General features: G+C 40.8%; 46 protein-coding genes, 8 long non-coding RNA genes and 2 pseudogenes across 97 annotated transcripts; 22 read left to right on the top strand and 34 right to left on the bottom strand.

Annotated features, from left to right (window-relative positions):
- Nucleotides 1–10,072: 10,072 nt before the first annotated feature.
- On the bottom strand, nucleotides 10,073–12,025 carry LOC135351862 (uncharacterized). The gene has a single exon (XM_064550967.1). The coding sequence runs from the start codon at nucleotides 11,778–11,780 to the stop codon at nucleotides 10,278–10,280; it is 1,503 nt and encodes a 500-aa protein (XP_064407037.1). The 5' UTR covers nucleotides 11,781–12,025; the 3' UTR covers nucleotides 10,073–10,277.
- A 1-nt stretch (nucleotide 12,026) lies between these two features.
- Nucleotides 12,027–12,461, bottom strand: LOC135351415 (uncharacterized). Its single transcript, XM_064550400.1, has one exon. The coding sequence runs from the start codon at nucleotides 12,459–12,461 to the stop codon at nucleotides 12,027–12,029; it is 435 nt and encodes a 144-aa protein (XP_064406470.1).
- On the bottom strand, nucleotides 12,442–15,112 carry LOC135351861 (uncharacterized). Its single transcript, XM_064550966.1, has one exon. The coding sequence runs from the start codon at nucleotides 14,169–14,171 to the stop codon at nucleotides 12,591–12,593; it is 1,581 nt and encodes a 526-aa protein (XP_064407036.1). The 5' UTR covers nucleotides 14,172–15,112; the 3' UTR covers nucleotides 12,442–12,590.
- A 20,866-nt stretch (nucleotides 15,113–35,978) lies between these two features.
- On the bottom strand, nucleotides 35,979–39,184 carry LOC135351373 (uncharacterized). The gene is made up of 2 exons (XR_010399446.1): nucleotides 36,728–39,184; nucleotides 35,979–36,672 (listed from the first exon to the last, which is right to left on the bottom strand). It is a non-coding gene; the product is annotated as an uncharacterized LOC135351373 (long non-coding RNA).
- A 2,100-nt stretch (nucleotides 39,185–41,284) lies between these two features.
- On the top strand, nucleotides 41,285–42,069 carry LOC135351371 (uncharacterized). The gene is made up of 2 exons (XR_010399444.1): nucleotides 41,285–41,960; nucleotides 42,035–42,069. It is a non-coding gene; the product is annotated as an uncharacterized LOC135351371 (long non-coding RNA).
- An 80-nt stretch (nucleotides 42,070–42,149) lies between these two features.
- LOC135351372 (uncharacterized) lies at nucleotides 42,150–45,827 on the bottom strand. The gene is made up of 7 exons (XR_010399445.1): nucleotides 44,705–45,827; nucleotides 44,231–44,634; nucleotides 43,918–44,164; nucleotides 43,736–43,874; nucleotides 43,375–43,682; nucleotides 42,802–43,317; nucleotides 42,150–42,547 (listed from the first exon to the last, which is right to left on the bottom strand). It is a non-coding gene; the product is annotated as an uncharacterized LOC135351372 (long non-coding RNA).
- Nucleotides 45,828–46,593: 766 nt separating this feature from the next.
- Nucleotides 46,594–48,785, top strand: LOC135351370 (uncharacterized). The gene is made up of 2 exons (XR_010399443.1): nucleotides 46,594–48,017; nucleotides 48,114–48,785. It is a non-coding gene; the product is annotated as an uncharacterized LOC135351370 (long non-coding RNA).
- Nucleotides 48,786–49,875: 1,090 nt separating this feature from the next.
- LOC135351414 (uncharacterized) lies at nucleotides 49,876–52,406 on the bottom strand. The gene has a single exon (XM_064550399.1). It carries the CDS (start codon nucleotides 51,706–51,708, stop codon nucleotides 49,876–49,878), a length of 1,833 nt encoding a protein of 610 aa, XP_064406469.1. The 5' UTR covers nucleotides 51,709–52,406.
- Nucleotides 52,407–56,180: 3,774 nt separating this feature from the next.
- LOC135351365 (uncharacterized protein K02A2.6-like) lies at nucleotides 56,181–59,089 on the bottom strand. Its single transcript, XM_064550355.1, has one exon. The coding sequence runs from the start codon at nucleotides 58,960–58,962 to the stop codon at nucleotides 56,326–56,328; it is 2,637 nt and encodes an 878-aa protein (XP_064406425.1). The 5' UTR covers nucleotides 58,963–59,089; the 3' UTR covers nucleotides 56,181–56,325.
- On the bottom strand, nucleotides 59,019–60,486 carry LOC135351366 (uncharacterized). The gene has a single exon (XM_064550356.1). The coding sequence runs from the start codon at nucleotides 60,284–60,286 to the stop codon at nucleotides 59,102–59,104; it is 1,185 nt and encodes a 394-aa protein (XP_064406426.1). The 5' UTR covers nucleotides 60,287–60,486; the 3' UTR covers nucleotides 59,019–59,101.
- A 1,117-nt stretch (nucleotides 60,487–61,603) lies between these two features.
- Nucleotides 61,604–62,492, top strand: LOC135351364 (uncharacterized). Its single transcript, XR_010399442.1, has 2 exons — nucleotides 61,604–61,994; nucleotides 62,128–62,492. It is a non-coding gene; the product is annotated as an uncharacterized LOC135351364 (long non-coding RNA).
- Nucleotides 62,493–63,783: 1,291 nt separating this feature from the next.
- On the bottom strand, nucleotides 63,784–65,206 carry LOC135351362 (uncharacterized). The gene is made up of 2 exons (XM_064550351.1): nucleotides 64,429–65,206; nucleotides 63,784–64,329 (listed from the first exon to the last, which is right to left on the bottom strand). Exons 1-2 carry the CDS (start codon nucleotides 65,204–65,206, stop codon nucleotides 63,911–63,913), a joined length of 1,197 nt encoding a protein of 398 aa, XP_064406421.1. The 3' UTR covers nucleotides 63,784–63,910.
- A 120-nt stretch (nucleotides 65,207–65,326) lies between these two features.
- LOC135351363 (uncharacterized) lies at nucleotides 65,327–67,068 on the top strand. Of its 2 annotated transcripts, none has more exons than XM_064550354.1 (5): nucleotides 65,327–65,521; nucleotides 65,645–65,970; nucleotides 66,030–66,177; nucleotides 66,225–66,429; nucleotides 66,544–67,068. In XM_064550354.1, exons 1-5 carry the CDS (start codon nucleotides 65,327–65,329, stop codon nucleotides 66,798–66,800), a joined length of 1,131 nt encoding a protein of 376 aa, XP_064406424.1. In that variant the 3' UTR covers nucleotides 66,801–67,068. The 2 variants fall into 2 exon arrangements, with proteins under 2 accessions (XP_064406424.1, XP_064406422.1); XM_064550352.1 differs by having other exon boundaries at nucleotides 66,487–67,068.
- A 1,387-nt stretch (nucleotides 67,069–68,455) lies between these two features.
- On the bottom strand, nucleotides 68,456–69,031 carry LOC135351413 (uncharacterized). Its single transcript, XM_064550397.1, has one exon. It carries the CDS (start codon nucleotides 69,029–69,031, stop codon nucleotides 68,456–68,458), a length of 576 nt encoding a protein of 191 aa, XP_064406467.1.
- A 1,730-nt stretch (nucleotides 69,032–70,761) lies between these two features.
- Nucleotides 70,762–76,090, bottom strand: LOC135350844 (uncharacterized). Its single transcript, XR_010399300.1, has 3 exons — nucleotides 72,012–76,090; nucleotides 71,801–71,923; nucleotides 70,762–71,752 (listed from the first exon to the last, which is right to left on the bottom strand). It is a non-coding gene; the product is annotated as an uncharacterized LOC135350844 (long non-coding RNA).
- Nucleotides 76,091–86,197: 10,107 nt separating this feature from the next.
- LOC135351412 (52 kDa repressor of the inhibitor of the protein kinase-like) lies at nucleotides 86,198–87,879 on the bottom strand. The gene is made up of 3 exons (XM_064550396.1): nucleotides 87,321–87,879; nucleotides 86,796–87,194; nucleotides 86,198–86,424 (listed from the first exon to the last, which is right to left on the bottom strand). The coding sequence occupies exons 1-3, from the start codon at nucleotides 87,877–87,879 to the stop codon at nucleotides 86,198–86,200; spliced, it is 1,185 nt and encodes a 394-aa protein (XP_064406466.1).
- Nucleotides 87,880–99,706: 11,827 nt separating this feature from the next.
- Nucleotides 99,707–102,336, top strand: LOC135350892 (uncharacterized). The gene is made up of 3 exons (XR_010399322.1): nucleotides 99,707–100,924; nucleotides 100,979–101,202; nucleotides 101,463–102,336. It is a non-coding gene; the product is annotated as an uncharacterized LOC135350892 (long non-coding RNA).
- Nucleotides 102,337–104,206: 1,870 nt separating this feature from the next.
- Nucleotides 104,207–104,848, top strand: LOC135351411 (uncharacterized). The gene has a single exon (XM_064550395.1). It carries the CDS (start codon nucleotides 104,207–104,209, stop codon nucleotides 104,846–104,848), a length of 642 nt encoding a protein of 213 aa, XP_064406465.1.
- Nucleotides 104,849–132,772: 27,924 nt separating this feature from the next.
- Nucleotides 132,773–146,272, top strand: LOC135350956 (U4/U6 small nuclear ribonucleoprotein Prp31-like). 3 transcript variants are annotated; one of them, XM_064549845.1, is made up of 17 exons: nucleotides 132,773–132,970; nucleotides 135,094–135,195; nucleotides 138,554–138,611; nucleotides 138,669–138,752; nucleotides 138,835–138,932; nucleotides 138,993–139,093; nucleotides 142,663–142,714; nucleotides 142,763–142,880; nucleotides 142,934–142,986; nucleotides 143,065–143,169; nucleotides 143,217–143,316; nucleotides 143,388–143,505; nucleotides 143,560–143,632; nucleotides 143,702–143,833; nucleotides 145,879–145,974; nucleotides 146,027–146,074; nucleotides 146,127–146,272. In XM_064549845.1, exons 1-17 carry the CDS (start codon nucleotides 132,893–132,895, stop codon nucleotides 146,184–146,186), a joined length of 1,476 nt encoding a protein of 491 aa, XP_064405915.1. In that variant the 5' UTR covers nucleotides 132,773–132,892; the 3' UTR covers nucleotides 146,187–146,272. The 3 variants fall into 3 exon arrangements, with proteins under 3 accessions (XP_064405915.1, XP_064405916.1, XP_064405917.1); XM_064549846.1 differs by lacking the exons at nucleotides 132,773–132,970; nucleotides 135,094–135,195 and adding an exon at nucleotides 138,085–138,228; XM_064549847.1 differs by lacking the exons at nucleotides 132,773–132,970; nucleotides 135,094–135,195 and adding an exon at nucleotides 138,115–138,207.
- On the bottom strand, nucleotides 139,313–140,436 carry LOC135350962 (uncharacterized; annotated as a pseudogene).
- A 9,018-nt stretch (nucleotides 146,273–155,290) lies between the features above and the next one.
- On the top strand, nucleotides 155,291–174,089 carry LOC135350953 (vacuolar protein sorting-associated protein 16 homolog). 2 transcript variants are annotated; one of them, XM_064549839.1, is made up of 25 exons: nucleotides 155,291–155,451; nucleotides 155,537–155,619; nucleotides 155,664–155,758; nucleotides 155,884–156,012; nucleotides 156,295–156,454; nucleotides 156,590–156,705; nucleotides 156,757–156,879; nucleotides 156,976–157,031; nucleotides 157,113–157,187; nucleotides 157,506–157,600; nucleotides 157,672–157,748; nucleotides 157,809–157,937; nucleotides 158,153–158,292; nucleotides 158,698–158,733; nucleotides 158,829–158,937; nucleotides 159,456–159,593; nucleotides 163,668–163,776; nucleotides 163,935–164,041; nucleotides 164,087–164,191; nucleotides 164,244–164,321; nucleotides 164,374–164,475; nucleotides 173,355–173,422; nucleotides 173,471–173,567; nucleotides 173,616–173,719; nucleotides 173,785–174,089. In XM_064549839.1, exons 1-25 carry the CDS (start codon nucleotides 155,372–155,374, stop codon nucleotides 173,921–173,923), a joined length of 2,550 nt encoding a protein of 849 aa, XP_064405909.1. In that variant the 5' UTR covers nucleotides 155,291–155,371; the 3' UTR covers nucleotides 173,924–174,089. The 2 variants fall into 2 exon arrangements, with proteins under 2 accessions (XP_064405909.1, XP_064405910.1); XM_064549840.1 differs by lacking the exons at nucleotides 173,355–173,422; nucleotides 173,471–173,567; nucleotides 173,616–173,719; nucleotides 173,785–174,089 and adding an exon at nucleotides 170,082–170,129.
- Nucleotides 174,090–177,235: 3,146 nt separating this feature from the next.
- Nucleotides 177,236–179,309, top strand: LOC135350963 (uncharacterized). 3 transcript variants are annotated; one of them, XR_010399343.1, is made up of 5 exons: nucleotides 177,236–178,127; nucleotides 178,188–178,272; nucleotides 178,338–178,407; nucleotides 178,475–178,537; nucleotides 178,595–179,309. It is a non-coding gene; the product is annotated as an uncharacterized LOC135350963 (long non-coding RNA). The 3 variants fall into 3 exon arrangements; XR_010399342.1 differs by having other exon boundaries at nucleotides 177,236–177,744; nucleotides 177,936–178,127; nucleotides 178,188–178,407; nucleotides 178,595–179,308; XR_010399341.1 differs by having other exon boundaries at nucleotides 178,188–178,407; nucleotides 178,595–179,308.
- Nucleotides 179,310–180,891: 1,582 nt separating this feature from the next.
- LOC135350954 (uncharacterized) lies at nucleotides 180,892–191,972 on the bottom strand. Of its 4 annotated transcripts, none has more exons than XM_064549842.1 (11): nucleotides 191,840–191,972; nucleotides 191,617–191,737; nucleotides 188,589–188,737; nucleotides 187,497–188,516; nucleotides 187,358–187,444; nucleotides 187,162–187,244; nucleotides 186,784–186,876; nucleotides 186,465–186,605; nucleotides 181,384–181,492; nucleotides 181,118–181,268; nucleotides 180,892–181,052 (listed from the first exon to the last, which is right to left on the bottom strand). In XM_064549842.1, exons 2-11 carry the CDS (start codon nucleotides 191,671–191,673, stop codon nucleotides 181,041–181,043), a joined length of 1,902 nt encoding a protein of 633 aa, XP_064405912.1. In that variant the 5' UTR covers nucleotides 191,674–191,737; nucleotides 191,840–191,972; the 3' UTR covers nucleotides 180,892–181,040. The 4 variants fall into 4 exon arrangements, with proteins under 4 accessions (XP_064405912.1, XP_064405913.1, XP_064405914.1 ...); XM_064549843.1 differs by having other exon boundaries at nucleotides 191,851–191,908; XM_064549844.1 differs by having other exon boundaries at nucleotides 181,114–181,268; nucleotides 191,617–191,844.
- Nucleotides 191,973–193,156: 1,184 nt separating this feature from the next.
- On the top strand, nucleotides 193,157–200,976 carry LOC135350957 (deacetylase Oant_2987-like). Its single transcript, XM_064549848.1, has 6 exons — nucleotides 193,157–193,622; nucleotides 195,620–195,733; nucleotides 195,826–195,979; nucleotides 196,034–196,116; nucleotides 198,759–199,007; nucleotides 200,476–200,976. Exons 1-6 carry the CDS (start codon nucleotides 193,310–193,312, stop codon nucleotides 200,856–200,858), a joined length of 1,296 nt encoding a protein of 431 aa, XP_064405918.1. The 5' UTR covers nucleotides 193,157–193,309; the 3' UTR covers nucleotides 200,859–200,976.
- A 121-nt stretch (nucleotides 200,977–201,097) lies between these two features.
- LOC135350958 (uncharacterized) lies at nucleotides 201,098–209,840 on the bottom strand. The gene is made up of 10 exons (XM_064549849.1): nucleotides 209,697–209,840; nucleotides 205,619–205,800; nucleotides 205,007–205,122; nucleotides 204,888–204,933; nucleotides 202,942–203,080; nucleotides 202,719–202,880; nucleotides 201,883–201,984; nucleotides 201,574–201,655; nucleotides 201,408–201,525; nucleotides 201,098–201,351 (listed from the first exon to the last, which is right to left on the bottom strand). Exons 1-10 carry the CDS (start codon nucleotides 209,791–209,793, stop codon nucleotides 201,217–201,219), a joined length of 1,179 nt encoding a protein of 392 aa, XP_064405919.1. The 5' UTR covers nucleotides 209,794–209,840; the 3' UTR covers nucleotides 201,098–201,216.
- On the top strand, nucleotides 209,837–221,216 carry LOC135350961 (inhibitor of growth protein 3-like). The gene is made up of 11 exons (XM_064549853.1): nucleotides 209,837–209,991; nucleotides 212,427–212,498; nucleotides 212,548–212,651; nucleotides 213,873–213,938; nucleotides 214,137–214,233; nucleotides 214,591–214,644; nucleotides 215,405–215,525; nucleotides 218,733–218,894; nucleotides 219,095–219,206; nucleotides 220,876–220,914; nucleotides 220,972–221,216. Exons 1-11 carry the CDS (start codon nucleotides 209,964–209,966, stop codon nucleotides 221,083–221,085), a joined length of 969 nt encoding a protein of 322 aa, XP_064405923.1. The 5' UTR covers nucleotides 209,837–209,963; the 3' UTR covers nucleotides 221,086–221,216.
- LOC135350959 (uncharacterized) lies at nucleotides 215,960–217,845 on the bottom strand. Of its 3 annotated transcripts, none has more exons than XM_064549851.1 (4): nucleotides 217,593–217,845; nucleotides 217,143–217,544; nucleotides 216,523–216,831; nucleotides 215,960–216,308 (listed from the first exon to the last, which is right to left on the bottom strand). In XM_064549851.1, the coding sequence occupies exons 1-4, from the start codon at nucleotides 217,654–217,656 to the stop codon at nucleotides 216,133–216,135; spliced, it is 951 nt and encodes a 316-aa protein (XP_064405921.1). In that variant the 5' UTR covers nucleotides 217,657–217,845; the 3' UTR covers nucleotides 215,960–216,132. The 3 variants fall into 3 exon arrangements, with proteins under 3 accessions (XP_064405921.1, XP_064405922.1, XP_064405920.1); XM_064549852.1 differs by having other exon boundaries at nucleotides 217,041–217,544; nucleotides 217,605–217,840; XM_064549850.1 differs by having other exon boundaries at nucleotides 217,041–217,544; nucleotides 217,593–217,834.
- A 226-nt stretch (nucleotides 221,217–221,442) lies between the features above and the next one.
- LOC135350948 (uncharacterized) lies at nucleotides 221,443–254,257 on the top strand. 22 transcript variants are annotated; one of them, XM_064549817.1, is made up of 84 exons: nucleotides 221,444–221,610; nucleotides 221,668–221,742; nucleotides 222,707–222,868; nucleotides 223,979–224,149; nucleotides 224,251–224,424; nucleotides 224,566–224,895; nucleotides 226,162–226,332; nucleotides 226,393–226,566; nucleotides 226,731–227,057; nucleotides 227,441–227,611; nucleotides 227,663–227,836; nucleotides 227,994–228,320; nucleotides 228,705–228,875; nucleotides 228,927–229,100; nucleotides 229,256–229,582; nucleotides 229,976–230,146; nucleotides 230,207–230,380; nucleotides 230,465–230,791; nucleotides 231,937–232,107; nucleotides 232,156–232,329; nucleotides 232,587–232,913; nucleotides 234,234–234,404; nucleotides 234,460–234,633; nucleotides 234,782–235,108; nucleotides 235,411–235,581; nucleotides 235,632–235,805; nucleotides 236,035–236,361; nucleotides 237,739–237,909; nucleotides 237,957–238,130; nucleotides 238,295–238,621; nucleotides 239,557–239,727; nucleotides 239,775–239,948; nucleotides 240,084–240,410; nucleotides 240,731–240,901; nucleotides 240,952–241,125; nucleotides 241,284–241,448; nucleotides 241,498–241,659; nucleotides 241,745–241,909; nucleotides 242,084–242,209; nucleotides 242,265–242,390; nucleotides 242,444–242,569; nucleotides 242,625–242,750; nucleotides 243,556–243,681; nucleotides 243,735–243,860; nucleotides 243,912–244,037; nucleotides 244,180–244,305; nucleotides 244,365–244,490; nucleotides 244,642–244,767; nucleotides 244,826–244,951; nucleotides 245,003–245,128; nucleotides 245,293–245,418; nucleotides 245,480–245,605; nucleotides 245,759–245,884; nucleotides 245,942–246,067; nucleotides 246,123–246,248; nucleotides 246,358–246,483; nucleotides 246,545–246,670; nucleotides 246,816–246,941; nucleotides 247,002–247,127; nucleotides 247,179–247,304; nucleotides 247,422–247,547; nucleotides 247,601–247,726; nucleotides 247,879–248,004; nucleotides 248,065–248,190; nucleotides 248,242–248,367; nucleotides 248,485–248,610; nucleotides 248,664–248,789; nucleotides 248,942–249,067; nucleotides 249,124–249,249; nucleotides 249,301–249,426; nucleotides 249,572–249,697; nucleotides 249,758–249,883; nucleotides 250,043–250,168; nucleotides 250,226–250,351; nucleotides 250,403–250,528; nucleotides 251,037–251,162; nucleotides 251,218–251,343; nucleotides 251,482–251,607; nucleotides 251,666–251,794; nucleotides 253,199–253,290; nucleotides 253,343–253,446; nucleotides 253,499–253,622; nucleotides 253,701–253,867; nucleotides 253,929–254,257. In XM_064549817.1, the coding sequence occupies exons 2-83, from the start codon at nucleotides 221,682–221,684 to the stop codon at nucleotides 253,776–253,778; spliced, it is 13,350 nt and encodes a 4,449-aa protein (XP_064405887.1). In that variant the 5' UTR covers nucleotides 221,444–221,610; nucleotides 221,668–221,681; the 3' UTR covers nucleotides 253,779–253,867; nucleotides 253,929–254,257. The 22 variants fall into 22 exon arrangements, with proteins under 22 accessions (XP_064405890.1, XP_064405893.1, XP_064405892.1 ...); XM_064549816.1 differs by having other exon boundaries at nucleotides 221,664–221,742; XM_064549818.1 differs by lacking the exon at nucleotides 242,444–242,569 and having other exon boundaries at nucleotides 221,664–221,742.
- Nucleotides 254,258–256,482: 2,225 nt separating this feature from the next.
- LOC135350951 (E3 ubiquitin-protein ligase SHPRH-like) lies at nucleotides 256,483–271,477 on the bottom strand. 2 transcript variants are annotated; one of them, XM_064549838.1, is made up of 27 exons: nucleotides 271,222–271,477; nucleotides 267,891–268,553; nucleotides 266,963–267,272; nucleotides 265,578–266,199; nucleotides 265,320–265,424; nucleotides 265,066–265,260; nucleotides 264,424–264,547; nucleotides 264,100–264,263; nucleotides 263,749–263,919; nucleotides 263,389–263,483; nucleotides 262,580–262,706; nucleotides 262,225–262,404; nucleotides 261,912–262,019; nucleotides 261,504–261,836; nucleotides 261,306–261,436; nucleotides 260,650–260,707; nucleotides 260,073–260,212; nucleotides 259,727–259,905; nucleotides 259,406–259,479; nucleotides 259,166–259,309; nucleotides 258,957–259,058; nucleotides 258,584–258,637; nucleotides 258,156–258,443; nucleotides 257,987–258,073; nucleotides 257,746–257,924; nucleotides 257,453–257,539; nucleotides 256,483–256,699 (listed from the first exon to the last, which is right to left on the bottom strand). In XM_064549838.1, exons 1-27 carry the CDS (start codon nucleotides 271,436–271,438, stop codon nucleotides 256,636–256,638), a joined length of 5,001 nt encoding a protein of 1,666 aa, XP_064405908.1. In that variant the 5' UTR covers nucleotides 271,439–271,477; the 3' UTR covers nucleotides 256,483–256,635. The 2 variants fall into 2 exon arrangements, 1 of the variants encoding a protein (XP_064405908.1); XR_010399338.1 differs by lacking the exons at nucleotides 256,483–256,699; nucleotides 257,453–257,539; nucleotides 257,746–257,924; ... (1 more) ...; nucleotides 258,156–258,443; nucleotides 258,584–258,637 and having other exon boundaries at nucleotides 259,406–259,555.
- Nucleotides 271,478–272,904: 1,427 nt separating this feature from the next.
- Nucleotides 272,905–281,541, bottom strand: LOC135350932 (uncharacterized). The gene is made up of 25 exons (XM_064549798.1): nucleotides 281,377–281,541; nucleotides 280,725–281,265; nucleotides 280,398–280,672; nucleotides 280,102–280,253; nucleotides 279,589–280,020; nucleotides 279,297–279,539; nucleotides 278,070–278,213; nucleotides 277,936–278,008; nucleotides 277,615–277,779; nucleotides 277,362–277,460; nucleotides 277,202–277,284; nucleotides 277,063–277,143; nucleotides 276,858–276,996; nucleotides 276,615–276,776; nucleotides 276,337–276,553; nucleotides 276,110–276,267; nucleotides 275,075–275,200; nucleotides 274,750–274,910; nucleotides 274,301–274,444; nucleotides 274,116–274,248; nucleotides 273,917–274,057; nucleotides 273,736–273,861; nucleotides 273,449–273,525; nucleotides 273,308–273,398; nucleotides 272,905–273,255 (listed from the first exon to the last, which is right to left on the bottom strand). Exons 1-25 carry the CDS (start codon nucleotides 281,449–281,451, stop codon nucleotides 273,061–273,063), a joined length of 4,233 nt encoding a protein of 1,410 aa, XP_064405868.1. The 5' UTR covers nucleotides 281,452–281,541; the 3' UTR covers nucleotides 272,905–273,060.
- Nucleotides 281,542–284,827: 3,286 nt separating this feature from the next.
- On the bottom strand, nucleotides 284,828–297,075 carry LOC135350933 (pre-mRNA-splicing factor ATP-dependent RNA helicase DHX16-like). Its single transcript, XM_064549799.1, has 29 exons — nucleotides 296,494–297,075; nucleotides 295,886–295,997; nucleotides 295,665–295,721; nucleotides 295,340–295,455; nucleotides 295,205–295,277; nucleotides 295,088–295,138; nucleotides 294,983–295,024; nucleotides 294,828–294,923; nucleotides 294,687–294,767; nucleotides 294,393–294,440; nucleotides 294,041–294,106; nucleotides 293,836–293,904; nucleotides 293,180–293,290; nucleotides 292,945–293,060; nucleotides 292,626–292,836; nucleotides 292,293–292,373; nucleotides 291,718–291,768; nucleotides 291,404–291,523; nucleotides 290,916–291,056; nucleotides 290,169–290,282; nucleotides 289,694–289,861; nucleotides 288,202–288,269; nucleotides 288,067–288,142; nucleotides 287,928–288,014; nucleotides 286,951–287,006; nucleotides 286,774–286,876; nucleotides 286,533–286,610; nucleotides 285,104–285,202; nucleotides 284,828–285,018 (listed from the first exon to the last, which is right to left on the bottom strand). Exons 1-29 carry the CDS (start codon nucleotides 296,970–296,972, stop codon nucleotides 284,881–284,883), a joined length of 3,108 nt encoding a protein of 1,035 aa, XP_064405869.1. The 5' UTR covers nucleotides 296,973–297,075; the 3' UTR covers nucleotides 284,828–284,880.
- A 343-nt stretch (nucleotides 297,076–297,418) lies between these two features.
- Nucleotides 297,419–303,181, bottom strand: LOC135350936 (gamma-aminobutyric acid type B receptor subunit 2-like). Its single transcript, XM_064549802.1, has 16 exons — nucleotides 302,885–303,181; nucleotides 302,316–302,453; nucleotides 300,971–301,141; nucleotides 300,795–300,902; nucleotides 300,675–300,740; nucleotides 300,475–300,627; nucleotides 299,972–300,038; nucleotides 299,803–299,921; nucleotides 299,612–299,693; nucleotides 299,443–299,556; nucleotides 299,244–299,388; nucleotides 298,951–299,188; nucleotides 298,511–298,660; nucleotides 298,077–298,400; nucleotides 297,879–298,025; nucleotides 297,419–297,742 (listed from the first exon to the last, which is right to left on the bottom strand). The coding sequence occupies exons 1-16, from the start codon at nucleotides 303,116–303,118 to the stop codon at nucleotides 297,698–297,700; spliced, it is 2,301 nt and encodes a 766-aa protein (XP_064405872.1). The 5' UTR covers nucleotides 303,119–303,181; the 3' UTR covers nucleotides 297,419–297,697.
- Nucleotides 303,182–304,095: 914 nt separating this feature from the next.
- Nucleotides 304,096–321,139, bottom strand: LOC135350937 (SUN domain-containing protein 1-like). Its single transcript, XM_064549803.1, has 23 exons — nucleotides 320,982–321,139; nucleotides 320,598–320,881; nucleotides 319,634–319,771; nucleotides 318,329–318,440; nucleotides 318,241–318,268; nucleotides 318,048–318,117; nucleotides 317,680–317,852; nucleotides 317,447–317,548; nucleotides 316,242–316,367; nucleotides 314,811–314,912; nucleotides 314,535–314,603; nucleotides 312,137–312,180; nucleotides 311,995–312,076; nucleotides 308,238–308,291; nucleotides 308,113–308,145; nucleotides 307,910–307,981; nucleotides 307,817–307,859; nucleotides 307,701–307,729; nucleotides 307,398–307,598; nucleotides 306,629–306,691; nucleotides 306,445–306,549; nucleotides 306,298–306,390; nucleotides 304,096–304,401 (listed from the first exon to the last, which is right to left on the bottom strand). Exons 1-23 carry the CDS (start codon nucleotides 321,008–321,010, stop codon nucleotides 304,294–304,296), a joined length of 2,160 nt encoding a protein of 719 aa, XP_064405873.1. The 5' UTR covers nucleotides 321,011–321,139; the 3' UTR covers nucleotides 304,096–304,293.
- A 76-nt stretch (nucleotides 321,140–321,215) lies between these two features.
- On the top strand, nucleotides 321,216–325,467 carry LOC135350945 (growth factor receptor-bound protein 2-like). Its single transcript, XM_064549813.1, has 6 exons — nucleotides 321,216–321,494; nucleotides 321,616–321,703; nucleotides 323,611–323,708; nucleotides 323,913–324,035; nucleotides 324,280–324,442; nucleotides 324,923–325,467. Exons 2-6 carry the CDS (start codon nucleotides 321,626–321,628, stop codon nucleotides 325,091–325,093), a joined length of 633 nt encoding a protein of 210 aa, XP_064405883.1. The 5' UTR covers nucleotides 321,216–321,494; nucleotides 321,616–321,625; the 3' UTR covers nucleotides 325,094–325,467.
- Nucleotides 325,468–326,618: 1,151 nt separating this feature from the next.
- On the bottom strand, nucleotides 326,619–331,630 carry LOC135350941 (serine hydrolase-like protein). Of its 2 annotated transcripts, none has more exons than XM_064549809.1 (13): nucleotides 331,463–331,630; nucleotides 331,114–331,162; nucleotides 330,975–331,055; nucleotides 329,961–330,014; nucleotides 329,715–329,828; nucleotides 329,616–329,657; nucleotides 329,481–329,500; nucleotides 329,362–329,436; nucleotides 329,209–329,312; nucleotides 328,191–328,320; nucleotides 327,939–328,015; nucleotides 327,807–327,873; nucleotides 326,619–326,803 (listed from the first exon to the last, which is right to left on the bottom strand). In XM_064549809.1, exons 1-13 carry the CDS (start codon nucleotides 331,496–331,498, stop codon nucleotides 326,690–326,692), a joined length of 963 nt encoding a protein of 320 aa, XP_064405879.1. In that variant the 5' UTR covers nucleotides 331,499–331,630; the 3' UTR covers nucleotides 326,619–326,689. The 2 variants fall into 2 exon arrangements, with proteins under 2 accessions (XP_064405879.1, XP_064405880.1); XM_064549810.1 differs by having other exon boundaries at nucleotides 331,114–331,197; nucleotides 331,463–331,613.
- Nucleotides 331,631–331,644: 14 nt separating this feature from the next.
- On the top strand, nucleotides 331,645–332,675 carry LOC135350944 (tripartite motif-containing protein 3-like). Its single transcript, XM_064549812.1, has one exon. The coding sequence runs from the start codon at nucleotides 331,766–331,768 to the stop codon at nucleotides 332,615–332,617; it is 852 nt and encodes a 283-aa protein (XP_064405882.1). The 5' UTR covers nucleotides 331,645–331,765; the 3' UTR covers nucleotides 332,618–332,675.
- Nucleotides 332,676–332,712: 37 nt separating this feature from the next.
- LOC135350946 (5-demethoxyubiquinone hydroxylase, mitochondrial-like) lies at nucleotides 332,713–340,132 on the top strand. The gene is made up of 6 exons (XM_064549814.1): nucleotides 332,713–333,044; nucleotides 335,190–335,304; nucleotides 336,086–336,170; nucleotides 338,824–338,875; nucleotides 338,932–338,985; nucleotides 339,908–340,132. Exons 1-6 carry the CDS (start codon nucleotides 332,799–332,801, stop codon nucleotides 339,983–339,985), a joined length of 630 nt encoding a protein of 209 aa, XP_064405884.1. The 5' UTR covers nucleotides 332,713–332,798; the 3' UTR covers nucleotides 339,986–340,132.
- Nucleotides 340,133–340,254: 122 nt separating this feature from the next.
- On the top strand, nucleotides 340,255–347,924 carry LOC135350940 (S-adenosylmethionine-dependent nucleotide dehydratase RSAD2-like). 3 transcript variants are annotated; one of them, XM_064549807.1, is made up of 5 exons: nucleotides 340,255–340,782; nucleotides 342,243–342,404; nucleotides 342,615–342,844; nucleotides 344,169–344,351; nucleotides 346,540–347,924. In XM_064549807.1, exons 1-5 carry the CDS (start codon nucleotides 340,458–340,460, stop codon nucleotides 346,702–346,704), a joined length of 1,065 nt encoding a protein of 354 aa, XP_064405877.1. In that variant the 5' UTR covers nucleotides 340,255–340,457; the 3' UTR covers nucleotides 346,705–347,924. The 3 variants fall into 3 exon arrangements, with proteins under 3 accessions (XP_064405877.1, XP_064405876.1, XP_064405878.1); XM_064549806.1 differs by having other exon boundaries at nucleotides 340,266–340,806; XM_064549808.1 differs by lacking the exon at nucleotides 340,255–340,782 and adding an exon at nucleotides 340,848–342,039.
- On the bottom strand, nucleotides 347,756–349,526 carry LOC135350942 (ectonucleotide pyrophosphatase/phosphodiesterase family member 3-like). Its single transcript, XM_064549811.1, has 5 exons — nucleotides 349,357–349,526; nucleotides 348,950–349,194; nucleotides 348,654–348,809; nucleotides 348,372–348,488; nucleotides 347,756–348,223 (listed from the first exon to the last, which is right to left on the bottom strand). The coding sequence occupies exons 1-5, from the start codon at nucleotides 349,484–349,486 to the stop codon at nucleotides 347,927–347,929; spliced, it is 945 nt and encodes a 314-aa protein (XP_064405881.1). The 5' UTR covers nucleotides 349,487–349,526; the 3' UTR covers nucleotides 347,756–347,926.
- A 32-nt stretch (nucleotides 349,527–349,558) lies between these two features.
- On the bottom strand, nucleotides 349,559–353,259 carry LOC135350935 (uncharacterized protein CG5098-like). Its single transcript, XM_064549801.1, has 7 exons — nucleotides 351,535–353,259; nucleotides 351,318–351,482; nucleotides 351,178–351,261; nucleotides 351,054–351,107; nucleotides 349,964–350,989; nucleotides 349,767–349,860; nucleotides 349,559–349,709 (listed from the first exon to the last, which is right to left on the bottom strand). Exons 1-7 carry the CDS (start codon nucleotides 353,122–353,124, stop codon nucleotides 349,651–349,653), a joined length of 3,072 nt encoding a protein of 1,023 aa, XP_064405871.1. The 5' UTR covers nucleotides 353,125–353,259; the 3' UTR covers nucleotides 349,559–349,650.
- Nucleotides 353,260–353,297: 38 nt separating this feature from the next.
- LOC135350947 (cytoplasmic phosphatidylinositol transfer protein 1-like) lies at nucleotides 353,298–359,603 on the top strand. Its single transcript, XM_064549815.1, has 10 exons — nucleotides 353,298–353,440; nucleotides 354,209–354,360; nucleotides 354,445–354,533; nucleotides 355,177–355,184; nucleotides 356,313–356,384; nucleotides 356,453–356,551; nucleotides 356,790–356,849; nucleotides 358,367–358,462; nucleotides 358,704–358,767; nucleotides 359,333–359,603. The coding sequence occupies exons 1-10, from the start codon at nucleotides 353,393–353,395 to the stop codon at nucleotides 359,428–359,430; spliced, it is 786 nt and encodes a 261-aa protein (XP_064405885.1). The 5' UTR covers nucleotides 353,298–353,392; the 3' UTR covers nucleotides 359,431–359,603.
- Nucleotides 359,604–359,951: 348 nt separating this feature from the next.
- LOC135350931 (NFX1-type zinc finger-containing protein 1-like) lies at nucleotides 359,952–371,744 on the bottom strand. 2 transcript variants are annotated; one of them, XM_064549796.1, is made up of 3 exons: nucleotides 371,585–371,742; nucleotides 370,957–371,115; nucleotides 359,952–367,051 (listed from the first exon to the last, which is right to left on the bottom strand). In XM_064549796.1, exons 2-3 carry the CDS (start codon nucleotides 370,997–370,999, stop codon nucleotides 361,632–361,634), a joined length of 5,463 nt encoding a protein of 1,820 aa, XP_064405866.1. In that variant the 5' UTR covers nucleotides 371,000–371,115; nucleotides 371,585–371,742; the 3' UTR covers nucleotides 359,952–361,631. The 2 variants fall into 2 exon arrangements, with proteins under 2 accessions (XP_064405866.1, XP_064405867.1); XM_064549797.1 differs by lacking the exon at nucleotides 370,957–371,115 and having other exon boundaries at nucleotides 371,585–371,744.
- A 515-nt stretch (nucleotides 371,745–372,259) lies between these two features.
- Nucleotides 372,260–379,483, bottom strand: LOC135350939 (26S proteasome non-ATPase regulatory subunit 12-like). Its single transcript, XM_064549805.1, has 11 exons — nucleotides 379,281–379,483; nucleotides 378,996–379,055; nucleotides 377,254–377,382; nucleotides 376,904–377,011; nucleotides 376,413–376,517; nucleotides 375,926–376,081; nucleotides 375,635–375,769; nucleotides 375,248–375,360; nucleotides 373,502–373,679; nucleotides 373,244–373,321; nucleotides 372,260–372,565 (listed from the first exon to the last, which is right to left on the bottom strand). Exons 1-11 carry the CDS (start codon nucleotides 379,365–379,367, stop codon nucleotides 372,353–372,355), a joined length of 1,362 nt encoding a protein of 453 aa, XP_064405875.1. The 5' UTR covers nucleotides 379,368–379,483; the 3' UTR covers nucleotides 372,260–372,352.
- Nucleotides 379,484–379,571: 88 nt separating this feature from the next.
- LOC135350938 (alcohol dehydrogenase [acceptor]-like) lies at nucleotides 379,572–381,510 on the bottom strand. Its single transcript, XM_064549804.1, has one exon. The coding sequence runs from the start codon at nucleotides 381,456–381,458 to the stop codon at nucleotides 379,644–379,646; it is 1,815 nt and encodes a 604-aa protein (XP_064405874.1). The 5' UTR covers nucleotides 381,459–381,510; the 3' UTR covers nucleotides 379,572–379,643.
- Nucleotides 381,511–381,647: 137 nt separating this feature from the next.
- Nucleotides 381,648–394,925, top strand: LOC135350915 (myosin-10-like). Of its 4 annotated transcripts, XM_064549779.1 has the most exons (26): nucleotides 381,648–381,951; nucleotides 382,004–382,138; nucleotides 382,365–382,979; nucleotides 383,068–383,198; nucleotides 386,134–386,202; nucleotides 386,532–386,597; nucleotides 386,919–387,080; nucleotides 387,515–387,724; nucleotides 388,140–388,193; nucleotides 388,349–388,411; nucleotides 388,610–388,699; nucleotides 389,350–389,451; nucleotides 389,664–389,785; nucleotides 389,942–390,008; nucleotides 390,201–390,359; nucleotides 390,483–390,572; nucleotides 390,853–390,945; nucleotides 391,204–391,401; nucleotides 391,776–391,905; nucleotides 392,181–392,400; nucleotides 392,560–392,682; nucleotides 392,836–392,908; nucleotides 393,029–393,135; nucleotides 393,808–393,995; nucleotides 394,275–394,404; nucleotides 394,665–394,925. In XM_064549779.1, exons 4-26 carry the CDS (start codon nucleotides 383,103–383,105, stop codon nucleotides 394,681–394,683), a joined length of 2,631 nt encoding a protein of 876 aa, XP_064405849.1. In that variant the 5' UTR covers nucleotides 381,648–381,951; nucleotides 382,004–382,138; nucleotides 382,365–382,979; nucleotides 383,068–383,102; the 3' UTR covers nucleotides 394,684–394,925. The 4 variants fall into 4 exon arrangements, with proteins under 4 accessions (XP_064405849.1, XP_064405848.1, XP_064405850.1 ...); XM_064549778.1 differs by having other exon boundaries at nucleotides 381,648–382,138; XM_064549780.1 differs by having other exon boundaries at nucleotides 381,649–382,138; nucleotides 392,836–392,887.
- LOC135350920 (alcohol dehydrogenase [acceptor]-like) lies at nucleotides 383,884–385,806 on the bottom strand (annotated as a pseudogene).
- A 586-nt stretch (nucleotides 394,926–395,511) lies between the features above and the next one.
- On the top strand, nucleotides 395,512–407,279 carry LOC135350919 (mitochondrial sodium/calcium exchanger protein-like). The gene is made up of 15 exons (XM_064549784.1): nucleotides 395,512–396,808; nucleotides 396,879–396,941; nucleotides 397,058–397,154; nucleotides 397,212–397,275; nucleotides 397,388–397,473; nucleotides 397,560–397,639; nucleotides 397,694–397,774; nucleotides 397,868–397,985; nucleotides 404,717–404,820; nucleotides 404,881–404,973; nucleotides 405,163–405,310; nucleotides 405,638–405,817; nucleotides 406,057–406,214; nucleotides 406,405–406,556; nucleotides 406,914–407,279. Exons 1-15 carry the CDS (start codon nucleotides 396,374–396,376, stop codon nucleotides 407,002–407,004), a joined length of 1,950 nt encoding a protein of 649 aa, XP_064405854.1. The 5' UTR covers nucleotides 395,512–396,373; the 3' UTR covers nucleotides 407,005–407,279.
- On the bottom strand, nucleotides 399,815–400,776 carry LOC135350927 (uncharacterized). The gene has a single exon (XM_064549792.1). The coding sequence runs from the start codon at nucleotides 400,627–400,629 to the stop codon at nucleotides 399,907–399,909; it is 723 nt and encodes a 240-aa protein (XP_064405862.1). The 5' UTR covers nucleotides 400,630–400,776; the 3' UTR covers nucleotides 399,815–399,906.
- Nucleotides 401,223–402,481, bottom strand: LOC135350929 (uncharacterized). The gene has a single exon (XM_064549793.1). It carries the CDS (start codon nucleotides 402,439–402,441, stop codon nucleotides 401,767–401,769), a length of 675 nt encoding a protein of 224 aa, XP_064405863.1. The 5' UTR covers nucleotides 402,442–402,481; the 3' UTR covers nucleotides 401,223–401,766.
- On the bottom strand, nucleotides 402,572–403,998 carry LOC135350925 (uncharacterized). Its single transcript, XM_064549790.1, has one exon. It carries the CDS (start codon nucleotides 403,930–403,932, stop codon nucleotides 402,796–402,798), a length of 1,137 nt encoding a protein of 378 aa, XP_064405860.1. The 5' UTR covers nucleotides 403,933–403,998; the 3' UTR covers nucleotides 402,572–402,795.
- A 354-nt stretch (nucleotides 407,280–407,633) lies between the features above and the next one.
- LOC135350912 (3'-5' exoribonuclease HELZ2-like) lies at nucleotides 407,634–417,873 on the bottom strand. Its single transcript, XM_064549773.1, has 16 exons — nucleotides 417,376–417,873; nucleotides 416,915–417,316; nucleotides 416,515–416,852; nucleotides 416,294–416,457; nucleotides 415,240–416,161; nucleotides 414,738–415,157; nucleotides 414,552–414,678; nucleotides 410,915–414,398; nucleotides 410,763–410,857; nucleotides 410,538–410,714; nucleotides 410,313–410,468; nucleotides 409,642–410,252; nucleotides 409,346–409,591; nucleotides 408,861–409,017; nucleotides 408,611–408,811; nucleotides 407,634–407,930 (listed from the first exon to the last, which is right to left on the bottom strand). Exons 2-16 carry the CDS (start codon nucleotides 417,249–417,251, stop codon nucleotides 407,845–407,847), a joined length of 7,521 nt encoding a protein of 2,506 aa, XP_064405843.1. The 5' UTR covers nucleotides 417,252–417,316; nucleotides 417,376–417,873; the 3' UTR covers nucleotides 407,634–407,844.
- A 158-nt stretch (nucleotides 417,874–418,031) lies between these two features.
- LOC135350924 (uncharacterized) lies at nucleotides 418,032–422,650 on the top strand. Of its 2 annotated transcripts, XM_064549789.1 has the most exons (6): nucleotides 418,033–418,590; nucleotides 419,177–419,728; nucleotides 419,761–419,850; nucleotides 419,917–420,426; nucleotides 420,478–420,711; nucleotides 422,202–422,650. In XM_064549789.1, exons 1-3 carry the CDS (start codon nucleotides 418,149–418,151, stop codon nucleotides 419,775–419,777), a joined length of 1,011 nt encoding a protein of 336 aa, XP_064405859.1. In that variant the 5' UTR covers nucleotides 418,033–418,148; the 3' UTR covers nucleotides 419,778–419,850; nucleotides 419,917–420,426; nucleotides 420,478–420,711; nucleotides 422,202–422,650. The 2 variants fall into 2 exon arrangements, with proteins under 2 accessions (XP_064405858.1, XP_064405859.1); XM_064549788.1 differs by having other exon boundaries at nucleotides 418,032–418,590; nucleotides 419,177–419,850.
- A 324-nt stretch (nucleotides 422,651–422,974) lies between these two features.
- Nucleotides 422,975–424,966, bottom strand: LOC135351409 (uncharacterized). Its single transcript, XM_064550394.1, has 2 exons — nucleotides 424,474–424,966; nucleotides 422,975–422,985 (listed from the first exon to the last, which is right to left on the bottom strand). The coding sequence occupies exons 1-2, from the start codon at nucleotides 424,964–424,966 to the stop codon at nucleotides 422,975–422,977; spliced, it is 504 nt and encodes a 167-aa protein (XP_064406464.1).
- A 185-nt stretch (nucleotides 424,967–425,151) lies between these two features.
- Nucleotides 425,152–431,193, top strand: LOC135350921 (delta-like protein 1). Of its 2 annotated transcripts, none has more exons than XM_064549786.1 (8): nucleotides 425,152–425,322; nucleotides 425,429–425,779; nucleotides 425,975–426,323; nucleotides 426,476–426,553; nucleotides 426,766–426,935; nucleotides 427,094–427,151; nucleotides 427,208–427,348; nucleotides 431,056–431,193. In XM_064549786.1, exons 1-8 carry the CDS (start codon nucleotides 425,242–425,244, stop codon nucleotides 431,136–431,138), a joined length of 1,311 nt encoding a protein of 436 aa, XP_064405856.1. In that variant the 5' UTR covers nucleotides 425,152–425,241; the 3' UTR covers nucleotides 431,139–431,193. The 2 variants fall into 2 exon arrangements, with proteins under 2 accessions (XP_064405856.1, XP_064405855.1); XM_064549785.1 differs by lacking the exon at nucleotides 431,056–431,193 and adding an exon at nucleotides 427,736–428,226 and having other exon boundaries at nucleotides 425,153–425,322.
- Nucleotides 428,325–435,445, bottom strand: LOC135350917 (mitogen-activated protein kinase kinase kinase 9-like). Its single transcript, XM_064549782.1, has 6 exons — nucleotides 434,330–435,445; nucleotides 433,485–433,568; nucleotides 432,616–432,687; nucleotides 431,948–431,995; nucleotides 429,768–429,897; nucleotides 428,325–429,533 (listed from the first exon to the last, which is right to left on the bottom strand). Exons 1-6 carry the CDS (start codon nucleotides 435,260–435,262, stop codon nucleotides 428,413–428,415), a joined length of 2,388 nt encoding a protein of 795 aa, XP_064405852.1. The 5' UTR covers nucleotides 435,263–435,445; the 3' UTR covers nucleotides 428,325–428,412.
- A 23-nt stretch (nucleotides 435,446–435,468) lies between these two features.
- Nucleotides 435,469–438,739, top strand: LOC135350930 (transmembrane protein 220-like). Of its 2 annotated transcripts, none has more exons than XM_064549794.1 (6): nucleotides 435,469–435,627; nucleotides 435,685–435,714; nucleotides 436,722–436,782; nucleotides 437,318–437,450; nucleotides 437,527–437,580; nucleotides 438,484–438,739. In XM_064549794.1, the coding sequence occupies exons 1-6, from the start codon at nucleotides 435,568–435,570 to the stop codon at nucleotides 438,611–438,613; spliced, it is 468 nt and encodes a 155-aa protein (XP_064405864.1). In that variant the 5' UTR covers nucleotides 435,469–435,567; the 3' UTR covers nucleotides 438,614–438,739. The 2 variants fall into 2 exon arrangements, with proteins under 2 accessions (XP_064405864.1, XP_064405865.1); XM_064549795.1 differs by lacking the exon at nucleotides 438,484–438,739 and adding an exon at nucleotides 438,011–438,477.
- Nucleotides 438,740–438,998: the final 259 nt, after the last annotated feature.

Raw genomic sequence — 438,998 nt, 5'->3', positions numbered from 1 at the left:
CCACACACGGCATGCACACCCCACCCCCCACACACACTGCACACCCACACACACAGGGCGTGCACACCCCCCCACACACGGCTTCCACACATACACACTCTGTATGTGCACACCCCCCTCCACACATACACACACACACGGCGATCACCCCCTCCCACACACACAACACACACACACACACACCATACACTTGTGTCCTACGGAATAACTCTAATGGTTAGCAAGTGCTACCACCGATAACGGTGTGTGCACACCCATCCACAACAAGGAAAAATGGTGCAACATGTGTTGCCATAGCAACCATGGTTATTACGCCCACCCATTTTTATCATTTTAAATGCCCGGCCAGCGGTGAGATAAAATCCTGATCAGCCCATCTATCATGGCTTGACTAAGCACTATATTATTATAACGATGCTTTCCATTACCACCCAATACATCGTGGGTATCGTTTGGTTGTTTTGATAAAGTGTACCATCGCCTCTGGTATACATTGTATAACCATCAGCCCTATTGTCACCAGGTATCTCTTTAGAACTCTCTGGTGATGACAGTGCGAGTAGGATACCTCCCAAAGGGCTTTATGCCAGACGCTGGTGAACTGTCTGGGACTGAGGACATGCATGACATGGACCTAGTGCTATGGACTAGGACGGTGAAAGACCAGGAGAGGGCTCACTGTGTGAGTAGTATAGTATAGCTAGAATATCAGTAGTGTAAGTATAGTATAGCTAAAATAGAATTAGCAGTAATGAACAGTCTTTATGTGAGCTTGTAAATTTCATAGATCGTTCACCGAGCCGACCGTCTGATGGAAGTGTGTCACTGTCCAACGATGACGGAGATGAACTTCCTGATGACAAAAGTGTGTCATCGGGTGATGGACTGTCCGGCGACGATGAAAGTTTGTTGATGTCTGACAGTGAAGGTACCATACTGCGAGATACCTGGTATCACACTCACACTAGCTGTGAGACATCGCCATTGCTGTCCTATCCTGACTCTGCGCACTTAAGGCCACATTCCAATGCCAAAATTTACACTATGTTCATACTATGTTCATACTGCTGTTATGTTCATACTATCCAAAATGAAGTTTTTAAACTAATTAGCCCATGGCCACTTTCAGAAAGAGAACTGCAAATATGGCATATGTACAAAGTCAATTTTTTTACTTAAACAAGTAGCGATAGAGTATGTATCACAGGGAAAAAACATGTGTTTCCAAAATATTTACTGCCAGGAAATGTTATTGGAAATGCCTATTCAAGTTTAATTCAGAATTTGTATTCAATAAATATGACGATGCATTGTTTCCAGTATAGTTGGAATCCTGACATTTCTTGCAACGTTTTATTGTAGTTTTGTGGTACATAAACATGTTGTTTCAGTTGATATTTCTTATATGAAGAATTCTGGTATGTAGTGTAAAGTTTAGTTTAATGCTCCATAAACTTGTTGTTTCAGAGCCATTTCTTGCAACGGAATTGTGGTATATTATTGCAGAAATGTGTTATTTCAGCACTGTTTCTTATAGGCGATTGACTTCACTCGGTACAAGTGGTTGCACAACATAATTATTCACTGGTGATATCGATCACATAATAGAAAGGTTTGTGAAGGTATTATGTAACTATATAACTATATATTATGCTTGCTACGTCGTGTGTCTTCAGCTCATTGAATGATTGTTGGAGGTATAATTATAAGCTTTTGGTCACTTACAATCACAACTGTATAATTATAATATACATGCAGTTAATTTCAATAAAATATACAGCAAGTTCATCGTGGTCCAAGCTTTCTTCTACAACAAAATAATATAATACTTAGTAAGTGAATGACGAAAGGAGGAAAAGAAAATCTAAGGATTAGTGGACGGATAGTGGAACTATCCAGGCATTATACATTATACAGCACGCACACAAGCCTTTCAACAAGTAACTGACATGTGGGTACATAAGCTAGAGTAAAGTATCAATCACCGGACGTCATCATATGTCGGACACCGATATCATCAAAACTACAAAAGATACAGACACGATTCAAAGACCATTTTAAAGCTAATGTATTATACTATCTATTCCCCAAATTGTGTAGTTATACTGTGAAAATTGTTTGTTTTACAGCGGTGGTAGCGATTGTTACGTAAGTTCGGACAGTGCTGATATTCTCACCAGTAAGGACTCCTGCGAAAATGTAAGAACTGAGCACTATAGCGGAACTCTTTAGCTAGCTGCAGACCAAAAATGAAGCTCAAACTCCTATCAGGCTCTGCACTACACTCAGTTGAACTGGTAAGGTATCTCGATCAATAAATCGCTGCGGTTATGATCAATACAGTGCTGCTGGGCTCAAAATGATTATCAGACTTTGCATATTATACAACTTGCTGACTCTATTAACCCTTTCCCGGTCTTGGACGACATATGTCGTCCAGCGGACTGAGATGTTTAAAAATTTGCTGTGCGGGCTGTGTTGGAGCTATGCGCGGTACCAGCACATGCGCATTGAGCTGCTCTTTCACGTGGTATTTTCAACATCTTGCTTCGAGGTACGCTTCGTGCAGTACCGTCGAAAGAAAAGTGACCGTTTGATGATGAACAACCTCAGTGGGGTTCTAGAGCTGCTAGACAGTGAGGATATCGATGCCTTGTAGAGTGAGATGTAGAGTGAAAGGACAGTGACTGGGATCGTAGCTAGGTAGGAAGCTGCTAAAAAATAAAGAGCCTGAAGGATTTCAGAGTAGCATTTGTACAACATACTAGTTAGTACGGATATCATGAGCCACCATTGAACGTGAAGAACGTTTCCCGGGAAAAGGGCGTCTGCTGATACGACCTCGCAGAGAAGTTTCAGCAGATCCTGATCGACCGTGAGAACATTGAAAACACTTACTTAGTGTCTATAGTTACTTTGTGCCTTCGTATAATATTGTTTGTGTACATAATTGTGCTAATTAGTTGGGGGTGGTCAGTTGCTAGATAACGATGATGATGTCATGGTACCCCCGGGGTCTGGGCTACCTGTAGGAAATAGTTACGAGTGGTTTCAATGTACGAGTGGTTTCAATGTATGGTTCATAAGATATGGATTTTTAAAGAAAAACATGTATTTATTCTGTATTATATTCTGTATTATATATTCTTGTTTTAATTAAAGGGTTATATAAAACAAAACGTATACAACAAAACGTATACATCAATCATGATAAACAATGTTCAATGTTCTTTGTTTTACGTTTTACTCTGATAACCACACTGTAAAAACAAAACATATATTTTCAGATATCATACTGGAAATGTTGCTGAGAATAAACAATTGCACACATTGACAGGAATAACTTTTTTACCTCATCCACACTTTTTTTGGCTCGCATGACTTTGTATAATACGAAGTCTCTATAGTTACATAATTTGTATTGTGAACAGAGCAGAGTGCATAATAAAAATTAGTGTCTTAGTGTCTTTTTGTATACCCTGAAAAATGAAAATGTTCTGGCCACACACCTTTGATGCCGTGGACAGCGGAGGTATAGTCTCGTTAGAATATAAATGAAAACACAACACTGTGACTGGGAATTAAACTATAACCTTTGACTCCCAGAGTGCCCTCTTCTGAGTGTCATTTTGAACCCTGAAAAATTTATTCCACATAATTATAAGCACGTTCAATAATAACTTTGATGCCTTGGACAATGGAGGTAGTCTCGTCAGAAGTAGCTAGAATAGATTATTAAAACACAACACCTCTGGATACTTAAGGCCTGGGTCAGGACTGACAACATTAATTTTATTCATTGCCACCATTTAATGTAGATTCATAATGTTTATTAATGTTATTCATTGCAAGTGAAGTCACGTGTCCAAGGTACTTGCTGCTGGAACTATTCTCCAATATCTTTAGCCTCGATCCCAGGCCGCACTTCCCGCTAGGGAAGTTGGGCCTGGTATCAACTGCTTGCGCATGCGCTAATATCCCCCCCGGTATCTGGGGGCTTTGGATAACATCGTTTATGCTCAGTAAAACTATGACATCACAACGAAAGGAAGTGGATTGAAGGAAGTAGATAGAAAGTTGGATTGAAGGTTTCTAGCCCATTGGATAGCATTCTCTGATAGCTACCCTTAGCCTGCTATGTTAACAAAAGACTCACAGCCTGCAACAGTGTGGATGACGATCGTCTGAAAGGAGTGACGGCTGATAAGAGCCTATATGGACAGGCCACGCCCATTTAACACTAACTTTGGTGAAAGTCTACTATACTTATACTACTGCTACTGATTCTATCAGAAGAAAATAGCAGTACAACAAACCTACACAGCTCTGTTTCTAGCTAGCTAGCCAGCTATATAGCTCTGTGTATGACTTTTAGGATATTTTCTCTGATGTATCCAGTATTATAGGAATATTTACGGGGGGAAAATCCAATATTATAGTATTATAAAAATATTTACGGGAAAAAAATCCAATAATTTGGCGCATGCGCAAGCAGTCGATAGCAGGCCTTCTTTCAAAGGCCGGTGAAGGAGGCTACAATATCTTTAGCAACAAATGTGGTTGGCTTACACGAGGTAAGAGTACTTGTTTAGGCAGGTTGTCATTCTAGCTGGGGAAATTAATATGTGTGCTGGCTTCTATAGCCACTCTAGAGGTAGGCTATGCTGTGTATCTCAAGAATGCAGTAACTTCTACTCTTCCCCAGCTAGATTAGCTCATCTAGCCTTGTTTTTGAATTCATGTCCACATTTGTAGTTCTTCTTACAAAACTGCCATGACGTCATCACCATTTATGGGACTAATTAGCATAATTGAATTAAGCTATAGTTTTTTGGAAAAGAAAACATTGAGCTTCAATTTGCATCATTTTGATGCAGCATACACGTATATTGCAAACATAGTGTAAATTTTGGTATTTAAGGCTAGACCCGGGCCTTAACTACCCAGAGACTGCATGTGACTGGAAACCTTTGACTTCCAGAGTGCCTTCAGCCTTGGGTTCTGGTTCGCTCCCTCTTTTGAGTGTCCTTTTTGACTTGTATGACTTTCATACCACATATATACGTATGGGCATGTTTAATATCTTTGATACCTTTTGCAGACGTAGATCTGCATGAACCATTGGTGGTAGTCTCGTCAGAAGTACTGTGACTGAGCAACATAAACAAACATTTGACGCCTATACAGCCTCTCTTCATCTTGGGTTCTGAAAAATTTAAGACTTTTGTGCCACGTGTATTAACCGATTACACTTCAGAATGCTCCGTCTCACATATCAATGTGGTATTGGTCTCCAATTCCGCTCAATCAGCTTTTTTGTAGATTACACATTCGTTTAAATAGATATAGTTGCGCTAAATAGAAAGTACGTCCTGCCCACGTTGTCCACGTGGTACTCACACTATAAAAGTCGCGCATCCCTCATAATCATCGGCCTTTTTTCAAGCTCGATCATTTCAAGTTTTAAGTTTCATCCTTCAAGTATCCTAACAAGAGAAGAGGCAGCAGAGCTCTTCCGTTCCGTCGGCATAGACCAGCAACAGATCGACGCCATACTCGATCATCCTATGGAGCAGAGCCCCAAGACTGCTGGCACAGTGGAGCAGAGCTCCAAGAACGCACAGAGTCCTTGAGATGGTGACGGGCCTGAGCCAGAGGCTTACTCGCCTGGAGAACACTGGACCCTCTACCGAGGAATCACAGTCTTCTCCACCAGCCCTCCCCATCGTGAGTGGAACCTCATGGGCAGATCGCCCAAATGATTCATCAGAGATGAATTACCAGGATGAGTCCTACCGTTACAACGGATACTGGGACGAACCAGAACCACCTGCAGCTCTAATGGACGTGTCAGAGAACACTGCTGCACTTCTGAAGGTTTTCGGAAAAGTAATTTCCAACCAGGAGAGGCAGAGCCTCAGGAAACCCTTCCCTGCTCCCAGAGTGGACCATACAAAGTGCCCTAAGCTGGACAGAGTCCTGAAGGGAAACATCTCCAAGGAAACTAAGGACAGAGATAATATGCTGGCAAAGGCACAGACCCTATTCCTCGATGCAGTAGCCCCACTCTCAAACCTCCTCGAGAGCGTTAATACCGGGAATTTGACACCTGAGGCGTCAGCTAATGCTGTGAAAACAGCTCTCGGACAATGCAGGAAAGGGTAGCCTCAACAAAGATGCCAGCTCCCTGGCTGAGGACAATGAGATATTTACAGAGGCAACTCCAATGCTATTTGGAGAAGGGTTTGAGCAGAAGCTCAAGAACCATGTGGAGGCAGTAAGATGCCTCAGAAAATCCTCCACAAACTCTGGCGGCAGCAGCAGCCAATTTTTTTGAGGGAGCCGCTGCCACGGGAACTACCAACGTGGGGGCGGCCAGAACAGAAGGTTTATCAATGCACGTAAAAAGAATTTGTTATCCCAAATGTGGAACATGGGCATGGCAATAGAACTTGCCGCATGACATGCCATAAAGAATTGGCGGGCAATTACCCAGGACAGCTGGGTTCTGGGAGCAGTAGCGGGTTTCAAAATCTCCTTCGTGGGACAACCCTATCAAACACAACCCCCGACAACGTCGGCGCAAACCATGGCAGACCAAGCTACAGTCAATGATAGAAAGAAAAACAGGCAATTCAAACATCAACCCCCAGAGCTCCAACTCAGTCTACCCCTACTCAGGTGCATTAAGGACTGGGACCTTCAATTATTGCTGAATTTGCAAATTATAAGCCCCGCCCACACGGTCCCCATGGTTCCGCCCACGCATTCATTACTTCAACGTACCACTCCCTTTTCATTTTGCAGTAATTCAGCTAGTTTAGAGAAGTGATTTAGTCGGCGTTTAAAACACCCTCTAGTAAAGCTTGCGAGGCAATAGATGACTTCCATAAGCCTTCCTTAGCTGATTTATCCTTGTACTTTGTCAAAAAATTGTTGACCGTGTCCCTGGGAAGCCTACTATCCAAGATGAGACTGCTACATCAAACAACTTTCTGTTATTTCTCCCTTGCAAAGACCAGGAGGGCTAAGCGCTAGAGTGAGTTGTTAGCTTAGATAGAACTAAGTATAATGAGCAGCAGCAATAGCTAGTAGCCTTAGTGTTTAAACGCCGATTTTTCAATAGAAAAGTGAAATAGTGCTTCGACAAAACGGACCACCCCCACTGATCAATTAGTGGGCGGGGCTTCATTTTAATATTTTCCTAGAGAATGGAAGCCAGTGTTTCATTTCATCATAAAAGTTTTACACAGATTAATATACACAGTAAACAGCAGCAGGTTGAAGTGCCTCTTATAAATGTCTTTTTTATGTTGGTCCCAGTCCTTAATGCACCTGAGTAGCGAAGCTCAAGAAGATCCGATCAGAGGCCAGAGGTCTGTCGGGTCTTCAGCATACTACTGCAAGAAAACTATCTCAGTTCCTAGGGAAACTGACAGCAGCCACCAAGGCAATTCCCCTGGCCCAACTATTTTACAGGGGACTCCAAAGAGCCCTCAATGCGAGTCTAGAAGACTCTCACCAGGACTACAATGCCACCCTCACAATCTCGGAGGAGATTCAGTTAGAACTGATATGGTGGGAACACCACCTCCAGGAGTGAAATGGCAAGTCAATGATGACCCATCGCCCCTCACTGACCATAGAGTCAGACCCGTCAAAGAAAGGGTGGGGGGCAGTTTGTTCGGGACAGAGAACGGGGGGGCCATTGTCAACGAAAGAACGGTCATGGCACCTAGAGGCGTGGGCAGTGTTCCTAGCGGTCAAGTCCTTTGCCAGGGACAGGCAGGGAATCACTATCCTACTGAAGATAGACAACATGACATCAGTCGCCTACATCAACAATCTGGGGGGGACAGTGTCCCCCAATATGAACAGGATAGTCAAAGAACTATGGCTGTGGTGTCTCCAGAGGGACATTCACCTCCAAGCGGAGCATCTAGCGGGTGTGCTAAACACAATAGCGGACGAGGAATCCAGAGTGATGAAAGACAGGTTCGACTGGATGCTAGACCAGAGAGTCTCCAAACTATCCAAGCACGAACGGGTCCACTGTCCATCGATCTATTTGCATCGAGACTGACAACACAGTTGCAGAACTTCTTCAGTTGGAGACCGGACCCAGAGGCAATAGCCTGCGATGCATTTTTTCAGATTTGGAGTACCATTCAGGGCCACTTATATGCCAACCCTCCATGGCCACTGATAGGGAAGGCACTGAGCAAAGCGATACAGTGTCGCTGATAATTGTGACCCCTGTCTGGAAAGCAGAACCATGGTACCCAGTACTTCTATCCCACTTCTATCCCACCTGATAGACTTCCCATATCTAATCAGTCGGAGCCAGGACCCAACATCCCCACAAACGATACCGAAGGTAGAACCTCAACTAGCTGTGTGGTCTATCTCAGGAAACGATTTTCTGACCAACAAATTTCTAAAGAGGGTCTGCTGCTGGCATCTTGGAGACAAAAGTCAGCCAAGTCTTACGACTCACTACTCTGCGCACTTAAGGCCTGGGTCCAGATTTCAACACCAAAATTTACACTATGTTTATACTGCTGTATTATTTGCAATATACAGTGTATGCTGCATCAAAATGATCCAAAATGAAGCTCAATGTTTTCTTTTTCCAAAAAACTAATTAGCTTAATTCAATTATGCTAATTAGTCCCATAAATGGTGATGACGTCATGCCACTTTCAGAAAGAGAACTGCAAATACGGCGTTGAAGATGCCAAGATTAAGCTTCAAAAACAAGGCTAGATGAACATCTCATAGCTAGGTACTAGTATCCTTGATGGGAAGAGTAAGAGTTATTGTATTCTTGAGATACACAAAATAGCCCACCTCTAGGGTTGTAATATTTCGGAGAGAGAGCTATTCCATGCACTGAGGTGCTACTGCTGACTAGGATTATATTAGATAGTTCAAACGTTAACACTTATTTCGATTTTCACAGTGAGATACTTCTCAACGCACATGACATTACGTAATGACAGTAAACTATAAATAGATAGCCAATGAAATTGTCCAACACACTCCCCACTTTGACACGCTACGTGGTCAACTAAAATGTGTAAAGGCTAACAATTAAAACGTTTTGTGTTCACATGTTCATATTCATTATTTGTCAAATTCCATTATCAGTGTCGAATTCCATATCAGAGGCTGCCTGTGCTAGAATACGGTCACGAGCCAATGCAGCAGCAGACCTCTTTGGTCTCAGCGAAACGTTAGTTGATTGGTCGGGATTCTTGCTGTCGTCAGTGGGTTCCAATGCAGGATCGTCCGACACAGGATCAGCTGGTGGGGCCGCCTCAAGTGGGTACAAATGCTGGATGGGCCTGTTCATTACTGATGTGCGTCCCTTGTTACTGATTCTAACACTAGCTGCCCTGATTTGGCCATCGGCTCCAACTAGTAGTCGTTCAATTCTTCCGAGCTTCCAAAAGCTACAGGGTTGGGCATCTGAGTAAACAACAACAACGTCACCTTCAGTGATTTGTGGTTCTCCATTACTGCGATAGTGACGGTGCGCTTCACGCAATTCCACCAAATATTCTTTTCTCCATCTTTTCCAAAAGGCATCCAATGGGCATCCAATGAGTGATTAAGATGTTTCAATCGAGCATTTAGTTGGTAACTGTCTACTTCGCAATCAGTATCCTCGTCACAAAATAGGTGGTCCGGAAAGCTCATAAGTCGTCGGCCAACAAGCAGGTGTGAAGGTGTGAGAGGTTCATCCAAATCATCTGCAGAAATGTAGGTGAGTGGTCTAGAGTTTAGCACCATCTCAATCTCTACCAAGGCAGTCAGCAATTCGTCATACGAAAACTTGGCTTGACCTAAAGCCTTCCTCAAGCAACGTTAAGTCGATCTGACAAGTTGTTCAAACAAGCCTCCCCACCATGGGGCCCTTGGGACATTGAATCTCCATTCACAACCAGTTCCTTCCAGATAGTTCTGTACTTCTGGGCTGGATACGACCCTCTTGATGGTCTTGGCTGCTGCTACAAAAGTCTGCTGCTACAAAAGTTTTGCCATTATCAGATATCATCATTGCAGGTAAGCCTCTCCTCGCGCTAAACATTTTGAAACTTCGTATGAATGTGGGTGCCGACATGTCACTCACAAGGTCCAGGTGGATAGCTCTGGTAACACAACAAGTGTATAATACTATCCAAACCTTCGTTTGCACTCCACCAGGATGCTTGACGTACAATGGTCCAGCAAAATCAACACCAGTGCTCGTAAAGGGTGGTGCTTCTTGAACTCTAAAAGTAGGCAGTGGGGGGGGGTGGGGGGGGTGGTGGTACTCGGCAGGACATTCCTTCGTGTCGTCTGCAGGTGTTGCAACTGTGAAGAACTTGCTTGACTACACTTCTTCCCTTTATCACCCAGAATCGTGACCTGAGTTCGGTGAGGGTCTCCTTTACACCGTTGTGTAGCACTCGACTATGAGATTGACGGATATACATTGTTGTCAGAGGATGGTCACTCGGCAAAATAATAGGGTGCTTGGTCGAGTATGGTAAAGTTGCATTGGCAATTCTCCCTCGACTTCTCAAAACTCCATGTTCATCTTCGAAAAGGAACAACTGCTTCTCCCACATTAAGAAATTCTTGTGATCTCTCAGCAACAGTTGTGCTTCCTTTATTAGGAGTACTTCGGCAATCATTCTTTCATTTTTACAAACTGTGGTAGGAGATATGAGTCTCTTCATATAGGAAGAAAACTTCAATACGTAGGTGAGAACATTGACAAGTTTGTTGATATCGCTAAAATTATTGACCTGAATGAGGTTCGTAACAGAAGACTCCTCGATTGTCAAAAGACCATGTACGGCTCGTTTCTCGCTTGCCGGGAGCTCTTCGAGGCATTCCGAGGGAAGGTCGTCATCGGTTGCTTTGTCAGAATACCTAAATGGCATGCTAGGACCATCTCGCCACAATTTGTTCACCAATAATTCGAGAGGTGTAGTTCCCCTTGAGGGCACATCAGCAGGATTTTCAACGCCTGGTATGTGATTCCAACACTCAACTGGGAACAGGTTTCGAATTTCTGACACTCTGTTTTGCACGAACGGCTTCCATGACTTTCCTATATTTCTTATCCAGCATAGAGCGACTTGGGAGTCAATGAAGCAGTGAAAAGAGGATATCTCAATCTCTGGGTTCAAACTCAATTTTGTCGTGTTCATTAATCTTGCGAGCAATACTGCTGAGAGAAGCTCAAGTCTAGGTACAGTTTGTTTCTTCAACGGTGCCACTCTCGTTTTGGCAACCACAAACCGCATGTGAGTCTTGTCTTTGGTCTCAATCAACAAATAGATAACTGCAGCGTACGCTGACAGTGAGGCATCACAGTAGCCGCAAAGCTGATAGGAAAGCACTTCACCTTGCACAGCTTCCAGGTAGCATCTAGGAATTGTCAAAGGCTGCGCATCTTCCAAAGCCAACACGAGTTTGCTCCACTGCGTTATCGAGGCCTCCGGTATTTTCTCGTCCCAGCCAATCTTGGCCTTGCATAAAGACTGCATGAACACCTTGTATCTCACTACAATTGGGGCCAAGAATCCTAATGGGTCATACACCCTCCCGATAAGGCTGATGACGTTCCTTTTGGTGGGCTCCAGTCTTCGGGCTTGTTCAGCCAAATCGGCTAATGAGAAGATAATCTGATCTGAGGTGATATTCCACTTCAATCCAAGAATTCTTTGCTCAGCATTGCAAAGTTCTCCATTGCCACTCAGTGTGGACTGTGAATATGTTTCCATTGGCTTAGGCTCATCTTGATGCTGTGCCGACTCCTCGAGGTCCACCTTAGCTTGCAATCTCGTTGCATTAGTGTAAAACTTTCGCAAGTTGAATGCACCCGTCTTCAGCAAGGTTTTAGCTTCACTGTACAACTGATAAGCTTGCTCTTCCGATTGTGAACCTGTTACAATATCATCGACATAGATCGACCGTATCACCTTGGAAACAATTTCACGGTGTGTGTCCGCGTGTATTTCAAGATGGTGTCAGATGGTGGCGTTCAACAAGAAGGGGCTGGCATTCACCCCAAATACCACTCTAGCGAACCGATACACAACAATTCTCGGCTCGTCCTTAACTGCATCGTCCACCCACAAGAACCGCAAGAAATCTCGATCCTTAGCTGCCACAGATATCATAAGAAACGCCTTTTCGATATCGGCTGTTACAGCAACTCGATGGGTTCTAAACCGACAAAGAATGTCAAGGATTTTTTGATCGAATTTCGGTCCTTGGTCCAGACAGTCGTTGAGAGAGGGCCCACTCGTTTTGGCCGAGGCATCGTAGACCACTCGCACTTTCGTGGTCGTTTTATCCTTTCGGATTACTGGATGATGAGGTAAATAGTGTACATCGGGCCTGTTTGCCAAATCCTCTACTAATTCAACGATCCCCTGCTCAAACTGCGTCTTGATCACCATGTCATACTCGCGTAGTACATCTGGGTCGTGTCGGAGGCGTCGAAGCAACCCCTTCAATCTCTTCAAACTAAGCGCGTAGTTGTTGGGAAGGTCCAGTCTCGGTGCCTTCCATGGAAGTTGAACTTCGTACTATTGTGTCACGAAGTTTATCGTACAGTGATCGATCTGTGTTTGGGATTCCAGTTCCCAAAACGATCTCATCGTGTCATTCAGCATCTTTTCCTCAAATCCTTCACAAGTGATGTGCAGCGAATGTGTTATTAAACCGTGAGAATCCATACTCGGAGTGGAAATAGGACCAGAGAGAACCCATCCGAGTCTCGTTTCGATGGCAACTGGCCCGTTTGTTCCTCTCTGCAGTGCTCCGGTTACGAGGTCCCAATAGTGATCAGACCCAACTAGCATATCCACATGGATTGTCTCAGCGTCTTCCGGATCGTCAGCAAACTCTAATCCACTCAAGTGTGGATATGTCCTTCTATAGTCAACGAGGGGATGAGGCTTTAATGGCTCACAGATCGTAGGTACAGTGAACAGTGAGAGACTTTGCGTCTCCCCATTCTTCAGCTTGAGCCCTAGTTTTACATATTCACAGACACTGTCACCATTCTGGGCGGACCCAAATGTCATGATAGTCATACGTTGTTCTCCTGCAGCGGTCAACTCGAGTCGGCTCCTCGCACTGTTTGTAATGTATGATCTCTGGCTGCCAGTATCCATCACCATTCGAACACTCAAAGAGGTTGACGGACAGTCTGGATTGTATGCAGTGGCTCTTGCTGTTCGAAGAAGTACAGGTGTACTAGAATACGTCCATAATAATCCCGTTTTTGGTAGCTGGAAAGGGGGGGCTTCAGGGTCGAGCCCTCCTGTACGAGGTGATTCCTGTTGTTTGTTTTCTGGTGCCTTTCGCCTAGGTTGGCCTGAACATATCGCGACATGATGCCTTCCTTTGTAACTACGACACTTGATTCGGCTGCGGCAGTTCCGGGACACATGCCCCTTTCCAAGACATATGTAGCATCTACCAGTTCTTCTGATAACCTCGCGACGAGACTCAATGCTTGCAACCGTTCGACAATCTTGCGAAGCATGCTCTCGTTCACAAAAGCAGCATTTGAGTGTGGTGGTCTCGGTAAATAGTGCCGCTCCAGTCGGGTGTTCCTTTGGTCGACGGGTTTCAGTTCCCCGTGTGGGTTCAGAATTCGCCCGTGTTGTCGACTGTTCTCGAGCCTGAACCTCCTCTTCAATTACACCCAATAGCTCTGTAAAATCCCAACTTTCACTGTCTCCAAACTTTCGACTAGCGATTAATCTCAATTCGGACGGTAGCTTACTCATTAAAACAGATGATAACAACGATCCATACGACTCGGCACTGACCCCTAACGATTTGAGGCTTCGTACGTTCGATTCGATCACATCGTATAATTGTCTGATCCCTTTGGTATCATTCTGGGAGGCCACCCCATCGACATGTAGCAATTGCTCCATGTGTTTATTTATGATAAGTTGTTTATTACCAAATCGCTTTTGCAATAGATCGATCACTTCGTCATAATTAGCATCTGTGAGGGTCAAACCAGATATTGCCTCGAGGGCCGTATTAGACACCATAGACCTCAAATAATTAAACTTATCAACCTTTGAAAGCTCGGGGTTCTCATGAATTGCACACTTATACGATACGAGTCCCAAAAGGGAGTCCATTGAGTTAAAATCCCATTGAAAGGCTTAATCAATAATTTAGGTAGTCTGACCTTACTGCTGGCATAGCCCATTGCAGGTGTAGTCCTTGCAGGGACCCGAGATGTCACTGGAGCCTCAATCTCGATCAGGCTGGCGTAGACACGCTCCTTGTAGTTGTCAGCTCGCCCAATCTCATCCTCCAGTTCATCATCTCCCACAAGCGTCACAAGCGTCAGAATCTCAGCATCCAGTAGCTTAATCTCCTCCAGCTTCTCCTTGAGGCTCATGCTTAACTGGTTCAACACAGCTCGTTGTGGTTCATCTCCAGAGCTCAGCATCTCCTCTACTCTCGTCATTATCCTAGTGGCGGACGCCTTGTGGCCGCCTCTCACTCTCCTCTTCCGCGTGTTAGTTCTTCCGCCATTGGAGGTCACGTTCTTCAATTTTGGAAGTTTCTCTAAACGGCTCTTCACAGCTTAGTAGCTCGATCCGGCTCGAAGGACCATGTAATATGAGCTATTCCATGCACTGAGGTGCTACTGCTGACTAGGATTATATTAGATAGTTCAAACGTTAACACTTATTTCGATTTTCACAGTGAGATACTTCTCAACGCACATGGCATACGTAACATTACGTACTGACAGTAAACTATAAATAGATAGCCAATGAAATTGTCCAACAAGGGTGGCTGTCAGAGCTAAAGAAGCTAGCATAGCTAAGAAAGTTTTGGACATTTTTACTTCCCATCAAGGAAACATAATCATAACAACATACTCTATCTTTTGAGGGCCTAAACAGCTACTCTTACCTTGTTTAAGTCCGCCGTATTTGTTGCCAAAGATAATCTATAATAGTTCTAGCAGCTAGCTAAGCAAATACATTGACCTTATGACGTCATGTGCAATGAATAACATTAATAAACATTATGAATCTCATTAACACTACATAATCTACACCATCTACATAAAATGTAGGCGATGAATAAAATTAATCTTATCAGTGCCTGACCCAGGCCTTAACTGCACAGAGTATTCAACAAGTGGGTTTGCTGGTGTAACCAAAGGTCTACTGATCCCATTTCAGGACCTATAAGCGAAGTGGCAAACTTCCTAGCAGATCTTTTCCAGAAAGGATACGAGTACCGATCCCTCAATGCATATTGCTCGGCAATCTCTTCAGTCCATACAGAAATAGAGGGATGCAGCGTGGGCCAACACCCTTTGATTAGTCGTATCCTGAAAGGAGCGTTTAACTCACGTCCCCCAAAACCTCGCTATGAAACCATATGGGATGTAGCCCAGGTGTTGAGATGGAGATGGATGGAGAATCTGGGTCCCAATGATTCTTTGTCCATAGCGGACCTATCTGAAAGGTTACCATGCTACTATGTCCAATGCGCTCTAGTGACCTGGCGCAACTGGACCTTTGTTTTCGTCGCTATCTCCCAGAGGGAGTGTGTTTTCAATCAAGTGGCCTTGCGAAGCAAGACAGACCAGGAAAAGTAAGAACAGAGTTCTTCTTCCCAAAATTCGACCAGAAATCCATTGTATGTCCGGTAACAACCCTTAAAGCTGCTACAAGTGGGGTCAGGACGTCCGACGGCGAGCAAAAACTCCTTTTAGCCGTAGTAAAACCACATAAGCCGATTGCTCCATCTTCAGTCGCTCGATGGCTCAAGATGGCCCTGCAAAAATCAGGGGTGAATATCTCTATATTTAAAGGGCATTCGACAAGAGCAGCATCTGCCACAGCGGCAGTATCTGCGGGTATCACTGTAGCAGAGATTCTACAAGCTGCAGACTGCAGACTGGAGCTCAGAGGGTATTTTCCAGAAGTTCTATTACAAACCTTCCAGAGATGTAAGTTTTGGCACTGCGGTGCTCTCTACAGAATAGGGTATGAGCTACAAAGAACCACATTGAGACGGAGCATTCTGAAGTATAATTACAGAATGGCTCAGCCCATGAAGTGGGCGCCAGCTATTCTGGATTATATGAGGAATGTGAAGTCGAGCATATCAATCACCCACCCAACGCCACCCTATGATTATATAAGTATTATTTACTGATTCAGTCCGTATCCTAGGTGATGTCCAGTAATTATATTATATAATTACTTCCCCCAGGCACTATTCTTATAATCTACTTCCTCAGCAGATTTGAATTGATATGATGCATCTTGACAAAATTTGGTACATTGCACACAATAAAATTCAAAAATGTTGTGTAAGCTTGACAGTATTGAACTGAACTAGCTGAAGCCTGTAGTCAAATTCTTGCTCTGTGCTTTCTCAGTAGTCAAGGCTGTGGCTCAGAAGTAGAAGTAGACTGTGGTGTTGTTGACAATAACAGACTAGTTCAGAGCTACAGTACAGGTAGCTAGCTAGCTAGCTAGCTACATGTACAAACCTCGCAGCTGCATTTAGTGGTGGGCGGGTCTGGTCAAAGTTTATGCATGGCTTCCAGCTAGCTGAACTTAGCTAGCTCATGTAGCTCCACAGTAGTACTGCTAGTTCTATGCCTGTAACTGTTCTAACTGCATAATTCTGAGGCTGTGAGAGCAAGTTTGACTGTCTCCACTGATGTTCAAATGACTGTTTTGCTGTTTTTGCAGTAAATAAATCAGTTGACTGGTTGCCTAGTAATTATGGTTTATAAACAACCTCAGCCTCGGGCTGTGCCCTCGGCATTGGTTGTTTATAAGCCATAATTACTAGTCAACCAGTCAATAACTATAACTTAATTGCCGAGGCTTTCAAAAGGCCGATGATTATGAGGGATGCGCGACTTTTATAGTGTGAATACCACGTGGACAACGTGGGCAGGATGCACTTTCATATTTGGCTTTCCTTTCACTGATGAGCACGCTGGCCATGTGCTCATTTCCGAATTCCACAAAATTCCCTTTCGACCTTGCTTTGTGTGTGCAAGCTTCCCTTTGTAATTAATGACATGGTTCTATCACTTTCACCTGCTGATAATTTGGCAGCTTCTGTTAACTGCATGCAGAAACACCATTTCGACAAGTAGCTAAAGTCTTGAAGTATTGTGCGGCATCCTCGCTATCATCCTCACACCCTGAGCTATCTGAAATGTCTGATTCAAGAAATGCTGAGCTATCAAGTGTGGTATCAAGTGATGTATCCAGGGATGCTGTTCTATCAAGTGATGTATCTAGTAATGAGGTGTCTTGAGAGGAGCTAGCCAGAGATTGTCTTCTCTTCTTGGCACCAGCTCTCTTGCTTTTCCTAGGCATGCTGTTCACAGACAAAAGAATCTTGAAATTTCACTACCAAAAAATTTATTTGTTACCGTGGCGACGACGTCACCGCGCGTAATTGATGATGTCATCGGCCACAAAAAAATGTAAATTTTTGTGGGCGACTCTAAAACCAAATTTGAAATCTGCCTCAAATTGTACAGATACAATTTTGGAGAAAGTTAAGTGCATCAATTATAACTTTGTACCGTCTGTATCCTCCAACCGTCCACGACCTCTTCCTTCACCTCAGAGCTGGTGAGCGGAGGCTGGTCGGTGCCCCAGAATCCTATCATAAAACTTGCATGTTTTATTGTTACCGTCCTTTTGTTACCGTCCTTTACTTTTTGTAGTTTGTTTTTAAGTTTAGTTTGTTTTTAAGTTCTTAATTTTTACCCTACATTGAATCCAGCCCTACATTCCCCAGATAGCTATTACTGTTTTTATCTCAAGCCTCTGTTCCTCTCTTATACAACTATACAACTTCTTATACCACAAATGAATGCTGTTTACACTACCGCATTGATCCGGCTTCAAACCACATCAGGTAGGCGGTTTACGTACGCCGGTTTCGCTTTACAATGCGCATTAGATGCTGCGTGTAAACAGGGCTTTAGTTTGGTTACTGCCCCGTTTTTGTTACCCTGGCTTCTGAAAACCCTCAGGGTACATCTATGTGAGTGGCCTGAACCCTTTGTCTTGTTCCTGGTTTGGTTTTGGGACACCCTAGGGTTAGAATGTCCTTTTTAAAAACCATCAGGGTGAAGTGATCTGAAGCTTCTTGCTTTGGATTTGGGTCCCTTTTTTGTTAAAGCACTTAAAAACCATTACATGGAGTTTTGTCACAAGTCTGTAAGTCGACGCAACCCTGGCTGTTGACAACCATCAGGGAATGCTCTTTCAGCAGTTTTTGGTTTAAAGGAACTCTGACCGTTAGACCCCAGGAGTCGTTTGAACTTTGTACCTTGTCTGTACGTGGCTTAGTTTAGAATTGGGACATTCGGTCCCTTTCGTGTTTGAAGCGACCATGACATCCTTTGACCTTTGGAGGTTGACCTAGTGAGTATTCTGCTTCGCCACGATGTATGGTGTCTCCATGCTCAGGTATATATTAAGGACTGGGACCTTCAATTATTGCTGAATCAGCTAAAACGCAGCCACGCCCACGATTTTTAATATGTTTTGTGTGTAAAAATTTTGTGCAGCTACTGATCTTTTTTAGTTCTAAAAACGGTGTTCTAAACCTTCCTTTTAGCTCTTAATTCTTAGTGTAGTAGGTAGTTCAAAGGCTTAAGCAGACATATCTGCTGGGAGAGAGCCACTTCTTTGGCCAAAGGTGAGATTTTGCACAAAACTTAGTCTTACAGCTGACAATAAGTGACATTTTTATTTTTATAGGCTAATAACTTACTCTAAATAGAACATGATGCTCTCTCCCAGCAGATATGTCTGCTTAAGCCTTTGAACTACCTACTACACTAAGAATTAAGAGCTAAAAGGAAGGTTTAGAACACCGTTTTTAGAACTAAAAAAGATCAGTAGCTGCAAAAAATTTTTACACACAAAACATATTAAAAATCGTGGGCGTGGCTGCGTTTTAGCTGATTCAGCAATAATTGAAGGTCCCAGTCCTTAATATACCTGAGTGCACTTAAGGCCTGGGCCTTGTACTGATAGCATTAATTTTATTCATTACCCTAGATTGTGTAGATTATGTAGTGTTAATGAGATTCATAATCTTTATCAGTGCATGTGACGTCATGAGTCAATGTGTTTGCCTAGCTAGCTGCTGGAACTATTATACAATATCTTTAGCAACAAAAGCGGCTGGGTTAAGCAAGGCCCTCAAAAGATCCAAGTGGGGAGTCAATATGTGCAAAATTGTCTTAGCTATACTGGCCACCCTAGAGGTAGGCTATGTTGTGTATCTCAAGAATACAGTAACTGCTACTCTCCCCAACTGCTACTCTCCTGATACAGTACCTAGCGTTCATCTAGCCTTGCTTGATCTTAGCATCTTCATAGCCGCTTTTTGTGGCATGACGTCATCACCATTAATTTTATGGGGCTAATTAGCATAATTGAATTAAGCTAATTATTTTTTTGGAAAAAGAAAACATTGAACTTTATGTTGAATCATCTTGATGTAGCATAAATAGTATGTTGCAAACATTGTGTTAAATTCAGACTTTGACCCGGGCCTTAAGGTGCATTTATGTCCTTTTTACTTTTTAGGGACATCTTTCGTGTTTGAAGGGACCATGACGTCCTTTGACCTTAGGGGGTTGACCCGATGTATGGTGTGCCTTTTTAAGGGACACTAAACCCTACCGCAGAAAAGAAACTTTTTTGTTGGTGGTTCCTTTTCAGTCTGGTTGAGTGAGGTATAGACGGACACTGCCTGCTCCGTTGTTGCCAGGTGTTGGTAGCTTCCCCTGGCAACATCCACTGAGTGTGTCATGAATTTGGCCACTTGCCTTTCCTCCACTTCACTGCACACTCTGCCCACTTGTGTTGCTATTGCCTTCCTATTCAGGGTGGGTGTAATCTGCAGCAGTTTGTTGCAAGTGAGAGCAGATTAAAACAAGTACTAGTTCAACTCTTAAATCAAACTTCTTTCCAAAGGAGTCCCCCAGCTTTGTCAGTTCTTCTGCCATGTGTGTAACCTTCCCCCCAGAGGCAGTGGTAAATACCAAGTTCGTATCCTCCCCTTGTGGTGAATGCTCCATGATGATCTCGTATACCTTTGCAGGCATCACAATCCTAGCAGATCCATGGGCTGTTGCCGTTTTGTGCCCCCACACCGACACCACCTGAAACTTGTTCTTCTCCTCTGCACTTCTCAATTCCCCCATTGTCATGTTTGTCACTGCGCCCTGGCGCTGGAAATTTGTGTATACCAAGTAGCATATTAGGAACCTGGGTTGTTATGGTTGGATAGATGCATAATTATTAACATGTAGAAGGCTTACCATCTGAGCATGACTTCGTCTCCTCCCTTCAAAACTTCCTCCAGGGTGCCCTCAGCCTGGAGGAAGTTGATGAGGTCGTCTGGGGCGGTTAGATGTTTTGACACGTACTCCTTCTTCTTGGAGGAAAGAAGGAGCAGCTGCTTTCGCAGCCCCTTCTTCAGGCCGTTCGTCTTAGTCTGGGACACATGGGCTCTTCCAATCAGTGTCTCCTCTGCTTTGGAGAGGTCATTTGGCAAGCTGCAAATGAGATATCATTGTTTGTACACAACATGTAGCTACACTCACCGGTGAATCAAGAATGTCTGGGCTTGAGATGTGATGTTGAGTTTTGACACCTGGCCACTGGGCCCAATCCCCAACTTAGCCAACATCTTAACAAAGTTTTCTATTTGCACCATGTTGACGATTTCGTTCGGATCCACAACCTCTGAGTTGGCAAAGTGCAGGTACTTGCCGAGATCCACAGCGGCCTCTGTCTGCACCTTGATGCTCTTCGAGCCACCTGACAGACTCCCAAGATAGCTGCATGGATAAAGAAAGGCCTGATATGAAAAGAACAGACAAGAAGTCAAGCATATATACCTTGAAAACTGCAGTATGAAGGGATGGTCCTTCGGGTGGCTCTTCAAGCACATGGTAGAGCCAAACCTTTGTCTACCTACTGGTTTTCTGAAAGCTTAGAAAGAGATCTTTCAAATGGAACGATCAAAATTGATATTCGTACTGTGTTGATCTGGTACGCTGCACTGCTCTCACTGCTCTCACTGGGTTCACTGCTCTCACTGGGCTCTCTGTGAAAAGTAAGGTAGTGTAAGTATGCACAACTTGAAATACAGCAGTAATGCTCTTACATCTGCAAACTTTTAAAGGTAGGTGTCTAACTCTAACTCTTGTTCAATAGTTAGTGTCATTTTCCAGGATTCACATGCAAAGTGCCAGGGTGTGGAATGACCATTATGAAGCCCTGGAATCATTTGTATCAGGGCTAACCAATATGGCCAGGAAAGAGTATCTGATGCGCAGTTTGTCTGGAGTTTTGGGCACGACTTGGGCTTGAGTTTCTTGGATAGGGCTGGCTGGCTTCTTGGAGATGGCTGGGTTCAGGGTTAGGAGGTGGGCTGGCTTGAGTTGCTGGGCTGGCTTGAGTTGGTTCTTGGATAGGGATGGCTGGGCTGGCTTGAGTTGGTTCAGTGGTTTTCTTGGGTGTTGAGGGCAAGAAGTTGTAGACTTGCTTGGGATCTAGAGGTGCCCATTTGTCCAGAGGTAACTTGTCATCTCTGACAAGCTGGAAGTCCGCAGGGTAGCCCTTGATGCTTAGACTAGCACAGATGTCCTTCGCACAATCTCCCTCATCGAAGGAGATGTCGAGAGTTTTGTTGAGAATTCGGATCTTTATGCTGCTGGACATACTTGCTGGGTAGAACTTGCTGGTTTGTAGACTGAAAAGTGCACTGCCCTACCTGGCTTTTATACACCCAGACCCTCAGGTGCTACGAAGAATGTTACTGGCTAATTGTGACAGGAAAACTGTGAAAAAACATGCACTATCAGCTGCAGGACAGCTAGCTATACACTACCTGCTAATTGTGACCTTCATAGTGTGATAACATCAAATGAACTGAAATGAATTCAGAAAATTATATGGTTGTACGGGAGTCAGCACTAACATCATCTCAAAAAAGTGAGAGGAATTCACCTGCTGGATCTTATGACGTGTTCATACTATATGCAAAAATTAAGTCTCATTACGCATAGGTGACTTTGTTATTGGTGCACAAACAGGTCGAAATGGAACGCAAACTTCTCTGCGCAGTTAAGGCCTGGGTCAGGCACTGATAAGATTAATTGCCAACATGCCAACATTTTATGTAGATCATGTAATGTAGATCATGTAGTGTTAATGAGATTCATAATGCTTATTAATGTTATTCATTGCATGTGGTTATTCATAATGTATTTGCTTAGCTAGATTATCTTTGGCAACAAATACGGCGGACTTAAACAAGGTTAGCCTCCTTCTCAAGGCCTAAACAATTAGGCCTGCTACTGACTGCTTGCGCATGCGCAAAATTATTGGATAATATTCCCGTAATGTTTCCCATTAAACTGAATTTTTACCCGAATTATATCCTGAATAACATATACAGACAAAGAATACTGTTCATAAAGTCAGACACAGAGCTATATAGCTAGCTAGTTAGAGACAGAGCTGTATTGGTTACAGCAGCAATTTCTTTCTGATAGAGTCGACTTTCACCAAGGTTAATGTCAGATGGGCGTGGCCTATCATATAGGCTATTGTCAGCCTTCCCCTCCGTTCAGAGGATTGTTATCCACACTGTTGCAGGCTGTGAGTCCTTTGTTAACATAGTAGGCTAAGGGTAGCTATTAGAATGCTATCACACGGGCTACAATCACACTTCTATCCACTTTCTTCAATCCACTTCCGTTCGTTGTGACGTCATTGTTTTACTGAGCAAAATACAATGGTATCCGAATTACCCACTTTCTGGGTAATAGGTGGCGCATGCGCAAACAGTCGATACCAGGCCCTCTCTTAGCGGCCTGGAATCGAGGCTAAAACAAGGTAAGAGTAGCTGTTTGCCCTCAAAAGATAGAGTATGTTGTTATGATTATGTTTCCTTGTAAAAATGTCCAAAACTTTCTTAGCTATGCTAGCCATTTGTGTAGGATACTATGAGATGTTCATCTAGCCTTCTTTTTGAAGCTTGATCTTGGCGCGCACTTCTCTTTCTGAAAGTGGCATGACGTCATCACCATTTATGGGACTAATTAGCATAATTGAATTAAGCTAATTAGTTTTTTGGAATTCATTTTGGATCACTTTGATGCAGCATGTATATTGCAAATAATACAGTATGAACATAGTGTTGAACATAGTTTAGGCCAATGTTAATCAATGTCTGGTTATCAAATTTCACTGCCTCAACTCATTATTATGACATCACTCCATTATTTTCATTAGCCACACCTACTTGTGGGTGTATCATGTGATAGATCACAAGACAACACACATGGCAGTTAGATTGCAATTTATAGAAAAAAAGCTAATGGGTCTGCTAAATTACTCTTTGTATTGTGCCGCATCAAAAAAGATAGCTGAATGTTCCCTTCCATCTCTCACCTTCGTTTTACAATCGACATGTAGTAGGCTGTGACTACTTTGATCCACTATAATATTATGTGTTGAAACAAGCAAAGAAACCTTGGATCTGGTGGACAATGTAGTTTCTATGTTTGGGAGGCATGTCAAGTACACTGTGGAGCTCCCACAAGCAACACAAACACAGGTGCGCTACCAAAATTTAACAATTCAATGAACACTGTTGACGTACTTTCTCTCTAGGTGAATGTAAGGGATGTAGCCCAGAGGGAGCTGAGTAGCCAGAATTGTATGCCAGACCTGATCGCCGAACCAAAAACCTCAGATGTCTTAAGAGGAAAAGAATGCAAGTGGACAGCTGGTACTAGGCACCTTGCTTATCAAGGCTTCCCTTTTCCCAGTTTTTCCAAGCAATTTGTGAATTACAATCGACCAGAATTATCGAAACATCGAAAAAGACAAGGACAAAATATGTCACAGAGTGAACTCAGTAGCCACCTTTTTGACTGCCTGCAGGCACACTACTGGAACCTTGGTCTACATTCAATCTATTCACAAGTATTCTGAATACTTGCAAAGAAGCTCCAAGAAAAGTTGCCTCAACCAGTCACGACTTTCACCTGTTAGGAAAGTAGCAGAAAACATATCCTTTCAGTTTATACCACAATGCAGTAATCCTGAGCCACTTCTCAATGAACTTTGTGAAGAATGTGATGACTACGAATACCTGCCGGTAGAAACTTCTTGCCAACAACATCAAGCGGGAAGTACAACTACCTTAAAACATTGAAAGACCATGGACTACCTTTTCTTGCTGCGCTTGTGACCTACGCTCATGGCAATAACTTAGGTACACACAAAACAATTTAGACAAAAAAAACATAATATCTGTGTTGGGACATGTCATCTGGGACTGTCAGCTTGTTGCGGAGGCTCTTCGTCAGAAGCTGTGAGTAATTTCTTTAGCCTACATGTATGCTAATGTGTGTTTGCATGGTTTTTCATTGCTTGTTCTTAAGAGCTACAACTAGGTGATGCATCTGCTGCTTCAACTCTTGATGAAAAGGACAGAGTGCAGTTATTTCTCGACATGGAGGACCGACATGGAGGACCCTGATGTTATTGAGGGCACTTTGGGCACTTTGGGATGAAACTGAGAAGTATCTCCGCAAAGATGTTGGCTTGGCTGCAGAATAACGAAGGCACTCTGATGTCACTCACAAAGAAGCGTACAATTGCTTCCACATATTATCTCAGTTACAGGGTTTTGCAGAATCTTTGCAACAGTGTTGTGAAAGCCTATGTACACTGTGGTTACTAATGAGTAACCATAATTAGATTTTACTATGGTAATAGCCTCGATTACAGGCCTCGAGGGCGGCTTGAAAACGAATCCCGTAGACCTGAGTGGGAAATTCAAAATGTCTTGCGAGCCAAAGCGAACTAAGGCTTACTCAGCTGACCTCAGATGGCGGATTGTTTACCAAGTAGAAGGGTTGAAAAAGTCATGTCGAACTGTAGCACAAAATCTCTGTGTTGACTTATCTACAGTGAGCAGAACTGTATCTTTGTTCAATACTTCTGGCAATGTTGAAAAGAAAATATATCCTCCAAACACTGGAACAGCTAGTTTAACAGAGATAGACAAAATCATCATCTTGGAAACAATTGCTGAGACTCCAGCAGTGTTTCTATGTGAGATACAGCAGACTCTAATTGGAACCAATGTGGACACCAGCACAATTTGGAAGAGCTTGAACATCACACGGCAAAAGATGGTACTCGTAGCAAAGCAGAGGAGTGAATTACTGAGGGCAGAGTACCTCCTTGACATGCAAGTTTTTCGTGGCCACCCTCAAATGTTTGTTTTTGTAGATGAAACTGGAGCAGACAGAAGGAACTGCTTGCTTGAGGAGATATGGATACAGCATAAGGGGCAGACCTGCTGTATCAACTAAGCTACTTGTGCGCGGGCAAAGAGTTTCTGCTATTGCAGCTATATCTATGGAAGGCCTTCTGGACTGTTACACATATACTACTTCTGTGTCAGCACTATGTTCGCCAATCTTTGCTCCAACAATTAAAGCCATTTAATGGCAGCAATCCTCATAGTGTTATAGTGTTGTATTAGATAATGCTTCGATACATCATAAGAGTAATCTTGCAGTGGAGGGACGTAGAGGGACGTCATCATATCGTCCTTTGCTGATAAGTTTGGCCCACAATCTCAGCTTTGTGTCTGAGACAACAGCCTGGCCTGGCCATCAGTTTTTCTCTTTTTGGAAGGTGGCTCACCTCCAGTATTACCGCTCTCACGAATTCCATCACACCACAGAGTGATATCTGAGCCATTATCGTACATGACACTTAAATCCTTTTTTTCTACGATCCATCGTTTGGTATTACTTTTTACAAAGTAGCCCATCTGACAATCAGCAGTGAAAGAAATTTCCTGGGGGAAGGCTTCTTGTAGCTTCTTGTAGCTTCTCTTTCAACAAAGCTGGAGATGTGAAGGTTTCAGAGATACCATGCCACATTCTAACTACGAAGTCACTCTTCTTTATGGGATTAATTATTTTCTCAAGATAACTGTAACTGCTTGAACCTTCCTCTAGCTCTTTGTCTGACATGAGAGTGAAACGCGGGCTGTTTGTGCCTTGAAAGTGCTGGATTTGTTGTAGGTAGTTTGTGGGAGCTGTAGGCCTAGTTTGCTGATACAGGAGAGGAGAGGGCCAAGGCATGCCAGTCTGCCAGTCTTCCAGGCGTCCATCTTGCTATAACTAGCTTTAGCTTTAGATCTCTGTAGCACAGTATTCTAATTAATGCACAAACGCGTGATTGTAATTAGGTACAAATGTGGTTGATGCCTTATTTGGAAGTCAATAAACAAGCTGTTGCAAAGATTCTGCAAAACCCTGTAGCAAGCCAGGAACCAAAGTCTAGTTGTTTTCCTGAGGAAGAGAGGCAAAGAAGACTGACAATAGCTCAAGACCATCTGGAACAAGTCTCTGTGATGTTGCCGTTGAGTCAGCAAGAAGGAACGATGTGAAGCCAAGAATAGCTCACTATTGCCTCAAGGCTCCTCGAAAATGCGGTGTGTGTAATATGTGAAGCCAAGAATAGCTCACTATTGCCTCAAGGCTCCTCGAAAATGCGGTGTGCGGTGTGTGTAATGATGGTACAGGAAAGCAAATCAACTACTTGTGCGTTATCAGTCTCGTGCATCACTAGCATGGAGCAGCAGGATACTTGGGTTCACCAACTTTGATTCGGTGTTTATGATGCATCACCTCCGTAACAAACAGCATCTGATATCGAAACACAGCAGCGGCATCTTCATACGATTTTCGGAACTGACGGGCTTGGACCACATTGAAGTGTCCAGTGTAGTGAAATTTTGATTTAGCATGAGCACTTTTGGGCCAAAATTGGAGACTTAACCTTAACCATGATCTTGAGGGAATTTTAGTGCCTGCAAAATATTATCACAATGTAAAATGCACGTGCACGTGCACGCCATACCTGGAGCGGAGACTTGCTCCCTCGCAGCCTTTCGTGAGATCCTTGTCCCTGTGTCCTGCCACACGGCTGTAGACCACGAGCACCAGCACCATGAGCACGTGCGTAGTTTTTGATGAAACTCTCGAGGAAGTTGCTTAACGTTGCCATGCATTCGTGTGCCACTAACCTGGTTCGGACAGGAATGCTATTAAAAAACTTCTATATCTTCTTGTTACTGACGCGAATTTGTGAGAGTGTATAAGTGAGAGTGTATAAGCAAATCAAGTTCTACAGATCGTAATAGTTTCACTGCCCAGAGAAGAGTGACACCCGCAACCAATGGTGCTATGTTCAAGTTCCACAAAGCTGCTATCATAGTCTGTGCTTTAGGCTAGTGTATGAATGTACCCTAGCAGGATTTGTAACCTGGAGTATCCTGGAGTATCCGAGAGTTTTGCAAGTTGCTTGTCGCGGTTCTGTAGCGGTTCTGTAGTGTGTCTATTCAGCAAAAAAAAAAATTAATTTGCTAGCTCAGCTGTTAGTGTATATATTAGTGTATATATTATTGACTTGCTATACCTCCGTATGGGAGCTGGTAGAGACATAAAGAAAGTTATGAGTAATGACTAACAGTGCAAAACACAGTATTCCACGCACCTTGGGGCACACCTACTGGTTACACCTACTGCTCATTAATGGTTCATAATGACATGTTTGTGAGAAGCAGGCTGCGGAAGTGGGCATGGTATCGACTGCTTACGCATGCGCCCCCGGTATCTGGGGAGCTTTGGATAACATCTATGACATCACAAAAGGAAGTGGATTGAAGGAATCACAGCCTGCAACAGTGTGGATGACATATGACATATGGACAGGCCACGCCGATTTAACATGTTATACTACTGCTACTGATATACTACTGCATTTTACTCTGTGTATGACTTTTTCTCTGTATGCACAAGCACTCGATAGCAGGCCTTCTTTTCTATGAAGGGAGGCTAGCTATAGACATACAGGTGTCGATGTGTCAATTGTGTATTGCTAGTCTAGCCTGAGAGGTCAGACTTTAATATAGATTGCAGAGAGGCTGGCTATATAACATACTTGTGTAATAATAATTATTACCGTGTTGACTCTTGTTCTGGCTTACGGGTCAACACCAACCTGAGCCCGCTTTTTAATTACTACAGTAATTTTGCGTAATGAGTGACGTAATGAGTGACCCATAACTATTGCGGCTTTTATTTTTGTGCCGAAGTATACAGTAGTTAGGTTACTCATCTGTACTACATTGCCAGTGTTAGATAGAAGAGTTAAGTAAATTGCTGAGGATCAGATCTACGTATTAAATTTCTCGTTATAGCAAGAAAGAGAGAAAAGAGAGGAGAGGGCAGTACACGTAGCTAGCAGAGTTCAAACGTTAATCATCTGCCATCCGCCAACTCTGCTCCCTCTCTTCTAGATCTTCCCTTGGTTATAGTGTCATTGTCAATGAACTGATGAATTATAGATTACTGCCACACTCCATCTCATGTACCACTACAACTCCTCCTGAGTCAACATTTTATTCAGTTCTGTATAGCCACACAGCTCAGTCATACATACTTCAGTGCTCTAGTTGTACCATAGCCATGATTATGTATTTTATACTAGTACCTAGTACCTTCTTCGAAAGTGGCATGACGTCATCACAGGGACTATGGGACTAATTAGTCGTAATTAGCATAATTTAATAAGAAAAAGAAAAGTATGAACAGCAGCATGAACATAGTGTAAATTTTGTAAATTTTGTTGGTATTGAAATCTGGACGGATCCGGGCAGAGACATGGCCGCTAGCCTTGATCCCGCTAGCCTTGATCTGAATAGAATCAGACATTGTAGTTTAACATTTTTTGGTTTTCTGTGTTGACAGTTGCGTAGACGCGAGTGACGATGAGGACGGAGGAGGAGGAAACAAGCTGGTGGATGGTATGGCTCCAACTCCAAAACGAAGGAGCGATTCCCCGTTGTTTTAATTAATTAAAACAGAATAATAAATAAATAAAAATTTTCTTTTTTTTTTTAACCTACATTGATCTTGACACCATCTTCGTTACCTTAGCAACTGACCACCCCTACTAATTAGCATTGTTTACAAACATTCACAACTATATACACAAATAAAATTGTATGAAGGCACAGAGTAGAGTGGCTAAAGACAATGTTCTCACGGTGACGTGGTTCAATCTCGTACCGGGAAATGTTTTCTTCACCTACATTTCTTCACCTACACACAGGTTACAAGTTCAATGGTGGCTCATGATGTCCACTGCTGTACTCACTGCTGTACCTAAATACAGCTACTCTAGACTTACCAGATTGTTCCATCGCAAGAGCTTCTTCCTCAGCTGTATAGTCTAGCAGTCACAGTCCTCTCACTCAACAAGGCATCGATATTCTCACTGTCTAGCTACTTCAGAATCTCACTGAGATTGTACTACGAAGATCTTGAAACATTATCAAACATTACTGTACAAAGCGTACCTCGAGGCAGCATATTAAAGATACAACGCGCTGGTACCTACAGCGTGTGCATAGCTCCAACACAGTGGGCACAATGAATTTTTGAAATTGACTATGACCACTAGAGTGGCCGTTACGGTTAACAGACCCTATATAATTATATCAACAATGGGCGTTGGTGTGGGTTTACATTTCAATGTCATGACGTGCATGTTATCGCTCACCACCTGAACTATCTTCTAACAACAATGTTCTGGCACGTTCTTTCGGTGGTGACAATTGCTGCATGCATGCATGCAATTTACCTGTTTTCCAACGTCTCTTTAAAACTTAAAACACAAGTTTTTAACCCTTTAACCGCCACGGGCCGCCCGCAATAGTGACTTTTTTTGCGAAATTCTAATTCTGCGATACTTAGGAAGTAGCTCAAACTACCTGTATAGAGGAAGAGCTCACGTGCAATTTAGTTCCAAGCCACGTTGCTATGTTAAAATGTCATTAGCATCTTACCGCACGAAGTTTATAGCTATGGCTAGGTTGTTTACTTATGCTTGAACAGCTTGAGGACAGCAATGGCGATGGTGATGACAAAGGAGAGGGGATAGTAGGATACCTCCCAAAGGCTACCAGCTTTATGTCTGGGACTGAGGACATGCATGACATGGACCTAGACGCTAGCGCTATGGACCAGGACGGTGAAAGACCGGCTCACTGTGTGACTCTGGCAAGTAGTATAGTATAGCTAGAATATCAGTAGTGTAAGTATAGTATAGCTAAATTAGCAGTAATGAACAGTCTGCTTGTAAATTTCATAGATCGTTCACCGATATAGTAATACATGTAGGTATTGTACTTCAAATTGATATAATTATCTTGGCACTGTTACATTCATATGATGTGAAAATCAAGCTTAGTCAAGCCTTTATACCATAATATGATAGACTGATCCATAAAAAAAAAATTTTGTCTCACCGCTGGCCGAGCATTTAAAATGATAAAAACGGGTGAGCGTAATAACCTAGACTGGCGGCGACAGCCCCTCGTGTACCGCGAGGGACTGGCAAACTGTCTATCAGTCACTCGTCTCAGCTGCAACGAGCATTGCAGCCTATCAGATTGCTCAACGTCATATTAGCCCTGTAATTGTAACCGCACTTACACTTCAGGGGATTCAGTGCATTCCATAGTAGCTGAATCTCATAGCAAAATTTAACCACATTATCTATAACGATATTCATGTTTAGTAGTGTCATACGATCTATTACACTTCCGCTGAGACGAGTGACTGATAGGCAGTTTGCCAGTCGCTCGCGCTACACGCTCGGGCGGCTGTCACCGCCAGTCTAGTAATAACCGTGGTTGTTATGGCAACACTCCTTGTTGTATGGGCATTCTATTGGTATATGGTTGCTAGGCTCTGGAAACCCGATAGTAGACATTTCACTTCATCAAAGCTAACGTTATAGCATGACATTTTTTCAAACATCATTTTATTTTGTCTTACCTGAGGACACGACTATAACTTGTATAGTTTTCCTTTGAGTGTGCTAGCACACTCAGGTCGGGATCCATGGATATAATTGGAGTTGGAGTATAATTGCACCTGCGGCCAGATGCCAAAGCTATAAGTTATTTTGCTGCATGCAAACTCAGGTAATGATCGATCATGAGATGCCATGGAGTTTCGCTGCTTTGACTGGTGATTTAACCGTAGCCAGGCTGTCATATTCTTCGAAGAGTCTTTTCCGGGATGCCATGGTTATTCTTCAGTCTTTAGGCAGGGATGGAAGCAGATAGAGGAGTTCACTCACTTGTCAAGATGGCTTGGCTTTACACGTGGCTTGGCTTTACACGTGGGAAGTACACGTGGGAAGTGCGCATGCGTGAAATGACCTTTACTGCAAACAATAATTATCATCATGAAAATGTCAAAAGTAATAGTGGTTGATTGCAATGTGTTTAGTCTCTCTTGTTCTTGTAGGCGAATGGTGAAGTTTTTACCACTAGATATAGCTTTCAGTCTTTGAAATAGCATTGGATGAATACGTGAAATTGCTACAAATGTGCAACCGGCAGCAAGCTCAGATTTCCCGATGCCTTTTGCAGTGTTTGGCCTTGGCATTTGTGTATAGTGATTGCATATCGAAGTTGTAGTAAAAGGGGGAGGGGTTGCTCTGTTGCCTAGCGCCTGAGTCTTATAGCAACAGTTGCGATGCGCGTCTTTCGGTAATTGGAAGGCAGCAAGAGCACCATGGAACCAAGAGCACCATGGAACCTTCGACGAGACAGGAGGAAAGCAAGGTTGGGTAGGTTTGGTTGCTTGCTAATACGTAGTGTGTTAGTGTGTTTGTGTGTCTTGATTTTCCAAAATAATGCTAATAATGCTAGTTTTGCTTACCTTTTCAGAAGAGCACATAGCCAAAGCCAAACTTGTTGCTTTCATTCAATTTTGTTCCACTTTCAATATTGTAATCAATTCATTTCAATCAGAGCTTCCCGCGAGGCGCCTGCGTATATGTATACGTATGCCCTAGTTATACTTTTTCCAATAGGACCTGAGCAATGTACCAGCACCGACAATGTACTTCCATGGCCTCGTTCGCCAAGCTCATGGTACAAGATACATTGGACATCAGGTGCTTATTATTAATTATTATAATGAGACAACCAGGATAATGAGACAACCAGGTTTGTTATTACAGGCAACTTTCTTTCTTCGAAGGAGATTAGCACAGAAAACTGATACATAATCCATCTTGATACATAATCCATCTTGACTCTGGGATTTTATATGACGCTTACTGTTGGTCATAAAAAGTTAGATAATATTTGGTCCCCAGGAAGTAGAAGCCAAAAGCTCCACTGTAACCTACCCGTCGTACAGATACCATTGTCTCTGCAGGGACAGACCCGCTGGGTGTATCACAGCTCTTTCTCGTCAAAGATGACACCAAGAGTGTCTGATTGTTCCTTAACTCTGATTGTTCCTTAACATACAACGTCATCCTAAGGTGGTCGTATTTCTTGAAACTGGTGGCGACGATGACTTCACCTACTACCAGTTGCACTTCATTACAGAGCACTGGCGAGGAGAGGTGCGACGGTACAGGCGCTTAAACAACACTTAAACAACAAGCAGTCTGGAGTCGACTCCAGAAGGAGTGTTCGCTCAGTAGCATGGATACCAGAGATTTAGCAAAGAATTGCCTATGCATTGATATGCGCACATACCTCTTTTCACTAAATTGGGCTGCTTAGACAAAGCGCTAACGCGTTGGATTTATTTTACAGAGAGGTAGTAGATAATAAATCTGGTCTTTTTCCCAGAGCCTGTCACATATGTTAGTAAACAAGGGAGTTTTCAAGCTGAACTTAGTTGCTGCTAGGAAGTGTGCTGTATTTGGCCATTCGGGGCCAACACAACTATCAGCCAGCTTCACAAATATGTTTTTACTGAGAAAGAATCCATTCTTGTTGAACACAATTACCAAGCAGTACTCAACCTGGCATAAACATGAACTGGTTGAAAACTTCTGGTTTAGGTAACCAAAGATAATTGTATTTTTGTATTTTAAAATTTCAATTAGCAATTGATTTTCCATACATGAAAGATTGCCACCTGGAGGTAGTACATATAGAACATGTCTTATTTCTGTGATTATAATTCTTACCAGCCCAGAATCAACAAGCCATTTTTCAGGGCAAGGACTTTGTCCCGGTTTCTTGATTTTGAGGTGTATCATTAAACTACATGTAGAACAAAATAGTAATTTATACTCATCACTCAGCTGGCTGCAACGGTTTTGATAAGATACTATAATTATAGTACTTACTCGAAGAACTTACTCTTGAGCAAGACACAGACACAGACACATTTCGTTTAGCTTTGGCCTCACTTAATTATTGGGATATATTGTGGATTTCTTGTATACGTGAGTATATCTTTTGTATGGTTACATATAAAGTTTAACTTTGTAGTCTAAGGAACATGTTGAATGTGTTTTTAAAGTCATGTGACTTTCAGGGGTGGAGCTACAGTGAAATATACAACTTTACAATTTCTGGAATACATACAAGTGCAGCCACACCCAACTTTTTTTATGAAGAAAGTGCATTTATGAAGTGCAACTCACTACCATATTTATGGCGCCCGGATATGATGCGGAAAATTGAAATACGCATATTTAATTAGCACCTGTAAATGATACGCATCGGCACCACAAACACAATTTTGGGGGTGTGGCTACATTTGTTTAATCCTCCTTTTTTATCTTCCTGTAACGCTAATCACACTGTAACGCCATCGCTGAAGGTCACATGACCTCCAAACATTTTAAGCGTGTACAAAACTACTATGCAACATCAGACATGGCAGGTGAGTTTTTCTGCAGAGTTTTTCTGCACTGTTTTCTTAGAGATCCGCTGAACTGCATCTGTACAGTACATGGCATGTGATTAAATAAATACTTCGTTTAACTTGATCCTTGGAGATGACGCTGACAAGGAACTAAATAAAGTATGGTTAAATAGAACCAAGAGTTTATGATGCGGAGAGTAACGTGACTTCCTGTATCTGTCACAAGCTTGGAATTTGCACACTGACCAATCCTATCAAGAAAGTAGATTAGTTAATAGATTACATCACCCACGCTTGGATTGGTCAGTGTGCGGATTGGTCAGTGTGCAAATTCCAAGCTTGTGACAGATACAGGAAATCACGTTACTCTCCACATACATCTGATATACAGTATGCCTACGTTCGCACTCTTGATAGAACAGCACTCTTGATAGAACACTAAAAAATCCTAGCGGCTGCGACCAAGTTCTGTAGATGATGTAAATTGAATAAATTAATTACAGTGAGCTTACAGTGAGCTGTCTGGTGACCCTGGTTTTCTGCCGGTTTTCTTCCAGATGAAAGAATAGTCCTATTCGTTTGCTTTCGCCCACTAATTACTTCCTGTCTAGCATGATCAATGTAAAATCAATGCGTTTTTGCAGCCTCTGCTAAGTAAACGAAATATTGAAATCTCAGCTACAAAGTGGTGAAAGAAATGCTGCAGGAGCTAGAAGATATCAAGTGGAAGCACTAGTCAAAGTAAGATTTTTTTATGGAGCTATTCTGGGTTCTGCAGGGCCAACTGCAGAAAAAGTGCAATAAAGGGTGGTTTGGTAACTATGTTTGCAGTATCCACGCTGGGACGTGGAAAACGACTCCTATAAAAATGACTGACCGGGGCAAAGCGACAAAAATTGTCTCCGGAGCGTACATACTGTACATACTAAACACTGATGATGACAATATCAATTTATTCGAAACTACTCCTGAAAGAACTTACTGAAAGAACTTACTGAAGACCAAAAGAAAAAGAAAAACTGGCTGACCGTGATGACGAATGTGGACTCTATGATTGTTCACCGATTACCGTGGCGTTCAGAATATGTGTTTAAGGTTACGGTATACAGTTCCCACCCACGCTCAAATTTGCGTGGCTCTCATCTGGCAATGGTCACTTGTCATCACTTGTCGTCAATTCTAAGCATCAGGAAACCCCTCCTTACCGTATAGTCTGCTGTTTGTATAATAAGGCGACTCGAAGAGTTTTTCCCAAGAGAGTAAGTTGAAACAAAGTTACGGCCATTTCTAGCTGCTAATATGGCGACTGTAGAGGGATATATTTTTTGCTGTAAGGTCTCTATGAACAAGATCTCTTCGACTCGCCCTCCAGTAAGTCTTTAGGCATCGAATACTGGTCACCTAGAAGCTATGCAGCCAACAAAATTTGACGACAAAATACTCAGTTTTTTCCAGCTGACCTCAGACCACTTCATTGGATTACAAGACTTTTAGCTACAATAATAGCTAGCATTGTTTCATGTTCTCTTGTACACAAAAATATGGCAGGCAACTAGTATGTCAGTGAGGTTTCAGCAGGTTTCGTTGAAATTTAAATTTTGGTGTAGTGCCAGTTACCTGAAATATCTGACAGTCGCTGCAGTTATCCTCAAGATCGCTGACATAGTTTCCCAGACCGTGATTCTTGAATGCCGCACACAATCTCGACAACAGTTACAACAGTTCTATCACTTTAGTTTGCATTAAACCCACCAAATTAGTTATCTCCGCCCCCAATGAAGTTGCTATGGAGATGTCAACGGCTGGAAGTATGTGTGGCCTTTAAAAGGCTGCACTCTGGTCAAAAAGCTGCTTAGCAACTATTGTAGAGCTTGTAGAGCTTATGTCGAAGTACCTGTGTACGCAAATGGCTTGCTGCTTAAATGGTCTACCAACTTGTTTTAAACTTTTTTTTTTTTTTTTGTAAGTGTCCTTGTACAAATCCGTACAAATCCATACTTTAGCTAACAGTGGACAGGTAGGTTGAACGACTTTCTTTAGAACAACCAACCAAGCGGCAATCGCACAGTACGTTGAATGCAACACTCATAGCAGGCTAAAGGAAACATAATCATGACGACGACATACACAGGAATTCTTACTAAAATCTGTAAACAATATGGAAATTCGTATGGATTTAAGTTAAAGAGAATCATCAATTAATTATAAAGCATCCAGAAACTTAGCATATTTCTCAACAAAGGAATCATTATTGGAAATATCATAATTAATACACTGGAAATGCAAATAGAAATCTAATGGAAACACTGTAATGGAAACACTCATGGAACCCAACTATGAATGGGCATATTTATTTACTAAGGAATCCTTATTGGAAATATCTGTGCTGGAAATGAAAAATAATCATTAAATGTGGTTTTCTTCATTGGAAAGTTATTCAGAATGAGTTTAATAAATCATCACAGTATAATTGAGATGAGTTTTCTTCGGGTTCGTTTTCAGTTGAGTTCAAATCCCCAAAAATCACTTGGAAAGTTGATAGGCTTTGGTCTGCTTGACGTGTCACCCGCAAGTGTCTGTTGGGTGGATTGCCTTGATGGTTTTCTCTTAGCTTTAGTTCTGTAGTTTTTTAAAGAAACGATTGATCTTTTCACATCGCCATGGAAGTGGTTTAACTTTAAGAACAGTCCCACCAGAGCTTTCCACGGTACTTTCTTCACTTGACACAAAGTCATTCACAAGGATTTTACTCTTTTGTTCTTCGGAAACTGATGTTGCTGAGAAGCCTTCCTCAATTCCAATTTCTGCAGGGGGAAAGATACGATGTCGTATAGCTCACTAATTATTATTATAACCTACCCTTTTGACTCTATTAAGACGCCTTTGATTGGCTCCTTTCTCCTTAAGACTCTTCCTTAAGAGAGTCTTTATCAAGTTTTGATTGGTGTTACAGTGGCGTGTACAATGGGGGGCTTGAGCACCCCCCTGTCCTCCCAGACAACCATGAAACTAATCGTATCACTCAGTAGCTAGCTAGCTAACTGTGCAGCTCTATCTCATTGACACAACGATTACAAAACGATTACAAGTCATCACATGTGCAATCAGTATTGCCATTCCAATGTTGTTAATTGCATGCATAATAGATCCTCTGCACTATCCCAGTCACCTCTTGCTCCACTGAGAGATACTGAGAAGCAATGACTAACACTAGAATGACTGGACATCCCCATTGTGATTGACCAGTTTGCTAGGATGTACCCCAGAAGAATAGTGCATGGAGATGACTGACTCATAATTATGTCTTATTATCACGCTATGCATGTATTAGATCCCATTTGAGTGTATTTAGCAGGGAAGTATGAGCTATAGTACCGGTACTATAGATTACTCAAACTACAACATTATACATTATAATTATTTTATTGTCATTTACAAGAAGATACACAGAAAAATTATTGTAGCTAGGAAGAGAGAAGCTCTAGAGGAGAATAGTAGGAGCCGCTCTTTTCTTGGGCAGTGTGCTGTACTTTTTTGCTGCAAGGCTGCATGGGGGAGGACCTGGATGTATGAAAGATACGCCGCAATAAATGCGGGGGCGTAAAATCGCGCGCGCGGCTCCATTTTTTTTTCTGTACTTTTGAGCACCCTCCTGCTTCAATCTCTCCTGCTTCAATCTCTAGAAACGCCCCTGGGTGTACAACAGTACTAAAAGTTTGAACGAATTCACCACAAAAAACATTACCAACGCAACAAAGCATTGTGGATGCTGATGTGCGGTGCCAGAGCTACATAACATTAAGCTACTTATATTGCAGGCATAATCACAGGGAGTGGGTAATGTGAATGATTATTATTAAAAACGATCGATGCCAAATAGTCCAAGTCTAAAATTTTCAGTAGAGATTGTATTTAGCAGAAGTTTTACATTATTTTGCAGAAGTTTTACTTCCACAGTCTACACAGACAGCTCGCTTGCGCATGCACACCGAGGCGACTTACCAATAATTTGCCTCAATACTCTTCACCTCTTGAATCACCCTCTTCACTACATTCTGATTTTCTGCATCTTAATATTCTACACTTACGTGAGGACAAATCCTTCAAAATTGTTTTCATTATCTTCCAATAGACATCTTCCAATAGGGTTTTGTATACGTCCCGCACACAACCCTACAAGATTCAATGTGATCGTTGTCATTATGGCTGAGTATATACATGTAAAGCTTTGACAGGAACAACTTTCTTTCTCTTTTTAAAGGAGCTACTGGTGATATCGATTGACTCAATAGATTCAAGTCATTGCTCCATCGACTGAGCTACTGGTGATATCGATTGACTCAATAGATTCAAGTCGTTGCTCCATCGACTTCAAAGTGTTTCCAAACTCTTCTAAGCGGGCATTAGTTTTCTGCAGTTCACTCAAGAGCTATTACTCACATCTGCCAGGCTCTCTTGCCGATGGTGGGCACCTGACGAATGCTCTGACAATGGTCGCCTTGTTGGTGTAAGGACTTGGAGGATTGTTCACTCCTACTAAACACTCCTACTAAACAAATCCCCACTCATATTCAGCTGACTCATGGCGAGGCAGAACAGCTACAGTCAGACTCCAGGCAGACTAGCTAGCTAGCTAATAATTAAGCAGAGCCGCCAAAAACAATTCGTTTTATTGGAGAAATATATTGTAATTTAGCTGGGGTTTATTTAGAAAAACCTCAGCTATAATAATAAACAAACAACATGGATCAGAAGAGTTTCTTCTACAACGATAGTACGAAAGTCTGGGCTGTTGATATGAGTGATTTTAGTGAAAATGTGATATGTTCTGATGATTTGTGGGAAAAAGGCCATATTGGAGCAGATATTGGTATTGAGCAATGGCAGTGTATAATCTCATAATAATTTTTCTTAGCTTATAGTCATCTACAGTCTTTCTACTGATGCTCTGAATCCAACGCGTTCCACCGAAGCGCTTTGTCTAAGCAGCCACCATTACCTTACTTTTCCCAATTTAGCAATCTTTAAGTGGGCGTTTCTCAATACCGCTATTTCAGAATTGAGTTTCCAACGCGCATAACTCAGGTATGAAAAAAGGTATGTGCAAACTAAGCATATCAATGCATAGGCAATTCTTTGCTCTATCATCTGGTATTTAAATCTCAACAATTGTAGTCTGCTCCAAAGCCTGTCACATTTATCAGAAAGTGACTGGGAACTATTTGATTTATCACCCAAAGGCATTGCTGACCCCACTCCACTCCACGTGAAATACAGAGTGAAGCCGCCGAAGGTGAGTATTTGTACAACAAATGTGTAGTGTGAAATCTGGGAAGAGGATGATTCAGAAATTGATGAAGATATTGATACGCTACCTCCACAAGAAGTGAAAGTCGTTGGAAAAAATTCAAAGGAAGCCGAGCATGTTGCAAAAAACTTGCCGCTAACAAGCTTTCTCTCAGATATCTGGTAGAAATGACGATTTCAAGAAGTTTAGTGTTTGTAATGGTTGTCATAGCTCAATCGGTGAATGAATGTGGTAGTAGACGAGACGTCAAGACATGCACCTATAAGCAGAGAATTGTGTCAGAACAGGAAGTAACCGGCTATATCCTTTTTCTATGTACTGTTGTTCAAGTATTATTTCATTGCTCCAAGCATTTGTCATGAGACCTGATTTTGTTCGGTTGTGTGAATCAACCAGCTTTTTACGACGGAGCAAAGAATTTCGTACATACTCGGGACTGATTTTTTGTCATCCCCAAATAATTATGCATTTCTTCTTAATGTAGATTCCGTTTCAGCATATAACGTACTCTGTCGGTGTGTTGTCATCCCTAGGGCAGTTCGATTTAAGCGAGAAAATGTGTTGCTATTACCTGGCCCTCCTTTGAATATAAACTCCTATCTTGCTCCGATTGTACGATTGTATCTGAACTCAAAACTTTATGGGATGGTGTATTGTTTCATGTACCTGGAGAGACTAGCGATAGAGGTGCTCTTATTGGAGTAGCTTGTGATCTTCCAGCTTGTCGGAAGGTTTGTGGATTTTTGGGACACTGTGCCAATTTAGGTTGTTCGAGCTTGGTCGAATTTAGTGAAGGCTTAATAAGCAAACATGGAAACTGCGAAATGAGTCAGGAGTCAGGACATCGTGCCGATGTGAAAAAGATAGCAAAGTCAAAGCAGGATGTCGATATTCTCTATTTTGATCCTGTACGTATGCACCTAATAGATCCTATGCATAACTTGTACCTTGGAACTGCTAAACACCTGGCATTGGATATATTGATAGGACGAGGAATACTGACCAAGAGTGATGTGACGATGATTGAACAGAGACTGAAACAACAGAGACTGAAACAGGTTCCAACTGGCCTAGGCAGAATCCCTACCAAGACCAAGATTGATATTGGAACTTTTACTGAATGAATTGGACAAAGTATTTTTCTATCTATTGCTTACGGAATGAATGCTGGAGACATTTTGTATTAGCAAGCTGTGTAAAGTACACCCCACACATGATGACCTTCGTATAGCTGATGCTCTCCTTTTGCGATGTGCCAGCTTACACCTAATATTCATTTGCATCTCCACCTTACTTCTTCATCAACGATTTTGGACCGTTTCGTTCGTACTGGTTGTATCCTTTTGAGCGATACAATGAAGTGCTGGGTAGACTAGACAACCCAACAACAATAGATCAATTGAACTGCAATTAATGCGAATGAAGGCCTTTAACTCTCTCGTGTGATCAAGATATTACAAGTTCAAAGACCTTTGTAGAAGTCGGTTGCAAATCCATTATTTTGTCCTTATCATCAGATCTTCTCCTTGTCCTAAAAAATTTGTACCAAAACCTATATCCAGAACACTCTGACCTGCTTTTAAGTGACTTCTACCACTTATAGAAAATTCTCATGGAATGGTCACAGACTTAAGTCCTGTAATCATCATTTCTCTCAAAATCCGTATGTACTAGCAGGTCCAGTTTTCACCTTTTCTACAAATAATGCTCCCCCAAGTATTTATGAAGGAGATCCCCGATTATGGAATTTTTTCTTACCCACTCAATAACTCTTCAATAACTCTACCTGGAAACAATTTGAAGTCACACTTTGAAGTCACACGTGTTTGCATGTGTAAATTGGCCGATGATCCACCCTGATTGTTTCATAGTCGGAAAACCAGTTGAACTTTGGCTTCCTTCTAATGTGAATTCAATTATCCCTGTAGAGAACATTTCAAGTATTGTAATAGTTTCTACTGATCACCTTAGAAACACTGAGAATGTACTGTTTTCTATTCCAATTCTGAATTGATTACATGTATTATTTAATCATTACAAATGGTAATAGTCATAATTATTAGTCACGTACATATACAGGACTGCATTGACAGCTAGAGCACAAATAAATGACTGCTTGTGAATTACTAGTCTGCATCGCTTTCTTAAGAATTATACCACTTCTACTACGTTGATCATCTTTCCAAAATGTTCTTACACTGACAACTTTTCTTCTTGCCTCATTCTTTACTGCCTTCAAGTTTGTCTCAAGTTCTTTTACTTAGTTTGTGTTCTCTCAGTTGGTATTGTTGCAAAGATACTTCATATTTCTTAATACGCTTTCTCTGTTCAACAGCATCAGTTTCCACAGAAGAAACGTCAACACGTGCACTCTTTTCTTCTGAGAGTCACAATCAGAAGTTGCTAAGGAATGACACGCACCGTTGATCTAGATAACACAGTCATGATACTATACTAATCACCGCTGTTTCACAACAATGAAAATTCACCACTTAGTTTATCAGGATGTAGTACATGATTATGACATCATTCCAAAAACCACAAGCCAGTGGAAATGGGTCTGGTCTTAGGAGTATCCCCATGGGAAGGGGAGTTCCTAAGTATGTGTAAATTCTGTACTTCCCGTTTCATAAAAATCACGCGAACACAGCTTTAGTTGTAGCTGCTTGTACAAGTACATGTTGTGGCCAACATGAATGGTGTCTGCAGCAAAGAAGCGCTTCTGTCCACAAACGCGTTTTCCAAGACTAGTAACAAGCAGTATACTATAAAGGAAGCTTTCAGGTAAGTATTGATACTGTGTAAAATATCATGCATGTAAAATTATCATGCATGCTAAAGAAGGTTCCTCTTCACAGAAGGTCGGCACGTTATGGTAGACGGTGCAACATGGTGCAACATGGATAAAGTGTGTCCTCATCATACATCTCAGCCTATCGACTCCATTTGCAATGTTCCGATACGATCCCTTGAGATTATTAAAGTAAAGTAAAGTAAAGTAGGCTTGAATCACTCTGCCCCTTGCTCGCCCATCTGTCCTAATCCTACCTTCCACTCGTTGAGCCAGTCAACTACGTGCTTCTCCAGCATATGCATTTTTGGTATCACGACTCTCGGTAGTACGTCATGAATGATTTGATGTGCAATCTTTGGATGGAATTACAAGGTAATTTGTGGCATTTCTTTAGACAAATAATTTACCTATACCTAGGGAAGCATATACACTCACTGTAGATGTTGTGACACTTGCTAAAAAGATCAAATACAACCGAAAATGTCCTCTGGATCTTCTCTGCCTTCTCCATAATAGCAGGTTGGTAGTTACCTGCTGCCAGCACCACTGCGTTACAAAGCTCCACTATGTTCTTTGGCTGTAAAAACTCTTTGGCTGTAAAAACAACCCATCACAATAATTATAAATACTTGGTAATTAAATTAGCGTTCGGTCGACATGATTCCCAACAAATGTTCCACTATAGTACCTGCAGTGTCTATGGCTTTAACAAAGGGGCTCGCTTGAAACCCGCACTCGTAAGTGCGTCTAGTTTGGCCCACTCAGTGTCCTGAAAATTGTGTGTATATGATACATACACACTATAGTGTAGTAATTACATGTAGCACTTACCAGTTTGTTCACATGCAGGGCTTTCTCCTCGAGCTCGGAGCGGAGGGCTTGCAGCTCAGGATCCTCACCTTCCTCACCCTGTCCGAACACTGCCCACAAGATCATTCAGGTGAGCTCATTTGCCCTACACAAGTTTCTGTAGGGATGTCTAGCTCGGGTTCTGGCTTCATCCATGTATGACGGACCGCCCTTCTCACGACTGTCAACTTCTAACTGATGACACTGATCCTCCATTAATTGGAACAGACGGTCCCAAACCAATATGCAGACCTGGAGGGCAGACCTGCATTTCAGAAAAAGGTGGGTGTTAAGGTGGGTGTTAAATAAAATATATTTTCTACTTGACTGCTTAAAAAACGGTTCCCTGACGCAAGTAGCTCTTCACTTTGTCCCTCCTGCTTTGTCCCTCCTGCTGCCATAAATCTTTGGTTGTCCCGCACGATGCTGTCAGTACTTCTACTCTCCACTGTTCTGTTGTGGGTGGTGTCCTCAGCTGATCCGAAATTATCAGGCACCCTATCACAATTATGCGAAATATGATATGCGAAGTATGAAATATTTGTGTACATTTACCTGAAGCACCTGACAGAAACTAGTACACCCTGATACTCTTTCCTCTATAATTGTAATAATTATGTTATAGGTAGTATGTCTGGTGTGCATGCTGTCGACCTCGTCCTGGAACCTCTGTAACGCTATTCTGAGGACACACAAAACGCACAGGTATTGACAGGGGAGTTGGGGTGATCGACGTTGTAGATTTGAAAATTCATCTTAAAACTCCCTCCTCCCTTGAACTCCCTCCTCCCTTGTCGCCTCCCAGCTTGACCCATATCTCACTCTCTGGGATCCTGCCATTGTGCCACGTCAGTCGGTGCACTCTAAATAGATGAAAAGTGTTACACAGTATCTGTATGGTTACATGAAATTACACCTCCTCTCAGCGTCATCGTACTCCCACAGATTTGGAGTGTAGCACATAGGTATTTCTACCGTGTGTCTACCATCTCTGAGTGGGAAGGTGAAAGGAACCAGCTCAGACTTGAGGTGAATTGCCTTCTGCTCGCATCTTCCTGTATAGAGCTTGAGGTAAGATAATTATTGTACATGTATTACTTATTCGTAGCTTGTAAAACGGAATCATCAAGACCGATTGAATTCCCAAGCTAAGCAGTCCGTAGTTTTCTTGAGCTCCTCAACCAACTTCTCCCAGTCCACCTCATTGCTCAACTGCAGTACATCCTCACCACCGCTCACCCTCTTGCGTACTTCCAACAGCTCAGTACTACGCCGTTTGAGAGTGGTTTGGCTGGGCACTGCCACCGGATACTCAAGGTGAGCTTACTTGCACAAAAGTCAGTGGCTGTAAAAAATACATGTATTACATGGTACGAATTAGATTATAATCCCTTGGTAATATTTCCCTCACCGTTCCTCCTGTCTTCACTTTCAGCTACTGCGTTTGATCAGCCTCGATTGTAGTTTCTCCTCGAACGGTGACAGTTCTTCAAAAGTTCAAAAGGTCAGATGGGTAGAGTTCTATTGGTACAGGGTTAAAGTGCGAAAATTGCTTGAGGTAAGAGAGATGTTATAATTATTGTACATGTATTACTTCTTCATGATTCGTAGCTTGTAAAACGGAATCATCAAGACCGATTGAATTCCCAGTCCGTCAACCAACTTCTCCCGGTCTTCCTTTCGTGCTGTACATCGCTCACGCTTTTGCGTACTTCCAACAGCTCAGTACTACTCAGTACTACGCCGTTTGAGAGTGGTTTGGCTGGCACTGCCACTGGATACTCGAGGTGAGCTTACTTGTACAAAAGTCAGTGGCTGTAAAAAATACATGTATTACATGGTACGAATTAGATTATAATCCTTTGGTAATAATTATTTCCCTCACCTTCCTCTGTGCATACTGCGTTTGATCAGCCTCGATTGTAGTTTCTCCTCGAACGGTGACAGTTGTTCAAAAGGTCAGATGGGTCGAGTTCTATTGGTACAGGGTTGAAGTGCTCTGTGCTATCAACGTGCTATCAACGTGGGCCTTGTGATGTTTTAGGTACCCTCGTTTTGCACACTCACTGCACGTAACCTCAATGGTTTCTAATGCCCTGAGAGTAATCTTGGACGGAGGTTGGATTGTGTCCAAATCGCTGAGGTGCTCTGTATGGCAGCAAGGACACGATGTGCTCTGCAACCGTGTACCCTTGCAACCGTGTACACAAGCAATCGGCACAGACGAGTGTATCACACTCTATCTAGAATCTCTAAACACAGGGGGCATTTGAAAAACTGTTTTCTTCTGACAAAAACTGAGGGGAGCTATTGCTGTTTGATGGCTGACAGAAAGGACTGGTCTACCAGGTTTGTATACTGGGTCTCCCACCAACACTGTGAACGCTATCACTCGAGCATACTAAGCAATTTTCAGTGTGTGCCGACCATGTTGCAATGACTTTCCTGGGGTTGTATTCCGTTTTGTCTTTTTCTGCTGCTTTGGTATGATACATCAAGGGTGGCAATATGAATTTCATCCTGGTCTTCATTGACATCGATCCCAAAAACCTCTAAGAGATCGACTCTCTTCTTGTTTTTAAAATGAGATCCGCACACCCGGCAGTGCTGGGAGAGTACAGCAATGTGCTCCTCACTCATTCCTGAATGTTGTTTCTGCATGTATGTATACTAATTATTATGTAGTCGTAGTTATAATTATTTTGTCAAGTTTCAAACCTAATTTTATTTTTGCACAAAAATCAGCCCATTACCTTTTATTGTGCAGTAGTACTAGAACACTTCCTCTTTCACTATTCTTGTTAGTGGTTAGAGAGTTGTAAAAACATCCACTTATCTCCAGACAGTAGTACACTAATTGAGTGCAGTGTAGTTTCTTGGTGCGCACGCGCAGCAAAAAGCTTGTTGCTATGCGCATTTGGTGTCATTCAGACAGTCAACAAGCTTTCATGTGACTTCAATGAATAACAAATGAGTTGCTATGGGTATAAGTATGACATACCACAGGAAAGACATACCACAGGAAATACAATTGTTCAAAAACCACACCCATTTTTTCAATTTTTCATTGAATAGCAGAATGTTCTAATTACAAACTAAGTGGAGCCTTGAAACAGCGGTGTAATACTATCATCTAGCTAGCTACAGTATAGAACTAGAGCCTCCTTTGCAGGCCTTTTTCCTTTTAGAGAAAGCCAGGCCGAGCACAACTGGCAGCTCACCAGGTTGACGTAAGCCATTTGGCATGATCAAGGAAGACTTTTTTCTTTCTCTCCTTTTGCTCTTTTGTCTTGACCTTAGCTTTCTCTTAGTAAGAGAGGTTCTTCCCATTGCATGCTAGCATCACAAAATTAAATTGTGTCAGTGGTGCTTCAAATAGAGGTGCTTCAAATAGAATAAACTACCTCACGTGATCTGGACATGTGCTCTTCTGGAAAGAAAATATCTGCTCACCTTGGGCCTGCCTAGGAAGCTAAGAAGCTAAGATAAGTTAAGTGTGTATACTGTGTGTCTGCATACAAAATAGAACCTCTTCACCTTGTGTACTAATTAATATGCGCCCCATTAATTGTATGTTAAAGTACACCGTAATGTATACCTAAGCTACATGTCAGTTCCTGTCCCTGCATGTTATTGTAGTGCCTTCAGTCACCCACATGTCTGTTTCTTGCTCATCTGTGTGTGTGTGCTATAATTAGGCTTATGTAATTAGGCTTATGTACCCACATGTCAGTTACTTGCTGAAAGGCTAGTTGACTTCGTCTGTCCGTGTGCTTTTTCCCTGTGTATTAATATAGTAGCTTATGTACCCACATGTCAGTTACTTGCTAGTTGACTTCGTCTGTGGGTGTGGGAACTGTTCGTGTGTGTGTTTGTACCCACATGTCAGTTACTTGCTGAAAGGCTAGTCTGTGGGAACTGTCCGTGTGTGTGCTTTTACCTGTGTATTATTATAGTGGCTTATAGTGGCTTATGTACCCTAGTGGCTTATGTACCCACATGTCAGTTACTTGCTGAAAGGCTAGTTGACTTCGTCTGTGGGAACTGTCCGTTTGCGTACTTTTCCCTGTGTATTATAGTAGCTACCCACATGTCAGTTACTTGCTGAAAGGCTAGTTGACTTTGTCTGTCCGTGTGTGTGTGCTTTTCCCTGTGTATTATTATAGTGGCCATCTTGCTAGTTGACTTCGTCTGTGGGAACTGTTCGTGTGTGCTTTTTCCTGTGTGTATCCTGTGTGTACCCACATGTCAGTTACCGTATAGCGCGAAATTTTCGAGGCACTTATATTTCGTGGATTGGCCTCTAAAAACACCATTTCGTTGCACAATGTTCGCGGAATGACTGCTTACCGGAAGCCACGCCTTGCATGATAGCAGGTAATTCTAATTAAAGAACACTTTTTGTGGATTCTAACCCACGAAATCCGCGAAAATTAAGCCCCTCGAAAATTTCGCGCTATACGTAGTTGAGGTACTAGGTTCGTCTGTGGGAACTGTCCGTGTGTGTGCTTTTCCCTGTATGTACCCACATGTCAGTTACTTGCTGAAAGGCTACTTGACTTCATCTGTGGGACTGTGTATTGTGTATTATTATAGTAGGGACGTCATCATATGCCGGACACCGATATCCTCAAAACTACAAAAGATACAGACACGATTCAAAGACCATTTTAAAGCTAATGTCTTATGCTATCTATTCTCCAAATTGTTTGTTTTATAGCTGAAAGTTTTATAGCTGAACTGTCCGGTGGTAGCGATTGTCGGACAAAAACAACGTAAGTGCTGATATTCTCACCAGTAAGGACTCCAGCGGAACAGGTATCTCGATCAATAAATCGGACATTGCGGTTATGATCAATTAACCGTACAAAGGCCACTTTTGAACCATTTCTCTTTGGTAAGTTACTTGTATATCTAGTATTCATGGTGCGGTTGCCTATGAGCATACAGGTAGTATTGATCTAGTTTAGATCATGTACTCACTTGACAAGGTAGAATCCACAACTTGCTGGCGCTCATGCATCATTATTTTATAGAGTATACAAAACATTTTAATAATAATCAGGACACAATGTTCCGGACACAATGTAAAACAATAGCAAAATCGGCTCGGATGATCGACTTGCACTTTCGAATATCTGGAGCAAGGTCACGTGATCACCGTTCCAACTCTACCAAGCACACGGAATTTTCAGCAGGTAAACCATTGTTACAGTACGTACTCTGGGTTGTAGTTTTTTGCCCAGTCCCATTCCGTGCCCATTCCGTGTTGTGTTTTATATGTATCCATGCAGCTAGTAGCTGTTGACGATCGAGATTAAATCTACCTCCGATGTTGCTACGTCATCACAGGTATCTTAATCCGAAATTAATTTGTATTATCGTGTACATTATTATGTGGCATAAACGTCTTACAAGAAGACGATAAGAAGAAGGTGTAAAGCAATGCTCAAGGTCAAAGGTTTGTTTAATGACTACCCTTATAATTATACAAGTACTATGTCTGCAAAGGGCATGCAACTACAATCTATCGTATTATAAATAGGCGGATGCTTATGTCTAAAAATAGTTATTGCACGTGCACTTTGCACTTTGCACTAGACTATAGCCTTGTTTTACTCCAGCGCCCAAGACGGTAGAAGTCAAAGGTTATAGTTCATTGCCCATACAGTCCCATTTCGTGTTAATTGTGTTTATGTATCCAATTTTCCAGCTACTCTTGACGAGACTAGATCTACTTCCGATGATGTTATGTCTGTTAAGAGCATCACAGGTATCAGTAACGTATAACCGATTATACGCCGCAGACGCATGTCGCTATCACGCCATAGACGTATTTTTGCGGCAGCTGCAGTTGAACGTCTTCTTTTTGCAAGATCGAGGAGCAAGATCGAGGAGGACGACCTACTGCTTGCTAGAGCACTGCAAACGGCCGAGCGCTAGCATTGCATGGGGGTCACATAAAATAAAATACATGAAAATTAACTTGAAGAATGACCAAGAGACAGCACTTCACTGTGGAGGACACAGGGCTAAAAGAGTTCATTTACAGTAGTATACAACGTTGTACCTATTGTAGATGAACTAAAATTCAATGTACACTCGCAAGTACAAACATAGTTTACAAACAGTAAACTACCACTTCTGGCCCTGTGGGGGGTACTTGGCGATATCTTGTCCGATGATGAGGAGTGTAATATTTCGGAGAGAGAGCTATTCCATGCACTGAGGTGCTACTGCTGACTAGGATTATATTAGATAGTTCAAACGTTAACACTTATTTCGATTTTCACAGTGAGATACTTCTCAACGCACATGGCATACATAACATTACGTAATGTTATGTATGCCATGTGCGTTGAGAAGTATCTCACTACAATTGGGGCCAAGAATCCTAATGGGTCATACACCCTCCCGATAAGGCTGATGACGTTCCTTTTGGTGGGCTCCAGTCTTCGGGCTTGTTCAGCCAAATCGGCTAATGAGAAGATAATCTGATCTGAGGTGATATTCCACTTCAATCCAAGAATTCTTTGCTCAGCATCGCAAAGTTCTCCATTGCCACTCAGTGTGGACTGTGAATATGTTTCCATTGGCTTAGGCTCATCTTGATGCTGTGCCGACTCCTCGAGGTCCACCTTAGCTTGCAATCTCGTTGCATTAGTGTAAAACTTTCGCAAGTTGAATGCACCCGTCTTCAGCAAGGTTTTAGCTTCACTGTACAACTGATAAGCTTGCTCTTCCGATTGTGAACCTGTTACAATATCATCGACATAGATCGACCGTATCACCTTGGAAACAATTTCACGGTGTGTGTCCGCGTGTATTTCAAGATGGTGTCGGATGGTGGCGTTCAACAAGAAGGGGCTGGCATTCACCCCAAATACCACTCTAGCGAACCGATACACAACAATTCTCGGCTCGTCCTTAACTGCATCGTCCACCCACAAGAACCGCAAGAAATCTCGATCCTTAGCTGCCACAGATATCATAAGAAACGCCTTTTCGATATCGGCTGTTACAGCAACTCGATGGGTTCTAAACCGACAAAGAATGTCAAGGATTTTTTGATCGAATTTCGGTCCTTGTCGTTTTGGCCGAGGCATCGTAGACCACTCGCACTTTCGTGGTCGTTTTATCCTTTCGGATTACTGGATGATGAGGTAAATAGTGTACATCGGGCCTGTTTGCCAAATCCTCTACTAATTCAACGATCCCCTGCTCAAACTGCGTCTTGATCACCATGTCATACTCGCGTAGTACATCTGGGTCGTGTCGGAGGCGTCGAAGCAACCCCTTCAATCTCTTCAAACTAAGCGCGTAGTTGTTGGGAAGGTCCAGTCTCGGTGCCTTCCATGGAAGTTGAACTTCGTACCTTCCTTCACGAAACTCTATTGTGTCACGAAGTTTATCGTACAGTGATCGATCTGTGTTTGGGATTCCAAAGGATTCCAGTTCCCAAAACGATCTCATCGTGTCATTCAGCATCTTTTCCTCAAATCCTTCACAAGTGATGTGCAGCGAATGTGTTATTAAACCGTGAGAATCCATACTCGGAGTGGAAATAGGACCAGAGAGAACCCATCCGAGTCTCGTTTCGATGGCAACTGGCCCGTTTGTTCCTCTCTGCAGTGCTCCGGTTACGAGGTCCCAATAGTGATCAGACCCAACTAGCATATCCACATGGATTGTCTCAGCGTCTTCCGGATCGTCAGCAAACTCTAATCCACTCAAGTGTGGATATGTCCTTCTATAGTCAACGAGGGGATGAGGCTTTAACGGCTCACAGATCGTAGGTACAGTGAACAGTGAGAGATTTTGCGTCTCCCCATTCTTCAGCTTGAGCCCTAGTTTTACATATTCACAGACACTGTCACCATTCTGGGCGGACCCAAATGTCATGATAGTCATACGTTGTTCTCCTGCAGCGGTCAACTCGAGTCGGCTCCTCGCACTGTTTGTAATGTATGATCTCTGGCTGCCAGTATCCATCACCATTCGAACACTCAAAGAGGTTGACGGACAGTCTGGATTGTATGCAGTGGCTCTTGCTGTTTGAAGAAGTACAGGTTTACTAGAATACGTCCATAATAATCCCGTTTTTGGTAGCTGGAAAGGGGGGGCTTCAGGGTCGAGCCCTCCTGTACGAGGTGATTCCTGTTGTTTGTTTTCTGGTGCCTTTCGCCTAGGTTGGCCTGAACATATCGCGACATGATGCCTTCCTTTGTAACTACGACACTTGATTCGGCTGCGGCAGTTCCGGGACACATGCCCCTTTCCAAGACATATGTAGCATCTACCAGTTCTTCTGATAACCTCGCGACGAGACTCAATGCTTGCAACCGTTCGACAATCTTGCGAAGCATGCTCTCGTTCACAAAAGCAGCATTTGAGTGTGGTGGTCTCGGTAAATAGTGCCGCTCCAGTCGGGTGTTCCTTTGGTCGACGGGTTTCAGTTCCCCGTGTGGGTTCAGAATTCGCCCGTGTTGTCGACCGTTCTCGAGCCTGAACCTCCTCTTCAATTACACCCAATAGCTCTGTAAAATCCCAACTTTCACTGTCTCCAAACTTTCGACTAGCGATTAATCTCAATTCGGACGGTAGCTTACTCATTAAAACAGATGATAACAACGATCCATACGACTCGGCACTGACCCCTAACGATTTGAGGCTTCGTACGTTCGATTCAATCACATCGTATAATTGTCTGATCCCTTTGGTATCATTCTGGGAGGCCACCCCATCGACATGTAGCAATTGCTCCATGTGTTTATTTATGATAAGTTGTTTATTACCAAATCGCTTTTGCAATAGATCGATCGCTTCGTCATAATTAGCATCTGTGAGGGTCAAACCAGATATTGCCTCGAGGGCCGTATTAGACACCATAGACCTCAAATAATTAAACTTATCAACCTTTGAAAGCTCGGGGTTCTCATGAATTGCACACTTATACGAGTCCCAAAAGGGAGTCCATTGAGTTAAAATCCCATTGAAAGGCTTAATCAATAATTTAGGTAGTCTGACCTTACTGCTGGCATAGCCATTGCGGGTGTAGTCCTTGCAGGGACCCGAGATGTCACTGGAGCCTCAATCTCGATCAGGCTGGCGTAGACACGCTCCTTGTAGTTGTCAGCTCGCCCAATCTCATCCTCCAGTTCATCATCTCCCACAAGCGTCAGAATCTCAGCATCCAGTAGCTTAATCTCCTCCAGCTTCTCCTTGAGGCTCATGCTTAACTGGTTCAACACAGCTCGTTGTGGTTCACAGCATCTCCTCTACTCTCGTCATTATCCTAGTGGCGGACGCCTTGTGGCCGCCTCTCACTCTCCTCTTCCGCGTTAGTTCTTCCGCCATTGGAGGTCACGTTCTTCAATTATGGAAGTTTCTCTAAACGGCTCTTCACAGCGTAGTAGCTCTATCCGGCTCGAAGGACCATGTAATATTTCGGAGAGAGAGCTATTCCATGCACTGAGGTGCTACTGCTGACTAGGATTATATTAGATAGTTCAAACGTTAACACTTATTTCGATTTTCACAGTGAGATACTTCTCAACGCACATGGCATACATAACATTACGTAATGACAGTAAACTATTTATAGCCAATGAAATTGTCCAACAAGGAGGACCCAGAAGAACCAATGCAGGAAGGTAGCGATTATGAATTTTCAGACCTTGAGTCGGACGACGACGAATATGGTAAATACATAATTGATACAATCATATGAACACTGTTCTTATTATTTAGATGATATGAGTGACTCAGGCCTAGACCCACCACCCCAACCCCCCTCTCAACCACCCTCGTGAAGAAATTGACAAGCGGGTTGAATCAAACTGCTCGAGGAGGACGTTATCTATGGTTGTGGGACTGCTTGCAGAGACAGGAAAGGTTTTCCTCCTGCATTGAAGAAAGCTGCCCTACTAAAACAGAGGTACAAAATAATTACACACACACCCACGCAACACTCATACACACACACTCACCCACGCAACACCCTACACACACCCACGCAACACTCATACACGCAACACTCACACACACACCCATGCAACATGCACACTCACACAACCACTAATAATGCTACGTTACCTTTAACACAGTCCAGAAGGGCCCCGTGACAGCAACCGCTAACAGGATCCTCTCCACGACAACACAGCTATAGGAGTCACAGCTATAGGAGTCAGAATTAATGTGCCATGCCCAGAGGCCATTATGTCGTACAACCAGCACATGGGTGGAGTTGACAGGGGTGACCAGCTCAGGGGCTACTGTGTTTTATAAGTACATTTTTTTCTTTTTGTTTGATGTAGCCATTATGGTTATAAAACACTAACCCGAAATTGAAGAACATCAAGGAGTTCCGCCTTCAATTGGCCCAGAATCTCATCGGATCATACTGCAGTCGGCGTCGGGCAGGTCGTTATATGGTGGTGCGATTGTTCCTCTCCAACTCCAACACTTCCCCGTAAAAGATTCGAGTGGTCCATGTCCGTCGATACATAAGGAGAGGAAGATGTGCGCACTGTGATCACAGCGGACACCGAACTGACACGACACGGTTTTGCCAAGAATGTGGAGTGTGGCTCTGCCATAATGGCAACCCAACGAAAGACTGCTTTTTCCTACAGAGAACAGTAGTCGTACTTACTTGTGTACCCGTATTTATTTGCTATCACTATGTTGCTAGGGTATAAACTCATCTAAGTACGTAATAGGTGACATAATTATTGGCTAGGCTCAGTAGAGTCACGTCAACATACAGGCTCACCTTGTGCTGCCGCTGCATAATTATCATTATAGTAGTAGAGCCTTCTCATCATTATAAATTCTAGATCCAACTAATATCTACCATGTACAGTAAGTACCAAACTTATAACTTCTAGTGAATCTAAAAAGACTCTTAGCAAAGTACTGTACACAACTATCAATGGCTTATTACTATAATTATGCGTACTTTATAGGCATAATCAAAGTGATACAGGGCCTCTAAACATTCAGTAGAGTTAACATATAAATTTGGGAAGTTGCTGCACAGCGTTGTCTATAGTGCTACTGACTCTTGGCTCACCTTCCTGTCATTGCCACTGTTCAAACTCTACAGCTACGTCCTATATACTTACTACAATGAGTATTAGACTGTATAAAGCTTCTAGCGAATCTAAAGAGCCATGTAACAAAGCAGTATTATACGCAACTACTACTTACCGCTTGACAGAAGCAGATCACAGCCAATCCTTCGAGATAGTAAGCGATTCAGGCATCATCTTGTAGATCTTTGACTGGTATATCTTCCTAGCCTAACTTGTACTATCAAAAGTCGAAGCGCTTTCGAGTTACCTACGGACTAATAAATTTTGTGCATTTTTTGTGGCTGTGGGGGTGTCCCCACAACGTTACGTCATGGCGTATAATGGCTCAGCCCACGAAGTGGGCGCCAGCTATTCTGGATTATATGAGGAATGTGAAGTCGAAGTCGAGCATATCAATGTGGTATTGGCCTCCAATTCCGTTTTTTTGTAGATTACACATTCGTTTAAATAGATATAGTTGCGCATGACTTCTGTCGTTGGGTTAACTCCACCCTTCTGACATTAGAACCGGGGTTTCCTCGGAAGGTGTCTGTGTCAACATCCCGCAGATGGCTTTGTGCAAGGAAAGGTGACGGTCATGAGTTGTTGAAGCTCGCACTTCTTTCTTCTTTCTTACGAAAAATGGTTAAACTAGGATTCTTACATCTCTACCTCGGCAATACCCTTGAACCACCGGATGCTGCTAGGCGCAATAAAACAGTTTTTTTCTTTCGTGATGAAAGTACTTTTAATTCCAACGATGACCAAAATTTGAGAGAAGATCATGAAAAAGAAAAGCAGAGGAGCTGGTATTATGGTATCAGACTTCGCTTTCTTGCCTTGAACGATGGTAAGTACGAAGACGCAAAAAAAAACAACCCCAACATTAAAAAATATGCGACAGAATTCCTAGAGGGCTATTGGACAATGAAAAAGTTTATAGCACAAATCGAGAGAATCTTTTCATCTGGGCCCATACTCTTTTCAATAGGATTCAGCTCGGGGTGAAACTTGGGGAGGAATTTCTAAGTAGAAACTTTTCGATTTCGGATTTTTCAAATTTGAAATCTTGATGCTGAGAGTCGTTGCTTCATCCATTCTTCATTTTTCCCAGTGGAAATTCCACGCTCCTCTAGCACCATCTTCATTCCTTTTGCAACCCTCACACTTTTGCCTTTTGCAACGTTTCGTTAGCATGAAATCGCACCACTTAGTTTTGACAGGAAGTGGCTACAGGAAGTGGCTACAGATGTAACATTTTTCAATTCTTAGGCCACGCCTTTCACAGGAAGAAAGTCATGCTATTTCAAGCCATACTTACGCCTGGGGGGCTTTCCAAAAACGCAATTCAAGGGCAAACAAAAAAATTGTTCCAGCCACAGCCAAGTTGTAGCTTGTTCAGCTACACAACCCCCACCCTCCAGTGTAACAATTCTTAGTGAAAAAGAATAATTTTTTATTTTTTTAAAAGGAGATATGTACATTTGTAAAAGCAATAACTTTTATCACTGATATAGAATCTGAATCAAGTAGTAGCTGCTTAGCTTGTGTTTGTATCAGGTGTGTGTATACGTACACGTACGTAAGTGTATAGATCTATGTGTGCGTATCGTCAGTTCTTAATTTTCTTCCTTGGTTCAAGAGCCAGATTGGTAGGAGCCACGTGAATGAAGTGCTCTTTCATTATGCAGCCAAGTTGCTCAACTCCATCTGCGTACACTCGTAAACCACCGGTGGGTGGATTCTGCACCTTGCTCTCCCAAAGCCATCTACGCAGCGGTATGTTTCTCTAGTATGTGCAGTTTGGGAAAGCCGTGGGAAACTGTGTCTTGTAGAAGGACACAAAGGACACAAAGGCTCTGATATCTTGCTCTGTAGGAAAGTAGAGTTATAGAAGTAGAGTACACTCAGTGTAAATACTTACCTAAAATATCAATTTCACTTTCAGAAATTATGTTGCCCCTCGGTCGCATTTTTCAAAGAGATGGAAAGCAACCAAAAAATAATTTCCTCGTAATTCCTTCTGGTAATTCCTTCTGCTAATCCAATTATGTTAATTCTGAGCATGGACGGTAACTGAGTTACACAAATCCTAGGGTTCTGTGAACATGATTCCCTACAAATGTGCCACTGTAGTATGCCTGTCTGTGGACATTAAAAGAGGCCAGAGTCGTGTCTAGTGTCTTGACAAAAGGACCGTCTTGAGTTTTAAAGCCCCCGGCAACAGAAATCTCCAATCTGTTAATCTCGTAATTGCGCATACATGTTGTAATAGCTAGCTTTAGCTTACTTAAAAATAATCAAGAACACGAGGAGGTTACATAACTCAAGATAACGAGCGGCGCACGCTCAGAACACAGGAAACAATAAACATGACATAATGGATAAATAATAATAATAATACATAGTTCATAGTTCACAGTTCTAGTCCTTACATTCCCTCACCCTTAGGTTTAGACACTGTAACGATCTGGCGGACTTCGAATACGACTAGACGTACGTATCGGTGGGGAATCCTGCGGTTCGGTTTCGGCCTGTCTCTCGGTATCGGTATCCAGTGCCTCGGTATCAGTGTCCAGTGTCTCGGTATCGGTGTTTCCCAATTGTACAGGGGGAATTGTACAGGGGGAATTGTTTGATCGTTTTGGTCCTCCTCCACCGACTCTGGAGCTGCACGATCATGAACAGCATCCACATGTCTTCTGACAATTCTTCCATCATTAAGTTCAACATGATACGACAGTGGACCTCGAACATCCACAATCTTTCCAGGCAACCATTTCTTTGCATTTGGAAAATCCTTGACGTACACTTTCTCATCAATTTTGAAAGATCGTAATTTTGTCTTGGAATCGTGGTTCCTTTTCTGCACTTCAATTTTTGATTGGACCTTTTCCGTCAAATTCGGTTTGAGGAGGTCTAACTTAGATCTAGGTCGTCTTCCCAATAGAAGTTCTGCCGGGGGTACCCCAGTGGTGGAATGAGGTGTTAACCTATACCAGAGTAAAAACTGGGAGAGTTTCTCGGCAATTGTCCCATTTGACCGTCGTTTCATGTTCTCTTTGAAACTTTGAACTGCTCTCTCAGCGAGGCCGTTAGTGGAGGGATGGTACGGGGATGAGCAAATATGTTTGATTCCATTACTTTTCATAAATGCTTGAAATTCAGTGCTAGTGAACTGTGTTCCATTGTCGGTAACAAATATCCGAGGCAAACCGTGAGTTGCGAAGATAGTACGGAGCTTCTCGATGGTCGTGAATGATGTGGCTGTAGACATGGGCACAACTTCAAGCCACTTTGAGTAGGCATCTATCACCACCAGAAACATCTGACCCAAGAATGGTCCCGCAAAGTCAGCATGTAAACGTTCCCAGGCAAGGGTTGGAAACTCCCATGGGTGAAGTGGAGCTTGGGCTGGGGAATGCCGTGTTCGTTGGCACTGATCACACTCTTTGACAGTGTTTTCCAGATCTCCATCTACCCCTGGCCACCACACGAACGATCGGGCCAAGGCTTTCATGCGAGTTTCTCCGGGGTGTCCTTCGTGTAGCAAATCCATGACTGCCGTACGTCCTCTTGGGGGAATCACGATTCGGTTTCCTCTCAAGAGACAACCCTGTTCCACCGACAGTTCTGACCAGACCTTGTGGTAGGGCTTTGCAATCTCTTCTCTTGGGCGTTCACCGGACACAATGGAATCCCGAATTTTGGCTAAGGTGGGGTCTTGGGACGTCCACTGTTTGATGTGAGAGGAGGTAATTGGTGACGCATCCAAAGTTTCCAAAATGTTAACTGTTTCTGGAGTGGGTGGAACTGAGGATGGTGCTGCTGCACTCGGTAAACGGCTTAGCATATCGGCATTGGCATGCTCTCGTCCCGGTTTGTAGGATATCGAGTAGTCATAACCTCCTAACAACAGTGCCCAGCGTTGAATACGTGCTGATGCCATCTGTGGGATTGCGGAGGTCTCCTTGAAAATATGTTGTAGTGGTTTGTGGTCTGATGTGATGGTAAATCGCCTGCCGTACAAATATTGATGAAATTTCTTCACTGCGAACACAATTGCTAATCCCTCCTTTTCTAACTGCGAATAGTTTCTTTCGGCCGCCCCAAGTGAGCGGGATGCAAAAGCGATTGGTTTCTCTTGGCTGTTGGAGTATTTATGTGACAGGACTGCCCCTATTCCGTAGGGGGAAGCATCACATGCAAGGACAAGCTCTTCCGAAGGGTCATAGTGTGCCAGTACACGATCGGATGTGAGAAGATTCTTAACTTTTTCGAAAGCCTTGCTGTGGCTAGGGCCCCAGGACCACTTGGTGTTTTTCTGCAGCAGATGATAGAGGGGTGCCAAAACCGTGGATAGGTCTGGAAGGAACTTGTGGTAGTAGTTTACAGCCCCCAGGAACGAACGAAGCTGAGTAATATCCTGAGGTTCAGGTGCCTTGTGGATAGCCTCGACCTTCTCCGTGGTGGGTTGGATGCCTTCTGCAGAGATACGATGTCCGAGGAATTCGACTGAGGGGAGCAAAAAGGAACACTTGTCTTGCTTCAGTTTCACTCCCGCTTCCTCTAACCGGGTGAGGACAGCGTCCAGGTTTTGAAGGTGTTCAGGAATTGTCTTTCCTGTGACAAGAATATCGTCCAGATAGATCAACACTCCCGGAATACCTTGCAGGAGGTTTTCCATAATCCGCTGAAAAAGGGATGGTGCAGAGGCCACTCCAAAAGGCAGTCGATTCACCTGATAGAGCCCTTTGTGAGTGTTAATCGTGACCATTCGTTTTGCCTCATCGTCCAGGGCAACTTGTTGATAGGCCTGTTTGAGGTCAAGTTTAGAGAAAGCTGTTCCACCGGCCAGGGACGCCAGCAAGTCCTCTACTCGAGGTAGGGGGAAAGTCTCCGTGATTGTTTCCCTGTTGACTGTGATTTTGTAATCGCCGCATAATCGAATGGAACCATCTTTCTTGCGTATCGGTACGACAGGTGTGCCCCAGGGCGAAAACTTCACAGGTTCTAGTATGCCCAAGGCAACCTGACGATCAATTTCTCTGGCTACTGGCTCTCTCATCGCGTACGGTACTTGACGAGCCCGATAGAAGCGAGGTTTGCTTCCTTCCTTGGGGTAGAGCTGAGCTGTGGCACCCTTAATGAGCCCTAATTCTTCAGAAAACAGAGCAGAGTGAGCGTGCACCAATGTTTCCAACTCACTAGTCTTTTGTGTTACTTGGTTGAGCGTGGCCCAGTCCAGCCGTAAATATTGTAACCAGTCTCTTCCAAGCAGTGTTTGGCCTTGTCCATCCACTATGATGAGACACTTCTGCTTCTTGCCCACCGTATTTAACCTTCACATCAATTGCCCCTTTTACCACTATCTTTTCGCCAGTGTACGTACGCAACTTGGCTTGAGTTGGCTTGATTTCTGGAGTAAGGGCTTCTGGCCAGGTAGAGGATAATGTTGAGTAGCTCATGATGGACAGGGTGGCTCCAGTATCCACTTCCATCTTAACAGGAATCCCTTCAATCTCGATAGTGACCATTAGGGGGTCACCCAGGGGTGTACGTGTCGTAATACGATCGATCAGGTTTGAGTACTCCGGAAAATCTTCTTCCTCTTCTTGCTGTCCCGCTGCAGTGTGAATCTGTCGAGACGATGGCTTACTGTTCTTCAGCTTCTGGCGGCAAACTGCAGCAATATGGCCTTTCTTGTGACAGTACCTACATTCTGCGTCTTTGAACCTGCAACTACTATGGGAATGTTCTCCTCCACATCTGTAGCAAGGTTGTGCTTCTCCTCTCTCGGTATAGGTAGGAGCCGAGGTTTTTCGGAATGGACGGAGTTGATGTACCGCAGTGGCATCTGGTATTGTTAAATCCTTAACTTCCTTTTCTGAGGCTTCTAAACTGAGCAAGAGTTTATATGCTTTGTCGTAAGTCAAGCCTTCTTCTGCCAAGAGCCTTTGTTGCCATTTCCCGTTAGCAATGCCACATACTAGGCGGTCCCTTATCATCTCATTGAGCCTGGCTGCGTCACCAAAGTTGCAGCTCTCCGCCAAACGTTTGAGTTGTGTAACATAAGTTGCTATTGTCTCTTGGGGCTGCCTAACTCGAGTGTTGAAACGAAAACGTTGCACTATTTCTGAGGGTTGAGGTTGCAAATGGGTGGACATGGCAGTACAAATGTCCCTGAACGTCACTTCAGCTGGTGTACGCGGGGAGAGAACATCCTTAATGCGTCGGTAAGTTACATCACCACAGGAGCTAAGTAGGATGGCCCTCATCTTGCCATTGTCGTCCACATCGTTCGCTGTAAAATACAGCTCGGCCCTTTCGACGTACGACTTCCAGTCGCCCAAAGCGAGGTCGAAGGGTCCCAGAGTGCCATGTGTAGCCATGGCAGGTAGAATGGGTAGGTCGGATCCTCGTCGCCAATGTAATTGCTAGCTTTAGCTTACTTAAAAATAATCAAGAACACGAGGAGGTTACATAACTCAAGATAACGAGCGGCGCACGCTCAGAACACAGGAAACAATAAACATGACATAATGGATAAATAATAATAATAATACATAGTTCATAGTTCACAGTTCTAGTCCTTACACATGTCATATAGCTTACAAGTTTAGAAGCCTTATTAGATCCAACAATTGGGGATCGTTAGTAAAACGGCAACAAGGTGGTCCGATTTCTCGTTGAGCCTGGTCATGTATCGTTTATAATTAAGTTTGTATTACGGTAATTACCGTATTACCGTAATTACTCACGTATCTAGTTCAAGTTTGAGTTGTTTCAAGTTTGAGTTGTTTCACTCTGGCTGATGTGCATAGCTGGCTCCACCCTCAAGAGCACTGTCCCTGACCCTAAGATCAAGCTGGTGATCAAGCTGGTGACACTCATTTTCCAATAAGGTAAAGAGACAAAAGAAGATGCTAAGTGCTCTACTACTGTAAGTATAATATAATTATTGTACCTGGTCTATGGGCATTGTTGAACATCTTGGCTTTTTTTAGGTGAGCACCATTCGACACAAATCTGGTGTAGTCACTGCAAATACTCTGTGTCGTTCTGAGAGAGTGGATTGGGAGACAGTCTTGTGTCGTCAGGCACCAGAGACAGCCAGAGACAGCAATGTCTTAATTCCTACAAAAAGGTTTTTCCTTTCTATGATACATTCCTTTCTATGATACAACATAACAATGTGTTTACCTGAGTTTACAGTGCAACAACCAAAGAGAGTAGATTTTTTTTTTCTTTTTTTTTTCACATTTTGTGGCATATCTTCTGAAGTAAAAGTGATATGATCTATTTGAGTGCAGGTACTGAAAGTTCAATTATTGGCGCTTCCATTGGACCACCACCTGTTACATCATATGACATCATCACTATAAAATGGCTGTCTGAAAATGTGTACCTCCGAAAATCGCTTAGGAATAGAAGTAGCTTATTTGTTTGAGTTAAGATCTGAAATTTATTGTGTATGTACCTGACTATATTGCTCATATTTTGAGCTTCAACGGAAGTCTGGGCTGCTAGTAAGTTCTGAGAAATGCTGAATTTTGTTGTTTTTTGGTGCCAAATATGTTAGGAATACAACTTTCGATTTTATGCTAGTTAAGGTCTGATTTTTGAGGAGCATGTACTACAATAGCACAAGTCTCATCTTTGCTCGAGCGGCCCTTCTTGTCAAAAACGGTGATTTTGGCTGATTTTCCTGCTTTTTTGGCTTTTTTGTGACGTATGAAATGTTTATTCCAACTTCTGACATCACGATCTTTCTGTCATTATTGCTGCCTCCACAGGTTCACGTGATATAGCCCGCTAAATTATACAGCTGCATTAAGATAGCGATGGAGGATATTTGTGATGTAGCGTTTTTCACTTGCGAGGTGAAGGGAGTGAGTTCTATGAGCAACAAGGTCGAAGGCTAGGCAATGCTGATGTCCTCTTTGAGCCTGAACCAACGAACCAGCAAGATCGTAATGCTGTGCTGTGTTTCACCCGAATCAGTGGTTTCAGTGGTTCCAGAGTCGTTCTCGGGCATGTTGCTGCTGAGGCTGCTAGGTGGCTCTCTCCACTGCTTCTCGGACCTTTCTCTGCAGCTGGGTGAGCTTCTATAAAATAGATCGCGATGTTCAACGTACAATGCACCAAGTGGTTACATTATAATATTATATGTATTTATATGTATTGAGTGTAAATACTACAGCACAACATCATTCCATCTATTCTTTGTCAGGATGGTGCTATTCGACGAACACTCCACTAGTTCTACTAGTCGGAGTTGGCGGTACAGGGCTATCACAGTATCCGTCTCCATCGTTGGCCCACTCAGTAAGGAGTTTAAGGTCCGAGATGCCTTGGTGGGAGCTGCCAGTGACCTCGACGGCCTCATCTTGGGGAACGACGATGGCCTTGGAGACAGGAGACTAGAGCGGAGGTCCTAAATCCGCTACCCCGGCTTTTTTAAAAGCCACCAAGTTTCCAAATGAGTTGCCTTGTACTATACACACAGTACTACTGTTATCATAATTCAAAGGTGTTGCTTACCTAAGTACATGTGTACATGCAATTACACTATTATTATTGCACACTAACATACACTAACATACACCATACACTAACATACACACAAAAATATAGACTCGTTTCCAGTGAACTCTTTTGCCAGGTGGTGGTTTTTAGAAAAACCAGTGTGTTCAAGTTATTAACTCACAGTCCCTCTAGCCGCAGCTGGGACGTTTCACCTGAGACACACATTGCACAAATCAAACATACATACATGTATAGCAGTAAAAGTACATGATTGTGAATGACAAAGTTAAAATGATTGTGCTTTCATAAATAATTTATGATAATATGGTGATGGCGCAAGGATATCATGTTAAAAGTGTGTTACGAAGATGGTATTAGAGAGATTCGCAGTGGAAACTCTTCCATACGATGGTATTGGAGAGATTCACAGTGGAAACTCTTCCATAAGATGGTATTAGAGAGATTCGCAGTGGAAACTCTTCCATACGATGGTATTAGAGAGATTCGCAGTGGAAACTCTTCCATAAGATGGTATTAGAGAGATTCGCAGTGGAAACTCTTCCATACGATGGTATTAGAGAGATTCGCAGTGGAAACTCTTCCATAAGATGGTATTAGAGAGATTCGCAGTGAAAACTCTTCCAAAATTTAATTATGTTAAACGTTACTAAATTAAGATGGTATTAAGAGAGATTCGCTATGGAAACTCTTCGATGTGACTTATATAGCTTAACAAATGAATCGACATTACTACAATCACAGCCGCTATTATACCCCCTCAAATATGACCTACATTTATCAAAAAATTTACGTATTAATTCTTTTTGACATGTTGGATCAGTGTATTAAAGCGGCCATTCTAGAATGTCTGTGTTTTTTGCCAAAAAGTCAGGAAATTAGGGAGTGCTTGCATTTACCAATTTCTGGATTCTTAAATCTTTAAATTTCCATTAATGCGAGTTTCCAGAACTCAACGTTTCCTGGTATTTTGAAAACACGAGGGGGAGAAATTTTAACATTACAACCCCTGTGGCAGTTATAAGTTTGTGCAATAGGTGAATAATTGTATACCAGTCATATCTCCTGTTTGGAACATTTCTAAGATAATGTGCTGATACCATTGTGTATATTTCCATAGCAACATAGGGTGGTGGGTTTGTGGTAGAACAGCAAAAAAAATTGGTAATCAGTTATAGGGAGAGAAAAGACCATGCAACGGTTTCCAGCCAGGTCTGGGACTTTGTCACAATGTCTATAAGAGTTTGGCTATCTTATAATTATGCAAGGTTCAATCTTGCTTACATATCTACACATCCCCCGCAGTGCTCAAAATTGTTAGCCCGTTTCAGTTGAAAGGCTGTGAAGTTCACATAATAATAATAATAACAAGAATAAGAATAAGAATAAGAATAAATGCATGAAACAAGAGTATACATATACTCTTGATGAAAACACAACAGGGATACAAGTTCACCAATAAATGTTCATTAGTCAGAGCTTGACAATGGAGAAGGCGTATGCTTTCGAAGAAATTCTTGGAAGCTTCTTACAAGGGGTAACTTTGGGCAGTCCTTGAGAGTCAAAGAGGCACGACAATGTGGGCAGGTTGACTGGGCCTCCAGCCATTGTGCCACACACACCTCACACCCCAAAATAACATTACAACAGGGAGACACCACAGCTGGGAATGATGTCTGAGACTTGCATACGAGGCATTCGAATACAGTTTTATCCATAGTGCCTAGGGAAGATGGTGCCAATGGTAGAGACATTTTTTTTGCTCTGTGCTGTGGGGCAAAATCAAAATCACTATCAGAGCTCGAGTCCAAGGAAATAACCCTTCCTTTCTTTACTTCAGATTTTCTAACGGCTCGAATACGTTTGGAGGTTTTCCAAAACCTTGATCCTGGATAGAGAAAGTAAGCACTAGTAATGGCATAATCAGTAACTGCTGAATTAACAAGTTATTAAAGAGTCAGCACAATGAATACATCGAGCTTCTTACCTCGAGTAGTAGAAGTATTCGGTATCTTCAGGTAGTCTATGTCCATAAGTACGCATTCTTCACCATTGAATAGCTCGTCACTAACCATCTTCGACACATTTGGAACGCTGGCAATTTCCTCAGAAAGGTCGATGGGGACATTGCTCACTTTCTTCCATTGTTTATCAGCTTCATTCCATTTGCACACCTCAATATACTTTCTCCATTCGGGACGGCTGCTAGAACTTGAAGACATTGTGGAAGGGCCTGCACCATCAACACTCGGTTCAGCTCGAGCTCGAACTCCAGGTGGCTTCTGTCCTGAGGCAGAGCTTGCACCTAGCAAGGCTGACGTGAACTTTGGACTCCATTTTGGCGGTCGTCCTCTTTTTCGTGATGTTGCTTGTGATGTTGCTTGTGAAGGAGGCTGGTAAGAGAAAGAGGCTACTTGCTGGTCTTGAGGCAAACCATCTGCCTTGAGCGAATCCCCGTTCACAACCCACTTTGATAGGTCATCTACATCAAGAAACTTTCCCTCATGGTCTGGTGTTTCCACAAACCCATCGTCAGAAATCAAAATAATGGAATCGGGGAACAGTCCAAACACTTTACCAATAACTTGAGTAGTTAGCTGTGATGGTTTGAGCTTCACGGTTTTGCCATCTTTCTCTATGGTATACAGGCTGTAGTTGTACAAGTTGCTTACACTCGAACTCATGTTCCTAGGCCCTTCTTTCACGGTATCAGCGCAGCATAGAGCTAAATAGAGAGGACACTTGCAATTTTGTGCCCAGGCCATGTGCTTTTGACCGTATGTTGATCTACATGTAGATTTATCTATTTAAAAAGCAATCGCAAAATATTTATTAGGCTAGGGTGCGGCTAATTCGAATCCAGGCGTGTATCGAGGCTAAGAAGGATGGATGTGGATGAAGTGTTTGAAATGGTTACAAGTGGTATGACCCACGAAGATATAAGTAATACACTCAAGACCCGCTTTCCAGGAATAAGAGGCTTCTCTGCAAGAAGTGTTCGGCGATTCTGCTCTGAAAATGGCATTCATAAACCAGATTCTGCTCAAGTAGATGCTGTAGTCGAATGTGCTGTTACTGAAGTAAGCTAAACGTAGTATAGGGCTTAATACTAAGAATATTACCGTAGCACCGGAGAATACAGTCCATGTGCGTAATTAGCTAAGTACCACAAAAAACATTTCTAAATTAATTATGACTTGCAGGTTGGACATGTGTATGGCCGGAGAATGTTAAAGGGTGTGCTTGAGTCTAAAGGTATTAAGGTATCTGAGAAAAGAGTTTCAGAGTCCTTACAGAGAGTGGCCCCTTTGCAATATGATCAGCGGCGGAATGACACCTTAGACCGTACTAATCCACTGCAATACTCGGCTCTCCACTTTGGGCATAAACTTCATATTGACCAAAATGAAAAGATCACAATGTTTGGTGCTACCCACATAGTTGCAAGGGATGGATATTCAGGCAAGATAATTGCTTACTGTACAATGCCAGTCAAGAACAATTTGGCTATATACGACAGTATTTTGAGGTATTGTTCAACTCATTGAATAATAGTTGCATCAGTAACACGTATAATTTCCATATCAGGTCATCTACTAAAACGTATGGTCTTTGGAAGCAAATTCGAGTCGACCATGGAAGAGAATTTTATCTTCTTTTGTATGTACAAGAAGCACTTCGTTGTCGTGTTGGCCCTCGGGATATTCTTCCTTACGTTCAATCTCCTTCAACAGAAGTAAGGGTACTGATATTGCTTACATGCATTAACTTTTCTCTCTACAGAACCACACTGTTGAACGCATTTGGGTTGAAGTAAATTCTCGTATTAACTACCCCCTAAAGCGACACTTGATATCAATGGAAGCTACTAATCTGATTAACATGAGTGATGAAACTACAAAATTTTGTGTTTCGTTTGTTACGTGCAATGTTGCTTATCATGGATTATCATTGTTTGTTGCAGCTTGGAATCATCATTCTATACCAGGTAAATGTAATGACATTATTATTGATGACACATGCGCTATTATAATATGTGATACAGGTCGAGGAGTACCCAATCATTTGCAGGTGCAGCGTTATGAAACTATACCCATTCCAGATGGGGAAGTACCGGGTACTGATGAAGCTGCAGATGCATACCGTTCTCAAGGTGGTCAGCTAAGAGAGTTTGGACTTTTTGGTTGCGATCCACTCAAGGATCGACAGGATCTAATTATGAAAAGGGAGCAATATTTCCTCTCTCGCTGTCGTTTTGGGGACATCTTTAGTAATGTGGTATCAGGAAATGGACAAGCATATTCATATGCAATTGCTGAGTTCATTAGAATAACGAACTCTCTAGAAGCTTATCTATAGTCTAAGAGCCATTTTACTTGCTCATAATCATTATAGAGTGTTTAACATTAACTGAGTACTACAAGTTAACTGCCAGGGGTTGTAATATTAAAATATCTCCCCCTCGTGTTTTCAAAATACCAGGAAACGTTGGGTTCTGGAAACTCGCATTAATGGAAATTTAAAGATTTAAGAATCCAGAAATTGGTAAATGCAAGCACTCCCTAATTTCCTGACTTTTTGGCAAAAAACACAGACATTCTAGAATGGCCGCTTTAATACACTGATCATGTTGCCAATAACTGAGGCACAACTTTTCTTGGTCGTATTATGGAACCATTAACATACTGTCTACTGTACTTCTTTGCATGACACCAGCATTGCTCAATGGCATTCAATTCACAATGAAATTTTGGAAAAAACAAACATATGTGGAACCTGCTTTCCACCAGTTCTTCAACAAGTGTTTTGATACTTTGAAAGTCTTCGTGACTTCCCGACACCTCCCTCATTTTTAAGGCATTCATCCCCAAAGTGTCTATCCCCCTCTCCTGTAAAACTAATTTCATACCCTTAGGACTACCACTATCATTAACCAATTTTTGAACCTTCCCATCAAACACCGTATCTTTCATGACAGGTTGCTTTCCACCAGGACCCACATTCATTTTTTTTACATTAAGAGATTCATCACTACATTTACGATGAGACGGAGCATTATCAAATATAAACAGAGCTTGTTTACCAGGGTTTTTACTGTTAAATATATCAATAGCTTTATTTACCTGTATTAAAAATCTATTGCTTTCAAAGTATCCCTCACTTTGAGTCTCTAGTAGCAAACATGCTTCAACACCATCATGCTGTAAAAAATCTGCACTTGCCTCCTCTATGAAATCGGACACCATTATAGACTGCCCCAAACTTTTTTGTTTTAGTATAGTAATAGAATCATCACCCTAGTAATAATCTTGGTCTGCATTAGCAAAAAATGTGGACTCATCATGGTGGATGGCAACAAGGGGCAACTCTCCCGGAAGTAAAATGGGAGTCACCGTATATACATCTACGATCTAATTCAGTTAATTTATCAAGAAATTGTTTTCTATATGCTACTACGTCATCCCTTTCATGCCCATCAAAATAGACACCTTTTTGATGGTTCACCTGTTTAAATCCCAATACATGCAACCATTTACGAGCTGTTTCTTTACTTACAATACATTCATGTTCATTATCTATCCACGAACGGAACATTTCTACAGTTAAATTAGGCATGCCTTTTCTACATGCGTTTTCTTTTACAAATTTTCTAGCGCTAGTACAAAAATTATCATTCTTTATCAAGCTATACGGCTTTTTAACACTTTTACCTCGGCAAGATGCTAGTATAGTATCAATGGCATCGTCATCAATAGCAGAAGGTTGTACATGAACCAATGACAGATAATAATGAGCTGCCCACCTACGTACCGTTTCAGCATTAGCACCACTTACATCAGCTGCCCTTTTGGACGCATCAACTATACCATCTCCCCATACATTTATAGCTACACTGAAAACTTTAAGTGCAGTGGCCTTGTTTAGCTCAGGGCTGATGTTGGTTGCGCTCGAAGTAGTTGTCTATGGAATTGCTTCCTATTTCAAAAACATCAGGGCAGTGCTTGAGCAGCTGCTTAAGGGTACTGACAGGCTGACTCGGTCTCAGGCGCTAGTTTTACTTTGGCCCACCTTGTTCCACCACCAGAAGCACTGTCTCCTCTTGGCTTCTGTTTGATTTCAGCTGCCTCCTTCAGAACTGCCTCCTTCAGAATATGTAGGGCCTGTCTCTTGCTGTGCCTTGGTTGTTCCTCCGGGATATTCTCCTGCCCATTGGTTCTGTCAGCCAACACTGTTGTTATTCCTCTCCTTCTCTTATGGGGTCCAGTTACAGAGGTGACTGCTGCAGGTTGTTGCTGGTTAGAACAGGTTAGTTGAGGCTGGTTTGGTTGAGTGAGAGGCTGAGGCTGGTCTGGTTGAGTGAGAGGCTGAGGCTGGTCTGGTTGAGTGAGAGGCTGAGGCTGGTCTGGTTGAGTGAGAGGCTGAGGCTGAGGCTGGTCTGGTTGAGTGAGAGGCTGAGGCTGGTTTGGTTGAGTGAGAGGATGGTTGGGTTGAGTTTGGTTCTGAAAAGAACCGTTTTGAGTAGCTCCTGGAAAATCCATTGATAGTTGAAGTTGATCGCTGTAAATCGCTTTGAAATCTTTGAAGGACATTGAAATCTGCAGCTGCAAGCTCAGCGCGGGAAATTTATGGGGTCGAAGTACATCCATGCGTCACAGGGTGTGGCAATTTACAGTGATACGTCACAAAAAGCTGAAAAATCAGCCAAAATCACCGTTTTTGACAAGAAGGGCCGCTCGAGCAAAGATGAGACTTGTCTAGCTCCTGTAAGTTAGTACAGATGAATTCTATGCTATTGTAGTACATGCTCCTCAAAAATCAGACCTTAACTAGCATAAAATCGAAAGTTGTATTCCTAACATATTTGCCACCAAAAAACAACAAAATTCAGTATTCCTCAGAACTTACTAGCAGCCCAGACTTCCGTTGAAGCTCAAAAGATGAGCAATATAGTCAGGTACATACACAATAAATTTCAGATCTTAACTCAAACAAATAAGCTACTTCTATTCCTAAGCGATTTTCGGAGGTACACATTTTCAGACAGCCATTTTATAGTGATGATGTCATATGATGTAACAGGTGGTGGTCCAATGGAAGCGCCAATAGTTGAACTTTCAGTACCTGCACTCAAATAGATCATATCACTTTTACTTCAGAAGATATGCCACAAAATGTGAAAAATGAGTACCCAAAAAAAAAATCTACTCTCTTTGGTTGTTGCACTGTACCTGAAGGCACTTAACTGTAGATTACCACATGCTGCCTACTGAAGTGTGTACCTAGCACACTGTCGTTCTCTATGGTCGCTTTTTTGCTTACTTGCCTAATGGTATTCGTAGTCCTTAATTCATAACACTGGTGGCTCCTCCACACTGGTGGCTCCTCCACATTCAAGGTTCATTTTTATTCAAGGTTCGTGTGGTTTATTGCAGCCTTTTCCTCACTGTACTGTACCCCCAGTCATTAATGATATCATAGTGCTCTCCTGTAATACTCCTCCCACACTGTGTGAGCGGCCTTCGATGTGGACGAGCCTTTTTTCCTATGCTGTACTGCGATATTCATAGCACTATTATGTGTTCGGAGTGCTCCCATAATGGTATTCATAGTTTCTTGTGGTTAATTAGACTCCTCCCACGTTGTTTGAAGTGGACGATGTTTTGATGTTTTAAACAAGCCTTTTCCTCTGCTGTACTGTTTTACTTACTGTACTGTACTGCCCCCCCCTCACCCCAGCACTATTCATAGCACTATTATGCGCTCCCATAATGGTATTCATAGTTGTCTTGTGGTTAATTAGGACACCACTTTGATGTGGACGAGCCTTTTCCTCTACATCCTCTGCTGTACTGTACTATCTCCCCCCAAGCACTTAATGATATTCTTATGTGTTCGGAGCGCTCCCATAATGGTATTCATAGTTGTCTTGTGGTTAATTAGGCACCGCTTTGATGTGGACGAGCCTTTTCCTCTGCTGTACTGTGCCCCCCCCCCCCAGATATTCATTGGTTGGAGCGCTCCCATAATGGTATTCATAGTTGTCGTGTCGTGTGGTTAATTAGGCTGCTGTACTGTACCCCCGGCACTTAATAGCTGTGTTCGCAGCGCTCCTATAATGATATTCTGTGGTGTATTAGGCTCCTCCCGTTTCTGTGTGTGTGTGCTATTATGTGCTATTATGTGGTCGGAGCGCTCCCATAATGGTATTCATACATAAAAAAGGGGGTTAACACCAAAAAATAGGGTGTCAATGAATTGTGCCATACTGACACCCTATCCTATCAAGGGGTGTCAAGTTATTGACACCCTCTGTCAAGGCATTGTGGTGCTGCCATAACACTATAGTATACTTTCTACCATGTCAAATTGACAAATAGTAACTGTTGCGTATAATTTCACGGTATAAATGATTTCAAAGGTCATGTGAACAACAAAATGAATCACAAATCACAAATCACAAAAAAATATGCAGTTTGTTGTTGCTCGTGGAAATTAACTAACAGAATGAGACGTAACTCAGTAGAAGCAAAGCAGACGTGGATATATGATGCAGTTTGATCTGTATAATTCATGAGTGTTGAAATGTAGTTACTCTATAGCTAATTGTACGCACTTAGTACATAATACCTGCTGATTCACTTTCGATAGCAGCATATTCCGACAACAGCTACTTTAGAGCTCTTTTCTCCTCAATGTGAGAATACTTCAGTTATTAAACTCATCCATTTCTGCTGAAAGTCATCCTCAACAGCTCCAGTGATTTGGCAAAACTAGAACATGTCACACACAATCACAATCATCTTACAATTCTTGGTTCGCCCAAACAGGGAAATTTTTCCAAGATCTGCTTTACGGTTGGTCCTTCCGTCTTGATCCACTCCCTAGCTCCATGAGAGTGATCATACTTGGAAGAGACCACTTTGGTATGACCGCTTCAAGAATGAAATGTGACGTTAGCCATTGATGACAAAGTGGTTTCTGCCTTCCTTGTAGCAGGAGGGACAGGAGGAACAGTGATATCAGCTCTATCTGGCCGATTTTTCGAAGTTGACGCAAAAACGGTTCATCACAAGCCATTATCCACTTTGTCCCGCAGAATTGTATGCTTCTCGACTAGTCTCTGACATACCGTGCTGGGAGTGGGCTGTGCACGAGTACAAGAGTCGATAAAGAAGTAGTAATCTCCACGCGTGCTTTGCTTTCTTTGTAAGATACCCTGTCTCGAGGACTTTGTTAGTAGAAGTAGAGAAGCAAACAGGAATAACTAATCCATCTCTGATTCTTTATTATCGGGCTTCTTGTCAATTGGTCTGCACAAATAAGAACTGAAAAGTCGGAGAAATCAAGCAAACACTCACGCGTCACATCCCTAAATGAATGAAATAGTAATTATACACGGGATGGCAGCCTTCACAGACAGTCCAAGTCCAAAAGAAGTGCTTGACGAAGATAAGTCATCCAGAGAGTCATCATCATCATCACTACACACGGATATACAACAATAGAAGTACATGATTCTACTTATATCTTATATACAACAACTATTAAACAAGGATACCTACTACTTACAATTCACTATTGACACTTCCATGGTACCTTGAGGTTACACTACGTTTTGGAGTAGAAGTGCAAGATGGTACAGGAGAATGTACAGGAGAATTTGAACAGCTGAACAAGAAAATGTACACCTGATAAATTGTTATAGATATAACTTTACATACTTACATTTTTTACATACTTACATTTGAAGTTATTCTCCTGATTTTTAAGCGATCACCCAGTAGTAGTGGTGCTACTTATTCCTCACTCAATTCGTACTCCTCTAGCTTGTCTAGTACATCCTTTGAGATGTTAGGTATCTCTTGCTGAAGGTAGGCGCACACCTGGCTTGACTCCAAACGCTTTGCCATTTTTAATATAGACCCATGTGGCCGATCATGTGATTATCACCTAATTAGGATTTAGGGTAGCACTAAATAGAGTTACCAAGAAGCACTTTTCCTGTACACACAGATACCTAGTACCTATGTACCCTCTCTGACGTTTTGGCTGGATCTTGTTATCGCACAATATGCTCATATTGTTCAGGAGATTTTTCTGCACCTTCAGAGAAGCTTCTTCTCACTACTCATGTGATCCTGGATTTACTATTAAATGCACTCTCAACGACTGCACAAGGAATTTTACTAGTATTTTACTGTCTTTTTTGAAATTGAACTAATGGAACTAATGGATACTAACACTAACACTATCATGCATATACTGTCTCGTTCTCTTCACTGTCTCGTTCTCTTCATCTTCCCGTCAACATTATCTTGTTCGGCAAAAGGACCTGAGCCCAAATATTTCTACTACTTTACCGGTTCTGTATCCTTAGGAGTAAATCTGACATTGAATCTTGACAGTTTGTGCTGGTGTACAATTATTGTAGTGTCACCATGACACCACTAGAGCACCTGCAATTTTTGACACCTGGTGTTAGCATCATTCTCGGTCATTTCCAATTGTCTTCTGACCTGAGTGAGATACTGGAAAGGGCGCTCGTCGAGATATCCTACATACTATCCTACATACAAACGAGTAAAGCATAATTATTTCAATTATGTGACAGGGAACAACCCTTATGGAGCAAACTAATTAATTGTATTTTATTGCTTAATTAAATAAAGCAGTTCAAATTGATTACAATATCACTCACTTTGCACCTTCCTAAATATTTTCGAGGGAATTATATAGGCTCCTTACATGCAATTAAAGTAATTGTGATCCTACAACAAACTGGGAGTTCATAAAAAGATTTAACTTTAGGCACAGAATTACAATGCATATCAACACACAAAAGCTTGGGAAGTAGACAGCACACTCATAAACAGTACACTCATAAGCCCCCTGAAAAGGTCAGAACATTATTATGCAATCAACCTCTGTACTCTGTACATGTGAGCCAATTGAATTGTAACAAGCAACGAAGCAAGCAGGAACTTCACACAAGCCTAGGCATAACTTTTGGCATTTAGCATGGTATAAAGTACCATTTTATACATGGGTGATTTCTTGCAATTTACAGAGTACCTCTGACGGGCCACAGGGGGCACACCACAGGGGGCACACACACACACACACACACACACACAAGCGCGCGCGTGTGCACATACACCCGCACGGCAGACACAGATACACACACCGCGCGGGCACACATACAGACACGCACGCACATAAAGATACACCCCGCACACACATTACTGTAAGCAATCTGTTGGCCCAATCTGTTGGCCCAAACTTTGATTCACTGATAACAGAATACATTGTGGATGAGAACACGAAGAATATCAGTTAAGCATCGCTATAATCATATGCACACAAAGCTTACCTCTGAATTAAAATCTCGCCCTGGTTGACGTCCTGACAGAGTAACTAGCTAGCTTGAAGAGAACTGTTACTGGGTGCATCTTTCTTTGAAAAGAATAATAATTGAATAGTACACAACAGGCTCTAAACTAACTCAGTTTACTTTACACACTATCTAGGGAAGAGATACCTCGCTCTGGCCTTGGCTGGATGACTTTTCCGTTGGAAACCAGGAGATCCTGACTACTGTAGACTACGAAGTTGAATAAAGAAAACTGTCACTGTTTGCGAAAATAATAACAGCTAGACAAAACTGGTACCCCCTACCGAGATCCTTGAAGCTCCTTGTTGTCAGCTGTGATAGTGCCTCGAAGCGCCATCTCAGTACCACGACCTAATGTCATGTACACACTACGTACCTTTTCTAAATCAAGCACAGCATCCACGATAATTTATGTTTAACCCTTTCCATTAAAAAAAGAAAATACAAATTGCAGAGTTTGCTGTTTGTGAAGAGTTTGCTGGAGAAGTGTTTGCTGCAGACTAGGGACATTCGCATAGTCTTGCACTTATCTACATTTAGACCACAGATCTCTTTGTACCTCTTCTGCTTTGGTGTCAGCATTGGTGTCAGCACATAGATGAATAGTAGCTCTGGGCCTGGGTCAGGCACTGATAATATTAATTTTATTCATTGCCAGATGTTAATGAGATTCATAATGTTTCCTGATAAAAACTACTTGACAGCACCTATTGTGACAAACCATATGGAAGGCTAGGAGCTGATAATGAAAATTAGTTCCGTGGTGGGCGGTACTATGATAACCGCGGCTATCCCTATCCAAACCCAACACCTTGCCGGACAATTATAATTACCAAACTCAGCATATTACCAAACTCAGCATAACACCTGGGTGAAATTCTACGCCCCCTTTTGATGTGCCACGCCACTAATTAATCACGTTCTCCTTACAGGAGAGAATATAAATTAGTAAAACCAGTAGGTTTTACATAGGATTGGCAGTGGGTTTGCCCGTGTTTAGCAATATTTCAATTATTTTGACTCATGTTCAAACTGTTCTATCTCTGCAGGGAAAGGCCACATCAAGAAACTGGCTGAACAGATAGTTTATTTAGCCTTTTCTCTCTTTGTATCTCTCCTTTCATAATCCATAAACATTTTAATGAATGAATATTTTCATTTTAAAAATTGCACTATTTCGACGTTTCACCGCTCTTTGTCTGACTGACTAAGTAAGTAAGTGAGTAAGTAAGTAAGTAAGTAAGTAAGTTTCTTGCCCAGCATTTACTCCAAGTACAGCCATCTCCAGGACATTCTGCACAGGGTTTCCAAACGACTACAACCTGGATTACAAAGCGCTTCTTCAGATTTGCGATTGCTTCCACGAGGCAGATGACCTCTCAGTCTCTATTTCTCTTACCTAGACAATTCCGCCATCTTTAATGACTCAGCAATTGTGTTGTGGCCAATAATAGATAGGCGTGGCTAATAAACCGTGCGCCTAAAATCAGTGCAGCAGTGCTTTTCCAGAGCCTGAGGTGTTCCTTTTCTTCACACTGTTCAGCTCTAGCTCCCTTTCTCTGACAGGCATGCTATATGCACTGGCTAGATATCATGCTCTTAAAATGGCTGTCATTTAATACTGATTCGCAAATTCAACATAATTATCAAGCAATAAATTATTACTCTAATTATTAGTCCAGAGATATTCGAGAAGATATCTGATTAGTCCTGTCTTCTCTTCTTGTACTGCCTCTTGACGTTCCACTTATGCATGTCATGATACGTAAACTGTACTGAAAAAGAAAGGGAATCCGACTAGAAAAACATTTGCAATGTGAAAAATTGCTAGGATTGGCCAGGGGAACCACAAAAAAGCGTGGGAACAAGAAATCAGACGAGAGCATAACTCCAATCCGTTACAACGTCATGAACATGTACAATACATAGTATATTAAATAATAGACTGTGTTCCAGATCCACCTATCAGCTTCCATCCACCACATCATTCACCAGTACGGTCCGTGCATGTTACTACGCATGGATGGACTGTGTGTACCTGTGCTCAACACTGCATGTATTAGGAACATCAATTCATCACAAATCATCATGATTATGTGCCCCACATTCTAAAATGGATGTATAATAAATATATATAGGGATTGGTCATCACTCCACCAGTAAAAATTGCGTGGCATATTGGCTGGGAAAACTACCAGTATACATGTGATTGACGTTGTAACGGATTGGAGTTATGCTCTCGTCTGATTTCTTGTTCCCACGCTTTTTTGTGGTTCCCCTGGCCAATCCTAGCAATTTTTCACATTGCAAATGTTTTTCTAGTCGGATTGATTATAGCAATTATACATGTAAGTATGCAGTGACATTCAATATGCACTCTCCCTTACCTGAAACTTTCCTCTTAAACTAGGAGTCAGTACATTCTTTATTTACAAGCCAGATAATGCCGCAAGGGTTGTAAACGATCTTGTTTACTCCATGTTTACACTCTAGTTTGATTACGTGTTGCGTATAATGTATATTCCGAGATATTATTATTTGGAAACCCTCTAGGTGTTTACAAGACTATCCAAGACTATCCAATTACTAATTATTATTGAAAATTAAAACGAAACATCATCACAAAAGCACTTCAAAGTTTTGTGTACAGTGCATCTGCAAGTGAAAAAAACTGTTAACGAGTCCACAGAATTATGTGATTTACCTGTTGTTTTCACAATCCACTGTGCAGCTGTCCTTCCGTTTTCTTGGCCACTAACACACATTCTTTTTTGTTTTTCTCTGAATATTTTAAGTCAAGTGTGTCCTTCATTCAAGTGTGTCCTTCATCTTGGTTCATCTTGGTGAAGAAGTGACGCATGCATGTTCACACGTTAATACACGTTAATACATTAAAACAACAAGAGTAAGGGACTTGCCGCTTCTATTAGAGTGGTGCGAAGAAATACGGACCAATTACATACCTTCAGAACACCACATGAACTTGTGCACGATAATGTTGTTTCCGACACCTGCACCAGCTCTTCAGGTTTTACAACCAGAGAACGACTTTCAAATTTCTGCAAATCCATGTAATTGCTGCACAAATACCCTCTTACCCTCTTCCGCCTAGCTCGATACTTTCTTGAAACAGCCTGTGTATTTCTACAATATCGTCCTCTTCCATTTTCCACTGTCGGCAGCTAAAACTAACCGGATTGATTATTTCTACCTTTAACCTCTTCTTCGGTGTGTTTAGTATTTAGAATTACAGGATTCAAAAACTTCACGTATAATCTTTCTTTTGAGGGAAGAATTGAACTCTGATGTCAACTTCTTCTCAATTTTAGTTTGTTGTGCCTCCATTTTATTTTAGTTTGTTTAAAAGGATTGCAAAAGATGTTGCGAGTAAATTTGGGGGTTGTATTCGCTCCTGACGTAACATTCTAGATCGAGGGGTGCTCGTGTATTGGCGGTTAGGCTCCATCCTGACGTAACATTCTGTATTGGCGGTTAGGGGTTAGGCTCTCTATCTTCGTCACTAGACCCATACATACAAGATTGAGGGCCACCATATAGGCTTTCTCTTGGTTGGTACAATGGAGTTGCAGGCCCACATCTTCAGCTGCCCTTGGAGTATAAATCCAACACAGTATTGCTTCAATACTGACAGCCTCTGACTGACAGCTGCTTGTAGCTTTCAGCCAATCCGCGAGTCACAAGACGTATAGCCTCGAATCCAAGCAGCTAAGCTGGAGGAGGCCCCACCAAATATTTTGGGCCCCGCCCAACTCCCCGCCCAACTCAAGAGACAGTCACACACACGCAACAGGACAGCAGATCACCATCCCCAGAGATTTTACACTATAGCTTATAGCTTATATTCGTTTTCGTTTTGCCTGACACCGCCTGGGTTGATATTGTACGTGTACGTATAATACGTACGTACCTTCATGTATACTCACTACGCGCGTATATATTACTCCAGTTTGAGTTTAATGATGAAGATGAAATATCTCGGTCAACTTTGGAACATGATATAGACGATTTAAAAGGCGACACTTTCAAATAATTACGTTTTGCGAAAGTAGAGTTTTAATGAAAGAGTTTTAATGAAAATGAATTTATATGGGCGAAATGTCCAGTGTCGCATATTTAGAGGGTCGCCTTAAATCGAGGTCCTACATTTACAAGTAAATTCAATGTGCTATTACATTGCATACACTGAGTTGGAACGTGAAGATGATCCGTCTAACGTTTGTTCCGGTATAGAATTGGAAATGAATAGGATTGGAAAATGAAACTCCAAAAGAGGAAGAATCGTACAGACGACAGGGCCTAGGAAACCACCCCTTAACGCCGAGTTTATTTTTATCGGATAACAATCTACAATCTAAGCGATACCAAGATCGACCTCCTAGCTATTTTCTATCCGGAGATATGTTCGAGGGAACGCTACGAAGGTATTGCAACACCCTCTTGAGTAAACGCTCAAACGTCATGAATAATTGAAGTTCGCACTTCCGCATACTCATAAAGCTTCGTAAAATTCGTAAAAGAGAAGACAAGTTGTTAGATAAAGGCTAGGCGTTCTAGGACTCTCTAGCTAGCTAGTATAGCTATGTAGCTGGTATCCGTCTTATAAAAGATCCCTCACTTGTATGGAGCCTACAGAAAGTGTCCTTAAAGGAAGCCTAAGTGATCTATTATTCACTTAGTATTCGTCCGTGTCGGCTTGATCCAACTTATTAGTAGCCTTATAAGAAGCTTTCCTCGTACTGGTATCACTGTCATTAGTAACAGGCCTTATGGGATGGGTGATCACATCATGGGCCCAGGAAACTGCGTGGAATTGTCGTATAACATTTATGTTGATGGTTATTGATGGTTCCCCCAGGCGGTGGTAAGTGTCAGAGGCCTGAGAAACGCTAGTCTATTGGCTAGAATGTAAGTGACATTCATATTGTGTCTATCTTAACTTACTACTTATCTGTAGGTTGTTATGGAGTGACAAGTGGCACGGGATACGTACATCTAAAGAAACAAGAGTGGATCTATGCCAAGCTAGCTAGCTAGCTAGATAGCTGCTCTTTCTAGTTAAGCTATAATATACCCGGCTCCTCTTGATGATTGTAAGTACTGGGCTGATGAAATAGTCCTGTACAAGTTGTCATCTTTTATTTGTTAAAAATAATTAACAATATGGAAATTCCTTCACGTAGACAGTAAATTTCAAAAGCCAGAAGCCATACACAGGTCCGTCATCAAGCAACACCTCCTTGGGTGATAACATCGTTACCATACATCCGTCATCCGTTCAACTCTACGACAAAATTGTAAAAGTAGTACGTCAGCAAGATTGACATCAAAAAAGTTTTTGTTTACTGGTTGGTGCTGCACTGGTTGGCCCTGCCGCAGCGCATGACGCGACAGCTAGAGTGGTGTACAGCCTTATCAATGGATTGGATCTGACACTGTATAACAAGGGTGTTGGTGCTGCTCGTTATACACGAAAGAATTTCCCCCGTGACTTAGTGGTCCCTACACTATGACTATCGATCCCAGTTCTTAACATCACCGTAGTCGTCCCATTTATTTCATGACGACGGCCCGACTGTAGCCCAAGTGAAGTAGTCTTGGTTACATGCCTATGCCGACGTGTATGGATGGTGTTGGGTAGGCGCTCCAAGAAGTGGTGGAAGCGTGTGTTTTCGTACCTGCTAGAGACCAGCATCCTCAATGCTTACCACCTATGGAAATTTGCACGAAAGCATTGGTCACGCGAGTCATAGGTAACGCGAGTCATAGGTAACTACCGCAAGAGAGCCAACAGAGGTAGACGAAGGAGGGACTCGATACTACCAGCACAATGATGCTGTCAGGTGTAAAAAGAAGCTCACCAGGGAGGCACGAGACGCGTGTAATGTCCGGCTGCAGACAGCGCAACTGCTGGAAGATATATCAGTTTCGTTTTCTTTTTTCAGTTTGTTTTACTGCTAAAAAAACTAACGCCGGTTATTTTCAGTTTGAGTGGAGAGCACGACTGCTCACTAGGGGATACCACTAAAACTAACGCTCCGGTTATTTTCAGTTTGATTTTCAGTTTGTTTGAAAGTGGAGAGCACGACTGCTCACTAGGGGTGATTGCCGACACCACTATAAAAAAAAGAACGTTCTGGTTATTTTCAGTTTGATTTTCAGTTTGTATGTTTTGTATGTGAGTGGAGAGCACGACTCACTATACTCAAGCTTTCAGTTTTGATTTGTAAGTGGAGAGCACGACTCTATAAAAAAAACGAGCTACCTCCTGGGTGGCTTGGAAAGCATCACACACACTTCCCATTACATCTATGCTACTTTAGTTGGTAGTTCATACTTGATAGTTCATTGGCAGTTGGTAGTTGGTTGGCAGCTGGTAGTTCGCAGCAGTTGGCAGTTGGCAGTTGGAAGTTGGCAGTTGGTATTTCGCAGTTGGCAGTTGAGAGTTGGCAGTTCACAGTCGGTAAAATCTATGTTGCCTTAAAATAGAAAACATTTGGGACTGCGAGACTACTGCATGTGGCAGTGTTTCAAGTGTATTAAAGTCAATGTAGGGCCTGGTAGTAAAGTGTGGAGTCTGGAGTCGTTCCAAAGACAAATCATTGGGGAGCGTATCACGATGACTTTTCCTAATTTTGTGGGTGTTCCGTTGAGCTCCCGTTCAATGATGGGAAACACAGGAATTGGGGTAGATATTATACATAATTCTACGTATGTTTCCACGCATGGCGGACAAACTTGTGAATTATGTTGGCGCAGCAGTAAAACCCAGCAGTAAAAACCCAGCAGTAAAACCCTTGCTGTCTCAACTCCTACATGTTATAGTTGTGACACATGCACTAGTGCCACATGGGATATATTTGCGCAGGCCTCGAGGGCAAAGGCACCAATGTGCGCACGAGTGAGCTGTGTAACAACTGATTTGTTGCATTCCTTGTGCATTCCTTTCCGTGTTTTATAGGACAACTAGTTTCAACAACTAGTTTCAACTACTTGTGGTGGCTGTGGAATGCACCCAGACGACTGTTGCTGTTTGCATTTAGAGCAAGGAATGACGGGAATTTTCTGTATGACATGCTAATGTGGTATGTATACGAATGTCAATAACGTGGTGTGTGTTACATCGTGGTGTGTGTTACATTTCAGTACATGCATGTGCATTTTGGGTATGACCGTTGCCGGTAAAATGCACCTAGGACGTAAAAACAAGGTAAAAACAAGGTACATTATATAGGGCATGTATATGCAGACTGCCTGCCTGTGCAATCAATACAAACAATTTTACATCAAGTGTATTGATTGCACAGGCAGTCTGCAAGCTTCACCAAGAGTAAAAACCTGTTTTCTCTCAGGGTACATCTCTAGTTGTGGTAGCTTCTCTACTTCTTCAGTTAATTTTCTCACCAATGCTAGATTATTTTATTCAATAGCAAGCTTTTTGGCAACTTCTATCACAGTTGCTTTGCTGTGTTCATGTTTCTTTGCTTTTCTTCATTTTGTGCAAGAGCTAGCCTAGTGTGCTGTAATTAACCACACTGTTTTGATTCCACTTGAGAGGTGGGCACATGTAGTATGACATGGCATGACACAGTGGGATAATTGTATAGGCTGTATAGTAGTTGTGTACCAATTAGTGCACACCAGTTTATTTGCTGTGTTCGAGTTCTGAGCGGAGGGCTTGCAGCTGTCTCTTCATTTTGGCATTTTGGCCAAGGAGAGCCATATACATAAAATAATATACATAATTATAATAATAATTAATAGTAACCATCCTTGACATCTCGTCCATGACACGAACAAGTCAATCTGATGGCTTCCATGACCAGGAGGGAAACCTACATGTTTAAGAATAAGGTGTGTGTGTGATTAATTATGTCTTGGTTCAAAGGGATGCACTTGGTTCCGTTGTTAAAGTTTTTAACATTTTTCAGACTCTCGTCTCTCAGGATGGGCTGGAGGGTTCTTTATCAGAAAAACCACAAGCCGATCTTTAGCTACAATAATGCTTAATGCCTACTGACAGTGTATGTTGCATCATAATCTCCACTAAGAAATACTCGGATTGTCTTTCCCCTATACACATCACAAATACAGATCATGTCTTGCTGTCTTGAAATCTCTGTAGTCCAATCTTGGGGGTGATCAACGTTGCATAATCCCCCTCCCTTGTCCCCTCCAAGCTTACTCATTTTTGGTCGGTGCACTCTAAATAAAATTTAATTCAACTGTACGTATGTACTTGTATTGTACCGTATCGAGCATGCTTTCAATTTTCTACTTGGCGTGTAGCATACTCCAACTTGAGGTTTTCAACGCCTCAGATCTCAATCTTTTTCTCCGAAGCGATTTTTATGTTTGGTACCAACATGCTAGGGGTCCGTAATTTATAGTGTGGTATCGTTAGGACACCCCAAGCTCTCCGTCACTGAGAATTTAACATGGAAGCAATCTGATGTCGTTTCTCAATAAGTTTTGTCCCGGTCTTCCAAGTGTCACCTCGTTGCTCATCTGCACTACTTCCTGGCCGCCACTTCCTGATGTCACCACTGCGGCGTCTTAGAGTGCGTTGACTGGCTGTTCCACTAGACACCTATACTGTCCACCTGTCTTTACTTCCAAAGTGTGAGTTGCTGCAGCCTCGCCGCATCCTCTAGTCTGCTCAGTAGGGGCATGGCTAAAGTTAGCGCATGCTCTCAATGTGAGACTTGTGGTACGATAGCAGATAGCACGTAACCTAGTGCCTTGTAATTTCTGAAGGAGGATGGATTGAGTCGAGATCGTTGAGATGATTTTCGTAGCATGAAGCATGAGGTGGTTTGAGAAACGTTTCGTCAATTCAATTGGTCTGTCGACAATCTCCATGCAAACTGGGCAGTCAAAAATCGTGAGATTGCTGTTTCTTGTTGACAGAACGAAAGCGGAGCAGTTGACGTCACATGTTGGACTTGTTTTTTCGGCCTTCCCCCAACACTGTGAGTGCTGATATTGTCGCTAAATCGTCATCGACCAAACACATCGTTCTAGAGAGTCCGATCCCCAACGCCTTTCCTCTTTGTGGAAATTTGTGAACGGATTTCCACAGTGCTTAGGAATGCTCTTGACTCATTCCTGAAGGGGTTATGCTTATTACTTGATTTATAATGTGTGCGTGTGCATTAAATATGTACCCCTTATTTTGTCAGATTTCAGACCTAATTATACAGCTACCAAAAAGTAGTCAATTACCTGTTGCTGTTGTATGACTCTCAGAAGCACTTCAAAGGAAACACTTGTGTGGTCTAGCTAGATCTATGTTGCAAGCCTAGCATGCAATATAGTGTCTATCATGTGTTTGTGTTTTGTATCCAGGGCCTCCGTGTTACGCCTGTCCGTTCTACATCCTGTGGATACGAAGTGGCAGGCTTTTGTAATTCCCGCAGCATTGTAATTCCGCAGCATTGTAGCATTTTCTGTGTTCACGGATGGTATCCTAGGGTCCGAACTTATACCAGGTGGTGACCACTGTTTTGTTTGAAGCAACCTATCCCAATCCCACACTGAAGGATTTACACGGCAAAAATAACTATGCAAGCAATTGTTTGTCTGTCAAACGCATTACTCTTTGGAAGAAAAAACCTAGGGACAGGTTTAAATTTCTAGAAAAGCACCCAATACAGGTGAAAACGTGATGACTAAGCGGCAGAAGGGATCGCAGTATTTCCACAGTACAGAGCCGTACAGAGCCTGACACAGACAACACACTCATCAGTCTCAACTCTTATGGATACAGACAGCACAGTCATCATGATGTCTCAACTCTTATGGATACAGACAGCACAGTCATCAGTCTCAACCTTCTTTGAAACTTCGCAAGGTGCTAAACTATACCTGTCGTTAGCCTGATTGCTCGTTGTTGTTTTTCAAATCCAATATAGTTTCGATCTGAGTTCAAGAGGGGTGTGAGTGTTCAATCACTAACACTCAAGGAGAAATGGCGCTAGAGATGGCACAAGAAAAAAATTGAAAGACATCGAGTCAAAGCAATTTTAAGAATATTTTCTAATATTTTCTCTCGCGGTGTCGAATGTAAGCGGCAGATTAATTTTATTCATTGCCAACATTTAGATCTTAATGTTTCTTAATGTTATTCATTGCAAGTGAGGTCACGACACACTCGTTCCACTGCCCACACTCATTCCACTGCTCCCACACTAGTTACATTCGCTAGTTACATTCGTTATTCGTTTCAGCATTGAATTAGCAGGGGGAAGAGAAGAGAGGGGGTCGCTGAAACTCCTGTAGTGACGTGCTCCCGTCGTATCGACTCTTCCGAATCTGCCATGAACATGCTATTATTGGACTAAACCAGACTAGGTGTGAACGAATATTAATTGTGTACATGTTGTTTTTAAGTCTCATTATTTTGCACTAAACATGAAATATTACTACGAAAACCAACCCAGTGGGCATGGTAGAGGGTGGGCGACGATCCGTACCCATTTGTCGTACCCATTGTTGTAAAGATTAGGTCAAGTTGTTTACAACAACAGGGAGCGTGCTATCAACATTGGATTCTGTGGCAGATTGGATAGCATCATGAACACTACAAAAAAAAAAGAAATTTCAAGACTGTGGCCAAGCACTGAAATGTACACGAAATGAGGTCACGAAATGAGGTACCTTTAGCTATCGTGTATAACGCTGAAATGTTATATGCATGGAGAATTTCAGAACACATGAAATGTCATAGATATCGAGATATCGTGTATAACGCTGAAAATTTCAGAACACATGAGCAACGTTAAGTTCGATGTATAATAAATTATCATCATAGCAGAGAGGTCAAAAAATTATTGTTATGCAATAGAACCAATTATTTTAATAATTACATGGCTGTATTACATGTGGCTAATAGATTTTCTTCGGTGTCTGACAATTTATGATAGTGAACACACTGACGCAGGTCTAGTGACAGAAAAGAAAAGAATGACTTTCGAATAGGTCTGGTTTTCCATACATACGCCATAGAATTTGCGCTCGAAGTAAAGGATTTTCAGGAATGGTCTTAGCAGCACAGATGATGTATGACCAGAATATGATTCGGCCATTACAACTGACATTTTTTTAGGGTGGAACTTTTCACTTTGATCCATTGATAAGTACAAATTTGTATCTATAGTGCAATTGATCAAAATTTTAACAGTAACCTTTTCAACATATCCTGTTCATCTTCTGAAAACTTATGCCTTGTACAAACCGAAGGGAGCACCATTGATTACTACATGTATGCTGTGACATTCGCAACAGTGTACCTTTGCTTACCTTTGCTTCAGGGAGCAAAGGTCCCCACAATCATCTTGAAATTCGGCAGGAGGTTGAAATGCATACGCTGTATTGTCTTGCATCATAATTTGAGCAACACACTTCTAAGCTGGAGAAGAAGGGTTTGTGGGGGGGGGGAATTTAGGTAAAGCTGCCAGAAGATACAGCAGATTTAGATCTCCATTGACGTTCGCCTGGATGAGCCACAAAGGCATCCCACACAATTCAGCCATTCCTGTAAAAATGCTTTTTTTTAACAAAAAAAGTCGGCAAAGAAGTAAGATCCCTATATGATTGGGAGGCTGCTTGATATGTTCGCCGCCACCTTCGAAGCCAAAAAATGTAGTGAGAATGGGAAGGCCACCAACAATCTCATATCAAGCCGCTAAGCCGCTATTGCCATAGCCACCAATACCAAGATATACCGCCAGAATTTCAGTGCCCAATATGCTCTAACCTATTGCGGCAACCTATCGAGTTGACAACTTGTCGTACTTACGTCTGTGCGTCATGCTGCTGTGAGCAGTCCAAGTCGTTGTCGTGCCACCTACTGCAATACCATTAAGAGACCCCCTGACATCATAGACATCATTTTGACATCGACATCTTACAAAAATCTCCGCTAACACCAATAGAAAAGGAGATACAGTTATCTTTACTGCGACGTAGCCCGTCCAGCAGTGTGTCTCCCCTACTAGTGTGTCTCCCCTACTAGTGAAAACAGGAGGACAGGTAAGTACTACAATCCTATATATATACAGAATTTATGTAAATTACAGCCAATCCAGGGGCGTAGCCAGACTTTTGAGACAGGGGTTTCCAAAAAAACAACTTGCGGCGCATAGCGCCGCAAAATTTTTTGAGACCACGCCCACTTCCCCGGTGCCACACCCTCTACATTGAGCCACACCTACTAAATGTAATACAGTTTATATGTATGTACGTAGTACGTATGGCTATGGCTATGATTATGATACAGCAAACAGAAAAAGAAAAAGGTGTAAGACAGTAAATTAATAATAATGTCTTAGTTAAAGTGTAATGGTTAATCTTCATCAGCTTCATCAAATTCACTAAGTATGTCCATGAGTTCCATTCTACGGGAATGTTTTCTTGCAAACATGTTGACTATTTCATCCAGGTTCAGCTTCATTCCATACTGTGTGTGTAGTAATGCTAGTCCACTGAGTCTTTCTTGTCCCATTGTAGAGCGGAGATAAGTCTTAAGACGACGTAGCACACTGACACTTCGCTCACACTCGCAACTTGTGACTGGAATTGTGCAAATAAGACGCAGAATGGTGTTAATATTGGGCCACATGTTGAATCTAGCCATGAATAGGGTTTTTGATGGTAAGTCAGGCATGTTAGGGTTAGATGACTGTGGCATCCACTTATGCTTCCACAGATCAAGTTCAGCTTCAAGAGACGAGGGAGAAGGGAGGTCTTCAGCATAGCTGGCTAGAAGCTCGTCATGAGTGCAAATTGGAATGGAGGAATCACAGAGGAATCACAGAGGAATCACAGAGAACAGTTGGAACCAATTTCATTCCTATGAGAGCTTTTTCCTGAATTTCAGAAAATCTGTAGTCTAAATGAGAAAGCAGCAAGCAGCTCGTCAAGAAAGGGAATGGAAACAATACGGCGGTAGTACACCTCGGGAGTTTCGCCAGGTGTGTTGCTTCTGGAGGTTTGTACTGAGCAGCGCCTAGGCAGTTGTGGCTGAGATGCATTCACCTTTTCCCCGAGAGTAATTGCTGTTTCATGCCAGGTCCTATGCTTGCTAACCATGTTTTTTCGCACATCTTGAAGAGTAGCAATCACAGTTTTGACATCAGAATATGCTTGGCAAATATCATTAGCTCTCTTCTGTAGGGACACTGTGAGGCCCTTTGTGTACTGGAGGCATTCTTTTGCAACCACAAAAGAGATAATGAACTGGTATCTTGTGATGCAAATTAGAAGACTCTCTGCTGCACGACAAGACTCACTATTCCAGCCACTCGAACTGCCACTGCTAATGATTGAAAATGTTTCAACAACTGCAGGAAAAAGATCAAAAAACACCTCCAGGGCATTTACACGGGCAACCCATCTTGTTTTGCACAAGCTTACCAATTTTTGTGCTCTGGAACTGTCAACTAGAGTAATCTGTTTTTCTAACTCACTCTGTCGTTTGGGTGAATTTGAGAAAAACAAGCAAATCTCTACCATTGTGCCCATCATGTTTTTAACTAGTTGAACTTTACAAGCACCCACAACACAAAGATTCAGAACATGGGCTGCGCAGTGCACATACACAGCCTTTGGACAGGTATCCTGAACAACCTTAGCAGCCCCTTTGTATTTACCAGCCATGTTTCCTGCTCCATCATAACATTGACCGCGGAGGCAGCTAATATCAAGACCGTACCTTTTCAAAGCCTCAAGTATTTTCTCTGCAATGGCTTGTCCAGTAGTGCCAGTATCGCAAACAACAAACTCGACAAACACCTCACGAATAGTGTTTACTTTATCAACAAAGCGTAGCACAAGAGGTAGTTGTTCCTTGTTTGAACAATCAGCTGCTTCATCAGCACAAACAGAAAAGAATGTTGCATCTTTAATCTCACTGAGGATTTGCTGCTGTATCCACTCTCCAGCACATGAGATGAGCTCATTCTGAATTTGTGGCGAATTGTACCGTGCATTTTGGGGGGCTGTCTGGAAGTGTTGTTCCAAGATCATGTCTCCTGCATCTTTTCAGAAGTCAAGTAAAGCAAGAAAATTTCCTGGATTTGTGTCGCTATGTTCACGATGGCCTCGAAGAGAAATCATCTGTTTGCCACAAAAGACGATCGTTTTCAAAATAGATCTGATAATGGATCGATTTTTGGCAATAGTGACAGAAGACTGTATTAGTAGCTGTTGTGAAACAGATAGAACACCTTTTTCCATGTGATTTAGAAAATCAACTACACATTTTGTGGCAGTTTTGTGTGTTGTTTGTCTCTCATGCTCTTTAAGTGTAACCTTTGCTCGTGTGAAATTTGTCATTGCAGATGTAACTAACTGACCGAGTGGTAGAGTGCGCCTAGCAAACAGCATACAATGTACACAGTAACCACCATTTCTAGCTTCTGAGTAACATAGCCAGGAGAACTGCTTCAGCCATGAGTGCTGAAATGACCTCTTCTTACTGTACTCTTCCTTCTGAGGGAATACTTTGGTACTCTTAGGCCTGAACGCATTTTTCAGAAGCCATAGCTTCTCCTCTTGTGGAATACTAGAGATCTGAGCTAGGCTGTACGTGCCAAGGTCATTCCTCACCACTGATGGATCTGGATCTACACGCTCGGTGTCAGACTCACTGGTGTCAGACTTACTGCAGTCGAAGGATGGATGACTGGGAGTAGAAGCTGATGAAGCAGGAGAAGCAGAACAGAGAGACACTAAAAGGATTAAAGTATTGCTAGTCTAGCCTGAGCACAATTAAATACCTTGAGAGGTTTCCTGTGGCTGGGATTGTGGTAGATCTGTACTCTCTGAATCAAGTTGTGCTAGAGATATACTAGAGCAGGATTGAGTAGTCTTGGTCTTCTTTGTTTGAGGTGCATCTAAGCCTAAGGAAGACACTGGGACAAAGCCAAAGGATGACAAACGCTTCATGATAGCAGACTCAGAGTGTTGCAGACTGATTGCAAGCCACGTGAATATTGCAGAAAAGATGGGCAGGGCTGCTTAATTTTTCTATGAGAGCCCTGCCCACTTTTCTCACTGGGGGGGTTTCTGGGCTGGGGGGGTTTCTGGGCAACCAGGAAACAATGGTAGCTACGCCCCTGCAATCACCTTGGTACCTGTCACCACACCTCGTATTCCGAGTGGGAAGGCAAGTGCCTCCCGTAGGAACCAGCAGCACCGGTTGCTGCTGAGTGGTGGTGACCATGTGAGTCAGCTAGCTAGTTAAATTCAGCACACTGGTAAGGAGGACTCACTGTTCAAAGACGATGCCATACGAGTGACAATATCTCCTCAACAGAGTTTGGCCATGAAGGCAGACCTCCAGATACATGTCCTGTATATGTGTACCTTTGCGTTGTACGTAGGTGGTACAAGGAACTGGGTGTGGCCATAGCATCAGAGGGCAAGATGAGAGCAGAAGCCAAGGAGTACATCAGCGGGGACAATCTTCGTGCAGAGCTTACTCCCTTCACATTCTCCAAAGATAAACATCTTGAAGTTCGAAATGTACCGATAGCATATCTTGTAGAGCTATGGAAAAAAATCGAGGGTATGGGTACATTCTAATTAGTATAAATGATGTAGTTTTATTCAGTACAGTAGTGTTCACCGCCTAACTTGGCACGTACCTGATAGTGAGAAGATAGGAGATGAACTCAAATTTGTAATGTGCACAATCCCAACTCTCCAAACAACACCTGTGTTTTTTGTGCCCCGGACAGCTTGAGTGTAGCTCTGGGACGATATAGAGAGCAGATCAACGGGATGAAACACAAGTACTTTTGAGTTTCGTTACCTTTCTATAGGCGTTTCAAGTAGTATCTATGTTGGTAGCCATAGAATATTTTCGAAGAGGAAGCAGCAAGCACTTCTTCACAAGTGGACACAAGCTCTACAATAGTCTACATGCTTGCTAAGCATCTTGGTTGACCAGAGTGCAGCTTTTAAAGGCCACACATACTGGCAGCAGCAAGGTCGATGGTTAGTTTGTGCACAGCCCACAACTTTATTGTGGGCGGAGATAATTTGGTGGGTTGGCAAACTAAAGTGATTGAACTGTTCCAGATTGTGTCGAGATTGTGTGCGCTGAACGGGAAAGGGAAAGGGATAAAGATACACACACTCAACCAATCTGTTGGCCTGGTGTCCATTCTAATACATTGTGGATGAGACCAATAGATAGCTAGCTTCTGTATTTTAAACTCGGGCTTCAATTTATTTGTTTCAGTGTGGCAAAAAAAGATAGTAACCGTAACAGTGCTACCTTGTAGTTCTATCTGAACAGTCCTATCTGAACAGTCGAATAGTCAGCCAAGGACAGAGCGAGAGGTAAGCTTTGTGTGCGTATGATTATTAGCTAGCTGATAATACTATACGCTTACCTGTAAAGGCTTCAGCAGTACTGTAGAAACACTGTACACTACACTCTAAAAACAGGCTCTAAACTAACTCAGCTTCTACACAAGTACACACTCATATCTAAGCAAGTATTAAATCAGCTTATGAAGGCTTGCTCTGGCTGGTTGACTGTTTCTTTGGAAACCAGGAGATACTTTGCTACGAAGTTGAATAAAGAAAACTGTCACTGCTTCCAAGTTATGCATCTTTCTTTGCTAGAGGCGATTGCTAGAGGCGAATGCTGAAAAAGAGAAAATAATTGAATAGTCTATTTCACACACTCAGAGGTAGGTGGACAAACCTCTGGACAAGCATATTAAATCAGCTGCTGAACTAGGAAAATGAAGATCGCTATTCAGCCTTGGCTGGTGTAATCCTCCGTTCGAAACTGGCAGACGAAACTAGACTAGTTTGCAACCTGCACCTATCAATTCAGTCCCTGCTATGTCGGGCAATATCAATTGCCCCACCCCGGTTTAAATCAAATCCCCACTTAATTCTCCTCACCCCGGGATTTGACTACATGCGTGCATGTGCATGTGCTATACTTTTCCGGATGTTACTGTTGAGGAAGTCAAACTATCCCGCATGTACTCCCAATAAAACCCCCGGTAGTGGGGACCGGTAGTGGGGACTGACATCTTTGCTAGGGGTAGGGGCTGATAATATAAGTAAGACTTTCATCACACAATATTTATTTCACACATTAATGGTTTAGGTATCGGTAGTATCTCAAGAATACTACTCAGGCACCGTTGTGTTTCGCATGATGTCAGAAAACAATGAGCTTCATTTTGAATCATTAATTTTTGATGCAGCAAAAAATACAGCAAAAAATACAGCTGGACCCGGGCGCAGAGACAGTTAGTTAGTTTGATGTATCTGATATGTGATATGTCATGTGCCCATGCATGTATACTCCGCGAAAGATGTTTTCCAGTACAAATGCCACCTGTCTATCCCTATCCCAAGGAGAGGTTTATCTGTTGACAAGAGCCTTACCAACATGATACAAAATCTAAGAGGCAGTGTACCAGCAAAGCCCAGGAGTCCATTGGCCAACAGACAATCAGACAATGATGAATGCTCCAAGAGGGGATGTCAAATATACCAGGCCTAAAAGTAATTAATAATGACTTATCTACAAATACACTGAAGTCTATCGATGCTGCACATTTTTAATGACGGGCTTGTATATACACAAAGGGGCTTGTATACAAAAGGCATTTGCTGCTGCTAAATTCACCAACTTCTGTCCGGAAGTCATTGGCAATGGTAGCGTTTAGTGATTTTTTGTGTTTAGTGATTTTTTCGCAGGTCTTTCATGTTGTATTGAGAATGTAGAAGACGCTGAACTTGAGCAGGTACTGTCCTCAAACATGGGGTGGGTTACGTCATAATCAAGAAAAAATGGCTACCAAAAGGGCCTGTGGTCGATGATACTCAACACAATTTTCTTTTCGCCAATTCGTGTGTACTTAGATGGACATGATCGGGAAGATGTAATTGAGGACATTTTATTGTGAGTTGATGGACACACTTGGACAGTTTCTTAAGAAATGGTAAAAGTACACCCATGTAAAAGTACACCAGAATCTTCATTTCATTGGGGACAGGTGTGAGGTGGATGGATACTTGGCGAGGGTATATCTTGAGCACCAGTCGGAAGGCACCAGTCGGAAGGATACTGGGAAAATGAACTAAATATAAAACAACTAAATATAAAACAAGTTAATAAAAGAAATACACCGATAAGATAGCATATTCGATAACGCACTATCACATATGAAGAAGCCGGCCTCAATGCAGACGCTATCTCAATGCAGATGCTATCTCAATGCAGACGCTATATATGAACGTTAAACTGGGGGGGGGAACACCACATTTAATGGAGAGGCTCAGGTGATGGCCCAAGGTCATACTTGAAGATCACTGTCTGCATTAACCCTTTCCCACGGCAGCGGTAATGATAATTTTACGTTGTGGGCTGTGTTGGAGCTATGCGCATTGCGCAATGAAAATGGGCTCGTCACGACACGAGGTCACGACACGAAATGAACTATAACAAACATACTTATAGTATTTACTTATAGTATTTACCCACAACTCATTATGATCAGAATAAAATTGATCAAACAAAACACACACCCACCCACACTTCCACACTTGTTTAACAGGTACAAAAATCCATCAATTACCTACAGCTGAGAAAATTGATACGCTCTCTATGACACACCGCTGAAAGTTTATACAGTATTGGATAGACACAACAAAGGTCAGGCCTCGAGGTACGCTTTGTGCAGTACTGTCGAAAGAAAAGTGACCGTTTGATAATTGATTGTCTGTGGGCAGTGATATCTCATAAACAGAGCTTTAGTTGGTCTGCCATTTTCATGTCTTTGTCTTTGTTTTTGTTGATGCACATTTCATCTCAATACCGAAGAAGGTTCAAACACAACTTCTTTCACTTTCATTCCAACGAACACACGGCCATCATACCATGATTCTTCAGGGAACGACGGAACGACACCGACACCGACACCGAGGGAATTATTCCAAACTTCGTAAAATCATGATCTGCGACTTCAAAACTCTCGTTACGCCCCACAATAAACAATAACACGACAGCCGCTGTGGCGTGTGATGACCAATCGCAATTTATCTGTAGAACTCTCATTCATGATGGGCACACACAATTTTCCCCTGACCGAAGAATAAGTATCGTCGCTCGACAGTATCAACCATCTGGGAGGTCGCAGAAGTAGTTAATTCGTCAGCAACAGATTCCAAAAACGGTGAATTACAGACACCATAATTTTAAAATCGTTGGAGACGTACAGCTGAAGGCGTATTCAAACAGTGAAACAACTTCATTCAATGTTCAACTTCGTTCAACTTCATTCAATGTTCATTCATTCAATGTTCATCTTAGTTTAGACGCCACCCTTGGTAGTTCTTTACATACCACCTCCTTCTTTATGTGACACATAGCAACACAAACTCACATCCAGGTTCAGGGGCACCCTTGGTAGTTTGTCACATGACCTATGTGACACATAGCATGACACATAGCAACATACGGACATACTTTACTCAAGGACAGAATCAGAACATCTCTGACAACAAACTTCCTCATTTTCATTTTCAGCAGGTAGAACTCATTAAAGTCGTTTACTAACTCAACCACAATGTTTAATGGTAACTGGTTAATTTAATGGCTCACTTGAATTGAAAACGATTTATTGTAATAAAAATGTCAGCAATCCCAGCGTTTTAAAACGAACTTAATAGGTACAATTCACAACAACCATGAAATTGTATTATGAATGGCAGCTAATTGTTCTTACAGCTGATTAATTGTTCTTATACTTAATTAAGTTATCTCGTATAGTATATTTTGCTTGCTCCTGTGGTCGAGCAGAAACTGTTGACATGTCAGCAGGCTGGGTGTTGAGTACAGAAAGATTGTCTCCGTCTCTTCATTCGTGTACGTTGTTTTCTTCTCTTCTTCTTCTCTTCTGAATTGTCTTGGATGTGGTGCCTTCTTCACAGGTGGTGAGTCAGAGTCAGAGTCAGAGTCTTCTGACTCTTTGTAGCTTGTCTTTGGAATCACAAAGTCGTTTTTTATCTTGCATACATGTATCCTGTTATTACTGACAAGGTGTTAATTGAGTTGGTTCAGTAGCCACATAATCAAATATCCATCCGCCCACCCCTTGTTTAGCATAAATGTAGCTCTCAAAACATATGGGCGGTGACATCATATGGGCGGTTACGGTTACATACACATTATTGAAGCCGTGCATAAATTATTACAGATACCTATTCAACTTACAAGAGTGCACAAATTTTGCCACTGTACAAAGGTAGTAACAAAAAAAAGTTTGAGTTATGATCTCGCATGGAAAACACAATGTATGAAGGGTTCAAGGTGATCCGATAGACTAACAGACATTAAATTCACAATACTTAATTAAGGTTCTACAGACATAGCTAACCTTAAATTGGGAATGGAGCAGAGACGTGAGATGAGCAGAGACGTGATCCGAGTAGCATCAGTAACCTTTGTATGAACACGCTCTGGTGCTAGGCTATTGCAATATACATGGTCTATAAGAGTACCGTGCACTAGCTGAGCACTAGCTGAGAATAACCATGACGAAGCGTGAATTAGTGTACATTAAAGCTTTTTAGATGGGGATACATGTAGCCTAATAACTGGAGATCGGTACACAAGAGTGGCTGAAGCAGCATTTCTATTGCAACACCATCTACGTTACAATCTAAGTTACAAGCATAAGAGTTCAGTATTTCTATATTTTCAGGCAAACTAATCAATTTCTATCACCAGAAACACTTAAATAATTGAATCTGCAGCTAGACAGTCACATGCAGATGGAATGAACTGCCTCTTTTTTTTATTGCCCACTTAACAGATTCTAGTAGTATAAAAGTATATAGGCCAGGTACACTCACGTAGAATTGGCAAATTGATAATTATTTTTATACCAAATTTGCTCAGAATTTATCTCCGGGAATGTAGAATGCCAAAATTTAAAAATTTCCGGGGGACTTTGTCACTGGCCTTTGGTCACCTCAGCATCCGAGTCTGGAATGTAACTAAGTATGTGTGTGTGTGTGTGTGTGGTGTGTGCATTAAGGCACGCCAACATCACATACATTGAAAAGTGTGCGATATAAATTATTATTAATTTGACACTTTGTTTTTTACATAAAAATTTAAGTTTCCTTAAAAATCATGTGATTATCATGTGACCAATTAACAAAATAAGAACATAATACTGATGCAGATCTATACAAACAACAAGCTACGTCCCTGATTTCTCCTCTTAACTTTCTTGCTTCTGTCTTGCGCAGCAGGAAACAAGTTCTCTACTATTCTCTACTATCTTAGTTAAGGCCAGCTTACCGTCTACATGTACCCGTGTTATTTTTCGTCCATGTCCATCGTCATCTGATGACTTAGGATTGTTGGCCGTCATTTGCAAAATAGTTGCACAACATGTGTGCTCAATTAAGGAGTTCCCTATAATATGTGACAGGCTCTGGGAAAAAGGCCATATTGGAGCAGATATTGGTATTGAGCAATAGCCAGATTTATAGACTACAGTGTATAATCTATCTCTACTACCTCTCTGTAAAATCTGATGCTCTGAATCCAACGCGTTCCACCGAAGCGCTTTGTCTAAGGCGCTTTGTCTAAGCAGCCACCATTACCTTACTTTTCCCAATTTAGCAATCTTTAAGTGGGCGTTTCTCAATACCGCTATTTCAAAACTTTGAGTTTCTAACGCGCAGGTATGAAAAGAGGTATGTGCAAACTAAGCATATCAATGCATAGGCAATTCTTTGCTCAACAATTGTAGCCTGCTCCAATATGGCTAATTATGCTTGTTGTAATTAGAATGCGTTATTAAATTAATAATAATACAATTGCAAGTAATGAGATGTGACCAGACCAGTGACCAGACCACAAGAATAATATATAAGTGACATGATGAGGGCAGTTAAACTTTCCGAAACCGGTCGAATTTTGAATACCAAAGCAGAGGTGCTCTTCAAGTGAAGTGGAAGATAGATGATAGATGACATTGCAACATGTGTTGGCAGTGGGAAAATCATAGGTTGTGAAATCTAGGCACAAATCCCAACGGTGGGTACTCCTAGTGAAAATTTGAACCACAGATCCATTTGCATCTGCAAATAATAGAGTATGTTATTTTTAGTTGAAAGTTGTTTTAAGAAGTTACCTTGAGGAAATCGTCCTTCCAGATGCAGAAAATGTTGCTGGAAACATGTCATAGACTGCGTCAGCTGAGGGCGTTCTTCATAAACAAAGAGTTCGATGGTTTGTTCATTCCTAGGTCAAATTGGAACTCATATTCATTTGTGCTGCTTGTAATTCAGACTGTGATGATTCATCATCTGTAAACACAGGCGTATAATCATTACATAACTGTACATTTATCTGATGAATCATGGTTGTATGGTTGTACCTTTTTGATTTTTCCCCTTTCTTCACTTACCAAGGAGAGCAAAAAAGTACGTCCTTGATGAAGAAAAATTCTGGCCCCCAGCATCGATATCAGGCCAACACAATTTGTGGTTGCTTGGTCACATCAAGTTTTTATTCCATCAAGTTTATTCCTTAGCTTATGAAGGGTATCTAATGCAATTTGCGCAATCAAAGTAAGACTAGACAGCAGGCGAAATGAAAAGATGTCGAGAACAATGACAAACTGAACCAAATTCACAGACCTCCAACACAGCCTCCTATATCAGAAATTCCGCCCTATCCTATGAAATTTCTAATTTCCAACTTATATGAAATTTAGTAGACATTAGACATATCATGTGCGAATCCTACATGAAGAAATTCTACATTTGGTCCAGTGCACGCCACACGGGCAAACACCCACGCACACACACACACGCACACACAGACACAGGGGCATACACATACACACTGGCATACACATACACATACACACACGGGCCCACGCACACACACACACCTACACACACAAACACACTACTATATATAGTGTTTTGTCCGCACGCACAGAGGGCGTACATACACACACACACACACAGGGGCAAACTCAGGTGCATTAAGGACTGGGACCAACATAAAAAAGACATTTATAAGAGGCACTTCAACCTGCTGCTGTTTACTGTGTATATTAATCTGTGTAAAACTTTTATGATGAAATGAAACACTGGCTTCCATTCTCTAGGAAAATATTAAAATGAAGCCCCGCCCACTAATTGATCAGTGGGGGTGGTCCGTTTTGTCGAAGCACTATTTCACTTTTCTATTGAAAAATCGGCGTTTAAACACTAAGTCTACTAGCTATTGCTGCTGCTCATTATACTTAGTTCTATCTAAGCTAACAACTCACTCTAGCGCTTAGCCCTCCTGGTCTTTGCAAGGGAGAAATAACAGAAAGTTGTTTGATGTAGCAGTCTCATCTTGGATAGTAGGCTTCCCAGGGACACGGTCAACAATTTTTTGACAAAGTACAAGGATAAATCAGCTAAGGAAGGCTTATGGAAGTCATCTATTGCCTCGCAAGCTTTACTAGAGGGTGTTTTAAACGCCGACTACGTCACTTCTCTAAACTAGCTGAATTACTGCAAAATGAAAAGGGAGTGGTACGTTGAAGTAATGAACGCGTGGGCGGAACCATGGCAACCGTGTGGGCAGGGCTTATAATTTGCAAATTCAGCAATAATTGAAGGTCCCAGTCCTTAATGCACCTGAGAACACACCCACAAACACACTACTATATATCCGCACACGCACATACACACACACACGCACACACAACACGCACACACACATAATAGTATCACGCATAATAGTGTCAGATACTACTACCACCACAAAACCTGGCCCCCCTCAAGGTCAGATTTAGTTACAACACAGCCAAGTTGAAGTATTACAGCAGACCGAATGCTTACATTAATTGTTATAGTATATTATGTATAATTATAATTATTGTTGCATAGCAATCAAGAATGCTCAGAAAATGCACGGAAAAGCTCTGATAAAAGTTGTCAGTTGTTCTCTGCAGGATGGACGGGGGAGCTACAGATCAAAACGTCACTGTCAATATCAATGGTTTCCTTGTCGACTGTTCTTCCTGGAATCAATCTGTCCCAGAGTACTCGCTTTAACGACATCCAGCCAGCAACGTTTACGTGATGATGATCAGTAGCGAGTATGCATGCACCTTATAAATCTGTTAATGAAAACATCATGCGAGCTCTGATTGGTGAGGTAGTAAAGGAGTAAAGGTCCCTAGGAATGAAAATTGTTATATTTCGTATATAGGTTTACGGTGAATTCAACGGTATACCAGACCTATCTCTGTGTTTCTCATTCGTTCGTGCAAAGAAAGTATGCCCGACTGTCCGAAAAAGCACAATGCCTGGCTATGCTAACTCCAAAAACGGTAACAATAAAATGTATAAAAATAATGATTACATGAACTCCAATCAGCTGTGAAAAACCTGTGACTCCTGTGTGAAGTTTGGCTACTCAAGACAGTGCAATGCCGGTGTGATTTTTAGGCTCCGTCTCTACGGTCCTGCCACGCCTGGAAATCTGGTAATAATCGGTAATAATAATTATACGGACCTAATAATTATCATTATACTATTTTAGCAGCACAGTTGGAATACTCTCACATTATTCGACGCATGCGCACATCAACATGCAGCTGTACCTCCACACCGTTAGCCCTATTAACGGTGAGGCACCTCTTATTGTTGATAGGTCCTACTATTCAATAAAGATATAAATATTTTCGTGGGTATAAATTTTCGTGGTAGAGGCTCAATCCGCGAACATCGAAATATTATACCCTCGAAATACGGTATAGCGTAGCCAAACATTTTGCGACGCGCTTACGTGTGCCCAAATTATGAAAGGGAGAGGGATTACAAACGGAGCACATGCGCACAATCACTTGTAGAAGGCCTTATTTTGAGTGAGTTACCAGCTTGCTGCATAAGCATTACATAAGGGCTATAAAATCTGATTGGTCTGTAATCGTACGCGTCTTGCACTCTGGAAACTGTTTGACAATTTCACAACCCATCAGCTGGTAATGGGTAACGAGCGCGCTTGGAAGCTTCTCACGAGAAACCAGAGGACTGGGATCTCTCCAGTCTTCTATGACTGTGTTCTTACACTGTACAGTCTAGCTGCAACCCAATTAAGGGCTTTGTGGTGGTAGTCTTAGGTGGTAGCTGATTTTACCGCTTTCGAGATGTCTGATACAAACACCTTTTTTATGACTTAACTAAATTCTATTCTTAACTAAATTCGTCTGTTAGTGGGTTAATCATTCTGTATTCTGTGCCCCCTAGTCGCCAGTGTCCTCTCTCAAGGTCAAGGTAATGCGCTATGAGGAGCTAGGTTGTTCTCAGCTATGCCCAGAGAAAGCTTGACGACATCCTGCCCACTGCCTCAGAGTTGTTTGTGTGTGTGTGTGTGTGTGTGTGTGTGTGTAGTGGAGCCCATAGCAACGTACAGTGGCGGATGCAGAATTTCTGAAAGGGGGGGTCAAGGAAAAGTAGTGAGCGAGCAGAATTTTTGTCACAGAATTTTTGTCACTCACGCCCCCTCACGCCCCCTCAACAGCATAGCATTCGGGTTCAGGGACAACCTTTAACTTGAATCTCCGCATTGAAAGCCTAGGATAGAGCAAACTAATATGTTCAGTACACTACAAAGTAAAATATTTAGAGCTAAGGATTTTAGATTTTGGTTTTCTTTCATAAGTAACTTCAATATCTCCTCTAACTAAAAAAAAAATTTTTTATCCGAAATTTTTTTTGTATAGGGGCAGTAGGGGGCAGCCATTGAATTTTTTCATGCTGTTTTTGTATGCGGATAGAACTTCGAACATAAGTTTCTCAAAGCGGTAGGTCAATACTGTCCCCCTTTCACCCGAAAATATTTTGGGGGTAGGAAGGTGCATGGGGTAGGAAGGTGTGAAGCTTAAGCACATTGAAGCTTAAGCACTGCTTTATTTAATTAACCCTTTCCCCGCTGAAGCCGTCTTTTTCCGGCCGCACTTGTCCATGCTAGCGCTGTAGGTACCAGCACATGCTGCTCTTTCACATGGTATCTTTAATATCTTGCCTCGAGGTACGCTTCGCACGAAAGAAAAGTGACCGCATGTGACTAATTGATAATGGCTTAGTGCAACCTCAGTGAGGTTCTAGGGCAGCTAGACAGTGAGGAGAACAATGCCTTGTTGAGTGAGAGGACAGTGACTGGGATCATAGCTAGATAAGAAACTACCTCAAGCTAGAAAATATAGAGCCTGAAGAACCTAAGCTCTTGGGATCGACTAAGTTCCTGGGTCTAGAGTAGCTTTTTGATAGCTTCAGTATAACTGTATTTAGGCAGTGGACATCATGAGCCACCATTGAACTTGTAGAAGAAAACATTTCCCGGGAAAATGGCGTCTGCCGATGTGACCTCACAGACAAGTTTCTGCTTGAACCATGTCTCCTTGAAAACACGGCCTTCATACAATATTGTTTGTGTACATAATTGTAAATGTTTGTAAACAATCGCTAATTAGGGGGGTGGTCAGTTGCTAGGTAACGATGATGGTGTCAAGATACCTCTGGGGTCTGCGCTACCTATAGGAAATATTTACAAGTCATTTCAATGTATGGTTCATGATATTATATGAATTTTTAAAGAAAAACTGTATTTATTCTGTATTTTCTTTTTTTAATTAAAACGGGGAAAGGGTTAAGCAATAAAGCAATAAAATACAATTAATTAGTTTGCTCCATAAGGGTAGGCCCTGTCACTATTATTGGCTTCAGTTTCGCAATATAAAAGTTTGATAACATTCTGTTGAATGTGGAACTCCATCATTTCTAATCGCAAAAAAAGAGAAGCAAGCATAACAGAACTAGGGATTTCCCTCCCTGACCATCTTCCTAGCGGACATTTTGAGTTTGTTCCTCTTTTAACAAATCCCCGTTGTATATGGGTCTAGTGAAGTACATATCTGGAGACAGAGATCATCCAACTGTGCGAAGGAGTCCCATTCAAATCCGAATCTGGTATGAAAGAGAAGACCCAGTACACATTTTGAAGGTATGTAAAATTGTAAAATTTATCATCCTGTAAAATTATATCGGTATTATGTAGCGGATGTATTATGTAGCGGATGGCTGGACTCTTATCCTGCATTAGTAGGAATGAACGAATGTTTTCCTTGCCCCTTGCGGATTTTATGGATGGAAAAGGCTTGGAAAAGGCTGCAGGCGGAATACATTTCGTGCTGTGAATCCTTGGCGATGGTTGGCGAAGAGCTCCTCAATTACATTTTGGATGACTTGATGCCATGGCACTATGACTATGGAAGTAAATAGGTAAGACATATGTCACAGGGGCGGATCCAGGGGTATGGAATAGGGGGCTCATATTCCCCCCCTCTTAAGAAATTACTTATGATGTAGCTACTATCATGACCACACCCATTGAGAATTATTGATGAGTCAGCAGGAAAGTTTGACCTTTTTATTTTAGTCATCACTGTGCATGTGTGTGTTTAGATATGTTTACCCTGTCAGTCAGTACTGTGTGTGGATTTACCAGACAATGGCACTCGTTGCTGATATTGAAACTACAGAGTTCAGGCTATTGACAGCCATCGGAGAATCCACGAGCAAGTACCACAGATGACGTGGAACAGCGTGGCAAGAGATGTTGTTGGAAAAAACTTTACACTGAAGCAAGTTCAATTGGCCTGGAGGAAGATATGCTTGCTTGGAATTTGAGAAAAGGGTTACTATTTCACCTCGAGTCATGAGGTTTTATGGACCAAGTTTTGAAGATAAACCGAATAAACCGAAGAAAGCAAAAGTCCGAGTCAAGTGTTGTATTCAAGCGATCATTAAATATCAGAGCAGTCTCCTGCTGTTAATCCAGCGTCAGGTACAGTAATAGCATCTCCATAACTCGTGTTTCAATTAATGTTGACAGTGAAATTTCTAGCCAAAAAAGTATAAAAGTATAATTAAATTTTTAATTATGAAAAAGTGTGTTTAACTTTCCTTAACCCTTTCCCGGCTTTAGCTGACGGCAGCGGTAGTGATAATTTTCAAAAAATCTGGGCGCTGTGTTGGAGCTATGCCCACGCAGCTCTTTCACGTGGTATCTGTTTAATATCTTGCCTCGAGGTACGCAATACTGTCGAAAGAAAAGTGACCGTTTGATAATGGCTACAAGATCTTTGTAGTACAACCTTCTAGGGCAGCTAGACAGTGAGAATGGCTAGACAGTGAGAACAACGATGCTTATGGCTGTAGTACTCTTATGGCTGTAGTACTTCAGAGGTATGCGTATGATTATAGCGATGCTGCTTGTACATGGTGCTCTTAGCTACGTAGTGTACTGGCTCCAGCAGTGTGTTGAAGTGAATACAGAAGCCGGGGTGATTTGCTTAGCTATCTGCTGGTCTCATCCACAATGTATTCTCTGTGATGAATGCAGCTGTGATGGACGGTGGGAGTTGGACGGTGGGAGTCGATGGAGTGTGTGTGTGTGTGTGTGTGCGTGCGCGCAGTGTATCTTTATGTGCGTGCCAGTCACTGAGTGTAAAAAGAGCTGCCGTAGGCGCGACCTTTGACCCCTCATTCAAACCTTAGTAACGAGCTCTTTTTTTCTCTTGCACAAAAGCGCACACACTGTGAACACTCAAACATATTGAACACTCACAAAGGGAAGCACAGAAACAAAATAAACTATTATCATAAACGGCTGATAATAAACGGCTGACAAGTACTTCATGTAGTGTCACCTCGTCAGACAACTCGACTGTATGTGAAAACAAATATACACAGGGAATTGTGGGAATTACAATTATAACAACGAGTGTGCGCTTGCTAATGCCTCTCGCCGCTTTCGCTCTAGTGTTATAGTATAGTTTCTATAATGACATGCATCTTTATTACTCAGTGCTAGGCTTGTGTCGATGTGCTTGAAAAGTATGCCAGACATGCAGCTAGCGCTATGGACCAGGACGGGCTCACTGTGTGACTCTGTACAGTCTAGAGAGTAGATTACCATGAGTAGTTGTACTTAAATGGTGTTGATACCCGTGTGTAGATGAATGACTGAACTACAACATATCCAAAAATGATAAGGTGGTGGGTTTGTGGTGATTAATAGAACAGCAAATTGTTATAGTGTTAGAGTAATAAAACAGTATCTTGTACAGTTAAGGTATCCTGGCCATCCGTGTTACAAATGTTCACAGTGTCATGATTTACTGGTTTTCAATAACTTTTGAAAAATTAATAGCTTAGCAGTAAGTTTTATTCAATTGCTGAGATAACACTGAAAAGCTACTGTAGTTCAGTCACAGTCATTCATCTACACACGGGTCCAATCAAAAGATATTTACATTTAAGTACAACTACTCACAGCTGATATCGAGACTTACCCCTCATCTGTCAATGACCTTTCTCTATACAACAAGAAAAACACAGAAGTTATATAATTATGACAAGGTTACATGATGATGCAGGATTAATATGCAGAGACCGTCAGTCACCCGTGAGGAAGTGATAAGTATAATTATAGAATAAACATAATTATAGAACATACAGGAGCAGCTCGAGACCAGAGGACCAGAGGAAGGATGTATGATTATAGATTACACATAGTGAAGAGGCTGCTGGTGCAGTGGTAGATGAGGTTAGATTTAAGGCCATGAATACACTTAACAACCTTAACAATAGGGTGCGAGTACTTTTTCACTCCTATAGTATACTTCCTCAAAAACCTGCTCAAGTGAACCTAGAAGACATCATCACCAGATACGGAAACCATTTCCCAAATCAGCAGCCTCCTTTGTGGCGAATTCACAATCACCAAATGCACCTAATTGTTCGATATGTAAGACTCAGAAACATCCCTTGTATGCTTGTCCGCAGTTCAAGTTGCTCCCTCACGACAAGATGTTGTCCACTGTCCGCTCAAGCAATGTATGTCTTAATTGTCTCAAACCAGGCAAAGAATTGCGGAAGCAACAATCGTTGCAGGAAATGCCAGAAGCCACATCACACGTTGCTTCACCGTGAGTCTGCAGAAAACAAAGAACAGTCAGAGCCTCCCTCTACCGAATCTTCTGCTCTAGCAGTAGCACCAATGGTCTCAAGTTATGCTCAGTCTGGTTATGCTCAGTCTGGCTCTGGAACTACACTACTCATGACTTGTCAAATGTTTGTAAACGCACCCGATGGCACTTGTGTCCGAGCACGCAGCCTACTTGACTCAGGCTCTTCTACTTCATTCATATCCGAGTGATTGGCTCAATCTCTCCAACTACCATTGTCAACTCAGAACATTCGCATCTCTGGCATCACTGGTATGTCTCGCGGATCTCCCTTGTCAATCTCATCTCTGTGCCCACCCGTTGAAAGGCTTCAAATATCTGCAATTATTGTCCCACGTGTCACTTGTGATCTACCCACTCAACCTGCTCAACCTGTGCACTTAAATGCCAAATGGAGTCACCTCAACCTTGCAGATCCCGACTTCGGCCAACCTAACAAAATTGACATACTCCTGGGAGTAGACGTCTACGCTGATGTGCTGTTGCAAGGCCGGCGGAATGGACCCCCTGGTACGCCTACTGCCTTTGAAACTAAGTTTGGATGGGTACTCACTGGCAAAACAGACAATGTTGCAGCTAACCATGCAATCACACTCTCTGGTGACGACATTCTCCGCGAAATTGAAGAATGCCCAAGAGATGTCTCAAATCACTCACCAGAAGACTCACCAGAAGAACGCTCTGTTGTTCGTCATTTTGCTGAAACCCACAAGAAAAGTGAAGATGGTAGATTTGTCGTACCACTTCCAAAAAACCCTCGGACAAAACCTCTTGGAGAGTCAAGATCATCTGCTGTACGCCGATTCCTCTCTCTCGAGCGATCTCTCCACTCAAAGGATCAATTTGATGAATTTGCTACTGTCATGGATCTCAAACATGGATCTCAAACACGCTGAATGTGTACCAGAAGCAGACATGCACAAACCCTCTCAAGAAACGTTCTATTTGCCCATGCATGCTGTGAGAAAAGAAGAAAGTACGACAACGAAACTCCGAGTTGTATTTGACGCCTCTGCCAAATCAGACCTACCATTCACCCCCCTCTTATTGATGTTCTCCTTCGATTCCGTACACATCGAATTGCTCTCACCACAGACGTTAGCAAAATGTATCGGGCTATCGAACTAACCACTGCCGATCGCGATCTCCATCGCTTTGTGTGGCGGAACAACCCAAAGGACCCTCTGCTTGACTTCAGGATGACTCGCATCACCTTCGGAGTATCTGCTTCCTCATTTGCAGCTAACATGGCTGTCAAGCAAAATGCTATCGACCACGCTATGGAATACCCACTTGCAGCCAAGAGCATGTTGATGATGGACTCACAGGAGCTGATACTGTTCAAGAAGCTATTGAGCTTCAACGGCAACTCCAGGACTTATTCTCTGCAGGAGGATTTCTCCTAAGAAAGTGGAACTCTAGCGATCTACAAGCTATCCAGCACTTGCCAGCAAACCTCAAAGACCCCAAGTCTATTCAAGAAATGCCCTCGACGGAAGAATACACAAAGACACTTGGAATTCAGTGGAATGCTCCCAAGGATTCAAACTGTCTGTACCTTCTCCCACACCACTGGAAACTCTAACGAAACGTGGTATTGTCTCAGATGTTGCCAAGACTTTTGATGCCCTAGGTTGGTTTCTCCCTCTACTATCAAGCCAAGATTCTCATGCAGCAGCTATGGGAGCTAAAGGTTGACTGGGATGACTCTGTGCCTGAACATGTCCATGATGCCTGGCTACAATGGAGAACAGAACTGCACCTACTCTCACAGATACCCATTCCCCGATGCTACTTTGACAAGAAGTCCAAACCCTTCTCAACAGAAATCCATGGTTTCTCGGACGCTTCTGAACTTGCTTATGCAGCTGTAGTCTATCTACGCATCACAGACACCGTACCCACATTGCTTTGGTGATGTCTAAGAGCAAGGTGGCACCCATCAAGCGGCTAACTATCCCTCGCCTAGAGTTCTGTGGAGCTCAACTACTGGCTCGACTATATCAGACAAGTACTCAATATTCCCCTCTCACTCACACATGCCTGGACCGACAGCACAATTGTACTAAATTGGCTGGATGGAAGTCCTAGACGCTACAAGACATATGTTGGAAACAGAATCTCAACCATAGTCGATCTCATCCCTCCTGACAAGAGGACTCTACCCCTCAGAACTCCTTGATCACTCTCTCTGGTGGAACGGACCCACTTGGCTTAAAGAACCACCAACTAATTGGCCTGAAATCCCTCCAAACAAATCTGAAATTGATGAAAAAGAAGTGTCACTACTTGTACTCACTCACCCATCATCCCTATGGATCAATTTTCAAGTTATGACTACTTGAAACGTGTTACTGCTTGGACCCTTCGTTTCAATCGAAATTCTCAAACCAAGAATATAGCAGAACGGATCAAGACTCATCTCACAACCACTGAATTGCAAGCAGCAGAAAATTACTGGTTATTCAAGCAACTCACTTCACAGCTGACCTGGATTCACTCCAAAGAAAACAAACTTTCTCCAACTCCAGTTCACTATTGTCTCTGCAACCATTTATTGATGATTCTGATATTCTCAGAGTAGGTGGTAGAAAACAACTTTCTCAAACCTCCAACTATCAATCTCGACTCGACACCCAGCCATTTTACATGGAAAACATCCTCTCACCCACTTGATGATACGACATGAACACCAGCGACTACTACATGCAGGTCCTACTCTACTCTCTGCCTCCCTATCCAGACATTATCACATTGTTGGTGGACGTAAGGTAGTCAGATCAGTTGCTAGGAAATGCATTATTTGCCGCAGGTACACAGCAAGACCCAAACCTCAGATGCTCCCTATCGAAAGGATCACACCTGGCTCAGTCTTGACTATGCTGGTCCTTTGATGATCAAATATGGACACGTTCGTAAACCCACAGTAGTCAAAGCCTACATCTGTGTGTTTGTTTCTCCAACAGTGAAGGCAGTCCATCTTGAATTAGTAACTGACCTCACCTCAGACGCATTTATTGCGTGTCTGAAACGCTTCATCTCTCGACGCGGCCTCCCCTCGCTCATTTGGAGTGATAACGGCACAAACTTCGTTGGAGCTGCTCGAGAACTCAAGAATCTCTACCAATTCCTACAAATGCAATCCACTCCAGAAAATGTCAGTCACTACCTCAGTGATAAGAAGATTAACTGGAAGTTCATTCCCCAGCACCACCTCACTTTGGCGGCATCTGGGAAGCAGCAGTCAAATCTACAAAGACTGACGAATTCTAGGTGATGTAAAATTGACGTATGAAGAACTTTCCACCCTCTTGACCCAAATTGAAGCTTGCCTCAATAGTCGACCTCTCATTCCACTCCCTAATAATGATGATGGAATTGAAGCTCTCACACCTGGTCATTTCCTCACCGGGAAGCCACTGACAGCTCTCCCAGAAGTCACCCACACAGGTCCCTCCTCAAGCGTTGGCAGCTGTGCAAGTCTCTACTCATACACTTCTGGAAGCAATGGTCCTTAGAATACATCTCCCAACTTGGACGCTTTAACAAATGGCGGCACCCCACTCGAAACATTCAACCTGGTGATTTAGTTGTAATCCATGAAGATTCTCGAAATTCACCCAGGAAAAGACAATTTAGTACGCGTGGCAACGATTAGAACCACTAACGGAACCTATACTCGGCCAATAACCAAACTCGCAGTAATCCTGCCGAATGATGAACAATTTGACAATTGAATACTTTAAATCTTCTCACCTCTTTTGTTTTGTAAGACCATCCGGTCTTGGCTGGCGGTATGTTCACGCTTAATGTACCTTACTTTAAATTAACATTTATTAGAACCTTATTAGTTCTAATAAATGTTAATTTAAAGTAAGGTACATTGAGCGTGACACCTTATGTTATGTAATATTTACTACTACCTTAACCATGATTGATGTTGATATCATACTCTTCTCTAACAATTCTCATTGTTAGTGCTCCACTTCCTCCCTTTGTTGTTGTGCGAGCCTCTGGGGCCCTGCTCCACGTATTTAAGGGTTTGTTTACCTTTTTTGTCGTTTTACTCTCACCTTACCTGTATTGTCAGTTGATGTTTTGCTCCTCGATCTAAGAATTTGGTTAAGCTACACTGTGAAGTCAATTTGTCTATAACTAGTTGTTATTGCCTATACCTGTCTCTAGCTAATTTGTCTAGCCTGTCCCAAGATAAAGAGCTCAACATTATTTTATAAGAATAAAAAGAAAACTATTCTAGACTATGATTTCAAACAAAGATACTAAAAAAACTACTTCTCAGATAGAATTTAGTCACTGGTCCCTTATGGAGTGGAAGTTAGACCGACTGTACAGACTGTGCGACACAAGGGACTGGTGGTGGAGAAGCTATCGAAACCGCAAATACTTCTTCAGGGAATGCATACCGTTTAGTTTATACAAACAAATACCAGACAGTTACGATGAGCACGATGATGATGCGGACGATGAAGACATTAGTTAGACGTTAGTTACACAGCATTGCTAAACATCGTATCAATACAGGATAGCCACTTTCTCCGAACCACCAGACTGTCGAACAAACTGGGGAACTCGATCAAAACCACCTGGAGGTTAGTCACACTCGTACACATGCTAACTAACTATACACATGTAGCAGTCAGGGTGAGGGCGGACCACCGAAAGTGCCCTCTGCACCAGCAAACCGCACATTAAGACTATGCACCCTAAGTACTCAAGGGAAAGGTTGGACCTGCAAGCTGTGAGAGCAAAGGCAGGAGTGCCGCAGTTGAACGTCGCCCGACCAGACGGTGGAGGTGCCTGACTCAGAGCTAGCGCCATGAGAGGTCTGTGACTCAGCTATAAGTTTTCCGTTACTCTGCCTTGCTTTGAGCTCTTCAAGAAATGGCTGCAGAGCGTGGCCAACGAAATTAATGGTCGTGGACATGAGCAAGTTCCTAAAGTTTTGCACTGGGCCTGGAATTTGCTGCTGGCCTACATGACGGAAGTGGGCATGGTTCTAAGCCAATGGAGGGCCACCTGTAGGAAGGACAAGGCCGGTGATGGGGTCGAGATGAAGGACGTTCTCATAGAGTGCCCCAAGATGTGGGAGATGTTCACACACGAATATTGTGCACCACCTTCATGGCAATCACACTGTGTTACAGGGTCAGTACTTTTCCTCACCTTAACCTCACCTTAACCCGTACAGATCGTTGCAGAGGCTGGGGGCAGTCGCCAACATGACGAGTGGGAAACGTACACCAACACTGATGGTGAGTTGTTGACTGTGTCGCCAGGGTGAAGGTGTACGTTCGCTCAATACGCCCACAGCAGATACAAGACCACGTCGTTCTGGCCGGAAAAAAATACAGTCAGAAGGCAAGGTCTGTCTTCCATCACACGTGGCAGCCACAGCGGCGTTCGTCAAGAGGACAGCGCCTTGGCAGCCTGTCACACAGTATGCAAACCGACTCGACGTACTATCAAACGATATCTAACTGCCCTCATGAAGTCAAGTCTGAGGAGTGCACCAAGTCTGCAAAATCACAACCACCACCTCCTCGAAAAAAGCGTCCTCAGAGAAGGGATCCCCCATGCTGTCTACATCTGAGTCTGAAGGGTCCTGGTTTTCTTGGTCTTTATCATAATATCGACGCTCTTGAATAATATAAAGAATGCACTGTGATCGCCACCCAGTCTTGTCTGGTGGGTTGCCTCCTCCCTGTACATTTGTCCATGGGCTGGATGATCGATGTACAGCCTCCAGGAATGATGATGACATCATATCATCTCCTCTTAGCAAGCGCTTGCAGCTGTCGATGCGTCGCTTAGCCTAACACACATTGCAACCAGTGGTGACTCGTGTCATCCAGCCATTTGCTGTGGCCCTCACCTGCATGATAATAAAATGAAATAATGAAATGCACCGTAAATTTTTAAAGCATTGTATACAGGTATAGTAACTCGGAATTGCAGTTACCAAAACATTGCTTGGGATGATCAGCTTCTTAAGAGTAGCGAGACTTTCAAACTTGTAGAGCACAGTCAAGCTGGTACTTTCTGGGACACATTGGTGCCACGTCTGTAGCCAACGTTGTACCTCCAGCCTGATGTACCCTTGAATCCTTGTAGTCTCAAACCCCCGGAAATTTCAGAGCGAAGTACTATATATTTGAAACAGCAAGCTCCAGAAATTCAAAACACCGAGCTCTTGGCATAGTCTTGCCTGATCGTCCCATTCACGGATTCGTTTACGATCAAACATGAGTTCGAAGCGTACACTTTGAAGTCGTCCACAGCTTGAGAGATTTGTTTGAAGATAGATGCTAGTTGTAGATACACTTACACAGGACATTTTATAGCAGGCACTACCCTACTGCATTGGTCAGCTCACACACCAACCTACCCGATACTGAGTCGCTCTGTACTGCAGGAGTTCTACTGCAGGAGTTCTTTGTCGGGATAGGGATAGTGTATTACGCTCAATAAACATTTCTTAACTTAAAGCCACAGCTTAGGTTTTCTGTCACTCTCACTATTTTGTTATAATAATTTTACCGCGGTAGCCTCGAAACCAGGCCAAGAGGACAGCAGCACATAAAAATGCTGATAAGATACCCATGTCATACTGTATAGCGTATAAATTTTTGCGTACTTTTCGTGGAGCATGTATGCAAATTTGTTTTGTTAAGAACATTTTACACTCAAAAAATAACCGCTAGTTGCTTTGCTTTAATATAAATGTGCTCGTGAATTAATACACTTAACCTCCCAGTCACGGGTAAACATAAACAATAAAAAACCGTACTAAATTAAAGTACTTTAAAGTGATATACTCTGAATATACTCTGAATACGAGCACTGGCATTCTGAGAGGCCTTTCCTCACTCGTGCACGTCACATCATGGACTTATACCTACAGCAGCCATCTATTAATTATTCATGTACACATTGACATCACTATCTATCATCGAGACATCAACATGGATCATAACATTGTGATTGATCATACATCATCGACTCTGGAGGTTACATTATGATTCATCGATTCAATCATCGCTGATTTCCGAGGCACAAGGTATCACATCTCGCATGGTCCTATCAAACCCTGACTACCAACGAAATGCCCAAGGAATCTTCTTCTGTCACAGGAAAGTGAAGCAAAGCAATTCTTATTTCTACGTCATGCACGTGAGAACTGACCATATATATTGCCCCTGAACGGTTGAAAGAAAAAATAAGCTCCGACCTCCATTTCATACCATTCTTGATCGTCACAATTCACACAACGATTGGTCGATTGGACTAGCTAGCCATATTAATGTGAGGGCAACTTTTAGTACCATGTTCAACATGGCTTCGGAAAACAACATAATATCACTATTTCACCTGACGCAGGAACAAAAAACTACTTCACCCATAGCTTTATACAAAGACGCGGGAACAATAACCCCCAGTCCGATGTAACCTTGAACTCTACACCACACCCATTTTGCTTTGGAGTGACTAAGCTTGGACTAAGCCAAAAAAAGTATGCGTGTTACACGATCCAAAGGTATTATGTTCTTGTGGTATTATGTTCTTGTGTCATTATCGACACTAGTGGAGTGGAATTGATGGTACAATCCAGTACATTAATTGTATAGTTGTGGATAGCTGTATATAGAAATTCTCAGAACAGTTACAGTATAGTGGTTGTATAGCTATGTTCGAACCCACCCTCTCCCACCAGCTCGAACCCACCCTCACTGTAAGTTAATGGATAAGTTAATGGATCATTGTTCTGTACGCAGTGTTATGTTATGGTAAGACAAAGATGGCCCGGGTCAGGGGGCCGTAGATAGCCCCATTCTTGCCCCCGGTGCAGTAGGGGCCCGACAACTGGCCCAACAACTACCTCGACTCTATGGATGGGTGGCCGCTGCCACGTCCTCTACCTCTGCCTCCTCTAGCTCCACCACGAGGACCAGCAGGGGGCCACTGTGAGGTAGGAGTAGACGTGTGGCGGGGTGGCAAGCTTGCGTAGTGGGGGTGTACGAATGGGTGAGGAGCCAGCAGACGACCTATGAGTGGATTGGGAGGAGCCAGCAGCCGACCCGGGGGTGGAGTGGGAGGAGCCAGCAGGGAGAGACAAGTCCATGGAGTCATCAGACTGATACAGCTCGTGAGACATGGGGTGGGGGAGGGGCTGTGTAGACGGTCATCACCTTCATCGCCTACAGCAGCACCTACACAAAGGTAACTAACTACATAAAACAGCTTGCTTGCTAGACTGTTTGCTTACCAGCTCCAGGAACATCGTCCATCTCCATCACTTCTTCCTCAGGCTTCTGGTTGGACCTACATCTCGCTGTCTTCTGATTCATCAAGGATCTCGCTGTCTAGCTGCTCTAGTACCTCGATCTTGAAGCCTCGATCTTGAAGCCATCGTCTATCTTTGCTTCGACGATATTGAAAAAAGTACGGTACTTAGAAATATATAATAAAAATACCACGTGGAAGAGCTGCTCAATAGCATGTGCAGGTACTTACAGCATTTTTAAAAAATCTCGGTAGTGCTGCCGTCATATGACGGCTAAAGCCGGGAAAGGGTTAATGTGGAGAACCAGCCGTGTAGAAGTAGAGATATAGAGAAATTATTTAAGAATTACTAGAGAGAGAGAAATGGCTACTTTCAGTAGTACAACCGCTGCGTGCATGCTCTGAGATTTAGGTTGCTGTGCAGAGGAACAACAAAAGCATTTTTTTTTCACAAACGTTATTGAACTGAAAGAAGTAATGGTGTGACTTCGTAATATGTGACAGGCTCTGGGAAAACAGACCAATTGGCGCAAGCTATAATTTTGCGATCTATATACCAGATGATAGAGCAAAGAATTGCCTACGCATTGATATGCTTAGTTTGCACATACCTCGTTCCATGCCTGGGTTATGCGCGTTGGAAACTCAAAGTTGTAAAACAGCAGTATTGAGAAACGCCCACTCAAAGATTGGGTAATGGTGGCTGCTTAGACAAAGCGCTTTGATGGAAAGAGTCGGATTCAGAGCATCAGATTTTGCAGAGAGGTAGTAGAAAGACTGTAGATAACTATTAGCCAAGAAAAATAGCCAAGAAAAAACATTTTGAGATTATACTATAAATCTGGCTATTGCTATACCAATATCTGCTCCAATTGGTCTGTTTTCCCAGAGCCTGTCACATATAATTATACCTACCCAAAAAGGAGGACATTCGTACTCCTATACATAATTATGTCTAAGTTTGCATGATTCATAATTTTTCTTGTATGAGATGTACTGTACTCAGTATACTTCTTTAGGTTTGTTGGCTTCTGTTATAGCAATTCAATATAATAGACCAGTTGCATAAGGAATTTAATTAACCGTGACGAATTAACCGTGACGTCACGATTGGACTGCTCCGGAAAGACAAGGTAAAAATTGCACTGCATGCGCTTTGATCAGAGCTCATTGCAGTAATAATTTCCACGGAGTTTGAACCAGCCGTGTAGAAGTAGAGATAAATTAATATTAAAAAGTGAAGACTCTAAAGATCCCCAGATCTCTGATAAAGAGAAGAGAAGAGATTGGTTGGCACACAAAGACTACACACTTGGTAAAAACTGCTAAAAAGGACCCAAGTAACGATAGGTCTAATGAAAGACGAATTGTGTTTGGTATGTCTACCCCTGGTATGAGTATGAGCAAGTCGAACAACTGCAAAGTAATGTCGTAATTATGTACGGTAGTGTGTTTGTTTCTATAGGCTTCTAGTCATGTTTACTTGGATTTTAATTCGTGGATTTGCAAAATAATGCTCGAGTTATGCCTAGTTTTGCTTTGCCATTGCAGCAGCAAAACTTGTTCACTGAGTGTTACTACTGCACTAGAACGCTAGCTGCAAGAGTGACTCAATTTTAGACTTGAACTTTTGGCATCGATCGTTTTTAACAACAATCATGATCGATCATTACCCACTATTTGGTTGATTTGCATGCAGCAAAATAAAAAATGTTCATCATGATATTAATAATCAATGATGTGTGTATAAAAGTAGTAGTTTTATGTTATGTAGCTTTGGCACCTCCACCGAGGCTGCGGTGCTTTTTGAGAGACTAGTGTGGTGGGTGTGAATTTCTTAAGAATTTCTTAAGAAAGAACTCTGCAGAGAAAAAATTTTACATCGATAAAATTCGCTTCTACACAGGATTTATATCTTACGAAGTGCTTCTTAATTTTTTTGAGTTTCTTGGACCGTATTGGGGTGCTATTGTTTCTGACACTAGTAAAACTACGGCAGAATCTAAAGACCAAAGATTCGTTTTGGTGTTACCCAGGTATACCACATGGATTTCATTTACCACCTAGAACAGGTCGGAACGCTTCCACCATCCTTTCCACCATCCTTTAAGGAGAAATATCCAAATACGTATGCGATGGATCTGATTTCTTTATTGAAACTACCTCTACTTACAGTCGTCATCCTGGAGTGATTACAAACACCATAACACAACGAAGTTGCATGAACACCAAATGGAGCGGTGTGTTTCATTTCTATTTCTGATTTCAATTAACAAAAGTGTCAGGATTCCTCAGGTAGATTCCTCAGGTATCCAGATAATGGCAGATAAAGGGCAGATAAAGGGTTTACCATCAAGGACATTAGACCCATTCTTAAAAGATGGGAAGATGTCACCTTCAAATGTTGCGTCTCTAAGAATCCATGTTGAAAGGCAGGCTAAAAAAGTATGCTATTTGCAAGCAAACGATACCTAGTCACGTCTTGTTAACCAGATTGTTTGTGTTTGTGCTTACTTGAGTAATTTTGAACCACCATTAGTTTCTAGCTGTATAGAGGCAGATCTAGAATCTGATTCATGCGTAGAAGACACACTGCTCTGATGATTTAAGATTTAAGTAAGTACCAAAGTACCGATACTGAATAGATAATTATCTTATACATTTTTATTGACTAAATCAACGCATGAACGCATGAACTGGGCTATTATTCCAACTTCGGTAATAGTTTATCGATCCAAAATCTTACATGCAATGGCAATTGTGATCCTACAACAAACTGGGAGTTCATAAAAAGATTCAACTTTGGGCACAGAATTACAATGCATATCACAGCAAACACACAAGCCAACTAAGCCAACTAATGACAAATTATGACCTAATCCTAGCTATGAAGAAAATGTCCTTACACAAGTAAACAGTACAAGCCCAAGCCCGCTTTCCGGTCAGAACATTATTATGCAGTGAGCTGATTGAGTAGTGAGCCTAATTGAATTGTAACCTTGAGAAACTTCAAGAATTAACTTTTGGCAGCACTGATAATGTAAATTGTTAGCACCGTATAAAGCACACACAGGGGGCACACACCACACACACCACACACACACGCACGCACACACACACGGGCACCAATAGCACACACACACACACAGATACACACAAGCGCGCGCGTGTGCACGTGTAGCCACACACACGCGGGCACACACACACATACACTCGCGTGGGAACACATATACTGGCACACACACACACACACACACAACATAAAGATACACACACAAGCGCACACGCACACACACACACACACATGTACTCACACCATCTCAACCAATCTGTTGGCCCAAACTTTCCGGTGTCTAGGCCACCAGATCAATGGCAAATCAATGATATGATAACCCTTTTACATTGCAACACTGCTGAGCGTACATATATAGGCTTCTGTATTTTAAACTCAGGCTTCAACACGCAGTGTGTTGAAGCCCGAGTTAAGCTTGTATAGAATTGGCAAGAATCAACTACATGCATGAACCATGTAGGACATCATTTTTAATAGCTGCCCACTTTTCTCACTGGGGGGGTTTCTGGGCAACCAGGAAACAATGGTACTATACTGTAGCGACTGCTGTGTTAACAGAGGTCAAACTATGATCAAATATGCAACACCAAGACTTCAACATAATTTTTCAACCTCCAAAAGTAGGCTTGATCGAATAAAATTATGCTTGATCAGAGGCTGCCCTTGTATAAATGCCCGCACTCAAATAGTAGCCTCTAAAATTAATCCTCATCTTCAGTGCGATAAAAGCCGCTCTCAAATAGTAGCCTCTTAGTGCAGACTTTCACATGGCAAACTTTGACTTATACAAGGAACTGGTACGCACAATAATTATCACAATTAATACATGCTTATTGTTGACGAGAGTCTTGACTGATGTTCTGTTCCACAAGTGCAGTAGAGGCTTTGCTACTACAACCAGTACACCTTGAAGAAATTTTAGAGGCTGGTTGGTAAGCTGTTCGTTTCTTGGTAGCGAAGTGCATTATCGTACGCACCACAGGCAGAACCCTGATTGAATAAATCCTCCGAAAATAGGCAGTCCTGGTCTGTCCACCTTGTCTGCTCTGTGGTAAGGAGATGCAAGAACACCAGATGTAGCATGCACTTATAGGAAAATATAGCTCTACCACTCCATGGGCTTTGTGAAGCCATGGGCTTTGTGAAGACAACGTCGTGGAGTTTTTATATTTAATGCTCCTAACTTACGGCTACAATGTATACTTAACGTACAGAACAATAAAGTATTGTGGCTGGTCGATCTGTGCCTGTAGATACCAGCATGTCTGCATCTGACCTTTTTTACCGGTATTTTACGAATGAAGTGTGGCGACATGAAACTAACCGCCAGATGCAGACAAAACCTTAGCCAGCACAGTAGGCCATGGACCATTGAGGACATGAAAGCCTTCATTGGAATGCTTAGGGATTGTAAACTACCTCAGTTAGACCTGTACTGGACTACTAAGCACCCGCGTTGGTTTTGTGTCGCGCATAAGATTAGATCATCAGGTACCTAGAGGGCAGCCGGGGCACGACAAGCTTTTCAAAGCTCGTGAGCTGCTTGATCTAATTTCTGCCCAATTTGAATCCCAGCCACAGCTAGATGAAGCAATGATAAAGTTCAAAGGTAGACAAGAATAAACCAACTAAGTTAAAGTGAGGCAAAGAATAAGTGTCGCGCACAGAATATATGGTAACCCAGTTCTTGTACTGATCAGCGGTTTGAATTTTGCGTGGAATTCGCCCAGTAACTGATGGACTGTCTATCGTATTTTGTATCTTTTCACGAACTACTTTTTTAGAAAGATCAAGGACATTGCTCGAACTCCACACTGGGATCTATCACCAACATCCAGTAAAATGCTGTACCTACACTCATCGTCTTAGTTTTTGCTTTTTATAAGTTTACTCGGTGATCAGACTTAGTTCTCAATTTCCAGTTGTTTCTATCGAATCCAACTGAACCAGGAAACATTTTTAGCACCAGCGGAGTGCCCCAATAATCCACAAGAGCTACACCAAAAAGAATACATTTTACAGCCATCATAACACCAGTATTGTACACTGCAGCATTTCTTTGACAAACGGTCTAAGGTATTCTCTTCGTGGCCCAGGAATAATCCCTAACAGAATAACATTCTCCATCGCTCTTGATAGTTCATAACAGTCAGATATATAGCTCCAACAGAAGATTGGTATATGGCAACATGGCTGGCCATTTTGATGTTGAAAGTCCTTCCACAGTTGTCCATCGTAAATGTGCTGTCAATATTTGTTCTAGAGCGCCAATGGTCACACAAATTAGGACGGAAACCCAAGTAGCAGAAAACCTTGAACGGATACAGTTTGTCTTTATTACCCAACAATTTAACTGTTTTCAAGAGGCAGTCAGAACGACAATTTGGATGGGTGTGATAAGAACAAAGCTTACTAAGCTTACTAGTGACATGGTGTTACTAGTGACATGGTGCTCCACACAAGACTCCATTGTATGAACACTGTAGCAACACTTTCGGCAGACTTGTAAATTCCTCCGTTAGTTTGAAGAAATTCCGTAGATGATGCAGGCTTTTCGGGAACATTGTTACCATGCCTCCAACAAACTCATAGCGACCAAGAAGGCGTAGAGAAATTTTAGCAGCGAGTTTAGTGCTACATCGGGAAGCTAAACATTCTTAAAGGAACCAGGTTAGTAGGGCTCAAGAATAGGCAACAAACCATCATCATCGTTCTCACTATCATTGTCCTCCCACACTTCATCTTCATCACTGTCATTTTCTGAAAAATAGAAGCATACGTAATCATCACTTTTGCCGAAACTAAGTGACACCTCAATATTATTTTAGCGCCAGCACCATTCTTACCTTCTGACTGGAATCAAGATTAGAATTGAGATTAGAATTGGTTGACTCATCTTCTTTAAATTCAAATCCTATAGTGATATTAAACATACATGTATGAACGACGACAAGTGTGTGGACCTTGGCTAAGTCCAGTTTCATCGTTCTAAGCGGGTTGTCGTCACCTTCATCCAATTCTTCGAAATCCACAGCATCGAAACAATCATCTGTTAATCAGTACATGATGAATAGGGCTTTTTATTGGGTAATGTTATATATAACTATATATAATATATAACTTATAGTGTCCTATGAATATTACTTTGAGAAAAGGTTTTACTAGATGACATCTTTGCCTGTTCTTTTCAGGGACTCTTCCTTTTGTCTTATAGAATCGATACGCTGCTTCTGTAAGCATATTAATTGCAGTTATTACAGATAATTATCAAATGTAGGCTTGTTGCTCTCACCTATTATTGTTTCCTGTAAACATATATCAAAATACAGCTGAAACACGTTGTCGGGTATCGTTACAGTAGGTCCCGTAGGTGATTGGAACGGTTCAATGTTCAGTTGATGGAGTTCGTCTTTCCAAGTGAGTTCCTCTGAGTCTCGAACTTCCTTGACAAGCCTTCGAATCACTGATTGATTTTCATCTGACTTTATCGATACACTGCAGGTATACTAATCAAAAATGCACAAGTTTATACGTTCATGGCTTACCCTGACTCAATTAACAAACCAAGAGTAAGTGGTAACATACAATTGTCCTACCCATGTGATATTACAGAATACGGTCGGTGTGCATGCGCAAGCGAGTAGTGTGTCTGTGTGTAGACGATCAATGGCTTCGAGTATAACGTTTTCTTGGCTGCTTCGCTAGGTCTAGTTTTGTTAGCTCTGCACTAGAACGCTAGCTATTGGTAGCTGCAAGAGCTGACAATGTCCATCATTTCCCACTCTATTCAGACTATTGCACCTCGTGCAAATGTTAGATGTTAGCTAGCTAAGCTAGCTATAGTCTTTGCACCTTGCTTTCATTTATAAAGCACCACCCTCAACAATTTTATTGAATAATAAGACCAATCAGAAAGCTGTAAGAACGCAGTCCGGTAGAATTCTGCAATCTGATATTGCTCGACGTGCTGTACTGCTATAATACAGCAGTACAATACAGCAGTACAACTCATTTAAATAGTACAGAAACGTAAACTGAAGTTTGATGCAACTTGTCCTGCAGTCTCCAAGCTTTGAGGCATCACATGCGTCTGGTGCTGTGATTCTAATGTAATGTAATTATGCTAGAATTGAGCATCTTGAGACTCAAGAAAATTGAGAGAAAATTGTGAGAAACTTTCCGAGAAAAATTATTCCAAAAAAGAGTATTTCCGTCTCGCAGACAAAGAGTACAATTTTATACTGGGCTCATGTCCTTTTTTAAATTTCTTGGCCCATAGTAGAGTAAGAGTAAGAGACGGAAAAAACTTGACCCAATCAACCAGTCAATGAACGAAACCTAGCGTTTAGGTTTGGTATCCACTGTCCACTGTGTATAACTTGGGTCTATAATTATTCTTACCTTAGGCAATATACATGGGTGAGCTCAACATCCACGTAAACATCGGACACAAAATTGACTGCTCCATTAGGTGTACAAGCCACAAGCTGTATTGTGGTGTTTGTAACTAGACCATGTTGAAGATTGGTATTGAAGGTCATCTCCAAAAATACTTCACTGATATATAGGTCTCTGAATGTTGGCTTTTACTTGTTCCACATCGGGGAGATTAACCCCCTATATAGGTCTTGCTTTTACTTGTTCCACATCGGGGAGATTAACTCCCATTTATGGAGGTTTTACTTGGAAGGCTCGCTTCGAATTCATGTTTGAAAGGTAGAATTAAAATTAAAAACTTTGCGAAACGGACTATACCAATCACCTTAAGCCCGCCAACCAGATTGCTTGGTTGGTTAATTTTCAACATCCCACCGGGAAGTCACTATGCTACCAACTACGCTACCAACTACCAGCCCTGCTATCTAAAGGAATCACATTGGTACTATCACCATGCTCACTGATATTGAAAGTGACCAAAATAAATGATTAATTTTTTTATAATGAACTTTCTGACCAAACAAATCACAGGGCTAACTTATAAATTTCGCGGATTTTATTTTTGTTCCAGCCTTTTGGCGCCACATCAACATGCACCGTTAGCCTCGAATCCATAATACTGAACACGCCTACTATTATAAATTTTCGCGGTACAGGCTCATTCCGCGAAAACCGCGAAAATTTATACCCTCGAAATATACGGTCAAAGACAGTGATCAATAAGTTTAGAGTAATAGTTGAACAGACATTCCCTTTCTAAATTCTCTCTTGTCCTCTTCGCCGTAGGTGTCCTGTCCGGTTTGGCGTTTTGTGTTCTCAGCTCCACCCTGCTGTTTTCACCCTGGTACGGTTGTGACTCTCAAGGTACTCCAACACACCATCATAATTATACAGGAAGACGGGAAGGCCTGCGCTTGCAGCAGACCTAGTATGGCAAGATGTATGTGCTTGTTCCTGAACCGCATGACATTGTGCGAGCTTAACGTGTACACCAGCAAGTGGAGAGGGCAAGTCAGTGCCTCTCTTCTTGTGTAGTCTTTACACCTTCTTGTCTGGGCATAAATTTTATTACCACCAGCAAGTGGAGAGGGCAAGTCAGTGCCTCTCTTGTTGTGTAGTCTTTACACCTTACTTGTCTGGGCAGCTGAGCAGCTGCATACTCATTCCCATTTGTGAACACCCTGCATGTACCATGTTTAGCAAGCGCTCAGAAAATTCGAATATTAGAGAAGTTGTTTCGCGCCCTTTGGCAGAAAGCTCCCACATGGTGTCTTTTACTACAGTGTTTACTTCCGGGAAATCATCTTTGTGCACGCACACACACACAGCACACGCACACAACACAGGGGCACACACACACACGGGGCACACACACATACGCACGCACACACACACAGACACACACACAGACACACACACACACACGCACACGCAGACATACACATACACACTGGCATACACATACACACACACCACTGTGGAATTTCCTTATTGTTCACAGTGTAGGATTGATGTAGGATTGATGTAGTGGACTTATAGTTGACTTTACATGCTAAAACACGACATGTCCTTACAATTTCATACAGGATGAAATGTTCAAATTTCCTTCCACGTTTCAATCATGTGTCCTTCATAGACACTCATTAGCTGAGTGATATTTCACATTTCCTTCAACATTTCAGTAAGCTTTCCTATAATAGGTCCTACACATTTTGACATAAAGATAGTTACCTAATAGTTTTATTATAAACATTTCTTGCATGATTGAAACAACAACTTAAAAGTCTAAAAGTCAATACATGAACAAACAGTTAGCAACGACTCTTCATGTTAACCTATTTATGAAACTATTGAGACAGTCCGATTCTTGATAAACTGAATGGGTACAGTGCTATGAATGCCTTCAGCTTCGAACAAATCAGGACACCAAACAGTAAGTGGTTTGCCCAACTTAAACATGACACGATGGAACTTGAACCACGATAATGAAACTAAAAGGTGGGTTTTCTCTTCAATTGGAAGAATGATGGAGTTAATTCTAGCAGCACGTAGTATTTCAGATTGATTAACCAGGTGTTGTTCAACATCATCGACATCTAACAGAGAAGGTTGTCCAAACAAATCAGTTTTCCATAAAGCAAGCACTATTGAAGAAGAACTCGATCGACTTTTAGAGCAACCTAATTGTTTGCTTTTCATATTTACAGACGAGTACTTCCAGCCAGCACTAGGTACTTCTACTGAGGATGTAGACAATTTTGCATACAGGATTTGCAAATAGCCATTTAAAGAACTATTTATTATGTGTTTCGAGCGAAAAGAAGACAAAACAACATCATGTGGAACAGTCCATTGTGAACTAAATGCGCTGTTATCACCTCTCCCGTCTGAAGAGACTTGTACTAAAGTATCCGCTAGAGACCCAACAAAATCAGATTGATTAGACCGTAGCTTTGCTAATTCTGGAGCAAATGATTCACTGAACTCACTCGGACACTGGGCACAAAGCACACTATTATCATGAAGGAAGCGCTGAACTTCAATGGAGCGATTATTATTAGGAATGCTTCCAAGGAGTCGTTCAAATGCATACAGCCAGAAACCATGCAGTGGTCCATAGTCTTGAATACATGATTTCAAATGCATATGCAAGTGCAGTGTTTTCCATAGAGACGTTCCGTTCGTTTGCAGAACTGTAAGAGGAGACTATGACCGAGCTGTAGTTGATGTAAAGATAGCTCCTTGCAACAAAGATTTCTGCAAGCTAGCACAAAGTGGCGCCAGCATTCAAGATGTTCTTTATCTAGAATATCATGAAGAACAAGTAAAGAATAGTATAGTACCCAGTTCTTCCATTGATCAGCAGTAAAAGCTGAAAATCCAGATCGAATCTTGTGTGGTACTCGGCCAATTCCTGTAGGTATTACAGCAGCATTGATACGTTGTTGAATTGTGTTGAACATGGTGTCCGCTATTAATCCGTTTTCAATGAATACCGTCTTCAGATAGTTAGTTCCTAAAAATAAGTTGTGCATTGGATCTATGATGAGCATTCTAGGGGCATCAAAATATGGCAACCTCAAACAACACTGAATAGCGACATCCAAACTGTGATTCCCTACTGTGATTCCCTACTTTGTTGTTCGGCTAAAGTAGCGAAATTTTGCAAGCTTTTGCTCGATACGCATTTGAACTATCAAGTAGCAACTGCGAACTACCAACTACGCATTTGAACTATCAAGTAGCAACTGCGAACTGCGAACTACCAACTACGCGTTTGAACTATCAAGTACGAACTACCAACTAGAGTAGCGCTCAGGGCCACCGTAGTATATTGTAGAGGTTCTGCTCCTTTTGGAAACTTTCTGGCAGTAGAACCAGCTCTATATAGTGGATACGGAAATAATAATTTAATTGCAGATAAGCACTCAGGTCTACACTGTCTGCTGTAATTTGAGACACTCGACTAGGTCGAACGTGAGGTCTTGTAAGGCGAGTCTGTAGTTCTGCTGTAGTTCTTCTGTAATTATCTGAGGATAAAAATTAATTGGTTGCCCTTGCTCTTCTAGTTTGGATAGTGTGATTGTGCCAGGGCAATCTATATAGCTTCTTCTTCTTTATTATGACTTGGACTAAAACATTCCTTCTGATAACATGAAGGGATCTGTAGGATTTTTCAATTTTGCCATGTCAGAAGTATTGCTGTGAGTTGTCCAGGATCTGGGATAGGTTCCTTCTTTGCCCAGGTCCTTTTGACAAGGGCTATTATCAGTACTCCAGCCTTTCATACTTCATCTTGTAGAGCTACATACTGTTCTGTAGCTTCACACACCTTTGCCTCTAGTTCCTGGTAAATACGCTCCAAGTACTGTGTCAGGAGGACAGATATAATATGTATTAGTTATTGCCCAGCCAGAGTGCAACATGCCATATATTGCACTGGAGCAATTAAATGCCTGAGGGCCGCAGGCCCCGAGGGCATTATGTCATCCAGTGCAATATACCGTAAACGTTGAAATTTTCGACGGGTGTTTAATTTCGTTTTTTTCGTCCATTTTTTTCGTCCTTGGTTTTTTCGTCCTTGGACTCAATGCACGAAATTAAATATATACGTGGGTGTACGTGTACGTGGTAGCCACACCTACGTTAATATAACGGACGAAAATTTATGCGCACGAAATTTAAGAATTGTGGGCCTAGTGCAGAAAGTGCGAAATTTTGATGCGTCGAAAATTTCAACGTTTACGGTATGGCATGTTGCACGAGGGCGCCTGCAATAACTAACTTGTTGCCCAATGACGTTAAACTCGTCTGACTGGTCATATAAACGACATGTGTTTTGAAGGAATTTAGTGTATTCATTAGTTTTGCTGAATTCATTTTTTTAGGTTTTCTTCCCACTAGTAGTTGTAAAGGTAGTAGCCTATAAAAGGGACCAACTGAGTATTGGGTGGGATGGTGCGGCATAAGTCCCAAATGGATATCTCTTAAAGAAATCTACTGCATTTACACACAGTGCAAGTGCATATAATCCATTAAATTGTTACTTTAAAAATATTCACTACTCCAGTGCATTATGCCATATAATGCAGTGCAATATATGGTAGCCACAAACATGTCTTTGCACTGAAAATTGTGTGCTTTATACTTTATAATTATTATGAATTCACAAAATTTTGCCTCCTTTGGCAGCCAGCCGCTTGGGGATAACGCCGCCATGTTTTGTCCTGAAATTTGGCTGAGAAAGTAAGCACGAAGTTGCAAATAATTATGGCGATAGCTATGCACAACATCGATTGTCTTACAGGAAGATCCAACATTGCAGAGCTGCATCAAAGCATTTAACTCTTATAGGTATAAGCATGAGTAACTCGAGGCTAGAGTAACTTGAAAGGTAAATCTTCCTTCACTTTGAATTCTTGCTACTTTGATACAGAGTCTTTGCATGCATGCAGTCTCTTTGATGCTTTGTCAACTAATAGAGCTAACCTTACCATATTATTATATCTCTTTGACTTCGTTCTATCAAAGATATAGGAAGGGAAGGATTGGCAACGGTAGAAAATTTGAAGCTATCCGTGACACGCTACGTCATTGGAATGCATCACTTTGCCTCTACTTTTGTTGCCTCCAAACTATGGCAATAAAAATAACAGAGAGAACAAGTCATTATTAACTCTGAAAGAAGTCATTGATGACAGATGCAAGTCATCCCAAGAATCTGCCTCATGTTAAATACTGAGAGGGATTCTCAAAGTCAACAAGAAAGAGAGAAGCTCAGAAACAACACTTTAATACTTAGACAATACTGCTTGTGTTCATGTCCATTCTCACATTTGATACAAGCTCTGGGCTTGTATGCACAAGAACTAGATTAGTAAAACCAGTAGGTTTTACATAGGATTGGCAGTGGGTTTGCCCGTGTTTAGCAATATTTCAATTATTTTGACTCATGTTCAAACTGTTCTATCTCTGCAGGGAAAGGCCACATCAAGGAACTGGCTATACAGATAGTTTATTTAGCCTTTTCTCTCTTTGTATCTCTCATTTCATAATCCATGAACATTTTAATAAATGAATATTGTCATTTTAAAAATTGCACTATTTCGACATTTCACCGCTCTTTGTCTGACTGACTAAGTAAGTAAGTAAGTAAGTAAGTGAGTAAGTAAGTTTCTTGCCCAGCATTTGCTCCAAGTACAGCCATCTCCAGGACATTCTGCACAGGGTTTCCAAACGACTACAACCTGGATTACAAAGCGCTTCTTCAGATTTGCGATTGCTTCCACGAGGCAGATGACCTCTCAGTCTCTATTTCTCTTACCTCTATTTCTCTTACCTAGACAATTCCGCCATCTTTAATGACTCACAGCAATTGCGTTGTGGCCAATTAATAATAGATAGGCGTGGCTAATAAACCCTGCGCCTAACTTGAATCAGTGCAGCAGTGCTTTTCCAGAGCCTGAGGTGTTGCTTTTAATTAATCACACTGTTCAGCTCTAGCTCCCTTTGTCTGACAGGCATGATATATGCACTGGCTAGATATTATGCTCTTAAAATGGCTATCATTTAATACTGATACAAATTCAACATATCAAGCAATAATTATTACTCTAATTATTAGTCCAGAGATATTTGAGAAGATATCTGATTAGTCCTGTCTTCTCTTCTCTTGAACTTCTGTACTGCCTCTTGACATTCCACTTATGCATGTCATGATACGTAAACTGTACTGAAAAAGAAAGGGAATCCGACTAGAAAAACATTATTTGCAATGTGAAAAATTGCTAGGATTGGCCAGGGGAACCACAAAAAAGCGTGGAAACAAGAAATCAGACGAGAGCATAACTCCAATCCGTTACAACGTCATGAACATGTACAATACATAGTATATTAAATAATAGACTGTGTTCCAGATCCACCACATCATTTCATGCAGGTCACCAGTACGGTCCGTGCATGCATGTTATACTACGCATGGATGGACTGTGTGTATACCTGTGCTCAACACTGCATGTATTAGGAACATCAATTCATCACAAATCATCATGATCATGTGCCCACACATTCCAAAATGGATAAATATATAGGGATTGGTCATCACTCCACCAGTAAAAATTGCGTGGCATATTGGCTGGGTGGCTGGGAAAACATGGGAAAACTACCAATGTTTCCATTCTTGTTTCCACGCTTTTTTGTGGTTCCCCTGGCCAATCCTAGCAATTTTTCACATTGCAAATGTTTTTCTAGTCGGATAATATAGATAGAGTGATAGTACTGTAGCCATTATCTGTAACCAAATTTTAATAAATTATCAACATTTCACAAGTCATATAAAGTTAAACTGAACTGCTACTGCTGCTACTGCATGAGGTAGAGCTGGTGCTATACAACTGTACAGGTCTTTTGCATGTAACAAAGTCTTTCATTTCGTTTTTTAATATGTAGCCCAAAATAGTCAATCAATTCTTCCTTCTTCAGCTTCATAAATTTCTTCCAGCATACTGATAGTACGATGAAGATCTAATAGTATGACTGTGTATGTGGGGAGGGGGGGGGCATATGAATGAGTTAGTAAAACACTGTGGCACTGACCTGGAGCTTTCTATCCCAGTTCTGTTTCTTACTATATAAGCCGATAATCAGGCCTTACACCTCCAGTCATATTTTCTGCAACTGACAAAAATTTAAAGCACAAAACCTGTGCCAGTTGATGGACCTGACATTGATAAACACTCTCATGAAGTCAGTATAATTTTAAAAGCATGTGTGTTTCTTAAAAAGGGAGCATAAAACGTCAGATGAAATAAGCCATACGCAACACTACAACACATTCTAAATAGTATGAATAGGCGATTTTTGCCTTTCAGTAGATCAACCTACATACATACAACCAGTAATATGGATGAGTACTGTTTCTTAAAAAGGGATCAAACCTTGAGTTTTTCTGTAGTAAAAAGTCTTTGTTTCACAAACTGGCAAGATAATCTAACTCTAAATAAAGCACAACATCAGTGTAACACCATGAGAGGTCATGAGGCACTAAAGGAAGCACTAAAGGAAGACCACAACAGACTTTTTCTGCTTTTCGCGGCAGGAAAACAGGCGAGTCACGGATGGTTTCATTACAAAACTGCAGAAACACATGTAAAATGATCACGTGAACACTTCCGCTTCCCTCTTTGGTTCTATATCTAGCCTCGACTCAAGGCCGCTTGAAAAAGGCGGCCTGGTATACCTTGTATGCGCATGCGCTAAATAATTGACAACAATTTCATCATACAAATTGTAAAAAAACGGACAAAGTTACAAAAGGGAATAATACGTATGACAATGTGACCACAATGGCAGCTTTCAGAGACACTAATCAAAGTAGAATAATTATGCTGCAGCAGTGTTGCTTCTTCTAGCTCTGTTTATCAAAGAGACAGTTCAAGAAAGCCTCCCAGACAGCTAGAGCTGCCAGCTAGGAAGAGTGGTGGACTCTTTAATACATCAGTAGATCTTGAGTGAATAACTTCCTGAGTGTCGAGTTAAAGCTTATGAAAAGCTTTCAGGAGTAATCATTAGCTTCTTTATCTTCAGCAATGACTTCTTGTCGAACATAAAGGCAACATTTAGTAGCAGAAGACTTGCCTGGTCTATATTACCACAGCCTCATCAGGGGACCCACAGGAACACATCATGCCTTTCCTATAACATCTGTAGCCTTACAGTGTAGGGTGTCGTTAAGTAGAGACTTGGCTTGATACAATAAAGGGTGTAAGAACTCGGTCATCTTTGCACAATATTCTATGTAACGGACTGTAAAATCAGAATATGAATAGTATACGGTTTATTTTACTGACAGTATCCACAAATACACGGATTACCCCCTTTTGGGGTAATATACACGCATGCGCATACAAGGTATACCAGGCCGCCTTTTTCAAGCGGCCTTGAGTCGAGGCTAGTTCTATCGTGCAGAAAAGGATAGCAGAAGAGGGGGCCTAGAATTTTAACAGATTGGACCTCCTGGGGGGCCTAAACTGTTAACATTCTAGGCCCAGGGGGCCCAAAATTTTCAAATTCTAGGGCCTGGGGGGGCCTAAAATTTTATGACACCGGTGTCATATGACTCCCCTAAATAATGACTCCCGGTCACTCCTACCTAGGCACACACACACACACACACACACACGCACACACACACCAGTGACTCCCGGTCACTCACGCCTAGGAATAAATGACTCCCCCGGTCACTGACTCCTAGTCACGAATGATCCCCCCCTGGAAAAAATGACTCCCCCGAAATTTATATACGAACACTGATCCATAGAGCTAAAGAGACTTCAGGGGCTATACTAAGTACATGCATCCTCAAAACCTGTCACAGTGTGACTATACAATCAAGCTCAAGACTGTTATATCAGGACTGCATGCATGCATGCTATCTGTGAGAGACCTGTTTAATACATAGTACGACTATATTACAGCTGTTCCTTATATACTGTAAACTGGTTCAGTCTAGCTATTAGTACCTATAGTACTTATACTACATTGTACACTCTGTTCACATTTTCACACGTCTCACGGTCACTGTAAAGCAAAACTTATAATACAACAACATCCATCAAAATAACAAATAGATCTACAGTGCATGAAAAACAAACAAAACAACAGTGCAAATTAACAGTGTATAAACAAAAACAGCTAGTGGAAGATAACGAAATGCTAAAAAAATTCTATCTAGATCTACAAGTAGGACAAAACCAATCTCCAAGAGGAGATACTTTAATACGAACACATTTATAATGATACCACACATTACACGTATCGCACTGGACCATTTCATCATAACAGTCAGGACGGAGACAAGGGCAGTATATCGTAAATACTATGCTGGAAAATCTTTCTGGTCTCTTGCCGCTACTAATATCTTTTGACTTTGGAAATCTTCTGAGTTTCTCATTTTCAAAGCAACGCACAAGATGTGGCCTCATTTTGTCTTCATTTAGGGTGATGGTATCCAGATTGTCTCCTTGCAATGCGTGGTATGCAGCGGCAATTGCAAACAAACCACAGTTGTTACTGCCACTGCTCTGCTGTTGAATGGAGGCCACAGATAGTAACAGCCCATTGTGCGCTATTAAAGGCTTATATATCTGTGTAATTTGCAGCTCAGCACTTGGCTCCAGGTCTTTCCCATATTGGAAGCAGCTATCAAAGAGGAAAAGTTCCCCCTTGATGAGTGCTGTCGCAATCCAGTGATGCCTCTCTGTTACAAAGAATATCTGCACGGCTGTATAGGATATATATATGATATAATTATATTATAATTATACGGCCAAGGATGAGGATGAGGTATAATTATACCAATACAATAATAATACTACTATTAATTTAAGTAGAAATTATACCTGTGGCTTCACTACTAGTGACTGCAGGAAAGGACATCTTCTGAACCAGAAGAGTAGAATAGCAGCCTTCAATATTTGGAAATTGCATTCTCATCAGTTTGTGCGCAGCATACATATGACGGTCAGAAAGCATCCCGCTCTCAGCAAAAACTATATCCTTGTCTCCCGTCCTCAGGTCCAAATCCTTCACCCAGTAGCTTGAATTCTGTCGAATGTGCACACAATAATTATAATGAACGGTTTATAGTGTGCATGCACATAATTATTAATAATAATTGCAATTAACGATAGCTCCTGTTAACAAATATATAACTATATTATACCTTTCTTGTTACAGACTGAGTAGTCCTTTGCTTCTTCAAAGGTGGCTCCATAGAGGATGCAGTCTTAACCTGAGAGAAGGGGGCGTCTCGCTTGCGAGAGGAGTGAGCATCTGGCTTGTGAGAGGAGGGGACGTCTGGCTTGTGAGAGGAGGGAGCGGCTGGCTTGTGAGAGGAGGGGACGTCTGGCTTGTGAGAGGAGGGAGCGGCTGGCTTGTGAGAGGAGGGGGCGTCTGGCTTGTGAGAGGAGGGAGCGGCTGGCTTGTGAGAGGAGGGAGCGTCTGGCTTGTGAGAGGAGGGAGCGGCTGGCTTGTGAGAGGAGGGGGCGTCTGGCTTGTGAGAAGAGGGAAAATCACAATTTTTATCCCACAGCTTCTAAAAATGGAGTGCATAATTATAAAGAAACATTAAATTAATATCGTAAAGAGAAATGTAATGTAATTATAATTAGCTTCAAAATCTAGATACACATGCATTATACCTTGCTTGGGTCTTTCACAGGAGTACTCATCAAAGAAGGATTAAACTGATCGAGAGATTCATCGTGATGGTTGTCTGATAATTCGGAAGGATCCGAGAGAGAACTATGTTGATCCAAGAGAGGTTTTTCGGAGTCTGAGCCATGGTAATGCTTTAACCGCTGTTGGTTAACAGCCTTTTTTAAGGTCTTTCCAGTCTTAGGGTTGGCAATCTTAAAGACTCCCTTGTCCAAACACTCCACCACCGTGTATGGGCCTAACCACCGAGGCTTCAGCTTGTCTCCCTTCTTACATTCCCTGGCTGAATTCCTCAGCCAGACCAAACTCCCAGTCTTAAACACCTAGAAAAATGACATGGCTATGACATTAAACGAGTAATGAAAATAGCCATGGTACGCTCATACAATGATATAGCCTGCTCACCCTCTTGTCTGCATGCTTCCGATCATAGTACATCTTGTCCTTTTCTTGGGCATTGTCAATGTTCTTCTTGGCTTTGCTGTGGATATCATCCTTTAACTTTGTAACAGCTCGAGCATGGGTCATAATGGCACTAATGTCCCAGCTCTGCTCAAGTTCACCCTCGCTGCCTAACTCCAGTTGAATAGGGAGTACAGGTTTCCTGCATGTGGAATGTTATAATAATAATGCATGCATGCCAGATTATCATGTAATTATTATAATAATGAACAACTCACCGACAGAACATCAACTCGAAAGGTGAATACTTCGTTGCCTTTTGCTTACTCGTCCTGTAAGCAAAGAGAATAGCGGGCAAGTGGTAGTCCCAGTCGGTCTGTGAGTCATTCACATATTTGAGTAGTGCTGTTTGAAGTGTTTGATTGAAACGTTCAGTTAGCCCGTTGGTTTGTGGGTGGTAAGCTGAAGTGACCCTGTGCTCTGTTCCAGTGAATCGAAAAAGCTCTGTGTTGACCTGATTAACAAACTCACGGCCTTGGTCCGATATCAGCACCTCACAAAACCCAAACCTGCGTGCATGTATAACCATAATCATTAAATACGTGTTATTATAATTATGTGTAGAGATGCATGTGATTACAATTTCACACACATGCATAGCTTACCGACAAAACAAGTTGTACAGGAACATTGCCACTCCAAATGCAGTTTTGTCAGGGAGTGGGGCTGCTTCAGCCCATTTGCTAAAATAATCGACCAATGTTACCACATATTTGCTGCCATTGGGTGTAATCGGCAAAGGTCCTATCAAGTCTATGCCAACCTATAAAGTGAATTACATAATTATAATTAATATATGATTGTGCTCAAAACAAATAATTATTATGCAATGCCATAAAAATTATAGTATATACATACCTGATACCAGACTTTGGGTTGTACAGATATCGGATGGAGTTTGGCATTTGCCTTTACAAATGCTGGGTTCATTCTCTGGCACTGGCTGCAGTTCTTTACATACTCTCGGATCTCCTCCACCATCGACTTCCAGTAGAATCTAGAACATATCTTGTCTATAGTTCTATCTCTTCCAAAGTGGCCACCAGCTGTTCCTGCATGCATGCGTATAATAGATTACAAGCATACATACATGCTCTATTACCTACTATTATCATTTTACCAAAGCCATAATAATTATTATACCTGCATGGCAATCTTCGAGGATTCTTGATTTCTCCTCATCGCTGCGCACACATATCCTCCAGTCAGCTGCATCAGCAGCTTTGGTGTGCTTCTTGTAATAGAGGCTACCATTTTCAAACTTAAAGTTCTGCCTGCATTTTCTTCTAAAGTTTGCCTTCTCTGTTTTGCTGTTAATAGTAGGAGGGTATTCTCCTTTTCGTAAATAGTTTTCAATCTCTTGTAAATTCTCCATTTCTTGCTGCCTTCTTCAAATGACATGACTGTGAACGATCACTGGTTTTATACTATAGATCTAGCTGTCACTTGCTGTCAACTACAGGATAGAACAATTAACCTTGCAACTTTGCTCTTCACACATTTATAGGTCTACATTCCAGCTGTCACTTGCTGTCTACTACAGGATGAACACTTGCTTCATTGCTACCTTGCATGCTACTACTAACCTTGCTCTTCATCCTGCATGGCTCTTCATTCTCTACTATATGTCTATGAGGAGTGCATGAATGTACTCTTGCTATTATAATTATACTTACATTGATGGCAACATTGGCGGGAACAAACATGCGCATAAGGGAGTCATTTATTCCTGGGGGAGTCACCCACACCTTAGGCAGGAATGACCGGGGAGTCACTCCCACCGGGCTCTGACACCGGAGTGCAGTGAATGTTTGACCTTTTGACTCCGCCCAACTAGACAGATAACGTTGGTTGGACTCCGCCCAACTCCCTCTGAAGTGGACAAGATCAAGAAGTGCCGGCACATGTCTAGTCTGCTTTGGCTCATCAGACGCGATTCGATTGACAAATAATGTCACTTGCAGAAGAATTGCTAGCTGATCTGGATGAGGCAGGTGATGACACAATTGAAGATGAAGAGGATCCAAAGGTAAGTAGCCCCTTCTTTCTTTAGCCTCGAGACCAGCTAGCCGTTCGTTATCTGAAAGAACGCCTGGTCAAGTTCCAATGTACAACTCGTCTAGCTGAGTCAGCGTTTTACAGCATTATAATGATATTCATGGGTAATACACCTTGTGTGGGCAATTATCGGTCCAGGAAATTCTTGGACCAATTTAATAGACAAGTTGTACATTGGAACTTGACCAGGCGTTCTTTCAGACAACGAACGGCCTGGTCTCGAGGCTATTCTTTCTTTTAGGAAATGGACTGGCCAGGTTAGGCCACTGCAACTTTTTGACTTTAGTTTCCTGTTAGAAAATTTTGAAATTTTGATGAGGACTAGCTGTCTATTATTTTTACCATTATCCATTATTATGTCAATTACAAAAGTTTACCAATAAACGTTTAATCAGTTATGTTAGGCACGAGTAATTACTATAAGGCCACTGCAACTTTAACTTTAGTTTCCCCTCCTACTCCCTCAGCTCATTAGCTCACCTCATGGATTTGTCTATTATTCCATTATTGATCTTTATTATGACATTATTGCATTACGTAATACATTACGTAATGCAAAAAACGGGCTTTCTTGCTATTATAAATGCTGCAACCCTCCAATTATGCGACACCCTCGAACTTATGCAATTTTGACCTATAAAGTAGTGACAGTTGCATTGACAATTTTTTAATCGCGTATTAAATTAGAGCCACACCCTAGCATTGATTTTAGAAAATACACGTTTTTCAGCGGCTAGAAATCGAGGCAAGTAGACTGAGTAAGAGCTACCTCCATTTAAATGCGATCCTCTAATTGACACCAACGTCTTCAACATAATTTTTCAACCTCTAAAAGAAGTGACCTCCGGCTTCGTAAGATAAAGTGCCGCCTTAATTAGAAGTCTTACGGTGATAGAAAGCGCCAAGTCCAAGTCCACAAAATCATTTTTATTTAACTTCAATTGAGCGCCAAATAAAAATTTTTTGCTGGCACTTGGGTAATTTTGTTACAGTAACGTGGCCTTAAGTCGAGGCTACTTAATTGCTACTTGTACAACTGATCTATGATAGCTTGGTGAAAACACTCTGAGTGTTGGCTCCTCTGTCAAACCTTGGATAGGGGTTGGTAGATTATGTTCGAGATAATTATATCACGAGATATTACCTATTATTCTATTCTTTTATGCTCAAATTAGCAGCCTAAAAAGTTTCATTATTCCCACTCCAAAGCACAACATAGAACCCATGTCGTTGCACAAGTAACATATAAAACATCAAACTGTATAACTGCCACATGACGCTATCTTAGCCTCGTTTCTATCCTAGCCTCGTTCCCAGGCCTTGCTGTTGTCATAGATGCAGTATTAACTTAGAAGGTAGCCGAAATGAGGCAGCAAAGAATGAAATGGGCGTACAGTTAAAATCTTGATCCACAAGGATTTTTATAAATGTGGGCGATATGTACCCCACAATCGTGACGTAAGGTATTCTACCACCAAGCTACTTAGTCTCATGAGTCAGCCGCTCCTTAGAAGTACCGTCTGAGCACTTTAGTCCATGGAATGTTAATTGTCATTACGTCAGTGTCAAAACCAAAAGAATTTACCAACGCATGTAAAAGGTCGACCACGAACGCTTGATATAGCAGCTATGAAGTTTTGTTTAGTTAATTTGCTCCAAGAACGTTGCTAAATGAACACGAAAAAGTTTGCACAGCACTAGTGCAGTCAATATAGCTCCTTGACTGGCTAACAGTAGCCACAGTTAGGCTGGCTTAGCGCTAACTATAAATGCGTCCATACTGTATGATGCGCTTCTTGTCATTCTTATCTACGCGAACGTTTTAACACCATTGAACGGTATGGAACAGAAACTTTTATTTGAGGGCTACGTACTTTACATGCAATAGTCGATTGTTCCTCACAAACATCACTGATTCTCCGTATAGGCAGCACCTTTTTATAATCGTTTCGCGATGAGAGGCCATGAGCCAAAGTTTAATTCTTTCTGACCCTTATTGTGAAGTTATAATTATGTAAATTATTCATTGTCAGGTGGTTTTTTGCGGTGTAAGTGGCTTTACTGCATACATGTGATTGCATTTTTCTCGTATAGGGTGATACTGAAATTGTAGAGTCAATAGAAGCATCACTGGATCTTTTGAAAGATGAGAATGACTCCATCTCTGCAGTAGCACAATTATCAGGAAGTGAAAAGGTGTGTCTTTTTGTGGGGATGAAAGTACATAGGTGATGCGCAAGCGAGGTATACGGTGTGTGTGTGTTGTGTGTGTGTGTGTGTCTGTGTGTGTGTATACTGCTACAGTCAAGGATCAATGAAGTGCAAGGAAGAGTTTCTATAGGCTTCTAGTCATATTTTCTTGAATTTTAATTTGTGGATTTGCAAAATAACACTTGATTCTCGAGTTATGTCTACTTGAACAAATGTTGCAAGCGTGCGCTTGCTAATGCCTCTCGCCATGTTTTTGCTTTTGCTCAAAGTATTAAGTGTTATAGAAGAGGTAAATAATTTGCAATGTGATTTCAAATTGACGAAATAAGTGTTATTGAAAGAAAAGTGAAGTGTTATTGAAACACAGTAACGAGTAATACAAATCGAAAATAATGTACTCATCAAAATTAATCGATAATAGAGCACATTGCAGAAAATAGTATCTCTAACAAGCAGTCTAAAAAGAGTTTAGTGCTGATCACATGATCTCCAGCCAATCAGCTTATCTGAAAGCAGTCAGGTGACCATGGATTAAATAACTTTAATCTACACTTAAGTGTGCTCTAAGTTGGTTAAGTGTGCTTTAAGTTGGTTTGTTAATGCACACTTTTTATCAAACAACCATAATACAAGCAGATTGAATCTGAATGTCATCATAATATAATAATAATACAAGCAGATTGAAGCAAAGCTGAAAAGTATTAGAAAGTTGAATGTTATTGTTTCGACTTGTTTCATGTGTACCAAATTGCTGACTTGATCATAGCATCGTTTTTTCGTCTGAAGAAATAGGCTCAGCTTGCTTCGAAGATGTACATACCTGTACCTAAGCCAGATCCATATAATCGTTTCATCAAAGGTGCTTCGAATATCATAGCTTTCCAAAAGAGCAAACCAGACACTCATTGCCATATAGTTTGCGCACAAAGTTTCCCATCCAGTAAGCCAGATCAGCTGGAGGCATATCCAGTAGTATAGTGGGATCGGGACTGTTGGTCAGCATGAGAAATAAGTCGAGAACATGCCCAGTCAGTCCAGATAGCTTTAGATAGTATCTCCTTCTCCTTTGCATCAGTTACTGGATCTACAAACCTACTAAAACTTGCTATTACGTCTAGCTAGCTAGCTAGCCACCAGCAACTGATTTAAAATGTAGCTAGATTTAGCTGCCGCGAGGCTAGAGCTCACGTGACATAGCTGCCACGAGGCTAGAGCTCACGTGACAGCACTAAATCCTTTAGAACACACCTAGCCAAGTCACGTGTTTTAATCTGGTGCACTCGGATGGCCTCTCGGTTACGTAATGCTCTCGGCTGCGCCTCGAGCACCACGTTAACCTCGAGGCCATCCTCGGCACACAGATTAAAACACTTAATCTTGGCTAGGTGTGTTCTAAATAATACTTAATCACAGAATTCAATCACAGAAAGTATAGTACCTTATTGTCAAACGGGTACTAATTTTAGCGAATTTTAGTAATTAACGCTAAATTAAGTACGCGCTAATAATAAAACGCAAATAAAAAATTATGAATCTTAAAAAAATATATATATATTTCTAATGTACTTTTGTATAATGTAATGTACTTTTGAGAGTATCCTAAGCAAGCTAGCCCTTTTTTCATCTGTATCTAACTCCAAACTTTCCATTCAACCTTGAAACTCATACTTGTACATCATAATCATAACAAATCCGCAAAATTAGTACCATAAAAACAGAGAATAATCTGAAAACGCTAAAATTACTACCCGTCTATAATAGAAACATTAAGGTATCTATAACAAGCAGTCTAAAAAGAGTTATCAGGTTTGTGACTTACCAGGACCTCACAACAAAGAAGAAAATTGATTTTGCCAGGATCTGGGGTTCAAAATGGATTCTCTTACACGTATTGAGCGCGCATGCCCATTACATCCAGGAATAAGGGTGTTTGCAAGTTCATAAACATTAATAATGGCTACTATATAATAGCTAGCTTCTTTGGCAGCTCTTTCTGACTCTTGTAGTTAACAAAAACTAGCGCTTTAGTGCAAGGTTAACTCATAATTATGTTGAATAGAAAGTTTGTGCGAACAGATGATGCTATGAAAGATTCTGAAGAGACTGCAACAGCCTTCAATGTGAATCAAACTAGCCATAACTCGAGAAAGAAGCTTTAGTTAATTGCTAATCCACGAACCAAAATCCAAGAGAACGTGGCCAGAAGTCTATAGAAGCTGTTACTTTTCGTCGCATTGCAACCGTTGATCAGTTACAGCTGGAATACACACACAAACACACACAGTCAGCTTTACTGTATCCCTCTCGCGGCTACACCTTGAGGCATACTGAAAGCACTGCATGTGCTGATGCCTCGGGAGGTGCCAAAGCTCTGCATGTGCTGATGCCGCGGTAGACGTGCCAAAGCTACATAACATTATAGCTTTTATATACACATTATATCATGATAACATTTTTGTTTTGCTGCATGCAGGCAGAATCTAAAATTACAAGGGAACTCAAATACCGTACATGTACCCTCGCGAAAATATGCCCATCCCCTCTTTTGCTTCGAACTTCTTGCTCAAGGGTATTTTGACTCGATTATACGCCCACCCATAATGAAGACTTTGAGCATGCGCAGTAGCTAAATGCCACATGTTGACTATTAATTTTAGTGAAAAAAGCAAGTTTTTAATTATTTGCTATAGTTAGACTATACTCCTTGCTGGACCAAGATCAGCATAATTATAACTTTCTCTGTGTGGATCTGTTTGCCCTTGAAGATGTATATGCAGAGAACAACTATAGTCCTATACTGTAAAGGTTCTAATTATAGCACACACACAAAATTAACTGGAAATGGTGCTTCTTTGAAGATGTAAAAGAATTGTGGATCTAGAATGATTCTTCAATTAGGGTGATTCTTACCAAAAGAGCGAATTTAGAAAGTTGAATATGCGTGGCTTAACAAAGCTCAAACTCAACTGGCCTCTCAGTCTCAAGATCTACTTAGCTGTGTGTGATCTTACCTTCCTGGTATAGTAGTATAAAGGCTAATGAGCGAAGTATATAGCAATGGCATATTGCATTTGCAATCTGAATAAATTATTTACTATGATTGGCCGGGAAAGTACCAAAGAGTGTGGAAACAAACACGTGTTTCTCTGCTGTATGCTAAGTCCCGCTGCAACGTCATGAATATGCATGTACAGATAGTTTTGCATTCGCTGAAGTGCCATTTGTTAATGACATTGTATTAAATTGACATACGGCTGCTTGTTTCCACGCTTTTTGTTGCTTTTCCAATGTTAGCAGGCTTTTCTATGTATTTACTACAGTTATCGTATTATCTACCACCCAGTTAATGAATATGATGGGAAATATTGATTGTTTTCTGGAGAATCCAAGGCAGAGCAATGGTGAGCCAGTTTACGCTTTTGTATTCATCTACATGTATTACGGATTTCATTTTACAGTGGTGGGACCTGTGGAAGCTGATCCTGAGTATCAGTTGATAGTTGATTCCAACAACATGGCAGTTGAGATTGATAATGAGACCAGTAAGCCATATGTTTTGTGATTAGAGATCCAAGACTACATGTATCTCTGTAATCAAAGAATAACTAGTTTTTATTGATATAGCTACTATTCACAAGTTCATAAAAGATAAATACTCCAAGAGATTTCCTGAGCTGGAATCACTTGTTCATACTCCATTGGAGTATATACAAACAGTTAAGGTATTGATGATTGAGCTAAGTTTTGTAGCTCAACTTTACTTTTGGTGTTCAATCATGTAGCTGTTACAGAACGAGTTAGAAGTAACGAGAGCTGACCTGAGTGAAGTACTTCCAGCTGCAACAATTATGGTAGTGTCTGTGACAGCTTCCACCACTCAAGGGTATGTATTCTGTAGTAATGTACATGAACGCATGTACGTCACATTAATTGGGGCGAGTGAAGCGAGTCCCTTCCTTGTGATAAACGTTACAATTAATTTTTTGTCTGTCTGTCTGTCTGTCATGGACCGGCACGATATTTGTTTTTTGTAATCGTGACCCTTTACAAATAAAATACAACACACATGTAATGGTAGAAATTTGTAATGTAGAAATAAATGAAAAGTTTAAAAAGTTTATTCTTCGCCGCTGCTGGGCTGGGGAACATTGCCCTCAGAGCAGGCTATGTTTATGTCCATGTGGTCTTTGATTGGGTGGTTCTTTGAGGATCGACTTCCTGAAATATTTGTTGCATCAACATCTATTGTCTGGTCTTGGGACAACATGATCTCTACAAGTGGTGCGGTCATCTTTTCTGAGGCCTGGAAGTTAATGTTTGACATATCTGTGGGATTTATTAGGCCCATACCTCCGAGTCTCACCGGCAGGGCTAGTAGATATCTGATTGGTTTTGAACATGGAGGGCGGCCCGTTAGCGAAGGGATGAATATTTGATGGATTGCATCTTCGAGTGGTTGGAACAGATGTTTGATGTCAGGGATTGTTCTTTGTACATATGTCCATCTACTTGAGAGGCCGTGAGTAAAACCCGCGTAGGCTGCATGCGGCTGTGTTGTTGCAATCTTTGCCAATTGGATGACTTCCGGTCCACGTTTTTACTTTTTCTCGCACATAGAGCTCCTTGAATTCACTACTCCCAATGGCAGCACCCAGGTGGCGTTTTCCTTCTGTTGTCATGTTTACATTTGTGCCTGCAAATGCTTTCTTCGCTTTTTCAAGCTGGTTATCTTTCACAACAAGGTTGCTGGCGTTAGGATGGTATCCGAAGCCTTTTCCGTGTTCTAGTAAGTTGTTCCACAATATCCGTAGTTTGCTGCAGGAGCCTATTCCAGTGGCATCGTCGGCGTACCAAGCCTGCTTCACTGTGCGAGTACTTGACTGTAGATGGTCTATTAGTGGCCTAACTGCAAGGGCGTACATCGCCATGGCGAGAGGGTCTCCTTGCGTTGTACCCTCGGACGAAGATATCTCTCCACTTCCAGGTATCACGCATCTTATGGGGGGGGGGCTGGTATGTGTTGTGCAAAATGAAAGACAGCGATGGGCAGATGACACTGATGTTATGTAGTGCCGTTTGTCTGTTGATAGTATTGAATGCGTTTGTTGCGTCTACCAGTAGGGCCCCTCTGTGTTGTCTTCTTTAAATGCGAGACGCATGGCGTGGATGGTAGCCTCACAGCCACTTTCTTGGCCTCCACAGGCTTGAAGCGGTCCGGAGGCGGCCATAATGTCAGGGTGTAGAAGTGTGAGTATTGCTTTACCAACCTTTACCGACTTTTACGTCAAATGCTGCGCATGGGCACAACTCAGGAACGAAGGCTCAGACAAGACACAGAGACTCTTGAGGCCACAGGCAGCAGGTCAAAGCAGCTCAGATGGGGACCTTCTGAGCTGAGATCACACAGGCACGCCTGCAGGAGGTCACTTGCCATGTTGCATCAAGGATAGGTCACTTCAAGTCTTGTGTTTTGTGAAACCTCTGCTAGCTCAACAGGACAACACAGAGACCAAACACTACTGCAGGTCAGAGCAGCTCAGATGGAGATTTCTGAAGTAGCACAGGCACCTTTAGACAACACAGCACTACGGCAGACCAGCTCAGATGGAAACTTCTGAGGCCACACAGGCACGCTTACAACAGGTCAGGGTAGCTTACACCAAGGATTGTTCACACTGACAGTATACTATAGCCTTGTAATTTGTTGGAAACTTCTGAGGCTACACAGGCACGCTTACAACAGGTCAGAGTAGCTTACTTACCAAGGATTGTTCACAGTATTACTATAGCCTTGTAATTTGGGTCCAGCAAAAAGTGATAATATCTCCTTGCTCCTCATGTTAGTTTGTACAGCCAGCTCTTTGCTGAACGTTCACTCATAGATATGTTTCACCTTCATGTGTACACCACAGTCAAAGACCACAACAATCCTACACTACTCAGGATAATAATTGTTACAGGTGTACAGCTGGCACAGGGAAGTTGTATCTAATCCCGTGCATCAGACTACTCGGTTATTTGTTGTGTTATACCTGTGCTCTCAGAATCATAGATCTATATAACACAGATACACAATTTGCCGTTGTCAGAACATGCGCATATTATAGCTACAGCTGTAGCTGTTCTCAGCATGCACATATTTATAGTGTGCTGAGTCTGCAGTACTATTGGTCAAAAGTACAATGACTTATCGGTTCACAGTGAAAAACTTTACGGGAAATTTTGTTATTTCTGTATATTTTATGTATCTCACAGTTACTTTAGCTTCACACGTAAGTATTGCTGTCCTAGTTGCTGCTCATGCTGCAGACACAAAATCATTTAAAGTGGAAAGTTGTGAGTCTGGTCTAGCCACCACTCAAGTAATCCTGGGCAGAACCCTGGAACCATTACTATAATTACTATAGCTATATATAGCACTAAAGTACTAACCCTCGGCTGTTGACATAAATAAATAGATGACATAAATAAATAGATCTGATGGTTATAAAATAAAAAAAGCTAGGACCGGTAAAGGATCACTTCTGCTGCAAATAATTATGTAAATGTACATCGAGTAAAGGTCGCGTGTAGAGCTAGCCAATGTGCTCTTCTTAGCTTCTTAGCTTTTGTTCGCTTTTAGAAGCTTTAACATCGAAATCTGCCATTGTTAAAACTAATAACTTGTTGTGTGAAGGTTATCCATGCTGTAACCGCAGTGCTATATGCATCCAGGTAAGCAGACTCACAAATTACAAACAGACAAACAGACAAACAACCAAAGGGCTACTTATACCCGCTGGCGGCCTCATGTATAACTGTAGTGCATGTCAGTGGTGGCGAGTAGTGTTGTCAGAGGTACTGTATCCAGTGGGGGAAATTTCTGCCAGCCAATCCCAATCCAATATTACCAGTCTTACTATTTAGTTTGTTCATAGATAGAGTAGAGAGGTATTGGAAACGGAAGTGATTCATGTGATGTTTTACAATGAAGTCTACATCCGTGTATCTCTTTATAACTATTGTGTCCAATGCATACATCTCAGAGCTACCCCCATTATACTGAATCACATGCCCTCTGATAGTAGGTATCAATTGGAAACGAAAAAATAAAATCTCAATTGTCATGAAGTATAGCTAGAGGTACACAGAGCGCTTTTTCATGCTTGTGTTCCTATATTACTTTAATATAGCTATAAGGCTGTGTAACTAAATAGTGTCCTGTGTCCCAAATGACCTCAAGTATGAGATGAAAGTTGATGTTTAGCAGCAGAACTGCTCGTGGACCTTACAGAGAGCAAACAATTCTCATGAATTATTGATGTTTAGCCCTCGTGTTAAAAGTAAGCCTCGATTAAAACCGCAGAGATACACGGATGGTACTTTGAGGGTACTTCCGTTTCCAATCCCTCTCTACTCATCTATGGTTTGTTCAAACAGCATCCAACTTATTTTCTGATTGCACACTCACAGACACCGATTAGAAGAAGGCGAGTTACAAAAGATTCTTGAAGCTTGTGAAATGGTAAAGGTGTGGCTATTATCAGCATGGTGTGAATGGTTTGTTCCTCAGGCTCTTGAAATCAACTCATATAAGATTAAGATCCTTGCATACGTTGAGTCTCGAATGTCTTTGGTGGCTCCTAATTTGTCTCGAATAGTTGGACCCACAGTTGCAGCAAAGTTAATGGGTTAGTATAATTATTGTATTAATATCATTGATATACATGTACGTACTTGATAGGTATTGCTGGTGGCCTTACATCCTTGTCCAAGATGCCGGCATGCAACATCCTTGTGAGTGTTTTGAAGAGCATGCAAACGTGTACAACTATCTGATTGCAGTTTTTTGAAACCACTTTTGAATATAATTAGGTAGTTGGTGCCCAAAAGAAAACTTTGGCTGGATTCTCAACGGCTAGTGTTCTTCCTCATACTGGTGTGATTTACTACTCGGAGATGGTACAAAATATGCCACAAGTAAGTTGATAACGTTGAAGTATTAATTGTAATAATATTTTTTGAAGGATGCTCGAAGGAAAGCAGCTAGACTACTAGCAGCTAAGTCGACACTAGCTGCAAGGGTAGATAGTTTTCATGAAAGTCCAGATGGAAGTATTGGCGAAAGTAAGTTTTGCCCAGTAAATCAATTAGATATGTGCATGGCTACTTTTTATATGATGTTTCTGCGAATATAGGGCTTGCTACAGAAGTAAGAATGAAGTTTAATAAAATTTTGGAGCCTCCACATGTTAAAGCACCCAAACCCCTCCCTAAACCAGATGACCTCCCTAGAAAGAAACGGGGAGGGCGACGGTGAGTTGATTTAAATCTGTTTTACTTTAGCCATGCATTTAATTGTAATGACAGTGTGAGAAAACAAAAAGAAAGGTATGCCCAGTCAGAAATGAGAAAGCAAGCTAACAGAATGACGTTCGGAGAGGTGCGGCTAACTCAAGTGTTGTGAAAATCACTTGTTCCTTTAATGTGTACTTCTATCATGTGGATTCAGATTCAAGAAGATGCCTACCAGGAAGACTTGGGCTTCACTACGGGGCAACTAGGAAAAGGTGGTGGGACTGGGCCAGTGAGAGGTCCCACAGTGGACAAAAAGACACAAGTCTCCATTTCCAAGAGACTCCAGGTAGGTGAATGTATGCTGTGCTGCATGGTTTCAGACTAACCTGTAACACGTTGATTTGTAGTTATTTGGTGTATAAATGTATCAATGTAGAACTATGTACAATGCACATTGTATATGCAATCCAGTGTAAGCGTTGACTTGTAGGAGCCTCGTTTCTTGCCTGAGAAGAGCCTGGTATGCAAGTAGTTAATCCATTTTGTTTGGCTAGCTGCACAAAACTCGCCCTGAAATGCGGCCTCATATAATGTAGGTCTACAGTAGGCTCCTCGGTATGTACATTGGCGTAGGCAGGGGAGGTGCTTTGGGTGCTTGAGCACCCCCCCTACCTGACTCTACTTCAAAGCTTACTTGAAGATCCAGTTGAGCTCAGCATTCCAGATTTAGCTTGTTAGCTGCATACTGAACTATATTCTAGCTATTCACCTAAGAGAGTAGTTTTTAGTTAGCGTTATGAAAGAAATAAACATTAATTTTTTATTGATTTGCGTGCTGGTTTTGCAAACTGCATGGAAGGTCACAGAGGGTTCAGGTAGCTCCTCTCCTGAGCGCTTGCTAACAATCACTCATGCATCATTCAATAGCTAAAACTTCAATTTTGCAATGCAGTCTTGCATAAATAGATCAAACACATGTCAGTCAGTACAGAATGCAGTTGCAACTAAAGTGATCATTTTCATGCACATTTGATAGTAAAATGGGCGTGGCAACAGCACTTCCGTCCCCCATTGAGTTATTGGAAACTAATTGCAATGTCAGCACATTCCATTGAGTTAAGTAAAAAGGTCTATTAGAGGGATTGGAAACGGATATGGATGACGTCACAATTTACTGCAATTTTCCAGGTGCGGTTAAGCATTTTTCTCCTTTAATTAGTTGGAACGATAGCGTTTACTTAGCTGCTCGAAAAACTCTGCTATAAGAGACGACCATTTAGGCCGGATGCTTTGTGCTGATATTGGGGGGTAAGCCGCCTCTTACAGCTGTATTTGTCTTGATTTCATGTGATTTTATAGTCTTAGTGTTAGCTAGCCTCGATTCCAGGCCAATTAAAGTATGGCCTGGTACCTATTGCATGGTGATAGTGCACATGCGTTAGTTTATTCTCCAGAATCTGGGAAATCCCCTTTTTTCTTCTCCCATCTATTTTCTATCTTTGTACATCAGCTTAGCTCTCTATTGTGTTGTTCCAGAAGGCTTTCACACTAGTCTGAAGCCAGAAGAGGCTCTCATCTACCTCTATGATGGTTGTAGGGTCAGGATGTCTTACCGAAGTGTATGGTGCCTCAAACTGCTACTTGCGAAGACGACCAGGACTATCCTAGACGTAGATGAGAGCATCTTCTGTCTTAAAACTAGTGTTCAAGCCTTCTAGATCAACGCAATAGACGGCATAAGCCACAGCTTCACAGAACTTAGTCATAGAGATAAAGTATTACGGAAAGTAAACGGACTAACTTCCGGTATAATTTACTAAGGTTTTAGTACAATTACCCATATTCTGGATAATTTGAAGCGCATGCGCACTACCACCCCTGCAATAGGTACCAGGCCAGGGGCGTAGCCAAGATTTGAGAGAGGGGGGTGCTGGATGAATGGATTGTTCGAATTACCAGTGCGCTCCCCCTGCTTTTAGGGTACTGGTGGTTAAGCCACATCTTCAACTCACCCTTAAGTACGGCCACTCGCTATTCCGTTAACCGGCCAGTGCTGGCTACCCCAAACAAGGTTTTCAATGTAATTTTATACATAATTATATTACGGCCGGATATGACGGTTTGGATTACACTTAAATAGAGAACATTCATTATCCTGCAAAAGTAGTCATTAGATTCGAGGTAAGGTCGTTTTAAGCCGCGGCTATTTCGTGAGCTACAGCCACCTCTATTCCGGCCAAGCTGCATGGTCACCCTTGGTGACCGGATTAACGAGAGTCTACTGTAGTTACGTATTACACATGATGATGTCATTATTACACAAAAAAGTCAGCATAATAATTGCCTACCCCTATTACTATCTACTACTTTTACCTGCTGTCTGTGTTGCAGAGACAAATACAGAAGGCACAAGTGTTTGGAGGAAAATCATCTGTAAGGGGTACTACTTCTGGAACAGCTTCTAGCGTTGCGTTTACTCCTTTGCAAGTTAGTAGTCTCTTGTGTAACGTGACATAGTTAGTATAACATTCTTTACTAGGGGCTAGAAATTGTTAACCCGATGGCAGCTGAAAAACGACTTCAAGAGGTAAATGCCCTTGTTACATGACTGTTGTGTCTATTTCTTTCTTCCCCTATAGGCTAACCAGAAGTACTTTTCATCCGCAGCGGGATTTCGAAGCCAAAAGCCAACCATCTAACTAAACTATTGTACAATAATTATTGTGTTGTTTATGTTTAACGTGACCAACAATTAATAAGAAGCAGAAGTGGGCATGGGATTGTGTATTATAGGCAACTCAACCAAAGGTCATACAGTCGACTACAGAGCAGGTTGGTCATATTTCAACAGAGGAATGTGCGTGCACGGAGAAAAAAGAAAAGATATATACGGAAACCTACAGCTAAAGCCAGAAGGCTAGAAAGCGAGTAGCATAGTCATACCATAGATAGAGTACGTTGGAAGTAAGCCTCGATTAAAACCGCAAAATTATTGGCCGTAAACTAGTACTGAAAGCATACTGAACTGAACTGACTAACCAAGGAGCAGTCAAACACTCGAATTACGTGCTGCAAATGCAACCGTACGGGACGCTGTCTGAACTGTGTGTGTGTCAAGAGACTCTTGGGTAATTAAGGCCCGGGTCTAGCCTTTAAATACCAAAATTTACACTATGCTGTATTATTTGCAATATACAGTGTATGATGATTCAAAATGAAGCTCAATGTTTAATTAGCTTAATTCAATTATGCTAATTTGTTCCATAAATGGTGATGGCGTCATGGCAGTTTTGTAAGAAGAACTACAAAACCTAATGCGTACACGAAGAAGCTAAGATCAAGCTTCAAAAACAAGGCTAGATGAACATCTCATAGCTAAGTACTAGGATCCAGCTGTGCATTCTTGAGATACACAACATAGCCTACCTCTAGAGTGGCTAAAGAAGCCAGCATAGCTAAGGCATATATTAATTTCCCCAGCTGGAAACATAATCATGACAACCTACTCTATCTTTTAAGGGCCTAAACAAGTACTCTTACTGGAGTTTGCATAATCTTTGCAACACATGAATAAAAGTATTGAGCACTGTGGTTCCTTATATGGAAATGCTCACACATTTAAGTAGTAAAACAGACCACAGTGTGTACACAAAATCCATATAAGGAACGCGTAACGCTCTACGCTTTTACTGGTGTGTTGCAAAGATTCGTGTAAGCCCTTGTTGCTAAAGATATTGGAGAATAGTTTCAGCAGCTACCTAAGCAAGTACCTTGGACATGTGACTTCACTTGCAATGAATAACATTAATAAACATTATGAATCTCATTAACACTACATCATCTACATTAGCAATGAATGGTTATCAGTGCCTGACCCAGGCCTCAAGTACCCAGAGCATGTCAAAACTGTTTTCCACATGTACAGTGACTGGGAAACTGTGCTAATCCCGCTGCCCTTACCACCGACAGCTTCGAATGACATACCTGTGCAACCTCTCATTGTGCCAAACATTACTCCGTCTCAATCAGCCAACCTCCCACTAAGCCTCCCAGAATCTCCTTCACACTCCCCTGCCCAGGCCGGGGGATGCAATTTTGCGGAAACGGTACTCCCTCAATTTATCCCCCCCCCGTGTTTACTTGGGGGCTGTCTGACCTTTGTCTGACCTTCTGCATTCACCGAAGCAGTACATTGGAGGACGGACGAACGTTTTCAAGGTCCCCCATGGAAATGTCCTTTGTCGATCTCCTTTGCACTCATGCAAGCCTTTTCGTAAATCAACAAAAAGATCATACCTCTTGCCTCACTAGGCGCTTGGACACCTGGCGAGAGGGATACCTAAATGAAGAAGGAAGAACAATACAACACCGTATCCGCATCACACCACCACTCAAGAAAGAGCAACTCTCCCTCATTCCTTTGCTAACCTGATGCTCGTCTACTATCTGAGCAGGGAACTCTCCAGCTGGATGAAATTGTCACAATTCAGAAAAAGGTGAACTCTCATTGATAAACACTCTCCAGGCCTTACCCCGATGTAATCATGTTCATCCAGTTCTTTTCAAATCACTAGATGCCACATCTGCCGCCTTGAATACCAGTGGCGCTGCTGGGAGACGTCTATGCACCTCCTTTAAGTCTGCTTCTGCAGACCTCTGCCTCATTAACACTCCGTCTGAGTTGTTCCTTGATGGGGACACTCTCATCAGTAAGGAAGGAACCACTCAAGGAGACCCATTGGTGATGCCGGTTCCCTTGATCAAGAAAATGTAAATCAAGTCTGGTATGCAGATGATGCTTCAGGGCTGGGACTATGGTGGGATCAAATTAATATCATAGTCCCCAACCCGAGCAAAACCTGGCTTCTCTCGAAGGTGAATTGTCTTGATTCTACGTGAACGTCACCTCAGAAGGCAGACCCTACCTTGGAGCAGCCCTTGGTACTAAAGAGTCAGGGCTGGGCTGACGAACTCGAGCCACGGAATGAGCAGCAAATGGTCATTTCTCACTCGTACAATGCCGAATCTCGGCCATTGCCTAAGCCCCCCAAACGACATCGAGCGTAACCTCCTGGTTCTGCCTGCCAGACTTGGTGGCATCGCATTGGCCGTCTCCACTGACACTGAGTTTCTCTCCTCCACCAAAATAACCGCGCCCCTGACCGAGGCAATACTACGGCAAGACCCTCACTACTCAGCAGAGATAATAGACCCACGAGGTGCACACTCAGAGAAGAGAACATTCCAAACAGTCACCTGAGTGAATCCCTAACACACTCGCAAAAGCGCTTTATGACCCTTGCCCAAGAGAAAGGGGTGGCTCACTTCGCTGCCCATAGAGCTTTGCGCTGCACAAGGGAGCATTCTCTAGTTCTTGGGTACAACTGGCAGCCCATCTGCACCCCGCTATCGTGTGGTTGTGGATCTCTGTAGACTCTCCTGCCCTAAGGGTGGTTTCCCGGCATAATAAAATCAGGGATGACTGCTAACCTAGCAACGTCAGTATTGAACATCAGTATTGAACGTCTGCAACCTATCACTGGAGAAGCGCTTCTACATCTAACTCTCAGCCAGGTGCAAGACTGGACGTCGCTGCAAATGTATTCAACCCTTGATGCAACAAGACAAGAAAGTCCCGATATTGCTGAAAAACGTTGATATCAAAGTTAACAAATACACAAAGAAGCTTGAAGTTGTAGTTCAACGCTACAGTCAAGTTACTACCTCGTCGAAACAGTTCCATATCACCGACATTGACGCCATTGGAGCAAAAACAATTTTACTAAAGGAGCTATCAACTATCAAAGAATTTGACAAATCAATGTCAAAGTCAAGATTACTACTCCTCAGGTTCTCACTAGAAGCAATAGGTTCATTGGAAATAGGTGAGAGCTATTACATAACTAAGCTAACTGTCAGAGGCGAGTATTCTGTTTCCATGCCAGCAAAATTAATGGTTCGTCCGTAACTAAACTTGACGATGTTGATGAATGTCTAACCGAATCTAATGAACTTTCACTCATGGGTGCTACCGTCATTGCTGTCAAGAAGTTCGAAAAGTTCAATGCTTGCACTTACTGTAAAGGTAAGTTAAAGATGACATCGTCGAATGCTCAAAATGTAGTGCTCGTTGCCCTTTTAATCAGATGGCTAAACTGGAGCCAGATAACCACGTTTGTTACGGTTGTTGTTTACAACGATTTAATCAAAGCCATTGTCGAACAAGATCAGCACTACTACTTCCCTCCTGAAACCAGGATCAAGCTACAACTATTAACATTTAACAATTCCTTTTTCCATGTGCTGTTTCAACAATTATTACAATTAGCCTCGATCCCAAGACAATTAAATTGGCCTTGGATTCGAGGCTAATTGGATTTGAGGCTAATAGTGCGTAGCGAGGTTGCACTCCAGTGTATCCCTAGTATTATTCATGGTTGATGACCACAGTGTGGTTACAATAATGTGAAAACCACAGCTCACTATTAAGAGAGAAGCGACAGCAAGAAGGAGAGAGATCCAGACTGACATGGATTCAGTTCTCAGAGCAAAAGATGCAAATCCAATCGTTTTAGGACATCCTTGAAGCTAAATATCTACAACTCAGCTCTTGCTTTTGTGCAACTACCCATGAAACTTCTCTGGGATAGTCTTAAGCAATAATGGCTAGGTCAGTTGCATCTAGCTGGAAACTGTAGCAAGTTCACAACATAGCCTACCTCTAGTTTGGGGATGGTATGGTGTGGTACGAAGGGGTGTACATGGAGCATCCGATAAATCTCCGTTAGAAGTGTTGAAGTAAAATTACTTCCTTGGTCAGTCAGTATTTCCTCTGGTATTCCAACTCGTGAGATATAGCCTCAGGGTATCGGGTCGCGTAATCAAGAATATAGCGTTTGCGTGGACCAACAATGTCCATCGCTCCTGAATAGTGGATGAGCGGTGCTCGTTTGGTTCTGCTTTGTGTAGATTTTTGGCATGTAAGACATCCTTTGCAGTAAAAAATCGTTGCAGAATTGTCTTCTCTTTGCCCATGTGGTCTACGCTGTGGGCCAATTTCAGTACTTCTTCTCGGCAATGCTACCAGTTGCTCCAGTTGCTCCACTTCCACTCCGTCTGCCCCTTGTTTGGGGGGTAGGCCATCATTTTGAAAGAACCCTACCCCTGCTGTTGATGGGCTGCCTTCGACACTGTTTTAAGGTTTGCTGAATTTAGAGAGTGAAATGTCCAATGGGTGCAATTCCGACTGCATATTTTTGCATTTTTCGAAAGGGCGTTTCTCCTTTCTTGTGAGCGTCTCTCTGTTTCGACTTGGGACAAACAGTTCATCCTCCAAATCATCCTCCAAATCTTGAAAGGGCACGTCACTTAGGCCAATAATTTCCAATGACTCGCTCTCGCTGTCTACAGTTTCCAACTTTTGACTCACTCTCGCTGTCTACAGTTTCCTTGACTGGCAATTGCATCTCAACTTCTTCAAGTGTTTTTGAATGGGCGCCCGACTCTTTTTCTTTTTGGGCAGTCATTTCCTCTTCTTCTCGCTGTTCTCGCTGTTCTCGTCACCACGGCCAATCCCTGCACTTTCTTCGGGGCCTTTCAAATGAGAGTTCTTGAGCATTATGTGATATTATCCCTCCAGTTTTTACGACACTAGGTTTGGCTTGGACTTCTGTTTTCTTATCTTGGTAATCTATTCGCCCCTACATTCTATGTCTTTCTTGACTCCACTGTTTTGGGGTTTGGTTTCCCCGGTGTTTTGTTTCTACAGTCTTTCGACAAATGTCCTTGCTTCCCACATGTATGGCAAAATTTTAGACCAGCTTGTGGTCTATTCGACTCCATTCGTCTTCCGAGTGATTAGTCGTCAGCAAGTCGTGCCAGGTTGTCTTGTCCCGTACCTCCAACGGTAACATATCGATCACTTGTTCCATTACAATTAAATTTCGAACTTCGTCTACGGTTTCAGCCATTTGCTCGCCAGGTCATTGAGCCAGTTCTCGACTGCTCTCGCCCGTTTTTCGTGTTGCGGTTCGGAATCGATGTCGATAATTTTCTTTCGTGATATCGTATCGTATCAAAATCGTTTTTTTCACTGTTTCGTAGTCGTCTGTAGGCATTGCAGCATAGGCCTGTCCAGTCAGGTGCGTTCATATGAGGTATGCCTCTCTGTATTCATGTGAGCAGTCCTTGAAACAGTTCAATCTGTCTTTGACTCTCAATTTCTCGCCTTTCGTCTGTATCACGGATTTGTTCCTCGGCACGCTCCTCCGCAACTTCTTCATCGTGTCTTCTGCGGTCTTCCATCAACAATTGTAGCATCTCTGCCATTGGGTCTGGCCTGATCATCTCCTGATGTCATATCTTCTAGTTTATTTGCTTGCTGTCCACCGGCTTTGTTCAGTCAGTTTCACTGGAGCTTCTTGATAGGCTAGACTAGCAACAGCCTTAAGTGTCTATCGGTCTCATGATCATTTTAATAAAATCAGAAAAAAACACATACTTATCTGAGATCCACAGTCTAAAAATAGAGTCTATAAATATAGATCAGTGGAGTAGGAACAGTTCAAAAGTTGGGGGGCCACTTGGGTGGTCCGCGCCGGAATTTTTTAGACAGGAAGCCATACCTCCTCATTATGACATCATAATTAGCTACGGCCTAGCTACAAGCTTATTAGCTCTGATAATTATACAGCATTCATAAAAATTCCTCACAAAAATATAATCATTTAGAAACGTCAGCTATTCTTCGTTCATTTCTGCTTACAAATTCTTTAGCTATCGATCTAATTCATCTGTCTGTTGACGATGTACATGAAGTAACATGCAATGGTTCAGTCTATGCTGAGTTATTGAGTTCCTTAAATACGTCTTGATCCGTTTAAGGGCTGAGAAACTTCTTTCAGCAGATGCAGTAGTAACTGGAATGGTGTAATATATCCTGAGAACTTTATGTACTTCTGACAAGAAATTTTTTACTCCAGGCTGGTCATTCAGGATGTCACAAATAGTTCGAATTCTTGTTACTTCCTTAATTTTAGTTGGAGAACCTTTCATTGCGTCAGGTAGCAACTGAAGTTGTAAAGAAAGCTTCTCCATGTCGATGTCTTTATCATAAATCTCCTTAAATGTGTTAGGGAACGAATATGACTTGCCATTTGCACTGTTAATCAACATTTTTTCTATGTTTCTCACAAAAAGAAAGCTCTCCCTTAACGCAATCAATAGCCTGATAGTATTCTTTTCTGTACAGATCTTCAATAGTAGGAAAAACAGGCACCATCATCAATTCTTCTAGGGATTTGTCTCTTTCTGGGTAAAACCGGAGGATCACACTTATCGGCTGCTTCGTTGCGAACCATTTCAAAAAATTTAAGAAACAGTTCATCAGTACGGATTCTTTGAAGGGCTTTGATACAAACTTCAACAGCAAAGAAACCATCATTAGCAGGTGTGTTGATACTTTGAAGGGTCATGCTGAATATTAGAATAGACAATTTTAGCCCAAAGTAGTATCCATTAGAGCCAAAACCCCACTGGCACGTCTTGAACAGTCATCTGACCCATGTGATGATTGTTCCATCGTTAACTGCAATGTTTTATAGTTTGTCACAATAGCTTGCATTGCTCCAGTACGTACTGTCCATCGAGTTGGACACAAGGAACGGATCGAGGAATGTGGGGAAACTTGCTGAGTTTGTATGTTCTCAAAAACAACTTGGGGAAATTTTGATGAGCTGTATTGCTACACGATCGAGTACAAGCCAGGACCAGACCATGCCAATGCTGATGTCTTCAGTCGTCTCCGCCTCCCAGAATGTGCTACCGACCCCTGGAGAGAATATCCTGGCTATCAGCATGCTGGAATCCCTACCAGTCACGGCAAAAGAAATCACATCCTGGACAGAGAAGGATCCGGTCCTCTCTTGAGTTCGCCGTATGCTTGCTTCTGGCTGGAAAGACGACACTGACGCAGAACTCAAACCCTACCAGCAACGACACACTCAACTTAGCCTCCACGATGGCTGTGTCATGTGGGGAAGTTATCCCACCTCCAGGAAGGGAGAGAGGAACTTCATGAAGGACACCCGGGCATCTCGAAAATGAAGAGTTTCGCCCGATGTTTTGTATGGTGGCCCGGAATGGACAAAGCACTCGAAGAGAAAGTCAAGCTGTGTGAGGCCTGCCAGCGAACCAGGAAACTCCCTCCAGTGGCACCGATTCAACCCCCCTGGACTAGGCTGCACATCGACTACGCTGGCCCTCTTCTCGGACACGTTGTAGTAGATGCCCACTCGAAGTGTATGGAGGTGAAAGCTGTACGGCATGCTACTACCCTCCGCGACTCACGGCATACCTGAATTGCTCGTGTCAGACAACGGATCAGTATTCACCAGTGCTGAATTCAAGGACTTTGTAAAAACACAAGGAATTCGACACACTTCCTCAGCACCATACCACCCCTCAACAAATGGATTGGCCGTCCAAACCTTCAAGGCTTACACGAAGAAAGCCCCACTCAGAGACAACCTATCTCAGTTTCTGTTTCAGTACAGAATGACGCCGCACTCCATCTCCCCATCTGAGCTACTACTGAATCGCCGACCTCGCTCTAAGCTTGACCTAGCTATCCCGAACCTGGCTCAGAAAGTTCGCGCAAAAGATTGGTCATGATCAGCATGCTGTGGCTCGGAAATTCGAAATCCTGGTGCTCTGCCACCACACAGAACTTATGTTCCTCTGGTACACGGTGTGACACTCTCTACCTCTATCTACTTGTGTGCCTGGCATGGTTCAGACATCAGATCTACCTACGTAACGGACTTACATATACTGTCCTACACTCCCACAGTCTCAAACAATTTACCTATGCGTGGCAATACCTTCACCGATTTCACAATCCAGTGGGCAAGTGATAGTCAATGGACTGGACCAAAGATATAGGAAGGGAAGGATTGGCAACGGTAGAAAATTTGAAGCTATCCGTGACACGCTACGTCATTGGAATGCATCACTTTGCCTCTACTTTTGTTGCCTCCAAACTATGGCAATAAAAATAACAGAGAGAACAAGTCATTATTAACTCTGAAAGAAGTCAACATCTACATGTAAGTAACGGCAAAGAAACTTCCAAAACTGTTTGTCAAACCAAGCAAATTCTAATCTGCCAGTCCTGTCGTAAAGCTGCAGGAAGTAATGACATTAGTACACTGTACAGTACTGGTATCATATCCAATCTCGCTACAGGGTGAAGAAAGCAATTCCCGTTACCATTCTCACAAGCAATGCCTAGTGAAAGCTGATGCTACCTTTAATGAAGAAAGCTCACTGTGCCATCTGAAGCGATGGTAAAATTTAATGCTGACAACCTGTACTGTGTGGAGGTGCCACTATAATATATTTGAGAACTAAATACTTAGTCACCTACTAGCTTCTTGGCTGATATCAGTCATTACTTTTGTGCATCTATATAATAATTATTATTATAACAATGTCATAATTATTGTGATGAAAATTAATGCCATGGCGATGATTATAACCATAAATATATTATACTATTTCTTATTTCTTCATTTCCTCATTTCCTATTTCTTATTTCCTCATTTCCTCATTTCTTTATTTCTCATTTCCTCATTTCTCATTCCCTGCTTTATCACAACCCGTAAAAGTTGCAAATTTACTGCACAAAACATAAGCTCACGTGATGATTCATTAGTGACCTTTTGACCCTGTCCACTCCTAAGCCAATCCCACACTCAAAACGGCAGACATACCTAATCACGCCCCTTTTTATATGTAAACACACCTTTTTTCCATTTTTTGCTGGAAGTTGATTTTGGAAAATAACAAGTAGCCGTCAAGTTAAGTATAGCGCTATATATATAGCATGGACAAAGGTGCAACAGTGGCTGAAATTCAGAGTTCTGCTACGGTTGACTGGACACCACTGGGCGACATTTATGTAAAGTAAGTTATGAGGTCCACAGGGCCAGGGATTCTGGAAACTGAGACCATCATGCCGTTTTAAATACATGTATGTATCTTAACCCAGGAAATACCTGAACTACAACTTGGACTGGCAAGTAAATTTAGCAGAGAATCATGTTTCAATTTCTCCTTATGGAGGTCCAATAGGTAAAATAGCCATGGGTGTGATCGTAAACATGCTGTTCTTTTAGCCATTTTTCCCAGAGTGGTTTCGAAAAAACAGGGGGTGTCCAAGCCGGTTATTACCATCTATACTCAAGCTGGGAAGGTTATCTCAACTATACCGGTATGTGGAATCAAGATGTGGTATTAGTGTGTTTCTCTGTAATGTTCAGTGTGACTACACTTTATCTTAATTGTAGCACATAATTATTAGAACCCATTTGGGATAATCAGTCTTTTTTTACATAGTGGGGTGGTGGAAACATTATTGGGCTCGGATGGACGAGTTCTGAACATGTTGTGTGCATACTAGAAGATGGAAACATGGTAGTTTACAACATATACGGGAAGCACCTATATGCTCGGATTCTTGCACGGGTAAGTGATCAACAATACACGCATGTCATAAGCAGAAGTCTTGGCCATAATTGTAGTGGCCATGCAAGGCTCTGCTTCCTTTGTTCGAGACCAATGTAGTGAACGATTTATTTTACATGGCTATGTAGGGCTCTGATCATTAATTTGTCAAGCCTTTACAACTGAATTTGAGCATTTACATTATATACATTTGTGTGTAATAATTACTATCTTTAGGTGAGCTCATACCCTCTGCGACGAGAGATATATAAAAATATTATAATTATGTGTAAATGACTGTAGGAGATTCGTGATGACCGTGTACTGGAGTGCAAGTTCTTCCATACCTTGGAGGGGAGTGCAGGATTTGCTGTGATGACCAACAAGTATCAATTTTTTCTTGTGGCAGATTCTGATCGCTCAAAAGATGACATTCGTGTCAAGAAACTAGCCGATATTCCTTGTAGGTGTACCTATAGTGTTGTATACTGTAGAATACAGAGTCATCACAGCTGTATACCAAGCATTCACATTAGCCTGATTAGGAGGCAAGTATGTCCTAACCCGTATTTTTTGGCTCTTTGGTACAATAATGTAGCATCCACAAGCAAGCCCAACTGTTGGGCTGTCCTTCCTGTGGGCAACCAAGTGTCTGTGACCGTAGCCATTCATGATCGACTGTTTGTACTTGATCCCTATGAGGCAGTGTTGCAGGTATTAATCGACTGTATGTAGTGATATCCATACACTATAATTATGTGCCAGACAATAAACTGTAAGAAGGGTGGTTCTCTATGCTGGGTTGAGTTGGCAGTGTCTCCAAACGGCAAAGCAGTGGCTCTAGTTGATCAGGACGGATATCTGTGGGGTGGCTCCTCCGATTTTAAAGTATGCTGTTAGCTGTAGTAATTCAATCACTGTTCTTTTATATTACATGTTACTGATGTATGTGTCTAACGGAGGACTTTCTTTGGTTGTACGTAGGTGTGTGAGACGGAATTTGACCTTCAGTCGAGGTCGAGAGTTCTTCAGCTGCAATGGTAATTACTTAAATGGAACAATAATGCAAGTGCAAGAGTACATCACTGCACTGTGTCCTACACTGTAAAACTTTTCTGTAGGGGTGGAAAAGATTTCTTTGTGCTTGTTATGGATCAGTTGATGTTTGTGAAAGGATTTGACAAACACTGGTGCAAGTATCCTAATTATGATGCTGTGAACGCAGTACGTATTTTTACTAACTATGTCCTAATATATAATGACACACTGATGCTGTGAACGCAGTACGTATTTTTACTAACTATGTCCTAATATATAATGACACACGTAAATCAAACTGTACACTGACAGCTGCATCTTTTATTTTATAGAACTATAAAATAATGATGCAGCTTATAACTTTAAGGCACAAAATAATTTGAACATTTGACTTAATGTTCATTTGTTTATAATTATACAAGTCGTACATGTACATTCAAGTGTTTGCAACGTGTGTGTCCTTCACTATTATGTAGATACCACCTCCAGGAGCCTTGTTTTCTCCTTTCAGAGATCGATGGCGTGAGGATTCTAACCAATTCAGCCTGTGAATTCATGCATCGAGTTACATGTAAGGTTGTAAAACAGCTAGAGCCTTAATTATTTATCAGCACCATTTTTACTGTGAATATAATTATATAGCTCCATCTTTGGCTGTACTGCGCATTGGCTCGATGGAGGTAGGTGCACTTCTCAATGATGCCTACAAAGAATATGAGGTAATTTTCTCTGTACATGTAGATTGGTTCTCTACATTGTGTACACTGTGGGTATATTAGGGAGATGAGAGTCACAAGGCAGATGAGTATATTAGATTCGTCAAGGACCGTCTACCGGAGGCTGTGATGCAGTGTATCAAAGCTGCTGGAGAGGAGTTCCAGCCGCCTATTCAACAAAGTCTCCTCAAGGTTGCAGGAGGGCCTCTTTGTGTCATGTAACCCCTAGAGATATTGACTTATTAATGTTACGGTCGTTTTACGTGTACGTACATGTATATGGTCATGCACACCCAGTGATGGTTTTAGCCCTGTCCTTTTTTTATAACTTCACCAACCACGTACAATCTACAGAATTGTTAATTTAAAGGTGCCTCTAATCTGTTCTCATAACATTTTTATTTTAGAGCTCGAACTTTGGAAAAGGTTTCCTCGGTCCAGACATCCCCAGTGATGTTGTGAATGAGTTTGTTGAAATGTGCCATCAGCTCAGGGTCTTGAACAGTGTTAGACAATCAAGCATTGGGATCCCTATCACCTTCAGACAGTATCCTTCATTATTAATTTTTCATACAGTAATTGTACACGTATGTACGTCAGTGCCACATATACATGTGTATACCGTATAGCGGGTATATTTCGAGGGTATGCATTTTTGCGGAAATCCTTTTAGAAAGGTTTTTTGCAGATTTAATGTTCGTGGAGTAGCAGCCTTTTTGCAGCATGCATGCATGCGATATTAAATTTACGGTTATAAATGTTCGTGTATCCTCGAATACAGTAGATGTATGGTACATTTCGTGAGTTTTCGGGGATTCACTACCAAGTGGAACAATGAACCCAAATTTCACGACATAGATTTAGGTCAAACGGCGTAAAAAGTATCTGGCTCGGAAATTTGGCGATTATACGGTATAATTTTATGTTATGGCCCCTTAAACCTAATGTGTAGATACTATCGACTGTCCACTGGGGTTCTCATTGACAGGTTGGTGCCATCGATTTATGCTGATTGAATTATATTTTTGTTTCAGTATATATGTATGGTTTCAGTTACAGCTGTATACATGTACATGCCATTAGATTGATCAACCGAGGTTTGTATCCACTGGCAATGGAAATATGCAAGTACCTCAAAATTCCTCCTGCAAATGGAGAGGTGAAGATACTCAAAGAGTGGGCTTTGCGAAAGGTGAGAACACTGTGGTATTATAATTATACAGTGCCAGAGGTCCAACATGCATGCACGAATCGCTACAAGTTCAGTATACTGGCCTCTGCATGTTTTCAACATGACCAGAAATGCTTTTGCTGGAAATGCACTGAAGTTGTAGTGATTCGTGCATGCATGTCGGACCTACTCTGATACAGTGCTTATAATTTGTATGCAAGTCATTTGCATCATGATGTGTCTTACTTAGCCTCGTCCCCATGGCTACTTCTGCTACTGATCAATAGAGCTCTGCATGGTCACCAAGAATTTCTTTTTTCTTAAGGCCGGTGGCTGCATGGCCTGTGTAGGAGGCTGAACACCCAAGCTAGGGACAACCACCATTTAGTACAAATATTTAGCCATGGCTGAAGTAAGACTGCAGAAAAGAATTTTATCAGGACCAAAGAGTTGTCTTGCCTGTTCTCAATTCATTCTGTCTGATATTTGTCTATTGATCTCCTCATAATAATTAGGTGTACATACATGTACATGTATAGATTCAAGATGTCTCCTTATCTGATGATGAAGTTGCCAGGCAGATTATTGACAAGTTCAATGGAAGCAAAGTGGTAGTGTCATTTGCTGAGATTGCCAGAGCCTCCAAGGCTGGTGGAAGGAAACCTCTCGCTGCTATGGTGCGTGTGAATTGCCGTATTTAATAGCCACACCATGTCCATGTCAAAATGTGTAGCATAAGCATATCAGTACCTAACCTAACCTCGCATGCTTCAGTTGTGAAGAAGTTCAATACAGTAGACTCTCGCTATTTCGGCTCTCTGAATTACGGCCACCTCGATATACCTGCCATTTGGTTTGGCACGGAATCCTAGCTACATGTTTACTTCACAAAACTCACCCTGAAATACCACTCACTATTCCGTATACTGGCCAGTGCTGGCTGCCCTAAAGTTTTCAATGTAATTTTATACGTTTATTACGGCCGGATATGACGTTTTGGGTGGGGTTTGGCAAATAAAATTAGATTACAAAATAATTCATTTGTCGAGGTAAGGTCGTTTTTAAACTGCGGCTATTTCCTGAAATACAGCCACCTCGCTATGCTGCACTGTCCCAAGGGTTACCGGATTAACAAGAATTTGCTGTATTCTTAGCTATGAAACCTATCGTAACCTTTGAAGTGAATGTGATATTTATGCCTCGGTGCGCATGCGCAAGCGAGGTATACGGTAGTGTGTTTGTGTGTGTGTGTGTAGACTGCTACAGCTGCTCAAGGATGAATCAAGTGCAAGTAAGAGTTTCTATAGGCTTCTAGTCATGTTTACTTGGATTTTAATTCGTGGATTTGCAAAATAATGCTTCGTTCTCGAGTTATGCCTAGTTTTGCTTACTTGGAATGCCATTGCAGCCTTTTCAGAAGAGCACGTAGCCAAACTTGTTTACCGAGTAGTTAGCACTAGAACGCTAGCTGCAAGAGTGAGAAGAGAGCTGCAAGGCTCTGCTATTATGCAGCCATTAATTTTAGACTTGAACTTTTGGCATCGATCGTTTTTAACAACAATCATGGTCGATCATTACCCACTCAGAGTTTTTGCATGCAGCAAAATTAATAATGTGCTATTAGTAGCTTTATGTTATGTAGCTTTGGCATCTCCACCGAGGCATCAGCACCTTTGGTGCTTTCATTTTGTACTGTCTTCAGAAAAATGGGCATTCCCATAGGTTTGTAGTCTACATCAACGTACATGTACAATGTTGTATATGCACTGCTGTCTTTTACAATGTGTGTTGTTTTTATGCCTCGAAGCGTAGCCGCACGAGGGATACGGTAAAGCTGACTGTGTGTGTGTGTGTGTGTGTGTGTGTGTGTCAACGGTTGCAATGCGACGAAAACTAACAGCTTCTATAGGCTTCTAGCAACGTTCTCTTGGATTTCGATTCGTGGATTAGCAAACCAAATCTTCTTTCTCGAGTTATGGCTAGTTTGACTCACATTGAAGGCTGTTGCAGTCTCTTCAGAATCTTTCCTAGCATCATCTGTTCGCACAAACTTTCTATTCAACACATGAGTTAGCGTTGCACTAAAGCGCTAGCTTTTTGTTAGCTACAAGAGTCAGAAAAGATCTGTTAAAACAGCTAGCAATGAAAGCACCGCAGGTGCTGATGCCTCGGTGGAGATGCCAAAGCTACACAACATAAAGCTAGCCTACTAGTACACATGATAAACAATTTAATTTTACTGCATGCAAAAACTCAGAGAGTGGGTAACGATCGACCATTATTGTTGTTAAAACGATTGATGCCAAAAGTTCAAGTCTAATGGCTGCATTAGCAGAGCCTTGCAGCTCTCTTCTCACTCTTGCAGCTACCAATAGCTAGCGTTCTAGTGCAGAGCTAACTACTAAGTAGAGTAGCAACACTCGGTAAACAACTTTGGCTACGTGCTCTTCTGAAAAGGCTGCAATGGCATTCCAAGTAAGCAGGGAGGCCTACATTATCATTATTTTGATGATGTCATATATCCTGTTTTTAATAGTCATGCAGTAATTAATGCAATGTCCAAAGGACGTAGGGCAGGTCTCATTAGGTCACTAATGAGGGTATATTAATTGCATTTTTGCACATTACATCAGTGTTTGCTCACATGCGAAGCCTCGGAAGACACCGGCCAGTAGGCACACTTAATTGCACCCCTCAAAACTGACTTTAAGCAAAGGACTAGTGTTTGGCCCCACTGTTTGTGCTGCAGCCGAATTAATCTCTAGCCAGCTCTGTTGGCTGTTCATTTCTAATTCACTTGTGATCACTTCTAAGCCATGTTCTATAGCCACATGGCTGTCGCACGTGAGCAAACTATCATAAAAGAATCAAACCCTTGTACGATACCCTTATTAACGACCTGTCCTACCTCCTCTGTGCAGTGTCAGCAAAAAAAGAACTTTGACCTCAAATATTGGCTGACAACAGCTATTTAGGGAGGGAGGCTGATCTGAATTAGCCTCTACACAGGCTCTCCTTTTTCTGTTCTTTATCACAATCGTTCAATAAGATAAAATACTGTATTAATCGTTCAATGAGATAAAATACGGTATTAATTGGAGGAATAAAGAAAGAAATAGACGTAAAGTTAGGAAAAAGGAGAGCCTGTATCGGGAAGTCGCGTGAGGGTAGAAGGGTGGTAGAAGGGTGAAAATGAGCGTGGGCATGCTGAGCTAGAGATGTTGGACTGCCCACGCAGAGATCTATGACTAATAAAACTTTGCCTGCAGCAAGCTGGACATGGACTTGGAACTGGAAGTTTGCAAGCACTAGAGCTAGCTATACCTTAGGCTTAGCTAGATGATCTACTAGTCTAGATTGTGTGTTCAGATTCTATCCTATTCTATCAGACTACTATCACCTTTTCTTGTGCCTTTCTACATGCTATAGTCTATACAGGTTAGATCAAGAATAGCTTAGTCATCATTATCATATAGCAGGTAGCTACTGCCACCAGAGCTGGCCACGCTGGTTCTCTGATCTGACTTGCAGCACAGCTTGGTGGTTGTCTCAGTACAGTCTTATTAAAACTCTGAATGCGTGGGAGAATACCTTACGTCACGATTGTGGGCTACATATCGCCCACGTTCATAAAAATCCTTGTGGATCACGCGATTTCCCAAACCAGGCCTTACTTTTTCTTAACTGTACGCCCATTTCTTTCTTTGCTGCCTCACTATGTCTCTCTATGATTTATGGATGAACAGTGACAACAGCAAGAAAAAGTAAGGCCTGGGAACGAGGCTAGATCTGAATCAAGTTTGCAACTTAGACACTGGAGGCCACTCCCTTTTAGCCTTTACATTAGGAGGCATGAGAATGGTATATTAGGGGGGCTCTGAATGTCTTGCAGCACTTGGTCATAATTCATGAAACATTGTTTCCCCCGTGTTGTATAAGCTGTAAATGCTCTTACACTTAATCTTGCAATGTGACGAAAACTAACAGCTTGGATTTTAATTGTGGATTAGCAAACTAAACTCTTTCTCGCTAGTTTGACTCACAGTGAAGGCTGTTGCAGTCTCTTCAGAATCTTTCATAGCATCATCTGTTCACATAAACTTTCTATTCAACTTATGAGTTAGCCTTGCACTAAAGCGCTAGCTGCAGCTACAAAAGAGCTGCAAAGCTGCATGTCTACGCGGCAGAGGAGGCTAGACCTAATTAGCTAATTAAAATCACAAATTGGATTTATCCAAACTTATCTTGCAAACTACTTCAAGCTATAGTTTTAGTGTCTGTAATTATTTTTCGGGGGGGGGGGGTCATATTTTATTTTTTTCAATTTTGCTCAGAAGCAGCAAAAGTTTTGCTCTTGTACTAGTCTCAATATCATGAGTGGCGTGTCACCGCACAGCTGGCTTTGAGACTGTATCTCTGCTTCTATTGGCAAAAATATAATTTTACCACCCCCCCCCCCTGCAAAATACCGTTTTAAACTTGTTACAGATTCTAAAAACTAGGCTTGAAGTAGTCTGCAAGAGAAGTTTGGAGAAATCCAATTAGTAACCTTAATTAGCTACGGTCAGTGGTTCCAGCCTCCTCTGTCTACGCGGTACGGTGACTGTACTGTCAGAAGCATCCCTTGCGAACTCTGCAGATCCACCCCTTTTTTTTGGACAAGAAATGTTAAACTTCATAGAAGCTTTGGCTCCTCCACCGAGGAGGGGCATCAGCCTCTGTGGTGCTTTCAGTATTTGTCTATCATTCAGTTACTGGACCATGAAGTTCATGCCCGGGATCAAGTCCCGATGTTAATGGAAATGGACAAAGTGGATATAGCACTGGACAAGGCTGTGGAGAGTGGAGACCCACAACTCAGTACGTTCACTACTGTATGGACCGCCCACAGACACATGATTGGGAGGCGTGGCCTTAATTATATGTCTACTAATTAACGGATGTTAGCCAAATATTATGCCTGCTTAATGTATAAAACGGTTATCCGATTAACTGAGAATATATTTATTTTGCTCAAGTGTTCAAGGTTCTGGATGAGCTCAAGTACAAGCGCTACCACTCGCAAATGGATAAGTACCTCCAGTTGTTTCATCATCGACCGGTTGCTGCTGCTTTGTATAGAAAGGTGATTTCCGTTAATTCAAGTTGCTTTATATAAATGAATCAACAGCTCTGCAAAGAAGTCGACCAGGAGCAGTTGCTGAACTTACATCGTCAAGAGAGTGACTTTTTGGAGGCTGGATGTTTGCAATTTGCACAGAGTTTCAGGCAAAAGGTTCTTGAGTGCATGCATGTTCTTTCACATGTTTTCAACTACTTACGGTTAGGATCCAGAGCAGCAGCGAAGTTCTCTAGAAGGAGCTGTTAAGGAGTACAAAGATGGCCAGCACATGTTTCATTTAAGGGTATTTTATTTGTACATGTCTACCATGCAATACTAATTTCATATCCATGCAGGTAGCTGAAGAACAGGGAAAACTCAGTAAGGAACAGGCAGAGATAAGTAGGAAGTGTGGAATTAGGGTGACCGGAGAGTCTCTCTATGTGACCATCTATGAGGTAAGATCTTAGATAGAGAGTGGACAGAGATAAATTCAATCAACTTTGCCTTCCCCTTGATGTTTCTAGAAATTGTAGTGCTACCGTAAATTCCGTATAGCCGGGGAGCAAAACATTCGTGGTTGAGCAATATTTAGTCACAACCACGGTGTGGAGGATAAAATTATGTGGATGCATATCCTCCTCGTAGATGTGGCTTATACCACGTGACCGACCGCAGCACGATTTGATGCATACTGCAGCACTATGCTGGATTTTACAGCGATAGTTAAGCAACAAGTCGTATTCTATAGATGCTTAGGAGCTTCCTAGGTCCAAGCGTTGTGCATTCGACGTCCCTTGCTGCGGCTAAAATGTATCAAAACCATTCCCATGGACCCATGGAGGCTTAGCCCTCTTCTTGTTGAGTCTTAGTACCTTTAAAAAAAACTATGCATGCCAGGAGGCTGTATGTTATTTTTGTGCTTCATCAGGAGTGCATAAAGGGGAGTAAGCACCTACTATACACACCATATAAATTCGTTGTTGTCTTTGTAGTAATGTAAACTGTGTGAGGCTTAGCCCTCTTCTTGTTGAGTCTTAGTACCTTAAAAAAAAAAAGTTGGAAACTATGCATGCCAGGGAGGGGGCTGTATGTTATTTTTGTGCTTCATCAGGAGTGCATAAAGGGGAGTAAGCACCTACTACCGTATAGCGTGTAATTTTCGTGGGGCAAAATATTCGTGGTTGGAGGTCTGACCACGAATATTTTACCCACGAATGAAGCGACCTTGCCTACCTTTACCTGTAGTGCAAGGCTCCAACCACGAAAATATTACCCACGAAGTGTCTCAATATTGCTGAACCACGAATATTTTGTCCCCCAAAAATTACCCGCTATACGGTATACACACCATATAAATTCGTTGTTGTCTTTGTAGTAATGTAAACTGTGTGGTTTGACATGACCATGTATGGCTAAGGCAGACAGGGTACAATCAGAAATTCTACCCCACGTGCTTGCACAATGCATGTATTTGAGTGCGGTTGTTCAGCCACTTGAGATGTGGCGTTTTACACACAAGTATGACAAGCTAGAGTGAAGAGGAAATGTTACATTATTATTTTGTTGATAGCAATTGTTGACAGAATTGAATTCCAGGGCTGCATCCAGGATTTTGGATCAGGGGGGGGGGCAAATTGGGCAATTTAAAAATGTAGGAGGGGCGAAGTCATCAGTACGGAAGCCCGTAGGGGCCATTCAGTTCCACTCTAAGATTCCAATCTAGAATGCACTTCCACTCTGAAATTCCATTCTGGAGTGCACTTCCATTCTAAAATTCCACTCTGGAATGCACTTCCACTCTGCAATTCCACTCTAGAATGCACTTCCATTCTGAAATTCCATTCTAGAATGCATTTCCATTCTGAAATTCCATTGTGTTATTGTCTCCATCCAGTGTGAAAAATGGCTATAGTGAAGTTAATATTTTGAGAGTGCATGCATGGGTATTCTTACAAGCTAATCCGGCCTGTGTTATTTATTTTGTTAATCCCCAACAGCTACTGCTTGTAATAATTATTCTGAAAAATAGTTAGGACACAATCAAACAACCACTGTTATACGTGACAGCATTGGGGACATGAATGCTAATGATCTGTCTCCAACACATGCACACATTGATATAAATGTTACAATAAACGCTAAATTTCTAGCTGTAGTTTTAATATTCATAGCTGCCAGTTCTGTTACTAAGTGCCTGAACACGTATACGCGTACAGACCAGATGATGTCAATTTGACCTTTGCGGTCTTATACCTCCAGGCTCCACTCTGGTTGAACATCAAAGAGGGCAGAGCTGGTGGGCGGGACTTTATCCTGCATTGAGGACACTATACTCCCATGCACACTCCTTTAAGGATATACAACGCTGAATTTCAGTAGCCCTTAATTGCTACAGAATAGTAATTTAAATAATATAACTATACTTGCATGTGGGAGGTCATAAAAAACATGCACCATGCATTCTCAACTGCAGAGTCCCTAATAAATACTATACACACACACAGTAATATATACCATACTCACAAACGATTTATCAGAGCAGTTTAGTCACTGGTAGACACGATCTTGGTACAAGATGAGGCCGACGCGTGATATCATGTGATTGGCACAATGGAAGTGCACTCCAGAATGGAAGTTCAGAGTGGAATTTTAGAATGGAAGTGCATTCCAGAGTGGAATTTCAGAGTGGAAGTGCATTCTAGAGTGGAATCTTAGAGTGGAACTGAATGGCCCCTACGGGCTTCCGTACATCAGAATTATAGCAGTACAAATGAATCTGCCAGATCCTAGCCCCTCGCCCCCCCCCCCCCTCAATGCAGCCCTGAATTCTAAAGTCATTATACATGTAGGATCTGGCTTGATGAATAATCTTCAACGATAGAAGAACGTAGCGGGAGTAAACCTTAATTTCACATGCAGTCTGTAATATATAACTGAGAAGAAAAAATGTGTGTTACATGCATCAATTGTTATCAGACTTTTGTTACATGCTTCTATTAAATGGGTATCATTGTCGTGTTGTGTGGCTTACCATGGACTACACAAGAAAAAGAAGTAATCTTCTGCCAGGGATCTGGATTCTCTCACACGTGGGAGATGAGCGCGCATGCGCATTACATCCACAGGAATAAGGAGTGTGTCTACAAAGAGATCAAGTTCACAAATGGCTACTACTATAGCTAGCTGCTTTAACAGCTCTTTTCTGACTCTTGTAGCTAACAAAAAGCTAGCGCTTTAGTGCAAGGCTAACTTATAGAAACTTTGTGCGAACAGATGATGCTATGAAAGAGACTGCAACGTACAGCCTTAAATGTGAGTCAAACTAGCCATAACTCGAGAAAGAAGCTTTAGTTTGCTAATCCACGAATCAAAATCCAAGAGAATGTGGCTAGAAGGCTGTTAGTGTTCGTCACATTGCAACCGTTCAGCAGTTACAGCTGGAACAGACACACCCGCCCGCCCGCTTGATCTAATAATAGTGAGTATCATTTAGTACAATTAATAATGTTAGCAGATATAATGGCAAAGTTAGCAGGACGACAGAATCCGCGTAGTAGACACTCCTATGCTCCTAGCAGTGATCTTGAGCAGCTAGAACAGGGATACAAAAGAAAGGGGATTGGAAACGACCGCCCACGCCCTATGTAAAAGGACTGACATCCAGTGAAGCACTCCGTGTAATTAATTGCACTCGCAAATAATTACATGGAGGACTGCGCTACGGTTTTGTATCCCTGGTTTCTAGCTCTCCTATCCACTAGAGATCACTCAGGGCCTGGGAGATACTTGAGAGAAGTAAGCTTATACCACTGACAAGCTCTAAGTCCGTTGTCTTTACTCTGTTTCCAATTTTTTTGAGTTTAGCTTGAATTACTCTATTTCAACTTTTCTCTGTCCCTCCTGTGAAGCCAAAACAGCAAAGGACATTGCTCGACTTGGTTATTATGTATCTAAGTGCTACATAGAATGGCTTCATGCTATAAATAAGCTGTACTGTTCATAAACGTTTGCAGTATAGTCCTTCAAACTGCTTTAGTATACTTTTAGACACACCACGGGCCTGTCCCTCCTATGACTTCATAGTAAAGGCTATTTCTTCTTGCATAGCATTTACTTGTCTAGTAATAGTGGCTGCATGGCTTAGTCGACTTTTTAGAGCTAACTTCTCTTTACTTTTTAACATTAAAATGATCAATTTCACTGTTTCTATGTACAGCACATTGTAGAGCAGTCAAGACAGGTAATGAGCATGCTGACTATAAATATAATCCTTTGTAGTTTTAGCCACGCCCTATAACGTGGAGTGTTTCACGCAAAAATTGTCGTTTCCAATCCCCTTTCTTTTGTATCCCTGGCTAGAATGAGCTGGAAGTCCGTCCAGTTGAAACGCAGTAGTCATTTTATCGCTCGAATAGACACTTTTAATAGATAGATTAGCTACTTGACTATATGCAGGGTTGCACAAAAGTTAAAACAGGCTACTGAAAGCTTTTCCTTGGAGTCAGCCATTTTAAGTTCAGGAGTACATGAAGGGGAGTGCCCATACAAACGTGTTGTTTCACTTATATGCATCGATCATGACATATATCAGACAAGAGCATAGCTCCAATCCGTTACAACGTCATGAACATGAAGTTCATGTGCAAGAATTATTTGGATATGTTGTAGCTTATAATTATTACCCAAGGCGCGCGTGGGCGGCCGCAGGTATAGTAGTCGGTTGGTTTGTTTATGTGTGACATGTGAATCTACTCACCTGGATGCCTTAGCACTGCGTTTACAGCATGTATAGCCTCCAAACAGCAAGTTATTAAATGTGGCAGATTGCGATATTAAAGCTTCGTTGTTGTATAAATGCGATAAGAAGCTTGGCAGCTAGCTAGCTAGCTACACACGGCCTTTATTCGAGGTACTCCTCATATTTACAGCTGAAGTGATCCCGTACCATGCAGGAACAATGGAGAACAATAGAAAGCTAGAATTAATTGTGGCTGGATGTTGTGTCTGTTAGCTGACTCTGGGATCCTACTCCAGGAGCCATGCATACTTCTCTGGATTGGCTATGTCCTGTCTCACAATGAGGTGGATGTGTGGGCAATGACTGGAGAGCATGCTGATGTGAGACTCCATTACAGTCTGTATCAGAGTATAAGAGACAAGCTCCCAGAGTGCACTGTCCTACATGCCAGTGTCTGAGACTCCAGGCTTCTTTGCTGCATGTGATCCTAGTCCATGCACAGTGCATGTAATAGTTTAGCCTCGATCCCAGGCCGCACTTCCCGCTAGAGAAGTTGGGCCTGGTATCGACTGCTTGCGCTAATATCCCCCCGGTATCTGGGGGCTTTGGATAACATCGTTTATGCTCAGTAAAACGAAGTGGATTGAAGGAAGTAGATAGAAAGTTCGATTGAAGGTTTCTAGCCCATCGGATAGCATTCCCTGATAGCTACCCTTAGAGACTGCAACAGTGTGGATGACGATCGTCTGAAAAGAGTGACGGCTGATAAGAGCCTATATGGACAGGCCACGCCCATTTAACACTAACTTTGGTGAAAGTCTACTATACTACTGCTACTGATTCTATCAGAAGAAAATAGCAGTACAACAAACCTACACAGCTCTGTTTCTAGCTAGCTAGCTATATAGCTCTGTGTATGACTTTTAGGATATTTTCTCTGATGTAATCCAGTATTATAGGAATATTTACGGGAAAAAATCCAATATTATAGTATTATAGAAATATTTACGGGGAAAAAATCCAATAATTTGGCACATGCGCAAGCAGTCGATAGCAGGCCTTCTTTCCAAGGCCGGTGAAGGAGGCTAGTAATAGTTGTACCATGGATATCAAGGGTGTATTGGATTCGTACTACCGAGGGCAGTTTCATGTATTCCCCCGAGGGAATACATACAACTGCACGAGGTAGTACAATAACATTTCACACAGATATCCACATACAGGAGAACACACTATAGAAGCAACCCATTTACAACTGAGTAGTAGTAAACACTCTTTTGTGTGAGTGTGCTTGCACTTGACAAACCACATTTACAACTGCAGACAACCCAGTTCCAATGTGGTCGGTAGTTTTAGTGAATCTGATTGGATACTGAAGAATTGATCTTCACAATGTGATCCAAGTGCAGTCTGCCCTAAGACCCCAAATGTTGTAAGACAGGAAGTGCTATAAGTTGCCTCATGAATATATTAATGAGAACAGTTTTTCTTTGTTTCTGATAAAAGTAAAGGTTTTTAGAGCTATCTAAGTTGAAATATGTAATAAGAAGACAGTTTAACATACGATAAACACTTTAAAATATGAATTTGGGTCAAACTGGCATTAAGTTGTGAAAACGATTGCGGAAAGTTCGAGAGTTTGAGCAAGCTGTTCACCATCAACGTAGCAAGCTAAAAATTGGTTGATCAAATCAAAAGGATCTAAATTACAACATATTCAAGGTAAATGCCATACAAATGAATGGTGTTTGCAAAGCAGTTACACAAACTTTGAAATAAATACACAACTTGGCAATAGCATAGAACACTTCATGAATGACTTCAAGCCTTCTAGCTTGCTGCTAAGCATGCACATGCATCAGATGCACTAGTTGATCCTTTAGGCAGTCTCTGGTTCCATTCACATCTGGAGATATGCAGCCATGAGTTTCACCAACCACAGAGATTATTCAGAATGAGCTAACTTTGAGAGTGTGCGCAAGCTGTTCACACTATCTCAATCCAGTCCAAACTTGCTGAGTCAATACATTCCATATTGAACTAATTTATCTCCTAGTAACAAGTTCTAGTTCAGTAAATGGTCTGTGTTATGAGCTTTGGAAATTCAGAAAAAATCACCCTTCACTACAATCTGACAGAGTTGTAGGGTGCATCATTATGAATCTCATTATATAATTATGAATTTCATTAAAACAATGTTTTTGTGATGTCATCCTTATGAATACCATTAAAATACTTGTGGTATGTATTTCCTGTCTTGTCTTGCAAATACTGAAAACTTGGGGGTCTTAGGGCAGACTGGTGTGTCACAGTAGTGTTCTATAAAAGAGTGGCTCCGGGCTTTAGGCTGACCACAGCCAATGTACCGGGATTTGTACCCTGGAGTATCCTGAGAATTTCAATGGATATTCCTTAGTGTCGGAGCACATCATGGTACGAATATCTATGTACAACTAAAACTCTGTTCTCAAATGTTTCAGTTCCCTAGTCTGTAGTGCTGTGCTGACAGCTCAGTCATACAACTACCTAGTTCTTCTGGTTTCTTTATAATCATGTCACCAGCCGAGGGTTTGCACTTCAGTGCTCTAGTTCATTCACCTACACAATGGTATTGGCACATTTTTTGCCTTATGCGCAAGCGAGGTATACGGCAGTGTATTTGTGTGTGTGTCCTGTGTGTCTGCTGCTCAAGGTTCGATGTAGTGCAAGTAGGAGTTTCTATAGGCTTCAAGTCCAGTTTTTTTTATTCGTAGATTTGAAGAATAATGATACCTTTGCAGCCTTTCAGAAGAGTGCGAAGCAAAACTTGTCCATGCCATGAAGTGTTGCTACTCTACCGAGTATAGTTAGCTCTGCACTATAATGCTAGCTATTGGTAGCTGCAAGAGTGAGAAGAGCTGCAAAGGCTCAGCAGCCATTAATTTTAGACTTCTGGCATAAACAATCATGATCGATCAATTTACCTCTCTGTGCATGCAGCAAAATTAATGCAAACATGTTAGAATTGTAGGTACACAGGGAAGGCTAACCTTACATTAAAGGCTTTTCAGAAGAGTGCGTAGCAAAACTTGTCCATAGACTATTGCTACTCAACGGTGTGGTAAGAGTCGGACATCGAAGACACAAGTCGTCTGCTCTGCTGAGTGGTTTTGCCCTATCATCTTGGGTACATGTACCTCAATCCTTTTTTTGATAAGTACAGAGGTCAGTTTGCCATGTTTACCAAACTCTTGCACTTGTATTAGTCCTGTTTGCTCTATATTTGCTCTATACCTGCTACTTCAAAGGGAGGTGCAGCAACAACTCAAACTTTGCTGCTTCTAGTATGACTATGCTACTCACTTTCTAGTGTCACTGAGTATTTACTAGTATAGAGTGCTACGATCAGTTGCAGTCTTTCTAAGCTAGGGTGGTAGTACGTTTCCGTATATCTTCATTCTCCGCGCATGCACATTGTGACGCATATCCAACCTCCTCTGTTTTCTTACTGAGCTCACACTGAAGAGGCTGGAACTACTTGACCTTAGCTCATTAAGGTCTCTCTTAAGGTCTCTCTTACAGTCAATTTCTAGCCTAGTTTTTGTGTCCGTAAACTTAATACTATTTATGCCTCGGTGCGCATGTGGCAGCCATTATCAGCAGCCATTTAATAATTTTAGACTTGAACTTTGGCATCGATGATTTTTAACAACAATCATGGTTGTCGATCATTGCCCACTCTTTGAGTTTGCATGCAGCATGCAAATTAAACAATGTTCATCACGTGTATAAAATTAAGCTTTATGTTATGTAGCTTTGGCATCTCCACTGAGGCATCAGCACCTGCGGTGCTTTCATTTAAGGACAGTCAAATATTGTTTTGCCAATTTTGCTCAGAAGCAGAGATACAAGTCAGTGCTGTTGTGATATCTTGCCCTCACCACCCCAACTAGAACACACCATTAACTAAACAAAGAACTTAGTTTTTTGTATACTAAGATCAAAGGAAGACTATGCTAACAAAAACAAATACCGTATAGCGGGTAATATTCGTGGTTTTCGTGGTTGGAGGTCTGACCACAAATTTTACTCGCGACCTTGCCTACCTTTACCTACAATCCAAGCAGCAACCACGAAAATACCCACGAAATGTCTCAATATTGCTGAACCACGAAAATTACCTGCTATACGGTAGCATTGCTAGAAGCTTATAGAATCACTTAGCTGTACTCCATTGCAATCATAGAGAAGTTGTAGCTATTATAAAATTCTATGGCTTAAAAACATTATTTGACCATAGATAGAAGAGAAAGGGATTGGCAACGGGGGAAGTTCACGTGATGCTTTTACATTGAATGTACACAGATGGGCCTGAAACCATCCCACTAGTAACCAAAGTGTTGTACCAGAGCATAGATGTGGTTACTACAGTTGTGTCTATGGTTAACCGAGCACAGAAACAGATCGCCGTATGCCCTGAGGCAAAAATTAATCATCACTGAAATGTTCTGTACAACTGTTTCTATAACATAGGCCACCTAGATTATGTGACGTAATGATATCATGACAGATTTACTGTGTGCACGCACGTACATTACATATAATCCTCAATTACAGTGTATCAAGAACAGGCAACCAAGAATTGCTGAGCAACTTCGCAAAGAATTCAAAATGTCCGACCAGCTGTAAGGCTTTTTTGTGTATGGAAAAAACAGATTATGGATCCTGCACAGGTATTGGTGGGCTAAAGTTAGAGGACTGGCTGTTATCGGAGAATATGATGAGCTTGAGAAATTTTCTAAGCAAAAGAAGTCACCTATAAGCTATGAGGTGAGCCATAGAACATAATCACCTCAATCAGTGTTGACTGTGTTACAGCCATTTGCCGAGGCATGCCTGAAACATGGAAACCGTAGAGAGGCTAGCAAATATGTTGGTCGTATTGCTCCTGAGAACCGTTTTGACATGTACATGAAGATTGAGTAAGTTTTACAAGCAAGCTGTGATTATTATATTAATGTTATTATTTTGGTGTAACATTCTCCAGAGACCTCCAGAAGGCTGCTGATACCGCTTTTCAAAACAAAAGGATTGACCAACTGGAGAATGTACTTATCAAGGCAGCCAGGCAGCATGAACTAGTGGAACACATTAAAAATCTGAAAGTCAGATTGGGTTACAAATAGAAAGTGATAACCTTTTATATTTGAAAACACTGTGTGTGTGTGATTATTATAGTGTAAGGTTAATAAAAATGAATGTTGGGGGGGGGGCAGTTTCCCCTCTGGCATTCTAGATGATTAAAACAAGGACATGCAAAATTACTGTGAAAAAATTATTGATCTACACATGTGCTTTTAGTTATTTATTAATGCTGTTAACACCAGTTAAACTGGTGAACTATAATTATAGTCGCAAGAGTGTTGCAATAACTAGAGTGTCATACCGGGAGCGCAGATATTATTAACATTTTAACAGTACCGAGTCTAAGTTGGTGTCACATGCCCCCTGGACTCTGTCGCACTAGAGGTCGAGGGTGATGTGACTGTGGTTAGATTTTGGTGGAGTCCTGAGAGGGGCCCCCCGTGGTTATAACATTAAGCACACAGTGTTTGGGGGACCCTATTCGTATATAATTATTGGATGGTATGTACCAAAATGAATTTACATAAGGAGCTAGATCTCGTAACGAACACAACAACTTAATTCATAATTATAGAGAATGAGTTAATATTCTGAGCAACTTCCCGCCAGCGGTGAGGCTGTGGACATGACTCGTGCATGCGAAAGTGGCCACTTCACTCCGGTGTTTCTCTGGAAAGCGTTGAACCATTAAAGCAGTCATGGGGGAAATTTTTTCCACCCAGACCGATCGAGATGCCTGAGATGGGTAGTCTTAAGGGGGGCAGGGCGCCCAGTCGGTTTGAGGTCGTCGGTGCCGAAAGTGTGCAGGTATAGGACAGCCGGGGGTTGAATTTTTGCAGCAGCTGCCAGCAAGTATAGTCCCGAGGGGGGTCCCCGGTTGGGGGTGAAGAGGAGGAGCGCCTCCGTGTAGGGGAAAGTAAGAATCAGTAGATGTGATGTCGTAGAAATTATTAAGAACTCTGATGCACAAAATACACACAGGCTATTTATACAACAACAAAAAAAACCACAGGAGAAGTTTCTAGAACGCTACTAAATAAGGACTATATACAACTGACACAGAGGGTGACAGTTACTGTTTACGATAAATCATAAGCTATCTAAGATAGTTCTTAGTCCATAATTATTGTGGTAACATAATACATCAGGTTACCACATTCGCTTATAAGTTTAACCATACATAAGTCGTTCAACCGGTCACCGGGTCTCGTTGTGGGTACGTTTTCCTTGTACATGTGCATAGGAGGTGAGTTATTAGGAGGTGCCTCAGGTATACTTCTGGAGCTAGTGTCTATTTCACTTGTGAAAAACTCTTAGTGAGTTTAACCTTAAACATCGCTGGTCCTAATACACGAACAATTTCTCCAGACATCCATTTCCTAGCTAGCACCTTCTTCAAATATTCTAAGTTTAGAATATGCTTGTCATTTTGCTGGAGTTGTTTGTTTTGGACAGTGATCTCAATTTCAGGTTTCAGCAAATTTCGTACTGTTTGCTATAGAAATGAAAGATTCTAAAGAGACTGCAACAGCCTTCAATGTGAGTCAAACTAGCCATAACTCGAGAAAGAAGCTTTAGTTTGCTAATCCACGAATTAAAATCCAAGAGAACGTGGCTAGAAGCCTATAGAAGCTGTTAGTTTTCGTCGCATTGCAACCGTTGAGCAGTTACAGCTGGAACAGACACACACACACAGACACACACACAGTCAGCTTTACCGTATCCCTCGTGCGGCTACGCCTCTAGGCATAATAATTCACTAGGAGTAGAGCCTGTATTTGCATGAGAAGTAGCCCGGTATTTTCCTAAGAAGGTATTGAGTCTGCGCGGCCTGCAAACAACTCACCCTAACTTTCAAAATACACCATCCAAACTATAAAGTACCACGGAAAGCTTATGTTGTTATGTATGCTCACTTGATTGGCTTGAACGCTGAAAAAATGATCTTGAGGTCCAAAATAAAGCTTAGCAAATGATCTCCTGACTAATAATGAAAATCGTAAGTAGGATTGTACCAACCGATGCATTCCCATTAGCTATCTCAGAATCTCGAGCAGACTTGCCAGACAGACTCTTATTCTCTACCTACATTGGTGCATGTGATGCGTTTCTAATCTACTACATGGGTTGTTCCAGCTATATTTATAGTAGTACAGCCCTGAACAAAACACTTTGCTCCATATAAGCGTGTTGCAATTTCCTCAATTGTTGGTAGGGCGTAATGTTCTCTTTGTACTTCAATCCGTATGTGGTACTCTCCTTCCTTAAACACTTGGGGGTACAGTTCGATCAGTTCCGTTTGTGTAACAGGTTGTTTTCCGGTGTTTACTGCATATACAGAGGCTCCACCCGTATTTGGTTTGTTCAATGAATCATTGTCTAGGTACGTAACCACGTTCATACCTATGCACGCTTTCTGTTGCATCTGAATTCCGTCTACTAGCTTACAGTCTATACGGTGCTTCGCTTCTCCCCTTCGAACACTAAGGATTATCTTTCCAACCACTGGGAGAGTCGAACCGCCATAGGCTATACTATCTTGCCTGTGGTTTTTGTGATGTTCTTTAGGTATGGGTCTTTTGCGACTTACTTGTACACGTCCACTGGTATATATTACATTGCACTAGGCTCCTATGTCAGCTTGAAACCGCCATGAAGTTTACACTCTCGTCGGGATCATGTGCTAGAGCACTTGTGTGGTAAACTTTGTCTTCACTGTATTGTTCTTCCACTTGTCTGATAGAGCGACACTTCATTTGGCTTGTGGCATTTGTTACAGGTCTTACCAAATGCTATATAGGTCTTTTGTACGGAATGAGTGTTTTCGTCCACACATCCACCTCCGTTGTTTTTCTGACTGAGTGTATTGCTATCTCTTGAGGTTCTACTAGCTTCAGTTGTTGTGATGTACTTTTGGCTGCTCGGCAAATTTCATCAGTTTTTTGTAAAGTGAGATTCAACTCTCGTAGTAGTCTCTCACGCACCTTGGCATCTCGTATGCCAAAGACCAAACGATCTCTCAGTATTTCGTTTGGTGTTATTGTACACTCAGCTGACAAACCTCCTCAATACTGTCCGGTAGTGATCGTATGCTTCTGTGGCTTCTTGTGTTCTGCGGTTAAACTTATATCGCTCGATTGGTATGGTTCGCAGTACGCCTGGAATTTTTCTAACACTCAGTTTATGAGCGTTGAATCACCATCAGTGTCCCAGGTGAACATCGAGTAGATCTCTCGTGCTTCCTCGCCAATCACTGTCAACAGTGTAGCCACCTGGACTGACTCATATTTGGTGTTCAATGTCGTGGCTATAGAGTAGTTGCTCCAGGCTGCCTTGAATCTTCTCCACCGCTCTCTGGCTTGTGCATCGTGTATTTCCAACGCTGTGGGTGGTGGTAGCATGTAACCACCAGCAGCCATTGTCTTTCTTAGTATTCGGTGTCTACGGCTTATAGCTGTAGTCTACACTGTTTCTTGGACCTCCTTGTATCCCACCGCTGCCACTATGTAACGTTAGTATGCTATATCATGAAGAGGAAGAGGGATTGGTAACGGAAGCAGTTCACGTGATCATTTTACATTGAATCTGCAGTAAAACCTCGAAAACTATCCGCGTTACGCCCTTTAAACTAGGCTATTTTGCCGGGTAACTCGCTCAAAATAAGAAAGTTGTGTTTTCTCGAGACATAACACGCCCAGTCTGTGAGACCACACCCAGTAAAAAGGGACATTCCAGTAAAGTTTTAGGCGAACAGCCGCTATAAGAAAAGGTTGCACAGCACTATAGTGCAGTCAACTCAACTTAGGCTAACATATTCACTTATCCGGCCTGCTTCTGGAACCAAGGTGTCCGGATAATCGAGGTTCTACTGTAGCTTATTTCTTTGAGTTAAGATCTGAAATTTGTTGTGCATGTACCTGCATGACTATGCTCGAAATACTGCATTTTGTCGTTTTTTTATGGCTAGGAATACAACTTTCGATTTTATGCTAGTTAAGGTCTGATTTTTGAGGAGCATGTACTACGTGCAATAGTATACTTTTCATCTTACAGAAGCTAGACAAAGTCTCTTCTTTGCTAGAGCATGTTTGAAAAGTACACTCTCAGTCATTCTATTGTGGACTTCTCGAGACCAGGCCGATTATCGAGGCTACGGTTGCATGCTCAGCTGCTATTTACATCTCTCTCTCCATGAGAATCCGCAGCTCTGTGTGCAGATTATAGACGATTCCTAAAGAGATTAAGGTGAGTTTAACCAGCATAATAATTATTATTATTAAGTCATGAAAATTTGTATATATGCAGGCTGAACAGCAAAGTGATGACAAAGTTCTCCCAAAATCAGCTCCAAACTGCCCACTCTTAATGCCGAGAGTGAGCTTATGGTTGAGTGAGTCTGATGCAGTACCAGCGTAATAATTTATAGTTGAAAGTTGCATAATTATAATTATATAGATCTATGCATCACAGGACGGATGAAGCGAGGGACAAGGCTCCAAGTCCAAACTGTCCACTCTTAATGAGAGTGAGTTTATGGTGGTATGCAGTACCCGTAATAATTGTTCTCATGAAAGTTTGTATATGCATCACAGGATGGACGAAGCGAGGGACAAGGCTCCTCTTCTCATCTTAATGGTAGTGAGCTTATTGTGCCGGTGAGTCTGACCTGCAGTATACCAGTGTACATGAAAAATTGTAATTATGCATCACAGGATGGACAAAGCGAGGGACAAAGCTCTCCCAAACCAAATGACTGTGCACTGTTTGCAGCTGCATATTGTATATACCAGCATTGCACATGGACTAGATCCATGTTCCGACCAGCAGAAAATGAGGGACCACTTGTACAAGTGTTTCACTACAAAAACAATGGATCTCTTTACTGTCTTCCAAACAAAAAGACCAGGACCTGCACGCACTTTGAAAATCCCTGTCTATTGCTACTGTCGATGTGCAGATGACGGCCAAGGAATGGTAGGCTGTGACAGATGTGAAGATTGGTAGATGCATCAACACCGCCAAAGTAAAAAAGAAAGGATTATGATATTGCACCAAGTGTCGATAAAGTAGTTAGAATCAATGACTTTATAGTCAACAAGTATAGTCTTTATAATTATTTTATATTGATCATAATAAGTGCTCATACTAGATGTCTATAGTCTAGCCTGCCTATGGCTATGGATCTAGTACATGTTCTAGCTTTGTGGATCAGGGCAAGTCAGGCGCCGCCGCCTTCTACCGTTGCCCGGAAGGAGGGCGGCGGCAATCGACTAGATCAGGGCGTGGCCCACAACCTTCTGAAAGGCCACGCCCAGGACTAGCCAAAAGTCTTGTAGGAATCTTTCTGGAATCTTGGAATCTTGGAATCTTGAATGGAATCTTGAAATCTTCTAGAAATCTTGAATGGAATCTCAGGAATCTTGGAATCTTGAATGGAATCTCGTTAGAATCTTTAAGATTCCAGAATCTCGTACAGAATTTTGGCCCGTTGCGGACCCCTCGCATATTTTAGTCTTGTCGATTCTGATTGATAAACTGAATTCTAACAGGTTATGGGCCCAGCTCTAAAGCTTATAGAAGCGGCACCTGTAGACAAAGGTGCCTTGGCGAAGTTTGTGGGGAGAAAGAACAAAGCCCTTGCAACAATTGTATTGTCAATGGACCCGGGTTTGTTATATTATGTGGTTGGTGCTGATCCAACGGATCCCATTGTCGTATGGAAGAACTTCCTTAAGAAAAATTTATACATTTATATTGGCATCCGGTCCCAGTGACGTTTTTCAAGTGACTGACATATGTCAGACCATAGCATAAAGTGGTCAGTCATGAAGTTGAAATGTGCAGTCCTTCTCACTCTAAAAGTAGCCTCAGTAGCTTGTCTCTCACTTTTCTTGCTGGAGCTATAGCTAGCTATCATAGCATATGCATGCATTGTCTCATGAATCAGCCGCACTTGGAAAGTCCGTCTGAGCACTTTGGTCATAACTTTTTTGGCCAGGTCAGAATTCCGACCTGACCAATCAGATCGAAGATTGACAAAATTAAAGGAAATAAAGAATGACAAGAAGCGTATGCATTCTATACAGTAGGACGCATTTATAGCTAGCCGCTAATCAGCCTAACTGTGGCTACTAACTGTGGCTACTGTTAGCCTAAGTTGAGTTGACTGCACCATAGTGCTGTGCAACCTTTTCTTGTTCTTTTAGCAACGTTCTTGGAGCAAGCCAAACAAAAATTCATAGCAAACGTTCGCGGTTGACCTTTTGCATGCGTTAAATTCTTTTGGTTTTGACACTGACGTAATGGCAATTAACATTCCATTGTGGAATGACCTCTATACTAAAGTGCTCAGACGGACTTTCCAAGTGCGGCTGATTCATGAGACTAATGCATGCACTGCAAAAAATGACTATTTCACATGATATTCTCCGTTTTTATCTTATTAAACATGACATTTTCCGTTTTTTATCTTATTGAACATAATATTTTCCGTTTTTTAGAAATAAGCCACGTGATAATTCTGTGACCGAACATTGGAGTCTCTGGTCTGTCATCAAGCTATACTGATCAGTTTTTGACCGATGTTCGACCGTTATAATCCTCACTGGGTCCGCATGCGTAGTGACTGGTATAAAGATCCAATCCTGTACCGTTATACGATTGTGGGCTACATATTGCCCACGTTCATAAAAATATAAAATTCAGGCCAAACACACTACCATAATACCTCACTGGTGCATGCACACCAAGACATAATTATGAGCTGAAATTGCACCAGATTCAATCCAAGGCCCTTAAATATTAACATTTTTTTCCGGGGGAGCATGTGCTCCCGGGCCCCTTAGTTTGACAGGCTTTGCCCCCTGACCCAAAATCCTGGATGGCGGCCCTGCCTATATATAACCTGTTAGTTTTTGTCGCAGTGTATTACAGCAGAAATACATACACACGGCTTATAAATAGTGTTTTTACAAGATAAAACATCGTCCTCGTGCAGACAACGCATAGCCCAAGGTAATTACATTAATGATCATTTATACAAAATCACTGATGGTATATAAAAGCATATTAATGTCATTATCTCCTAAGCATCAGCACACGGTGAACATCTTATTGGTAAAAATAATCTTGACCAAACAGTTAGTTAACTGGGTGGGATTATTCATTATCCTATAACAATGACGAAGCAGTACATTATAGGTGAATAACATAAGTATAATGGTAGGCTTACTTGCATTTAATTTAGACATTTCCGCCTTGGTACTCTTCATGAAATTGCCATCTTTATTAACACGGATATGTAAACTTTTATTTTTTTCTTCTTTCTTCTTGCGGTACGCTTCAGCAATGGCCATAGCACTACCTTTAGCTGGACTATCAAACCGCCTGTATAGTGCAATATAATTATTGTCCTTAGCTCAACTGCGATTCAAGCCAAATCACGTGAGGCAAAAAAAGTAATTATACAGTCTGTGTAAGGATTACGGTGTGAGTTATTTACCTTAGTGTAGAATTGTCTCGTCGATGAGGAGGTCCAAGTCTATTAGCTAATGATGGTCTCAAGTCAGGTGTTTCCCGATCCTGATATCGAGCGCTTCTCTTCTTCTCTTCTGTGTATGGAGATTGTATAATACAAATGCACTGCTATGACATAGCCTGTACAATTACAACATACGCATACCATAAATTTAGATCTAGTCTTTACAGGTAAGCCCCCTCCGTCTACGATGTCTCCACACTTGATTCTAGCGTACTATCTATGATGCTACACTTTTGTGTGTGAGTCTGCAATGCGTAGACATACTGTAGCTTTTTGCTCTGCCAGGCTAGTGACTGCCCACGTTCATTTTTTCAATTGTCTATCACTTGTCTACCGCCACGCAACTTAGCAAGGCAGGCTCTCCTTTTCTTTGTCTCTTCCTTCTTTGTTCCTCCAATTCGTCCCGTATTTTAATTATTGTGACAAAGAATAAAGGAGAGCCTGCGAAGGAGGCTACAAACTAGTAGTCATTTTAAACTTCCAAAAACAAATCTAGCTCTGTATTCATAGCTCTTATACGTGTATGATGCTTCTTACCATTCTGGAGGTCGGGTCAAAGCGATTTTTTTCTTTCCAGGCCAATAAACGCTCACAAAGAAATAATGTGTGGACTAACTCACTTGATATATAGCTCATGAAATTAATGAGCAAACGGTTTACCACAATCTTGTAGTCATTTCATGGCTCAAATAGACATTTTTACTAGATAGCTTAGGTACAGTCTGCTATAGCTTCACTATAATATGTAGGGCAGCTCGAAGAGACATTTTTAAAAAAGGCTACTGAATGCTCACAGGTCAGACAGGCCTGCTTACCTTCTGCGCAAGCGCAGACAACCATATGGCACTGCTATCTATCAATAAAGTGGGTGGATCAAGGCGTGGTTTTATCTATTTGATTAATCAAGGTGTCCGGATAATCGAGGTTCTACTGTACTTTAGAATAAACTCGGAGCATGACTAACAATGTCATCCTGTTTCAAGTCCACACAGCAACTGCAGACCTGTCTACTGAGTTCTCTTTCAAGCAGCAACATTGAAAACATCCCCAACAACTGACATATGGTCCAAATTACTTGAAATAGGCTTGAAGGAAAGAAGTAAACTCAGACTGCTGTGGAGCAGCAGGTAGTATGCCAGCAGGTAGCATGCCATTCTTGTATCAATAACTACACCCTTCGTCCTTGCACTGAATGTACCTTTCGTGCAAGGCTGTTGTCCGTTGTCCGGAGTTTAGAGGTGTCCGCTATTCGGGGTTGCAAGTACACTAGTTAGATAGTAAAAGCAGTTGGTACAAGGCGTACTGTCCGCTATAACAGAGGGGTACACTATTTAGAGTCCGTTATGAGGTTCCACTGTACACAGATTGATATGGAGCCTCAATTATCCGAATCTCAATCATCCAAATTCTTCATTATCCGGATGAAAGACTCGACCGAATTTAATGACCATACCAAACGCCTAATCGCACATGCGCGTGCGCATTAAGTGTCAACGTGGTTGAAAGCTTTTGTGTTGCTGATTAGAAAAAGCAGCTAACGCTTCAGCTTAGCCTAATAGTATAGCTTGCTACCTTGTTCTGTCCACTGATGCATTATGTCCAAGACTAGTACATTCATAAGAGCTCATGCTGATTTTGCATGCAGAGGCTATTTGAATTATTGATGGGCGTGGCTCATTTACAGTCATTCTGGTATCAGAATATTTCAGCCATCCGGATGAGGTGCGGATACCAGGTGTTCGAATAATTGAAGCTCAACCGTACACAGTAAACAGCAGCAGCAGGTTAAAGTGTCTCTTATAAATTTCCCAATCCTTAGTATCCTTAGTTCACCTGAGACTGAAGTGCAAGTAAGCGCTTCTGGGCAATTCTGTGGTGACGGACGTACAATTCAGAGATTGTTTCGTACTGAAACACCATCATACTTCAGTATAAGCGAAAAGTTTAAAATATAGGTGTCAGTAGAATCACTCAGTAAATTCAACTGCACAAATTTTTTTGCATTTTCAATTTTCTGGTGCGTTGTAGGTGAATTTTAAGTACTGTGACGGACGTATTCAGAGAAATTGAAATTATGTATGTAGAACTGTTCACTCACAAAAGTCTGTGAAGTATGCTAGTTAATTTGCTTGTAACTAGCCTTAGGATAATGAAAACATGTTTATGCTGATAAATTATGGGTGAGGATAAAAGTACACTCTTACCATTTCATTCCCCAGGTACATTCTTGGGGAATGAAATGGTAAGAGTAAGGCCCTACACTCTTTGTTCCCCATATCATATAGGAACCAAATAGTGTACCCCTACACTCTTTGCTCCCCATGTACTTGGGGAATGAAATGGTAAGAGTGTAGAATTGTACCATCCCATAAATTATTTGGAAAACAAAAACAAATCATGGCTAGCGTCTTCTTTAAATGGGCTACTTTTCCTCGTGACGGACGTATACACACATTTTGTGACGGACGTACTCATCTGATTTCGTTACACAAATCAATTACAAAACTTGCATCAATAGCAAGTATCGTATTCACCCGAATTACCGGAACACAAAAAAATAATGACGGCTTGCAGTGTCCCTTGGAACAGAGCAAGAAAAATGTCGAAGTGTCCCTTGTATTAGGGTGTCCCGTAGTAATTAGAACAAATATTTCCCCATTTAAGGTACGTACACGGCCTCGATTCCAGGCCGAGGCTAGCTCTGCAGCTAAAATGTCTTTCGTGCAGTTTAGAAGCTGTGTACGCGGGTTCCATGTCTACAAAGTGGTGTCTTCAACCGTCAGTGACATATTACGGTGCCAGAGAGTAGAATCCAGAGAGTTTCTAAGAGTTTTGAGTCTCTATCGAGCTGACGTTAGGGGCATGCTCTTTTTTGTTCTAATTAGATCGGGACGTCTACATTTCCTGTTGTTCCTTAATATAGAGTGAAAAAATTACGTAAGTCCAAAGCGTCCCTTAGAATAGAATGTCTCGGAAATTCGGGTGAATACGGTACAAACAATATAATCACTATAATACACAATAATTATCATCAAAACCAAACTGTCTGTGACTACCAGCTGCTTTCAGTAGATTGATAATAAATTATTATATGTCCTTATAATAATTATTATTATCGTATAAATTTATGTTTACTTTTAAAGCCTGAAGTGTGCTAGTTAATTTGCTTCAAACTAGTTTCAGGATAATGAAAGCATATGGTGCTTTCAACTTATTCTAGAAAAAAAACAAATTATATGGCTAGCGTTTTCTTTAAATTGGCTACTTTTCCTCGTGACGGACGTATACAGATTTGTGACGAATGTACTTATCTGAATTTCATAACACTAAAAAACCATATCACAATAGCAAGTACACACTTTTTCTTTTGGTATGCATTTCTTTGCAACTAGACACAGCTAAAACTTGCTTTACAACAAAAACTGAGCTTGTATACTTGCAGCTTACTTGCACGAGAATTGTTTGTGATGCTAGCTAGCATACGCAGCTGGGTAAAAATATAAGCGACACACCAAAGCACAAGCTTATATTAAAATAATGTACATAACCAAACAATGTCTTAGAAGTTATTTAGCAAGAAATATTCCCTTGTTTATCTTTAAGAGTGCATTTAAAAGCAGAAAGTATTGACTGTGACCGGACGTACGTACAGTGTTGGTATACGTCCGTCATAACGTTTCCGCCAAACCGATGGGAGTGGCTTCAAAGTTAATGTTGGAATAAATACCTACTATAAAGGTAAAAGATAAAACAAAACAACAGTTTCACAATTTCTATAAATCAATCAAACTCTCCTTAATTGTTAATTTCTGTGATGGACGTATATACAAGAACATTAAACATACACCGGGAATCGAAAAGTACCAGCTGGAAAAAAATATTCCGCTGATTCCTTTAATATGCATAAAAATGATCCAATAAAACTAATTTTAATTGGAAAGGAAGCTACAGAATAGACTATTTTCATCAATCAACAAATCACCCTTGTAATTTTAATCACAAACCACGCTGTAGCCTAGACAACGAAAAACTATTTACATATTGAAAAACTACATGCATTCAGCTTCGAAATGATGTATTTTTATTGACGTACTAAGATTTTTAAATTCTGACCTAATGGTTCGCTTTACACGGAATTGCGCCCTTCTATAGGCATCTAATTGGATTTCATTTTATGAATTTGCAAAAATAATAATAATGCTTCGTTGAGTTATACAAAGTTTTGCTTACTTGAATGCCATTTAGTGTGTAGCAAAATGTTCCATAAATATAATGATTCTACTCTACTTAGTAGTTAGCTCTGCACTGGAAGGATAGCTGAGCAGAGTTACAAAGCTGCCAAAAAATGTTATGGACTTTAAACTTTGGCATCCTTTTTAGCAACAATCATCGTCAATCATTTCCCAATTTTTGCACCATGCAAATGTAAACAAGTATTCAATTTGTGCATGTGTATTTAATTCAATATAGCTACATTAGTATAGTAGCTTCATGACATAAGCTTTGGCGCCTCCACTGAGGCATCAGCAGTGCCTCGATCCCAGGCCCTTTAGTGAAAAGAGGGCCTGGTATCCACTGTTTGTGGGTGGGTGGTAAATTTGTTAGTCGAACTCTTGTATTAACTTTTTTGTACTATGGTCACCCACGTCGTTGATTGAACTATTAGTGGTCAAGAGAGAGAAATCGCTATCACAACTCTAAGCTCAGACGAGAAGCACTGATCCTACTGAAATGGCATCAAACAAGAAAGGCAGCATCTGGAAGCAAGTAGACTTGCCAGAGCCGGTCGGTACTGACAAAAAAACACCAACCACTCTACCACAGCACAAAAGAAGGCTTTTCAACACTGAAGAAACCGTGACAGAAGAGAAGTAGAAGCCATCACAACAGAACTAGTCACTAGTCTAGGCCATACGCCTAGATACTGTTATAACATTTAATGTTATAACAATATCTGTGTTATTTTATTAAATATCAGTAAAATATAAAGGTATACTGACTTTGTATGACACACATTCTAAGTACACACAACGTACAAGTACCTATTTTCTGCTTGCTCAAGTACAACCTCTGCTTGACTGGTATTTTTCCACGACTTGACCATTTATCATTTCCCGAAGACCTTTCTGGACTCACTCTAAGAGGAGAACTAATGGGTCGGGCATCGTCACCAGCACTGGATACTGCAAAGAAGGAAAAATACACCCTCCATAATAATTATGTTAATGATACAATAATACAAGAGCTGTAGAGGTACACTAGCCTCCTTCAAACCAATTAACAAGTAAAGGAAGTGGGCGTGGGGGCAAGATACCGGTACTGATGATATCCCAGGCAGTGTAATACATGTAATTATTATACCTCTAGAAACATCAGACTCATGTCCCTGCTCATTTTCTACGACATCTTCAGAGGATTTGTGTGATTTGTTGTTGGCAAAACTCTCTTCTCCCACTACAGCAAGAATAACACACAGCAATGCTATACATGTTTGTTCGCCTAGAACTACACTCACTTTCATATTGAACAAACTAATGGACTTCAGGACAGCACTGCATTTGAGCAGCAACATTTAATTCTAGAGCCTTGCAATAACTATACATCGTATAATCGGTTGGGTGTCTAGGAACTTTGCTACATATACGTACATGTAACTATAATAAGTCAACTCTGGACAGACTATAGAAACAACGACCTCAAATCGCTGTGTGATTATCACGTAACACTAATTACCAATACCATCAACAACTTCTTCTGGAGGATGGATGTCTAGGTTATCCATTTCCTCATTGTAGTCCAACTCCTCCACAAACCCATCATCCCTATAACAATACAATAAAATAAGACTGTTGCACAAAAAATGTATCAAAACCCTGGAAATGTAATGCCATGGTGGTTAACTAGAGCAAGTAACTATACAGGAGAACTGCCTTACTTCCACAAAACACTGTGCCCAGGTGCCTGCACAGCTTCAGAGTCAAGTCCAATTGTAGGTTCAATGCTTTCTTCGTCCGGGTCTTCCCTAAAGGAATGTACATGTGTAAATAACTATCTTACAAAACTAGAACACTTACTCTATGTGCTTGGGATTGGAATCTTCAATAACTGTACCAGCATCTGGTAGCTTCTTCCCGATTTCCTTAGTACTGTCTTCTTTCTGTTTTCTGTGCTTGTTAGCAGGACCTGTTCGAACGCTCGCCTTTTCCTCATCTGGATAGGTGCTATCCTCAACAACAATGTACCTATCCTTGGGCTGACGACTGTGTTCAGCATTATCTCTAAATTTTTCTGAATGCCTTCTACTTTTCACATTCAAGACTGTTCCTTGACTTCGCATTTTTGACTGCCGAAAAGATGATGTATGGTCTTTCTCGTGGTTTAGAGGTTTGCTGCGATATTTTGGTGGTATAGGCGATGGTGCAACTTGACCACGTTTGTTGTAGAGATACCGCTCTTCATCACAATGAACTACTCGCCTAGGTGGCCTGTCACGTTTAAGACGACTGTGTGCTGGTGGAGAGTGGTAGTGATAAGAGGGAGAATTGTGTGTGAACTTGGGCTCATGGTAATGTGTAGGGTGATGTCTAGAAGATGAGCGTGGGGCATCCATTGATGGTCGGGCACGATGAGATTTATCATTAGAACAGATCCTAGGAGCAGATTTGTGAGCCACATGTCCACGACTCCGCAACGTATCCATGATAGGTACATTATTCTTACTACCTCGCCTGTGACCTTGCGTGTCTTGACGCATCACACGATGGTGGACAGCAGGAGGTGGAGATACATCCTCAGCATATCGTGGTTGCTTACGATGATTGTATTCCAGTACCCTGTCATCAGACAATAATGGTATTCGTCTATGAGGGGTCTTCCTTTTACCCTTGCGTGAAAGAGCAACAGTATCATTTCTTGGAGAGGTAGAGCGAGAGGAGCCACTGAAAGAGCTAGAATGATTGTTGGAAGAGCAATCCGAAGAGCTGCTGCTGCTGCTACGTGATCGACTGTGTGACGAAGAACTATACGACGTGTATGAGTGTGAAGGAGTTGAGCGAGATGGACTTGATGTGCCTGACCTACATCTTCGTTGAGGTCTGAAATTCGAAGACATAACATTATAATTGCTTTACAACAAAATTCAAAGAAATTAATTACTAAGAGCTTACTTATCTCGGATGCCAGTCTTAGGAGGGTGAAAACCAAATCCACCAACAACATCACGCGACACATCCATATCCGGCATTAATTTTCTTCTACTTTTAGCAGGTTTTCTATCAGATCGTTGAAAGAATTCATCCATCGCATACTTTGAGCCCTGCAAAAATTACAACACTGCTAAAAAATTTTACACTGCTGTATTAGCCTTATACTGTATCCTCGCGAAAATACGCCCACCCTTTTCTGCAAGAACTTCAGGTATGAGAGGGGGGGGACTGGGCGTACTTTCACAAATGGCGAGTCTTTACTGCCCACCAAATAAACTCTCCTTCGTTGATAGCATGCAATTACATACAAAATAGCCAGGGCAAGGTAACCTCAATAATAGGGTGATGGAAAGCGTTCTGAGTTTCTGAGATTCGTTGTAGAACCATTCAGACCCTACGTATACACATGGGTCAAGTTCACAAAAGAATGGCTACTAGTACAGTATAGCTATCTTCAAGCTCTTTCCTGGCTCTTGTAGCTAACAAACAGCTAGCGCTTTAGTGCAAAGCTAACTCATTAAGTTGAATAGAAAGTTTGTGCGAACAGATGATGCTATGAAAGATTCTGAAGAGACTGCAACAGCCTTCACTGTGAGTCAAACTAGCCATAACTTGAGAAAGAAGCTACAAATCCACAAATCAAAATCCAAGAGCTAGAAACCTATAGTTTTCGTCGCATTGCAACCATTGAGTAGTTACAGCTGGAACAGACACACACGCAGTTAGCCGTATCCCTCGTGTGGCTAAGCCTTGAGGCATAATAATTCATTGACAAGTGGTACCGGTACCAGATATCAGCAATAAAAGCAAGCAAGAGCTTATCAAAGAAGCACTGTAGACTGTTTGACATTTAGAACTGTGACTGTTTAGATGGGTGTGGCCCGTCTCCAGGCCACGCCCATATATTGAATACTTGTAACATTAAGAAGGGGGGGGGGGGGGGGTCAAAGTAGTTTAGAAGTTCCCTCTAAGTTCATATCTTGTCATAAATATTTGACACAAACGTGTGATGCAGACATTATAAATGCAATCACTCACGAATTTTGATGCTGTAAATTATTTAAAACCGGGGACTCAATTTCCTCTAATATTGTTTTTTGGCAGCAATATTACCTTAAGGTGACATATTTTTTCGGTGGTAAATGTCTGCTATTTCTAAGAATTTGTACACGCAGATAATTGGAAAATGCAATGAATCTCCGCTTGCGAGCAATTAGAAACGCTATGAATAACATAAATTTCACAACTGAGCAGAATTTAGCAGAATTTTGTACCAGCCAGTGGCGTGGATTTTGGAAAGGGCAGGGCTCAAATTGGTTGCTGCATTTCATTGAATTTTATCTAAAAAAAAAGGTTGTCACTTTTCCTCAGTGCTCAGTAAGCATGCGCATCAGATGGCCCTGCCCACATTGCACATCCATCTAGTAATTATGCATGCAATACTGCAGAATAGATCGACAGATCACAGTTGATTCAAGCTAAGTTGGAGTATATGAAGCACAAAAGGGGGGGGGCTCTAGCCCCGTCAGCCCCCCTCTGCCTACGCCACTGCCAGCAAAATGAGCTAAACAGTGAAATTGCAGACAAATCTACCTGTGAAAATATGTCACCTAAAGGTATCCTACGTGTCATCATGATACATTACAGTAGTGTACCGTCTTTCTTCTAATTACAGCACCACTAAAAATTAATCATGATTTTCCAGTGGCGCACAAATAGAACAAGAAAAAACTATAAGGCCACAACAAGAGGTAGTTCTGTTTCTGGTCCATCCGCCGCTCAATATTTCACTGGGATGTTTTTTCAGCAACACACCTAATGCGCATGTGCAAACCACACCCACTCACTTTAGGTTCAGTGGGTGTTGCAATAATTTATTACATGTACAGCACCTACAACACTTCAATATTCAGTAAGCTGTCTTGTATTAATTTATATACTATGTTGTGTTTTGCCATAAAAGATGTTATTACGCTAACATGTGGTCTCATTTTGCTTTTTTGTTTTGATACAGAGCATGTACAATGGCTCAAGCTAGTGCAATGACAGTATATAGGTGTTTGATATAGAGACAATTCTCAGTTCAATGTTTTGGTTGCCAAAAGCCTAAAATACCTCTACCTGTATGTTTTTTAGATGTTATTTTTGTGTTGTAAACATTCTGACCAGAAACAGAACTACCTCTTGTTGTGGCCTAATTCCAGTTTGGTGCATATATTAGAGTGGCACTTAGCAATAGAACCATAGATTGAAGAGTTAGAGAGATAGGAAACGGTTTGTATCTCGAGTAACATCCGCGCTACGCTGCGGTTTAATCGAGGCCATCACAACAATATCTATTTCTACACTCAGTGCATAATAAACTACAAGTAACTGTGCTTAGTCCGTGCAACTCACTTATATTTCAAGGTCTATACCTATTGTAGTAGTCATAACCAGCACGCTTACACGTTACATGTTCCAATAGCTCTAAAACAGCCTTGGGAACATATAACTTTATTGGAAAGTCTCTTTTTACTGGGTGTAGTCAGTCATTAGCAAGTACTACACGTGGCTCATGGACTAGGCGTGTTATAAGTTGCTGAAAGAGATGATGTCTCGAGGAAACACAGCTTTGGGAGTTACCCGGCAAAAATGTGCTTAATAGCCTCGTTCATGCCCAGGGCGTAGCGCGGATAATTTTCGAGGCTCCACTGCAGATTCAATGTAAAATCATCACGTGCACCACTCCGTTTCCTATCCCTCTAACTCTTCAATCTATGATAGAACGTAGAGTACTAGTAGCTGTTTCCATGAGGCTATGAGTTGTATGTAGAGCCTCGATTAAAGCGCCAGCAACAAAATTTTACTTGGCGTTCAATTAAAAATTATTTGTGAACTTGGCCCTTCTATCAGATGAGTGGCGCTGTAATTAGAACACAGTAAACATGACTCAACTAACATCAGCTAGTCGCGATCGCGAAACTACATCATTTCAGTACAACATTACCTTTGAGGAGATCGAGCAGAGGGCTTCTCTTCTTAAAAGTGCGATTTCTTCCTCCATGTATTTTAAAGACTGTCAGTCTGCTCAGTCTGCACTTCCCATCTGTCCTCTGACGTACGTCTCACTGAAGGGATGTGCTGAAATTCAAGGTAACTTCTAGGCCTCTAATATCAAACTTAAAGCTAACATCACAAAATCAACATCACAAAATCAATTTATACTTAACCTGTCTTGTACCTTGTACTCACAGAGCTGGGCCAGCTAGAGCAGAGTAATTATATCACGTGTAGCTCACACTGTGTCTCTGCTGCCTGGTCTCAAGCATTAGCCGCCCTTAAGGGCGGCTGATTTATGAGGCTACAAGCAATTACATGTACATGTACACATTATTTTATTAATTCACTCTAGGTGATTTCCAGTGAATATGAGCCATATTTTACTTCTCCCAGGGAAGTATGGAATATGGCTCATATTTTTGGAATCATCTTGACAATTTGTACACAGTAAAACAGCACGCAAAAAGTTTTAGTTAGACTATGTTTTGTGCTATTGTCATATTGACCTGAGCTAGCTAGCAGTCTAAGCTACTTATTACATGTTCACGAGGCTTATAATGCTACAAGTTTCCCTACATACAAATTGTGATGCCTAAATCACCAGGTAAGCAAACTGAGCAGTGACAGACACACGGTACGGACAGTCACACACAGACAGACTGACGGACTACTGTCAAATCAATTCATCACAAATCATCATGATTTATGCCCGCACATTCCAATGAATGACATCTTTGCAAAATCTGCCAAATTTTAAGCCTTAGGCCAATGTTAATCAATGTCTTGTTTCTGGTTACCTCCCTCCTCAAATTTCACTGCCTCATCAAAAAACTCATTATTATGACATCACTCCATTATTTTCATTAGCCACACCTACTTGTGGGTGTGTCACATGATAGATTGCAGCATAGATTAGGTAAGATTTTCCTTTTTCATATTTGTGTATATCCAGTGTGGTTATTTAATTAACAGGAAATGGGGTTTTACAGGAAGTGATGTCACAATAATGAATAATGATGAATAATGATAATCTCCCTCCCTCACTAGTGGTAAGGTGATTTCCAAACCAGAAAAACAAGACATTGACGAACACTGGCCTTAGACTTAGTTTTGAAACATTGCAGTTTGTGTCCAGGGTGGGGCCACGCCCAACTAAAGAGGAGTACAGTGCATGTGCTATGCACAGTGTTGGTAGACTTGTGCAATTATTAGTGGGCGGGTCTGGTCAAAGTTTATGGCTTCCAGTAGAACCTACAGTAGCTGCATGCTTGGAGTAGCTAGCTCTCATACTTGACAGCTGTAACTGTTCTAACTGCATATTCTGAGGCACAAGTGGCTGTGAAGAGCAAGCTTGACTGTCTCCATTAGTGTTCAAATGTCTGTTTTGCTGTTTTTGCCAAATCAGTTGTTGACTGGTACATGGTTGCCTAGTAATTATAATCATAGATTGAAGAGTCAATCTATGTTATAATAATTATAACCCACCTCAGCCTCGGGCTCCGCCCTCGGCATTGGTTGGTTATAAGCTAGTCAACCAGTCAATAACTATAACAAATTGCAGCGAAGGAGGCTAGGACGCCTAGGATCAGAGTCAGTCACTCAGAGAGCTAAGTATATCACAGCTTGGATCAAGATCATAGATGGCTTCCACCATATCCACTCTTATAAAAAACGGGACAGTGTATGATCCCATGACAAGCATTTTCAACATGCAAAAGGATGTTTTCTTACACCAAGGGAAAATAGCCTTGCTGGGAGACAAACTTGATCAGGATCAACTACTCCACCTCACTTCGACATGGTCCGAGTTTGATGCAAATGGGTGTTTAGTATGCCCTGGGCTGATTGATCTGCATGTGCATTGTTTTCCCACAAGGACCAGCCTTGGAGTAGATCCTGATGTTCACTGTCTACCCAGGGGTGTTACAACTGTGATTGACGCTGGTAGTGCAGGTACTATTAAACTATTTCCTTATCACATTAATTTTTAGTCTCATGACGCATTCAGTCTCATGAATCAGACTGTCCTTCCTTGAGGGGAGGTGGTCTGAGCACTCTTGTCTTGAGGTCAGTCATTTATGATTTATATCCAAAAGTGTTGAGCAATGTGCAGTTCTTTTACTAAAATATCATCAGACTAGAATAATCAATCTGATTGGAATTCCACATGTGAAACAACTGTATATATCAAGAGTGCTCAGATGGTCTAGGGCGGCTGATTCATGAGACTCAGTTCACATTGGCTGGGTAAACTGTTGGTCTATGCCCTAATTTACTAGAGGGTACGTGAATATTTATTGCTGATTGTACCTCGCATTGGTGCAGGATAAAAAAATGTCATACACAGAGACAAGAGTTCATTCCTCTTGTCAGGGAATAGTTTCAATAATCCACACAATATTTTGTTTTGAATATAGATAATTGTTGCCTTTTGACCTCTGAGATCAAAGGAATAGCAGTTCCAGTATACATTGTATGGCATTTGCACTAGGTAAAGGTGACCTTTCAGTGAAGTGCCCACCCCCACCCTAACTATAGTGCACACGTACTGCAGTTATGCATGGTTCCTGTGGGAAATTTACCAGACAGCATATGCATGGTTTCGATGCAGTTACTATTTCAAGTAATTCCAGCCACTAAAAACAGAACAAAAACAACAAAATTACCATTTTTTTCCCGTATCTACGCATTCTATGCAGGTTTCTATATGCAGAAAATAGTTTTCATACATGGCAATTCGTGCCACAAGCAGTTTATTGGCCCTTGTAGTAGATAATGATCTCGGGCCTTTACATAGCCATGTAATAACTATTACTTAAAATATCGTGTGTATTTCTATACTACTAGGTTTTGCAATTTTATTGTTGCGAATTGATCAACCCTCGCAAAGTTCGCATAATAATTATTATTAATTTTTTGATGCAAAACATTCTAGTACGGTACGTATTTAAGACTAGAGCTTCATGTTTGGTGCCTCCACTGAGGTATCAGCACTTGCGGTGATTTCATTATAATTTGAGAACCGACAGGGATGTATCCCTGTTCTATCAGTAAATTAAAGGTGTATATGTCACTGGGCCTGTAATTATGCCTCGAGGCGTAGCCGCACGAGGGATACGGTAAAGCTGACTGTGTGTGTGTCTGTCTGTCTGTGTGTGTGTGTGTGTATTCCAGCTATAACTGCTCAACGGTTACAATGCGACGAAAACTATCAGCTTCTATAGGCTTCTAGCCACGTTCTCTTGGATTTTGATTCGTGGATTAGCAAACTAAAGCTTCTTTCTCGAGTTATGGCTAGTTTGACTCACATTGAAGGCTGTTGCAGTCTCTTCAGAATCTTTCATAGCATCATCTGTCCGCACAAACTTTCTATTCAACAAATGAGTTAGCCTTGCACTAAAGCGCTAGCTTTTTGTTAGCTACAATACTCAGAAAATATCTGTTAAAACAGCTAGCTAGCAGTATAGCCATTTGTGAAATTGATCTCTTTGGACACACCCTTTAATTATTCCTATGGATGTAATGCGCATGCGCGCTCATTCCCCATGTGTGAGAAAATAATATCCAAGATCCAGATCCAGATCCTCCTGGCAGAATCATTTTTTTGTCTTGAGGGCCTGGTAAACCACAAAACACTACCATATAACAATATAGATAACAATATGCATGTACACAGGTCTTTTCTTCTTAGATATTATATACACTGAACTACAGATCCTGGAAGAATCAATTTTCTTCTTTCTTGAGGTCCTGGTAAGCTACATAATACAATAAATAACAACAATAGATGCATGTAAATAAGTCATTTCTTCTCAGTGACTTTATATAGATAAGCTAACTTTAATATAAAATTCATTATAGAAACTAATAACACTCTAATACTTTAGAGCGAAAGCAAAAACATGGCGAGAGGCATTAGCACAGCGCCAGCTTGAACACTAGTTTTACAGGTATCAACGACTTCAAAGAATTTAAGAGTTACACTGCCACTAAGAAGACACGTATTCTGGCTCTACTTCACGTATCCAGACCTGGTTTAACAAGAGCCGGATGTGCTACTGATGGTAAGACAGTAAGACAGTGCATGGAGCTGCCATGCATGGAGCTAGTATACTATACTAGCAGTTGTACTTCTATACTTATTCACTGATTGTAGACTTAAGTGTTGGAGAACTCGAGTGTATCGATGATGTTGACATTGACGGGTGTGTGGAGTGTGTGGCAGCCAATCCTACACTGATTGTTGGTACGAAGCTGAGGCTTTCAGCACAAATTGCTAAAGCTGGAGAGAATGAATTAGAAGCACTCAGGTGATGACTGATGAATAGACTGTTAAACATGTAGCAAGATATTCTCTATTATAGACGTGCTTTGAAAATCCGCCGGAGGGTAGGTCTCCCTTTGATGGTGCATCACAGCTTTTCTACCATCCCTCTAACACCAACAGGTAATGAATACAATTTCTAAATTAATTTTACCAAGAGTGCATAGGAAGAGAAGAGTGTCGAACTACCGACACCTCTACACAAACACTGTGCACAGATTGAGTCACGTGACATCCTGTCAATTGTACGTGAGCAACTCGCATACAATTGATGATGTTTGCGCATAATTACAAAACGCACAGAATTTGTTAATAATGAGTATTGAGTACAGGTAAAGAGGATCAACCCGACTATTGTCTCTATTTAATTGATTTTTGTGAAGAGATCGTCTCCTATCAGTGTGCAGTGAGTAGCTCCGTGAGCACTGAACGCAAACGACTAGCTAGAATCAAATGTCATTGTTCAATTACCACACCCCTAAAACGTCACGGTTAGTAGTAAGTACTTCATCACGTGCGAGTCATGTTACTTTGTGCACAATGTGTAGAAGTATGGTAGTTCGACACTCTTCTCTTCTTATGCACTCTTGGGGAGATGGCCATTGGGCGCTTATTCGAAACGGGCATTTATTGTTATGTCTACTCTAAACTCTCTTGCACAGCATGTGCTCTTTTTGGCTGCTGCCACAGCTCTCAGCTTAAATCTTAAGTCGTAGGAGTGGTGTGTTTCTCCCTCTCTGTGCCATCATAAATAGTATCTATTATTCTATGCTGCCATGCTTGCAACTGGTTCCACGTGCTAATTCAGCTCCACCCACAGTGCCAAGCCCCATACATGGGCGATTATTTAAGATGGGCGTTTATTTACAAAGACAGAGCTTCATGGGCGTTTAATCAAGTAAATACGGTACGCACATTTTAACTTGAAGTCACTACGAGTGGTACAAGGTTAAATTGAAAGCATGCATGGCTTGCGAGACTAACCAATAGCTAGCGTTTTAATGTAAAACTAACTACCAAGAGAATAGACTAGCAACACTCCATAACAAATGTTGCTATATAATTGTATCGCACTCTGCAATACAGGTAAGCAATCGAGCAAGAATGAAGCGTTATTTGCATATCCACACATTGAATCCAATAAAACATGACTACATGTAGGAGCCTATAGAAGTTCTTACTTGCACTAGCATTATTAATTTTTGCATTATTTTGTAAATCCACAGAGTTGGATAGCGCAGCTTGCAGCACTCGTTATAATAATTATATAGGCTTTCATCCAGATTTCGGATGATTGGGGTTCGAATAATCGAGGCTCATCTGCCTACGCGACTGTTAATAGTGGCACATAATTATAGATTATTATAATTATGCTAAATCCTGTCTTATATGTTTGATTGCGGACAAAAGTTCAACATCATCTACTTTAGTAGCCTTGATCCCAGGCCGCACAAGAAAACAGCAATACATCAGTTCCACACCTAGCAACACTTTGACATGCAGTGGAGATCGACATAGCAATAGACTATACACTCTTACTTGCTAAGGTGAAGTAGAAAGTGTGATGTCACATAACGTCACATGCTCCTTTGCTCGAGAAATAAGTTCTGCCCTATTATCTCGAGCAAAGGAGCAACATGACATCACACTTTCTACTTCACCTTAAGTTACAAATCACTCATAACCACATTATCGTTTCGTACGGCCAGTGGAGGATCTAGGATTCTTGAAAAGGGGTTCCAGGGCTCTGAGCGGGTCAAGGACTGCCTAAAAAAAAGGTCGTCACTTCTTCGAAGCAGTGAGCATGCGCATTAACACACCGAATTTTGTTCTAAAAAAAGGTCATCACTTTTCATAAGCAATTTGCATGCACTACGCTGGAGAGTTTTTTAGCCTTCATAGTCACTGAAACTGCACAGACAAAGCTTCGCAGGGACTAAAGGTAAGTGAGAAGTGCATGTGAAAGCTAGTAAGAAAGGAACAACTTACTAATTAGTTGCTTGAGCCTCCCACTCATTTATTTCTCAAAAAGGGGTTCAATTGAACCCAAAGAACCCCTTCTGGATCCGCCACTGGTACCTATGTACACCGTCATACTGCTAACACCGAGCAGAGCAGAACTTCACACTGCAAACTTAAAAGAAAAAATAGTGACAGAGGTAGCCAGTTAATCCTTAGTGACTTCAAACGGTTGTCTGGCCACTGGCGACTGTACAGGGACAAGAAAGTAGAGTAGTAGAGTGCGATTGTTGGATGTCTTGATGCTCTCCCACGTACTTGTAAAACAGTTTTCTTAAACATCCAACAATATTAAAGAAAGATCGATCTTCAACTTCATTCAAACAAATATGGCTGTAACTATGGCAAGTTCAAATCTCTCTTAAAAAAGTTAGCTAACTTTCAGCATCCATTTTTTTTACTTCAATGTTAGTCTATAGTCACGTGAGTTCCTTTCATTAGTATATTCGTGTTCGCGTGTACGTCGCGGAATTCGTGTGAACGTTTCATTAGTGCGTCCGAGTTCATGTGTACGTTAAGAGTTAAGAGGTACGTGTGCTGCTCGATAATTTTTTTACACTTGGCTTGCCATATACTGCCTGACATCACATAAAAAAAGTTGTTTCCAGCCAAAATAATTATTGGTGAGCTAGCTCATTGAAACAAATAATTATTGTTGTATTTATCCACATCACTTTTTTGTTTCTACAATTCACAACTGATTTCACTGGCTTATATAATTATATGTATGAATTTGTTTATTTCAGAGGAATCAGATTTAGGTGTGCCAGGGAGTCTGTTTAGTGGAGACATACGTACACACATGTACCATGGATTCAATACAAACATTGTGGACCCCACTACTGGATGTCTTGACCCAAGTATACTTGATGGAAAGCAAAGAGGAGTGCACTCAGACCTTGGTCATGGACAAGGTGGATTCAGTTGGACTGTTGCTGAAATATCAGCTAAAGAAAATGTTTGGCCAGATGCTATAAGCACTGACCTTCATACTGGTGCGTACAAATGCAATTAACAATTTGTATGACCATGCAGGATGTGCTCTGGTCATACCGGAGCACATCCTAGTAATCCTAGCCAAATTACACACATCAATAAATAAACATTTTTGGCTCATGCAAACTATACTTATGTATTATACTTTTGGCTGGTTTTTCAAAACAAAATCGGTGTCGCTAAAGGGACCAAGTTTGGCGTTATATTAAAATGAAAGTATAATTAATTTTACGCTGGCACTAGAGGTTTCGGTCAACAATTAATTTGCTCATTATAATTATAGTCAAGCTAGAAGTCAAGCTCAAATTAATGCAGTAGTCCCCTTTCACTGGATATACCGTATAAGCGAGTAATTTTCATTGGTGCATGCACATTTTCGTACCCATTTAAATATTTCAAATATTCGTACAGCTCAGGATGTGACGTTGAATCTATTGCGGTAGAATAATTTCTTTCGTATGATGCTCTTCAATACGAAAATTTCAATCATACGAAAATAACCCCCTATACGGTTGCTTAGGTACAGTCTACTGAGGCAGTAAAAGACATTCAGTTAAAAGGCGTGGATCATTTGAACCGTAGGCCATACAATTATGTATAGCCCACAATTGTGATCGGAGGATCGATATTATTTCCCCCGCGTACTAAGAGACTATAACAATGAAAGCACCGCAGGTGCTGATGCCTCAGTAGAGATGCCAAAGCTACATAACATGAAGCTACTAATAGCTTTTATACACATCAAACAATTTCCATGCAAAAACTCAGAGTGGGTAATGATCGATTATGATTGTTGTTAATTAAAAACGATCGATGCCAAAAGTTCAAGTCTAAAATTAATGGCTGCATTATAGCAGCCTTGCAGCTCTCTTTTCACTCTTGCAGCTAGCATTCTAGTGCAGAGCTAACTACTAAGTAGAGTAGCAACACTCGGTAAGCAAGTTTGGCTACGTGCTCTTCTGAAAAGGCTGCAATGGCATTCCAAGTAAGCAAAACTAGGCATAACTCGAGACGAAGCATTATTTTGCAATTAAAATCCAAGTAAACAGAAGCCTATAAAAATTCTTACTTGCACTTGATTCATCCTTGAGCAGCTGTAGCAGTCTACACAGACACACAAACACATGCACTACTGTATCAGAGGAGGTACGACATCTGCGTGTACGTGTCTTTGACACACACATTCCGAACTTTGACCTAAGGAATGTGTGTCTAAAACGTTTCCTTTGACACGCGGATGTCGTACCTCCTCTGCTATCGTATACCTCGCTTGCGCATGTGCACCGAGGCATACTTACACATATATATATATACGCATATATACACTTGTCATGACTTGTACTAGCATATATACTAGACCAGTGAATGTCAGATAGTGGCTCTTGATCCCCTATCAATTTTTACTTGCAACTGTTTTATGTACATTGCTCGAGACCTTAGCTAACTATTAATTGTCTTTCCGTATAGGAAATGTGAATGGGCCTGCGTATGATTTACCTACTGTAATGACGAAGTTACTTCACGTTGGTATGCCGCTATCTGCTGTCATTGAGGCTGTTACTAGCAAACCTGCTACCATCATTGGCTGTGGAAACAAAATAGGCTCTCTGGCTCCTGGTGTATGTGCTGATGTGACAGTGTTGAGACTGGAAGACTGGGACGAGCTTCTGGAAGACACTCAAGGTCAGATGAGAAAGGTAAAACAGCGATTTGCTCCAGTAGCTGTCTGGAAGAGTGGGGAGCGAGTGGAAATCAATGACAAAGTCTGTCCAAACAAGGATCCTCAATATATGCTTGATGTAACGAAAGAATGGAAGGACCTTGTTGTCCATGATATACATCAAGAATAGTCACAGTTTGATAATGACATTACTATGTACTTATGTCATTAGTATAGATACTCTCGATTATACAGATTATGTATAGTGCGAAATGTTCGAGGGGCTTATAATTTTCGATGTTTTCGTGGATTAGTAATTCTTTAATTATCTGCTACGGGAGATTAAAGGCGTGGCTTCCGGTAAGCAGTCAACCCACAAATATTATGCAACGAAATGCACCCTAAAATTTCGCTGTATACGGTAGTTGATTTCATAAAAAGCAAAGCAACGTGCAAATGATACTTATAAAAGAGAACATTAAATATTTTGCTCTTACAATCATATAGTGTGTCAAGTATAATCAACATACACAGGCCAAGGCCTTTCACTAAGATGGGTAGTGAGGTGATTGAGGTGTACTCTGATTGTCTGATACGTGTACAAATTTCTGGTGTCTGGGGTCATGCAGAGGTACAGGGAATGGTGTATGCTCCCCAGGCAGGTGACCCACCGACTGGCTCCCCTATAGCAAAGGAAATTGCACTCATCGTAACCCAGAGTTTATAGTGTATATCTTACAGCAGCATAGAATGGACGGCCTTTCATTGAGATCTCATGGGGTGCTGGCTGATTATATGGTGGAATTTCATGCTGGACAAATGATCCTCCTAGTGGAAACTGCATCTGTACATGTTGGCTATGAAAAAAATTAGTACAAGGTATTGTGTAGTTATGTTCTGGTTACCTTGGACCTGAGGGACTATGGATATTAGTCACTGAGTTGAATGGAGGATTAGACGTAAACTGAAAAGCACCAACACCCATGCCTGAAGGGCATGAACATGCATACATTAGTGCAATGCATACATTAGTGCAACAAAAGGCTTACCAACTACTTATAATAAAAATTATTATTTATGGCATTTAAACATGTGGTAGAATTGGCAGCAGCTCTAAAAATAGAAACCGTATACATGTACATGTATTTTGCTGAGTCTGAGAATAGGCTGACAGTTTCAGGCCATAACATCAGCTCCATATCCATTGAATATACCTTGAAACTGTGTTTGCATCTCAAGTGGGTTGGGGTGTACAAATACGCCTGCTTGTGTGCTGTGTACCAATAGTGGAGACTCCATTGCACTGGGGTGAGGACCTGCACATGTGTACGCAAATAACAATTAATACAGGTCATAATGACTATTGTAATACTTGACACTGCATGAGTATTACTGAACTAGAGCCCTAACTCTGCGTAGTTGTATAGCATAATTATGTCTAAATGTGATGTAGTACGGTATACAGTGCTACTATAGAACATTACTTAAACCACCACATACCCACCACCTTTGGTTTCCATGGAAACAATTTTGGGTATATTTTAGAGTATTCTTTTATCTACACAAGATATTCACATTTATGTACCAATACAGTAACAACAAATTTGTGTGTTTTTTTTACTCTGGGCAATCGCTTAGCTTTTTGGTGTTTTCCCCGGACAATCCTAGCAATTTTTCACATTACAAACGTAAAGATTTAGGTACAGTAGACTACAAGGTGCATGCTTAGTGAGTACTGCAGTCGACGACAAGGATTTGAGTTTCACAAATAAAATTCATCACAGTAGCTTAATGGCGCTTACTTGTACATGCATAATTTTATACTGTTTTAAAGCTCATTTTGATATGTAACACTATTATGTGTGTTCTTTGTTGTAGGACCACTAAAATAATCTTGAAGCGGTCACTGAATCCTCCGATACCGGTATAACAAATCTGCCCTGTTCATAATTATAATTATTACAACCTAGGAGGTGAGCAGACTTACATAGGAGACAAACAAACATACTGTAACCCGTGGCCGCCCACGCATCTCAGTAATTATACCTACCTTGCATGTGTACATCTGAAGGAACATTGTAAGGTGGCCCCACTCGTTGCTCTAAAAATGGAGGTCTATTGACTGAGAGGACAGAAGAACTTCTGGAAACGTACAGAGACTTGCCTCCTTGAGGGAACACTTCAGCATTACCGTGAAATGAACCACCGCTACCTGCAGGAGTTGATATAGTCGAGAAAGGAACACTTCAATAGCCACGTCACAACTTCATTACTTTGTCTCGAGAAGTGGGTAGGAGAGGAGCCTTCTGGTGTAGGAAGGAGTGGCCCTCTCTGCTGTCTCTTTAGAGGTGAAACTCCAGGGTAAGACATTGACAAAATGCTTGTATACGGTCGCTTCAAACCAACACCACCCTATGAGTGTGTTAACAGTTTCAGTGTCTGTGTGTCTGTGTAGACTGCTACAGCTGCTCAAGGATGTGTAGATCGAGGCACACAAGCAGGTGTGCCACATTAATTATTAGTGTAGTTTTACTTTAATTAGTATAGGTATAATTATTAGTAACTTAAATGTGTACTAGCTGATACCATTGTGTATAGGTGAATGAATATAAGCTCCAACGTTATCCAAAACTATTCCCTACTATTTTTTTATGGTGGGCAATCGGTTAGGTGAAAGTGGGGGTGATGTGGAAGCTCTGAGCGATCATCAAATTACTAGAATCAACACAAACTAGTAGTCATTTTAAACTTCCAAAAACACTTCTAGCTCTGTGTTCTTGCTCTTATATAATGCTTCTTACCATTCTGGAGGGCTGGTCAAAGTTGTTTTTTTTTCTTTCCAGGCCAAGAAACGCTCACAAAGTAATAATGCTGTGGACTAACTCTACTTAAAATGGCGGTCAGAGCCAAGGAAAACAGCCTCTTGTGAGCTTTCAGTAGCCTTTTTATTATCTCTTTGACACGCCCTGCATATAGTGAAGCTACAGTAGACTGTACCTATAAAGCTATCCAGTAAAATGTCTATTCGAGCCATGAAATGACTACAGCGTTTCAGCTGGACTTCCAGCTCATTCTAGCTGCTCACGATCACTAGATATAGCTCATGCATAATTAATGAGCAAACGGTTTACAGTAACCTTAAAAACAAAAAGTTAGAGACAATTATAATTATTACTTGTGTAATTTTTGGACGTTAAACCGTTAGATACTCAAATTTGAGTACTGCGGAGGATGTGTATATACGTACATTATGTATAAGCTACACGAACCTTTTATAAGATAGACAAACCATCTATAGATCCTGTGAGAAAGTCCCAGGCCTTAGACAACAACTGTTGGCTTTTTTCCTCCCTAACCGATTTCCCACCTAACAATTATTATGCCTCGGTGCGCATGCGCAAGCGAGGTATCGGTAGTGTGTTTGTGTGTCTGTGTGTGTGTGTGTGTGTGTGTAAACTATTTCAGCTGCTCAAGGATCAATGAAGTGCAAGTAAGAGTTTCTATAGGCTTCTAGTCATATTTTCTTGGCATGCTATTTGTGGATTTGCAAAATAAAGCTTCGTTCTCGAGTTATACCTAGTTTTGCTTACATGGAATACCATTGCAGCCTTTTCAGAAGAGTCCGCAGCAAAACTTGTTCACCGAGTGTTGCTACTCTACTTAGTAGTTAGCTCTGCACTAGAACGCTAGCTATTGGTAGCTGCAAGAGTGAGAAGAGAGCTGCAAGGCTCTGCTGACTTGCAGCCAGACTTGAATTTTGGCATCGATCGTTTTTAACAACAATCATGGTCGATTATTACCCACTATTTGAGTTTCCCTACGATTGCATGCAGCAAAATTATAATCAATGAATGTGTGTATAAAAGCTAGCTAGTAGTTTTATGTTATGTAGCTATGACACCTCCACCGAGACATCAGCACCTGCGGTGCTTTCATCTTTTCTGTTCTCTGATTGAAGAAATACTTAGTTTAGTTTTTGTTCGAGAGCTATTAATCACCACAAACTCACCACCATAATCATGTTTCCATGGAAGATATGTTGTAGCTTTATTCATTCACCTACACACTTCATTCATCTACACACTTACATGTAGACATGTTGCAATCTGAACATAATTATTTATAAGAACAACTACTCACAAAGTTGTGGTATTCTACTCTTTAGTCTTTAGACTAGAGGCACTGTGCGTTATACTATACTAGGTGTTTATTCACTCACTTGTTGTCTAGGATCATACATGTCTGCAGATGTTTTTTCAATCTCACTGTAAAAAACATAATTATTAACAACATAATTATACATGTACATGTAGTGTACGTGTACTGACTGATTCTTACAGTCGTTGTTCTTCTTGTTTTTTCTCATCTTCATCATATAGCACTACCTTAAGCTGCTGAAACAGACTGTGCTTTTCTTTCTTGAGAGATTCCAGACGATCTTGGAGAATTTTAATCTACAAATTACATGCAAGCAATTAGTTCCAACATCGATAATTAAATTTTGGGTAAACTGTCAAATTAAGCATTATTAATATAGGTGCAACACTCGTATAACCAATTAATGCTGCATCCACAACATACTGACACGACCACCTGCATGATTTCAGCGCTAGACAACTACAATTAAAATGTACACAGCAATACACATTATAATTATATACACGACTGACTCTCCACGTTTAGCACGCATTCATGCACTCCACTGCTTTAGTACACGGAAGTTTAGCGTCTCTGGTAGGCATCGTATGAATATTTCGTGGACCGCAATACAATCAACATATTTAGCACGCATTCATGCGCTCTGCTTCAGTACACGAAATGGTCGTGTGTAAGGCAGTGTTAATCTATATAGTGTTTCCAATCCCGGGGAGGATATGATTATCTATATGGACACATGTACTGCAACTCTCTGCATTCTAACAATATCGGTATAAAATTAATACAGCTCACCTGCTCAGCAATATCAACAGGCGATTCATTCTGAGACTCTTTCTGCTTTTGTGCTTTTTTCTTCAACTCCTGAGTTGACTCACAAAGTGATTTGACATTGTCCTCACAAACACATTCAGGATCTTTACTATAACGTTGTTTGCTTTCAGGACTAGATCTACTCTGTTCACCGAGGAGTTGCTCTGTGGATAAACATATAATATTATTATGGCCACGTACTTTAGATGTGGATATTCACTATGAGACTGATGCTGTACTGTGTATGTAGACTCTACAGCTATTTTGAACTGCCAAACTCGTATTGACAGAGGCTAAAATTTTACTTTCTACATGTGCTATGCTAGCTACAAGTAAATACGAGTGCTGCAAGCTGCGCTGTGCTAATGCCTCTCGCCATATTTTGTTTCGCTCAAAAATTTTATAGAAGAGGTATTTAGTTTGCTTTGTATAATATAATGTTACGTTATTATCAAGGGCGTATAAAAGAAGAGAGGGCCGGCATGCAACTCACTATCTAGTACACGTAGCTGCAGAATTCAAATGTGGGCGGATGAATAATTATGTTGAAGTACTAAAAATAGAAATTTATTATTATTTTTAGCACTTCGTGCACGTTCATCTGCCCACATTTGAATTCTGCTCTTTTGCTGTTGCATGCCCTCTCTTCGTTTATACGCCTTTGTTAAAGATTTATAGAAGTGTGTAGATCTACAATGTATTATAAATAAGTAAAGCATTTTGCATTTCTAATACAATGGAACCTCCATTAACAACCACCTCCGAAGAGCAACTACACGCTATATAATGGCCAAGAGCTCAGGTTCGGATTGAAACTACAATGACTTCAATGTAAAGCAACCTCTCAGGAGCGACGACCACCTCTCTACTCCGTATAACGAGCAGCTTTCTAGTCCCCAATCAGAGGAAAATAACCTCCCAGAACGGACAGCCACACCCAGAATTAACAAAAAAATTATTGTTGAGATAGCACAATCGTGAAAACCTAGCTGTAGCTTGTCTCTACAGCCGAGCTAAAGAAGCAGTTAGCAAAGCTCCAAGATTCATTTGCAGCAAGAAATTACTCATACAGCATACATAGCTGGCAATCGGAACCTCCCAAGGAAGATCACCTCTCTATAACGGCCAAAAGAACGGCCAAAAGGCTGTTCTCCAATGTGTCCGTTTTATAGAGGTTCCACTGTAATTGGGTGGATCGGCAATAAGGTCAAAGTTCACAAGGGCTGCTTCTGACTACCGTATAGCGGGTAATTTTCGGGGGACAAAATATTCGTGGTTCAGCAATATTGAGACATTTGTGGATGATATGTTCGTGCACTGCAGGTAAAGATAGGCAAGGTCGCTTCATTTGTGGGTAAAATATTCGTGGTTAGACCTTCAACCACGAAAACCACTTGCCCACACGAAAATTACTCGCTATACGGTACTTATTACTAGTACTACTAGCAGCTAGCCTCTACACAGGCTCTCGTTTTCTTTTCTGTTCTCAGTCTTTATCACACTCGTTCAACAAGATAAAATACTGTATTAATTGTTCAATGAGATAAAATACGGTATTAATTGGAGGAATAAAGAAAGAAATAGACATAAGAAGGAGAAGAGCCTGTATCGGGAAGTCGCGTGAGGGTAGAAGGGTGAAAATGAGCGTGGGCATGCAGTGCTAGAGATGTTGGACTGCCCACCTAGAGATCAATGACTAATAAAACTTTGCCTGCAGCAAGCTGGACATGGACTTGGAACTGAAAGTTTGCAAGCACTAGCTAAGCCATAGAGCTTAGCTAGATCTACTACGGTAGTCTAAATTGTGTGTTTAGATTCTATCAGACTATCACCACCTATCTTTCCTAAATGCTAGATCTAAACTAATAGTCATCATTATCATCTAGGCCCTAGCAGGTACATGTAGCTACTGCCACCAGAGCTGGCCATGCTGGTTCCCTGACTTGTCTCAGTGGTCTTATTCTGAATGCGTGGGAGAATACCTTACATCATAATTGTGGGCTACATATCGCCCACGTTCATAAAAATCCCTGTGGATCACGCGATTTCCCAAACTAGGCCTTAACTGTACGCCCATTTCTTTCTTTGCTGCCTTCACTTTGTCTACCTTAAGGTGAAATATTTTCACAGGTTGATTTGTTTGCGTTTTTACAGTTTTGTACATTTTGCTGGTATAATTTTTGCGAAATGTCGATCTGGACACATTTGACAAGAGGGCGGCCAATTATTTGCGAGTACTAATTTTTGCGATTTTACTCTCATTCGCAGAAATAGCAGAAATTAAATTAATACACGCAAAAATATATCACCTTAAGGTATTCTTTTTTTGTTACCTTCTATTTATGGATGAACAATGACAACAGCAAGAAAAAGTAAGGCCTAACTGGGAACGAGGCTAACTAGCAGCTAGCTAAGCAAACACATTAATTGACTCATTCACTTGCAAGTTGCAATGTATAACATTATGAATCTCATTAACATTACATAATCTACCTCAAATGTTGGCAATGAATAAAATTAATTTTCAATAGTGTAAAAGGGGGGTGTACAGTATCCTCAAAAGTGCAAATATTGATTTGAGCAATATTCCAGTGCAGTAGTTAAGTACCGTATATCTTCTAATTATCGGACACTTATAATTACCACGGACACTCTTTTGGGCAATTTTCGTTGTTCTAATACAACGGACACTCCAGTGCTTTAATATTACATTTGTTCTAAATATCCGGACAATACCATGAAAAGTTGAGTGTTACATTCATAGACGGCAAGTAAAACTTAGAAGATAGCTTTGAGTAGCTAGTTTTAGATACAGTGCCTTCAGCTTTGAGAGTAAATCTAACCACAGAGTGAGTAGTTGTAGATTGGAACATTTCTAAGAAATTGTCCATTGTGTAGGTGAATAAATAAGCTACAACCTTATTTCAAAATATTTCCCCAAAATTTGTTGTAGTGGGAAATCATTTTAGGTAAAAATGGGAGTGATCGTAAAATATATGTGTAACATGAAATATCTTCGAAACTAAAGTATTTCTGGACAACTTTTTTGTATCAAAAGATAGAAAATTATTAATGTGCAAAAACAATTAGACCTTAGCCGACAAATTTGCTTGAGTTCCATCGCTAAGCAAAAAGGCACCTAAAATATCCCATAATTGAGTATTAATCAGTACGTGTACTTATGTAAACTATACGTAACCATGCATATGTTAGCTAAACTATTCAGGAATGTTGTGCCAAAGTTCCATACCTTAGCCGAAAACAATTGGTCTTTTCCATCGCTAAGCGATTGTCCACTATAGAAAAATGTTGGTGTTTTATAAACCACCACATACCCACCACCTTTGGTTGCCATGGAAATATTTTTGGATATGTTTTAGATAATTTGTTCACCAACACAATAGTAGATCTATCATCATATTTTCTTAGACAATCTCAAAATATTTACATTTATGTACTAACACGTACCAAATTGCGTTTATTTACTCTATAGACTAATTATTAAAGGCACTGTAGCTATTATAGTGCAACTATTTAGTCCAAAAATGTTAATAAAACTGCGGAGAACTTCATCATACACGATTTACCGAGCCGTCACTGTTGCACAGCGAACAGTAGACTGGTCAGTAGAGACTCGTGTTGCACAGTCGGCATATCAGCAAGTGGCTGTGGTTTTCATAACGTCAGTCTACTGCACGTGATACCGTAGTTGATATAATTACAGCGCCAGTAAAAAATAATTATTTTTGCGAGACTATGTACATAAAACAAATGAATTTATATGGTGGTATAATTATGGCCAACAATTTCGAATTTCGTTTAATTAGACTGGCGCTGTAATTACATCAACTACGGTACTTAGAGTTTTCTAGTGCTATTCAGCATCAATGATCTTGTGGTAACCGCATGCGATCTAGCCACTTGAGTTGCCACAAACATCGTGACAATCGTTGCACGAGTCCCTACACGGAGTTTTACCAGTCTACTGTTCGCCGTGCAACAGTGGCGGTTTGCGAGTCGATCTATCCTCGGCCTCAGCTAGCCTGGAACCAGGAAATACCTGATTTCCTTTTCCGAAGAATGTAAGGACGTAGGAACGTCAGCTGATAGTCACTGAGCGGCGGTTTCTTTCTCAGTTCAGTCATCACTGGCACCATGATCGATCTCTAGCTCTAGCTCTGTCGGATGATTACTAAAAAAATAATGATGAACTTAGTGTGCTCTAATTTAAATAAAGTGAGCGCTTTTAAGAAAATAATGTATCATCGATCGAGTTTTTAGCCTTCACCTGGTACCTGCTTGGTTTTCACTGCTCCTGACTGCTGAAATGCACTATCTTGAAGATTACTTAGAGAGTGAGTATCTTTCTATTTATTTTGTGTGGGTTATCGTCAGTACAGTAGGGGGGCCGGGTGTACAGTAAGTCTACATGACTGTACGTACTACGCACATTAAATTTTGTTTTGCACTGTGTAATTCATGATTCATAATTAGGCCAAGTACATACTTCACGGATGCAAGCGGTATATTAAGTCTCACACCAGCCCCGATTATAAATTGAGTCTGGAGAACAATATAAACTTGACTTGGACTTTTGGCATCAATCGTTTTTAATTAACAATCATGGTCAATCATTACCCACTCTTTGAGTTTCTCTGTGATTGGATTACCTGCATGCAACAAAATTAATATTAGTGTGTGTACGTGTATAAAAGCTTACTACTTGCATGGTCCACAGTGGCGCTAAAATGCGGTAATTAATTTTTAATGATGCCTTAAATAAAGTGAATACTGGCCACATACCGTATGGTGAGTTTATTATGGTGACGAATTAATCGTCGATTTGGCAAATTAAGGTAAGGTCGCTAAAATTGTCGCTAAAATTAAAAGTGTCGTACCATCCCTTAATGAGATCAATAATGCCAAGTGATTGTCAGATCGCCAATAACAGTTCAATTGCCTCATTCGCCAAAAATACCCAGAAATGTCTCCCGTATATTATTTGTGATGATATATGCCCCCCGTTTTGCAACTCTTGCTTCAAAATCATGGGGGGGCTTGAATTATCCCTTTAACTGTTCACGCACAACATGCGTGATACATGTACATACATGTATTATTATATTACAGTTACGAAAAATTCTCAGCAAGCACATATTCAGTGAGGATAAACTCAACTTGTCTCAATAGTAATTAAAACGCTAGTAAAAACATCTTCAAAGGGAAGACAAAACATTAGTTTCGAGAAGCTGCATGCATGATCAGTATTTTCTGCAAACTAACGAGCTGTGCTATGTATAGCTGTACGTAGCAAATGTTTGTTTATTTGATGCAGTCTCTTTCGTAATGTTTATAGAACTGGATCACTAACTGTACCATAGATATCTAGCTAGCTTGTAGCTAATCTTAAGCTTAGATATGCTCGAGCTATTGGACCTGCCATACATATGGGCAGGAGTGCATGCACTCCTGATATGGGGTATGGACCGGCAATACATTCCTGCTCTTACAACGGGCTGTATTTTCGGGTGAGTAAAGTTAATAATTATTATTATTATCAATTGACATATTATAGGAGAACCTCGTTAATCCGAATAGAGCCAGACCAGACCCCATCCGAACACATGAAGTTTCCAGATTAACGGATGTTATTAATTGATTATGAATATCATTAAAGAAGACACTTGTGTACATGTATTACCGTATAGCGCGAAATTTTCGAGGCACTTATATTTCGCGGAATGGCCTCTAAAAGCATTTCGTTGCACAATGTTCGTGGAATGACTGCTTACCAGAAGCCACGCCTTTAATCTTTTGCACATTATAACAGATAATTCTAATTAAAGAACAATTTTCGTGGACTTAATTTTCGTGTAGGATTGCTAACCCACGAAATCAGCGAAAATTAAGCCCCTCGAAAATTTTGCGCTATATTTCTGTGGCAGAAGGGAAGCTGCTAGCTAGAATAGTCTTTTTATTTCAACTTTCTCTCCAATAGTGAGTCTTGTGAGCGTTTTCTTTGCAGTGGCCATTGTATTGAACGAGGTATTGAGCAGTTTATTAATAAAATTATTGCTGACTCAGTAAAGCAAGTTAGAGTGCGCATGCGCAGTAGTCTATTCTACTGATAGCCCCTCCTCTTTTTCAGTTTGCCATTTTGTCCGGATTTGCGAGGTTTCTGACTGAAGGTGTCCGGATTTGTGAGGTTCCACTGTAATTGCAGTATACAAAACTTAAACTAACGGCTTTTAGCCACATTCTCTTGGATTTAGATTTGTGGATTTGCAAGCGCTTCTTTAGTTCGTTTTTTGTATTATATACAGTAGCACCTCGATTAACCGGAACCATTATCCGGCTTGGTTGAAAATGGGTGTATCCCTTAATGAGCATGCACACTTAACAGCTGTTACCATGGACACTGGGGCATGTTTATCGTCTGCGCATGTGCAGACACCTACGTGCACTAAATATGCACCAGGGTGTCTGGTAATCAAAGTTCTACTGTACATGTTATTGTACATGTACTTTTTATGGCACTGTTACAGTAATAAAGAGAAGAGGGCATGCAACTCGCAATGTATACTGTGTATGCATCATAATTATTACTGATGAGTCAGCAGGATATGTTATATTTAGCCAACCGCCCACTAAGGAATCGAAAGAAACAGAGTGCACGTGCAATAAATTCCCGTATTTGTAGTACGATAGATTGTAGTTGCATGCCCTCTTCTCTTTATACGCTCTTGCTTTTACATTATGCATGTGCATTACATGTGTACTAATGTCATAGTTATCGAGTTTCTCCCTGCTGAACTAAAGTCACGGCTTATGCAAATTAAGGATCTGGACGAGTGTGTTCAAGGTACAGTATTAGTGCCTGTGTGTTCAATAGTCAATTCATCGAAATACAGGTCAGTTGGAGAATCTTAGGGACAAAAATAAAACGTTTTTTTCCCTCTGCCGAAAGAGCAATAAACCTGATTTGCGTGACCAGCAGTATAACAATATCTGTCAGGTTTGTGGATAAAAACAAGTTTTTACCATGCAGGCCCGTATACATAGATAATTCCTAACCGTATATCATGTTAGGTTTTTTCGATCGCAAATTGTGAGTTCACCTAGATGATACAATAATGCATCATTGTCTTAATAGCGACATTTATTTAGGGTGGTGCATGCATGATTGAGGTGACACATACTCTAGGGAATATATTGGTTTGGTTTTATTATACATAACATAAAAAAAAAAGTATACTCCTACGTAATTATTAAGTTGATTATAGATAACATATAATTATAATGACTTGTTGTCCACTACATCAGAATTTATGGCAGTAAACCTCCGAAGACGAGGGCAAAGTCCCAAGGCCAAGGATGGTTACGTCGCCATTAATTCAAATGTAGTACGTACGTGGACAATAAGTGTTATGCACTGTATACCCACTGGAATGAAAAATGCTTGTCAAGCTAACAGTCTCAACAACCATTGATCAGAAAAAGAAAACGGACAAAAAGCTGTCCGTATATAGCTTGTAGCCAGTGCTAAGCTTCTAGCTCCACGCACTAACTTGTCCATGTCCAAGCAGTGAGCCCCCCCCCCCCCCCCCCCTTCTCCAGCCTTCCTGGTGTTCAGTGAGCCCCACCCATCTGTCCTGCCCTTACCAACAATTGCCTATATAGCTTCTGTGTAGATCTAGTATAAAATCAGTCCTCCCTCAAGGCAAGGGAGTTTATGAGAAATGTGCACATACATGTAGCTTGTAGCCAGTGCTAAGCTTCTAGCTCCACGCACTAACTTGTCCATGTCCAAGCAGTGAGCCCCACCCTTTCTCCAGCCTTCCTGGTGTTTAGTGAGCCCCACCCACCTGTCTTGCCAACAGGTGTCTAAATAGCTTCTTTTCCCGTGTCGATCTAGTATGTAATCAGTGCGCCCTCAAGGCAAGGGAGTTTATGCCCCAGCCAGTTGCTACGATACAGAGCCCAAGTGGGGTATATAACTAATTTTAAAAGATCAAAATTGTCTCACCACTATTTTTGTTTCGGGGTAATGGAGCAATATTTGGAGAGAATGCTCATTTGGTATTTACGGATTTAGAAGCCCTCAGGCACATGTACATGTATAATACACTTGCTACGCTCGAGGTACTAAAGCAGTGCCTTTGAGCTTCAAAATCCCACCAAAAGAGTGTCTGACTAGTATGTCTATACTACTGTACTGTGTTATGTGGATCTTTAGGAGTATGAGAAGAGTTTGGAAGACTCGGCAGAGAAGGTTAAGATAGCCAACCAGCTCTATGATATGGTAAGAAGGAAATCAATGTATTGTTTGAAATGGTACATACGCATTGTTAAAAATGGCAACACCATGTATACAATCAGTGTATGCATGTATCAGGAGCACATAAATGTCTCTCCTGATACAATCAATGTACATAATTGCATGGTACGTATTACTTCCTGAGTATAACGTAAGTATAATTATCCATACGCGCATCATCAGATTGACCGGCACATGAAGAGGTTGGATCAAGATCTGAGCAGATTTACAATAGAGCTTGAGGCTGACACAGGCGGTATCACTGAGATTCTTGAACAGAGTGTGTTGATGAAGACCTACGTTAACCATCACGCATTAGTTTGCGCCGTGTACTATGTTTACAGGGTTTCATACAGGATTTTTAGCTAGGAGGGGGAAACGTTTAATTGAGGGGGGTCTGGGATTTGGGTTTTTTGCGTGCTTCAAACCATACATTTTACTAGTCTATAGTTTTATTGATGAGATTGTAGACATTTTTAAGGAGAAAAGTCATACATTTTTATTATGATTAATTTCAGATTTCTAGGGGGGGGGGAATTTTGGCTGGGGGTGGGAAATCCCAGGGCGCCCCCCCTCTGTATCTAGCATGTTTGTACCATTTACTATTATTAAACTCGTTATATAAATGTCTTTGCAGAGTCGTATCTTTTGGACAGACCTCCCACCCCTGAGAAGCCGTCTAGTGGCCAAAGTACGTACATTTATGTTGAGTATAATTATTATGATAGTGTACGTATAATACGTACATAATACGTACATAATTGTAATTATGTACAATTTTTTATATGTTTGATTGTACTGTTTCAAAAATTCCAAAAGTGGCTGATGGCATAATTACATGTATTGTACTGTCGTCTGGGTGTGATGTACACATGGTCCCATTCTGCAAGTGTGATTTTGCGTGTTAATAATTAACTGTTAGTGAGCTGCATGCCATAATTATTGTGTGTGTAAGTGTGCATGCATAAAGAAAAACTGTTCTGTGTAGTTATACTAACCAACGTACCTTTCTGTTTGACGTGTTTTTGTGGGTATACAGCAAGTATAGTGCCAGGTTGCATATTTTTTTTGCTGATTGACCTGAAACCTCGAAAATTATGGTCGCAAATTAAATTTTTGCTCACTCCACTATATAGTGTAAAGGGCTATCCTCAAACATAATAATAATTCGCAACATTCACAACATTTTTATTCTATAAGCAATCTGCGAAATCAAAGTATTTTATGGTTCGAACATTTGGGGCTATACATTCGGTATATAAATTTCCTGCAGCATTTACTGTGCATGCAAATTATTCCTAGTACCCAGTACATGTACATATATTCGCATCATATACTATTATTTTAACGATTAAGGTACGCGTGGAAACATGAAGTAATCAATTGCCTAAAACAGTTCATGCAGGTATAATTATAGTTTTATCGTTAGTATAATTATCTCTCCTTGACAGAGCGCTCCCGAAACATAGCCCACCTTGATGACCACCTTTCTAACGGAGAGTTTGATGACTTCACATTAACATCGTCGATTCGAGCTTCTCCTGCACCTGTTGGGAGGACTAAGTATCCAAGGTGAGAATAATACCTGGTGTTCACGCTCAATGTACCTTACTTTTAATCAACATTTATTAGAACCTTATTAACACCTTACGTTATGTAATATTTACTACTACCTTAACCATGATTTGATGTTGATGTTGATATCATACTCTTCTCTAACAATTCTCATTGTTAGTGCTCCACTTCCTCCCTTTGTTGTTGTGCGAGCCTCTGGGGCCCTGCTCCACGTATTTAAGCCTTTTTTGCCTCACTTCACTTTAACTTCGTTTTACTCTCGTTTTACCCTGTATTGTCAGTTGATGTTTTGCTTCTCGATCTAAGAATTTGGTTAAGCTACACTGTGAAGTCAATTTGTCTATAACTAGTTGTTGTTGCCTATAGCTAGGAGCCTGTCTCTAGCTAATTTGTCTAGCCTGTCTAGAATCCCTCTACACCAAGATAAGAGCTCAACACCTGGAGCTGCATATGTACTACACGTAAGTATACGTGTATGAAGTAAAATGGTCAATATATAAAACTCATGTATAATTTATGGTATATCGTTTAGATTGTGATATAAAACATCAAGAAAGAGATAATAGAGAATAATCATACAGTTCTCATACGCTCTTGTCACATCTTAGCCAATAGATGTAAGTTGTGATCTCTCAGGGGACAGTAGGATAGGTGTCTCGTATTCGTGTGCTGATGATCTTGGAATCTGCTCGTGTATTAGGTTACTCCATAGTGGTACAGTAACTGCTATGATCATCATGTCCGTGTGCTTCCGAAACGGGGGTGGGGGGATTATCACAGCTGTAAATATATCAATGATACTTTAAATGAGGGGGGGGGGGCATACATGCACTTGGTGTTTGAGTCGATAATAGCAGATTGATCTTTGGTACAATATAGATGTTGGCACTTGTCATAATAATTAGTATTGTTGCATTGTCATACTTTTTGGCCTAGTGCTAGGTGTAATGCATAATTATATGTACGTGTATCATACATGTATAATTATACATACCTCGTCTGCATTCATAATCCTCCTCAATGTAAGCGTCTGTGCTTTCTTTTCTATTGTTCTCAGTAGCCATGCATGCTCTGAACAGTACGGCTGTTGTCAGTAATAGGCATGTCACTCCCAGTACTGCAGCTAACACTGAGGAAATGATGACAAATAGGTCGTTGTTTTCATCTTCTGTTGTGGGGTTTGAATAGTCTGTAGTTGTGTGATAACCAGTTGGTTTGTCTGTGTCTTTCGTTATTGATGTATTATCACTGTCTGATGTTGCTGTTTTTGTTGTTGGTGGATTTATTGTGGAATCAGACGCTTCTGTTGGAGGAATGAATAGTAGTTATACATAAACCGTGTATAACGTGTGCTATATAAACTGCAATATAGATGGTATAATTATACTGATATAATATGTCACTATTATTTGAGTGGGTGCAATGAAAGTTGGTACATGTAGTTCTGGGAAAACATGTTGCGGATAATTGTTGCACTAGACGTTATGTCTAGAGAGTATTATTTTTGCTTACTTATTTCACCATGTATGATGGGTGCTGCATTGAGCAACTCTACGGGTAGTGTACTGTGGTCAATTGATTTAATAGGAGCTGAAAGCTGTCGATAGATCACACCTATTCCTGGAGTATTGGCCTGGTACTGAATGGAGAAGTCATCACCAATGCTCGCATTGTTTTCCAAATAGAACCCTAGTATATCTCCTTCTTGCACTCCTATCAGGTCCTTTTTACTTGGAATCAAAGAGAACAAGTTGTGAGTACCCTGTGGTTTTATGTTAAAGGAATTTTCCCCAACAATACGGTATGAGCCTGCTTCTTGCACTGGTCTCCACACCTGTAAGTGTACACTGTGTTGTCCTCCACGCACAGTTGCCACTCTCCACTGGACCAGGGTGCCGTTGCAGGTAATCTGGTAGGCTGGGACTAATGCCTGAATTCCTATCAGTAGCATAGGGCTGTTTAATCCTTGATCTTTGAAACCAGGCAACTGAGATATGCAGTGGATGTCTTGTGTTCCTGAATTAACATGTAAAGCGCAGCAATCAAATAATTATTGATACTTACTATGTGACTCACATTGTGAGTATGCGACCAATGATAGTAATACTGCAATGAAGTGGTGCGCCATCTTAGTTTTTGTCTTGGGCTTTAGTTTTAGATAGCTGTTGTCTGCCAGTATTGTCAAAGCTAGTGTATGTGTTGGGTGTGTCTTGGCATGAAAGGATTATAATACATGTTCAGTGTCTTGTATCTGCTATATATCCATTTTAAGTTTGCCTAGGTAACACATATTTTAAATATTTGTGGCAACTGTTTTTGGCTTTTGGCTGCGTCTATATCAGAGGAGGTAAGCCATGGTCAATAGGGTCACTTTTAATGAACATTATTGTCCTGGGTTCTTGACCTTTGCTTGGATATAGCAGCTATACCGCTTCTGTTGTTCTTGATCGTTTATTTGCCTGCTTGGAAAGCTTTCTATACTTACATACTGGTGCAGCAAACCAGTACATCAAAATGTATATACCCTCTAGCTACAGAAGGCTAATTATCTATAATTATCTTGTGGTTTCGAAGAATGCAATGAAAGGTCAAAAATTGCAATTAAATCTGGAATTTTTTCTCTCAAGCTGGTTCGTCTGGGGCGCGATAGCTCTGTTGTGATTATAACTAGTGGTGTGTATATACCCGGGGGCACGTTTTACATGATAAGAAGCCCACGTAGTGTTTTAATTTGATATTGGCGTATTTGCTTTTGCCGTATGTATGCTGTGTCCCCTTGAATAGCATCAACATTACGTATTTACACCTTTTTAGCTTAATTTGTGATGTAGTAAAACCATGATGCAGACGACACCCGTTTAGTCCCTCTAGTACCATATAGCGCCAAATTTTTGAGGCACGTATATTTCGTGGAATGGCCTCTAAAAGCATTTCGTTGCACTATAGTCGTGGAATGACTGCATGCTTACCGGAAGCCACGCCTTTAATCTTTGCACGTTATAGCAGATAATTCTAATTAAAGAACAATTTTTGTGGACTTAATCTTCGTGTAGGATTGCTAACCCACGAAATCAGTGAAAATTAAGCCCCTCGAAAAGTTCGCTCTATATGTACGGTATGTGTTTATGTTCATCGTACATGTACATGTAGGGCTGTTACTAGAAGAATTTCACTCTAATTGCCAATTTGGGCATACTTTTGCAGACGAGAGCATCGTACATCAGCTTCGTTCTCACTTCACACCGACTTGGACTCAGACATCCTTGACCTTGATGACCAGCTGTCACCACCGTCCAGCTTCTACGCAGGTACAGGAGGGAAGCCCCCTCTCTCCTTCAGCCTCTCTGATCCTAAACCACCAAAGAGGTAAGTTCTGCCACTATTTTTTGTAGCTACAAATCAGCCTCTGTATCTTATTTGCGGATTGTAACGTACTGACTGCTTCGTGGATGGATGGATGTACATGTAGGCAGAGTCTTTTCAACTTTACCGCTGCTAATTGTTTACACAATTTTAAACCTTTTTTTAACATTAATTCATATACTTGTACACCTATACTATTTCAGGGGATCCTTTTCGCAGACAACGTCAATTTTTTCAGATGTTGACGGTGAGCCTGGAGGTGACTGGATTGGATTTGTGGACCCAAATGAGCCAAGATATTGTCTCTGTAACCAGGTAACCCCAACATAAATTTTGCTTTGTGTCAATGCTTTAAGCTTTATAGCATTGTTTCTCTGTCATAGAAACGAGATAATTTTACCACTCGACCATGGCAATTATTTAACCCCACTTTCTGTGCATACAGACTAAATCACTAGTCTTGTTTCTCATGCCTTTTTTCTTGTGGATATGCTTACTTTTACAGCATACATAAAAAAGTCAAAGCTCAAAAATGTGCATCATCGTGCATAAAAAAAATGGCAGGAAAGGTTGGTCAGTTGTTCAAAGCCCATCGTAATAAAAAGGGGAGTGAGCGCATCGTAATAAAAAAAGAGAGTAAGTGGGGGACAAAAACTAAGCGGATGGACTCTGAGAAACAAATGACACAATTCTATTCTATTGCCATTCTACTGCTATTCTACGATTTAGTTTGTGTGGCCAAATGTAGTGTTTCAATAGCCTCGTCCCCTGGCTTTACTTTTTCTTGTTCTTGTCTGTTCTCTCAATATAAATGAGCTAAAGATGATGGGAGGCACTAAAGAAGGACATGATGGACGTGAAAGAAAAAGTAAAGCCTGGTATGCGAAGTCGCGTGATCCACATACATTTTTATGAAACGTGGGCGATATATAGCCCACAATCGTGACATAGAGTATTCGCCCACGCATTAATTAAAACACTAAGAAAATCTGTGCCAAGGCCAGGATCTAGGAGCAGACTGAGAGACCTAGCTCAGTGCAGAACCAGCATGCCCAGCTCTGATAGCAAGTAGCTTAGTATAATTATAGCTACCAAGATGAATTGATAATGATGACTAAGCTATTAGTCTAGCAGATCTAGCTCAGCATGGCACAACAAAACTGAATCTGAATAGTAGAATCTAGCTAGATCTAGACAATCTAGTAGGTATAGCTAGCAAGCTTGTATAACACATTAAACTGCTCCAATTCCAAATCTATGGTCATGCATGTCCACCAGTCCTGCACAAGTTTATTAGTCATAGAGATCGAGGTGTGGGGGCAGTCCAATATCTCAACGTCTACCTGCCCACGCTCAATTTCACCCTTCTACCACCCTTCTACCGTCACGCGACTTTGCATACCAGGCTCTCCTTTTTATTCTTTATTCCTCCAATTAATACCGTATATTTTAACGATTGTGACAAAGAACAGAAAAAAGGAGAGCCTGGGAATGAGGCTAGTGTTTCAATGAGAATAGTACGTGTTTCAATAAGAATACCGTATATACTCGATTAGGGGCCGCTCTTGTATAAAGGCAAATAATAGCCTCCCTTGCTAGCAAAATGAAACGTTTAGTAGCCGCGATCAAATAGTAGCCTCAGTGAACTTTGACTCTAGCATTTCTGCACGTGGCAGCCAAAACATAATACTAGCAGCTAGCTATATGTACGTAGCTACTAGGTACAGGTAACAGCTTGTTAGTGCTTCACAAAGACTTTCTCATGGCAGAGTTCAAGTTTATGCAGGTGAAAATGATAAATTAAAGGTTGTTGATCTTGAACAGTGGCCTCTCTCAAATTGTAGCCTCCTCTTCCAGTAAAATAAAACGTAGCCGTGGCTCCTGATCAAGCATATACGGTACATTGATCATCACCAACAATTTATGCATACAACATTGTACATGTATATACCATTCTCCTACTTTCATTCCCATGTATACGTAGGTGTCATATGGTGAAATGGTTGGATGTGACAACCCGGAGGTAAATTATTATACTATACATGATGGTATGTTTATTTATTCATTTTACTGATTACAGTGCTCTATAGAATGGTTCCATTATGGCTGCGTTGGGATTACAGAGCCACCTAAAGGAAAGTGGTACTGTCCTCAGTGCTCAAGCATTAAGAAGAAAGGCGGTAGACGATTGTAACCCTGGCCATTATTGTTGGTATTACTCTATGGCTGTTTTAGTAATTTGTGCACCCTGAACTTTTTATTAGTGTTGCAAATTCTTTTAGTGCTGCCAAAATTATTCACAACCAATGATTGATTGTCACATGACTGGTGTACAAAACTCCCCCTTCTGTATGCAGAGTTGAAATCTGGATGAAGCACAACCATGAATATGATTCAGATTGTGTTATTGCGTTATTGTCCCATCCATTGTGTTATTGCGTTATTGTCCCATCCATGGTGGGTCTGGGTTGAGTGATGGACTAGATTTATATGATTTACTGGTGCTACATGTATGCGCTGATTATGCAATTAGAATATTCATAGCCAATAATACATTCGATATTCATAAAGGAGACATCTTTTCTTTATAATAGTCACTCCTTGGTCAGCCAGTTGGGGTAAAATAGAATTGCTCAACAGTTTCATCCATATCCGAGTACACCTATCTAGTTTCATTCATAGACTGCTAATAAAAGCTAGTTTAAAACCTGACAACAAGGTAGGTCTATTAAATATGTGTGCTGTGTATTTGTATTGACTGTTTCTGTTTAGACAGGTTTATTGGCAACAATGTACTTGATTGTGCTCAGTTGGGCTCTGTTGGCTCTTGATGTAGCAATTCAAGCCAATGGTAAGCAATTTACAAGGTACATGTGTAGATCTACTGAGCACAGCATGCAGCTCATATTCGTGGGCGGGTCTGTCAGGTTTATGGCTTCTACTATAATCCTGGGTAACTTCTGAGGCAAAAGGGGCTGTGAGAGCAAGCTTGACTGTCTCGATCCATGGATGTTCAAATGAAAGTTTTGCTTTTTGAGAGTAGATCTAAGTAACAATGCGTTAGGCTTAAAAACAAAAACAAAAAATCCAATGCACATGCTAGTATTATTATGCTGCATGGGTACTGGTTGGTTATAAGCCTTACTAGTCAACCAGTCAGCACTGTAGTTGATGACTGGAACATTTTTAGAACCTCAAAAATTGCATTCAATCTTAGCTGGCGCTTAGCACTTGTCAAACAATGCCCTGCATGTCGGGGATGGGGATCAATCCCCATAACTTACCCTACAAGTTCAGTGCATTTGGCCTGGACGTTATCACGAAACCGCAGTGACATCAATGCACTGAACTTGTAGTGATTTGTGCACGCATGTCGACCTCCTCTGATACTCTTGGGTATGACACGAGTACCTATATATTAAGCTTGGTCACGTGCAAAATTCAACGTTAATTAAAGTCATTGTTGCAGCGACTAATTAACTCGCTTAATCGAGACTTGTGTCTGACCTCCTCTGCCCTTGGGCATGTTATTTGGTCTAATCCCCTAGCTGGTAGTCCCTAGTACACAGGGGGGGGGGGTATGTGGACATCAGATTAGACATCTAGGTTAGTTGTAGGGAAGTCTAATCTCCACCTATCCCGGGTATGGAGGGGTGGGGCATTAGTTTGCAAGCTAGTGTGTTATGGCAGAGGTGTTATGGTAGTGTATTTAGTATGCATGCATGCATGCAGGTGGATATCTACTGTTTGTCATGATTCTTCCCCCTTCTACTGCTGCTAAAAAAATATTGCCTTATAAAATTCCTGTTTTATAGGTCAGTGCACTGAGAATGATGTCAGATTGGTGGGTGCTAGTCTTCCTAACGAAGGAAGAGTGGAGATCTGTATCAACAATGCTTGGGGCACCATCTGTGATGATAGATGGGATGCTAATGAGGCAACTGTCGTGTGCAGGCAACTAGGATACTTATCAACAGGTATACAGCATATAGACCTAGCTAGCCTTATGCATCTACTATCGAATTTCGTCCGACGTCAATAATCGTCAGCTAAAACTGCGTATAACTCACTTCCAGTCGGAGATGTGATCACTAGTTTTGTCCAATAATTTGATTTTCAGCGACTATTTCCGTTTTTTCCAGAACTACACAGCTAGAGTTATTACTGACACATACTGGGCTCAATCTAGATAGAGTACAGTACATGGTGGAGCAATAAACCTTGCAAAGCTGAGCTAGAGTAATTGTGCCTGGAGGAAAGTGAAGTGCTGAGTCAGCAATGAGCCCCACCCACCCCAGAAAGCTATGGTGGGTAATTTTAATATTTGTGGTTCAGCAATATTAATTTTAAACATTAATTTTTGTGGTTAATTTGTGGTTGCTGATTGAACTGCAGGTAAAGGTACATAGTCAAGGTCGCTTCAGTCGTGGGTAAAATATTTTATTTTTTGCTTATTATATTGTTTAGACAATAGATAAAACCAATATAAGTGAATAAAGTAACTAAACCATGAATATTTTGTCCCCCAAAAATTACTGGCTATAAAGTTTACTAACTCTGCAATTACCTGTACAGTACTCTATCTAAATTGAGCCCAGTATGTGTCAGTTAACTCTAGCTATAGTAGCTGGCAAAAACGGCCAATAAATAGAGATTACACTCGCCGAAAAAATGGAATTATTGGACAGTACATGGTAGTGATCACAGCTCCGACTGGAAGCGACTTGGGTCAGATGGCATATACGGCACCGGATGTAATTTTGAAGGGGGAGGGGTTCGGGTTAGCTTAGGGAAAATAACAAAAATTAGGGCGTGTCCACATCCGGTGCCGTATATGCCACCTGATCCAGCGACTTGGCCCATCCAAATTTTCGCTGGTTAGTAGTCCCATAGCCACCCCATGTGCTACCACTCCCATGCATGCGGCCTATTGGTGTGTGCAGTTAGTTGGAACTTTGTTCGTGCATTAGATCTATACGCACTTTCAGCTGACGATTATTGACATCTGACGAAAGTCGCTAGTCTATCTATTTTATAATTATGTCAGTATAATAGCTGATAAAATAATTGTTCTCTTTCGTATCTAGATTCCTTAGCTCTGGGATCTGCTCACTTTGGACGAGGAACTGGAATTATTGTTCTGGACGATGTTGGCTGCTCAGGAGCTGAGGATAGGCTGATTGATTGTGCCAAGGCTTCAACTGTTACATGTGGCAATGGTCACTTGGAAGATGCTGGTGTACGATGCCAAACTGGAGGTGAGAGCTATAGTGAATCCTGTGAATGGCTGCAAATGGAATGTTTTACAGTGATATGGTACACTTGTAGAATGAAAGACAATTAATTGCTTCTAACCCAGATATTGGCACCGTGTGCAACTATGGAGAGGTTCGGCTTGTTGGTGGGTCAAATCAATACGAAGGTGGAGTGGAGGTGTGTATCAATGATCAGTGGGGAACTGTGTGCGACAACTCGTGGGGCACAACTGATGCCACATTGGTCTGCAAGCAGCTAGGATATGCTTATACTTCAAGTAAGTGCATGTACTGCACATAATTATACAGCTAATCATGTACATATACTAAACATTGCCTGTCACTTTTAATGTCCAACACTGTTAGAGTAGTGTAAACCTTAATTGATTTCAATAGAATTTTTTAACTGAATTTTGCAGCCGGAATACCGTACAGCAATGCCTTTTTCGGCTCTGGAACTGGTCCAATATACTTGGATGATGTGCAGTGTTCCTCTAGCAGCAATCAACTGTTGGAGTGTCCTAGTAGTCCTATTCTTACTAACAACTGTGCCCACAGCGATGATGCTGGAGTAGGATGTGAAGCTCCATGCTCAACTGGAGACATTCGACTGGCTGGAGGCAACATTCCAAATGAAGGCAGGATAGAGATCTGTATGATGAACAATGAATGGGGCACTGTCTGTGATGACTCCTGGGGCTCTGCTGATGCTACGGTTGTGTGTCGACAGCTAGGATATTCCACAACAGGTAATTTTCTCGTTTTCATGATTGCTGGTTATGAATGCAAACTTGCGATTGTGTCAGTTCTAGCTAGGCCCTAGTCTCATGAATCAGCCAGCCTTGGAGAGTCCAGTCCGTCTGAGCACTTTAGTCTGAATTTTTTTGGCCAGGTCGGAATTCCGACCTGACCAATCAGATCAAGGATTGACAAAATTAAAGGAAATAAAGAATGACAAGAAGCGTATGCGTTCTCTACAGTAGGACGCATTTATAGCTAGCGCTAGTCAGCCTGACTGTGGCTACTATTAGCCAGTCAACGAGCTATAGTAAGTTGAGTGCTGTGCAATCTTTTTCTAGCAACGTTGTTGGAGCAAGTCAAACAAAAATTCATAGCTGCTAGTCAAGCGTTCGTGGTTAACCTTTTGCATGCGTTGGACGTAATTGAATTCTTCTGGTTTTAACACTGACGTAATGACAATTAACATTCCATTGTGGAATGACCTCTAGGTCAGCAACCACCAACCTATTCAATCAGAAAAAGTGTACTTATAAAACATACACAAAGGTTAGACTAAAGTGCTCAGACTGACTCTCCCAAGGCAGGCTGATTCATGAGACTAGCTAGGCCCTTGGTATAAACCATTATCTGTATACCCTAATTTATCGGACACTTCTAATTACCCCGGACACTCTTTTGGGCAATTTTCGTTACAACAGACACTCCAGTACTTTAATATTACTAAATATTCCGACAATACGTTGAAAAATTGAGTTACATTCATAGACGGCAAGTAATACTTAGAGTGCTGCAGTTAGATAGCTTTGAGTAGCTAGTGCAACTATTCAGCCGCACACTGTTCTATTAAACTTAGCTAGCTCGCATGCAGCTCTTGCTTGTTCTAATTATTCCGGACACTTCGCATGCTCTATAAAAATCTGTTCCAATTTTACCCGGACAATTTCCATATTTTTGCTGTCCGATAAATTAGAAAATAATTATACGGTATAGATCTTATTTCTTATTTCTGCATTGTTTTATACATGTGTAACTTAAAATGTGTGTACGCGATTTATTTTCTACGTATAAACATTGTACTTACACTCTATTAGGCACCAATAAACGTAAGTACAAAATGATTGTCGCATAAATATGGCTAATAATTATCTCGTTTAATAGGAGATAATTGTAATTATGCGTACATGCCTCAGGGTATAATACAGGCCTAGCTACCATTATTACCAATCCACTGAGTTGGTACACATGCATAATGCAATCTACTTCCTTGTTTACAGATGCTGTGGCGTTCTCTGCAGCACACTTTGGTGCTGGAATAGGAAGTACTTTCCTTGATAGAGTTAGCTGTGGTGGGGGAGAAGACAGTCTTATTAACTGCCATCGAGCTTCATCAGTTATCTGTTCCAATGGTCATAATGAAGACGCTGGAGTGAGGTGTCAGGTTGAAGGTTTGTTGTTACATGTACATGTACATTACATAATAATTATGATAAAAAACCGTTGAACAGCTACGGGTAGTGTGTGCAGCTACGGAGATGTTCGTCTTGTTGATGGGTCAAACCAGTATGAGGGAAGAGTGGAGGTGTGTATCAATGATCAGTGGGGAACTGTTTGTGATGACTCATGGGGCACAGCTGATGCCACATCGGTCTGCAAGCAGCTGGGATATGCTTATACCTCAAGTAAGTGCGTGTACTCCACATGGTTTTCCTCAGAAAAACTATGTATAGGTTAATCATGTACAAATCATACTAACATTGCCTGTTTCACTTTTAATGTCTAACACTGTTACAGTATAAGCGTAAACCTTAGAAAGCTTGATTCCATTAAAAAATTAATTCTGCAGCCGGAATACCATACAGCAATGCCTTTTTCGGCTCTGGAACTGGTCCAATATACTTGGATGATGTGCAGTGCCTCTCTAGCAGCAATCAACTCCTGGAGTGTCCCAGTAGTCCTATTCTTACTAACAACTGTGCCCATAGCGATGATGCTGGAGTAGGATGTGAAGCTCCATGCTCAACTGGAGACATTCGACTGGCTGGAGGCAACATTCCTAATGAAGGCAGGATAGAGATCTGCATGAGTAATGAATGGGGCACTGTTTGTGATGACTCTTGGGGCTCTGCTGATGCTACGGTTGTGTGTCGACAGCTAGGATATTCCACAACAAGTAATTTTCGCATTTTTGTGATTGGTGGTTATGAATGCAAACTTGCAGCTGTGTTCAGTTCTACCTAGGCGATTGGTATAAACCATTATCCATAACATTTACTCTACATAAATGTTATTTCTCCATGTGTTTATACATGTGTGACTAAAAATTTGTGTACGGACAATTTGCTTATAAACATTGTACTTACACTCTAGGCCCCATAATGTATCATCAAATTAAAGTACAAATGATTGCCGCATAAATATTGCTAATAATTCTCTATCGTTTAATAGGAGATAATTATTATGTGTACATGACATGTGTATGTTGGCCTCAGTATAGGCCTAGCTCCCATTGTTACCAATCTATTGGGTCGGTACACATACGTAATCTTCTTCCAGATGCTGTGGCGTTCTCTGCAGCACACTTTGGTGCAGGAATAGGGAGTACTTTCCTTGATGGAGTTAGCTGTGGTGGGAATGAAGACAGTCTTATTGACTGCACTCGAGCTTCATCAGTTATCTGTTCCAATGGTCACAATGAAGACGCTGGAGTGAGATGTCAGGTTGAAGGTTTGTTGTTACGTGTACATGTACATTACATGATAAAAAACCGTTGAACAGCTACGGGCGGTGTGTGCAGCTACGGAGATGTTCGTCTTGTTGATGGGTCAAACCAGTATGAGGGAAGAGTGGAGGTGTGTATCAATGATCAGTGGGGAACTGTTTGTGATGATTCATGGGGCACAGCTGATGCCACATCGGTCTGCAAGCAGCTGGGATATGCTTATACCTCAAGTAAGTGTGTGTACTCCACATGGTTTTCCTCAAAAAAATTATGTATAGGTTAATCATGTACAAGTCATACTAACATTGCCTGTTTCACTTTTAATGTTGGTCTAACACTGTTACAGTATAAGCGTAAACCTTAGAAAGCTTGAAATTAATTCTGCAGCCGGAATACCATACAGCAATGCCTTTTTCGGCTCTGGAACTGGTCCAATATACTTGGATGATGTGCAGTGCCTCTCTAGCAGCAATCAACTCCTGGAGTGTCCCAGTAGTCCTATTCTTACTAACAACTGTGCCCATAGCGATGATGCTGGAGTAGGATGTGAAGCTCCATGCCTAACTGGAGACATTCGACTGGCTGGAGGCAACATTCCTAATGAAGGCAGGATAGAGATCTGCATGAGTAATGAATGGGGCACTGTTTGTGATGACTCTTGGGGCTCTGCTGATGCTACAGTTGTGTGTCGACAGCTAGGATATTCCACAACAAGTAATTCGCATTTTTGTGATTGGTGGTTATGAATGCAAACTTGCAGTTGTGTTCAGTTCTACCTAGGCGTTTGGTATAAACCATTATCCATAACATTTACTCTACATAAATGTTATTTCTCCATGTGTTTATACATGTGTGACTTAAAATTTGTGTACGGACAATTTGCTTATAAACATTGTACCTTACACTCTAGGCCCCATATGTATCATCAAATTAAAGTACAAATGATTGCCGCATAAATATTGCTAATAATTCTCTATCGTTTAATAGGAGATAATTATTATGTGTACATGTACATGTGTATGTTGGCCTCAGGGTATAGGCCTAGCTCCCATTGTTACCAATCCATTGGGTCGGTACACATACGTAATCTTCTTCCAGATGCTGTGGCGTTCTCTGCAGCACACTTTGGTGCAGGAATAGGGAGTACTTTCCTTGATGGAGTTAGCTGTGGTGGGAATGAAGAAAGTCTTACTGACTGCACTCGAGCTGCATCTGTTATCTGTTCCAATGGTCACAATGAAGACGCTGGAGTGAGGTGTCAGGTTGAAGGTTTGTTGTTACATGTACATGTACATTACATGATAAAAAACCATTGAACAGCTACGGGCGGTGTGTGCAGCTACGGAGATGTTCGTCTTGTTGATGGGTCAAACCAGTATGAGGGAAGAGTGGAGGTGTGTATCAATGATCAGTGGGGAACTGTTTGTGATGACTCGTGGGGCACAGCTGATGCCACATCGGTCTGCAAGCAGCTGGGATATGCTTATACCTCAAGTAAGTGCGTGTACTCCACGTGGTTTTCCTCAGAAAAATTACGTATAGGTTAATCATGTACAAGTCATACTAACATTGCCTGTTTCACTTTTTAATGTCTAACACTGTTACAGTATAAGCGTAAACCTGGTTCCATTAAAAAATTAATTCTGCAGCCGGAATACCATACAGCAATGCCTTTTTCGGCTCTGGAACTGGTCCAATATACTTGGATGATGTGCAGTGCCTCTCTAGCAGCAATCAACTCCTGGAGTGTCCCAGTAGTCCTATTCTTACTAACAACTGTGCCCATAGCGATGATGCTGGAGTAGGATGTGAAGCTCCATGTTCAACTGGAGACATTCGACTGGCTGGAGGCAACATTCCTAATGAAGGCAGGATAGAGATCTGCATGAGTAATGAATGGGGCACTGTTTGTGATGACTCTTGGGGCTCTGCTGATGCTACGGTTGTGTGTCGACAGCTAGGATATTCCACAACAAGTAATTTTCGCATTTTTGTGATTGGTGGTTATGAATGCAAACTTGCAGTTGTGTTCAGTTCTACCTAGGCGTTTGGTATAAACCATTATCCATAACATTTACTCTACATAAATGTTATTTCTCCATGTGTTTATACATGTGTGACTTAAAATTTGTGTACGGACAATTTGCTTATAAACATTGTACTTACACTCTAGGCTCCATAATGTATCATCAAAATTAATTAAAGTACAAATGATTGCCGCATATAAATATTGCTAATAATTCTCTATGGTTTAATAGGAGATAATTATTATATGTACATGTACATGTGTATGTTGGCCTCAGGGTATAGGCCTAGCTCCCATTGTTACCAATCCATTGGGTCGGTACACATACGTAATCTTCTTCCAGATGCTGTGGCGTTCTCTGCAGCACACTTTGGTGCAGGAATAGGGAGTACTTTCCTTGATGGAGTTAGCTGTGGTGGGAATGAAGAAAGTCTTATTGACTGCACTCGAGCTTCATCAGTTATCTGTTCCAATGGTCATAATGAAGACGCTGGAGTGAGGTGTCAGGTTGAAGGTTTGTTGTTACATGTACATGTACATTACATAATAATTATAATAAAAAACCGTTGAACAGCTACGGGCAGTGTGTGCAGCTACGGAGATGTTCGTCTTGTTGATGGGTCAAACCAGTATGAGGGAAGAGTGGAGGTGTGTATCAATGATCAGTGGGGAACTGTTTGTGATGACTCATGGGGCACAGCTGATGCCACATCGGTCTGCAAGCAGCTGGGATATGCTTATACTTCAAGTAAGTGCATGTACTGCACCTCCATACTAACATTGCCTGTTTCACTCTTGATTCCAAGATAGATAATTTTACTGAATTCTGCAGCCGGAATACCGTACGGCAATGCCTTTTTCGGCTCTGGAACTGGCCCAATATTCTTGGATGATGTGCAGTGCTTCTCTAGCAGCAATCAACTCCTGGAGTGTCCCAGTAGTCCTATTCTTACTAACAACTGTGCTCACAGTGATGATGCTGGAGTAGGATGTGAAGCTCCATGTTCAACTGGAGACATTCGACTGGCTGGAGGCAACATTCCTAATGAAGGCAGGATAGAGATCTGCATGAGTAATGAATGGGGCACAGTTTGCGATGACTCTTGGAGTTCTGTTGATGCTGCTGTTGTGTGTCGACAGCTAGGATATTCCACAACAGGTACAAACGTAGGCTATGGATGCACAGTATTGTGTCAATGCGCTCGCTTCCATGGTATAAATCATTGCTCATTATACGTTATACATTTAGGTAGTATGTGTGTCTTTTAGTTACCTTAAGGTGACATATTTTCACAGGTACTGTATTACATGTACTAGAATGTTTTGCGATCATCAAACATTTGCGAACTTTGTGATGGTTGATCAATTCACAACAATAAAATCCACAAAACCTAAATTATTGCTAGTAAATACACACGATCCTTGCCAGAACGCAATAATTAGGTCGCAAAGGGTCAAATTTTTTGCGGCTCATTCACAGAAATAGCAGAAATTAATCCTGCGAAAATATGGCTCATTCTACTGGCATTAAATTCTGCTCAAGTTGTGAAATTAATTGTTCATAGCGTTTCTAAGTACTCGCAAGTGGATTCATTGCGTTTTCCAATTATCTGCTACACATTTTTGCGATTTTACAGGGGTGAACCTTCCTCCCCAAAATGTTTGTAGAATAATGACATCATCACATTATTACTATCTGTAATATGTGACAGGCTCTGGGAAAAAGGCCATATTGGAGCAGATATTGGCATTGAGCAATGGCCAGATTTATAGACTACAGTGTATAATCTCATAATAATTTTTTTTGGCTTATAGTTATCTACAGTCTTTCTACTACCTCTCTGTAAAATCTGATGCTCTGAATCCAACGCGTTCCACCGAAGCACTTTGTCTAAGCATCCACCATTACCTTACTTTTCCCAATTTAGCAATCTTTAAGTTCGCGTTTCTCAATACCGCTATTTCAGAACTTTGAGTTTCCAACTCGCATAACTCAGGCATGAAAAGAGGTATGTGCAAACTAAGCATATCAATGCATAGGCAATTCTTTGCTCTATCATCTGGTATTTAAATCTCAACAATTGTAGCCTGCTCCAATATGGCCTTTTTCCCAGAGCCTGTCACATATGTAACTAGATCTACACTAGCATGTAATAGGGGTGTGGTAAACAAATATGGGAGTGGCCAAACATTTTGCGGCGTGTGCAAACCTTCCCCCAAAACTTAGCGTTGTTTTGCTAATGTCTGTATGTAAAGAATTCGTCTGCACAAATGCTACTTGCAGTGTATTTTCTTCTTTTACAGATGCTGTGGCGTTCTCTGCAGCACACTTTGGTGCTGGAATAGGGAGTACTTTCCTTGATGGAGTTAGCTGTGGGGGGAATGAAGACAGTCTTATTGACTGCACTCGAGCTTCATCAGTTATCTGTTCCAATGGTCACAATGAGGACGCTGGAGTAAGGTGTCAGATTGAAGGTTTGCTATTGTATTGCCAAATTATTAATAAAAAAGATGTTTGAACAGCAATGGGCAGTGTATGCAACTATGGAGATGTTCGTCTTGTTGATGGGTCAAACCAGTATGAGGGAAGAGTAGAGGTGTGCATCAATGATCAGTGGGGAACTGTCTGTGATGACTCGTGGGGCACAGCTGATGCCACATTGGTCTGCAAGCAGCTGGGATATGCTTATGCTTCAAGTAAGTGCAAGTGTACAGTGAATACTACTGCACAGCTAGGTCATGGTTTATAGGCAAATTAGTCAAGCAAATTTACGTGACATGTGCACTAAACATTGTACTACGGTTAATTGGATTGCACTCAGACTCTTTATGTCCCAAGTACAGTAATACGTAGTTAGTAGTACGTGCATGTACATGTAGGTATGGTACTAATATTTGAAAAGAATACTCTCTATTCTATAGTCCATGAAAGAATTTGACTATGAATTCTGTAGCCGGAACGCCGTACAGTAATGCCTTTTTCGGCTCTGGAACTGGTCCTATATACATGGATGATGTTCAGTGTTCCTTTAGCAGCAGTCAACTCTTGGAGTGTCCTAGTAGTCCTATCCTTACGAACAACTGTGACCACAGCGATGATGCTGGAGTAGGATGTGAAGCTCCATGCTCAACTGGAGACATTCGACTGGCTGGAGGCAACATTCCAAATGAAGGCAGGATAGAGATCTGTATGAACAATGAATGGGGCACTGTCTGTGATGACTCCTGGGGCTCTGCTGATGCAATGGTTGTGTGTCGACAGCTCGGATATTCCACGACAGGTAATTAACCCGAGGCGCGTAGGTGGCTCATGTTATTAGTTTGCCAGTGCATGTTAATAGTGGCACATTGTCATAAAGGCACCTTTGTTGTTCTCCAGAGCAGCCGAATGTTATCAAATTTGGTTGTCAGCTATATATATGAATGTGTTCTTGAGGGAGCTAACTAAGTCTTTAGTTCACTAACAACCATGGTCTTATTTGTATGTAAGCAAACCTTTTATAGTGCAGTATACGTACTGCTTTGTTTGCAGCTAAAATGCTACGTAGCTTTTAGTGTTGGAAGTGATTCGGGGAGGATATTACGAGACACCCTAGCAAACAAATACAGTACGTCTTTCTTCTAATTACAGCACCAACTCTATAGAATCGCCAAATCCAATTCCAATTGATAGTCTGGAATTTTTTTTCTGGCCCTTGCGTAAATTGAAGAAATTATAACGCGGTCTCTTAAATCGAGGCTATACGTACAGCTGATCTATAATAGCCTCGTGGAAACAGCTGCTAGTACTCTACGTTCTATTGCTAAGCGCTACTCTAGTAGAGCGCCAAACTTCATAATTATTGCAGTCACATGACTGGATTTGATGCATGGATGTCATTGGCAGTTGTACTGAAGACTTGTTTTTTGGGCTGTTGGCTATTTAACTGTGGTGATACTCCCAATTGTCCTATTACACGAGTAATAAAATGCATATAATGGGGGTGTAGGGTATAACAACGTTGGCGTGGCCTCAACAATTTGCGGCGCACTATCGCGCGTCTTCCCTAAACTTTTGAAACCCTGCATGCCTTATACTCCTCCTGTTTCTGTGTAGCCTGATTCTGAACTTTCACTCCTAGATATGTACCTAAGCTATCATCTTTGAAACTAAATTCTACATGTAGCTTCATGAAGTGCTCTAAGCAATAGTCTTCGAAATTCTACATGCAGCTTCGTGTTTAGAGCAGTTTTATGACTTAATAGGACAATTGGGAGTATCACCACAGTTAAATAGCCAACAGCCCAAAAAACAAGTCTTCAGTACAACTGCATGGGCCACAACAGCTCAAATAATGATTATAGATACAAACAATTGCTTATCAATTCCAATACCAATTGTATGCTTAGGACGCACATCGACATCATACATGCAATACGTGGTGTAATAATAATTATTATATGCTTCTGCACTCTTTCCATCTACCACAAACATTCTAAGTCTGTATTATTACGTTGAAGGATTCCGTTTTTTCTTTATAATGGCCTTATAGGGGATACGCAGATTTACCAATCCACTGAGTTGGTACACATAATTATGCTATCGGCTTCCTTGTTTGCAGATGCTGTGGCATTCTCTGCAGCACACTTTGGTGCAGGAATAGGGAGTACTTTCCTTGATGGAGTTAGCTGTGGTGGGAATGAAAACAGTCTTACTGACTGCACTCGAGCTTCATCAGTTATCTGTTCCAATGGTCACAATGAGGACGCAGGAGTAAGGTGTCAGATTGAAGGTTTGTTATTACGTTGTAAAACTACTATGATAATAAATAAATAAACGTTTAACAGCTACAGGCAGTGTGTGCAACTACGGAGATGTTCGTCTTGTTGGTGAGTCAAATCAGTATCAGGGAAGAGTGGAGGTGTGTATCAATAATCAGTGGGGAACTGTATGTGACGACTCATGGGGCACAGCTGATGCCACATTGGTCTGCAAGCAGCTGGGATTTGCTTATACTTCAAGTAAGTGCATGTACTGCACATGCATGCAAGTTAATCATGTATACTAACATAATTATTGCAGCTGTTTCACTTTTAATGTCCAACATTACAGTATTAAGTGTAAACTTAGAAAACTTGATTCTAATAGAATTTTTACTGAATTCTGCAGCTGGAATACCGTACAGCAATGCCTTTTTCGGCTCTGGAACTGGTCCAATATACTTGGATGATGTGCAGTGCTTCTCTAGCAGCAATCAACTCTTGGAGTGTCCTAGTAGTCCTATCCTTACTAACAACTGTGACCACAGCGATGATGCTGGAGTAGGATGTGAAGCTCCATGCTCAACTGGAGATATTCGACTGGCTGGAGGCAACATTCCAAATGAAGGCAGGATAGAGATCTGTATGAGTAATGAATGGGGCACAGTTTGTGATGACTCCTGGGGCTCTGCTGATGCTATGGTTGTGTGTCGACAGCTAGGATATTCCACAACAGGTAATTTTTATGAACGTTAGGCTATGGATGGACAGTTGCAATTGTGTTATGTATTTTATCAAGGCACTCGCTTCCGTGGTATAAATAATTGCTCATTATATACATCTAGTGTGTGTGTCTTTTAGTTATACAATAATTACAATAATGTCACTCACTGTATTTAAATTATATTGTCATCAATCCAAACGCAACAGGTTTACTACGTTACGTACATGTAAGCGTTCTTTTGCTAAATATTGGTCTGTGTGTCAAGAACTCAATTTGCACAAATGCTACTTGCAGTGGATTTTCTTCTTTTGCAGATGCTGTGGCGTTCTCTACAGCACACTTTGGTGCTGGAATAGGGAGTACTTTCCTTGATGGAGTTAGCTGTGGGGGGAATGAAGACAGTCTTATTGACTGCACTCGAGCTCTATCAGTTATCTGTTCCAATGGTCACAATGAGGACGCTGGAGTGAGGTGTCAGATTGAAGGTTTGCTATTGTATTGCCAAACTGTTATGATAAAAAAGATGTTTGAACAGCAATGGGCAGTGTATGCAACTATGGAGATGTTCGTCTTGTTGATGGGTCAAACCAGTATGAGGGAAGAGTGGAGGTGTGTATCAATGATCAGTGGGGAACTGTTTGTGATGACTCATGGGGCACAACTGATGCCACATTGGTCTGCAAGCAGCTGGGATATGCTTATGCTTCAAGTAAGTGCAAGTGACAGTGAATACCACTGCACTGCATAGGTAGATCTCATGGGGTTTATACAAATTAGTCGATGTACATTAATAGATTACACTCAGACTCTTGATGTCACAAAATAATACAGTAATAATTTGTGCATGTAAATGTAAGTAAATATAAGGTACATTGTACTAACATTAGAAAAGATTACTCTCTAATCTATATGAAAGAATTCACCTACGAATTTTATAGCCGGAAAACCGTACAGCAATGCCTTTTTCGGCTCTGGAACTGGTCCCATATACATGGATGATGTTCAATGTTCCTCTAGCAGCACTCAACTCTTGGAGTGTCCTAGTAGTCCTATCCTTACGAACAACTGTGACCACAGCGATGATGCTGGAGTAGGATGTGAAGCTCCATGCTCAACTGGAGACATTCGACTGGCTGGAGGCAACATTCCAAATGAAGGCAGGATAGAGATCTGTATGAACAATGAATGGGGCACTGTCTGTGATGACTCCTGGGGCTCTGCTGATGCTACGGTTGTGTGTCGACAGCTCGGATATTCCTCAATAGGTAATTAACCCCAGGCACGTAGGCGGCTCATGTTATCAGTCTGCATGTTAATAATATATATGGGCTTCTTTGTTGAGCATAACAATTGTTCAGAGAAGCATCATGACATCAAAACCAAATTTGGTTGTTAGCTATGAATTTGTTTTTGAGGGAGCGAACTAGTTTTTTACTTCACTAACAACCATGGTCTTAGGCTTTGTATTAAGCAAACCTTTTATAGTGCAGTACGTGCAAGGGTTTTATGTAGGTTAAAATTTTAGGGGGGAAGGTTTTAGCGCGCGTAAGCACGCAAAATGTTTGGCCACTCCCACATTTGTTGCCCACACTCCCTATTACATACTAGTGCATCATAGTAGATCTAGTTACATATTGCACATCATAGACAGTACTAGCTATGTGATGATGTCATTATTCTACAAATTTTGGGGGGAGAAGCTTCACTCCTGCCCCCCCCCCCCCAATAGATAAAACCCTGCATACTGCTTTGTTTGCAGCTAAACTGCTACGTAGTTTTTAGTGTTGGAAGTGATTCAAGTGTTATGAGACCGGGGAGGATATTACGAGACACCATAGCAAACAAATACATGTAACAGTACCATCTTTCTTGTAATAAGAAGCACCAAATCCACAAAATAATACTCCTATTGATTCCAAGTAAATTCTGGAATTATTTTTTCTGGCGCTTACGTAAATTGTAACGCGGCCTTAAATCGAGGCTGTACGTACAGCTGATCTATGATAACCTATTTGATGGATGTCATTGGCTGTACATGTGGTCAATAAAATTGAGGGTGTAATCAACAAAGTTGGCGTGGTCTCAACAATTTTGCGGCGCACTACCGCGCGTCTCCCCCAAACTTTTGAAACCCTACATGCCTTATACTCCTCCTGTTTCTGTGTAGCCTGATGCTGATCTTTCACTCCACTTCATGAAAAGTTATGTCATCGCAAAGTTGGCGATGACATAACTTTTCAGAAGTGCTCTAAGCAATAGTCTTTGAAATTCTACATGTAGCTTCTTGTTTAGAGCAGTTTACCAATCTTGCAACGACTCCATAGGACAATTTAGGGTTGCATCAAAAGGCTAGATCTGCTATCCTGCATGCACGAGAATTTCTGGGCCCCAAAACAGGCTGGAACTATCACCACAGTATAACAGCCAAAAGCCTGAAAAACAAGTCTTCAGTACAACTGCATGGGCCACAACAGCGCAATTTATAGATATCAACAATTTATTGCTTATCAATTATGGACTCCAATACCAATTGTATTATGCTTAGGACACACATCTGATCGACATCATGCAATACGCGGTACGCGGCTATATATGCAGCTTACCAGTTAATACTCATACGCAATCTGCTTCCTTGTTTGCAGATGCTGTGGCGTTCTCTGCGGCACACTTTGGTGCTGGAATAGGGAGTATTTTCCTTGATGGAGTTAGCTGTGGTGGGAATGAAAACAGTCTTACTGACTGCACTCGAGCTCTATCAGTTATCTGTTCCAATGGTCACAATGAGGACGCTGGAGTGAGGTGTCAGATTGAAGGTTTGGTATTACATTGCAAAATTATGATGATAAAAAAAGTTTAACAGCTACGGGCAGTGTGTGCAGCTACGGAAATATTCGTCTTGTTGATGGGTCAAACCAGTATGAGGGAAGAGTGGAAGTGTGTATTAATGATCAATGGGGAACTGTATGCGATGACTCGTGGGGCACAGCTGATGCCACATTAGTCTGCAAGCAGCTGGGATATGCTTATACCTCAAGTAAGTGCACGTACTGCACATAGTTTTCCTCAGAAAATTATACAGGTTAATCATGTACATGTATACTAACATAATTATTATTATCTGTTTCACTACAACATTACAGTATTAAGTGTAAACCTTAGAGAGCTTCATTCCAATAAAATTGTTACTGAATTCTGCAGCCGGAATACCGTACAGCAATGCCTTGTTCGGCTCTGGAACTGGTCCAATATACTTGGATGATGTGCACTGCTTCTCTAGCAGCAATCAACTCCTGGAGTGTCCCAGTAGTCCTATCCTTACCAATAACTGTGCCCATAGCGATGATGCTGGAGTAGGATGTGAAGCTCCATGCTCAACTGGAGACATTCGACTGGCTGGAGGCAACATTCCAAATGAAGGCAGGATAGAGATCTGTATGAGTAATGAATGGGGCACTGTTTGTGATGACTCCTGGAGCTCTGCTGATGCTATGGTTGTGTGTCGACAGCTAGGATATTCCACAACAAGTAAATTTTCACATTTTTGTGATTGGTTATGAATGCAAACTTGCAGTTGTATCCATAACATTTACTGTACATAAATGTTTTCATGTGTTTTGTACATGTGTGACTTAAAATGTGTGTACGGAAGATTTACCTATAAATATTGTACTACACTCTAGGCCCCATAAAGTATCATCAAATTAATGATTGCTGCATAAATATCGCTAATAATTCTCTATCGTTTAATAGGAGATAATTATTATGTGTACATGTATGTTAGCCTCAGGGTATAAAATTAATGTAGGCCTAGCTATGTATAGGATATATCACACCTAAGAGGAGGATATGCACCTATACATGTATATCTTTTGCTACCATGGTTACTCCGAGGCGTAGCCGAGGGGTATATAACCATGGTAGTGGAGGATATTACGGGTGCATATCCTCCAAGTAGGTGTGGCATATCTGACTTATACCACCTGACTGCAGCACTATAAAAGGACCTCCCACTAGCAACAATTCAATCCACTGCAAAATACTATGTCAGATTTTACAGCCGTCAAAGAGCTAGTTGAGCAACGCGTTGACTCCTACAGATGCTCAAGAGTTTCCTTGGTCCAAACTCCTTACTGGAGTTGCAAGCTCTTCTTGGATAAAATGTATCTAAACCACGCCCATGGACCCATGGAAGCTTAAGAGTGCAGCTTCCGTGTTTCTGCCGTCGCTTTGAGTGTTAGTACCGTCAAGCATGACTCTTTTTTCGCTTTCTTGAACAAATGAAAAACTAAAAAACATCTTGCTGTGCATGCCTAGTTATGGGGCTGTATGCTAATACTCTATATATCCTACAGCTGTTGACCAATGAGATCAATTAGTGGTGACGTAAGTGTGGTATAAATACCATTGTTACCAATCCACTGAGGTGGTACACATAATTATGTAATCGTCTTCCTTTGCAGATGCTGTGGCGTTCTCTGCAGCACACTTTGGTGCTGGAATAGGGAGTACTTTCCTTGATGGAGTTAGCTGTGGTGGGGAAGAAAACAGTCTTATTGACTGCACTCGAGCTGCATCTGTTATCTGTTCCAATGGTCACAATGAGGACGCTGGAGTGAGGTGTCAAATTGAAGGTTTGTTCATACATTGCAAATTATTGTGATAAAAAACCGTTTAACAGCTACGGGCAGTGTGTGCAGCTACGGAGATGTTCGTCTTGTTGATGGGTCAAACCAGTATGAGGGAAGAGTGGAGGTGTGTATCAATGATCAATGGGGAACTGTATGTGATGACTCGTGGGGCACAGCTGATGCCACATTGGTCTGCAAGCAGCTGGGATATGCTTATACTTCAAGTAAGTGCATGTACTCCACATGGTTTTTCAGAAAAATTAAGTACAGGTTAATCACTAACATTGCTTGTTTCACTTTTAATGTCCAACATTACAGTAAGTAGAAAGCTTGTACAATTTATTTACTGAATTCTGCAGCCGGAGTACCATATAGTAATGCCTTTTTCGGCTCTGGAACTGGTCAAATATACTTGGATGATGTTCAGTGTTCCTCTAGCAGCAGTCAACTCTTGGAGTGTCCTAGTAGTCCTATTCTTACTAACAACTGTGCACACAACGATGATGCTGGAGTAGGATGTGAAGCTCCATGCTCAACTGGAGACATTCGACTGGCTGGAGGCAACATTCCAAATGAAGGCAGGATAGAGATCTGTATGAACAATGAATGGGGCACTGTCTGTGATGACTCCTGGGGCTCTGCTGATGCTACGGTTGTGTGTCGACAGCTAGGATATACTGCAACAGGTAATTTTTATGACAGTTGCAATTGTGTTTTATATTTTACCAAGGCGCTTCGATGGTATAAACCATTGCTCATTATACATAATATTATTGTGTGTGTGGTTTTAGTTGTAATACAATTTGTGTACACTAATCACCCACTGCATGTATATTATTGTCATCAATAAAAACACAACAGGTTTATATATTATGTAGTTGCTTATAAATACAACTATTAATCTCTAGAGTGAAAGCATTTTGTGTTGTTTTGCTAAATAAGTATATGTATGTCGAGAATTACTCTATACACAAATGCTACTTGCAGTGAATTTTCTTGTTTGCAGATGCTGTGGCATTCTCTGCAGCACACTTTGGTGCTGGAATAGGGAGTACTTTCCTTGATGGAGTTAGCTGTGGTGGGGAAGAAAACAGTCTTATTGACTGCACTCGAGCTGCATCTGTTATCTGTTCCAATGGTCACAATGAGGACGCCGGAGTGAGGTGTCAGATTGAAGGTTTGTTATTATAATTATTGCAAAATTATTATGATATAAAAGTTTAACAGATACGGGCAGTGTGTGCAGCTACGGAGATATTCGTCTTGTTGATGGGTCAAACCAGTATCAGGGAAGAGTGGAGGTGTGTATCAATGATCAGTGGGGAACTGTATGCGATGACTCGTGGGGCACAACTGATGCCACATTGGTCTGCAAGCAGCTGGGATATGCTTATACTTCCAGTAAGCCATCATAACTACATCGATTATTATTCTAGGAAAATTATAAGTATGTATTATCAGATGTGCCTTCCATTATATACATACGTAATTGCACATGTACAGATAGTATTTATTACATTAAAACTGAGATAAAATGAGTTTGCTTATGGATTTTGCAGCCGGAACACCGTACAGCAATGCCTTTTTCGGCTCGGGAACTGGTCCCATATACATGGATGATGTGCAGTGCTCCTCTAGCAGTAGTCAGCTCTTGGAATGTTCTAGCAGACCAATTCTGGACCATAATTGTGACCACAGTGATGATGCTGGAGTTGGATGTGAAGGTTTGTATTCATAGCAGGTATAGTCATAAATTACGTTAGTATGTTTCAGCTCCTTGCTTGACTGGAGATATTCGATTGAATGGAGCAAGTGTACCAAATGAAGGCAGAATAGAAATCTGCATAAACAATGAATGGGGCACTGTCTGTGACGACTCATGGGACTCTGCTGATGTAACTGTTGTATGCAGACAATTGGGGTATTCTGATTCAGGTATTTATATCAATTCTAGATCGTAGCTATTCCGAAGGTCCTTTTAGTTATTTGCATATCAATTCTAAGTACTATAATTATTCAGGTGCTGTTGCATTCAGTTCTGCGCACTTTGGTGCTGGGACAGGAAGCATTTTCCTTGATGGTGTGAGCTGTGCTGGTACAGAGAGTAGATTGGTAGACTGTCCTAAAAACTCCATTGTGATTTGCTTCAATCAGCACTCAGAAGACGCTGGAGTCCGTTGTCAAGGTGAGTTCTGCGATTAGCAGTTATCCTCCTTAGACAACAGTACAAATGCGGGTGGTTATCGTCCCCGGCCCTAACTAAGCATGTAAACTGGTTTGAATCCACTTTACTGTAAGGACTTCTGACGTGTACAGACTTCTGAAGTGGCAGTACATTTATTTGCTATTTCATTTACAGTTGTGGACCCATGCTTATCCAATCCATGTGATGCAAATGCCGATTGCATAAAAGAAAGTTCCTTGAGTCCAGTGTTCATGTGTGTATGTCGATCTGGATTCACTGGAACTGGATTTGAGTGTTCAAGTACGTACGTTTGTGAGGTATAATTTACGTTGGCTTAACCATCTTGATCGTGCAGTTCCAGATCCTTGTTTAAGTGGTCCATGTGATGTGAATGCTGTTTGTCATCAAGGTGATCCTCTGAACAGTGAATTCACTTGTACTTGCAACTCTCCATTTCAAGGAGATGGATTTACCTGCACATGTAAGTGTCGATGATTAAATTAATATGTCAATCATCGTCTTCCTGTGCCACAGATCCAGATCCCTGTATCTCTAATCCTTGTGATGTCAATGCTGTCTGTACTAGAAGCAGTGCGAATAATCAAGACTTCATGTGTGAATGCAACTCCCCATTTCAAGGAGACGGATTGACTTGTATATGTGAGCATTGCTACAAATATATATTGTGTCAGTACGATTTGTTGATGTGCCACAGATCCAGATCCCTGTTTCTCTGATCCCTGCGATGCCAATGCGGACTGCACCCGACACGGTGTTACCAACGGAGAATTTGCTTGTACTTGTAGGACTGGGTACACTGGAAGTGGATTCTCATGCAGCGGTATGTAATTAGCCTCGAGGCGTAGCTGCACGAGGGATGAGGTAAAGCTGACTTGTGTTTGCTTGTGTGTATTCCAGCTGTAACTGCTCAACAGAAACTAACAGCTTCTATAGGCTTCTAGCAACGTTCTCGTTCGTGGATTTGCAAACTAAAGCTGTGTTCTTCAGTCACGGCTCATTTTACTTATAGTGAAGGCTGTTGCAGTCTCTTCAGAATTTTTCGTAGCATCATCTGTTTGCACAAAATTTCTTCAATTTATGAGTTAGCCTTGCATGCGCGCTGGTTTTTTGTTAGCTACAAGAGTCTGCAAAGCTGTACTGCCAGCCGGCCAGAGAGCAGCAGCCATTGCGAACTTTAACCTATTGCAGATACAACCCTTTTTCTGTCCCACGTGTGAGATCCTGAGACAAAACACAATTAAGCTACGAAACACTACAATGCTACCAAGAGTTCATAATAGACTGCTACCATGTGTATAATTATTCATCAGGAATGCAAAATACTAAACTTCTACATTGTAGGTCTACAATAAAGCAGTTTATCCTAAATTGAAGATCATGCATTCAACCCATCAGATAGGCTTCTAAGCTTCTCTCCTATAATGATTGTGTGGAATTGAATTCATTGTCAACAGCAATCAGATAATAACGTAACATTATTATACAAAGCAAACTATAATTACCTATTCTATAACACTCTAATAGTCTAATAGTTTTGAGCAAAAGCAAAACATGGCGAGAGGCATTAGCACAGCGCAGCTTGCAACACTTGTTGAATTGAAACTACCACTCATATTCCAACACAGTACTTGATCCTTGTCAGAGCAGTCCCTGTGATCCCAATGCTGATTGTACAAGGGATGGACTTCTCGTGAACACATTTAATTGCTTGTGTATTGCTCCATTCCAAGGAGATGGATTCAACTGTACATGTAAGGGTTGATGATTAAATTAATATGTCAATCATCATCTTCCTGGGCCACAGATCCAAACCCCTGTCTCTCTGATCCCTGTGATGTCAATGCGGACTGCACCAGAGACGGTGTGACCAACGGAGAATTTGCTTGTGCTTGTAGGACTGGGTTCACTGGAAGTGGATTATCATGCAGCGGTACATAATTAATTTCAATGACAACTACGTACCACTGATATTCCAACACAGTACCTGATCCTTGTCTGAGCAGTCCCTGTGATCCCAATGCTGAGTGTACAAGGGATGGACTTCTCGTGAACACATTCAATTGCTTATGTAGTGCTCCATATGAAGGAGATGGATTCACTTGTACTTGTAAGTGTAGTTCAACCTATACTCAATTGCGCATGTGGCTATTAGGATGTACATGTAATGCAGTCGTAATGTTTGAAAAATATAGCTTTTTAGTTCATCCAAAAAATGTGAATTTTACTATTATTTTTCTGCCCTTGCGCAGATCGCAACCCTTGTCTCTCTAATCCTTGTGATGTCAATGCTGACTGTACCAGACTCAGTTTGTCCAATGGGGACTTTACTTGTATTTGTAGGCCTGAATACACAGGAGATGGATTCTCATGCAGTGGTATGTTGATTAATGCATAATTGAAAACACCACAGTCCACTAATCTGTAATTGACGCAGTACCTGATCCCTGCCTGAGTAGTCCTTGTGACCCCAACGCTGACTGTGCAAGAGATGGACTGCTCATGACCACGTTCAATTGTTCCTGCATTTATCCATATGAAGGAGATGGATTCAGTTGCATCTGTAAGTTAATTGGGACATTGACTCGTAAAGCAATCCCCATGAGCAATGCCTATGAATTATAAACTTTAAAGGTACGTTCGTGGCAGCTAACACACATGATTGTATAATGAATTATGGTAGATAGATTTTCATTATTATATTGGGTGTACAGATCCAGATCCCTGTCTCTCTAATCCCTGTGATGTCAATGCTGTCTGTACTAGAAGCAGTGCGAACAATCAAGACTTCGTGTGTGAATGCACCTCCCCATTTCAAGGAGACGGATTGACTTGTATATGTGAGCATTGTTTAAATGTATAATTATTGTGTCAGTGCGATTTGTTGATGTGCCTCAGATCCAAACCCCTGTCTATCTGATCCTTGCGATGTCAATGCGGACTGCACCCGAAACGGTGTAACCAACGGGGAATTTGTTTGTATATGTAGGACTGGGTTCATTGGAAGTGGATTCTCATGCAGCGGTACGTAATTGTAATAGTTGAATTGAAACTACCACTGATATTCCAACACAGTACCTGATCCTTGTCAGAGCAGTCCCTGTGATCCCAATGCTGAGTGTACAAGGGATGGGCTTCTCGTGAACACATTCAATTGCTTGTGTAGTGCTCCATATGAAGGAGATGGATTCAATTGTACTTGTAAGTGCCTATACATATCTGCGCATGATGTGGCTGTATTTGCTATGGGGTTGTGTGCATGTGCTTGTAGTGCAGTCAGTTGCCCACTGAGTTGACAATGTTTGAAGAATGTAGCTTTTTAGTTCATCTGAAAGATGTGCATTTATTATTTTCTGCACTCACAGATCGCAACCCCTGTCTGTCTAATCCTTGTGATGTCAATGCTGACTGTACCAGACTCAGTTTGTCAAATGGGAACTTTACTTGTATTTGTAGGCCTGAATACACCGGAGATGGATTCTCATGCAGTGGTATGTTGATTAATGCGTATAATTGAGAACCCCACAGTCCACTGATCTGTAATTGATGCAGTGCCTGATCCCTGCCTGAGTAGTCCTTGTGACCCCAATGCTGACTGTGCAAGAGATGGACTGCTCATGAACATGTTTAATTGTTCCTGCATTGATCCATATGAAGGAGATGGATTCAGTTGCATCTGTAAGTTAATTGGGACATTGACTCGTAAAGCAATCCCCAATGAGCAATGCCTATATGAATAAAGGTACATACGTGTGCAAATTGGAAGCTAGCACACATGATTGTATAATGAATTATGGCACATTTAGTTTCATCATCGTATTGGGTGTACAGATCCAGATCCCTGCCTCTCTAATCCCTGTGATGTTAATGCTGTCTGTACTAGAAGCAGTGCGAACAATCAAGACTTCGTGTGTGAATGCAACTCCCCATTTCAAGGAGACGGATTGACTTGTATATGTGAGCATTGCTACAAATATACATTATGTCGGTAAACTATTTGTTGATGTGCCACAGATCCAGATCCCTGTTTCTCTGATCCCTGCGATGTCAATGCGGAGTGCACCCGAGATGGTGTAACCAACGGGGAATTTGCTTGTACTTGTAGAACTGGGTTCACTGGAAGTGGATTCTCATGCAGCGGTACGTATGTAACTGTATCAGTTGAATTGAAACTACCACTGATATTCCAACACAGTGCCTGATCCTTGTCTGAGCAGTCCCTGTGATCCCAATGCTGAGTGTACAAGGGATGGACTTCTCGTGAACACATTCAATTGCTTGTGTTGTGCTCCATATGAAGGAGATGGATTCAGTTGTACTTGTAAGTGTAGTTCAAACTATACTCAGACTTCTAGTGCAGTCATGCATTGCCGCCCGCTGAGTAGCTTTTTAGTTCATCCGACATTATACTTTTTTCTGCCCTCTCGTAGATCGCAACCCTTGTCTCTCTAATCCTTGTGATGTCAATGCTGACTGTACCAGACTCAGTTTGTCCAATGGGGACTTTACTTGTATTTGTAGGCCTGAATACACAGGAGATGGATTCTCATGCAGTGGTATGTTGATTAATGCGTATAATTGAAAACACCACAGTCTACTGATCTCTAATTGACATAGTACCTGATCCCTGCCTGAGTAGTCCTTGTGACCCCAATGCTGACTGTGCAAGAGATGGACTGCTCATGACCATGTTCAATTGTTCCTGCATTTATCCATATGAAGGAGATGGATTCAGTTGCATCTGTAAGTTAATTGGTACATGGACTCGTAAAGCGATCCCCATGAGCAATGCCTATGAATTATAAACTTTAAAGGTACGTACGTGGCACACATGATTGTATAATGAATTATGGTAGATCGATTTTTCATTATCGTATTGGGTGTACAGATCCAGATCCCTGTCTCTCTGATCCCTGTGATGTCAATGCTGTCTGTACTAGAAGCAGTGCGAACAATCAAGACTTCGTGTGTGAATGCAACTCCCCATTTCAAGAAGACGGATTGACTTGTATATGTGAGCAGTGCTACAAGTAATATAATTATTGTGTCGATACGATATGTTGATGTGCCACAGATCCAAACCCCTGTCTTTCTGATCCCTGCGATGCCAATGCGGACTGCACCCGAAACAGTGTAACCAACGGGGAATTTGCATGTACTTGTAGAACTGGATTCACTGGAAGTGGATTATCATGCAGCGGTGCGTAATTGTATTAGTTGAATTAAAACTACCACTGATATTCAAACACAGTACCTGATCCTTGTCAGAGCAGTCCCTGTGATCCCAATGCTGAGTGTACAAGGGATGGACTTCTCGTGAATACATTCAATTGCTTGTGTAGTGCTCCATATGAAGGAGATGGATTCAGTTGTACTTGTAAGTGTAGTTCAAACTATACTCAGACTTCTATATATAGTGCAGTCAGTTGCCGCCCGCTGAGTAACTTTTAGTTCATCCGAAAGATGTACATTTTACTATTTTCTGCCCTCACAGATCGCAACCCTTGTCTCTCTAATCCTTGTGATGTCAATGCTGACTGTACTAGACTCAGTTTGTCCAATGGGGACTTTACTTGTATTTGTAGGCCTGAATACACCGGAGATGGATTCTCATGCAGTGGTATGTGCGTCTAATTGAAAACCCCACACTCCACTGATCTGTAATTGACGCAGTGCCTGATCCCTGCCTGAGTAGTCCTTGTGACCCCAATGCTGACTGTGCAAGAGATGGACTGCTCATGACCACGTTCAATTGTTCCTGCATTTATCCATATGAAGGAGATGGATTCAGTTGCATCTGTAAGTTAATTGGGACATTGACTCGTAAAGCAATCCCCATGAGCAATGCCTATGAATTATAAACTTTAAAGGTACGTACGTGGCAGCTAACACACATGATTGTATAATGAATTATGGTAGAAAGATTTTTCATTATCGTATTGGGTGTAAAGATCCAGATCCCTGTCTCTCTGATCCCTGTGATGTCAATGCTGTCTGTACTAGAAGCAGTGCGAACAATCAAGACTTCGTGTGTGAATGCAACTCCCCATTTCAAGAAGACGGATTGACTTGTATATGTGAGCAGTGCTACAAATAATATAATTATTGTGTCGATACGATATGTTGATGTGCCACAGATCCAAACCCCTGTCTTTCTGATCCCTGCGATGCCAATGCGGACTGCACCCGAAACAGTGTAACCAACGGGGAATTTGCTTGTACTTGTAGAACTGGATTCACTGGAAGTGGATTATCATGCAGCGGTGCGTAATTGTATTAGTTGAATTAAAACTACCACTGATATTCAAACACAGTACCTGATCCTTGTCAGAGCAGTCCCTGTGATCCCAATGCTGAGTGTACAAGGGATGGACTTCTCGTGAATACATTCAATTGCTTGTGTAGTGCTCCATATGAAGGAGATGGATTCAGTTGTACTTGTAAGTGTAGTTCAAACTATACTCAGACTTCTATATATAGTGCAGTCAGTTGCCGCCCGCTGAGTAACTTTTAGTTCATCCGAAAGATGTGCATTTTACTATTTTCTGCCCTCACAGATCGCAACCCTTGTCTCTCTAATCCTTGTGATGTCAATGCTGACTGTACTAGACTCAGTTTGTCCAATGGGGACTTTACTTGTATTTGTAGGCCTGAATACACCGGAGATGGATTCTCATGCAGTGGTATGTGCGTCTAATTGAAAACCCCACACTCCACTGATCTGTAATTGACGCAGTGCCTGATCCCTGCCTGAGTAGTCCTTGTGACCCCAATGCTGACTGTGCAAGAGATGGACTGCTCATGACCACATTCAATTGTTCCTGCATTTATCCATATGAAGGAGATGGATTCAGTTGCATCTGTAAGTTAATTGGGACATTGACTCGTAAAGCAATCCCCATGAGCAATGCCTATGAATTATAAACTTTAAAGGTACGTACGTGGCAGCTAACACACATGATTGTATAATGAATTATGGTAGATAGATTTTTCATTATCGTATTGGGTGTAAAGATCCAGATCCCTGTCTCTCTGATCCCTGTGATGTCAATGCTGTCTGTACTAGAAGCAGTGCGAACAATCAAGACTTCGTGTGTGAATGCAACTCTCCATTTCAAGGAGGCGGATTGACTTGCACATGTGAGCATTGCAATAGTATAATTATTGTGTCAGTACGATTTGTTGATATGCCACAGATCCAAACCCCTGTCTATCTGATCCCTGCGATGTCAATGCAGACTGCACCCGAAACGGTGTAACCAACGGGGAATTTGTTTGTACCTGTAGGACTGGTTTCACTGGAAGTGGATTCTCATGCAGCGGTACGTAATTGTATCAGTTGAATTGAAACTACCACTGATATTCCAACACAGTACCTGATCCTTGTCAGAGCAGTCCCTGTGATCCCAATGCTGAGTGTACAAGGGATGGGCTTCTCGTGAACACGTTCAATTGCTTGTGTAATGCTCCATATGAAGGAGATGGATTCAGTTGTACTTGTAAGTGTAGTTCAAACTAAACTCAATTACATATCTGTGCATGTGGCGCGGTTGTGTACACTTGTAGTGCAGTCAGTTGCCCGTTGAGTTGACAATGTTTGAATTCCAAAAGATGTGCATTTTACTGTTTTTTGCCCTCGTGTAGATCGCAACCCCTGTCTCTCTAGCCCTTGTGATATCAATGCTGACTGTACCAGACTCAGTTTGTCCAATGGGGACTTTACTTGTATTTGTAGGCCTGAATACACAGGAAATGGATTCTCATGCAGTGGTATGTTGATTAATGCGTATAATTGAATACCCACAGTCCACTGATATGTAATTGACGCAGTGCCTGATCCCTGCCTGAGTAGTCCTTGTGACCCCAATGCTGACTGTGCAAGAGATGGACTGCTCATGACCACGTTCAATTGTTCCTGCATTGATCCATATGAAGGAGATGGATTCAGTTGCATCTGTAAGTTAATTGGGACATTGACTCGTAAAGAGATCCCCATGAGCAATGCCTATATGAATAAAAGTACATACGTCTGCAAATTGGCAGCTAGCACACATGATTGTATAATGAATTATGGTACATGTAGATAGATTTTACATCATCGTATTGGGTGTACAGATCCAGATCCCTGTCTCTCTAATCCCTGTGATGTCAATGCTGTCTGTACTAGAAGCAGTGCGAACAATCAAGACTTCGTGTGTGAATGCAACTCCCCATTTCAAGGAGACGGATTGACTTGTATATGTGAGTATTGCTACAAATATATATTGTGTCGGTAAACTATTTTTTGATGTGCCACAGATCCAGATCCCTGTTTCTCTGATCCCTGCGATGTCAATGCGGACTGCACCCGAGACGGTGTAACCAACGGGGAATTTGCTTGTACTTGTAGAACTGGGTTCACTGGAAGTGGATTCTCATGCAGCGGTACGTAATTGTATCAGTTGAATTGAAACTACCACTGATATTCCAACACAGTACCTGATCCTTGTCTGAGCAGTCCCTGTGATCCCAATGCTGAGTGTACAAGGGATGGGCTTCTCGTGAACACATTCAATTGCTTATGTAGTGCTCCATATGAAGGAGATGGATTCAGTTGTACTTGTAAGTGCCTGTACCTAATTACATATCTGCGCATGTGGCTATACTAGGGTGACACAAGGTGTCATGGGGTGAGCGTGTTAGCACTTGCTTGTCTTTCTTGGTCACTCTGTCTTCGAAGCCTTTGGGATATATCCAGCCTTTGTTGTTTGTGTTTGGCTAGCCTGACTTCTTTCTCTTCAGCTGTTTCTTGGGCTCTTGCTTGTCTCTCTCGATCCCTCCTTATTCGAAGTCTTTCTTGTTTGCGTTCGTTGTCAGGAATACACAAAATTGGTAAGGACCGCGTGTGTAAAAACCAGCTATCAGGCCGTACCACCGTACCATTACATACATACAGAGAAATTTCCTACCATCGTCACTAAGTTAGGGCTCGCTACGCTCGCCCCAATTAGCTACATGGTTGTATGCACGTGCTTGTAGTGCAGTCAGTTGCCCACTGAGTTGACCATGTTTGAAAATGTAGCTTTATAGTTCATCCGAAAGATGTGCATTTATTTTTCTGCCCTCACAGATCGCAACCCCTGTCTCTCTAATCCTTGTGATGTCAATGCTGGCTGTACCAGACTCAGTTTGTCCAATGGGAACTTTACTTGTATTTGTAGGCCTGAATACACCGGAGATGGATTCTCATGCAGTGGTATGTTGATCAGTTAATGCAAGCATCACAGTCCACTAATCTGTAATTGACACAGTACCTGATCCCTGCCTGAGTAGTCCTTGTGACCCCAATGCTGACTGTGCAAGAGATGGACTGCTCATGACCACGTTCAATTGTTCCTGCTTTGATCCATATGAAGGAGATGGATTCAGTTGCATCTGTAAGTTCCAATGTGCAATGCCTATGAATTAGAACTTTAAAGGTACGTACGTACTTATACAAATTGGCAGCTTAACACATTTAATTTGTATAAAGAATTATGGTAGGTAGATTTTCAAATATCGTATTGGGTGTACAGATCCAAATCCCTGTCTCTCTAATCCCTGTGATGTCAATGCTGTCTGTACTAGAAGCAGTGCGAACAATCAAGACTTCGTGTGTGAATGCAACTCCCCATTTCAAGGCGACGGATTGACTTGTATATGTGAGGATTGTTACAAATATAAATTATGTCCGGTAAATGATTCGTTGATGTGCCATAGATGCAAATCCAAATCCCTGTCTCTCTGATCCCTGTGATATAAATGCGAACTGCACAGACAGTGTGACCAATGGGGAATTTGCTTGTACTTGTATGACTGGATTTACTGGAAATGGATTTTCATGCAGCGGTATGTTGATTGACTTTAGTAAAACCATGCACTACTGATCTATTTTCAAACACATTGCCTGATAAAGTGCAAAGGGAGCTAGATCTAGTACACTTTCGCTATTTCATTCCCCAAGTATAAATTCATCCATAGGGGAAAGGGTCACACATAGGCAACATTTCCTTACAAAGGTGCTCCCCATTACACAAAAATAGATAAAGAGTAACAGTCTAAAAATTGTAAGCAACTACTAAAAGTACTACCGTATAGCCGGTAATTTTCAGGGGGCAAAACATTGGTTGAGCAATAATTATTTATTTATTCAACTTTGTGGATAATGTTTTCGTTGTTGCTGCTTGCACTTGCAGGTAAAGGTGATATAATTATAGGCAGCATCTTGGAAATATTGACAATGTAATAGGCAAATTTAATTGCAAAACACTATTGCTCATGCGCAGAGTGGCTCTAAATTAGACAAGGTCGCTCGTAAAATATTCGTGGTCAGAGCCTCCAACCATGAAAACCACGAATAATTATTTTGTCCCCCGGAAATTACCTGCTATAATTATACGGTATATGAACAACTCTAGGCAATTGTAGCGGGTAACGAGTTCCATATAGAAAAATACTATACAAAAAAGGAAAATCTGTAGTAGCGTATTTACAAAATAAGGAACGACCCTGAGAACGAGCATCGTAGGAGTAAAAATCCGAAAATTGAAGGTAATCTATTTTTATACGTCTGTTAACAGTAAGGTAGCCAGTTGAGATTTTGTCTACACTCATCGTATGGTTCCTACTGTATTCTATTCCATTTGGCCGCTATCCACCTTGCTGCCCTTTTCATACATTTTCTAGTTTACTGACGTTGCACAATTTGTGCGGAGACCAAATGCAGACTGGAGAACTAAACTAAAGCATACTCAGTGTATAATTATGCTTCATCTTAGAAGAATACTATGGTGGAGGTTCCTCCTTTATAATAGGTTCGAGGGTTTGGATGCCTTCATTGCAGTGTAGTTCACATGTTTAATTATTATTTTTCGTACTTATTATATAATTACTCCCAGATATTTAAATGATGGCAACTCACTCCAATGCAGTGCCATCCACGTGCTGCTAGTTATGTGTTTCCAAGAAATGGATAATTATAATAATTATGCTGCTCAAGCTATAGCACTTGTATTGATTGTAGTTGTTAAACATTAATGTTCGTCTATCATGAATCTAAAATTTCTTTGTACGATGTTATAGGTACTAGGATTTATAAGTCATGCAAGAAAGAACCAAAAAGCACAGAAACAAGTGGCCTTGTGTGTACCATGCTTTGTTAATGTAACATCAGATAATCATGCATGTGCTCACTGTTTTTTAGTTTACAGAATAATGATTGTTAATTTTTTCACTGCAAATTCTTCTTTGTAGATGTAGTACAACAACCAACATGTATCCCAGGCAACCGCAAAGCCAATGAAGATACAATTGTTGCTGTCATTGGTGATTATCAATTGCCTGCTGTAAGCTTAAAACTAATATTATTATAGTCTGTAATAACTATTATGTTTTCAGCAACTGACTGAAGAGCTACAAGGACAGTTTAAAGAAACACTTGAAAACATTTTGAATGCTTACTGTTCTGCTTTCCAAGCTGCATGTATCTTTGATCAACTAAGGTAGGTTTATTTATTAAGGTTGTATGTATACTTTGTCACTGCATGCATGTAGCTATGTGAGGCCATGTGTGACTATTGTGAATGTTGAGAAGAGTAGTGGTGGACTTGCTGTCATTTTTTACGCTTCTGTTGGTGAACAGAGGCTAAGTGAAGAAGCAGTAACTACTGGTATACAGGTAACTCAACAATATAAATTGTATGTATTGCTAATAATTATTTCTCACACATCCATTGTGTACTACTGTATCCATCAGGCTGGAATAGACAGTGGCAATACTCAAGCAGCAGGTTTTGAGCAGGTAACTCTGATAACAGTTGACGACTACATGTAGCAGACCTCACTACCAGTGGTGATAGGAGCTGCTGTTGGAGCTGTACTTGGTGCTGCTATATTGTTAGTAATCCTGATCGTGATAATAATGTAAGGAGATGTTGTTTTAGCATGCTTACTGCACTTATACATGTAATTGTCTTCATCTCAGACTTTTGAAGAAGAGGAAAGGCAAAACATACGAATTTTATACTAACGATAATGCTTTTGAAAGGTCACTTCATCAAGAAAATCCAGCTTTTTCTGCTAGTGAAAATAACTACACGCTTCCATTGAAAAAAGATCAAACTGATTAAATTGATACCATTTTTTTAAATTAATAGACATAGTTAATGTTTAAACTGCGGACTGAATATACATGACTGTTTGTTTCCCCTTATATTTATTGTGGCCACTTTTGGGCCTGACAATCGACTTTATGGTGTTCTTATTGCTACTTATCACATGGGCATTATGATGAATGTATACAGCGTCAACATGTTCACCAGCCATCAGCCATCAGCAATTATTAAACAGTTGGACTCCCCGGGCCCCTTGTTCGTTCCAGTTTTAAGTTAGCTGCCTGCTAAGACATCTCGAACTTTGATCTGGCGTCATCACATGTAGCCGGTACCTCTCCCCCCAGCCAGAAGCAAAGAGCCCACACGCACCGAGAAAACTCTCCACCAAACAGCCTGACACTACAGTTGCAGAAAGGGTGGGCTTACCTCCGATCCAATTGTGGAATGATAATAATAAAAGGGGGAGTAAAGAACAGTGTTGTCAATTGCATAGACAAATTAACTACGGCACTAAAGTGCAAACCCTCGGCTGGTGACATGATAATAAAGAAACCAGAAGAGTGATAATGCAGTGGATGTAGCATGATGACTAGCACAGCAACTCAAGAGCAATAAAACTAAACCAGACTGGGAAACATTGAGTGGTACATGTCACATTAGACATGCACTGTGGACTGGGATTACAGCAAAGAAGCCTGGAGTCTTAGGCTTAGAGAGGTATGGCTCCTGCCAGGCTGCTGGAGTATAGGATCCAGAGTCAACCTTAACCAACACCAGTCACAATTTTACTTCAATTGTTCCTGGTACGGATCACTTCAGCTGCAACTACGTAATCAAGGCCACGTGTAGCTAGCTAGCTGCCAACATAGATTGATTTTTTTTTTTTTCATAAACAGTAGTAGATCTACAGTACACATCAGGTAAAAAAGCTATAGTACAAAAAATATAAATAAACATGTAAGGATAGAATTAGTTACAACGAGTTAAAGGCGAGCTTCTTGCATGGATGACAGAATTGTGGACTGGGTGGCCACGTGATGATCGGGCCCTGTATTGACGAGCGTAGCAGTGAGAAGGCTAATTTGCATCTTAGCCAGCGTAGTGTGTTGTTATAGGTCTGATCCCATTTGGCGGAAAGCATGGAGGCTAAGTCTCTTATAGAATGTAGTGGCCTCCCTATATATAGTCTCTTATAGAATGTAGTGGCCTCCCTAGCTATGGCTAAACCTCCAGTAGCGGAGAGAACTAGCGGGGAAAAGGTGGCATGTTAAATTTCCCTTATCCTTTGTTCATAAGCTCTCTTCTTAATCTGTTCGCGCTTACGATAGATGGTTTGGGGATCTGTGTGTCTGTTGGAAGGGGCGTGGGACTCTAACGTCAAAGTATGTTCTCTCAAATGTGCCTCCCCAAACACCATTAGCAGCGATGTCCAGTCTTGCTCCTGCTTGGACATTGGCACTCGCTCCTCTCAGGACCTCTCCTGTCATGGGCTGAAGTTCTGGTTTGGTGCAAACATTGTTGCAGACCTCGGTGAGCATGTGTGCTGTTAAATCTCTGATTTCGTTGTGTCTAATCGAAGGGTACCCCCCCTTAGCACAGGATAGTGCATGCTCCACAGTGAATGTTGATCCACATGTGCATTTCGATGGTAAGTTCAGGGGGGTCCAGCCATACCGCAGCGCCAGTGCGTCTTGGAACACTTGCTTGTGCAGGGTAAATCCGTGTTCTTAGATTGAACATAGATTGAATAGGGAGAGGGATTGGAAACGGAAGTTATATCCGCGTTACGCCGGGGTTTAATCGAGGTTGTGTATCTAACGTTGGTAAAATCTTGTCTGCTAGATTATACTACATTTGTACTAAAACTTGCGCTCTTGACACCATATGGGACACAGTACACCGATGAGTTGCACAGTCTTAGCTACATAAAGATCTCATTGCATGTTTTGTACCTCTAGCTCTCTTCACAAAAGTTTTTTTTTTCCAACTGATGCTCACCATTAGTGGGCGAATGACGTTTTAGGGGGGCTCTGAATATCTTGTAGTGATCATAATTCATGAAACATTGTTTCCCGCGTGTTGAGCAACCGTAACATGGATTGACATCAAAGGCTCTTTGGTGCCATGCTGCAAATTCAATGTAAAATGTCACGTGATACTACTTCCGTTTCCAATCCCTCTCCCTATTCAATCTATGCTGCCAACGTGCAAGTTCAAGCTTCTTCTCGACAAAGAAGCTTTAACATCAAAATCTGCCACTATTTAAACCAAGATATTGTTCTGTGAAGGTATACATGCTGTAAACGCAGCGCTGTGGTACCCAGGTGAGTAGATATACCTGTGACAAACAAACAAACAGACCAATGGACACTACTATACCCGTGGCCGCCCACACGCGCCTCGGGTAATAAGGGACAAAATGAACTCGGAATCATGAATGATATGATACTATAAGTGACAAAATGAACTGAAGCAGAGAGATGATGCACTCTATACTAACGGTAGTGCATTCAGGAAGGATAAATGATTGATACTAATTATAGTAACGACTCCTGATCCACCTCATAAATGACATAATTATAGCTCGATCATATCTCTGATGTCGGACAGTGTCAGCGCCAGCTCACTCTCCTTCTCTCGTCTGTTGAAACAATAAGAAACTAATAATCGCTAAAACCTTGGCGGTTGTATATTATGACCTCTTACAAGTATATTATGATTTTGATTCTAGTAGATCTATGTATGCACATGAAAACCTATAGAGGGAAATGAAACTTGAACTATACAGAGCAAAATCAGATTAAAAACATTGTGACAAGGCTTTGAAAACGACATAATAGGGCATCTTTCTGCATGGGAGTTCTGCATGGACCATTTGTAGGATCTGCTGTACACCACACGTGTAATGGGGTGCCTCAAACTAAGCCAACATGCAAGAGAAGCTAATCTGCCACGTATTAAACTAATAACTTGTTGTGTGGAGGCCATGCTGTAAACTGTAAACGCATGCAGTGCTATGCATGGCAGCCAGGTGAGCAAACCCAAACAGACAAACCAATGGACTATACAATAACCTGTCGCCTACGTGCCTCGGGTTAATAATTCATAAACATGGCAATGTACACAAAGTCATGACTATCATCACTACAACTACTAAAGTATACTAGGACACTGAGGCTCATACACTGCTTATTATACATAATTATATGCAGGTGCACTTCCATAAAAAGTGTAACAAAGGCGAGTGCCAGAAATGAACGGTCTTAGCTCTAATTATGCACTCGCCTCCAAGCTACAATTTGAATGTGGCCATTAATTTTCTCCATTCGATTTCTGCGCCGCCCCAAAAAATTCTGCTGCTTTTAATAGTCTTTTTACATATATACACACTCACCGACACTTGTCTGGCTGAGATTTAAGGAGAACATGAATCTTTTCCTCCACAGTCTTGCTCACCAGGAAACGATGGACTTTCGTTGGTCTGGAGATGATAAACAACGGGCACAGGCACATCATGACATGATACAATAATTATAATGTGGAACAAAATAATTATACACTCAGTTCTACCACACATTGATTCACACATCACACAGTGCTTGTATCCATCACAATAATTATAAGTGCATGATATACATTCCGAGTTTAAGAATGCAATGTCAAATTTAAAATGTACACTGTTCCAACCTGGTTTGCCCCATGCGATGTATGCGCCCAATGGCCTGTAGCTCAACCCCCAATTTGAGAAGTGGCTCAACAAGGAGGACATGGGAGGCTTCCACAATATTTAGACCTTTTGACCCTGAGTGGAACGGCAATAGGAGGACGTTGGTGTCAGGAGAGCTTTTGAAATGGGCAAGATTCTCCTGGGGGCAATAGCGTTTAAGTACATTTTGAAGTGTGAGGTGTTGGGCATGCACTAGCAAACCTGGAAAGTTTTCTTGGTTTTCAAGAATCGGTAGTCTATGTTGTTAACTCCAAGGGCAGCAGCAATAATGTCAAGTACATCCAGCCACTATAACAGATATACATGAAACAATTTAATGTACAGATCGAGTGGTATTGTGGAGATAAAACACCCCCTTCCCTATACTTACAGTTGAGAACACAAGACACTTTGATCTAGGTTCACTCTGTTGAATATGAAGCAGCGTACGAACAACTGCTGCAACCTTGGTAGAGTGACAGCCCTGTATTGGAATATCCTCTCGATAACCTTCCTCCAATCCTTCTCGCACATAGTTTACATTTGAAATGCGAGACGATTCTCTACAGAGAGGGCACTTAACAGTCACACATGGTTGGTAATGGGAGTGAGGCTGCTGTTGAATGAGAGATGACGTACAGTCCACACATAGAGGGTGTCCACAAGAAAAGACGGCCCACTGTATGTGAAGGGACTGGGGTTACCATAAGTATACACACATGTACATATAAGACACGCTAGAATGCTGTAATAAGAAAACTAATTTAAACAAAAACTTTGTGCGTAGATATGTATGTAGTGACATGTTGGCTGACTCACCTCCGTGTGGAGGGCTTGGGAGCACACTGGGCATGTTTCCTCAACACATTTTTTCTGTACAGGAAAACAATCAGTTGTATTTGCGAGAACATGTACCTAATTTTTGCAAAGCTCACATTTGGTTGAACAGTATCGTTTACGGTTAAAGATTATGAAGATACATGTCAGTCCATTAATCAAAACCTAAAAAAATGTGACTAGGAGCCTAGAGAAGCTTTAGTTGTACTAGCACGTACTCCAACCGTTGAGCACTTTACAACACACATGCACCCGACAAACACACACAACACACACACAAGAACAGCTTTATACCATCATACCTCTGCGTCTACTAGGAACTACGCATAGGAACTAGATTCAGTTGTAATGTTACCTTTGCAAGGTTTTTGAGATATAGAACTTGGCCGACACACTTTTTAAGGTCACGCTCAGCTACATCCTTCTCAGAGTCAAACTGATACATTTTTTGTAATACCTAAGGTGGTACAGGTACAAAGCTTGCATTAGTAGGTAGTAGGTGAAAACAAAATCTCCATCAATTCCTTGAACTACGTAGGTCTCTTCTTAATCAATCATTGTCACCTGATTTGGATGTATAGCAAAGGAAATCTCTCTACCACTGTAGACTTCCTCCCGTGCCATTTTACGCAGTCTGGTAGAGGCCATGTCCAACTCATCATGGACTCTCAATCTCCGGTCCAAGGTAAGCCAAAGACTGCGAATGGCCTGTATAACAATTATGGTTAAGCGGAACAGATAATCTGATGGCATGCCAGCTAATGCAATCATAATTTAATAAAAGTCTAGAAATCATTCACTCACAGTGTATTCTTTCTTTAATTCTTCCATGTAGCTCAGGTAAGCTTGCCCAGATTGCTGAAGTTTCTTGGGAAATCCTTAGAGAAAAAGAACTAATAATTTCAATCTCGTATGCTTCGGTGTGGGTGAAAAGAATGTCGAATTCCCATTTTCCTATCACAGAAAAAATACCCCCTAACATATACCAAGGCCAATTTTGCCGTGTGATTTGTTTGGTTGACCAATGTTGTGGTGAATACACAGTACGTATTATACATCAATAATAATAATAATTGTACATGTACAATAGCGACGTATAGTTCCAAGTTTCTGTTAGATCATCACCTTTTTGCCTATTCGAGTAGGACCATAATGTCTTAATGATTTTTTCCATCAGACTGGGCTTGCGGGACCCTCCACCATGTTCATGGGACGTTTGCTCAGCCCACTTATCATGTTCATAATCGGAAAACAGCTGTCTCTCATAGGAAATGGTTTTAGATTCAGTCACACATAGCAGACAGCTGCTCAAACATAGTTATGTAACGACAATGTAAAACACAATAATAGATAGGCTGTAGATTTGCTAACTAGTGTTATGTTTACACTAGTTAGCAAATCTACAACAGCCTAGTGCAAAAAAACCTACAAAGGGCCTATCTAGCCCTATTAAACAACAATTCGAGCTTACAGTTGCTTTTCAACCTCATCCCGGTTCGAGTCAGAATCTGGCTCTGGTCGGAGGTGACAGGAAGAGGCGTGGTCAATCAGCCGGGAGATAGGGCTGGTACAGAGATCGTCAAGGAGGGAGATCACACATTGACGAGTAGACTGCAAGGTAAAGCAAAACTATAATGCTCAATGGAATTGCTTTGTTATGACTTTAGAACATGAGCAAGACTTCGACAACTGAATACGAAACTGGCAATTAATGTATTTATTATAGCGTCTTTTTCAAATCAGCGCCCGTGGCGTACTGAGAAAACAAAATTTGGCGCTTAGAGTTAGAACGTGAAGCCGTTCCAAGGCTGTAAAGTTGTATTAGAAAAGAAATTGCCTCAATTTCAGGCAATTTCTTTTTAATTACCAAAGTGCAAAAATTTACATACAGTCAATTGGAGCAAAGGACTTGGCGTTTTTATTACATGTAGGATACAGTAAAGGACGGTACGCACAGAATTAGTCCAGTATACTAAAACTTAGCTGTATATAGATAGCACTTAATTCCTGTGACCAGAACATTAATTTTACATTTGCTCTTCATTTACCTGAGTCTTATCTGCATGGTCAGTAATATAGTAACTGATGCCACTGAGGTCAGAGAACCTGGTGAAGGAAAACAATTTTAAGTACGTAACTGTTTCACCCACTTTATGTCGACTTTAAAAGAGCAGAAAGTAGGTAGCACAGAATTATGTACTTCCTGCTCTAATACTGTCAACATAAAATGGGTGGGGGAAACAATTAAGAAACATTTCAGACCGTCACTGTCCGTATGAGTCACTGTATCAATTGTTACGCTGGATTGTAGAACAAAGCTGGGATCAAGTGACCGCCACTATTATTGAACTACAGTTGAGCCTCGGTTATCCGAATCCCGGTTATCCGAATCCTCGATTATCCGAATGCTAGAGCATAGTGCAATCTGAGCATGCGCAGTAGGAAATTGCCCACGTGGCTGGCAAAAAGCCAGCTTTTGATTATCCGAATATTTCACTTACCCGAATGGGCCCGGGGACAAAGGTGTTCGGATAACCGAGGCTCAACTGTATAATGCTCAAAGAATACTCGAAAACACTGCCTTGTTGCATAATTACTTTCACAAAAATATTTAGAAAGTTGCTGCTATAATTATTTAAATTCACTCAGTGAATCGATTTTAAGTTCAAGTGTGTATGTCTATACTAACGATTAAAATATTTACCGTGGAATAGATTTTGCAAGTACTTTTGCTCCCTGCTCACACTCTATCTTCACAGCTGCGACCAACTCCTCATCAAGACCATGCCCACACAGCCACTTACACACACTCACCCACCATGGCTGAGATGGAGTCTAATTGTGAATAATTATGTGTTAAGGTGAGCCACATTGAGAAACGTAACCTGTATGTGAAACTTACAATTCGAGGTCTGGGTTTCTTCACTTCTGGTTGAGTCTTCTTGTTTTTAACAGGGCTACTCTCAATAGCCAGGTCATCAGATAGGTCGATTGATTCTGATTGTTCACCTTGGGATTGTTTGCCTAATGCCTCCGTTTCAGACAGCTCTGTTGGCTTCACAACCTGGTCATTTTCACAAGCTGTAGTGTCAGTGTCAGTTTCCTTCTGGGAAATATTTTTGTCTCCTACACTCTCTTTTCCCTCAGCAGTGGACTGACCATCTGAGGCCATGGCAACCTCTTCTAGAAGTTCGGCAGGTATCTCCTCGAGGAAGCCAGCTTGCATCCAGTTGCACTAGAGAGAGACAAACATGATTATGTGACTAAAATATTGTTGACTTATGCTTGTCATTTCAATTGCAAGACTCACCTCGCTTTGAGCCAAGTCAATGTTATTCTTGGTAACAAACAGTCCCTCTGCTGCAACCTTCACCTGACTTTCCACCTTCTCCGTGTACTGTGATCTCAGAGCAACCGCCTAAATACACACACAAAACATACATGTACATAAGAGTAAGACTAAGGTGGTTGTTTTTCAAATGAGGAAGGCAATAGCTAGAAGAAAGTTAATACGAAGACAAAGCGTGCTGACATACATGTAGTTCCAGTGGGCCCACCCATAATTAAAAGTGCCATTGACCAATACGTATATCACACTGTTAGCAAGAACACTGAGACCACACCTCTTCCATTAGTGTACTGTCCCTGAGGGAATGTTCATATCCCACTAATCCACGCTGCAATAGCTCCGCAAGATTTTCCATTGTGTGTATGCGTTGGAGCTTGTCACAGTCTATGTCATGACTCTGGTGCTCCTGCCATGCTGTCATTGCCCTTCTGTAGCAGGTTGATGCTGTAAACAACTGTATGGGTAAAGGCATATGGATTTACAGACGTGTCAACATGCACTGAAATGAATCACTGAAATAATTATGGTCCAGAGTTTAGACACGTGAGCTTGGGACTCACACAGGCATTCAACAATGTATGTGCATATATGCTCTGAATTAAGTATATTACATACATATTCCTGCTTACATCATTTTGAATGATGAAAATGCCAGCCAGGCCGTTGAGTGCAGCTACCATTGCCCTGAGGGCCTCCCTTGCCTCCACTTTGGCTTGGGATGTCAGCTTCTCAAGAAGTCGTGGCATGGTAATGTAGCTACATGGGGCAAGCAACAACTATAATATAATTATAACCAGAGAGATCTCTCAGTCAAGCTTTGACAACTATCAATTAAATAATTAAAAAAAGGTGCTAAGCACGTAGATCCTTACTTCACGGAATCAAGCACCGCCTCAATACAAGTGGTGTCTACAGCATGCATGCGCAAAGCTCACAATGGTTGCTGATTCTGGTATTGAACGAAGCTCTGTAGCTCTTTTCTCACTCTTGTACATGATACGAAATATATACAGCTCTAGTGGGAGACCAACTCAAAATTTATCCACATAGAATGCTACGCACAATTCTGGAAAGAGATTCGTAACACTAGCTATATCTCGAGAAAAAAATACACGCATCAAATTCAAAGAAAACGTCGCTAAAAAATAGAAGCTTCTAGAAATTAAAACATAATTATTATAGACACACAGACAGACCCACCACTAGCAGTATACCTTGCTGCGCATGCGCAACTGAGACATAATTACAGCTGGAACACACACACACACAAACATACAATCAGCTTTATCATAATACTTATGCAGCTATACGCCCCCCTCCCCCGAGGCATAATTAAGAATTAACGGTGTCAGCTCTGGAAACAAAGATTACTCTATGTACATGTAGTTAAAGTACACATGTAATCTCTCTACACGCGCATACTCAGACTGCTACCTACTTCTTGTTTCCCATGCTGACCGGTAGGTAGGAGCCACTGCGAACCAGTTGGGGGTGGCAACAGGCTTGCCTCAGAGTATGTAGGGGAGTCATCAGCTGGAGCGAAACAGAGATGACTATTGGATAAGATACATATGGCATGTATACCTGATAGTTGGGACATAGTCATGACACATCTGACATAGTCTAATGCATCAAAAATAATATCAGGTAGAGTAAAAAACTATTATAAGGGTGTTTTAGTAACCAAAATAATTATTTAAAGCGCCCAAAACATCTCCCAAATTACAACAGAATGCCCCTGGATCACCATACGTTTCAACTCCCCCAGCTAAAAATCCTGTATTAATAAATCCTGCACCTTGTGGAAGGTGGCCTGTTCAAGGCTGGAGAGGGTACAACCAGGGGCCAGCCCGCGTATCACATTTTCTAGGTCAGTGTGACACTTTCCTTGTTGTCTCTGGTAGAAATAAGCCTCTACTGAGCTGAACTGTAGCCAGTGAACCTCCTCTGAATGGCCTGGCAGGCACAACTGTGATACATGCATGACGTGAGCTGAACTTGTTGGTATAGAATTATGTATATACACTACTTCATATCCTATTGCATCCTGGCGTATAGGTAGATTAATAGAAGAGGGCTTTTGGCGTTAATTATTATCTATAAAGTACACACGTAGGTTGATTCAAAATGATCCAAGACCCATATTCACCTCACTAGCTACATCAGCCTTTGAGTTTCTCCACATGACCTCAGCGAAGAGTTCTACCATGGGACAACTGTTGCCATTGAGGTAGGGTTCCCATAAGAGTCGTGAGAACCAAGTAGAGTGCAGGTACGGGTCTACCTTGAGGAACAGCAGGAGGCCATACAGGTCTGGAAGAAGACAAACATAGCGATGCATCTAAACATGGTTCCGACAACAACAAAGCTTACAAGAGGGTTACAACGTACAGTACATGAAATTACATATAAATAGCAGCTCAAACACGTACATATAATATTATGAGTACTACCTACATGCAGTCATACTAACCGAGCAGCTGCCTCTGCACAGGTGTGCCTGTCACACACCACCTGTTGACTGCACTCAGTTTCTTGGTCATTTCTGCAGCCCTCACGTTGGTGGATTCCACCATCTGGGCTTCATCCAGAGTAACCTGTGAGATACATATATGTACTATACCTGCCAGCGTAAAAGTATGGTGCTTCTAAGGTGTGGCAATTAACAATAAAATAATATTTACCCCTCCTGGGCTACAATTCTATTTCCTTTAACCAGAACAGACAATATTAGGTGGTAGTACGGCAGTGAGTGTGTTTACGAGAAAGTAAAGTCATGAAGCTTGAAGCTTGCTAACTATTATAGCTAGTTGAAACTCAGGGCTCTTCAGTTAAGCACATGCGCACTACATGTACATACACATGGAGCCACACCACGGGTTTTGTTTCAATGCTGGCATACGAATGCTTCTTTGCTGACACGACAGTTATCCATGTCCCAGTAACTTATATAATATACACAGCACTTGTTTATTAAGGGTAATGCTATACACAATCCCAACTTATGCCTTACTACTTCAGAGCAGCTTAATTAGATGCAAGGGTGTATAGTAAATGCAGATTAACAGCAAAGTATTTTGCAGACTGTGCATGAATGTATGTCTTTTCTGCTCACCCTCCACCATAGCAAAGCCGGTAGGGGGCTAGGTGAGTAGTAGTAACGCTTCCTCTTTCGAAGGTTCTTAGACATCTCATGGCTCACAGCATAATAAAACTCGTTGCACAGGGTCTCGTACGATACTATGACAATATCATAGCGAGCAAGCTCAAGGGGAGACACACATCTGCCTCGAGAGATGCCTTGGTACATCTATTTAATTAATGCACAATTAACAACAGGGCCGGAAACCAAACATGTGCGATACTCACATAGGCAGAGATAACTCCTGGCTGTGTGTGCTTGGTTATTTCATCCATCCATTGTTGAACTATGGCCTGAGGTGAGATAATCAGAGTCGCTCCACACGGCAGGGGCTGGGTAAAGGCATTGATACATTAATCATAAACACACAATTAATATAAATTCTGAAACTACATGCACTCGATATACACCTTATAAGATGGACTGAATGAGTCATGTAAATGAGGTATGCTACATAGAACTATACATGTATTGCTGCAACTAACATTTTCCAGTAGACACCGCACGCAGTAAAAATGTTCTCCATGTCTTTGGGAAGAGTAATCGACACAGATAGTATGGAACCAGACGAGGCACAACTCACATTGCACAAATTCACCCTCATAACCATGGTCACTGATGGCTCCACAAAGACACTGAATGACATCTGAAGGACTATCAGTATCTTTAATGCAGACAGCCGGCCTTTTCTCGTGTGGTCGATGAGAATCTACAACATGAGGTAGAGGGGCACCATCATCTAATTTGACGCCAGTTTGCATTCTGGCGATGTCACTAGGGCTTGATTGTGCTTCAAACACTTTTTGGCCTTCATGCGCAGCCAACTCTGTCAAAAGCTCCTTGTGTTGAAGATTTGTACAACTTCTTTTACTGTCTGTGCCTTGAATGTCTGCAGAAAGCAATTTCGTTTTTTCCTCAACTGCAGCACTCTGTTCAACATTTTCAGAAGTAGAAGAGTTCGAGCAAGAGCTGTTCTTTGATTTTTCACCTGGCCATGGGTGAGCCAGAATGAGAGCCAAAATCTCAACAGTCTTTCCAAGACCCATCTCGTCTGCCAGAATGCCTCCCTTTGGCGAGGGAGCAACTGGGAATCGCTGCCTTGAGAATCTAACAACATGATGACGTGAAGTGCTTTTGTAATTTGAAATTATTATGACATCACTACTAGAGTAATGCACACAAATGCGATACTAATTAGGTGCAATTGCGAGCCATCCTGAGTATAGTATGGCTAACCCTAACCCCCTAACACATTGTGCAACAGTTTACACCTATAACTTTACCTTACATCTACTCCAGCCTCAACATTATGTAGCTGCATGCAGAGGAATAAATAATAGTCGGTCATCGGTCAATTTCCGAGCAATTAGCCTATTTGACCGACCATTTAGCTACTTGCTTGGTCATAGTGTCCTAGCATGCGAAGATTGAAGGCCAAAGGCCATAGTATGATGCGCATGCGCACTAAATTAATGATCTCATATCAGCCATGTGTATTTGTTCATTGCACAAGAGCAGGCTTATATAATTTTATAGCTATGTAACAGAGTGACGAGACGACTAGGTAAGCTACTATTAATTAAGCATTACTTTACCCTACCTAAACTGTGTTTATAGAGATTACTAAGGACATTGCATCCGTGGGTAATTTAGTGTCCGACCAATATCATCTGATGGCAGAACAAAACGTATTATGCTAGGACAACTTGTCAAGACAATCAAGATGTGTTATTTATACCTCTGGCATGTAAGATACAACTATAGTCCTCAACAACGTAGAGCCATTACCATATGCATGCCAGGTGGAATATACAACTGCCAACTGTATAGAATACTAGTGAACAAAAATGTAATGCTTCTGCTGACTCACTTTCCAGAAAAGGAGTTGAAATATACTTCCTCGTCTGATGTAGGCAACCTCCACCACAGCTTGTGAACACCCTCACCATCACAACCACCAGACTCCTCACTCCTGTCACAAGCTCCACCAGGCTTACACTCCTCCTCCTTCCCTATCATCCAATTCACAGCCTTGCATTGGTAACTGCGGAGAGTAGCGGACAGACCAAAAGGGGAGATCATTGCAATGGAACTTTTAACCGGAGACTTGTTACTCTGTTTGGTTTGCACCTCCTTGTAGAAGTTATTAATAGCGTCAGATACACTGACATAGACTGAGCCTGTACAAAAGTTGGAAGGGCAAAATAGTATATTTTATTATAAACTGCAGCTCTATACACAACGATTCAAGAGGAGTGTTATAAAAATTAATGTGAAAACCGCAGTATGTATAAGGATAGGAGCCTGCAACAATAATTACTCCTCGCAAGCAAGTCATGCAATTTTGAGTCTATAACAATTAACAATGTCGCAGTTAAGCTGGAGAGAATTCAGCTGAGTTGTGGCAAGGAATTGAGATTGGCATAGCTTCAGGGATGTAGGTCATCCGCTAGGACTATTTTATTATAGGAACCCAGTTGAGTCAGCAACGAAGACTGGAGTGTTCGCACCAAATTGGTAATGGGGGTCCACGTGGTCTAGTGCACATGTGTACTGAAGTGCCTCAAATTAAAGCCTCGCATATCTCTACAGTTGTCAGTGCACAAGCTTGTTAGCTTTTGTTTAACAAAATATTTTCACTTGTTACACTCACACACACATACACAAAATACAAAAGCTGAGGCCATACATGCATGTAAACACCGTGCAGAATACACGACAGACAGACAAACAGACCTGGTAGACTACTATAACCCACGGCGGCCTACGCACCTTGAGTTGCAACAATTATAACTCACCAACATTTCTAGTATCACAGGTGTCCAAACAGCCTGGATGTAGTGTTTTAACCAATTCTCTGACATCATGGATTTGACTATAGCACTTGACTACTTCAGATGAATCAGCAACTGTACAGAGCGACTCCATCGCCCACACCTCAATAACGAGCTCATTAACAAGAGGAGTATCACCAATTGGTGCTGCCATCAATCGCATCTTCTTCCCAGAGAGCAAGCCACACACATTTATTTTCAGTGGCGGATTAATTTCACTCACACACACATACACAAACTGTGTGCCATCAGCAATTTTGAGCAAAGGGGGTGCAGCTGCAAAGAACTCAAGTGACAACTTGAGAGAAATTCCACATTCCAAAAACAGTTTGTTAAGAGGTATGTCACCATTAAGTGATACACACACCTTGCCTATGGATATGCAATTTGATATTAATTGGTGTGTATCTCGAGAAAGAAATGCTTCTTGTCCAGGTGTATAGGAATGAAGGATGGGAACGGAACATTTTGGGGGATGATCTGGAATCTGTACGACTGGAAACGACAGGAGTGTATTTTCTGAGATAGTAGGGGAGGCCAAAACAGATGGAGAATTTCTCAGCTTCGGCTTGTATGTCACTGCGACAACCGCTCTCTTACTCTTTCTTTTACGTTTTCTTGTTGCTACTGCAAAACGAAATTTTAAGTCAGATCAGGGTTATGACTGTAGCACATGCATGAAGATTATATCAGTGCACATCGAAGGTTGTCACGAGACCTTATTAAGTCTCTTTCTTTCCACACATAATTTATAATAATGTACCATTGGAGAGCTAGCTAGCTGTCATACGAGATCCCAGAACAGATAGCCTACCTCGGGCTCAGTATGAACCCGAGCTGTGTACAGTACACCTACATTGTATAAGCTATTTATAAGCTGCATGAAAGGGACTGGCCAGGTGACTATCAATGACTCGACCCCAACGTAATGTAATTATAGTGATGTCACTGCCTTGCATAAATACTGTAGTTACACATGACCACTGAACTGATAAAAGGAAATCAGAAATCACACCCTTAGTTGATAGTCACCTGGCCAGTCCCCTTTCCCGCAGGCTGTAAAGAGGTGGTGTCTCTAATCTAGTGGAGAGGAAGTGGGCGTGGACATGGGACCCCGTGGGCCTTGGCGGAGTTTGCTCAATTGGTTATCTATTTTCTGTTATTCTTCTTTTTCCTCTACAATTATACGTATTATTCATGCTGCTACTATAATGACAGCACCGCGGGTGGTGATGCCTCGGTGGAGGTGCAAAGCTACGTACATAACATAAAACATAGATATTCGAGAAGAGGGGTGGGAAACGGATTACGAAAATGTCAATCCGTGTTACGCCTCAACAAAACCCAGCAAATGCGCGGGAAGTCCATAGAAACCCTTTACTCCGCTGATTCTAGTGTATATTTGTTGGATCACTAGACACTAATAGAGCAGCCCAGATACAAATTATTAAGTTTCACCTGTTTTGAGGTGCTTTCTTGCACTTTTTGTACCTGCTGCCATTTGAAAAGTTCATTCTACAACTAGTATATAAGTAGGTACTAGTTTTCTTAATGTATAATGTGAAGAAAGTATGATTGGATTGTTGCATGTAAATCATGTATGAAGACTATGTCTGTTTTTAACCCGAGGTTGTAGTTAATATGAGACTACCTTTGCTGTGTATACACATTCTGTAGGTTTACAATGTAATGACATTATTATTATTATTAAGACATAGAAATGCATGTTTAATACGTAATTCACATTTCGAAATGTGTCGTACATGTGGTATCAATGATACATGTATGATATAATTATAATTATGTCACCCTATACTAATTTTTTTGGTAGACTACCTCGAAGTTACTGTTACACTATAGAAAGGACGAAGGACAAGGAATGGTGAAAGCGTCAAGTTAAATCCAGACCAAAACGAATAACAAATCAACTCCCACCATTGTTATATATTTATCGTTAATTAAATTTTAGTCCCACCAACCAGTTCTCATAGACTTAGTAGATTTACGCCTCTTATAGATGTGTTCACTCATGTTCTCATTATTCTTTCGAAAGTTTTCTGTTTATTCTTTCCTTCACAACTCCTTGCCAGTATCCCCTCTCTTAAATTTTTTTTACATTATAACTTCAGTTTAAACCATGAGTGTATTTCAGCTATTATACTGCTGTTTTAGCAATTTTGGGTCAATATTATGACATCACCCGTAACGCGGATCGACAGTGTTTTTTAACACAGCGTTTCCCACCCCTCTCTCGAATATCTCTGCATAAAGCTACTAGATCTAGCTATTAGCAATAGCTTATACACACATTATAATAATTATACCTTGCAGCTCTCTTCTCACTCTTGCAGCTACCAATAGCTAGCGTTCTAGTGCAGAGCTAACTACTAAGTAGAGTAGCAACACTCGGTGAACAAGTTTTGCTACGCACTCTTCTAAAAGGCAAGTAAGGAAAAGTACACATACTCGAGACGAAGCATTATGTTGCAAATCCACGAATGAAAATCCAAGAAAATATGACTAAAAGAAGCCTCTTCTTGCATTTCATTGATCCTTGAGCAGCTGTAGCACACACACACACACACACACACACACAAACACAATACCGTATACCTCGCTTGCGCATGCGCGCACCGAGGCATTTGTGAAGTAATTTACACTGAATTTTAGAAGTCTGATTGAGTGTCTGAGTTACAGTATAAAATCAATACAGGAATGAAGTACACGTAGAATCAAGTTATATCGTCAATAATTATCTTCTTTTCGATAATTCAAATTGTATTACATAAAAACCAGCTGTACTGTAGGTAGTCTTTTACGTTATTCAAGCTGTTACAAATCTTCTTGTTTGTACCTATTTGTTTTGCCAAAGTCAACAGAAAATATATTTCCCAGAATAATTCTCAATGCTCGGGGAGCACAGTCTGTTCGAATTACAGCGTCACCCTAATAGAAGCACCAAGTTGACAAAGTAATTTCAAATTAAGCACCGAGTAAATTCTGGAAGTATTTATTGCTGGTGCTTACCTATTTATATAATGCGGCCTTCAATCAAGGCTATTTATGTACATGCCATTTATCAACGATATATTATATAGCCTTGTGGAAACAGCTACTAGTACTCTACGTTCTATTGCTAAGCGCCAAACCAGTACATTATATTTGTGCGCCGGCCGCGCCACTGTCTAATTAATTTTTTGTGGCGCTTTTCCTAAACTAGCATACAATCCATCAAGGCCTAGCGTGGCTAGGGGAGTGTATGCCCTCCATAATACCACAAGGGACGTATTCTTACTAGATTTAGTCAGTGGTTCATTGCCAATGATTTCGGGCAGAGAAATTTGTTGATTCTGCATCTGTAGTACTCCACTCCCAATAGTCAGCTGCTTCTGTCTAGGGATGTGTTGGTAGAAGGAAAAACGCCTTGCGTCTCTCTCAACGTCTATTCTTTGAGGATTGGTTCTCTTCCTTTCAGCCATCATGCACACTATACATATATATGTACGTATCATCTAGCAGTGCACTAGCCCAGCTGTACCTTCATTGGCAACAGCTTGGTCTCGAGGCTACATCAACCTCTAGCTAATTAACTAAAGGTCAAGGGTTCCTATAATTATAGCCTGGTTGCTACTATACTATAATTATATATGTCTATGTTCTTAGCCTCCTGAAAACTGCTAGATCTAGCTATGGATCTAGTCAATTACAATTAGCAGCTATGAAGAGAAGATTTGTTGCATGTGATCTCCTAGTATCTCCTATCATATTAATTAAATCTACAAAGATACCATACGACTTTGTCATTCGTTCAGCATACATTGACACACGAAAAAGATAGAACTCAACAGTCATTTTTGCTGAGGCCTTGAAAGAATTACGCAATCTTGGGCTCATTGTGGACTTTGGAGTTGATAAAAGTGCATCAAATGCACAATTTTATGTGCGTTTCTAGTTGGACTCCGCCCAACTACAAACGCGCATAAAATTTATTACGAATTACGAAACCAAAGAAATGCCAATTTTGCCAATTTTGCCAATTTTTATTGGATTGAAGTGCATCTTTCAGAATTAACTCGTAAAGAAATTATCAAATCACATATTAATTAATAATTATATAGCTGTCCGTTATCATTGTATCGATATCAAGGAGTGTATGAATTTGCATCGTTTTTAGATACCGATGATTTTTTTCCCCACGAATACCTAAAACAATTGCTGTTGGTTTCTAGTTCTATACCTACAACAATTCTTTGTGAATGAAAATGATCGATGCAGCTGCATTTAAGTTTGTATAATATTATTTCTATCAATATATATAGCTACTTTATAATTGTATTTACGTACGTATGCATGACATAATTATATACATGCACGTATACGTAAGGTAGATACCTGTATTATGAGTCAGGGGATATTATGGGTCTGATAAAATGCTTCCAAAGTTTCAGTATATTCCAAAAGATAACCTGATTTTTATAATCACCATATCTTAATTGTATTATGGCGTAAATTTTACATTTTTCCAACGATTATCTCCAGAGAAATTTATAATTAATTAAGCTTAGGTGATACCAACATTTACCTTATAGTGTACAGTTCGTAAGATTATGATGGCACAAGTTTTTCCAGATTGCGGTTTAACTTAACAATCGCTAGCAAGTCTTAAAGATGGAAATGTAACACAAATTCAAGCCAGCTGGGACACACAGAGAACACAAAATATATTTGCAGACCGTCCCTGACATTCCAAACCCAAGTCCACGCTCCACAGAGGGGGTACCAACGTGAACTATCCTGACGATACAATAGCGTTTATGGCTCATGTAAGGCATTACGAGTTGTAACACTTACCCAAGAATGTTAAATGTGAGTCCAGGTAAAGTTCAATTAATCATTGCCTCAGTTTCCATACCCTTGTCATTAGAAGTAATAATATAAGTTTTTGTAAGTTTACTATTAAATTGTCCACACCTTGGTGCTGATTTCATATAACAACATTATCATTAATTATAATTAAGTTATTCAGATCTACCTCTATTAAGTCTCTACTACCGAGTACCGGTACATTATACACATCTACAAATGAGATGGTATCACAAAATTATCGTACACAATAATTATAGACAATCAATGTTTAATTCATATGTGGCCCAAACACTGGTCTACGTGCGTGCTGCTTTTGGTGCCCAGAAAACATAGACACAAAGAAGTTGCTCCAGCCTCCCATTCTATTCCTAACCAGATCAAACTTTTGCGGCTCGTTCACAGCCCTTTGAATGCTTGATGAGTCCACACAGGTCACTGTCACAAGGTTAGACCCTGTTTGCCTCTATATGGAGTATGTGTTATTAACGTACTATGCAGTTAACATTAATTAGTACCTTGATAAAGGCTTCCATAAACTCCAGTAGTGATTCAATCGGAAACTCTTCACAGATTGTCAAATCCACTTCACATCCATTTGGAATTAACCTATATACAACAATATTAATTGTACTTTATATATAAATCTAAAAGCCTACTTGTCAAGGTTTAGTTTGTTGTATGGCTTCAATGTATCCACTATGTCCATTGGGTTCACCGTTGGCACTGGGCGATCCTGTATATTTGTGTAAAAATTATCAAGCGCCTGTGCAAATGCACACACACATGCACACACAAACAACTAGCTTGACCGTATGTATACCTCCTGCGGCTACGGCCCAAAGTATAAATAACACCATAAATAATACCAAGGGCGTATATATACGCCCTTAATTGATAATACATTTATATGCAGGTGCAGTGTAACCACATTGAGTATATTTACTTGTGCAAATGGCTGCGGACTACAATCTGAAGCAGTTGGCTGTCCGTTTAGACGCCCATCTGGAGTAGCAGCACAGCCAGCACCAACACTGAAGTAACTCTCGAATGTACCACTCCCTGTCATAACCTTTCATGGGTGGTAAATTTGCCAGCTAATTTTTTTACTCTTGAGGTTAGCTCACTTGGAAAAGAAAAGGTTTCCCAGGCACACTGTGTTTCTTTTTTAGATCCTCATACATTTTTGAGATGTTTCCTTCTTCATAGAGAGCTTCATAAGCAATTTCATTCATCTCAGTTGCCAACCATAGAGCAATATCATTGATCTGCAATGAACGGCTTTCATAAATGCATGCTACGCATTTTAACAGTATACATTTTTACCTCGTCATCAGCAGTGTCTGTTCCAAATTTAGGAAGAGAAAGAGCATGCTCACGAAGCTCCTTGAAGCGCTCAGCTGACATAGTACTGTGCAGAACACCCACACCAATTTCATCATAGAATGGCTCCACAGTTCTATAAGGCACATGTCATAATTATTATATACATCATATGCAATTAATTTTACGATTCTCCCCAGTTGTTGATTAGAGCCATCCTGAGATCTTCCAATGTGGTAACGTCATTCTCATCGTACACCATTTTCTTCACGTTGTAGAGCGAGTTTATAGCGTTGGCAAACCCAACGTACATTGGGGTGAGGATATGGAATCTAGTAGGTGAGATATTTATTAGTAGATGCAACCATAATTATATAAAAAATTCATACAGCTGGTCCTTTCTGTGTAATTTTTTTATTACATGATCACGTAGCCTCTAGGCAAAATTTGGTACGGTTGTTGTGGTATAAAACACGAAGCATGAGAATCCCATGCAATATACAGGCAGCTAACCCTCAATCGGGTTTGTGCCTGTATATTGTATACAACAATCGGTCTCATGCTATATCTATTACTTGCAATGTACTACTGTTAAAAGGGCACAATTAGACGTTAATATACATGTACAGCCATATACCTTGATCCACCATTAGTCATGTCCGTGCCACTGTCCACACATCCCTCCAGTAGACACGACAATAATGGTGAGGGACAGATTTTCCAAGGGTTCCCATATGCACCCAAAATGAGGTTGTACAGGTTCTGAACAAGCAGCTTGAGGTGCATTCTGAAAATAGCCTGCAGCAAAATCATAATTCTATACTCAGGGAAGTGGATTATTTTGAGGACGCCAATAGCCTGTCCCACAACCACTATAATTGTATGCACCCAAGTATAACTCTCATAGAGTAATTATATTTATATACATGTGCGCGTATTACATGTATAATTATGTATACTACCTTAAATTCATCCCAAGTGTGGATGTCTTCTGGCAATGCAGTTCTGTAAGAAGATACTCCACCAGCAAGGAAGAGTGGTCCGGCACCCTGATAGTTTGCCCCAGAGTTTAGTGAATAGATGATAGCCTACATGTAAAGAAGATCGAGGTGACTAAATTACAGTTACAGAAAAAAACAGACTCCAAGCAAGAGGCCTGACATGCATGAATGAATCCCTATACAAGCGAGTGCACTGTTCCTGTATTCTGCCAATGTACATAATTATAGTAGTGCACTGGGCATCAATAATATAAGAACCTATACATGTATATACGTACATCAAGCTATATAGCACAGTAGCTAGAATATTTTGCGTGTGAAAAACCCAAATCATCCATCTTTGCCATCTAATTAATTACATTTGCGTTCTAGAAAGGATCGTGATGTCCTACAAGTATCGATATAGGTTTTCGCAAAACGATCAAAACTCGCAAAATCAGAGTTCATAAAACATTAGATCTATAGTAATACGGTTTTTAAATATTGCTTTAAATGATGCCAGAGATAAAGTTGTGATTTGCTGCACTGGCTTTTGCAATAAACAGCTTATACAGTGAACGTTTCACGTGTAACAGGACGCGAAAATAACGAGCTTAAAACGATACAATACCTTTTTATCGTAATGACCCTATTCATTATGGGGAATGATTGTGGATCTATAAAGCAAAATTTGATCAGAAAACCATGTTTTTTTGTCGTTTTCGAAGATCGCCTACAAGTTTCAGCTATACTAAAGCATACATGTAACCTATTATGTTTCACTACTGTCTCATTCATTAGCAGTTAAAGAAGTCCATTGACAGTGTCTAGTTTGCTCAAACAGTTCATTTTTGTGTCCACACACACACACATACCGACACACACACACTAATCACTCTACCCTTGTTGCACATGCACGGGGTAATTATGATAAACTGAGTAGGGATTCGTGCATACTTGTCAGATCAATTCTTCATCAGAACATACATGCTATTGCATGTTGGCATGCAAACATACCCTTAATAGGTCGATATACGCAAATTTAAACTCTGATCTTCCAGTGAACATGGGCTCATAGCAACCATCACACGAATAACCTCTGGCCACTGCTTTCAGGTCATCAGGCTCTTGGAGACCAGAACGCAGGTAAGACTGGCGTAACACCTCATATAACCCTGAATGGTTATAATAAAGAAACGTGCAACTGAGTTCCTGCATGTAGCTAGCTTACATGGACAACGTACCATCAACCATTTTATCATCATGGAAGAGTATTGGGTGAGCTCCGCCACTCAGCAAAGCTTTAGCTGCCTCCATCTTTACAGCTTCGGGTGTTAAGCTGTTAAGTCGCAGAGATACACAAGGGGCATTAAGCGGGAGGCGACGACAAGCCTTCAGACACATCAAGGTTATTTCATTGCAACCATCAGAACCATCTTCTAGGTAACCGCCAACTGTTATCTGGATTTTGGAATAGCTGTAATGTGATATCTGCATGTGTACAACAATTATAACCGTTAACCTGTTGAATCCATTGGTTCAAAGAGTCTCCAGTTGGGAAAGGACCTCCTCTGCCAGTCACACATGTAGACCCATATGTAGTGTGCCCATAAGGGATGTTGTAGCGATTTAGCACAGCATGCTCATCGAACTTGATGAAGAAAGCGTCAATAATCTCTTGTGCCTGTAGATGGGAGAATCAAAAATGGCTATAATAGGGATGCATGCAGGAACAGTATATTTAGCAAATCAGCTAGTAAGAAACCTTTTCTTCGGTGAGCATTTTGTTTTTGACATCTCTTCGGTAAAAGGCTATAACAAGTTGGTCTAGCCTGCCCACAGACACAGCCTGGCCCACAAGATGGAGGCAGCAATGCATGGAAAACACAAGTTGCACAGCATCACTGTGAAACGCAACATTATTGGTTAGTTAAAATTCAACAAGATTGCCTATTTATATTGGTGCTCACTGGAAAGAAAAATCCTTCGAGTCACGGCCATGGGCAATACGTTCCATACGGTTGGCAATATCCCTCATATTCTTACGATCACTGGATGAAATGAGATAATTGTGAACACTGACAATTAAGTCTAACAGTGGAATCCCACCTGGCCTGTGATGTAGATGTGTGTAATTTCTGTCCTGTTTCTCTCGCTAGGTTGCTGTACCGCAACATATACTGTTGTACACCCTATAATCATACATAATTATAAGATTATATAGCAACTATATATACACTCTTATTTCTATATCAAACACATGTATTACCTCGAAAGAATGAATGGCACTCTCATAGAACAGCTGTTGATCAGCAAGATTAGGGTTCTTGCTTAACTTTCTTAGCTTCTCAATCATTCCTTCCACGCCCTGTACGTACAATGCAAATTTTACAAGCAGGTTTGGTTGACCCTAAAGCGCAGAAATGTTCCACTATACACACACACATGTGCATGTACTGTATACCACACTAAGCTATAACCTTTAGACGACAAGCAGAGGAAAAGTTAACTATTTTCCATACCAACTCCAAGATGTAGTGATGACCAGGAACGATGTGGCCCATGTTCCCAGCCTCAGTGAGACCTAGACCAAGGGATAGATCCATCTCAGCACCCTCCTTGAGGTAAGGCATCACTTCTTTGCCACTTCCAAAAGAGAGTCTGTCAGTGACCCCAACAATCAGATCCTGTGACGATTATGCATAAAGCAGTGTATAAATTCAAGACTACTTGTAATAATAATATTATGGTGCATGTCTACATGCGCATGCATGCAAATACTGCTGTAAGTATATAATTTATACCTATATATATGTACACATTAGAAGATATCGCACACAAACCTTCGGATCAATCCGGTAGGTATCAAAGTTTTCGGAAAAGCCATATATCTTTCCCGAAGAGTTAGGAACACGCCTGAAGTAAGAAATTATTTTTGCTTCAACAGTCATACATGTAAGTATTTGCATATAGTTACTTGTCACTAGTGAACACCTCTCCCAACATCTTCTTGTAGCTATAGCCCTTTCGAACTTGAATAGGGCGATCCATGATTCCTTTCTCATCTTCACGAAGAAATTCGCTCAAATGCGGTAGTCGTGGAACATCAAATTTGTGAATCCTATAATAATAATAACATATGATATAATTTTCTAAAGAAACTGCCTATATAATTATGCTACACCCAGCCTATAAGTTCAAGTACTCGAGTGCCTCAGGAATGGTCAAAAAGTGTTAGAAAAGCTAGGAGCTTAATGGGAACAGAAATTTGATGATCTTGAGGTAGAAGCATAAATCTATGCATGCATGATGATGATAGAAGTTCGGGTTTTGAATGCGTATGCCTTAACTCAACACAATTTAAATAGACTTTAGCTAGCTACTAGATTATTGGTGTTTTATCTATAGGTAGCTAATCAATATTTTCTGTAATGTGTTTCTCAGAATAATAATTCATAGTGCCATATTTCGGAGGACCATGCATATAATTATTTTGAGATTGGCAGATAAACATTTCGCAGATTTTATTTGATAGTCCCTTATAATAGACACATACAATCATTCCAAATTCCGAGGCACACTTTGCAAAAACTGCTCGAAACAAAGCCACATATGGACTATAACTAGTGTATAGTAAGTTCTAGTTTTTGCTTTTATTCGACAACGGAGCTTTTATTCGAAAATCTGATATTATATTTGCTATCGATGCTGTAAACATACCACTAAGTGCATATTCAGAATACACAAACAGATCGACTATACTTTAACCCGGCCAGGAGGGCCTCGGGTTAATAACAGTTGTATGCATATCTCGGCCTGCACATAGATACGTACCGTCGATCAGAAGTGTATGAATACAGTATAATGGAGAAATTATTATTTTTATTTTAAACCACCAATATTAGAGGACGCAACGTCATTGACATAGGAGCCATGCCCGAAATGCCAAATTAAGGCTGTTAATCATAATAAGTATGTACACATTTTAGATCTGCTGATTACAAATTACAGGTGCACCACTTGGTGCAAATATGCTGATCTCCATAAATTAAACGTGTGCTGGAAGGATATGGTGCACAACCAGTATACATACACATTTCAGATCTGCATGCTGATCACCATGCACACAAAAAGTGTGCTGCACAAAATTGATTAGGTGCAACATACAACGTCTAATAAGGTTGGCTATTTTCATTACGCTTACCATGTGGAGTGCCAGCGAGCAAACAGCGCGCTCATAAGATAGAGAATTCTCTTGGATGGAGGATCACCATGAACATAGTTGGTGGCCATCCCATGTAGATACTGAATGTGGTTGTAGAAGAAAGCAGGGTTTTTGCTCACATACTTCATCCAGAATGGAATGGCAGGGTAAATGTCAGCATCGGAGAATTTTGGGAGAGAATCCAACTCTACTGTATTGGGGCAGTAGAACAGTCTTCCAAACCTAGGAACAAAATTAATTACTTCTTCATAATTATTTACAATTTACTTACATTCCATGCACATGAGTCAGCATCAAGTCTTCAGTGAACAGTGCTTTTGAGTGACCAAATAAATTTTGCACGATATCACTGAATCTCTCAGCAGATTTTCCAAAGGCAACAAAGAAGAGCCCTTCTGACATGGGACCACGATCAACGCTTTTATCCGAACTCGGAACAAATGGTAGACTTTGTCGAAGAAGCTCTGTGTTGGTCCCATCTCTAGAGTTGATCAACCTGGCCCTCTTGATATGGCATCTATCATCCAGTCGTGCTAGAGTTTCACTGTACATGCTGTCTCGACCTATCATATTCTCAGAGATAGGGATGGAATAGTCATGTAAAGCCGATTTGTCAAACTTGAAGAACTGAACAAAAGCAAAGCAGCCTCCTTCAGGGTTAGGGGTATCCATAGTAGAAGGAATTGGTGGCAAGACCACCTCTCTGGAAATATACAACACTGGTTCATGTGAGGGATTTGATAACTATACTTACTGTATATGTTAAGGTTAGGTAAGTACATACCTCACAATCGACACGGCATCAACAGCATTGGTCACTCCATCTTGAAACTGGCCACCAAATATTCTCCCTTCGTTTTTCTTGTAGGCGGCTGTTACCTTCAGGCGAACTGATACGCCAGACTTCCTAAAACCCTTAACATGGGCACGGACCATCTGCAATGATCAGGAATGTTTGAGGTGCAAACCATGACTCGACTACAATTATAAACTAACTATGTTATCTTTCCATGTCGTCATGGATGTATTTACATAATTATGTAGATCCTAATTCTTACATGCAAAATTATACAAACTCACTGCCAACATTTGCTCACTGTCCTCTTTACTGTCTGCTTTGAGAAACAACCAAACGTGACCATTTGTGTAGCGTAGCTTGGGCTGATTCTTCATAAAGTTGTCAGTAGGTGAATCCATCATCTTAGCTGCATTCACCACAGGAGTGGAAGGCTTCTTGTTGAGAAGCTGACACCAGTGAATCCAATAATCAAGATCAAATCCGATGTTGAAGCCTGAATGAGCTTGCTTTCCTTTAGATGCACTATTTTGGCTTTGATCGATTTTTTCACAGAGCACTGTAAGCAAAAAAATACAAGGGAGCATCTATATTTAGCATAAATTTCTTACATTTGAGCTCAGTCACGAGTGAAATAATAGATCTTTGGATATCTTGATCCAGCTTATCATCAGCAAATACCAGGGTTGCCTGATAACCATAGCTTGGAAAGTAGGGTAGAGCTTTTTGGAATGGAGGAAATTGGAAAGGTTGGGAGGAAAGATCCAACTGAACCAAATCTTCAGCAATATCAAGAAGCTTATTCCCAGAAGCCTGAAGGAACTCATCATGCGAATACTGATCTAGCACTTCTTCTTGAATCACACCTTTGAAACCTTGGGCATTTGTAGCTTCAGGGTGTGTTAATGAAAGAGTAAGAAGAGCAAGCACAAGCTTATGAATCAATAATTCATTACCGCCGTTGGTCTTACGATCTTTCAACATGGACAAAAGTGAAAGAGCAAAGGTAACAGCCTGCTTGTGAGGACGGTGCTTGTTAGCCTCTTGCTCAACAAGGAGGGTGCTTATGAAACTACTGAGCTCATCATCCCATTCTTTATGAGATAAATTCTTTTTGCCACTCAATCCTTCAAAACTAGCTTCAGCAGGAACCTGCAGATTTAAAAATTAATGTTGTCAACTATTGCAATAATAGCTATAGTATAATTATAATGTTAAACAAATTTAGCTATATACACTGACATCTACCAGGTGTCGACGTACCTTTCTCTTTGTTAGAGAACCAAGACGTTGGTCTATTGCCTTTCTAACCCATGGAGGGATTTGTGAACTGCTCATTTTAAGGCCAGTATTTTTCAGAACAATAAGTGTCTAAAGTTGGTTCTGCTCATGTGTTTTACTGTGGTAGAGATCCACAGGTAGATAGGTAGAATGCTTCCTGGATTAAACTCTGTGACATCATTAAAATGTGACATACATAATTATTATGGATCCTACAAGCTTAGGTACATGCATGTATAATTATAATGTGTACATATCTATACACATTATACATGTACCTAAATCTATATACTTATTTATTGCTTTTTAATAAGTGCTGACATCAGCGTTTTACATTCAAATTGCACAGGAAGCGACTCATCACCGACTGTGCAGATATTTTCCCATATTGCACACCCGGAAGTATTATTGCACACTTGTTATTGCACACTAGGAAGTGATTATTATTTGGAATAAAACGTTTTCAGCAGTGAGAGAACAAGAAAAACATAGTTTACACACTTATAATCATGCATTGCAATGTTTATCAGTCTCTTTTCTTGTTTTCTGATGCTCTGTATCACTTTTGTGCTCTTTTTGCAGTGAAGCTGAGGGTCAGGAGGTTGTCAGTGTTCATATGTAATGCATCAAACAGGCATCAGTGTTGGGAGTGGGTGCTTTGAGCAGAGTATTGCACATGTAGAAGTGTACTGCACCACCATATATTCAGGCTTGTATAAAGTCGTTTTGGCTTCAAAAACGGTTGTCACACTTTTCTTCAGTTACAGCGGTGCATGTTTCCTCTTCTGATACACTGGAGCATGATAGAAAGCAAGCACATGGTGTTTATCCTTCAGAACTATCCATTTTCAAAACGGGTTGCTGGTTGTCAACGTTTTTCTTGTCTTTTTTTCTTGTCTGTTTTCTACAAAATCTTTAAGTAGCCTTCTGCAAGCTCTCTTGGTGTTCTAGAGTCTTATTTCTTTGTCTAACTAGCTGTTTTCTTTCTCTTAAACTTGTCTTCAACTGGGAGAACTCAATTTTGTTGCTACGCATTCTTCTGGTTGATAAAGCAACCGCATGTTGCGCATGCGCAGATTCAACCTGCATTTTGGTTGCCAAGCAATAAATGCATTATCCCATGGATACTGATGATTATCACTCGTCCGTGCCTAGTAACTGTCACTCGTGCCTTGCAGGCACTCGTGCAGTTACTGGCACAGACTCGTGATAATCCTCAGTATCCATAGGATAATATCATAATATCCAGAAAAAATGGTGCATGGACTTCGACGAAGCCACCATTCATTCTGGTCATTGAAAAAGCTCGATTATTGGTCCCATCTATATATAATTATAGTCCATGTCTAAAGGGCTCTTCCTTGTTACCTTTGGAAAATCTGCTGAGAGATTCAGTGCTGTGAAATCGTTTGGAAAACCATGCAGACTTGAAAATCGATTTAATTAATTAATAATTTCCACACATAATAATATAGTAGACTACAGTAAAAATTTGACGAGCATAATAATTATTTGGTAAATGAGTAAACTGATAAACATAATTATGCTGCATATATTCATATGGCGTTAATTGATCACGCATATGAGATATTGTATCTTAATATATAATATTATAATAAATTAATGTGGTAACCCTCACCTAGCTTGATTCGCCTTAATTCGTCGCCAAAGTTTATGCGCTATACAGAGATAGATTTTGATTGTACACGTATATTGCATGAGACAAATAATGGTTATAATTGGCAAGGAGCATCACATAACATATTTTCCCTGGGTTCAAAGGACTGTTTTAGAGATAATACAGCACCATTTGAATATAAATTATAAATAACAGAATGGTTTCTTAATTCTATTTCTATGCAGCACATGATCAGCTAGCCTCCTTCACAAGGCCTCAAAAAGGAAGAGAGGCCTGGGATCAGGCTAATGATCAGCATGCAGCCCGCACCACTTGAGCTTCCTTCCAGCACAACACCTGTTTGTGGTGATCAGCAGATAAAAATGTGTGTGGAAGGTATGTGCATGGTTATACAGGAGCTTCCTATATCAATTTGTGGTGATCAAAATGTGTGTGGAAGGTATGTGCACGGTTATACAGGAGCTTCCTATATCAATTTGTGGTGATCAAAATGTGTGTGGAAGGTATGTGCATGGTTATACAGGAGCTTCCTATATCAATTTGTGGTGATCAAAATGTGTGTGGAAGGTATGTGCATGGTTATACAGGAGCTTCCTATATCAATTTGTGGTGATCAGCATGCAGACTATAGGACTCTGGCATTGTTGTTTACAGCTGTCCATTGTTTGCCAATTAGTGAATGGGGATGGAGTGTGGGTCTATTGTCTATTTGAATAGCCTCCAAGCTTCCATTTTATAAAGATCTAGATCTATTATTATAGATCATTGGTTTTCGGTAGTTTTTGAGCTACTTGTATCCAAGGTGATCAAGGTAGCAAGCATTTTCAGGGTATAACACTTACTGTCCACTACATTTGGGAAAGTAAACCCACCATTCTTGGCCTCGCCCTCGTAGGTTTACTGCCATAAATTCTGATGTAGTGGACAATAACTATATCATGATAATTATGCATGAAAACACACCCTCATTGAACTGTAATTTGACACTATCACTCTACTATAATATCACAGAGGCTCTGACAGGGGCTATACAGACACTATAGTCAATTGCAACGACTACTGTATACAATCAGAACAAGCATGCATGTATTGAACTAACCATTGCAATGTGAAAGTTGCTAGGGTCACTAAAAAGAAGTACGGAAACAAGCAAGCGGGAGAGACTCTTTCGTCAATAGCCTACATAATTATACAGTTAAACAGAGGTCAAATGGGAATGTTATTGTTATGCTTTCTCTCTGTGACATGCACTGCAACAGTACACCATAATTAGATTAACTGGTACAGTACAAGTTTTAAGCTGGGCAAGTGAACAATTTGGTATGAACCATATTTGATAATGTAAGAGTAAACTGCGCCACAGTTTTATCTATGGTTTGGCACATACCACATTGAATTGTGTTGTGATGGAAACAAGAGAGCAGTACACCATAATTAGATTATACTGGTACAGTACAAGTTTTAAGCTGGGCAAGTGAACAATTTGGTATGAACAATATCTGATCATGTAAGAGTAAACTGTGCCACAGTTTTATCTATGGTTTGGCACATATCACATTTAATTGTGTTGTGATGGAAACAAGAGAGTGCATGAGAGCAGTAGAAAGCAGTAATAATTATAGCTCTCTCCCACTCTCTTGTTTCCACACGTTTTGGTTCACACGGCAACTTTTTCGTATGTATTTAATATTATTATTACACTGAGTGATTGTCATTTGAATATTATACATAATTATGGCGTTATTGCGTCCCCTTAAATTAAACAGAACGCACGCAGCAAATTTACATTGAAGATTATGTTACAGTTAGAAAATGCAATCATAGCAACTTCAAATAGAAAACAAAATTCAGTTTGTAACTCGGGTTTGTTCTCTTGTGGCTCCAACTTTCTTAGGCATCTTCCGATTAGATGAATCTTCAAGTTCTTTGGCTTTGTAATAATGAGGGGCTACCTCATGGAGCCACTGGTTTTCTATTTCAATGATCTACAAATCAAAAGTCAGAGTAGGGGACATTTATTACCTGCAATTTATACCCCATTTCTATTTGCCCAACAGGAAATCATCTCACCTGCCTCGTATACTCTTTCGTAGTAAATACCAGCTCATAATAGACCACCCACTTTGGTAGCTCCTGGAATAGACTACTGTTGGGGTGAATGTGGACAGTCTGAAATAACGAAAAAGCAAATTGTAAATTAAACGTTTGCTGAGTTAGGAGTTTAGGGAATTAGGACTAGAGTATTGTGTGGCACAATCTTACGACTATCAGAAAGAATGTTGATGTGTACTCTTATCTACTCCTGACACTATGAACTCAATAATAATTACTGTATTTACTTGATTAAACGCCCGGGCGTTTATTTCAGATTGAAGTCTTTAGAGGGGGTGTTTAAACGAGGAGGGCGTTTATTGTTATGTCTACTCCAAAACTCTTGCACAGCAGCAGTTATTGTGCTCTTCTTGGGCTGCTGTCTCAGCTTAAATCTATTTCTCAGCTTAAATTTAAGTCGTAGGAGTGCCCTCTTGTGTCGGTATCTCTCTCTCTGCCATCGATGCATCATAAAAAGTATTATTATTCTATGCTGCCATGCTTGCAACTGGGTTCCATGTGCTATTTCAGCTCCACCCTAGTGCCACGCCCCATATATGGGCGATTATTTAAGATGGGCGTTTATTGACAAAGACAGAGCTTTTACCCTGGGCGTTTAAACGAGATGGGCGTTTATTCAAGGAGGGCGTTTAATCAAGTAAAGTATGTGCTTCAATTAGTAGTGGTACATTGAGGTGGTTCATAATTAGCCTCAGCCCACTTTCACTAATGCAACTGTCAACACTGGCATTACATGTATGTTAATTATACTTGTGATAATTAGGTTAGGAGGAGGGGGAGGACAAGGTCTAGGGATGCATGTCATAATTAGAAAGCAGAAATCTAGCTCAAGCAGACCAAGCAATTGATAGTGAATGAAGATCCCAGTGCAGTACGTGCCTTCATTCATAGCAGCCTAATCCACCCACATCTACTGTCACATAAATTGAATGGTAGCAGCTACGTACTACAATGTACATGTAGCCGTGTCCCCAATCTGATTGGAAGAAAAACAGGCCTGGTAAAGATTGGATGTGGGCGTGGTTTAATTATTTGCAGATCCAACGAATTGTCTTAAATCTATGGTTTGCTGATTTGGTTTACTGATGGTTTGCTGGATTTGTCAATCAGATGGCCTTTAGTATTTGTGTGGTCATTCGAATGTGTTGGATCTGAACCACGCCCATATGCAATCTTTACCAGGCCTATTTTTCCTTTCATTCTATTCAGGTATGGAAACGAGGCTACTACTAGTCTACATGTAGGTCACAGAAGTAGTTGTCTTGAGGCATTCTATGCGTTACTTCGCAATCAAAGACAGTCATGTGAAATATATTAGTTGTATGCAGACACACAGACAGACATTGTGACCTACATGTATTATACTTGGGTAAATAAAAAGGCAAACCTGTTGATGTTTCACTGTTTTGTAAACTCCCCCTTTAGACAAGTGAGCAGTGTGGTAGAAGAAACCAGCAGTAATTGCCTGTGAGTTCAAGGTACATGTATAGTCTCAGCAGCTTGCCCATTTAAGTACAAAATAAAGGAAATGAAAGGCAGGGCCTAAAATACAACGGCTGACAATGCACTATGGATAGAGTGCATGTACATGTAAGTGCAGGACCTCGATCAGTAACAAGAACACGTACTTTTCTAATAGCGACTGTGTCAGGATTAGAGGTGATATCCACCTCGACCCTCTCCATGAGTCCCTCTAGCTGATCCCGCACATCCCGGGCTCTCTTCATAGACCTGTCCAGTAATATGTCCAGTAATAATAAGGGCAGGTGGTCCAGAATAATATAGAAAAACGTGAACTTGCGTACCTATACTGAATGAAGTTGTCGAAACACCACTGCATCGAAAAGTCTGTCTCAACCCACTGGGATTCACACACGGAAAAAAAATTGGTCAAAATACACCCAAAACACATTGCATGAGCAACTATTTAACACACACCCAGTTACATACCACCCATTCTTTCATAAACTTTTCTTCAATTAATAGTAAGAAAAATAGCTTCTGATTGAGTAATACGTTGCTTAAATCAGAGATAAAGGAAGGAAAGGGATTGGCAACGGTTTAAAAAATGCGATTATCCGTGATATGCTACGTCATCGACTTTTTTTCATCTTTTGTAGCCTCCATTTATAGCTAAAAGTAAAAAAAAAAAACATGCTTAAGAAAATCAAAATCAAGACTTTATGCAGCCTAGTTGATCAACAGAGACACAACAAAACAAGATATGTAGGTAAAACATCATAGGCTTGCAGTGATTCTTAAAAGGGGCACAAACTAATGTAGACACTTTCTCATCTTTTACAGCCTCCATTTTAGCATTTTAGTTATAAATGTAAAAAACATACAAAAGAAATTATAACCAAGGAAATGTATGCAGCCCAGTTCGTCAACATAGACACAAATAAGCAGGATCTGTACGCAAAACATCATACGGTGGCTACGGCAGTGCTTCTTAAAAGGGGGCACAGACCAATAATAACTAGTTTTCAAGCTCTAGAACACCACAGTCAATTCTTCCACGCTTGGACTTCACTTTAAATAAAGCACAGGACACGTGTAGCCTTCTATACGCAATTCTAAGGTATCATGAGACTAATAGCTAACTAAAAGTGATATTACTTCATTTCGCGGGTGTTGTGCCCGGAAATAATGCGCATCAAGGATGGTTGAGAGGAAATCAATATGAAATCAATGTAAAATGATCACGTGAGTTACTACCGTTGCCAATCCCTCTATTACTCTATCTCTGCTTAAATCACCCTACAACTGCTACACCCCTCACCTCAGTGTACACATTGAGCAAGGTGAGGTGGTCTCCTCCAGGTCTGAAGAAGTTTGCTCGGGCATTGTCAGCATATACTATCCGATCCTGTAAGCAGGCAGACATAACAAAATGATCAGTGATACAAAATGGGTATCACCTTAGGTCTGTAGAAAATGGAATTGTTGACCGAGAGCATGGCTGTAATAGTGAGTATTTCTTCAGTGCAGCTATAACTAGTGAACATAAATATGCATTTGATTACATATGTACTTACACACATACAAATACGTACTTTTCTGCAGCCAGTAGCATCTTTGACAGCATAGGACCAACAGGAAACTCAGCCATTCTCCGACCGAGCTACAAATTAAATACTGTAAGTGTGAGCACTTTTAGAAGCAACTTCTTACTAGACTATTTTAGACAAAACCAATAATTATCGTACCGTAGCGGGTAATTTTCGTATGACTATACCCACTTAAATATTTCGTATTTCATACAGCTCAGCAGTGGCGGATCCAGGGGGAAATCCCAGGGGGCCATGGATCTCCCCTTTCAGTCTAGCTATTATGGCTTTAGTACAGCTACCAGATAGCAGGTTGTGTAGCTATTATAATTTGATCCAATGATTGTACCTGTTGCTTTGATGTATCAACTGCCAAAAGAGTCAATGGTTAGCCTAGGTTATCTAGTTGACTGTTCGTAGCAACTAGCTAGCTCTACGCAACTCTATTATGGGGCATAACCTCCCCAAAATGTCCTGACTCTATACATGTATATCACTAGTGAGCCGCTATTCAGACAACAAGCTCAGCCTAACGATTTTTATTCTTACTCCAATTAGAAATTCAAACTCAATTGAACACCACCAATCCACAGGATTCTAACACAATGTGTAATTACCCGAGGCCGTGCCGCGGCCAGCGGGTATAGTAGTCTGTTGGTTTGTTTGTCTGTTTGTTTGTTTGTCACGAGAATCTCTACTCACCTGGATGCCATAGCGCTGCGTTTGCAGCATGGATAACCTTCACACAACAATATCTTGATTTAAATAGTGGCAGATTTTGATGTTAAAGTTTCTTTGTCGAATAAAAGCGAGCAAAAGCTAAACTTGCCCGTTGGCAGCTGCTAACTACACGCGGCCTTTATTCAAGATACCCTATTTACATTGTGATTTTTCCACATGGGTTACTTACAGCTGAAGTGATCCTGTACCAGGAACAATGGAACAGGGTCACTAAGTAGAAAGCTAGAATTATCTACCTCTGCTGACTACGTATTTGCAGCTGAAGTGAGGAACAATAAAAGCTATTAAAATTGTGACTGGTTGCTGGATCCTATATACTCCAGCCTGGCAGGACTCTCTAAGCCTAAGACTCCAGGCTTCTTTGCTGTGATCCCAGTCCACAGTGCATGTCTCATGTGACATGTACCACTCAATGTTTCAGCATGCCATGCCTCCAGTGTTTAGCTATTGAGTTGCTGTGCTGGTCATACATGCTACATGCACTGCATTATCTTTATTATCATGTCACCAGCCGAGGGTTTGCACTTTAGTGCTCTAGTTACATGTAGATGTTTGTTGGCCATACATGCACATGTAGTTATGATTGCATGTTGTAATACAAAATTTGTTGAGCCAGTTTAAAATCTTGTAATGTTTGCATGTGCGACAGCAACAGGACATGCACTGTGCATTTTGCTAAGCATACGCTCACAGTAGGCAGTGAGTAGCACATACTGAATAACTCCTATGGCACAAAAGAACACGGTAAAACAGTTACCTTTGTGAGCTCTCCCATATGGTTGAGTGCCCCTAGGGCGTACAGTTGCTCCAAGGCAAGGATGAGCGTCTCTGGAGGAGGTGGGTCCATAAAGTCGAAGTGAACCAAGTCATTGATGCCCAGACTCTTGAGCATGAGAACCACATTGCCCAGGTTAGTGCGTTGGATCTACGTGTACAAACAATCACATGCAGTACTCATAATGAGCAGGTCAAGGTTTACAATGTCACAAGCACAGAAAGTTAAAAAAGTAGTTCTAGTATATCGCTTCACTTACCAAGCATCAAAGAAGTGAACACATGTAAATAACTCGAACAACATACATAATTATACTAAACATTCACACAAGAGTGAAATGCTGCAAAATTATCTGCCAACAGGAAAAGAGTGGATGGAAAAAATTCACAAGTTCACAAGCTGACTGTTACTAAAACTGGTACTGTTTCCTATAGCATAAACATGTACATGTATGTACCTCAGGTATGGTTGACTCTTCCATTTCATTGTGGAAGGCCCATGCCGTGAAGAGTCGGAAGCACTTGCCAGCAGCCACTCTCCCAGCCCTACCAGCACGCTGTTGGGAGGACGCCTGCAAGGTCAATGAGCACATCAAATACAAAGAACCATACAAGTCCCAAATGTGAGGTCCATTATTTCACTGAGGTCTTCTGCAGAGGTCTATGACTATGTTTACAGGCCTCGCATAGATAAAAAAGGAGCTCTATAGCAACAGTCGGATGCATGATGCTAATTTTACAAAAATAGTGGAACTACATGTAAGCCGAATTTTGTAGCCATCAACGAAAGGACTGTACATGTACATGTAGTTGAGCAACACATAGTCTCCTATAGATGTGAAGAGCTTCCTTAGTCCAACCGCTGTGTTTTCGACGTTCTTTGTTTCAAGTTCATAGACCACGCCAATTGACCTTTTGCTTTGCGTTGCAGTTGTTTAGCGTATTATAAATAAGTTTAGGCAGCCCTTTAGTAGTGGCCTCGCTGTACTTGGGACACTAAAGCCTCTGGCCTACAAGTTATTGAATTAGACGTTGGACTCGGCCTATAACTATTATTTCTATTAGTACAAGATTTAATCAGCGCAATAATTATAGTTGGGTGTCATGTCGGATTACGTACGTGCTCAATCATGTTCTTAAAAAATCAATATTAATTCTGACACCATGAAGTCCAACTATTTAGTGCCAATTCTAAATCAACTCACTTTAGAGCAAGGTACGATGACAAGGGACTCCATGCCCGTTCTTGGGTTGTAACAATTCTGCTTACAGAAGCCTGGGTCAATGATGTATATGATACCGTCGATTGTCAGAGACGTCTCAGCAATGTTGGTGGCTAGTACCACCTACATGTATATGTACAAGAGTGTTGTTCAACTCGATTGGCTCTACGAGTATTTACACCTAATTAATATTTATATAGTTGAATCTTACAGATGCACGCTACAATGTATGTGTATCTTACACGTAAGAGATGCAGCATACAGTGGAAATACATGTAGTGGCAACTTGGTAAAAAGTTGCTGACATGAGACTTAATTCCGAATACAATACAATCAATGTGTTTTGCGAATTGCGCAGTTTTGCATAGACATGTCATTTGCAAATGACTACGCATTCGAAACCCTATATACGGTATCAGGTGTGTAAGGTTTGCACATGACTGTAGTTTCATGTTGACACTCAAGCTGACCTTCCTAGCACCGGGTGGAGTGGGCTCAAATATCTTGGCCTGCATATCAGATGGAAGGTTGGCATAGATGGGCAAAATAAGCAGCTCAGCTATCTTGGAACCAAGCTTGGACGTTCTCTCCTGTGGAATTATGCAATATCAATGCACAGTTGATCTTCGGAGATTAAAACAAGGGTACATAATTATACGTATAATTGTAAATAACGTACAGTGACACTATGTATAATTATGATGTGTACACGTCTACGAATTTTTCTAACAGAAAGTAAAGGGTTACTTATCAACATCTATTCAACCATAGTAAATAATAATACCTTCAACATTTCATTGGCTCCTTCAATTTCCTCTTGACCAGTTAGAAACACCTAAATAAAATTCACAATAATTATTTCTATCGGTGCAACATTCTACATACTTTGAGAGATAATATTGAATTGGCCCAATGCTGTTACCATGTGGGGGCCAAATCGCTAGCGTGTTAGGGCCCAAAATTAGGGAGAGCGCCACATATACACTGTAATTATGCAGAGAAGTTCGTAAGTCTAGAAGTCACCGGCTTTGAGAAAACTTGAAAAAGACAGTGTCAAGCTAGGGTTGTAGGTGAAGAAGAGTACAGAATCTCTCTCCAGGAGACATTTGCAGACATGTATATAAAGATTTTGCTACATGTAAGTTGGCTGTAGCTGAGTGTCGCAAAGTCCTTTCACTCTGGCGATTGTCTCACTGTAGTGCGATCATAAATATTTGGTAGGCCAGCATAAGAAAGTTGGTAATATACATGTCTGTAAGATTTCGTTCAGGACTGTTAGTTGTGATAATGACGAATTAGGTATGTACATTACTCTAAGGGATGTTGCTCCCAACAAAAAATGTTACAATTGCTACTAACCAGTATGTCTCCTCTAGGCTGTGTAATGTGTATCTGCAACACAGATACTACAGCAGCCTCCAGTGGGTCGGCCTCAGGAGCCTATAAAATGAAAACAATAGCAACAGCAGAATAAGGTTTATGAAACTAAGAGCATAGCAGCTACATGTACAACTAGAGGCATCTGAATTCGCACCTTGTGTCAACAAGATTTCATTTGTACGATTTACCACTTATTCCCTTTCTCGGGTATAGGTACAAGCTTGTTATGTTACTGAACTATGAATGACACCACAGACATTCAAAAATTACATATACAGTACGTTGTGTATAATTATAGCAGCGAGCACTTGCCTTTGTGTAGTAAATCTCCACTGGGTACCTCCTCCCTGGAATTCTGAAAATTGGAGCATCATCAAAGAACCGAGAAAATTTGTCCGAGTCGAGAGTTGCACTGGAGATGAGCAGCTTAAGGTCAGGTCGAAACCTGGCTATGTCCTTGACTAGACCAAACAGTACGTCAGTGTGCAAAGTCCTCTCGTGGGCCTCATCCACTATCATCACACTGCAGGGAAGGCACTGTTAATACTGTATTCGTACATGAGTTGTGAACTATTACATGTAGATCTATGTACAGTACATTCACACTGTGTAGTCCAGCCACTAATTATACCTGTAGGACTCGAGATCAGGTTCTCCAAGGAACTCTCTAAGCAACATCCCATCAGTCATATATTTGAGAACAGTGCGCTCTGATGTGCAGTCCTCAAATCGAATGCTATAGCCCACCTAAATCAACAGGCCGTAATGATGACATACACATTATTACAGGAGCTACAGAGCTAACAGTAAACAGCATTAAGCAAATATAAACTGTATGTGTAACATGTACCACCATCAAGAAATACCTCATTGCCGAGTTTAACAGCCATCTCCTGGGCCACTCTGGCAGCTACACTCATGGCCGCCACTCGCCGAGGCTGAGTGCACCCGACCATCTTGCCTTCCTTGCAGTAACCCTACAAAATGTGCATGTCAGGGTGTCATACAGGATTTTGAAGTAGAGGGGGGATATAAGAACAGAACATTTTGCTGGTCAACTGTTATTTCAATACCCAGTTATAGTATGTAAAATGGCCAGCTATGGACACTCAATCATACAACTAGTACCTGAATGCAAAAAAGGGGGGGGGGGGGGGAATTGGAGCTAGGGGGGAGATATCCCCCCTTTCCCCCCCTGTATGACACGTTGATACATGTACACGTACAAAGTGCCACATCTTTAAAATTGGGCTTTGATACGTGTAAGTACCGTATACCAAGTAAATGAAGAATACATGGTTTTTGATTTACATAATTATGGGACATGCACAGTTCCTAAGAATATTGGCGAATTACGATTCGGTGATGCCTATACCTAATGTACATGTACATGTAACAAATGGTCCAATTTATTCCCTTGCCAAATTTACATACACTTTATAGCCAGTGTATTGCAGTGTATTGAACTGCACAGTATACAAGGACACACAGCACATGTAAGTGTCTAAATGATAAATCTTACTGCTTCGTAGAGAAACTGCGGTATTTGAGTGGTTTTTCCAGAACCTGTCTCCCCTTCTATGATAAGTATCTATACATGTATGTGTGGGGGGCAGATATACAATGCTCGTGTCTATTAGATACATGTATGTAGATTTTATCACGTATACGAAACAACTGATCATAAACATCACATGAGAGTTGTAAACAACAGCTGGGGAACAAACCTGGTGGTCTCTGACAGCATCCAGCAGTTGCTCTCTGTAAGCATATATTGGAAGACTCTCCCTCGTCTAAAAATAAAAATGTTGCAAAGGAGTGCATGGATTTGCAAGTTACTGTCTGCAAGTTACTGTCTGGAGGAAGGCATGAAACCAGAAGAATCACTAATACAAAGTGGCTCCCTGTCTAGCGTAAATTATATACAATGTATATGTACCAGTTACACACCCATGCACATGCACTACAAACAAATTAATATGGAGTACCCAGACAATGAGGTACGAGGGCATAAAGTACATGTATAGTAGCTGTATGTACAGTAACTAGCTATGCATGCAGAGCTGTACATGCACATACCTCTTTCATGCTCATTCTTCTCTTCTCTTCTTCACTTGGTCCCTGAGGCTAGAGTACAATAGGTGTGACAGTGACAAATGTATTTAAAAACAAGGGGCTTACAACTCACAAGATCTGTACTGCAGCTATACGCATTTAAAAGCTAATTAAGTAAATGCCGTAAGTATAGCTACATGTACTGTACCTGAACAAAGTATTATAGCTACATGTACTATACATGTACGTACCTGAATAACTTCGCAAAATCTATACACACTAGAAGTGTAGCCCCGTAGAAGGAACCCTGGTCCTAACCTTATCATCCATGTCACCTGATACAGTCTCTGCCATTACAAACGTCACTTCATCATCTAATATCAGATCATATTCTTTTTGCTAATTGGAAGACGATAACCACTGTCATGTATATGTGTGAACAATAGGTTTCATGCTCACTTTGCTCTTCTCCTTAGCATCCTTCGCTCCAGACTTAAATATACCAATTCCAATCTGTTCTTCTTCCCACTTCTTTACATCAGCATTGGGACCAAGCTGGGAGAGATATTACAGGGTGCATGTACTGTACATGCAAAACACTCAGTTGTACTTACTTCCTGCTCGTCTTTGGGCTCTGTGTATCGTGTTGATGGTTTCTGCAAGGAGAGGAGATAAAAGTGCTTATAAATAATTTAATTCAGAGACAAGATTTTCCATACAATATTTTCTTCCGGAATAGTGTATCGTTGGATCTTTTCATCATCCGCTGCCTACAAAAAGATGCACAACACATGCATTAGTAAAAGAAGCATGCTAACAATAATTAGTTGATTTACCTTTTCATGTTCTTTGGCTAGTTTGTAGATGGATTGTTTATATTCCAAGTCCTTTTGTTCTCTCTCGGTCACCCTGCATATACATGTATACAGCAGATGATACAAGCACAGTCAAATAAATTAACGGCTCCATACTTTGTTTCAGAGTAGAGGTATTGTTCATCATCAATGTCATCTCTGAGCTCATCAAGTTTATCATGTCGTCTCTTCCCCAGGTATTCCCAACGAGATTCCTCCCTCAATTTGGGGATCTAGTAGACAATGCACATGAACATAATGCTATGAGGAATGCCGACTGAGTACATATAATTATGTATCATTTTTGCAAGTGACCTGGCAACAGTCGTCCCTAACACTCATGATGTTGCTACTATGTAGGACTAATTGGCCAAACACAAACAAGTGAGACAGGCTAACACTTACCCGTTGTGCCAATAATAAATAAGCATTCCACAATTACCATTTTCTTTCGATCTTGTTCATCCATTTGAAGTCGTTTTCTCGCTTCGTCCGTGGCCTAGCAAAAATAATATCCATGAAAGATGGCAGTCGTAAAAATGTACACTATACATACAATGTACATACATGTACATCCTACTGTATTTATCATGTAAATAAAGCCTGTCAATATCAAGCTGAATTACGATCTTCATATTATGCTCTAGAAACCCAGTGAAACACCTTTTTGTTGGACTTTTCCACAATCTTTCTTGTTTTCTCTTGGTCCTTAACCTTGAGTCTTTCGGCCAGGGCATCTCTCTCTGCCAGGTCAACAATACGCTCCTTCTCAGCTCTGAAAGAACATGAATTTCAAAGCAATCCCCTGGATCTTAATCTCGTCATCAAGAAGACATTAATAATGTTTATATCTTTTATGTCTGAATCAAAGGGCCACTAAAAAAATTTGCGGACGTGGGTGGCGCTTGTTTATGAGCAGCATTTGTGCCAACTGGCAACTATACTCAAGTCACGCTTATTAATTCGAACCATCTGCAGTACTACATGTAGATTTTGTTGCAAAAGTTTACATTGTGTTGTGTTGTTGTTTGTGAAGTGAGAGTGATTCCGTACGAGAGTTTTCAAACTTCTATACTCTTCACGAGCAGCAAAGCACTGCGTAGTGAATACAGTCCAGCTACAGGCCATTTCTAGCTATTTAAAAGAGCACAAGTGCAAATGGCGCTTAATACCTACAAATAACTAACAGACATTTACGATACCTCTACAGTGCTAGTGTAGGTAATTTTAAACTTTCATGTTTCATGTCCAATTAATTGCGATCAACTTACTGTTCCCACTCGTCTGAGTCTGAGTCAATCTTGCCTCGCTTGGATGCAGAGGGTTGTTCTTCCTCCTCATGTTCGCTATCCCACCCAGTCTGCTGTCTCAGATTCTTACGACTCCTGTCACTTTTTTCAGTCTTCCTCTTACCAGAAGATTTCTGCTTGAATACGGGCTCATCGTCCTCAGAATCGCTGAGCAGCTTGTAGGTTTTATTCCTTTCTTGTTGGAGTATCGCTTGCCTCTCTAGAGCTCTGGCTGGTTTCTCCATTGGCTGTCTACGTGGCAACTTATTCCAGAGCTCATTAGCAAAACTTTCTACTGGTTGATTCACTTCCACTGCACCAGTATCTTTCAGTTTTTGAATAAAGCTGGCTCCAGTGTTGGATTTTCTAGCAAGCTCGACCAGAAACTCTGCTGTGTACCTGTCAGACAGGCCAAGAATGTCATGTAGCTTGTCAGATACCCAGGACACAATGTTTGCCATGGTTCCCACAGGGTGAATAACTTAATAACTAAAGGCCAGGGATCGGAGGGAGTAGAAAAAACTGTGTCCCTGGCAGAAAACCAGAAAACCAACAGTGAATTCGCCGCCCTCTTTTGCATACCAGCGCATGCGTGCAAACTCACTAGAACTCTCAGAATTTTAATTTTTGTTCCAATTCTTTTCAAACAGTATTGACATAATAATTATAGTGAATGGCAGAGGGACTGTGATAAAAAATAAGTTATATGCACGAGATATTCTGTATCGCAGCCAGCTGATTGTAGTGCTTCCATTTGTCAGAAAGCATGCTGACTTTGCCAATAATCCATACAAAGTCCTCTTATAGCAAATCAATGCAAAGAAACGCCCATCTAGTAACAAAAAGTGTGGATGTTAAGTGGGAGGGGTTCAAAATGTTATCTGATCTCCTACATCTTTCTCCACACCATGGAAACCAAGAACAAGGTTTTTTTAAAAGAAAATTCCAAACTGTTATCGTACCTAAATATTCCATTTAATATGAAAAAAAAGCTAAAAAAAAAGCTGCAACGAACGTTCACCAACAAATACAAAATACACTTGAAGTATAGTAATCCATACATTAATTACAATGTTTACAGTTTATGAAGAATTTTCCAACCAACTACTTGCACAAAATCACACAGACTACAGTCTAGCAGTATATACATGTACATGAAAGGTTTGTTTATGAGTTGTTACCCTAGCTAGTGCTCAAGTTGAGTTAACTTGTTCTGGGGGTTGTTTTTGTCCTGCAGTATTATGTTGGAAAATTAATAATAAGGGCTATGAAAATAGTAATGGTGTTCGAAAATGCCTACAATAGTAATTATTATGATCATCATAATGCTTTGCTATAATTAAACCAGTTTAGAATTATGGACACACCTCAGGAACCGTTGATAGTAAGAGATTTTCCAGCTCTCTCACTCTGGTCCTCAGAGTGAGAATAGCTTGATCATCACCAACCGTGGAAATGGTGTGAGGAGCAGCAAACACATTTTCTCCTTTGGGGTCTTTGTACAGTCGAATCATCTGCAATAAAATCAGCCTGAACATACATAAAACAATTAATTTACTACTCACTGTGGGTACAAAGACCAAAAGCAGAACGCACGTTGGAATAAGAGATAGCCCAGTAGCGAAAATTGATGCATACGCATTGATGTAGTCATCAAGGCTGTACTCAATAACTGTTAGCACACCGATTATGATACTTGTGATATAGATAATGGCAGCAATGTATTTGGCATCATCAAGACCTTTCACTTTCACTTTGCGAGTCATGAAGGCCAACACTAAAGCAACCACTTGAAGTAGTCCCTTAAAGGCATAGAAAAATCCAGACACGATGTCATGAGGCTTCGAGTCGCAATAGTAGCGAAGATATTGAACACGTACTACTCCATCCTGGATATTATTATTATACGATAATTATTATTATTATTATATGATAGGGACAAGAGGAAAAGTAAAACTGTACTGTTTTGGTATACATGCCATTACTATACTAAATCCACCTCATCTTGTGTATGTTCTAGACTCTTGGTCAGTCTAATAAGTTCTCCTCCAATTCCAGCCTGCTCAATGATGGTGAACACAGTCAGGATTATAAGATCCACTCCTAGTAGTGCCATCACTGCAGCTATTAACCACCAATCACTGATTACCTACATGTGATTGCAGTAGAAGGTGAGAAGTGTCAAATTGCACTCTATATTCATGTGTATTACAGCAGAGCCGGGTTAATCACAACACATCATAAGCGAACCAATGCACACATCCTTACAATTTGTTAGTCACCCAAAAACATTAATACTAGTCGCTTTGTTGTATAACCATGCAAGTATTTACATTACGGCTGGGACAAAGACCTCGAATTCAATGGCCCTGGGAAGATTTGGGTAAAGCGTGACTACCGGTATAATTATGCTAATTACACTTATGAATTTTGGCATACCAGTCTCATTTTTGGCTTTGGGTTTCTGAAGATAAGCCAAACTCGAAACATTTTGGCCATTATTGTCCCAAAGCAAAGTGTGTAAGCAACAACAGTAAACCACGTTTCAGCATTACAAGTCAAACGAACATCTTCTTCTTTGTAAGTTGGAAGCGTGAAGAAATACACATCAATGTAAAAGAGCGCAGCGCCAGTGATAATGAAGTAGTTCAGCGTTGGACTAGTTAGTCGAACAACTCTGAAAATAAGAACAACTTATTACTGCACACTAAGCACATTAAAAAGTAACTTACTTATGATTTCGAAACTTAAAGTTGAAGATAAGGCAAGAAAATGCAAAAATAATACCGGCACTGGCCAGGATACCAAAACCAACGGTTACAGGAAGAAATAAAGTAGTCACAATGGTTACTACCTTGCCATCATATGGAATACCATCTGCATCAATTGAAAATAACAACAAACACTAGCATTTACAGGACATATGCCCACCAGGGAACACTGTTACGTTGCTTTCATTATCATTATAGACAAGAATGTAGTTTGTTATTTCACTTTTGTTAAATAAGCCAAAGTTGACAAGTTCCAAGCTCTTTTCCTGCACACCTGTCCAACAATACATGCAGAGTTATGTCAAATGAGGGCGCATGATTATTCTAACCTTCAGGCTGAGTGTATCTAAACTGAAATACAGGTGTGGTTTTTATTGTTCTCACACCAAACTCATTAAACGTCACTTCTCCCTGCAAGTTGTGTACATAATTATAGTGTTCCACAATCATCAGTGCTTGTGAGGAACGAGGCCAGCAAGTTAGAGGCAGATTGTATGTATCGTGACAATTACAAACTCACTGTTTCACCAAAAGTAATCGTTTGGTCACTAAGATTTTGTAATGTTCTAAAGACATTATCCAGACCGAGTACAGCCCCTCCTTCAGTTTGAGAGCAGTTGGACTCCCATACACGTTTGTCTACAAAAATAATGGTCAATTGCTATGAAACTGTATATGAAAGGACTCACTCAGTAATTGATTCAGAGCAGTTGCCAGGAATAGTGTGGCATCGTAGCAATAAGGATCATACTTATCCTGCATTTTGCAAACATTGCCTGATAGATGCAGTGTACGTTATGTATATCAAAGTGTTTTAAGTATAAGGGTCCAAACTTATAGGGATTAGTATCTTTAGTGTGATCCTGCATGCTGAAACAATTAAATATAGGAACCGACATCTTACAGAGTACCCAATACAATCCTATAGGCATATCGTTGAAAGCAGATTCTCAATTTTAACTATATTGCTCGATCTTAATTAACTGTCATTAACATTACCAACTATTCTTATAGAATGGTCCTCTTATAATAGTTTATATGGCATAGAGTAAGTCGCCAAACTCTGTAAACTGTTTTTCTATGTATTTGAAATTATGGGAATGCATAAATTAAAAATAGATTGTGTGCACTCCAATTAATAACTGGGCTGTATAGTCCAGTTGCCTTCACTATTCTTTATGACACGACATACCTCTGTAACTGGCTTAAAATAGGCCACAGAAAACGATAGGTGTAAAACTGTTTTTAATTGGCAATTGGAGTCGTTGTAGTTGTCATACCAAGTTCGAGAATAAAACTGAGTGATGAACACACGTAGGACTGGTTGAGTCCATTTTCTGTACGCCTGCATACATGCGTCATGGACATGCTTAGTTTGCAGATATAACATACAGTACAGAGAAGGTCAACTGCAACGTTTTCATCAGTGGCAATGATGAAAATCCTTTCATCGCTGTTCTGTATAATTAATGTGTATAAAAGTAGTTAGTAGTGTGCATAAGTTCAGAGTACCTCAAACGGTGGAGGGTCCAAGCTCGATATTCCCATCTTAGTTGCTATAATGTAGCTGGTATGAGTAATGTTAAGCTGATTGAAGAGGGTTGTGACCTCATTTGCTACCTATAATTATACAGAAGACGAATTTAGAGACAAATCTTTGACACCCAAAAATATTATTATTATACTACCGTTTTGTAAACAACTGTATCTTGAACAAAGACAACCACGTGAGTCCAATGAAACTCAATCACAATTTCAGCAAAAAGATGGGCCATCTCAGAAATACTCGGTAAAAGCTGGAAATACCTAGGAAACCGATCCCGGTTCGTGAGCACTGGTGAAGATGACTGGCAAGATATCTGTGGTTCATTCATATAGCATGAGCAATATACGTACACTTAGTACGTACGTGTGCATCATAGTTACAGCATAATTATTAGAGAACTATCACTATTAAAGTTTGTTTCTGATAACGTTACAGTAGCCTTGTTCCTATGTCAAATTTTCTACGTAAGTCGAAAAATACGGCCTACATGTATATACAGTATATAGCTAGCGTTCCAATAGAAGAAAAATGGGCCTGGGAACAAGGCTATAATTATTTAGATCCCATTTGAGTGTATTTAGCAGGGAACTATGAGCTATAGTACCGGTACTATAGATTGCTCTGGGCTACAAACTACAAGATTGTACATTGTATTGTGATTTACAAGAAGATGCACATGTAATAACATAAAAATTATTGTAGCTAGATGCTTTGTCTAGTAATATAATAACAGAACTAGAATGAAAGAGAGAAGCTCTAGTTTCTTTTTTTGGCTTTGTTCGAGAGTAGTAGGAGACGCTCGTTTTTTGGGCGGCAGTGTGCTGTGCTTTTTTTGCTGCAAGGCTGGATGTATGGAAGTGCTGGGATTCTAGCTTTGGCTTCTTCCTAAAGTTCCTTTCGCTTTGTTCAAGAGTAGTAGTATAGGGCTTGTTTGCTGCAAATTATAGCTTAGGTGTCTTCCTTTCGCTTTGTGAGAGTAGTACGAGCCGCTTGTTTCTTGGGAAGTGTGCTGGGCTTGTTTGCTGCAAAACTGGGGGAGGAGCTGGATGTTTCCGTTTTGTGGGTGGAGCTAGGACTATAATTTTGTCCATCAACTGAGGTGGAGGAACAGGGTTGACTTGAATATATAGAGACCACAGATTTAGTAGAGACACAGAGATGCCAACTTCAGATATTAGTTTTCAAAAGAATAATGATCCAGTTGCTATAGGTTGGCTGTTTATATAGGTTGACTGTTGCTAAGCTAGTGCATTTCTAGTAGCCAATAGGTTTTGGGATCTAAATCAGTTAAAACATGTGGATTCGATATCTATGGTTATAGTGTCCCTCATCCCTCGGGCTAAAGCCCTCGAGCTTTGGGACACTATAACACATAGATACCTCATGCCCATGTTCTAACTATAACATAGTTACATACAGCTATATAATTATACTCACTTGACAATTAGTGCACACTCTAAATTGTAACTGATGTAATGATCACTCACTTGAGAATATCCAAACAAGTGCGAAATCTCTGCAGTCGCTTCAGTAGCAGTAGAGCAACCGGCATCAATCACCGCAACACTCTTTTGTTCACCCGTACCCAGTTGAAATAATTGCTTCAAGGCTTGCGTTCTGTTACACTGATTAAAAACGTATTGAAATAATAATTTATAGTGAGCAGGGTTTCATACGGGAGCCCTGGGATTCCCCCCCTGGAAATATGATAATGTACGTCATACCAAATCGTGGTGTTTTACAGTGAAGAAATAATTACAATCTACATGTAGCTGTAATTTATGTATCAGTCAAATCTGAGAAAAAAGCCTCTTATATATCCATTTTGATTTAGCCCATGGTACATTAATTGCAGTAATAATTATATCCTTTGAAATTTAAACCTAAGCAGTGTACATATAGTGGGACCATAGGCTCTGTACACACTTGAGATAAATTTGAGTAGCTTTTCTGCTTCTTGCTTAAACATTTTTTCAGGCGAGGTGAAGAACTAGACTAATTCTACCACGTACATAATGTCAACGTTATGCAAGTGTACATCTTTATACTTTCTTACCTCTGTGTCCAGATGCATACTGTGCAGTTTATAGCCACTCAACAAGGATGAGTTATTGATGATTTCGATGGCACGTCTCACACCAGTAAATCCTTTGGACAGACTCTTGTTAGGTGCAGTTGGAGGAAACATTACACCCACAAACAGAGAACACTCTTCATTAGCAGACTGACCCAGAAGTGAAGCAGTTAGCAGCAGACTAAGAAAGATGAGAAAATATCCAGACAAACACATCTTCAATATCTACAATTTAATAATTATTGGTAAATTATTAAACAGGGAGGAAGTACCTTCTTATACTTTTCTATAACATTCAACTGATTGTTTATGTAAACATGACTGCATGTACCTTGAGTTGATAACAGAACAGGATCCCCAAATCGATGTAAATATACTGGAAAGTGCTTCTCCCAACAGAACCACATTCACAGCTATAGAGTGGCCTATATAATTATATGCAATAGCTATGCATACAACATGAATTGACAAGCAGCTTCTTGATGATATGAGAACCAACTTACATATACTAGAGTAATTGATAATGATTGATACTTTACTCTAGAGCATTAACTTTAACTTGCCAAGACTTAGTGCACACAAAAAACACGTAAATGTAAGGTAAAAGCATAGATACTATAAATTACATTGTAATTTATAGTATCTATGGTAAAAGGTTGATAAATGAGCTAGAAACATAGTCATGCAAGTTGGTAGTTCCAAACTAAAGATGAAGGGTCTTTACTACACTATTATAGCACAGCTAAGGGTGCATGATGGAGGAAACATTACACCCATAAACAGAGAACACTCTTCATTAGCAGACTGACCCAGAAGTGAAGCAGTTAGCAGCAGACCAAGAAAGATGAGAAAATATCTAGACAAACACATCTTCAATATCTACCATTTAATAATAATTATTGATAAATTATTAAACAGGAGGAAGTAGATCTACCTTCTTCTATAACATTCAACTTATTGTTTATATAAACATGACTGTTGAGTTGAGGATTGGATAATATTTTGGATAACAGAACATGATCCCCAAATCGATATAAATAGTTATACTAGAAAGTGCTTCTCCCAACAGAACCACATTCACAGAGTGACCTATATAATTATACGCAATAGCTATCGCATACAACATGAATGAGTTTATAGACAAGCAGCTTCTTGATGATATGAGAACCAACTACATGTACTAGAGCATTAACTTTAACTTGCCACAATTACATCAAAAAGACTTAGTGCACAAACAAAATACGGTAAATGTAAGGTAAAAGGTTGATAAATGAGCTAGAAACATAGTCATGTAAACAAGTGCAAATCGGTAGTTCCAAACTAAAGATGAAGGGTCTTTACGTACACTATAGCACGGCTAAGGGTGATTGAGCATGTACGTACATCTCTCTCTAATTTGAGCGGCCATGCACACGAACACGGTATATACAGGTGTAAGCAGGGTCTCCGTGGTTGCTTTCAAATGTGAAACGAATAATCTCGTAGTAAGCATCGGTAGCCTGCACAGGGGACAGACAAAAAGTGGTTCATTACAATGGCATAAATCAAACATCACATTGGTTGATTGTACACTGTATACTACAGGCTTGCACTTTGAATGAATGTTTACTCTAAGCTCACTATATAATTATGTACTAACCTTGCCAGGCTGATTTTCTTTAATGCAACAAAAGGAAAAAAAGAGGTCTGGTATTGATTGTATCTGGGTGGTTGAGTGGGGCTTGTTGTGACCGTAAACTTACACATAAATCTTGTCAACCACGCTCAGATACTATCAATACCAGACTATTTTGTTCCTTTCATTCTATTGAAGAAAAGAGACGAGGCTATATACATGTGACTGTAAAAATGATGTGTGGTTTTCATGCGTGACTATTGTGACAAATGTGCGTTTTCTCTTGATATTGCCACAATAGTCACGCACTTGCGTGAAAACCACACACCATTTTTTACAGTGTGTGTGTGTGTGTGCAAGATCAACAACGTGCATACTGTACTTCAATGGATTTGTGTTAACTTTGTGCCCAAGGACCCCTGCTTGGTTTGTGCAAAAGCGTTGAGCAACATGCAGTTCTACTGCCTTCAAGGTCATCAACTCAAAAACTGTAACAAGAGTGCCTTCCCAAAATAGCAGCTGTTCATGAGACTAGTGTGGGGTTCATCTATGGTCTGCATTGTACTGTACAGTGCAACCATGTAAAATGTAGGTTAAACGTAGTTAACGAGGAAACATCCTAATTGCGGCCTTATCTCGGTTATAGAGCCGCAAGGGCGTGGCCATCTATCTCGTGCATGCGTGACCCACTCTTTTACATGTACAAAGTACAGCTGCAAAAGCTACTACTGACTGCTCAACTTTGAGCCTCCCACCCTCCCTTTCAGAAACTCTGACCACTTCTTTCCATCCTATGATGTGATTACCAGTGGGGGGGGGGGGGCTAAACAACAGCGGGGGTCCCTCTTCTCAGTATTCCCCCAAAACCTAACCACAGTCACGAGACCCCCAACCTCGGTACGAAGGGCACGTGACTCCAGCTCAAACCTGGTACTGCCATAATGTAATAACATCCACGCTTCGGATATGACACACTAGTTCCCGCATACTCTTGTGACCATACATCAAGCTATAGCCAATCTGCAAGCTTACGTACAGCTCAAGTAGCTTGTTAGCTAAAACTGTTCAAGCACAATTGATTGTATAATGGGCGTGGCAGCAGCATTTCCGTTCCCCAGTGAGTCATTTGAAAACTAATTGCAATGTCAGCACATGTCACCGCACTATGTTAGTCCAGAGGAGGTTGGACACGATCACGTGCACCACTTTTTTTGCTGAGCTGGCACAAAAATTGACAAATGAGTTCTATGTAAACTTTTAGCTGGTGTTGCACGGTCATTAGAGACTGAAGGCAAACTTTATGTGCCTCGCTGGCTTCTTTTGATATAAAACTTTCATTAACCAACCCGATCCCCACCGATCCCCTTTATTCTGGCGAGTTATCAGTGCATACAGTGTTTACTAGATTCTTGACAGCCAGTACAATGCAAGCTTCATACAGCACTGCTAAACTATACTCTACCCTATAGTCTAGCTAATCTTGGTCCAGCCAGACAACAGACACAGCTAGTCCGGTGTTACAAGTCAGCAAAGCAAGAGTATCCATAACTTTTTTATTACAGTTATTCGGTATCTATGGTAACGTGAGCAGAGACCTTAGGAATGTCACATGATTGATGACGCGTGGCCAACCTCCTCTGATGTTAGTCTATCCATACTACAAACACAGTATTTAGTATTTAGCAGCCAGGAGAGCATACTGAACAAAAACAGATAGACATTATGATACTGATCGGCTGCCTACGTGGACCTTGGGATAATAACAATAAGTTAAACTTACTTGTACGTTGAACATCTGAATGGCAGGTCCATCAATGTCGTAAGAGAATCGGCCAAGGTGTGCACCGTCTTCATCTCCTTCTGATGACATTCCCTAATACAAGACACAAAAGTTGATTGCGAACACATTATGTAATGTTGTACTTACATATACGGAGAAGTCTTTCGGAGCACTGTCCAATTTCTCAGATGGCGAAAGAGTTTTAGGGATATGCTCTATTGTCACTTCTGTCACCAATACGCTTCCCTTCAGCTGAATAATATACATGTCTTACACAACTACACACAATGAAACCACGGATTGGAAGTACTGTAAATCAAAAGTTACACACCTGGATTGTGGCATATCCAGATGTTCCGTTTAGTGCCCAGCAATCTCCTGGATATACTTCAGGCTAAAACAAAGAAATCATAAGTCAGTGCAGTTAAGGTTACTTGCTGCTATGATTATTGCATGTGCAAGTGAGGTATACGGTAGTGTGTTTGTTCGTGTGTGTGTGTCTGTCTGTGTAGACTGCTACAACTGCTCAAGGATCAATGAAGTGCAAGTAAGAGTTTCTATAGGCTTCTAGTCATAGTTTAATTTGCTTGGTTTCGACATAATTATTTTGCTTACTTGGAATGCCATTGTAGCCATTGTAGCCTTTCAGAAGAGTGCGTAGCAAAACTTGTCCACGGAGTGTTGCAACTCTACTTAGTAGTTAAGTCTGCACTAGAACGCTAGCTATTAATTGCAAGAGTGAGAAGAGAGCTGCAAGGCTCTACTGATGCAGCAGCCTCTAATTTAGACTTAGTACTTTTGGCATCATTTTTAGCATAATAATATTATGGTCATCTCCCACTGTTGTAGCTAGTGCTCTAATGCAGGATTGTACTTAAAGAAATACCTGAAGAGACTGTAACAGTCTTTGATGTAAGTAACACTGCCAATGACTCAAGAACGTAGCTTTTATTTTGGAAATCCACGATTTGTAATCTAAGAAAATGTGACAAGAAGCCTATAAAAACGCTTACATATACTTGAACTCGAATTTCACCATTGAGCAGTTACAGCTGGAAAGTTCCTCTGCTTCTACGCGCCAAGGCATTATGAGCACTAACCTGGATGATAATTTTGGGTGTTCCAGATATATACCAGAGTGGAATTCCAAACAGATGCACACTAGACAGACTTTGAGGGAATGTGGGTGAGCACTTGTCAAGAAGAACACTGCCTCCAGAATTTTCAAGGGCAAAGTCAAATTTCGCAATCCTGTCAGCGCTGTATCTCTCCAACGACATACGGATAACCTCTTCAACATCCTGTACAGTAAGTACATAATTATATTGGTAACATAACAGTGTACCCTGTGAAAATCTATCTACATGTAAGCTGCCATACACACTTGTTTATTATTAACTTACAGTTTTTGACAATCCACCAGGTGGTGAATCTGGAAAAGAAGAACATTTTATTAATCACACGCACGCGCGCGCGCGCACGCACGCACACACACACACACACATAGTCAACAACTAACCAACACATTGTTCTTTAAGACCATTCATTTGATCAGTAAGTCCCTGAAAATAAACAAGTTTCAAGGCAAAAACAAAATTCTTAAAAACCTCACTTGCAATCTTTCAGCTGAAGCAACATTCTGAGTAAGCCACAGTCTGAGGGCACTATCTTCTTTAGCAAGCGTCTACAGATCATATAATTATCATTCTTGTAGTAACGAATTATTCTATAAACATAGCACGTACAGACCATGAAATTGTATATACAAATAAAATTGATGCCTTCCACGCATATTAATAATGTTGCAACCCACACCTTGTCAAGCTCTTCATTGAAAATTGTGATTGCCTGAATCAAGAGAAGCAGAAAAAGCACATCAATAATTATTATATTAGTGCATTGTGTGCACATGTTTTTGAGCCGGTAGAAGTTCAACTAACTTGTTCAGCATTGATTTTTCCCTGAGATAGCTTTTCCAAAGAGATGATACGACCCTACAAGATTATGGAAAGACGTAATTGTCACTTGTAGCATATAGCAATCTCCATTTGCACATTATAAATGTGCAAATAAAATGCCATACCGTATTACTAGAATATTTTGCTGGTGAACCTTGTTTGCGAATGAGCCAAATCAGAAAAAATGCTGACGCTTTGCGATGTAACTATCGTGTTTTGGCAAGGATTATGTGTATTTACTAGTAATTTTATTGTTGCGAATTGATCAACCCTCGCAAATTTGATGCTCGCAAAACATTCTAGTAATACAGTAATTGTTATTCCTGTTATTATCATGTAACATTGTTGGACACCGATTTGGTCCGAGATAGTCAGAATACGTACATATAGCAGTCTCTTGGACCTCTACTCAAACAATGTCTACCACACCATAATTATACTTTCAATACACAAGCAACGATTACCATACAGTTAAAGAAGCAACAAACCACAATTCTAGCTTTCTATTTAGGGACCCTGTTCCATTATAGTCTCGAGGCCAGAGGAGAGTTAGCCATCCTATTGGCATAGTTTTAAAAACGACAAAGGTCAAGTACTACCAACCTCCTCTGTGAGGTGAGTCATGTGACAGTTTAATTGCATTCTTGCGAATCTGATTGTAGATGTCAATTTTTAACATCTGAACCAAGAAAAGTGACTCTAAATGCCAGACCCTCTCATGACACATGTCAGATCACATGCAAGGGAGTACTTGTTGTGTGAAGGCTATCCATGACACCATCATCACAAACAAACAAACAAACCAACGGATTATTATACCCATGGCCGCCCACGCGCACCTCGGGTATAAGACAACACAAAATTAATTCCCCAAAGAATTCTAAGTAACAAAAGCCTAGCAATGTTTCAGCAACAAGTTGAAATAGTTATACTGATGCCAAGATGTTTGGTTATAACTGCTAAGTCAGCGGACACTATTAGTGATTGAAGCACTAAGCTAAATTTGGTTTTCTGTCCTGGTTCATAATAATAATAATTATTGACAAACAGAATATAAATTATTATGGGCAATGTGTAAATAGTACTTAATGGAAAAACTCTACAGTTATTAACGAGGCAACTGCAAAATAATGATAATGATTTAGTCATCAATTGTGGACACTAGATAAATTACCGTAGAAACTGGATTATTAGTGCATGCGCTTTTGGGGTCAATAGCAGATCTCTATTCGAGAATGCGCCTATAATGTAGTAATTTTGAGCCCCACCCAGCAACTGGATGTCTCTGTGATGAGAGCTGACTCGCAAGCTGGCTAGAAAGTGAGCAAGCAAGGCAAGCAGGCAACCCTAACGGGATCTATTATGTTACAGTTCATTTACATCATTTAAATTATTATAAAAACATTCATATTGATCAGGAACTTGGAATAAAAGGACCTCACCTATGTCTCAAATTCTCTCAGCATGATCGGACAAGGTAACAGCATGCCCCGAGAGTCCTTCCAGATGGATATCACCAGCTATATACCTATCATGCACTGTACAAGCTAACTAGCTCATAGATAAACAACTAAAATTTCACTAATAACCTTCGCATAATTGGAAAAGCGCTTCAATTCGAGTATAAAAAGCCTGCAGTTGAGCATGCGTCTAAAATAAAGATACGCTTATAGTCGAGTAAGCGCTAATAATCCAGTTTCTACTGACACAGCTTAGGTACATATACATCATTACAAGGTATATATACTCGTCTATTAGGAAACAAAAAGGGGGGGAGACATACGAACACACACAGGAAAAACCAAATAGATACAGTAAAAGAGGCATTCTACAATGTAGCAAACATGTAGAAATCATGATGAGGAAGTTTTAAAGGCTTACAGTAGTCATGTGATCCACTGAGCTGATACTCACATTGTTTCTGAAAGTAACTGGATAGTTTGAATCATTTGAATAGCTCACTTTAACAGAGCACCTTTTACAGCAGAATATCTTCAGTAGTAGTTTGCAAAACGTTTCTCTTACTCGCTTGTTTAATACCAAAATTACAAACAAAAGTACTGGAACTTGAAACTGTAACACCAATACTCCAATTAAAACGGTAAGGAAGGTCCTTTGTTGATCGCCTGCTGGTCCAAGTAAAATAACTTGAATCACAAATGGTGGAATTCTCGTCACACAGTTAGCTAGTATCATAGCTATGAGGAAAACAAGCATAGAACGTACAACTCGCTTATCCATTATAACAACGGACCCTAGCACTCTCCAACATGTCAAGACTACGAAGAGAATACTCAATGCAAAAGGAATTAAAAAAAATAATACAGATACTATGAGAATTGCTCTTTTAAGAGTTTCCAAATCCCTTTCAATTAAATCTGGTATTTCGACACAGAGAGAGCCTCGAACTGTCACTAACTTCTGAGGGGTTGCATTATACACCCCAGCAGAGACAATTCCTTGCCCAAGAGTACAAAATGTTATGAAGATTATAACCCCACGCACAAAATTTAGACTGCAGCAGGACCGACCAGTTGAACGAATGCTGACATAAAAAACAATTGTAAGCAGTAGAGTAAACATCAGTACCAATATAACAAGGATTCCAGAAAGGGTGTACTGAATAGTGTATTCCACTGGTGTGCATCTTCCAAAGGTCGGATAGCCAGAAATGAGGCTAACATCAAAGAGGATTGAAGGGATAACAGCTAGGATGGCAGTAACTGTTATAGCTATGAATACAGCATTGAGAGCTTGGTTTCCCTTCCTGTCCTTGCATAGTGCTAGTAGAATGATTGCGCCGAGAAGTAGAGTGGGGACTCCAACAATACCCACACCAAGTCCTCCAAACAATATAAACATGTTTTCAATTTCTTCAGTACTGTTGCTGCTTGCTGAGCTATTCATTTTGGTCAAGGCTGTATTGCACAGATAAACTTGAATTCTGTCGTTTAACAAGCTATGTATACTAACTACTAACAGTCACAAAAGTAATTTGTGCTTTGTAACCTAAAGTGATACAATGCCTACTTTTCACATCTACACATACATTTACAATTAGCACACCACTAAGTAGAATTTGAGATACTTTCCTAATCATTAGCGCTTTGGCAATACATGTAAGGGATCGACACACACTTAATTATGGAGGTAAATACACGTATGACTGAGAGTGACCTCTTTTGTCAGTGTCATGCGTATGCTTTGCTGAATCATGTGTACCCTTTTGTGCCGTGCGCATGCTTACTTTACCCCAAATAATGTTTTCTTAACAAACGCTAAACCCACATGGATAATTCATGGCAGAATCCATTTTTTCTTTTACATGAGATCCTGATACGCAAAACATTACAAAGCTATACCATCCATGTTACAGCAAATAATTCCAGACTGCTCCTATACATGCAGTTGCTTGGACACCGCTAGTGTTTAGCATCACTAGGCAGCTACACAGCCCTATATATCAAGTAACACCTCTTTCATAACACTCTTGAGCAGAATAAAACATCCTCCACAAGGCATAGCACTCTCATGCTTGTGCTGCGATTTTTATAACGTAACCTACAGTATACCTCGAAAATTGCAGTGTAATTATTATTGAGCACTACGTATAATTGTACCTCAAAAGCTCACTGTAAGATCACAATGCACTTGATAAGTGAATTAGTTAAGACAGTTAAGGAAACATAAAATGCAAAACCATGTATTTTGGTATTTTGGTGCACACAATGCAACTCACAAGAGCATCAGCCTTGAATTGAGACATCTCCTCAAGAACCTCCTGCTGTCTACGCTGAAGTACACTCAATTGCGATTCATGACTGGGGAAAAACACATTTTAATGCACTTGCATACTGCATTGCATTCACTACGTAACTCACCTTTTAAGCTGAGTCTTTATGTTTGCTACATCATTCGAAGTGCCCTTGAAACAAACAGATAACATACTTACAATGCCATGTAAATTGGTCACAATTAATTAACACAATGAAAGCACCGCAGGTGCTGATGCCTCGGTGGAGATGCCAAAGCTACATAACATAAAGCTACTAATAGCTTTTATATACGTACGCCATGATGAACATTTTTGCATTAATTAATTTGCTGCATGCAAACTCAAAGAGTGGGTAATGATCGACCATAATTGTTGTTAAGAACGATCAATGCCAGAAGTTCAAGTCTAAAATTAATGACTGCCATTAGCAGAGCCTTGCAGCTCGCTTCTCACTCTTGCAGCTACCAATAGCTAGCGTTCTAGTGCAGAGCTAACTACTAAATGGAGTAGCAACACTCGGTAAACAAGTTAGGCTACGCGCTTTTCCGAAAAGGCTGCAATGGCATTCCAAGTAAGCAAAACTAGGCATAACTCGAGAACGAAGCATTATTTTGCAAATCCACGAATTAAAATCCAAGAAAACATGACTAGAAGCCTATAGAAACTCTTATTTGCATGTTATTGATCCTTGAGCAGCTGTAGCAGTCTACACACAGACACACAGACACAAACACACTATGGGTTGCAAAACCCTCGGCTTGACGTGTGGTTCCATAGCATGTCTCACAACTAAACTATATAAGAATATCGTTACGCCTCAAGAGAAATACAGTAAATTTGATTGTGTGAGTCTGTCTGTCTGGTTATTTTAACTGTAACTGCTCAACGATTATACAATGCCTTATGGGACGAAAAATAAATAGGTTTTTAGCCACACGTTCTCTTTGATTTTGATTTGCAAAGTAAAACATATTTCGAGTTATGTATCTGTTCGCACAATTCAATGTATGAGTTGGCCTCCCACTAAATCGCTAGCTATTTGGTAGCTGCAAAGCTGTTCACTGCCAGCCATTGTGCACTTAACCTCTGTGCAGATCCTTGATTTATAAATTTTATCATCATTATGGTAATCAAACTTAAGGAACTAGGAATCGCACAATATTAGAACTGTTCAACGTACCTAAAGCTATGGAATAGCTTTGAAAACGGCATTGCCGTAGTGATAGGTCATACACTGAGACAAGGATCACAGAAGAGTAATCGCAAAAAGCCTGGAGTCTTTGCAAGGAAAACGAGTGTTGCAAGCTGCGCTGTGCTAATGCCTCTCGCCATGTTTTGCTTTCGCTCAAGAGTGTATAATTATAGAAGAAGTGTATGTTATTATTGCTGCCACTGAACCACACAGTCATTATAGAAGAGGAAACAGAAGTCTATCTGATGGCCTGATGAATGGATCTTCACAGTTCAGAGGATAGAAGTACATTAAATTGCATATCCTGTCAAATAAATGAAGGGGATGGAATCAAGGGCTGTTTCCAGGCCGATTGTCTCTAAACGAGGTTGAAGGCTAGCAGTGCAATGTATGTGCATGCCTTTTGCAGCTCTTTTCTGACTCTTGTAGCTAACAAACAGCTAGCGCTTTAGTGAAAGGCTAAGTTGATAAGTTCATTCATAAGTTGAATAGAAAGTTTGTACGAACAGGTGATGCTACGAAAGATTCTAAAGAGACTGCAACAGACTTTACTGTGAGTCAAACTAGACAAAGAAGTTTTAGTTTGCAAATCCACGAATCAAAATACGTATAGAAGCTGTTAGTTTTCGTTGCATTGCAACCGTTGAGCAGTTACAGCTGGAACAGACACACACACAGTCAGCTTTACATTATCCCTTGTGCGGCTACGCCTCGAGGCATAACAATAAGAGATTCACGTGGTTTAATGCAATTAAGTGCCTCAAATTAAAGACGGGTTTAACTAAAACCAACATGCAGCAAGCTACATGCTTCTTAGCTTTTATTCGACAACATGTATCAAACTCTACCACTATTAGAACTTGTGTGTAAGCTATCCATGCTGTATATGGCCTCGTTCCCAGGCCTTCCTTTTTCTTGCTGTTGTCATTGTTCATGCATAAAAAAAAGGTAACAAAAACAAATAGACGAAATGAAGTAGCAAGGATTTTTATGAAGGTGGGTGATATGTAGCCCACAATCATGACGTAAGGTATTCTCCCACGCATTCAGAATTACATGTAATAAGACTGTACTGAGACCAAGTATAGCGGGTAATTTTCATGGGGTAAAAAATTTGTTCTACTCGAACGATCATTTTCGTGAGTAAAAATTTTTTTTCAACTGAATTGCATGCGTTCCAACGTTTGTGTGGGGGGGGATTTTTGTGGAGGTCAACTTGCCCACGAAAATTACCCGCTATACGGTAAAAGCAGCAATTTAACAACCAGATAGGCAGACCCAGACAAACACAAGCAAACTACCTATAACTCACAGTGAGTGTAACTTGAGTTGCTTGCAATTCGATTCTAACAGATGACACCTTCTCAACGACTGAAGCAAGCTACATCCACATGAAATCACAGACAGGTAGCATTGGTATTATATAAGTTCCATTATCTGCTAACAACTTAACACAAGAAAAATTATTCTTAGGCTCTTAAACAACTGCGATTCAGATTGACAAAACATGCATTTAGTTTATTGGGGTAAAAAGACAACAGAAGTGGGTATATGTCATTCCATACATAATTATTATACACACAAGTACCTGCTGGGTGAAGCTGGAGTCGGTATTGCTAAAATCATTCATGAGCTTTTCCCTGAGATTCCCCAATGAATCAGCAATATCAGATAATGTTTGCTGTTTGACCTGTACGAAAAATTGTTGTGTAAGAAACAGATAAAGAAAATCTAGAGCACTGAAGTGCTAAATCTTGGCTGTTAACACAAATTAATATAGATCTACATGTATAAACCATACAGTAATATGTATGAGCATGGAAGCTGCCAAACAGTAGCCTTGTTCGACTTTTATCTAATTGAATACTAGGTTAAAAAAGGGCCTGGTACTTATTGCATGGGTGATCGTGCACACACGCTTCAAATTACCCAGAATACTGGTTAAAACGTACCACGAACGTAACACTTTAGTAATAAATTACCGTATAACTAGTCCGTTTGCTAAGAATAAGTTACTATGACAGACATGTTCTGTAATACTTAATATCCATGAGGAGTTCTGTGAAGCTATGGCTTATGCCATCTATTGTGTTGGTCTAGAAGGCTTGCACACTAGTCTGAAGCCAGAAGAGGCTCTAATTGCTCAATGTGTGTGAACATGGAATAAAACTTGGTAAAACTTGGTTGTGTTGTAGCTGTTTCCCATACCATAAAATCATGTACCTTTCGTTTCAGGAAAATGAGTGGCTTGCCTATATAGCTCGCTTGCTTTCCAACCCGTTAGCTAGCTAACGAGTAATCACTCATCACAGGGACATGGTTGTGGGGATAGAGATTTGGTTATATGCATACGCTAAAAATCCAGTTTCTACGATAGCACACTTAGCGGAAACAGACTGTATTTGGTGTAATATTGCTGCTGACAGCTAGCTACAGAGCCACTATAGCTAAATAAAGTAACTTGCGTGTAAAAAAAAAATTTTGAAAGCAATACAGGCAGTTTTAGTTATTTAGTAGTATACCGGTTAATAAGCGCACAGCAACTAATAGGCGCATACTGGTTAGCAGATCAAGAGCATTGATAGAAGGCGCATGGTTTTCTGCACAGATCTCACATGTAGTGATTGTACGTAATCAGGATCACACGAGGGGATGGAACGTCTTACTACATGTATGCATAGTATTGCGGATTCACTATCGTCTATACTACATTTCCTTGTTTGTAATGTGCTAGGTGCTCTGTATATGTGTGGCTGGTAACGCGTTTGATCTAATATTGTACATACATGTAGCTATAGCCGATACAGAATCCGCGTAGTAAGACGCTCCATCCCCTGTGTGCTCCTGACGTAATATGCTCCTGACGTAATACTGTTATCCTTATCTCTTTTTCTTTCGACATAATTTTTCTGTGTGTACGTGTATGGAGGCTTAAATTATGGCAATTCTAAGGGGAAGATTCTAAACAGGGGGGGGGGGGTTCTGTGCCGCTCTAAATAAAGCCCTGTTGTACAAGTACCTCATTTATCCACACAGTTTTGACATTGTTGGCTTGTTCAGTAGAGACCTCGCCAGCAATCTCTTTCATCCTAGCTTCCCCAAGGTTATCCTCAATACCAGATATCCATTGTTGCAGATTTTTCAGCTGTGTACATGCACACGTGCATGGTAAAACTGCTAAGACATACAAGGCATTCATACGTATTTTATTCATCAACACACACTGCATAATTATAAATCACACATACAACAGTATTTCCTTTATTGGATAGGATTCAACAGCAGGGTGGTGGTACCAGTGGGGTAAAAAGGTTGATCGCAAGAGGAAATAGTACGGCATCCTACACAATTACCGTATAGCCGGTAATTTTTGGGGGGGGGGGGGGTGGTGGTGTTGATTAGCAATATTTAGTTACTTCGTGGATAATAGTTTCGTGGGTGCTGCTTGCACTGCAGGTAAAGGTAGGCAAGGTCGCTTTATTTGTGGGTAAAATATTTGTGGTCAGAGCTCCAACCACGAACACAAAGAATATTTTGTCCCCTGGAAATTACCAGCTATACGGTATACACTTACATTTAGACACGTAGTGTACAGCTAGTACAAACTAAACCACTAAACTACAAACCCTCGGCTGGTGACGTGACATGATCATAAAGAAACCAGAAGAGTTATATAATGCAGTGCATGTACAGATGAATATCACGTATGACTTATTAAACTGTCTAGCACAGCAACTCAGGAGCTAAACCAGACTGGAGGCATGCTGAAACATTTAAGAACACGGTTTTATATGCACTGGACTAGGATCACAGCAAAGAAGCCTAGAGTATCATGCAGAGTACGAGTCAGCTAACAGAGACAAACCAGACACAATTATAGCTTTCTATTGTAGCGACCCTTTTCCACAAACAATCAGTAATTATTGGCTTATGTTTGGAATAATAGACGCATCTACTAATTGGTTTATGTTTCAAATAATAGCCGCGTTTAGTAGTACGCAAAAAGCTTCTTAGGTTTAGCTCGCCTTTTTTTGAATTCGCGAAACAAAGACTTCTTTGCAAAATCTGCCAAATTTTAAGCCTTAGTTTTAATGCTACAAGTTTCCCTACGTACAAATTGTGATGCCTAAATCACTAGGTAAGCCAAACTGAGTGACAGACACACACACAGACTACCGTAACTGAGGCCGCCTACGCGCCATGGGTTAATATAAATGCACATACTTCAGTATCCAGTCTTTTCCCAAGGCTTGCAAGTGCATGATCTCGTTGAGTAAACTCCTCCATGACTGATTCACTTACTTTCCTCTCTGTTTCACGGATATTCTATGTGCAAAAATCAGTATTGCCAGTTCTGAATGTAAGCACACCATCAATGCATGGAAGTAGGATATACATGTACATCTACGTATGAGGCAAACTGAGTTAGGGTTTGAAGTACAGGTACATGTACGTACAACGCGGATTTGGTCAGTCACAAAGTCCTTGATGTCTGATCTGAAGGAGGAGTTGAATATATCCAACTTGTGCTGCACACGATTGTCCACAGACTCCGACACAGCTTTCATATTCACACCAGGCAATACAGGAGAAGCTTGAGACTCACTCCAAATTGGAATCAACGCACCACCTAAAGGAACCAATAAAAATTCTGCTGCCAAAAAGAATTTACTACGCACCAAACCACCCCAAATCAGGTTAGTCTCGTTACCGAGCCGATCATTCTCTAATGTAACGCTAAATGTAGGTCAAAACATAAGTCTGGTATTGATCGTATATGGGCAACGCTAAAGTCAGTTTTATGTTACTGTACGTGTGCACAAACCAATGAGGAAAAGAACAACTGCAGTTAGTAGAAATAGCAGAAACAGATAATGACCACAAGATCTTGATTTCTGAAGAAGGAAAAAGATACGTACAACACATGAATACAGTACACAGAGGGTGCAAAGTCAAGCTCAAGGTTACTTACTTTCGTATGTACTGTACAAGATGTATAATTATGTATTATGCTATACCTGTGACGGTCTGCCATAGTTGAAAAGCCTGCCAGTAGGAGAAAATATATCTTAAGGGAGTGCTAGCTGATGGCTATTGTAATTCTACCTGTGTAAGATAATGACATCCAAGCAAAGTACTCCAGTAGCAGCAAGGTAAATCAGCGACCCACACTTGTACAGAAAAGAGCTCACGAACGAGCTTGCTTGAGATATAACTCCTGTAAAAAGGTTTAAGTGCCTTTTCATACATGTGCATTTACATACTTCTGTACTAGTACTTAGTCAAGGACTAGTCTCGCGAGCAGCCGTCAAAGGGGGAAGGACGTCTGGTCGAACCCACCGCTTTTCCATGGCCCTGTTTCGGAATGCTGTCGCACCAATCAGATGGCCAGATTTCTAAATATTTTGGGCGTGGTTTTACGTAACCTGTAGAAAGGGTGCGCTATAAAGATAAGCAGCTAGATCAGAAGCCTAGAAGCTAGATTACTCTGCACAAAAAAGTCAGCTGCTGCTGCTATTTGTGACAGTGTTGCTGCCACAAAGCTAGGAGCTCATGACAAACCCAATCAAAAGCTTGCTGTAAAGTTTTGTGAAAGATTTTGTGAAAGAATGTTATGGAATGGTAGATAGATGGTACCTAGAAACTTGTTTGTCTGGGAGCAGCTCTTGAGGACTATGCGTTCTGTAGTCCTTCTTTTAGAGAATAATACTCTTGGCAGACAAAAACTTTTGCAATACTGCGTTTTTCTACTTCAAGTTTGTTCAATATTATAATGTGTTCTGACAATTATAGTGACGTGTTATGACAACAATAATAATGATATTCATACACATGTCACATTCCTGAGTATCACGGAAAAGCGGCGGGTTTGACCAGACGTTTTCCCCCCTTCGACGGCTGCTCGCGAGACTTGTCAAGGACTGCAAGCAAGGGCTTAAAAGAGGAAGGGGTATGCAACTCTCAGAATCCGCAAAATTCTTGTGGTTATGTGGTTATGCCCACACAAAATGCTATTTTTAGATCAGAACCATTAACTTTTACCAGTACCGTTTTTCGTGGGGTAGAAAATTCGGAAAACTGTGATTTTCGTGAGTAGAACTTTTATTTAATCTCGTTGCCTGCACTGCATTCATACGTTACGATAAGCCATGCCTATGTTAAAATTTCGTGGAGATCAGCTTGACCACAAAAATAAAGAATTTTACCTCACGAAAATTACCCGCTATACAGTAAGTAGTGGATTCTATTTATAGTATATCCTGCCTCTGATATAAATTTTACTGAGTATCTAGGCTGAGTGTCTAGGATAGATAGTGAGTTGCATGCTCTCTTCTCTTTTCTTAAAAGCCCTTGCCACAAGCAAATAACATCACAAGTTGTCGCTCCACATGCTCAACAGTTTACACTCACCTTTTGACTCTTTGTACGGTTGTAGAATTGGTGTGTACACTCTCGTGGTTTCAACACAGTCATACTCACGAACTGCCTCTGGACCATGTGTACCAAGAGTACTAGAAACGGTGCTCTCATTATCACTATCATCAAGACCTATGTATGTGTTTAATTGTTTGTACAATGTATCATCAGAGTTATAATAAATATGCACACTACCGTTTTTTACCTCAAAATTCAGTACCGCACAAATAAAACCTTCATTATTCAGAACATGTAAAGCCATAAAAATGGATACAGCAAAGTGACGGTATGTGTGTATTCTAGTTGTAAATTGCTAAATGATGGCAATGCAACGAAATTAAACTAACAGCTTCTATAGGCGTCTAGGCATGTTCTCTTGGATTTGATTTGTGGATTGCAAACTTTACTTACAGTGAAGACTGTTGCAGTCTCTTTAGAATCTTTCGTAGGATCATCTGTCACTGTATAAGTTAGCCACTAAAGCGCTAGCTGTTAGAAAAGAGCTGCAAAGCTGTCACTGCCAGAAGCATTATGAATTCCGGCCTCTTTGCAGAACTACTCTTTTTTATTTCTACTTCAAGGACCTAGGTCATCATTAAATCTACATTTCTGTTACCATTAAGCTCCTCTTCTATGACACTCAAATACTAATAGCCTCGAGGCATTTATAAGCACACGGAGCTTGCAAAATTCATTACTTAGGCAGCAGAAAAAATGTGGTCTAGAATTCACTTTGTGCTCAATTGGATAAACTAACCTCACCTCTTTAGGGTGGTGCTATAATAATTATTATTTAAAAAAGACGACATCGTAACATTTTAATAAGTACCATTCTAAAAATTTGTTTCTTGGCTTTACATGTACAAATGAAATGTGGACTCTCTCTTACATCACCTAAAGCCATCACCTAAAGCTAACATAATTTTCTTCGTCTTATTTTTGTGGAAACATAGCTTACCAAAGAAATGTTCAGGTAACCCAGATTTTTTCCTTCTAGCTACTTCTTCTTCATCAAAGGATACAGGCACACTTTGTCCACTCTCGTTCAAGATACTTGTCTCAGATTCAGTTTTCTTGGTTCTGCCATAGCTTCTAAGGCTTGGTCTGGAAGAGACTGTGGATATGGTTGCGTGTGTGTTTCGGTGACCCATTCCTCCATCATCTCTGTAGCCTGTGAACCTTCCAGTTAGCCTGGGGCTTCTTCTGACAGTGCTCGAATCTCCTGCCACAGCCTCTAGCCGCCTGAGAAAGAACATAAATTCAAATTTCAGTGTGGATTAATTGGAGTAAAAGCATACTGTACTGTAACCACAAAAAGAGTTCACTATTAATTTTAGTTTACCGGTTTTTCATTCGCTGTTGTGTAGCCATGTTTGGCAAGGAAAAGGGAAACACACAAATGGAACTTGGATCTCGGATATCAGCGCAGCGCAGCTAATAGTAGCTAGCTGTGCACAAAATTAATTGACGAGGGGCAGGCCAGAGGGGGTGGAGTTACCAACCCACAGGTAACCAATGGGTGTATGGTATCGACGTCATCTCATTTCTTATTACGTAATTTGCTATCACGTGCACTTACCCACCCTGAAAGGATCGATCGAGAAGAAAAGTCTTGTTGTTGTCTTAAAGCCGAGCTTTAAAGCCCTTGTTTCAGTCGTATGCCTGCTCAAAATACGCCTTTAAGTGGCACAGTTTGTCTCTATGTCAATGTTTTGTAGGTTTATATCATAGATCGTCTAGAGTCTAGTAAATTACTGTATTGAGTCAACAATCACATTCAACTGTCAAGCATTGACAACTCTCCCTTGTAACCGAAGAACAGGTTTCTAGTACAGGAGTGAGTGACTGTAATAAGGTATGTCATAGAGCTAGAGTAAACCTATAAATAGTGATACGGCTCTGTGAATATCTAATGTCGAGTCTAGTTAATTGTACTTTGTTTGGTACTAGCTGTGGCTTATACTAATTTTGTATAGATACATCAAAATGGAAGCAGTATCACTACATGACTTCCATGCAACAGCTGACGATGAGCTGTCTTTCAAGAAAGGATCGATTTTGAAGGTGCAGCTTGACATGTATACTATACAACACATATGTTTAGTAACCATACAGGTATAAATTACCAGAATAGCAGAATAGCAAAGCAGAATAGCAACTTCCAAAGCTACAATAATTATGGCGTTGGATATTCTAAATAAGTCGACACTAAATAATTTCGTTTTTGTGACTATTTACACAAATTAAATACAATGATGCCGATTATTATGGCCAAACGCCTAAGTGTCGCATCATTTATCATTTATTATTGAGGGTCGCCTTAATGTGAATGTATACAGTATTTCACTTTGTGTCATGTGTTGACTGTTCCCAAAGTGTAGGTGTGCTCTTGATAGTGTGTACTGTTACAGTTATCAGCCACATGTCCTTGGTTATAATAATGACATTATATCATCTGTGGTGCCTATTTCCGTATCCCTATTACATGTACATGTAGCAATGCCTGGCATTGACGTCCGTTCTAAACAGATTGTACTGTGTATCGAACAATAATCATATGGGGGCGCATACATCTATGCATCTGTTATTCTAAAACTCTTCTCCCAAATGGATAATAGACGTTCCTTTTGTAATTTCAGTTTTAGTTGCCTCATTAGTATGGGTTTAGTTTTAATGTGTGTCTGTGAACGATCTTTTGAGCTGAATTATGTGTTTTTATTCACTATATCCTTCAACCGGGTCATTCCCAACAATTCCATGTTAACTTAATGACACTCATAACAGCATAACTTCTTTGAATACGTTATATTGTGTATGGAATACATGTGTATCAGTACTATTTACATGCACTAAGTATTACGTGTGTCCTGTAATCATAAATAAATTATGGTTGTTCCTCAAATTGTCCTTGGAAAAGCATTTTGGATTGTACATTTACATTTTACTACCGATGGCCTTGTTTCTATACTACGGGGAACAGTACTAGAAAGTGATGTGCCTTAATGCTTTCGATTAGGTCATCTCATACAATAGTGGCATTTTGTGTTCACTGTAGTAACATGTACAGTGTATATTCACTAATTGCTTGCGGTTGTGCCAAAAATCTAAAAATAGCCTTATTGAAAATAGACTTTTATTTGAAGATACATGTACAACAGCTAGCTAACAGTACTTGTTATTTGCGCTACTTCTGAAGTTCTGAATAGACCACGAATTTGTAAGAGTGGAAACTGATTACATGAAATTACTGTCTGAGTGTGTTCTTTAACACACAAAGTTTCTTTGGGTGCTACGTATAGACAGCCATATTATGTTGGTACCACATGAGCATTTTTTGATCACTTTTATTGCGACATCATTGCGACATCGTTGTGTCAGTGTGCTTGTAAGTGTTACAGTGTGCGTCTTGTCAGTGTTTGTTTACATGCTCCTTGCTCTCAGGATGCTGTGTGCTGGGATGTCCATATTAGGCCGTATGATCTCTGTCATGGCAACGTACTAGTTCACCACCACTGTTTTCATTGCTTACATGTACACATTAAAGGGATAATTATTGTGATTCCATAAGTATACTGAATACAGTACAGTTAGGCCTAAGTAGTCTTTTGTGAGTTTGAATATGAAGTTGGGCACTATGATTGAATAGTGCATGTAGCGTAAGCTGTGGCAAGTTGAATGTACACTCTATTTTCTTGCCCCTATTAGTCTGACTACATCATAATTTTTATATAGAATTACGTGTATGTCACATACTATACATGTACATGTTTGAATTGTGTGTTCATAATACTTATAGTCAAGTTTTATGTTGTGTTTGGTATTGGGTTGCATACTTCTGCTGTTACTCTTGACTCTTTACAGGTGTTACGTATTATATGTGGGAACGGTCATGCATTTGCGTATACGTATATATGTATGGTTTTACCAAGGGGCTATTAAAACTGAAAAATATGACACACATACGTGTATAGGTATTGAACACTGAGGATGACAAACACTGGTTCAAAGCAGAGCAAGATGGAAAGGATGGACTTATCCCTAAGAACTATATTCAACTGAAACCTCACGAGTATGTCGATGACTGTTATGTCTTTTACATTGTGAAAGCTCTTGGTTTGGGTATTTCCCGTTAGCTTTCCCGTTAGTCGGTGTGCATTATATAATTATGTAGAGAAATCATAAAGCAGTTTTTAACGATCTCCTCTGTAACTTGATTATGTGATTTACTGTACATGTACCATGCGCTATTCTATTGCATTGTTGTTTCCTTCAGATGGTTCCATGGACGTATCACTCGTGCCAAAGCGGAAGAAATTCTGAGCAGACAACCCCACGACGGAGCGTTCCTCATCAGAGAGAGTGAAAGTACTCCTGGTGATTTCTCTCTATCTGTAAAGTAAGCACTACGTTTCTAAATTAATACATGGGTTGTAACTGTTACTTACATGTGACAGTGAGATTGAAACAGTTTCAATCCATAAAGTGTGCAGTGCACACACGGTTTATTTAGAAAACAAGTATGTATGTGCGTATATTTATCTGATCTAGTGGTGTATACATACAATGAAGGTAGTGTACTGTACTAAATTTATGTGGGATGCAGATGGTTCCATGGATATATTTCATTTGGATTTCTCCAGGTTTGGAGGTGGCGTCCAACACTTTAAAGTACTTCGAGATGGTGCAGGGAAATACTTTCTGTGGGTGGTCAAATTCAATTCACTGAATCAGTTGGTAGACTATCATCGAACATCGTCTGTCTCTCGGACGCAAACAATTTACCTCAAAGACATGGTAGCAGAGGTGAGTGTTAAGTTCAGTAAGGAAAAAACATTTGCCGTGTCCCTTCACTACACCTCCAAGTACTGCTACAATTTATCAATGAGTAGAGTACCCCTACATCACATTTCTATACAGGAAACACACACCCTTAGGTTTCTAAATCCTACCTTTAGTTAACAGAAACCTTGAGTACCCCTAATCACATTTCTATACATGAAACACACACCCTTAGGTTTCTAAATCCTACCTTTAGTTAACAGAAACCTTGAGTACCCCTACATCACATTTCTATACAGGAAACACACACCCTTAGGTTTCTAAATCCTACCTTTAGTTAACAGAAACCTTGAGTCTCAGATGTTCAAGACCGTAGGTATATTTATGATTACATGTTGAAGTCTTACTTCCCTAAATAATTGCTCAATGTGTGTGAACATGGAATAAAACTTGGTTGTGTTGTAGCTGTTTCCCATACCATAAACTCGATGTTTTGCACCACAGGTGACCAAGGTTCTAGCCGCATTCGACTTTGAACCCCAAGAAGCAGGAGAGTTAAAACTGCAGAAAGGAGATGCTATCGAAGTATTGGACAAAAGTGATCCTAACTGGTGGAAAGGCAGATGTAATGGAATGGAGGGCATGTTTCCTGTACCGTACGTCAAGGAACAATAACCACTATGAAATCTAATTTATACTGAGAACCGTCTCTGCAAATACTGTTACATTACTTGTGTACACATCTTTTGTGAATTGCATGTGCGTGTACGCCACTAGGTATGTTTGTAGTTTTCTTGTATGTGACCAGTAAATTAATGGGTATATATATGCACCACTATAGTTTGTTTAGTTTAAGTGTTATATGTAAGTATGTGGAACAAATTCATCTGATGTCTTCTTTTTAGTTTGTTTTTTTGTGCTTCTTGACTGTGTGTACCTATCATTAATTTTTGTAGCGGTGCAATTTACCAATGTGTAGTGTGTGGTGATTATCCAAGCACATTAAGCTCTCCCCACACACTATTTTGCATCAATATTTATCTGTGTGCTGCAGTGAATACTAATTGGATGTGACTGTGCCTGCCTGGCACGCGCATGCGCCACAAGGCATGCTCCCATTCAAGGCGTTGGCACAGATCTATGGTTGCAGCAGCAAAATGAGCTTGAAGAACGGTACCTCAGCAGACACCCCAAGAGGAAACCAACCAGGCTTAGACCTTTCAAGTCCCGTCACAGTCCTTCCATTGGTGGCGGCCCTGGCAATTGTTTTGTTCACTTTGGTGGGAGGATGCATTGCTTATCACAGAAGACAGAGAAAGAGAACCCAAAAACTCGTCAAACAGCTAAGAGTCACAAAGAGGAGAATAAATGCCATTGGGGTGATAACAGCAAAGAAACAGCAAGCATTGGCTGCTAAGAAATCTGATTACTGCCCACCAGTTGCTGTTCCCTGTAACACACAACCGATCTCACCTGAGAGCACTACCGACACAGGAGAAAAAAAAACTTTAACCGTAACTGTGCAACTGAATGATAATACTGTTGATCTAGCTAACGAGACAAAGCTAGATGCGACTGATGTTTCCTATTATTGCTCAACGTGCAAATTGGAGGAGAGTGTGAGCGAGAGTGTTCTGCAGTACAGAGCCGCAGAAACTGACCCTATCAACTCAAGTATGGCTGTTGAGTGTGCCACAATCCCGGCCATCAGCTCAATGAGTACTGTATATAGCATCAACAGAAACAAACACCCTCATAGAGTGCACAACAAAAAATCTGATGCACACCGAAAGACCCTCAGAGGTCAATTATCAAAGCAATCTCTCAGACTCATGCGAGGGCTTGGATTGGCAAGCGCTAGCTCTCAATCAACAGGGTCACCAGAAAGCAAACAAATACCGGTACCTCAGGCAGTTTCTATCGAGTTAAAACCGGACCAACCTAGACACTTGTTGGGTCAACACCTAATAGGCTCCTGTACAGGACAACAAGCCAATATTTATGAAAATAAGTCATCCGTTGAGTATTGCAACACATCTATCATGAGCAAGCAAGGGAACTCATCCGCTGTACAGTCAGTTACAGATAGCTGCACGACGGACAAAGAAGGAAAGAGAGAGAAGTGGGTCTAACTATAAGTATAGTAATAATTGTAGCACTGGTCACTTATTGTAGCTACAAGTACATGTGTGTCTTCAAATTGTATTATGAAATTTTTAATCCTTATAATTATGTTACATCAAAAGAGCACAACTTAAATACTCACAAAAATCATAATTTTCCCGGACAGCTAGTGTTTTGAAAAAAATCACTGATAGTGCCACTGATCCTTTCTGGATGCTCTAAATGGACGTGATGGCCTCCAGCAACAGTCAGTTGTTGAAGCTGGGTGTAAGAGAAAGCAAAAAAATAATGGAGTACATTATGGCACAAACTAGTTCTACAGTAGAACCTCGAAATAATTAAGGAGTAAAGGACAGTTTGACCTATTAAATGAAAGAGCAATTTCTCTACCTGTATTATTTCTGCCCAAATTTCCCAATCAGTATGTAAATAGCATACAAAATATTACAAATCTTCACATAATGAAGAGTTGTATTGTAGCATAATCAAAGTTTGAATGTAATCTTCTATTCTGAAATACATACAAAAAAATTTCCCAACAAAGTTGCCCAAATTTCTCAGACACACCTAAATTCCAAAAACTACCTATAGCTTAATCACCAATGATATACAGTAACATGGCTACAAATAATTATAGCTCAGCTTGCTAGATTCTACATTGTAAAATGAAAGCACCGCAGGTGCTGATGCCTCGGTGGAGATGCCAAAGCTACATAACATAAAGCTAATAGCTTAATTTTATACACATTGAGGAACATTTTTTTGCATGCATGCAAACTCGAAGAGTGGGTAATGATCGACCATGATTGTTGTTAAAAACGATCGATGCCAAGTTTAAGTCTAAAATTAATGGCTGCCATTAGCAGAGCCTTGCAGCTCTCTTCTCACTCTTGCAGCTACCAATAGCTAGCGTTCTAGTGCAGAGCTAACTACTAAGTAGAGTAGCAACACTCAGTAAACAAGTTTGGCTACGTGCTCTTCCGAAAAGGCTGCAATGGCATTCCAAGTAGCAAAACTAGGCATAACTCGAGAACAAAGCATTATTTTGCAAATCCACGAATTGAAATCCAAGAAAACATGACTAGAAGCCTATAAAAACTCTTACTTGCACTTCATTGATGAGCAGCTGTAGCAGCTAGTCTACACACAGAGAGACACACAAACACACTACCGTACACCTCGCTTGCGCATGCGCACCGAGGCATAATTATACACCACCACATGTATTATGGTTGTTTTCATTAGCAGAAAGAAATTCACTCACATTGGATTTTCTTATAGCTTCGATCGATGATTTGAATAACTCTAGATCTAAATAGGAGTCTTCCGCTCTTAAAAGTGATAATAGAAAGTGAACATAATAATCACATCTCATCTACACTGGTTGTACGTGTACCTTATGAATAGGACAGGACACTGGATCGCAGCGAGAAATGCTGTATTCGTATCTTCTGTTATTCGTAATAGTGAAGGCTGCGGGGTAAAAATAGCCTGCTAAGTAAAAGCAGTGTTATAATTATACTTCGCTTGTAGACATCATTAAATTCCAAGGTAACACTATATATTACGCATCCAAGGATTATGGTTTCGCTCGCTTATTACTGTAACATATTACAATTAATTGACATTACACTATACATGCATGTACTTGTTTTAGCCTGAGGTCTCTGGTCAAGCGGTACTCCCCACTCTCCATTTGAATTGCTCCTCTTACTGCAAGCACTCCAGCTGCCTCGCGACTGAACCCAACCTGCCGCTGACGTTGACCCTCCCAAACTCTGGGAATAGGTAGCCTGGGGTTAGTGACTGGAATAGAAGTGCTATGTAGTTCTCCCAGAGGCTGAAAAATAATAGAGACCCATGCATACTTTAATGAAAGCACCGCGGGTGCTGATGCCTCGGTGGAGGTGCCAAAGCTATATAACATAAAGCTACACATTATATCATGATGAACATTTTTTTGCATTAATTTTGGTGCATGCAGGCAGAATCCAGAATCACAGGGAAACTCGAACAGTGGGTAATGATTGACCACGATTGTTGTTAAAAACGATCGATGCCAAAAGTTCAAGTCTAAAATTGATGGCTGCATCAGCAGAGCGAGCCTTGTAGCTCTCTTATCACTCTTGCAGCTACTAATAGCTAGCGTTCTAGTGAAGAGCTAACTACTAAGTAGAGTACGTAGCAACACTCGGTGAACAAGTTTGCACGTACTCCTCTGAAAAGCATAACTAGGCATAACTCGAACTCGAACAAAGCATTATTTTGCAAATCCACGAATTAAAATCCAAGAAAACATGACTAGAAGCCTATAGAAAGTCTTACTTGCACTTCATTGATCCTTGAGCAGCTGTAGCAGCCTACACACAAACACAGACAGACACACAAACACACTACCGTATACCTTGCTTGCGCATGCGCACCGAGGCATAATTAGACCCAACATACAATAGCATGCCAAAAATCTTATTAAGAGGGCCAAGCCAGTGAGCACCAAAATAAAGGGGTTAGCCTGCGAAAACTTGGGTTGTAAATAGCAATAATTATCAAACCCAGAATTAACAAACCTATATACACATAGTACTTTGGTAGTAGTACATGTATGTACTACCAAAGAGCTAAGGTGCAATTGAAGAGTGAGCACAATAATTATGTACGAGTCTTACTTGTCCACAACAGAATCCCATGTTGAAAAGCTTTTGTTGTCCAACATCTTGTCACCAGCCGACAAGCCGCTGAGAGCTCTTCCCATTAATTTAGGTATGTCCGCCTATTATCAGTACACAGTTAAGCAAACAAAAAGCAAACATATTACTGACCACTGGAGCATGAACGAATCCGCCACCATCAAGCAACACAAGACGCTCAACAAGGTTCGGTTGTGACGCAGCAAACTGTACGAATAAATTCAATGCCTGGTGCTATTTTTGCATCTTACCCAGCTAGAAACACCAGCACCTGTTAATGCACAAAAAGAGGTACAATTAAAAATTCCCTCGCAGACGAGTACTCAATTTAAAAAAAATACTGGTGCTTATAAACACCAGATCTATGCACATGTAGTTTTTCTTACCGAGTGAATGGCTTAGCAATGAAAACTTCTCCCACTTTAGTGCTGTAATGATAATTAAGTATAATTATGTGTTTGCAAAAAGAATTACTGAGCTCACACCATCTATGACATACTGAACATCAGCCACATACTGGAAGGCATTGTATGTGGAGCCTCTGGGTCTGTGAGAGGACCTACCATGGCCAGGCAAGTCAATAGCCACAACATGGAGGTCTGCATTGACAAGTTGCACAATAGATTATGATGAATAAATAAAACAGAGATTCTGGATTGGCAAGATTAGGCACAAAAGTATTTATAATTCGCTGTTGAGATATAGCAAACAAGGTTGAGGTTGACATGTACCTGATGATAGGAGAGGAATCAGTGTATCGAAGCTACCAGCATTATCCAGCCAACCTGGAGGATAACATGTTAATATGCCAACAAAAGGAGAGAATAATGTAATCAGGCACAAGACATTCCTAACAATGGCCAGGCCCTCACACATAGATATCGAATGCAGCAGTGATATACGAAACAACGTTTTGGAATTTATGCATAATTATAATGAAAGCACCACGGGTACTGATGCCTCGGTGGATGTGTCAAGCTACATAACACAAACACACTACCGATCAGTGGCGTAGGCAGAGGGGGGCTGACGGGGCTAGAGCCCCCCCCCCCCTTTTGTGCTCCATCAACTCCAACTCAGCTTGAATCACTGTGATCTGTTGGGCAGGGCCATCTAATGCACATGCTTACTGCTGAGGAAAAGTGATGACCTTTTTTAGGTAAAATTTCGTGTTATTCAGCGCCTGCTCTGGCTCTGCTCAACCGATTTGAGCCCTGCCCTTCCCAAAATCCTGGCTACACCAATTATACTGCGTATACCTCGCTTGCACATGCACACCGAGACATAATGAAGTTCCTAGTATGAAAGCATTACATTACATACAAGTACATTTATGTACCATATGCTAGAAATGTATACGTTGATACTAACTAACGCTATTTATGTGAGCGGCTCTCATGTCGCATATTTTTGTATTGCACAATAATTAAATTAACGTTTAGTCCGAGCAATGAAACCACGTCGTTTAATCGAGGAATAAGTATTCACATAAGAGCTCAGCCAATTAAAGCGCATTATTTTATGCTCGCATAAAATACACGATAGCTGTCCAGTCCCTTTCCTGGAGAAAAAGGGAGTGGTTCAGTATAGGTGCAAAAGATGTTGCTAAAAACTAATAAACACGCAGGAACAAACTACATGTACCTCGTTGTGCATGCACCGAGGAATTGCATGTATACAAAGTGCTCTAATAATTATATTTCTCGATACAATTGATTTTTAGGAGACGGTTTCAGTTCACATACCATGTAGAGCCAACACATGCTTCCCTGCTGGATTCCCCCAGGACTTGCCAGAAATATGCCCCCAGGGTACAGTGAGCTGAACTGATGTAATTATAAAAAAAAGATAAATTGCAAGAGGGGGATGAATAATTATACTTACTTTCAACGGATGTTGACATCTTTGCTGCATTCATTAAGAGTTTTGTGACCTAGGGCAGCACATTACGAAGTAAGGCAAGTACACCTACGTACGGGTATACAACCAGTTTAGTCATAGATAGTATGTTACAGCTAAGCCTAAGGTAGGTTCTAAGATCCCTCTACTGAACTTTCATCTCATGCAAAGATTATGATACTCAGATCACTGATAAAATCACTCGGACAACTGAGAACAAGGAGTGCACAGCTTACTACATGGTCATCTATTAATGGATTACCTAAGATTATGCTCAATAAAGAAATCATAGTGGCTAACCAGTTGTTTAAGCACATGCAGTCATGGTACTTACAGGAAAGATACTAAATCTCCTGCAAATAGTCCACATTTATGAGAGTAACAGATTCTGTGGGTGACTACTTTATAAAGCCATAGGTACGCATAGATATTAGCAGGAGTACGAGTCCTAGATCCTGAGGCCTATATCTTAGTAAGGAAAATGGACTGTGACCTCTGTTAGCCAAATCACGCCCCTTTAGATTTATTTAATTTATCACGTGAAGAAGAGTCACAGCTAAATATCTGTGCTGCCTTTTAGATAGCCTAGCTAGCTAGCTAGCTCATGTTGTCACCGATAGCCACATATAAATGAGTCATGTCCTTATCGAACGGTTTACCCAAAGAAGAAGAAAGGCTGAGCTCCACCAGCACAGTCAAGGAGTGGGAGAGAATAGGCTGTCTGTGCCCAGATCATTTGGGAGAAGTGGTTTCCTTTTTCTGTGAGGATTGTAGCAAGGCTGGCTGCACACTCTGCTCTATGAAGGACCATTACAAGCACAAAAAGAACTTCATAGCCGACAAAGATATTGATGAAGGCTCTTTTGGACACACAGGTATATTTTTTCCATCGGAATTCACAATCGATGGTTTATTAAAGAAACTCAATGAAGACTTGCAGGACATTGATCTAAGATCTGACGATGCTCAAGAGAAAATCAAGTCGTGTATCAGTGCATATAAGGATGTTCTAGAAGCAAAGAAGAAAATGTTAATTGATCATGTCAATGCAGTCAAAAAGGCGAAAATTAAATTCCTTCAAGAACAACAAAAGCAACTTCGAAAAACACTGGATGAATTAGTCAGTAGTTCATCGTATGCCAAAAGATTTCTCGAGTCCGATGACCGTTTTAGTTTATTATCAGCTGAGAAGGAAATCACCAAACGACTAGCTGAGCTGAATGAGAAATGTTCTAAGACGATCCTACCCACACAGAGAGATTGGAATCTTGATAAAATTAAGATGATTCGAGATGGCAAGTACGTGAAGATCAATCGATTCAAACGACCCCCTTCTCCACCAATACCTGGCATGAAGACTGTACACGATCCAGGTTTTAAGGCTACTTCTGCATCTCTGTCATTCAGTGTGGAACCGGAAATGTTGCAAGCGTTTGTGAGCACCTGCTGCCAAGAGTTAGGCGAAAAGTACTGGTTGCGTGTTAGATAATACACACCTATCACTTCTATATTAATGTGCAGTTTTTTTATAATGATTGATGACAGACTATTGCTGGTCAGGTAATTGGTAATGGATGCACTACCTAGATTTGAATAATGATTGATGACAGCTTGACTGGTCTGGTATTAAATTGGTAATGGATCCACCACCTAGATTCGTATAAAGAAAGATGTCATGTTTCAGAGCAGTTCTCCTCACCAGTACCAGTAGGACTCCCTCCTGCCGTGTGTTGTCATGTCGCCTTGCACATACCACTACAGCAGTTGTTAGTTGTGAGGGCAATCGGTCCCGTGTTCATGGCAGCGTGGAGAAGATGGTGAGAGTAAACCATGCTGGGGAGCATGCTGCTGTTATGGTGTGTGCAGGAAAAGCTCTAATGAATGGGAGATCGAGATCAAAAGTGGAGGCATTAAAGGTGACAATGACGTGGTAGTTCCCATCATTGAGGTTTAGCCTCGTCCCCAGGCCAAGTCGTTAAAGAAAATCAACCTGGGAACGAGGATAAGGACAGTTGAGTAGCTAGGTACACCCAATTTCTCTCTCTTGGGGCACCTTTAAAATGTTCAAAAGCACACAAATGATCTTTTTCAGATTTCTCTTTTCTTTGTTATTACTCTTAGCGGATTTGCAGCAAAATAATGTACAAGTATAATAATTATTATGATAATCGCATGTTGTCGTATTATTCACTGTGATTCGTACAGTGATTAATCGCGTATCAGTAATTGCACGTCGTCAAGGCAGTAATTGCACGTCATCATTAACGACGTGCAATTACTGCCTTGACGACCGCACATTCGAATAACGGCCGCGGCTAATTTTTTTACTGAAACTGCAGCTAAAAATGTCCTTAAAACTGCATCACAAACGATTAACAATCAATAGTATGGCTAAGAGTGCAATAAGGGATTCATAACAAGTACTGGCAAGGTTAATAGCACTCGGCTACGCCTCGTGCAATTAGTATCCTTGCCATTAATTGCTTGTTACTCGTGCTATTAATCCCATATTGCATTCTTAGCCATACTATTAATTATACTAATTAAGGTTTAGTGTCAGATGAAAAATAGGACTACAGTAATTAATAAATGCGTCATTTTACTCTTAGTGCAGTAAGTAAACAGTCATACATGTTATGATGTATCTCTAATGGTGCAACAAATGCACCATTTATAATTTGAATTAGCCGACGCTCTAAATGAAGCGCCATCTAAAGCGCCATCTAAAGCTAACGTAATTTTTCTCCATTCTATTTGTGCGCCAACGAAAAACTGGGCGCCTTTGTAGACTTGGTATCTAGCTTAGCACGCTCGTCGTCATTGACAGCGTGCAATTATACTTGTCAAGTAATTGCATGCTGTCGACTGACAACGTATTTGTTTTGAATAACAGCCGCGACTGAAAATGTTATTAAACTGCAGAGAACTGCAACAGTATGGTTACTTGTGCAATAAGTGATTAATAGCATCAAGTATAACAGCACTGGCAAAGTAAATCGCATGCACTCAACTACGCCTTAAATTAGAAGCCTTGCCATTGGTTGTTACTCGTCCATATTGCACTCTTCTGTACTATTAGTAGACTGGTTATGAGTGCTATTAATCCCTTATTGCACGAGTAACCATACTATTGATTTCTAATCGTGTGTGATGACAGTTTTTATTAACATTTTCGGCCGCGGCCGTTATTCGAAAACAATACGTTGTCATTGACAGCGTGCAATTACTTGACAGGTAAATTGACAATGTGCAATTACTAAACCGGATGTGATACGGGATTAATTGCTGTACACTCTCCAGTCATTAGTAGCACATCATACGATTAGTATAATTAATAGTATGGCTAAGAGTGCAATATGGGATTAATAGCACGAGTAACAAGCAATGGCAAGGAACCTTGCCAGTGCTTGTTATGAGTGCTATTAATCCCTTATTGCACGAGTAGCCATACTATTGATTGTTACTCGTTTGTGATGCAGTTTTAAGGACATTTTTAGCTGCAGTTTCAGTAAAAAAAATTTGCCACGGCCGTTATTTAAATGTGCGGTCGTCAAGGCAGTAATTGCACGTTGTTAATGACGACATGCAATTACTGCCTTGACGACGTACAATTACTGATACGCAATTAATCACTGTATGAATCACAGTGAATAATAGCACAACATGCGACTATACTAATTTAGGGGCCACTCTAATCTTAGCACCAACTTAAACAGTTTGGTTCTAAATTGAGCGCCAAATGAAGCCATATCAAAGCTATTTATCCTGTAATTTCAACGTAGCAGTTGAGGCTCCTGTCTATTTGTGTGCCGAAGACAAAATTATTTTTTTTTAACCTTGATTAGAATTTTACGGTAGCCTCGCGTGGAATGACTACTATTAATTTGCTAAACGCCACTCCAACATCCAACATACATGTAGACGCTATAAACTATAAACTAGGAATTTTTTTCTTGTTATATTTATTCACCACTGTAATTAAATGGTGTTGAGGGAGGTGCATACTACTTACATAGTAAGAAGTAGTTTATTGAGTGTGTCGTAATAATGGTCTTTTTCAGCGAAGACATCAACTCAAAGAAAACAATGCTGGATTCTTTGAAAATGAAGTTAAACACAGAAGAGTTCGACCAAGTCTGTTACTTCCTCTTTGGGATATTGCTGGGTTTACTCTAGGTGAGTATTACGTGTTTTGTGGTTTTTTAGGTATACAGTGTAACCTCCATTAACGACCACCTCCGAAGAGCAACCACCTGCTATAAAACGGCCTGGAACTCAGGTAAGGATTGAAACAACAATGACGTAAAGCAACCTCTCAGGAACGGCCACCTCTCTACTCTGTTCAACCTTTTTAGTCCCCCAATCAGCTTTAGCAGTAGAAAATAACCTCCCAGAACAGACATGCGGCCACACTCAGCAGAAAATTATTGCTGAGATAGCATTATTTTCATAATCGTGAACCTACCTGTAGCTCGTCCCTACAGCCTTTTCAAAGCTTGTATATGAGCTAGAAAAGCCGTTGTAAAGCTAAGATTCATTTGTAACAGGAATTGACTCATAGAACATACATGTGGTTGGCATGCAATCGAAATCTCTTGAGCAACAAATACCACCTCTCTATAGCGGCCAAAAGGCTGTTCTCATATAATACATGGTGTCTATTTTATGGAGCTTGGAATTTGTACACTGACCAATCCAAGTGTGGGTGATGTAATCTTACCCATGACAGATACAGGAAGTCACTTTACTCTCTGTATACATCTGATGTTACAGTATGCCTACGTTCAATACTCTCTTCTCTATCATATACTCTTGATAGCGTATAGCGCATAAATTTCTAGCACGTAGTAGGTAAATTTCATTGAGCGTTCGATTTGCGGTCAGCTACATGATTGTCTATGTCAGTATGATTGCACATTAGTAGTTGCAGTGGTGATTGCCCTCTGTTATGATGCAGGTGTGGGGAGTACATTTCTTAGTGAAAGGACTGCAGTAAGATGCACAATTGCAATACAAGAAGCCACATCAAGTCATTACAACAGGTACAGTACATGTAGTGTTTATTAATTTGCTGTAAGCCTGTATAATTATAATTCCGAGGCACATATAGGTGGCCGCTGGTGCATCTGTCAATCTGTAGTTTCTGTATGCAGGGTGTCATACTGCTCATACAGGGGAGGGACATAATTATATCCCTCCTCTGGTTCTAATTTCCTTCTCCCCCCCCCCCTAAAATTTGCATTCAGGTACTCGGTTGTATTTGAGTGTCCATAGCCGGTAGGGTATTGAAATAACTGTTGACCTTTTTTTAGTGTTCTGGTGATGTTTCAAAGCCCCCTCTCTAATTCAAAATCGTGTATGACACCCTGGTATGTGTATAATTATTATGCCTCGGTGCGCATGCGCAAGCGGGGTATATGGTAGTGTGTTTGTGTGTCTGTGTAGACTGCTACAGCTGCTCAAGGATAAATCAAGTGCAAGTAAGAGTTTCTATAGGCTTCTAGTCATGTTTACTAGGATCTTAATTCGTGGATTTGCAAAGTAATGCTTTGTTCTCGAGTTATGCCAAGTTTTGCTTACTTGGAATGCCATTGTAGCCTTTAGAAGAGCACGTAGCCAAACTTGTTTACCGAATGTTGCTACTCTACTTAGTAGTTAGCTCTGCACTAGAACGCTAGCTGCAAGAGTGAGAAGAGAGCTGCAAGGCTCTGCAGACGGCAGCCATTAATTTTAGACTTGAACTTTTGGCATCGATCGTTTTTAACAACAATCATGGTCGATCATTACCCACTCTTTGAGTTTGCATGTGCATGAAAGCAAGAGTTCATTAGGAATGAACTCTTGATGAAAGCTATTATAATAGCTTTATGTTATGTAGCTTTGGCATCTCCACCGAGGCATCAGCACCTGCGGTGCTTTCATTTGAATAGCTATAATTGAATTGAAAGATGTCCTGTGAGCCTAAGAGAGCATCAGCTTATTCACAAGATCAGGAGAACATCCTGACAAGATTTAAGGTGGCGGATAGTGCACCAGGTGGAAATTTCGTGAAGTTGGTGACAAGACAATTTGAATGTCAATGCTTCAACTGTGTGCAGAAATGTTGCTCTTTTCAATGATACCGCGTACCGGAACAGTTGATAAACAAAAAACACCCTGATAAGCTTATCAGCATTTCCATGGTGCACCACCCGCCACCTTAAGGTTAGGGTATTGTGTTTCGCCCCCGCGATATTTATGGAGTATGAATATCATTATCGCTATATGTTTTTAGTGTAGCATCAGACAAGTTGTACTGGAGTTTTCTTGCATCAATTTTTAGCATGGATAAACCCGGGAATCTTCAACTGAAGGCTCTATCTAATTAAAGAAAGGTAGGGGCAGGGCCAGACGAAGAGAAATTTTGAAAAAAGTCAATCTGGTTGGAGCTAGCCTCCTGTTTATCGAAAATCAAGTGTATTTTTAGATACTTACCGTCTACTCTTAGCTTTTACTCGCCTATATGAAGTTTTACAACGAATATCTCTTCGTCTGGCCCTCTGGAAGGTACTTAGCTACATATAGATACCAATAAAGCTTGCTGAAAGTACTTACTGCTCTTATAAATTGACGCAAAAATAGTCTATGTACTTGCGGTTTTGATGCCCACTTTTCTCATTCATGCATCTTCATAATCATGGCATTCTTACACAAAACAATAGCAATAGAGTTGATAATCATACAATATAAGTACAGCAGACTTCTTAGAACCTGCAAAAGAGAAAAAGCTGACAGAATTAAACTCATGAATATTCATGAGTGATCACAATACCCTAACCTTAATTGTGAATAAGCTGATGCTCTCTTAGGCTCCAGGTCAATTAGATACCTGAACATGTATAATAATAAAAGTCAGCAGTTGACTTCCATATATTGAAGTCATTGCTGTGTCTGTTTAGCCCTGTTGCAAGAATTCTGCAAAACCCTGTACAGCATCGATAACAACAAGCTATTAACTTCTATCATGTCAGATTTTGTTTTAACAAAAGTAAGAACTTACTTGCACTAGCTAGCCATGGCTTATACACATCTATTTCAATACACTTCTAAATAAATAGACTGAGTATAAAATGCACACTAATAGAATAGAGCGTGCAAAGCTGGCTCAGTAATGAACACTTAGTTTCTTTGCTGAATCTGCTAGCCCCTAATGCATGACCTACAACTGCAGTATGCTATTTCCAAAACTTTGCTCAAACTGTGAGTGAGATTCATATCAAAAACAGCACATGTTTATATTGGCCGCTATAGGCTTCATCACCTACTTCTTCACATACGTACATAGTGTATAGCGGGTAATTCTCGTGAGGGTAAAATATTCGTTATTTTCGTGGGCAAGCTGACTTTCACGAAATTTAAGGTAGGCGTGGCTTATCGGAATGTAGGAATGCAGTGCAGGCCATGAGACTAAACGAAATGTTTACTCACGAAAACCATCGTTTTTTGAGTTGAACGAATATTTTACCCCACGAAAATTACTAGCTATATGGTAGCCATAATAATGCAAACCACGCCGAGGGTTTAGCGCTTCATGAGTTATTTCCATGAATGGTGCATCGTACATGTTATCTCATGCTGAATTGTTAAGTTCACATAACCCCATGTGAGGTTTTAGGTTAAATTACAATCGATAAGAATAGTATCGCGGTTTTTCAGTCAGCTGAGAGAGCTCATAGCCAATAACCTAGGAGATCAGCAACTACTAGAAGTGAGTTCCTAGCCTTTTGTGCACCTGTGCACCTGTTCATTAATGTTGTTTTTCAGGGTATCAGCAATTGCAGGGATGAGGGTGGTATGGAGATTGAGCCTTCTACTGAGGTATGTATGTTGCCTAGCTACAATCGATTACTGGAATGTAGTATTCCTTGTATACATTTACAATAGCCTATAAACCTAGATAGTAAAGGTGATTGTTTGCACTGATAAAAGAACTGCTGGTAAATAGTTTGCTCATGAATATTCATATAATGATTTTTGTGAAACTAAGTTACTAGAAACAAAACAAACTAATACATCAGTCATTTTAAACTTCCAAAAATACTTCTAGCTCTGTGTGTCTTGCTCTTATAGGATACTTCTTACCATTCTGGAGGGCTACACGAAGCGTTTTTTCATTCCAGGCCAGGAAACTCTCATAAAACTAAAATATGTACTTAAAATGGCTGACAGATCCAAGGAAACAGCCTCTTGTAAGCTTTCAGTAGCCTTTTTTTAGATATCTCTACTTGTGCATGTAGACTGCATGCACATAAGCTAAAAAGTTTATATTCTAGCCATGAAATGACTGCTAGATTTCCAGCTCATTTTAGCTGCTCTAGATCTTGATCCAGCTCATGATAATTATTAATGAGAAACAGTTTGCCGTAACCTTATATAATTTATACGTAGATGTCATATACATTGTAATTGGTACCTCAGGGCCGAGAGAAAATATGGCCCATTACCTTTAGGCATAGGCAGTAAAAGTACAATAATGGTGTTTCGAGTAGAATTGTTATGATTGAGAAAACAGAGGCTTATGGCTGTAAATCACACCTCTCCCTTGGGGCTATCCTATCAGGTCGGGTGGTTTACAGCTATAAACCCATCTACACTTTACTGCACTGTGCTGGAGCTGGTATGCATTGATTGTTTCCAGTGCCTATAACTGTACCAGAATTCGGAATTCTTTGCATAATTAAGCAGGCGGCTGTCTGAACAATATGAGTTTTGTGATTATTTAATTTCTCATTTGATTTAGACACTGATGACCGATTCCTTAACTCAGTTGGTGAAGACCAGTTATATGTTCGCTGTGTGGCTATCTGAACGATTATAGACATAATAGATTCCTTTGTTTGAATATCATGATTATTGTGGATTATAGGCAATCCTGCTCTCATGCATGCATACCTACATGTTTATAACATAATAATAATTATTATTATGTTATGTCACTATGAAATGGTTAGTTAGAAGCCTATTAGTAGTACATGTAGTTAGAAGCCAATTGCAGTTTCTCCATAAATGCAGATTTTGTGGGGCGCAAGGAGACTGAAAAGTTGATAAGCATGCATTTAGTGGGTGTTAAATTTAATCACAGTAATAAATCTATCATAACACATGCATTACTTAGAACTTACTATTACAGCTGTAGGTACAATGTGATCTACATGATCTGATTGAATTTCAGAGAAACAGTACTGAGCAGCTGATATTAAAAGGCAGTCCATGTGTTTAAGTCAGTGGCTAATTCTAGCTAGAAAGTTGAGTGTAGATTTAGAACTACATGTATAGAGGCTATAAACACCATGCTCCCAGAAGTAAATCAAGGATGGTTTCTCACGGCAGTCAGTATATTTAACATTCAGCATCTTCAGTCTGATTACCGGTATCTGCTCATTGCAATCATTATTGCAATCATTATTGCAATCATTATCTTGGTTAAGGTTGTTGGTACTGATGTAGTCGTAGTTTTAAAGCAGGCCGCCCATCATATGCTGGATCCAAGCAGAAAAAAATCTACTCCACTGAGTGTAAACTATCACTTCACAAGACAGTGCAACTACAACTGCGGGTTTTGTTTCCACACGGCCAAGACCAGCTTTGTGCTCCCGATCTACGACGCCAAAAAAGGTCTGGAAATGTTAAAAGATGCAGGTTCGTTACAACTATTAAAATCTACATGCATTCAATATTCATGAAGATCTATACTCTGTAGATTTTTCCGTACTCTAGACTACTCAATTAAAGTTTGATCATTCAATATATCATCAGTATATCCATGGTATATTAAAGATTGTGCAGCGAGGTGTAGCAAAAAGCGGCCACTTCGACCAGATGTCCTCCCTCTCCCCCCTAGACGGTTGCTCGTGAGACTAGCTTCTAACCATGTTCTCATGGATTTTGATTCGTGGATAAGCTTTTTTCTCGAGTTATGGCTAGTTTGACTCACAGTGAAGGCTGTTGCAAATCTCTTCAGAATCTTTCATGGCATCATCTGTTTGCACAAACTTTCTATTCGTTAGCCTTGCACTAAAGCGCTAGCTGTTTGTTAGCTACTAGAGTCAGAAAAGAGCTGCAACGCTGCATGCCTATCTGACCTCATTGCAGATCCACCCCCTTTTTTAACTAGGGATACACTGGAGTGCAACCTCGCTACGCATATTCATCACTCTGATTTATCACATTCAATAATGTTGGGTTGTGTCAGAAGTAGCTGGGCGGAGCTAGAATGATTGTAGGTGATGATTGAAATATCACAAATCGGCATTTAAGAATCATTGTGTAGCTTTATGAGTAGAACGCTTGAAAAAGGGCCTTCTGAGCTGTAGAATGGAGCTCAAGTGTCCTCAGTACAATCACTAACACATCCTAGCTCCAACTTTGAGGTCTGCATCAACCAGAGCCACTAGTTCGATTGAGCAATGTCCGCCGTCCTTTTTTTTCTCCGCCAAAATCTCAACGTGACCTGATCGCTGTGCACAACTTTTGCTCTACATACTTCTATAAATTAATCTTTTATCAAGCCATCAGATAGGCTTCTGTTTTTCTTATAAATGACTGTGTGGAATACTTCATTGTCAAAAATTGCGATCAACAGTAACAGGAGCATATGAGCTATGCACAGTATTGCCAAGGGCATATAAAAGAAGAGAAGGTATGCAAAAGCAAAAGAGCAGAATTCAAATGCAGGTGGATGAATGTAGCACTTCATGCAAATTTACATATTATTCTTCCGCCCACATTTGAATTATGCTAGCTACGTGTACTAGATAGTGAGTTTAATTTTCTTTTATATGCTCTTAGAATGCAGATTCACTATCGTCTAACCACATTTCTGTAGTGTGCTAAGTGCTCTGTACATATGCGGCTGATACCGTATAATTTAAGGTTTGTTGCTTTTGTATTACCACTCCAGCCGAGGGTAGTACTTAGTGCTTTAATTACCTCTTCTAACATTCTTTGACTAATAAGTTTTTAAGCAATAGCAAAACATGGCGAGAGGGTATTAGCACAGCACAGCTTACAGCACTCATTTCTTTGATCAGTTAATTGTGCTCTGTACGTACACACAATCTATATTCATGTTGCAGGTATGAAAAAGATCAACTTCAGTGGTGGGGAACCGTTTCTCAAAGACAACGGGCAGTATGTTGGTGAGCTGGTGCGCTACAGTAAGATGAACCTAGGACTACCCAGTGTAACCATTGTTAGCAACGGAAGCCTGATCACAGAAGACTGGTTCATAGAGTATGGTAAGTACTTCCTATCATCATCTAGTACAAACATATCGGTGCATGCTAGCTTGTGGCAGTGTGTATCTTCGTTTTTCGGTGCTGGTTGCTTTGTATATTTACGGCTTAAAACAATGTGTCGCTGTACGTTGCCGACTGTACACAATGTAACATGTAACTGTGTGCAGAAGATTCCGATACTGTTGTTTATATAATTATGCCGTCATCTAGGTGAATACCTCGATATTTTGGCCATATCTTGTGATAGTTTTGATGAAGAAACCAACAGAGTTATTGGCAGACATCAGCCGAAATGTCATCATCTGGCATCACTGGCTCTTGTCAGGGATTGGTGTAAAATATACCGTGTGGCTTTCAAGATAAACACTGTGGTGAACACGCACAATTGGGAGGAAGACATGAGCCAGGAGATACTAGATCTCAACCCAGTACGCTGGAAGGTGTGTAACTGCTGAAGTTTGTATGGTACCGTATAACTGGAAAATTTGGTGGATTTTACCATGGATAGAACAGTAAAGGGATTGGAAACGACAATCTTTGCGTGAGAAACACTCCGCGTTTAGGGTGTGGCTAAAACTACAAAGGACTATATTTATAGTCAGCATGCTCATTACCTGTCTTGCTGCCATACAATGTGCTGTACATAGAAATGGTGAAATTGATAACTTTTAATGTTGATTATTCTAAAAAGTAAAGAGAATCTAGCTCTAAAAGGTTGACTAAGCAACGCAGCGCAGCCACTATTACTAGACAAATAAATGCTATACAAGGAAGAATAGCCCTTACTATGAAGTCGTGAGAGGCCAAGGCCCGTGGTGTGTCTAGAAGTATACTAAAGCAGTTTGAAGGATACTGCAAACGTTTATGAACAGTACAGCTTATCTATAGCATGAAACTATTCTATATAGTACTTAGATACATAATAACCAAGTCAAGCGATGTCTTTTGCTGCTTCGGCTTCACAGCAGGGAAAGAGAAAAGTTGACATAGAGTAATTCAATTAACAAAACTTAAAAACTGAGTAAAAACAACGGACTTAGAGCTGTTGCAAGTATCTCCTAGCCCCTGAGTGATCGCTAGTGGATAGGAGAGCTAGAAACAGTTGAAATACCACCGGAGTACGATAAAAACTAAAACCCATTTACACAGGGCGGCCTGGTCGTTTCCAATCTCTCTTACTGTTCTATCCATGATTTTACCAAATTACAACCGTCAATTTAACTAGTTAGCCACGCCTGAGACGCGGTTCAAATGGCTTATTCGCCAAATATGATACGTATACCGTATTACTAGAATGTTTTGCAAGCATCAAACATTTGCGAACTTTGCGATGGTTAATCAATTTGCAACAATAAAATCTGCAAAACCTAAAAATTATTACCTTGCCAGAACGCAATAGTTAGATCGCAAAGGGTCAAATTTTCTGCTGATTTGGCTCATTCGCAAAGGTTTTTCACCATCAAAATGTCTAGTAATACTGTACCCGCCAAATTTTACAGTTATACGATAATATAGCTACATCGTTAGCGAATAGTCACAACGAGGATGGTCAGGAGTCAAAGATTTTAACTACCATGCATAATTAGAATACAATTAAAACCCTCCAGTAAACAGCTTTGTAATTAAGACCGTCGACTCTTGACCATTCTCTTGTTATTCAACCAACTATATGGACCCATGTGATTCAACACAGCAGAATAGAGTGAACAGTCCAAGTTTCACAGTAATTAATCAATGTCATCTTCTCTTTCATAATATTTACAGGTATTTCAGTGCCTATTGATTGGTGGGGAGAATACAGGGCCTGATGCCATTAGACACGCTGAGTCCTTCGTCATTAGTGAAAAGAAGTTTGAAAGCTTCCTTGGGAGACACAGAAGTGTGCGACAATTGGTGCCAGAGTCCAACTCAACAATGAAAGACTCGTACCTCATTCTCGATGAATATGTGAGTGAATATAAGTGACAGGTCAGATGACAGCAGTTTAACTACTGAAGTACATACGAAAATATAGTCAAGCTATAATTTTGCTACAGCAACATAACAAACTAGAGTACTAAAGTGCAAACCCTCGGCTTGTAACATGATTAATGCAGTGCATGTAGTGACGCATATGTACGTATGACTGAGCTGTCTAGCACAGCAACTCAGGAGCAATAAAACTAAACCAGACTGGAGACATGCTGAAACATTGAGAACAGTGGTACATGACTGTCATGAGGCATGCACAGTGGACTAGGTCCTAGTCTAGGATCATAGCAACGAATCCTGGAGTCTCAGAGAAGTATGACTCGATCCGGCTTGGAGTAGGATCCCGGGATTCAGCTAACAAATGCAGAGCAACAAAAAGTTACAATTCTAGCTTTCTATTGTAGTGACCCTTTTCCACTGTTTTTGGTACGGGATCAGAGGAGGTACGACACGCGGTTAACCTCACGTGGCTGGTATGTCTTGATTGAGGCAAGAAAGACAAAGAAGTCGTTAAAAATGCATTCAACTGGTGGCAAGTAAGCGCCATAAAGAAACAAGTTGAGAGCATAAAACTCAGTGAATTTGTTGCTGGCTAGTAGCTAGAGTTTTACAAGTAGAGATTAGATTTGTTGTAAGAACCAAGGCTCAGATGTTGGCAGTGATCCTACCCTGAATGCAGGCACAGAATACTTAAATACCCTAAAACAGAATTACACTAAAAAAATATCTCAAAATCTAAGTGGTTGAAACTGGTTGAAAAGCTATTTCACATCAGTATAAGCCCAGCAATCAACCATCCTGATCTTAGAAACATCAAGTGTATTTCTTGAAAGATACACGCCAAACCAAATCCACTATCAAAGTACACAGTCTTGAATGATATTCATGCACAAGTTAATGAGATTCATAATCCTTTTGGCTGGTCATGTAACCGTGTCGTACCTCCTCTGGTACGTACGGGATCATGTAAGTACGGAGGGTACCTCGAATAAAGGCCGCGTGTAGTTAGCTAGCTACCTGCCTATGTGCAAGTTCAAGCTTCTTAGTTTTTGCTCGCTTTTATTTGACAACAAAGCTCTAACTAGCCTTGGGACCAGTCGTTGTTATCTGAAAGAACGCCTGGTCAAGTTCCAATATAGCCTCGATTCCAGGCCGAGTTGATTCTAGCTAGGCCGACAACTAGGCCTGGTGTTGATTGTATCTGGGCGTGGTTATGAACCAAGAAGCAGAGAGATTCGTGTAAACGGGGCTTAAGATAAATAATTATGTCTATATCGTATATGCATAGTACAGTAGACTCGCTATTCCGACTCTCTGAAGTACGGCCACCTTAGGCACGGATTGCTAGCTAGATTTTTACTGCACAACAGCCACTCGCTACTCCGTATACTGTCCCAAACTAGGTACATTGACGTTTTGGGTGTGGTTTGGTAGATAAAATTGTTAAATAGAGAGCATAATGATTCATTCATTTCCTCGGGACAGAACCGCAAAATTAGTCATTAGATTCGAGATTCGATTGTTTTTAGCCACGGAAATGCGGCCACCTCGCTATTCCAGCCAAGCTGCACTGCCCCAATTAAGGGTGACCAGATTAACGAGAGTCCACTGTATATGCATATACAGTTCGTGAAGAGCTAAAGGAAAGCAATTTAGCCTTCACAATTGTTTTCGCTATTCCGGCTCTACAGTGGCCATTTGGTTTGGCACAAATTGCTAGATAGATGTTTACTGCACAAAACACCCTGAAATACGACAACTCGCTATTCCGTATACTGGCCAGTACTGGCTGCCCCAAACTATATAAGTTTTCAATGTAATTTTATACGATTATTACGCCAGATATGACGTTTTGGGTGTGGTTTGGCAGATTACACTTAAATGGATGGCAGAATGATTTAATATCCTCGACACAGAACTGGAGAATAAGTCATTACATTCGAGGTAAGATAGCCGCGGCTATTTTCTGAAATACAGCCACCTCGCTATTCCGGCCAAGCTGCATGGTCCCAAGGGTGATCGGATTAATGAGAGTCTACTGTAGTAATTCTAAGTACAGAAGCTTGTTTACAATAGAAGTTGCAGCTAATAGTGTCTCCCCCAGTTTGTTGCACACTTGGGGAGGTGTGTTGCTTTTATCAATAATACATAACGTTTTTTGCAGATGAGATTTCTGGATTGCACTCAAGGAAGGAAAGATCCATCTAAGTCTATACTGGATGTGGGGGTGGAGGAAGCCATCAAGTTTAGTGGTTTTGATGAAGCTATGTTCAAGAAACGAGGGGGTCGCTATGTTTGGAGTAAAGCCGATATGAAACTACAATGGTGACTATAATAATTATTAATAATTATAACATTGTATATAATAGCGTAGGTATAATTAAATGACTGTATATATATATTTGTACTATGGTTGCACCAAAGATCAAAGGCTTCAGTTGTAGTTTATACTACTTATACAACCTGTCTGACCACAGCCATGGTATATGGCAGTTATACCCTAGTGTATAACTGCCATATACCATGGCTGTGGTCAAACCATAGATTGAAGAGAACTGAATACAGTATCCCACCTTTGCAACAAAATTGACACACTGTTTCAATTAAAACAATGACACACTACTCAATTCAATCAATATTAGCAATATTAGAGTTCAATACAAAACAGACTACTATACTAATGATTTTAGTCAACATAAAAAGAGCCAAGTTCGAGCGATGAATAGTTCCAAAAAGGAGGCAAATTTGGAAGAACTCCGTGATCGTGAATCGAACGATACTGGTTGTTTGTGTTGCTTTTTTTCAACTTTCAACATTGGTTGTCACAACCTGCTTATTACATTGCTGCATGGGACCAGGAGCAGTAAGAAGGGTCCAGACTGCCAAGTGTTTCTCAGACTAAAGAGACTGCACTGCACTGGGCCAGTACAGTAGGCTTGTGGAATGATATTTTGGGGTACATTTGCACTCTTTGTAGACAAGTAGCACCAGTGTACTTTCTTGAAGTGCCTTCTATAAAGATGCAGAAACACAGCCTTCACAATTGCTTGCTTGAATCATAGACGCTTGCTTGAATCAGCCATCGCTTTTTAAAAAAATAGCAAATTCATTGCATAGCTATAGCAACAGTGACGTCAAACAGTAGTTATAAGCATATTCATTGAAGAAGCATGACAGGAAGTAGCTAAACATAGTAGTACAGTTCTAAACATAGTACAAGCCAGTTAACCTATGGCCTCTCGTGGTATATTTGCTTTACACGCTCGAGTAATCAGATAAACCAACTCGGCTGCGCCTCGTGGTTTATCAGATTACTCTCGCGTGTAAATCAAATATACCACTCGAGGCCATTGTTTAACTATAACATAACTTTCTGTATCTACAATTAATTTTATGTTGTATAATATACACTACACATGGCATAATCATAATACAAAACTTGTCGTATAAAGTGAGTCAACATTAATTTTAATGTACAATCATAATAATTATTGACGGTTCTAATTGTTAAAATCCAATCCCCCTGTCACTAGTGTAGATCTTACTGCTTTTTACTGTCCATACATTTCCTGCACAACTTTTCCCACCATAAAATCCCCTGGTTTGAGACCAAGTGCATTGAGAGCAGTGGGAGCGAAGTCCTTGTCTGTTGTGTACGAACTGATCTGGTAGCCTTTCTTCACTCCTGGTCCCATGAACAATGCAGGGATGTACATATTTGACTCATCAAATAGCCCATGGCCAAACCGATATCCTCCGTGGTCTGCTGTCAATATGATGAGTGTTTTGTCAACAATCCTGCTGTCGTTCAAGGCCTGAAATATTTTGCCGATGTAACCGTCAACATTCTGTAGCAGTAAAAAGTTAATTGTTAGAGCTCAGTGAACATACAACACCATCATGTATGTCTGTTCTGTACGTATTTAGTACTGTTCTTTTTCATCCTCGTACAAGTTCCAAAATTGCATGCTATAATAATAACTATAAGAGCCTCACCTTAACTGCGTTGTAGTATTCTGGACTGCCCCAGCCGTGGCCATGGCCTGCGTCGTCGATGGAGTCAAAGTGGATGAACATCAGGTTGGGCTGATGAGCAACTATCATATCACTTAAGTGGAGCTGGATGTTAAGGACTCAAATTGTACACAACGCATTACATGCATGCAGTGAGAGAGATAACACACAGTATAAACGGACACCAGAGATAGCTTTAATTTTCGTTATGTAGGTAGTTTGTACATATTAAATTAAACTGACGAAATAGCACTGACAAGATATAGCATCTGCACAAGCAGAATCATTTTCTTTCCCTCTGAACTCGTAATCAACGATGTCGGGCTCCACAAGGTAATGGATCCAGTCCCAAGACTCTACAGATGCTGTCTTCAGGGCAGGGTTCTGATCTTTAGCAGCATGCCACATGGTTTGAGGTATCTAAATCGATATTCATTATTGATAGAGGCTGGCTCCCATGTGCCTTTGAATGTGGATGTTTATCAATGTAGATAAAAAACTGGTTAATTAATCAATCCATGTGTAGATTCTACACCCATGCACAGATGTAAATCATTCACCTTTCCTTTTCCTGATATAGGAGGCAGCTCCAGTACTACACTGTCGGGAGGGTTGTCATCACTGGGAACCCAGCTGTTGTCTGAAACTCCTGACTCGTCAGGACCCATCCCAGTTATAATAGATGACCAGTTAGGGGCACTAACTGACGGCATCTGGTCTCTAGCTCGAGTTGTTACAGCACCCTCTTGATAGAACCGATCCACATTAGGCAAAAATGAGGTGGCATTCTCTAAGTACATTCCTCCTGCAAAGAACTCGTTAATGAATTTAGTGTGCCATGCAGCATGGCATACAAGATGTATACTGATAAACACTAATAGGCTAGATACTTTCACCAGCTTCTCTTAATATTATAGAAACACAATAACTATACTTGCTGTTTTGCTACTCCTAGAATCTAACTCACCAAATCCATCACAACCAATAATGAGAACATACTCAGCAGTTCCAAACCCAGCTGGTTTATCTTTGATAGGGATTCCTTCACCATAGTATACAAAGGAGCTCAACAACAAAGTAACAAGAAGCTTTGCCATTACGCCTGTAGCTTTTTGCACATGAGCCCCACCCACGAAAAGTCACATGATGCGCATGCGCATTAGAATGCACCATTATAACAATCATGTATAAATAATCAATGTACAGTTATATTTTTTACAGCTAGATTATGAAAGAGGCAACAGATGACTTAGATTTACTATCAGTTGGTAGAATGTTTGGGACATGTTACTAAAAATTTCTCTTTATCGAAGTAACAATCTGAAAATGAGCAATTTTTTATAAGTTTATCTTCCTTGACACTCAAAATCAACTTACCAACTACACTTGCACAGTGATAGTGGTAGTACTTCTTGCAGCTGTGAGTACTACAGCACAGGGTAGCTCCGGATTCTTTGCACTCTACACACACCTGCATTCATACGCATTTCAATAACTCTGGCATGCAATGCTGGGTAATAATGCATGAAGAACATGCATATGTAAGAATGCATGAAGAACATGCATATACAAACCATATTTTCAGCATCAGAAATTGCTTCTTGAAATCCAATAAGCTGTGATCCAACTAAGCATACTCCTGGTGTCCACACCGCACACTCTTCATGAATCCACAGGCTGTTCGACGTACCAATCAACCCATTGCTTTCTGCACCATCTAAGAGTAGAGTAGCAGCTGTCTTTAGTGTATATGGCCCAAACAGAAACCCTAGGTTGAATTCAGAGTCCTTCTTGTGACAGAAGCAGCAGACTGTAGTGATAGAACTGCGAGTGGTGAACTTTGAAGCACTGACCTTCTTCTTTGACCGGCTGCCAGATTTCCTTCTACTTTTGGGTTCAGGTTTAGGCTTTGACAGTTTACCATTCACAAATTTGTTTTCCAGTTTACTAGCAGTGGGTGATTTCTCCATTTCTTGGGTCTCGTTACAAGAAAACACCACTGGCACTGTAGATAGTGTTTTGTCATTGACATTATCAGGCTTCATTCGTTTTGCTGAGGAAATAGTACTTGTGTCTTCGGATTCTTCCGCAGTCCAAGCACGTTTACGAGCTAGTTCACCTTCATTGCTTTGGCTTATTTCAGCAACTTCTACATTCACAGTCTGCTGTTGAAGAGAGTGCTCAGTTTTTAGAACTAAAGCTGTAGGTGTACTTGTAGGAATCGTTGATGCACACGAGGTTGTGCAGAGAGTGTTTACAAGCAAGGAAGAACAAGCATTCGAAGACGAGAAAACGTTCTTCGAATCTATAGATATTGTAGACAACAGAGAGGCAGTAGCGATGGGAAGTTGGGGGTCCTTGCCAACAGAACTCTCAATGGGCTTGGCAGCAGTACGAGAAAAACTAGGGGTGGACGATGCGGTGATCACCGTGGCCAATACAACCCCTTGTGAGCTCTCAATATCGACATTGGTGCTGTCAGAGGTTACTGCAGGCTTGTAAACTTTGGTACTGGCAATGGGTGCTGCAAAACTAGCTTCAGCAATTAGGTGTGTTGCAGGTTTGATTTCGCCACTGGGTGAATATATTGACGAGATATTCTGGAGGTGGACAAACAAAGTCAGTACAGTCATGCATACAATTTCAGGGACTTCAGAAAAATACCTGGGTTGTCAGAGTTGTTGTGTCGAGTTGAGGAGTATTCGTACATGCTGGCGTCTATAAGAAATGTACATGTATATAATTATGATACTACTTAGACTTACTGTTACAGTATATGCATGCCCACCTTGCTCACTACTGCTGAGAGTATGGAATTGATTGTGCTGGTCAGCTGGTTGCTTACCACTGCTGGGGAAGGTACAGGCACTGGCTGCAAGCATAATATAAGCCAGTTTATTCATGCACATGCGTAACTTTCAGGCTCACCAAAGCAGTTGCAAATGTCGCCTGTTTGGGAACAAGAGAAGCAGTAGAACTTCCATGGACAGAGGTAGGTGGTTTGATACCAGGAGAGTTCACAGAAGCAGTGAAGCTCGTATGTGCAGGAACTGGAGGATTACTGGACGTGAGTGCACTCTTATCTGCTTTAGCCTGAAACACAATAAAGGTAGCAGGATTGCACGAAGACATAATACAATCATACCTTTTCTATGCTTTTCTGCAAAGTGACTGCCAATGACATGAGAGTCTTGGGGTCAAGTGTAGACAGAATTGTGGGCATGACATTCGCTTTTGTAGATCGCTGGGTCTTTGCCTTGCCAGCTGAAGATGAGCTTTGTGTCTTTTTCCCTGTGCTTTTGGATGGTACAGACTTGCTTATAGCAGGTTGACAAGGACTGCCAATAACAAGATGATCCGGCTTGTTAGCAATGACTTTATCAGTTTCAATTGAAGCGTCATTGGGTGCAGCTTTCGCAGTGAGATTAGAAAGCTTGTTTGTAGTGTTTGAGACGACAGTAGTGTAATTCGTGCTTGTTTGTACAACAGTAGCACTTGGTGGCTTACACAGAGTTTGTGAGAATTTTATGTGCTCGATCTTTTCCTGTTCTTTGACACCCAGTGCGGGTATTGGAACAGATTGTTTTATTGGGGAAGAAGCAGAAATTGCACTTTTCTTTTTAGGAATCTTGAAACTGTCCAACTTTCTCTTTGGGAATTCAGATTGCTTACTTTTATCGCCCTTTTTAGCATCAGAAGAATCAGATAAACGATGTGGTTGAACGATTTGAGGTCCTCGAGAAGCTTTAGTATGTTTGCTTCCGTCATGAACCTGAGCACGTTTCAGAATGGCAGAGCGCCTCTGAACAAAATCATCACTTGAGTTCGACTCCTTCCTACCATGGTCTCTTTCTCTTTCAGGAGATCTTTTGGGTTTGCTATACTGTAAGTCCTCATGCTTTGATTGGTACGACCTTCCTCTATCATAGCCAGAGTCATACGGTTGGCTGTATTGATTTTCGTGATTATAGGTACGGTCACCATGGTAATCCTGAACATAGCTTGTGGGAGTGTCTTGACGGTACCTTCTGTCATGACCAGAATGGGGGTGCGAATCAGAAGAATCTTCGTATCCTTGAGTGGAATTTTGGTATGAATAATTGCCTCGAGAGTAATTTTGATGCTGCCGACTATAGTTTGAATATGGGTAGTCCTGTGAATTTGACTGGTAACTGTCTCTGTTGAAACCCTGATTGTATGAGTTTGGGTGTTGATCACTGAAGCGTTCATTGTAGCCTGCTTCTTGGCTGTAAGATCTGTCATAGCCTACTTCATTAGAATAGCCATGACGACTCGAATAACCCTCAAAGCTGCCATCAGAGTTACTATAGCGTTGCTGGCTGTAGGAGTTATAAACTGGATCCTTTGTGTATGCAGTAGACTGTGCTGGTCGGTCAGCAATCTTTGAATCACCATCTTGAAAGTAAGATGAATTCGAGGATTGATACGAAGTGTTTGTCGTATTGCTCACTGTTGGCTGGTAAGTGGCGCTGGAAATGTCACCAGAAACATTGCTTTCAGTAGGATATGAATGGATTCTGCCTGTTGGGTACACAGAATTATCTTTAGAGTCATACATATTATTGTATTGGCTTGAGTTTTCAGATGTGTATGCTTCAAGTTGATGGTAGCCTGACTGCTCTTGGAATTCAGTAGGGGCAATTTTAGTGGACAGTTCTGAGCTGAGGTTTGACTGCTGAACAGCAAAGTCAGCATTTCGTGATAAGGCAGCCATCTGGTTCTTTGCAAGTGCAGTCTAGACGTACTGAACCTTCAGTTTTAGATACTTAACTAAGCCTAGCTAGCTAGCAGAGCTTTATCCGTACATGCATGGATATGGAACCAGAATGGAATTGAACCTTTGAGTAGACTCCAATTTTTCTTTTGGAGACCTTTGACCCCATAATCCGCTATTTTGGATTCATTATATTTTTTAGTCTGGATTGAGTTGTTACATCGCGATATCGACATCTGTACTATACTGTTAGTAAAGATATTAAAAGATGTTTCTGAAAGAATATAGGGTTTGCATGCCCCTCACTGTGGAAGAGGTAGATCTATGTCTAGTCGTCCAGTCATGTTTATCATGCATTGTCTATGTTGTCACTCAAGAGAATTGTTCTGTAGTATTTAACATTATTACAGATATTTGTCTACGTACATGTATCTAAGTGTTTGTGAATACAAATCCAAGACTGAAATGAAGCCAACTGCTTATTTTATACATTATTTTTTAGGCCACTCTAAGTGATAATTTGGGTTCTGGTTCACCGCCTGCAGCATATTTATGATTCTATGTCATTAATTCTACTACGCATGCGCACAATAGTCCACAGCCATGTGGCACACATAGTGACATTCTAATAATGTATAATATAAAGTCCACCCACGCCCACCCGCTTGTGAACTTTCCTGACTAGAACATAATGATTGTTACGGAGATTAATACAAAAACACTGTGTACACAACTCGTATATAGCACCTAAGTGGTCATACGTAATAACAGTTAGTAAGGATGTGTATTCTAGAAGTACAGTCAGGTGTTTCCAGAACCAATGGCGTGAATTTGCTCACCGTGCACTTACATTACCTTTTAGGTCAATCAAAAAAGGTAGCCTTTTGGTAATAGATTAATATTAATCTGATACCTGATTGGCGATTGGGCATTGTAGTCTCTACTCCCTGGTCAAAGTTGAGATACCCTCAATACCCTAAATCTGACACTGTTTAGAGCTCAGTCTGTTACAGTAGTATATATAGGGTTAGTTCTGTGACTTATAGCTTAATGAGTATCCACTAGTTGTATATTACCCCTACAGTACCGCATAGGGCAGCTATACATGATAGCACGCCACAGTGCTGAGGAAACCAAAGGAAGTGGTGATGGGATAGAAACGGTAGTCAACAAGCCGTGTAGTGACGAAGAACATGGGGAGGGTTTCTACACAGAGAAGAAGATGTATCTCACAAGGTGAGAAATGCATTTATGTTAGTTGGAACCATGATATGTATTAAAGAAGGTGGTTTTATTGCTCGATGTACCGTTTCTCTACAGTCGAATGCCAGGCTGGGTCCAGTCTATGATACCGAGAATATTCTATGTCACAGAGAAATCTTGGAACTATTACCCTTTCACAAAAACAGGTACTGTACATGTACATGCACACAACAACCTTGTGTGACCATTTATGAGGAAATCATTATGATGAAAGCCATACCATAGAAACTGGATTATTAGCGCTTACTCGACTAAGCGTATCATTATTTTAAGTGCATGCTCAACTGCAGGTTTTTTGTACTCGAATTGAAGCGCTTTTCCAATTATGCGAAGATATGATTCAGCTATCTATGAGCTAGCTAGCTTGTACAGTCTACGGTAGCTATATAGCTGGTGATATTCATCTGGAAGGACTCTCTGGGCATGCTGTTACCTTGTCTTATCATGCTGAGAGAATCTGAGACATACACTGTAGATGAGGTCCTTTTGTTCCAGTTACAGGGTTGCCTGCTTGCTCACTTTCTAGCTAGCTTACGAGTCAGTTCTCTTGACAGAGACATCTGGTTACTCGATGGGGCTCGAAAATAACTGCATTATAAACGCATTCTCGAATATAAGCGTATAGAGCTCTGCTATTAACCCCATAAGCACATGCGCTAATAATCCAGTTTCTATGGTATTGTTTTCATGTATACAATAATTATGTACATGTACATGTACATGTTACGTGACCATATTCTACATACATGCTCTTTTTCTGCATATGCCGTCTGGATCAATATCTAACAGAATACACAGTAAGTGGAAGTATGTACATGTAGATACAGCACTACATGATTGTACAAGTAGGAAGAAAGCGTTGAGTTTCTTCTTGAGCTATCTTCTTTTAATGTTTTTGTATCAAGATTCGCTCCCATATTTATGCCTCGAGGCGTAGCCGCACGAGGGATACAGTAAAGCTGACTGTGTGTGTGTGTGTGTGTGTGTGTGTGTGTATTCCAGCTATAACTGCTCAACAGTTGCAATGCGACGAAAACTAACAGCTTCTATAGGCTTCTAGCCACGTTCTCTTGGATTTTGATTCGTGGATTAGCAAACTAAAGCTTCTTTCTCGAGTTATGGCTAGTTTGACTCACATTGAAGGCTGTTGCAGTCTCTTCAGAATCTTTCATAGCATCATCTGTTCGCACAAACTTTCTATTCAACATATGCACTAAAGCGCTAGCTTTTTGTTAGCTACAAGAGTAAAAAAATATCTGTTAAAACAGCTAGCATTAGTAGCCATTTGTGAAATTGATGTCTTTGGACACACCCTTTAATTATTCCTGTGGATGTAATGCACATGCGCGCTCATTCCCCACGCGTAAGAAAATAATATCCAAGATCCAGATCCTCCTGGCAGAATCTTGAGGACCTGGTAAGCCACAAAACACTACCATATAACAATATAGATCTAGATAACAATATACATCTACACAAGTCTTTTCTTCTCATTATATACACTGAACTCCAAATCCTGGAAGAATCGATTTTCTTCTTTCTTGAGGTCCTGGTAAGCCACATAATACAATACCGTAAAAACTCTATTTAAAGCGACACTTTTATAATTATGTTTTGCAAAAGTAAAGTACAAAAAAATGAAGTTATATGGTGCTATATGGGCGAAATGCCAAGTGTCACTTTAAATCGAGGTTTTATACGATGGATAACAACAATAGATGCATGTAAATAAGTCTTTTCTTCTCAGTGAGTTTATATAGAGAAGCTAACTTTAATTATAGAAACTACTATAACACTAATACTTTTTGAGCGAAAGCATAACATGGCGAGAGGCATTAGCAAGCGCACGCTTGCAACACTCGTTTGCTTGGCAATTACAATCCTTCTTATGATTTACATGTATGCTCATGTTTGTAATGTCACAGTGCTCCTTTGTTCCCAAATTCTTGATTGAGATTGAGACAAATTACGAGAACAACAATGGATCCTCTGACAATGTGAGTTGCTGGAATATTTCATAGCCGACACATTCATTACATACACTCGTACTTACTCCCATATACAGGCAGTGGACTTAAATGAGGAGATGCTTGCATTAAGGCAGGTGGATTATGTCGACATTGCTTTTGATCAACTATCCAGTGGAGAGTATGATGAAAAACAGGTAATTTTCAGTACTGCTGATCCATTACACATGGGCTCTTACTGTGTCTCGACGTGCAATTACTCGCTTGGCAATGTGCAATTACTCGCTTGGCAATGTGCAATTACTCGCTTGACGACACGCAATTACTGATACGGGATTAACTGCTGTACGACTAATAGCCCATCATACGATTAATTATTAGTCTTATTAGAACAACTAAGTGGTGTACTGATATATTTTTCAACGTTCCACCCAGGACTGCACAAAGTTCCAGTCTACGAAGACAGGCAGAGGTCCTCTAATGGAGGGTTGGAGAGTGAGTATGTATTGACAGCAATTAACTATGGCGCAATATCAGTGCCAAAATTAGAGTATATACGTATTTGTATCTAGGGGGTACTCTTTTTGTAAACTGATATAGAAAATAAACATTCAGGGGTACACTTTTTAGTGTAGACTATCACTTGGGGGTACTCTTATCAGTTTAGGTACACAAATAATTCTTTTGAGGGTACCTACTCTTCCATATTATAATGACCTGAAGAGTACTGAACTAAAAAGAGTACCCTCAAATAAAAAGAGTATACCCAAATAAAAAGAGTACCCCCAAATAAAAAGAGTACCCCCAAATAATTTCTAAGGTTAAAGTACACGCACTTTAACCTCTACTTAGAGGTGTGGCTTGTATTTCTATTTAGAGTGCCCCTTAGAATTGTGAATCTTTTAATATGGTTATTGAACAGTCCCTTGGAAGTCTGGTGTAACTACGCTGGAAGCTGCTGATAGCTGATTTATAGAGAACTGTTGACTGATATTGTTGATGGCTCGTTGAGTCAAACAGAGGCAGAAGCCCTGGGCTATGTAGCACACGCTATCTTTAGAGGACATGCTGGTGGCAAGACCATACAGTTGCGAGCAGATTTTGTACACCTACCTTAGCTTCTGAAGAAGTGGGAAGGCCTTCATCAGATCCCTTATGATTGATTACAATAAGTGTTCTAGGGGACTACCAAAATTTGATGTTTATTATGAGACTAGATAAAAAAAATTATAATTATGGTGCTTTTATCAGTTATAATAATTATTATTAAACGGTACTCAAAGTCTAATGCGCTCTAAATAGAAATACAAGTAGAGGTTAAAGTACGTGAACTTTAACCTTAGAAATTATTTGAGGGTACTCTTTTTAGTTCAGTATGGAAAATATATTTGAGGGTACTCTTCAGGTCATTATAATATGGAAGAGCAGGTACCCTCAAAAGAATTATTTGTGTACCTAAACTGATAAGAGTACCCCCAAGTGATAGTCTACACTAAAAAGTGTACCCCTGAATGTTTATTTTCTATACCAGTTTACAAAGAGTACCCCCCTAGATACAAATACGTATCTACTCTAATTTTGGCACTAATATTGCGCCATATTTAATAATTTTGTAACTATAATTATGTACTTATTTACTTATTATGTAGGTACATTGCCTAACCTCATGGAAGTGCACATTATATTTAGTTTCTTAAGCAGCAGGATTGCTATACTGACAGTAAGACTATCGTTCGTCTCCTAGCCTGGTTTTTATTTCCGTGTTGTAGTAGGCAACATACACAGATGGTAGTTCGAGGTTGCTTCGTTTCCAATCCCTCTTTCCATTATCTATGATTAAACACGGATCATTCGGAACTGGTGTGTTTGAACATAGAAGGGCTGTTGATTTATTTATAAATACTGTATTAGCGCAGTACGTACGTTGGTTTTATATACATGTACATGTAACTGGTGCGAAAAGCTAACTTTCTCACTCAGTTGGTGTTTTATTTTATATCATCGATAAACAGGACACAACGCAACCCATTATGTGCTCATATAAAGTGGTGAAGGTATTCTTTGAAGTGTGGGGACTACAAAGCAAGGTGGAATCGTCAGTGCATAGAGTGAGTGTACAAGTCATGTTTGTAAATACACTCGTGCTTATCATTAGCACAGTAAGTGCTAATAGTAGGGTTGGGTCAAAAACAGCAAAAAGTCCTTCTCTGGATAATTATTAGTAGTGAAAGGAAAATTTAATAGTAAACTCTATTGCGTGTAAAGTAACCAATCCTTGAGTATAAGAAATGATTTTGAATTTTGATGGCAAATTGAGAGTGTAAGAGGATCTTCAATTCCCTCCTGCAGGCAATTAGAGATATCTTGATCAGGGGGCACAAGCAAGCATTCATTTGGATGGATGAATGGTTTGGTAAGTTCTGTGTTCTATAATGTTGATTATGCGAATTATGTACCGGATTAATTATTCGCAACAACTTCAACGGCCATCTCGCTACTTATATTAATAAGGAAAGCACCGCAGGTGCTGATGCTTCGGTGGATGTGTCATAGCTGACATAGCATAAAACTACCAGCTATTGCTAATACACACAGATATCATAAGTGCATTAATTTTGCTACCTGTATGTAATTATAGCTCCCTTATCCCTGTCTATAGAAGCGGTTAGCAGAGTTCAAGGTTCACTACAATTATAATTATAGTATCACGGAAATACATTGCATGTGGATGGCCCTCAACTTTTAGACACTGGAAAAAACTCTTTCCCCAGTGGTAGCTAGCAGTTATACATTAACTTTATAGCACCAAATTAATTTTAGTGGGTGCAAATTACTCAAATAATTATAGCCCTTAACGTAAATCTATATAAAATGTGTACTACATGACAAAATGTACATAATGCACAGTACAATGTCATGCATAATTATGTTGTATCACAAGGGTCTAAGCTATCCTGTGGAATATAATAATACTGCAGGAATGACATTGGAAGATGTTCGGAAATATGAGGATGAGCTTCAACAACAAACAAATGCAAGAGTTGTTCATGGATTGAACACACAAGAAGCTTCATAAGCATGCAGATCATGACAATAATTTATTATTACGAAATTTTATTTTTTATTTCTCTAAATTGTTTGTCGTTCTGTTTGTGAAGCATGAAGACTATAATTATGTCAATTATATAAATCAATTTTATAATTTGTTGGAAATAACATTATCATATAATTATATATACATTACACACATCTAAAGTCTATTTGCGTTGAGTTCGGCCCCGGAAGTTATATGTGGTCAATTATGGCTTCATTTATGCTTTATGTGGTGCCTGGGACTTCTACATGGAAAAAGCTAATTTTTAGCTGGTTGGAGCTTACCATGATGCAGCTCTACAGCATATATAGATAGAAGCGCTTTGAATCCAATGGTATGAGACTTGAATTTGTCAAAGTTATGACAACTTTATGAAGGTCGAACTCAACACAAAAATAACACCATAATTATGCATAATGGCATTATAGGAGTCAAATTTAAAAATTATATAAAAGGTATAATTATGATAATGTGTTACATGTATTGTGGAGAAGCAAAGCAAAGAATTTAATACATATTTAATTTTCTTCATGTAGGCTAATTACTATTTGAAAAAAACACTAATTATGTACATAATGCAGTTGTAAAGCTAACTTGTATGAGCTATTTATATACGGGTGTCATGTGCATGTAATAATCGTACATTACACTCACAGCATCTCGATCATCAGAATTAACTTCACACCCAGTGAGTGCCAATTAGAGTTTCATTTTGTGAATTTTTGAAGTGGCACGTGGAATTGTTAAACTAGATCTATTGATATTTCGTCTACATGTACTTGCATATCATGTGATAGACCATGCATGCAGTGTCTCGTGTTTCCTGGAAGCTACTTGTCACAGCAGATACAAAAACAGGCACGCTCGCTCACCAAAATAGTGATACGCTTTCTATCCAAGCATTATAGGCATTTTGATCAGTGGATTTTCAGATAAGAGACGTTGCTCTCTAAAACTTGCAATGTCTGAGAATATAAATTACTCCTTGCTTTCTTATCCTCGATTTCATCGCAAGGCAGGCATTTCCAGTCACAGGCAAGCCTTTAATTGTTATAAATTGCCAACAGTTGAAGGTCGGACAGGTATTAATTTTATTCTCGTACTTGATCATGAGTGGAAGTCAATTTTAGACGTTGGGACCTCCCCTTATTCTGAGTTGTTCACATTCCTGAGCAAACATAATGAAAAGTCCGTCTCTGTACGGACTTATTATAGCCTATAGAGTAGTTGTCACTTGATTTGTTGAATTGCACTGTAGTTTCGAAACAATACAGGACATTTCATTTGGTGCTGCATGTGTACGCTCCTGTACGTGTTACATTCGAACTTTTTGTGAGCAATCGTTTATAAGTCTGGGTTGCACCTTGCACGCTTATGATCACCATTAGTATTGAGCACTGCACAGCAGTGATGTGCAATTCTAAAACTTTGGAAAACTCCTTGATAATGATTCCATGTGTGGATCTATTCTCTGCTGATCCTGCATGGTGTATCGAACCAGTTTGAACTTTCCAATTTCAAGCATTCAATGTTGAGTGTTATTGTCACATTGCAGCAGTCCACTGGGCACCAACAGAAAAACTGCATGAAAATAATTCTACTCTGCACGTTTTCATAGTGCTGGAGTTGAGGCAAACGTTCTACTGTGTGAAAACAAGCCGGTGAACTGCACGAGTCTCACTCTCATACAACACGTAGACTGGTACAATTGTCCGTCTCTTCTCATCACCCTATAGTATGTTAACAATCAGCTTCGATCTGTATAGATTCCGCAAAAAATTAATAGTCTTTATTTGGATCCAGCTTCACCAATAATATTGGTTTAACAGTCACTGTCGGCTGCTCATTATTTGACGAATCTCTTTAATTTTCGAGGAGATGGGTTAAAAATTTTTCTCTGATATTCTGAAACATTTTCTGAACAGACTTCTGGCAATTGTGAAGATTTTCTTTCCATCGTTGAAAGAAGTTTACGAAATCAGGCAATGGTGTAAACAGAATGATGCATGTACATGTACATGCATAAAAGTGATTTAGTATACTAACATAAAAAAATGAACAGTGGAAATTGACATAGAGTGTATTTAGTTGTGATTCTCTAAGTGAAATAATGATTGTAATGTGCATTGTGGGTTTAAATTACTGTGAACGCAACAATGATTGGTAAGCCTGATTGGCCTTAACTAGTTGAAGCCTTCATAGTTTGCTAAGTTGGCACCCTCAGACCACGCAGCATGTGAAGAATCATCAAACTCTCCAGCATGCTGATTGCCAGAGGCAAGTGTGTGACTTTGTCCTCCAATAACTGCTGAGCACTCTGGACATTTTGATGTTTCCATTGCTCCTCCGCATTGTCCAATCTGATAAAAGTGTCCGTTCTGACATTTATACCAAGAACCACGTTTGGTACCCAATGCTTTGATTATCATTGTTCGCTCTTCTTTAGGCAAAGGCATAGCCAATTTGTTTGAAATTTGATGCATTTCAGCCAGCGCTTGTTGTAGAATATCTTCGGTGACAGTGACAGCTGGTTGACATCCAAAACATTCGTATCGTCTGAAGCTGTGCAACACAGCATTTTCAGATTCAGATAATTTTGCATCACGTAATTTCTTGGCATTATATCTGAGGCAATACAACTGACCTAGAAGGAAAATACGCCTGCTTTCATTTTCGGAATCTTGTCGTACTTGATCAGTAAAATGATCACGATTTAAGCATTCCACCAGCCAATTCAAGAAATCAATTGTCTGTGATTGAAGCCATTTAATTTCAATCACGATGTCTATTGTTTTACTATCTATAATATCATCAAGCGTTTTAAGTGTTAGGAGAGACTGATGTAAGGACTGGAAAAGAACAAGGAAGTCTATTAGTAAAGCATCATTATGCTTTATATCAACACGTTTGAATCGTTCACACCGGGCACTAAACTTATCTATCAATGATCTCCGAATAGTAGAGCGCCTGAGTGAACTGTATACAGAGACACTGAGTTCTTGGGCACGTCTATAGTACTCGTGTCTATCAGACCTCGATAATGTACAAGATAGCTTTTCTTTAGCACGATTCATATCTGCTAGCACTTGTTTGGCTTGATTAGCATAACGTAGGGTGGAAATCACTTGTACACTACACTTTGGACACTTCTTCCACATAATACTAACATTTGCATCATCATCACCACTATCCATCCACCTATCCATTGACGTAGCCTCTATCACATGTTTACAATCTTTCAGCTCAACAAAGCGGGAATCTGGATTATCTTCTTCACCAAAGAATACTTCAAATGTGTCAGAGTCCTTATTACATACTCTACACACAGCTGGACAAGGCTCACCACACAGACCAATGCAATGGTGACTACACTTCAGTTTCTTTTTACATGGTTCTGAGCACCTTTTCTTTTCACATAGCTCTCCGCAATTTTTTGTGCATTGAAAATGCTTACATTTCCATTCACAGCGATGAGGGCACGGTTTGCATTGTTTAAAGCATTTGTGCCCACAGGGAGCATGTGAACATTTGAAAACACACTCTTTCATACAAGGTGGGCAGTTGTTTGCACATGATACCGAACAGGGATGACCACAAAAAAGATTTCTTGAGCATTTATCCTTACACGGCATATGTAGTCGCCCTTGACGACATACTCCACATGTTCTGGTGCATTTATGGCCACATGCTAGGACTGTGTCACAACGAAATTTGCAATTTAGTGAATAGTTTAACTCAGTTTCGTGACACTCTCTTTGTGCTTCATGGCCACAAGGCCATTGCTTGGTAACGAAAAACTTACACCGTTTACTAGAACAATCTTGTCCGCATTTTAGTTTACAACGGTGACCACAAGACAGAGTTTTCATACAGTCCATAGTACATGAGAATTCCCTAGCTTCAATGTTACATGGAACTTGCTGGTCGTGACCACACATGGGAATTTTCTTTTTCATAGGTTGTTTACAAGGAGGACAAATTAACCCACATTTACTTTCACACCGATGCAAATCTTTGTCACACTTCTTAGGACAAGGTTGGGTGCAATGCCGTTCGTGCATTTGGTCATCTGGATGACATGATCTATCGCAAACATGGTTACAAATCGAGTGACGAGCCTTGCACAGTTCTCTACATCCACCTGCTTCAATTTTATTAAAATCATCGGCACTGGATATATGAGTTACATTCTTGTGAGAGACACACCTGAGTGGAAGGGCTTCACTGAGACGGTCTTCTTGTTCTAGATCACTTGAGATCGATTCCCACAATTTCGATTTCTTTCTGAAAGTAGAAAAGCTTCCAATACAGTAGAAACCTTTTTTTGCACGTGACATGGCAACACAAACTCTGTTTTTGAATCTTGTGAAGCCAAGATCGTCTTCTTTATTATTTCGAACCAGAGAGAGCAGAATTATGTCATTCTCCTCACCTTGGAAATTGTCAACTGTGCTTACATTTACTTCAACATCAAGTTTATTACTCTGCTGTTTGATTTCTCTTAGTTGACCAAGATAGGGTGTTATTATTGTAATCTCCTCTGGTTTATTGCCGTTCTGAATCAAATATCTTGTTAAGTATACAACAAAAGCTGCTTCATGAGTGTTAAATGGACTAGTGTTATCTTCATCTCGGCTTTCATATTGATGGTGGTCAACGAAGTACATGTTATGCAACATTCCACTGACATCTTCGTAACTCTGAACGGTTTCACTATCTTCTACACAGCCATCATAAATATGTGTTGACACCAGACGTGAAATCTCGGGTCTCATTCGATGCTGGATTTTGAGCGTTTCAACAGGGAAGTCATTATTGACGAGGCGCTCAAACATAGATATATTCAGTTTGTACTCTCGACCAATTACATCAGAGTTAGTTTTTGGTCGCAGTTGCTTGTGATCACCAATGAGTATCAGATGTTGTGTGTGTGGCGTGAGGGTGGTTATGACATGTGGTTCCATAACCTCTCCAGCTTCTTCAATGACACAAATCTTAGACTTAACTTGAGTTAAGGCTGCCTTATATTTTGCCGCTCCATTGATAGTTACACCGATTACATCTGCTTCTTGCAAGCAGTTTACTCTAATCAACTGTATACGCTTGTCATTCTCAGCATTCTCTTGTGCTGTGTGTTCAGCTTCTCTTTGCCAGGCATGCTTTAACTTGTCCAAACAATATTTGAACAGTCTAAGATGCACATCATAAGGTAACCATCCATCTTCAGCTAATTGCTCCAAACACTCAGTAGCTTCTTTGTTACTCATTGAAGCAACTTTTTTGAAGAAAGAGACAAATTGTTTTAGCGACTTCTCTTCAAATATTGTATATTCTCGGTCATCGTCAAATGATAAATGTCTCTCTGCCTTAATGTAATCATGAAAAGGGTTTTTTTCAGTCTTTTTAGGCACTAGTTGTGACAATACAGGTACAACCATTTCATAGATATCACAGTGCCATCTAAGTTCCTCAATAATAGCTTCACTTAAGAAGAAACTATACATAGAAACAGAACTTATCGATGGATTTCTACCATTAAGAAAATCTGTAAGATGCTTAAGTCTGTTTTGTACATTGCGTAAAAAGTTTTTTGTTGTGAAACGGATTCCTTTATTTTTCTTGGCCAAATTCACAAATTTTTTGATGTTGTAAGGCTCCAAAGTTTTACTTTTTGAGCGGCCACCAACTCTTCTAATTTCCAAAGTTCCCTCGAGATCTTTTAAATGAAGAAGGCCCTCTAAAAATTGATCCAGAGCATGATTTGTGTAGCAGACAATCATAATGGGCCCTTTACCTGGATTCCACAGTGATTTGTTTATCAAAAGAGATTGTACAATTTTCAATCCGACATAGGTTTTACCAGTGCCTGGTGGTCCTTGAATCAACACTAGCTCTCTTGTGAGAGCTGTGCAAAGAGCTTTTGACTGGGATAAATTTGTAGATACAATACTGGATTTATTGAGTTTAGCTTGTTCAATGTCCTCAACAGAATAAGAGTCATGCTCACACTTTAGTGGGTCACAAGAACAAATTACACCACACAGACTAAACGTAGCATCCTGATTTTCTTCTAGGTATAGAGGTTTTTTAATGTCAGTTTTACACCTCACAATATAGTCTTTAAACGGCAGTTTCTTCAGGTTCTCACGTAGAGAGCAAAGTGTGCGAATAATTGGAGCATATGCCTCAAAGTAACATGGTGACTCAAACATTTTGTACTCTTTTGATGGGGAAACATACTTGGGGTCTTCTGCAGCTTTTCCAATGAGTTTCACTTCTACACAGTTGTTTTTTAAGTCATCAATATCTCTTTCTGAAACAGTAGCAAAAATTACTGTACCAAAGTCATCATCAGACAAGCACAACAGGCTACCGTAAGTAAGCCTTTTAGAATATTGCCATTTAACTTGCCTCGTTGTAGAGAACTTCAGTCTACATATGACATCCTCATTGCTTAAATCGACTGCTGAGCAACTCTCAATAGAAACATTTTTATAAAGGAATTGCTCTTCGCGTTTAACTTTGTGAAGAGCTTCTCGAAGAGGTTGAATGAAATCTTCCCTTACAAGGCTATAGAAGATAGAAATGTAGTCGGTATCGCTTGGAAACTCTCCCTTGATAATGTTTTTTCTAAGTGCTGTGAGGAAGGTGGCACTATGTAACTCCTCTTCTGTGGGCAAGGCAATCATATCAGGAACTGATTCACAATCCTTAACATCATACAATCCCTGTCGAATTGAATCTCTTTGGGCTCTGAGTTGCAAAAGGCTTTCTTCAACACTTTTGAACATATAATCTTGTCGAGACAATTGCTCCACTGTCCCACAGCATGAATCAATAGGTAGGTGTAAAAAAGCTTTTAACGGGTTAACTTCCAACAGTTCCCTAAACAACTTAGCAATGTCACTTAAAATTTTAACGAATGAATTTCTTTTATGCTTATTTTGTTCTTGGGGCATTGAGCAAACCATTGAGCTAATGCAGTGAAAAAAAGATGCATTTGATACTGGGGAAAACAGTTGTTTTGATAAACTTTTTAAGTTAGTCCTGGATAGAGCTTGAATTAGCATGACAAGCAATTCAGTCTCTGAATTTGTTGTTAATATGTTGAGAATCTTTTCAACAGTTCCATCATCATGCATCCGCTTTCTAAATTTTACAATGTCTTGGAGTAAGTGGATTGCATTCTTTTCGGAAAAATGAGAATAAGGATTGCACAGATCAGCTTGTGACATATGCTCCTGTTTTAGTCGTTTGTGAGGAGATTTCTTCACTGATTGATATCTTAATTCATGATCAGACGATTGTCGTTTCCTAATCTTATGAAGAAGTATACGAGCATCACAGCGTTGGCTAGATTCAGCTTCATAACGATCATAACGATAGCTCGTACTTGGTGAACTGGTAGGTTTAGAGGACCAACTAACATCTGGGGTTGGGCTAGCCGACAAGAAGTGCTGTTCACTATGATGTGGAAATGATGGTCCAGGTTGGCTTTCTGTTGAAAAATAGGGTTGCTCTTTTCTTGAACGTTTAGTTGTGTTGCCATATTCAACGCTCTCAGATGCTAATCGCTTACGTTTATTTCGTGATGCCATTGACACTGCACACAAACAACCAAACATTACCATTATAATAGGATATACATCTACAGATCTACTGAAAGTAAGTAGCACTGCGTTAACTATGAGTCCATAATTAGGCTGTCTTACAATTGAAGCTCAGTAATTTTACCTTATAATTATAGAATTATAACTGACCACAACAAGATTACACAGTACAGTACATACAAAAAAATAAGCGCATTCACTGGTTTGCTGTCAGATGAAGCAATAGTGACCTGTTAAGCCGTATTGTAGAAGAGGTTAGACACTCATCATCAATAATCACGTGAATCCACTTGTAATTAAATTATAAAATAGACCTTTTGGGAACCAGCTGCGTCAGCGTTAGGCTACGCTGGCATAGCATGCAATGCGATCAGAGCGAATTACAACTCTTATTAATGTACATGTACAGGTTATGGATAGTACATGTTAGGTTGCTGAGCTAGGAGTGGCCTGAAGAAAATTGTCTTCTCAAGGTGTCAAATAATTATGACATGCTGACAGGCTATTCACAGACTGTACTAGCCAATTGAACAATGGCTTCTTGCGCATGGATGGACCGTGTATGCCAGTGCTCAACACTGTATTAGGGAACATTATCAGCATGGTCATTATGTCATACAAATATCCCCCAAAATGCATGTACGCCGCGCGTAAAAAAACTAGCAGCAAAAAACTACCATAAAATTTGGGAAAAATGTACGTGTGAATGACGTTGTAACGGATCGGAGTTATGCACTCGCCGAATTTCTTGTTTCTACGTATTTTTCCTGGCAATCCTAGCAATTTTTAGTTAGAAAATTATTACATATTAATTGGTTATTAAAATTTAATGTATTATTATAACAATTTTTATGATTCCAATAATTAAAAAAGGCCGATAGACTAGGTCTACAATAATTATAACCACTAGGTGCAAACGAAGGAGAGGGAAACAGAAGCGACCTCGAATAACCATCCGCGTATCAGAGGAGGCTGATAGGGTTCGATGAGGTAGGATAGCTTAAAAATCAAGTGTAGGACGAAGAAGTTGTGTCCGATAAGGTAGGATGCGTTTGTGGTAAGATAAGGTAGGATGGCTGAACCATAGATACTGTACACTCCGTGGATGTGAAACGTAGGTAGTATACGGGTAGATTACGGAGTATTCGTGTTCACTCACTGCAACGGCACCCAGCTGCAGAAATGGACACTTTTAGTGTTGTTTTTATTGCACAGCTGCGCACTTGTGGCTTCAGTTGAGGAGAAGGTCTGCTGTACTCGTAGGTGGGAGGTAAGTCTATCATAGAGCATGTATATTGAGCCTGCATTATTAGTGGATAGCCTGTTGGAGCTCATTTTTGTCTGTAACTTACTAGGTGACAAGTTTGTGGTTAGGCGATCTTTGGTTGGGTTTATGGTTGGAACATTTCGCTTTGCTTTCCTGTTAGTCTATGAAGTGAAGTACTGGGAGAATGTGTTCAGCACTTAAGGAAATGTATAAGGCTAGCAGCAAACTGAATGATAGGTGTTCAACAGTACCTATCTTGTGGTTAGGCGATCTTGCCAATAAAAAGCTCCATCACTTAAATAATGTGGTCATTCAATAATATAGATGTCCTTATACCGGGAGAATCTATTTTGACCCTCAGTAAATGTTTTGTTATTTCAGGAAAGCGTGTCTTTTTGTGGTGAACATGTTTACTCATACAAATGTACTGTATGATGATAATGCATACATGATGATTGTACAGCGGCCAGAGTAAATTATTATGTGCATTCTAACATACTTTTTTAATTTAGGTAATGCTCTATCACCAAAGGAAGCGGAAAGGAGCATAATTATTCCCTGATGCAAGACTAACAAACAAGTGTACGAGCACAAGTAGCGATAAGACGAAGAAGAATCCTCCTTCAACTTTAAATCAGTTTTAGTTGTCCATTTAGTTGTCTATTACTAAGTCTATCTCCGTGCATGGATGCCTGCCTATATAATATTCTGTGTGCATACATGCTGTGCTATATACAATGTCATCACAAAAATTAAGTCAGCAGTGTACATGTAGATTTGTCAGGTTCCAATATGATTTCTGCATTTCCACTTTCATTCATGAACATCTCTCTTGGCTCTTCCTGCGCAGAGAATCAGTTAACACTGGAAGAACTTGGACTGGGAGCTTCAGTTATCCGGTCACTCACACGTAGTTACTGTTATTATTGTATCCATGCAGTAGATTCCGTATACTATACGGAATTCCGGATACTCCGTCCGTGTCATCCGTTGCAATGAGTGTTTCAGGACTTTTGGTAGTGGGCGGAAGTGTTTCACATCCACGGAGTGTACAGTATCTATGGCTGAACAATCGATCCAGTGTTGGAACGAAGGTTGTGGTAGAATCTAAACACACGATATAGACCAGTAGATCTAGCTAAGTATAGCTAGCTAGCTTGCATGTATAAATAGCTTGCAAACTTCCAGTTTGAAGTCCATGTCCAGCCTAGGGTGCTGCAGGCATAGTTTTATCAGTCATAGATCTCTACGTGAGCAGTCCAACATCTCTAGCACTGCATGCCCACTTCACCCTTCTACCCTCACGCGACTTCCCAATACATTTTCCTAACTCTACCTCTATTTTTTCTTTATTCCTCCAATTAATACCGTATCAGTAATTTATCTTATTGAATGATTGTGCTAAAGAACAGAAAAAGGAGAACCTGTGGAGGCTAATTGAATCATACAGTTTAGGCCGTATGCAGATCCGATGATCTGATTGAACGGTAATTGACTATTGACTAAAAACAAATTTTTTTTTTGCAAGGCTTTAATCAGGTCACATTCGAGACTTTGGCGGTCGGACGCGGGAAACATTAGAACAATAAATTCGGTGAGTGCATAACTCTACAACGTTATTTACATGTACATTTTTTGCAAATGTTTTTGTAGTTTTTTTGCTTAGTTTTTTACGCTATTTGATACATGCATTTTGGGGGAAACGCGGTAAAAAATAGTGCAAATATCAATAGTAATGCCTATGCGCATGTGAATATTTATTGACTATAATATCACCTATTTATAGCCTCGATCCCAGCCCCTCTCACTAGAGGGCCTGGTATTAGGCCCTGGCAAATTATGCCGGCATAATTTGAGGTTAGGTCATTATGCTGAATTTGGTCTGTTTGGTGCAAATACAACGGTCCTCTGCTTCTGCTGCTGAACGTGTTTTTTAAAACAATGACTCTTTTACATGCATAGAAGATTATGTTGAATCTTCAGTTATGTTACAAATGTACAATACAACGGTATACAAGAGATAAATTTTTTTGTTACTATAATTATACTAACACAGCTAGCTGAAAAAATTATATATGACGCCAATGTGGGGCATAATGGGTTCTTTCTACAAGCATAATAGGCTGAATTTGGGGCAATGCTCAAAAGTATAATAGGCGAAAAAAGAGCATAATTTGCCAGGGCCTGCCTACCTGGTATCCACCGTTTGCACGTGGGTGGATTAATAGTAAATTTTTTTAGTAAAACTCTTTGTAATTTAACCTTTTGTACTATGGTCACCCAAGTGGTTGATTACACTATTAGTGTCAAGACAGAGAAATCGCTATCACAATTCTAGGCTCATACGAGGAGCACTGATATTTTAAATGGTATCAAAAAAAGTGTCTGGAAGCAAGTAGACTTGCCAGAGCCGGGTCGGTACTGACAGAAAAACGCCCACCACTCTACCGCAGTACAAAAGAAGACCACTGGAGAGAGAGTGAGCAAGAGCAGAAGAGAAGTAGAAGCCATCATAACAATGGTCTCTATAGGCCATAAATGTGTCAGTACGTATCTGTGTTATTTTAAAAACTGCTATGATTTGTGCAATAACATCATTGTAAAATATACAATAATAATTATTATACTTACTAAGATATCTCGATCCCCAAGATTCTTGGGGCAATTGACGCATGCGCAGACAGTGTATACCAGGCCGTCTTTCTCAATTGAGAGCGGCCTGGAATCGAGGCTAATATTTATACAAATAATAAGCTATCTGTCCAGCCAGTTTCTTGATTTGGCTCCTACCTGCAGAGATAGAGCAGTCTGAACACGAGTCAAATGTTGTGCAATAATCACACAATTGCACTGTCAAACCTATATGTACAACCTACTGGTTGTACTAATTTAGATATACAACTAGACTGGAAACCACTCGATCCTTTTCTACTGGGAAAGGGACGTACTGGCCGGGTGACTATCAATGACTCGTCTCAATGGACAATGGTTATAGTTTAATACGTGACTGTCTTGCGGGTATGCATAAATGCTGTAGCTACACGTACATGTGACCAGCGAACCACACACCATATTCGATCTCTGAACCACTTCCACAAAATGTTGGGCCCAAATGAAGACGAGTAGTTGATAGTCACCTGGCCAGTCCCTTTCCCATACGTAGAAAGGGCGTGGTTTACAGTCTAATCTACAACCTGGTGGTGGTCTAGAATTTAAGTATAAGAACACACACTGAACATTTCACAGTGATTTTACTTACAGTGAGTAGATTCCTTCACAGTGATCACAAAGTGCCTTCCTTCTTCAAGTCTTGGTTATAATTATCCACGTCTCTATTCTCTGGTCTGTTGTAAAACAGGAGTGAAACTAAAAATTAATGATCGACCCCCAGATCTATAATAAATTACCCCTTTATCTAGACCACTCCCCTAAATATATAAGTTGCAGAAAGTTGTCACATGGTCGCACATCCATATCCTATGTGTGATGTGCTATTAAACTGGAACTTGTACAGCAATTAATAAATGCAGCTCAGCAGCTGTAAAATATATAGAGAACAATATATAGCATACCTATGAGATGCCACTTTACAAGACTAGCTGAATGCCATGTTTGGGTTCAGCTTCTAACATGTGCCCCACTCAGAGGTGTAATGATTTTGTCCAGGCACTGTAGTCACATCAACTAGATCTATCCCATTACGGTAGTTATAGGAATGAGGTGAAACACCATGCCCACTCACCCACACACATAAACAGCATGTATAAAAAAATTATACGAGAAACTAATTCTGATGTTATGCAATTTCTGAGCGGACCATAATCGGTCAAATACGTCTCTAGTTCACATTATACAATGTCATTGTGATGTTCTGGTTAAAATCCCTTTGTTTTGCATATAGAGTACATGTACAGTGCACTTTGTAACAAGACAATCCATTGAAGAGCATTTATATACCATTCATGATAAAATATTGATTAACATACCCATGTAAGTCATAGTTCAATGCATTAATAAGTTCGATACCCTATTTGACAATCGCATGGATCATTTCCTCCTTGTTAATGAGGTGAGTTGTCTTGCTCACTAGAGACATCAGAGAAGAGAGACTAGTGGACCACTCATTCAATACATCGTTCGGATCTTTTGATTCTCGGAAAGTGACAATGCCAGCTGGTCTATCGATTCGGGCAAATATCGTCTTCTTAGTAACTAACTGAGAGAGAAATTCCTCAACTTCCTGGACGAAAAAAACAAATCGATATGGTAGTATGCTCCTAACAGAGTCCTAAAATTATGTGTACACTTTCAACAAACTCTCCAATGTATGCTGACCATTTATAGTGGTCAAATCTACGCACATGTTGGAGTGACGGTACCCACAAAGATGTGTGAAGGGTGTCATCATAAAAGAACAAGGTCTGGGAGCCAAATTTAATTTAGGTAGTAATTGTGTAACAGACAATCAAAAGCTAAACTTGGCTGCTTGTATATACAAGAAGATGTGTGAAGGGGGAGCCAAATTTAATGTAGGCAGTAATATCGTGTAACAGATAAATTTGCTATAGCTTGTATAAACACATGTAGCACGCACACACAGTAAAAGAGCGTCTTTATAATTATACCCTTGACCAGGGCTGCATCCAAGATTTTGGGTCAGGGGAGCAAATTGGGCAAATGAAAAATATAGGGGGGGGGCGCGCACCAAAGGTGCATGCCAAACTAGGGGGGTCATGCCCTGGATATTTTCTGGCGCAATTTTAGGTCATAGTAGCTATCACTTTAGTGATATCATCATTACATGATTGTAGTGTTAGAGAATAGCTAGTTAAATCCCAGGGGCGGCAAAATACCACCCTCGCCCCCTCCTCAATGCAGCCCTGCTTGTGGTATAACTGATGATTTCCTGTACACTTACATCAATAGATAGTGCCAAAAGCTCTGAAAGTCGCTGCATTCTAATTCGAGAGTAGTACTTGGCTATAACACGGATATTCTGTGAAAAAGGTATACATCATAATATGCACATGTGCATTACAAAATTATATAATTATTGTTACATTTGTGCCAGTTGTTGGTTAAATAATAAACGTACATGTACCAATCAGTATGGATAGTGCAATTAGGCATACTACGGCGGAGGTTCTTGTCTATAAGAACAAAAATGCAAACTCACATGTTCGATGACTCTCTTCCTAAAGTCCTCCCACCTTTTCTCTGCAATCTCGTCACCTGGTTGAAAAGTGAGTGTGGGGGGAAGGTCAGGACCCCCTATCCTCAGACTAGGGCCATACTGTGCCTGGAAATCTGACCAATCCAGCAGTTCCTCACGTCTGAAGCACTCTAACACCTCCCTGCAATGACAGCGTGAATCATAAGATGTTGTAGGATACTACAGATCTACATGTAGTACAATGTACATGTACGCTACTAAAACATGACCGTTCTAAATTAATGATCTCATAATAAAATGATTGACTTTTCTTCTCAAAAAGGCTACAATCTCAATAATACAAGTGAGGTTTGAAGCACACAAAAAACCCAAATTAATGAAACTGAACCATTATAGTGGGATGTTATTTATGTTGAGATGGTATTACATAAATACATGCACAAGAATAAAGTATAGTGCAACACCTCTATAACTAGTGTTCAAGCTGGCGCTGTGCTAATGCCTCTCGCCATGCATGTTTTTGCTTTCGCTCAAAAGTATTAGAGTGTTATATTAGTTTCTATAATGAATTTTATATTAAAGTTAGCTTATCTATATAAAGTCACTGAGAAGAAAAGACTTATTTACATGCATCTATTGTTGTTATTATTTATTGTATTATGTGGCTTACCAGGACCTCAAGAAAGAAGAAAATTGATTCTTCCAGGATCTGTAGTTCAGTGTATATAATATCAGGAGTACATGTACTCCTGATAATATCTAAGAAGAAAAGACCTGTGTACATGCATATTGTTATCTATATTGTTATATGGTAGTGTTTTGTGGCTTACCAGGCCCTCAAGACAAAGATGATTCTGCCAGGAAGATCTGGATCTGGATCTTGGATATTATTTTCTCACACATGGGGAATGAGCGTGCATGCGCATTACATCCACAGGAATAATTAAAGGGTGTGTCCAAAGAGATCAATTTTCACAAATGGCTACTGCTAGCTAGCTGTTTTAACAGATATTTTCTGAGTATTGTAGCTAACAAAAAGCTAGCGCTTTAGTGCAAGGCTAACTCATATGTTGAATAGAAAGTTTGTGCGGACAGATGATGCTATGAAAGATTCTGAAGAGACTGCAACAGCCTTCAATGTGAGTCAAACTAGCCATAACTCGAGAAAGAAGCTTTAGTTTGCTAATCCACGAATCAAAATCCAAGAGATTGTGGCTAGAAGCCTATAGAAGCTGTTAGCTTTCGTCGCATTGCAACCGTTGAGCAGTTACAGCTGGAACAGACACACACACAGACAAACAGACACACACACACACAGTCAGTTTTACCGTATCCCTTGTGCGGCTACGCCTCGAGGCATAATTATTATGGAACGATTAGGGAGAACATTGATATGGTACGATAAAGCACTACCAGGGTTTCATACAGAGGGGGGGACGCCCTGGGATCCCCCCTAGAAATCTGAAAAATTAATGATCTCATAATAAAATGATCGATAATAAAATGATTGATTTTTCTCCAATCTCATATAGAACTAGACTAAGTAACGGTTTGAAGCACACAAAAAAACCCAAATTAAGATAACCATTCCTCAACAAATTTTCAGGGGATCAAAATTTATATCCTAGCAGCAGGAGGCAAATATTTCAGTCTCAAAGAATGCAAGGAGGACCCCGGATCCCCTCAAAAACGGTTCCCCTTCCAAGCTAAAAATCCTGTTTATACAATATGTGTTACAGTAAAACTTACTTGTACAATGGAATCTGCTCCAACTGCTTTTCCTCGTAGATGCGGTGCTTGAGGTCAGACTGTTCGTTGTCAAATGGAGCCAGAAGGACATACAGTACGATACTTTTTAGTGCCTATTGAAGACGATACACATCATAAGATGACAGTATAAAAATTATTATGCACATGATTGTACTTGTACGGTACATGTAAACTCACACGTACATTTAAATACATTGTAGACACCTAGCATCAACATAAATTATACATGTAGGTACAGTACAAATAATTATAGGGCTTACTCAAACAACAACACACGTTCCAGCTACACTGTGCTATACAGAATACACCTAGCTAAAGCTCTTCTATGTACATTATCAAAACCACTGCTATAGCCTGCCAGCCCACCTCTTGCCAGTGAGAATCCTCCCTCTGGACCTGCGGAGTGTTGAACACAGCTCGATAATGCTTACAAATGGCCAGGTAATCGCCGTCATGTGAGCACAACTCGATCATCAGCTGGTAATACTTGAGCTTCAGCTCCTATAGGGTAAAAAGCGATACACAAACAAGTACAGCGAACAGACCCAATGTGTGTAGGCAGGTATGAAATTGTTAGAGCTTGGAATGTATTACTGCGACCTAATGGCTAACACAAACGAGCTTTCTGCTGCAAATGTACACTCTTAATTATGATACCTGCTGAACATCATTCTCATCAGCGAAGAACTTTGTGCTTATCTTCTTGCTGATGATTTGAGTTCTGATGTAGTCCTTCTTTGCCAGACAGAGCCTCATCTGTTCCAGGATGAATCGAACCTTTTCTACTTTCTCCATTGACCCAAATGTTTCAACCTGTGCACAAAGTGTTATTGATCAAAGATATACATGCACATGCACACAGATTTCAGAATCCTATAATAATAGCACAGTAGTGTAACTACATGTACATGTGTATGAAACTTACATGTGTATGTACATGTACAGTGTACATGTATATCAGTACAGGTATAACCTCTCATAAAGGGCCGGTTAAATAATAAACAATACACACTCTTTATACTGTAGTAGTATCTGCAAACAATTGGACAAAACTCACACTACAAACCCTACCACACTTGCCTCCTATTCATCACCATCATCATAATACAGTACGTATGTTTGGAACACCCGAGCATGTAAGTACCTGCAACTCTTGCAGTATTGCTGCTGCCTCAGCCACCTCTCCATTCTCCTCCTTGATTTTGGCCAGTTCCATCGTCAGCCGGGCTCGAGGAACCTCAACGTAGATCTACAGGTAGGTTATACATATACACAGAGTTAGGTACGGCAATGTGTGTGTGTGTGTGTGTGTGTGTGTGTGTGTGTGTGTGTGTGTGTGTGTGTGTGTGTGTGTGTGTGTGTGTGTGTGTGTGCGTATATACACTGTTTGCTCAATAGAGACGAACGAACTACTAGCTTTTAAAAGTGCCTACCTGTTCAATTAATGTTCATTGTACTACATGTACTCCTAAATGGCTTAACTGCTTAGCAACCCAAAGGGGGATATCTAAAGGAGAAACACTTGTAACAGTAGTACTTACTCCAGGCTGAAGGTATGTGCATAAGCCATTGTATGGCAATGTAAGTTACTTACAGACATGACTATACGAGATGCCTATAATAGCTAGCCTGTACCTTCCCTTCTGACACAGTCCTAAGTGTGTCAATGAGCTTCAGCTTTGTGTCTAGGTTGGGCGTCTGGTCCACAAACTTGCAGCACTCCTCCACCATCGCCGCCACAGCCTGTACAAAGTAAACACACATTGATCACGAGCTTGTAGATGGTTGCTTGGTAACATTTGTTGGCTCTTGAAGAGATATAGTAATACACACGTCAGTAAATTCAGACAGTATCGCCAGATCGCCATAATTGCCATTGCAGAAAACACATAAATATAAACGACAAACTCTGCTTCACAATTAAAAAGGTACAGGTGAGTAGCCAATATAGAATAAAATATTAATCGGACAGTCCCTGCACTCACAGTTTTAAGCTGATTTCTTCTCTTGGTGAGGATCAATATATGCTCATTCAAGGTGTCCCACTCTTGAGTGTCGAAGCATAGCTGCACTATGGCCTTCATCACACGCCCTGTTGATATTGAGTCGTTAGCCTGCATAGTTGTAACAGATTAAAAGCCCACAGTATACCTGATCAGATTAAATTTATAGACTATAATTATGCACTGTGTACTTGATTTAAAGTCCACATTCAATGGGATTAGTAGCTAGACTCTACTTCATTTGACAGGGATTATATAGTCATTCACAGAATGCACACAATCGATGGGATTGGTTAGTTACAGACTCACACTCAACTCTTATTTCCTAGGGCTATGACTAAACAGACTATAAAGGGAGGTCCGTCAGGGTCAGAAGGTCACTAATTACAATTTCGCACTTGATTACGTGCAATAGAGTTTTATTTTTAGACGGGCAAGTTCTCAACTGTACCCTAGGTGCTTCACAGTGAAAACTGTAGCTACAGTCATGAGTTGTTTTTAATATCAACTTTACCCCTCAAGGTACAAGTACAATGTAGTTCTAAGCGAGGGTATGAAGACAATGTTGTGATCTTTGACCTTTGGACTAACCCTTTTGAAGCGCATAAAGTGTAGCAGTGCTAACAAGCATTAATAGCGTTCAGAGAACTTTGCTTAGTTCTCAAAGGTCAGACATGCAGTACGCAATAATTTTTGAGTGTACGGTAGACTCTCTCTAATCCGGCTCTCGGAAGTACGGTCACCTCAATATAATTATCGTTTGGCACAGATTGCTATCTTGATCTTTACTGCACAAAACTACTCGCTATTCCATACTAGTCAGTTATAGCTGCCCCAAATTTGTTTGTTACGGCAGGATATGACATTTTGAGTGTGGTTTGCACTTAAATAGATAGCACAATGATTTATTATCCTCGAGACAGAACCGCAAAATTAGATTCGAGGTAGGGTCATTTTTTAGCCACAGCTATTTTCTGAAATGCAGTCACCTCGCTATTCCGGTCAAGCTGCACTGTCCCAAGGGTGACGAGATTAATGAGAGTCTACTGTAATTAACCTTGACATTTGACCGCCTCTGATGCTACATATACTGTACACAATGAGGATTAGTTATTACAGAGTGAGACCACACTCTACATTGTACTTGATTAAATGGGGAAGCTACAAAATTAATGTAGGTTAGAGGAGGATCGTCAGGGTCAAAAGGTCATAATCATAAAGCCGATTCTGGAGGACTTTACAACTCAGCTAGCTCCACGTGAATTGGAGATACTAAAGGAAGAGTAGATGAGTGGAATTCTATTAAAGTCCTCCGGAAGCAGCTTTATGATTAAGGACCTTGACGATCCTCCTCTGAATGTAGTCATCAACAATTTTCTTTCACACAATCGACCTAACAAAGACTACAATGTACATTGTACACTCAACTTATAGGCTAAACCATTAACAAGCTAAATACAGACTAGAACATCGTATTACTAGCAATCACATACTTTTTCGAGGGGTGATCAATTCGCAGTAAAATCCCAAAACCTAAAATTAGTACTGGTAAATACACACGATCATTGCTAGAATGCAATAGTTAGATCACCAAGAGTTAATTTTCTGTTGATTGGCTCATTCGCAAAGACTAAATATTGTAGTAATACGGTACCCCATTAAATTAAAATTGACATATTGTACTTACAAATAACGTGCAAAAAAATTTACATAATTATGCGTACCGTTCTCGTTGTTTTTTCCAATGACAGTAGACTCTCTAAAGCGTCATGGAGACGACCATTCTGGGAGGTATTATAGTACACTTGAGTAATAAAATTCTCCTTTCGTTATTATAGATAATCATTACTATTGTGATAGACAGCCTATTTTAGCTCCATCTTTAATGTGGGTAAAATGTCCAGGGGGCGCATAATTAGACAGGGGCCAAAGTACATGTACAAAGCAGTATAATAATTATTATAATGTGCAGAGCAGTCAGGTACAAATTAAAGCCCACCAGTATCTACCTGTGCCATTTCTGTACACTCAGGCAGTCTTTTATCTACAGTGTCACTGTAGTCCTCCTCCATCTTGACAAGCCTTCCATCTGCCATAGCCGAATACTATTGTAGTGTAGATGTATTTATATGGCCTAAAGAAAATTCATGAAGATTTCGAGCAGACACCCGGAAATGAATAAGAAAGAATGTAATTTGCTTCAGATGTCATACCTCTGGGGGAAGCTATCTTTCCACCAGGGGGATCCCCCTTTAACATGTTTTTGTTGTAAACCCCCCTGGCCCCGAGAAAAAATTGCATTCCCTATGAGGTACATTTTGTATTATAGCTAGCTCTATTGTAAAACCTCTGCTCATAAAAATGTATAACAACTATAAATAATTATTATCTTGCTTGATCATGTCAGCTGCCTTTTCAGCAATCATTACAACTGGAGCATTAGTGTTCCCACTTACGATCTCGGGCATGATTGATGCGTCTACCACTCTGAGGTTCTTAAACCCCTTCACCTTTAGTCTCGGGCTCACTACACTACTAGGGTCATCTTCCGGGCCCATTTTGCACGTTCCAACAGGATGATAAATTGTCACTGGAAGATGAGAGATGTACCATCGCCAGAAGTCATCAGAAGCAAAGGGATAAGGAGATGTGGCATTTGATAGAGTACAGCTCATCTTGCTGTTTGCACGAAATATATCGAAAGAAGAAGATTGCTGAATCTTTTCTAACATACGAATACCTTTCAATACAATTTCAACATCATCAGGATGACTACAATACTTTGGGTCAATCAATGGCGGTCCAAACACATCTTTGGGGTTCAACCGTATCTCACCAACACTCTTAGGGTGCAGTATGCCAGCCATAAGAGTTACAACAACAAGCTCTTCATCACTCCATAACTGTCCAACCAATTCATGGATCTTCTCTTTATCATAATTCAAACCACCATTATCTCCGCGTCCACCTAGCATGAGGAGATGAATATCCGGACGCCCATCACCGTCTTCTTGCAAACCAGACTGTGCAAAACCATGAGCCTCGGCCAGAGAGGTAGAAAGAGGTCCCTTTCCGAAGAGCATGTACTGCACCGTATGGGTCAATGTTTCAACGTAAGGAGTGGTTAGTGAAAGTCCAGATTGATAAGGGACATCCGAGGAGTAGGCTACAAACGCCATGAAATGGTCTTGAAGGTTTTTTCCAACAGGCAGGTCATTTTTCAGAGGGATGCCTTCTTTTTTCAATTGTTCCTCAGGTCCAATTCCTGACAATAAAAGGATGTGTGCAGAGCCCACTGTTCCGGCCGACAGCACCACTTCTTTTCTGGCTTGTATGATACTCTCACTGCCATATTTATCAATTACCTTCACACCAGTCACTTTGTCTCCACTCGTCTCTAATGACTGCACAGTCCTTTCTGTCAGCACAAAAAGATTGTGACGATGCCGGACAGGATGCAAAAATGCTTGTGCAGTGCTCCATCGAGCACCATCCTTACTATTTAGTTGATTTAGACTCACTCCTATCTGTGACTTGCCGTTGTAGTCAATCTCTTGCAATCCTATCTCCTTGGCTCCGTCCACAAATGCTCTTGCAGCTGGAGTAACATAACGACATTTTTCAACAACCATTGGTCCTCCTCGGCCATGAAAGTCACTGTCACCATCTTCACTTCGATAGTCCTCCGATTTCTTGAAGTATGGCAACACATCTTCGTATGCCCATCCTGTGGCCCCGTACAAATTGTTCCATCTATCATAGTCCTCTCGATTACCTCTGGTATACACCATTACATTTATAGAGCTCGATCCACCAAGAACTTTGCCTCTAGGCCATGCCGATTGTCTGGAATTTAATCCTCCACAGCAATTCTCTTGAGGTACTGTCTTGAACTGCCAGTCAATATCTGTGAGTTGGAGCTGACTGACAGCTAACGGAATATGTATCTCAGGTTTATCGTCTGGTGGCCCTGCTTCTATGAGTAAGACTGAAACATTTTCAATCTCACTAAGTCTGTTTGCCAAAACACAACCAGCGGAGCCAGCACCCACAATGATAAAGTCAAATTCCTTGTCTTTCACTACTCTGTAAGGAAAATTACGTGGAGTCCATGTAAGCAGTTGGAAGGCTAGGTAACCAACAACGACAACTAGACAGCCAGTTAGAAGAAGAACTCTCGTAGCCATTGATACAGGTACGGATATGATACAGGTATAGGTCTCTTTATAGCTTGCAGTTGGACTCCGCCCAGTTTAATAATTAAACCGCGGCCTCTACTAGCAGCTTAATCCTCAGGATGACAAGGTCAAAAGGTCACAACTAATGACAGATCTGGCTTGCATGTTTGTACTTTGAACCGTGCGCCAAATAGATATACTATACAGGAACAGATCATAATAATTAATTATTATAGAAGAAGGTTCTCAAATGATGATACAGATGCATCTACATTCATTGTTTTGTGGCGGGTATTTATGGAACTGGTGATGGGACTCTCTATCAACTCTGGTACACTCATAACTCCATTCTCGATTTGGGACGTTTCAACTTTCACATTCGAGTCAAAATAATGTGCACAGCTGATGCATCTATACGTACTTCTCAATGTCACAGTTTCCATAATTATTATTTTCAGAGGCGAAACTGTCACTTTACACGCCCATCCGGAACAACATTGAGGTAACTATTTGCAGGTGCAAGACTTGTAGTTCACTCAGAGCGTTATCCCCAGAACCAGAAGAATGGTTAGCGTGCTTAGGCTCAGGAGACTTCAAGTTCTCTGTGGACCAAGATTAATTCTTTGGATATTACACGAAGAAGACTGATACTGAAACACTTGTTGCATCAATTAATCCACCAACAGAGTGTAAGTATAATTATATTGAGGAAAAGCATAATTTATTTGCATGCATGGTGCCTTTAATTTTGGCCTGGGATGGGGGGGGGACTGTAAATGTTCGTAATTGCATGGATGCATTGCATTGCCTGTTGTACATAATAATTACATAATTATAATTATATAGGCATGGGACTAAGTTACTCAGCATGACAGATGTGGCTATACTTATCACATTATCACATTTCTGGTGCAGGTTCTGCTGGTCAGGTCATGGAGTGATGCTATCTATGGCCAACTTCCTGAAGTTTTTTGATAGTTAAGCCTCAGTTGTCCATGTTAGACAGCAATCGAAATGTCGTCCAAACAGTGCACTTGACAAAGGGAGCATTTGTAGCAAACATGTCATTCCCATGGGGAGAATACACTTATTTGCTAGAAGAAGTCGATACGAGTGGTGTTAGGATCTCAGACCTGGAGAGTATGAGCTCGTTGCTAATGGTGATACAACTATCGAAATTGATCGATCTGATACATTTAATTTTAGCCTCCTTCACTGGTGCATGGCCTCCCCTGAAGAGAAGTGATGAAGTGCGGCCTGGAATCGAGGCTAATTTAATTTCAGCTTTTCCTGTTAGCAATCTGAATTCATATGCTTCAAAGTTTGATTTTACTACTATTTCCCCCAGATTTATTGCAACTTTGCAGAACAGAAGTGTATCACTTTATCCACAGGAGAGACTGTGAATATTGTTGTAGTATCTTGGGTATCGAGTTCCTCTGTTCAAAAGGGATCGACTCACATAATTGAATTCCAAGCATTTAATGGCTGTGTATCTCTCAGATACAAAATTAATTTGTGATGATTAAGGTGAGTAAATACATATTTATATGCTACAAATGAGCTCTTAATTTGTTTGCCCTTCATTAATAATTTCATTTTGCGATGTGTTTTACAGGCTGCTGGGACTCCTCCTCCAGCAGATGTCTGTGGATGTCAGAATGGTGGTACCTGTGTGGTGCAGACACGCCGTGGGTGGGAATTCAAGAGGTGCTTGTGTATATCGGGAGAAATTTTGTGAAACAGAGAGTGAGTACATGCAATTGCCAATTTAGAGTTACTAAAATCTATCTGTATACAGCATAGCGCAACATTTTCGAGATGCTTGTTTTTGTGAGTTAGCAATCCCACGAACCACTAAATATAATGCTTCACTAACGGAAGACACAAATGTCAATTTGACCAAAATAAATAGCGCGAAATTGAAAAGGATCCCACGAAATTGAAGTGCCTCGAAAATGTGATTATACATTCATTCACTTGACAATGCATTCACATACATGTATATACACTTGTAGTGAACACTTTACTTTATTGTATTAACGATCTTTATCATTATTGATGTCTGTAGCCACCTTTACCAGTTTTCCGTTATTGTATCATGTTACGTAATACGCAATAGAATTTAATCACGCAATGCGCTACTACTTTATTCATCTCTTTGTAGTCTTACCGTATTGCCTCTTTTTGTGATTCTTAGTTAGCCTCTGTATTTAGACGCATACACCCTGTTTCTTCACTTTATGTTTGTGGACAAGAATTGGAATGAAATATTAGTAACTAAACTACTAAACACTGATACTCGTCTATGCTGTGCACTGTATCTACATGTGCACACACACACAGGGGTTGTGCTCCCAAAGTTGAAAGTTAGATTATATATATGTAGCTATAACAACTAAGGACTGAGAAATTATATGTTTGTGTGCTGCTATATTAATATTTATAATAATTATTAGATATAGATTCTAAACCTCTGCTCACAAAAATGTATAACAACTAGTCTATAAATTATTATCTTGCTTGATCATGTCAGCTGCCTTTTCAGCAATCATTATAACTGGAGCATTAGTGTTCCCACTTACAATCTCAGGCATGATTGATGCGTCTACCACTCTGAGGTTCTTAAACCCCTTCACCTTTAGTCTCGGGCTCACTACACTACTAGGGTCATCTTCCGGGCCCATTTTGCACGTTCCAACAGGATGATAGATCGTCAATGGAAGATGAGAAATGTACCATCGCCAGAAATCATCAGAAGCAAAAGGATAAGGAGACTTGGCATTTGATAGGGTACAGTTCATCTTGCTGTTTGTACGAAATATGTCGAAAGAAGAAGATTGCTGAATCTTTTCCAACATACGAATGCCTTTCAATACAATTTCAACATCATCAGGATGACTACAATACTTTGGGTCAATCAATGGTGGTCCAAACACGTCTTTGGGGTTCAACCGTATCTCACCAACACTCTTAGGGTGCAGTACGCCAGCAATAAGAGTTACAACAACAAGCTCTTCATCACTCCATAACTGTCCAACCAATTCATGGATCTTCTCTTTATCATAATTCAAGTCATCAGCAAACTGTTTATCTCCGCGTCCACCTAGCATGAGGAGATGAATATCCGGACGTCCATCACCGTCTTCTTGCAAACCAGACTGTGCAAAAGCATGAGCCTCGACTGGAGAGACAGAGAGAGGTCCCTTTCCGAAGAGCATGTACTGTACCATATGGGTCAACGTTTCAACGTAAGGAGTGGTTAGTGAAAGTCCAGATTGATAAGGGACATCCGAGGAGTAGGCTACTAACGCCATGAAATGGTCTTGAAGGTTTTTTCCAACAGGCAGGTCATTTTTCAGAGGGATGCCTTCTTTCTTCAATTGTTCCTCTGGTCCAATTCCTGACAATAAAAGGATGTGTGCAGAGCCCACTGTTCCGGCCGACAGCACCACTTCTTTTCTGGCTTGTATGATACTCTCACTGCCATATTTATCAATTACCTTCACACCAGTCACTTTGTCTCTAATGACTGCACAGTCCTTTCTGTCAGCACAAAAAGATTGTGACGATGCCGGACAGGATGCAAAAATGCTTGTGCAGTGCTCCATCGAGCACCATCCTTACTATTTAGTTGATTTAGACTCACTCCTATCTGTGACTTGCCGTTGTAGTCAATCTCTTGCAATCCTATCTCCTTGGCTCCGTCCACAAATGCTCTTGCTGCTGGAGTAACATAACGACATTTTTCAACAACCATTGGTCCTCCTCGGCCATGAAAATCGCTGTCACCATCTTCGCTTCGATAGTCCTCCGATTTCTTGAAGTATGGCAACACATCTTCGTATGCCCATCCTGTGGCCCCGTACAAATTGTTCCATCTATCATAGTCCTCTCGATTACCTCTGGTATACATCATTACATTTATAGAGCTCGATCCACCAAGAACTTTACCTCTAGGCCATGCCGATTGTCTAGAATTTAATCCTCCACAGCAATTCTCTTGAGGTACTGTCTTGAACTGCCAGTCAATATCTGTGAGTTGGAGCTGACTGACAGCTAACGGAATGTGTATCTCAGGTTTATCGTCTGGTGGCCCTGCTTCTATGAGTAGGACTGAAACATTTTCAATCTCACTAAGTCTGTTTGCCAATACACAACCAGCGGAGCCAGCACCCACAATGATGAAGTCAAATTCCTTGTCTTTCACCACTCTGTAGGGAGAATTACGTGGAGTCCATGTAAGCAGTTGGAAGGCTAGGTAACCAACAACGACAACTAGAGAGCCAGTTAGAAGTTTGCTAATAGCCATTCAAAGCAGGATCAGGGGGCTGCATACTAATGACACGCCTAGATTGTCAATCCTGCAGGCTGTTGTCTGCTGGAAAAGCCGCGGTTTAATAATTAAACCGCGGCCTTCCCGGATTCGAGCACAGACAACGCAAGACAACGTCTCTGCTCCTCCCCTGGCTGCCCGGATCAAGCTAGCTAGCTGTGTAGTTGAGTCCAGTGCTAGTGCTACTGTAGTGTGTAGTTTAATACTTACAATTGAAAAATGGGGGTAAGCTAGACAAGAATTGGAATAAGCCAAGCGACCATCCATAATTGAATCTAGTTGTACAGCTGTGTGATAATTATGATAGCCACACAGATCTAGCTTTTAGACATGTATCCATTTATCCAGGAGGCTGTGTTGAAGGAGGGTTACCTTGTCAAGGCTCCAGATGTATCTAAATATGTGCATAATTTTAAGGTGAGTCTTATGATTTATTACTGTTATAGAGGATGTTTTTTGTGGAACTCCCTACCTAGCTCTGTTGTATGTAGTAGTTCTCTCACTAGTTCTAAAGTAGCCCTACAATCTCACCTTATACCTTATTTATCTCTCATTTTAAGCAGTATTTTTTTTATTAATTTTGTGTTTTTATTTTTGTTATGGGGAGCATGCACCCTTGAGAGGCCTAGATCTAACAGTCTATTGTGCTACCCTTTCCTTTGCTGGATAAATATCATAAAAATAAAAAAACATCTTGTCTTTTATACATAATTGTATCCAACGACATTAATTTCACGTTTCTACAGAAGTGGCAGCGAAAATGGTTCCAACTAAACACCAGCGGAGACCTATACTTCTATGACAACGATAAGGTGAGTGCTAGCGTGCATACGCATATAAATAATTATGGAGAGTTTGTTTTGATCCATATTTTCATTGAGGCAAGGTTCTCTAATTCGTATTGGTCTACTAATACATATAGGTTAATTACACAAATTATGATAGTACTACGTTCATTATGGCGATCTTCTACGGCTTAGAGTAGGTTAATTACACACACAATTTATTAGATTTATTAGTAATTAAAGAAAGCTGTTAATCCTTGTTAATTTCATTTGTCACTTCACTGAGGCTGACCAGTAACAATTAGGTACTGTGTTTGTAATCGATAATATCCCACTGGGGGTACACAGACGAGCAAGCCAACTGGTGTGATCCACCTCCTGCAATGCACTCGGTTATTTGACGCCAAGTCACGAGGGCTACAGACCTCCTACTGCTGTGGGATCGACACTGGGGATCTGACATTCTATGTAAAGGCCGAGTCTGCTAAGAGTTATAGAGAGTGGATAAAGGTATGAATATTGATTTACGTACAGGTTTGGTCAAGCTATGCATGAATGTACATGCTGGCCTTGCTACAAAGAGTGTATGAACTCTTGCGGTAAAAGTTATGGCTACTGCAATGGTCTTGTGAGCATTGATTGGTGTTGGTAAGCAGAGCCCTTGATGTAGAAGCATCCTGTTTGTTGACTAACTGTTCTCTAGGGGGGAGGGGAGTTATAAGCATTATCTGTGTTTCACTTTCATATAACTTACATGGATGTGTTCAACTCTCAACACTGTTTTTGTTTTGTCTTGGCTGATCTCCTTGTACTTACGGCTATACGATTCTAACAATGAAGGCCATATATGGCATGTATTGTCTGAACTGTGTGTATTATTTGCTGCTTCTGAATTGGTATTGTAGCTAGTAAATCATTGTGAAAATTTATTTTTGCTGCTATAGCCGATGAGTGAGTTTGCGGATGTGTGTGAGGTAGATATTGAAGCCCTTGATGAGCGGAGGGGTACGTTGACCACTGGTGAGAGGCGTGGCACTTTGCCTGATGATGGTAGACGAGGGACACTCTCGGAGGAAGGGAGGCATGGCACTCTACTGTCGGACAGAGACAGGGCTGAGAGTGTACAGAGCAGACATTTGAGCATCTCTGCTTTGGTGAGTATTTGTATTAATGTCCATGATCAGCTCTGTTTGGCTGTGTGTACTCTCGTACCAATATGATCATGTAGACACGATCCTGGCTCAACCATAAATCATCTACTCAATAGTTTACGTTTGTGTGCCGTACATGTATAGCAGGTTATTTTCATACGGTGGACATTTTCGTTTATTTCGTATTGTAGAGCATCATACGAAAATTGTATAACGTAATAGATTCAACGTCACTATCCTGAGCTGTACAAATACAATAAAAATAAATGTGTTCATACGAAAATTTACACCAACGAAAATTACCCGCTATACGGTATATCTAGGCCTTAGCAACAGTGTTGTTGAAAAGTAATTGATACTCTTATGGAATGTGTGTATTTGCAGCTGTAAGCGTAATAATTCTATCCCACTTTTGTAGACAAAGTTTCTGACCAAGGAGGGATGGTTAGCGAAGACGGGATCAAATAACAAGGTGGAGTTGACATGTTTCACTGTCACAATGTGTGTTTGCTACACATTATAATCTTCCTGTGCAGTGTGTGTGATACGTACAGTATAAGTATAGTCATTTGTAAATACTGTAAAGAGAGCAAATTCATGACAAAATGTGTAAACTCTGTTGCTCAGGGGTGGAAGGATCGCTACTTCAGGCTCAAAAATGGAAAATTGTACTATTACAAAGACAGTAAGGTAATTTTTGTTATGTAATAACTAATAGATATAGTGTGTACGGCTGCTGTGCATGTGTACAGTGTGTATGACCTGAGTAGTGAGATAGTGTGACCACTATAATGTATCTATTAATGAACTGTATGTTTGAAACCTACGACAGTCCTTAAATGCAAGATATGTACGCAAACACACACACACACACACACACACATACAGACTGACTCCTCTCTGAGTGATATAGATCTCTTCAACAGCACCAGTATCGAGAATGCCCCAGGGAAAAAGGGACATGGCATTGACATCCATGTGAGTCACTGTGTATGCACGGTTGAAGTGTGACCTGCAATTTTTTTGCGGTCGGGTATTCTGACTCCCATAGATTAGTGTACACAGCTGCTATACCCAATTAAACCTGCATCAAGGTGTCAGTGTAATACGTAGATGTTATTAAAGACAGCTCATAATAGTCTCTCAATAGCAGAAGCCATGTTTCTATATTGCCTAACTTTCACCCTTGAACCCTGCAATTCAATATCAATCAAGCACTTCCTGTTTGTTACTATATTTACGCATGTCTACACATTCATTACTAATACATACGTACCTGACAATAGTATTGATATTGCTGGTATCTGTTTCCGCACATTCTTATTTCAGTAGCCCGAGGTGCATAAGCGGCCACGGGTTATAGTACTTATTGTTGGCTGGTGTGTGTGTCTGTCTGAGTATAAGGGTATAAACTTTTGCGGAAATGCCTTAGAAAGTTTTCCTGGAATTTCAGCCTTTTTGCAGCATGCATGCATGTATAGTGTGTAATATTAAATACGTGAGTATAAATGTTCGCTATATATTTATACTTAATCAGCGAAAACCACAAACATACGTATAGTTTTCATCAAAAGCATTACTACTATGTTATGTTATTGTATGTATTACCTACCTACCTACCTACGCAGATGCCAGGTCGAGTGTATAACCTGTCAGCTGAGAACAAAGACGACTGTGATGATTGGACAGCAGTGCTCTCTCACACCCTGACACTCATTGCAGACATTCGGGTGAGCAGTTGTGTTTAGCTTATTTAGTTGAGTGTTTTCCTAGTGCGTATGTAAATGATGTTGTTTCGGTTATATACACACTCGTTCAGAACGGTACACATCCATCCTACACACACAACTCGGTATGCTACCCCATCCCAACCGTCCAACTACTCATAAATGCACGCACACACACACACACACACACACACACACCACCCATCAACCCACAGGATCCCTCTACATCCAGTGTCCCCCGTACTGGCAGCAACACTTCCATTCAGTCAGCCACTAGCACCAGTGATAGGGACACCGCCACCACTACCACTCCAGTCAGTGAGAGGAAATATGTGCAGTGAGTTCACTGAGCTAGACTAGTTATGGACAATCAATACGTGTGTGTGTCGAGTGTAAAGAATGCATACCACATGTAGGATTCATAACACGAATTAAGTTGCATGTTGTTTTAACGTCATGACCATGTATAGTAGTGTTGACTACACCCACACAGAGCAACAGGGGGCTCTAGTGGTAGGGAGGAGGACAAAGACAGTGTGGTACAGCTGCTAGAGGCAGAGGTGAGTGTGTTAGTTTGTTGCTACATGTGCTTGGTTACCTAGTGATCTAGTACCTGTAACTAGTTATCAACATTGATTTTCCTGCGTATAAACAGTATTTTGTGTAGAATCTTCAATACACATAATTGTATGTGTGTTGTAACAATAATTATAGTGAGTGTACATGCATGTAGCATATGCACATCTGCACAGGTGGAGGCGTTGCGAGACAAGCTAGCCAGTCTGCAGTCTGACCTCAAAGCAAACTCTGCACACAACAAACAGCTGCAACAGAAACTATTGGAGGTCAAAAGGTCACACTCCTCTAGAGAAAAGGAGCTGTTGGATGAGAATGAGCAGTTGTCAGCACAGGTTAGTAAATACATGCAGTTGATGCCTATAAACAGGTACTGTAGCTTCTGTCTTTCAGCAACCACTCAGCTACATGTATGACACTTATCCTTTGCAATGTTCATAGTACTATGATACATGTAGGTATCTCGCCTGGAGAAGTCTAAACGAGAGCTAGAGACGGTCAATGACAGTGTGCAGACACAACTAGAGGAGCAACTCGACAAAGTGCAGGTACTGTTGTACAGTCTGTGATGTACTTGTCACTATGTTTGAGCTGCCTGTACTGTATGGGCTTACTCAGTGCACACGCACTGTACACTAAAAACTTGGTTTAATGTGGCATTGGATTGCTAAGTTGCGTACCGTTTAATGGACCAAATGGCGATGCAATTACTGCCCCCTTCACAGTGTGTACATAAATTGATTTTCCAGTTAACCTAGCTGTACAAATTGCCTAACAATTACACATACATGTACGTACGATACGCCAATGCCCCGTCACCACATGCAGGAGTTGGAGGAAGAGTTGTTGGTGACCAGACAGGACCTGGAGGATGCTCAGACCAACAATGCTACAATAGAGGAGGACCTCAGTGAAACACAGGTAATCATCCAAGAAGGTGTGTGTACGTGGCCGATGTTGATGAATATACACATCAATATTTTATGTGTGCAACCAAGACTCATTTTAGTTTAGTGTCACTGTGATTTTGACATTATGACAAATTACATGTACAGGTGTGTGTATGTATGTGTATTGATTTTTGCATTATGATAGTAAGCTTTTTAATGAAATAGTGTACATGATGTTGTATCTAGTGTGTTCATGTTCATGTACACGTCACATACACTGCACTCCTAGCAAAGGTTACAGGAGATAGAGCAGGTAGCCCACGACCTGGAGGCTTCCCTGAGGAAGAAAGAGAGTGAACCGGCCACCCCCATCTCAACCAGCTTCAAAGGGCTCCCCTCGCTATTAGAGAACCCCCTGGGGGATAAGGCCAGGGTAACAGTGGAGGAAGCTGCCCTAAGGCTGGAGGGAGAGTCTCAGCAGTCATCCGTGAGTACTAGTGAAGGAGTTTGTGTATACAGAGAAGTCAAATAGTAATCAATGTGATAATATAATAATTATAGCAATTATTGTTTATCGGGAGCGTTAATTTGGTGTCTCGGGTGTGTGTGGCTACTTTTGATGGCCTAGCTGACCAGTGCAGTTTTGACGTGTTTTAATGGCACAATGCAGCTTCAAAGAAAAGGATAGAGCTGTGCCTATCATGCAATGAATCTCATGTTATGAATTGTACACTATTTGGCTTTGTAATACTTTGGGTGGGTAGAGAGTATCACGATATTAAATTCCTAGTGTTGTAAACTTTGACATAAGATTTACCAACTTACACACATGTAACTCTCCTTTTACTTGCTTACTCACAGGAATCAACGAATGAGCTCAAACAAGAACTGTCTCAGCTCGCCAAAGACAAAGACGACCTCTTGGAGCAGGTGAAGATCCTCCAAGCCAGTCTAGCACTTGCAGAGTCTAAGCAACCAGCCATAAATCAGGGTAGGTAACAAAATTAAGAACCTACATACGTACATTTAGCCTTGAGTGTTACTGTATATTAAACGTAGTGTGCAACATAATTTTTATCGGGATATAAATGTACGTAGAATTATTCATAGACTCTGTGAGGCATTGAGCGTCTTAGTACTCACTGGGACCTGCTCCAGCCCACCAATTGTGTAGCTAGTACACTCAATAACAAAATTCTTGTACAACTATGCATACATAATTATTATATATACCCACTTTCAACTGTAATTTTGTCACTACTCCAGAAAATGACTCCAGCAAGGTGCTCGAAGAGGAGAGGCTGAAATGGCAGATGGAAATGGAGAACATGCGGCGTGAATTAAATGATGGTTTGAATGGTGAGCGGGAGGTGTGGGTACTTGAGAAGAGGGGCCTCGAAAATACGGTGGATGAGCTACGAAAGAGGTTGGTGTCTCAAGACAGAGTAGCAGAGCTGGAGGGACAACTGTCACAGTCTCAAACCAGGTGCGCAAAGTTTAGTATACTCTCATGATTATTTGATGTCTATAGCTGCTTACTTTCGTGAAGTATCAAGTATGAAGATTACGGTGCTTTTACAGTGTATGTTGTATGCCAAGTATAGGAAGACGTACGAGTATCAAGTGTTTCCCTTTGACCCTGCAGGGTCACTGAGCTTGAGAGTGAGGTTGAGAGTGGCAGGGAGAGACTGTCCCAGCTCCAAGTGCAAAATAAGAAGGCAGTAACTGACCTGATTGCAATCAGGAAGACAAACAAGAGCATGGAAAAGTGAGGCCAATCATACATGTACCATTTTTGCTGTCTAGAATTATACAATCATGTGTATGTATAATTTCAGGAGTACATTAATGTACTCCTGATAATTTGTATATGCATGTAAGTTTACTAGCATAACTATTGTCTCACTTGATTCACGCACAGGAGGATGAGCGAGTCTGAGGACACTCGAGTTCCCAGCCCCATGAACTCACTGGTGAGAGAGGACTCATGCAATGTACAGTAGGCTTCTCGATTGTGTTGAGTACCCACTATATATGTAGTACATGTTGAAGGATTGTGTGTACAGTAGCTACATGTACAGTTGTACATGTATACCATATCCCTTCCACTGCAGTCTCCTGTGTGTGGTCCGGACACCCCAGAGGTGGTGGGCCGGGTAACTGAGCTGGAGCAACAACTTGAGCAACTAAATACTACCCTCACTGATGTCCAGAACGAAAGGTGGGTGTGGTCTGGAGTGAAGGGGGTGTACGTTGATGTGTACTCGGGGAAATGTAGTGGCTACTCTTTACAAATGAAGTTTGGCCACTTTGACTTTAGTGGTGGGTACTACTAGCCAGGAGTCTGCTTGTGTGCATTTGGTCCACTGACCCTACTTAAAGAACACCATTGGAAAGCTAGCTCTCTTTGAGAGAGTAGCCAAGCTGGTACAGGGTAGCATTGAGGGCCCCACTCCGCTATGTACGTGGTGTCTACTGTTTTACATACAATGCGTGTGCCTAGTATTCGCGATCTACATGTACATGTGTCTGTAAACATTAATGTGTACAGTAGAACCTCGATTATCCGGACACCTTGGTTCCAGAAGCAGGCCGGATAAGTGAATATGCCGGATAACCGAATAGATAAACCACGCTTTGATCCACCCACTTTATTGATAAACAGCAGTGCCACAGGTTGTCTGCGCATGCGCAGAAAATAAGCATGCATGTCTCCATGGTAACAGCTGCAACGCACATGCGCATTTGAGGGACACGCCCATTTTCTGATCTGATAAAAAAAAAACTGCCAAGCCGGATAATCGAGGTTCCGGATAATGGAGGGCCGGATAATCGAGGTTCTACTGTACTTGCAGTTATTATCTGCTTAATACTACCTTGTCATTTCATACAGGGACATACTTATGACTAAAGTGGACAGACTCACGTCTGGCATTCAGAGCACTCCAGACTTTGGGTTCAAATTCAAGGCTGGAGCCTCAGTCGTTGGGAGTAACATCACCAGCTCTGGCCACAGCGTCCCCTCTCTGTCTAATGGTAGCACTCCTCATTCAGACAATGTCAGTGAGACCTCCAACCCAGGTGCGTACAGTACATGCAAATGTATACGTACATGAACGTAGAAAGAGCATCAAACATGCAGTGTGTCAACCAGCCTCAAGCCCAGTTTACCAATGCTGACTCTATTAATTGTATTGTAACTATCATAGCCATAAATGCATCTATGTACAATACGAAATTACAAAAATTTCCACCATACGAAAATAACCCGCGGTATGTCTTCATTAGCATTAATTTGCTGTGATGTTAAGTATATAAGTGTGTTGAGTACTTCCAGCACAAAATATCTATCACTTGTAGATGCCCCTCCCCCTAAGCCAAAGAGACCTCCTAAAGATCTGATCTCTAAGCTGACACAAAACAAGCAAGTAGAAGAAGTACCACTGGAGACAAAAATCAGGACCCGAACGGCCAGCTTCCTCAAGTCCATGTGAGTGCATTTTCCAAAATGATCTGTATGAGTTTGTACCCTAAGATGAACGCATTGACGTGCGCATTATAGTGTTCAGGATTTATGAATCTATCGTTAAAGTGACGAGTATAATTTAGTTTACCTGTAAATTTTGACAATCTCTTACCCAACCACCCACTTTTACAGTATGCATTGTAACATTGATAGTATACATGTATATAATTATTCCTTTTTTTATTGTATAGTTTCTATCAAATCAATTCCTTTTTTATCTGCAGCAAAACGATGATGATGTGAAGCCACTGAGGGCCTTTTAGGAAGAGGTATTAATTGTCTGATTTTCTGTTGCTGTTGTTTGTACAGTGTGATAATTGTATGTACTTTTACTTAAAGCTTGTAATTATTGAAACAACTGCTTCTTATTCTCAACTTTTTTCGAAGCTTTTTCTTAACGCATAGAATTTTACTTTACATTATAATTATTTCAGGAAAATCAGTTGATCAGAACTTTTTGAATAATTATTGTTTACATTTCTATGTTGCTGTGTGTATAACCCACTGCTTCTAATACGAAATTTTCTCCAAAACTGAATCTGGTTTTGGCAGAACGCGTCGGCACCTCCTTACTGTCACCAACTTTATGCCTATAACCTCCTGCTATATAACATATTCACCCTCTTAAATCAAACATGAACATCACTCGACGTCATTATACCATGGATTATTAGCGTGTGCGCTAATGGGGTCAATAGCAGAGCTCTATGCGCTTATATTCGAGGATGTGCTTATAAATTATCGCAGTTATTTTCGAGCCCCATCGAGTAACTGGATGTCCCTGTGACGAGTGATGACTCACTATATAGCTAGCTGCGTTGGATTTATGGTTGGAAAGAGAACGAGTTAGGCAAGCAGGCAATTCTAACTACATCTGTATCATGTTGTATTCTCAATTTACAACATTTATAAATTCATATTTTAAAACAGGAACTGTAACACAAAGGGTCAAAGTCCGCCTCATCTAAGTTTCATATTCTCTCAGCATGATCAGACAAGCCTTTGGGTACATGCAGTGTGCCCAAAGAATCCTCACTAATTTCATTCGCATAATTGGAAAGTGCTTAAATTTGAGTGCACTTAAAATCAAAATCCGTTTGTATCGAGTAAAGCTAGGCTAATAATCCAGTTTCTATGGTAATCATTCACAATACCCTATAATGATCATTTTGAATTGCCCCTATAATGATCATTTTGAATTGCAGATCATTATAATTGTTTACAGACCCTACATTATGCTTTTGTATACCGTTTAACATTTTTGTCTTGCCTTTTGACCTCGATCTGCACCTTAATTTCTTGTCTTGCCTTTTTGACCTCTGCATCTTATTAATTATGTAACAGCAGTAACAGCTAGAGCCTTTGGTATTTTTGATAGTTCATTTTCCTGCTTGAACAGCTTGCTATACCCATTGCAGCAAACCAGTACATTAAAATGGGTATAACCTCTAGCTGCAGAAGGCTGGTCAAATGTTGTAATTAACCTCTTGATTGACTGAGGTCATTTGGGTGCGATAGTTTAATTCATTTCTGTTGTGATTTTTATACCCTAACCCTTAAAGTTAATGAAGCTAGCTAGTGGTGGCGCAAAAACACATGCAAGCCATTGCAAGGGCGCGATGGAAAACTCAGTTTTCTCATGAACATGTCATGCATAACTATGTTGTACTGTAGGATAATGGTATACAAGGGTGGTTTGTTCTGAAGCATGGTGCTAAATGTCGTTGAGCTGATGTGTGCTATTCACTACTACAATACTCAAACCTGTCTGGATGTAGTGTACTTACTGTCGCCTTGGTATTTAATGGATTTATCAGCTTCTGTATAGTTCCTATTCGTATATATCGGGTAACTGTAATTGTCTGTGTGCATACATGTATGGTATAGAGTTCAATAAAACGTATGAGTGTAGACATAGGTTTGTAGTCTACATATGAGGAGTTCTATGAAGTACTGTAGAGTAGTTGAGCTAGTCTGCAAGCTACAGTTGCTGACTATTTGCTCTTTGCCATATTTCGTGTCTGCAAGATCTGACGGTGCTGCTCCGCAAGATAAAACCACTCAACCAAGACGTAGCTATTATGCCCTTGTTGTCGCTGATACTCTGCTAGTTAATGATGACCCCTTCTCTTCTTTAGTGGGCATATTTGACTTCCCAGCAAGATTCTCTAAAGCAATAAACACTGATGATGGATCACTAGTTGATGATGATAGACTACAGAACAACTCTCTGAGTGACAATTGTACCGATCCAAATGACAAAGGATCGTATGAGAGCAGTTGCCAGTTAGTGTTAGCTGAATGTGGCAAGAAGTCTGAGCTAATCGACTACCTAGCATTCGTTGTGTGTGATCTACCATATATGGAGGTACGTACATATACCATTATTATAGACTGTAAGCTGTAAGTGTTATACAATCATTTGCTCCTTTCACCAGCCTGTGGCATATGCTTTGATGACTATATGGCTGATGTACCTCATCGCTCTTCTAGCAACCACGGTATAAGGCTTTCTGTTTGTCCAGTGTTACAATAGTTTTACTTGCTAAGTCTTGTGGTTTTACAGCTTTGTGGTTGTGCATTGTATTTTGTGATCGTGCATCTATAAATCTTTCAGGTTGACAATCATTTTGTCCCTCCGCTCAACTTCTTGGCAGAGAAGATGAAACTCTCCCCTAGTATCGCTGGCATTACTCTTTTAGCATTAGGGAATGGTAATACCCATTACACTTTATCATCCCCTTGAGCAATCATTATGCTTTTGCATGCAGGTGCTCCAGATATTTTTGTTGCGTTTTCTGGAATCGCTCAAGATGATACAGCCTTAGTACTCGGGTAATAACCTGTGTATGAACATTGAATGTCTTTGCATCCATGTATATAATACACATCTACCTCATAATAATGTGTGTACGCATCTACAATGTATCACTTGTAACATTTGCAGATCAATGAGTGGTGGAGGATTGTTTGTTACTACCGTTGTTCTGGGAACTGTTGTCATGGTAGCTAACCTCACACTATACAAAATTGGTGCGTACAGATTAGATCTACATTATACCAGAATGTGCTTAAACAAAATTAATGTAATGTGCTTAATATTATTGTTTAAATTTCAGATAAGTTGGATTTTATGCGTGACCTCATTGCCTACCTTCTAGTAGTAGTAATCATTGTAGCTGTGGCTTATGATGGAATTGTAAGTCAGACTTCTTCTTCTACTGTTTTGTGTTTTTATAAATTCAACATTCAGGTCTACTTGCTGGAGGCTTGTCTGTTTCCAGTGCTGTATTTTGTCTACTTAGTATTTGTAATCACAGTTAGTTACATTAGGGTGAGTTTGTTTCTGTAGCCATTCACATAACTGTACATACATAGATAATTATAATCACTACATGCAAACATTTATTTCTGGTTTACACCATAGGCCTGCATTAAAAAAAGGAACCAGCCAGAGAAGAAGGATCTATTGGATGAAATAATGTACTATGATGAGGAGAGTGCTAGTAAGAGTATCTCGCTCTCCAACTCTGTTGCTATGAAACGTGAGTGCGCATGAAGGCCTGTATGTAGCCAGGAGTATACGCTGATAAAGCATGTACCGTGACCATTTATGCCCACGAATTTAATATCACATGCATGCATGCTGCAAAAAGGCTGCTATTCCACGAAAACCTTCTATCGATCATTCTGTCTGTGCAAATTTATACATCCGCTATACAGTAATTTATACACAAGGAAGCGAGAGGACTACCATACTTATTCGATTTAAAGCGACCCCCCCAATTATGCGACACCTACGATCTTTTCCAATTTTCTGACATCTAAAAGTAGCGACTGCTGCGTTGATAATTATTTTTTTATGTCACGTCCTAAATAGAGGTCAAACCACAGCCTCGATTCCAGGCCGCAAAGAAACAATGTAATTTAAGCGGTCTATAATCGAGGATAGTAGAGTAACCTCCAATTAGATGCGACACCAGGACTTCAACCTCCAAAAGAAACGACCTCTGGCTTCATAATTATTTAAGCAAGTGTCGCCTTAAATCGAATAAGTACGGTATATGGGCTTAATTTTATGACGTATCAATTTCCCTTTGCAACAGCTTAACTGGGTTTAATAGCATGAGTAAATAGCATGCATGTGCACATTCCAGTGCACTAATAGTACATCAATAATACATCATACGATTAAGTGTAATCATCATACTCATATTAATTATTAATAAGCCTTTCTCAGCAGCAATTTTCTTGTACAATATTATCACCTAATACATTTCTCTTGTCCTTACATACTTGATATTGCATGTAACACTCTAAAGCTTCTCATAATAATGCTAGCCAGGCTGCTTTTACGTTAAGTTGAAAAGAGACGTGGTTAGGAGATTATCTCTTTTCAGGGGAATTCCAAGGAAAAGTATCGTAAAGGTATGTGTATATACGCATGCATGCCCATTGAGTACACTCCGTCCCTCGTGTCATAATGAAAGAAAGGAGAAGGAGTTGCCAATATGGTTAGTATGAGTTTAACCTTAGGCTGCGATGAAGCGTACATGTATGCACTGCATTGTGTGAAACAAGAACTCATGTCCACGCTGCATGTTGAACCCCATAAGGTAACCACTACAAAAACGTCCCTTCTTTCACCAAGAGTTTGACAGCCTAGACTTGTGCTCATTGGAATGACGCCTTAATTCTTGTTTCAGACAACGCAGTGCATAGTCCAGTGCTTTGTCAGACTCTAAGTTTTAACTCACCAATTGCCAAGTCGCCATGCCTAGCTAGCTTTTGTCATGAGGTAGCTATGGCACTAAATTACTTTTTGTGAGTGCGGGAACTTTTACGTAGTGAATACCTAATGGCTATTTAGTTTTACTACAGCCACTGGAATTCGCTCAAAAATGCCAGATACAATCTTTAACAGGCCAATATTATTTTCAACCTAGAGAAATTGATGATAGTGCGTGCATTTGTACTTGTACTTGGCCCATGCAGATTTTCATTATTGTTGTCTCTAAGCTAATAGCCTTATTATTCTCTTATATACTGACATGTACAGTACATTGAGCCACACAAAGTACTGTATATTCTACAAAAATTAAAACTGCAAAAAATGCTCTGGCACAATAGGTTCAACGTCATTATCCTGCACTCGAAATATTTAAACGGATAGTTTGTACAAAAATGTTCATGCTATACGGTTACACAATTTGACCACATATATTTACCCTATGTGCAGTGCATGACATCATCACATACCGTCTAACTAGAGCGTTGATCACTTCGCAAAAATATCTACATGTAATACTTGACACACGATCCTTACCAAAACGCGATAGTTAGATCGCAAATTAAAATTTTCTGCTGATTTGGCTCATTCGCAAAGAAAACATTCTATAGTAATACGGTAGTATACAAACCATAAACAATTATTTACATACTAGTATGATTCAGGGTTCAAAGCATTTATGTTTCCCCTGAGTCAGAAATGCTTTCACTTTCCGACCGACCCTCTTTCTTCTTCCTCCTTTTGTCTCGAATTTTCTTGATGGTGCCTATTCCAGTACCAGCTCCTCCGCCCACAGCACCGCCAATAACTAGCCCTAACACGAGCCCAAAACCTGCCGCCACTCCGAAGGTTGGAATTCCAATTGCCAAAGCACCGATCAAAGCACCAGTTGTACCACCAATAGCAACACCAGCCATTCCAACAGCACTTCCAGCTAAAATTGCAACGTGGTCTTTTGTCACAACTAATGACGTGGGTGAACTGTTTTCACCGTCTTTTTCTGGCACAAATCTGTCTTCGTTTGCTTTTTGTAGCGCTAGCTTGGCATGTTCATTCTTCACAGCAGCAAGCAATACAATCCAAAGAAATGACAACCAAAACTGGCGTCCAGGAAGATGTTTTCTGCTGGGGTGGCCTGCGGCAGCTACTTGAATTTGCTTGACTATCACTTCATCCACACCTGCATGTCTAAGAGCATCTTGGACCTTTTCCTTCCACATATCAATCTGTTGTGCGAAAGCAGCTTCTACGTTCTTCCCGTCAATTTTGAATCGCTCTTCTAACATATTCGCATATGTGAGAACAATCACACTCTTGTCCCACACATCACCTGTGAAAGCTTTGGTAATTTGGTTTAGGGACGAGTTCTCGCCCTTCAGATTTACCTCACGAGTATCCATCAATGATATACAATACAATACCAGATCTACTTCACTGCATTTCTCTCTTAATTTCTTCCTGTACTCTTCTTCGTTGCCTAAATAATCCTCAAATCCAGGGCTATCCCACGCCGTGACTGTTACACCATTTTTCTCAAATTTATGACAAGAAACGATTTTGGTACCGGCTGTACTTCTATCACTGCAGCTGTTGAAGACTTTTGTGTCTGTCAAGGCATTCAAAAGGGTGGACTTTCCTGCTCCAGACCTCCCCACTGCTAGAAAGCTAAATTTATTACAATCCTCCCTTGAGGCGCTCAATCTCAAAATTCAGAAGAGAGAGTTCCAGGTTATTATCAGGCTCCTCCAATTCCTTTGTGGAAGAATCATTTTGTGTGGCCATTTTTACGCATTCAGTTCAGACTGTTGTAGATAGTTTAGTTTGATATAATTATTACCTGCATGGATGGCCATACATGGTGTATTTAAATTTAGACTTCAGAATATAAATAGCTTTTATTCCCTATCATGTATATAATTATAATGAGCGCACTCTCAGAAACCGTAATTATGACCATATACAATAAATGGAGTGTATTTAAATTTAGACCTCAGAATATAAATAGCTTTTATTCCCTGAGCACTCACAGAAACCACATCAATTAATTATGTGTACAATCATTATACTATAATTATTGTTTACATTGTCAATTATAATTAAAGGTATTATACGTATGTATGTATTCGACTGTTGAGCACAAGTATATCATTTCTTAGCCTTTCAAAGGTTCATTCATCATCTCCTCAGGTCGTAAAATTCCAGCTCTGGCTGCGAGATGCAGCACGAGAGAATCAAGGAACGACTCACGACCAGTGAGAAAGCCTGCCAACTCTCCCACTATCTCACCTGCTGGTATGCCCAACGATTTACCGATATCAGCACCCTTCTCTGAAAAAACCAGCTTGTGCTTGCTAATTAGTTGACCGAAAATATCCCCATCATGCTCATACTCACTTTCGTTCATCTGAATGCGATGCAAATTGAGCTTGATCAGTGCAAGTTGTGCTTGTGGTTTAGTCACTCCTAATGCCTTCAGCCAAACTCTACTCAGCCAGTGGCTTTCACCTGCAACAGAAGCCGAATCAGGGAGCAATGGTTTATTTTTGTGGCCAGCTGGGATTATAATCATTTTTTTTAACTATATCGTTAGGAACCTCAACAGTAGTGCGCAGCCGCTCACGAATCAGTGCCTCCCAACTTTGAAGCTGTTTATCGAAGTACTTCTGTTGTTTTTCTGGGTCGTCATATGCCTTCAACTTAGCAAGTTCAACAACATCGTTAGCAAATGTCAGTAGAAACACTGTGTTCTTCCACATATCATGTCCGAATGTTTCATTTAGCAATTTAATGGCTTTCATATCAGGACCACCTTCTGGAACTCGAGTTTCAGACATTCGCATGCAGTACACAACCAAATCAGCATCGGCACACTTTTGCTTCATATCAGCCAAATACTTAGCTTCATTCTTCGTGCCATCTTGCAAACCAGGCGAATCAAACACATTGACGGTAATATCACCTTCTCTTGTTGTGTGTGCAGTAACTTCACATGTTTCGGGATCCAATGAGTCTCCTTGCTTGGCTACTTCTCTGCCGACAATACCGTTGACCAAAGTTGATTTTCCAACCCCAGTCTTTCCTGTGACCAGAATATTGATATTCTTGCTCTTACTCTCCCACTCTTCAATTCTTGCTTTCACATATGGGATGAGCTTCAGGCCAATGGCTAACTGCAGTCCTGCTGATCCAGATGCAACTATGTGTACAGCCATTTCTTGTTTGGTCAATGTATTACCTAGATGTCTACTGGGCAGGCTTAGTTTTATAGATCCACACCTATAACAATTACGTGAATGTATAATTATATTGAATTATATTGAAGTACTGAAGTACTGTATAGGATGTGCTCATAACTGTTGAATTTTTTTGTACAAACATAAAATTAATGCATAACTGCTAAATCTAATGCTATATATAATTATATATATATATATATATATATATAGATCTACCAATGCACTTCAGCTCACATAGATTTCTATAATATAAGACATGGAACTCACATCACTATATACACACTACGTGTGCGTATCTATATAGCGAACATCTTTAAGTTCTATCCCTGCTTACAGAAACAATACGAGCAGAAGTGCTACACACAGTGACATCATGCTAATGCTGTAACTAAGAGCAAATGCACTCGATCCACAAGTTGGCAGCAAATTCGGCTCGATTTCTGTTGTCCAATAGTCTCCAAAATCTTCAGCGAAAACTTCGTTGTATTGCCCAGCTTTTCCAGAATTGGTTTCACATACAGAGTCACTTGCATTGCATACTTTTTCTGCTGAAATGTAGTCGCTTCCATACACATTGTAGCAATACGATGTACCAAAGCTGTTGGGATCATTGTTTATGAGGATCATAGATCGGTTCGTAATGAAATTCAAAGTAGCATTGTTATAAGCGGTCAATCCTCTGACTCGTAGCTTCCAAAATCGCAATAGAGCACTGCTATTCGTATCAACTAACCATTCGTTCCAACTTTCTAGGGAATTGTTATCCGATGGTATTCTGATTCGCTTATTGCAAACATCTATTTCGCCAGTTCCAGTCAAATCGATGATCACGTCATTTCCATTCAAATCAAATGCCATGGAGTTGACAGTATATTCTAATTGTGAAATTGGAGCATAGAAAGTTATACTAGTTGAAGCAACGTCAACATTTTCAAGAATCTGATCATTCTCCACTCCAACATGACCTAGAGGTCTTGACAAAGATCGACCACAGTTAGCTTCGCCATAAGCTGAGATACACACATTAAAGAAGGTTTCGATAGGACAATCAATCTCAACATCTGCATCATTGGGAGAGCGACCTAGAAATTGATCTCGAACAGCACCGCCAAAAAAAAAAGGGATGCATGTGTTATTTGCCAGCAGCCCAAGTACTTGCCTTAGTGTTGTCGTAGGATTGTTTATTAGGGGGACTTCTGTCATGTCTAAGAAATCATTGACATTGTTTGTTGCGATGTTTGATTGATAAAATTTTACCCGTGGATTCAAATCGTTCAGCATGCCAGGTAAAGTCAGGTTGCTTCTTAATATCTCTATGGCATCGGAACAGGCAGTTTCTGTCATACTAGCTTGTCTCTTGAATACATGCTCTTCATACTTCTCTTTGTTTAGGTGTATCTTTATTCTTGCAGCATGTGCCAGACCAGAAACAAAAGACAACCACACTATCAGGATTGTTGCCTTCATTATTGCTAACTTAACTATAGCTGTTTGTGTTAAAATAATGAAAGGTCATATCTGATGATGGCTATCACTAGATCTATATGTGAATACCATTATACATTGTATGTAACAGCGTATTCACAATGTGAGTACACTGTGGCATTTGCCATTACAAAAAAAAAGGTGACTCACATTGGCATTTGCCATTACAAACAATTAACCATGTCACATGGTTGTTTGTAATGCAAATGCCACAGTGTACTCACATTGTGAATTGTGCAGCGTATACATAATTATGGTATGATTTTTTATTACCTCGTGTGCGCACGCAGCAGCAGGGGTAGAGTGATTGGTGTGTGGACACAAAAATGGGCTGTTTGGCGAACTACACACTTTTAGACTGCTGTAACTGCTAATGAGGCAGTAGTTGAATAGGCTAATTATAGTTGAAAGTTGTAGGCGATCTTTGAAGGCGACAAAAACACTGTTTTCTAATCAATCTATAATCGTTGCTTTATAGATTCACGATCATTCTCCATACTGATAATGTTATAATAAGGTCATTACGGTTATTGTACGTTATTTTGTGCTGTGTGCGTGCAATGAAGCTCAATGTACAGGGTGAATGCTCTATGAGCATCTTGTTGTTAATACCACTCCCTCTGTACTATAATTATCCAGTATTATAGGATCTACTGTGTTTGACTTCTTTAATCCATGCCTGACTCTGCGGTTGTATCTATATGTAGAGTGTTTTTCATACGTACACTGCTTTTAACGTTATACCCACAACATTTTATTTGTACAGCTATTTCAACTGTGAAAGAGACGTGTACAGAAGATGAATCACTCATAGAGTTGCCAAGGGAACCTGAGGAACCCAAAAATTGCTATTTAGCAGGCCTCAGCTGGGTATGTGTAATTGTATACGTGATGGATGGGTGTAGTTAGGCTTATATTTATTCACTATAGCCGAAAAAGTCAAACTTCATTGTTAAGATAATCTGGTTCATTCAGCTGCCATTTTCTCTTCTGCGTTGGATAACCGTACCTCCTTTCTCCCATGTAAGTGCAATAACAAGCTGAATAACATGCATGCACATGTGATTCAAAGAATTTTAAGCAGGTGCAGCATATTCATTATAATAGGCATTGTCTCTAAGCACAATATACGTACAATATATGGCATGCATGGCATTGTGTCTTGAGGAATTGCACAATAGCTATGCGTACCACAACTCTAATCAACTATAGGATGGAAGGTGGTGTGTTGTGCACTACATCCTCGCTTCATTCTCCCCCCTGCCTTTGTCCATGCTTGTTCTCATAGCTGTGAAAGGATGGAAAGGATTCACCATCTATGTCAATGTCATTCCACTGCCTGTAATTCTCATACTAGCAGGTATGTTTTCGACATATTATTTATAGCACTGGAATCATGCATATATATATCAGTGTGCGTGCGTGTTGAGACCCAATACTTGCATTTGAACAGTACACATTTTCATGGTGACTGTTTCTAAGGATTGAGGTGTTAGAAGAACCATGCACAGGGTGCGTGACGTGCCAGCCATGTATTGCATGAAACCATAGAACAGAAGACTAACTATAGTTAGACGTCCCAGACTGCATCAGCCATGCCATGCACGTAAATTTTGTAATTATAATAATTATAAGCCGACACATTATTATACTTAGCTGTCTTATCATCTAATTTCCCTACCAACAGCGACAGTGTTTTCTTTGTTTCTGTTCTGTGTGTTGAGACCCAAAAGACCTCCACATTGGTGTGTGCAGATACTGTTGGTGCCCGTGACCTTTGCTTCTGCAATTGTCTGGCTTAACATCATTGCAAATGAAGTTGTCAGCATTCTTCGTGCTTTTGGACTACTTCTTCATATAGACACAGGTGCTCAAGAAGTTACCGCTGTGCTGATGTGCTAACTTTTTTGTGGAGCGCAAGCTCATTACATTTTCACATTTGCACATTCAGTTTTGTAAGGTCTATGCATGGTGTTATAGGTGGTACAGTATGTCCACTGCATGTGTATTCTTAGATTATAATGAAGCCAAGAAATTAGTAATAATTATGCTTTTAGAGTCAGATCTTGGTTTCTAAGTCCCATTGTGTTGTGTTCCTTTATGCAGGAATCTTGGGTTTGACTGTGCTGGCCGTTGGCAACTCTGTGGCCGACTGGGTGGCAAACACTGTTGTTGCAAAATCTGACAAACCACAGATGGCGTTTGCTTCATGTTTTGGTGCCCCTCTTATGGGTCATGTGGTTGGCCTCAGCTTTGCCATTATTGTTAGTCCACGTAATTTTGAATGCGATATTATTTACACTATAATATTATATGTACACGCATAATAGTCCCAGTACATTGAGTATGCTTTAAATTTGATGTCATCCTGTACAAAGTTATCTGAGTTAGTGGTATCCTTCTATATACCAAGCATATATAGTGTTAACATTGTCAATGCACTAACTTGTGCAGGTGAAGATTGTGTTCTACCAGTATGGGGAGCCATTTAAATTTGACATAGCCAACTCAGCTTTTTCTGCTGTCAAACTGTCTTGGGTGTTCCTGGTTGTGTCACTCATCATGACTGCTCTGGTATTCCTCATATTCAAATTCTCACCAAAAAAGTTTGTTACAATTAATTATGTGATGTACAAAAAATTAATAATTATGTGATGCAATCTGAGAAGAGGGACGAGAATCTTTGAAGGGCGTTTTCTCAATAATGCAATTTCTTAGTTGTAGAATGAGGTATAATGATGTGCACTCTCAGCATAGTATTGCGTAGGAATTTCTGCATGCTCTATCAACAAGTATTTAACGACCGAAGTGGTATCTTTTCTCAGATTGCATAACATTTATTACGGTACATCATCTATATACCGGAGTCCATAATAATTATAATAATAAAAGGCTTACTGACTATTGGGTTTTGCTTGAAATTGTTATTATAATTTTCTTGTTAACTCTGTCCCCCATTCCAGGATATATGGTGTAGTGTTGCTGCTTTTTTACCTTCTGTTTGCTGTATTCGCTGTTCTTGAGGAGACAAATATTTTACCAGTACCTTTCTAGAGCTATATGTTGTATACTAATTAAGGGCATATAACAGAGATAAAGTAATATTATTATGTGATTATCACGGAATTAATCAGTTTTTATTTATTCCGTTGTTTCTGGTTAACAAAAATAATTTTATTATTGCAATAGAGGTGGGCCAAAGAAAGCATAATTGTAGATAGTGCAGAGGCCATTATTTTTACAACAAGCAGCATTCACACCCGTATGCCTAGCCTCCTTCACCGGCCTTCCACTTCCCTAAGTGAAGTGGGAACTGCGGCCTGGGATCGAGGCTACCGTATGCCTTGATCTTCATTATAATACTGTAACTAATATATATGCCGGTCACCCAATATAAAGCTATACCATGCAGCAAATAAATTAATGCTAAAATGTTTATAATGTGGCGTGTATTATTAATTTTGCTGCATGCAGGCAGAATCCAGAGTCGCAGAGAAACTCAAAGAGTGGGTAATGATCGATCATGATTGTTGTTAAAAAGGATCGATGAAGTCCAAGTAGTATGGCTGTATCTATGGACAAGTTTTTCTACGCATTCTTCTGAAAAGGCTGCAATGGCATTCCAAGTAGCGTATATACCCCATTTGCGCATGCGCACCGAGGCATAAATTATATGTGCATGCTGTGAACAAAAGGGTATAATTATATATAATACATGCATGCAGCCATAATTAAGTGCTACACTGATAAGTATACATTAGAACTAGCTCTATAATTTACATCTATATAGGTACAGGAGTCAAGGAAGGGTGTTGTGCGCTATTCTTAAAATTTATTATGCTAAGTATATACATATACAAATAAAATAATACCAGTAAAATGTGTTAGTCCTCCTCAGAAACAACGTACACACTGCTTTTCCTCATAGTGTTGTACAAGCCTTCTCCAAGTTAGATCATACGTCAGCAACTTCTTGTTTCCTGCATGTATATACGCAATTCATTGTGGACCACAGATCATATAACTATACAGGAATGAGGAGGAGCCAATTAATTTGATCCCATGCATGCATGACCAATGAAAAAAATACCAATTAAATATTATCATGAGTGCATGCACTCCTGATATTATGAAGGCCATAATTTATGCCAGGTGCCCCAAAAAAGCTTGCAAAGGCTACCTCAGATCCTTCCACGGATATACAGTAAAATTTTGCTAATCTTGATCTCTGAATTATAGGGTCACCTTGAGCTCAATATACCGGTTTCGTTTGGCATGGATAAGATTGCTAGCTTGACCATTACTCCACAAAATTTTCCCTGAAATGCGGCTACCTCGATTGCTATATATTCCGTATACTGGTCAGTTCTGATCGTCCCAAACCAGTACTTTTATACGTATAATACGACTGGATATGACATTTTGGGTGTGGTTTGGCAAATGAAAATCAAATAGAGAGCATAATGATTCATAAATTATCAAGCCATTGGATTAGAATTAGCCGCGGCCACTTTTCTGAATTGAAGCTGTATACAAACTGAAAGGTTGACTGGATTATTAATAACAAGAACTGTATCCATGCATGCAATAATAATTATGTCTGCATGCTGCATGTATACACATGGGTATAATTATATGATGTGATAAATTATAAGCTTACCCACTATGATGAGTCCATACTTGCAGCGTGTGATACCCACACAGATCTGGTGTTTGTCCGTAATAAACCCCAGGTTCTCCCTCCTCCATCCTAAATCAAATGTCTTCTCTCCACGGCCACCTACTTTAGTTTTAGTGGTAGGCAGCTTCTTGAGCGGTTGAGATCGAACGGTAGAAAGTAGAACTATTCCAAACTCACTTCCTACATGGAGAGTGATATAATTATATAGTTCCATTTCACATAGATTTACCTTGAGCATCCGTAATTGTTTTCACAACCACTTTATCTATTTTAAGCAGTTGCAGCTGTTTCTTTATCTCCTCCTTCTGGGCAGAGTAAGGAGTAATGGCAGCTATCTCCTCCGGCTGTATACCATACTTGGAGATGAGCTCTTCAGCTTTTGCAGCCTACAAAATCACAAAAATAAAATGTATATATAGGACATGAACTAGAGAACAGAGCTTAATGTACGTCCTATATCAGATTAGATACGTACCATAAGATCAGTGGTTTGTGTCCAACAAATTTTGGATCTAAATACGCTACTTGATAGAGCTCTTCACATAATTATCGGCTTTCATTTTTTTTTGAAATTTCTAGCACACATTAATTAACCCGCGGCTACCTACATACACGCCTCGAGTTAACGATGGCAAGCGCAGCTAAGCCTAAATATTAGTAGGTGTTGCATGTGGGTTCTCATTTCCCCATGGTATCTCTCTGTTACTCCCTCACAATTATCTTCGCCTCTGCGGTATTCCTCTTGGACTCAACGCCGACCCTGGCAGACCCCCTGTGCCCAGTGTGATTCTCCTCTTCTATCCCCACTACATCACACAGCATCATCGGAGTGTCCCTGCCTTGAGGCCAGAACGCAGCCAAATTCTCCAACTTCTGAGCGTGCTTTATGGCCACGGATTCGTCTGTTTTTAGTCTACCATCATAGAATTCATTGGATGGGAACTCGCAGAGTGCCTCGTGCTGTTAGCAGAAAATATAAATGAAGCACTTGTCGCACAAAATTAACTCACCATTCGGTATTGAGTTTCCAACATGTGAAGTCCCACATTCTGGGAAATTACAAATCTTTCAAACAATGATCTACTCATTCCCATATTCATAGCATATGTATTTCGGAGCACAGGTTGCAGCTGCTTGTGATCTCCAATTAGAATAACCTTCCTTGCTCTTCGAATTGCCACCATGCACTCAGGCTCTGTTGCCATGGCACACTCATCTATGATGCAATACTCAGGAGAAACACTGCTAGTTATGCGATAACTTCCAGCCTCGTTACACGTGCACAAAACAATGTCAACATTGTTCTTTAAAACTTTTATCGAGGTATCTGTTACTAGCTTCCTATATTTGTTCCTTTTGGAAAAACTCGGAATAAGGCCTTTAATTTTGAGCTGCTCACATTTTTGATCCAATTCCTTGATTTTTGGATTCTCTTGACGAATTAGGTGGTGTAAGGCATAATTTTTAAACTTTTCTTTGCACTCTCCGTCCACTTTGATAGGGTTAAACACAAGTGGATTATACTTTGGACCCAGGAAATCCTTGCTCTCAATTGCGTTACTGTACACACGTACAATTTTCAAACCCGAGGCATTCACTTCCTTAGATGACGTTAAAATGTCTATAAGTTACATAAGCGCATTAATATACAACATAATTATTAATATACAATGAGCCTCACCTAACACAACATTAACTGATTGTTGTGAGGGGCCGCAGTACATTACACAAGGGTTGAGGTTGTCCTTGTTTTCAGCTGAGTGTTGTCTAAGCTCTCTCTTGAGCTTTACAGCAAGAGCATATGCTATGTGAGCACCTGTCATGCTCTTCCCAGTGCCTAAACACATGAATACAGAGCAATCAACGTTTCACTCAGATATGGTATATCAAAAGAAAGCGCACATACCAGGTGGGCCTTGAATCATGACAAAGTCCCGCTCACTATGACAGGCTAGCTGCACAGCTCCGAGTTGGTGGCAGTTTAGTAGTTTTGCTTCGGACTTTTCTGATGACCAAATTGAATTTGCTACTCTCGCTTCACAACTAGTCAACATTTTCTCATTCTCTAGATCTGGAACTTTTCCTGTACTCAAAAGAATACTTAACTGCTATATGTAAATTAGACGCTTACCTGGAAGTTCAGAATGAATTTTTCCAGTCGCTATTGCGGAGGAGAGAATCTCTCTGTGAGACGATCTCAGCTTACACAAACTTTTATACATACGCCTAAAAATTGGAAAGTTTAGAATAGGTATACTGGAACCTAGAGCAATTGGCACTAACCTGAATGGGAGAGTGAGTGGTATGAGCTGAACCTCGTTAGACATCCTTTTCAGCGACTTTAAAATGAGTGGACTAATGAAGTTTGCTTTCTCTCCTACAAACTTAAGGTACACTGACTGACAATCCTCAGCAACGGAATGAACCACCATGTGGAACACACCTCTCACACCTTCGTCATTCTCAAAGCAGCGTACACACATCAAGTCACCGACATTGATGTTGAAGAAGTCTTGTGAAAAAGTAGCGAAACTTTCACTCAGCTTCATACACACACAGTATAACATAGGATCATCCTCGAGCCCACCTGTTGGTAGCTTGTAGAATACATGACCTGTTGAGTCAACGATTTGCTTTAACTCTGGCCATTCGAGCTTTACATCTGTGATGATGAGCAGCTCTGTGTCAAGAATGCTTGCAGTGGCAGCCTCAGCCAACAAAGCTCGCTCCCAGTAGTGAAAGTACTGTTCAATGGAAGCATGGCCTCGTTCAGGAGGTTTAGTTTGCGAAGTGTCGGTGAAGCAATCTGCAGGGTTGCTGTTGTGCTGAATGCACACTCGTAGGTTGGGTCCCACCTCAAGCAGTTGCACTGCAGGGGAGATAATCTGGGTGTTACTGTTAAAGCAGCCTGTTAGCTGTACTCTGAGGACTTCACAGCTTTGCAGGGGGCGACACAGCTTGTACACCCATAGGGGGGAATGGCTAATGTTTGGGAACTTGTACTGGGGCATGGTTGGAGATCTAGATGAGGGGAGAAGTCTTTCTACAGATTCTGGATCAATGGCATCTGAAGAACAAGCATGCTTCTGCAACTGTTTCCAATCATGTACATTTATGCTCTGTGTGAATGGGCAGATGGAAGCGTAGAGTAATTGCTGTTTCAAGTTTGTATCGTTTGTAAGTGGCTCATTCTCTCCCGTGAACATGCTAATTTGGAGTTGGCTGTTAGCAGAGGTACGTTGACCCATAAGGAAGCGGTTAGCAAGAAAGCTGTGAGGACTTCCTTCAGCAGATGCAATTTTTACTTTCCAGGAGCAGTTTTGTTCTTCATCCAGAGTTTCCTCATCTTCTGGCTCAGGAGAGGAATCTCTTCGAGAAATGGTTATGGCATTGAGGTACTTCAACGGAACACCTCTTATAAACCGGTTTGCTGCTTTCATTGTGACATCATGAAATGTCCAAGTGAGTTCACCCGCCTCAGCATTCTTAACAAAACAGGTGTAATTACGGCTGGATTGCTGGAGTTTTAGTGCTATATCGAGACTTTGTCTGTCTTTTTCATACTTGTCAGCTTCTCTAAGTTTCTCTCCAACATCTCGGCTTATTTCTTGAAGCTCTTCGAGGCTATGGCTATCTTCTTCTTTATTTAGTGCAGCAAGTAACATTCTCTGTACGACCAGATCAATGTAGCGTCGAATTGGAGAGGTAAAATGAGTGTAGTGGTCACATTTGAGGGAGTTGTGGGAATATTTGTCTGGAGGATCACCGTTAACTGCAACACAATATGAAGCGCGATTGCGGATTACGTTGAAGAGTGCATGGGCCACAGCCACTTGTGGTTGGAGATGCTCAAATAAAACTTGATGCAAAGCAGTTTTCACGTTTCCTTCTTCCAAAGCGGCCTTCATTTCTCTGAGTGTTTCGTGTAGTATCTCCACACTTCGATAAGTATCTTGGTCTACGACATGCTGTTGAAGATCCAGAGACACAGACATATGATGGCCATATGTTGCTACTAGTTTGTCCAAATCTTCTTGATTCGGAGGAGACTGGCATCGGTGAATCACCGGAAAATTATCATCAAAAAGTTTTGTAGCAACCATTTTATTCGCCCATATCATAAGTTCTTCGACTAAAACATGAGCCTCAGGGTTTGAGATTTCATCAAGTTCATCAACGGAAATATGTTTGGCTGCATTATTAAGTCTCTTTTGTCTCAAGTAACAAGTAACAGCCCATAATACAGCTAGTTTTTTGTGTAAAGAATCACTCTTGTCAGCATTAAAAAGAGATGTCTGTGCTTCTGCATATGTTAGCTCATACTTGGATGTGACACGACTCTTCACAATTTCAACATTGTCAAAGCCATGCACTTCGTAATTTTTTGGAGAAAGTAAAACTTTAGCAACGACTGAAAAAGAGTCTCTTGGCTGGCTATCAGGAAGTATGCTGGCTGCTTCTACTATTTGCTGTGGTAACATGTGACTGACGCACTCAGCAGTGGAGCTGTAAACAGAACAACCTCTCGCCCTAGCCACTCGATCGTCTTCAGAATCCTTCGGGACAAACATTTGAACATCTGTGATGTGAACACCAATTTCAAATTTCCTGAAGCCCTTTCTAACACATGATAGAGCATCGTCGTGATCTTTGGATCCCTTAGGGTCTATAGTTATCACATTGTTGAATTCACGGCATTTGGGAGACAAAGGACAATTACTCCTCACTATTTCACAATGCAAATGGTTGTCTGGCATTGGGATATTATGTACTAACCTGAGGAGGAGGTCACCAGTGAAAACAGAATTTCCACAAGGAAGAGCACCCGTAACTATTCCTAATGGGTAAGGAAAACGTTTGCGCCACCTGAGATACGTCACGAGGAACACCATGTTAACGGCACATTCTTTTGGAATAAAATTGCACGCTTTAGGTCGGTTGCCGATGCTGTTTGGGTCAAAGCAAACTACCCCATATGAAGAAATGTCTCTTGTAAGGTTCGGCATATTGTTTAAAACAGGAATGGTTTTGTTGAACGGGTAGAATCGATTCATACTGTTTTCTTGAACACGACAGAGAAAAGTGTGCCCAAAGTACTTCTTATTTAACTCTCGAGCAGTCTCAATATCAACAATTATCTTTTTTGAGATCTTATCAACTCTGACCTTTTGACCACTAAAATGGCATCGTCGTTCTTCAGCTAAGCTGATGGTAAGGCCTGAAATAGCTGGGTCATCTGACAAAATCTTCCCCTTACGATGAGACAGAAGCTCAAGTTCACCAGTTGCAACTTGTTGCTCGTCAGTGTCAGAATCATCTGAATCATACCAATGTCTAGTACCAATGATATTCTCCGGGTTTTCAACAAGCTTTTTGGCCATTTGCTCATTTTTTTGTGAAAGAAAGAGCTTGCGATAGCCCTCATTGCTGCTGTCATTTGTACATGTGGTAGTGTTTTCAAGAGAGAAAACAAATGCATGAAGCTCCTCAATCACGTAAGATAGTCGTTCCACTGTGCCCTGAGGTAGATGAAAGGACTGGCAGGCGAGGCATCGCTTAATCAGCTCAGACCAGCAATTGATCGAAAAGTATGAGCTCATTTTGATAAGTTGGAATGGGTTCCCCACAACAACAATCAGAGATCGAGATCTCGTTATGACTGTGTTGAAGACGTATTCATTGCAGATGCTCCGCACAGTGTTAAGTGGTTTACTCTCCTTGTCAGTTGGCTCGTGAGTACTCAAAAACACAGCATCAAACTCGCTACCTGCATAGGAAAGAATCATTAATTACCAGACCCGCTACAATGTGTGTCTACAGTTAAATCGTTCAAGTGATGACTAACTAAATAAGAGATGATAAATCAATATACTCACTATAGTATCACATACAGTGATAGAAATACACCAATAGTATAGACCTTGGATTGCGTACGTCAAGGAGAACTGAATAGAGCACGGCAAATCTTGGGTGTGCTGCAACTTGGCAGAGCACAACAAATCTTGGGTGTGCTGCAACTTGGCAAACTCCGAGCGTAAACAGTTGACCTAAATTTTACATGTATATCCATGAAATATTAGTACCTACAATAATACAACATCGTTACCTGTGCATCCGATCCAGCCATTAATGCTACAGAAGGTGTCCGTTTTAAATCATTTTCAGGCCATGTTGTAATAAACTCCAGGGCTTTACTGACCAGCAGTTTTGCTTCTTGTTCATTCACATATCTGGATACCCCTACCTCTTTTTGTTGGAGAGAGGAGCACTGAAATACGATGGGGTATGAGGCCAGGGGATGGGTCTGGATTGTGCTGCGACTCTGAAGGGTGCAATCATAGAACAAAGTGGATGCTAGCATGAGGATGGAGGGGTGGCTTCGATAGTTTGTAAGGAGGGAGTATCGGGATTGATTCAAGCTTTTTGGCATTCGTTGTTCATAGAGCTTCAGTAGTCTCTCAATAAGGGATTCACCAAGGCCATTCTTTCTGGCTACATCACTCAGCACCAAGACATTGGGACCAACCTTATGAGAAGACAAACCTGAATAAAAGTGCATACTACTACCAGGAGTGCATGCACTCCTGCTACAACTGATACTAGCTTACCTGCTTGTTGTCACCAGCAATGATGAGACAGGTTTGTGGTCCTGCCATTAATAAAGCTCCCAGTGCCTCAGGTTCCCTGGATTGTGCACCCTCATCAATTATAATATGGGAGAAGTACAAACTTCCCTGAAGGTCTTGTCGCTCAATGAGTTTTAGGGCTGTTGTAAAAGTTGTCACCAGAATAGTATAGCAAGAAAATTCAGAGCGGATTAGATTAGGTGCTGATGCACTACAAAAAAACCTGTGCTTTTTTGATGCTTCTGAATTATTTGGGTATAATCGAAGAACTTTATCAGCAAATTCTGGCTCAGAGGCAAGTTTCTTGCTAATAGTATCAGCTCCTCTGTTATGATGTGTGCAGATGAGGATTCTGCCACCAGCCGTTCCTAGTGCTAAAGCAGCTACCAGTAAAAGATGTGTCTTGCCAGTGCCAAAAGGACCAAGCAGAAGAAATGGGGAGCCTAGTCCACCCTTGAAAATCTTCCTCAACACTATTGGCTGATATTCACTATCAATTTGGATGGATTCAAATTCAGGGATATACAGATCATTTAGAACAGGCGAAGGTAGAGGTGCCGTGAGTCTTTTTATCAGCTGAGGTTGTGCATACTCAATGGCACAGTGCAGTCGCTGGAATTTCCAGTGAGCGTACTCAAAGTGAACGTTAGCTTTTATAGGCAATTGCAGTGGTAGTTGACCTGCCTTAATTCTCACAACCAAAGTATTGTCTGCTTTACTCTCAACGTTACCGGAAATGTGGCTTGCACTAGCAGCACCATATACAGTAATATCTGCTCTGCATGGTACTGGTTTCTGGAAAGCATAATCCATGCTCGTGCTGCTCATGCCCACGACATGAACTTCTTTTGTTTGAAGTTCTCCATGTTTAGGATCATTGTCAATGGTCAGGTCACCATCACACCTGTGGTGGTCATGTCAAATTGTGCATACCAAGAATTAACCAATGACCAGAATTGGGGTAAGTGTAAATGATAATCATTAGACTATTGTCTATTTCTTATAACTGTACATTTCTTGTAATTAGATTTCTTACTCTGCAACCATCTTCCTGGCATGCTCCAGATTATCAAGATAGATAAGTTTGTGGAACTTCTCTTTGTAGTTGTCACATGAAAGCTGTCTACACCCGGCTGTATCCATCATAGAGGCTGAATTATCACATGGGTAGGAAAAGCTCTTGCAAACGTCCATAGACACCTGTAATAAGTAGTTGAACTTCACATTAACTGTCATTTGGTGTACAGGGTAACAAACTTTTTCCAGCTTTCTGTAAATTTCTCCACTCAATTTGGACCATTTCCAGTATTCAAGCTCTTCTTGACTGTGAGCAAATGAACAATCAGTTTTTTTGCATTTACCCCCTTCCTTACAGGCACGTGTTTTGTGGCCTGACTCTACGGGAATAGTTACCAACTCCATTGCTTCTCTCCTCATGACCACAGTGACACGGTCTTCGCCGGCATGGCTACTGTCAGTGCATGTTAGCCAAGTCAGCCACACAGCTCTCGAATTAGCAGACAGGCATTGCTTGCAAACTTCCGATGATATAGTGGGCTTAAGCACTCCCAGCTGTTTCATGAGGTCTTCGTGTTCTGTGAAATGTATCATGACGTATTGCTGAGAGCCGTAAACACAAGTAATAATTATAACTTACTTTGTCTTAAGAAATAAGTCGCATTCCAGCAATCGAGCTCAATTTCTGAGTGTGCTTTAGTACAACTATCTCCATTTCTGCATGTGCCTCGAGACATTTGTTGTTTACACATCTTGGGACCTCCAGTCTTGGTCCCAGTTGGACTCTGTCTAACTCTGACAAGCTTAACATTCTTCACATCAATTACTACAACAGTTGTCCGTGGTTGTTTGTGAGCTTGCGCATCAAAGCAACAATATTTTACTAACCAAATGGCGTATGGATTTTTGTCTAAACAATTTGCACAAACTATGTTCTCCCATGGTAATACCACTCTAGTACCTGAGGCCATAGCCATGGGTACGGGTACATATAATATTATCGTGAATGAGGTTAAGGAGAGTGTTCAAAGCCAAATGGAATCTATAATGTAGAATGAGCAATGAGCAATAAACAACAACTATAGATCTACATTAACTCACTCATAGGAAGTATAACGAAAAAGTTGAGGGTAAGAGCTGCAGGTTACTGGAGCTGAATGAGCCAGACAGAACTCGGCAGGTCACACAGACAGTAAATTAGACACTCACACACACAGAATTATCTAACTGTTATGTTATGATATGCCAGCTCCACAGTTTCTATTAATAGTCCCAAATCCCTAAATCCGCAATCATGTGATGTTGTTATGCCATTATAGGTATGCGTGCAATGAGTAACCGAGTAAACCAATGTGTTTGATGTTGCAACATTTTAAATGTGACATCAAGCACATTGGTTACAGTGTTCTTGGAATGGATCCTAAAGTGTAAACAGTATTCATACATACAGTGAGTTGAGTGTTCTTGGAATGGATCCATGCAGAGTATAAACAGTAGATCATATTCATGCAGACCAATAATACCTGATCAATGAATAAAGCACTATCTTGATACACAGAAAGCATAAATATTATAATTACCAATGATCTTGGTCCTGGGGGGGGGGGGGTAGGGAGCCTGAGGGTCACTGGCATAGCACTGCACCGAATATAGCCTCGATTCCAGGCCGCTCTAGTGAGAGGGGCTGGGTAATGCCTAGATCCCAGGCCGCACTTCATTCAAGGCCGGTGAAAGAGGCTGGGGAGCTGCCTCTGGACTGAATTTACCATATTTATTGCGTGGGCTAACCACAGACCACAGTTTAATACAGAATCTACATGTAGATTGTAAGACTTGAGAAAAAGTTTTATATCTGCCACAGACACTGTCCCAGAATGAGTCAGCCTCATCACTTTGTATTTATTGAACTCGAGAGAGAAATCCGTAGCAGCGTAACAGACAATACGAATCTTATTGCGTTACTTGTTGAAAGGAATGTGCTTCGAGAAATTGACAGGAGCAAGTTTACTGGCAAAAATGGAATGAAATGTCTGACAAATTATATACGAATCAAAGATTTTGAGACATGTGTGACTTTTACCCAGTGCATACGTGACGTTGGTGTGAAAGACACCAATGTGGATGTGTCTATATTAGAAACAATACGAGGAGCGATTCGTACATTTGATGAGAGTCATTGTACACACTTTGAAGATCAAATTCCACACCTCAAGGCGTCTCTAGTACAGGATGTGATTTTGGCCGAAAGTAAAAGCCCAGTTACAGTGTTGAAGGATGACCTACATCCATCATCAAGTACAACATCAAGTACAAGTGGTGAGTTTGAATGGCATTTGATGTCGCTCTACTGTTTTTTTAGTTTTGAAATTTCCCACACTTTGATCTATCATAGTACATGTATCATAGTACATGTATCTTGATTGGTTTAGTAATACTATGAACTGTGCATTTCATCAAGAGTGCATGAATGTAATTATAGCTGCCTGTTTTATGTGGCTTGGGCCTACGGAAATATCATGAATGCTCTACCGCCGCAATTGGGTAGTATAACAATAGTATAACAGGCAAATCTAAGTAATCGTCTACATGTATTATAACAATTTTACGATACACGTACAGTAGAACCTCGATTGTATCCGGGCACCTTGGTTCCAGAGGCAGGCCGGATAACTGAATATGAATGAATAGATAAACCACGCCTCGATCTACCCACTTAATTGATAAACAGCAGTGCACATGGTTGCCTACGCATGCGCAGAAAATAAGCACCTGCTAAGAGCTGTAATGCACATTTAAAGGACACGCCCATTCTCGTTGACCCTATATCATTGGGAAAGTTGCCAAGCTGGATAATCGAGGTTCTATATACTGTATAAGATTTTTACCTTTTTAATTAATATAGCTCTCAATGAAATGGACGTCATAAACCTTGTAAATGGCCCAATACAAATTGAAGTTGGACCTGAAGGCGGTAAACTGTCTTCACCAATTACTGACTTCGAGATTGATATTCCTCCAGGAGCAGTAAAAGTCCAACTGACACTTAAAGCAGGAACGTGTGCATGTGGCAAATTCGAATTGCCGAGCGATGTGTATCGAATCAGTGATTTTATCTGTGTAACTGCCAAAGGAAACCTTACCTCTCCGGCTACAGTTCATATTGCCCACTGTTTAAGCATGCCTGAATATAGAAACACCTCTGCAATAGCTGTTTTTCACACCGATATGTCTCACTACAATGAGGATGGAGTGTTCGTCTTTTCGATCATTGAGGATTTACCAGAAATTTCAGCCAAAAAACCGTTCGTATCCTTTAAAGTAACAGAGTTTTGCATTTTCTGTGCAGTTTATCGGCCATCGTTTTATAGAGGAGTTCAGAAGCAAACGTACTCAAGTAAACGCTCTGTCAATAAGCATACTCATACTAAAACTCAGAAAGGATTTCTACCACCATACGTTAGACCACATATTCCAAAATTAGACTATGTATTGCTTTTTTATGAACAAAATAACGAGAGGAAAACATTGTATCAAGTTTTAATCTATGCATGTGTGAATTGTCCTGGTGCAATAGAGGTAAGGCTATTATATTATTGCTGTACATAATGTATTTAGACTCACTATGTATAATTATATATACAGTTGTGCAAAAAGAGAATGAAAGAGAAGCCTGGATCATGGAAAACACCTACCGTATATGCTCGATCAGAGGCCGCTCTTGTATAAAGGCCGCACTCAAATAGTAGCCTCCCTTGCTAGCAAAATGAAACATTTAGTAGCCGCTCTCAAATAGTAGCCTCAGTGAACTTTGACTCTAGCATTTCTGCACGTGGCAGCCAAAAAAATTATTACTAGCAGCTAGCTACATGTACGTAGCTACAAGTAGCAGCTTGTTAGTGCTTCACAAAGACTTTCTCATGGCAGAGTTCAAGTTTATGCAGGTGAAAACAACTTTTGATGACAAACTAAATTATCTGGAGCTAATAAACGCCTCTCTTGAATTGTAGCCTCCTCTTCCAGCAAAATGAAACATTTAGTAGCCGCGGCTCCTGATCAAGCATATACAATTTTACTGCATCAAAAATAATTTTTATGTGTGATCAATTGAAAAAAGAATCAGAAGAATGGGAAGTCACTCCTAAAAAGCAATATGTAAGTGAATGTAGATGTGTATACGAAAGAAATTGTGATCATGATCTGTAGATTAACGAGTGTGATATCCAAAAAGCAACTGTAAAACATTACGCTGGCAAAAAAGAGGACAGCAGGATCGCAGAAGAATACATTACAGATGATCTATACCCTCCGAGTATGGTTATGGACATCCACCAAGTCTCACAACATGCATCCCATCTTAAGGTTGATTAATAATCAAAGATGCAAGAGATGGAAATAATATTCTTCCAGATACTTACGGAATGTGTTTACAACCAGCTGGTAAGCTAAGCTAAGTCGTATTAATTTTAGTGCCTCTAAAATTTGGGAATCATGGTTTACTGCCGGTATTGAAAGACCTCTCTACTGTAGGGGTGTGGTCATTTAATCCTCTATCCTCGAAAATACAATCATGCAGTATGAGTAATCGCACAAACAAATATTAGCTTCGAAAATAACCCGCTATGATATGGTATTATGCATTTTGCCAGTGATTGTATGTTCCAAGCGTGCACTAATAATTATACCTTAAGGTGACATAATTATTTTCGTAGGTATTAATTTTTGCTGTTTTCTGCGAATGAGAGTAAAATCGCAAAAATTTGTACTGCAGGAAAATGCAATGAATCTTATTGTTAAAACATTTGCGAGTATGTATGAAACATTAATTTCACGACTTTTAGTAGAATTTAAATACCAGCAAAATGCAGCTAAACAGTGAAATCGCAAACAAATCTACCTGTGAAAATATATGTCACCTTAAGGTAGTTCTGAACCTGTTAAACATGGAACTACAGTATACCACTGTACGTATCACCAGGCAATTTAATAAGAATAATAGGCAATAATAGGCAAAGTCAAGACCTATCTATAGCTATTGGTACCTGAGTAAGTGTACACTGTATAATAATTTATTATGGATTGCCCTATTTATTAGCCTCGACTCAAGTCCGCTCTAAAGCGGCCTTGAATCGAGGCTACCTATTTATTATATAGGTCCACATACATTCTAGCTGTCATGGTGGTGCATGCCGATTATGCCTCAATATCACTAAATTTGTATATAATTATATGTCTACAACATTTACAGCACATGTATATAAATCACATGTATAGGTAACCATAGGTAGCGGTTACTAGAATATTTTGCTGGTGAAACAAAAATTAATGTTTGCAAATGAGCCAAATCAGCAGAAAAGTTAAAGTTTATACCCTTTGAATTGTTTTGGTAGTAGTCTGGGGGCCAGACTTAATATCTCGAGGGGAAAATCAAGTAAAGCTAGTCTGGAGACTCATACAGCATTTCCGTGTGCTCTAGCGGAATGTGGCCAAAGCCAATGAAATTCACATCCTATGTCATGTGATTTTTAAATGTGAGTATTGCGTCTGAATTTGGTTAAAGCCAATGAAATGAGAGTATATTGCTACATCTACTACTTCTTTAAACCTCCATTGTCTCTAACTAATGGATATTCCAAGTTAAGAGCACGCGGAAATGCTGCAAAAGTATCCAGACTTTTTCTCCCTTCTCCCCCCACCCCACCCCCCCCCCCCCTGAGAAAAGGTCTGGCCCCCAAACTAGCGTTTTGGCAAGCGTCATTACCAGTACTAATTTAGGTTTGGAAATTTCATTTTGCGAAGTGATCAACACTAAACAAGTTTGGATATGTTTGATGCTCGCAAAACATTCTAGTACGGTAATACGGTACTTACAACTATGCATATTAATTGGCGAATAATCAAGTGTTTTACTCATTTCAATTTTTCTTTAGCAGAAGCTCATATTTCAACTGTGTTAATTAAGAAACCACTGTCAGCTGAGGAAGAAAAGTGTTTAGAACAAACCGTTACTACTCCATCATTAGCGAGGTTGTCACAATACATAAGGCATTGGAAGCTTGTTGCCAGCGAACTCTCTTTGTCTACAAATGACGTGGAGTGCCTTGAATATGAAAATGAAAATATGAGGGATCTTTCAGAACTGAAGTATTAAATTCTAAACACATGGTATAAACGTTCCAGCAATAGACGTTACAAAGATTTAGTGGATGCTCTTAAGAAATGTGAAGAGAATGAAACTGTGAACTATATTTTTCAAAACATCAAAATGCTTAGCTCACACTAGCTAGTATATGTAAATATTACATTCCTCATAATTTTATTTTGTGACTATGTCTCTGATATAAGGTGGAAGACGACTGAAGACCTCAGATTGTTGTAATTGATGTATATTGACGGCAAGAATACACCACTCAGTCAACGACAGAACACCTGCGAAGCAAAACTTCATAACTTTACAGGTGCACAGATTGACATAATATTGTACTGCTACCTAACATCAAGGCCGTGAATATGACTAAGCCAGGTATAACTATGATATCATTAATACTATATAAAAGCCTTACCGAAACTAAAAATAGTAAGGTCAGTAGAGACATGTCTATCGGATTTAGAAGAGCGTCGTATATTTCCTCCCAAAGTGACCAACTCTGCTTTTTCATCAAAATAATAACCTGCCATCATATGGCCCATCTTGGAGTTCAAACTAAGATGAACCTGCAAAATTAATGAGTGATAAACATCAAGATTATCTAAATAATATTATAGTCGATTTCACACCTCAGTCCATTTCATAGTCACTGCGTTAAGAATCCATATGTCATTGCAATGTCTACTATCAGCTCCTTTCCCCCACAATATCAGCAAATGTGGATCAACATTCGGATTTTCTTCACTTGGATCATAGATAGAACAAGCAGTGTGGTAACTCCTCCGAGCTGGCCATGGTTCGCTTGGAATTGGCTGCTTAATTGCTCCACTCCAGGCCTAATACAGTTTGAACACAGTAATTAATATGAAAATAGCATAAACTAGGGTGACATGTACAGGTGTCATGAGGTGAGCATAAGAGCATGCCACATTTAAATCCATAATTGACATAGCAATTTTGTATGTGTATAATTACACGATACGATCACCTGTCCATGCGTGGCTATTTGTCGTAAATACATCTCAAGGGCGAGTGAAGTGAGCACCTACTTGTCTGTATACATGTATATTTGCTGTTGGGACTCGTAATCCTTATCAACTTCTACATGAGTTATTTTGCATATGCACAATAAGCTAGCTATACTTGTACAATCATAGTGTGCTTACAGCAGTAAGCTCAGACAGAGCGCAGTGACTCCTGAGACCACAGGCACGCTTGCAGCAGATTAGAGCAGCTGCATATGCACCCAGCTTTTTTGATACTGCTGTGGCCACGTTGCTATCATTTTTGAAATTTTCACTTTGTGTTTAGAGCGGATTACCATTCTCACAATGGCAGCTAATAGGAGAATGGTCTAATGAATCTAGCATGGGGTTATTGGGGCCCTAGGAGCTATCACTACTATAAAACAGGCAACAGCAAAAAAATAATTCTTCGGTGCTATACTTATACACAGGAGGACAGAAGGTATGTCATTGATTTAAAATAGTGATGCATTTCTGTGTCGTACAACACTCACCATCACTTCAAAATTGAATAGGTAGACATCAGACATATCTCCACCTTGATGATATCCTCCAAAAAGAACAGCTTGATGTGGACTGACCATATTGAAAGTGAAAAAGCACATGGGGGAGGCCTCTTCTGAGGATCGTTGAGCTCAACATCAGTCCAGCAACCTGTGTAATAATTAAGAGTTGTAGCATGCATGTCAGTCATACAACTTCGATTCTATTTGCATTAAAAGTAGCCCCGAAATTCTATGGTTCATTATATGGCTACACCACACCATTAATGATTGGCCATGTTTATGGGTAAAGGTTTCGCTGCAACCTTACTGTGTGATGTCATAGGAATGCGTCGTCTTATGTGGTTACCGGTAACTGGTATGCCATAAACTTATAGTTTTAGCTGATCAGAGATCATTAGTTGTCTGTCACAATGGAATTTACCAGGCTCCACCCAGCTAGATCACTCTCAAAGGTAGTTGCTGCGAGCATAATTATCCAGTTAGGTAGTCTAATTACGTCTACAATGTACATTAATGCACTGACCTTTTTTAATATCAAATAGGAACATCTCATTGTTGAAACCGTACGTGAGCTCCCTTTTAAACTTTTGGGCTGAGAAGTACTTCGCCCCTAGTTGAAGAGAGTCGATAAGAGGACTGATACCACCGAAAATAAATATTTTCTCGTTATACAGGACACTCCCTAGTCCATAACGTGGTGAAGGCTTTACGGCATCATCGGACATTGCAACACAAGACCAGGTGTTGGTGATTGTGTTGAATTCATACAAGTCTCCTATATAAACACCATCATTAAAGCCACCAAAGACATAGAGACTCTCCTCGAACCCCACCATTGTTGGTCCATCACCGACATGGGGAATATCCCCGGAGGTAGGATACTGCTCCCAGTTTCGTGAAGACAGGTTGTACACATCCATATAGCTCTCATCAGAATTAGGGAGATTGTCTTCTATAGGACAACAATCACCTCCTACTTCAAGTAGGAATTGAGTGTGGCCACCCCAAACATACATTTTGCAGTTGAGGACTGAAACACATGCTCCTGATCTGGGTTGAGGTAGTTTTAAACTGAGCTCTGTAGGTCCTTTCTCTGGTATAGTAACTAAAGACAGCATCATATAAACGAGACGTCTACTGTAGATCTAAGTCTAGATTCCATTTGATTCAGCATTCTACTTTCAGGGGGGGGGGGGAGGGGGAGGAGTCTGGTGAGTAGAACGATTTGCAAGCTCTGCACATTCAATCTGTGCAGATTTTGACCAAGGATTCTACAACATCTTAGTAACTCATGTCACAGCACAGTAGAATGGTGGTTAGAGTTCAACCATTAGTGAAGATTATGTTAGTGACTGCCCTTTTTTCTTACAAGGTAAGCTATATTGATTGTAAATCTATTTCTTCTTCCATGCATGTGTGGCATAGATCCTATAGTGCTATTGAATATGTTACTCTTTATTCTTTACTCTTAATTCCAGCTTCAAAACAGAGCTGATGCTGCGTTTGAGTTCCATGTCACATTGCACGTGTACAACAATTTGAATCACACTCTTGGTATAGCTCCCAACATTCAATGCTGCGATGGAACTGACTCCCCAGACATGTGTGCCGTGAATTGTGACAACAAATTTGTTTTATGCCTTCGAGAGGCTCAATTTTCCAATATTATGGGTATTAGTGATACATGCACACATGGACGAATTAGCACTCGGCCTGCCAACAGTGATACGATTGCATTTGAGATGGGAGATGGAGTAATTCAACTCTCCCCATCCAACGCGGAGTCATCAGCCCCTAACCCAGTAGTTTTTACTGGAGTATCTTGGCCTGTAAGTCCAATATATAGTATTCTATAGATCTATATAATACATGCACTTTGTTTAGTATCAATAGTGCGTGTATACTTGTACAATTACATGTCATGTATTGACTGTATGACTGCATGTAGGCGTTTTTTTCTGCATTTGGACGCAAAACAGCTAGTTAATTTGTTGTTTGCACACACACCAATTACTGGTATATAGGGTGTTGCTCAGTTTGCCATTGAAGTCATTGATGCTGATGATCCTATGGGTGCTGAAAATGATGAATACGTTGATACTGTGATTGTTGACTTGTCTAGCCTCACACCTTCTCCCATCTCAACACCAATAGCTTCCTATTCTGGACTGCTGGGACATGCGATATTTAGCATGGCTTTTCGTTTGGCTTGTTCTGCCAATTACTATGGGGCCAACTGCTCAAAGTTTTGTGAGCACAGATACAATAGTCTTGGTCACTACAGATGTGATACACTGGGGAACATTGTTTGCAAACCAGGATACACTGATGAGAGCACCAACTGTGTACAATGTGTACCACTTACCAATTGCTGTAAGTTCCATGAAATGCCGTGAATTAGGAGATTATTATGAGATATGCTAAAATTAGGAGGTTATATGAGATATATGCTATACACATGCGTTAAGACCCAAACAAATCCTTATATACTTTTCATTGAATGATAGCCTATTTCGTGCATACAGCTTCTGCAGGTGGATACTGTAACAGTCCTGGGGAGTGTGTTTGTAAACCTGGATACAACGGCACACTCTGTGATATTGGTGAGAAAGTTATCGTCAATAAGCAAATCCCACTTAATTTCTATGCCTTATATAGGAGGGGCATGCATATATACACGCAATTTATCACAGTAGCATGTAATGAACATAATTATAGATATAGATTTAATTTCCTTTTATCAAAAGGTTGAAAATTTTATACCTTGCCGAAAGCAAAGATCACGTCTTTATCCCTGCATTGTTATCTGCTTCAGATCTTGACCCTTGTGGTCACAATGATCATTGCCTGCATGGTGGAAACTGCACTAACAATGGTCCAAATATGTATCATTGTTCCTGCCCTGAAAATTATGTGGGAGAGAACTGCCACAGAAGCCCTTCGGAGTGCACTGTGGGAAACTGTATGAATGGAGGAACTTGTAAGGTATATACGTATACTACACCTTTTTAGGATGTATTGAGGGTGTGTCCATAACTGAATTCGATTTATAGGTCATGGTTTATTTGACTATATATAGGAAAGATTTTGTTAACTTATAAGTGAGTGAACACTGTTCTGTTGTGTTATCTATATGTATGCAGGATGATCATTGCGTCTGTCTAGAGGGATTTTCAGGTGCCCTGTGCGAAGTGAATTATTGTAAGTGCTAATAACTTATAACTCAGTTTTGCACACTGATCCAACACCCTATCCAGCCAAACCAGATAGTAGCCTACTTGTGGTCATCCTCTCAACTACACTGGTCTTCACGGTCGCAATAGTGCTCATTATCACTGTGATTGTAAGCTGTGTTGTCAGAGCAACTAAGAGACGAAACAGAGTGCAGAAAATGAGAAGTGAGATATATTTGCAATTAGTTGGGTTCCCTCATCCCTGTAATTTATATCCCCTACTGTAAGAATGTGACGTATCACAGCACCACAATCCAGTGCTTATTATGGTTGTATCAAATTACTGTCACCCGTATTTTGACGGCCCATTATAGATGTCACATAATGGTAAACTATTGTATAGCGGGTAATTTCGGGGGGTCAAAACATTCGTGACTGAACAATATTTCGTCAATTCGTGGTTGCTGCTTGCACTGCAGGTAAAGGTGGTCAACAATTATAGCTTCATTTGTGGGTAAATATTCGTGCTCAGGGTTACGAAAACCGAAAATGTTTATCCCGTAAAATTATCTGCTGTTTGGTATAGCTGATTTAAATGATCATAACGTGCAGGTGTGGATGTGCATGTACCCTCACCAACTGACGATATTGAGCTTCATTGCAACAATAGCTATGCTCGTCTGGCTCCACAGCATATCGACCATCCTTACTACTCTGTCATACCACTCACACAAGATGGCAATGGCAATGGCAATGGCAATGTCCGATCAGACTCTCTACCTCCCAGTGTGCAACTGGCACTAAGGCAACCAAGTGACCCCCAATACTATGTGAACGAAGGCCTGGGGCCACCTTCTTCAACAGGTTCCCGAAAGGTTCCACTTCCAATTCCTAATGTCAAAGCGAGTTCCAAGACCTGTAAGGCGAGTGTGAATGAAAACTATGCCATCAACACCTCATCCACTAATCTGGTATCATAATAATCAATTTATCATTGCTGAACTTATAATTATTTTAAGCAACAACTATAACTATACCATAATAATTATATTGACTGTGCGTTTTCTGTATTACAAAACAATCATTGGTTGTGTTCTATTTTAGCTTGGAGAAATGTTGTATCTACATGTATATAATTAATCTGTGGCATTAACGGGACAGAAGCATGCACTGATGAGAGATAATTTTTCACTTAATGATACATGCATATTAAAATTTATTTTCAAATAATTCCATGGTGGTAAAACGAATAGTTATCAGATAATAAAAACAATGAAACACCACACAACTCACACAACAACCTGAGCAATATCAATCCTACTGTAGTCTGGGTCTCCCCCTATGACTATTAGATTGTTATCTGGTAAAACAGTGACACAACATAGTTTCCGTGCCGACGGCATGCCTTGCACAGGAGTCCATGTATTGCTCTGCGGATTAAAAATCCATATCCATTCTGCAGCGACAGAATTTGCAGATTTTGTCACCTCCTCTCCGCCAAATGCTAGCAGTTGGTTTTCTTTCGATACAGCAGTCATCTTGATAAACGGACAGTCTTGTACTCTAGTCCATGTCAGTTTTGACGAGAAAAGTGAATTCACAGAAATGCTAGCGAGTATCTGGAATCGACTACAGGCTGATAAAATTTTTTGGACTGATGCGACAAAAACAGATTGCTGGAAATTTGTGTTATCTGTACCACCTAACATGTAGACAAGATCCCCACACACCACTACTGAGTGACCAGCAATCTTGATCGGAAGTCGAGCCGAACTTTCCCAAGTCTGAGAAGGAATATGTAGGACCTCAACAACATTCAGTGCCGTGTTATTGTCATCTAGACCACCAGCTACAACCACATACTCGGCGTATACAAACACAGATGCAGACGACCGGGGAGTCGGCATAGGAGGAAATCGCTCCACCCAAATCTGAGCCTTGCTGTCGTAGGATTGTACCGCTCCTGTACACTTGCCATTAACCGCACTTAAACCACCGATGAGAACCAGCTCATTTTGTACGATTGCAGATGCACTTTGGTACTGTGGGACGTCCGGGGTGGCTCTTTTCCAGCGAGTGTAGTCTTGGATCGGGCAGTAAAAGACACCCTTGTTGGGCAGACCATCCTCCATTTCACCACAGCAGACGTATAGTCTACTTCCCAGGTCATGAGCTTTGAGGGTGGATCCTTGCAGGCCTTCCGGTAGGCAACGGTGAGTGTACCACGTCAGTCGGTCCTTGCCCATCAGCCCCTCAGCCATGCCCATGGGAAGCAGCTCGTCAGAAGGTGTGGTCACTGGGCTAGTTCCAGGCGATGATTTTGATGAGGATGATTTTTTGATTCGTTTTCTTGGACGTGGGGACGATGACTTCATTCGTTCAATACCCGACTTGACCATTGTAGTCTCAGCTGTAGCAAAATTACCCTAGTTAGGACTTTGTAATAGGTATATCATGGGCATGAGGTACCTATGAGTCGTAGTGTTCCAAAGCCTGAGGACTGAAGGACACTACATTTTAACCCATAGATTACTGTGCAGTTAACGATTGAGACTTGAGATAAGAGGGTCAGTTTCTAAAAGCATTCGAATAACTTCTCATGCCATAACTGTCATATGTGTAAATGCTGTCTTCCATAACATACCTGATACATGGATTGAGCTATTCAGAGAACCAGCAACATGTTCATTCTCTTTCAATGCTTCAGAGATTTCGCTCTTCCCTTTGCGTTTCTTTAAGAATGGAATCTTCGTTTTCTTTTGGGCTGTTTGTTCCTAATCAAAAGAATAAATTTTAGTTTTTGCTCTCCACAACAGTTTGAAAGTCATAACTCCTTGCCCATACACATGTACATGTACAGTGCAGAGGAGGTTGTGACATTCCTAAATTTTCTGCTCACGTTACCATAGATACTGAACAGCCATTAGTTATGGCTACTCTTGCTTTGCTGAGCTTATAATACCTGACTAGCTGTGTCTCTATTATATAGGACCAGGATTATAGCTAGACTATAGGGTAGGTATAGTTCAGTTGGTGCTGTATTGGCTGGCAAGAATCTACTAAAAACTGTATAACTCGTTAGAATAGAGGGGATCGGTTGGTAAATATATTTAAAGTTGCCAGAGGGACACTTAACGTTTGCCTTCAGTCTCCAATGACCGTGCAACAACAGCTAGAAGTTTACATAGAAAATCATTGTCAATAAGCTGTGCCAGCTCAGCAAAAAAAGTGGTGCACATGATCGTGTCCTACCTCCTATGTGTACAGTGCATCCAGTCTAGAGAGTAGATGACCACAAATGTGAGTAGTTGCACTTTATGTGTATCTTAAGATTGAAACATTTTGTGCTGATACCATTATTGTGTAGGTGAATGAATAAACTACAAAAATATTTTCCCAAAAGTTGTCAGAGTGGGAAATCTATTTAGGTGAAAACGGGGGTGATCGTAAAAAAATGTATGTACTGTTCTATCAGAGGAGGTCTGCGTGCACGAATCACTACAAGTTCAGTGCATTGATGTCATTGCGGTCACGTGATAACATCCAGGTTAATTACACTAGCACTTGTAGTGAGTCTTACACGCATTTCATACCTCCTCTGCTGTTCACCACTTTATGTTGCCATGGAAACATTTTTGGATTTGTAGCTTATTCATTCTCAATGGTATCAGCACATTTTCTTAGATACTCAATCATACATGTACATGCAACTCACACATTTGTGGTAATAATTATAACCAGTGTTGCAAGCGTGCGCTTGCTAATGCCTCTCACTATGTTATTCTTTCGCTCAAAAAGTATTAGAGTGTTTTAGTAGTTTCTATAATGAATTTTACATTAAAGTTAGCTTATCTATATAAACCTACTGAAAAGAAAAGACTTGTTTGCATATATTGTTGTTATCTATTGTGTTTATTATGGTATCATTGTAGTGTTTTGTGGTCTCAAGAAAGAAAAAACTGATTCTTCCAGAATCTGGACTTCAGTGCATATTTTAACTGAGAAGACAAGATGAAAAGAAAAGACTTGTGTACATTCATATTGTTATATCTAGCTGTTGTATATGTATATGGTAGCTTACCAGGCCCTAGTGCCCTCAAGAAAAACTGTCTGATCTGGATTTTATTCTCTCACACGTGGGGGCAAGCGCGCATGCGCATACGTACACAGAAATAAGGGGTGTGTCTGCAAGGTCAATGGCTACTAACAGTATAGCTAGTTTTACAGCTCTTTTCTGACTCTTGTAGCTACCTTAAGGTGACATATTTTCGCGTGTATTAATTTCTGCTATTTCTGCGAATGAGAGTAAATCGCAAAAAAAGGCCGCCCTCTTGTTTAATGTATCCAGATCTACATTTCGCAAAAAATTATACCGCAAAATATACAAAACTGTAAAAACGCAAACAAATCTACCTGTGAAAATATGTCACCTTAAGGTAACAAAAAGCTAGCGCTTTAGTGCAAGACTAACTTATAAGTTGAATAGAAACTTTGTGCGAACAGATAATGACGAAAGATTCTGAAGAGACTGCAACAGCCTTCAATGTGAGTCAAACTAGCCATAACTCGAGAAAGAAGCTTTAGTTTGCTAATCCACGAATCAAAATCCAAGAGAACGTGGCTAGAAGCCTATAGAAGCTGTTAGTTTTCGTCGCATTACAACCATTGAGCAGTTATAGTAGGAACAGACACACAGACACACACACAGTCAGCTTTACCGTATCCCTCGTGCGGCTACGCCTCGAGGCATAATTACTCTCAGATCGACTGCTTTACAAATATTATATGCACACACTGTAAGTTTTATCTGCAGATTTGACTTACTTTGATATTCTCTAACAACACCTCGTGCTTCAGTTTGACTTTGGTTAGCTGCGAAGAAAACAAGTGATCACAGGTACATGTACATACATGCATGTAACTAGAGCGCCTGAAGTAATAAACCTTCAGTGGTTTTATAATTATTATAACCTCTCCAAACCAAAACTTTGTACTGTGAAAAGCAGTAGTATAAGTAGTATTTAAAAGAACATGGAAACCTAGCAGCAAGGGCAATAAAAGTAAACGAAAAGAGAACAATCAGAGTTGAACGCTGGCTTTGAAAACGGGTTGTGGTGCATAGAGTTTTACAAGGTTGACATGCATTTGGGAGCTCATAGTATATAGAGTCAGCAAAGAAACCCGAAGTCATCCCATGGGCTGTAATAGTACGCATATAATAACAAAAGTGCCGAATTAAAGCTGTGTGCATGTAACTAGCTTAATAGCCAACGTGCAAAGTAAGCTTCAGACTCAGAATACACAGACTGAAAAACCAACAAACTACTGTAACCTGTCACTGTCCCACGCGCCGCGGGTTAATAGTAACATAATTATTGCGCTGACGAAAATTAAATACACAGAGAACAATAGACAATTCAGTTACTCAGATTTTGCTGCGATATTATACTAGGAAGGATTGCCAAACAATCTACGTCATTGTGTATAGTTACCTCATCCAGGATCTTAGCAGTGTATGACCTCTCCTCCTCTAACTTTCCCTCCAATCTACCCACTTCTGTGTCCTGCAAGTACATGTATGCAAACAATGACACAGACAGTAACAGCAAGACGCCGAATGTACTTATTGGGTCATCTCACCAATGTATGTACACATGTGCGGCTGTACACAATATGTACTTTAAGGTTTACAAATATTTATTAATGACCCACAAGCACAGATATCCATGCACAGATATACATAAGATCACACACACACGAGCTAAAACTTTAATATAAAATAGCCCTTCACACACAAGCAAGGGTGAGGTGAAATAAACAGATGACATGGATTGGCTGTATTATGGATTGAATATACTGTAGTGCTAGAAATGTATGCGTGATACAAACTAATGCTATTTATGTCAGCGCCTATCAGAATTTGTATCGCACAATTTACATTGGCCCTTAAAGGGTCTGTTCGAGGCCTGTATAATCCCCATTGAAATTGCGGCGGGTAATTGAGGAAATCAATTAATCGCGTATAATTGCATAACGTTTTTGTCGCCTTAAAATTGGTACGAATTTATTTTATGCTCGCAATATATTTCTAGCACTACGGTACAGCAATTTCCGAGTTCTAGATAAGCAATGTCAAGCAAACAACATGACTCAGTGTACATGTGTGTAAGAGGCTACTCGTATTGGACAAGACCACCTCCAAGAGAAATAGTTAGGCTACATGTATAACATAAAAACTGTTCTAAATTGGCACTAAATGCAGGGATCACTGGTACCATGTACATATCAATCATAAGCTAAGGACGTGCACGTAAAGTAAATTATTATTAACAAGGTGCAAGGGTTGGAACAATGGACTGACCTTTATCAACAATTGATCTGTGAGATCAGTGACCTCCTTCTCTAACTCAGCGACATGGCCTTTGATCTCTTTAACCTCTCCGTCCTGTGTGTGTGTGTGAGGATACGTGATGGTTGACAATACATTTCTTGGCATTACTGTATTATGGGGGAAAATTAGTTAGGTTCTGTTCATACAGAATCAATCCGTTTTCATACTGTATAGCAAACAACTGTACATACATAGGCGTCATAACTTGTCAGAGTGTCATGTGATACATTGAGATGATATTTCTGATCACTCATACATGTAGCTCGTAACCTACTACATGTACATGTACCTGTGTCTTATCTACTCTTGACCTGTAGTAATATCCATGACTACAGTTTAGAGTTGTAATTTGCTACAATATAAATACGCATCACTAATCCACGATCCTCCTCTGATGCTGACATAGCCTTGTCCTCACGCCTACTTCCGCTCCTTATTAATTGCTTGGTGTAGTAGGCTAATACTGGTTCTACATTTTAAGTGGATTCACGTGATAATTGATGATGCGTGTCTAACCTCTTCTGCTGTACATGTAACCATTCGATGGTGCATTGGTAAACCAGGCAGCCTTAAATGTGGTCTGAACACCTGCACACGCTACCACATGGGAGCGTAATCATAAACAAAGAACACAGCTGGAGCTATTGTCCAGGTTAACAGGAGTCAGTGAACCCCAGGAACCCACCAGCCGCATACACCACATCTTAGCAGTACAATTATAATAACATCTTGGACACTATTACTTACAAGTTATAAAAAGTATGCAGTCTTGGGTTGCAGCAAAAGAGATTAACTGCTATTTTACACCACCTCACCTTGACTGAAGCCAGCTGGCAGCTCTCCTGGTATGCCTTGCTCTCCTTCACTTTCTCTAGCCGAACACACAGCTGCAGTGCACCTGGCCGACTGCGTGGGTTGTCCTCTAGACACTCGATGGCCAATGCCCGGAGAGGATTGGATCGTCCCATTAGGTCCAGGTGGTCTTTTCTCCGATCTTTCTCCGATATCATTTTACTGAATCCCAGTCGCCCTGTGCTAAACTCTGGCCCTGGTTTAGGAAACTTGTGACATCTGATCTGAATCACGTTCACCCCGAGTGCAAAGATGTCCATTGCAGAAGTGAGATCTGCCGGAACTTTCCTGACCTCAGGGGGCATATACACAAGGGTACCAGGTGCAGGAGTGTCGTCCCAGCGTAAGAATGAGCCTTTGGCTACCTTAGCTACTCCCAAGTCGGTGATTTTTGCTTTGTGTTCTTCGCTGAGCAGGATGTTGTTGCTGGAAAGGTCTCGATGCACTATGGCTGGCTTGAAGGCTGTGTGCAAATAGGCCAACGCTTGAGAGACGTCTTGGCAAATATTGACCTCAATGTGGAAAGGGAGGGATTTTGTACGATAGAGAAGGCGTGATAAGCTCTCATGCATGACTTCCATGACGATCACTGGCAGTTTTGTGTGCTTGTCGGCAAACACACCTAACAACTGAACCACATTGGGGTGTCGGATTTGGCTAAGTTTGTCACATTCATTGTAGAAGCTCTGCAATATTAACTCAGTCTGCTGATCCAGCTTTTTCATGCCAGCCGGGAACATGGAGGGCTTGAGCTTCTTGACAGCACAGAGCAAGCCAAAGTACTTTCCCAGTTTGACAACACCATAAGCTCCCTCTCCTAACAACTTGGACTCCAGCACCTCCACGCCAGTGATGAGGTAGTCCTTGGGAAGACCCAGGGGCTTGCCTTCTGACATTGCTCTGATCTTCAATAGATTGAACTTCAGGTAGATCTAGATCTACGTCTAGGTCATGGTATAATCTGGTAGCTAGCTATATATATACCGGTAGATATAGATCTCTAGGCTTTGTTCTTGCTCGGTACACGGCGCGGTGTTCTTTAATCTTGGCGTGGCTCTGAGGTGGCACTCCCCCTTGCATGCATGTTGAATTGATGTTCATTGGTAGGATCTACCAATGACGATTATTTCCTACTAAGTTTCAATCTGACTGCTCACTGCACTAGCTAGCACAGCCTAGCCTAGCCACTGGTGGTAATACTATGTCGACAATAGGATTGGGACTGATGATAGTCTTTCTTTCATTGGCAACATTTGTACAAGTAAGTAGATAATCAGTCAACATCAGCAGTTGATATACGCCATCCATTTATTCACAGTTGAATGATCCTGACTCTCTGATTTGGATGGTGAGTGTTTTTATGAGTTGATGTAAATTACAGCGCAAGAAAAAAGACTTTGGAGACTTGGACGCACTTTTTGAACCCCAAAAATTGCGTTCTGCTGCTAGCTCAATGTGTTCAATGTCTTCCGAATTTTTTGAAACTACACCACAGCGTAAGCAAAAAGTTTGTGACATGTTTGACTAAACTTTTTTAAGCTCTCACAGATCTATTTGCTTATGCTGACAGTGGCATAGTTTGAAGCAGTTCGGAAGAGTTGAACCACATCGCCAAACAGTCCAGTGTCAAGTGCCAGAAAAAAATTAATTACAGCAACCGTATGCGCTTGTTAGGCCAACATGGCACTTAAATTTTGGTGCCGCTGTAATTACATAATTACGGTAGTGTGTGTGATTGAATGACATAAATGCAGATCTGCGTAAATTATCTAAAATCTAGCATAGATACTATAAAAGAGAGAGGATTGGAAACGAAGACCCTCGTGATACCGTCTGTGTTTCTGTGCGGTTCTAATCACATGTATATTATAGGTATTATAGGTATATGTTTCTCAATAAACTCCTGGTATACATACACCTGTAAGCATCATTCTAAAGTGTGAAAAAGTGCTGTATGTACTTAGCTACTTCACGACGATCAAGAATAATTATTCAAATTTTAGTCACCATTGATCAGAAGGCATAAAGTTCAGTTTTGGGGGTCTTTGAAATGTATGTAACCTACAATGTCTTGTAAGTGATACAGTTAGTTTCCTGCGGAAGAAGTGTAGTGGTCCCAGAACCACTACACTTACACTTCAATGTAAAACATCACGCGAACCGCTTCTGTTGCCAATCCCTCTCTTCTACAGTATCTATGATTAAAGCAAATAACAAAACAGTCCAGGTAAGCAGTGGGTTTAATTCACTTTCTTTATCTCAATGTCTGCAGCCGTATGTACCGGCATGTATAACTGAGTTTGTAGAGTATAAGAGATGTCCATTGCTCAGATTATCGTACCCTTTTATATATAGATGATTTATGGACTTCCTTGCCTGCTTACATTAGCAGCATTCATCAACAGAAACATTGTAGGTTAGTTGCTAGGTCAGTATAAATAGATCTATATGTATCTACAAGAGTACTCTTGGTATCTACCATACTTCGAAATAAGGCCCCCTTCTAATTATGCGCCACCTGATCATTTCGCCCATAATAATTATAGCACCATATAAATTTGTTATTTTTTCTTCTCTTGTGTACACTGTAGTCTCGCAACGTAATGATTAAAAAGTAGCCCCTTAATTATTTTACAGTATTCTACACAAATGTTTTTGTGGCTAAATTATGGCAGTTTGTACTGATACACCCTTATATTATGGTCCCCTACTGTAAATAGTCCCCCTGGACCACTTACAACAGCAAACAGTCCCTCAGCCCTAACTAACCCTCTATGAGTTTGGAAGGACATGCAGCCTATAGCAACCTATAGATGTTCATGCATGGCAGATCCTTCTGCCATAGACGGTTGAGACGGACTTATTTAGGATACCATGCAGTTATTACATCACAGTACTGTTTAGTAAAACACTTCCAGATTTGTCTTATTATCATTTTTTGTTTCTTGCAGAGTCAACATACTGGTGGATTGCTTGCACAACAGTTTTCACTGGAGTGCTTGCACTGTTTGTTTTACAAACTTCAATCACCTTAACAGTAGACAACGTTTTGCGTTGGGATGTAATCTCCACCGAGGAAGGAAGGTACATACGTATGATTGTATAATAATTTACATGCTGGATATAATTATATATTTTTTATGGATATTTTTATATGTAGGGAAGCTATCGGTCTTGGAATTGTTCTGATTTGGCTCATTTTGCTTTCACACAAGTAAGCCATGCACTAATTAACGGGTATACATTAATGCTAACAAAATCAAGTGAAACAATCTCTCAGTGCCAGAAAATGGAAATTGAGATCAACTTAAATTATTTAACTTGTTGATTATAGTGGTCCTGTCCCGTATACACATATATAACAGAATCAAATGGGTTGTACGTAAATACCCCTTTATAATTATTATTATTGCCACTCATAACTTAAGTATATCAGTTTACTGATCACCTGAATCCTCTCTGAGGTTTAAGGTTAGGGTCAACCGTTTGCTCATTAATTATTCATGAGCTTGATCTAGTGATCTTTTCCAGCTAGAATGAGCTGGAAGTACAGCTGAAACGCAGTAGTCATTTCATGGCTCAAATAGACATTTTTACTATAAAGCTTAGGTACAGTCTACTGTAGCTTCACTATAATTATGCAGGGCGGATCGAAGAGATATTTCGAAAAAAGACTACTGAAAGCTCACAAGAGGCTGTTTTCCTTGGCTCTGGCCGCCATTTTAAGTGGAGTTAGTCTACATATTATTATTTTGTGAGAGTTTCTTGGCCTGGAAAGAAAAAAACGCTTCGACCCGCCCTCCAGAATGGTAAGAAGCATCATATAAGAGCAAGAACACAGAGCTAGAAGTGTTTTTGGAAGTTTAAAATGACTACTAGTTTATGTTGTTTCTAGTAACTTGATGATCGCTCAGAGCTTCCACTGGAAAACGTTTTGAAGACTGATACTTGTCATACAGGATGATACACCAATATATTTATCATGTATGTGCTTCAAACTTCTCTCATGGCATTTATAGTTTCACAAAAATCATTATAAGAGAATCATGAATATTCATGAGCAAACTGTTTACCGTAACCTTAATTGTAACAGGCCAATGATTTAATATTTGCTCAGCTCATCGTCTTCATGGTATCACGCTATTGTACTGCTGTTCACCACTTCAACACTGGTCTTATGGGCGGCGTATAAAGAGTTTATTCAACCAAGAATTGAAGTTCCTGAACATTGTTCAAACCTTTTGTGACTTACTGCAGTTGATAATGTACCATTGTACACAATACTTCAACTAAGTCCGCCATGCATGTCTTCAAATCATGATATTCATTTTTGGCTGTGCTAAGCTTATAAGTTTGTCAGCCGATTAATTTAATTATGGCTAAAAATGCATGGGACAGCTCTCAATGTATACATGTACGTGAACCTGTGAACCTGTTGCCTGAGACAATGAAAGCACCCCGCCTTCCAAATGCAAAAGTATACTGGCTGCTGCATCAGTACTGTAGAGCCTTGCATGCGGTTACCAATAACTATAGCGTTCTAGAGCAAAGAAATAATGTAGAGTACGTAGCAACACTCCATGGACAAGTTGTGCTACGCACCCTTCTGCATGAAAAGGCTGCAATGCCATT

This window comes from Halichondria panicea, chromosome 17 (genome assembly GCF_963675165.1).
Source record: "Halichondria panicea chromosome 17, odHalPani1.1, whole genome shotgun sequence".
Taxonomy (NCBI): domain Eukaryota; kingdom Metazoa; phylum Porifera; class Demospongiae; order Suberitida; family Halichondriidae; genus Halichondria; species Halichondria panicea.
Note: the sequence above shows the minus strand (reverse complement) of the source record. Positions and strands in the feature narration are given on the sequence as shown.

Excerpts from the sequence above, each read along its gene's own strand:
- LOC135351366 (XM_064550356.1), bottom strand. The coding sequence starts at position 60,286 with ATGGCTACACATGGCACTCTGGGACCCTTCGACCTCGCTTTGGGCGAC.
- LOC135350936 (XM_064549802.1), bottom strand. The coding sequence starts at position 303,118 with ATGTGTTTGTCTGGATATTTTCTCATCTTTCTTAGTCTGCTGCTAACT. Across the intron at positions 299,922-299,971 it reads TGCTCTGAATCAATTACTGA|ACAAACGTGTATGGGAGTCC; the intron begins GTGAGTCCTTTC and ends TTATTTTTGTAG. Across the intron at positions 299,389-299,442 it reads CAACGTAACAGTGTTCCCTG|ATGGTATTCCATATGATGGC; the intron begins GTGGGCATATGT and ends CAATTGATGCAG.
- LOC135350947 (XM_064549815.1), top strand. The coding sequence starts at position 353,393 with ATGTTTCTGAAAGAATATAGGGTTTGCATGCCCCTCACTGTGGAAGAG. Across the intron at positions 354,361-354,444 it reads AAGAAGATGTATCTCACAAG|TCGAATGCCAGGCTGGGTCC; the intron begins GTGAGAAATGCA and ends GTTTCTCTACAG. Across the intron at positions 358,463-358,703 it reads TGGAATCGTCAGTGCATAGA|GCAATTAGAGATATCTTGAT; the intron begins GTGAGTGTACAA and ends TCCCTCCTGCAG.
- LOC135350961 (XM_064549853.1), top strand. The coding sequence starts at position 209,964 with ATGCACTATCTTGAAGATTACTTAGAGA. Across the intron at positions 209,992-212,426 it reads TCTTGAAGATTACTTAGAGA|TTATCGAGTTTCTCCCTGCT; the intron begins GTGAGTATCTTT and ends CTAATGTCATAG. Across the intron at positions 212,499-212,547 it reads TCTGGACGAGTGTGTTCAAG|GTCAGTTGGAGAATCTTAGG; the intron begins GTACAGTATTAG and ends ATCGAAATACAG.
- LOC135350932 (XM_064549798.1), bottom strand. The coding sequence starts at position 281,451 with ATGAGCAGTTCACAAATCCCTCCATGGGTTAGAAAGGCAATAGACCAA. Across the intron at positions 275,201-276,109 it reads CGTATATCGACCTATTAAGG|GCTATCATCTATTCACTAAA; the intron begins GTATGTTTGCAT and ends CTTTACATGTAG. Across the intron at positions 273,399-273,448 it reads AACAAACTAAACCTTGACAA|GTTAATTCCAAATGGATGTG; the intron begins GTAGGCTTTTAG and ends TGTTGTATATAG.
- LOC135350946 (XM_064549814.1), top strand. The coding sequence starts at position 332,799 with ATGTCATGTTTCAGAGCAGTTCTCCTCACCAGTACCAGTAGGACTCCC. Across the intron at positions 336,171-338,823 it reads ACATCAAGTCATTACAACAG|TCAGCTGAGAGAGCTCATAG; the intron begins GTACAGTACATG and ends GCGGTTTTTCAG. Across the intron at positions 338,876-338,931 it reads GAGATCAGCAACTACTAGAA|GGTATCAGCAATTGCAGGGA; the intron begins GTGAGTTCCTAG and ends GTTGTTTTTCAG.
- LOC135350953 (XM_064549839.1), top strand. The coding sequence starts at position 155,372 with ATGGACAAAGGTGCAACAGTGGCTGAAATTCAGAGTTCTGCTACGGTT. Across the intron at positions 156,455-156,589 it reads GAAACTAGCCGATATTCCTT|CATCCACAAGCAAGCCCAAC; the intron begins GTAGGTGTACCT and ends ACAATAATGTAG. Across the intron at positions 156,880-156,975 it reads GTGGCTCCTCCGATTTTAAA|GTGTGTGAGACGGAATTTGA; the intron begins GTATGCTGTTAG and ends GGTTGTACGTAG.
- LOC135351365 (XM_064550355.1), bottom strand. The coding sequence starts at position 58,962 with ATGAGAGAGCCAGTAGCCAGAGAAATTGATCGTCAGGTTGCCTTGGGC.
- LOC135350924 (XM_064549788.1), top strand. The coding sequence starts at position 418,149 with ATGAGTCAGCCTCATCACTTTGTATTTATTGAACTCGAGAGAGAAATC. Across the intron at positions 418,591-419,176 it reads TACAACATCAAGTACAAGTG|CTCTCAATGAAATGGACGTC; the intron begins GTGAGTTTGAAT and ends TAATTAATATAG. Across the intron at positions 419,851-419,916 it reads ATTGTCCTGGTGCAATAGAG|TTGTGCAAAAAGAGAATGAA; the intron begins GTAAGGCTATTA and ends TTATATATACAG.
- LOC135351412 (XM_064550396.1), bottom strand. The coding sequence starts at position 87,879 with ATGATCTTGGAACAACACTTCCAGACAGCCCCCCAAAATGCACGGTAC. Across the intron at positions 87,195-87,320 it reads AAATTCACCCAAACGACAGA|TTGTTGAAACATTTTCAATC; the intron begins GTGAGTTAGAAA and ends TTTTTCCTGCAG. Across the intron at positions 86,425-86,795 it reads TCCCGAGGTGTACTACCGCC|TCACAAGTTGCGAGTGTGAG; the intron begins GTATTGTTTCCA and ends GCACAATTCCAG.
- LOC135350915 (XM_064549779.1), top strand. The coding sequence starts at position 383,103 with ATGTCAGAATGGTGGTACCTGTGTGGTGCAGACACGCCGTGGGTGGGA. Across the intron at positions 389,786-389,941 it reads AGTGAGAGGAAATATGTGCA|AGCAACAGGGGGCTCTAGTG; the intron begins GTGAGTTCACTG and ends ACACCCACACAG. Across the intron at positions 392,909-393,028 it reads TGAGAGAGGACTCATGCAAT|TCTCCTGTGTGTGGTCCGGA; the intron begins GTACAGTAGGCT and ends CTTCCACTGCAG.
- LOC135351363 (XM_064550352.1), top strand. The coding sequence starts at position 65,327 with ATGGATGTGGATGAAGTGTTTGAAATGGTTACAAGTGGTATGACCCAC. Across the intron at positions 65,522-65,644 it reads TCGAATGTGCTGTTACTGAA|GTTGGACATGTGTATGGCCG; the intron begins GTAAGCTAAACG and ends TATGACTTGCAG. Across the intron at positions 66,430-66,486 it reads GAATCATCATTCTATACCAG|GTCGAGGAGTACCCAATCAT; the intron begins GTAAATGTAATG and ends TATGTGATACAG.
- LOC135350925 (XM_064549790.1), bottom strand. The coding sequence starts at position 403,932 with ATGAAGGCAACAATCCTGATAGTGTGGTTGTCTTTTGTTTCTGGTCTG.
- LOC135350956 (XM_064549845.1), top strand. The coding sequence starts at position 132,893 with ATGTCACTTGCAGAAGAATTGCTAGCTGATCTGGATGAGGCAGGTGAT. Across the intron at positions 132,971-135,093 it reads AAGATGAAGAGGATCCAAAG|GGTGATACTGAAATTGTAGA; the intron begins GTAAGTAGCCCC and ends TTTCTCGTATAG. Across the intron at positions 142,987-143,064 it reads TGCCGGCATGCAACATCCTT|GTAGTTGGTGCCCAAAAGAA; the intron begins GTGAGTGTTTTG and ends GAATATAATTAG.
- LOC135350944 (XM_064549812.1), top strand. The coding sequence starts at position 331,766 with ATGTCCTTATCGAACGGTTTACCCAAAGAAGAAGAAAGGCTGAGCTCC.
- LOC135351415 (XM_064550400.1), bottom strand. The coding sequence starts at position 12,461 with ATGGTGATCAAGACGCAGTTTGAGCAGGGGATCGTTGAATTAGTAGAG.
- LOC135350954 (XM_064549842.1), bottom strand. The coding sequence starts at position 191,673 with ATGGAGGAAGAAATCGCACTTTTAAGAAGAGAAGCCCTCTGCTCGATC. Across the intron at positions 186,877-187,161 it reads TCCAGAAGAAGTTGTTGATG|TGGGAGAAGAGAGTTTTGCC; the intron begins GTATTGGTAATT and ends TTCTTGCTGTAG. Across the intron at positions 181,493-186,464 it reads CTTGAGCAAGCAGAAAATAG|AAGAGAAGAAGAGAAGCGCT; the intron begins GTACTTGTACGT and ends CTCCATACACAG.
- LOC135350930 (XM_064549794.1), top strand. The coding sequence starts at position 435,568 with ATGTCGACAATAGGATTGGGACTGATGATAGTCTTTCTTTCATTGGCA. Across the intron at positions 435,628-435,684 it reads CATTGGCAACATTTGTACAA|TTGAATGATCCTGACTCTCT; the intron begins GTAAGTAGATAA and ends ATTTATTCACAG. Across the intron at positions 435,715-436,721 it reads CTGACTCTCTGATTTGGATG|ATGATTTATGGACTTCCTTG; the intron begins GTGAGTGTTTTT and ends TTTTATATATAG.
- LOC135350959 (XM_064549850.1), bottom strand. The coding sequence starts at position 217,656 with ATGGCGCACCACTTCATTGCAGTATTACTATCATTGGTCGCATACTCA. Across the intron at positions 217,545-217,592 it reads CTCACAATGTGAGTCACATA|GAACACAAGACATCCACTGC; the intron begins GTAAGTATCAAT and ends ATGTTAATTCAG. Across the intron at positions 216,832-217,040 it reads CATCATACATGGTGAAATAA|AAGCGTCTGATTCCACAATA; the intron begins GTAAGCAAAAAT and ends TTCCTCCAACAG.
- LOC135350951 (XM_064549838.1), bottom strand. The coding sequence starts at position 271,438 with ATGATACGTACATATATATGTATAGTGTGCATGATGGCTGAAAGGAAG. Across the intron at positions 260,213-260,649 it reads ACCATGCAGATAAGACTCAG|TCTACTCGTCAATGTGTGAT; the intron begins GTAAATGAAGAG and ends TTTACCTTGCAG. Across the intron at positions 258,638-258,956 it reads ATCTCAAAAACCTTGCAAAG|AAAAAATGTGTTGAGGAAAC; the intron begins GTAACATTACAA and ends TTTCCTGTACAG.
- LOC135351861 (XM_064550966.1), bottom strand. The coding sequence starts at position 14,171 with ATGGACTCCCTTTTGGGACTCGTATCGTATAAGTGTGCAATTCATGAG.
- LOC135350927 (XM_064549792.1), bottom strand. The coding sequence starts at position 400,629 with ATGGATACTCGTGAGGTAAATCTGAAGGGCGAGAACTCGTCCCTAAAC.
- LOC135350942 (XM_064549811.1), bottom strand. The coding sequence starts at position 349,486 with ATGGCAAAGCTTCTTGTTACTTTGTTGTTGAGCTCCTTTGTATACTAT. Across the intron at positions 349,195-349,356 it reads TATTGGTTGTGATGGATTTG|GAGGAATGTACTTAGAGAAT; the intron begins GTGAGTTAGATT and ends AGTTCTTTGCAG. Across the intron at positions 348,224-348,371 it reads AATACTACAACGCAGTTAAG|AATGTTGACGGTTACATCGG; the intron begins GTGAGGCTCTTA and ends TTACTGCTACAG.
- LOC135351414 (XM_064550399.1), bottom strand. The coding sequence starts at position 51,708 with ATGGTGTCTAATACGGCCCTCGAGGCAATATCTGGTTTGACCCTCACA.
- LOC135351413 (XM_064550397.1), bottom strand. The coding sequence starts at position 69,031 with ATGTCCTTCAAAGATTTCAAAGCGATTTACAGCGATCAACTTCAACTA.
- LOC135350937 (XM_064549803.1), bottom strand. The coding sequence starts at position 321,010 with ATGGCTACACAACAGCGAATGAAAAACCG. Across the intron at positions 314,604-314,810 it reads ACTCCAGCTTCACCCAGCAG|CTTGCTTCAGTCGTTGAGAA; the intron begins GTACTTGTGTGT and ends ATGTGGATGTAG. Across the intron at positions 308,292-311,994 it reads AATTCAAGGCTGATGCTCTT|GGTCGTATCATCTCTTTGGA; the intron begins GTGAGTTGCATT and ends ATAATCTTGTAG.
- LOC135351862 (XM_064550967.1), bottom strand. The coding sequence starts at position 11,780 with ATGGAAACATATTCACAGTCCACACTGAGTGGCAATGGAGAACTTTGC.
- LOC135350938 (XM_064549804.1), bottom strand. The coding sequence starts at position 381,458 with ATGGCTACGAGAGTTCTTCTTCTAACTGGCTGTCTAGTTGTCGTTGTT.
- LOC135351362 (XM_064550351.1), bottom strand. The coding sequence starts at position 65,206 with ATGGCCTGGGCACAAAATTGCAAGTGTCCTCTCTATTTAGCTCTATGC. Across the intron at positions 64,330-64,428 it reads GAATACTTCTACTACTCGAG|GATCAAGGTTTTGGAAAACC; the intron begins GTAAGAAGCTCG and ends TTCTCTATCCAG.
- LOC135350933 (XM_064549799.1), bottom strand. The coding sequence starts at position 296,972 with ATGGCAAACATTGTGTCCTGGGTATCTGACAAGCTACATGACATTCTT. Across the intron at positions 294,924-294,982 it reads AGCCCAAAGACGAGCAGGAA|CTTGGTCCCAATGCTGATGT; the intron begins GTAAGTACAACT and ends TATCTCTCCCAG. Across the intron at positions 287,007-287,927 it reads TGCTCAATGTGTACACTGAG|TGGGTTGAGACAGACTTTTC; the intron begins GTGAGGGGTGTA and ends TGTGAATCCCAG.
- LOC135351409 (XM_064550394.1), bottom strand. The coding sequence starts at position 424,966 with ATGTATGTTTGGGGTGGCCACACTCAATTCCTACTTGAAGTAGGAGGT.
- LOC135350940 (XM_064549806.1), top strand. The coding sequence starts at position 340,458 with ATGCTCCCAGAAGTAAATCAAGGATGGTTTCTCACGGCAGTCAGTATA. Across the intron at positions 340,807-342,242 it reads GGAAATGTTAAAAGATGCAG|GTATGAAAAAGATCAACTTC; the intron begins GTTCGTTACAAC and ends TTCATGTTGCAG. Across the intron at positions 342,405-342,614 it reads AGACTGGTTCATAGAGTATG|GTGAATACCTCGATATTTTG; the intron begins GTAAGTACTTCC and ends GCCGTCATCTAG.
- LOC135350931 (XM_064549796.1), bottom strand. The coding sequence starts at position 370,999 with ATGCGTCAATTGCCCCAAGAATCTTGGGGATCGAGATATCTTA. Across the intron at positions 367,052-370,956 it reads TTGGGGATCGAGATATCTTA|TGTCAATGGCATCACGAAAT; the intron begins GTAAGTATAATA and ends GTTTGTGTGCAG.
- LOC135350912 (XM_064549773.1), bottom strand. The coding sequence starts at position 417,251 with ATGGCTATGGCCTCAGGTACTAGAGTGGTATTACCATGGGAGAACATA. Across the intron at positions 416,853-416,914 it reads GACTTATTTCTTAAGACAAA|AACACGAAGACCTCATGAAA; the intron begins GTAAGTTATAAT and ends TACATTTCACAG. Across the intron at positions 409,592-409,641 it reads TGGAAACTCAATACCGAATG|CACGAGGCACTCTGCGAGTT; the intron begins GTGAGTTAATTT and ends TTCTGCTAACAG.
- LOC135350939 (XM_064549805.1), bottom strand. The coding sequence starts at position 379,367 with ATGGCAGATGGAAGGCTTGTCAAGATGGAGGAGGACTACAGTGACACT. Across the intron at positions 373,322-373,501 it reads GGAAGAGAGTCATCGAACAT|AATATCCGTGTTATAGCCAA; the intron begins GTGAGTTTGCAT and ends CCTTTTTCACAG. Across the intron at positions 372,566-373,243 it reads TTTTGGCACTATCTATTGAT|GAAGTTGAGGAATTTCTCTC; the intron begins GTAAGTGTACAG and ends TTTTTCGTCCAG.
- LOC135350941 (XM_064549809.1), bottom strand. The coding sequence starts at position 331,498 with ATGTGGACTATTTGCAGGAGATTTAGTATCTTTCCT. Across the intron at positions 329,437-329,480 it reads GTGCTGGTGTTTCTAGCTGG|TTTGCTGCGTCACAACCGAA; the intron begins GTAAGATGCAAA and ends TTATTCGTACAG. Across the intron at positions 328,321-329,208 it reads TGGGATTCTGTTGTGGACAA|AGTTTGGGAGGGTCAACGTC; the intron begins GTAAGACTCGTA and ends ACCTATTCCCAG.
- LOC135350945 (XM_064549813.1), top strand. The coding sequence starts at position 321,626 with ATGGAAGCAGTATCACTACATGACTTCCATGCAACAGCTGACGATGAG. Across the intron at positions 321,704-323,610 it reads AGAAAGGATCGATTTTGAAG|GTATTGAACACTGAGGATGA; the intron begins GTGCAGCTTGAC and ends ATACGTGTATAG. Across the intron at positions 323,709-323,912 it reads ATTCAACTGAAACCTCACGA|ATGGTTCCATGGACGTATCA; the intron begins GTATGTCGATGA and ends TGTTTCCTTCAG.
- LOC135350917 (XM_064549782.1), bottom strand. The coding sequence starts at position 435,262 with ATGTCAGAAGGCAAGCCCCTGGGTCTTCCCAAGGACTACCTCATCACT. Across the intron at positions 429,898-431,947 it reads TGTTGTTAGAGAATATCAAA|GAACAAACAGCCCAAAAGAA; the intron begins GTAAGTCAAATC and ends TCTTTTGATTAG. Across the intron at positions 429,534-429,767 it reads TAGCTCAATCCATGTATCAG|CTGAGACTACAATGGTCAAG; the intron begins GTATGTTATGGA and ends ATTTTGCTACAG.
- LOC135350958 (XM_064549849.1), bottom strand. The coding sequence starts at position 209,793 with ATGGTGCCAGTGATGACTGAACTGAGAAAGAAACCGCCGCTCAGTGAC. Across the intron at positions 204,934-205,006 it reads AAACAAGAAGAACAACGACT|TGAGATTGAAAAAACATCTG; the intron begins GTAAGAATCAGT and ends TGTTTTTTACAG. Across the intron at positions 201,656-201,882 it reads GATGCAAACACAGTTTCAAG|GCATGGGTGTTGGTGCTTTT; the intron begins GTATATTCAATG and ends CATGCCCTTCAG.
- LOC135350948 (XM_064549817.1), top strand. The coding sequence starts at position 221,682 with ATGTACTTGATTGTGCTCAGTTGGGCTCTGTTGGCTCTTGATGTAGCA. Across the intron at positions 234,405-234,459 it reads AGTAAGGTGTCAGATTGAAG|CTACAGGCAGTGTGTGCAAC; the intron begins GTTTGTTATTAC and ends AACGTTTAACAG. Across the intron at positions 235,806-236,034 it reads GGGATATGCTTATGCTTCAA|CCGGAAAACCGTACAGCAAT; the intron begins GTAAGTGCAAGT and ends CGAATTTTATAG.
- LOC135350929 (XM_064549793.1), bottom strand. The coding sequence starts at position 402,441 with ATGGCTGTACACATAGTTGCATCTGGATCAGCAGGACTGCAGTTAGCC.
- LOC135350957 (XM_064549848.1), top strand. The coding sequence starts at position 193,310 with ATGGCTTCCACCATATCCACTCTTATAAAAAACGGGACAGTGTATGAT. Across the intron at positions 195,980-196,033 it reads AATGAATTAGAAGCACTCAG|ACGTGCTTTGAAAATCCGCC; the intron begins GTGATGACTGAT and ends TCTCTATTATAG. Across the intron at positions 196,117-198,758 it reads CATCCCTCTAACACCAACAG|AGGAATCAGATTTAGGTGTG; the intron begins GTAATGAATACA and ends TGTTTATTTCAG.
- LOC135350919 (XM_064549784.1), top strand. The coding sequence starts at position 396,374 with ATGAGGAGTTCTATGAAGTACTGTAGAGTAGTTGAGCTAGTCTGCAAG. Across the intron at positions 396,942-397,057 it reads TCGCTCTTCTAGCAACCACG|GTTGACAATCATTTTGTCCC; the intron begins GTATAAGGCTTT and ends TAAATCTTTCAG. Across the intron at positions 397,276-397,387 it reads GATACAGCCTTAGTACTCGG|ATCAATGAGTGGTGGAGGAT; the intron begins GTAATAACCTGT and ends TAACATTTGCAG.
- LOC135351411 (XM_064550395.1), top strand. The coding sequence starts at position 104,207 with ATGTCTCGCGGATCTCCCTTGTCAATCTCATCTCTGTGCCCACCCGTT.
- LOC135350935 (XM_064549801.1), bottom strand. The coding sequence starts at position 353,124 with ATGGCTGCCTTATCACGAAATGCTGACTTTGCTGTTCAGCAGTCAAAC. Across the intron at positions 351,483-351,534 it reads TGCAGAAAAGCATAGAAAAG|GCTAAAGCAGATAAGAGTGC; the intron begins GTATGATTGTAT and ends ATTGTGTTTCAG. Across the intron at positions 351,262-351,317 it reads CGACATTTGCAACTGCTTTG|CCAGTGCCTGTACCTTCCCC; the intron begins GTGAGCCTGAAA and ends TTATGCTTGCAG.
- LOC135350921 (XM_064549785.1), top strand. The coding sequence starts at position 425,242 with ATGTCACAGCACAGTAGAATGGTGGTTAGAGTTCAACCATTAGTGAAG. Across the intron at positions 425,323-425,428 it reads CTGCCCTTTTTTCTTACAAG|CTTCAAAACAGAGCTGATGC; the intron begins GTAAGCTATATT and ends TCTTAATTCCAG. Across the intron at positions 425,780-425,974 it reads TTACTGGAGTATCTTGGCCT|GGTGTTGCTCAGTTTGCCAT; the intron begins GTAAGTCCAATA and ends ACTGGTATATAG.